The sequence below is a fragment of the Mirounga angustirostris genome, unplaced genomic scaffold (genome assembly GCF_029215605.1).
Source record: "Mirounga angustirostris isolate CCGP_5_RB_7025 unplaced genomic scaffold, mMirAng1.0.hap1 SCAF_1, whole genome shotgun sequence".
NCBI lineage: Eukaryota > Metazoa > Chordata > Mammalia > Carnivora > Phocidae > Mirounga > Mirounga angustirostris.
In genome coordinates, this window is record NW_026991709.1 from 149,647,881 (window position 1) to 150,207,893 (window position 560,013).

General features: G+C 44.5%; 2 protein-coding genes across 18 annotated transcripts; both read right to left on the minus strand.

Annotated features, from left to right (window-relative positions):
• Window positions 1-24,474: 24,474 nt before the first annotated feature.
• Window positions 24,475-369,060, minus strand: ITGA9 (integrin subunit alpha 9). Of its 3 annotated transcripts, XM_045904049.3 has the most exons (28): window positions 368,620-369,059; window positions 352,316-352,443; window positions 350,853-350,959; window positions 341,396-341,519; window positions 328,546-328,613; window positions 319,869-319,998; window positions 310,253-310,338; window positions 308,259-308,327; window positions 303,387-303,524; window positions 300,742-300,847; window positions 299,467-299,561; window positions 295,526-295,616; window positions 292,562-292,607; window positions 285,694-285,848; window positions 276,179-276,339; window positions 192,538-192,687; window positions 178,031-178,107; window positions 152,783-152,933; window positions 111,069-111,155; window positions 107,333-107,412; window positions 99,569-99,658; window positions 97,325-97,433; window positions 92,277-92,384; window positions 67,571-67,696; window positions 65,431-65,550; window positions 61,723-61,824; window positions 40,977-41,096; window positions 24,475-29,022 (listed from the first exon to the last, which is right to left on the minus strand). In XM_045904049.3, exons 1-28 carry the CDS (start codon window positions 368,802-368,804, stop codon window positions 28,924-28,926), a joined length of 3,108 nt encoding a protein of 1,035 aa, XP_045760005.1. In that variant the 5' UTR covers window positions 368,805-369,059; the 3' UTR covers window positions 24,475-28,923. The 3 variants fall into 3 exon arrangements, with proteins under 3 accessions (XP_045760005.1, XP_045760007.1, XP_054360486.1); XM_045904051.3 differs by lacking the exon at window positions 192,538-192,687 and having other exon boundaries at window positions 368,620-369,060; XM_054504511.2 differs by lacking the exons at window positions 24,475-29,022; window positions 40,977-41,096; window positions 61,723-61,824; window positions 65,431-65,550; window positions 67,571-67,696 and adding an exon at window positions 72,917-73,777 and having other exon boundaries at window positions 368,620-369,060.
• A 57,679-nt stretch (window positions 369,061-426,739) lies between these two features.
• GOLGA4 (golgin A4) lies at window positions 426,740-559,189 on the minus strand. 15 transcript variants are annotated; one of them, XM_064590217.1, is made up of 26 exons: window positions 558,816-559,188; window positions 540,544-540,633; window positions 527,548-527,646; window positions 523,127-523,192; window positions 507,806-508,120; window positions 504,408-504,455; window positions 502,861-502,917; window positions 496,481-496,579; window positions 495,584-495,713; window positions 494,279-494,466; window positions 493,905-493,988; window positions 491,617-491,764; window positions 480,660-480,838; window positions 477,732-477,860; window positions 474,955-475,110; window positions 468,881-473,124; window positions 467,766-467,887; window positions 467,048-467,178; window positions 451,818-451,931; window positions 451,648-451,668; window positions 451,213-451,281; window positions 448,490-448,565; window positions 441,301-441,404; window positions 436,383-436,469; window positions 429,982-430,044; window positions 426,740-427,435 (listed from the first exon to the last, which is right to left on the minus strand). In XM_064590217.1, exons 1-25 carry the CDS (start codon window positions 558,885-558,887, stop codon window positions 430,015-430,017), a joined length of 6,858 nt encoding a protein of 2,285 aa, XP_064446287.1. In that variant the 5' UTR covers window positions 558,888-559,188; the 3' UTR covers window positions 426,740-427,435; window positions 429,982-430,014. The 15 variants fall into 15 exon arrangements, with proteins under 15 accessions (XP_064446287.1, XP_064446291.1, XP_064446293.1 ...); XM_064590221.1 differs by lacking the exon at window positions 451,213-451,281 and having other exon boundaries at window positions 558,816-559,189; XM_064590223.1 differs by lacking the exon at window positions 527,548-527,646.
• Between the last annotated feature and the right edge of the window lie 824 nt (window positions 559,190-560,013).

A 560,013-nucleotide genomic window follows, 5' to 3' on the forward strand; every position in this document is an offset into this window, starting at 1 on the left:
AAAGGCCTGCTCTAGCTAGGCGGGACAGGCCACAGCCACAGGGGTCATTTCTTTACTCTCCAGGTATGCAGGGTGCCTGCAGGGTGCCTGGCTTGGGCCAAATGCCGTAGACGCAGCGCCGTCAAGGGGCTCATAGCCTAACGGAAGAGGCAGAGGGCTAATCAGAGGGTGGCACAGAGTAGAACTGATTAATTCTCCTGGCAGTCCAGGAGTCCCCACAGAGGATATGATGCTAGCAAAATCATTTTTGGAGCCCACGATGTCCCAGGTAAGAGACTTTTCCAGCCACAGAAAAGGCTCCCTCCGAGGAGCAGTAGGACATGGTGACGGAGAAAGAGATTGGGGTTTTGAAAGCCAGATTGAGGTTGGACTTTAACCTGTGGGTAATCTGGAGCAAGGAACAGGCACCAGTTCCGAAACTTGTTCAGATCTGTGAGCTGAAGTGAAAAACAATTCGAACCAGGCTGAGCAACAATGGGGACTCTATTGGCTCATGTAACCAAACCACAGTTACATGCCTGGTCTGCAGGAGTCTGGGAAGAGCACTCCTGACTCAAGGCTGCGGAGCTCCCTAAGGGGAAGGTATGAATTTCCTATGACCTGGAGGATCAAGGTGTATTTAGGGAAGCCAGAGGGCTTCCTTATTGCCCAAGACAGCCTGCCCCGTCTTTCCCGTGCAGGTTGCCAAGGACGTCAATCCTAAGAGCTTCCCAAAATCTCATCCTCTTGCCCTCAACACCCATGCTCCCACAACATCCTGATTCTTTCTTTCCAAGACCCCTCTCCCCCATCACACATGGATTCCTCCAACCAAATGCCTATGTCCACTGACACTTGGGGCATCCGGGCCATCTTTGCCCTCTGCCGTCATCCCCAGGGATGCTTTCCATCTGTCCCCACTTGGGACCTGGGCAAAGCACCCTTCCCACCTACAGACGCTTCTCTGCCAAGAACAAGGCCCCCTGATGGGCCAGTGGTCCAGCAGGTACAGCCCGCCCCCTGGTGGCTCCCATGTTGTGAGGTCCTTTTCATGTGCCCAACTGGATATGGAACTTGGACTCTCCCTGCCAGCTCCCTGGGGTATACTGTGGGGCTTAAGGACAGGCTGCCCCCAAATGGGCCACTTTAGCAGACTGATTATTTTAAATAAGAGTTGCCTTAGAGACAGTCTGTTCCAGAAGGACACTCAGACCCTCTGTCCCCCCCGAAATCAGGAAATAAATCTCCCATGTGAAAGGTGCACTACCTGTCACAGGCAGTGAAGAGATATCCTTATCACCAGAGATGGGAAATTTAGAGCTCAGAAGCTATATAAACAACCCTTGTTATTGTTTACTAATTTACTACTCTAGCCCCAAGTTGAAGCTCCCAAAGTTAAGTTTTCTTTGTCTTATCAATTCCTCAAAAATGTATTATCTCTTTGTCTAAAAAGTAGAAAAAACTTCCTGCCTTGGTCATTTCTTTGAGTCTCAATTTCATTATTGGGCCTCCATGCACACATAAGAAAACTTTGGGTTTTTTTTTTTCTCCCATTAACCTGTCTCATGGCAACTTAATTCTTAGTGCAGCTAGAGGAACTTTGGGCCAAGGGAAATTTCTTCCTTCTCTTCCATACCATAGCCACAGTGGGCCCAGTCCTGTCCCCTACTTCACCTAGCTGTCGTGATTTGCACTCCTGGTCAGCTTTCCCCAGGGTATTAACAGAAAAGCCCTCAGGAATGTGAGGACCTGTGTGCTATCTGGGGCGGGGCGGGGGGGAGCAGGGGAACTAGAGCTCTGGGCCCCACTTGGCAGCCAGTCTTGGAATAGAAGATGAAGCAGCATTGGTGATGCTGGCCACTGGTGATGGAGAATAGGATAGTCAGCTGGGGTCCTGAACACAGAGAAGAGGACACCTGGTAGAAATTTGGTGGTCAGGAAGTGTTTGGGGGAATTTGAGAATAAGACAAATCCCAGTCTGAGACAGACTCTGGGGCTATGAGGCTGAGATGTTGCATCTTTAAAGATATTGCATCTTCAAGGTACCCAGAAGCCCAAGAAGCCTTCCTGGAGGAGGACGCCCTAGCCACTTCCCCTCTACTTCCCAAATCCCAGACCTGCCCTGCACAGAGAACTTGGGTAGAGTAAGGGGACACAGCCCTGTGCTCACATCCTCCCTGGGAGCTCTGGGTGGAGGGGGGGCAAGGCCCTGCCCTCAAACCCTGTTACAAAGGAATACCTACTGGTGCAGAGTGGGTAAGACAGCCCTGTGTGCCCTGTGTTCCCACTACCAGGCTTTGGTTCCTGAAGGGGCAGAGAGTCCGAGAGTCCCAGGTTGATTTGGGTGCCTGGGACCCCACACTTTTAGCGCCCCCCCCCACCATGGATTGCCCCTTCAATGCCTCCCTTGTATCCCAAGGCACCAGGTTTCGCCTGCCCAGGCTAGTAGAGGCTGCTCTTGTCTAGCTGATGGCATCTGGCTTCTCTTACTCAGCCTCCCCAGGCACCGGGCTCTGGCCCAGCCACAGGTACCCCCTTTATTCCCTGACCTGTGTTTGCAGAGGCTGAGTTGGAGCTAGGTAGACAAACCCAGACATGCCCAAAGTCTGTGGCATGCGATATTTCATGGGCAGGTCTGGTCACAGACACACATTTTGGCACACACAGGCACAAGCTCATTTGTAAGGCTCATCTACGTGCTGGGACACAGGGCACACACACAGCAAGGTTGTCTCTGCCCAGGCTGGTTTCTTCCACCTTGGCATGCCTGTTTCTCTCTCTCTCTGCCTTGACTTCTGGCTCTCCATGTCCCAGCCCTGCCAAACATTACCCTGCCCCTTCAGTTCCCCTTGAGCCCCACCTTCCACCCTCCTGATGTTTCTGGACATGATCACAAGTAAGAGCAAGGAAATGACTGCTAGCAATTTTTCTTTTTCACACAAACTTCCCCAGAGGCCTGGGTGGAGAGAGGGCTGGGCTTTCTACTTTGGAACTGGGGGAAGAGGAGAATACAGGGAGAAAAAACAGATGTCAATACATCAGCCTGTCCTCTGATACACGCACCCCTGCCGCCGAGCCACACACACCTCCTTGCTTCCCCCTAGCATATGCTCAGGTGCCTTCTAGACTGCTGTCCCACATGCCCCGCTAGAGCCAATTCTTAGGGCTCAAGACCCAGGGAACCGCCAGTCCCGCTGTGCTGCCAAGGCGGCCATGGGAGGCACTCCCCGGGCTCCACACCCCAGTGCTGGACTGGGGACCCTGTCTCCGCTGGGAGAGGCCACAGGCAAGTGCTTCCTCTCTCAGGGGCCTTGCTTTTCCAGGTAAGGCCCTGCAGATAGAGGGTGGCCTGTGGCCCAGAAGGAATGAGTGCGGATCAGAAGGGGGCGCCCAGCCCGGTCTGAGCTTGGAGATGGGACAGAGGAAATAAAATATCTGGACAGTTTGGAACCATTACAATTCTTTTTAAAATATTCAAAGCAAAATGTTTTTGAGAAGTGAGGATAAGAGCCACGTGGATTTGGCCAGACCTAGAGAGTCCACACAGCTCCGTAACATTTACTATCTCTGTAAGTCCCTGACAGTTCTTGGCGGGGGGAAGGTGGGTGGGTGTCATGCATCCTGATTGTTTACTGTATACCAAGTTCTGACTTGGTACTATGTGTCCCTGAGCGGGACAGGCTCCTTCAGTGGCAACGAATGGAGACTCTCTTAGGGAAGGACAGGGGTGAGAGTCCCAGAGCAGGTGGCTCTGCCCTATCCAAAGCTTCACAGGAACCCAGCTTAGACTCAGGAGAAACCTACCACCTGGTAGGCCTCAGGGATGACTGGGTTCCACTGCTGAGCTCAGGAAACTGGGCCATTCAGGATCGGAACCACTCCAGACTAGTCCTCTTGTCATTTGTCATGAATGTGACTCAGCTGTATCTCCCATCCGTGCTTCTCTTTGGGTCTGGTCACTTGTCTTCCTGCTACCAACTTACTAACTCTCTTAAACCCCAGTTTAAATTCTGGGGGGAGATAGAGACTCTGTTTGGCTCAGTTCATTACCATTGTTCAAGGCACTAGGTTGTGTAAAATTTTACTCCAAAGCTCCACGACTTAAAAAAAAAAAACACCAAAATATGTATATGCGTATGATCTGCAGTGAGGGCAGGACTTGGTAGAGATAGCTCACCTCTGCTTTATGTGGTGCTTCTTGAAGGCTGGGCGTCTTGAAGGCTGGGGCTGGGGTCATCTGAAGGCTCACCTTCTCACATCACAGTTGATATTGGCTGGGACTTTTAGGCCATTGTCTAGAAAACCTGCAAATGATTGTATTACTCATGCCTTTTACTCACTATACTCTGATGTTTTGAGATCTTGGAATCTTGCTGACTCTGGATGGACTATCCCTCCCTGGGCTAGCTCATTCCTAGAGGTAGCAGACAACTCACCTGTGAGCGTATCTTTCCTATGGAAACCAGCTAATGCAGAGCCTGTCCCCCCCAACCACTCCTTTATGGAGCTTTCCCACTGTAGGCCACTATTCCCTTCCTCTAATCACCCCAGGGCCATGTACATCCCAGAGGCCACTGAGATTATTCAAACTAGCCAATCCTAACCCAGCCTCAGCTGTCTCACTTGTTCCTTTCCATGGGAACCACAATAAAGTCTCTTATCACAGCTTCCCTTTCTCTTGGTCTGCTCCCTGACCAACCCTGGTGTTCTTCGTGAGGGTCCCCATGACATGGTGTGCCCCCTTCTCTTGGGAACTGTGAGTATAACAGACTTTCTCTCTTTTTTTTTTAAATATTTTATTTATTTATTTGAGAGAGAGAGAGACAGACAGAAATAGTGACAGAGAACATGAGCAGGGGGTTAGTGGCAGAGGGAGAGGGAGAAGCAGTCTCCCCGCTGAGCAGGGAGCCTGACATGGGGCTCCATCCCAAGACCCCGGGATCATGACCTGAGCCAAAGGCAGATGCTTAACTGACTGAGCCACCCAGACACCCCAGACTGTCTTTTCAATGGCAATCACCTCCTGATCTGTTGGTCTCACCATATGTGAATAATAATATAACCCATGTTTTATTTTTTTTCTTATTTTTTTAAATTTAAATTCAATTAGCCAACAAATAGTACATCATTAGTTTCAGATGTAGTGTTCAACAATTTTAAAACCCATGTTTTAAAACAGTGGTCTTTGGGTGCCTGGGTGGCTCAGTTGGTTATGTGGCCAACTCTTGATTTTGGCTCAGGGCATGATTTCAGGGTCCTGGGATGGAGCCCTTCATCAGGCTCTGCACTCAGTGGGGAGTCTGCTTATCCCTCTGCCCCTCCCCCCAACTCATGCACTCTCTCTCAAATAAAATCTTTATTTATTTTTTTTTAACAGAGAGTGTGTGTGTGAGAGAGAGAGCACAAGCAGCGGGGAAGGGCAGAGGGAGAAGCAGACTCCCCGTGGAGCAGGGAGCCTGATGCGGGACTTGATCCTAGGACCCTGAGATCATGCCCTGAGCCAAAGGCAGACTCTTAACTGACTGATCCACCCAGACGCCCCTCAAATAAAATCTTTAAAAATAAAAAATAAAACAATGGTCTCTCCAGTGGCCTGGGCTTCCTTACATCATCGTACTTGGGTTGCCAGAGTGAGTGGCTCTGAGAGAGAGCCCAGTTGGAAAGCCATGTCATATTTTCTGACCTAGTCTTGGAAGTTACTCTGTGTCACTTCCTTGGCTTTCTGTGGACCAAGGCAGCCACAAAGTCCTATCTAGGATCAGGGGGAGGAAAAACAGACTCCACCTCTTGCTGGGGCACAGCAAGGTGATGGAAGAACACGTGACTGGACATACTGCGGAGGCAAGTTTTGGAAAGTGCGATCCGCCAAGTCGCTTCATACTGGGCCACCTCTTAGGTCACTGGCCAGTCCATGGTTAGGCTGCTCCTAGGTCAGCCGTCTACTCCCACCCCAGCACTGTCCTTAGATCTGAGCAAGAGGGGCCCTTGCCCTCTTATTCATGTCCTTGTCCAGGCTTCCCCTTCTCCACGGGAGGAGGAATTTGCAGGATCACAGGGCATGTGACTACCTGAAGTCTTTGTACCCACTGGTCCTGTTTTAGAACATACTGTGCTTTAAGTGGGATGGCTCAGAAGATGAGTGCACTTGATTTATTTGAGGAAGAAATGACATTGACAGAAATCTAGAAAGGGATTCTGGGATAAACATAATCATTAGTAAAGCCTCCTCAATCTGAGTGGAGAAACATTCATCTGGGGCAAGTAGCACATAATCAGGGACTGAAATGGGCACTTTTTCCTACATTCTGGATAATGAGGCCTGAGACCCAGAATCTACTAGATGGGTGTGGTTCACTAGATCATGGAGACATGACCTCAGGAAGCCCAACTCACAACTCCGGACTGCATATCTGTGGACTGTTCCAAGAGAGATAAAAGGAGATGGAGAGAAATGGCAAAAGAGTAATACATAGCCCTAAAACTATGTCCTATCTATCATGCCTCTCCTTTGTATATGCTGTTTCCTCTGCCAAGAATGTTGTTCCCTGCTCTGTGCCCTGAGTAACTCTTCCCAGCCTCCCAAGGCCCAGATATCAGGGAGGCTCCTTTTCTGAGTTTAGTACTCCTGGTCTGTGCTCCCTTGGCCTTTGGACTGATTAATCTGGAAAGAGCAATAGCAAGATGAGAAGGGAGAGGTGACACGAAAATCCCCTAAATCAGTCTGCAAACTGATTTAACACATCCTGGCTCTGGCGGATTAAGCTGCGCCCTCAGATGAGACCACCCCATGTGCTGCCCGGATCCCCTGCCTCTCACTTGGCTTCTCCTTCCTACTCGGAAAAAATGGGTGTGCCAAGAACATTTCTCCTTCCAATACTGAAACACATTTTTCTTCTTTCAAAACTTCATTCAACTTGAAAGACTCTTTTTCCCCTTATTATACAGTTATACAAACATATTTCCTTCAACAGTGAGGTCCTGATGGATGACTAGACGCCCCTCTAGGGCTCTGGATGGTTAAGACCAGAAACCAAGAAGCAAGACTGCTTGCACCTCTCCAGAGGCAGCTAATGATATGCAGGGCTTTCACGGGCAAGACTATCTGGATCACACCACTTTTCTTCATTTTTGAAGAATCTGCATCCAGATTTAAACTGCTTTATTACCAAGTTGGTTATTTATATAAGGACCATCTCTGCAGCTTTCTTGTTGGTGCTAAGTTGGTTTCGAAGTTCCAGAGGCAGAGGCACCTGGGTGGCTCAGTCGGTTGGGCAAATTCTTGGTTTCGGCTCAGGGTCCTGAGATCAAACCCTGCATCAGGCTCTGTGCTGAGCATGAAGTCTGCTTAAGATTCTCTCTCTTCCTCTCCCTCTGCCCCTCTCCCCAGCTCTCTCTCGCTCTCCTTCTTAAAAAAAAAAAGATCAGGTGTAGCAAAGCATTCACCAACCTTAGCAATGGTTGTTATCAGCAAGACCTCACTCAAAATCAACTCAAGAAAATAGCTCCAAACCAGAGACTGCAAACTGGCTGCCCAGGGGTCCATGTTGGGGGCAAACATGGTTGGTTGTTGTTCTTACTGTTCTTGCTTGTTTTTGCTTGTACTGTGAAGACTCTCACAATGGATTTTTATTTATTTATTTTTTAAAAAAATTTTATTTATTTATTTGACAGCAAGAGAGAGAGCACAAGCAGGGGGAGCAGGAGAGGGAGAAGCAGGCTCCCTGCTCAGGACCCTGGGATCGTGACCTGAACTGAAGGCAGACACTTAACCATCTGAGCCACCCAGGCGCCCTCACAAAGGATTTTTAAAAAATAATTATAGGCTTAAAGAAACATTGTAAGAATAAAGAATTCCCATATCCCCTTCAACTAGATTCCCCAAATGTTCATTTTTTATCCTCCTGTATTATTATCATTTGAACCACATGAGAGTAAGTTGCAGATTTACCCCTAAATGCTTCAGGGAATATTTCCTAAAAAACAAGAATAGTCTCATACATAACCATGTACAATTACCAAAACAGAAAATCAACATTGAGACAGTATTATTATCTCGTCTATAGACATTCCTAACCTCTCACCAACTAAGCCATTCCAGCCTTTTGTAGCAAAAGAGAAAATTTATCTTTTTCTGGTCCAGGAGCCAATCTAGGATCATGTGGTTATGTTTCTATTATTTCCTTAATCTGGAACAGTTCCTTGGTGTTTCTTTGTCTTTCATGCTCTTGCCAGTTTTGAAGAGTACAGGCCAGTTCCTTTGTAGAAAAATCCCTTAATAGGAGTTTGCCTCTTGTTTTCTGATGATTAGATGCAGGGTATGCATTTCTGGCAGGAATGGAGAGACACTCCCTAACAGTGTGTTGTGTGACGAGGCCCATCATGTTGCTCTGTGGTATTAATGGTAACATTCACTTTGATCACTTGGTTAGGACAGCGTCTCTGAGGGTTTGTCCACTGTAAATTTTGTCCCTGTGTATTTGGCGGGGGGGGGGGGGGGCGGGGGGGGCGGAGGGTACTTTGAGACAATGTAAATATCCTTATTCTCACCAAACATTTAGCCTCCGGTTTTAGCATCTGTTGATTCTTGCCTGAATCAGTTACTATCAGATCTTCCCAGTTTGGGAAAAGTGGCAATTTGTTTAAGTTAGCTTTTGTGTATGTTTGGCATCTCCCCATTATTCTTTGAGCCCTTCTTCAATTTCTGGTACAAAATGTTCCAGGCTTATCTTGTCCATTCCCTGCCCTAGTGCTAGAATCAGTCTTTTGTCTAAGGAGCCTTGATTCTTTTCAGTGGAGAATGATATTTACAAAACAGGATCTGGGTGCTAGGTGTTATTGATTCTAGGCTCATTCAGTGGATGCAGCTATATAAATGTATCTATCTGTCTTCTTCTATCAATTTATTTATCTATATCGATCAAACTCAAAATCAGTCATCCATCCATATTCAATCTACTAAAACCATGAGCTTATAAGTTATTATCTAACATCACACAATTATGACCCCCTCTTCCCATATCTGTAACTCCCTTCTTGGACAGTTAAGAACTTTGACTCCTGTGATCCATGGTACCTTTGTATATTCAGTCCTAGAAAACCCAGGAAGTATGGGTCAGCTTCAGAATCCTAACCCATTCCACTGCAAAAACCCCCACCAAATTAGAGTTCAATATTTGTTTCAAGTTCTCTTCCTCTTTTGTCAAAATACTTTCTTCAAATGTTACCTGGGTTAGCTCTTCCACCCCCAAATTAAATTTCAGTTTATAGAGATCTCTCTCTCTCTCTCTCTTTTTTTTTTAGCTGCATGGCATGGGAGTATCTTAAGGGTACATGCCTGGCTAACTGGGTAAAAAGGTAAACATACGTGTAGTTTTGTTAGGAATTGCCCATTTCCTCCCAGAAGGGTTCTATCAATATGCATTTCCACCAGCAATGGATGAAAGTGCCTCTTTCCCCATAGCCACAATAGAATGTGTTGTCATATTGTAAATTTTTGCCAATCTGCTAGGAGAGAAATGGTATCACAGCACAGTTTAAATTTGTATTTCTCTTATAATGTGAATTGAACATATTTTCACATGTTTAAGGCCCATTTAAATCTCTCTCTCTCTCTCTCTCTCTCTATATATATATACGTTAGTGAACTGTCTATTCATGTCTTTTGCCCATTTTCCCATATTTTAAAAAGAATCTCACCTCCATGTTTTTAAGCTCTTTTTTTTTTAAAGATTTTATTTATTTATTTGAGAGAGAGAGAATGAGAGACAGAGAGCACGAGAGGGAAGAGGGCAGAGGGAGAAGCAGACCCCCTGCTGAGCAGGGAGCCCGATGCGGGACTCGATCCCGGGACTCCAGGATCATGACCTGAGCCGAAGGCAGTCGCTTAACCAACTGAGCCACCCAGGCGCCCTAAGCTCTTTTTATATTAAGGATATTGGCCCTTTATCTGCAACATTGATTGCAAATATTTTCTCCCATTTTATCATTTGACTTTGTTTATGGTGTTTTTTTGCCAAGAGGAAATTTTTTAGTTTTATGTGGTCAAATTTATCAATCTGTTCTTTATTGCCACCAGATTTTGAGGCATAGTTAGAAAGCCTTTCCTGACACCTAGATTATGCAGGGATCCATCCATATTTTCTTCTAGTACTTGTGTGGTTTCATTTGATACAGTTAGATCTCTGACCCATTTGGAGTTTATTCTCTTGTAGGGTGTGAGATAAGGATCTAGTTTTTTCTTTGTTCCATGGCTACCCTGTTGTCCCAGCACCATTTATTTAAAAAGTCAATCTTTGCCCTAGTGATTCAAGATCCCACCTTTATTGTAGATAAATTTTCCATATGTACTTAGGTTGATTTCTGCGCTTTTTATTCTGTTCTGCTGGACTGCCTATCCATGCATGAATATCACACTGTTTTAATTATAGAGGCTCTAGAGTATGTTTTAATGTCTCATAGGACTAGTCCTTGGCCCCTTGTTAAAGCTTTTTTTTTCCCTCAGTATTTTTCTAGATATTCTTGCACATTTATTTTTCCATATAAACTTTAGTATCAACTTTTCGAGCACCATTAAAAAATAATTTGTTCCCAAAATGTTCCTAAAATTTTGAATTAATTAATAACATTTATTTTTTTTAAAAGATTTATTTATTTATTTGAGAGAGAGAGAGAGCAAGGAGGGGCAGAGGGAAAGGGAGAGAGAGAATCTGAAGTAGGCTCCATGCCCAGTGCAGAGCCCAATGTGGGGCTTGATCTCACAACCCTGAGATCATGACCTTAGCCGAAATCAAGAGCTAGACGCTTAATTGACTGAACCATCCAGGCGCCCATTTCCTAACATTTAAAATGGAGAGAAAATATGGATTTCTGGTTTCACTTGAAAATTGGGATGGTCTATCAACATGGGCCTGTTCTTTCCACGTGATCCAAAAGTGCAGAGCAGAGTAGTAGCTGTGGCCTTCACAAAGGCCCCTGGCGTCCAGGACTACACGGTATTCACCACCCCCTCTCACCCCTGACCTCTCACTCCTGACCTTCACACATAGAAGTTCCTCCCGTGGCATGGGCGTTGGTGACACAGCTTTAAATGACCAAGAAAGTTATAAACCATGTCCCCCCTTTGTTATTCATTCCTCCGTGTCACAATAAAAGGTTATTAACGGGATTTGTGCCTGTTTTGTTCACTGCTGTATTTGCAAGACCTAAGAAGAGAGCTTTGGGCATAGTGGGCACTTGGTAAATATTTGTTCAATGATAGGAAACAAGAAGTGACCAAAACGTGTTCTCTCTTCAGAAGACCACTAAAAACAAGTCAAATAGACCCGGCACATTATGGGTGGGAATAAGTTGGTACAACCCTTAAAGAGGGCATTTTGGCAATATTTCTCAAAATTACAAATGCACAGGTCAGTTGTACTCACTCTTCTACTCCTAAACATTTGTCCGAACATATATGTGCACACAGGCAAAATGATGATGTCCAGGGTTATTTATTGTAGTAATAACAAAAGATGGGGGAAAATGAAATTTTCTTCAAATGGTGCCTGGCTGGGCGCCTGGGTGGCTCAGATGGTTAAGCGTCTGCCTTCGGCTCAGGTCATGATCCCAGGGTCCTGGGATCGAGTCCCACATCGGGCTCCCTGCTCCTTGGGAGCCTGCTTCTCTCTCTCTCTCTCTCATGAATAAATAAATAAATAAAATCTTTAAAAAAAAAATGGTGCCTGGCTGCCTAACTTACTCCTTCTCTATACATTAAAACAATGGAATACTATGCAGGTGACAAAAAGAGTAAGAATACTTTCTCTGAACTGAGAGGGAAGAACACAAGGCACAGAATAGTAGATATAGCAGGTTGCCTTTTGTGTATAAAAGGAAAAGAACAAAGATCCGTATTTATATTTGTTTGTAGGTACATAAGGAAACTGGATGCGCTCTTAAGGAACAAATCAAACGGTTAGTCAGGGGCTAGAGAAAGGATGCGGAAGAAACTGACAAATGGGGATAGGGTGAGAGGGAAACCGCTCTCTCTCTATCACTCTCCATGACTCTGAAGAGTAGGTTTTAAACCAAATACTTATATATGCACACATAAGGCATGCATACATATACACATGTGTATAAAAACAGCCATTAAACTGATAAGATGGTAGAGGAAGCCATCAGACCCTGGAGACCACAACTATTCTGCCAGGACCCTCTGTAGGGACAGCCCTGTGATGGGGTCACTTGCTGGAATTTCATCCAGTCCTGCTCAGAGATGATATATTGCACATGTTAATTCTATTTTGACAGAAAAGGCAATGAAATATGTTTCTGCTCCTACTATCTTGCATTCAGAAACTCCCAGAGAGCACTTTACAAATTGACAGTCAATAAACCACTTCACCCAGTGGAGAAATTGAGCAAACTCCAAGATGGAATGCTGCTAACCATGCCGCAGAGGATGGCCCTCCCCGCCCATGCTCCATGATAAAAAAGTGAAATATTGCAGCCAGTGAAATTGGGAATTTAGCAAAGAAAGAATTTATGGAGTAACTATAGTTCTAGAATGACAGAAAGCTATATCTTCTAAAATATTAAAATGTAAATTCAGGAAATCTGCAGAGAATAACACATATCTTATATATTATATAGGGCTTGGCACATGGCATATGATCCATGTGAAGTGAATTTTAAAAAAGGAAATGCATTAAGCTGAGTGCTGTTACTCAAATAAATTAAATAGATGAATCTGTATCTGTCATAGCATTTATCAAAATATTTTCAATTGGGGAGCCCAGAGAATCATTAGAACTAATACTGTGGCAGATAATATTTTGGATGTACGTACATCTCCATAACTTGCCTTTTGCCCTTTTTTGGTTTATGGTTTAATTTGTTTTCTGGGAGTGCCAGTTTCTTTGGAGTTATTAGCTTCTTTTAAAAATAATTCTCAAGTAGCAAGTCTGTTTTGCGTCCTTGCAGGCCTCTAAAAACAAACAAATTCTAACATTCTCGGGTCGGCAAAATACTGGTGTTTTAATTCAGTATGCTACAGCTCGAGGTCCTATATTCAAAGTAGAAGAATATTAACTTTCAAAAAACTTCAGCATAAACCAACTGCAAATAATGATACATGTGTGCAATGAAAAGAGTTTTTAGCTGATAGGCTCAGAGTAAGCAGTTAAGCATTTTTTTTTTACTTTTTTTTTTTTTAAGACTTTATTTATTTATTTGACAGAGAGAGACACAGTGAGAGAGGGAACACAAGCAGGGGGAGTGGGAGAGGGAGAAGCAGGCTTCCCGCTGAGCAGGGAGCCTGATGCGGGGCTCAATCCCAGGACCCCGCGATCATGACCTGAGCCGAAGGCAGACGCTTAACGACTGAGCCACCCAGGCGCCCCAAGTGGTTAAGCATTTATACATATGTACCTACACACAGACAGGGTAAAGAATCTCCATGAAATAGGCAAGAATGTAAAGAGCTTTAGAATCAAAGTATGCCTCTGTTACTTGTCTGGGATATGTTTAAATTTTTCTAGCCGCTGCAACATGCTGCAGAGCAAATGTTGCCAAGAGGTACCCACTGACTTAGTAACATTTTACCCATTGTTACAAAAAGATTAAGAGCCAATCTCCAGGTCCTCCCTGACCACCATATAGTTTCAGAGGAGGGGTGGGGAAAATAGGTTACAAAACGTAGAGAAGGGCCCCATTTGGGGAAGGATTAAGTTCCCCACGCCATTCTCTCACGTTCTCTGTTGTCCTGCAACTTGCAATGAGCGCCCGTTTTATAAAGCTGCTTTTATAAGTTTATGGTTGAAGTATTTCTGTTGATGTTGTTCTTTTAAAAGCTGCTTGCTTTCTTTTCCCATGAGTCCCACTGACTGCATAACTTCATTTCTTTATTCGTGTGGCCCCTCAGCACGTCTTCACTGACGTTTTGGGAAGTTAAATGCTCTGTTCCCATAAACACCAAAAATATCCACAGGCGTTTTAAGCAGCTGTTAGAAAGGCAGCCCTGACTTGTCCTGACCAGCAGGGGACAGCCGGGAGCCAGATTATTTGATTTCCACCCAATTATTCATACCCTTGAGGGTGAGATGCTGCCCTCACCTCAGGCCTTCCCTTGAAGCGTCAGAAGGGAACTGAGGGCTACTCTCCTTCCAGCCACCTGCTAGCAGAGTTCCTGGCTCTGCTTCTCCTGCCTCACTTCACACCCGTGCCTCTTGGCTCCTGCTGTCTGGACACTGGGCTCTTCTGTTTCTTGAACAGTCTAGGCTTTTGCAACTTTGCACATGCTGTTCCCTCTGCCTGGGATGCTTTTCCCTCCTTCTTCACCTGGTTATTTCTCCTTCTCAATCATGTCTTCCTTAGGGAAGACATCTTTGCTACCAGAACAGGAAAACCCTTTCATTTCATGCCCTCATAACACCCTTTTTTGGTATGATTATCTGTACGATCGTCTATGTAATTATTGTTAGTAACCGTAGTCATACAGCCTTGTTGTAGTTTGCTGAGGGGTGGGGTGCTAGCCTTGGGAGGCCCTGAGCCCTCCCAGTGAGGACCCACTTCCACACCCAAACTCACAAGAAACTTCTGGGCTGATGCCGTATGTTTTACAGCAAGACCTGTGACTACCAGTAGTTTCTTCAGTGACCATGAAAGTTGGGGGCAGGGGTTGAGGCTAGATGCATCTGTTTCCCTTTTCTGTTCAACTTTTGTTGTCCTGGAAATTAAGATTTGTCCCTTGTTCCCTTTTACTTAGTTTTCTCTGTATTGCTCGCTAATTCATCCGCAAACTTAGCTCAGGCTGTGTATATCTCCCTTCCTTATGACCAGCCGTGTTAGGTGTCCTTCAGCACTGGTTTCTTGATGAAGCAGCATCTCCCAGAGCCTTCTGACTGGCCCTCCATACGGCTGGGCTCACTCTCCCGCCCACTGCTGGTGGCAAGGCTGAATGGCACGGCCACGATGGAAGAGAGTTTGGCAGTTTCCTACAAAACCAAACACACCCTTCCCATACCATCCTGTAGCTGCACTCCTTCATATTTACTCAGATGAGGCGAACTCTTACGTCCACACAAAAACCTGCACACAGATATCTGAGCAGCTCTATTCGTAACCGCTAAATCTTGGAAGCAACCAAGACGTCCTTCAGTAGGTAAATGGATATATAAACTGAGCTGTATCCAGACAATGAAATATGATTCAGTGCTGAAAACAAATGAGCTGCCGAGCCACGGAAAGACATGGAGGAAATGTAAATGCATTTTACTTAGTGAAAGAAGCCAGTCTGAAAAGGCTATATACTGTATGAGTCCAACTATGTGACCCTCTGGAAAAGGCAAAACTATTAGACTTTCAGGAAAAAAAGCGGGAGGAAATATTCACAACCTCAGGTTCGGTGAAGAGTCCTTAGACATGACACCAAAAACATGATCCATAAAGGAAATAATCAATAAATCGATAAATGAAAGACAAGTTACAGACTGGGAGAAAATATTTCCAAACCACATATCTAACAAAGGACTAGTAATTAGAATGTATAAAGAGCTGTCCACCCTATGTTTATTGCAGCATTATTTACAATAGCCAAGATATATATATATAAAGAAAACTGTCCGCACTCTGCAGAAAATATCACACAGTCCAATTCAAAGGTGGGCAAAAGGCTTGGAAAGAGGTTTTAACAAAGAGGATATACTGATGGCAAATAAGCCCATGAAAAGATGTTTGGCATCACTACCTGTTAGGGAAATGCAAATTAAAGCTGTAGGGAGCTATTGCATCTAAATAAATAGCTAAATAAAAAATAGTGATGACACCAAATGCTGGCAAGAATGTAGAGAAACTGCGTCTTTCCTACATTGCTGTGGGAATGTCAAATGGAACAGCTATCAGAATATAGTTTGGCAGTTTCTTTTTCTTTTTTTTTTTTTAAGATTTTATTTATTTATTTGACACAGAGAGAGAGAGAGAGACAGTGAGAGGGAACACAAGCAGGGGGAGTGGGAGACGGAGAAGCAGGCTTTGCACTGAGCAGGGAGCCCGATGTGGGACTCGATCCCAGGACCCTGGGATCACGACCTGAGCTGAAGGCAGACGCTTGGCAGTTTCTTATACAACTAAATATACACTAACTGTATGACTCAGTAATTACACTTTTAGGCATTTATCACAGAGAAATGAAAACTTATGTTTTCAAAAACCTGAATATGGATGTTGTAATATATCATTATTTGTAACAGCCCCAAACTGGGAATAACCCACATGCCCTTCAGCAGGGGAATGGTCAAACAAGCCATGATACAACCATACCATGGACTATTATAGAAATAAAAAGCTACAGACTACTGATATATGTAACAACTTGGATGGATCTTGGGGGAATTACTCTGAATGAAAAAAAGCCAATCTTGAGGGTTATCTACTATTTTTTTTTTTTACCACAATGAAAAGAAGTTCAGACATTTTTGCTTCTCTGATCCCAGTCAGATAAAAGTTAACTCCCAGTCCACACAACGTTTGGTAAAGCAAAATTTGTCTACACAATTTCAACACAGTGTTTGCAAACACCTACTGACAGGTTGTTTCCCACGTCAGACTTTGGAATACAGTTTCTCACTATGTTAAGCAATGTTAGGGATAGCACTTAGGCCAACGGGGGAAAAAAGGCCTATTGAATCCATACATTGTATCTATAGGATAATACCAGAAAACCAGTGTTACCACTATGGAAACTAACTACCAAACATGAAATCAGGAATCTCCCTCTGGCTCTTCCCACATGGCTGAAGAAGGCTTTCCACACATGGCCTTTTATATGGAAGACTTATATGCAAAGTGAATATTTCTGCAGAGAAAAAAGGGAACTATTTCTGTGAAGAGAAATAAATCTGACTAGAATGTACAAGTGGAAAGAAAAAAGAAGGTTATGTACTCTATGATTCCATTTATAAAACCTCTTCTAAAAGACAAAATTATAGCGATGGAGACTAGAAGAATGGTTGTCAGGGGTTAGGAATGGTGGGGGAGGGGTAGCATGGAGTCCCTTTGTGGTGATTAATCTTAAAACTTTTTAAAATCGAGTTATAATTGACATATAACATTATATTAGTTTCAGGCGTACAAAATAATGTGGTGATTAATCTTGATTGTAGTAGTGGTTATGTGAGTCTACGTAGGTGATCAAATTGCATAAAACTATAGATCACTCACACACACCCCCACACACAAATTAGTGCATGCACATAAAAACTGATGAGGGAAAACTGTGCCCCCAGGGGGCTCAGTCAGTTAAGCCTCCAACTCTTGATTTCAGTTCAGGTCACAATCTCAGGGTCATGAGATCGAGCCCCTGGGGCTTGTGCTCAGCACAAAGTCTGCCTGTGATTCTCTCTCTCCCTCTGCCTCCACCCCACTCTCTCTAAAATCAATCAATCAACCTTAAAAAAAAAACAACTAATGGAATCTGAATATGGTCTATAGATTGTGCCAATGAAAATGTTTCCTTTTTGATACAGTATATATATCATAGTTACACTAGATGTTACCATTGGTGAAGGCTGGCTGAAGGGGCCATGGAACTTCTTCCTACTATTTTTCAGCTGCCTATGAGTCTCTATTTCCTCCAAAAGTTAAAAAAAAAAAAAAAAAGCTAACGACTCAACAAAGTAATTGAAGCAAACATGACAAAGTGGTGGTAGATTCTAAGGCATTTGTTATAATCATGTTTGCACTTCCCTGAAATATTTCCCAGAATTAAGAAAAATGGCATGGGGAAAATATTTCTTTTTTTCTTTTGTAGCAGTGCATTAAAAAATACCTAGGAATTGCCCACAACCTTATTATGAGTCAACAGGATGGCAAAGCTGCCAACGAAACATGGATAAAGATTCTAGTTACTGAATGTAATTCTATACCGGCAACTCACAGCAAGGAGGGAAATTTGAGGGGTAGCTTCATTAGAAGGTGACAGTTAATTTTTCTCTTTATGTCAGAGATGGTGCAGGATGTGGAAACTTCTAAAAATAGTTTTAGGAACTGGAGATTTCTTTATGCAGGAAATGGAAATTCTGTAGGTAATAATACTCTTTTTCATATGCTTTGAGTGTCTCATGGAGACAAAATTGACTTCTTTTTTTTTAAGGGAGGCTTAGGACAGATGGTGGGGAGGGCTGGTGAGACAGTGGGAAGAACAAATAGACCAGTGGAATAGACTAGAGACCCAGGAATGAACTCTCCACATATGATCAGATGATTTTTGAGAAGGATGCCAAGACCATTCAGTGGAGGAAAAGATAGTCTTTTCAACACATGGTGCTGGGACAACCAGATATCCCATGCAAAGAATGAAGTTGGACCCTTACCTCACACCACATACAAGAATTAACTCAAAATGGAGGACAGACCTCAATGTGAGACCTGAAGCAAAAAAGACTTTTAGAAGAAAACATAGGACAAAAGCTTCCCAACATTGGATTTGGCAATGATTTCTTGAACATGACACCGAGGCACAGGTATCAAGAGAAAAAATAGACAAATTGGACTCCATAAAAATGTAAACATTTGGTGCATCAAGAGGCACTATTCAGAGTAGAAGGGCAACCCATAGAATGGGAGAAAATGTTTGCAGATCATATATCTGATATGGGTTTTATACCCACAATATATAGAAACTTCTAAAACTCAGCAGCAACAACAACAATAACAAAAAACAACCCAATTCAAAAAAGGGGAGAGGGCTTGAGTATCTTCTCCACAGAAGATACACAAATGAAAAGATGCTTAACATTACAAATTGTTAGGAAAATGTAAGTCAAACCTACAATGAGATACCACCTCACACCCATTAGGATGGCTACTGTCAAAAACAAAACAAAAAAACCCCTCAAAACCCAGAAAACAAGTGTTGGCAAGGATGTGGACACATGGGAACCCCTGTTCACAGCTGGGAGTGTGAATAGTGCAGCCGCTATGGAAAATTGTATGGTGACTCCTCAAATAATGAAAAATAGAATTACCTGTGTGATCTAACAATTCCATTGCTGATTTTGTACCCCAAAGAATGGAAAGCAGGGTCTTAAAGAGATATTTGCACACTCATCTTCATCACAGCATTATTCACAGTAGCCAAAAGGTAGAAGCAACCCAAGTGTTCCGTGGACTAGTGAATGGAGAAGCAAAATGTGGTATGTACCTACAATGGAAAGGTATTCAGCTTTTTTTTTTTTTTAAGATTTTATTTATTTATTTGAGAGAGAATGAGAGACAGAGAGCATGAGAGGGAGGAGGGTCAGAGGGAGAAGCAGACTCCCTGCCGAGCAGGGAGCCCAATGCGGGGACTCGATCCTGGGACTCCAGGATCATGACCCGAGCCGAAGGCAGTCGCCCAACCAACTGAGCCACCCAGGTGCCCGGTATTCAGCTTTAAAAGGAAAGAGAATTCTGCAATATGCTACAACGTGGATGGACCTTGTGGACATTATGCTGAGTGAAATAAGCCAGTCACAAAAAGACAAATGTTGTATGATCCCACTTACATGAGGTACTTAGAATAGTCAAAATCCTAGAGACAGGAAGTAGGAGGGTGGGTGCTAGGGGCTGGGGGAGGGGAGAATGGGACCTGCTTAATAGGTACAGAGTTTTGGTTTTACATCATGAAAAGAGATATGGGGAGGGATGGTGGGGATGGTTGCATAACAACATGAATGGACTTAATACCACCGACTGTAGCATTAAAAATGGTTAAGATGGTAAATTGTATATTATGTATATTTTATCACAATTTTTCAAAAAAGGGGGGAAAAGGGAGGCTGGGGACAGATGGCTGGGAGGGCTGGGAAAACAGAGGGAGCTCCCAAGGTTCAGGTAGTGCTGAGCAGTAGGGTGGGGAAAATCACGTGAACGATCCATCTAATGGAATGTTCGACAGAAGCTAGAAGAATGTAATTTTGGGGATGCTGAGGAAAAAATTTCCATAACGAATGATCTCCAGAGTAGGTGACAGTTCCAAGATTCAGATTCTAGATGTAACTGATATGCGCCAGAACTTGCTGTTCGTGAAAGCACAGACAAAGCCATAATGAGACCATACCCGAGGATCTATACTTGAGCCAGACTCATTCAACCAAACACTCTTGAAACTCCTCTTTGGGCATGATCGTGATTGTATGCAGCTGCATGATTCCCTGCACCCATCTGGCCTGGGAGTCCTAGGTGAGCTTAGGACCCTTCTAAGGTCCCTTAGGCCAGGTTCTGGTACATGGTGAGGTAGTGGTAGTGGGGGGGGGCGCGGATTGCCTCACCAATAACCAGGGCTCTCTTCTGCCAGTCACCTGTCTCTCAGGGCCCTGGTGGGCATGGCCCTCGGCTCCTCTTCTCTCCTGCTGGGTGTTGGCCCATGATCTGCCTGAATCAATAGCTCATCTTCTCAAACACACCCCTCTACTGTATTTCTTACATGTCATCTGTCAACAGGTTTGGATGCGGCACTAGAACATGATAGATATTTGATATTACAAATATCCCGGGGAAGTCTTACATGGAGAGTCCATGGATGGTCATCACTTCTCAGAAAAGCCTGGAAAATAATATTTCTGTTATGGAAGGAGTTACTAAATGTTTTAATGATAAATGTATAGTGTCTTAGAGCTTCCTGTCCTGAAAATACAGGACCCCTCGAGGAAGCCATACCACTCACTATAGTTGGAGTGTGTGATTTATGTTGTGAGTCTCATGTTGCAAGTCCCCAGGCTAGGGAGTTAGCCTTGCAGGGACTAAGGAGGGAACAGAGAGTTCTGAGTTGTTCACCATTAAGTAGGAACCCTCATGTACAGTTGGTGGGAATGCATATTGGTACAACCATTGTGGAAAACAGTATGGAGTTTCCTCAAAAGATTAAAAACGGAGGGGCACCTGGGTGGCTCAGGTGGTTAAGCATCCAACTCTTGATTTCAGCTCAGGTCATGATCTCAGGGTTGTGAGATTGAGCCCCGCGTTGGGCTCCGTGCTGGGCATGGAGCCTCCTTAAGATTCTCTCTCCTCCTCTGTCCCTGCCCCCACCTCTCTTAAAAAAATTAAAAATAGAATTACCCTATGATCCAGTAATTCTGCTACTATTTACCCAGAGAAAATGAAAACATCTAACTTGGAAGGCTGCATGTGCCCTATGTTTATTGCAGTATTATTTACAGTAGCAAAGATAGGGAAGCAACCCAAATGTTCATTCATAGATGAATTATAAAGAAGATGTGGTATATGTATATAAGAGGAAATACCACTCAACCATAAAAAAGAATGAGATTCTGCCATTTGCAACAATGTGGATGAACTTAGAGGGTATTATACTGGGTGATATAAATCAGACAGAGAAAGACAAATACTATATGATTTCACTTACCTGTGGAATCTAAAAACAAAACAAATGGACAAACAACAGACTCTTAAATACAGAGAACACACTGGTGGTTGCTGGAGGGGAGATGGATGGGGGTGGGTGGGTGAAACAGATAAAAGGAATTAGGAGGTACAAACTTCCAGTTACAAAGTAAAGAAATCATGGAAATGAAAAGTTCAGCATAAGAAATACCATCAATAAAATTGTAATAACACTGGGGACAGATGGTGACTACCCTTACCGTGGTGAGCACTGAGTAACGTAGGGAATTGTCGAATCATTATGTCGGACACCTGAACCTAATAGAAGGCCGTATGTTAATTATACTTAAAAAAAAAAAGAATATGAAGTGATGCAGGTGTACGGCCATCAGACACATTCTAGCCGAATGAAACTATAAGCAACTTAAGATGTAGTATGTGAAATGCGTAGCGAGAGAGTTTCTAGCTCAGGTCCATGAGGGGCCACGGGAGAAGATGTTCATTTCCACAGGTATGGAAGTAGTCAAGGTCTGCTTCAGAGGGGCTGGGGAAGTAAGACACAGTGGAAACATAATGTAGAATGAGGTGCTGCAACCAGAAACAAGGAACTAGATGTATAAACACGGCAACATGAGTATATCCTTAAAAAATACAACACAGAATGAGCTCTCAGGCTCAATACCACTTAAGTGAAACACACAAAATAATACTATGTACATATTTCTAAGGCCATGTATTCCATTCATTAGACTTGGTGCCTCTGGGAGAGAGGGAAATGCGAATGGGGATGGGATGGGGTGGGTAAAAGAGAAAAGACAAAACAAGAAAAGCTGATTAACCAACTCTGTGTAGCTGAGATTCCAACCCCTGCCCCAAATAAAGGTTTTCCCTTTGCTCACATCCAGTCAGACTTAAGGATTGGAAGGGCACCTACTTAGGACTCAAGGCAGTTATATTCTGAGTATCTTATACATGGCAGGGGTAGCAACTCTTAGTGGTCTTCAGTGTCTGGCTGACTGAGTTGGTAGAGCGTGTGACTCTTGGTCTCGGGGTTGTGAGTTGGAGCTCCATGTTGGGTGTAGATACTACTTAAAAAAAATCTAAAAAAATTATGTACACTGCTCTTTTTCCTTAATAATACACTCCCCATTTTCCTTTATGGGCGGGCGCATTTTTTAATGACTAATTTCTGGTTAGTGTTGTATGGGACTTCTGGGAAGGGTAATCAAAAGGCTTGGAATGTTGCCATGATGGCTGGTACCCTGATAGCCATCTGAAACCATGAAACAACTTTAAGAATGGAAACCACACGCCTAGAAAGATAGGAGGTGATATCCTGATGATCCATGAATCTGCTATATGAGAACTTGATGACCCAGACCTGGTCTTCTTTTATGTGAGAGAGGAACATACTTCTATCGCATTTAAACCATTGTTATTTTGGATTTTTTTCTATTATATGGAGCCAGATATTAACAAGGTGGGTTCTGAATAGATGTTGATTTGAAGAGAATTTCATTTTTCTTAATCTGTAATTCCTTAGAATAAAGTTTTCCTGGAAATACTTTTAAAAATGCACCCTGTTTTTTCAACTATTTCACATCTTCAGAGGGTAGTAGTTATACCTTTGTTGACATTTGTTTTAATTTTTAGGATCTTTTTCAATTACAGAAGAATCATATCAAATAAAGTATAAAATGATCTGGACTAAATTTTGAGGCAGAGCAGAGGTTTGGCAGCAAGCCCAGATGGCACGGTTTGAGGTTTAACACAGAATTGACAATACCCTCTCATACCCACTTCAGTCGGATGTGTGCGTAGAATGAATAGACGTGATCTCAGGGTCAGGCGGCTTTGCTGATGGAAAGCTGCCAGTTGGTCTGATAATGGAGGCAGAGCTCTAAGTAAGCACTTACATTAATTCTATTACTAAGCACAGTAACCTGCTGAACAGACAGACTTTAAGGACCAGAGGCAATCTGGTGGACTGAAATACTCCCGATTGAAGGGGGCTGACATTACTAATTGGTGATTTTTCTTCCTCTTCATTTTGTATCTCTTGATTCTTTTGAGGTTGTCCAGACATTTTCCTGGCTTAAGGAAACAGGTTGGGCAATCTTAGAGAAATGTACTTAATTAGTATTAGTGATGGTGGCAGGTCTTGTTAAGCCAGGAAGCATCCGGAATTAAAAGGCTTGAAATTGCTCACTGGACCATCGCCCTCGGAGTCAGGCTCATCAATGCTCTTTGTTGCAAACAAATTGCATCCCTTTCTAGAACTGCAATTTGGGATCTCTTTTGGCTTAGCAACTCACACTTTCCCAGATGTAATTTTATTGAAAAAATAATTTGCGTATGTTTCATTGTTACAAAAGAAATGCATGCTTACTGTAGAAAACTAAAATTCAGTTAAGTAAAAAAAACAAAGCTAAAACGTTGGCAATCCCATCTACCTAAAGGCAACCATTTTTAACCCCTTGGTGTGTATCTTTTCACACCCCCTTCTACACTGTGTGGTGTGTTTGTGCATGAATTTTAACTACAGGGCAGTAAAGTAAATTTTAAGAAGTATAAAGGCAGTAATTAATGTTATAGAAAACAAAAACCAGCAGATCTGATTGGTACAGCCAAAGGCTTATTCTTGAAAAGGACTGGTAAAATAGATCTTTGTTGGTCTCCTCTAAGGGGAAAAAGAGAAAAACACACAAGTGAACAACATGTGAGGTAAGAACATGGATGTAACTAGACAGATGGGAGATTACAAATCTAAGAGAACACGATGTTTGTAAACGTGTAAACATGCTACCGAAAGGCTTCTGGGAAAATGCTTGGTGACTGGTGGAAACACGTGGAAGCAGTCTACTAACATTGAGGAATCCCCTCCATTTAATTCGGGCACTTTTATCTTAAGATCAAGGTCCCGGGTGTGGCCCTGGGCAGGTGGGTGATGCACAGAGAAGGTGGCGGCTGCAGGATGGAGGCCAAGGATGGGGGACAGTTCAGCCACATTGAACAAGATAGATCAGCACATGCTCTTCAATGCTCACGAAGTACTGCATTCAAAGCCCATCTTCAACATCCTAAAAAGGTTCAAGTTCTGCATTTAGCATAGAAATTACACGCCAAACTCCTGAATCATTTGCAGCCATTTTTTTATTCCAAATGTGTGTTTTTGTAAACCTGCATTTCCCAAACAGTGCAAGTAAATTAGAAGTGACTGCGTAGACTTTAATACACGTGACTTCGTAAGGAGGAGGAGCACCCTTCCCACAAAATCCCTCAACGGAAATGTACATGGATGCATCAGTCAGGTTCTGGAAGTGAAGTTAGCGTGGGTGTCTGCCATGCAATTAATCACTCTTAAAGCTTTTAAACTCACTCTGCCCGTCACACCGTGCACATTAGAATTTTTTTTTAAAAAACCTTAACAAAGTCTGAAATCTAGATCATTGTGCTATAAAGCATTGCACCACATGGGAAATTTGTTCATTATCCCCCCAGTGTGCTGAAAATCGGAAGACATTCTAGAAGGTTCATCTTGGCCCTACTGGCTCTGTATCCTCCCTTCAGCCATTCTTCATTTTAGAAAATATTCTCCACTGTGCATACCACCACTCTATATAGCAGAACAACACATCGCCGAAACCCCTGTCCATTGGAGCATTTCTGAAATGACACTTTCTGCCTTCTGTCTGCTCAGGGCCCTTTCCCCCCATGACCGTCGTTTTGCAGCGCCTCTAAATTCCCGGAAGTCAGGCCTATGTAGGTTTCACCTGATGCACATTTCCGATGTGACCTATGTGTAACTGCATTCCCCTGGCCATAATGCCTTTTTCAAAAATAAAAATAGTTGAATAACCTTTACAAACTGACCCTGCTAGGGTTTTAACAGGTAGCATGAAGCATACGTATCACTTGGGGGAGAAAGGCAACTATTTCCACATTGAAAACAGGTCCCAGATGTCCCTGTTAGTTTTCTGTTTGCTTTTAACCCCCTTGTCTTTGGCTCAAAGACGGTAGGCTATGCGTGACTTGGTGAAGGAGGACTACTGGATTTTCTACATTTCCCAGACTTTGGAATCCTCCTGGTGATGGGATTTTCCTGAAGTGCTGACTGAGAGAGCTGATTCCTGATGTGTGCCTGTCAGTCCCCATAAAGCCAGTGGACCCACTCCCTTCTCCTAGTGTCTCCTTGTTCCTAAAATTCATGGCCTCTTCTTAGTGACAGGTCTAGGACTCATAGTGGGGATGTTCCCAACTCATGAGTCCCATATCAACGAAGCATAAGCAAATCATTTTTGAACAGAGGGCATGATTTTCGTCAAATTTTAAAGGGTCCTTTTTCATACTTGAAAAGTGTCTCCATATTTCTGACAGTGAAAACCATACTGAATCTATAACTAAAAGCTGCAGCAGCTGTGAGAGAGAATATCTGATAGGATTCCACAGTGAACCCATACGAGCAGGAAGGTTAGAAACTGTAATGCACTGTGGACTTTTAAAAGAATATTCTGGAGGCGTAACACACAGATGCCATTCACCCCGTCTGCTTCCCCTGAGAGCCGATTGAGAACTTCTGAGCTGGGGTGGAGCTGGTAAGATGCCCAGCTGAGAGTGGGCTCACAGTGTGCTTGGCTTCTTTATCACTGTGTTAAACGGCCCCCTGTTGCCCCACCTGCTACTTGGCCCCATCGGACACGCAGAGGCACCAGCCTTCCCCAGATAGACTCTTGGAGTGGCTGCTAGTGTTTGCTCCTGGTGATGCCAAGGCCAATTGTTTTAAAAAACTGTCTTATGAAGTCGTAGTGATCTCCTGAGTATATGACTACTCATGTGGGTCTACCATTTGGAATCGACCAGAGGCAAAGAGATCCTGGCTCTGAGACTGCCCACAGGAGCAGGGTGAGTCATCCCCCTACACCACCGCCAACGTGTCTACACCCCTCGCGGGAAGCTGGTTAGTGGCTATAGATGAATTTGTCCAAAGCTGCTGATGGAGCTGACCCAGGCCTACCACCCAAGAATCTTCAATGGTTTATTAAAGGGCAGCGTGACATGGTGAACAAAAATCCATCAAAGGAAAGCTACACGTGCGGTCTCATAAAGGAGTCCACACTCTACATTCCTCTTGCAGGGAGGTTTGGCTCTCCAGGCCAAATGTGCCTGTGGTGTTCTTGGGGTACCTTGCAGCACCTAGCATTGCTCCTGATGCACTGCAGGGGCCCCATAAGTATCCTTGAAATGAGTGACTAAGACCCACTCAAAGCTGCCTTTACTACTTTTGATAAAAGTCCCAGGAGAACTCTGAGAACGGGCTTCTTTGCCTGCATCCACCCAGTAGTTACCTCTGTGCCTCCATCCCTCCGTTAGAAGCAACATCTCTGACTTCATTCTAAGATCAGCCTCGTTCATGCCATGGACCCTGTGGCTTGGTCGTCTATTCCCATATTCACCACGAGGGGACACGTGATACATACACCGTCTTCCTGCATCAGACTCAACTGCATAATGAGGCATGAAAAGACACTTATGTTCCATGCCGGGTTCACAGCTGCCCAGCATCCTCATGATTCTGCCCCAACTTGAGATGTCTTTGCAAATATTAGCCAAGTCCGTGCACAGAACACCTGTCTCCTCTGAAGCGGAGTTCTGTGTCTTTGCAACAGTGTCCACAGACCCCCAACATGTTAGTTTCCAGCAAACAAGGCCCTAGGAGAAAGATCCTTCATCTTATGTCTTGTTTTGTTCCCATCTGATGCCGTCTGTTAGGTACCTGGGGCATCAGTGGGCCATAATCAGCCAGTAAAGACTCTTTGTCAGACCCTGTTCTTGGCCACATGTTTTTTCTCTCAGCAGATGGTTCTCGGGGATGGCGGCCAGAGCTGCCTCAGTCACTGAGTGTTCACGATGGGCCAGGTGCAGTGCTGAGCACACTACACCCATCATCTCATTGCCCTTTAAGAAAATCACATTGTACTCAAGACCAGGCAGCAGTGCATCTGATAATAAACACTGTCAAACGGGGAGACTGGAACTGAAGGCTACAACTCAGCATTCGCACACGCAGGGGGCAGAGCAGATGTCAGTGCTGTGCCCAGATCCCTGTGCATCATTTCTTTCACATCGTTTCTGGACAGCCCCCCCTGTCCCGGCTGGGGGTGCACTTCCAGCTCTCCTTTAGAGGACCACCTTCGGGCTATCGGAGCCAGTCTGCCAGCAGGAACCGAGAGTGGGAAGTTTACACCTCCCCTGGGTGCAAGAATTCGGAAGCTCAGCTCCCTTGCCTCAGGATGGGACAACTCTGAGACCTAACTTGCCCTCCAGAGCTCCTCGTAGGCTCAGGCTGAAGCTGCCCTCCATGGGATGTCCTCTGAAATGGCACACTTCCCTGGCTTTTTTCCCTTCCCTGTCCTGCCTCCCTCACACCCCTACTGCTGTCTCCCGGGCACGGGACACGCTCTTAATCGGTTACTCGCATGCAAATCCCTGTATCAGAGTCTGCTTTTTGGGAACCCCACTTAAGACAGTATTTTAAAAACGAAGGATAGGTTGAATGGTCATCTCTGGGAAGGGATCTGCAGTCACCATTAGCTGGGACAGCAAGAAGGGTAGGGGAAGTGGAGACCTCTGAACTCGATGAAAAGGCAACGCATCACAGCATTCAGACACAAGTCTTTGCTCGCTGGGCACCGATTTAGTCCCTGTGGTGTGCGGACTCTGACGCATGATGTCCAGGATGAGACGCCATTCTGAGGTTTACCAGATGACCAAATGGCCTTGCTCCAAGCTGTCATCTATTAATCCAAGTGGAAGGAGGGTAGGATGTCTGCTATAGAGGTGATGCAGACCAGACCTGTGCCAGGGTCAGGTTTTTCCATCCAAACTCCTGCTGGAAATCTTCCAATGACAGGTACATATGAAAAACCACTTCGAGTTCTTTAACACTTTACTTCGAACTTGACTCCAGGTGATGAAGATGCAAATTGTTTTAGGGGTCTCGCCACCACCACAGTTTATACGCAGCACCGCCAGCTTGGTGGATTCATCCCACGAGGTTTCTTCAGATTATTTTATCCGCAAGTCTCTTTTAACAGCAAGTTCCAAAGTACGATCAGGTTTTTACTCTTTAAAATTTGTATGAATGCACATGTACGCTCAAGCTTTCAGGCCAGATATCAGTGCTTGAGTGAATTATATAACTATTTAATAGACATAATAAGACATTGATACAAATATAAAGACATAATCAGTATAAAAGGCTTATATTTATAAAAATACTTTTAGGTAACAGTTTTCCCCTGAGGGTCGACCACGCAGGTTGCAGCCATAAATATCGCTCAGCTCTGTAGCTTGCTTTCCAAAGTTTGGGGCTCATCTCTAAAAGGAAATGGGTGGTGGCTCCAGTCATGTGACCTGGCCAGAGTGGCTGCCTCAGGTGGGCTCCTGGGCTTGGTAACATGAGGAAGAGGACAGCGTCAGCGGGGCCTCCGGAAAATCTGGAGAAGATTCTTTCTTCCAAATATGGAAGATACAAAGATCAAGGACGCCAGGTGGATGGTGGGGTCACGTGACTGGTGGGGCAGGTCACTGGTTTTTCTGGACCCAGTCCCAACCATCTGCGTTCTCTTTCCGGTTTTTCTCAGCTTCAATGATTTCTTTGTACCTTCGGCGAAAGAAGCCCATCTGAAAGGTAGAGGGAGGAAAAGCCAGGTTAGAATGTTGGAGAATCAGTCGTTCTGCTCCCCTGGGTGAGGAGGAGGGATGACCTATACTCACAAAGCTGGGAGGGCTTGGAAAACCCCTCAGACGAGACTGACTTAGGAAAAGCATTATTGGGGTGCCGCCTTTCAAAATGCATGGACTTCCTACAGGTTATCTTCTGGTTGTTCCTCATAAAGTGCTTCTGGTGGCTTGTCTCCCAAATGGTGTGCCGGGGAGCACCCATTACTGAGCATAGTTACTCAAAGGCATTTGGGAAATAGGTTTCATGGTCAAGTAAGTTTGGGAAATGCTGCTTTCTTTCTTCCTTTAAGAGCTATGGGATGCACAGGAGAACAGTCAGGGTCTAATAAACCCTTAGTAAAGGATCCAAGAAATTCAGGGACTTAACCTTTCCTGAGCTCACTGGGCTTTTGATAAACCTATTACTATCCTGGGAGACATTAGCCATCGTGGGGTAATTGATAAATACCGTTCTCCCAGCAGCCTACCTCGCTGTCCCTCTAGATCTTTCTCTCAGACCTACGAAACATGCAGTGCCCACGCCATGACCAGCAGGGTGAACTCCCCTAGAACTGGCATCTCTCCGGATCCAGGATGGGTTTCCTCTAGCTTACTTCCGGAAAGGCCTTCCCCTCTGATGTCTTACAGTTTTTCACATACCAGAGGGCAAGTTTGTAGCGCTTCTCACCCAGCCTTCACTGCCCGAGAGGTAAGCCATGTTTGTAGCCCAGACCTGACCTTCTCCCAGGCTCAGGGAGACTTGGCATGTCTTGTCCTTTGCGCACCGGCATTAGTGGCCACTGTTTCTGAGGTCAGACACCCCTTCCTGCCTCTGCCCTTAAACATGACCGGGTGTGGGTTACTCCTGTTCCCTCTCTTCTTGGGTGTGACAAGCCTCAGGTGCGTGACCTACCAGAGTTTCCCCGTGGAACATGCTGGCAGGGGTAACTGGTCTTACCGCGTCTTTATTGCCTTCCTTCTCTTTCCTATCTCGCTCCCCTGCTCTGATCAGTGTTTCCTGAGGTCACCTTGTGAATCAATTACCCGCCCTCAAACCTCCATTTCAGTCCCCTTGAACGGAGGGACTCCAACAGCCACACACGTTCGGTCAGCCGTTGGCGGGTCTGCGGCGCTCTCGTGAGCCTGTAAGTCCTGTAGCCATGTGGGAACATGCTCACGAGCAGCGATTTCTGCAGCGTGCTGCCAAGAGCGAATATAAACCCTGCCCCGAGGGAACGATCATGCAAGCCCGGCTCTCATGCGCGCATCTCCCCCAACTCCTTCACTCCGAGCTGAGCACCCACAGTCATTCTGATGGTCACAATTCTTACCCGCCCCCCCCCCGCCCCCCCCCCCCCCCCCCCCCCCCGCCGAAGGGTCTGACTGCCTCGCTGAAGATGAGAACTGTCAAGCCAGCTGCCAGGAAGCATCTCCACCCACATTGCCAGGGGAATCCTGAGAGTTCACTTTGCGTGGAGTCAGTGAAGGGGTGGGTGCAGTCTGAGCGACGGGGAGGAAGCTTTCTTCAAACACCTGGCAAGGGTCTTGTGTTCTGAGCTTCCATTCTCATGGGCAGCTAGCTTTGCGGACAGACACCGAATTCCTAGGGTTTGCAGCCCTGGTGGCTTCTTCTCCGCATGTGCCAGAACCCCACTTTCTGACCCTCCCCTCCACCCCCTGTCCAGGCCCCCTCCACTTTTTCCTCCCCTTAAATCTCTACCACCTTCTCCCCTCTGCAAGGAATGTGGAACAGGGGCTGGATGTTTTGGGAAAAGGCCCTCAAAGACACCCACAGAAGGTCAGAAGAGCAACCCACAACTTACTGGAGAGGTCTAAGGAGTTACTGCTTGGAATACCATTATGATAAAGATGTGGTTGACGGAGCAAATATGTCACGAGCACCTTCTGTGCTAAGGAGAACACAATCCTGAGACTGAGGCTGGATGTGATATGGAAATGAGATTCTTTAGCAGAGAACCCTTCCCGCAGATGGTGGAATGATTCACGGATCCCAGGTTACTCACTTTCCAGCTCCAGAGAAGTAACTTATCTCTACTGTGGCACTAATCAAGCGGGATTTCAACTGTTCCCTCGTTAACTTTCCTATTTGTCTTAAGTCTTAGAAGTCCTGGAAGGTAGGATTTTGCATGTTATGTCCCCAGAGCTGAGCATATCACCTGTACTTGGCAGCAGAGATAAACTGCAAAAATCCCCACAATCCTGCATTCCCCACGTCTAGGCCCTTTACCACATGATTCTGTGGCGGTTTCCATCCTGAGGCAGGGGCTGACTCCCCCCACCTTGAATCTGCACTGTGATTTGTTCTGACAATTCGCTTCCACACTTAGGCCTCAAGAGGCCTTGTGTGCTTCTGCTTGCTCTCTCAGAACCCTGCCTGGCCTGCATGCGAACGAGTTCGATCTAGAGGAGAGTGCACTCAGCTGAGGACTTCCTAGACCAGCCAACCCCCAAGTGCCTGCAGGTGCAGACATGACACGTCCAGCTGAGATCAGAGAACCCCCCGGTTCAGCTCAGCCCAGCCCACAGACCTGTGAGCTATGTAGATATTTGCTGCTTTTAAGCCATTAAGCTTTGGGGTGGTTTGTTATGCAGTATGAGGTAACTGATTCAGTACTCCGTGTTTTTTTTTGTCCGACTTACTGACTGAATCAGCACCCGCAGGAAGAGAGGCAGAGGGGCAGCCGATAGGGTTCTGGATCTAAGGAGCATCACTGTGCCTTGTTCTGCTGAACAGACTTTTCTTGTTCATCTCCAAGCAGCACAAAAGTTGGTTTACATTCTCATGGCTATGCTAGCATAAGGATTTGAAATAGAGTGTGCAAACCATCTAGCAAGGATTTAGAGCACCTGGATTCCCTGTCACATGTAGCTATCATGTGCTCACATTTAAGGGTCATGCTTGTTTCCAACGACGTGGAGGCACCGTCTCCTGCAGGCTTCCAGAGGCAAGCTCTTTTCTATCAAGTAGAGTGGTGTTAGCATTAGTCCTAAGAATCACTCCCGCACCCCTAGAATGACTGGAACGCTGCTCTCAGAAACAGCCTTGCAAACTCTGTGCCCTGCCCCAACACTGCAGTGTCTCAAGAGCCCTGCGCCCCACCCAACCTGTGTGTGGTCTCTTCGATGGAAGCTTGGAGCTGCCGTTGATGTCTGCCCTCTGTCTATGCAGCCCGAAGATCATTTCTTAAAACACGGTCCCCGTTCAAGGCTAGGGAGTGCTGGGTATGGCAGAGCAGGCTGTGCGGTGCCCCTCACATCACAGATAGCCTGGACATGTAAGTGTATTACAACTATCCTCCAGCAGATGGAAGTAGAGTGTCTTTTCCCCCCTCCCCCTAACAAAATCAGAAGCAGGTTTTCTGATTTTTCGACAGATGGAAGTAAAGTTTCTGGACGAAGGGGTGCAGTTTACTGGTCTGCACAAAGATGCCATATAGTTCAGTGGGCGCTCTGTCAAACTAATATGCTTTCTTGCACGATCAAGCTAATTCCTTGTCTGAAAAAGAGACTATCACCTTTGTGCTTTTGTTTAGAGCCTAGTTTTGGCTTTTGATACAGAACCCAAAGCCCAGGCTCTGAGTTTACTGAGCAACGGTCCCCACAACTGTGTCACACCAGGCCTGCCCAGTACTCGGGAGAGATGTGGCAGAGGGAGCCCGGAGTCCTGATTACTACTCCCGCTCCAACCACCTCCCTCCTACACCACCAGGAAGGTCATTTTCTAGCTGTGCCCCAGAGACCGAAGGCATTCTTAGACCTCAGCTGAAACACAATGACAGCTTTTTATGTTGGTCCCCAAAGAAAACTTGGGCTGCAACTGTTTCCCAAGAGTTTTTTGGAAATTTTGGGTAAACTGAATTTTCCATTTTTGTATTAAAGTATGGGTAGATCGTAAAACATAAAGAGTCCTACAATTCTGAAAACGAGGATAAACGGAGACTTCAAAGACATTTCCCCCATGCAGCAGGTCCTCCCCTCTCTCTGGCACACGCTCTCACTCCCGTTAGTCCTCACGGTTACTTCGGGGAAAACCTTTGAGACGTGCTGGGCACACCTGTTTTTGCTGCCAGCTGAGCCCACTGGGAATGATCGGTCATGAGTTCAGTAAGCTGGACCCTCGGCAGCCCCACACTCAGTGCCGATCCAGTGGAGTCAATGCTGTCCTGCACTTTTTCTGGAACCTTCCACGGCTTGCCTTGCCACTTGAAGGGCAAAAGGCTCTGTTTACACGTGTTCTGTCTGTAGTGGAGGAAACATTCATGGAAACCCCAGAGGAGGAGAGACTCAAACCAAGCTCTGCTCAGTGGCAGACAGAGGCAGCAGAGTGTGCTTTCCGGCTTCTTGTGTCTGCGCCGGGCCTGATAGGAGCCTGCAGCCCCACAGGGCAGCTGCCTGAGCCCTCCTGACTGACTTACACAACTTTCTGGTGTAAACTTGCATCAGAAAACTGCCAGAAAACAACTAGGGAAACAGGAGATTTCCTCTGAAGGGCCCTCATTAGGGAGGTGTTGTGGGAGGCTTGAGGCCTAGGAAGAAAGGAGGCCTGACCAAGCTCTGGGGTCTGCCCCAGCCTCTACCCTCCCCGCCCATTTCGGGGTGAGTGAGGGACTAGCTGCACAAGTCCACGGCGTCTGCCTCCTGTGAGATCCCCACCCCCGCCTTCCTGGCCCTTGGGTGGCCTCTTGGGCAGCGATTCCAAGGACCTCAGACACACTCCTTCTTTGGACTAACTCGCGGCCTCATGTTTATGGGTCTCTTCAGTTACTTGAGTGTTTACACAGCATGTCTCTGTCTTGAGATGTCAACAGTGCGGCATATCAGCCCAGTATTTACTTCTGAGCATAAATAAGTCCCCACCGAGGGTCTCTGGCACATGGTTTTAATTGATATGGTGTGAAGGACGTTTGTGCGTGTGTGGACGCACACATGCATGTATCTGTGTCTTCTTTCTCTGGAGGAGAAGCAAGGATGGGTTCCCACAGTCTGGTTGGAGGGAAGGTGATAACCCAGTGACCCCTGGAGGGGCTGCCAAACCTTACACATTCTCTGAGCCATTTTACAGATTTATTTTCCTAAGTGTTTCTGCTTGAGGTCAAGTAACACTGCTCTCAAACAAAAACCATGAACCCAAAGCCAGCGTTAAAGCAGCAGGCTCTTGGAACAGGCCCTGCGGAGGGGTCAAGGCCACCCTTTCCTGCCAAGGCCTGCCTCCTCACTGCTTGGGAAAGGGAAGAGCCAGGGGGTCCCGGCCTTTTTGGGAAGGGCCTGGTCACTTCCCTTTGCCTCAAGGCATCTCAGCTTGCAAAAGGGGCAAAGAGGAGGGAGGGAAAAGGTTCCTGGTGTTTAGGCAAACTGCCCAAGGGCGGGAGGGACAAAGAAGCGGGGGGGGGGGGGGGGGGCCCTAAATGAGGCTCTTTCTTCTAAAGGAAGGACATCCCCGCATCTTCACTCTCTTGCCACTTGACTCAGAGGCTGCCTTCAGGACCTGAAGGCACTTCTTAATGTGCGAGTCCCACACAAGGTTGTGAGACCTGCTGTACCTCTGGGCAATTGCACTTTCTTCTATAAACAGGCCTTTAGGATTGTTGTGAAGAGGTCTGAGGCCCAGGGCCCAGGCAGCTTCAAACCCTGTCAGGAGCTAAAGGCAAGGAAAGGGGAACTCATCTGGATTGTTCTGCCTTAAAAGAGTTTCACATTTCAAAGTTTTCTTCCTGAGTGGTGGTTTGGCAGGCTACTGTAATCCTCACACAGAAAGTTTAAATTACGGCTCCCAGGGTCTGCTAACATCCCAGCTTTGGGAAAGCTGATTAAGACCCATTTCAGTATTTGAAGAAGGGTCTGGTTAGCTCGGGGGCCCTGGTTGTGGATTTTGTGCCCGAGCCAGGGCCTGCTGCCGCCAAGCCTGAGAGCGCCTGGGATGTGAGCCGGTGGACCTTCGAGAAGGCCCTGGGGTCTGCCCAGAGGCAGAGGCAGAGAGGGAAGCTGAGCAGTAGGCAGGGAGCCTGGGGTCCCGCTCTGGAAAAGGCATCCGCAGACCTGTAAGGGGTTTCTATTGTAGATGATCGGTGGATGACGGGCACGTTAGCACCACAGTGACGTGCAGGAGGGCTCAGGAGATGGTGGCTCAGCCCCTTCAGCCGGCCACGTCCTGCTCACCTCTCCGGGTGTATGTACTTGGCTCGACCACCATGTCTGGTCACTTAACCACATTTCCCAGAGGTCTTCCAGGCTGAATAAGGGCTCTTTGGTTAACCATGTCCCTCTACCCAGAGCCTGTCACCCAGTAGGGACCCAATGCTGTCTGACGAATGAAGGCACTAGCCATCCTTCAAATGTATAGCGTGCTGACCCCCTGGCCTGGGTGGCACAGAGAACGCATCAGCACGGCCACGTGCTCTGTTCCGTTTTCAGCACCACGCTACGATCCGTGTCTATGTGGCACATCCTGGGGAACAACCATTTCTGGCTCATCAGCTCAAGGCAATGGCAAGCAACCAAGGTAGCAAGGTCAGGGGCTACTCTCAAGGGACCTTCAGGAGATGTGGCTCCATAAAGGCAGAGGACTTGAACGGTGCTCACTTGTCTTCAAAGGCCCTCGTGAAGCTGGTCCTGGCCAGCAGTGGCAACTTGGTGCCACTCCGTGGCTTTCCCCTTGACAGGAGGGAGGGAATTACATATGAACCATGGCAATAAGCCCGAACCATGAAGACCTCCCATGGGAGTTAACTATTAGGCTGGCCTTAGTCCAACTAATCAACAGACTTCTACGCACTGGACTGTCAATATGCTTTAGGTCTCTATTCACTATGCGGAAGGCATCATTCTTAGGTTGTAGACCCAGGAATCACAGTGGATAGGGGGTCTGTAGGTGAAGTTTGGGAATATGTAGGTCTTCAAAATAATCCTACATTTCGCTTGCCATTTTCAACCTCCTCCAAAGTCATCATACTTAGCCATTTAAGAAGGAAGAGGTTTTTCTTGAAGAAACTCCCTCTGCCAACCTCCCTCCTGCCTTGCAGCTTTGCCTGAAGAGATTACCCACTCTGAAGGCTGCGTGCAGTCATGAATGTTGCACCAAGATTTACTTTTATTCCCTTTCCCTAAAGAAGCTCAATTGGGATTTTATCTATGACACTATGGAAGAACTGAGGTTTCAAATACTTTAAAACAATGGTGACCTTCAAAGAAAAGATTAAGAGTCTGCCCGTATTTCTGAACATCATGAAGGTGGCAGATGAAAGGTGGCCCCAAACCCTCTGCCACTCTTCCTATTGAGATGTGGGGTCCATTTCCCTTCCCTTGCATCTGGGCTGCCATGTGACTGCTCTGACCAACAGAGTATGGTGCAATGCCAGTTCTGGGCCAGGCTTTAAGAGAACCAGCAGCTTCTACCATGCTCTTTTGGGGCCAAAGCCACCACGTAAGAAGAGAGGCTCCTCCCTGGGGAGGTGTGATCTACATGGGGAGAGAGGAGGGCTCAGCTGATTCCGGCCTCCCAGCCATCCTCACCAAGTGCCAGCAAATGTGAGTGAACTGAATTCCTCAGACCAGGCCAGCCACCAGGTAAATGCCACCGAGTGACCCCACTCAATGTCACGGGGAGCAGAAGAATCACCCAGCTAAACCCTTCCTGGATTTCTGACCCATACGCTCGTAAGATATAATGTAATGGCTGTTGAGAGCCACTCAACTTGGGGGCAGTTCGTTACGCAGCAGTGGTTCCATGGTACAGTATAAAGCCCACAGTGTGGGCAACAGCACCACCACCAACTGTGAAACCTTGCTGCAGTGAATGCCTTTGGGGAAGCTGCCTAATTTCCTTCTTTTATGAGATTCGGCCCGACACCCTGCCTCCAGCCACAGTGGTGGACGTTCTCTCCCCCAGACTTGCAGAACTGGGAATGAGAGGTGGCTGATCAATCCGTGGCTGGGGCTAGAAGCCACTGAGATATACTTCACAGGAGGGGTGGAGGGCAGTGTGGAGAGGCAGGTCTGCTCTGGGAGAATGTGATGCAGGTGTGCAGAGGGGCAGTGGTGAGGGGCTGTGTGGGACGAAGGGAGTGATGGGAAGAAGGGGTTGTCTCGCTTGGCTTCTGGATGCTTTGTGGGTCTGCATGTACCTGTTTCCTTTGGGGTCTATGTGTACCCTTGCATTCTTAGAATTCTCTTTCTTGCTTAAGTGGCTGTGAATGGATTTCTGTTTTTGTTTGTTTGTTTTTGCAACTGGAAGAAAGGGCCTTGGTGACGCCTGAGATAAGTATGTTCGGCCCTGGAAACTGAAGGGAAAGCTGGCCAGACCAGTGAGGTGACAGGAATGTCCTTCTGCTGACCTTCCCCCTGCTAGGTGAGAGGGACTGGGAGTGACTCAAGCCCAGTCTAGTCTCCTATAGGCACCCCACACTCAGAATTCCTCATACCAAGCAGCTCTTTTTCCAAAATAATTTCAAATCTGCCTTCCTTACTCTGGCTAAGGGAAACCATCCATCGTCTAAGCTAAAAACAGCAAAGGACTGCTACTTTCCTTCCTTCCGACCTCCTCAGTCCCACCGGCCACCAAGGCCTGCCTGCTCTAATTTGCTCTCCTCCCCTCCATCATGGCGACTGCCCTCGCCCCCATTCTGTCCCCAGACCTGTCTCCTGAAACAGATCTGGCCATGCCACTGCTCTGCCTCCAGATCCCCCACCCTGCCCTCCCATGACACACCTCGCCACAATGCTGCTTACTTTCTCACCTTCTCTTCCTTCTGGAGGGAATATCCACCTGCCCTTCCCTGCCTGGAAAACTCACACCACATCCAAGGTCAGACTTGAATGACAACTCATTTGTGAAATGTCCTCTGACTTTTCTCAGGTGCTTCAATGTGTTAGAAGCTCAGTGCTAAGCATTTTGCCTGTGTCTTTTCTATAGCTCACGCTAGAGGTTAGGGTCTCTGTTTTACCGAGGAGGAAACTAAGGGTCAGAGGGGGCGATGCTCCCAAGCCGCACAGCTGGTGAGCGCGAGCGCCAGGTTCTAGTGCGCAGCCGTCAGCCTGCAAAGTGCTGCGCTCTCCTCCCACATGGTACTCTATGGCCTTTAGACATTGCCCCTTGGGGTGGGGGATTAACGGCACCTTCTTCTCAGTTTCCAGAGAAGCTTGTGCACACTCATCACCCACTATTATACTTATAGGTCTGCGTGCTACATGGTGAAGTGTTCAAGGGCAGGGAGGAGTCACACTCATCGCTGTATCCAGGTACCTACCCAGTGTTTGGTTCAGAGCAAGTGGTCAACACATGTGAGCTGAAATGAAATACTGCTTTTGGATGATGAGCAAAGTAGTTTTGAGCCCATGGCATCATTCAACTGCTTCCGTAAAGCTGTTTTAGACCATCCTCTTCCAGCCTCATTGGTCATGGCAAGACCTTGCGTGGGGCTAATGCCACTGATTGACTGCCAAGACTCTGCCCTCTCTCCCAGTCTGTGGCAGAGGGTGGTGTCTGCCTTCTCAGGTCCTGGCTCTTTGGATCCCATATAGCTGGGTGACATCAGGGTCCTGGCTACCCCATGACAGCCATCTCCTGCAATTGCACTCTTTAAATAAACACAACAGAAGCAAAGCCAAGCAGGTGGCAGGTGGGAGGAGGGAAGAGCGTGTACACAGCGTTGGGACACACCCCTGAGTGGCAGAGCCAAGGTCGGTGGCCAGAAGGACAGCGTTCTCGTCATGAGCTGGAATGGGGCATGGCCACCACACTCCCCACTCTGTGTCCCTGTCTGGTCTCACGCACCCAGCCTTGGAGGACTTCCTCTCATCTGAAGAGCCCAGACAAAGGCAGAAGGAAGAAATACCCCCCCCACCCCCAACCAAAGCCCTTTCTGTCTTCTAAGATCCCAAACACTGAGCTGGCTTTGTTCTCCACCCACAGACCAGAGGCAGTCGGGCAGGAAGGAGTTGGAGGAGAGAGGGGGGAGTTGAGCACCTATCTGGCCACGCAGATTAAACAAATGACAAATTGGCAGATTTTTTTTTTTTTTTAAAAAAAAGGTAATATCCACTCTTGGCAAATATATAGGAAAATGGACACTTTTGATACAGTGCTTGTGGGAGGGTGAATTGGTATAACCTCTCTAGAGGCAATTTGCAGTATATGATAAAAGGCTTCAAGTGTGTGTTTCCTTTGACTCAGTAATTCCATTTCTAGGGTTTCATCTTAAGTATATAATGAAGGATTTGTGCAAATATTTAGCTCTTAGGATAGTCACTGTGGCACTGTTAAAGGAGGTGTGAAACAAGGAACCACCTAAATTCCCGTGTCCTGGGGCTGGATGAGCGAGGGCAGACACTGCAGCCTCATGACTGTGCTGGAAGGGGGTTTTCAAAGACATGGAAAGAAGTTCAGAGCACTGTGTTCGGGGAAGAACAGGCTGAAAAAGAGTACATGGAATGTCTGAAAAGCATGGGAACATAAGATAAACTTATCTTTAAGTCATGTGCTCAATATATTTTTCATGAAACCTCCAGACACTTTTTCACGTGACGTAGCTCTAAATTTAAAGCAATGAGTCCAATTGTGAGTCTGAAAAATGTGTAATAAAAACAGTTTTTCCTGCTTCTAGACTTCTTGGATAAAAGTATATTTATTATTATTTTTTTCGAACCCACAGTTCAAACCCACAGTTTTGACTTTAGAGGTCTTGTACCTCAAAATATATCGAGTACATTACTGGAAAATTCAACATCCTAGTCAAACATAAGTAGATGCCATGAGTGTGCTTGTTCAACATCTTTATGCAGCGAGGAAGGTCAAGAAGAGACAACACTGTTCATCACGGTTATTCTGGGATGTGGACTCCTGAGTGCTTTACAACCTTTTTTTTTTGTTTCTCACTGACTTGTTACAATGTCTGATGGATGAATACAAATTATTTTGTAATCCCAAAGCAGGTAATGATTTGAATCTAAAGCATCCGTCCATCATGATGTAAGAGGCTGTTTCCACCTGCATTTGAAACCCAGAAGGAACCATGGAAAAGCAAGGCTTTGGTGGCAGCAAGCCCCAGCTGTGGTCCCTGGTGCTATTCTAGCAGCTGGAGACACAAGGACAGCCACGGGCTCCCCTCACCTGGAACACTACTGTGCAGCGGAAGAGACGCACCTTCGTTAGATAATGATCCTGAGGTTGTTACTAATGAATATAGAGGCACTGAAGCAAATGGACTCCAGATCTCTGAGAGTGTGAGGCAAAGAAACCATCTCGGACTTGGGGTGAGGACACCCCCCTTCTCCTTGAGAAAGTGACAGGAGGCAAGAAGGATGGGCAGGTGTGCCCTGGGGAAGGAGGCAGGGCAAATCTATCTCTTGGCTCACCTACAAGGGTTGGGAGAATGGACCCCACAGCTCCCCAGGCAGAACTCCGGACTTTAGCTCAGCTGAGGTACCCGAGCCTTCGGGGGCAGAAACCCTTTTCGTATTCCCCATGGGTAGAGAACAAAGAACTGTCCTGCAGTCCCTTTGCTTGTGTGTGTGCGTGTGTGTGTGTGTATGTGTGTGTTTTTCCCAAGTAAATGGTGAACCACCCCAAGCGCCGCTGTTCCTCCCCAGGCTTCTGTCGTGGAGTCAGGCTCCCATCCTCCCACCCTCCTGTTAGGACCAGCGAGAAGGTAAGAACAGAGCGGGGCTGAGATGTCTGTTCTCCATCTAAAGGTCCAGCCCTCGGGTATGAATGGCCTCAAGAGGGGCCAAGATTCCATCCGAGCCTGCAGGGGACACTGCCCTCCCTCCCACTGTACCTGCACCGTGTGGGATGTTCTAACAGGAAACTTCTTCCAAGAGCTCTCCCTCTGGTGAGGCGGAGGGCTGGGCATCCATGTGTGGGGGCTCCACGGGGCCCCGCAATCGATCGCCACACTCACCTTCCAGAGCAGTACAGCCAGCAGCAGGAAGATGAGGACTCCCACCAGCAAACTTATGGCAATGATCCACCCCACCACATAGCCCCGGGGCTCCAGATTGTGCAAGGCTTCGAAGACCACCTAGGAGGCAAAGCAGAAGGGGATGGGGGACAATTGTCAAACAGAAGTACCCAGAGCATGACAGAGCCAGGCCTGGGCTTGACGTCTGGAGGGAACTACAGATGTGTCCAGACTGTTGTGACCAAAGACTGGATTTTGGTTCAGTGCCTTTCTGCTTGTAGACTGATGGATTTTTCACTGGGATTGGAAAAGCACTTGAAATCCAAGCCCCAGTTCTTGCAAGGGTTGTCACAACAACAAGCCTGACTTCAGTATCATGAAGTGAACATAAGTGTGGTAAAGGCCTCAGAGGACGCACTCCGTTCTTGATTCAGGCAACGACAGTCTCCCTTTTATTAGGGTTTTGCAACGAAGGACGTGAGCATGCCCTCCATGTAAAACCGTGCTCTTCCCCAATGCGCACCTCACCTGTAGCTTAGTGCAATCATTTATCAATGCCAACTGCCTGACAGACTGTCGCTCCACCAGGGCCGGGACACCATCTGTCTCGGGTCTCATGGCCTCGCACACAGTAGGCCCTCACTCCTGAAGCGCTGGGCTCTGGGTTTCCACGGGAGCCATATGTAATCCCAGCCCATGCCACAGTGAGGCAAGTTTCCCCAAGTTTTATGGAAACTCAGCGGTGTGCCGGAACTGGCCATCAGCCTGCAAGAGCCAACTGGGTGCTTCTCTTCTTCGCCCCACATCTAGTGACGACACTGCAGTGGTGGCCTGAAATGGGCCGTGTGCGAGTATTTATTTATTTTTTTAAGATTTTTTAAATTTATTTTTTATTTATTTGACAGAAAGAGACACAGCGAGAGAGGGAACACAAGCAGGGGGAGTGGGAGACGGAGAAGCAGGCTTCCTGCTGAGCAGGGAGCCCGATGTGGGACTCGATCCCAGGACCCCGGGATCATGACCTGAGCTGAAGGCAGACGCTTAACGACTGAGCCACCCAGATGCCCTGCCGTGTGCGAGTATTTACACTGAGGAAACTGGCAGACGGGTCAGGGCCCCCCACCCTCCTGCCAGAGAACCAATTGCTTAACAGGTATTAACACTAATTGTACCCTTTGGCTCTGCTTTAGCCTCACTGGTCACAGTGGAGTTTGGTTTTGTAGAATTTAAAGCATCCATTGTGTCCTTACTGCCCGGTAACCTTCCCTACCATCCCCTGCCCACTCAAGCTTGCTGCAAAAGAGACGAAAATCCCAGCACTGGGTAGTCCTCATCTCCCCTGGCTGCCCGGCTGGCCCACCCCAGGTCTTTGTCCAAGCTGGGTCATCCCCTCCTTGGGGAAAGCCTATTTAAACCCAGCTGGATGCTGGAGGCTAGCTGAGGCTCTGCCTCTGCTGGGAAGCCTCGCTTATCCCGGGAGCCCACCCCGCCCCCCGCAAGCCACACGGGGTGATGGGGCACAGTACTGATTTACAGTGACCAGCACTGTTTATGTCCCCTTTTAGGGCCTGGCTCCCAGCTCTCTAATTCTTCCCAAGCGGTCGTCGGTGCTTTTCTTACAATCTCCTGTCCAGGTTCACGCAGCCACCCAGTGAGGGCTTCAACATCCACTTCACAGAGGGGGACCATTGAGGCCCAGAGAGGACAGCCTTTTGCTCTGGGCCATGTCACTTAAGTACAGAGTCAGGATTTGAACTCAGGTCTAGCCAACCCCCAGACCCCCAAAATCTGAGCTGGTCAACATGACACCACAGAGCGCCCAGCTGAAGGTGGCTCTTCTTAAAGACTACCGGTTGGTTCAATGGATCATTTGTTGTCTGTGCCCTGGTGATAAGGAAGGCAAATACGAGCATCTCCATCTCCCTGTGTCCATCCCCACAGCTGCAGTAGGAGGGGGGGGGTGTGTGCTGGGGGAGGGGTGGATGGTCATTCAGGAGGCAGATGAGCTGCCACAGTCACACCTGCAGACCCTGAATCCAGAATATTATCTCAAGGAAGACCAGGCAGAGCAGAGACCATCCCTTCCTGCATGGGGACAAGTGAAAGAAAACTGCCTACAAACACAGTAGTCATTCTGGGAATGGAAAGGAGGCCACCTTGTGGCACATACTCACTGGCTGTGTGACCTTGGGCAAGGTACTTTCCCTCTCTGAGCCGCATTTCTCTCATCTGCAAACTAGGGGTAAAACAGCACCTCCCGAGAGAATTCAAGGGACAATGTGCACAGAGCCCTGAGCCTAACACCTGGCAGAGCCCAACCTTGACAAACAGAAGGCAATTTTTCCATCAGTGCTGGCAGGAAGAGATTTTTGAGGTCATGCATGCTTGGTGACTCTTTAATTTTGAAAAACCATTTATTGATGTCTAAGATGCATACAGAAGAGTGAACATAACACAAGTGCACAGCTCACTAAATTTTTATATACTGCATGTTAAATGCACATGTGTGATCAGCACCCAGAATAAAAACAGAACATGTCCAGACCCCGAGACGCCCCCTTTACATCCCTTTCCTGCTAATACCTACATCAAGGGTAACCACTAGCCTGACTTCTCAGGGCCTAGATTAGCTGCACCTAATTTTGTCCTCAGTATATCTGGGACAGCACAGTGTAAACTCCTATGTCTGGCTTTTTTTTTTTTTTTTTTAAGATTTTATTTATTTATTTGAGAGAGAGAGAGAAAGAACGAACGCTTGTGAAAGCATGAACAGCGGGAGGAGCAGAGGCAGGGGGAGGAGCAGACTCCCCTGCTGAGCAGGACCCCCATGCGGGACTCAATCCCAGGACCCTGGGACCATGACCTGAACCGAAGGCAGACGCTTAGCCGACTGAGCCACCCAGGGGTCCTTTGCGTCTGGCTTCTTTCTCTCAACATCATGTTTGGGGGACTCATCCATGTTGTAGCATGTTTATGCTCCTTGCTGTACAGAACCGCGTAGTGTGAATACACCACAATCTATTTATCCATCCTCTCCCTTTAGGGGCTGTCACCAAGAGTGGTTTTCCAACATGGAGCAGTCCTGAAGGGAGGTGGGAGGTAGTGGCCCAGAAAGGGGTTCTGAAGTCACTCATCATACGCCCACTATTTTGTATCTGGATCAGACTAGAGATTCCTGTCTTTAAAGACAGATGCGTGCCTTTGGGTTCTTGCCCCCCAAAAAGCTGTGGACTGAATCACCTCCCACAAGCTCTCATGGTGTCTTGTACAGATGAACCTTGAGGCACTGTGGCCAACAGGTACGACTTTAGGGAACCAAGGTACTGCTCTCAGTTTACCCCTTTGTGAAATGGCGGGGGAGGGGTCTAAAGGGAAAATCAGACAGTGTTGTGAAGGGGCCCAGTGCTTGGTCAGGTAACAAGAGGCTGCGAAGCCTCCTTGACAGTGAGTTGCTGAGGCAGGCTGTGAGCTCAGGGCGGGCCGGCCATAGTCCACCTCCTTCGAGAGCCCCAGTGGCTTCTCGGGAACGCTGCTGTCCCCTTGCTGTTCGAAATCTGCATCCCCGCAAAGCTGCGCCGGAGCTCTGGTTTTGTGGATACAGACACAGTCAAGAGTATCCACTGCAGTTTAGTCTAACAAATTCCACAAGAATGCCCTGTCACTTCCCCGGAATGTGTGTTTAATCCTTCTTATTTTTAGTGATGCTGTTCCCCTTCTTGTGCTTTGGCAAAGCTGGTCACTGCATGTCAAGACTCTAATAAGCCTATTTGGGGGAGAAAATCAAGAGCGTCCTGCAGTTTTAAGAAGTCACATCTCAAATAAGACTCCAAAGGAAGGCACAGCTGCTGGACTCCAGGGGGGAGTCAAAAAGCAGTGACCGTGAAGCCTTGTTTCCACCACTGAGGAGCTGGTGACCCTGGTCAAGCCCCTGGACCTTTCCATGTATCTTTTCTGTCTTCTTGTTTCCATCCCCGGTCTCTGCCCCAGGTCAGGCCTGGTCGGCTCTCACGCCACCATTTCAGGAGCCCTGGGGAGGACCCCCGCTGTTAGGAGTGTCTTTCTAAATGCAGGTCTTCTTTTGCTTCTCTGCCTACACTCTGGATGTGAATACACCATCCAGGGTCCCGGGCTCTTTACATCTGGTCTCTTTCCTACCTTGCCAGCCCCTCACAGGGCAGCCATTCACATTCTAGCCAGTCTGTGTCATCTTGCCTGTGAGGCCCACGCTCTGGCCACCTGGAATGCCCTTCCATTCTTGTCCACTCGGCAAACTCCAATATTGCTCATCTTAAAAATTTGCATGCCCTTTGGTCCATTAATTCTATACTTGAAAATTTACTCAAAGGTGAAGAAACATAAAATATAGAAAAACTTTTGTCTTCAAAGATGTTCACTGTACAATTATTTATACTGGTACAGAATGAGATTTCCTCAATGCCTAACAATAGGGCAACAGATAAGTAAGAGATAATTATGGTCGATCACAAAGTGGAATCCCATAGAGCAGTTTTAAAAAGGATGATAATAAATTTGGCTGTCAAAGCACAATTTTCAAAAAGCTGAAGACATGCCTCTCCTACAAATATAGAGTGAACACATGTTAAAGATGTATTTAATTCATTATTGAGGGGGATCAGCAGGATGGTGAAACTAGTTCAAAGAAGGATCTGTAAATCAGATACAAGACTGGGTAAAACCCCATAGGGCGCTGAACTACAACCTTTGGGATTTTATTTTCTGCCAGAGAAATCATTTTCACCTTTACTGGCAAAAGGCATAATTTATAACTGATCAGTCTTCTACCATCAACTTGTAACTTCACAGAATCCAGGCCCTAGAGAGTTAGGCAGGCCTGCTAAACCTTTTCTCAGATTTCAAAGTGTCCAAGATTCACATGCAGAACCTGGTTACAAGTCTGGGTTGGGGCCCGAGATTCCACATTTCAAATTAGCTCCTTGGTGGTGCTAATACCGCTCGTCCATACTTTGAGTCGAAAGGAGCTAGGGAATGTTCCAGCCTACCATCAGAAGGACATGCAACCATCTTTTTGCCTGATTTCCATGTTTTAAATACTTTTGAAAACATGATAACATGGGAAAAATGATAAATATTACAACATTAAGTGAAAAAATGAGAACATCAATTTAATATCTAGAAGACATTAGCTTTGCAGAAAAATGGTAGGAAGTTTCAAAAGTACACAGGTGCTTTTTGATATTATGGGCATTTTTTTCTTTTTTCTACCTTTTTGTTATTAAAATTTTTTCTTAACTGAGCATTTTAAAGCCAAGTTAAAAAAAAAAAATTGAGAAAGAGAAACTCTGCTCCAACATCTCCTGTTCCAAGAAGCCTGACCTACCCCTCTTTTTGGCAGAATTAGTCATTCATTCGCTGAGCTTTTGGAAACAGCACCTCTTTTAGCAGAGGAGAACTACTGTGGTATCCCAGTGTCCCAAACAGAAAAATGTGGAGGTTCTCTGGTTGTTAAGAAGGTAGGCAGCCAGAGCCCAGCCTGCTCAGCCCCCCTTCCCAAACCTGTCCCTCCTTACCCCAGCCCCGGCAGGCCCTGAACTGGCTCAAGGGAACCCTTGGCTCCACAACATTTAGTTTTAAAACCACAGCTAAGCACTTGGCAGTCCTGGCCTTAAGTCCTTCTCACTCTGTTAGGTAATGATGTATCTCCCTGTTGATGGATTCCAGCACCCTGTGAATTCTTATAGAATAAGGTTTCAAATGTATGTCCTCCTGTCGCCTAAACCAGGATCGTGATTCATGATGTGATTCATGAATGCACACATTAATAAATTCAGTGTCCTCTTGGCTATAGCACGAGATGAAGCATGACTATGATTCAGTCTGCAACAAGAGAGGCTGGGGTTCGAAGCTGGAGTCTCTGAGTGTGCTTCCTGTCTCTCTATCTCAAAAATATATTTGCAAATGTGATTTCTTGGCAGGGAGTTCTGGCCATTCATCCATCCATCTGCCCACCCACCCCTCTGTCCATCCAACCATCTGTCCATCCATCCCATCCATCTGTCTGTCTATCCTTTCATCCATCCATCCATCCATCCATCCATCCATCCATCCATCCATCCATCTAACAAAGGTCTATGCAGCAACTGCTAAGTGCTGGGCACTGTGGGGGTCCCGTGATGAATTAAGCAGGTGGTCCTGGCTCTCACAAAAATTCTAGCTCTTAGAGAATATGACCAGTTAGACACATAAATGTGAAATCATAATTTTGGCAGGTACCCCGAGGGAGAGGTTTATGGTTATAAAAGACTCTGAGATAGACATAGCAGTCAGAAAGAGTTCCTGAGGGAACTGCTTGAGCTTAGGGTGATGAGTCAAAAGGAGGGGAGGGAACAGCATTCTAAGGAGAAGGAGAGTGTGTGCAAAACCCCTGTGGCAGACATGGGCTTGGCAGGGGTAAGACAGAGCCAGCAGACAGCGGGGTTGGGGCAAACAGAATGAACAAGAAGCCAAAGGAAGATGTTCAAAATGCAGCTAGAGAGACAGGAAGGGCTGGAGGCTGTGTTAGGAATCATATGCCTTATCTTAAGAGGAATGGGATTGTGATGCAGGGTTTTGACCAGGGGAGGGACATGGTCCACAGTGTGCCAGGAGCACTTAGCTGAGAAACGACTGGAGATTAGAAGGGAGAACTTCCCATGGCAGGTTCAAGGAACAAACAGCCTGGGGAGCAAGGTTGCAGGGGAAGTGGTGCCGGGAGGTATATGCTTCCGGTAGGGAAGAGGGTAGGAGAAAGGGAAAGAGACTGAGGACGAGGGAGAGTCTGGTGGTGGAGGCTGATAGGAGGCTGAGAGACGGGGAGGCAGATGTTCTGAACATAGAAGGGATGGATGATGGCACGGCCATGGACTGAAGCTGGAGAGCTTATGTGCTGGGTGTTAACTAAGAATACAGAGGAGGGTGCCTGGGTGGCCCAGTTGGCTGGGCGATGGCCTTCAGCTCAGGTCATGATCCCGGAGTCCTGGGATTGAGTCCCGCATCAGGCTCCTGGCTCAGCGGGGAGCCTGCTTCTCCCTCTGACCCTCTCCCCTCTCATGCTGTTTCTTACTCTCTCAAATAAATAAATAAATAAATAAAATCTTAAAAAAAAAAAAAAAAGAATACAGAGGAGAAGGAGGAGCTTGTGGGTTTGTCTCCACAGAGGCTTTGAGGAGGAGAGACAACAGGCTGGGCAATAGCCGGCCCAGATACTGGGCGTCCCACCCGCTGTGGTAAAGTTTCATGCACCTGAGGCTGGCAAGCTGGTGTCCGGGGACCACTGGGAGCCAACTTCCAGGCTGAGGCAACAGGCAAGCCAAACAAGAGTGCTCAATTCACTTCTGTGTTTCTGGAAACTTTTACGTGCCCACCACTGCAAATAGGCCTCATGTCATAGCTGGTGATGCTCGGGTCTCTGTAAGGCCTGAGGATATGACCACGGTGGGGTGTACCTGGCCCAGCCTCTGCTGGATGAGGGCTTCCAGTGCTGAGACAGTGCAGTCAACACGCCCCAGAGGGAGGTTCAACCTCAGACCCAGGTCGGCTGAAGGTCAATTGCAATGGCAAGATGCTTTCTGCAGTCAACCTCACACCCGTCTCACAGAAAAGGAATTCGAGTACAATAAAAAGTGGAAAGGGAAGAACATCTGGGACAAAGAAATGACATTTCCACCTGCTTCTGATTACACCAGTGAGGGGTGGGGGAGGGAGGATGGAGAAAGGTCTGTCGGGACTGGAAGAAATGTTCTCGGCAGAACCATGTCTTAAACTACTCTCAGAACACAGCCTGCGGGAAGCTGGGGAGCAGGGAGACCTATGGAGACAACATCAAGGAATAGAAAATAAACTGCGCATCTGGCGAGATTGAAGCTGTATGTTTATGCTGGGACACGCAGAGATGTCAAACCCACTGTGGCCGCCAGGTGCCGGGGTTCAGAGAAGCCTTGCTCTGTTCGGATGTGCGGGGGGAATGAGCTGGGCTGGTGCTAATTTCTTTGTTGTTAATAACGGGTCACATTTGTTGGGAACTTACTGAGTTCCAGACCCTACGTTGAGAGGTTTTATATCCACTGCTTCGTGTAATCCTCACGACTGCTCTTTAAAGGGAGGAGAGGAGGGCAGCTCATTTACCTCCAGACTATCTTGATGAGAAGCTGTGCATCTGGTGAGGACCCAGACCACAGCAGGAAGAGCTCCAGAATCAACAGACCCTTAAGTCTGCACATGATGTGCTTCTCAGGCCACCGGAGCCAAGGGTCGCTCTTAAAGACCAAGGGCCAGCTGCTTACCACCCATGACCGTGATCCCTACCACCTGCTGAGAACAGTGTTCTCATTGTGTGTGGGCGCAAGGCCACGGGCCAGCCCAGGGCAGAGGAGCACGGGATTAAGGAAGACTCAGGACTTGCCAACAGGCCGAGCCAGCAGCCAGTGCTGCTCTTCGACCGACAAGCAGTGGCACCTCAGCTTGGAAGGTCTTTTCACCTTCTGGAGCCTTAGTCTCCCCAACAGGAAATAGAGTAAAGACGCCTAGTTCGGAAGGTCACCAGAGCTAATCACATCAAATGCTGGGCACATCATAGGAATTGAACAGACACGTGCGGATCTGAAACAACAGAGTCCTCAAGCACAATGTGACATCCCAGTGGATGGCAGGATTTAGAGGCCACTTCCCCTAGGCTACGCTGGGAGAGAGCAAAGGCCCTTGGAACTTCCTCCTGGGGCAGCCCCCAGCCAATGACAAGCAGGTCTGAAAGCCCAGCTTCCTCACTTCAAGGTGGACAAACTCTGGGGTCTTACGTGTATTCCAGAGTTCCCCACAGAATCAGGCTGAGCCTCATCCTTCCTTCTCTCCTTCGTCTTCCCTATCCCGTCATCTCACTTCTTTCCTGGGCTCACATGCTCGTCTCAAGTTCGCTTCTTGAGAGTCTAGCCTAGGACCCGTGTGACTTCCTGTGGCGTGCCTGCCCTTTCCCCTGGCACTTGGAACACTCCTTCAGGGCTTGTTCAGGGTCATGCCTCCTTTCGTGCAGCCTGTCCTCACCTCTTCAGCAAGGCACTCTCAGCACATAACCACACCGTGCTGTGTGCATGGCTCCGTGTGCACCCATGTGCACACACGCGCGCACGTGTGTGTGTGTGTGTGCACGCGTGTGCGCGCACGTGCACTGTGGAAGTCTGGAGGGTAAAAAATGGTTCTTGTTCACACACTGGGGGTTCAACTCATGTCTAGTGAAAGAATTTGATGGACCAGACAGCAGCCTTGTCCTAAAATACAATCTTTCATGGCAGAACTCTCTAGAGTCTAGGGATTCAGTGAGGGGGTACAGAGGCCACCAAGGGAAATGGACAGAAGGGGCACCTGGGTGGCTCAGTTGTTAAGCATCTGCCTTCGGCTCAGGTCATGATCCCAGGGTCCTGGGATTGAGTCTTGCATCAAGCTCCCTGCTCAGAGGAGTCTGCTTCTCCTCTCCTTCTACCCCTCCCCCTGCTCTTGCTCTCTCTCTCTCTCCCTCTTTCTCAAATAAACAATATATTTAAAAAAAAAAAGGAAATGGAGATTAAAAAACTGGGGGAATTTGAGGTCCCCCAGCCCTGATTCAACCAGAGCATATTTCAATTTAGGAGTGGGTTCTGTTGTTTACAAAAATAACAACGATGATGACAGTCATGATGATAACCAGAGATCCCTGGTTTAGGATAAACTGACCGAGACTCTTGAGGATTTGGCAAAAGGAGAGGCTTATTCTTCATGTGGTTCATCCTGTCCTTGGCTATCGCTTTCTGCAGTGAGAGCCACTATTAACTGAACCACCCATGTGGACGCACCAGGCAAGGGGTTTTGCATCAAGATGTCATTTGATCCCTCCCAACCCGTTTGGACAGGCATTCCCTACATGGGACCTGCACAAATTGCCACGTCTTTACTGATAGAAATCTACCTGTCTGCTTCCATCTCCTCTGCCACCATCACCTCTTGCCATGTAACTGTTGCAAGCTTCTAACTAGCCTTTTTATGTCCACCTTTCCTTCTTACGATCCACTAACCCCACAGCAGCCTATGATTTTTAAAGAATCTACAGTTGACCCTTGAACCCCACAGGTTCGAACTGTGCGGGTCCACTTATATGCGGATTTTTTCTCGATAAATACAGTACAGTGCTGTAAATATATTTTCTCTCCCTTATGATTCTCTTAACAACATTTACTTTTCTCTAGCTTACTTTGTTGTGAGAATATAGCACGTAATACAGATAACATACCGCATACGTGTTAATTGACTGTTCATGTTATCAGTAAGGCTTCTGGTCAATAGTAGGCTATTAGTCATTACGTTTTTGGAGAGACAAAGGTTATATGTGGATTTCTGACTGCCACAGGGGTCGGTGTCCCTAACCCCTGCGTTGTTCAAGGGTCAACTGTGTATTGGATCATGCCATTCCCTGCTTCAAACAGAAGCTCTCAGGGGCTTCCCTTCACTACTGCCCCCTGGTGTGACATGGCATGGCCCTGCCTACATGGCCCCCCACGGACATCTTCACTGTTCCCCCGGCTCTTGCCACACTGGTCTTTGAACTGTGAACATGGCAGGCCGTTCGTGTCTTTAAGCAACTCTCCCAGCAAACTGGGGCGCTTTTCCTCATCCTTGGCCAGCGAATTCCTTCTCACTTTCTAGGTCTCAATGTCCTTGGAGAAAGATTCTCTGACCCCCCTTTAATAGAAAGCAGGTTAGTCCCATAGAACTCACCTCAGTTTGAAATGAAATTCTCTTTGCTTCCCTGTTTACCATCTGTTCTCCTCTCAGTCAGCTCTGGGAGTGCAGGGACCGTTTATATTGTTCCCCATTGAACCCCTAGTGCCTAGTACAACAGCTAGCTCTTAGCAAGTCCCCAATAAGTATTCATCAAGTAAATAGGCAAACGGTGACTATTAGGAAGTAGGACTCACGTTCTGGCAAACTGTGCTGTCATACTACTCAATTCCTTATGGTTATAAGTGAATTCTCGCTTGTGGGGGTGGTGGGGGAGGGGGAGGACCACCTTCAGATGATGGCAGAGGATGGGGATGGTGGTGACCTTCCAATGACCCTCTCCTGCATCCTACATTTCAATGTAACTTGAGGTGCAAGGGGGAAAACCTCTCTTGCCACGTGGAACATAATTTTAACTGTAACTGGCCACATAAATGGTAAAGCACAAGTTGCAAACTACTAGGTGACTGTAAAAACTGTAGAGCTTGCGTCAGGAAGCAGTCCAACAAAAGGACCATAAGTGGCACCTTTTGGAGTCACTTCTGTTTACCATGTTAGGTGATGCCCCTCTGGTTGAGATGCCCTGGCTTGTGTCTTTGGTTGGGGGGGCAATGGTAGGGTGCAGAACAAAGGCAGAAATCTCTAGCAAGTAGAAAGCAGCTTTGCCGTGTTATGGGTGGGGAAACTGAGGCTCGCAGAGCCTACCTGGCACCCAGAGTCACACAGCTAGGATGTGAGGGAGATGGATTTGAATCCGGGCTTTTCTGAATCCCAAGGGGAGATGCGGTGCTCTGTCTCCACAGAGGACTGACTTCTTGAAAGGGCCAAGCCTGGGAACTGAACTGAAATGGCTTCAGAGAAAATTGCTGTGCTGAGCAATGAGTGCTTGACAGGGCAGGTTTCCTTAGAAGTGAAAGCATGGCTGTGGTCCTGAGGCTTCCTTCTGGGTTCTGATTAGGCCGAGAAGGGAAAGCCCCCTCTGGGGGGAGGACATCGAGGTCCAGTCTGAAGGAGCTCCGGGCTCCAAGGCCACCTGGGCCGTTTTATTTATTTATTTATTTATTTATTTATTTATTTATTTATTTATATATATATATCAGCAATTTGGTATTTTTATTTTATATTTTATGTTCAACAAACATTGAAAAATACTATCTCACACTCATACTGCTATAGGGAACTTCACTAAGAACTATGTAGCATCAATTAAATAATAGGGTGGATCTAAACTAAAAGGAACAATGGGCATGGCTTAATGGGGCAGCCCAGGAGCTGTTGTGCTCTGGTTGGGGGTGTTGGTGGCTGCTGGGAAAATCAATCAGACCTGCAGGGGACCCCAGGCCCTGGAGCCCTCCCATTACACCCCTGCTCCCTGCTGGGGCCTCTGGCCCTTGAAGGTATATGAAGGCTGTGGGCAGAAAGCAGGAGCAGGAGGCCCCCATGCGACAGGCCGGCCCATGGGCCCCAAATTGGCCAGCTCCTGCATGAGGCAATGGTTTTCTTCCTTCAGCCTTTGGAACTCTCTCTCTGCCAACAGAACAGCCCTCTTGCTCTCCTCGCTCCTCTTCTCATACAGGAGGATCTCCTGCTCATGCCAGGAGGTGACTTTCTGCCATTCTGCCTTCAGGTCCTCCGCCATCTTCTTGTAGACGCAGAAGTTGCAATAGGTGGCGTCCACTTCCCTGCGCACCTTGATAGGTTGGTTCTCCGCTTGCAGGCAGAGTGTTTGCTCTTCTACCTGCTTTCTCTCCAGTTTCTGGATGTGCTCGTCCCACATCTGAGACTTGACTTCGAGCTTCCGCTGGAACCTCTGAATCTCATTTTTCAGGAGGGCGTTTTGAAGTTGCAAGGTTGCTTCCTTAATTTGGTACAGTGTTATTTCTTGTGTGAGCTCTTCAGCCCTCTGCTTTTCATTCATCAGTTCCCTGGACAGCTTTCCTTTTTTTCCCCTGGCCCCCGCCGGAGGGCATGCCGACGTGGACGCGGTCAGGGGAGCCCTTCTGATGGACTGCTGACGGATTGAGGGGCCATTAGCAGTCTCCGCCTCCCTCTTCCCCTCTCCTGCTGAGCCCCCACCTTCCACCTGATGTTTGATGAGCACATGCTGCATCTTCAGCATGACCTGGCTTAGGGTCTGGAGTCGGTCCCCGTCCTCACCGCTGGCCTGCTGCACTCCTGGACTGGGAAGCTCTGGGCTGTCTTCCTGCTTTGGCTCCTCCTGCACACTCTGCCTGCAGCTGCCAGTTTCCTGAACCAGATGCTCTGGACTTCCCTGCGGGTCGGGGCTGTCATTTGAGCCTTCCGTGATCTTCCTCGCAGGGGGTTCTCCATCTTCCTGTAGTGCTCCAGAGATGGGATTTTCATCAGTCAGCTGGGAAGGGTTCTTAGGCCGGCATCTCCAAATTCCCTTCAGCAGTTGCACAGCATTTGCCACTGAAAAATAGCTGAAATTTTTATTCAGGACAGCCAGAGCAAGAATCTGTAATGGGAGAGGACTGGCCTTCTGCACAGGTGATGCCACGGCTTCACAGGCTTGTGCCTCTGGTTCTGTCTCCTCCACTCCTTTCCCAGATACTTCACCCTGGGCACACTGCCCCTTTCCTCTTCTTAAGCTGTGTCCACACTTCACTATGCATATCACCACTGCAGTGCATACCACGATCTCCCAGCGAAACCCGGAGACTCGTGGCATGTGTGGTACACTTTCATATATCACCAACAGGGCAGCCCACAGCTGCTCCAGAACAAGCTGGGGAGACATTTCGATGGCCACCAGCTGGCTCCAAAGGGCCTTGTGGCTCTGCCTCCGATCACCAGCGTCCTATGGGCCACTAGTAACTGCTTGGAACCCCAAGGAGGGTTCCATCTCCAACACAAACCAGTGCCTGGCAACAGGGGCTGACATCAGTTGGGGTGGGGGAGGGGCACCGGAGTTCTAGCAGACCCTACTCTTCCTTTGCATTGCATGGACAGAGAGGGAGACTACTTACACAGTGCATGGGGGAAATAGATGGGCAGCCTGGAGCTGGGGCCTCTGTCAGCCCACCTGGCCCTATAGCTCACCTGGAGGGTCATAGCAGGGCCATGCCCTTTTCCTCCTCTGCCCGTGGGTCAGGCAGAGGGGGACATGTCCCTGGGTGAGGTTCATTCCCCCCCACCCCCATTCACAGAAGCCTGGTCCCAGAGATCTCCTTCCTCTGAGGCTCCCCCTCTGTCTTTGTCTTTTGTTGATGTGGGAGGAGTGGGGTGCAGGGGCACCAGACTGAAGGGTGTCCCCATAGGTACTAACCAAGAGAGTAGATTTTCAATTGTAACAACACATGGGAAAAAAACAAGAACTGGCCCAGTCTGAGAGTTTCATGGATGTTCAGTGAAGCCTGTTTTCCTCGTGAAATCCATGTCTTCCTGGAAGCAGGTGAATCTCTGTGGAGGTGGCCTATATCATTTTCCTTCACCCTGAAGAAATTTTTTTATAGTTTTTGCATGGCAGGGGTATCACCAAAAAATCCCTCAATTTTTGATCTGTGAGAGTCTTTATTCTCTTTCACTTTTGAAGGGTAACTTCAGAGGCGACAGATTCTTAATTTGGTGACTTTTTTTATTCCACTTGACTCCTTGGTTGTATGGTTTCTAAAGGGAAGTTTCTGTGTAGTCTCATCTGTGTTTCTGTGTAGGTAAGGTGGTTTTTCCCAGTGGATCCTTTTCCCTTTTTGTTGTTTCTTTGGTTTCCTGCAGTTTATGATATGCCTATGTACAGATTTTATTTTTAGCTTTATTTATTTAATCTCTACACCCAACATGGGGCTCGAACTTGTGACCCTAAGATCAAGAGTTGCATGCTCTTCTGACTGAGCCAACGAGATGCCCCCTATGTATAGATTTTTTGGTATTTATTGTGCTTGGTGTTCTCCGAACCTCCTGGATCTAATGTTTAGTGTTGTTGTTGTTGTTGTTTTTTAATTCATAGACATTATTTCCTCCAATCTCTTTCCTGTTCCTCTTTCTCTTTCCTCTTCTCCTGGTATTCCATTGCAAATGTGTTACACCTTTAATATTGTCCCGCAGTTCTTAGATAATCTGCTCTGGCTTTTCTCTTTCTCCCTCTCTCTCTCTCTTTTCTCTTTCCATATCGTATTTGTCTTTCTCCCTCTTTCCTTTTTACTTTGAGAAATTTCTATTGATCTATCTCCAAGCTCCCTCCCTCATTCTGTCCACAGCTTTGTCTGGTCTACTGATGAGCCCATCAAGTTCATTCTTCACGCTGTTACATGAAGTTTTTTATTTTAGCATTTATTCATTCTGTCCTAGAATTCCCATCTCTAACATTGCCAGTCTGTTCTTGTATGCTGTCTACTTTATCTACTAGAAACCTTAGCATATTAATTATCATTCTTTTATATACTGATCTCGTAATTCCAACATCTATGCCATGTCTGAAACTGGTTCTCATGTTTGCTGTGTTTCTGAAAACTGTTAGGGTTTTTTTGTTGTTGTTTGTTTGTTTTTGCCTCTTAGCATGCCTTATAATTTTTAGTTGTGAGCCACACATGATCATGATGTGCTGAGTATAAGGCACTACCTTCAATGACAAGCCTATAGTGGATGGTGGGTGTGTGGCAGAGAGGCATTCTTAGTCCAATTATTCTGTCTCCAGTGCCCCTGAGCCCCAAGGTTGTGATCTCCTGCATGCCCCCAGTCCTTCCCCTCGGGCAGGAGAGGGGAACTTGCCAGGGGGCGGGGGGGGGGCCGCAGAGTGGGGTGTTCCCCTTTCCCAAGTCAGTTATGTTCTGGTAAAATCCCAGCAAATTAGGCTCAGGTTTAACTAGTTTCCCCTGAGGGCAGGCCTTGTTAGGAACAGAATACTCTGAAGAATTTCTTCTTCTTTTTTTTTTTTTTAATTATGTTATGTTAGTCACCATTCAATACATCATTAGTTTTTGATGTGGTGATCCACGACCCATTGTTTTCATATAACATCCAGTGCTCCATGCAGTACGTGCCCTCCTTAATATCCATCACCGGGCTAACCCATTCGCTCACCTCACTCCCCTCTAAAACCCTGTTTGTTTCTCAAAGTCCATAGTCTCTCATGGTTCATCTCACCCTCCGATTTCCCCCCCTTCATTTTTCCCTTCCTTCTCCTAATGTCCTCCATACTATATCTTATGTTCCACAAATAAATGAAACCATATGATAATTGACTTTCTCTGCTTGACTTATTGCACTTAGCATAATCTCCTCCAATCCCATCCATGTTGATGTATAAGTTGGGTATTCATCCTTTCGGATGGCTGAGTAATATTCCATTGTATATATGGACCACATCTTCTTTATTCATTCATCTGTTGAAGGGCATCTCGGCTCTTTCCACAGTTTGGCTATTGCGGACATTGCTGCTATGAACATTGGGGTGCATATGGCCCTTCTTTTCACTACATCTATGTCTTTGGGGTAAATACCCCATAGTGCAATTGCTGGGTCATAGGGTAGCTCTATTTTTAATTTTTTGAGGAACCTCCACACAATGATCACCAAGACAGCATGGTACTGGCACAAAAACAAACATATAGATCAATGGAACAGAATAGAGAGCCCAGATATGGACCCTCAACTCTGTGGTCAAGTAATCTTCGACAAAGCAGGAAAAAATATGCAATGGAAAAAGACAGTCTCTTCAATAAATGGTACTGGGAAAATTGGACAGCCACATGCAGAAGAATGAAACTCGACCATTCTCTAATACCATATACAAAGATAAACTCAAAATATATGAAAGACCTCAATGTGAGACAGGAATCCATCCAAATCCTAGAGGAGAACATAGGCAGTAACCTCTTTGACATCGCCCACAGCAACTTCTTTCAAGATACATCTCCAAAACCTTCCTCCCCCGGGAGGAGCCCCGCGGCAGTGCACCGCAGGGATCTGCTGGGTTTGGAGACTCCACCCGGGGTCAGGTGCCAGAGATAGAAACGCGCGGTCACAGGCCTGGCGAGCACGGAGTGCGGCCGGAGACCGGGGAGACGCGAGTGACTGAAGGCTTTTCTCTGGGGGCTCACTGAGGAGCGGGGCCCCGAGTTCTCGGCTCCTCCGGGGCGGAGATTGGGAGGCCGCCATTTTCACTCTCCGCCTCCAAAGCTCCACCTGGGCCATTTTAAAAGAGATACTTTAAAACGAGTCAACAATTTCCCTACTGGATACTTTGCATTCGTCCAGGCTCCTTCACCCCCACAGGCTCAGAGCCTTCCCGCCTTCCCCGTGGGACTGGCAGGCTGCAGCGGGGAGGGGGAAGGAGCACCCGGCTGGGAGTCAAGGGTCCTGGGCACTGTTTTTGGCTCAGTCACTGTGAGGTCTTGGGCAAGTCATTTCTTCTTCCCAAGTGTCAGAGGCCCTTCGTTCACTGGAGGAAGAGGCTTATCGGTTCTAACCCGGGGGGTGGGGGCACAAGGGAATCTCTGGTTTAACAACGGGCACGCGTTAGAATTCTGACCCATCTTCCCATCTGCAGGAGGGGTGCTGATGGCAGTGGGCTGCATGAGGAAGGTGAATGCCAAAGTGGACATATGGTTCCCATGCACCATGGCAGAAGGTGAAGGGCCCCCAACATTTGCCCTGTCAAATTAGCAAGGAAACGGCACACATTCAAGCACATTAGTTCTTAAAAAAAAAAAAAAAAAAAAAGCGAAAGAGCACGAACACTCCTTAACCATCTTTGGACAAAGATTTTCACATTCTCTCACACCCAAAAAGTGGTCTAAATGATCGAACGAGGACTCTGGCTCAGATGGGCACCCTAAGAAGAGCCAGGGGTTAGCTGGCCCAATACTGACCCTCTGGATTCAAGAAGCACATGGGAGGGGACATTTGTCACTTTTTAGCAGTCCCGTTATGACCCCCCCACCCCCTTCTAGTGCTGGGGAATCCTCCCCTGTGTGTGTCTCAGGGCAATGGTGAGGCCGAAGTGCCTGTGATCTGCTTTCCCTGGAGTGTGGTCTCCCGGCGACAGGGACCTAACCTCAGCCAGTGAGAGGCTCCTGCCTGACTCAGAGCAAGAGGTGGAGAGAAGCCAAGCAGCGACGGTTGCATCCAGGGCACCACGCCAGGCTCTTCCTATGATCGGACTGAGCCTGGGGTCCTGGTTCCTCAGGCTTCTTGACTCCTCTCCTATCCTGTCTGGTTCTCAGCATTCCTGGTGATTCTGAGAGCCACCAGACAGCCTTTGGACCCATTCTGATTCTGCCGAAAAGGGACAGCATAGTCCCTCTTGCTCGCTCCTAAGATCTCAGCCTGGTACCCACTCCACATGGCAATGACTTATTCATCTGGGGACTTATGTGTGTGTCACATTTTCTGCTATTTGAAAATATCAAGAAAATAGATTTGCTATGTAATTCCTACAAGCTTCTCATCCAGCCTGAGAAGGTAGCTCGAGGAGGGTGGGGTGGGAGGGGTGGCTCGAAGTCACAAAGCCGATTCTCCAGATTCTTGGTTGGCCCTGGGGGGGGGGTGTTTAGCCTTAGTTGTTGGCCACTCTCCCTGAAAAGTAAGAAGGGCTGGATTGAATAAGAAGAGGAAATTCAGTATACTCTTGGCACCTGGAAAGCGGTACGGAATGCCCGCCCACCAGTCTTGCCTAGAACCCTCAGGTGTGGATCTGCATATAGCCAGGTACGCTTGGTGTGGTTGGTCTTGGACAAATGCTAACACCCGACCTGGAAAAGTACTCCCAGGGCAAACGCTTCAAGAATCTATTACATATTTCTAGTTATTCAACCAAATGCTTTGTCAAGCACTACTCAGACCATAGCATCAAAACAAAAGATCCCAAAGGTCACAGGAAAATCAGTTGATGTCCCTGTTGATGAAATTTACCACTGTGTCCACAGTAGGTGGTTACAAATTGGGTCGTTTCCTCTTCTCACATCCTGCTCCATCCCAGCTCCAAGTACACTTCCTGATCATTCCAAGGCCCTCAAAATTTGGTACCTAACCTAAAATCTTGTGAAATTTTGCTTGGTTTAAATTTGGTGGCTATCCTCCATGGAAATTTCCCCTCCAATAGATAATTGACAGAGAGCCAGACATTCAGAAGACTCACGCAGGGAAGAACGTGTTTGTTCTAAAAAAGCAAACCTTCCTACTCAGAAAAGATTTTTTTTTTCCCTGCCAGGAAAGTTGAGAACAGATTGTAGGACTTCATCTTAGCTCATGGGTTGAAAAGGCAAAGTCCCGGAAAGGAGGGAAAAGGGTACATTGTAGGATTCTGATGGCTGAGTGCTAAAGAAAAATCAGTGGAAACGAGAGCTTCTTCCAAAGAACTCTTGATCATGAAAATATCACCACAGTGCTCAAAAAGGAACAGTAATTAATGCAAGTGGTATTTTGGGGGCGTACAGATGACTCAGAAGCTGACAATGGGATGTTAAGCAATGTCTTCCTGGATCCCACAGTTCAGTGTTCTCATCGAAGGCAATGTGCCCGGGGATTTTTTTTTTTAATCTACACAAGTAATTCCACCTGTAGAAAACCTGCTAATTTACATCCACTAGCTCTGAAGTGGGAACACCGTGGTCTACCCAAACATTCCAAACCTCTCCATTGGACATGGATTGCATTCTAGAAAACTTTTTAACCGGAGCTATGACAGTGAGTGATGGATCACAGTCTCCTTCACTTCCCAGGTGAGGGTCTGAATGAGCAGTGCAATGGCCATAAGGCAGGGAGGGAAAGGCAAGAGCCGGCTCCAAACATCTGACCTGCCAGAAAGCTCACCCTCGAGGGTGAGAGATGCCAGTGCTTTTCCTTGTCATTCTGTTCGGTTTCTGTTATTAAAATTAGCGGCTGGCCAATTCCTCGGCGTGAACAGAGGAGTCAAGCTCCGCATCTGACGGTCCTTCCCCGCACTGAGCACAGGTCCTGGTGTGGCTCTAACATCCCTTTCTGCTTCACAGACCCACATTCATTCCGGACCAGCCGATGTTCTTCTCTCTTATTCACCACACACAGGAGCAGGACTGAGGTTTCGTGGTGGTCCCCAGAGACTTATTCTTTTAGGGTCTTATAAGAGTGGGCTTTGGTCTGCTCCCCATCCTAACCTTTAGATGTGTGGTGTTTCCATTGTTGATGGGAAATAAGTTAACCACCTTTTCTTTGTAGGTACATAATCTCTATGAATTTATCACATCGGTAAATTTGTCACAGCAACATGGACTCTTCCAAGAGTCCCCCGAGGGAAGGTGAATTCCAGGGAAGGGGTACAAACAGGTAGCATCACTGCCTAGGTCAGCAGCAAAACCAGTTCAAAGGCTTCCGTGTCCCCTTTCTACCTGCCTAGGATCCGAGTGTGGGTGTCAGGGATGCGCCTCCCCTCCCTACCCCTGAAAACCAGTAAAGGGCAGTAAAATCCCAAGGCCACACTTCTCCTCCAGCCGCTCCCACACCCCCACGTCCAAGCCTCCCGGCTGCTGTGCCCGCCTATGTCTCTGAGGCCTGCTTCCCAACTGCGCTTTATAGAGGACAAGGGCATAGAGAATGAAGGAAGGTCCCAGGGCTTGGAAATTTGGATGTGACCTCTTTAAAGTTATTCAAACAACTTGTTTTTAAAATTCCCAATGTTTATCCATGGAGCAATGTGATTGGGGAGGCAGATGAAGTTTCAGGGAAAGGTCTGAGAAAGATAAAAATAGTCTTGGCTTTCAGAGTGGAAATCCAAGCCCTATCAGGGTACTTCCAGACTATTTTTCCTTTGGCCGGTCATAGCAGGGAGCATTCACATAATGATGGCATGGTAAAGAACAATGCTATCACAAGAGTAGACCGCAGAAGTTCTCCACGGGGGCCTGGAAGCCAAGGCAGGCCTGGTCTTGGGTCTACCACAAAGCTGACATCTTGGCTCAGAGACCATCTTTACCCTCAAATTCCAGCAGCACGCCACCCAGATTCCCTCAACCTCCGAGGAGGGCTCTTCTAGGGGTGGCTGACTCACCATTATCTCTTCTGGGTTCCCATTGGCTATCTCCACCACCCTCAGGGCAGAGTCCACCTTGACCTTCGCGCGGGTCATAAACTGGATGACAGATGAACTGTCCTGTGGAGGAAACACAACTCAGTGATGGATTTTTTTTTTTTTTTTTTTTTTTAGTGACAATGTCTGGGCCTTCAGGTAGTGGGAAGAACTAAATTCCAAGATTCCACGTGGGCCAGACCAACATGTTATCACTGAACTAGATACCTCCCCATCCCTGGCCCCCACATAAAGCAGAGCTTTCCAGTCTCTCTCTCGAGAATTCTCTCATGCCATGGTGGATGAAGTTCTGCCAATCATCAATACATGCAAGTCTGTGCTGTGGTTTCCAAGTGGTAAGAGCCACATATTTGGATATTGATACCGACGTATTCACAAAGAGTAGAAAATAAATAAAGCTGTTTAATTGTGTACAACAAATCCAAGCCTGGCATTCCGTAGAAGGCATCTGATTTCTATTTCTCAAGCATCTTCCTGCTCTGACCACAACCCTCAAACCCTTCACATGAGTTACTTTTAACTCTTTCTCGACCCTTAAATGAGGCTGCCTGGCGGTCAACCCCGCTAATGTGGAGAGAGGGGACCGGATGGAGGGGTGAGAAAGGGAAACATCTGGCTTAGAGGTGATGGCCCGAAGAGCAAGGAGCCTGGGGTGGGCATGGGCTCATCTAAGACTCAGGAAGAGCCCACCGGCCAGAGGCATTTGCCAGCCTTGGTGGGGGCTCAGATCCAGATAATGAGAAAATGGCTCCCAGGCAGGGACGGAGGAGGAATTTGGAAAAAGACAGGGCAAAACTATGGCTCAGGGAAGGGTCAGAAGCTTGAGCCCGTGGTCCAGACGGTGCTGCACTGACCCCAGATGGAGGAGCAACCTGGCTTCTGGCGGGGACACTGGAGCACTGGGCAGCCCACCTGTGGGGGCGGCTGGGGCTCTGCCGACAAGGTGTCGCCTGGCACACCCAGCCACATCTCCTCAGCCAGCCTGCCACACAGGAGGTGCACATCACAAGCCAGCTGTGCCCCAGTGACTAATGGAAGTGGTATTTGGGGGCGTACCCTCTCCTAGAAAACAGTTCTGAGGGAGCCCTCTGCCCCTCTCTGCCGGAGAAACCACAAAGGCCCTCCTGGGAGGACACACGGGGATGCCACTTTGTGTACTTTACCTGGGAGCTATGCACTGATTATTGCTCTCTTTTAAAACAGCAACAAACCCAATTTTGAATGCTTCAGGGAAGCTTGTCGCTCAAATGGACTGAGCCAGTGAGCTCTCATTAAGCACTAAATGTGTAGGCAAATAAGCTTTTACCAATTTAATGGTTTTGCAGATTTGTGGTTTTATGTGTCAGGATATACTGTGTTGGCAATCTTGGATCGTTGTCATCTTGGATGTCCCTACAACAATAGCAATGACGACGACGGTAACCGGCAGAGCTAAAGGCCAAGCAGATGAGGGGCCTGCCGTGCGACAGGCCCCCGGCAGCTGCCGAAGAACACTTTCAGAGAAATCGGAATCCTCTGCTAATTTACAAAGTCAGACCCTACATTTCAAATGAAAACTTGTTAAGATCAAAACAATAAGACCTCAAATTCCCTGGTCTGGGGCCGGACCTTGAGGTCAAAGGAAATAAACACAACTGCAGGCCCAGGCAAACCACAAGGCTGGAGCAGCTCCATATCCTTAGGGAGACCAGAGGGCTCCGGGAGCCAGCTAGTGCTCACTCCCCTAGGGAGGTCGTGGCTGGCTCCGGGGGACTGACATTCCGCATTTCAAGCCCTGGGAGCAGCTGGGGCCCCATCTGGTTCCAGGTCGGCCTCATTTTAGGCTTTCCTCTGCACCTGGAATTTCTGGTTTCTGCAGAAAGGGCACTTTCAGGGAGAATGAGCCTCTAACACCTACAGAGGACACCCCACAGCTGTCTCTTGGGGTGCAGACTGGGCTGGATGGCCCTTGGGAACAGTAGGCAGGGGGACACGGCCCTTGGCAAAGGGTCACCACGGAGCACTGGGAGAGAGGGAAGCCAAGGAGCAGGCCGCAGCGCTGTGTGCAAGAAAGGCCTTAGGCCTTGCGGTTAAATTAAGGACAGATGACTGAAGTGCAAGCAGCCTACACCTGGGTTAAGGGTGCAAGAGGAATCAGTGGCTTCCTGCCCTCGGCGCCATAATCAGGGCTCTAGTGACAGTGATGAGTGTGGCGTGGGGAATAAAACTGTCACCAGGGCCATCTGTCAAGAAGATGAATAGGACAGGTAGGATTACGGGATCCTGGGGACCCATGCCGGGAAGGCACTTCCTGTGATGCGGGCCTTCCAGACCCCCTTCCTGGAATCCCAGGACGGCCACTGGGGCTCTGGCTCCTCTCTGCCTGCTCCTTTCCCAATGCTGTCCTTTTTTAAGGGAGAAGCACAACAGGGAGTCACTGCTGTGAGAGCACAACGCACCCCAAACTGATCTCCCTGCAAAGGAAGCCAGACAGAACGGAACTGCGCACAGCTCTGCCTGGGTGTGGGGGGGCTGCGCCAGCTACAGATGGAAAGTGGGCCGAACATCTTGCATCCCCCGTGCCTGGGACTTCTCAGGTCAGCATGCTACTGCCACACCTAATTTAAAAACTGACATTGGAATGACTTTTCTAAAGATATTCATTCAGGTTTATACTGAACACATTTAGTTCTTCCAGAGGAAAATAAATAGAATCTCTGCGGCTAACAGGCATATTTTATTTTATCTTCACAAGTGATTATTTTTAAAGCATCTTGTTGGACGTGGCCTTTCATACTCAGCAGCTCTTATGTTAAAATAAATCAGGGAATTTGCCTGACATTTTTTTAAGAACCACTAATTCACTGACTGAGATATTTTTAAATGAGCCACTTTTGACATGATAAACTCATGATAGCAAAGTCACCTGGAATTCAAAAGTTGGACTTCTCTGAAATAAGGTGTTGTCCAAACAAAGGACTGGCAAACTACCACCCAGGGGTCAAATCTGGCCCTTTGCCTGTTTTTGTAAATAAAGTTTTATTGGAACACAGCCCACGTGAAACACGCCCACTCATTTGCGGATCGTCTATGGCTGCTTTCACAATGCAACGGCAAAGCTGAGCTGTGGCAAGAGACTGTAAAGGACTGTAAGGACTGAAATATTTACTACTGGCCTTTTATAGAAAAGGTCTATCAGCCACTGATCTAGAACGGGGTCCTGAGAGCAGCAGTATGGGCATCAGCGCATCAGGGCATCACGTGGGGGCTTGTCAGAAACACAGAATCTCAAACTTCACCCCCAGGAATTTGCATTTTAACAAGGTCTCCAGGTGATTCTGATGCAAGCTAAAGTCCGAAAAACTTAAATGTGCAAACAAAACACCTGGGGAGCTTATTAAAATGAAGATGCTGATTCAGTAAGTCTGGGTCATAGAGCCCAAGAGCCTGCGTTTCTTTTTTTTTTTAATTCTGCATTTCTAATAAGTTCCCAGGTGATACGGATACTGCTGGTCCTCAGAGCACACTTGGAATAGCAAGGGTCTGGTATCCCCCACCCCCAGCATCCTCTAGCAGCAAATTACCAATGGCAATTACCAGAAAAGTTTTAAAAGGGGCAGGCAGAGTTCTGAGAAAACCCACTCCAATGCTTTTAAATGAATCCAAAGAGTGCAGTTCCCCAGGTATTACCTTCTTCAATATTTCTGTGTTCAGCAGCATGTAAATGTCTATAGTACGACTTTCTTCTTTAGCAAGCGCACTAAGGTTACAGTGCATTGTTAGGCAAGAAATTCCTAGTTTTTCACAGTCCTGAAAAGAAAAATAAGAGAACTGTCAAATGGTATTAAAAACAAAGACAAACGCACAGCAGTTTATGGAGCAGAGGGCTCCATGAGGTTCTATTCTGGTCACTAAGACAATCCCAGGCCGAGGAATTCCATAAGAAGGTGCAATCATTCCTTCTTGCCACCAGAGGGCAATAGAGGGATTTCCTGCCCAGCAGGCACCAGAACATACTTTTGTCAAGCAAATGGAAAAAGCCATCCACTGGTTTACCCTACCAAAAAATTGGATTTCACAAGGAGAAATAATTGTTTTTCAAAAACAAACACATTTACATATTCCAAAAGCATTTTTCTTACGAGTTCTGGACAAAGATGTGTTTCCTACATTATGTAATTTTTGTCTGTATGGTGGTAAACATACTTTCGTGCTCTTTTTTTTTTTTTTAAAGATTTTATTTATTTATTTGAGAGAGAGAGAGAATGAGAGACAGAGAGCATGAGAGGGAGGAGGGTCAGAGGGAGAAGCAGACTCCCCGCCAAGCAGGGAGCCCGATGCGGGACTCGATCCCGGGACTCCAGGATCATGACCTGAGCCGAAGGCAGTCGCTTAACCAACTGAGCCACCCAGGCGCCCACTTGCGTGCTCTTTTCAGGTAGAACAAATAAGAGGGCTGAGAAGTCATAGGATTGATGAAAACATATGAGTAAAGAAAAGCACAGGTTTGACCAAGAAAATATGTGAGTCACCCACAGAAACCTAAATTCCAAATTAAAGTTATAAAAGAGGAATTCTTCCAAAAGATGTTTGGGAGGGTTTCAAGGGTGGGGTAAGACTGTCAGTCATATGCAGAGTTGTGTCTGTCCAACCACTAGATATCAATGCACCTAACAATTCTAAGGGCTTTTAAAAATAGTTGTATCATCAGCACTAGGTAAGTAGTAAGTAAAAACAAAACAAAAGTAAAAACAAAACAAAAACACAAAAAACAAAACCAAAAAAACACCCCCATATTCCCAAGTGGCAAACAGCCCTACTTTCTCTTTCAGGAAAAAAAGAGAAAAAAAATGTGAGGGAGATGTGCCCAGCCTGAAATAAGGAGCTAGAGAGATGTAACCAAATATATGGGGGAAAGGAGGCTTCGGCAAAGCACACAATTCCATCTTCAATACCCTCACTTTTAAAACAATGGAGGTATAACTTACACATAATAGACAGAATTAAATCTTAAGGGTCCATCTTGATGTATTTTACATGTTTATACCCAGATCAAGATATAGAACATTTCCGGTACTTAAGCAGGTTCCCTCATGCCCCCACCCCTTTTGATATTCCTTCAAGAGTAACTACCATCCTGCCCTCCAATACCACTGCTAGTCTTGTTATTTCTGAACTTCATGTAAGTGAAATATTATGTGTGCTTTGGCTCCAGCTTCTTTCAGGCCTTATTATGTCTGTGAGGTTCACTCATGTTGCTATGTGTGGTAGAATTGTTCGTTACTCTGTAATATTCCCGCGTGTGGCTACACCACAATTGTCTACCCATTCTCCTGTTGTTGGGGATCTGGACTGTTCCCAGCTTTTAGTTATAAGATTACCATACACATTCTTATCCATGTCTTTTGGAGGACATAAATACTCATTTCTCTTGGGGATATACCTGGGAATGGAAGTGCTGGATCACAGGGTACAGAGATGTTTAGTTTCAGTGGATCCTGCCCAAGAGTTTTCCACAGTGCTTATAGAAGAACCATCACTCTTGATTAGACTCATACTAGTTGGAGAAATGTTTTACTTTGTGCTTGGTGGGTTGCGAAGGTTTTCCCTTTGCCAGGCAATGGAATTTGGAATGTAAATTTAACACTTTGATTGAAACCTCAGGCTGAAAAATAGGAGTTGACCACAGTCCTTGTGACTTTATACGCCAATTGATTAAAACCAGATTTGGGAGTTAATAAATGCCAAATAGAAAACTGGCCTCTCATCTCAGACTTGCGTTCCTAGTGAGGACCACCCATGTTAACCCAACTAGTAAGCAAATCCTTACCAAGACTTTTCTTCCCGACTTTGTGAAAAAGGCAAATATTGTATGGAAGATATTTTCTTGCTCTTGAGGGATGATGCAGGGGGTTGGGTTTTTCTGGAAAGAACAGTTTCCCTTCTCTTGGCTCACCTGAAAGTGAAAAGAAATCTGTCAGAGCGGTCTGTCCCAAGAATGAATCCTGAGCCTGGAATCCCTTGTTGCAGGGGTGATAACAAAGTCTGCACTTTCCCCTTGTCCATTCTCCAGTGGACAATATGGCTGCAAAGCTGAAGGGCAGAGTAATAGCCTCAACCATGCCAAACAATCCTAAGTCCTTAAATAATTGAGATGAGATGGTACACAACATGCAATTGAGATGTGACTAGGAGACAGTAAGACTTAAGGAACAAAACAAACCCTACACTTCACGGTTTCCAAAGCACATTTATAAACCTCCTCGTAGCTACTCTCTGAGGTGAGCTTTCATGCTCTTTGTCTGGATGAGGAAACGGAGACTCAGGTTAAGTCACTGGCCAACAATCACAGAGTCCAGAACCCAGGTCTTCTGAGACCAAGCCCTCACGCGCGGTCCATTGCCAGAGGATTTCCATAGAACTCCCAGGGTGCTGTAAAACCCCCCAGTCATCTCCCCAGAGAGGAGAAGAGGCATCTAGCAGGACCCCTCTGGGCCCCATTCTCTGCTCCAACTAGAGCCGCAGCTACATATAATGTCACTTAAAAAATGAGCATTCTGGGCGCCTGGGTGGCTCAGTCGGTTAAGCGACTGCCTTCAGCTCAGGTCATGATCCTGGGGTCCTGGGATCGAGTCCCGCATCGGGCTCCCTGCTCTGCGGGGAGCCTGCTTCTCCCTCTCCCACTCCCCCTGCTTGTGTTCCTGCTCTCGCTGTGTCTCTCTCTGTCAAAAAAAAAAAAAAAAAAAAATCTTAAAAAAAAAAAATGAGCATTCTCCTAAAAACAACAGCAACAAAGAGAAAAGTTGGGCAGCCGCGCCACTGAGCCATATAGGGGCTTATATGCCCGTGAGCTCTTGGTGAGTTATCTGATTTTGCTTCTGATGGCAGTAGCAACCATGCTGAGCAACAGCAACAGTAAAAACAAAACATACTGAAACAACAGTTTATGGTCTCCCATGTTGGTTTCTTTGAGGGCAACACTATTTTTGAGGAAATGCTGAAAAAACCAAGACTTCTTATATACATCATCATAGCACACTGGTTGTAGCTGAGGACTAGACAGAACTGAAGGTCAAGTGGTAAAAGTCGTAATTAGTAATTCATAATTTAGGATGGTGTTTATAATCCCATTTCTAACCAGAATCATCTGTTTAAATCAAACACTCTTATTTTTAATGCCCTTGAGGGAAATATAGTGTGTTTGAATTTATTCAAGAATGTTTCAGCTTCTCATTCATGGTAGGGAGCAAAACTTAAAACTTTTATATAAAGAAACTTCTAACTTAAGCCAACAGTGCTAATCTTTTCATAATGAACTATAAAATAAGACCCCCAAATTTGCTGCATTAATCTCGATTTTTTCTTTGCTCTAATAAACACATACACCAGGATTTACTATATATGCCTAAAAACAAATAAGATGAAGGTCTCTTTCCTCAAATTATTAAAAAAGGGAGAGTTGCCTTTACCAATCTCTCATAGTTTAGGATTTATTATTCTTTAAGAATGTCTTATAATTTGGGACTGTCTCAATTACTTTATTATTTTTTTTTTTTTAAGATTTTATTTATTTGAGAGAGAGAGGGTTGAGAGAGAGATATAGAGCACAAGCAGGGTGAGCAGGAGAGGGGGAAGCAGACTCCCTGCTGAGGAGGGAGTCTGATGCAGGGCTCTACCCCAGGACCCTGGGATCACGACCTGAGCCGAAGGCAGACGCTTAACTGACTGAGCCACCCAGGCGCCCCTCAATTACTTTATTTGAACCACAAAATCTGGGAAGACACATCAGCCTGAAACGGTCTCAATCAATATTGGTTTTGGCCGCTTTTAGAGGTTACGAGAGGGAATTAATGGGAAGGAGGAAATGAGATTTAACACAGATTTGGGGATTATTCCTCGGGTGCAAGTGTGTCAAACTGTGCTAAATATTTTAAAGCTCATTTTAGAAAGCAAAACACACGTTGCTTATGTAGTGAGGATTATGCATAATCACAAGACAAATGAGAAAGACTGTTGCAATGTTATGCAAACGAGCACTTGTGTTTTGCCATAAAATTTCAGCAAGAAGCTTGAATTCAAAATATACTGCATTTCAAATTAATTAGACAAATTTGAGATGATATGCTCTGGAAAACGACTAAAAAGTAGCTTCGTTGTGATAGACGCTGATCTCGAAGGAGATACATTTGCATAAAATAATTTCAGGAGACGTGTGAATGGAAAGAGTAATATAAAATTAATATATTATTCTTATACAATTTTAAGTATGCAACTGCATGGTTAGGTTAAATATTATAAGTAGATATTATTTCATTCCGTTTCTAACTTCTTTTATTGAGGTAAAATTTACATTCACAAATATGCACAGATCTTAAGGGTATAGTCTGATGAAATCTGACAAATGAAATCACCCACATCACCACCACCCCAATGAAGGTACAGAATCTGTCACTCACTCCAGAAAGTTCCCTCTGGCCTCTTTCCAGTCCATTCCCATCCCCTACCTTCAAGGCATCCACACTTCTCACTCTTACTAAGTCGGCCAAAAAAGCATTAAATGTACCTCATCAGGGAAGTGGGGATTATGTTATTTGGGGGTTACCCTCCATTTAGGCACATAGGGCACATTGTGGATAGAAAACATTTCGTTCATCAAGCATTTGAGAACTTGAATGTGTTGTCCTCATGTTCTTAATTCCAATCATTTTTCGCTCTGAAGCATCCTCCACTTTCCCTCTTTGTCTTCTGAGGTGGACATTTGCTGAAAGGCTACTGGAAAAATGGTCCTTCTGCAGGCCTGGGGTGTGCACATTCCTCTGTTGAGATGACTGGGCCTGACCACACAAACACATTGGTCTGGGTTTAGAGAAACAGAATCTCTGAGTCTTGCAGGATGCATTCGTCCTTAATTAAAATCAGGGATGGGGGCAGAGTTCCTCCTGGCTCTGCAAATTGGTGCTTCAGGTCTCCAGGCTGGGAGAGCAAGTGTGGGAATGGAGCCCCAACTCAGCCAGTTTTGCTAACTTGGGGTGCGAGGATCCTGGCACTGTGAAGACCCCCACACAGACTGGCAGGAAGCTGGGAATGGCAGGGCAAGGGGGTGAGCAGCGGCTGAAGCCTCAGTGCGTGCCAGGCAGGGGCAGACACATGGCTCAGAGCTTCCCTCTCCTCTTTCCCCTGGAGTCTCGGGGGCCAGTGAACAGGGTGCCGACCGTGATGTGATGTGATCCCATGTGACATTTGATCTGCCCCAGTGGAATCTGGAGAAGGGAAGTGGAGACTGACTCTGTGGTGAATGAAAATCTCAGCCAGTTGTGCTCCCGACTGTGGTTACACGGGCATCACATCAATCGGGGGGGAAACATTTTTCTGTGAGGTTCAGGGTGGTCCTCTTTCAAGGGGAGATTGAAGGTTGCCTGGTGTTGCATGAGTCTGATTCCGACCCACTAATCCTGCTGCAGACACTCCCTCAGCTAGAATTGAGCAGCTCAGACCCTGGCCAGGTCGTGGAAGGGAAGGAGTTTTCTATGTTGGATAGATACGTATGCGACAGTCACAGTAACACCCAACATGTGCGCGGCCCTTACTGTATGCAGGTTCTGAGTGCTTTACACATACTAGCTCATGCAGCCCTTGCCCCCTGGAGGTGAGTGCTGTTACTATCCCCATTTTACAGATGGAGAAACGGAGGGGCAAGGGGAGACCAGATGACTACCTGAGGTCCCCCAGTTAGCAGGCCATCCAGCTCCAGAGTTGGTGCTTATAACCATTTTCCTGTCTTTCAGGTATAGAGGCTGAGGATGGGGCTGGGGCGGGAGTCACGGACTGGCAGAGGTGGAGGGAAACCAGACCTTCTTGTTCCCACCTAGGCCAAAAGGAAGGGAGCACTAACCTAGAAGCCTAGGAAGCCCAGAATCCTCCATCCTGGCCCATTTCTGCCACTGTGGCCAGAAAAACAACTCCTGGCCAGAGCATGGGAGATAAAAGTATCTGCTGGCTGGGGGGCCAGGCTCCTCCAGGCTGTCTTGGGTTGGAAGGGGGACAGAGCATCCTGGAATGTGGTTTCTGGGAGGCAGCCTGCAGATCACGCAGTTCCTTGGCCTCAGCTGACAGATAAAGAACCAGAGCCCCCGAGTTCCAGGACCCGTCCAAGGTCACGTGACTGCCTGTTGGCAGCAAGAAGCATGCGGTGAGGGAATCCCGTGGCACAGGTGGTCTTGATGAGCCCTCGACAGTCCAGGAGCCAGCCCCAGCTCTGCCTCCTGAGAGCTGTGCCAGCTTGGGTCTCCAGGGCCTCAGCTGCCTCGTGTAAAATGAGGATGGTGGCCTAGATGGCCACTAAGGTGGTCCTCACCTGCTAATTCCTACTTCGAGGACTATCTGTGCATTTTGTAAGAGCACGGGGCCGCCCAATCTCACATTACGTAGCTAAGCAATTGTCGATCAGCCCCTGCTTGGTTCTAATCACCTTCTTTGCCTAAAATCAAGGGGGAAGTACTGTTTTCTTCTCCCATTGCAGACAATCCAAACACCATAGTGCTCATGTCCAACAGCTTCATTTCTGTGGCTGGCCAAGGGCTCTGTGGCCATTGACCCCTGCTCATCTCTACCCACTCACTTCTCATCAATTTTCCAGACCATCTGAGTCCAAATGCTTCCCATGACATGGCTGCTTATCTTCCAGGACCTCCGGGAGCTGGAAGAGGTCCATGTCTATTGGAATGTGAATAAAAGGACTTCACCAGATACACACACAAAGGACAAGAGGATGCAGGACACAGTGTCAAGGCTGGATTCTGCAAAGGCAGCTATTGAGGGTTTTCTGCTGGCTTTTGGTCTCCCCCACTCCCCTTGTCCTGACCCCAAAGAAAACATTGTGCAAGTCGGAAAGGGAGAGATGGTAGTGATTTGGGAAACTGTCAGGAGCCCAAGAAGATGTGGACACCACTTGGTGGCAGGGTCCAGGTCAGCCTCGGTCAGGAGGGTTCACGGTCAGAAGCCACCAAGGTGCTAGGCCTATCCGAGGACAAAGTGCTCAGTACACTCTAGGTGGCCTGGCAAAATTTCACTTCATAAAATACTGGGTTCAAAGTATGAATCAGGGCGATTCCACGGGTATGAAGCCACGAAAGAGAATCTACCTTTTGCATGTTATAAGTCAAAGGAACATCTAGAGCTTTAACTAAAGACTTTCTGGGTTGTGGTAGTCTGGTAAAGGGGCTGGAGGAAAACAAAGCATTTCCATGTTGTGGTCTGGTGATAGGGGCCTGCATAAGGTATTTCAGAGTTGTTTGCTGACCTTCCCTGAGGTCCCAGAACAGAGTAGCCCTAATGCAGTCTTTGTCCCTGGGCCTGAAGACTGGAGGGACTGAGAAGTCCTTCGATCTGTTTTCTGGGTCTCATTCCCCAAGTGTATCACCCTGGAAACCAATTCCAACTGCTTAAGGCCCCATCCCTGTACAGAGATCAGATATAAACAGGAATAATACTAGCTAACATTGGTACCAACCTAAGAGCTATGGCATGCACTGAATCTTTACAGTACCCATGCATAGAGAATACACATAAATCAGTAAGGTGACCATACTATTTATTGTCCAAACCAGGACATTTTTGAGAGTGAAGTGGGGGAGTCAACCACACAGACTAGTAAGATAGAGACCAATATCAGGGATGTGCCAGGCAAACTGGGACATCTGGTCTCCTTAATTTTTACCTGTTTTACCGATGACAAGACTGAGGCCCAGAGAGGGTAAGTAGCCAATCAGGTACCTAGATGCTTCAACTGTGGAAGGAGCACACCTCTGAAGCCCTTCCCGGACGCCCCGTTCCTGGTCCACCTTCCCTGGGCCCAGGCTGCACAGCATATGTCCCCCACACACCCGGACCCTCATCCCACTGTCCATCCGCTCACAGCCCTCAGAGCAGCGGCCATGCTACCACCATGACTCTTCTCCACAAATTTCTCCCTCCCCCAGCAGTTGGCTTGTCGTGATCTGCACTCTGGACTCAGGGGAGGTGGCGCTTCTCATGGATCCTGGAAGGTAAAGAGAACTTTCAGAGAGCAAAGTGAGAAAGGGAAGGTAATTCCAGGCAGGGAGGAACAGCATCTGCGAAAGCACAGAGGTTCGGACAGTAGACTTGATCTAGAGAGAGCCTAAGAGTTCAACATGGCTCAGGCATCAGATGAATGTTGGGTAATGGTGGTCAGAAAGGAGGCAGGAGAGGTGGGCCTGGACAAAGAGGAGGGTCTTACAGGCAAATCTTAGATTGGGGGTGGGGTGGGCAGCTACCCAGATGGCAATGAACATGTCTCAGAGTGAAGGAACCACTCTTCACCTGGAGCATGTGCTATTTCTGGTATGTGTTTAACAGGCTGAGGCACAGATGTCTCCTTTCTACCAGCATCAGCCCCATTCCGTGATCATCCTCCAGCTGGCTGGGGTCCAGGGCTGGGAAAGGTCACCGAAGTGTCCCTGGATTGATGGGCTGCCTTCAACACAGTACACAGCCAAAAGAAGAGAAATGGGGGATTCAACTAGGGGAATAAACTGACAACAAGCACCCCCCCATGAACAATGCTTGGAGTCTTCACCAATGTGGGTCTTAGGGGAAGTTTGATTTAAAAACTATGTTTGTTAAATTGACTGGATTAAAGAGGGCACAGGTTCATTTTTGAATAACATGTGTTTCATGTTAACTACCATTTATCTGTTAATCACTGACTCTATGTCCTCTGTTACATCCTTGGGCCACTTTTCCATCTGGTATTCCACCCATCACAGCTGATGGCAACTGGGTCAATAGGACCTGTCCCCTGACTTGCCACCTGCTTCTCTAGATTCACATGCCCCTTGAGCTTGAAAACCCAGACAATGTTCTGAATGCCTGCTTTGCTAATTCAATTACCTACTGCCTCATCTGGGAACTGAGTATCAGAAGATAATAAGCCCCCTTCTCCCACAGGAGGCCGAACACTTACCATAGTAATTTTGGTGATATTTAAAGTTTTAAATAAAAGCAATACTCATAGGGGCGCCTGGGTGGCTCAGTCGTTAAGCATCTGCCTTCGGCTCAGGTCATGATCCCAGGGTCCTGGGATCGAGCCCCACATCGGGCTCCCTGCTCAGCGGGGAGCCTGCTTCTCTCTCTCCCACTCCCCCCCTTGTGTTGCCTCTCTCACTGCCTCTCTCTCTGTCATATAAATAAATAAAATCTTTAAAAAAAAAAACCAATACTCATAAAATGATTGAGAAATTATACCAACTGGCTAATTCGGCTGACCTAAGATGTTTACCCACAGAAAGATAAATAAAATACATATTTTCCATTCAGCAAAATATAAAACTGTGATAAAGTCTTTTCCAGTCTTACAGCGCTCCTTAGGTTATGACTTACGTTAAATCACATTGCTCTGATTCACTATTGAGTGTTTCTTGGTATTGACCAAAAAGTGGGGAAAGAGGATAATATTTTACTAATAAATCCTAAAACAAATACTTTCATGGATTACCAGTCATTTCGAGTCTTTGTAATAATCCAGACCCAGAGTAACTCAGTAAGCTGCTCTAAGGTTCCATTCCCTCCCTCTGAGTTTTCCCCTGGAACGGCACTACTTAACATAAGGGCAGAGAAACCAGTAACAATCCTGGGTACTTCCCCCTAATGGGTACGCCTAGCTTTACGTTACTACTGTATCTGAAAGGTCGAACACACAATGTTTGTGTGCATGCATCATTCCATGTAAAGGAAGGACTTCTCAGAGGCGTCCTCTGGTAGACCCTCCTGGAGCACGGGTTCTTTCGCTTTGTGAAAAGGGCTCCTTGTTTATCAGTTCAGCGAGTTCTGATTTTCTGATAGTTACCTCTGTGTGTAGCTAGAGACTCCAATGTGTTCATACAAACAAAAGGCAATACACTTTGGAGCTCACAACGATACGAGGTAAATTAATAGGAGGCTCTCTGGCTTTGGCCAGTCCTCCCCACCTCGATCCTCAAATGAAGAGCATGCTCGGTTTCTGAACTGAAAAAGGTAAATGAGAGCAGAGCAGTCGTCCATAAACAACAGCAGGCCTCCAAACCGGACAGAGTTGGGGGATGCAGCAGGAGGAGCAAGGAGTTTAAGAATGACCTGGGGTCATTTAATTTCCAGACGGGCAAAGCCAGTAACTTAAAAAAGCCTGAAAAGATTGTAACTTTCCCTTGAGATGTCGCCTCTCTTTCAAACTGAAAATTATCTTCTAAATAAAATGCTTGCTTCCTCTTCCCCCCTCCCCCATCCCTTAAGGCCACCACCACTGTGAAAGGTCAGGGTGTTACTGAGACCAAAACTGAAACAGGAAATAAAGGGGCAAAGCCTCAGAATCAATCTTCCAGAGGAAAGGGAGAGCATAATCCATTGTACAATCCTGACCTCTGTATGAGTCTGCCGTTATTGCATAAAATATTTCACTTCTTAACTATAAAAGATTTTTCCCAATGATTTTTCCCCTTCAGCAGCTCTAGGGTTTGGTGAAAACAATGGCATGCCCTCCCCACTACCCGCCCCCCTTCTCCTCTGGGTGTGGCCGGCCAGCCTGCTGGAAAGTTGAGAGAGAGAGACACACACACCCAGGCTGCCACCAGGGGACACAACACAGCCCTTGGAACTGTATCAGTTAATTTAGATTCTGGATCTAGCTTAGATCTAGCTTATGGCAAAGAACAAAGTTCCTCTCCATCTTACATTAAAGGATAAAGTAACGCACCTAGTGATTCACTGAGTTATTGTTGCATTTATGAGATGTATCACTTTATAATTATCCCTTTATCAAAAAGTAAAGGGGCGCCTGGGTGGCTCAGTTGGTTGAGCATCTGTCCGACTCTTGGTTTCAGCTAAGATCATGATCTCCGGGTCATGAGACCGAGCCCTGTGTCCAGCTCCACGCTCAGCGTGGAGTCTCCTTGAGATTCTCTCTCTCCCTCTGCCCTTTCCCCTGCTCACATGCAAGCGCTCTCTCAAGTAAATAAAAGTAAAGAACAATTGTTTTCTGATTGCTGTCTCACGTGTAGCCATCTGTCTAACCTCCTGCACAACTTTCTGAGAGTACATACTTCAGAGCAGTTAAAAGAGTAACCTTAGGTCTAAAGTTTCAAGATTTCACGAGAGGTCTAAAGTATGCTGTCGCGCCTCAGTTTGGGTCATTAAGGAGAAGTGAATGAAGCTGCGCTCCTGGACAGCTGGGGAGAGAACAACTTCTCAGCATCTAACAAGGTCGAGAAAGTTCCTTTTGGTCAGAAGAAACATGGTGTGTATGTCAGAGAGAGGAGTTTTCCTGTTTTTGTGCTTCTGAAGCATCCACAATGAGTCCTGGGCAGGTTAAATGAGAACCACGTGTTTCTGGGCAAGGAGTGATGAGCTCTGTTTATCCTCAGTGAGATTTCCTGTTAGCAACTTCAGTAACAACCCCTCACCCAGCAACAACTGGGCTCTGTGTCATGTTGCTTTTAAGGAATGAAGGGAAGTAAACGGCATTATCACTGACTTTTAAGGCTTATCCATGTCGGGGACCAGAACCTTGCACCGAAGCATGGGCATTCCAACTGGCCCACATGCGGGTGACGAAGCGTTAATGCTTCCAGATGTCACAGCGGCCGTGAGCACAGGACCCTGGGCTCCTTGATAAGCTGGCGCCCTCAGTCAGCAGGGAGATGTCACTGCTGGCTTGATTCATGCACTCTGTCCACACGGGTTAGAGGGCAGCCTCTGGACCACACTGTGCATGGACAGCCCAGGCTGAACCTTATCCCCACCTTCCAGAGGGTGTGTGTTGAATGTTAAGCTGTGCAAAGAAACACACACTTTCTCCCTCTAGCCAAAACTAAAATTGACCCAAGAGCCCAGGAACGTAACTCTCTCTCCAAAATTCAATCAGCCATCTCCCCACTTTTAAGTGCTTGGCTTCTGTTGAGAAAAAAAAAAAAAAAAAAACCAAAAAACTGAAGCCAACCTAATCCTGACTCATTTCAGGAACTTGACTATTCAGCTCACATTCAGACATATGCAGAAGGAAGAAAAAGAAAAAAAAAATGGTTTGAGGCCATTGCTGAGATCAGTGGACTTGATTCTGTGTGTGTGTGTGTGTGTGTGTGTTTGTGAGGAAGAAGAATGTTTTCATGAAGTCTCTGACCAAAATTTGTGGAGTTCAAGTTTGCTCTTAGAAGCCTTCATTTCTCTTACGTGATTCAGCCCCTTCTTTCAAAGTTTTACCTTTTTACTTATTCCCACATTAAATTAAGGCAACATCTGCTGTGGGTTAAGGGAAGTTGCCAAAACATCTAGACATGGGATTTCAACTCAATGCAAATCTCCTGAGTCCCTAAAAGACATATGAGGTGCTCAATAGATGTGCTGCAGGGTGTGCAGGTGTTTAAGGACACACACCCTACACTAAGGCAGAAAGAAATACTTGAGTTGATTTCAATAGCATGGGCGTGGCCAATTCTTTCATTTATCTGAGCACATACTATGGTCGGGGCACCATAGCTGGGGAGACACAGGAAACAAGGCAGCCATGACTTTCCTGTCATGGTGTTCTCAATCTTGTGGAAGAAGACATACAATGAAAAATAGTAATTTCAGACAGTGGCAAGTGCTATGAAGAAAATAACACAGAGAAATGGGATTGAGTTGATGGAGGTTTGCAACATTAGCTCAGGTGGTCAGGGAAGACCTCAGTGAAAAGATGAACTTGGGGCTCAGACCCACACTATGAGAAGGAGCTGGCCATGCAAAGATCTGGGGGAAGGGTGCTCTCAGAAGAGGCAGGTGCAAAGGGCCTGAGGCAGGACTACCCAGGAAGGTATCTGAGAGGGCATGATGGAAGAGAGGATGTGTGAGAATTAGGTCTTGAGGAATGAGTGGGCTTTCCATAGCCAGAGGGAAGGAAGAAACCAGGAGGTCAGGAAGCCCAGGGAAGTGCATAGTGGGTGGATCAGCAGCCTTCACTGTCCAGAGTGGCTGGAGGACAAGGTCAGACAAGGCTGAGGATATTAGAGGCAATGGCCTGGAAAGGTGGATGGGAGGTCATGCTGGGTTTTAGACCACATAGTTTTGACCATTAAGATCTCCTTGTTGGGGCACCTGGGTGGCTCAGTCGGTTAAGTGTACAACTCTTGATTTCAGCTCAGGTCATGATCTCAGGGTCATGAGATTGAGCTCTGTGCTGGGCATGGAGCCTGCTTAAGATTCTCTCTCTCCATCCCCCCACCCTCAAGAGAAAAAAAATCTCCTTGCTCATCTTTTTACAGAGAACCCCAGCGGTGTCTCTGAGAGTTACACAGATAAGTTAATATGAGTAGAAGGCAGCAAGTTCTCAAAAGGCAAACCAGTTACTCAAGGAAAAGAAGGCACATCACCCACGGACTCTGCATCCTGGGGAGGGTTTCTAAGCCTTGAATTCTTGTTAGCAGGAACCTCCCTCCCAGGATGAGTGCTGGGGTATATAGGAAAAGCCCTCGAATTTCTACAGAAAAGTTGAGGTAGAAGGTGGGGGAATAAAAGAAACATGTGTTCAGTATGGAGGAAAGTAATAGACATTGGAAAAAAAAACAAAAACCCAAGTTGTTCAATTCTGGGATATTTGTTGGGTTGCTTTAAAGTGCCAGACCTGGCTTGTGCACAAGTTAAGTTCTGGCCTCCAGCAAGCTTGCTGCAGGGCAGACTTCTTGTTGCAATTACCCTCCAAGCATAACTAAGTCATGAAACCCAGGACTTCTCTCCTGCAAAATGTGCCTTAGCCACCAGCCAGCTTTAAAAAGTAGTGTTACTGTCCCCTGCTGTTGCCAGTGACTAAGTGATTCACTTTGTGGCAGAAAGCTCCCCCAGGGTGACTCCTAATGAGCACACACACAGAGGCTCCTGGATGTCCAATCTGGACACTGCACAGGGCCTGGGGTTTCACAGGAGAGAAACCAAGCAGAGCTAAATGCAAGGAGAGAGAATTCCCAGGAAACAGAGACTTGCCAAGGCCTTCATACACAAAGACCACATGACAACCTCCTGAGACAGCTCGAGTGCCCCCACCCTGAGTGAAGGTCTCAGCAACCACTCCTGAAAATGTCTACAAACTTTCTCATCCTCACACCCTTGTCTCCTTTGTTCTTCCCCAGAGTACTTGCCATCATGTAATATGCTATTATATTTTACTTATTACTTGTCTCTACCAGAACGTAAGCTACACGAGGGCTGGAAATTATTAGTTCTTGTCTGCTTTTTTTCCCCTGCAGCAAAAACCAGTGCTTGGCATATGGTGGGTGCAAAGCATTTGATGAATGAATGAATATGTGGATAAAAGATTCCCCACAACAGGCTTGCCTGGCAAAGACTGTCATCACCATTTTATAGATGGGGAAAGGGAAGCTTGGAGTGATTTAAGTAATAGGCTTTAGGCCAGGGCTTCTCAGTATTAATGTGCAAATGCATCACTGGGGATCTTGTTAAAATGCAGATTCTGATTCAGCGGCTCTGGGTGGAGCCTGAGACTTTGCATTTCTACAATTCTAACTTCCAGGTGATGCTAATGCTGCTGGACAGCTCACATCCAGACAGAAAGATGTCATGAGGCTTGGCAGGTGGCTGTGCAGTCTAGTGGTTAAGAGTGCACACTGGGCGCCTGGGTGGCTCAGTTGGTTAAGCGACTGCCTTCGGCTCAGGTCATGATCCTGGAGTCCTGGGATCGAGTCCCGCATCGGGCTCCCTGCTCGGCAGGGAGTCTGCTTCTCCCTCTGACCCTCCTCCCTCTCATGCTCTCTGTCTCTCATTCTCTCTGTCTCAAATAAATAAATAAAATCTTAAAAAAAAAAAAAAGAGTGCACACTAACTTAGCCACTTACCAACTCTGTGACCTTGGCACCCCCTGCTGCCTCTGCTTCCTGGCGAAATTCTCATGAAGATTAAATGAATTTGTCCAGGTAAATTACTTGGTATTGTGCCTCATCTATAACAAGTTCTTAATAAAAATGTCTTATTATTACTCCTTATTTATTTATTTATTTATTTATTTATTTATTTATTTATTTATAAAAGATTTTATTTATTTATTCATGAGAGACAGAGTGAGGCAGAGGGAGAAGCAGGCTTCCCAAGGAGCAGGGAGCCCTATGCGGGACTCGATCCCAGGACTCTGGGATCATGACCTGAGCGGAAGACAGACGCTTAACCATCTGAGCCACCCAGGCGCCCCTCCTTTTTTTTTTTAAACTGAATCTAACAGCTTCCTCTCAGAATCCTAGTGGCATATTATTTTCTATTTCACCAAAATAGAAAAAGCTCACATTTATGCTGAGAACAATGACATCTACATCTACTGTCAAAAAGTTAGAAATTTCTGCTGGATACATATTATGTGAGAATTTTGAGACAGGTTCCTAAAAGTGGAATTGTTGGTATTCATATTTTAAATTCTGACAGTTACTGTCAAATTGCCTTTTACACTAACAGTATTTAAGAGTGCCCATTTCTCATCTTAACCAACAATGGATATTAACAATCTTTTGGATTTTGCCAGTTTAACTGGGTGGGGACCTTATTTTCATTTGATTTTACATTGCTCTGATAACCAGTGATGCTAATGTTTGTCACTTATTTGTATTTGTTTGTTTATATGTTTATTTGCCATTAAAATTTTTGTGAATTGCCTGTTCATATCCCTTCACCCATTTTTATAAATTTTGGCTTTTTCCTTATTGATCTGAAGACATTTACATATTTGTCTGTTAGCCATGTTGCAGATATATTCTCCCAAATATCTTTTAGTTTGTGACATTTTATGATCACACAAAAGTTTAACATTTTTATAGATTTAATCTGTCAATCTTTTCTTCGTGCGTTCTGGATTTTATGACTTGCTTAGGAAGAAGAGCTTTCCTATCCAAAGATTATGAAAATATTCAGTACTTTCCACTAATATTTCCTTTTTTATATAACTTTCTAATCCACTTATTTTTTTCCAGTGAGGTAGAGATTTTCTGTAATTTCTTTCCAAATGGATAGCCAATTGTCTTCATATCATTTATTGTACAGGAGTCTATATAACTCCACTGTTTGGGGGTTAATTCTTTCATTAGACATTTTTTCTGCCCTTTTCTATCCTCTCCTTCTGGAACTCCAATTATGTGTATTTTTATGCATATACTTTATGGTGTCTCAGAGATCTCTGAGGCTTTGCTCATTTTTCTTTATTATTTTTTTCTTTCTGTTCTTCAGATTTGATGGTCTGCACTGATCTATCTTCAAGTTTGCTGATTCTCTGTCAGCTCAGATCTGCTACTGAGCCCCTCTAATGAATTTTACTTTCAACTCCAGAATTTCTACTTGGCTCTTTTTACAATTTCCATCTTTTATTGATATTTTCTATCTGATGAGTCATTGTTATCATACTTTCCTTTAATTCTTTAAGCATGGTTTCATTTAGTTCTCTAAACACATTTATAATAGCTGCTTTGAAGTCCTTGATGACTAAATCCAACATCTGGGTTCCTCAGACGCAGCTTCAGTTGATTCCTTTTCTCCCCCTGCACATTGTTTACCCTGTTCTGATTTCTTCATGTTTCATAAATTCTTTTAAACTGAATGTTTTAGATATTGTGGCAACTCTGTATTCTTACCCCTGCTTTGGGAAGTGGTAGTTGCTACTTTTTTTGTTTTGCTTATTGGTTTAGTGCCTTGCTTGGACTAATTCTGTGGAGTATGTTTCTCCTGCAGTGTGTGATGTCTCTGCTCCATATTTATTTTTACACTTGTTTTATTTTTAAGCCTGGTTTCCTAGGGGTTGTCCTGGGTTGACATAACTTAGTGATCAACCAATGATTGGCCAGAGGTCATACATAAACACCTTGGTCCAGTAAGGCTTCCACCCTTAGCCAGTGGATCAGTGGGTGGCTTGCAGAATGCGTTCAAAGGTCACGTAATTTATAAGTGTGCCCCAGCTTTTACTTTCTGCATTCACAAGGCCTCACATTCAATCAGTTGATTATCTCAGATTTCCTAGGGGATAATAACATTGTTTGCCACAGTGATACTTCTGTTTCTTATTTTTTACAATAAAGGTTATTCATTTCTTTTTATCATCAAGACCTCTAACACTACTAAATCAAAGAAACAAAAGCAGGAGCTCATGTCTTGCTCCTCACTTAGGTGGGACAACTTCTAACATCTTAGTATCAGGTTTCTATCCCATAGGTTCTATAGGCTTCTGATGGAGGACTTTTGTCAAGTTGAAGAAGTTTCTTTCCATATCTTCCTTACGGGAAATTTTTAAAAATAACATAAATGTATGTTAAATTTAACTTTTGTCTTTTTTGGAAGTCCTCATCCTGATAATTCTTTTAATATTCTTTTTTAATTCTTTTTATATTAACAGTGAACACTGTTAATGTCTTCATAAAGAATCAATGTAGCATTCCTGGATGACACTGTACTTTACTCAGAATATGTTCTTCTTCTAACAGGAATCGCTTTGCAAACATTTATTTAGAACTTCTGTATCTGTTTTCAAAGTGAGTTTGGCCTGCAGTTTCCTGTTCTGTGTAAGTGCCCACTCTTCATTTCTAGTTAATGACCCAGAGTATGTTAGTCTCCTAGGATGAGTTTTTCATCTTTTTCTACTCTCTGGAAGAGCTTTTATAACACAGAAATTATCCATTCCTTGACCACTTAATAGAACTTGACTATATAGCTAGCTGGGCCTGGTGCTTTTTAAAGGTATAGGTCTTTGGCTACTTTTACATTTTTTTCTAAGGTAATTGGTCTAGTTAGACTTCATTTCATGCATTTCTTTGAGGGTTTTTTTATGGGAATAAAATTGTGAAAAATAATAGAAGTTAAAAATCTTCTCTGTATGACTGTAGTTCATCATTCTAGCGTTTTTGGCATCATCCCTCTTTTTTATTTCCTGATCAAGTTTGCTATAGGTTTGTCTGTTGTGTTGGATAACCCCCCGCCCCCATCCCCCAGCTTTTGGTTTTATTGATGTGGAATACTTTTGTTATTGTTCTTTTTATCTTTCTATATCATGACTTCCATTTTAACAATATCTTCACTTTACTTTTTTAGAGTCCAATTTATTTAATTGTCCCTTTTCTAGCTTTTATGTTTTCAATTTAGTTCACTTTTTTTTCAGTCTTTCCTGTTTTCTATGTATATGGTATTTTCCTCTGTGTGGGTTTTGTCTGCATGCCATTGCTTTTGGTATGAACAAGTTTCACTGTCCTTTATTTGTAATTTGTTCATAATTTCCTCTTTGATTTCTTATCTAAAAAGTTAATTCAAATGGTGTTCAAATATCCCCAAGTGGTTATGTTTTTGGTTGGCTGTTTGTCTAACTTTGGTTGTTAGCTTCCAAGTTTATGCACTGTGGTCTTAGAGGGTGGCCTGTAGTGCTTTGACTTTAACATTTCTATTGAGGTTTGCTTTTGTGATGTGATACATGGGTAATTTGTGAATATTTGCCTATGTTTAAAAAGAATGTGCATTCCCTATTTATGTATTAAAATCTCTACAAATTGCTCCATATACATTAGCTTCTTCAATCCTCACAATGTATTAGCCCATTTTACAGATGAGGAAAATAAGCTTAGAGAGTTTAGGTAATTTCTCAAGGTTACCAAAAGCTGGTAAGCAGGGGACCACTACTGAAATCCAGACATGCTGACTCACTCTGTCTTGGTGTCTGTCTGTCTCTCTAAGAGATCACAATTGCTAGTTCCATTATTTAAATACTTATTATTTTATGCCTACTTGTCTGATGATATTTGAGGAAAATATATAAATTTTCCTGCAATGACTGTGACTGTCAATTACTCCTTGTATTTCAATCAGGTACTGCTTTATATGTTTTATAGCCGTGTGGTTGGTTACATAAAAGTTTGTTTATATTACAAGTTATCAGCAGATTGTGTCTTTGGTCATTTTGAAATGCATTTTTTTTTTCCCTGTTTAATGATGTTTTTTGCTTCAATTCTATTTTGTTTGCCATTAATACTGTTTACTTGCTTTCTTTTTGTTAGCATTTGCCTTTCTTTTTTTTTTGGATACATTAAGGGTCATTTTTAAACGTGCATTTCTGATAAATAACTTATGTTTGGATTAAAAAAATCCAATCTGACAGTCTGTCATTTACTAGGGCATTTATTTCATTCATAGTTATTTTGTTTGGATTTATTCTTGACATCTTATTATATATAAATGTGTGTGTGTGTATTTATTTTTTTTTTCTTCATGAGTTCCTTTAAACTTCTTGAGTGGTTTGGATGTCCTACATTATTTTTATTCTTCTAAGGAGCCATTAAAATTTTATGTATTTAAACATTTTATTTTATCAAAGTCTTGAGCTAAGTGGTAGAGAAACTCTTCCACAAATAAGACAAGAATCTTGACTTGCTTTCACTTCCATTTTTCCTGCCTTCTAATTCTTATATTGTGATCATTTGGATCTCCATTCCAAATTGTTATAAAATAATGGAATAATAAGTTTAACTGGCTTTTTTGGAGGGTCCTTTTGTGCTATGTTATTGGGAAACCCCTCAAGTTTCCAACTCACTGCTTTGTTTTTTTCTATCCACACTACTACACAGCTCATATACTGAGGTTTTTGTTTGAGTGATCAAAATTTTAAATTTATAAAATGCTAGCTTATTCTATTTTATGGAAACTGTTTTTGCATCTCTCTGAAGACACCAATCTTGCTCATTCTAAAATCTTCTGTTCGCTTCAGTATTACACCCTCTGGTATTAGTTTTTCTTTTTTTTAAAAAAGATCTAATTAATTAATTTATTTATTTGAGAGAAAGAGAGTGAGTGAGAGAGAAAGAGAGAGCATAAGCCGGGGGCGGGGGGAGGGGGAGGCAGAGGGAGAAGCAGATACCCCGCTGAGCAGGGAGCCTGATGCGGGGCTCCATCCCAGGACCCTGGGACCATGACTTGAGCCAAAGGCAGGTACTTAACTGACTGAGCCACCCAGGTGCTCCAATTATTCTTTTGATAGCAGTTGGTGCCTCTCTGTCCTAGGGTTGGTGCTCCTCATTGAGTGAGTGATTCTTGGCGATCTGCTCATCACCTGTTGACTGTGTCTGCCTCTGGTGAGTGGGAAATGGGCAGCACTCCGCGGAGGGGTGTGAAGTAGAATACAGTATGAAACACATGAGCTTTGGAGCCAGACAGACCTGGTTACACACCCAGCTCTATTGCTTACCAGCTGTGTGATGCTGGGCAAGTCTTTGAACCTGGTTCCTTAACTTAGGATAATGACCTGTCTTTGAAGAGGCTGTGTGGATTAAATTTGACAGCACATGAATACAGGCCATTAAAGCCTCAGGAGGGCAGTAAATGGTATTTGTTTTTTGTCAGTTATTTAGGAGAAATTTTCTTCATTCTTTACTCTTTGATTAAATGTGATCAGTTTAATGGTCCCGACACCACTTTCATTAAGAAGCTTCCCCAAATCATCCTAGGGGAAAGCAATTCAGCCCTCCATTTCTAAGTTTAAGCTTTTGTGTGGTTACTGATATATCAGGTACATCTTTCCTTTACAGGGATATAGACTCGTCACAAATTAAGTGAGGGTCCCATATCAACTGACTCATTTTGGCAGAAATTAGATCATGGGCAGCCCTGTCCGATGTGCCTGCATGAATGGGGTGGGAGGGGGGTTTACAATTTACTAAGATATATTTCTAATGGACACTGGTATTAACATCATATTGATATCAATACCCTAAATGGTGCCCTATGGCAAAGTTATTGATGTGTCTCCTTGGAAAATCATCCCTCATTCCCAAACTCTTTTACCTCCTGGAAATCAGGTCAGTTCTTCAGAACTGCTGCCCAAAAGCAAGGGCAGAGCTGGCCAGAGAGGTAGACTTTTTCAGATGGTTTTGTAGGAGGAAAAAAGAATGGAATGACATTTATTTAATGTCTCTTCTAGATTAATACTAGAGTTCTTCAAAAGATCCGGACTTTCACCTAGAATATAGTTCCAGCCCTTTACTCTCTTTAAGCTGTCATTTAGGACTTTCTTCCTTCTTGCATATTTACAAGAGCCAAACTCCAAAGCCTCCTCTTCCAGCATCAGAAAGCTGTTCACAGACAGGTTTTCAGTGTCAACAAGAAAAGATTGAGTCTTGAGACAAACCTCCATCCTTGCCCTTCAACTTCATACTTTGGGAGTGAGACTTAACTTTTGCTTTATATGTTTCATAGCTACATATAACTTTGCGGTGGGATGACCATCTGAGTTCCAATGGCCTCCCATCCACAAGCCATAAAGTTTATGACGTATGTGCTAAGTTGGTTTTTTTGAGGCCCGGGCCCAGGGGCTCTGCTAAAAGGCTCGTTTGTGCAGAGAGACTACAACAAAGTGAAGCCATTACATTTCCCAGGCCCATTCTCATCAAGCTGTGTGAGAGGTCATATCCTCACTTGAAACAGGAACCTTCTCTAAGGAGCAAAGGTTTGCCTTGCATGGGCTGTCTGGCCCACAGAAGCCACTGCCCTCTGCAGCAGCCCAGGGTCATTTCTTGGCCACATCCATGTGTGCTTAGACAGCCTCTGGTATCAGCGGGCTTGGCCTTCCCCATTTCTAAGTCAGGAGAAATGAAGGAGCAGATCCACAAGCGCACAGAAATGATGCACCCCAGAAGGAATGATTAACTTACCAACTGTCACAGGAAATGACTGTGATGTAGTACTTCCTGTCACACTGCCCAGATATCTAACTGCGGTATACTCTGGAGAAGGTGTAAAGAATGCTTACCTTTGCCTATTTGTGTAAGAGCTAGGGCACAGAGAATCGAGGACCAGATCCTGCCTCCACTGAACACTTACAACTTAGTGACCTTTCCCTCTGTCTGGAATGTTCTCCCCTTCACATGTTCTTCCGATGAACTACTACACATCCTCTTAAGCCCTGACTCAGAGAGTCTGCATTTCCTGTGCCCTTCCCAGGGTGGGATTTGCACCTTTGTACTGTCCCTGGTTCTGGGCATGCCCCTATGACTGCGTCTGTTCCATGGTATTGCAATGATGTTTTCTAGGTCGCTCTCCTGCACGACTGACTTTCTGGGAGTGCTGTGTGACTTATTTGTCTTACAGAGCCTGGCACATAATGGGTGATTTTTCTGCCGGTGTTTGCAGAAGAAATCCAGAATGATTTATGATTTGCAATGATTTTGTCTTACACAGACTAAAGAAGTCTGTCATTTCTCCCCTCTTGCACACTCTTTCTTTCATGGTTATTCCAACTTGGCTTCCATATTCACAGTGGCTTGCCCACACTTTTGCTATGCAGAGGGAAGTCCGTGTGTCCCGACAGGGCGCCGCACAACCCCAATGGGTGGGAGGCAATGGAAATTAACAGTCTTTTCTCAGACCACGCTATGGCTCGGTTTCTAAATAGAACACAGGCAGTGTGGAGGGGCTTAGGACATTTGCTATAAGGAAAGATCATGAACCATAGCCAGGAGTAGGAAGTGGTCACACTTCCTTAGGCTCCCTAGAAAAATCTCTCCCATGCAAGCAAAGGCACTCTCCACTCACAGGCAGCTGGACCTTAAGAAACCCTGCAGGAAAAAAAATAAGAATCTTTGGTGCAGCCTAGAGGCAGGTCTGTCCTGCCCAGGGATCACAGCTGCAGCCTCAGAGGCGTCTGGATGAATTCTGAACCAACAGTTGGAAAACTGTGCAACAGGCTCAGGGCTATAGGTGGGGTGATGGCCCAGGACTTGTGGGAACAGCATGCCCACCCTTAGCATTCTATATGGATGAGGACCACAGGTAAAGCAGATACCAAGGGCACTGTGAGAGCAAGAGAAACAATCTGAGGGGCCCACGGGGTGTGGGGAGGGAAGACAGATGGGCCCTCTCTCAACTGCCCCTGGGCTTCAGTTGGCTTAACAGGTTGCTGGTGGCTGGCTGCCCAGTAGCCTGTCCAAGACTACAGACTGGTGGTGCTGAGAGTGGGGTGGGGAGGGAATGCCACCAGGCAGTAGGGGCATCTCCTGGTGCAGTAAGGGCTACAAGGACTGGTTTCTCCCAAAAGGAGTAAGTTCAACTGGCACCAAGCCACCCAAAACTCCTGAAGGAAAGCCCTGCTCCATTCCAAGTCCCAGAAGGCCAAAGTGGAGAATGGCATGAATGTTAGGAGCCCCACCCACCCCAGTGAGCATCTTCGGGCTCTGCTGAGGAAGGGACGGGCTGAGGCTGGGAACTTGCTGAGCTGCAGGACCCCCTCGCTCTCAGCTCTGTGGGCTTTAGGGCAGAGGGCGTGCTGCCTACTGGCCTGAAACAAGTACCCGGGGACCCTTGCCTCATCACTGCATGGCACCACACATCAACTCTGCTTTCCCAGTGTCACGGTAAGCCAGTCTTCACTACTTGCTTAGGGAGATTTGCCAGCGAGTTGGATTTTCCATGCTGTGAAAATGCCATAAGCCTCTGACCATGGGTTGGTGTATCCAACTGAAGGCTTGGCCATTCTTGAGAATTCTGTTATAGACTTTGTGAAAATTCTCAGTACAGTCCTGAAAATCCAAAGGGTTTGCTTCTGAGAACTCAAACAATGGAATGAAGCCAGCCGATACCACTTGGGTTTTTGAGGGCCCATTCAGCTAGACGAACAGTCATGCAGTTCTGCAAATCTTCAGGAAAACCACTTCTCATACCTCCCAAGTGAGCCAGCTATTTATAAATGTGTTCCAAAGTCCATTACAGTGGCTTTTCCTTGGTCTGATGATTAGTAGAGAGAAAAGGGGGGATAGTCGGTTCTGAGATACCCTTAGAATCTGAGTGACTTAAATTTCCTGTTTGGCTCAATAAATAATTTTGTCTGTGAAGAAAAAATTCTCTGTACAACACTATAGATATTTCTGTGAACAACTCTCTGAGCATGCTCCAGAGGAAAATACTGCCAGACGCTGGGGAATAGGTAGAATGGTTGGTATGATTAATAATATCTAAGAGGGTAGACAAGAGCACGTGTAACCTTATGCTAAGCAAACCATGGTACGCTGTGGTTACAGAACACTGGGGCTTTTCTTCTTTGGTTTTAGCAAAGCTCACAGACACAGGCACTTGATGGAGCACGAGTGGAATATCGTGAGGGATGGAAAAGATGGAGTGCGCAACTCAGGAGGGGTGACCTGCTCTACATTTGACCTTTCATGTGGTCCAGGTTTTCAGGCCACATGAGCCATGAGGACAGCAATTCCAGACACTGCTATCACCGTCACATAATGCTTTCTGTGCCTCCTGTGGGCAGCATCCTCTTCAATGGTAGGCTCAGATGTGTGACGGGCCGTTGGCCTTGCTGCCCCAATTTTTAAGCTATCAATGGAGAGACTGCCCCTTTGTGTGGCTAGCTGTCCCTCATGTGCCCATATGAAGAGCACTGATCCATGATTCTCTCAGCGTGACTGCATGCATTCTCCTTGTGCAGTGACCCACTCGAGCTTCCTGTGCCAGTCCTTCCCAGGAGGGGTCACCCTCACACCCAGCCACTGGAGACTGTGAAGCACTCTGAGGCACTTCTGCTTTTTTTTTTTAAAAGACCTTTTTTAAAAAAAGATTTCATCTGAGAGAGAGAGACAGAGAGAGAGAGAGAGGGCATGCGTGGGGTGAAGGGCGGAGGGAGAAGCAGGCTCCCCACTGATCAGGGATCCTGATGTGGGGCTCGATCCCATGACCCTGAGATCATAACCTGAGCTGAAGGCAGATGCTTAAGCGACTGAGCCACCCAGGCGTCCCACTCTGAGGTGATTCTTAACGGTATGAAACTTTTCCTGAATTCACACAGACCGAGTAAACAAGTCTGTTTTATACTGTAGATTTTTTTCTTTCAGCCCACAAATATTTACTGGGCATATACTACATGCCAAGCATTGTACTAGGGCCTGGAGATACAGTAGTGAGCAGAGAGAAACCCCTGTCCTTATACTGTAGGGGGCCAGGAGGAGGCAGAGAAACTGGTCAAATATGGAAATACATGGAATGTCAGCTGGTGATGGTGAACTATGAGCAGGAAAGGGGCACGAGGAATGCTGGGACTGAGGCCGGGCAGAGACGGTGTCCCTGGGAAGCTGGGATTTGAGCCCACAGCTGAAGGAGGTGAGTGAGGAGGTCATGTGGCTCTCTGAGGGAAGGGTGTCTGAGTAGAGGGAAGATCGAGTGCAAGTTCTGGAGGTGGGAGAGTGTCTGCTGTGCTCTAGGACAAGCAAGGGATGGCATGTTGGGGGAAGAAAAAGTGGGAAAGGAGGAGGAAATGCGGTCAGAGAGTGTCAGGGACAGACGGTGGGGCCAGCTGGGGTGCTGGAAGACTCTGGGGGGTGGGTAAGCCATTGGAGGGGTCTGACCTGTGGAGTGACGTGACCTGACTTGCATTTTGGAAGGCTCACTCTGCTGCTGGGCCAGAAACAGACTGCAGGGGGCCAGGACAGAAGCAGGGACACCAGGGAGGGCCTCCTGCAATAACTGAGGGCAGGTGATGTCTCCTGGGAATGGGGTGCTGGCAACGGAGGTGGAAAAAATGGTAATGTTCTGATTTGTTGTGAACGCGGAGACATTAGGGCTGCCAGTGGATCAGATGTGAGATGTGGGAAGACAGGTGTCAAGGATGATCCAAAGTCTCTGACCTGAGTAATTGGAAAGACTGAGTAGGCATTTGCTAAGACGGGGAAGGCTGTGGAAGAAGCAGGTTTGGAAGGGTACCACTGAGAGTTCTCTTTGGGATAAGATCGAGATTTGTCAGGCATCTAGGTAGAGATGGCCTGAAGGTGGTTGACTATCAAAGTCTGGATTTCATGGGAGAGGTCTGGGCTGCAGAGGAATATCTGATGTCATCAGTACACGCTGAATATAAAGCCACGAGTCTGGGTGACATCTCGGAGATTGAGTGCAGACAGAAGGCAATCCTGAGCCCTATTGATGTTGGGGAGATGAGGAGAAAAGCCAGTGAGAAAGGAGGAACCAAGGGAATGTGATGTCATGGAAGCCACAGAGACTGTTTCAAGGAGGTGGGCAGGAACGATCACATACTAATAGTCAAGCTTCCCTTGAGACAAAATCTACAGTGGACTCAGGATTGAGTAGAACTGCATATTCAGGATATAAACTTGAGTTTCAATCTACACTTCCATCTTATGAACTAATCCTTCATCCTCCAGGCCTCAGTGACCCTTTGAGAATCTTCATGTATACTGTGGATCTTCCCCTCAGAAAAATGCAATCAGATACACCTAAGGTTGCCAGGAGTTCCCTGTGCCAGAAAAGTCCATTCCGGAAGTCATGTTCATAACCAACCCTTCTCCATCCCCAGAGAGGTCTTCTTATGACATTAACCAAAGTGTCTCAGAGCCGAAATTCAGGTGTTGAGGGTCTCCTGGCTTCTCCAGGTATGTTTCCAAAGGTTAGAATGAATTGAACTTTCTGGGCCCTCAGGGTAGTTTGTATAGAATGTGAATGGGTTGGTTCAAGTCTGAAAGCAACAGTGACGACAAGCGAGAACTCACCACCATCTCCTGGACATGAAACATCTCTGCACCTCCAGATGACAGTCGATTGGGAAAAGCGATGCTGACAGATGACCCAGGAAGGGTGCTTGGCCCGGTGTTATAGACCTGTGGGTGTGAGACACACAGCACATTTTAATAGAAATACAGACCTTCATTTCATTGCATGCAGTAGATACATACACAGAGACTGTAGGGTTTAGGATCCAAAAGGTCATGACTTCAAGTATACTGAAATATCGAATAATGGCAGACTTTAATGAAACAGAAATCCTTCCAATACGAATTTAAAACCCCCAAACTTTCAAATTACCTTATTCCCTTTCATCATGTTCTTGCCTTCTTCCTGCTAAAAATTATATTTCTTTTTACATACCTAGAAATTACTCACAGACTATTACACTTGGTGGGAATATAGACATAATGTGGTCCAGTGGTTCTCAAACTTTAGCATATATCAGGATAACCAGATGGGCTTGTTAAAACATATACTGGGGGAGGGTCATGCCCAGAGTTTCTGAAGTAGATCTGGTGGGGGACGGTGAGGGGACTTAAGGATATACATTTCTAGTAAAAGTTCCCAGGAGATGCTGATGCTACTGGCCCAGGAACTGTACTTTGAGAAGCACTAATCTGGTCCAAGCTCTGCCTTTTACAGTTTGAGATAACTGAGAAGACAAAGTAGATTGTCCCCAAGCCAAATGGTGTAACTTACAGAAAGGGCTGTTCTTACCATACGATCCAGATGATGGGGTTTCTCTGTAACTTACAGCTAATCCCTTGCTAATCCTGTTTGAGGACCTCTGTGCACCTCTTTTCTGCCCCAGCATTTGGTCCTGTAAAACTTTACCTTCTCATCCCCCCCACAGTCCTCCCTGTTTTCTGTCTCCATCGGCCCATCATCTCCTGAGAAATGAGAGAAGATGGCAGCCACCCCACCAAGAGACAGATAAGGGAAAGGAGATGGAGCAAAGGTTGAGCATGAAACTCAAGGAAGAAATGGAATATGAAGGAGAATAAAAAAGATGGGTAGATGTGTAGAGACAGAGAGTAGATTGGGGGTTGCCTGGGGCTGAAGTAGGGGGATATGGTCAGCAGAAGAATGGCCTCCAAAGATGTCCACGTCCCCAAATCCATGGACCCTGTGAATATGCTACACGGCAAGGGGGAACTAAGGTCGCTATTCAGTAGTCCTTAAAATGAAGAGATTACCTTGGATGAGTCAGGTGGGTGTAATGTAATCACAAGGGTCCTTATACAGGGAAGAGGGAGACTGTCAGAATCAGGGAGGTGGACTGTGAGAAAGATGTAGCTGGCCATTGTTGGCTCTGAAGGTGAAGGGGACCCTGAGTCAAAGAGTGTAGCAGTCTGGAGAAGAAGCTGGAAAAGGTAAAACAGATTCTCCCCTAGCGGCTCCAGAAAGGAACCCAGGCCTACTGATACCCTGATTTTAGCCCAGTGAGACCCATGTTGGACTTCTGACTACTAGAACTACACAGTATACATTTCTATTGTATTCAGCCCCTGAGTTTGTGGTAATTTCTTACAGCCCAGGAGGAAACTAACGTAGCGAGTGACTGCTCAAGGGTATGGAGTTCCTTTTTAGGGGCGATGAAAATGTTCTAAAATTAGATTATGGTGATGGTTGCACAATTCTATAAACACACTAAAAGTCATTGTACTGTACGCTTTAAATGGGTGAGCTTCAAGGTAGGTAAATGAGATCCCCAAAAAGATGCTATTGTTTAAAAAAACATGGGTGAAGCAAGAGAGAGAAGAACCTGGATGCTTGCTCTGTGACCTGGGGGCTAGAGAGAGAAATCAGGCATTCAAGGCATCTCTGAAGTTGGGGTCAACAGAGCAAAGCTGGGAGGTGAATGGAAATATAGCCAGGTCTTCACACCCGACAGAACGTATAAGGATCTAGGCTGCAGCCAGTTCTTCCCTAGAAAAGCATGTGTTCATTTTTCGCAATAGTCGGGTTCTGCTTCAAAGCACAAAAATGATGGAGCGGACGAGGGGTCCCTGCCAACCCTTGATTCAAAAAGAACAAAATTCACCAAAGACAACAACCCTGAGTCACAAGAGAAGGAAGGAATATCTAACCACAACTGAAATAACTAATTTGAAGTGAAACACGAGACTACAGAATTGCAAAGATAACTACTGACATGTCTGGGAAATCCCAGCGAAAGCAGGAGGTGGGGGAGGAAAGAAGAGACTGGGTTTGCTTTGCACGCTTTCACTCACTATAGCCAGCCGGGTGAGAGAGCCCGTGTTACCATATTCATTTATTCTTAACACATGTCTTAACATTTGATTCTCTGCATATGTTCCTGAGCAGCAGCTGCATTATTTTTCATCGTTCTTTTTCAGGTAAGAAAAATGATGGACTCTCGATGGAAAAAAAAAAAAAAAGCCTATCAATGGTCAGCACATTATCATGTTGCTGTTAAGAAAACTTTGATGGAATGTAGGAACCAGGCCAAAGACTAGTATTTCTGCCTTTCTCCCATCTGCATCTGCAGTGAAGTCTTTAAACCATCTCATAGCTTGTTGAATACCAGCTTTTAAAAGGCAAAAAAATCACTGTATGTGGAAAGTCCTGTGCTCTTCATCAGGAGTGATGCTATCAGAGTAAGGACATATAGGAGAGTTTTATCTACATTCCTGATCCCACACTCCACAACTAGATCCATCTCTTGGTCATTATCGCTGTCAACCTGGCCCATGGCCCTCCTGCATGACAGTCATTGTATCAGAAAATGAGTCATCAGAGCATTCTCAAGCAAACAGTCAGCTTTGCTGACACAAAAGGATCTCCTTTCCATCAATGACATACACTATCCATCTTTCGGACCCAGTGGACTCTCTTAATCCTGAACGGAATGCTGTGTACTTCCTCAGGCAAACTGATAATCAAGAGGTTTATCTAAGGGGCATGCCCATCACTCATCCCTGGCCCCATTCTCTAGCCTGTATCCTAGGTCAGGTCAGATGTGAAGAAAGCTCTTTGCTTGAATACCAAACTTTAAGCTCCCTGTAAAGATGCCTTCAGAGAAACACGACTTAACCATATGCCCTCAAGACTGATCTTTCTATCTTCCCTTCCTTTCCTTCTTTCCTTTCTTTCTTCCTTCCTTCCTTCCCCATCTCCTCCCCTCCCTTCTCCTCTTCCCTTCCCTTCCCTTCCCTCCCTTCCTTTCTAGAGGGTGGTAAGAAGATTTTCGGATCTCTGGTATAACTCCGACTCTTCCTTGCCTTCTCCTTTAACACCTATACCTTCTTCATTACATGGTGTGTGTCCTTTGGACCCTTCTGAATCATTTTCTGGACTGTATCTTTTGTTGTAAGATACCTCAAAAACTCCAAGAGTGGGTAAGTAATTAAAATTAAAGTGATTTAAATGAAATCACTCCATCTGGTCTTTATCTGTTTTCTATCCAATTGCAAAAAGCAGTGGGGAAAAAGAAACTACCTCTGAGCAGCAGTTCAGAAACACAGAGGACCTACTCACAGTGATCACTGTGAGGTCTCAAAAGCAGGTCTAACCCCATCTTCCCCTTTTCCCTGGAAACTGAGCATAGGGTGGGGCTTAGCTGGTCAGGAGGCGCCTTCTCTCCTAGCTGGGGACATGTGTTCTCCAATCATGGTTTCAGAGGAACACTTTAGAGAGAGGGAGACCATTGTTTGTGAGAGCCCACAAATGTCTCGCTGCCTCTTTCTCTGGACCCACACCCCATGATTACGTCTCATCCCCTCGGTCCACCTAGGAGTGGCCATGGGGAAAGAAAATAGTCATTATTGGCCACAGCAGTCGATGCCAGACCAGGAAACCACCTTCTCCATGGGGAGGAATGGGGAAGAGGCAGGGGACAGCTCTGGGAGAGACACTGCACGTAGGTTAGAGGGCACCATGGGTGAGGCAGGCCCATCTCCTTCACTTCATCAACAGCTCTTGGCAGAATGCTTGGGCACACCGGGTTGTCCAATACGAGCCTGACCCATTCTTGTCAACTGAGGACAAGGGACTGGATGAGGCTGAGGTCCTTCTAGCTTAACATGCAAAGATGCTCATGTTGAACAGTGCTGGCCTGAGAATTTATACTTCACAGCAGGGCTCAGCAAACTGTGGCCTGCAGGCCAAATCTGTCCAGCCCCTGTTTTTGCACAGCCTGCAAGCTAAGAATGGTTTTACATTTTTAAATAGTTGGAAAAATATTTTTAAAAAGAGTAACATTTCATGACATGTGAGGATAATATAAAATCCCGAATTCGGTGCTCATCACTTCAGTTTCGTTTGTGCATAACCTCTGGCTGCCTTGGCATGTCGGCAGCGTAGTTGAACAGTTGCTACAGACAGTATATGGCCCGCCCAGCCTAAAATACTTACCTGCTGGCCCTTTACAGAAAATGTCTGCCCACCCCGGCCTAGAGAAGGAAGAGTGTTCTTCATGATGTCCAGGGTCCACATGGAGTGGACCTGCTGAAAATGATGCTTATGTGACTGGGGAGAGCCAGCCATGGCTCTGTGAGGGAGCAGCATGCTGCCTTCCCTGGGGAGTGTATGCATTCTCTATTCTCACACTGTTCTGCTATTCTGAATGCCTGTCCCTCTGCGGGAGGAGTGGGGTCCAGGCGGGGTTGGCATGGAGAGCCCCAGGAGAGAGAGGACACAGCAAGTGCACGGGACTGCCCTGCCCATAAGGTGAATAATGACGGAGAACTGAAAGGGGCCCTTTGGGGCCATTTGGGTTGGGATGTTGGCCAGAGGCCTTCTTGGGGAAAGAGAATGTTTATCATGCAGTGTTCCTTCCAAGAGCTGAGAAGCAGAGGGATCTACACAACAGAGTACCAGACAGGGAAGAGATTAATTTTGTGTGGTTACAGAAAACACATATACACATATACTACACTCCAGCCAACCAGACTGGGACAAGTTTCTCCTGGAAAGAGCCTGGCTCTTTAGCTGCCTTTCAGTAGAAGACCTATCCCCATGGGCCCTTCTGTTGCCACGAGTGACAGAGACTGTCTCCAGGGGTGGGTACCTGAAGGGTGATGTTGAGGGGCTGGAAATGACATTCCAGGTCATCCAGCTGAATGAAGTTGGAGGCATCCACAGACTCGCCGTACACAAAGGAGGTTGGAGACATGATTCTGAAAGAGGAAAGCATTTAATCCATCATCCTAAACCTCGGTCAAGCAACCCATGGTCACAGCTGTCCTGAGAACCCAAACATCTGTCTCTGTTTAATCTAGAACCTTGTTCCCTCCAGTGCCTTCACCAAACCCTTCCCTTCTGGAATTGTTACTTCTTTGTCCTATAAATGGACACAGCCAGACCTATGTTTCCTAAACAGAAGTTTCCAGGAATGTCTTCTCATCTTAGGTCAACTCCAATAAGCTACATATATAAATAGGTACTGGGATTACATTTCTAAAATGAGGAGGAAGACAATGGTAGCTTTGATTTCAGGTTTTGTTTTTTTTAAACTGGATGACAGAATTATACATGTTCTATCATTTCAAAAACATTTTGTGGACCGAGGAAGATTATGGCAAGTTTTTAAGAAATAAATATAAATGAATTATATATTTAACATCCTAAACCCCGCTCTGTGACAAATTCACTAAAAAATTTAAATTTGTCAGACTACCAAAACCACTAGAAATTAGGTATTAAAAGTTGGATCTGTTCAATGATAGCATTTTTCTTCAGATTTCAAACTGTGGCTACTGAAGATGTGATTAAGAATTCAAGCTCAGTCTGTAGTGAATGCTTATCAACACTGTCCATATGAACAAGCCCGAGATGAGACCAAGCCCGGACTCACTTAAATTCCCAAAGAATGGATTCTAGGTTAGATTCTAGAAGCTGCTCACGTGCCCAGACACAGTCATGTAAGATTTTCGGTACCAAGTCTGAATGGACAGAAATTCTACTTTCAATTTAAATGTATTATTTTAGAAACGTCATGAGTTCCCAGTGTTATCGGATGGCAAGAACTGGTTCGTTTAAACCAGCCTTGTTTTTATGTTCCTGGAAAGATCAGAGGTTGACTCATGTGTTTGATGGATGGCTTCACTGGGGGCTGTTAACGCCTCAACAATGAGGCTTCCTAGGGCCTGACAACAGGATCAAGTGTTTTCTACCCATCCTACATCCCTCCCCCCTCGGCCAGGGACAGGGTTTGGTTCAGGCTGCATTCTCACCATACCTCTGATGAGACAAGTAAATAAACCACATGGTTTAAAAATAGAGCCATGAACAGAGGCAATCTATGCTAATTTGCAAATATATTCCACTGATGCCTCCTGTCTGGAGAACGTGAGGAAAAGGCCCAGAGTGCAGGAAACATTCAGAGGCTCATTCCGGCACCCAGCTGCGTGTGAGCTACTGCAGAATGACTCCTTCTGCAACGTATTAACCTTGCTGCTTCTAGCCAAGGCTGGGACCCAGAAGAACTCGAAGAGTGAAAAATGAGAAACTGTGAACCCCCAGAAAGTTCAGCTCGCATTTGGGGCAGGGGTTCAATGGGTCCTCGTTTGATCTAAACTAATTGTGTGAATCCTTTTTCCACTATCAAAGAGGTATGTGCTCTGTTTTTTGAAGTCAGAAACAGGAACTGAGTTCTCATTTTCCCAGGCCTGGGCTTTGGCTGAAAATTGCCCAAGCTGTGTCGGGCCCCTGCAGCCTGCAGCCCTGCCTTCCTAGGCCAGCAGCACTGAGCAGCCGTGGACTTGACCCAGCACATGCTGTGCCCCGTCGTCCTCCCTCCCTGCCCACCTCCGACATCAGGCAGAGCTGCCACTGGCTCTGCAGAAGGGGTTAACAGAAACATGCAAGGCCAGCCCTGGCAGTGTAGCTAATCAGAAAGGCGAGCTTTTCTGCAAGGCCACCAGGGCCTTGGGAGACATCTGGCTGTAACTTCTGGCCCGGCAGCATTTGGCTGAGATTTGAATCCCAGGAATCATGGCCCTCTGGAGGGGTGGGTGCTGGGCATATAGGCACATAAAGGTGTACAGAATGCTCAAAGACATTCTGGGGCTTAGCCTTGTCATCAAACTTCTTGTGCCACCCAGCAGGTGGGTGGGTAGCTGGGAAAGGGGAGAAAACAAGGCGGGAGGAGGGCATGAGCTGGTAGCTAAAGCTTTGCCCTGTGTTTTCAAAGCTGGGAAGAAGGGGAACCGGGAGGCCAGAAACTCCTGGCCACACGTGCAAATATAAGAAAAACACAGCACTCCACCCTGGGGCACCTCTGAGATTTGGCGACCCAGGACCGGCTACTCACGCAGTGATGGACGAGTCCACTTCATGCATCAGCGGCACTGTCAGCATGAGGCTGTTGTCATGCAGGGACTCAGAGCGTTCCACGTTGCCACTGCACGGGAAGAGAGGGGTGAGTGCTGGTCAGTGCTGGCTACCCCGCAGCAGGCTTCATTGTTCCGTGTTAGACCTCAACCTGTCACTCTCCGAGGGCCGGCTGTGCACCTGATGCACCCTCGGTTCTGTTTCTGGTCCCTGTGCAGGGGCACGGTGGACACTCTGTTGTCTCAGTTGTGATCCCCTCCCAAAGATAGGAGTACAAGCAGTGGGCCGGGGAGGCGACCCCAGGAGACACCAGCAGGGAGTGGGGAAGAGACAGGGAAGGGAATGAAGGCAAAAAAGGCATGTAATCCAGGAGGTCAGTGCTCTGGGCAACTGAGTTTGGACTCGCTGGAGACATCTGGGAGGCAGCGTGGAGCACACCTCTCGGTCTTCCCATGGGAGGCAGGACTTTATCCACGACTGCTGAGATCTGCCGCTGGGGGGCAGGGAGCACGAATTTGCTGGCTCTCGTACTATGCACCCAAGATAAAGCCTCGGCAGAGGGGCAGGTGCTGGGAGCTGGGAAGCTGTCTGGGGGGTGCAGGGGAAAGATGAGTGCTGAATGGTAATGGCTGGGCACCAGCAGCACGTGCCCCTTCTAGAAGTGCTTGTTTCATCAAGAATGGACGGCAAGGTTAGGGCCCCGCAGCTGGGAAGGGGTTTGCTGGACTTGAGCTGCCATTTCCCACTTGGAGGCACCACCCGCCCTCCATGGACAGCCAGCCAAGCCTGGGAGAGAGGCCCTGACCAACCCCGTCATCATAAAGACCAAGGGAGCTCCCCTACAGACTTCTGGCTGCAGTACGTTCAGAGACAGGCATCGCCTTTGGAGTGAGAAAGCGGGAATGGGGACTGTTGGGGTCTTTCTCGAAAGGGGAGTGCAAGGAAGCTGCTGCTGTTGGGTGGCTGCTTGTGTCAGGCATACTGCACAGCATGGTCTCACCGGGTCCTCAGAGGGACCCTGGAACGGCGGGGGATTGCCTGCCTCTGACGGGAAAGGAGTCGCTCACAGGGATTAGGGAACTTGCCCAAGGATCCGTAACAAACCAGGTCAGTCAGACTCCCAAACTAGGGCTTTGTCATTGTGATTCCTTCTCCAAATCTGATACCAGATTTGGGAGGTTGTGGGGGGGGGGGGGGCAGGGAGGGGAAGGGAGAGGAAAAAGAGGAATAAAGGGAAGAGGAAGAGGAGGAGAGAGAAGACCTAGCTTCCTTTTACTATTTTGATACATTTCCAAGAAGACTGTGATTATTATTCCGTGGAAGTACTGCCTTGGGAAAAGACAGGGCCGTAGGGTGCAAGCTGCAGGAGCCAGCACTTCTAGTTGGTTCTACCACATGGCATGTATGTGGCATCCCAGTTGGAACCAAGTTCATCTTCCAGGGGTGGAATGTAGTGGCCCCAAGACCCACTGAGGTTTGGGTACAGCTCCCTGGCCCACTCCCTGACCCCCTGCAGAGTTCCTGCCTGCTCCCTGCCCTCCCACTGCCCCCACTGTCTTCCTCTCCCACCAGCAAGTGCTAAATGCAACAATACTTAAAGAGCAGCTCATATCCCCTCTCCTTCTTTCTCCTATTGTTCTGAAACAATGGTGCTCTGTGACTCTGACCCCTGACTCCTCATCTGTCTTCCGCATATGCCGGGACATCCATCACTCAGAGGGCAGTCTGCAGAAGCAGCAGGGTCAGGTGCCCACCTGGCCTGATTCCCTTGCCCTTCCTGCCCCAGGGGGGCAATAAAAGCCTGAGCATCGCTGCTAGAGGCAGATCAGAGGTGACTATGGAATGGATGGGCCTGGTAACGCCCTGGCCCGCTCCCTCCCCCCACCCCGCCGGGTCTGAGTAATTGGTTCCTGATGGAGGCACCACCCCTTGCCCTGCCATTTGTCCAGCCACCTGTGGCTGCTGGCAGCTCAGGCCCAACAGTCTCATCTGTCATCAGGGGACTGCTCCAGACCGACTGAAGCTGAAGAGTTGAGATACAGAGGCCAAACATCAAAAGGCTTCCAGCCACTCTGCAAGCTCGTGACTTGGGATGCGTTCCCATGGTCTGCAAAGCCAGGCTGCTGAGAGAGCTCTGGAGGACTGTTCAGGCTCAACTTTACGTCCTCCTAAATCCACCAGTAGGCAGGAGAGCTTCAAAGGGTGGTGACGGGGAGGACAGAACGATTGATATTTTAACTGTGGCTTTCAAGATAAGGAGCTTTAAGGATCTTTGTGCCAGAGCAGGGAGTCAAGTGCTGGGGGCCGCCCTCTGGAGCGGTAAGACCGGTTTTCACCAACATTTGGGAAGAAATGAGTGCCTGAGATATTCTGTGGCATGTTTAACATATAATACAGCTTCCTTACTGTCCATGATTCCAATGTTAGAACATTCTGCTAATTATTTAAGCGGCCAATACTAGGCGTCCCCTGATGCGACATAGCACTCTTCGTGCACATAAGGGGATGTTCTTGATTTTAGTAAGCGATTAGCATTTTCTTATGTGCCCAGCGTTGCATCTGATAAATAGTATGTGCTCAACAGAAGTTTGCTGGGTGGAAACGCGCCCCGTATAGAGCCAGGGAGTGCAGATGGTGTCTCTCTGCCTTGGCTGCTTATTAAGAATCACCTGATGCAACTATTCCACAATCCCAATGCCCAGATTTCACCCCAGACCAATCGATCTGAACCTCTGCAGGGTGGACCAGGGATCGGTGGTTTTTAAAGCCCCCCAGGTGACTCCCATGGGCGCCGCCGGCCGTGTGACTCTAACAGATAGCGCTTTCACCCTGGTGGTGTTGGCTCCCCCTTCTCTTGACACCACTGATTAGCCTTGGGCGGGGTTGGGAAGCAGGTGGAGTTTCCTCTTTCCCTATCACTTATTTCCTGCCCCAGTGTTCCTTCCCAGGAATATCGGCGGCCACAGGTGGGGAGGACCCAAGAGAGCACACTAATGGATCTGCCCAACCACAGTGAGTTTTCTGTGGGTCCAAGAAACAGCAGGAGAATTAAGGAACTTCCAGGTTTGATTGGCCATTTGCCTCCGTTTATGAAATTCAACAAGCTCATGCTCTGTGGGCAAACTGTTACATGCATCACTTCCCTCTTCACAAACTTTCTGCCTCTGGAATGTAGTGTGACTCTGAGGCTACATGGGCCTTCCATGGCCCAGCCCAATCTCCTCTGTCAGCCCATCTTCTGCTGCCCTGTATGCCCACCCCCCCCAGAGATGGCTCATGAATCCCCAGTTCCCCACAGTGCCCACCACCCACCTGGTTGTCACAGAGCAGGCTGACCTGTGTACCTTCTCAGCACTGTGCCTCTGTGTCTTCAGCCTGAAAACAGACTCCTCTGTTTAAATGCTATCTCCCCAAGGAGGCCCTTCTGGATTCTGGCAATGGGAATGAAGTCCACCTTCTCTACGCTTTCTATGTATTTCTGTTAGATCACAGTCATGTTTTTTTTTTTTTTTAAGATTTTATTTATTTATTTGAGACAGAGAGAACGAGAGAGAGAGAGCACATGAGAGGGGGGAGGGTCAGAGGGAGAAGCAGGCTCGCTGCCGAGCAGAGAGCCCGATGCAGGACTCGATCCCGGGACTCCAGGATCATGACCTGAGCCGAAAGGAGTCGCTTAACCAACTGAGCCACCCAGGCGCCCCGATCACAGTCATGTTTTATGTGAACGCGAATTATGGGATCTTGAAACAGGATGAATAAGAAATAACCAAGTCACACGATTTCCAAGCTTGCAAGCCCAGCCAAATGTGATCTGTGTTGAAATGCTAGCACCCCACGGCAGGCCACCCTTGCCACGCTCGAAAGCTGTGCAGGATTTCTGAGCTTGCTGGGCTGTATTTGAACAATCACGGCTGTTGGTATTCACGCCAACTTTTTACATATGCTTAGTGTGTGTTCTGTAACTTCAACCAGTGCTGAACTAAAAGCCAGAAAGCCATCAGCTCTGGAGTGGAAGCTGGATGCAATAACACAGGGTAAAGAAGGCCAAACACACACTGTGATGTGCTGTGCTCTTATTTTTAGGAGAGAGAACATTCTCCAAAATATTTGTGATAATGCTAAAAAAAAAAAAAAAAGCAAAATACAGAAAGCAACACTGAAGCCAAAATATGCGGTTGTGGCTGTGGATTGAAGGAGCTCTGATAATGTATGCTTCCAGCATCAGTCAGCCCCAAGGGAAAGGGAATCTTAATTCTGTGAGCTTTAAATAACCTCGAGCCTGAGGAAGGCCTCAAATGAAAACAAAATTAAAGAGCAGTGGGAGATGAAATCAGAGTTTCTTTGTGTCTGCATCCCACAGACGTGGCTGCAGGCCACTGTCGTGCTGTACTTGTTGGGGACCGACCTGAGCTTCCCAGATGCCCAGAGGGGGTACCTGAGGGCAAAGCCATTAGTGAGGGGCCAGAACAGACCACAGAGAACTGAAAGATGCAGGGCTTGGGAAGAATCTCAGTCCAAGACTCTGGGGAATTGGTGTTTTTGTGAAAATTCAGGAATCACTCAGGGGGTGAGTACGACAGTATGTTCGTTCAGATGCACATTTTGGCTGGGGTATAAGGGATGCCAGATTCAGAGGAAAGCACCAGATCAGGATTTACTACGGCTCAGGGCAAAAACCCGAGATGTCATATCAAGGATGTAACAGAGCTGAGAAAGGAGGATTTCTGAGAAACAGCTTTTAGAGAGAGAAGTGTTGGGGGGGGGGTGCGGGGGGAGGGTGTCCGCCCTTTAAAGCACACTTCAGGGCACCTTGATCAGCACGGTGGGGTGGGGGGTGCTGCCCAGGGAATGGAGGGGAGGACTGCTGGCTTTCCTTCTCCTGGCCCAGCGAAAGAGAAGGGGACATGCAAGAATCCCGGCATTTCCAGAGACCACCAGGGCAGAGGCTACTGAGTGGTGCCTATATGCGGAAGCCGAAAGCTGGTGTGAGGTGACCTTTGGTCCTGTCCCTGAGGGCACGGTCTCAGCAGCAGAAGTTGAAGGGGTGGGTGTCTGGCTGCAAGAGGCTGAGGTTGGAGGACAGGATGAGGGCCTCGCAGGCGAGAACCCCCAGCTGGGGGCTGGCTATCCAAAGGTAAGAGTCAGCTTGGAATACCCATGTGGCCCTGGGAGTGCTCCTACCGGTTAAGGGGAGTGAGCACTTTTCTATTTGACTCACACTTCCCACAGGACCTGCTGTGAGCCTGGTGGGGGGCGGTGGGCACTCAGGAGCTCTCCCAGGGGAATTGAGGGGTGGGGTGGCGGGACACAGCAGCAGAACCACTGCAGGAAAGCAAGATTGTTCCTGAGAGAGAGGCAGGCTTCCCTTCTGCAGCTCGCCCTCACCAAAGGGAGAAAGCCTTCGCTTTAAACCAAGTTTTGATGATTGCAGGGGACACCTTAATTATAGTTTTGTGAATCTGTTGTGACACTTGAAGTGATGGCAGAGCTCTGCATTACCCAAGAGAGACCTGAGAATGCACAGGACTGTCCTAGACCACCCCCCTCCCCCCAAGACAAGGAAAAGATTAATCCCACCAAGTGGGCTTAAAGAGAGTACAGGACACAAAAAAGATGCTTTGTGATTGCCAGCGAATGCGTCACGCTTGCCGGATGAATGGGCACACTCCTGGCTCCCGCTGACGTTATATATTCACTTGCTCATTATCTATCCCCCTGCCCCCAGCACACTCGCTCCCCAAGAGTAGGGACTTTGCCAACATCTTACACAGTGCCTGGCTTGTGGGAAGGGCTCAAACATTTGCAGACTGAATGAGCGAAGCATGCCTGCCCTGGGCTAGTTCTTCTTTCCTCCCCTGTAGGAAGCAGTGTGTTTGCCTCCATCTCTAGACTGAAGCCTTCTTGAGATGGTTTGGGATGCAAGACTCGCTCTCACTCATCCACGATCCCTCTCAGCCCTGGCCTGGTCCTTTCCCCGTGGCAATCACTTGATGATCGTGCAAGGGAGTGGGCAGAGTGGTCCAAAGCGTGACTCCTTGCTCTCTCTGGGGGCCAGAGACAGCTGAGCCAGTGCCCCTGCTATTCTGTACAGCACATCACCCCAACAGGCTGGCCCCAACCTGGCTCATCTGAAGAGTCTGGGAAATGGCATTCTTTATAATTCAGAATGTGGGACGAGGAGCTCCTTCTCAGCTCCTGAGGGCATTGTCCTCCTCAAAGGAAGGCTTGGGTTGAGCACCCTCATTTCAAGGGTGACCATGCTGGTGGTGGTGGGGCTTTAGTTCCATAAAGCTGAGCCCGTTGCTTCACTCTGTACCCCAGATCCTGAGGGTCTTTAGGTCTGAACCCTGTGCTAACCTTGTGACTCCACTGAACATCCTTCCCTGGTTGACTTTCAGCCCCTGGTTCCACTGGCTGCTCAACAAGTGTCTGGCCTTCCGGTTTCCCGGGCTCTATTAGCCATGCAGTTCCTCATTTTGTTTTCTCATCATTTTCAGTGGATCCTGCCTGACCTTGGCCTTCAGGGTGTTTGGTTCTGATCTCCAGACCACCTCTGGGATGGACTTAGGATTCTTGGCATGAAATTTCCTTTGGAGGTTAAGGTAATGACAGATAAGACACAATAACTGAATGCAATGCATGACCCTTGACTGGACTCTGGACCCGTGAAAAAGGGGCTGAAAGGTCACTGAGAAGACTAGAACTACTGGAACATGGACTATAGAGGAGATAAAAGCATTGTGTCAGTGTTACATTTCCGACATCTGCTGTGCTGGTTATTGAAGAAAATGGCCTCATTCTTAGGAAATGCACACTGGGGTCCTTATAGGAAGGACACGTGATTTCTGCAACTTACTTTCCAATGGTTTAGAAAAAAAACTATACATTGAGAATGATAAAGTAAATGGAGGAGAGTGTCAGCATCGGGTGAGGCTGGGTAATGGCTGCATGAGACTTCCTTGAATTATGCTTTGCAACATTTCTGGTAAGTTCAAAACCGTCTCCAAATAAAAATTCAAATTACAAAAGTAGCCTTGGGTATCCAACCTACACCGCAATCAAAGTTTGCTTCTTCCTATTCACCCACCTAACTTCCTCTCCTTCCATCCTGCTGTCAGCCGAGCGCTACCCAAATGGCACTTCAAGGCGCACGTGGATTCTGGCTGGTGGAGGCAGCTGATGACCCCTAAGGCCCTCCCGTGGCTTGAGGCCACAGTGGAGACAGAGGGGCAGGAGTACACTCCTGAGGGTAGAAGTCACCCTGCACGGTCCCCTGCCCTAACTCTCCCTCCACCCACAAAGCGTCCAGGACAAGCCCTCTCTCGAGGAGCATGTCTTGGGGCCTCTGACAACAGCCTTGGCCCAGCCCTCAGGCTGCTGGGCCCTCTCCCTGCATCAAGGAATGCAGCCCACAGAGGAACTCTGTGAACTAACCAACCACGTGAGCTTGAATCAGAATCCTCACCTCCCCTGGTCTGTCTCTCCTTGGCTGTAAAAATCATTACCTCCGACCGGGATGGTCCCCAGTCCCTCCCAGCTCAGTCCAACCTGGCTAGCTGCATAAACACAACTGGACAGACGACAGCCCTGAGAGCTCCCTTCCCAGCCAGTGCTCTGGGGCTCTGTCGCTCAACTGTTTCTTCCTCCTCAGCATCCGGAGCATCATCAAAGCGTGACCAGGGAACGTCCTTTCCTGTTCCCATAAATCAAAAAAAAAAAAAAAAAAAGTAAAGCTTCCCCTTACCTCTGAGCAGTAATGATGAAGCTAAGGACTTCCTCTTCCCCAGACAGGTGGCTTGTGTCAAAGATCACGCTGAATTCGTACTAGGGGAAAAGAAAGTGACATCTGGCCTCAGCAAGCATTCCACACTTAGGAACACCACCGTCTTCTGCAGTTTATGACCTCTGGAAGCTCATTTGCAAGGCAAGCTTTATTTTTTTATGTGTATCTTTCCAGTTGCCAGGCCAGAGATACAGCTTTAGCAATAAAACCAAGCCTAGAGCGTGCTCTGTTGAGAGGCACGCTATTTTTCAGCAACTGAGGGTCTCTAGGAAGTGATATGTTTGTCTCTTAAACCAGGCCTTTCTAAGTGTCGCCCCCACACCATCTTCCTAATGTCTGCCACACCTGCGTACCATATCACCTATGTCATTTACTGTTACTTTCATTGCTACTCTTTTTGTTTGAAGACTGCTTTATTTTTTAAAATTTTATTTTATTTAAATTCAATTAGCTAACATATAGTGTATTATTAGTTTCAGAGGTAGAGTTCTGTGATTTCATCAGTTGCTTACAACACCCAGTGCTCATTACACCACACGTGCCCTCCTTAATGCCCATCACCCAATTACCCCATTCCCCCACCAGCAACCCTCAGTTTGTTTCCTAGAGTTAAGACTCCCTTATGGTTTGTCTCCCTCTCTGATTTCATCTTATTTTATTTTCCCCTCTCTTTCCCTATGATCTCTGTTTCATTTCTTAAATTCCACATATGAGTGAGATCATATGTCTTTCTCTGACTGACACTCTCACTTAACATAATATCCTGTAGTTTCATCCACGTCATTGCAAATGGTAAGATTTCATTTTTTTGATGTCAGAGTAATATTCCATTGTGTATATATACCACAACTTCTTTATCCATTTATCTGTCGATGGACATCTGGGCTCTTTCCATAGTTTGGCTGTTGTGGACATTGCTGCTATAAACATTGGGGTGCAGGTGCCCCTTCGGATCACTACATTTGTATCTTTGGGGTAAATACCGAGTAGTGCAATTGCTGGGTCATAGGGTAGCTCTATTTTCAACTTTTTGAGGAAACTCCATACTGTTTTCCAGAGTGGTTGTACTACTTTAGCAGGAAAATTTCTATCATGAGCACAGATGGGAATCAGGATCACTTATCAGTAAGAGAAGGTTGTCATAAAAATAAATGAAAACAAAGCCCCATTGCATTCTGTGGCCTGCTGAGGGCTCTGAGCCTAAGGTCTACTCTATTTTGATAAGAGGGAGATTAGCAAGAGCTAGGGAGGTGTTGAAGACAGGATGGCACTATGGGAGACTTTCTCCTGCATGTGATCCGGGAGAAAGAGTGTTGAATAGGTAATAACTGTCTCGCTGTTAGAGTCAATGTTGTTTAGTGCAGTGTCCATGTTTGGCCTAAAATAATTTAAGGAGCGGCCTACAATCATCTCAGGCACTCCCCGTGGTGAGCATCCTATAACTTGGGGAAGACTGCCCTGAGCAAATGGTTTTCACCATGTACACACTGGGCATGTATGGGAATGTGGGAGGGACCCCCTGGTAGGGGTTACAGGGCCAGGCTTGACCACAAACTGAGTATGTGATCTTGGCTAAGACACTCACACTCTTTGCCTTTCAATAAAAATTAGAGGATGGACACAATGCTTCTTAAGTTCCATCAAGCTCTGAGAGTCTGTGATTATTTAATATCTAAGTATTTGGGTTCCTTAGTGACTAATGCTAGGCACTGGTCTACCTTTGCAACACTGGATTCAACTGCACTAAATGTGGCCTGAAAGTAATGAACGCTGACCCATCAAATAGAGCGGACACCGGACATCGCTCTCGAGACAGAAATTTCTGTTGCTGCGGGGCTTGTCAGTCGCCAGGGAGGGTGGGGACATAGAGACAGGACAGGAAGCAGAGCTGGAGGACACAAAGGAAGGGAAAGTCAAGGGGACAAGAGTCAGAACTGGCAGGAGATCTGAATCAAATACTCTAAAGACCCAGGTGAGGTGAGAAGCCAAAATCGGAGAGGGGGGCCTGGGAGAATGGAAGGTCAGAGACTGGGCAGGCTGGTCGTGAGAGACAGAAACAGATGGCCACCAGAGTAAGCTGACGATGCAGTCATGAGGCTTAGCAGGCCGGCTGCAGCCTGATGAGCCACAGGGGCCGAGGCACAGGGCAGGGCAAGCTGGGCGTGGACACGGGTGGTCCCCGGCCCTGCTGGGTCACTCCTTGGGCTCTTTCTAGGGACTCAACCCTAGACCTCCTGCCTCCAGCTTTAGTGTTGCTCTGGTCTAAACCTCTGTATGTGGGAGGAAGGTAGCGGCATTACCGAGCTGGGAAAAAATCCAACTTTCCAACGTTCCTACTTCCGTTGGTTCCATGACTATTTTGAGAGTTAATGACTTTTGACAAAATTTAATGCTCCAGAATTCAACGTGGCTTTGTTTTCACTGTATTCATTCTTATGACTACCCTCACTTTATTGTAAGTGATCCTGGATCCGTATGTGAGAGTGATAAAATTTTCCTTTTAAAATAACCTTTAAACTAAAACTAGAAGACACACCTTAGGTTTGATTTGGGATGTCGGCTTTATTTTACCCATGAAATGGCAACTATTAATGTTTTTCAATTAAGTCTATTTTCTGTTGCTGAAAAGATTTCAATGAAATGTGTGTGTGGAGGTGCCACGTATGTTTCTAAGGGCAATAATGTCCAGGGTTCAAGGACATTGAAAGGTTCCTAAAAGGGTTAGGAATCACGGATGTAAGAGCCATTGTCATTTGGAGTAGGCACCTTCAATGGGGCTGAGGGGTTCGAGTGATTTGCTAGGAAATCAGCAAATCTTCTTTCTCACTTGAACATTCTCACAACTGGCTTGCAAAACAGCCACGAGGTACTGGGACCAAAATGCCTTGGAGATTAAAACAAGTTGATTCTGTGACATAGGCAGGAGAGGAGGATTAAACTTTCATTATTTTTTTTTTAAGGGGGAAAAAAGTTAGACAAAGGAATATGAAATTTCCTTCAAATCATAGCAGGAAAAATAGCTTCCATTTCAAAAGGCAGACCTGATCTTTTAGATTCTAGTTTTGCTTCCAACAATCACATCTTCTATGTATCTTTGCATATCCTTATAATACTGGCACATACCAGAATGTTCCATGAACGTTTGAATACACTGGACCGTATTATTGATTCAGCTTAGAAAATTTGGCTCCGTATAAATACCAAAGTGAGTCTAATTTCTTTTACTTTAAAAAAAAATGAATTGCAGTACCATTATTTATGTTTTAAGAATTTTAAGAGGTCTCTTCAGAAAATTGTGAGTGCCCAGGGGAGTGATAGTCAGAACCGTAGGTCACTAGCCCAGACCACATTTCTCCTATATAGTTGTACTCACAGTGGCATGGAATGTCCCAGAGAAAGCTTTTTAAGGAGGCCAACCAGATGGTGCTTGCCAAAGTACCAAGGCCATGGTGCGTCTCTCACATTTGGGGTATGTCATGTGGATCAAACAGGAACAGCATGTGGGGAGGGCCCTTGTGGAGTAGTAGATCGCAGCCCCCCTTGGGAGCTAGACAGTGCCATTGTGCAAGGCAGGGGTGGGGGTGGGGTTGGGGGGATAGAGGAAGGCTGGGGGGCAGGGTACAGCTGACAGGGCAGGTGGCTGGTGGGAAGGGTTGGGGGCCTGCTGCAAAGCAAGTGTCCCATCTCTGCCCCTTACCTTCGATTTTGACCTCATGAAAGGAAATCCCACACTGCATTTGAGGAAGTCTGATTCGAGCAGTTCACAGGAAATGCCCATTTCCTCCTGAAAGAGAAAAAGCACCAAAGGATGGGCTGGCTGCGTGGAGACAAATGTGTGTAAGTGGCCTCCACAAGGCAAACTGAGACTTCAGCAGATGCGGTCCTTCTTTGGGGAAGTTCCCAGATAATATCATTGTTGGCTCGGGTGGGAGGGAAGCCTGCAACCAGGCTGAGTCCCCAGTCCTCCTCCGGCAGCCCACCCTTCCCATGGGCTCCGTGGGAAGCCAGGCGTCCAGAACATTCTTAACTAATGTTTCGGCTCTGAACCCTGGTGCTCTCCTGTTGAACTGGGCCAGGCTGCATGTGAGCCAGATGCCTTCAAAAGTTTGGATGAAAGACAACCATGTCATCTTCTTGGACACTTTCTCCTAAGCCCACACTCTAATCCTGCCTTTCAAGATCTTGCTAGTTTAGGAAAGACAAACTAAGAAAATCACATCAAGGAAAATACAGGGATTCTTTCCTTAGCCCGAGGTAGTGAGGGCTGAGCTGGTCCCCTGCAAGCCTTCCCAGGTACAAGAGCAAGGAGAGGTCTCCTAGTGTAGTCTGCTGAGGCTGGACTCTACATACAGCGGCACGAGAAACCAGGACAGGGGTCGTGGGGGACTGCTGCCTTTCTACCTGGACACGTGGTCTACAACCAAGGTCAAAGGAAAGCCAGGAAGCTCTTCATGACCCACAGGTTCCAAGTTACTGAAGCCAAATCAAGACTTCCATGTTGCAGATTTTGGAGAAGGAGAAGCCACAGAACTAGCACTTGCTGAGTATCTAGAAGCCAGGACATCAAAGTTCAATGAGGTCATGTACCTTCCCCAAGGTCATTCTTGGTGGACTCTAAAGTTGTTCCCACTATCAGGAATACTTTTCCTCAGTCCTCCTTCCAAGGCTTACTTCATGCATCTTGGCCCCAAATCCTCCTGGGTGCCAAGTTCACACACGTAGTGTGGAAGCGGCACAGGATTCAGAATGGACCCTGAGCTTCTATGGGGTAACTGAGTCAGCATATCACCTACTCCGATCAGCGTGAAGGGCACAGGTCTGAAAGATGGTAGTTCCCATCCTTGAAGAGCTCATAGCTTAGAAAGAAGAGACCTCCCAGCAGATAAACAGACATTTACATGGAAGTGTGAGGGGCTGCTCTTGGAACCTAGAGGATATGCATCATCAATTTCAATAAGGAAACCAGAGGATAACTTCTCAAATGCTGTCTCAGGACCTGCATGTCCCAAAGACTGGTCCTAATGATTCATTGTGGGGGCTTTGTTCCCATCTCCTTCCTCTTGTTCCTCCCTGCAGAAGCAATGTCCACAACTGGCCCAAGGAGAAGCTCCTCTAAATCCTAGCTAATCAGCTTGTGGGCATCAGGGGCAGCGAGCCCAAGCCTAGGTGACGTTGGCTCTCAGTTTCACATCCGTCATGGGATACAATTACTCTCAAGAGCGTCCCAGCATATATATAAATTACATGAGTTCTCAACTTAGTTCTAAACTCCCTTTGTGAAGTTCCATACCTCACTGGAAATCCCTTTCAAACCAGGAGAGAGGTTTTCCATTCAAGTCAAAGGTCTATCAGTTCTTGAAGTAAAGATTCATTGCTCTGAAGACTTTTTTAGTTTTTGCGTGGGTGTGAAGGAATGACTGTGACTTCAAAAATTTGCTCTGGAACTTGAGAGGACCTCAGGTTACTTGGCTTTGGCTTCAGACTGCTTTTGATTATTCAAGAGCTGCTGAAATTACTTCTTTCTGTTAATTCCAAAATGCTAGAAAATAATGCACAAGCCAGCATTTATTGCATTATTCCGAGTCTCTCTGCCACCCTAAATAGTCTACTAGAGATTGCAGAATTCTGGTTGGACCTTGGTGGGGCTAGGCAGAGAGAGCAAAAACCACAGACCTCTCTAGGATAGAGAGTGCTCAGTGGACGATTCATGACTCACACACTCCTGGTGGTGCTATAGGAAAGGATGTCGGGCATCACCCTTCTGCCGCCTGTCAGCACCGATACAGTCCTCCTGGGGTTATTTATTCCTGTGCTCCACTCTCCTACTATAGTTGTGAGGTAAGCAAACACTACGGTTCCCTGTGTGGATGGTGTGGGTGCTGGTCCTAGAACCCCTTTACCACATGGGTTTAAAAGCCCCCAGCTGAATGGGAGCCGCTTTGCCTGGGGTGGGCGGGGGAGGGTTACAACACCCACCTTCAGAAGCATTCTGAGGTTTGACATTCTTGGATTGACATCCCTCTGCCTCCAGGTAAGACTGGCTCTGTAGTGAGGTTTAGGTTCCAGAGCCCCTGTGGGATTAGGCTGAGGCAGCCTCCAGCTGACAGCACATCTGTTGGGTTCCTTCCTCTGCCCCCTTCTGCTCCCTTCACTCCTCTTCTTTCCAGAGCATTTCCCTAGTAAGCTGCTTGCACAGAAATCCCCATCTCAGGTTCTGCTTCTGGTGAACCTGACCTCCTACAACACTTTTTATAGCTGAGGCTCCTGGCACTGAGAGCTACTGGAAAGGACAGGGCGTTTGCTCCCAGGTGAGGAACGACAGTGGAAGGGGAACATCACATGCTAATAAATCTTTTTTAAATTCACACTAACCAAGAGAAAGCTTATCTAACTGTAGTTTATGAAATCTGGATAGCCAGGCCCATCAGGGGAGCAATTTACCCCAAAGCAGCATCAACATCCTCTTCGTTCCGGTTTCACACCAAGCCCAGGGCATAACTAAAAAACAGGCTCATTATGGAGCCATTCACACCCTTGGCAGCCAGGCAGGCAACCTTGAAGGCACAGAGAGACCCAGTGAGGCTTCAAAGTAGTGATCTCTTGGGGGTTGCCTATTACTTCTGCCAGACACTTGGTGCCCACCAGGAAGTATGTGGGAGAGGTTCCAGACATCAGGCGTCTCCTTGGCTCTGCCTTTTCCCATGTCCCAATCATTGCCTATCCTGAGTTTAGGTTAGAGAATGCAACTTTATCATTGTTGCAAGACTTAACGATGATCGGCTCTCAGCTGACTGGGAACACGGACCAGTGAACAGACTTCTGATGACCCAATTCAAATACAGTACAATCTACTGCAGAGGGAAACTAAGACCTTGCTGCAAAAGAAGCAGACTTCCATGAAATCAATGAAAGTGATGATGGAAAACTGCTCAAGCCACACAAAGCCACTGATAAATCTGGATCTGGCTGAGTTAGATCACTTATCTGATAAATATCCCTGGATGATAACACTTTAAGATGCTTCCAAAGATAAGGATTTAAATAAAAAAGATCAAGAGAAGCCTTTGGAAAAAATATGCCTTTGTAAAAATGACCTTTTGCGAGCACCTGAATGGCTTAGTTCGTTAAGCCTCTGCCTTTGGCTTGGGTCATGAGCCCAGGGTCCTGTACTGAACCCCATGTCTGGCTCCCTGCTCGACAGGGAGCCTGCTTCTCCCTCTCCCTCTGCCTGCAGCTCTGCCTACTTGTGCTCTCTCTCTCTGACAAATAAATAAATAAAATCTTTAAAAAAAAAAAGATGCTAATAAAGCAAATAAGCTTTTGTCTTGGGTCTAAGAGATCTTTGACATTATAATTCCAATGTTACAAGAGCTGTTAAATGTAAGATAATATAAACTTATTTCCATATTTCAAGTAAATGTCCCAATCAAATCTTAAAAAAAATTTTTTACTATGAAATTTTGGATCTTATTCTAAGAAGATTCACATAACTGGCCTTTTTCTCAGTCCCGCTTTCCTTGGCTAACAAGGATCTCTAATACCATACAATGCTATCAGGGCTTCTCCCTGGAGATGGAGTGATTCAATTTAAATGAAATTAATTTCTTTTTAACTGACACACATTACTCTTAGGATCAGGAAAACATCAATGAACATTTTCTCGAACATGTGATGAAAAGCATGCTTGATTTAGGCACATTCACCTCTGTATCCTCAGTGCCTGGCACTGAGCCTGGCACTTAGTAGCTCCTGAGTTTGCGCTTATTAAATGAATGGGCCTTGGCTGGTCGAGGATTCGGATGAAGGGACTGCAAGAAGCAGCTCATTTGCTGGTCTGCCTGGCATGGGAGATGCTTGCCTTGGCAAAGGCCCCCTCTTTTCCAGACATACCTCAGCTCTCCCAGGCCCGGGAGTGTGGCCAGTGGAGCCAAGCCCCAGCCCTGTTCGTAACGTGCAGTGGTTGACAAGAAGAATCAGATAATGAAGTAAGGGAGCCCCGTTGGCCTTTGGACTTGTTCCTCCCAATCACACAGCGTTTGATTTCATTCTGGAGTGTGCTTTATTTGACCACCAACACAGTGCTCTTTGGGAGCAACAAATCTGCAAAATCCGGCAAGGGCTCAGCGCCAGGAAAAGTTTGAAATTTGACTTCTCATTTTTTAGCTTCCTCATGGGTTTGTCAAAATGAAGAGGACACACATGTCCCCATGTCTGGCAATTTGGTGTTCATCTAAGACCCCCTTCCTTCATCTAGGCACTAGAGGTGTGACCCCTATGAGCTGGTAAGAGAAGCCTCCATGTTTACTCAGTGAATACAGAATTCGGGTAAATTTTGGAAGCACTTTATCCCCAATTCTCTAATCAACTGAGGAGTCAGAGGTGAGCAGGGGTCCCCAATAAGCTGGCCCAGGAAGAACAGAAAGATATTTCATTCCCAGGAAATACTTTATTGTCCCCATTCGACCATGAGTCAGCCTGAACCTCACCAGAAAAAAAATTCCCGGAGGGGAAACCTTTGGGACAGGGTCCATGAAATTCCTCCCCATGAAGAAAACCACATGAGCTTACAGCATAGAAAGTGCACAAGTTAGCGTCCCAGCTTTAATTACTGGCTCAGGTCTGCAACAGCTATGTGTCGTCAGGCCAACCATTCTTTCCTTAAGCCTCCATTTCCTTACCTGTCAAATGAAGTCATAACATCTGCCCTCTAAGACTTTGTTGGCCTGCTAGTGCTGATGTCTCTAAGGATGGAATACACAGATGGCCCCTACTCGGTAATGGCTCACTACGTGCCAGGTAGCTCCTCTGGGTGGTGCCTTCCCTTTTGAAGCCCTTTTATAAGGAGGAAACTGGAACACAAAGTAATTATATCACTTGCCCAGGGGTTTCTAGCTGGCAATGTAAGAATGGATCAGAAGGGGCTTGGGGTGGGGAAACCAAACAAGGAACAGACAAAGTCCCCTTTTCCCTCCTCCACCAAAAGAATCCATGGAAACTAAGCCTGAAAGGTGGGGAACATCACTCAATGAACCAAGAGCAGCCTTTATGTAACTTAGAACATATGGTGAGTCTAATACGGATGCCCAATACGGCTGATAGCCTGGCAAGGCTGGGTCAGTGGTTACAGACCTCCTGCCAGATAGGTGCTGCAGCGGAGCAGTCCGAGGGAACCGGAGATGATCACCCACACACATGGGGGATTTGGAGGAATCGGGCCAAGAAAGCACTACAAAGCAAGTTCCTTTCTTAAATTTTGTCAAAACCCCGTTTGGAAGCCAAGGCCCAGACTATGCTGGGTTTGTTCTTTCCATGCTTAAAAAAGTGAAGCAAGTAGGAACTACAGTCAGGACAGATGTTTGAGATGGATGAACCACTAAACTGTTAGAGCAAAATTCTCCTGTGACATGGAGTATCAGAATTTGGTGAGTGCACGTTAAGCCACTCTGAACCGATCACAGGCAGGCACAGAAGGAGCAATTATCTGATCAAAGGCGAGTCTTCTCCCCAACAGTGCTCGTGGTCTTAGAAAAAAAGTGTTCTGAAAGTTTTAAAATGAGTAAAAATACTACATTTTAAAAGCCAGTATGAATTAGAAATGAGTTGAATGGACTTATTCCTGTAACATTCCCTTCTTGGCGGGCTCTAAACCCTGTTTAGAGCTAATCTCTATATTTTCCCAAAGTGCAGACAAATAAAAACACCTCCCCCAGTGCTGGTGATTGCTCCCTTTGGGACCACAGGGATACGAACTTGAGAATATAAACAAACAAATACAAAGAAATCAACCAGCTCTTACTGAAAAAGCCCCAAATGAAGAGACCAGTAAGCCATGTCTTCTAAGGCTGAAGAAGAAATTATTTGATTTTCACCTAGGAAGTTTGTCCTCCTGTTAAATAGAGGCAATGTCTTATTCTTGGATCTTTTAAAACATGGTTTCTCTTCTTAGATTAAAAAAAAATATTTCCCAGAACTTGCCAATTCTTAATCAACCAGCTAAGAATTCAATGTTGCATTCTATCTCACAAATCAAATTATTTTGATTTTCTATCGCTCTTTTCCTTTTCCCTACAGGCTGACTGGAAAATCAACAAGGTGGAAACCTCTCCCAAAAGGACAGGAAAGAATTTAACATCATGGCATAAAAACAATTTATGAGCAGTGTTTGGATGAAAAGGTTTTGTAGGAGTCAAGTGTTTGAGGGGTACTTATTAAAATCCCGGCCAGGAATCTTGGTTAGAAATGTACTCACAGTGAAGAATTTTACCCCGCCTACAAACCCATTTACACTCCTGCCCACTCAAAACTTGTTTCCAAAGGATTTTGTCCCTAAGGGCCTTGCTACTCAAAGTGTAGTCCTTGGGCCTACAGCGCCAGCCTCACTTGGGAGCATGCTAGAAATGCAGACTCTCAGGTCCCACCCCAGACCTGCTGAATTAGAGTCTGTATTTTAACAAGATGTCCAGGTAGCCTCTGTGATCATGACCATTTGAGAATCACTGCTCTAGATCACTGAGCCCATCGGCTTGGGAGACAGGCTGTCAACCCATGGAGACCACCTTCCTTATGCTCTCTACCCTCCAGAAAAATAGGTATACTGCTGATGCTATTTGAGGGCTACTGTATGTGTGAGGACACACTTTTCCGGAGCTGGAGATCTGCCCGTTCACATGTCCCTTATCTAGGTTCCCCTGAAAGCGGACTCTGGGACAAGGGGGTGACCTCTGGGCACTCCATGAAGGAGTGGGCAGGTATGCCACTGGTGGGTGAGAAAGCTGGGGCATCTATCCTTCCATATCCACCTGTCCTTGGTTGAGTTGTTCTAGAAACACCAACTGTCCTGTGTTTCCAGCCCCTCGGTACTTGACTATAGCGCACGCCTGTGGCCAAGAAAGCCCCAAGCAGAGAGACACAGGCAGGCCTCGGCCTGCAGAGGAACTGGCACAGATGGCCTCCAGGGTGGGTGGAGGGGATACAAAAGGACATGGACAGTAGTCCCCTGTCCTCTCCCATCTCCACAAGCAGTTGGGGTGGGGAACTGTGGACCCGGAACAGAGGCAGCTACTGATGAACTTGCCTTGGCCACAGACGAAGAGACAGGGCCTCAGAAAGGACCTCTCCCCGAGTACTGTGTCTCCACACAGCACGCTGGGGCCTCATGGAGGCCTATCTCTGGGGGCAGCCGCCTACTCATTTCTTCCCTCAGGTTGGTGCATATCTGCTTGGCTACCTTTGGACACACCTCAGGACTCTCCTTAAAGAACCAGCATCTTCTTTTAGAAGGATTCCTCCCTCCTTTTTCTTTTCTTGCTGCCACAACACATCAGCTCTAACCTCCTCCCACCCAGGTCAGCACAAAACCACCTCTTAGTGGATGCCCTACTCTCAGCTGGTCCCCAGTCTGTTCTATAAGCTACTCCGGGTGAATCTTAACACACTCCTTGGTTCACTTTTACTTAAAGACCTTCAGAGGTTATTACCTATCAACACCCTTCACTAATTTCTAACTGGAGTGTGCACTGGAGCCGGCTGGGGCCAGAGATACCATGCACAGCTGTGTAGGCTGTTTACTGCACAAGAGACCTGGCGTGGGGAGAGGGGCTGAACTCCAGCCCAGACTGCTCTCCCCAAGTCCTGCTCCTGGCCAAGAGGCTGGGGACCACCAGAGGGGGCACTTCTCTCTGATTTGTATGATGTGCCAGAAAAGACCATGTCTGTGTGCAAAGCTTTCTAAAAAAGACCCAGATGGAAGCCCTGCCTAGACCCACTGAATCACAGCACACAGCATGGGCAAGCATTTGCTGAAAGCTCCCTGGGTGGTTCCAACGTGCACTCAAGTTAAGAGCCCTCAAAGGTTAGATTACATCATGATCCTTGTTAAAGATGCCGATTGCGGGCCCTACCCTTCCGAGTGGGATTCTTAAGAGCAGAAGAGGGGTCAGAAGATCTGGATTTTGAATCACGTGGAGCAAGTGTTCTATGTCAGCTTTTGAAACACTGACCCCAAGGGCGAGGACAGTCACTGCCGTTAGGGAGGTGAAGAGATTGAGAGCTAGCCTGAAGGAAAAAAGGTGCCTTCCCTGGGTTCTAACTCCCGTGAGGACAGGATACCTGTCATTATGCCCTCCCCTGCCCAGGATGGGAGCCTCACAGACCACTGCCCTGCCCCCCATGCCCTCAGGGCAATGACAAAGAGAGAAAAACGGGAAAGACCGTGGCCCAGCTCCAACACGGGTGCTGGCCTCCCACTGCCCCCCAAGGAAGCCCATCCATTCACTCAACAAGTGTTTCTTATTTTGCCTCAAATGGGAAACAGCTCCTATAGCATAATTCATACGTATGAGATACGCATGTTTTCTGTTATGTCTTTACATCCATTCTCTCATTTAATAATTATTTCGTGGGCAGCCTCGATGTCCTTCACTGCTTTTATAAGCAGGCCCTGTTGTCTCCCGGGTGGTGCTCCCAGCCTGTGGGGAGGGAGAAGGACTCGGCTGCTGAGGAAACATCCCTGTAGACCTGGGTGTGATGACTGCCCGGGTGGGGTGCGCTCAGCGGGCTGACATGGAGCTCCGTGTATAAGAGAAGCTAAGACACATAGGTCAAATGCTATTATGAAATGACAACAAAAAATATTATTCGTAACATGGCAAGATCTAGCTGAGGGCCCCCTTATTCAGAACTGTATCTAACAGACTAAAAGGCAGAGGATGGATCCCTGCAGGACCTGTGCTCTGCTATTAATTTACTCAACAGGTATGAGTAGACTAATCTCATGTGCTAGGCATGGAGGTCCGAAGCAAGCTTTCCCGCTCCGTGCCAGACGCAGAGTGACTGCCTTGGTGAACAGAGCGACATACACCAGCTGCAGGCTCCAGCTGTTGGAGATGCCCATGGGAAGGACAGAGAGGGGAACACAGGCTGTATCTCAGGACCTTCAGACTGCACACCTTCCAAGGAAAAGCCTGATGCCAAGAACCTCAAGGCTCGATACCACAGTCAGAACAAGAGCAGGTCCGTTTTACAAAACTGAATTGAGAAGGACCCACTACTGTAACTAAAAGGTTATGTGTCCTTTTTGTATTTTCAAAGGAGATGGACTGGGTTTCCTAGGATTGTGGTTGGTTTTCTCTATATTTGGTTTTAACATTTTCAGTTAATTGGGCACTTACGTAAACTGACTCACACAAAGCGTAAACATTGTTTTTGGTTGTTTTCATGGCTAGGTTTTAAATTCAATCTTGCTACAGTTGTTTGTGAAAGATCTTCGGATTCTTCCTGGTTCTTGGAGAAAAAAAAAAAGGATGAGCTGCAGGTTCATAACACTGCCTAAGAGCCAGTATGTTCTGAACTTGTTGGATGTCAGAGGCTGGCTTGGTTGCAGGGCACAGATGAACGGACTGGCTTCTTCATGGCTTCCCATGCCCTGGCGCTGCAGACGGAATGGACTGATCAGCACTCTGTGTGTCTCCCTCTGTCATTTGCTGGGTGTCTCCCTCACAGGCGGTTTTGCTCATTCTTTAGTCTCCCTTTGATGATGTTTTCATTTGTCTTGCTTTCCACACTGGTTTTTAGTGCAGCTTCTGATGGCTAGACTGACCACACACCACCCCGCTCACAGCAGGGCATGGAAGGAGACAGCGCCCCCTCCACACCCCCATGCCTGTCTTCCCATGTGGCTGTGCGCAGTGATTTCCAGCTGCCAGCACCTGTTTGTGAACGTGGAGAGATGGAAATGCTTGGGAATTCACACCCCCTTGGGGGACCCCTTACCCAAGAGCCCTTGTCCCTGACTGGGAAGCACAGAGAAGTGACCTGTACTTTGTGCCAAAGTTACCCACCTAATCTTTCTCGCCCCCTGAGAACTGTGATATACCTTTGCTTGGCGTCCTTTTCCACTTCCCTACTGGTCTCTCCTGGAAACACTTCCTCGTAAATTACTTTCACGTGATGTCTTATCTCAGGATTTCATTCTAGGGAACTTCGAGACCGTCAGAGACACACCCAGCTTCCCTCCTCTCTCTGTGCCCCAGCTCGGGGATGCCAACCTGGCACCAGTGGGAGCACTTCAGGCTTTGAGCAAATGGCCTCCCAGGTCTTAGAAAACCTCTCATTCTCTCTAATGCACGATGCCGAGCAGGGCTGCTTTACTGGGAATGCCAGTTCTAAGCAAACCAGGCTCTTTTAAAACAAAGAATTCCACCCGCCAAACATGAAGGGTGCAAGCTAAGATGGCGGTGCAGACAGACTTACATGACTCACGTATCGATTTTAATCCACTTAAGTGCCTCGTAAACATGAACTCATTTAATTATTGCTCCTGAACGTCTTCTCTTTGTCCACTTTGGGAAGGAGGCCTCCCACCCCGTCTGCACCAGGCTCCAGGCAGGGACCCTGAACAGCAGGTTAAAGCCACTCTCCTCTTTACAGAGCTTCCCAGGGGAAGGACCTGGGACCCTGGAAACTTCTCAGCTTGTGATTGTGCAATGGTTTTTTTCAAACTGACTTGGGTTCAAGTCATAGTTTGACCACTTACCCAGTGGTGCCTTAAGTGCCTCTGTAAAAACACAGATAGTCATTCCTACCCCACAGCCTTGCTACAAGGATTTAGCAAGTCACTATGGTGGCTGCCATCATATCATGGTGGTGGTTGCTCCTCGGCTCTCTCGAGGGACTCTTCACACGTGTTTCCTTTGCGCTGCCGTCTACATTGGCTGGCAAATCCTAAGCTGTTCAAAGCCCCTCCCAGAAATATGACCCTCCACCTGGCTGGGCTGCCTGAAAAACAGGAGACAGAACTAACTTCTACTGAACTCTGGTCACACGGCAGACACTGTGCTAAGCACTTTGCTAGGATGGACAGATTTATGCTTCTCAACAACCCTACGAGGTATTAGATCATCCTCTTTGCAGATGAGGATCGAGAGGCCCAGGGAGGGTGAAGGAACTGGTCCAAGGTCTCATGGCAGCTGCATGGAAGCGAGCAGCCTAACCCCAGGGCCCCTACCGCCTCACACACACTGGTCTGCAAAGGGGCCTTCAGGGCGCAGGGCGCATGGGTTTTCCTTCCTTTGCTCTGTGATAACCTGCCTACAGCACAGAGGTTCTCAAACTCTGTCGCCATCAGATGCACACTGCTGGGACTCACTCACCCCCAGCGCTTCCGAGTCACAGGGGACCAGCCTGTGAATGTGCTTTCCTCATCAGGTCTCAGGTGGTGTGGACGCTGTGTCAGGAGACCATGCTTGGAGGAGCACCAATATGGATTCTCAGAAACACTGGCCCCGGGCAAGACCCCCACTGGAGGACAGCCTTGGAAGATGGAGTAGGATTTGGTCTGCTGAGCCAGTGGACATCTGAGGCGGCCCCTTCCAGGGATGCTATGAAGTCTGTGGGGCCCCCGTGGGGCTGCTAGTGTAAGGGAGCCCTTCACAGGCCTTCCACTGTCACTGGGATGCCCCATGTCACCTTCCTCCTCATTGCCTCTGACCCCCGGACCCCTGCAACAAATAGAAGAGTAATGTAATGGTGCTATGGTGAAGAAGTGCTGAAGAGAACAGAAGGGGAGGAGGGAATAAACATTTACTGAGTGTCTTCTCATTTTGGGACCTTGAAGCGCCATCTTATTTAAGCCTGACACTGTGAGGTGGGTCTCATAATCCCCACTTTCCAGGTGAGGAAAATGAGGCCCCGGGAAGTTGGATGACCTGCCATAATGTGCGCAGCTATTTGGTGGTTGAAGCGGGGGGTACACAGTGCCTCCGTTTCCTCTACCCCGAGCTGTTTCCTTGTGACCGTCTGGATGGTGGCCATCCTGTCTCAGACATAACCCGCACTGAGCAGGCTGCATAGGGGCGGCCTGGGACCCCATGTGCTGTTTCTGCCGGGGAAGGAAACATTTCATATGTAGCATTTCAGACCACGAAACAGACTCCGGTCTGCGTGGGGTTTCCCAACCAGAACTACAAGGGTCGGCTGGTATCTCAATGGCCTGGAGGATCCACAGCTTGCCCTTAGAGCAGACAGAAACAGCAGTGTGCCTGCAAGGAGAGCGGCCCCAGGCCTTCAGAAATGGCCAGGAGACGGCTTGCTGGCAGCCAATGGGCCCATTCGTGAGTCTCCAGCATCTGCCCCCTGGTGAAGAGAGCTCGGCAGGCTTTTTACGAAGGGCACAGAGTTTTCTTTGGCACAAGATTCAGGCTTCCTGCCGTGTTCCAATGACCTCATGAGGGAAGCACCCCTGGGCCCTTCCCCAGTGCCAACAATCTGGGTTTCACAGCTCAGGCTTTCTGCTTATTTGGGGAGAGAGCTTGTTTCTTGTCTTCTTGAGGCCTTCCTCCCTCCTCCATCTGTGGCTCAGTCCACTGCCCTCCTCTGTATTTGAAGACAAAAGGCAGTCCTTTCAACTGGAACCTTCTAGACAGGGGGATGTGGAGGAGGGAGTCCCCTCTGTTGTGAGCACCAACTCTGCATCTCCTCAGCAGATGAATTTTTAACTTCTGAGAAGTGACACGTGGGAGAAGAATTCTGTGTTTGAATCTTAACAATTGGCACTAAAAAGCAAAAGGAAAAATCACATGGACCTTGAGACAACAAAAGCTCCTAGTTCTTCCAAGGGTTTCTGAGAGGGGTTTTCCTAACTGGAAATTCTGGTTCCTTCCCTCTGCGGGTATCATCCAATGCCACGATCCACCAAGGGCATTTTAACCCAGTCACTTCTAGAACCATTGGTCATGTCCTAGAGTTTTAAGTGGACACTTAAGATGGCCACAGAGCACTTACGAGTCAAGGCTGAGGTAGAGAGAGAACCTCTTCCTTCGTCAACATGAGCAGGAGAAGTAGGATCCCTACAACAACTATTAGCTGTGAGACTATGGCCAAGCTCCTTGCCTGCGCTGAGCCCGATTTCTGCACTGGTAAATGAGGATAACAATGTTGTCCTCCAGCTCTGTGAGGACCCATTACAATTCCTTCTGGGGAGCCATCTCCTCCCCATATTCAGCCCAGGAGCTGTGGGTGGCACTCCATCCCCACTCCCCTAAGAGGTGGGGCATGTGACCCAGGCTTAAGGCAATTAGACCAATGAGACTCAATGAAACTTTTGCGAGGACTTTTATGCCATGAGACTGCTCATTCACTGCGGCTTGGCAGCCATGTTGCCACCCCAAGGGGACAGCCTAAGGAATGAGCCAAAATGAGAAAGAGAAGCTGACAGATGGAGAGACACTGTGACAACTTTCTGAGGCCCTACAATAAGCTGTGGCTAAAGCCAACCCTAGGTTTTTTTCAGTTTGCAAAACAAGAAATTGTTTTCTCACCCAAGCCACTTTGGGATGAGTTTTCATTGCTTGCCACGAAAAGGGTTAAAACAGGTATAAATACTTATCTCCCAGTGTTCTGGGAAGCAAATTAAATAAAAGCCCTTGAAAGGGCCTAGCAGAGGGTGGGCTGGAGAACAGAAGCAGAGTAGGCCTGGGTGCCCACCCAGGTTCTGGGGCGCACCACCCCTAAAAGGGGAGGACACTCAGCCATGATGGCCCCATGCACCAAAGAGGGATTGGGGGCGCTCATCAGAGGGGTTTAGGGACACATGTGTTAAAGTCCACACTGAGATGGAGTCCTCTGGCTACCTGGTCCCACAGATGAATGACCTATATCTGAAGAAGCCTCAGAGCTGACTTAATTTCCTCAGACCTAGATGTAAAAGTGACTCAGGTTCATTCATGCCTGGCAGGCATGCCGAGACTTACTGGATCTCGAACCCTGTCTTTGTCCATCATCATTTGGGAATGCTGCTGCTAGACCCTGGAGAGCTAAGAATCTTTGATTTTAATGAATGCTGGGTACTGTTGCAGGAACCTTACAGACAGTACCTAAATTATAAGTCTGGAACATGCATCCTGAATAGGAACAGTGGTTTTCAAATATGTCCATAAATTATTTGACCCTCCTCCCTTCAAGAGGTGGAGCCTCAGTCCCTGCCCCCAAATGTGGGCCAGATTTATGGACTCCCTTCCAAGTAACAGAATGTGGTGGAAGTGATTCTGTGTGACTTCTGAGAGAGGGTCATGAGCTGCCTGGTTCCCACTGGGGAAAGTCAGCTGCCATGTTGTAAGGACACTCGGACAATCTGCTAGAGGGGCCCTCGTGTGGAAGACCTGAGGCCTCCTGCCAACCGCCACCTCCAGTCCATCAGCCACGTGAGAAGCTACCTTAGAAGCAGATCCTCCAGGCCCAGTCAAGTCTTAGATAACTGTACCCCTAGCCAACATCCTGACTGTGCCCTCATGAGAGGCCCTGAGCTAGAAACACCCCGAATTCCTGGCCCACTGTGAAGGATATTGACTGGCCGCTGTTTGCAGCTTGTAGGTTTTGCAGTAATTTGCTGCACAACAATAGAGGACTAGGCATCGTCAGGGCTGCTGTGCAGAGACCCAGAGTCAGATAGTGGGGGTGGGAGGCACACGAAGGCCCACCTCGTCTGGCTCCAAGGCCAGAGTCTTGCCCTGTGTCCACTTCAGGGAGCCTGCACAGTCACCAAGCCTTCCTTGTATTTTGGCCATTAGTAGGGTGACTGTGCATCCCATTTGCCTGGGACAGTCCCAATTTATGCCTGTTTTCCTGGGGCTAATAACTAATAATGCTCCCAGTCAGTCCTTGAAGTGTCCCAGTTTGATAGACTATATCGTCACCCCAGCTCTGATGTTCAGGCTTCAGAGTCCCTTTTGGAAGACACTCTGAAGCCAGAATGACTCTGTTCAGGGTCCAGGTGAGAGCCCTGCTCACCCTCCTCCCACCTGAACTGCACTCAGGAGTTCATCCTCAAACCCTACCTTTCATCATTCTCTATTTTGGGCGGGACGTGTGGTGGGGTGGGGGGACACAATATTTACTTCCTGTCAGTTCCCTAATGTCAGGGATCAGGCCCTGTCCTTAACTGTGAGGCAGGATGGCAACGGAAAAGCTTTGCCATCAGGCAGATGGGGGTTCGAGTCCCAGCGCTGCCACTTGCTGGCTTTGTGAGTTGGAGCAAACCGCCATCTTCCTGAGCTGGGTCTGGCACTCAGTGAAACGGAGATGATCATTCCATCGCCGCAGGGTTAGCAGGGGTGCTCCCTGAGACGACAGCTGTGACTGTGCCCAACAGCGTCCCCCTCCCACACGGGGTGTGTTCCTCTCCCTTGCAGGGCTCTGCCGAGTCTTTGTGAAAATCAAGCCAGAGCGGTAAGTACAACGCTGTACTCGGTGTTCTCTATGACAAGAAAGAGTCCGACGGGATCCCTTCCCCATCCTGGTGTCAAGTTCACCCTGAGAGTACGCTTTAGAAACACTGGATTCTCCAGCTCTGCTCCAGACTTTCCAAAGCCTCCCGAAGGTGTGCTCTGCCTCCTCCCTGTAGGATTCTCGAGTTAAGGGTGAGAAGTGAAGACAATGACATCTCCCTCCACCTCTCCCTATGTCCTGTCTCCCTGCGGCTGCCCCCAGCACAAGGTGGACTTCTTTGCTCCACCTTGAGTCTGGGCAGGACACACCACTTGCTCCGACTGACACAAAGCAGCAGAAGTGATGCTCTGCCTGTCCCCGAGGCCTGGGAGCTTCCGCTGGCTCTCCTGGAGCCCACGTGCATGAGCTGGGGCCTGTCTGCTGGAGGACAGGACCACAGAGCTGTTGCTCCCACTGCCCCGGACCCTGGGGGGCCCGGTGGGCCTGCCAGCTCACCACAGATGCCTGCATGAGGGCAGGAGCCCGGCCTGGAGTGGAGGGACCACTGCCAGGGTGATGAGCGACATTAGATGGTTGCTGTACTGGGCCATTACATCTGGCAGTGGTCTGTTACGGTGACGGGTACAGAGTTGCTGTGAAGAGTAAATGAGGGTCCCTGTGAGTTACCTCGGTCCTACCCCGCCAACACTCAGGAAGGGGTGGCCATGAGGACGGGGTTTCGTAAACTCCTTCAAACACATGGTTTTCCTCACCTGCTGAAGGTGCAGTCACTCCCCAAGATCCCATTTAAACAGTAGATAACTCACTGATAAGACTGTTCCTTAACTAAGTATCTGTAAATTATTGAAGCATATTTAACTTTTTATTTGAATTGCACTGACCTCTGTCAAGATGTTTATAAATTTTTCAGTATTAATCTTTTTGTAAACAGAAGGAGTCTGAGGTTAAAGTAATCAATTTCTTATTTACCTTCCCTAAAGTCTGGATTTTATTTGTTTAGCTCAAAATAAGGTTTCTGGCACCATACGGTTTAAATGTCAAAACTTTTCAGACATTTTCCCATTTACATGGGCCTTAATTTATATCCAGTGTCCAGCATAGTGATCAGGAAGAGCCAAGGTCTCAATTCAAACCCCACCCATCTCCCTCCAAAACACAAAGTCCCACCTGTTCAGCTCTAGTTAGAATGCAGACTGTCTTCCATGTGGGCTCATGGAAAATCTCAGGAAACTGAGGAGGAGAGCTGACCAATGCATTTGCTCAAAAGGAAGAAGGCAGTGAGGGGCTGAGCTCAGGTTCTAGGAGCTTGGGTTGGGATTGGGGTTAGAAATGGGTTTAGCATATGCCTCAGACCTGTGTGTCCTTTGCTCCTGGCGCAGCTCTGATCTCAGCTCCGGCACGGCAGACGGTTCCGTGGGTGCTCACACTCACCCGCACCCTTGCCAGGCAGGACAATCTACTCCTTCAGAGGCAGCCTGCAACTGACTGGGAGCCGGAGCTGGGGAATGAATGCCGTCTCATGTCCTCTAACAGAGGTTTCTGAGTGACTTTCTTGACACCTCTCAAAGGTGCAGCGGTGACCTAAAAACACACACTCATGTGGGCTTTTCTTCCCTCCTTCCTGTTCCCTGGGACCCTGCTCCAATAGACCACCTGCACCCACATCCTCATTTCAGGCTTGGCAAATGGCAGACACCATTTGCCTGTGGTTAGTAGATCATAGGGAAAGGAATGGTCTGAAAAACACCACTTTGGGAAAAAGTTGAATCAAAAAGCCCAGCAGTCCAACCGAGGCCGAGAGAAAGATTTCCCGAGGGAGCTCACGGGGAAGAGTCCTGCTGACAGCTCAAAGGGCTCACGGGCAAGATACGCAAGGACAAGTGGCTCTTCTGGAGCAGGCCAGTATGTGTGCAGGGGGGAGGGAAGCAAGAATGTAAGAGATTCACCTGCCTGGGTTCTTGTTCTGCGAAACCAAACTTCCTCTGCCTCACTTCCAACCTGCATTCCCATTTTACCCCCAACGTCAAGCCCACCCCATGGAAACTGTTGGACTATCAGTCAGTCAACCTTTTCATTTTCTGCTGCTTCCAGCCCGAAGTCCCCATGAGGCCTGGCCCTGCTAGAACACACTCCTTCCTTCCCAAATAGCAAGCTGGATTCTAGAAAGCTGAGTGGATTGTGGCTTTTAAAAAAGCCCAGATGCCCAGTGTGCATACTCTTTCCCCTCGTTGCCCAATTAATTCGTGAGGCGCAAGCAAAATAAAATGGTTGCCGTATACTTTCAGCCAAGTAAAAGAGGCCTTATTTCCCAAAGCCAAAACTAATATTGCACACTGGAGCTGGACGGGAGCCGATGGGGAGCGCAGGTAGAGCATTTCAGGGAACACACATCGTAATCCCAAGCCTGGAAACCGGAGCTGGGAGCCTCAGAGATCTCCTGCACCAAGCTCCACTTTCAGAGAGGCCGAAGAAAAAAGGAACTATTCTGAACCCAACTTTGGTTTTCCGAAACAAGAATCAAAAAATTGATATGCATGTGGCTTTGTGACATTCAATACACCATTTCCTTTCCCGGGGGCTTGTCCCACCTGTAAAATGTAACGTTTTAGGTCTTTCAGAGCCTGAGCTTCCCTCCTCCTAGGACAAGGTTCAGATTTAGAGCTTGGACTAATGACCATCAGCAGCAACCAAATGTGTAAATGATTCTTTTGTGATGACAATTCTGGTCTCAGTTAAAAAGCTTCTCTTTTCATTAAGGGCAGCTTTCTTTGGCTAATACTCTAAAGTAAGGAAAAATGGTAACAGTAGGCCCTTTTTTCTTCAGACATAAGTGCTGGACTAGAGCTTTATAATAAATAAGTACATAAACATTCTTATGTTATTTTATAAACCTATTTGGAGGCTCCAACAATAAGGAAAAACAGAAGCTGAAATGCACACACAACCTCCCTGCCACTTGTGTGGGGACGTCTGGCCGTGGGTCTGAACACAGCCTGTGCCACCAGGCCCCTCCCCTCACCTTGGTCTCTCCCTGGCTCACTTGCTCCCCCATCTTCACCACACTGACCTTTCCTGCAGGGTCTGTATTCCCTCCAGTCGCAGCATCTCTATTCTTCCCGGAAACCTCCCACAGCACCTCAAGAAAATCTGTCATGACACCCACGTGCGATCCACTCACCATGGTCTTGATCCACTGCATCCAGAACTGTTTCCCCAATGGACCGTAAGCAGACTGAGGGCAGGGCTTATGTCTGTTTTGCTCATGCATCTCCTACACCTGATCCGTGTTGAACACATGATTTATATTTGCTGAGAGAAGGGATGGCACTGTGATCCTAGTCATGACTCAGCTAGCTGCCCTTTACACCTCTCTAAGCACCCACTTTCCCATTTGTTTAGTTCTGTACTTGCAGGAGAATTAATCCCTATAGATCTTTAGGATATAGGTTAATGGTTACTTCCCAAGCCTCATTCTAAATGAAGCAAAAGAGGGTTCCATGTTATTCACTCAGCCTCGTGTTGAGAAAACTAGCCTTTGGCTTATTCAGAGTAAAATAAAACAAAACTAGAGGCTTTTATCTCATGAAAATCATAGCTGTCTCTACAACTCAGCATCACCCCATTGTACTCGGTACATCAGGAAATTAGAACGTGTCATAGTATTCCGCTTGTTACATGATATATGTAATCAATCATTCAATAACATCCTGGTTCGTCAGACTCACTGTGCCAAGAGCACAAAGCCACCAGCGTCTCCCCACCCAGCTGTCAAATGCTCAACAGGTAAATGTCAAAACAGGGAGGACGGTGCTATTTCCACCTTTCCAATCCCACTTCAGGGCAAAGCTTTCATGTGCAATCTTCCTTTTATGTTGAGTTCACTTGGGGACAAATTAATTTCAGAGAGGAAAACCCAAGGGATCCAGTTTTCCAGGATCCAGCGTGGAGACATGCAGGCACCGCAGGAAAGCTAACTTCAGGAGGAACTGGTTGGGAGCTGGGTTCGTGTGCCAACATCCTTGGGATACTGAAGAGAGCCTTGTTCAGCCCAACTGCAGCTGTCTCTGCAAATTCATCAATGCTTCCTTGCCCGTTACCTCCTGCACAAAAAACTGCTGATGATGTCACGAGAAAGACCTCATTCACGAAGCACCGGGCCCTCCCGAGGGGAATGGCCCCGGAGCCACGGGAGCAGCCAGAACGCTGCGCTGGACATGTAAACAAGCCTCTTTATGCAAAGAAGATGCACTTGAGCTCCTGGAGTGGCCGGTCTGCGCCTGAATTCCCACTTGGCCACTCACTGCCTATGGCTCTTCCTTAACCTTGCTAAGCCTCGGTTTCCTCATCAGGAAAACTCAGCTTGTAATTGGACATACCTCACTGGGTGGGTGTGAGGCTTAAACACAGTAATGCAAGTGAAGTCCTGAGCACAGGTGCATTCATCGTGCAGCTCTAAGGGGTGGCTCCCTCGGCCCACTGCTGTGGCCATGACCGTGCCACGTGCGTTCCCAGAGTACAGAGAATGTAAACTTCCTGCTTATTTTTTTGAATGCTCGCAAAAGCCTGACACCAATCTGACAGAGACCACACAAGAAAGAAAACTGCAGACAAATCTTGTTTACGAATACCGAAACAATACTAAACCAAGTATTCGCCAACTGAGTCCAATGACGTAGTAATGACCAAGTAGAGGCTGGAGATTTTAAAATACACTTGATCTTATTAAAGGGTCAAAAAAGAGAAGCAACATTAATAGTTCCAGAGGCCAATAGTTTAAGAAGAGTAATTAACAAAAAAGTTGTTATTTCAGGGACCCAAGTTGATCAAAAACTTTAGATTTCACTGAATTGGATGGGACCTGACTCAGAACAAGTAATCACTCAGAACAAATACTTATAAAGTAGATTGAGATTAGGTTGTGTTACAAAGATAAGATACTCCAAACAGGGTCATTTGAGGGAAAAGCCTGTGGTCACAGAAAACAAAACAAAACATAGCTGATTGGTCAGATCAGTTTGGGAAGTTTCTGCTGTGATGAACAAAGCCTATTTATAGAAAAGGGGGCCTGTCTGCTGTAGGTCTGGGTACCCAGAAGCAGACCCCAAGATCAGTATTCTAGATCAAAAGATGCATTAAAAAACGTGCTCCCAGGGCACCAGTAAAAAAGTATGGGAAGCAGGAAAAGGGGTCTGGAGGGTGGGGGGAGTCAGGCAAGGATGTGAGCTCAGGCCAAGTCCTGCAGAGGGTGGCCTCTCCTGATCCCACAGGGGAGCTCTGGAGTGAGTCACCTCACAGCTGTCCTGATCTGGGAGCGCTGGGCGTTTGTAATATCTGTACCACATGGTCATGGCCAAAGGCTGCCCAAGTCGAGGCACTCATGGCTCTTCAGGACTCCAGGTAAAGTGGCTCCTGTAACCTGAGGTCAGTCCTCAGTACGAGAGTCACATGCCTGGGTGTTAGAAGAAAACCAAGGTGCGGCGTTGTGGGTGGAGGGACAAAGATGGCAAGAAGGGACTGGAGGGGACCAGGTGGAGCAACAACACTGTTGGCTACGTTGGACAACTGAATAAAGGACCAGAGTAGCATCCTCATGTCCCTGGATCCGAATCTCCCACCAGCAATGCCAGTCCATGCTTCAGGCTTGAGCAGGTAGCCCTAACTCTTCTGGGAATGTCCGTACAAGTGCAGCTCCAGGAAGAAATCAGAACCGAAGTCAAAATTAGAACTCGGACTAGAGATAATAAATTTAGATTTCTGATGGCAGCAATTATGTAGTTGGTTTTCAGTGTTAGCCCACTGACTGGTGAATCAAGAGTTTGTTTTTTTAAGGTATTGAAAGTATTTAAGAGAGTCTGAGATTTATGAAAAAGTTCAAGTGATTTAGCTTGTGTTCAAAGCTAAATGAGAAAATCTATTAAGTTGAACCACCTGACACTGCCAATATTTGGCTATCTTTGAGTGACAATAATATCAATTTCATATGGTTCAACCTAAACCCCTGAAATCCATGTTTTTGACTTAAAAGTTATGTAAGTACTATGTGAGTATTTGTAAAATGGTAATTGTTTGAAAATAAGTGACTTGGGTATTAGATATCATACCAATGGAAGTGACAATTCCTTTTCATGCATAAAAGCTCTTCAGGTTTGCAAAGATCTTACAAATAGACTGAAAGTATATTTGACAGGATGTCAGTGCTCATCCATGTTAATGCACTTCCTTAATATGATTAATAAAACATAGAACTCAGGTCTATAACCACCATCATGACCCATTACAGTTGAGAATGAGAAGGATGCTCACTATGCCCGCTGCTCTTCAACCTGCCTTGAAGTGAGAGGAAGGGTACTCCTCTGGGAGAGGAAGTGAGATTTTAATATTAAAAGGGAGGGGCAAAATCATTATTTGCATAGGTTATGATTTCTACCTAAAACAGGCCAAGATGAATGAAACTCAGAAGCTAAGGTACAAGTTCAATAAAATCACCAATTAAACTTATACCAAACCTGAAAGCTTTTTTTTTTCATATTATTTAAGAGCCAGTTTAAAAATACCATGGATTTTCTAAAAAATATAATAGATTTCCCAAAATATATAATATTTACAATAGCAAATATCCAGGAATAACAAGAAGAGGCAGGACCTCAGTGGGGAAATGATGATATTCTTCTGAGGGACAGAAAGGAAGAGTAAATGGACAGAGTAGATTCTTGGATGAGAAACCTGAAAACTGAAAAATGTGTATGTTTTTCCAAAATTAAAGTATATACTTAAAGTAATTCCAATCACATTGCAATGGAATTTTTCTGAACTTATAGGAATGATTTGAAAAAATAAGCCTGTGACTTTAGGCAGAAAAAGTTGAAGAAGTTGAGTGCTAAGGGAGACATTGCTTCTTCCAGATGTTAAGCTGTCATATGAAGCTTCAGCAATTAAAGCTGCATTGATGTCTCCTTGAGGTAGACAGATCAGGGAACAGAACACAGAAATCCAGAAATGGATCCAAATGTAAATGGGAACTCGGAATAAGAAGAAGATGGTGACTTCAAGTCAGGGGCAGTGTGGGTGGGTAATGGGGTGTTTAACAAATCTTTTGGAGACATCCAGACTATCTGGAAAAAATAAAGTTGGATCTGTATATTTTTCTCCTCACATCAAGGTAAATTCCACCAAAGACGGACTGAAAATTTAAGTGTGAGAAAAAAATGAAACTAGGAAGTATGGATACATATTGGGTAGATATCTGGAGATGGGGAGGAGTTTCTTTTTTTTTAAGATTTTATTTATTTATTTGAGATAGAGTGAAAGTGAGAGATCACAGGGGAGAGGGTGAAGCAGACTCCCCACTGAGAGGAGAGCCTGATGCAGGACTTGACCCCAGGACCCCGAGATCATGACCTGAGCTGAAGGCAGATGCTCAACTGACTGAGCCACCCAGGCGCCCCGATGGGGAGGAATTTCTAAGCCAACACCAAAGTCAGAAACGATGCATAAAGAAAAAGATGAATGAATTTAACTGTATAAGAGCTAAAGACTTCTGTTGGGCTAATTGCCACAAATAAATTTAAAAAACAAAGGACAAATTGGGGATAAATGTTATTGGCAAAGGATTAGTACTTCTGGTAGGATATGCATAAAATACTCCCCATGTCCTCTCATAAAATATATATTCAAATGCATAAATAAGTACATAAAAACACAAGAAAAAATTTGAGACATATGCCAACAATTCCTAGCAGTCATCGTTGTGCTGTGGGATCATAGCAGATCTTTCTGCTGAGCACAACTGACACCCATCGCAGGCTTGGACAGCAACAGGACCCCCCTCACCCCCACACCAGGCTCTGCTGTGCCCTTCCCAGAGGCAGAGCGGACACCTGCTCCATCTCTGAGTCCTGGGCCTCTCCAGACACCACTGAGGTGCTCAGTGGATGTCTATGGAATTCTCACGTCTCTGTTCAGAGGAGGGCCGGGCTGCATTCAGAAAGGCTGGGCTTTCATTATGGAGATGCTCGGCCCTGTGATGGTGTATTTCCCAACTGTGACTTTCAGAAACATGGCATCCTTAGGAGGAGTGCTGGCCACTCCTCTCCTGCAGCTGACCTCATAGCAAGGTGCCCGGCGGCAGCTGCCCCCCTCCCCGATACAGCCCCACCTCTCCTGCCAGGACCACCCTCTGCTCAGCCCCAGACATCGGCAGCCCCAGTTGTCCTCATTCCCCTCTGGCAAAGCTTTGGAGAGCTGTGTCTGCCTGCTGCAGTGAAACCAAGTGCAAAGGGAATGGGGCTCTCCAGTCAGAGGCTGGGGGCTCCCCGAGGTCCTGCTTTTCACTTTCTCAGAGGAAAAGTAAAACCTCCGTGGAGACCTCTCAATGCACAGCTCTACCCACCTTGCCATGTTCCGGGGCCCCTGAGGGGCTGTCACTCTCACACACACACACACACACTTCCCCTGGGTGAAGGCAAACCTTCACTTGGGAGAGGCGTGAGCATAGTGAACAAAACGTAGCCTTGGCCTAGGCTCATAGCCCAGCTGTGCTGTTTCTTGGAACTACCTGATCCTTTTGGAGCCTGCTTTTTAAAATGGGTTCCTGAGAGGCAACAGTGGGTGATTATAATGACTTTGCATCCCACCCGCCCCCACTCACAAGTAGCTCTGCGCTCCCATTGCTGCATGTTGGCAGTCTTCGCTAAAATTAGGCCCCTAGAGCACCAAGTAACTCACTCTTTCGCCTGCCAGAAAAATGGGTCCTGAGCCACACCACTGGTGGGCCTTGTGCCTCTGAGGTCATATTACCTGCCCCAACAGGCTCTGGGAGTTCCCTGAAAGCAGAGGGGGCCTGCCTCATGTCTGTCAGCCTGAGGCCAATGCTTCCAGGTACCCCGGGGTAGTTTGAGGCCTGTATTTGCTCCAATCTCCTCCTTAAATCCTACAGCCTGCAACTGCTCTTCCATCTCCTTCCCTCTATCTGCATGAGCACCAGAAAGAAGCAAGTGAAAAAGAAAGAAATGTGGCCAGTGACTGAGGAGTCGGAGGTCAGCTGTGACCGTGAGATTTCTTGTCGGGGTGGGGGCAGTCATAGCAGACCCTGCTGGTCCATATCCCTGGCTCTAGCTCTCCAGCTGGGACACCTGCAGTTTTTCACTGGAGGGCTTTCTCTAGTGACAGAGACGCTGTGGCCTCTACGCAAGGCAGGCCAGGAGCGTTCGGGATAGTAATGTCCTCAGGAGCAGCCCTCAACCAGTGACTGTGGGGAGTGCGGAGAAAGCCCCAGACCCTCACCCCTGGGGCAGCTAGCTCTGAGCTGCCTGATCTTAGAGCCCAGAGCTCCCCAGTGGGAGGGGACCCAGCCCCCCCCAGAGTATCCTAGCTTGATGACCTTTCATCTGCTGCTTTCTTTTCTTTCTCACTCTACCCGCCCCCCCCCCCCCCTCCCGGCAAACTTCTGCTTTTGCCTCTGCAACAAATACCTTGAATTTGAACTCTTGTCTCCGGGTTTGCTTCTGGGGAAACCTAAGGAAGACATGTGTGCTACTTTTTGTTCTTTGAAAGAACCCAGAGCATAGATGATTTTCAAGCCTGTGGGACTGTCACTCATATTCCCAGGCCCACCAAGGACCTGCAAACCTAGGGCAGAAACGCATGGACAGAGAGGACTGCTCTGGCAGGAAAAAAGCTGCTGGCCTCAAATGAGGGAGCGCAGGGGAATCTGCACGGCCTGTCACCCCACAAGGCACAGACACCACATGGGGTCCCTCAGCAGCAAGTGACAGTGACTTTCGGCACCAAAGGACTGAGCTGGCTCATCAGGTCAGGCCTGATCCTACACAGCAAGACTCTCTCACCAGGTGGGGGTAGCATTGCTCCAGTTCTTGGGAGTCTTTGTGGTTTGCCTTTCTAGGGAGATAAGAAAATAGCATACCTTTCCAAACCACCAAGTTATTTAAAAAGAGCACTTAGCACTTAAAAAGTCCTAGGGCAGTCTAAAACTTAACGATAACTGACAAAGTAACCATAAAGTACATAGAAGGATGGAAATATCCTTCATCTCTCTATATACCCATTTGCCATCCATTCATTTATTTATGGAACAATATTGACATCTGACTATATCCCAGGCACTGCTATAGGTGTTAGGGATGAACTGATGAATAAAAAGTCATTCCATACGATATGGAACTTATAGTCCAGTGGCAGGGCTAAGACAATCAGCAAAACAAATAGTACATCAGATGGTAATAAGTTCTATGGAAAAAATCAGGGTATGGGGATATGATGGGGGTGTTTGGAACAGTAGGGTATTTCTAATCAGGTGAAATTTGAGCCAAGACAGGAAGGAATTGAGGGATTGGGCCATTTGGATATCTGACAGAAGAGCCTGTGCAAAGGCCCTGAGGCAGGGACAAGCTTAGCGTGTTGCAAGGAACAGCAAGGAGGTCACGCTGGCTACAATGGAGAGGGCAAGGGGAAGAGTCATAGGAAAGGCAGCAACTAACGGATTCAGATCTTACAGAGTCTCATAGGTATTGCAAAGAATGAAGTTTACAGTGAGCTGGGAAGCCATTGGAAGGTGCGGGCAAAGGAGTGTAAAGGGACAAGGGTGGAAACAGGAGGAATAATTATGAAGGAAGCTACTGTAGTCAATAATCAGGTGAAATAAGGTGGGGACTTGGGCCAGGATGGGAGCAGTGGTGATGGTGCAAAGTGGTGGATTATGGCTATATTCTGGAGGTCTAGCCAATGGGCCATTTGTGGAACAGATGCAGAGGTGAGAGACAAGGGCAGGGGCAAGAGGAAGGGAGTTGCTATTTCCTGCAAATGGAAGGTTTGGAGGGATTAGGATCCCATTTCAGACATCTTGAACTGCTAGAAATGTTCTCATTCTTGATGTGGGTGGTGGCTAGATGGGTATCAACATATATAAAAATTATAGATCTGTATCAAGATGAGTGCATTTTACACTATGTAAATTATATCTCAAAACAGGCTACTGAAGACTAAAAACAAAAAAGGACATAAAAAGGGAGGTGATTAACCATGCTACTAGCTGTGATGGGTCCAGAAAGAAGACTGGATTCCTACTTGTCTTGTATATTACCTAGTAACAACACAGCTGATTTCAAGCACAGCCCACTCTTTGGCCCAGGGGACATTTTTTTTTTCTTTCTCTCCATCTTAGTCCATGGCAGCTGTGCTCATGGTTGTGCGTGACCTTCTCACCCCAGGAAGGGCTCCCCCTGGCCACTCTAAGCTGTCTTGAGACCTTCTTTTGGATCCCTCAAGATCTCTCCTTGAGGGGCACCTGGGTGGCTCAGTCGTTAAGCGTCTGCCTTCGGCTCAGGTCATGATCCCAGGGTCCTGGGATCGAGTCCCACGTCGGGTTCCCTCCTCGGCGGGAAGCCTGCTCTCCCTCTCCCACTCCCGCTGCTTGTGTTCCTGCTCTCGCTATCTCTGTCTCTGTCAAATAAATAAATAAAATCTTTAAAAAAAAAAAAAGATCTCTCCTTGATTTGGGGCTTCTCTGTTTCCTCCAGCATATGTACCAGTTAGCCTCCTTTCCTTCAGGGAAGAGCCCACCTCATTGCTTCCTGCATGGGCAGCCCCTAAATGGCTGCCATTTTAACAGTTAATGCTAGAGAGAAACAGCATTACCTCTAACCACAGAGGCAGAGACTAATTTCCCTGGTTAGCCAACCACATTGTTGGCAAAGCATCTGAGAGATTTCCTGGCAGATAAGACAATGAGATCTGGGCCAGAAGGTGACGTTAGCACCAGCTTGCCACTTTCTAGTGTGACCTCAGTCTTGTTAACCTTTATGAGTCTTGAGCATAAAAATGATCATGTTCATCTTGTGAGTTTCTCTTCCTTCATCTATACATTGGAATAAGAGCACCCATCACACAGGGCTGTGGTGAAGATTCAGTGAAATAAAGCACCCAGTATAGTGCCTGAAGAATGCTCCAGAAACATCTCTTCCTTCCCTCCCCATCTGCTCAGCAAATGGCCCCATGTCTGCCCACAGGATATCACACTTGGAGCCCACCAGGCCCGTTGCTCCAAGTGCATTTAAGGGGTCTTATCAATGTCTTGGTAAGTTACCAAGTTAGATGACCTAAAGTCAGGAGCTATGACTAACCTCAAATTTTGCTATGTGTACAAATACCCAGGGATCTTGTTAAATGCAGACCCTGATTCAGCAGGCCTGGGGTGGTCAGGTCTAAGAGTCTGAATTTCTTTCTTTCTTTCTTTTTTTTCTTAAGATTTTATTTATTTATTTGAGAGAGAGAGAGAGAGAGAGTGAGCACAAGCAGCAGGAGGGGCGGAGGGAGAAGCAGACTGAGCAGGGAGCCCAATGAGAGCTCGATCCCAGGACCCTGGGATCATGACCTGAGCCGAAGGCAGATGCTTAACCGACTGAGCCACCCAGGTGCCCCAAGAGTTTGCATTTCTAACAAGCTAATTGATCCTAGGTGATGGCACGCTGCTGGTCTGTGACCATATTTTGAGTAGCAAGACTATAAATGCCACAACTAAACTTCCAAAGAGCATAGAAAAACTAGAAGAAAAATAGAGTAAATGCATCACAAATGAATATAATTGTGCTATGGCTGCCACATTAATAGAACTGGGGCAGTACTAATTCTATGCTGGACTCACTGGATAGCAGTTCAGGCCTGGGCTCCACATTTTAAGAAGGAAGGTGCCAAACTAGACACAGCACAAAAATAGAAATAGAACAGTGAAGAAGGGACTGGAAATATATACACCAGTCAGGAGGACAGGGGTACTGGATGCTGGCCTTTCTAGTGCAGGTTGGCCTGGATAGAGAGCTGTGGTGGCACCTTTGTGGGAGGCCCCAAATCCAAATCTGTTGACATTATCATTGGAATGGCTTCATCTCGTGAAAATAAGAAATGCATATGTCAATGAAGATAGATAAGGCAGACAGATAAAGGTCACCTTATAAGTTATCAGGGTCTGACATCACTGGGCACTGCTTGATAAGACCAAACTGAGTCGCGTCACCTGCTGGTTCACTTCAGGTGCTCTGCGACACTTGACCATGGCTAAGCCAGATCTTCCCAACAGGTATTCTTGATGATGACTTTAAAATATCCTAAATGCCATAAGGCAGAGCCTGAAGGAACTTTAGCGAAAGGAAAATGAGACAGTGATCATGCCGGTCATTTGCCTGTTTGTCTGTGATTCATCTTCTCTCCTTCCCCCTTTCTCCTGTTTCTCAGAGACATGTACTTGCAAACAACCTCTGTCAGGTTTCACTAATGCCTCTCAATCGCCACTCTTCCCTTCCTCCCCATAGGCAGAACCGGACTGTATCTGAGGCAGCAATGTGCCCAGCTCAGAAAACTCATCTCTTAGCCTCTATTGTGGCCTAGGAGGGCCCCATGACACAGTTCTGGCCAATGAGAGGTACTTGGAAATGCTAAGTGGGGCTTCAGGAAAGCTATTTAAAAGGGGGCAGGCCTAACTGGACAGCTACATGCAAAAGAATGAAACTGAAACTGAACCACTTTCTTATACCATATATAAAAATAAATCAAAATGGATTAAGGACCTAAATGTGAGACCCGAAACCATCAAAATCCTAGAAGAGAGCACAGGCAGTAATTTCTTTGACATTGGCCAAAGCAACATTTTTCTAGATATGTCTCCTGAGGCAAGGGAAACAAAAGCAGAAATAAACTGTTGGGGGTACTTCAAAATAAAAAGCTTTGCACAGCAAAGGAAACAATCAACAAAACTAAAAGACGACCTACAGAATGGGAGAAGATATTTGCAAATGATATATCTGATAGAGGGTTACTATCTAAAATATATAAAGAACTTATACAACTCAACACCAAGAAACTCCAAATAATCCATTTAAAAAATGGACACGAGCAGACATTTCTCCAAAGAAGACATACAGATGGCCAACAGACACATGAAATGATGCTCCACATCACTCATCATCAGGGAAATGCAAATCAAAACCATAATGAGATATCACCTCACACCTGTCAGGATATCTAAAATCAAAACCACAAGAAACAACAAGTGTTGGCGAGGATGTGGAACCCTCTTGCACTGTTGGTGGGAATGCAAATTGGGGTAGCCACTGTGGGAAAACAGTATGGAGGTTCCTCAAAAAGTTAAAAATAGAACTACCGTATGATCCAGTAATTCCACTACTGGGTATTTACCAAAAGAATAGAAAAATATTAATTTAAAAAGATATATGAACTCTTATTTTTATAGCAGCATTATTTACAATAACCAGATTATGGAAGTAGCCCGTGTCCATCGATAGATGAATGGATAAAGAAGAGGTGGTATACATATATAATAAAATATTACTCAGCCATAAAAAAGAATGATATTTTTCCATTTGCAACCTCATGGATGGATCTAGAGAATATGATGCTAAGCAAAATAAGTGAGTCAGAGAAAGACAAACACCATACAATTTCATTCGTATGTGGAATTTAAGAAACAAAACAAATGAACAAATTTAAAAAAGAAGGGGTGGGGGAGACAGACCAAACAAAAGACTCTTAACTATAGAGAACAAATTGATGGTGACCAGAGGGGAGGTGGGTACGGGATGGGTGACACAGGTGAAGAGCACTGGGTAAAGAATTGTTGAATCACTCTATCGTACACCTGAAACTAATACAACACTGTATGTTAACTATACTTGATTTGAAATGAAAACATAAAAAATAAGTAAAAGGGGGCAGGGCTGTTATCTTTCCTCTTCTTACTGCCTGGAATGCAGCTGCAGAGCTGGAAGTGGAAACCAAGAAACAACAGGTGTGAAGAAAGGCTGAGTGCAAAGACCAAAGAACTAGGTTTCTTGATGGCATCACACAGGTGCCTACCAGTCCTGGCCTGTCCACTTCCACATTTATTATTACAAAAGAAACAGCAAAATCCCATTAGGATCAGCTGCTACAAGCTGGCCTTCCTGTTACCTGCAGCCAAACACATTCCTAACTATTTTTAAAATCAGTTGTTTAATCCACTTGCTTCGGGAAGAAGACGAGCTGGCCAGTCCTGGATACAGGTGCCTGGATACGAACGAGGCCAGTGGCTCTCAGGAAGCAGCGAGGCTACTGGCACTTCTGGCCTCAAAGGGATGGAATGCTAGTTCTAGCAAGCTGGATCGTCACAGGATGTGGCTATGCATTCAGATTCTCCGTTAAATTCCAAGGGCATCTACATCTGCTGGTTCCTTAATTCCGATGCTGGCAGAAATATCCTACGTGTCACTGACACTATCACCTGAGAATGTCACACACACCTCAAGAGCTGCATCTTTGTCAACATGCTTATGACACAGCCTTCGGAACACAAGGAACGCCAGCAGACGGCAATCCTACTATTGCCAACACTCTCAGGGTTCCGCCAGATTCCCTGGGACCCCGTCTAGGTGCCCACCTTCTGGCTCCTGCATGTGTTTTCTTCCAAGAACCAGCACTGTGGGTCTTCTTTGGAGGTCTGCCCTCCGTCTGGTAGGCCACCATGTCCACACGTCACCCTCAGAGGGCAGAAAGCCCTGGGACTTTTATTCCTCGGTAGGTGGCCCTTAACCAATGACTGGTGCTATGGGGGAACAAAAGCCCAGCTTCCTGACCTTGAGATGGACCTTGCTGAAGTGTGACTCACCCTTCAGAGATCCCCTGCTGGATGAGGCCGAGGTCACCCTCCGCAGCACTGCACCCGAGATCACGCCCTGCCCTGTCCTGCTTCCCCGCTCCCTCCACATCTGCTTCAGGGAAACCTAGCCTGAGACACCCATGTTCTTCTTGATCTTTTTCGCTTTCTTTTGTTTGCCTTGGCTTAGCAGTCCATTTTCATGGCTTTCCTTTTAAGAGGTGTTGTGCTGCTTTATGAAAAAGATTTAAAATCCAAGGCTCCCCTTTCCCCTTAAAAGAGGAAATTATTAAATTGCTGTTTTGCAGTTCATTAGAAAAAAAAATCCAGAGGTTTAACACATGTTTTCTAAACTAGCCCCCGCCCACCCCCCCGCCCCCAATCAGTAAATAGATTTACCCAAGTCCTGCAGCTCTGGGAAACGTCCTTCTTAATTGATCCTTGTTGTAGCTACAGCTCTGTTGACATTTCTAAAGCAAAACGTAGCCTTCCTTCCAAACACAGTGAATACACAAATGAAGCTTTTCATATATGTGAAAACTGAGCCCTGCCATGGAACACTGAGGCCACGTTGTAATTGGAAATGGACACCTGGGTTTCTCTACCACCTCCTCATTGGCCACCGCCGCAAGAAGGGCCCAGCTTGGCTCTCAGGACGGCTTCACTAGGGGTTAGAATCTCTCGGACCGCAAGGCCAGACAGTGGTAACACCACGGCCACAGGTAATCCAGGTGAGGAATTATGAACCTGGCCTCAGGGTACCTGCTCCCTACCACCCACTGTTGACTGCTCTAGGAGGAAAGTCAGCACAGGCAGAAATAGCTTAGAAACGGGAAAGGCTCTAGGGAACTTAGGATTGACCTCTGACATGCAGGACGGAGAAGACCAACAAGGGGAGAAAAAGGGAAAGAGCTTGCCGCTGTGTCAGAACCTCAGATGGGCTGGGAGCCAGGTGAGGTTTTTCTGCCTGGCATTGTGCAGGAAGTTCAAGGTAAAGTCACCAGGGGGCTTGGGGCACTGGATTAAAAACAGAAAAGGGGCGGAAAAGACTTATTACTTTCTGAGTATCGATATCCACCCTCAGGGCTCCCTTACAAGGGCAAGAAGCAAGTTCATTCATCATCTTAATGGCCCAGCCAAGATGACTGTAAACATCTAAGGGTTGCATTTTACTCGGGGCTACTATTAACTTGACGGGAGACACCGGAGAAAGCGGAACACAATGAAAATCAGTTCCTGCCATGAATGAGAGCAGTGGCAGAGTGAAGGCAGGCGGTTTGAAATCCGCTTACACACCGCCAACGGATGAGGCGCACGCGTTCCTGCCTGCAAACCCTTCCTGATAGGATGTGGGCCTTCCCAGCTCCATGGGACACATCTTGTTTTGTTCCTATGTATGGATGCAGTTTCTGTGTGAGAACAGGTCAGGGCACTCCCACAAATATAAAGCTATATAAACATGTAAGTGTCTAATCTTTCCCACTCTATCCGGGTTAGAAACTGGCCTGGCGCCATCTTGAGCGGCTTGCCTTGAAAGCGAGAGGAGAGAAGCCCTTGAGAGAAAGGGACTGCCTTTCCATGGTGAAGGTAGATATAAACTGGAAGGATCCCTTTACAAGAAAAACAAACTTATAAGCCCTCTATGCCTTTTGTCATAAAGAATAAGCCATGGAACACCGCAAAAGCTGACCTGGTGCTTTTCTGCCCCCAAAACCAACTTGGAGGCCAAGTTTCCTTTGGAATTCAAAGCACTCCTCAGAAAAAGCAAAACTAAGCTTTCTTTCACGCAACTTCTAATGGACGTCATCAGGCTTCCTACATTGGGCCCTGTCACGGGAGGAGACAGAAGGACACAGGGCCCACCCCTCCATCTTCATCTCTCAGGGAGGTTAGACAGTGACACAAAACATGTCAGCCAGATTCAGTGACTTACAACCAACCGGGGCTGAGCACTAACTACGTTTCTTAGGAACCTGAAAGTGCAGAAAGCTCTAACATGCATTCTAAGTGGTAGATCTCTGTTTTCCGGGCTGGATTCATGGTCTTCCCCCAGCTTCCTCACCAGTCTCTTTCACTTCTGGCAATCCCAAGACTGAATCTCACCTTCTGGCTTCCCTGTCCTATTTGGTCTTTCTTGGCTCCTCCTCCAGCATGTCACCAGCTTCTGTCCTTTCTTCTATTTCCTCAGTCCATATCCTCAGTGAAGAACACAGATGGCCCATCACTGTCTACCTGATAAAAATCCCGGATTCCCCCACCAGGCCTCACGGGGCCTGCAAACCTCTGGGCTGGTCCTCTCCCTGCCCAGTCTGCAAGACTCAGGGCCTAGCCCTGCATTGTTTGGTGAGTATATTATTTTCCTCATTCTGTAAACGCTGATATTATTCATCACACATATCACACTTGAACCATTATATATAATGGATTTTAAAAAGTCAACATCCTCAAACCAAAAAGTCTAATACTTCAGCAAATAGTAAGTAAATGAAAAAAAAAAAATCAACAGGCATTATTACAAGCAAACAAACAGGAGCCACCAAAGCTAGCTCATTTACTTAACCGATATACATTCATCAAGTTTTTTTTTTTAATTTTAGTTAGCATACAGCATAATACTAGTTTCTGAAGTAGAATTTAGTGACTCATCACTTATGTAGAACACCCAGTACTCATTTTATTTACCAAGTTTTTCATTAGTTTTCATATAATCTTATTTTTTTAAATAAAGGCTATTAGTTAAATATAAAAAATATGTTCTATTTAACACGAGCTCTATTTTTTTACACTATGAAGGCACACCCCTGTGTGCACACTCAGCCCTGCAATCCCTTTGTTAAAATCACAAGTCTTGATTTTTAGTTTAAAAAGGAAGCGTCAACACCCTCTGACTTAGAAGCTTTGTCTTATATTCTTGCTATTCTCCCTCCAACCCCTCAGCATGAAACCTTGTTCTGAAGTAGGTGACAATATATACCTTCTGCGTAAATGAACGAGTTATAAAGTTTGTGCTTGTGTGTAGAGGGGTACCATGGCAGCTACATAATGATGTACAAGTAGTTGGCAGGGGCCCCATTTAATCCTCAGCACATCTCATTTTAGAGAGAGAAAGAAACTGAGGCACAGAGAGAAGGCCCCTGGCTCAAGGTCACATGGGCTGCAAGAAACAGAGCTGAGTTTCTGCGTCCGTGTCTGATGGTCCTAAGAACCTTGCTTTCCCTCTACCTCATGTTGGCTATTTGCTATGTTACTTCTAAGAACTTCTGAAACACAAACCCCAGCTTAGCTGCTTCTTGCAACTGCTGCAAAGTACAAATATTCCAGTCTGGGAAAAGTTTTCAAAACATCGCTAGCTTTAAAAATACTATGTAAATTGACTCTCTCCTTCCCTCAAACATATACTCACACTTGAACCCCAAACTCCAATCTCTTTGGCTAGCTTCTCTGCCACCCAGGGATGGGTGTGAAATGCAGTCAAGCCTGCAGATGCGCTCGGTTCTACCACAAATACAGATCCGTGTGACAAACAGGCAGGCAGGAGAATGGGCCTTCAGCATTTGGAAGACAGTGAAGCTGGAGGTCACAAATTGGTGGCCTGCAGGCTGGATGTGGTCAGTGGGACATGTGTTTGGCCCACAGAATGTTCGGAGAACATTTTAATTAGCTGCAAACTCATGTGATTTCACATAAAAATGTGGATTTCTGGCTTTTATTGAAAAATAGGAAGTCTGACAGCACCAGCCCCTGCTCCCACCTGGTAACCATTGACTGCTGCAGGGAGCTGGCTGCTTTCTCTGGATGAGGCTCGATTTTTCCACAGTCTTCACTGCTTCCCACTGTCCCACACCTGACCCCCCTGTCCCATTTACAATACTTGCCGCCTTGCCTTGCCCCACTCCTGTAAGACTGTGAAATGTGCACCACCAGTTCTCAAGCTAGAACCTTGGCGAAGTTCCATTAGGCTAACTCACAACTTCTGGAAGCCTAGAAAGTGAGGTGCTTAGGTTGTAAATGCTTCCAGCCCTAGGGGCATCTCTGGCAGGTGCTGGTGAGCCTCACCCAGATGCGCTGCACGGTTCAGGGTGCTCCACTCCACTTCCAGTTGCCAGTGGCTACATCTCTGTGCCCGAGTGCATTTTTCCAGAACCAGGACCATTGCTCTGGCCATGAACATTACAGGACAGAAGTCCTGGGGAAGGTGTACTTCTAGAAAGCTTCAACTGTTGACTCCTTGGGAGGGGGTATAAATCCCCCAACTCCCTCCACCCTGAGGTTGTGTTTTGCACAGTTTCCCAGGGTTGCCCTGGGATTAAGCCCCAGTGCCCACTGTGGCAGCTGGCTTAACAGCACCATCTTCATTAGCTGCCTCCACTGGTCTATCACTGCTCTGCCTCCCTCCCAGTGTTGTTGCACTTCCCCAATGAATTGCCCTCAATTCCTTTCTTCAAGGTCAGCAGCTGGGAGATCCAAACCAAGAACGCACTCACGCTGTAGAGAAGAGGCTAGGTCAGGGGCCTGCCCTTGTTCTTCCTTCTCACCCAGCATGGCCTCCTCTGTAACTGCATGGCAAGCTCCTGCGTCCCCTTTGTACCCAAAGGTCACCTGGGAGCTCCCCTGCACTAGCTTAGAGCTTACAGTTGTCCATGTCCGTGTCTGTTTCCAACGTGGGCCGTTAACAGTGACAGCCATGAAGACGTACTCGTGAACCCAGCCCCTTCTTTGAGCTTATCTGTCTTGGTCACATGAAGCATTCCTGAGTGCAGGAGTCCTAACTGACAAGCAACTTCAGCATCAGACAGCAGACATCTGCATTCCTCAAGTATCCCGAGGTCACCCTGCCACTAGGAATGTTGCTGGCCCTTTGAAGCCCATGGGCCGCCTCTTTGCATCTTGCTGGATGGCTCTTGTCCCTTTTCCTCTGCCCTCTCACCAGGCTCCAGCCAGCTCGCCCCTTCACTAAATAAACTCACGCACCTACCCCTGCTCTGCAATGGCGGCAGCAGCAGATTTCAATTCTTTGGAGGCCCGTCATCTTTCCCTAAGCGCTGATCTGGGGACTTGGGGCACCCCGAGACTAGATGTCACAGTCATCACTTGCTGCAGGGCGATGTTTCAGCGCTCTGGACAGTAGTTGGTGTCTTGTGCTCTGCTTGCTGACATGCCTCACAGCCCATTAGGCCATGAGTTCTTTGGGAGCAGAGACCAGATCTTACTTATCTTTGGGTCCCCTAGCGGCTGGCACGGTCCCTGGCACTTAGCAGGTACTTAATAACTACTGTCCCAACAAATGCATTCTTGTTCCACGGAGGCAAGAAGAGACGAAGCCTGTGTGCTGAACGGCATCGCAGTGAAGAAATTAAAACTCAACTTGATCTTGACCCCGGGGTCACGTGGCTGCACAACTCCAGCGGGCACCATTCACGAAGTCTGTGGAGTGGTGCTCTGTGGGTGTCGCTCACACAGCATCTAATGTGGACGTGATCGCGGGGAGGTGTGATACAGATATGCTCCAAATGCATTTTCGCCATTCTTCTTTCTTCTCCCTTTCCACCGTGCCCCTCCCCCACCCCTAGGGATCCCACACTGCTCCACGGGAGGCCACTCTATGACCACAGTATGCTGTGCCCCAGCCAGCCCACCAGCCAACCAGCCGGTGGCCACCAACGCATTAAGTCCTATTTTATAGTGTTTTCAAGTTAGCTTATGGAGGTGAGAGGAAAGTCAGCAGACGGTTGTCCATGTGCATCCCACATTTTTTATAAGCAGCCTTCCCTTACAGGAAAGAACCGGCATAAATCTATGAAAACAGCTTTATGTTAGAGAGGCCCCACAAGTCCATCTTCAGGGAGATGTTTTGTTCAGTCTCAGAAATGAATACATCTCGAACTGTGTGATGACACAGAAGACTGGAGACCTTGGAGGCCTAGGCCCTGAGCTGCCTTGAGGCTTTGGACAGACGGATAGCCCCCCACCCTCCCACCCACACCACCTGGGCAGCCAGGTGAGGCATCTGAGCTGAGATCTGAGGGCAGAGAGGTTGATTAAAGAAAACGGGGGCGGAGGGGATGCCAGGACTGGATTATAGCTGGATTCAAGTGTGTGTGTGTGGGGGGGGGGTGAGCAATGAGGCTGGGGAAGAGGGAGGGCAGGAAGCATGGGCTCAGAATGGCCTCTCAGGGAACAGCTGAGGAGTCCAAACTCCATTCTGAAGAATGTGAGGCAGGAAGAGTGATGAGATTAAGTTTCTTCTCAAATTTTTATGGTATAACTGATATTATAAGCTTATTTTTTTAAATTAAGTTTTAAAATTATGTATTTACCGTGGCAATCATTTTTTTTACATGTGCTTACTATTTTAAATGCTTGCAAAATTTATTTTTGCTTATGTCTACGTTTATTTGGCCTTAACATTTTATTCCACGACTGTATTCCAGAGTGCTTTATCTGTAGGTGTCCTATTTCTCAGGAACAGTTTCATGCTTATTAAAGCTTTAACAGTCACTGAAGCAGATGTTGCCTTGCTCCCATTCCCTAGAACCCACCAGAGGGTTGGTCACCTGAGGCCAGCGCCCTCCAGGCCAAAGGCTTCCAACTCCTTACTGCTGGAGTTGTTTGCTCACCCCAGGGAAGGTGGCCCATAGCCAGAGAAGGCTGGAAGTGCTAGGGAGTGAATGCCTTTGGAGTGATTCTCCGTGGATGTGTGGTAAGAGGTGGTGGAGAAATCTGCTAGCAGCTTCCTTACCCCTGGGAGTGATTCTGAGGGGTGTTCCACAGAGTCTATCTCTCTGAAGATCTGCAGCTGGACAGAGCACGAGTTCCCCGCAGCTTATCAGGGCACACTGTCTTGTCTTTCTTCCCTTCCCTGTCTAAACTCACCACTCCCACAAAGTGCCTCTTGAGATCACTCCCCAAATAAACTGCCTGTACCTACATCGTTGTGTTGGGGTCTGCTTTTGGGGAAATCCAAACTGGGCAGTTAACAGACTCTATGATTTCTCATATATTCAAGGATGTCTTTATTTTGTCTTCACAATGGAGGGCAAGTTGGCTGGGTATAGAATTCTTAATTCACCAGAGAACCTATTCTGATTTTTTAATACTGTTACAGAAAAGAAGCCTACGGAACACTGGTTTGTTTGTTTTCTGTTAGGTATCAGTATCATCACTTTCATATTTTTCAAATTCAAAATCTCATGAAGCTGTGTGTTGACAGTGAAGTGCTCTCAATATTTCTGCCTGGTGTTTGCAGAGCTCAATCAAGAGAATGGAGATCCTTCCTTGCTGTCTACTCATGTCTTCTAACTATTATGGAGCCACTTTTCTTTGCTGATTTCTCCGGTCTCCACTTTCCACATCTATAGTTCTGTCATTCTTCTTCATTGTTTTGTTCTTTTTCTCTGAATTCTCAGACACCATCTCAAATATGCCAGGTATAACAATGAATCAATTTTCCATACTGCTAATTCTGCTCTTTCCTGATTATAACACATTTTAATTCTGCCATTGCTTTCTTGGTTTCATTATATTTCCTTACCCTATCTACAACCTTTATTTTTGTTTGCCTCTCAGTTCATTCCTTTTTCATCCCAGCTTATCGTTCTACTATCTGATCTTTTGCTATGCTCATTTTTTTTTCTTGAATTTAATCAAGAAAAGTGGATGCTAGAATAAAATTTACTTTTGTTTTCTATTAATAATCCTTCTAAAAGGTATGCTTTCCTTCTGTATCCTGAATTGCACTTTTCTTAGTTTATGTGTTAGAATCTTTTTGTAGAGTCCATGTTGTTTTTGTTAGGTCTGTGCAGCGTGAGTGGGCTCTCCTGGTTCCTCTTTACCACCCATCTGGTTGCTGTGAGAATCTTGCTCTGGGCTGAGTGATGCCATTTACATCTCCCGTTAGAGTTGTGGTTGTGGTCACGGGAGAGGACTTTTTGTTTCTTTACCTTTTGTTGCCACATTGATGGTCATTTTGCCTAATTGTTTTTCTAGTTGGTCCTGCCCCCGTGGTGGCTACGGGAGCTACGGGATGTCTCTGTGCCCTGCTACCTTTCTCACACTAAAGCTTCCCACATCCCAAAGAGCCCCTGATACCTTGTCAACTTTCTGAAAAATTGAAACTAGGGCTCCCTGTGCCAAAATTTGCTGGGATTCAATGGAAAAGAGATGAAAATGATCAGCTATAGTAGCTAATGACATATCTGTGGTCTTCTCAGGCACACTGTCCTCACCTGGCTAGAGCCCCTCATCCAGAATGCCTGGGGGGGCTACTTACTACACCTCAAGGTGCTCAATATGATACAGGGGTGGAAATGATGCTCTCCTGCCACTTAAAGAGGAGACAATTCTGCTATGCTCTTGGGCATCCCTCCACCTCTTCCACCCTATTACTCAGACCAAGGCTACCTTTTATGATGGCACACCCTTAGCCTTTTCCCTGCCTAATCCTACTTCCCTCACTTCTTCCCTACAGCATTCTCCACTATGGCAGATGCACCCAGGTCGCATGCAGGAGGGAATGGGAAATGTATGTAAAACCCCTGGTATATAGTAGGTGGTCAACAAATGCTACATTACATCCCCCAAATAGTTACAAGACTAAAAATATAATCATTTGTTCATAGCAATCTCTGTGAAAAACATTCGTCACAGTATTTTTTTTAGATTTATTTATTTAAGAGAGAGAGAGAGCAAGAGAGAGAACATGAGCAGAGGAAGAGGCAGAAGGAGAGGGAGACAAGCAGACTCCTTGCTGAGCAGGGAGCCTGATGTGGGGCTTGATCCTAGGACTCTGAGATCATGACCTGAGCTGAAACCAAAAGTTGTGGACACTTAATAGACTGAGTCACCTACACGCCCTCATTCATCACAGTATTAAAGAGAATAAAACTGGAATGAAATATCTACATAATAAGAATTTGAGGGTAATCCATTGTATACTTTATGATAGACTATTATGCAGCCTCCAAGCTAAAAAGAAAACTATGATGAAGGGAAATAGAGTAATACATAGCAACCTACACAGTTTGTGAAATACTACCACCAAATCCTATATACCAACAGAGTGGAGTCAGCTCAGAACTTTCTAGCAGACAAGAGAGAGAGCAAAGCCTATTCATAAGGGATGACTGTGCCTACAGATAAAAATAAGCCAAAGTACTCAGGGAAAGCACAGTTATTCCTAATTTTGAGACTGGAGAGAAATTTCTCCCATAGGTCCTAAGTGAGAGGAATCTGCAACGTAATGGCCCAGTCGCCAACCCCATCCTTTCAGTTACCACAGAGATGAGTTTTACAGATCTGTCCTGAGTGAGCCCCTTTCCTGCCACCCCCTACAGGAAGATGGCATCATGGCACAGGAAATTCTGTAAAAGAGATTCTATGTGGAGCCAGAGATACTAGGACCTTGTAGATACTTGGTTCTCTCCTGACTGGGCTTAAACCAGGACAATTTTTAGGGTGTAGAAGACAGATGGGAAGCATGCCTTTCTCACAGTCCTTCTTGATTGCTTTTGTGGCCTCCCCAACCCTGGTGCTCCTAAAAGCTATTAAGCAGCAGAGTTTAAGATAACCTCTTGTAAAGTTCTTGGAGCATGACCATTACAGATCGCTCTATAGGCTTCACTTGCCCCCTAAACTGGGCAAGGTTGGTATAATCCTATCAAAACTGTTGAGCTTGCCAGGATCTGTGTCTGAACAGAAGTTTGCCCATTGGCTTGAAGGTGCACCAAGTGCTCATCTGTGGGCAGAGCAGAGCTGTTCCTCAGAAAGTGATCTTAGTTTCCTTTAACACAGACACCAAGGCACTGCAGTTCCGTGTTGTAAACACTTCGAAAAGCTGCAAGAATTGCCTTCAAAACTGCTGTCAAGAGTCAGAACAACCACCAGGGAGGGTGAGGTCTGTCTGAGCCCACTCATTCCTGTTGCCTGCTGGAGACTCATTCTTTTTTTCTTCCCATAGATGGTTTGTTGAGTTGAATTATGGGACAGGAGAGAATACCAACTCCTTTTTCCTTTCAGAGTCATTCTACTTAAACTCAAATACATGAATTCATGCTAAAAAAACTCACTCAGTTCATGAAAATAATTTAATTTCCTCAATTCACTCAAATATATCATAAACAAACATGTCAAAGCACAGGCTAACATACGTGACCCCCTAATGGAAAACATCAAGTGCACCAGGGGTGATAACAAGCATAATAAGCTGCGATCTGTCCTCATTTCTTATCTTGTTATTCACAACTACTGACATAAAACTGGAATTCTTTAGAACACATGAGTGTTCAGAGAAGGGGTCAGACATTAAACGGTAGGGAGAGGGTTCCATAAGAGAGAAAGGATGGGAGACAATATTAGAGATGGGTATTGCTCCAACACACCTTCTAAGTCCAGGAGGAAAAAATCCTCATAGTTCCAAATGATACCCCACATAGTAAAACAGTCTCTGCAGAATCACTGCACATTGCAAGCTATGATGAAAGTTAGAAAATGCACCCGATGGAACAAAGACTCTCTTTCAGGGGTGCCTTCCTTACCTTCTGCCACATGTTGATGAAGAAGAGCTCCCGGGAAACATTGAAGGACACGTTGGCATCATAGGCATCATCCCCGAGGTTTGAGATGGAGATGTTTAGGGAGATATTCTTCACAGCCCCCAAAGCTAGATAGGGGGTTTTTCCATCAACACTGCAATGAAAAGTGAACAACAATGAACGCCCTGAAGTTTTCACTAACATAATATAAGGCATCAGAGGGTAGCTGAGGGTTGGGGCAGAAACTGCACTGGGGTCAGAACTACAAGTTCCAGCAACCCCATTAACCAGTAATGCATCCTTGGGCAATCAGTTAGCTCCCCTGGGCCTCAGTTTCCTCATCTAGCAGCCTAACTTGCTGGTTCTGCTGGGGCTCACATCAATCTCAGAAAATTATAAGATATTTAATACCATAGACATGGAATTTGGCCATGTATTCATTCATATGTTTTTGAGTACCTACTACATGCCAATCATGACTACTCTCTGTGCTAGAAGAGAGACCAGTGAACAAAACAGAGTTCTTGCCTTCTTACAGCTTCAGGGAAACAGAAAACACATACACCAAGGAGAAAACATACAGGTCAGATTGTGATTAGAGCTATGGAGAAAACTCACAAAGGGTAAGAAGGGTAGAGAATGCCAGATCTGGAGGGAGAGTGGGCTGCAATTTTAAATAGGGTGGTTGGGGAAGCCTCACTGATGAGGTGAACTCTGAGTAGAAATCTGAAGGAAAAAAAGGAGCAAGATACACAGACACCTGGGATCTAGCAAAGGGAAAGTCATGCCTGGCACGTTCAAGGACTGGCAAGGATGCTAGAGTGGCTAAGAGGAGTGAGCAAGGGGGAACGTGGGAGGAAATAGGCTCAGAGAGGCAAAGGGAGTGGGGACAGACAGATCATATGGGGCACTGCGGGGCCGTCACAAGGACCTTGGGTTGACTCTGAGAAGAAACTCCTGCAGGGCTCTGAGCAGAGGAGTGGTGTGACCTGACTTCCACATCTGTAGGCTCACACTGCCTGTGATGTGAACAGTCTGTGGAGTGCGTGGTCAGAGGGGAAGCAGGGAGCCTGGTTGGGAAGCTCTCACAATAATCCAGGAGGCAGCTCAGACCACAGTGGTTGAAGCTGAAGTAGTGAGAAGAGTGAAGTTGTGTTCTGGATGTGTTTCCAAGGTTATGCCAACAGATTTTGCTCACAGATTGATTGGGTGAGGGGTATTAGGGAAAAAAGAGGAGTCAAGGACAGCTGCAAGGATTTTAGCTTCAACAACTAGAGGGAAGAGTTGTCATTCATTGAGATGGGAAAGAGTATAGAAGGTTCAGCAGAAAAAAATCCAAATGCCTATTGGATCTTTAAGAAGAGGTGTTGGATAGCTGGATGCTTAAGTTTTAAAGGAGGGTCTAGGCCAGAGATACACATTTGGGATGAACTGGATATGATCACTAGGGAATGAGTATAGATAGAGAAGAGGTCTCACACTTAGGAGTTGCAGGTGAGGAGGAGAAGAGAAAGCATGACAAGGGAGGTAGGAGGAAAACCAAGAGAGATGGTATCTAAGTGGCCACAGAAGACATGTTCCAAGGAAGGAGTAATCAGTTTTGTCAAATGTGGCAGACAGGCCAAAATAACATGAAGACTTAGGATTGGCCACTGGAATTAGCCACGTGGAGGTCACTGGTGATCTCAAAAAGAGCTGCATAAGTGGAGTGATGGGGATGAGAGCTTGGAGTTGGCTTAAGAGATGGAGGAGTAGAATAAATGGAAACAGCGAGGACACTCAAATTTTGGAGGAGTTTTTCTGTAAAGGGGAGTGGAGAAATAGGATGAGAGCCGGGGGTGGGGAGTGGGCTCAAGGCAATTGTTTTGTTTTAATTATTTTTTTTGATGGAGTGTTCCATGATTCATTGTTTGCGTATAACACCCACTGCTCCATTCAATATGTGCCCTCTTTAATACCCATCACCAGGCTAACCCATCCCCCCACCCCCCTCCCCTCTCGAACCCTCAGTTTGTTTTTCAGAGTCCATCATCTCTCATGGTTCGTCTCCCCCTCCGATTCCCCCCCCCTTAATTTTTCCCTTCCTACTATCTTCTTCTTCTTCTTTTTTTAACATATATTATTTGTTTCAGAGGTACAGGTCTGTGATTCATCAGTCTTACACAATTCACAGCACTCACCATAGCACATACCCTCCCCAATGTCTATCACCCAGCCACCCCCTCCTTCCCACCCCCCACCACTCCAGCAACCCTCAGTTTGTTTCCTGAGATTAAGAATTCCTCATAACAGTGAGATCATATGATACATGTCTTTCTCTGATTGACTTATTTTGCTCAGCATAATACCCTCTAGTTCCATCCACATCATTGCAAATGGCAAGATTTCGGGTTTTTTTGATGGCTGCATAATATTCCACTCTGTGTGTGTGTGTGTGTGTGTGTGTATACATACATACATACACACCACATCTTCTTTATCCATTCATCTGTTGATGGACATCTTGGCTCTTTCCATAATTTGGCTATTGTGGACATTGCTGCTATAAACACTGGGGTACACGTACCCCTTTGGATCCCTACATTTGTATCTTTGGGGTAAATACCCAGTAGTGCAATTGCTGGGTCATACGGTAGCTCTATTTTCAACTTTTTGAGGAACCTCCATACTGTTTTCCAGAGTGGCTGTACCACCTTGCATTCCCACCAACAGTGTAAAGAGGGTTCCCCTTTCTCCGCATCCTTGCCAACACCTGTCGTTTCCTGACTTGTTAATTTTAGCCATTCTGACTGGTGTGAGGTGGTATCTCATTGAGGTTTTGATTTGGATTTCCCTGATGCCGGGCACCAGACAAATTAGATTTTAAACCAAAGACTACAATAAGAGGTGAGGAAGGACACTACATCATACTTAAAGCATCTATCCAACAAAAAGATCTAACAATTTTAAATATCTATGCCCCTAACATGGGAGCAGCCAGTTATATAAGCCAATTAATAACAAAATCAAAGAAACACATCGACAACACTACAATAATAGTAGGGAATTTTAACATCCCCTTCACTGAAATGGACAGATCTTCTAAGCAAAAGATCAACAAAGAAATAAAGACTTTAAATGACACACTGGACCAAATGGACTTCACAGATATATTCAGAACATTCCATCCCAGAGCAACAGAATACACATTCCTCTCTAGTGCCCATGGAACATTCTCCAGAATAGATCACATCCTAGGTCACAGGTCAGGTCTCAACTGGTACCAAAAGATTGGGATCATTCCCTGCATGTTTTCGGACCACAATGCTTTGAAACTAGAACTCAATCACAAGAGGAAAGTCGGAAAGAACTCAAATACATGTTCTGTTTTGTTTTTAAGATGGAAATGATCATAGCATATTTGAGTGAGCATGAGAAGGATGTACCCAGAGGGGACAATTAATGACATGTCACGGAACAACTGCTGGATGGCCTGGTGAACAAATGGAGGGGCTGGCCTCAGCTAGCACAAGGTGAGAAACTGGAGCCAATGGTACCAACGTGTTAGTAGATGGGTGTTAGAAACAAAGCAGCGGTTCCTTAGTGATTGCTTCCATTTTGCACTGAAACAGAAGTAGGGTCAAAGACGGGGAAGGAGTGATTGTTTGATTGTGAAGGAGGAGGAGGGATTGTTTGAGGGGCGAAGAGAAGAAAGGAAATGGCAACCCAGGAAAGTGGGGGAGTGAGCGGGCCATCAATGGGATGACAAGGGAATGAGGACGATGGGGATGATGACAATGATGAAATCACATGAGATGGATGACTGTTATGTGACGTGAGATGGGGACAAAACAAATTCACACTGGTAGCCAATCTTGGATGGGCCAACCAGTTAATGGATGATGTGATTAAGCTAATCAGGGTTTATGTGATGGACAGTTGGTATTTTTGGCTGCTCAGCATCCTGACAATTTTCTGTTTGGGAGGAATCTCAAGATAGGTGGGAAGGGCACATCAGAAGAAAGGGGGTAGGCCCTCCCTCTCCCCTCTTCTTGATAGCTAAAGTGTAGGCACCTGACTATAGGCAGTCATGTGATCTAAGCATAGTCAGGGGCCTCAGGATGGTGAGCAGAGGCTCCCAACCAGAACCATGAATTTTGAGGGTTGTACAAAGGCACCAGTGCCCTCTGAGATCATCTGAGGTGGCTACAGAGGTGTTGAGAGCCCAGAGGTGGAATCCTGAGCTCAGCCTGGTCTCCCTTGTTTCCTGTCCATGTTGGTTCTCCAGGCTCCCTGCCTATGCTCTGAACCAGCCCACATCCTTCCAATAAATTCCTTTTCTGCTTAAATTAACCAGCACATGTTTATTGTTGTTTGCAACCATTAGTACAGCGAAGAGAGCATGAGAGAGAAGAGAAATATCCAAAATCTCAGTAGGCTATAATCCTTTGAAATACAGATTGTTGTGGGAGGAGCAATCCTCATTCCCCATCCATGAAGAAAAGACCTCACTTTCCTGCACGCCCTGGTGCATCAGCAAGAATAACATGTGCAACGAGAGATCTGACGGCCTTGCTTTTGGAAGCAAGAGCTCTAAGGATCCAAACAAGATGTGAAACATTAACTTAGAGAAAAGCTTCAAATTCTTGAATGGCCTCCAATAAATTAAGACCCTGACCTCAAGCTATTGTGGCAGTTATTTATTATTGTTGGCCATTTTAATTTTAAACAATTGATGGGTTATTTCTGTCCTCCTGTTTGCTTTTGTAAGATTACAGGAGTAATCCTTGGGCCTTGAGGAGTTATGAGGGCGTGCTAAGCTTGCTTTCTCTTGAGAAAGATGAAAGTAGCCCAGTCGCATCAGAAAGTTATCCACAGTTTCCAAATGGAACATAGGGAGATGATACAGAAAGCACAGGACTGTGGGATAGGGAGCTGCCTCCTTGTTCCAATTTTGTTGTTTGTGATCAGCCTCCCTTCCCCATATGTAAATGGCAAGGGTGCAGGCCCCAGATGTCTAAGCTTCTCCAGCATCCAGAACTCGGGCTTCTTTCACTAAATCAGGCAGCAAGATTGTTCCTGGGCTTTCAGAGTCAAGTGATTCTAACATGGCTCCATGACGAAGGGAAGCCAGGCGCCTTCCAGGATGGAATGTGAACTATCAGACTTCCTTAAAAAGGGGTGCCTCAAAGCTGTTTTCACTCTTCCTCCACAGTTGAAGACCTGTGTATGAAACAGTACGTCTCTGCTTCCAAAGCTATTCTTAGAAATGAAATGAAATGTAATTTGCCTGGTGCTGGGTGCTTTGAAACATGTCATCTTTCTGAAACCTTACAACACTGTGAGCCGTTCCTGACGTTAGTCCCATTTTTAGAGGCAAGGAGATGGAGAAGCCGAGATAAAGTGGCTGGCCAAGGAGCTGTGCTGGGCTTAGAAAGCAGCACAGACTATGCCTTCAAAGCCCCACCCCCTCCATCGTGGGCCCCTTCTGATCTCCCTCCTGGGGGAAATAAATCTCCCTAGTATGAGCCCCTCCAGCCCCATGTGCTCCACCAACACTTCCCAGCACTTACCAAGGTTGGGATGACACATTTATTTGTGTGGTTATTTGATTAAGAAACACCTCTTCCCTATTAAAATCTAATTCCCAGGGGGCAAGGACCCTGCTGTGGTTTTGCTCATCAATGAACCCTCGATGACAGTCTTGGGCCAGGCACATAGTAGGTGTTTGGTGAACCCTTATGGAATGGATGAATGAACATGCCCAACATCCCCACGACAGTTCTTCAGCTCAACCTTTGTATTTTACAGTTGGAGGCAATGAGCCCACCTCCCCGCTCACTGCCCAAAGGGGAACCCACTTTGGTCAAGGTCACCAAGCCATGTAGGGGCTGAGCTGGAGCTAGTGCCCAAGGTTGTGCCCAACTTCCTTTGGCATGAAGGTTGTCTGAGCCACAGCTCTTATGTAAACTCCATCTCAGTTGGGATGCGCTTTGGCAAGAAAAATCTTTTAATGACATCTAAAAAGAACAGAACTCCACAGAGACCAATCTCTCTGTCAAGACTGAAAGAGTAAGACAACTGGGCATAGGGGTTTTCGCCAAACATCCCACCGGTGCTTCCTTATTAAAGAACTGCCTTTCTAGTTCTCAAAGAATTTTGTTCCCTGAGAAAATTTCCCATTAATTCTAATTTGCTTGTGCAATCTTTTAAATGGGTCATATTACTTTGTACACCACTCACTGGTGTATTTTTATTCAAAAAGTGTTACTAACAGTCAACATATGATACAAGTTGTATAGTTTCTATAAAGTTCTATAAAGTATAGTTTCTATATTTCCAGCCTGTTGGAAATACACTGCTCATTTATTATGAAAAATGACAAATACAACTGCTCTAATACATCTTATAGCAGCTGTTTTTGGGATATGTTGCGCTTATATTTAAGTTTAGTGCTGATTCGATGTTACCACTGCCATGTTGGTAGCCATGTGGAGCCCGAGTGCCACTGAAGAACCCTTCTCTGATCTCTCTCATCATTGTGCATTCAGAGTGTGTACCACTCAGAAGTCCTCACTGGGGAGATGCAATACATTTCCATATTAGCCACCATATGCTGAACGACTGAGGCCACCAAAGTGAATTCTTTCCCCTCTACAGTCTCACAAGCAATTTTACGCAGATAATTTTTTGAGAAGATGCTAAGGGAAGAAACTAAAGTAGCTCAATGGTGTTTAATAATTAATGATCCATTTGATCATTTTAGATTTTCCCTAAGTCTTAAAGATAAAAGCTATGACCTTATGTAAATAATTTGTGGTTATAACCTCCCTTCCATGAAATGTAATACTTTTATTTTCTTTTGCTGTTAGCTTTAATCTAGCCTGAGTAAAGGATGCTAATACAGGAGTTAATCAAGCGTATTGTAGTCCACTGTATTTGAGTTTTAAAAACTTGTCATACCATTATTATTACTGATGACATATTTGCCACCCACAACTGTATTTGATAATGACAACTAGGATAATAGTATGGGGCAGCCAAATCCATCCATGTTTTTTCTTCCCGCCTTCATTCTTTCGTCTCCCCCCTTCTCCCTCCCTTCCTTCTAGTCATTTATCCGTCCATCCATTACTTTTTAAAACTACCTTCTCGACTTAGGTACCAGGGATACAGGTGCCAGACCCCTAGGAGTTCACAGTCCAATGGAGGAGGCAAACACATAAGACATAAGTTGACATCAACATGTGTGTAGTGCTGACCCAGAGGGATGAAGAAACATCCCCAGGAGGTCCCTTATGCTATGAGAGCACCAAGAAGGGATTCTTCAGGGGGCAGTGGCGGGGAAGGGTGGGGAGTATTTAGCAAGGTATTACTGACGGGGTGAACCATGAGTCCTACAATAATGGGATGACAGCCCTGTCAACAAAAGTGTTGCTAAGCCTGATTATATAGACGTGTGCGCACGCACGCACACACACACACACACACACACTCACACGCAATCCTTAGTTTTTCCATTCATGGAAATCATACTAAAAAGGACACTGTGAAGCAGATCATATTCTCCCCTAGGACAAATGTCAAAATTGGGGGCAGCATTCCTGAGTAACGATCCAGTATCCAAAAAAATCACAGATATCCTCAACAGTGTGTCATAAAGGCAAGAATATAAACTAGAGCCACTGTGATTTAAAATCATAGACAATGCTTCCTATTCTTACAAATGGGCAGACACCTTAAAATCAGAAATGGAATTGGACAGCTGGATGGGGCTCACTTGAGTCATCATTTTGCAGCTAAAGGCCACAGAGTGAATCTCGCATCTGTGTGGCTGCTCAGCAGACAGTGGCAAAGCGAGGCAGCCCTCCCAACTCTCGTGGGAGGTCTGGTGCTCCTCCCTCTGCTCCCAGTGTTCTTAAAGTACAGAAACATGCAGTTAAATGGACTAAAATTCACAGAAAGCTTATTTGGCTATAATAAGATGAGAAATGAAATTGTGTTTGCCTTCTTAGCATTTAGAATATTTAGAATATTGGGAGGTGCCATCTCTTTACAAAAGATATCTGAAGTGCTTATTTTCCTCTTGACAGTTTTCCTTGAAATTGGTGGAGGTGTTCAGGATGATTCCGGATACCTTCAGCAGCTCAACTGGGCAACCCCCTTCTTGACACTTTGTTGACAAGTATCAGAGTTTTTCGATGATTAGTGCTTAAAACCACAAACATGATAAAACCATAAAGCCACAGTTGCGCATCGATATCTTCCTAGAAGGGATATGCACAAAAGTACCAAATAAACTGATTAAGATATGAAGGACATATACCACAAAGCTGATAAGATGAGTCGCACCAAATAACAGGTACAGAATAAGGTGCAAAAAGAATTCAAAGGAAAGAAATCACTGTAGACTGACTAAGAGGTTCCTGAGAGAGGTAGGAAGTGATCCCCACCTTAAAGAATGAGGAGCACAGGGGTGGAAACAGGAGGTAGATTTCAGTCATAGAAGAAAATAAACAATAGGTAAAAGGATGGAGGTGACTCCAATAATACAGAAAGGAGCAGGAACAGCACATCCTTAGCAGCAAGATGAGTGGGAAGCAAGAAGATGTAGGATGCATCCAGATTCCCATGAATCTCGAATGTCTCAGTTTTGGGTTGATCCTCTAGACTAGTGAACTTAACTATTATCTTGAGTCACCAATGCCAGGCAGTATGGCAAGCAATTAGTAAATAACAGGCACCAGATTGAAAGTATTACAGAATGCAGTAGGCTATAGGGGGTTCTACCCTGTCCCCTAGGGTCTTATCACTGCAGCCTGCAATTCCATCTGCCAGCATCCCCTTCTTTTGCTGGAGGATTTTTCTCGGCAGGCCAGCAGAGTGCCAAAAAATAAAGTCCCTGACTGCCCTGGAGCAGCCCTTAACCAATGACTGATGGTGACTGGGGTATAATTACCTTGGCTCCCTCGCCTATTGGGTGTGACAACTCTGAAGGTCATGTTCCAGGCCTGTGCTGTCTAACACAGCAGGCACTAGTCACATGTGGCTCTGGAGCACTTGAAATGTGGCAGCTCTGAATTAAGTATAAAATACATATCTGGTTTCTAAGACTTAGTACAATAAAATAAAAAAGGATGTAAAAACCTCAGTCATCATTTTCATATTAATTACATGTTTAAATGATCATTAAAATATGTTAAATAATATTTGTTCCATCCATTTGTTTCATTTTAATTCTTCAATGTAACTATCGGAAATTTTTTTTTAAGATTTTATTTATTTATTTATTTGTCAGAGAGCGAAAGAGAGAGAGCACAAGCAGGGGGAGCAGCAGGGGCGGGGGACAAGCAGACTCCCCACTGACCAAAGAACCCGATGCGGGGCTCGATCCCAGGACCTGGGATCATGACCTGAGCCGAAGGCAGACGCTTAACCGACTGAGCCACCCAGGCGCCCCTATTGGAAAATTTTTAATTAAATATGTGGCTTACTGGCCAGGACTGTTCTAGACTTTCAGTAAATTCTGTGTATTTTAACAGTATGGTTGATTTATGATTCATCTTCAGTGGTACATATTTGTTCATGTTACTTGCAAAGTAGAGATTTAGGGAAAATAAAGTACATTTGGGTAAAAATAAAATTTAAAAAATAAAATTGATAATGCTTAGCTCGTAAAACCCACTTGCTTGTAAAATGCCATAATAAACATTATGAAATGTCAGAAAAAGGTGTTCCATGTGTGTGCTTCCCCCTCCCCCAGGGCAATTTTGAGTTTCACCGAAATCGGATGCCCAAAGTTGTACACGGTGCAGGTAGGCCTCACTGGCTACGTGTGACATGGGAGATGAGGAAGCCAGCCACGCGGACCTTGGCAATGGGGAAGGTCTCAGCCTGGCCCTGTCAGAGCGGACCCTGAGGTAAGTCTGAGAACAAGCAAGTCATTTATTCGGGAGGTGGTCCCAGGAAACACCAGTAGGTGAGAGGTGGAGTGAGACATGGAGGGACAGGCAACCAAAAAAGGATGTGACATCAAGTCCGTCACCCCTGGGGACACCTGCAGCTTCACCTTGCTGGAGTTTCTGGGAACCTACAGAACGTTCACCTCAGAGTTATCCCATCTGCCAGGTGAGGGAAGTATTGACATATGAGTCCCATAGGCCCTGGTCACGGGCTGCTGCTGGGAGGGAGGGTCTCTCCCCGGCGCCTCCGCCTGCTATGTGGAGGGCAGAGCAGGCAGAGATGCAGAAGCGGGAGCTGGGAGCTGTTACACAGGGCCTGCTGGGGGGTCTTACTCCAGCTTTATAGATGGAAGCATGACCCAGTGAGCGAGGCCTGTCGCTGGCAGATCAGCTCAGTTAATCCTCTTACCCGTGAACGCCTGGCAAGGGCCCAAGGCCCTGGAGAAACCCCACCCTACCCCTTGCGATCCTGGCCCTGCACACTCCCCTTCCTGAGCCACTGTTAAAGGACCCATCTCAGGTACCACAGGCTCCACTTCCATGGATGGTTCCAGCCCACGCAGGCCTAACAGTCCTGCCAAATGTAGTATGGGTGAAAGAACACACCCCTTTATGGGGGGCGGGGGGGGCGCTCGCCGGGGGTTACACCAGGGGCGCTGTCCTGGTTGCCCGTGACCAGCAACTGCTCTTCAAGGTAGCCACGCCGATCCTGTAGAGGTTGTTAACGATCTTGAATATTGCTCCTGCCCTAAACCAGCCAGTATCCATTGGGGTAAAACAAACAGGACACTCCTCTTGCAAAATCCGCGGGGTATATATTTCTGAGCTACCCTAGCACAATCCACTCTGGAGAGAGTGATCAAGGTCCAGATGACAACGAACACGAATTTCCGAGGCTGCTTCTGCAGGGCACATGCTCTGTGAGGGACTTCACCCAGCTGCCCAGCCTGGGGAGCCAGCTGTCCATACTTCCAAGGCTCAACAGGGTTCACCCCAGAATGTTGTTTGGGTGTTAACGCCTCAGCCTCTGTTCACTTCTAGGGGCTGAAAGCTCTTACAGTCCCGCCTACTGCTGCTTCCGAGGGTTATGCCAAAGCCCTCCGGATTCGTCACAGAAGAGCCAGGCTGGAGGCATCTCCTCTGTGACACAGGCAATCCCTCTATAGAGAAAATTAGGGATCGAGACAAAACCCTATGAAAACCCAGTCTCAAAACCCCAACATTTCTTTTTTTTTTTTCTTTTTTAAAGATTTTTATTTATTTATTCATGAGAGACAGAGAGAGAGGCAGAGGGAGAAGCAAGCTCCCAAGGAGCAGAGAGCCCGGTGCGGGACTCGATCCCAGGACCCTGGGATCATGACCTGAGCCGAACGCTCAACCATCTGAGCCACCCAGGCACCCAAAACCCCAACATTTCTATGTCTCCAAAGAACAAAGCTGCCAACCTCAGCCTTTATAGGTAAGATGCCAGGATGAATGCCCTCACAAATTCTGTATTACTCTGAGCGTCGTGCACCATGTTTTCAGACTCTTGATCCGTTTCTCTCAGCTTGTAATAAGCCGGAGAAGCTATCCTTTTCCCAGGATGGTCATTCTCATGTGACAGAACTCTGGACAAGGAAACCATGAAGTACAACAAGGGACTACGAAGGAGGAAGTTCTCATGGAAGGTTCTATTATCAGCTCTGAAATTTCTCTTTCCTTAGGGATGGGAAATTGTTTTGATTTGCTGGCTTATTTTAGTTAGTGACTGCCTCTTTCTTTGGATTCCCGTAGATCTCATTGATAAGCTATTTAGAATCCAAATACCAATTTTCACCGCTGTGAAAACTCACTAAAGTTTCCTGATTTATAAGGTTCTAGCTACTGTGGCAAATAGGAATTTATTTTACTAAAAAAAATTACCAGGAAATATCCAAAAAGTATATTGTATCAAAAAGGCACAATCCTAAATATATTAAAGAAATCAAATCTCATCTTGTTTTATATTTTAATAAACTCTAGGATGATAGGAGTTGTTATTTCTGCCTGATGTTTAGTCTTATCCTGTGGTGACCCTACAGCCGGTCCCACATAAACCCAGGCCTCGGGCAACCTCCTGCCATCTACAGCCTCAGCCCTGAACCACCTGCTCTAACCCATTTGATGTTCCTCAGGCTGACCTGCTCAAGATCCTCGCATTTCACAGCCTACAACACATTTTGCTTTTAAGCCCAGTGCCACATCTGGGAGCAGCCTGCTTCAAAGTTGTCCGTGCCCTACGTCTGCCACCACTCAGCCTCTCCTCCAGCTGTCCTGCCTTTGGTCTCCCTGGACATGCACCTCCGTCGTCTGTCTTGGCTTTGGCTGCATCCCTTGGCTGATGTGCTTACATGGCTTGTCCCAGAACCCTCCCAGCATCTGTCCAGACGTGTGTCTACTTTCAAATATACTTAAAAAAATCTAAACAGCAACTGTCTACTTTAATTTCTTCTTTCATTTTAAATCCATAACTTTAAGTGGTTTTGATATTCATATTGTTTGTATTCTCAAATGCTGCATCAATCAGAAACACTATCATCAAACAGAACACACTATATGGATATGTTTTAAACTTCTCCAAAAGTGGGTTATCATGTCATATAGTTTGAGACGTGCTTCACATCTCACCAGGCTTTATAAACCCCTTCTAATCACGCAAAACAGATCCATATGGTTATTAACTCCAGATAGAGATCATGAGGCACCTCTGTAAGGCACGTCAATTAAAGTTTACAGTGGGTCACCAGAATGATTCCTGGGACTGAGTTTCTGGTTTGAAAACCACTTATATGAAGCCAGAAATACCTCTGTCTCCCTCAAGTGTACCCACCTGGGCCAGTTTTATGCTCAAAAAGTGAGAGAAAAGCATTTACTGAGGTGATCTGAGCCCAAATAGTGGCTTCCCTAGCAACATTCAGATAATTCACATAAATATGTGGTACTTTGAAAAAATAACATGCCTATATCCTGTCTTGGCTAGCATCAGTTTGGTCCTAGATCTGGCTCATTTAATAACTCATGGAGTGGCAGAATCAGTATTTGCTTCAATGGTCATCCTCATCCTTTTCCTAACAAGGCAAACATGAGAAGCCAGAGGGTCCGCCCTCCCCCCTGCCCCCATCTGTTTAACTGTGAAAAGAACTGCTGCTTCTCAGCTAACAGAGGAATTCAAATCCTCATCAGCCTTTTCTTTAGTAGTTTCTGGAATCACTAAATCTTAGGACATCTGGAACAAATCAGGTCCACTCACTGTAACAACTGGATTAAAGACAAAGAATACTTCTGGGGCAGGGGGAGGGCAAAAAGGGATTCCCAAAATCTGTGGGCTGCTCAGAGGTCTGATGTCATAAGACAGGATGGTGTGCAGCGATTTATGACCCGACCCAGCAATGGCATGGTGCCACCCTATACAACATGTCAGCTGCTCCTAAAGCCTGGCCACCACATACCCAAAATGCAAGAAGTTTATCTGCATTTCACGGAAGACGGCAGGCCAGACAACTCAAGAGAACCCAAATCAGCAGGGCCACTGTGGTCCCTTGACAAGGAAGTTGGTTGTGGCCATAACTTTTCCCTGCTTCAAGCTCAAGAAGCAAATGGGGGACATAAATGGTCACAGACAATAAAACGTGTTGAAATTACAAGCCTCCCCAGTTTGGAACTGTTTTTCCTGTGAGGTGAAGAGCCACGGAGAAAATAGCTCTGCCTGCCTGGGTCCTCTGGAGTTCCTTGAAGGTAGAAACAAGAACACACACAGCAGACATAGCATGTCGAACAACCAGGAATTGGCTCATTTGTCCCCAAAGTGGCTACCACATTCACCCCCAGCCCAGTTTCTCTGCTTTGGGCCTGCAGTACTAGTTTTCTTGAGCTCATCAAAGTTTTTATGGACAGTTACCTGTGTCCTTAATAAACCAAGAACAAGGAACGAATGTATACTTTTTAATCAGTATATTATAGACCCTAGGATCCAGAGAGTCAGGGAAACACTTCCTTCAGTGGTTTCCAAGTTTGGTCTTACATTAAAAAAAGAAAAATATAACGTGACAACAGCTTTATAATGAGATCCCAGTTCTGCATATTATAATAAAAATCTTTGTCTACTCCTGTTAACAAGGCAAAACATTTGCTTCTCCAGCATGTATCTTTTCCCATAATCAGGAAAAATTTCTGAACAGGGGTTTTTAGCTTGTTTTTGTGTCATCAGATACTCTTGGTGGTCTCCTGAAATGAATGGTCCCCTTATCAAAATAATGTTTTAAAATGCATAAAATGAAAAATCAGATTACAAAGAAACCAATCATACAAAAATATAATTACATTTTTTTAAATGTATGGTTTAGTAATATGTGTTCTTTCTTTTATAACATTAAGTAATAAGATTTGGCGGTGGGTTTAGTAACTACCATAACTTTGAAGTAGGGATGAATGTAAATGATATTTTGAAACATCTGCAACATTGTAACTTGATAGGAAAACATGAACGATTTCTACCTGTGACAGTCAGAGGTCCTGCTAATATTCCTATGCTTTGTTGTCTACATTCATAATCAAATAAAATGCTACATTTCAGTTTGAAGTTAGTAAAAATAAAGATTGTTTTCCTATTCAAGTTCACAGACTCTGTGAACTCTATGCACAGATCACTAAGGGGATATGGACCCAGGTTACAGCCTCTGTCCTGTGGGAAAGGGAGGGAGAGGGGCTGCTTTAATGACGGGAAGAAAGGACCATGCTGGTGGAGAGAGGAAAGACAAGAATGTCATTTCTGGAAGGTGTATAATAAGATATTTGCAATTTCCTTCACCTCAATTCCACTGTCCCTGGACTAACAATGAGCCATCTTTAAAACTGATGACCCTGGGAAGGCGGGCCAAGGAGGTGCATAAGAGAATCTTCTCCTTCTTGGCTTAGAAGGTAAATTTTTTATATTCTTCCACACGAGGAGAAAAAAAAAGGAACAATTCATTTTTTTTCTCTCTTGAAGAAACACAACTGTCAACCGAAACAATGGCATTCATCTCTTGTTCAAATTTCTTATCACAGAAAACATTCTTAAAAAAGAGCCCAGTACCCCTAGCAAGGAAGACTGATTACTCTGAGTTCATGTGTTCCCTCATGTACTAAGCACTGTAACTGCTTTCAGTCCCCCACCATTCAGGACCTTTGCAGTGAAAGCCATCTCTCACCAGGGTAGCCCCTCTCCTTTAATCCCTTCTGTCTGCAGAGCCCTCTTTAAAAACAAAGTCCCAGGGACAAAGCAACCAGAAGTAATCCTAAAGACACAAAATCCTGGGGTGTCTGGGTGGCTCAGCCGGTTGAGCTTCTGACTCTTGGTTCAGTGTCGTGAGATCGAGTCCTGCACCGGGCTCCATGCTCAGCGCAGAGTCAGCTTGAGATTCTCTTTCTCCCTCTGCCCCTCCCCCTGCTCACATGCTCTTTCTCTTAGATAATATATGAATGAATGAATGAACGAATGAATGACACAAAATCCCTCTCACCACCTGAAGGGACCTCCTATATATCACTCCACACGCCTGGTTTTTAAAAACCCAAAAAACCCTCCAATTCCAACAGGGCAGATTAAAAGTCCATTGACAACTCTTTCCCCCCACCGATATCTGCTAAACACATTGGATTTAGCTTCCTCTCAAAACTCACATTCCTAAAAAAGAATCAGACTGCCTAGCGAGGCGATCTAAGAATGAACAAACAGGATGTGAGGTCTAAGACGTGTAGCCTCTCACGTCGGTATCCCTGGAAGCAGTCTCTGATGGGGATTCAGGTGGTTTATCAAGGGATGCCATGGGGAGCAAGGGGCCACGGAAGGAGGATGGGGCAGGGAAGATGCTGAGAAAGACCATGGTCTTGGGTAGAGTCGCCTAATTTCACATGGGGGCTCTGGAGCACAAACTGCAGCATGGAATTACCTACACTTGAGACAGGGGGCTGGCCTTTTTCTCCCCCAAATGAGTCAGTCATTGGCTGACAGCCACCCCGGGGTGGGTGTAACCTCCCAGGCCAGGTGACTCCTGTAAGCGAGGGCCATTCTCCAGACCTGAGGAGGGGCAGCTACGAGCCCTTAGCAGCCGACACTTAACGGCAGCTGGGACCTGGCCACCTGCACAGTAAAAAGGATCCGGGTGTACCACCCAATAGCATCCACCCAGCCTCGTCATGTCTGGGTCAAGATCACCTGGCATGGAGTCAGAAAAGCAGGATCATAAAATCTAGAAGTTCTTTACATGGTACCTCCCTTCTCACGGCGATCTGCGATGAACCGTGACTCACAGGTGGTCTACGTTATGCCCAAGTCTATCACCTTTGGCTCTGGGGGAGGGGCCAGTGACCACTGGGGACAAAGCAAAAGGATCATTCCTCCTCAGCCACAGGTGTCTTGGGTTTTTCATCTGTGGAGAGCGGCAGGGCCAGAACAAACTTGGGAAAGATGCTAACGAGGGGGTGTGTGCAAGACAACAAGGAAAGTATGTGTGGAAAATTTACTTCGGAAAACAAAACAACTGCGTGTCCTTGGAATCTGGCTTTTCTTACAGTAATAAAAGTCTGCTCCGGGATGAGTAAGGCTAGTAACAGTAGCAGGAGACCATTGACCCAGCCACAGAATAAACTGCAAACATCTTAGCAAAGAAATAGCACGTGGCTCCCCGTCTGCTCTAGACTTGAGAAGTGAGGGATCTAGTTGTTACCTTCTCTTCGTAGCTCCTTTTCTTGGTTTAAAAGTCCAGGGAGAAGGAAAGAAACTGCCATATCATTTTGACCCTGCTGGAAAGATGCTTACATATAAAACCTCCAATGGTCGGCTATATTTGGAAGCCAAGGAAAATATTACCAAATAAAATTTTATTAGGTACACCCGTGAAGTAGACCCAGACTCCCCAGGTCGCTCAGGAGGGAGGTGGGCTACGGGCAGGCACGGTCCCAGTGGCTTCTGCGGTTGCCCTGGTTACTCCGCAGCCCTGCCTTCCACGTCCCTTTATGGATTCCCCATCCTCTCACCATCCAGATGGACTAATCAGCAGGGGGAAGGCTGTCCCTGAAACCCAGTATTTGTTGGGATAGATTTCTGCTGCTCGTGCATGTGTGTGTGTGTGGGTGCCTGAAAATGAAGTGACCTCCCCTCCATGTTTTCAATCTGTCTAACAAGGGAACACAGTTCCTCAGGTGGTGGCCCACTGTACCCAACCTCACACCGAGGCTGGTAGGCCCTTTAGGAAACCACAAATCAGATCCGCCCTGAGATAGGAAGGAAGTTCCTAAAGTCATTTCCATTTGGTTAGTGGCATAGTGGGCATCAGAGATAGGCAAGCTGCCATGGCTATTTAAAGACAAAGGCCATGGGTCTAATGGCTGAAGCACTGGACTTGGATTCAGGAACCTACCAGCAGGTGTTTTTCCTGCCACTGCCTTGTAACTTTCTTTTGGACCTCAGATAAGTGACTCCAATTCCTGCCTATCAGTTTCCCATTCTACACCTGAAATGCTATGGCTCCCAGCAAACCATCAACCATGAACCCCTGCAAGCTGGGCTTGTTGCTACCCTGCCTGAGTTACTTTGTAGGACAACAGAGAGGGCATCTCAGAACCACAGAGTCAGCCTCTGTGCTCATCCCCAGCCCAGGCTGGAGCCAGGGCTCCAAAGAAAGACAGCTGCTTGGCCCGGCTCCACTCAGGTCTCTCCCAGGGTGGTGGAGGGGCCAGAGGTCTTATCCTCTCCACCTGGGATGTGCTGTGGACACATCCCTTACCTGCCTTTCCTGCTGCCCTCAGGAAAATGGGAACAAAGCTCCCAGCCCTGTACTTGGCTCGTAGGTTTGCTCTAAAACCAAATGCTCTTCAGCATGTGGGCAATAAGTGGTTATGTTGGCTAGAGAAGGGACAAAGGCATAAGATACAAACAAATGCAATAGGAAATAAAGTTACCATAGTAATGGAAAATGTTGGGTACTTGGCAAAACATGGAAAGAAAGCATTCTCAGTAAGTTTTAAAGGGAAGAAGGCTTGGGGTCAAAAGGTGCTTTAACGCTCCTGTTAGAAATTCCAGAATACATTCATCAACTGAGATTCTTTGAGAAAGTGGGTGTAGCAGACATAATCCATGCCCCTGCCACCTCCCTCAGATTGTTCCTAATGCTCTTGCTGACTTCCAGCTGCCAGTGTTTGCATCTTCGTATCCAAGGGTCTTTTTCTAGAACCAGACAAGGTTGCTGTCACAGGCTGGTGGTGCCAGGGAATTAACTGTCCCTACCCTCCCAACCCCAGAGTAGCCCTCAACCAATGACTGAGAGTCAGATACCCCAGCCCCTTCATCCCTCTGATGCCGTAATTGTGAGGTGAGTTTTTTCCACCATTCCTTAGCATCTCCTTGCAGGAGGAAGCTGCAGCCATCCACTGTGGTAGCTGGGGATGATGAACTGACTGACAGCTTCTTTCCATTTACATCCCCTGTCACGTGACATTGCCTCTCCCATCAGGAAGCAGAGTTTACTTCCCCACCCCTTGAATCCTGTTGGCCCTGTGACTTTGCTTTGGTCAACAGAATGTGACAATGAAACTAGACCTCATGAGTCCTTGTGCATTGCTGTTTTAGATTCTGGACCCCTGCCCCACCATAAGAATAAGCCTAGGCTAGCCTGCTAGAGGATGAGAGACCATGTGGAGGCCAGTGGAGGAACTCTGGCCAACAATAAGCCAATCACCACAAACAGAGGCAACTAGCTAATTCGAACTTGGCTGCAGATCCATGAGGGAGCCCAGGAGACGAGAAGACCCAAACAGCTGAACCCAGCCTAAACAGATGATCCACAGAATCAGGAGATAAATAAACAGTGGTTTCCCCAAGGCATGAAGTTTTGGGGTGACTTGTTACACAGGACTAAGCAACTGATACGCTAGTGTTGCATCATGACGCACTAAATTGTCCCTATTTGTTTCCACCAAGCCTGGTATATCCATAGCCAGTGCTCTGTTACTATCTGTCAAATAAATGAATATACTAGCGCTGCGTCACTTCCTGCCAGGTGAGTAGAAGCTCGGCACTCTGGAAGGGTACTGCATCCTTCCGTACCCCTCCCAGTGTGTGAATGTCTCTTTGCTTGCCTGACCCTGCTGATTATCTTCCCAGGGGCCTAAACCCTACCCTCTGCCTAGGTAACTCCCACAGAAGGACCACCCACATGTCCATTCAGCCTTGATGTGTTCCTGAAATGTGGGAGACACACCTGTTGCCTCCCATTAGGGAACATCAGAGCAAAAGCAAAGACTTATTCCAAGAGAGGGGAGTGAGGGTGAGCAATCCTTTGACTCATTCAAAAACTCCTATTCACTGGAGCATTTCATTTTTCTTTCAAGAATAAGCCCTCGAAAAACCCATTCCTATTTCCAGAGATTCCAGAAACAGCAACTAAAAAAGCCAGCTGCTCCAATCAACAAACTTCTTTTGCATTTTTCTTCCAGATCTGGGACAGTGAAGGAAAAAAACAGTAAGTCAAATGGCTAACAGTTTTCCAGGTTTCTGATCAGCTCCTGCCCACCTTCCTTCATAAAAAAATAACAACGATGGCAGCTTTACATTTGAGGAAACTGCTGATGTGCCAGCCACAAGCTTGAGGTCAAATCTGAGGCCCTCCATGGAGAGGAAAATCCAACCTATATGGGTTAAGAATGTGTGACTCAATGCAGAGACCACCACCGACCCAGCAGAAGAGGCAGCAAAAGTCTCCAGATGGAAAAGCTGTTGAATAGAGCTTCCCATGCCCGACAGCTCATGAGGGAGCATGAGCAGGGATGGAGGGAAGCCATCTTGACAATGGATTTTTTTAACCCATCCACCTCCTTTCTGGATGGGACTTTTCAAACAGAGGAGGACTTTCTCCCCAAGGTCCCCAGCTTTGGCACTTCTGGTCCAGAGCCAGCAGAGATCAGACCCCAACAGCAAGTGAGGCTAGTGCACAGGAGAGCAAGACACAGAATTAGCCATTCCTGGCTTTAATGACTTGAGCAAGTAACCTGGCTTCCCCGAGCGTCTGTATCCTCCCCACTAAAAAGAGTGTAATAATATTTACTTCTTAGTGTCACTGAGAGGATTAAATGAAAGAATAATGCTAACTCTCATCTGCTGAGTGCCTATTATATGCCAAGCACTTTTGGAAGCACTTAAATATGTTTTAATTCATTAAATACTTGGAATAACTTAATAAGGTGTTGCTATTATTTCTCTCGTTTTATGGATGAGGAAACAGGCACAGAGAGGTTGAGCAACTTGCCCAAGGATGCACAGCTGGTAAGATACAGTGTGTCTATGTATACTGATGACTCTCTAGGGCATCCAGTGCATGGCAGGTGTTCCATAGACAGGGGTCTCTTCCCCTTTATCAAACAAGACTTTACGTCTGCCATATGCTGTGCAGTTGGTAATTCTGGTCACTTTGCCACTTTTGAGAAGAATAATTTGTTTCAGGTTCTAAATAGTTCTCTGGGTGCAGCGATCCTTGTCTCGAAGGCTGATTTTTTCATGGATGGAGCTACCTGTCTCCCAGCCAAGGATTTTGGGAAATGCACTTGACCCCACACCTCCACTGTGATAATAGCATTGTTAAGGCTACCAACAAACTGAGGGTTCTAGAGGGGAGGGGGGTGGGGGGATGGGTTAGCCCGGTGACGGGTATTAACGAGGGCACGTACTGCATGGAGCACTGGGTGTTATACAAAAACAATGAATCGTGGATCACTACGTCAAAAACTAATGATGTATTATATGGTGACTAACGTAACATAATAAAATAAAATTAAATTTAAAAAAAAGGCTACCAACATAGGACCATTATATGTGGCCACTAGATGGTTATTCTAACTTCATAAATATTTTACTGTGTCTTTTCACTTCCCTTAAGAGTTCTTTCATTATTCAAGTTGGCTAGCCAGAAGGCACTGAAATGTTCCACTGGTCTCCTACGGGAGGCATCAAAATATATATGTAAGTATTTTTAGATCAACTGCCATAGTCTACATTGCGTTTTCTTTATCTTAATCACATGTGATGTAGTCTTAGATACTGTAAGTATTCAGACAGACAAAACAAAACACAGTTGCATCATTTTACAAATGGGAGTTTTCAGTTCTGTTTAATAGAAACAGTCTAAACAGCTTCATCCCCGTTTCTGGACATTTTGGAAAAGGTGTGTCTTGGAAATAGGATCAACCCATTAAATACTGTGAACCTTTAATTAAAGAGTTGATTGTTTTAAGAGACAACAGGCCTGCCAGAATTCATGCTCTCTGGAGAAAAAATCAAAACATCCATGAGTCCCTGTCACAGATAGCATTTCCTGGCTTGATCCCCGGCCACTCTGGGGGACCCAATTACTCCCAGATGTCTTTCCCTCTGTCTTCTCCAGACAAAGACTCCTCAGTCTGGTGGGTACTTGGCTGCTTTCAGCCACAACACCTTGTCCTGCACTGTCCGCCCAGTCATTGGAGGGATCTTTCTCTGTTACCACTTGGCTTCAACTTTTTATTATAGTGGGTCACAACTAGCATGAGAGCTAGGATGTAGAGACACTATGAAAGGCAAAAGTCATGTCCAAATTGCCCCTTTGAAGTCCTTTGGGAGGCACCATGGTGGAGATCCACACAACAGGTCTCGTAAGTCCAACACTGCCAAGGGTGTACTGTGCCAGGACAAAGGGACCCCACGGACCTGTGACAGGGACTAGGAAATGAGATGGATGGAGAACAGCTGACTCAAAACTCAAGCTGTTGCTGAGTGGAAGAGAGGACCAGATGACCCACACTGTGTCACTCTTTCTCAGTCTTGCCTCATCCCTCACCGTGTCCTCCTGACCCCTTCTCCTTCATTCCAGGCACCTGCAGATCTTCATGGGCATCAGTCCTCCACACCTCCATGCCTCTGCTCACATTTTCCCTCTGCCCAGAATACCTGCATCCTCCTCCTCATGCCCCTTTATTCCTCCTCTTGGAAGCTGCTCCCTGGCCCTATAATGACCCATCTACCTCTCTTCTAGCACTGACGAGGTGGTGCCACTGCCACCCAGCTGCCCTCTCCCACAAGCTGGGAGAGCAGGGCACATACACCGTTCATTTCTGCAGCCTGGTGCCCAGTGTTTCCTTGATTTGAGCAATCACAGGATGTGCATCCCACCTGGGGAAATCATGGCTCAATAGAGTTCAGTGATAAACCAAAGCAGCTTAGTTCTGGTTCCAGTAACTAAGTCTTTGCCAACCAAATTCAGACCCTGGTTTCCACCAGCAGTTTACTGACTATGCCTTCTCTCACTTTGTGTCTGGCTCTACATGAAGGTCTGGGGAAATCCAATGTACCCAAAACCACCATTTGATTTTGTATCTCTCCCCATCCAGTTACCAATTAATGTTTCTTTGATGACTCTTTTGGGGACAGCTATGGGCCCAAGATACAATGAAGGTTTAATGGGGGATCCAGACAAAAGGCTATTTTGAGAGACCGGGGAGGGGGGGCCTGCTGGGAAATAACTCATCTTAAGGAAAGGATCATAGCTTTCGTCCAAAGACACCGCTTCTGAGATTCAGAAAACCTCCTTACCCAGTCTCTAGCTCTCATGTCTGAATCAAGGATGATGGAATTACCAGAAAGGCTGAAAAAGCCCTGAAAACTATAGGTATCAGGAAAGAGAGCAGCCCCTCTTCTTCACATGGGAGAGCAGACAGACTTATAGGTCCCAATTCACCCCTCCCTGGACTTTTGCCCTCTGCTGTGTGACTTTGCATTTCCTCTCATTAAGGGGACACAGAATATTTTCCTGTCCCCTGACTTTGGGGTTGGTCATATGACTTGCTGTGACCAACAGAATAAGGCTCAAGTAAGAGTGCGCCAGGTCTGAGCTGAGACTTTAAGGGTTATTGCATGTTTCTGCTTGCTCTTTGCACTGTCGCCAAGCCATGAGAAGAATACGCCCATGCTGGCCGAGTGGTTCCAGCAGGACAATGAAAGACACATGAAGCAGAGCTAAACTGGGTCACCTGAACCTAGCTGAAATCAACCTACCCTCTGCTGAACCCCAGATGCATGGGCAAGTCAGCCAAGATCCAGCTGAACCCAGCCTGAACCAGCCAACCCTCAGTCAACCTGCAGAGCCATGAGAATAGATGACTGCTATTTTAAGCCATTGAGTTTTGAGGTGCTTTGTTATGCAGCATTTTTCTGTGGCTATAGCTCGCTGATACATATGGAGGTCTGGGTCCCGGCCACTCAGATTATCAATTATGGGGCCCACAGAGCAGAACTGGTTCTGATCAACACTCCTGACGGGCAGCAGAAGCAGTTTTAACCACAAGGTGCTTTACTGACCATGAGCCTTGGGTCTTACATCTTAATACATGAAAGCACAATTGAACAGAGATAAACTTGACTGTGTCCATCAATGGGCAGTAAGAACATCAGGACTTCCCTAACCTAATATTTAACCTTGGAGTGAGTGAACATTTTCCCACCACACAAAGTTTTCTGATCCAACACAAACTTCCAACGTTAACCATCTGACTCAAGACAAAACAAATCCGTGTATTTTTGTTTTATGTTACTTTGTCCCCAAGACACTTTTAGGAAGACCTATTTAAAACTAAAAGTAATGACCTGATAATTTATGAACTTTCTTTAGAACTGGTTTCTCTAATAAGCCCAGGAACTTCTTAATGTTAAAATTCCAATATCCACTTCATTTGTTTGAAGTCATCTTCTAAGCTTGGCAAAACATGTGCCACTTTAATCTACCACTTTTGTCCTAAGTCAAAGTAATGCTAATTAACATTTAAGTGGCTTGGAGGAGTATTTGTGTGTGTGTGTGTGTGGTGGGTGGGGGGGGAGGTGGTGGTGGTACATCACCTTTTGCCCAATAAATGAAAAGAAAAAGAATCTTAGTATTACTTTCCTTTGATGAATAATAGATTATTTATCAACATAAGTAAGTGTTTTAGTGCAGTCACTGGTTCACGATGGGATATTTCTTACATCCAACCCAAACTTAACTCTCATGGTTACAAATAAGGGACATAGTATGGCATTTGGAGAATAACTATCAAAAGTGAGGACTGGGGCGCCTGGGTGGCTCAGTTGGTTAAGCGACTGCCTTCGGCTCAGGTCATGATCCTGGAGTCCCTGGATCGAGTCCCGCATCGGGCTCCCTGCTCGGCGGGGAGTCTGCTTCTCCCTCTGACCCTCCCCCCTCTCATGTGCTTGCTCTCTCTCATTCTCTCTCTCTCAAATAAATAAATAAAAAATCTTTAAAAAAAAAAAAGTGAGGACTGTTTTTGAGAAATGGTAATAAACGTATGGGGAGGCTTTCTGGCCCTCAAGCTAAAACAATCTTTCAGAAGGAACTGTCTTGAAAGGAAACCGTTCTCTGAAATGTGGCCAAATGATTCAGGACCAGCACCTTCATTCTACAAGACATCTAGAATAAAAGGCTGACAGAGAGGAAACAGAAGGCCTCTGTGTGGTTTACGTTCGCCTGGGGGCCTCTTGTACTGTGGGAGGGAAGCCTGAAACAATAGAGACTGTTCCCTTGGATCAGCACCACCTGCCCCTCTCCTGCACCCCTCCCATTGCCATAGAACCTTCACCTGTTGTGAAAGCAGATGCCGTTGTTAAGTGTGGGGGGAAAAATTAAAAGAATCTTTATATAATAGTAAGTCGAATCATATGAACTGTCCCAGTTAAATACTGGCAATTTCTTACGGTTCAACCTAATACAATGAGTGAGTATAAAATACCCCCTCCATCACGCAAATACTCACAAGAATCAGAAATACAGGCTAAACAGTGAGATATGTGGAACTATAAATGAAATAAAAAGCAGATTATCCCCACCAGATGATAGCTGTTGTTAAAATTATTGTAGGGGTGCCTGGGTGGCTCAGTTGGTTAAGCGTCTGCCTTTGGCTCAGGTCATGATCCCAGGGTCCTGAGATCGAGCCCCACATCGGGCTCCCTGCTCGGCTCAGGGGGGAGTCTGTTTGAAGTTCTCCCTCTTGCTCTCGCACAGTGTGCATGCTTTCCCTAGCTTGATCTCCCTCAAATAAATAAAATCTTTAAAAAAATTGTATAATATACATACTTCTTTTTAAGTTATAAAATACCATTGTATACCATTGTATCCTACCAACTCTAGTTATCCTCTTTGTGGGGCAGGGGGAAACCTGCACATTCAGGCTTCAGGGCTGGGGTCACGACCAACATGCCTCCCAGAACGAGGTTGCCGAAGGAGCACTGAGTTACCTGGAGAGCAACAGCTGACCCTGGAGCTGCAGGTCGGCAGCACAGTCCTCTGAACGGCAGTTCCTTTCAAAGATGGTCTGTGGGCGAGAGACAGCAGGAAAGAGGATTTAATGGCAAAGGAGCAAATACCAGCCAACTACTTGCTTCCAAATCAGTAGGGGAACTCTTTCTGTGGAAGCTTCACGCCCCCCCTCCCACAAAGCCAGCCCCCCACCACAGTGAGGGCTCCTCCTCAGGCCCAGGGGTGAGGGGAAACCCACATCAGTGGGGGCCTGGGCTGCAGAGTGCATTCCTTATGTGGTTCATGTCTCAGTCTACTGAAGTGCTTCTTCAAGTAGGTTCCTCAAGAAGGGTACCTGACAGGTGTCCTTTCCACATTTGAGAGGATCTTTAAATGCTCTCAGATGCGCATGAATAATAATCCAGCTGTGTAAAGAATTCTTAGATTATAGTGTGGTCATTTTCTTCTGTTTGCTGTCTTGGGGAGGCAGAAAATCTCTCTTTGATATGGATTCTGCCTGAGCGATGGGATATTATAATGGTTAGTTCCAAAGAGAAAAGTCAAAGGCCATACGGCTATTAGGCTGAGGGCATCACACCAGGGCTGAGGGGACCCTTTCCCACGTCTCCGGGGTGGAGGGTGGGGGGCGGCCTCTAACCCAGATTGGACCTCAATGGCCAAAGCCCCACCCAGTGCTGGGGCCGGACGCTCAGTGTGCCAAGCCTGCCCTCTGTCCAGAGGGCTTGTGCAGTGTGCCGAGCTGGGCCTCTCTGTGGAGGTTGGCAGGGGAATGGAGAGTGGCGTTTGGGGAGGAGTTACAGTTTTCCCCCTACGCTCCACAGCGGGCTGGCCAGTCCCTCCCTCATACTGGTCTGGAGCTCTCTGACGTGTCTAATCTACGGACAGCAGGCTCCCGGCGTTCGTAGACACTCCTCACTACTGTGAAGTGGCTTTGATCATTCTGGATTCTGGAGAGAAGAGCCTGTTGTCATTTTTTTAGTTGTAAGTCATTCACTATTAAACTTCTCCTCTGTCACTGCTCATGTTTGTGGGGTTTTCCCCACCACAGAACACAGCGCCAAGTGATTTGTTCCCACACATGGCACGGGGTACGTCCAGGCGGCTCCCAGAGCGCCAATGCGGACTCCAGTGAACTCGCTGGCCCACGGACAGTCTAGACCTACCAGACAGAATAATTCTGCCTGTGGAGATTCATATTTCTGCGTCACATTTCCAAAAGAATAAAGTGCCCAGCCAACATTCCCTGCCTTGATTGTGGCAGGGCAGAAACTCAGAGAAGGCTTGGGCAACAAAAGGAAATTCCCATGTTCCTTTGGCTACTACTGGGGGGAAGGAGAGAGCCAGATTTCCAGGAGACTTCCATAAAAGACACTGGTGCTTTGTTTGCCGTCTTCAGCAAGGAGAGAACAGGAGGAAGTGGATGTGGACTGCACAGATATCTCAGGTGAGAGAGGCAGGCTCTCTGAGGGTAGGAATGAGGGAAAAGCACCAAAGGTGGCTTCACCTTTGAAATTGAACCTAAAGGTCCCTCCCTATCATGCCCTGACTGAGGCCTTGCACCTAACTTTGTCTTTTGTAATTTCACATTTTTCTTCAAAGGAACTTTATTCCCAAATTATATAAGCTTCAGGCCCCACAATACCCAGCCCTGCCCCTGCTGATAGGCTCCTCCTGGTGCGAGACTTTCCAGGGTCACAGGCGAGAGGGACAGTTGAGTTCCCCATCGTTGGATGTGGGGTGGGAAGCAGGTGAGAAGTGATGAAAAGGATGTGACCTAAATCATCCTGTGGCACACAATCTGACAAGACCTAATCCCTGCCCTCCTCACCTCTGTCTTCTGGCTCTCTTGTGCTGGCTACCCCAGACTAGCCTTCCATTTTCCCGCAGGAAAAGCAGGGCCTCCACCAAAGCCGGTCCCCAGTTCCTACACCTGGTTCACCCAGTGTGTGTCCTCTCATCCTTCCACGAGCAAATCAAAACCACATCTCTGAGTCCCCCATGAGCTCAGGCTTCCATTGTAAGTTCTTATAGTTCCGGGCACTTTCTCCTGCTACTGCTCATTTCGGTCATAACTAATTGAGTTTATCACTACATGTTTCCTGTTTATCTCCCCTGCTAAAATTATGCTCCATGAAGATGGGGACCGTATCGGTCCTTTTCACCTTTGTGCCTGTCTCCAGAGCCTGGCATGTTGAAGTTGTCTGGCCAACACTGGAGGACCACGTGGTGCTCTGATGGGGTGACCAGTGGAATGGGGAGCCCCATGGTGGATGCCCCAATCTGGGCCAATGCTAATACACTGCTCATCAACGCCAAAGCTGTAGCACCCATCCCTCAGCAACATGCAAGTGTAGGGCCTCCTGATGAGGAGCCTGTGCTTTGTGAAAGCTCATTGTCCTTGGTCTGCCTTCCCCTTGTACTCTACTATTTAAACCTATCCCTGAAACCGGCTTAGGTCTTCCAGTGCTGCTAAATTTCCACCCAACAAAGGCAAGCACTGAGTCCACCATTTATGTATGTTGATGTATACACATGGATACACACACACACATATATGTATGCTCACATGTTATGTGAGTGCATACACTCACCCGCTAAAATTAAGCACGACCTATTCGAGAAGATGAAGCACCAGCTTAGAAATTAGCCCAGGACTCAATTTCCACAGTTATAAAATGAAAATAAGCCCAGGCTTCAGGCAAAGACCCTCCCAGGCTGGGAAAGCAGTTGTCTTATAGGTAAAATAGCAGGACAGAGGGAGTCGAGAGACTTGCCTCAGGCACCGGGGAGGCTGAGGTTGAAACTCAGAGTTCCCGTGCTTTGGACCTGGATTTATCTCTCTGGGCAAATGACTGTACTGTTCCCTGAGGAACTGAAAAACATCTTTCTGGGGCAGAAGGTAGGCAGACTGAGGCCTCAGAATGCCAGCTGACAACATAGAGTTTCCAGGAGCAAGTCAAGACTAGTTCTCCTTTACTAAGTACAAAGAGTACAGGTTCCCCATGAAGCCAATGGGCCAGACTCCCAATTTTCCTCTTAGGAACAACCCTGAGTGCCAACCAGGGCCTCTAAGAAATTCCTCCACCCACTTTTGCCCCCCATCTCCCTAGTGTTCTGGGCAAACGCAAGCTTGGCTGTCTGCATCGGACAAATGCCCCACCAGCTTGGAAGTGGTCTCTCCCACCTCCCTCCAGCCTCCACCTACTGGTTGGAGGTGGTTTCTTTACCCAGAAGAAGCTTTCTGGAAAATAGAAACAGATCTGAGAAGCCACCATCTTTTAATTCCTCTCTGGTTACAAGAGGTGAACCCTTTCTCTTAGGAGACAACTGTTTCCCGCCACAGGCTTTAGAGACTTGGGGACACCCAGCAGCCTCCTCAGCCTCATGGACTGCATTTCCATGTTGGCTCCTGCCTCACCCTGGTCTTCACCCAGGTTTTCATGGAGAATAGTTTTCCTTCTCCCCAAATCCTTACTCTGTTTCTTTTAGAACAGGGTTGGCAGACTATTTCTGTAAAGGGCATCTAATAAATACATTTGGCTTTAGGCCATATGGTCTCTGTTGAAACTAGTGGTGTGCAAGCAGCCATATGCAATATGTAAAGAAACATGCATGGCTGCATCTCAATAAACTTTATTTATAAGAATAAGCAGCAGACCAGATTTGGCCTGCAGGCTTTGTTTGTGGACTCCTGTTTTAGAACATTTGGCTATTGGTTTCCTCATTCTCTTCAGGCCAGGGAAAAGAAAAAAAAAAAAAAAGAATACAATGAATCCAGCTCAAGCTACAGTTCTCTCTGAACCAGAGTACAGAGGCTGGAGCTGGCTGTGCTTTCTTCCCAGTGCTGTGGCCACCAAGGCCAAGGCAGCCTTGGGAATGTGTGGCATGAGGCTGGCAGCTCAATGGCTGTCCTGGTCAAGACTGACTTCAGAGAGGAAGTTGTCTAGGTACTCAAGCCTTGGGGTGCCCATTTCTCCTACTCAAATTGCATTGGAAAAAATCTTCATTCTGATCTAACAGGAAGTAGGATTCTTCACCTATTCCAGCTGTCATGTTCATAGGAGGGTCAATTTCTTGGACTTGGTGATATTTGCTTTAAAAAAAAAATATATATATATATATATATATAATCATTGACACAGATTAGCTACTGTTTACATGGTTGCTGTGGCAACCACATCCATGCTGAGGCCTGAGAAAATAGGACAACTGGACTGGGTGGGAATATATGTTTTTCAAATCCCACCCCAAGGGCACCAAACAAGAAGGCTATTTTTAAGCTAACATGAGCGAGGCATTTTCTGACGGGCAACGTGACTTAGCAGAGGGTCTCTGCCTGGACAACAGGAGGTACATTTCTGAACTGCTGTTCCTCCCAGTCCCATAGAAGCTCCCAGAGGCCCCGGCCACATGTAAATCATGTCTGGAACCCCGAGCACCTAGTACAGAGTCAAAAAATTGTTTGTGTAAATGCCATCACCCGAGTGCAAAAGGTTTCTCTTTCCAATTCTGTTTCAACAGGCTCTTTTTTTCAGAATCCAACACTGTCTTTAATGTGAGCTCAGGGTGGTCCCAGGATTTCTGGGTTCAGCCCTGTGCCCAAATGAAGAAAGGAAATATCTCATTGCCTGGGATTTAAAATCAGGTCATACACACAGAGTTGCTTTCTAAAAAATATCATGTCCAAAGAAATAAATGAAAGACAAATACTCAAAATTAAAGTGGAGGAATTCCTTCTATATCAGGGTCTGTACAAATTATCCTTTTAGATTTTGAAATCATGGGAAGAACAAGAGTCCCGCCGGTCTTCCTCTAAACCAAACACAGCACCGATTTTGCCTCATGTCTTTATGGAAAAACTGGAAGTGATTAGTTCTGTTTGGGGGTATCCTTCGGTTTACTCCATGGCCCTGCAGTTCATAGCACAGTCCCCTCTGCCTAGAGACAGCATTTCTTTCCCATGATCCAGCTCAACCCCCGTGAGAAACTGAGCAGAGAGCTGAGCTGGCCCACCTGGGACTGCACCTGGCCTCTGGGCTCACCTGGATTCCAGGACTGCTTGGGCCTGGCTGGCCTTTTACAGGCCACACTTCACGTCCCCCTACAACCTCTGCCTTTTAATATCAGCCATAAACTTGCTCCTGGAGACCTTCTGCCTCCCAGGTCCCGAAATGCTCTCCCTTGATTTTCACCCTGGAATCTTTTGTGTTCTATGCCTCATTTATTTATTTTTATTATTTTTTTTCCTTTTCTTTTTTGAAAATTTATTTATTTATTTATCATATACAAAGAGTCTGTGGAACGGTACAAAGCTGACGGGTCCGGAGGATGGAAGAAAGAGAGCATGTCACTAGTGAAAGCCAACTAGCTTCAACTACGTGTGAGGAAGACATGTAATTCAGCCTCCTCACTGACCACAGAAGTCTGGTTATCATAATTTATATGATAATGAAAATAAACCTTCGAGCTGGCATTTTAAGGCAGCTGGGCACCTCACCTGTGAAACTATTACCTCATGTCCAGGCTGAACAAACAGTGAGTTCTCGTAGGCTTGGGCTATATTTCCACACACGCAGGCACTGAGGGGTCTGGGTGGGTGGGTGGGTGGGGGAGACAGATGGTGACGATTTCCAGCACAATGGAGGCCCAAAATGTATGGCTTCAGCATAATTCAAAATTCACATTAGAGTAAAACAGCTCACTTTTCACTTGAAACAAGACAAAGTGAGTATTCTCAACACAGGCAATGTCTTTTCTTTCACCTCCATCTTATCTTTCGAAAAGGACATTCACGCGTGCACAAACGTACTACAGTTGTTAGGTGAATCACCCTGAATCCCACACCATGCTCTCCTGCCTGGGAGGAATTCCCAGAGAGTTCATAAAGCACATTTTAAAAAATTATACAGCTTTGCTGAATCTGTCAGCAAAGAAATTCTGATATGATGTCCAACCTTTGCAGGAAGCCCTAGCCTTGTGTTCTTTCAGAAGGGCTGTCAACAGAGATAGATTTCCTGAGCCTCCACTAAGGGCTAGGCACTGTGTCAGCTTCCAGGGACCAACAGAAAATGAGACAAAATAGATCCCTGCCTTCTTGAGCCTCCATTCAGGTGAGGGAGACAGAAAAGCAATTAGACAAAATAGTAACAAACTGTGACACATTTCATGAGGGAATCAAATAGTTAAGTCAGGGAATATAGATAGTTGGAGTACAGTTCTCTGAGGAGGTGATATGTCAACTGGAACCCGAAGAATGACGAACTGGCTGTGAGAAAGACACAGCAAGAGCTTTCTACAAGAGGTACCATCATGTGCAAAGGGCCCGAGGCAGAAGAGGGTTTGGCGAGTTTGAGGGTGGTTGGTCCACAGCGTGTAGCTAGCACTGGATGATGCTGGAGAGGCCAGGGCCCCATTGTGCAGGGTCTGTGGACCTTAACAAGAGTCTGGATGTTCTTCTAAGGGCAGAGAGAAACTGGGGGGAAGGGGGGGTGGCAGGCATTATAAAGAGAAATGACCTGGTCTGGGTGAGAAACGATGGTGACCTGGACTACAGTGGTGGCAGCAGAGATGAAGTGTAGAGGTGGGGATTCACACAGCATTCCAGCTTGTGCTGGGGGAGCTGGCTCTCAGGTTCTGGTAGTGTAGATCATCCCCATACCATCCCCTCTAGGACAGGGGCATCTCTGAGCCTGATAGGCAAGGACCAGTGCTGAAGATCACGAGAGGTGCATATGAAGAACCAGCCAGAGCCCTTAGATAGTGTCACTGCCTCCTACCCAGGGAACCTGCTCATGGACCAGCTGAGATTGGACACACCCCCAGCAGAAAGGAATCAGCTTCAGTGGAGCACTGTTTCCTCCAGCCCTGCTCAGATGCTCCCATTGTTTGCCTCATTCTTTCCTCACGATGATGCTGTGAAGCTGCCTTGTCCCCTCCACTCACTGGGGAGGAGACAGAGGCTTCCAGAGCCTAGGTGACTTGTCCTTCCCAGGAAGGGAAGAGCAGAATCTAATGCTGCCTCACCATTTCAATGCTCCTCATGTATTATTTCACAGAGTCCCACAATCACCCCCAGGTAGGCGGAGGAGATGATGGCACCCCAAGTGACAGGTGATGAGCGGGGCTCTCAGGAGCTAAGTGACTTGTCCCATGCCACTGGGTGAGTACATTCTGCCCTGGCCTGGGACCCTGATCTTACTCTGGGAGACCCTGACTATGCTCCTTCCCCAGAGAAGCCGAGGGAAGAAAGAAGCCCTGGGGTTCTCTGGGGCGTGGAGCACATTGATTTTCTACTGCCGCCGTAATGCAGGAGCACAAACTTAGCAGCTTAAAACAAGACAAATGTATCATCTCACAGCTCTCTAGGGCTTGGCTGGTTTCTCTGCTCTGGGTTTCACAAAACCAAAATCAATGTGTCAAGGGTTGGGCCCTTCTCTGGAGGCTCTGGGGGAGAATCTGCTCCTAGGCTTACTTAGATTGTGGGCAGAGTTCAGTTCCCCGTGGTTGTAGGACTGAGGTCCCGGTTTCCTTGCTGACGCTGGCTGGGAGCCTCTCTTGGCCCCTGAAGGTTCCCTATGTTCCTTGTCAAATTGCACCTCCATCATTAAAACTGGCAAAGGCCAATCAAGTCCTTCTCATGCTTCAAATCTCTGACTCCTTCTCTTTCATCTCCCTGACCTCATTCCTCTGCTTCTAGCTGGAGAAAGATTGGGCCCACCTGGATAATCCAGATGACTCCCGATATTTTAGAGCCCATGACCTCAATTACTCCTGCAAAGTCTCCTTTGCCATGTAGTTTATTGTATTCACAGGTTCCAGGAGTTAGGGGGTGGACATCTCTGGGGGGCCATCTGTCTGCACAGTGGGCGACCTGGAAGTCCAGCCCCAGTCAGGTCTTTGGGGGCCTCCTGAGAAAGCTGGAGAGCAATTAGAGCTTTCAAAGCTCTATTCTGTGTAGACAGTTTGAAGACAGGGTTTCTGTCATAGCCACTGGTATGCTCCCCTAAAGGGGAAAGGTAAGGGCCCCTCAGGTGATAAATCCAATGCCAGCCTTGCTTCTTTCCCAGCACACAGGCCAAGTGGGGCCTTGCAGGATTCTTTCATTCTGTTCTATACTGTTTCAGCAGCTGAGACCACTAGGAACTAATAATGAGTCAGCTCTCTGGGTCTTCCACACTGGATGAGCAAGGCCTTCCTGGGGCCACTGTGAGAGCTCCCAAGTGCCTCTCAGGCCCAGGCAGACCAGTCTCCCTGAGGCACGTCTCTGATCTCCCCGCACGCAAAACTATGTAATGGTCTCCTGTTCCCAACAGCATCAAGTCTGGCTCCATGGCCAGTGAACAAGGGCCTTAGACCGCATGACTGCAGTCCCAGTCTTCATGGTCCCTCCCCTTTCTTTCCCTGACACTAGACATTCAGCCACACGGAAGACCATTAGTATCCATCAGTCCTTCCTCCTCTTTTAGCCTGTCAAACTCCTCCAGCCTTGAGTGTCCAAATCCTACTTCTTCCTTGGCTCCAGCCCATTTTCCCTTTCTCCACAAAACACCTTCTCCTCAGCTGGAAGTGGTCTCTGGAGTGAAACACACACACTAATCTGAATCTCACTTTCTTCTCTATACACATTATCCCTGCACTGTGAGCCCACTGACGGCAGTAATGTTTTCTCTTTTTATCAAGGTCTTACATGGAATAGACACTCAATTGACTGAACTGCTTTTGGATTTATTATATCCTTTTAAATACTCTTCTGGTTAAAGGATAAAACGAGTTGCTTTTTTGTTGTTGTTGTTGCTTGTTTTTGTATTGAATATCCCCTGAGGAGAGGTAGGTCTCTACTTCCCTTAAATTTTTTTTTAAAGATTTTATTTGTTTATGGGCGCCTGGGTGGCTCAGTTGGTTAAGCAACTGCCTTCGGCTCAGGTCATGATCCTGGAGTCCCAGGATCGAGTCCCGCTCGGCAGGGAGTCTGCTTCTCCCTCTCCCACTCCTCGTTTGTGTTCCCTCTCTCGCTGTGTCTTTCTCTGTCAAATAAATAAATAAAATCTTTAAAAAAAAAAAGATTTTATTTGTTTATTTGAGAGAGAGAGAGAAAGCACGAGCAGGGGCAGAGGGATAAGTAGGCTCCCCACTGAGCAGAGAGCCTGATGCGGGGCTTGATCCCAGTACACTGGGATCATGACCTGAGCTGGAGGCAGACACTTAACCGACTGAGCCACCCAGACGTCCCAATTTGCCTTAAATGTCTAAGGTGAAGTGTATGCTTATCAGGCTGAATGTCCTACAGAGGTCTGCAGAGTGCCCAGGATTCCAGGAGGTTCTCAGCACTGGTGGCCACTGCACTATTATTCACTTGCACAGGTTAGCACCTGCGTTGAGTAGGATTTGGACACAGAACACTGCTCTTTACCCAGCAGAGGGGAGCCTTGGCCTCCTGCCTGTCCACTCACGGCAGAAAGTCGCAGATCCCTTGGGAGTATGTACTGCACAGGCTCTAGTCACTGCCTCCATGGTAAACACACTGTCTGTGCAGCTATTCCGCCTGAACTCCACCATCCAGGAGGGCAGCCTGCGACTCCAAAGGATCCCCAGGAGGCAGTTCACCCTGCTGCAAAATCCCGCGTACCAACATGGGCTCGGTGCCTTTTAGTTCAAGATGCTACAGTATTTAAATCCTAATGTTATCTGGCAACATGACTTGAATTGCTCCAAAGAGGTTATTCTCTCCTAGGAAAGAGGTTAGATGCTCTTTGTGGAACTGTCATAAATACACACATGGGCTGAAATTCAGCTCTACTTTCTGGAGTGGGCCTTGCTCTCAGAATCTTTCTCCCCCTGAAGCTGCATCAACATCTGGAAGACACATGGTGGATGATCATTAAATTAGCCACCCCCCACCACCTAATCAGGAAAAGGAGAAAAAGCCAGGATCACTCTCCCAGAATATTTCCCAGACTCCTGGAAAATCTTTCCAATCTAAGAACAATATTTTTCTTTCATTTGAATTTCAATCAAAGAATCACATGTTTAAAAAAATAATGACCCCCTGCCACAGTCCGCCTTACACTCAGTCCTTCTCTCCAGGGGCAACAACTATTACCCATGTCCACATATATTTCTTTTGATGATTAATCAGATTTAGACATTATCTTACTGAATTCCTGCCACAATGGACAAGAATTTCTCTCTCCTCCGCCTTCCTAATTTTGACAGGCAAATCATTAGTCTTAGCTCCTCTCCTGTAGTGGTTCTGAAACATCTGCTGCTGTCACCTGGTCAGAGGTGCCTGGGTGGCTCGGTCGATTAAGTGACTGCCTTTGGCTCAGGTCATGATCCCAGTGTCCTGGGATCGAGCCCCACATGGGGCTTCCTGCTTAGCAGAGAGCCTGCTTCTCCCTCTCCTCCCCACTTGTGCTCTCTCTTGCTATCTCTCTCTCTCAAATAAATAAATAAATAAATAATCTTAAAAAAAAAAAAAAGAATCACCTGGTCAGCTTGTTAAAAGACAGATTGCTGGGGCCTGGCCCATAAGTTTCTGATTTAGTGGGTCTGGGTGGGGCCCAAGAATTTCCATTTATCACAAGATCCCAAAAGAGGTTGACACGGCTGGTTCAGCAACCACAATTTAAGAAGTAGTACTCCACTGATGACTTCTGTGATTTTAAGTAGTATTTCTTGTTTCATCAAGTTTTGCAATACCTTTGACCCACCAATTTAAGAAATTAAGAGAACTTTGGTCATTCTATTTTTACCTCTATACAGTCAAATTTAAGGACATTTACATTTTATAGTATACTAAAAATCAATAAATAATGCTAACGTTACTTTGGCTACATGATTATTGATCACAGTAGAACCAAGACAAGTGTCATGATTACATATCGTCTTCTACAGGTGCAAAGTTCAACTCCTAGAATATTCAACTTTCACTTAAGGAAGAATATTTCTAGTATCAAAGTCCTTCTCTTCCATATACTCCTCTACTTGCTCAAAATCCCATGACATTTTGTTCTATGTTTGAACCATGACACATTGACCATATTTCTATTTTTCTGAGAGTTTCTGATTGCCTTTATTTTTTCTTATTTAGAGAAGAAATATTTTTCTTCTACACTGTATCCTAAAGTTTTGTTATTTTCTGTTATTCTGCCTATTGCTGGCTTTATTCTTCCCGAAGTTCATTGATCCTATGTTGTAAATTGGTCCATTATTTTTTTGAATTTGCTGTTACCCTTTTGTTTTGTTGGATGCATCTCGGATTATTTGCTTGGAAGTGTTCCTAGGGAGGTAAACTATATGGTCCTTGCTTGTCTGGAAAATGACTGTATTTTGACCTCATACTTGACTGTTAGGCTAAGTATAAAATTTGAGTTTCAAATCACTTGCTCTCAGAAATTTGAAGCCTTTATTTCACCATATTCTGACTTCTAATATTGCTAATCAGGAGTTTGATGGTCTAGTTAGTATGACTGTACTTCTGTTGTAAGCTGACATATATCCCCCACTATCACCATCCTGTACTCCCTGTCCTGGAAGCATTTAGAATTTTCCTTAAATTTTAGGAGCAGAGATACTGCAAAATGATGTGTCTGGGATATTTTGGGTTTATTCTGCTTGTAAGTTGGTGAGACCATTAAATTAAAAAATAATGTCCTTTACCTCTGGGAAATTTTATTCTATTGTCTCTCTCATAACTTTTTAAATTTCCTCTGTTTACTTTTTCTGGTATTCCTATTACTTGAATATAGGACCTTGTAATTTGATCTTTCAGCTATCTTTTCTATGTGTCTTTTAGCTCTGCTTACTAGGGGATTTCTTACCATCATCTTCTTATCCTATTAAATTTTTGTCTCTGCAATGATAGAGTTATTTTTAAGAACGTTTTTCTTTTTTTCTGTTTCTTCCCTTCAAAAAGAAATAGAATTCTAACCATTTCCCAATGGACAGAATATACTCTTAAATCTCCTTGTATTTATTTTAAGGTGGTTTTCAAATTTACATAATCTATTCTATTCCCTAAATAATCTATTTTCTTCTAAGTCAGTTATTCTGTTGTTTATTTTGTTTCTTTTTCAATATACCACATTTCAATAGTGCAGTTGCCACCACTGGCTGTCCATTTGTATTTAAGAATAAGGCAAAAGGACTGATTAGATAATCTGTGGATGTGTCTGGGTGAATGATAGGAGGGGAAGCTAGCACTTACACTGGAGCCTCTAAATGCCAGGGGAGGTAAGGCTTTCCTCTGGGGAACCAGCCAACTCACACTATCTCAACCAGTTTACTAAATTCTTTACAGAAGAAAAATGCCTGGTTGCTTGCTATTCCCCATGCCTAAAGTATATAGGGACAAGGACAGGGGTGAAACATCAACTCTTCCACTTACCAAGTTTCACTTAATACCCCCCCTTCCTTCCCTATTTCAGTCCCACCTGTCACTCTTGCACCCTTCTGTAACTGCTGGTTTGGCCATGCAGCCTTTCTGGATCCCTGGGTAGATGGACACCCAGCTCCTCTATGTATATAAGGTTCACCCACCAACACTCTTCCATCTTCACTCACTCCAGAAAATTATGACTCTCTTGCTGACTGATGCCCCTTCTCCCACTGGGTTCTCCTCCTTGTCCCTATTAACTCATCTATAATCACTGTAATGGGTGATTTAAATGGGTGAAATAAACATATGTGGCCATCTTGAAAGAGAAGTGACCAAGAAGGGCATTTTAATATTAATCTGTCCCTGCATCTTTGGCTTTGATCACGCTCATTCACTGAGACTCCAGCCTACTCCAAGTGTCAATAACCAGCAGGACATACTGGCCCCCTTCCAGGGTACCTGTATTTTCATGAAAGAAGTTCATGTTCAAAATCAAAAGAAGGATCTAAAAAGTCAGTACTGCCAGTAGGTTGTGTGTATGTGTGTAGCAGGCACTGGGAGCCCTGCCCACATCCCTGTACAACTGCCACCTATCCCCCAGCTCATGTGAGTGCAGGCAGCTAATGGATCACATCTGCATCCTTCCCCAGAGAACTATCCAAAGCTGAAGGGGCTCTCCTTCAAGGAGACCTACACTCCTTTTCTACATGGGATAGCCAGGCAATGGTGGACTAACATGGGACACAAAAGGCCAGCCCCCCTGCCTCAAGAAGAAAACTCTTTGGTGTACTTTATGCTCCTGAGTTCCCCAGCTCATCTAGGGCTAGCCTAGCTGAGGCCACATCCTTGCTTAGTCCCTTCCACTTTCCTCACTTCCTTAGGTTTCTCCCATGTGCTCCCAAATCCCTACCTTAGGCTCTGCTTCTAGGGAACCTGACCCAAGACCATGTGGGAGATACTTTGGTAGAGAATTGGGATGCCTTGGTAAAAATCTCACCACTTAATCGAATGTCTGGATGCACATGTCAAACCTCAAACACTCCTCTGTGGCTTTGTTCACAAGTGTAATCTGCAAGGCATGGCTCACTTGACGAGTGAGTTTTCCCCTAAGCTCAGCACAGTCAGCAGGAGGGTGGGGCCGGCAAGTGGTTCCACAGCTTTGCTCCCATCCTGCACAGAAGTCTAGTTTAGCCAAAAAGCAGTTTTGCCTGACCATCCCCCCACCAGGGTCCTGGATCTGTGGTGATCTTGGGTGTTGAGGAAAGACTGAAAACCGACTTGGGACCACAGTGTCTTTGCCTATTTCTGGAATAGTAGTGCTGCATGTGTCATGGACGGCTCAGGGCAGACAGGCAGCACTGCGGCCGAGTCAGCTCCCGGGCTCACTCCTATTTGGAGGGCCTGCACCTGACATGGCTCTGCAGCTCGTCTACACAGCAGCACATCCGAGAATCTGATGAGCATCAGACAGGATGGGTGGCCCACCAGCACTTGCCCTGTTTTGGGCTCTAGGGATGCTTGGATTGGGAATTTCTTTTTTTTTTTTTAAAGATTTTTTATTTATTTATTTGAGATAGAGAATGAGATAGAGAGAGAGCATGAGAGGGGGGAGGGTCAGAGGGAGAAGCAGGCTCCCTGCCGAGCAGGGAGCCTGATGCGGGACTCGATCCAGGGACTCCAGGATCATGACCTGAGCCGAAGGCAGTCGCTTAACCCACTGAGGCACCCAGGCGCCCGGATTGGGAATTTCTAACTCAACCACCACTTCTACAAGATGACGTTCTCATGCCCTCACCAAGAAAACATTTAGTGAGCACCTACTATGTGACCTAAGTTCTGGAAATGGTCTAGGAACAGGTGTCAAGTTGAGGGGCCAAGTAACCAGTTCATGACCTCCAAGGGGTTATAAGTTTATAGCTGCTAGGGAATAGCCTCACTGTGTTTAAATCACATAGTTCTTAGACGCAACCCCCCAAACCATATATTTTATCATTTTGCAGATCAGGAAAGGGAGGTGCAGAGAGAGGGTGTGCCAGGCAGCCAGGGCCACAACTTCCGCTGCAGGCACCTGCCACCCTGGGTCCCGGCCATGAGCTTCAAGGATCTAACCTGATTCTTCTGGGCAATCTTCTGTCCCTTTTTCCACCGGAGCACTGGTGTTAGAGGGGGCAGTTCTCTCTCCTCCTCTCCAGTCACATGCTCGCCCAGACTGTAGGCAGCTTCAAACACGATGGGACTGATGACGTCCTGCACTCGCCGCTGAAACAATAAACAAGCAGGCGCATGAACTGCTAATCTGGCCGACATGTGCAGAGCATTTCACAGTTTACCAAGACCTTCCACATGGATTGCCTCATAGGATCCTCACAGCCTGCCCTTGTGAGGTAAGATTTTATTGCTCTCATATTTTAGATGAGGTCACTGAGGCGGAGAGTAGTGAACGTCTTGTCCAAGGTCACCTTGTTAATGAGCGGGGGCGTCCCCACTCTACCTTGCGTGGTGCTAAATCATCCTCTCTTTAGCATATGGAACACATTACCTTACTCGTCTTCCAAATAGTCTTAATAAGCCAGCTGACGGGCGGGAGAGCATCTGCACTCACGCTGTAGGCTAACCCTTTGCATCCGTGGTGTCTGGATGACCAAAAGTCTTTTGTATGGAGATAAATATGGTTCTTGTGCTGGGGCAGGAGATCCAAGGACACGGAGGAGCCTATTGTCTTCCCAGGGTTAGGTATCGGTGGAGCCAGGATTGAATGTCTTATTTCTGGCCTTATGTTCTTTCTTCTGAAACCCCAGGACTTTAAGACCCAAAGGAATGAATGACAGGTTGCTAGTCAAAACAGGAAGGAGAGGAAGGAAGGGAAGAAATTAAACAGACAACGGACACCTACAAGATGCCGGGCACTGTACCAGGTGTTCTAGACAGATGAGCAACATGCCTGAGCCCTGTGAACTAGGACTTCTCATCCTCCATCATACAGAAAAGGGAAAGGAAGTTACAAGGATACGTTCCCCAGGGCACAAGGCTGATAAGGATTTGAGTTGCATTCAACCCTGGAGCTCTTGGCCTTTTGGTATGAGGTGTCACCATCTCTTGGGGACTCTGGGTCCCCCAGTGTAATGGTCTCCTCTTAGAGGCAGGGGTACAGGGTAGGCAGTCCCGTGTTAGGGCCAGCACGTCCTATGTGAGCTGGGCTTCCAAGTGGAGCGGGGCAAATCTGAGACGTGGCACGAATAAGCCAAGTCCCCGCTGCTCTGTACCTGTCATGGGCAGGGAGCCAGCAGAGAAGCACGGCAGGCCCGTCAGGGACTGAGAGAAGCTGGGCAGGTGGGCAGAAGTCAATCACAGAGCCAGGAGCAGAGCTGAGGACTTCAGACCACTCTCTGTGTGAAGTTTGGTGGAATTTCGAGCCAATTAGAGCTGTGTTCAAAATAGTAGAAAGTTCTAAAGTTCCCAAGCAGTGCACAGTGAGGAACCTGCTCCCAGCCCACCCTGGCACCCAGCGCCCCTCTCCAGAGGCAGGCACGCCTGTCAGGTTTTGGATATTGGTCCAGTGAAAGCGGATGCAGGCGAATCGCAGTTGGTGGCATGCTGTGGTTTGTTTTCTTCGCTTAGCATGAATGCTGGAGATGGTCCAGTCAGTAACAGAACTCTAGCACACGACGACGTGTTACTGTTGATGCTCTTACCGACCAACGTTTGCACTCAAATCCACCTTAACAAGTGAATGGGTGGCAGCCTGCCCACAAATTAGCCGCATTCTCCAAAATGGGGTCTAGGAACCTCAGTTCCTCAGGAAGGGAATAAATAAAAGGGTCTGAGATCAATCAAGTTGGGGAGGGTGGATGGAGGGGGGCAGAGACCAGGTTAAACAATGTTAAAGAGAGTTTTTATTTTGTTTTGTTTCTTTCTGTTTCTATTACAATTGCCTCTGAAAGAGGGTAAGGTCGACTGTGGAACAGACACACGCAGCGGAGGGCAGAGTAGGATTGCTCCACAGCAGCCCAGGAGAGGTGGCGGCGTGGGAACCAGGGTGCTGTGGGGCGGGGAGCCAGATGTGGCCACACCTGGGGAGCGTGAGGGACAGATGACTCTGGGGGTGGGGGCCTGAGTGGCCAGGAGATGATATATCTTTGTGTTCAGGAAAGCATTCAGCGGGGAATAGATTCAATCCTTCAGCATAACTAAAATATAGGACCTCTCCCAGGGGGAGGGATGGGGAAACCTTTTGGATAAACTGCTTCCAGAAAATTTTCTTGACTTTCAGATTTTAGGGACAGATATTTAGTACCTATGTCCTTTCCAGGAGCAAAACATACTCCTGGGAAACAGATCCCCTCTGCCTTGCTGACTCCGCTAAGCAGAGTTTAAAGACTGTTGGGGGTGTGGGGAATAAAAAACCAGTGCGATCTTCATGGTTTTACAAATAAGTGCTTCTGTGTTTGTTTGTTTGTTTTTAAGGTTGACTACCTTAAGGCTTTTCATTTAAATCCTTCACAGTGAAATAAGTCAGTCATTATGTTTTTATTCTTGGGGGAAAGTTTGAATCTGGGGGTGGGGTAGACCGAAGTAGTTCATCGTTTCTTGGCTACCAAATGCATGTATTCCGGAGACTGGGGCCAAGATGTTATGTTACTTAATCTGCATACCACTGGAGCTGGTAAGATTATTGCTCCCATCTTGTAGATGAGGCAACAGAGGCTCAGGAGCTCAAATAATCACGCACCACCCCAAAGCTAGTAACAAGTGGTAGAACCAGAAGCAAAACTGCTTTCCCTGAAGTCCATAAAATACTATTTAATGGTTTTCCCAGCTGCTTTAGGTTCTGACGTCACCCTCAAAAATCACCTGTTAACTGAAGAGGATACGGGGCAGGGGTGGGGGGGGGGTGGCTGTTTCTCACACAAGTGTGCCAGCACTGTTCCTAAACCTGCAGTTATCCCAGCCAGGCTCACCGTGGAGGGAAACCGTACTGGTGTGGCTTATTGGGGATGAGTCATGAAGTCTGACATCTAGGCGCGCAGATGCTATGCTCTGGCACTGATTGCAAGAACCTGTTTTAATGAAGAAGTCTGGAAAAACAGTTCTTATTACATGTCCTGGTAGCTCTGGGCAGAAGGGAACAAAACCACACCGAGCCATGGGCGGAGGCAGAGGAGGGTGCAGCATGCTGAAAGGTGCCAACACCCCCAAGAGGACATCCCCCCTCCCACGCTGTGTTTGTTTTATCTGAGCTGCGAAGGAAAAGTAGCAGCAACATTTAGTGGTTTCCTTTTCATTTTTGAAAGCTTCCCTCAGATCAACACTGCAATTAGTGGAGGAACTCCTTAGGATAGAGGAGGCTTAGCCTTCTGGCAGAGACTGTAATCACTGAAATGTTACTGCTTAAAAAAAAAAAAAAAATCACCACTATGAACTGAAACTTCTAACGTTGAACACTTATTTGACAGACCAAGAGGCAAGAATCTACCTTTTCGCACTAAAAATCTACAGGAAGTCTCCTGATTCTGAAAGCTGAAGGAGGCCACATAGAGAACACCCCCTGGGTGGTGGCAGAATTTGTGGTGGTTGAGGTTTAACAGGGAACTTACCATATGCTCAACTTGAAATTTATTGGGTGCTTACTTTATGCCAGGCAATGTGCTGGCCCTAAGGGAGACGGAGATGAAAGACCCTCGGGGAAACAGGTAAGCAATGACCATCTAGTGCAACACGCACAGAAGAGGCTTTGGAGACACAAATGAAGGACATCTGATTTGGACAAAGGGTCGGAAGGCTTCCCAGAGGAGGTGCCCCAGGCTCAGCCGTAAGACAGAAGGACATCGGCCAGAGAGCAGGCAGGAAGCATGGCTGGTCCAGCAGGGTAGAGAGGACAGGGGGTGTCCAGTAGATTGCATGTGATTCCCAAAGGTGGGGAAGTTGGGCTTGTGGGGAGGACTAGGGAGAGAAGAGGCCAAAGCAGAGAATGGATCTCAGGGGGACTCACAGGTTGTGCTGACTTCATCCTGGGAGCTGGGAAGAATTGCGAGGAGGGTAAGGTGATGCTAGAGGCTGTGTTCGAGAAGAGTCCCTCTGGTTTCTTGCACTGATAGGGGTGAGATGGGAGGCAGAGAGGCCAGGGAGGAGGCTGGAGGAAGCTGTGTTCTAGAAAGATCCCTCTAGCTGTAGAATGGAAGCAGACTGATTGGGGGGCAGGCCTGGGGACAAGCAGGATAGGAGGAGGAAAATAGATAGGAAAGGAAAATAGACAGATAGGAAAATAGATAGATAGGAAAATCTGTAAAAAAAAAAAAACCTGCCCTATTACAAAATGAATTATTATGAACTCCACATGTAGCAAGAACTGGTTTCTCATTTTATGAGAGAAAAAACTGAGGCCAAGTGTGATTTCATTTAGAGTCCTATAAATTGAAAAAATAAATGAAAATTTAAATTAAACCTGAGGGAAAAATTCCTGGAAAAAATTTTAAACAAAACTTTACAAAAAGCACAATGGACTATAAGAGTCTTACGAGACGAGATTTACCCTGGGAAGAGACAAAGCTTTATCTTTGGATGAGTTCAGTTATAAACACTGACTAGACAGAGCTCTGAAAAACAGCTGAATTCAAAGAACTCTGGGAATGCGGTCATGAGAAGCAGAAATAAATGGTGAGCAACTCAGTACATCTTGTTTCTGAAAGTTTCTTGATGAGATTAGAGATTTTAATTATGACAACAGATTACTCCATACATAATATCTTATGGAAATAGGTATCATTATTAGTCTGCTATGTATTATTCTCTGGCAAGCATCCATGCTCAGAAAGCCATCAGTGACTCTTCAATTGACATATTTGCATTCATTATATATGAAAATTACATAACCCACTGAAGCTTTTTCCTCGCTAAAGATAAAACAACGGCTAGCTGGATATCTGCAAAATGGTTTGCTCTTGTGCTTGAGAGTTTCTGTGTGTATGTGGTGGGCGGGTGTTGCTTATGTAGCTGATTTGTATGTTTGTATGTTTTGTGATTTTTTGTTTTGTTTCTTTTTCTCTGCATGCATTCCAAAATATGCCAGTAGGGGATTAGAACTTTGGACCATTTAGAAACAATCTTCTAAGAGCATGTCACGTCCTTGTAGAATGTTCTTTGCAAAGAGACATGTTAATTACATCACAGATAATTACACACATCATTTGTCAGCTAAACGACACCAGACGAAATGAGCCCAGTGTGGAGATTTTCCAGTCTATGTGTCCCCTAGGGAAAACCAAACTTTGGCTTCTAATCTACTGCCCTGCCCTTCTTAATTCTCTCTTCCCATCTCCTAGCCCCAATCCCCCACAGCGACTTTTAAAAATATTTGTAGGTGAATAAAAAACTAACACAGAAGAAAATGCTAAAAACATAACCCATGAAAGCAAAATGAGCAGAGCTGACCCAGGCAAGTTTTCCTGTTCCCCACCACCCTTCTCCCATATCATCTCAGCCATCAGTCCTATATCCCGTTGGCATATCAGCCTCAGTCCTCACCTCAGGACAGATGCTCCAGGATGGCCAGAGTTAAAAGCAGCCTTTGTGTTGCCACTCAGTGGAAGAAGGAGACATGGGGATGAAGGGCGGGGACCCACTTGGCTCAGCAGGCAGTTGAAAACCCTGGGATGTCAATCTCCTCTCTCTGCATCTTAAGCTGATAAGCAACCTTGTGAGGACGGGGATACAACTCAGCCAAGTTCATCTGCTCAGGTCCCACTGCTGAGACCAGCTGTGCCCCCTGCTCATGCTGTTCCCACGTCTGGAATGCCCTTCTCCCTACAAAACAGGATTCTACCCTTTGAGGTCCAGCTCAAGGTTGCTTGAGGATGCCAGCCTTCCAGCCACACAACCCCTCCCCCACCAAACCCAGTGTCCTCATGACCCATTCTGGCACTTGATTATTTTCTGTCTTCTACTCCTGTCTTTGCTTGATGTTAAGGATTTCCCCTTACCTCCCACGTAAAGGTTCTGAAACTAGGATGCATGTTAGCATTGAATAATACATTTATCATGAGAATGTTTCCCCTCCTCAACTCCTGCCTGAAAAGCTGTCATTACATTGTTAGCAATGTGGGAAGGGAGGAAATACAGCGCTAGTTCTTGGGTGAGCTAAATCATGGGTGGTAAGTGTAGCTGTGGGAATCAGATGTCAGCTCTACCTTGTCTCCTGGACAAGACAGAGCATGCTCTTGTCTGATGGGGTAGCACGTGGCAGCAGTAGGCAGGACACGGCACTCAGGGGTGACACGTGTGTGTGGGAGGGAGGTGGAAGGGCGAGTGCGCAGACATTGTGGTTGACCCTCCCGAGGAACTTCAGCTGGGTTGTCTTCAGCCCAACCCTTGGTTGTGTGTGCCTGGGCCGGACACCATATTAGGCATAGGGAAGCAGAGAGGATGTAGGCAGGAGGGTGTGAGCAAAAAGCCATGATGCAGAGGGGCAGGCACCCAATCAAGAACTGTGGGAACCCAGTGGGAGGGAATCACTTGGGACCCTGAAAGAGGTGCGGGTGGGAGTATCAAGAGTCCGTGGAGAGGTGGGGAGCCTGGAAGAATTGGAAGTTCAGTAGGCTGATAGGGGGATGGGTATGAGTGCTGTTGTATCAGCCAGTGGAGACAATCTGGAGGTCTAGGAGACTTCTGCATGGCGGAAGAATGGAGGCAGCAGACAGGTGGAAAGCAACGACTTCGACATGAGACTGTCCTAGGCCCGCGGCAGTCCCAGCTCCATCTCTTACAGGCTGTGTGACATTGGTTACTTCATCTCTCTGAACCTGTTTTCACAGATGTAAGATGGGTTGACACAGTCGACCCTGCACAGCTGTTGTGAAGACTGGAGACCATACACATCGAGCACCATGGAGAGCTCCTGGTACTCAGTTAAAGCCAGTGGCACCTGTGTTATCGTATCACCATCATCACTATCACCATCGGCACCACCGGAGAAGGGGCTGTGGGGCAAGATCCCAGGGTGAGAGGCACGGAGGGGCTTGCAGACAGCGAGCGAAAGTAGGCTGGAACAAGGTTACAGGACCTTGAAATTCCGTGGGCCATGGGGACTGTCATGAATTTTGTAAGCCAGCCTTGGGAATAAGAGGTGATCTGACGGACTGATGGGGGATGGAAAGGGAGGAGGACAGGACCTTTATGGGGCTGGTGCACCCATCTCCCAGCTGCATGTCAGCTGTCATAAGGTCACAGCTACCTCTTACAGAGAAACGTCCTTGGTTAAGTGGGAGCCACGTTATGAAACAGGTTTTATGCCCCCAGTCCTCCTCACTGGCAATGACTGACTGCCATAGGGGTATAAAAGGGGAGACTCCTTGCTAAAAGGTAGGACAACTTTGTGGTGTGCTTCATTCCCCAGAGCTCCTCCACAGGATCAGGCTGAGGCTGGTCTCCAGCTGGGACAATCCCCCGCCCCTGCCTACTGTCCTCATTACCCTTTGCTGATAGCGCCCCCTCCATAAATCCTATACAAGTAAATTCATATCTCAAACTCTGCATCCAGGAACCTGACCTACATAGTAACTCAGGGCTACAAAAAGTTGTGGCAGCAGACATACTTCTACATATACACACAATACATAAAATGTGGACTTGGACATAGGGAGAGACAGTCCCTGCTTGTTCAACATCTACCCTCAACCCCCTGCCATACCCAAAGGGAATCCTATGCCCCCTTCATGAAAGAGATGAAAATACCAAGGGCCAAGAAGTGAAGAGACTCACTGAGATCACAGGGCCAGGACCCCTTCTTTTTTTTTTTTTTTTAATTCTTATGTTAATCCCCATACATTACATCATTAGTTTTAGATGAAGTGTTCCATGATTCATTGTTTGTGCATAACACCCAGTGCTCCATGCAGAATGTGCCCTCCTCAATACCCACCACCAGGCTAACCCATCCTCCCACCCCCCTCCCCTCTAGAACCCTCAGTTTGTTTTTCAGAGTCCATCGTCTCTCATGGTTCATCTACCCCTCCCGATTTCCCCCGCTTCATTCTAAACCCCTCCCGCTAACTTCTTTTTTTTTTTCTTAACATATATTGCATTATTTGTTTCAGAGGTACAGATCTGAGATTCAACAGTCTTGCACAATTCACAGCGCTTACCAGAACACATACCCTCCCCAGTGTCTATCACCCAGTCATCCCATCCCTCCCACCCCACCCCCCACTCCAGCAACCCTCAGTTTGTTTCCTACAATTAAGAATTCCTCATATCAGTGAGATCATATGATACATGCAGGACCCCTTCTTCTGCACCCCTGGATTCTGTGAAGGAGTATGAATGCAGCAGTCAGAGCAAAGAGGGGGGCTCTGGTCAGGGAAGTCTTTGAACTGTGGTCAGGAGGAATGCATCCCACAGTTCTGTGGATCCTGTGGATCCCAGTCTCTCACCAGGAGGGAAATGTGGCAGACAAGGCAGCATTCTGAGAGCTGTGAATGGTCTCGAAAGTGACCCAGTCAGGCCCTGCGAGCTCCCAGGGGATGCTGCTCTGCAGGTGCCAAATTCCTCCTTGTTCGCGTTCTGGCCTGCGTGACCAGCGCTGGGTGCACGATGTCATGACTAACCCTCATGCCTGTCTCTACTGCCAAACTGTGAGATCAAAGTTGTGCAAGGGGCAGAAATCAGATTCCCAAGGCAGCTCATCCCACATCAGCTTTGACCTCTGTTTCTTTTAATGATTATAGTGATGTTGTAAAATATTATAAAAGGGGTGGGTATTTCGTTGGGTCTGGCAGTGCTAAAAAAAAATCACTGTTTTAAAGTATCATATCAAAAGGGATTCTGCATCCTCACTTGGCAACACATGTCCACCATTAAATCTGAACTACTGAGGTGAGCAGTTTCCACCCACCCACTACAGATGTCCAGAAAGTCTCATACATAGCAGACACCGTTACTGCCTGCCCAGATGTCCTTTACAGCTGGTGCACCCCCACCCCAAGCTGCTCCAGCTCCCACCAGCTCCCACCAGCTCCCACGTACAACCTTCTTCAGAGATGGCCTCTGGCTCAGGGGAGCCATCTCCTCCAGAGATGCCTGCCAGGTGAGGCTCTGTGGCAGGCAGAATTCTAAGGTGACCCCTGATGACTCCTGCTCTTGTATATCCCCCTCCCCTTGAGTGTGGGAAGGACCGTAACTGTGACACATGTTGCCCCCATGATTATGTTACATTATATGGCAATGGTGAAGGGATTTTGCAGACATCAGTAAGGTCCCAAATCCATTGAATTTGAGTTCATCAACAGGGAGATTACCTGGGTGGGCCTACTCAGGTGAATCCTTTATAGGTGGGCTTAGTTTTTCTCTAAGAGACTGGACTCAGGAGACACTCTTCCTGCCAACCTTGAAGAAGCAAGCCACTATGGCCTCCTAGCTGCAAAGAAGGAAGTCTACCACCAACCACGTGGGCCTGGAAAAAGAAACCAAGCCTCAGACAAGACCTGGTTGACAGTGTGGATTGTAGCTTTGAGGCCCTGGGCCACTGGACCCAGGTAGGCGGGGCCCCAGGCTCCTGACCCAAAGAAACTGCGAGATGATAAATGGGTATTGTTTTAAGCTGCTCAATCTGTAACTTTTTATATATCACAGGAAACTAAAATGTGCCCCACTCCCCTGGCTGGCTGATGCAGAGGTCAAACAGTCCATCCCGCTGGCCTCTGGATGGAGGAGCTCCATGGTGCAATTCAGAGTCTGTGGCTCCCTCGTGGGACCAGGCTGAGGCTCAGCTTCTCCAGAGACCACATCCTTAACCCAACATTTCCCTGCCCCCATCTGTCTCCCTCACTTCTGAGAGCCCCCTCCCCCAGCCGCCGTCAATCTCAGGCAGAAGTCCCCACCCCAGATTCTGTTCCTGGGGAAGCGGATGTGAGATACCACATAATAAATCCCATGTTGAATGTGTTGGCTGAAATATCCTTAAAGAGATGAGAGAAGCTAGATGTAGCAGGATGGTGACCCTGATCTCATGTCTGATCAAAACACAAGGAGATTTAGGACGACCGTGCATTGAGTTGGGGTTCCCACACAGGCTACCGTGTTGACCATTATGCTCCCCTACTTTCAATTCAGAGTTTCACCATGCCCTCCTTCTAGTTATTCTCGAAAAGAACAGAACTAGCACCCTGTGAATAAGTCTTGGGGCTCAGGGGGTGGATTAAAGATACAGATCAGCCCCAGGCTTCCTCAAGGCAAACTTTTTTCTTTCTTAGAGCTGCTCACAAAGCATCTCCAGTGCACACGGCTCTGAATTTTACAAAGGGCAGAGTAGCAAGAAAGGGACAAAATTAATAAAAGATCTGTGGCTTGGAGCATCCACAAAATTAATAATGAGCTCCTCATCCCTGAAGAGTTATATGATGCATGTCATGCAAACTGTAGGACTGTTTGTTTTTCTACTTGCAACCAAAATTACATCTTAAACCAGAGGTTCTCAACCCAGAAGAGAATTCAGGGGTCTGTGAACTTGGACGGAGAGAAAAAAATTACATCTTCATTTTTATTAGCCTCACACTGAAATTAAGCATTTCCTTTCATTATAAATGTAGGCAGCAAACCACTGAAGTATTAGAAAGACTTATGACTCTGTCAGCAATTGAAATCTGAGATATTTTCACATTATATCACAGTTGTAGAGGCCTCGAAATATTGTTCATGCTCATCAATACTTCAAAATTGTCAGAGCTCATTATTTAATGTATTAATAAAAAGTAATAATATTATAAATGCGGGTTTTCTTTTTAACACTGATAGCTGAATTTCAATATAAATCTACATATTTTTAAAAGTTCTATGTATCTTACTGTATGCGCTTAAAACATCTTCTCCCAACTGCCAAAGGGGTCCATGTACAAAAACGGTCAAGAACTTTGGTCTTAATGGTAAATGATACAATGAGAGGGACAATCTTGTGGTTTCTGAAGTGCTTCCAAATATGCTTCAAAAACTGCAGAAAGAAGCATTATGTTGTTTCAGTTTTCATAGGTTATATGAACTCCCTGGTTTCAGCAGTTAAAAATATACTGTCCATTACATTTTATGACAGGTTCAAGGCCTGCGCTCAAAATCATACCAGGGCTCCCGGGGTTTTAAGAATTCCATCCTGGACAGATATTTCGGGCCAGAGGAGAGCAAATCTGCTTCAATGCTGAGAGTTATATGAAAGCATCTGTTTCCCTGTGTGAGCCCATAGGAGGGGAAGGGGAGAGAGAGTGGGCTCTCCGGGCTACATGTAGTGTTCACTGCTTTTACAAAAGGAATCCTGACCTTCCCAGGGCAGGCCTGCTGCTTCACGAGCCCTGAGAGGGTATCTAGAAAGCTGAGAAGCTTGCCCTAGACCTTGGTGGTGTGTGAAAATCCTGAACCGTGACTAAAATGAAGGAGAGAGTCAACATACCGACCCCACAAGATTTCCAAGCTACTCAAACCACAGTGGGCCTATCTGCTCAGCTTGGGGGCTAACTGAACCAGCACAATTTCTCTGAATGATTTGCAGCTTAGCAAGTGAAGTAAGTAGCTCCCCTCCAGCCTGTAATAAAATGAGGTCATTAAAATTCCAGTGAATTTCATCAAAACTTAGGCACTCCTTGGTCTATTCCATTCTCCTCTTGCCACTCTGTTTCCATTGGTTTGGCCAAGATCATCAACAGCTGCCATGTTGCTAGATCCACCAGACAGCCCCTCTCTGTTTTCATCTTTCTTGACCCCCAAAAGCACTCCTTATAGTTGAGTCTCTTCCCCCTGAAGCTCATCCTTCCCCGACTCATCCAGGGGATGTCTCACTTCTTCTGCCCCCACTGTTCCTTGTCCTCCTGAGATGATATCTGAACAACACATGGCATTTACTGGTGAACATATTCCCCACCTCCCAAACTAGACTACAACTCCCGGGAAGCAGAGGCCATGTTGAATTCATCTTAGCATGTCCCAGGGCAAGGGATGGAGCAGACACTCAATAAACACTTGCTGAGGTGTATGAGTACTGACATGGACACTCACCCGAAAAAGAAGGCATTGGTGAATCTGAGATCACCCCTCCAAAAAAAGGCAGCTTTATTCAATAGACCAATCCTACACTATTAACCTACAGTTAATATACAATATGGGAGACATCTTACCAACATTTACCTGAAGCTTTATTGCTTTGCTCTACCTTTACTTCCTTTCAGTGTTTATATATCTCACCTCTTTACTGCCTTTCTTTTCAAACCAACCTCCTTCTTAACCTTGGCTCTTCTAAATATCTTTAAGTTCAAAAGAAGCATGTCACACCGATTCACAAAAACCTTATTAAACCACTTCATAACTACCATTTATTACACCTTTTCGTTAGCACTCTTGGATTTCCTGGATACTATGGGATCCCAACCCAGTAATAAAGAAAACAGACACTGGCTTCTTACTCATGGGGAAGGGCTGGAACCTTGGCAAAGGGACACTCCTTTAGTTTTGGTCCCTTCAGCACTGGCGCCTGTCACATTTGAGTTCAGCTGACACTGACACCCAGGACTGAGCCAAATGCTTTTATAGGTTACCTGGTATAACCTCTCCATAGGTATTATTTTTCCTCAAACAGTGAAACTCAGGCTTAGACAAATTAAATCTGTATATGTATCATTTCAGAGCTTATGGATATGATGATCCCAGGAAACTGTTAAAAGCTGTCAGGAATCACAGCAGAAGACTGAATTACTGTTGCATTTCTGGATATTATTCATCATGTGTTCTCCTCATTTCTTCCCCTTCTATTTGGATAAGCCTCTTTTCCTTTCCCACCTGGCCCTTAGATGGAAACTTTGTACAAATTTAAGATGACCTATGAGGTTTTTTTCTTTAAAAAGAAAGGGGGCCAGGGGCAGAGGGAAAGAACGAACCTCAAGGAGGCTCCACACCCAGTATGGAGCCCAACATGGGGCTCAATCCCATGACCATGAAATCATGACCTGAGCCAAAATCAAGAGTTGGATGCCCAACTGAGCCACTCAGGAGCCCCTGACCTATGAGTTTTAATTAAACAGAGAATGAAAAATCTCAACTTCCTGGATAACTACATTAAACAGCCCTGCCCCTCAAAAATGTCAAAGCTATCTGAAAAAGAAATAAAGAAAATAATCCCATTTACAATAACATCAAAAACAATACTTAGGAATAAAATTAATCAGGGAGGTGAAAGATTCATAAGACATCAATGAAAGAAATTGAAGATGACACAAATAAATGAAAGATATCTTGTGTTCATGGATCAGAAGAATTAATACTGTTAAACTGTCCATACTATCCAAAGCAATCTACAGATTCAATGCAATCACTACCAAAACCGCAATGGCATTTTTCATTGAAATAGAAAGGACAATCCTAAATCTGCCTGGAATCACAGAAGACCCCAAATATCCAAAGCAATCCTGAGAAAGAACAAAGCTGGAGGTATCATACTTTCTGATTCCATAGTATACCACAAACCTATAGTAACCAAAACAGTCTCGTCCTTGCATCAAAGTAGACACACAGACCAATATAACAAAGCTGAGAGCTCAGAATTAAACCCATGAATATACGATCAATATTTGACAAGGAAACAAGAATACTCAATGGGGAAAAAGTCTCTTCAATAAATGGTGTTGGGAAAACAGGATATCCACATGCAAAAGAATGAAATGGATCCTTATCTTATACTACTCAAAAAAATTAACTCAAAATAAAGACTTAAATGGAAGACCTGCAACTATGAAACTCTGAAAAGCTCCTTGACTTTAGTCTTGGAAAGGATTTTTTGGATATGACTCCAAAAGTATAAGCAATAAAAGCAAAAATAAACAAGTGGGACTCTATCAAACTAAAAGCTTCTGCACAGTAAAAGAATGATAGGCAAAACAAAAAGGCAACATACAGAATGGGAGAAAATATTTGCAAACCATATATCTGATAAGAAGTTATTATCGAAAATATATAAGGAACTCATACAACTCAACAGCAAACAAAAACAAAAAAACACAGTGATCCATTAGAAAAATGGTCAAAGGAACTGAACAGACATTTCTGCAAAGAAGACACACAAAGGACCAGCGGGTACATGAAAAGGTACTCAAAATCACTAATCATCAGAGAAATTTAAATCAAAACCACAAGACAGCACCTCACAGCTGTTAGAATAGTTATTATTAAAAAAAATCAAAAAGTCCAAGAGATAATGAGTGTTGGCAAGGATATGGAGAAAGCGGAACCCTTGTGCACCATTAGTGGGAATGTAAATTAATACAGCTACTATAGAAAACAGTACAGAGGTTCCTCAGATTAAAAACAGAACCACCTTATGATCCAGCAATCCCACTTCCAGGTATATAACCAAAGGAAATGAAATCTCTATCTTAATCTGCACCCCATGTTCACTGCAACATTATTTACAATAGCCAAGACATGGAGACAACCTAAGTGTCCATCAACTGATGAGTGGATAAAAATGATGTGAGATACACACACACACGAATGTTATTCAGCCATGAAAAAAAAGAAAAGAAGGAAATCTTGCCATCTGCAATAACATGCATGAACCCTGAGGGCATTATGCTAAGTGAAGTAAGTCAGACAGAGAAAGACAAATACAGTATGATCTCACTTGTATGTGGAGAGTAGAGCAGTGGTTGCGAGAGGTGGGGGTTGTGGGTGGTGGGGATGGGGAGAGGTGGTCAAAGGATACAAACCTCCAGTTATAAGATGGATAAGTTCTAGGGATCTAATAATGTACAGTATGGTGACTATAGTTAACAATACTGTACTATATACTTGAATCTTGCTAAGAGAGTAGAACTTAAATGTCTCACCACACACAGAAAAAGAAATTGGAACTCTGTGATGAGGTGATGGATGTAACAGCTAACCTTTCTGTGGTAATTGCTTCCCAATATATCCATGTCACGTAATTATCACACTGCACACCTTAAACTTACACGGTGTTATGTGTCAACTATAGCTTAGTAAAGCTGGGAAAAAATGTAAAATCTAATTTAGGAGACATAACAGGCCCTTCAACTTAGCCAGCCAGTCTAGGCCTGTACCTCTTCTCCCACTAAACAAGACTCCTCATCCCTACTTACGAACTTGCTGTGGACCCCTTGCTCTTCCTCTTCTAAAATTCAAGGTGAATCCTAATGTCTCATCCTCCAAGACAGTTAGACATTTTCCCCAAGGGCCTCTCTGTCATGTAGTAATAATAAAATTACCATTGGTGCCACTAATTTGGGCATTTACTTACTCTTGTGGATTATATTTTCCAAAGATGGCTGCAAAATATCTCCCACTCCACATGTTCTTCTGCCATGTGACCTTGATACTTCCCCCATCAAAAGGTAGAGTCTAATCCTCCTCCTTTTGAAACTAGATGGGTCTCAGGACCCATTGTAACCAACAGAACACAATGGGAGGGATGCTATGTGACTTCTAGAAAAAACCACGTGGTTTCCACCTAGCGCTCTTGGGATGCTTGCTCTGGAAGAAGCCAATGGCCACATAAGAAGCATGTTCCCCCTCAGCACCTAGATTATCATGCTGGAGGTGCCAAGCCCAGCTACGCCCAACCTTCTAGCCATCCCTGCGCCAAGGTGCCAGATATGTGAATGAAGAAGCTTGGATGTAGCCCTGAGCCATTCAAGTCTCTCCCAGCAGAGGCGCCAGCATTGAGGAGCCACTCCAGTGTGTCCTGTCCAAAGTCCTCACCTGTAGATGCTATGAGCACAATAGTTGTTGTTCCACACCATTAAGTTCAGGGTGGTTTGTTACACAGCAGTAGATAACCAAAACACCCAGATTTAGTGACACATAGTTATTTACAAGTGCCATGGGTGGAGACCCCATCATTCTTTGATAAATGTTCCACTGCACCTGGCACAAGAATGTGCACACAAGTGTGGAATAACTCATTTAGTTGTTCAACAGACACTTGTTTAGAACAGTCTGTAGGGCAGAGTGCAGTAGGGTTTACAAAGATGGGTAAGGTATCATTTTCCCGGTAGGGAGCTTACCAATTTTCTTTAGGTGGAGACACGACCTGCTTACAAAGAGTTCTAACACAAACCTAGAGACACAAAGTGCTATGAGAATTCACAGGAAGAAGAAAACCTTCCCTATCAAATTAAAGGATAGGTGGAGTATTTGAGAGGAGGACACGAGGGTGGGAGGTGAGAGTGGGATAGAGTGAGAGGGGCTACTCATGTGGGCATCCTGGATGGACAGAGGCAGAAAAGCAAACAGCACAGCCTCCCTCTCAGGAAGGGTAGGCAAGGGACTGAGCATGTGGCTCCAGTCAAGAGTTTTTTGCTGATCATCTGAAAAGGAAGGGTATAACATCACTTAGGGGGAGTCACAAATTTAGGGGATGTTGACCTACTTCTTAGTGCAGCATGACATGGAGGGCAGAGCCCCTTCCAAACAGAATGCCAGCGCCTGGTCCCAGGAACTCAGATATCTGGGCTCCATCTCTGCCCAGCTCCCCCTGCCTCCCTGTGCAACAGATAACACACCAGGGCCTACAGCTCACAATTTCAGGACTACCCCAAACTGGAATTTCAAAGAAAACCTCAGAGCAACAAGAAAAAATTCTCTAGACTTGTAAAACACACCATAAAAGAGTGGGTCCCTCTAATCACATAAAGCGGTATTTATGTCGACTCCATGCCACTGAAAAGTACAGTAAAAGCCTTTCACTGGAATGGGGAAGAGTCTCCAGGAACTCTAAATGCAGCGTTATTTGTACCAAGGACAAGCTCGTTTGAAATGATTCATAAGTGCCAATGGACTATCTGAGGCCCCAAGGACACACCTGTCTAAAATGATTCACACAAACCAACATCCTTGACATAACTAGAGCCAAAGATGATGAAAAAGTTTTTGTTTTGTAAGTCTTAGTTGATTAACCCATTTACCAGTAAATATAAACCTATTTGCACTGAGATTCCACATAGTCACACACCAGAAAAAGGACAGAAAAGAAAAAGAAAGAACAGTTAACACTTTTGGGTGTTCACCCTCAAAGACATTGTCCCAAACCCTTTGTTTTCAAAATAGCTGTATTTTGTATTCTTGAAATAGTATTCGTGCTGTATTTATGATTTCTTTTATCTTAACCCTTTCAGTGGGAAAATTAAAAACACTTTTTATACTGGAAAAGCCTGAGGCTTTTATGATAAATCACTACCCTCCCCAATCAACATAAATTTGATCATAATACTTAAAAGCATATTGGGAAATACAAAGCCCACAGATAAACCCATGCATATCCAAATCACCTGTTTATAAGCAGATCAGTTCAAACCCAGGGTGTCAACAAAGATGTGCCAAGTAGAGAAATCCAAGGCTGCCCTTAGGATGATTATCTGTTATTGAAAAGTTCTGCTTGGCTTTCTCATGCCTGGCTATTCTGGCAGGAATAAAAATAGCTTTTAAGGGGCGCCTGGGTGGCGCAGTTGGTTGGGTGTCTGACTCTTGGTTTCAGCTCAGGTCGTGATCTCAGGGTCATGGGACTGAGCCCTGCATGGGGCTATGCGCTGAGTGTGGAACCTGCTTGAGATTCTCTCTCTCCCTCTCCCTCTGCCTCTGCCCCTCCCCTCCAGCTCAAGTGCTCTCTCTCTTAAAAAAAAAAAAAAAAAGTTTTGAAGAATGACCACCAGTGGTGAAACAGGGCTACCCCCAAAGTAAAGTTGATTCCCATTCAACTTGAATTTTTTAAAAAAAAGAACCAGCAGTCCTTTCATAGAACCATGTCTCTAGGGCCCCAGCCTCCCTGTTCTGAGCTGTTTCTGGACAGTGATGTTTCTACCAGATTCTATGGGCTCTCCACTATAATAGCATCAGACATTTTAACCCCTTTCTTCCCTAGAAAAGTTATATTCTAAATCCAGGGCAAGCTGCTCTCCACCAAACATTCATCTGATATCCTTCAAGTATCTTTTGCTATGTAAGAATATAAATGACTTCCCCATATGCTAAATGCCGATACTTAAATTTGAGGGACAGGACCCACACAGACATCAAATTCCAGAATGGGAGAGAATTAGATGTCATTCACAATTAACACTCATTCAACCACTGAAGTTCAGCATGTCATAAATCTTTCCTTCCTCACCTAGAGAGTGAAAAGAACAAGGTTGAGCCCAAGTTCTTTATCCTTACACTACTTCCCCATCTCCACTAGAGTACCCTTCAACTTCTCCCTCTTTGAGATTTTATTTATTTATTTATTTATTTATTTATTTATTTATTTATTTGACAGAGACAGAGAGAGCAGGAACACAAGCAGGGGGAGTGGGAGAGGGAGAAGCAGGCTTCCCGCTGAGCCGGGAGCCCGATGTGGGACTCGATCCCAGGACCCTGGGATCATGACCTGAGCCGAAGGCAGTCGCTTAACCAACTGAGCCACCCAGGCGCCCCAACTTCTCCCTCTTTGGACAAGTGAGCTACCTGCTCTCTGACCTTGAACCCAGGAGTCTCCTGGTTCTGGAGAACACTGCGAGCTCATCCTGCCTGCCCTTCAGCAAAGGCCTCCTGAAAACACTCCTGTTCCCAAGGAAGTGGCCACACCCTGAAGTTCATTTGGTCTTGCTGTTGTCATGGCCCTGGCACTGCGGTCACTGTCCCCCAGAAACCTCTTACACAGCCCACAAAATGGGCACGGGCCAAGAAACCACTGACTTTCAAGTGTCTGTGTTAGTGGGGAGGATCGTAAACACCAAGAGTAGGAAGTGGCAAGCGGCCTCCCTCGGCCTTGCTGTCCTGCGCAGCCACCGCTAGGCAGAGATCAAACAGGAGAAGGCCAGAGCTCAGAGCAGTGCTCAGCGCAGGAGACACGCATCCCTCCATGGACAGCCTTCTCACTGACCCCTTCTCAGTACCACTTAAATCTCACCCCACGGACAGCAGCGAATGCTGGGGTGGCGAAGTGATGCCCCCAATCTGTCCAACAACAAATCTGCATTACAGTGCCCCTCAACCACGGGAGGCACGAGTCCTGCTGAGGTCCCCGGTAGGTGTCAGAATAATAGTCTGAGCTCATGGATTCACAAAACCCTCGGGCTCAGAGGAGAGGTCTTCCACGAGAAGAAACATTTCTCTAGAACCACACTGGCCGATACAGTAGCCGTTAGCCCCATGGGGCTATTTAAGTTTAAACTCATTAAAATGCAACATAATTTCAAACTCAGTTCTTCGGTGGCACTGGCTACCTTCTGAGTGCTTGGCAGCCATGTGTGGCTAGCGGCTACCCTACTGAACAAGGAATGCAGAGAACACTTCTCCCACCGCAGTACACTTCCAGCCAACACTTTTAAATTGGTCTCTCTGGGAACCTGGAGACCCTCTTGGATGACAGGGCAGCAAATCTCAGCATCTGTTCAGGGCCGTAACAGAAAATTGCTTTTGAAACAGGATATTTCCTTGTAACATAAGGATTCGGAATGGCCCCAACTCATGATGAAAGATAGACTTGCTTTGTTCAAAGGCAAATACGTACTATGTGACTTTACCCTAAGAACATCAAGGTTCTTGGGGGATGAGAATACATCACTCCACTGGACCAGGGACTCTGATGGTCCACCGGCCCCCACTGGGCACAAAAGGCATGCAGTCTCTTGTCAGTGGGAGAGTGACTGCAGGGAGATTTAATGAGCCTCCACCAGGCATTCCGTCACACCTACACACTTTATCACACTCATGTGTCACCCACAGATGGTGACCAGGGACATGAAGCTAAAGGAGAAAAAAAAAGAGGCTCAACCATTCCAAGTTATTACCCCACTAAATGACTACATATAAATAAATGACCACACCATGTGATTTTTCACCAGCGGCCCTCCCATAGAGAGACACTGATAGCAGTAAAAAAACAAAAGCATCTTTTTAGCTCCAGGCTGTAATAAGATGTTGCAGGGGCAGCTGAGTGATTTTTCCAACATTGCAGGAGTCCACCTCCTTTCAATATGAATCATATTATGGCTCAGATAAGCATATGGTCCAGGTTTATGGACGACTTTATGAATACTTATTCCTTCCAGAGACCACATGAGAAAATATTTGTCCCTGTTTTATGAGGGGTGAACAGTTGAATGCCAGAGAGATGAGGAGACCTGTCCAAAGTCGTCCAGTGATGGAGTGGCAGGGGCAGAATTAGAATTCTCTCCAGGTCATTGGGACGCATGGCAACTTCTTGCCAGACCTACCACGTGAATCTCCTCTCTGGCTCCCCACCTGCTCTCCTGCTCCTCTCTCTGTCTGCTGTCCATGCAAAAGCCAGGGTAAACTTCTGAAAATGCAAGGAAAACCACATACCCCTTGCTGAAAACCCTTCCATAGCGTCCCATTGCTCATCTAATTAGACCCACTCGCTGAGCATGGCCACGAGGCCCCTTGGGAACTGGCTCTGCAGACTTCTCCACTATTGCCTCCTTTCATTGCTCGCTCGTTCACCACACCACAGCCACACTGGCCTCCCTGCTGCCCCTATGCCCCTTCCTGCCTCCAGGCCACCACACTGTGCCCTCTCCTCAAGTCTTTCCCCCCAACGCTTAGCATGACTGACCCCTTCTCAAACATTTCACCCTGGTCACCTTCCTCACAGCACCTGTAACAATCAATTTCTACTTGTTCAGTTATTACCTGTTTACTTTCTAGCATTCTTATCGGCTGCTAAGCTCGGCAAAGAGTAATCATGTCTATCTGACCAGCCTCAACACCCAGCCTATAAGAAGACTCAGTCAACGACTGAATATATTAACGGACTAGATGGATGACTGCCTTTTCGGGCCTTGCCAACAGGCCTCGGCGCTTTCGTGGTCAGGATTTCCCTCAACTTTCTGAAACTAACTCTCTTTTCAGGGTTAGAAAGGGGTGGGGTGAGAAATACTGAACTCTACCAAGGACATCTGCCAAAAACTACATCTTTCAAGTTTCTGTTTCACAGCGAGCACAGAAGAGAGTGGACATTGAGGAAAGGTGAATCATAATTAAAGGCTGAACAAAGCTAGAGCCACACATGATTTCTACACCGTTCGCCAAAGCCACACAAAGTCCTCAGTGTGGAAACCCTGTGGCTAAACATTTGCTTTGATAAGCAAGCTTTTCCTCAATGTTTCAGCTTGTGCTTCTGGTTCTCACAAGAAACCCGTTTTCTGCTACCTTCCAGGCATATGCAATAGGGAAGTTATATAGATTTCCATGAATTATTTCTAAAACATACCAAAAAGGTCAGGCTTCACTTCTAGTAAATCTGCTTCTAGAATTCAGCTGCTACTGGGAATTTCTACCTCTATAACCGAGTCTAACACCAAGAGGTGGGAAGCGTAGAAAACTAGGAATGATTGCCTAACTAAATGGGAGCTCTGACTCCTCAGGAGTTCATTAGCATCTCTCTGAGCCTATTATCCACACCCGGCTGTCAGTGTCTCCCATTCCTTGTTCAAGTAAATCTCAGACACTTCAGTGACTCCAGATGCCATAGAAAGTAAGTACCACTTACTGCTATTGTCTCTGCTGAAGGGTCGAGAGGGGGTGTGATCTGGGAGAGGGGGCAGGGGAAGAACCTTGAAAATTTCTTCAAACTGAATCAGTTTCCCTTCTGATAGAAATGTTTGCCCGTCTGTATCCTTGGTCCATTTCCTGGCTGAATAGGTAGCCTGCTTTCCAATTCTAGTGCTAGACAGAAGGAAACCTGAGCAGTTAGGACACGGTGCGGACACACTTCGAATCGGGTACATACCTGATTCTTTCACACAGCACTGGGCCTCCTCATTGCCCTTCCCCATCCCAACAAGGTAAAATAATGGCAGCATGGTGTGGTGGAAGGAGCAGGGCTCTGGGGTCAGAAACCCCGGGTTTGAACCCTTTCATCCACGATGCCCTGGGTAAGGAATTTAGCCTGAGCTTCTGTTCCCTCCTCTGAAAAGGATGACCTTTGAATGGTTATGCATCTCATGGAGTCTGAGGCACTGGGCAAAGGGGAACCATCAGAACATATTCAGAGAAGCAAAAGCTCCTGTCACATGGCCCTTTATAAGTTACTTTCAAGATGGAAACACAGATGCTCCATTTAAAGCTTCACAGTACCCCTTAATCCTCAGGAAGCATCACGTATCGTGTCCCTTTTATGGTCATGTGAGTGGAACTTAGCATTAGGTGTGGGAAATACTGAGCAACACAAACTCCACTTAACGCAGCCCCAGGACATCAGTGGCTGGAATAAATGATTCTTCAGGAGGTCGTGAAGATGTTGAAGAGCTGGGTCAAGGGGGAGAGTGCTATAGGCACTTTGTCTGCATCTAGATCATCATGTCCAGGGTCCAGAGTGAGACATGCCATTATGTAAAGTGGGTGATCCACATTTCTCCACAGAGAAATTCTAGGATGGGTATTTCACCTTCACAAGAGAACACTAGAAAATAATGGCTGAAATGACCACCCTGAAGGAAAACGGACCTTTGCCCCAGCTTTGCCAAATGATGGCTGTGTGGCCACAGACAACCTATTTACCCTCTCTAAACTTCCATTCCCTCCTTGGCAAAATCACATTAATGGTGGCATCCATGTCACAGATGGTGGTTTTAATTAAGTGAGATACTACACACAAAACATCTGACATTCAGCAAGTTCTCAGTAAATACAAAATGCTATTGTTAAAAGAGAAACTTATTTATAATGACAGCTTGAATCCACTGACTCTACAGTTGACCTCACTTGCAAAAGGCCAAGAACTGTAGAAAACTAGAAAATTATGCCTGATTTAACAAGAATAAAAGAAAAGATACAAATGAAAGAGAGGAAATCTAAATCTTAACACAAAATTCATCATCTAATGAATGAAGACAGCACTTCAAGAGAGATACTTTGAAATATATTTTTAAAAAGATGATGGATGGATAGATGTGTGATAAAGCAAATACAGTGAAATGTTAATTATAATACTGGAGTGATGAGCATATGGTATTCACTGTGAAAAATCTTTAAACTCTTCTGATTGTTCAAAATCTTTCATAATAAAATGTTGGGAAAAATAATAGAGGCGGGAAGTAAGGATCCTAGTTTAGAACTCCAGACTTACCAAAAGGTTTGAGAAGAAGTTCATAATCCTTGAACAAACTCCAGTTTAATCCTTTAGTACAATCGTCAAAAATCATCACTTCTTCTCTGAACTTCCTTCATAGTGTTCCCATAGCACTTAAGGGGCATGTGTGTATATTAATTACTCAAGAAATACACGAACATATTCCTACTAAATAAGATCAACTCCCCTCCCTCCCCTTCTCAGTTCTCTTTCCATACACAGTCATGGCTATCAGCCTTCCAGAACTTTAATAATATACCTTATACATATATAAAGAAATATATAGCAATGTGGGGACTGTTTTCATGTAAATAATATCAGGACAACTTCATGGTCACAGGCTGGGTTTTGGGAAGTCACCTGTGGGGATGGTTATTAATGTGCATTTTCTCCCCTAATGAGGATTATGAAGGAGTACCCTTGGGATCAATACTGGTAGAGAAGGTACAGAAGCAGACCAGGCATATGGAAAAGTTGATCTGTGATGTGGTCTCAATGGAAGACTTAGCCAAATCTATTAGTTACTCAAGAAATAATAATAATATAATAATAATTATTATTTATATAATTATATTATATAAATTATATAATTATATTATATAAATAATAATATATTATTATTATATTATTATTATTATTAAAGAGTTCTAAAGATGGAATGACCTTTCAAATTTGTTCCAAGTTGGGCCAAGAACCCCAGGCCTTTATTCCTCTGTGAGGATCAGCCACTGGATACAGGTTGCTGCAGGTACGGGGTGTGACCTTGGACAAGGTCAACTGGGGGTGGTGCACAAAGGGAGAGGACAGCTGAAGGCGTCAGCTGGAGGAAGAAGTCCTTCATTCTTGGATGCAGATCTAAGCCATGAGCCATGTGTTATAGCATCCACCATATCTCCTTCTTCATTTCTTTCTTTTTTTTCTTTTTTTTCAAAGAATGATCTCTAAGAGCTTCCTACTTTAGTACAAATTGCTCTGCAGGTGGTTTCAATTTTTCTACCATTATGAACAACACTAATAAAAAACCTTGCTTTGAGCCCGGGGGGAAATATTTCCATAGAGAAGAGGTCAAAAAGTGGAGTTGTTAGGTTGAAGGATATGAACAATTAAAACATTTGATGGAAGTCAAGTACACTCGCAATACTGGTAAATTCAAATAACTATTGCCCTAATTTTCACCAACATCTGATATTGTTAATCTTTTAAAATTTTTGCCAATACAAAAATGATAAAAATGCTATCTCATTGTTTTGTGCTACCTTAATTACAAGTGGGCATAAATAAGTATATTTGTGCTTGTTTATTGGGCCATTGTATTTCCTAGACTATTAACTGCCTCTTCATAGCTTTTGCTAGTGGTAAATGGTTTTCTTTATTGTTTTTTAAAAAGTTCTTTATAAGCTTCTGCACAGTGAGGGAAACAATCAATAAAACTAAAAGACAACTTACTGAATGGGAGAAGATATTTACAAAGACATATCCAATAAAAGTTTAGTATCCAAAGTATATAAAGAACTGATATAATTCTACAACCAAAACTCAAATAGTCCAATTAAAAAATGGGCAGAACACACGAACAGATTTTTCTCCAAAGAAGACATCCAGATGGCCAACAGACACATGAAAAGATGCTCAACATCACTCATCATCAGGGAAATGTAAATCAAAACCACAATGAGATATCACCTCCTACGTGGGCCTCCCAGAATGGCTAAAATAAAAAAACACAGGAAACAAGTGTTGGCAAAGATGTGGAGAAAAAAGAACTCTCTTGCACTGTAGGTGGGAATGCAAACTGGTACAGCCGCCATGGAAAACAATGTGGAAGTTCCTTAAAAAGCTAAAAATAGAGCTACCCTATAACCTGGTAATCGTACTGCTGGGTATTTACCCAAAGAATACAAAAACACTAATTCAAAGGGATACATGCACCCCTATGTTAATAGCAGCATTATTTACAATAGCCAAATTATGGAAACAGCCCAAGTGTCCATCCATAGATGAATGGATAAGGAAGAGGTGGTAAATATATATACAGTGGAATATTATTCAGCCACAAAAAAGGAATGAAATCTTACCATTTGCAACAGAGTATAATGCTAAGCTAAACAGTCAGAGAAAGACAAATACCAGATGATTTCACTCATATGTGGAATTTAAGAAATAAAACAAATACGCAAAGGAAAAAAGAGAAAGTGAGAGAGACCAAGAAACAGACTCTTAACTTTAGAGAACAAGCTGATGGTTACCAGAGGGGAGGTTGGTCAGGGGGAATGGATGAAATAGGGGATGGGGATTAAAAGTACACTAATCTTGGTGAGCACTGAGTAACGTATAAATTGTTGAATCACTATATTGTACACCTGAAACTAATATAGCACTGTATGTTAACTATACTGGGATTAAAATTAAAACTTAAAAAAAAGTTCTTTATATATTCTGATTAGAAATCCTTTGCCTATTATATATATTCTCCACTAGTCATTATACTTTGTTGATGGTATCAATTGTCATAAAAGGGATTTTAATAAAATGCATCATTTATTCCTTATAGTATTGACATCTTCTATCTTGTTTGAGAAGTTCTCCCTTACTCCAAGTTCATAAATATGGTCTTTTTTCTGCCTATGTCTCCTATATCCTGTTTTTTACACTTAACTCTTTAATCCATGTAGAAATTATTTTTGTGAATAGCATGTAGTAGGATTTAATTTTTTTTCCAAATGGATAGCTATTTCTGCTAATATTTAATAAATAGTTTAGCCTTTTCCCCAATTTGAAACATAATCTCTATCATCTATTAAAATCTCATATACACATGTGTTTCTGAACTCTGTATTTCACTGATCTATTTACCTACTTTTGTGGGAATTCTATATGGTTTTAAAACTATTTTATAATAGTAATTTTCTTCTTATAATTATAGTCAGCCTGTCAAGTTCCATGGAAAAAATCTTGCCGTAATAGTGTTTGGGGGACAACTGATAGATTTGTTTGGTATATCTATTTAGTCAAATCTTTTAAGTTCTTTTTAAAAATTTAAAAATTTCCTTATATGGGTCTTACACATTTCTTAGGTTCATTCTTAGATACTTTATATCTGTTGCTATTGTGAATTAAGATTTTTAAAAAACATTTTCTAAGTACTTGTATACAAGAAAGCTATTGATTTTTGTATAGATTCAGCTAAACTGCTGAAATCTATTAATCTAATAGTTCAATTGTTCTGTCAATTGTCTAGGTAGATAGTATTATCTGTAAACAATGACAGTATTATCTTTCACTTTCCACTATTTCTACCTATTTTTCTTGCCTTATTACATTGGCAAGACCCTTCAATAGACAGTAGCAATGATAGTATGCATTCTTGCCTATAGTTTCTATTACAATGAAAATTCTTTTTATATTTCACCATTAAATAAGATACTTGTGGGTTTCTGGTTGAGAACTTATTAAATTAAGGAAATTTACTTTCATCCCTAGAGTTTGCTACCTATATTTTAGCTCTATGATATATATACCTCTAATATGATAATACAATGGGCAGGGACCGAACTGTTTCACTCAGCTTTGTATCTCCAATTCCTAGGACATCATTTTTTTTACAAGAGGTTCAGAATTAATGTTATTTGAATGAATTGATGGGATAAAAGAAAAAAATGGGAAGTTTTTTTAGAATAGTACTTTGGGGATATTTTTTCATTTTTTTAGAAAAACAAAGCCATCAATTTTAAGAATCTGCTTAAAGAAATTCAAGTTCTCATATATATATGTCAGATTTTCATTCAAGTCTGTGTATACAGAGTTCAAGTCTCATTAATACCAGAGAGAAAGCCTAATATTGTTCATGTTGATGGTTAGCAGAAGTGAAATTATCAGTATTTTATCTGCAGTCCTTAGAAAAATTCCTAAAAATCTGGAGATCTTATGAAGCTACCTTAGGAATATACCGCTTCTGAGAAATCACCAACAGCTGACTCATGCTAATGAAGAATCATGCTAATGAAGTGTTAAAAATTGGACTGAGATGTTGGTGCCTCTCCATTTTATTTTATTGCTTTCTGAAAGCAACACTGACTGCGTGACAAAGGAATCTTTGCTCTTATACCACTCATTGTCTGTATTCTTCCTGGCCTCTGAGTTCTTGCAGGTTAAAGGGGCTCTCTTTCCCAGAAAGCTGTTCTATTTCTGTCACATTTACCCTCTCTCCCCGATCCCTCTATCCCAACCTCCATGGACCAGTTAGGGTTTGGTTAAGAGCTGTTCCGCTAGCAAAAAAAAAAAAATGCCGTACAGGGGAAGCGGAAGTCTCCAAGGGAAGATGGAGACACGGTAGAAAAAAAGGAACCACTATTCCCCTTTTCCTTCCAATAAGGCTAGGAGGTATGTGGGAAGAGAGTCTGAAGTCTTACAAAGTTGCTGGTGGGTGTTAGAAGGGCTGGTGACAGGGAAAAGAGGGATTCCTGAGCCTCATCGTGGGTCCAGGGGGAAGGTACAAAGTCTCCCTTCCACAGGCACATGACTGGTGTCCTCGGACAACTTCAAGTTCTTTATGTCATTTATTAAACTAGCATTTGTATTGTGCTATATCCTATTCTTCTTATCCAGTATTTGCTAGTTAAGGAAGAAGAGGATGGGGCAAGATAAGCAGCCTCCCATTCCTTCCAACATGCCCTAGAAGTATGGGAGTATGGATATGGGTGTCTAAGTATGGGTGGGGGGTTTCTGTCATTGCCTGTGGCACTCCTAGGAAGGGGAGAACTGTCAACAGGAGGATACTATAGGCAGAAGAAGAGAGCATTTCTGCCCATTGAGCTCCTATAGGGTGTTAGACTGGTCCACTGGCCACTTTAAGGTGGGCTCTAAGGAATGGTGGATCACAGTGCATTGTTAAGGCTAGAGAAGTATCAGTAAAAGCCTCTTGAGATGGAGGTAATGGTATCATATCTACAGACTCTGAACCCCCCCAGATCGCAGCCATGTGTCAGCTCAGGATTCCCACATCCAGCCCAGGCCTCTTGCTCAACCTGCCTGCTCTCTACTACAGACCCAGCAGCATGAGTCCATTCTTGCCCTGGGTCTGTTTGGAAGAGTACAAAAGCACAGGACATGTTTGGGGCACAGGGAGGAGTCCACTTTGACTTGAGTGTAGCATGAGAACAGGGCACAGAGGGAGGCCAGGCAGCCTAAACTGAGACCAGATTGTGAAGGGTCTTGGAACTTGAGAATCTATGATTTCAGAAGCAATGGGCAGTCCGCAGAGTTTTCTGGGCAGGCAGTGAAGCTGAAATCCTTTAGTCCAGGGGGAACGCCTTGTTTCACTGTGTTTCTGGCTCCTGGCACAGCGTCTAGTATATAATAAGTGCTTGTTTTTATTGACGATATAAACGGTTAGAATTACTATATTTACAATGTTAAGATGTTAAGGAAGTGTGGAAGAAGGCTGAGTAATGAGAGTGAATGAGTGCAGTATTCTCCTGTTTTCCTGAAAGCCTTATTTCCTAGAGTCTCCAGCACAAATGAGAGCCCCCCCTTTCTTCTGTAAGTCTAATTCCCCAAATTTCCAGTGTCGATGAATATCCATCCCTTACTATTTTCCAAAACTTAACTCCTGAGTTCAAATTATACCACAACAGTAGAGGTGAAAATCTCCTCTATTGCCTCAAAGAAGGGGTGACCTACAGAAAGTGCATTTTCCAAAGTAAAAAGAAAAGAGAACATTAATATCAGTTATGAGGAAAACACAAAACACACAAAATGCTGCTTTTTAAAAAATTTTACTTTATTATGTTATGTTAATCACCATACATTACATCATTAGTTTTTGATGCTTTTTAAATGACCATTTACTATGCATTAGGCATACATGACTTATCTAATCCTCAAAATGACCTTTGAGGTAAATTCCATTAGTGTTCACATCTCACAGATGAGGAAACATTATAAGTGGAGAATCCTGGACTGACAGCCCAATGTGACTCCAGAACCCACATGCTCTGTGCACAGTACATGGCAACAATTTTCCACTCCTCCCTACATGTGAGCCCTGAAAATATGACATGGCGCCACCTCCCATCAAGAGGTGGAGTTTATTTCCCCATCACTTGAATTTATTTTAGCCAACTGAAGGCATCAGAAACAATACCACTTCTGAGCCCAGGCCTCAAAGGGCCTCACTTGCTTCCAAGCCACCATGTGAAAAGTCCAGGCTAGCCTGCTGGATAAGGAGAGACAGTGGCACCGGCACCCTGTCACCCAGCAAGTGCAAGACATTTGAGAGAGCCCAGCCAAGATCAGCCAAGCTGGACCCAGATCAGTAGAACTATCCGGCTGACCTAGAGACTCACGGACAACAATAAAAGGCTCTTGTTTTAATCCACTAAATCCGGGGGGAGGTCTGTTACTCAGCAAAAGCTGACTGATACACTATGCCATGCTCACACACACATCTGCTGTTCGTGGAAAGAACCGAAACCATCCTGCTAGAATGAGATTCTTAGCAGCAGCCTTTTCTGCTAGCCTACCCATCTCGACTCATCTCTGCCTACTTGTCATATGTGCTTTCACTTCACTTCTTTGTTATAATTCTTCACAAATTCTTTCAAGATGTCTGCATAAGAAATAGCAAAGGAAAGGCACCACCCACTGGGCTTAACAGTGGTGCAGGCTTCCCCACAAACCCAGAGATCCCATAAAATATACATGCCAACAGGTGCCCAAGTCCTAGGCTCAAGTGGAGGGGTCCTGGTGTGAAGGACCCTCTGAGACTGCTGAGCTTCCCTCCCTTCAGCTGCTTCTTCCTTAGCCCCATTATCGGATGGCTTTGGTCACAAAAAATGAGGTTCTGTACAGAGGGGGCTTCATACACTTTGGGCCTAAAAGCCAGAGCTCTGTTTGTAGATGAGGGGCCAAACCCCATACAGTGGTGTCATGTCTCAGGGCTGGTACTCCTCTTGGCCAACCAGTCTCTCTGATTTCACTGTGTGCCAAGGTCTTCCTGCCCACCCTGCCTGACTCTCCCACAAGACTGTGATTAATCACTGTTGCATCCCTAGCACCTAAAAGAATATGTTGCACATAGTAGATGCCAAAGAAATGCTTACTGAATGAAATAAACCAGTCGCTTCCTACAGAATCTTCCATGGTTCCCATGGGCAGCAAAATAAGATTAGGACTCCCTGGCACCACACCCCTAGAGCCAGAGACTTCAGCCAATCTTCCTGCACACTCTCTCACCTGTTCTTTCCCAGAGCCCCTGTCCTACCTTACACCTCCACACCTGTGGACATGCTACTTCTCCAGCCTTGTGTTCCCTCCCCTCCCTTTGACTCTTTCCTATCTTTGAAGAGTCTCCTTTTTCTCTTCTGTACTGTGCCATAAGTGGAATCATTTACCCCCTCAGGATGGTGCAGTGGGAAGGAGATATTACTGCTGTTATTTAATTCATGGCCCAGTGAGATCGATTTTCTCAGCCCCATTTTACAGATAAAGACATTAAGCCACAAGATGTAAAAAAATCTGACTGAAGGCCTCATGACTACTGAGTGTTGCAGATGGGATTCAAGCCTGAGTCAATCTGCGGTGGAATGATTACATCAGTGGCCCCTTCCATTGCCATGAGAACATGCCAGGGCTGGCCTTTTGGAGGACGAGATACACGTGGAACAGAGCTGAGCGGCCACAGTCACCTGAGACAGCCAAAAGCCAGCTGCCCCCCAGTGATGTGAACAAGCCCTGCCAAAACCAGCAGAGCTGTCCAGCCAAGCCACCGCTTACCCCAGATTTGTCAACAACATGCTCATTATTATATACCAACTGAGGTTTTGAGTTTGTTATGCATTATTGTTCTAACAGATAATTGAAACAAACCCCAATGCTCGTTTTTCTTACTACAACTTAAGAAATATTCATCAGTCATTTATTAAGCATGGGTACGTGCATATCACAGGTCCTGGGTGGGAAAGGAGGAGCTAATCAGAGTTCTTCATACAATAGAGACAAGTCCACAATAGAGACAAAAGGAGATCATAGGAGTCCTACATCACTGGATGCTGCCTTCTCTGTAGCCTGCCCTCCCTCCTCACCTCCACCACAGACCACTGCAAACTTTCTCCCTGTTCTCCCCGAATCCACATTCATCTCCTAACGCCTCTTCCCAAACCTGCAGCCAGCATGATCTTCCTGAAATGCGACACTGACCGCGCTGTCCTGTGCCTCCCAAACTCTGAGATACCTAGGCTGGTCCCTCTCTCCCTGGTGCCCTAGATGAAACCGTGGGCAGCTCCCATTCTCTCTCAGATCACTCTCAGATCACAAAAAGTCTTGCAAGCATTCCAGAATAACCTCATTCAGTATTAAAATGACTAGTCCCATGTAATAGTATAAAATTCCAAATTTCATCTAAAGTTAAACTTGAGGGGCTGTATCCCATTTCAGGCTTGAAGACTAAGCGGTGAGAGCAGAGGATGGAAAAGCAGAGCGTGATCACTTTCTTACCCTCTATTTCCCAGCAACTGCTTAGGACACCTTTTGGGGCAGGGTGACAGGGAGGAGGGGAAGACACACTTGGCTGGAACACCTGTCATTGGGTGTTGGTTTTCTCCGGCCATTGCCGATGTTCAAGGCTGTCACTCTCCCTGGACACTTGCATGTCTCTTGGCTTGGTGAGTGTTCCTGGTTAAGTTTCCAGGCACATTTAAAAGCTCCCTGGAGCTTTTCCAGCATTGGGACCGTTCCCTAAAGATCCTAAGAGGACAACTGGTGTCCAATCCCCTTTAGATGGTTCAGGAAGATACAGTGGGCCAGCTCTCCCTGAGATGCACTCACGCATCCTTCTGTGGGAAGGTAGGACCTTCTCTGGGCTCCACTAACTCCTCTTTAAGCTGTATGTCCAACATTCACCTTTGCGCCCTGAGGCCCTGGAAGATGCCTAGGCAAGCACTCTGAGTGGTCTGCTTTCTCTTGGCTTGAGGAGATACACCCTCCTCTCTCCTCCAACAAACTTAGGGGGGAAACCACCACACCACACCATCAGCCTTCTCCAAAAATGTCCCTCTTCAAAGTCAAACTTCCTGGGCATCTCTAATGGCAATCCCTTTGTATTCTGGACATTGTTCGGGGGCTCATCCAAAACTGAGTGGCAGCCTTTCTCTTTCTGAGTTCCTAACAGGTAGGCGAGCATCCAGACGGAGGATGTGGAAAGAGTGGCAACCTTGTGGGGCTTGGTGGAAACTGACAAGAGAATGTCACACGTAAACACTGAGCTACACTTTAATAGCAGCGTGTTTCTTCATGGCAGGCCCCACAGCTGGAAGGAAACATTTATTCACAGGGTCATTTTATTCATAGTGGAACCTCCAGCAGGCCAAGGACTATGTCTGCTCTTCCAGATCACGGTTATCTGCAGCACCTTGCCAAATGCTGGCCCATGGAGGGTGCTCAATGAATGCTTGCTGACTAACCAAGCCATTCAATGAATGAATGGAAGAGAAAAACCATCTGCGACCAGGAAGCATGGTTCAACCTTGCTGCCAGAGTGGGACAAGTGGATGGAGCTTTTCATCGCCTCTCAGGCCTGGGCACAGAGGTGGGCTGAACCCCACGAGGCGAGAAGTCCTGGCTGGGGGCCAGATTGTCTTTCACTGCTGCACACAGGGATGAAGAAAATGCTCTTAAAAACTGGGGGGGCAGGAAAGCATCCCGCGGCTTTCTTCACGCACACACAGCCATCGTGCTGACAGCCCAAACACCGGGCCAGGAGGGGGAACGGAGTGGAGAAGCAGACTTAGCAAGTAGTTCCAACACCGAGGAAAAGCCAAGTGGGGCCAAGGGGCTCTGAGTCAGACTTTGCTCTTACCAGCATTCCCAGTGCCACCTCCGATCACGAAAGTAAAGAGATGAAGTAGCCGAATTGGTTTTGCAGTGTTTGTGCTTTTCTGCCATTTTCTGAACTGTGCACTTTGGATAAGAGGAACAAGTTTCTCAACTCAGAGTCTGTTTGCTTTCCATTGGGTTGTTTTTTCTGTGCAGCTTTCGGACTCCAAGCTGGGCACACGCCATCAGAATTCGCTGACATCTGCACTTCTTGCTTCTGAGGCTCTTTTTTCACTGTTTTCTTCTTTTCCCTAGCCTGGCCCTTGGGCTGCCAAGGGTGCGGGTTGGCCTAATGGTACGGCTGGCCCGAGAAGGGCGGCCAACCCTGCTCCAGGGGTGCGGGGGACAGGCTTGTCCCTTGTGTGGCCTGGGAACCTCTGTGGTCTGCTGCCCCCTCACCTCCCCAAACCCAGGCCTCTGAGGCTCCCTGCTCCTACCAGCCTCCCAGACATGTCTGGGCCCCTGGAGGCCTCCCTCTTCCAGCCTGGCCCTCTCCCAACCACGACTCTAGTGCTGCTCTTCCCAATGTCAAAAATCTTCTGAATGTGAAATAAGGCAGAGATGTTACAGGTGACTCTAGGAGAAGAGAGCTTTGTTGGATTTACCAGTTAATCCTGACCTGGGCCCAAACTGTTCAGAGTTAGAAGCTACTATGTGGAAAACTGATAATCTGGAAATGGTTTCTGTTTAGTAGAAAGATATCCCTAGAAGTTTCTGTTTATTACTCAGACATTAACCCAGTTTTAAACCTAACTTTGTAATCTTATTATCTTATTCCAGCATCCTTTTCCCCCCTGACTATATGGAGCTTGCTCTCACCTGTTTCTCTCTCCCCTCTATGTGTTCAAAGAGCCTCTCCTCCCCCCTCCCCTTTCTGAAACCTAGCTCAGCCTTCTAGACACAGCCTGCACCACATACTCTATCAATCAGGAGGAGCCTCCTCAGGCCTGTAGGCCCCAAAGCACTCTCCGCAGCAGCACCAGCTGGAAGGAATCTGGAACCTCACACTGAGTCCCACGGTGTTCTGGGTCATACTGCAACATGCTCATGCCTCTTGTGTCTCCATCACTGTCTGATCTATAGCTGCCTTTCCTTTTCCTACAGTTCTCAACATTCAGCATGTGCTCAGTGAACATTGTGATCCATCATTGGAGGGCAAGTATAAGGATAATACTTCATCACATGACTGAAGCAACAACATTTGCAGAGAGAGGAAAAGCCTGGCATTGTGGAAAGCTCAGGGTCCTCTGACAAATGAGGGGTTTGAGTCCTGGGCTCTGGGCCAACCTCACTCTCTGGCTCAGTTTGCTCATCTGTAAAATGGACATAACCACCCCAACCCTCAAGGGTTTGTGTTTTATTTCAGGATTAAAGACAATTTATGCAAACTGCCTTGCATAGCACCTGCCAGCTAGTTTTGTTTCCTCTGCATTTTCCCTAGCAGCTGGACTACCTTGTCCAGAGTCTAGAAATGGTACCAAAGAGGATTATCTCCATCACTGCTTAGGGATAAAAAAACAAAAAGCAAAAAACAAACAAACAAAAACAACAAAAAAAAACAAGGAAGCAGATCTTTTTGGAGAAGGGCCTGAGAGATTCTTGAGGGAGAAGACTGGGGAAAATAAGGAATCACCACCCCTCTGGTTTATACCAACTCTTCAACTAAATTCAATTTTTAAAAAGGTAACATCCATTTCATGGTACTTGTTATGTGCCATGTGCTGTCCTAAGCGTTTTTGTAAGTATTAATTCATTTAGTTCTCATAATAATCTCAGGAGATGGGTAATGTTATCACCATTTTACATGTGGGGAAACAGGCACTGAGCAGCTAAGTGATTTGCCCAAGGTTGTAAGATTAGATTAGATTAGATTCAAACCTGGCCTGTCCAGCTCCCGAGTCTATGCCCTTAACCTCTGCTATGCAGACTCACAAACACTTTGGGCTTCATTTAGAAATTAAACAAACAAAATTTCCTTAACAGTGACCTCCCTACTCTATAAAATTCTGTGTGCTCCTCATTGTGGAATCTTCTCTGTAGGCTTTCACAGAAGGAAGGGAGAAGGGACACAGGGCTTTGGTGAGAGCAAGGGAAGAGGTCAGTGCGGAATTCAGCTGTCAACTCTCCCCTTCCTCAGCCCAGGCTCCGCCCTTCCAGGTACTGTGTGAGTCCCACCCTCCCTAGCCCCCGGCCAGTCCACAGTGCTCCCTCTTGCTCCTGGTGTAAAGGCATAATAGAAGACTGCAGTTTGACCTTTAGACAGGAAAGGGGCCAAGCTCCCCCTCATCCCACCCCCCACTCAACTCTCACTTGCAAAGTTTCCTTAAATCCCTGCTCCCGTGACGTGACGTGATGTGCTGCTAACTCAGAGCTCAGGTGGCCCAGGTTGCCTGGCATCTGGGGTCAGCCCAGTAGCAAAGTGGTCTGTGGCTACAGCCCAGGACCTGGCCTGCAGCTGGCTCCCCTTTCTTTCTGATGAGGGGGGAAAGGGGCAGCCTGCTTGCTTCTGGTCAGATGCCTGTTTAATGCCAGCTCCCGGTCCTTCGTGGAGCCCTGTCCCTAGAGCAACGAGCCTGAGGCCAAGGAGGGCAGAGGAAGCTGTGCTGGTACAAGGCCCACAGGCCCACCTCACCTGAGTCAGGTGGACCAGGATCCCCATCTGGCTTGCCCTCACCTCTTTCCCCAGGCTCAGAGAAACGAGAACCCAGCACCGAAGAGGGCTCGATGCCTGGGGTGGCATCCTCTTCTGGGTTCCCGATTATGCTTTTTCTCTCCCCGATTATTCTTATTATTAGCTTTGTATGTGCACACTGGTTGGCCTGATCCCATAGGGTGCTGGGGTTTCAGGCTGTGAGTACAGCTAGCAAATACCTTTTCTCAACTAGATGGGCAAGAAGGGCCTCACATTCATTCACTACTGTTCCTACTCTTTCCTAAATCACAAAACATTCCTATAGCACCCAGCCCATGCTGGGCATGTGACAGACAGGAGCCTCCCCTCTCGACATCGGCTCCTCTTCCTGCAGACTTCATTTCCTTGGATGGCAGAGCCATCTCACCTGTTCTCCCAACCAGAAACCTCGGGGGACCTTGGACTCCCCACCTCTCTTCATTGCCCCCAACAGACACTCACAAAGTCCTGCTGACATCACCACCTTGTCACCTCTCCAACACAGCTCTTTCTTTCCACTTCCTTCCACTGATGCCACACGGAGTGATCACTGCGCTGGCTCCCGACCTGGGACCACGTTTCCTGGAGGCCAGCTGTGGCCACGTGGCTGGGTCTCGCTAATAGAGATGTGCGTCATTTCTAGGCTGGAGTGTTTAAGAAGTGGATGTGCCTTCTCCACTGGCCCTTTCTCCTCTGGCCCCCAAGGAAAGCAGAGAATCTTGAGGCCCTGATGGATGACAGAGCCAGCAATGGAAGGAACCCAGGTCCCAGAATCACCATGTGGAAGAAGATGCCTCCACTGAGGAAGAGCCTCATTTGATGGATACATGAGCCAACTGCTAGTGGGTTAAGTCACTGAAAATCGAGGCTTTATTTGCTATAGCACGTAGCACTGGGTTAACAACACAGACACACACTGGGTTACCTTGTTCTTAATGTGGGCTAACAAGCATATTTAAGCAGAGAAATGATGTGAAGGGAGTCATCTCAGACCACACCAGGGTAGGGAGGGAGGGAGGTGGGAATAAAGAATGTGTTCCTTACCATCTCCCAAGATGGGGGTGCAGGAGGGAAGGCAGGGGCTGCATCCCCTTCTCTCCCCACCCCATCTGCCCTAACGGCCTCCTCGTGACTAAGCTGACAAAGTTCAGAGTTCCAAAAACCACTCTATGCCTTTGTCTCCTTTTAAAATCCAGAAGTTGGTTAAACCTCTAGCCCCTCATAACCCAGGGTAACACCCTGTCCCCTGTCAAAGTAATTCCCTGTAGACCCAGACCAGGTTTCAGAGTAGACACCACGGGATCTTGGGCTGGAACCTAGGGGTGGAAGTGGCCCTCAGTCGGGGTGAGGCCCTCAGGCCGATTCCGCTGGGGATCCACGGAAGGGTGAGACAAATTCCACAAGCTAGCCAGGAAGGACTGCACCAGAAACAGCTCCCACATCCTACCCAGGCTCAGGCAGTGATGCTCGGACTTTTTCCTGAGGTCCAGAGCAGACTGATGGAAGGGCCTGGGCCCCTGAGGAGAGGAGGAGGCAGCAGACCCAGAGAAGGTCTAAGAATTCAGCCCCCCACCCCCACAAAGAAATTGTCCTCCTGACTCCATTCTGACAGCTGCCAGAGCGTTCCTCAGTCAACTGCCCCCACTCCCCAGCTCCCTCCTTCTGGCAGCTCCCAGAGGCAACTTGGGTGTGCAGCCCAGGATGCTCACCCTCCCAGGAATGGCTATGGGTGGGGTGCGCTGGGGGTCCCCAGATGCCAATGGGATTCATTCCATCCCAGGTTACATAACCTCTTGGCTGCAGCCAAGGTCTGAACTAAATATGAAAATGGAAAATGCTCCAGCAAGTGAATTCCAGGGGCATTAGGCAAATGGCCCTTTTAAATAAACAATAGCTTTCATCTTCACACAGATGCGAGGAAAAGGAGAATGAAGAAAAATGGATCCTGCCCTGATCACAAAGCTTATCCTAAGAAGAGCCCAGGGCCCTGGTATCAGGGGCAGGGGGGTCAGCCGTGCTGCCTGGTGTGAGCCAGAGTCTCCGTGGGCAGTCCTCCTTCCCCTCTGCAGGGCAGGGTGGGGCAGAGCGGTACAGGGTAGCAGGGGGAGGATTTCCTCAATCTGAGCAACCCTGACACCCTGTGGGGCTACACAAAGGGAGCTGGTGTTTCCACTGGCAGTTCTTCCTGAAACAGAGCTACAGGGGGTCTTGTATTTACTCGGGGGGGGGGGGGGGTAGTGGTGGGAGGGATGAGCATATCAGCGGGAGCACTGACTCAACACTGACTCAACAGGAAACCCTCTGACCCAGGGCCACCCCTCACCTCTGCTGCTATGAGCAGTGGGTGAGGCCAGCCTTGCTTATCCCCATCCTGTCCCCTCAAGGGTCCACCCATAGAGCTGCAAAGGGGGACAACTGCCCTTAGCATAGGGTCCAGGAGAGCTTTCCGGCCCCAGCAAGGCTGTCTAGGCCACTGCCAAGGGCAAGGCAGATATCTCCTGGAGGGTGACCGGACTGATGTCTGTGCCACAGTCTGTGCCAAGCAGAGCGAGGGCTGATGTGGTCACAGCTAAATGTCTGGACTGTACCATCCATAGGAGGAACAATGCGTCTTCAGACTGAGCCCTGAAACCCCCTGGGAGAGCTTTGCCTGAGAACTGGTCAGAGAACAAAACCCAGCCCTGCTTCCTGTTGGCTCCCTAACACACACACCCCTCAGTCGGCTGCACTCCACCCTGCCCCTCCACCCAGCCTAGGAGACCTTCTTCCTGCCTTCCTGTCCTCCACTACAGTGCACCAGGACAGAGGCAGCCAGGAGACCAGGGGCCCAGGGGGGGCCTGGGCATGGGCCTGGGGCTCCATGGGAAGCAGGGAGAGCCCAGCTGAACCAAAGCTCACAGAAGGGTGGTCATAAGCAGCCCCTTCAGAGATGAAGTGATCGCCCCCAATCAGCCCCAGGCCTGCATTCCCACCAACAAGGTCACTCCCATTTAAGAGGGGCTCCAGGGACGCCTGGGTGGATCAGTCAGTTACGCGCGTCTGTCTGCCTTTGGTTCAGGTCATGATCTCGTGGTCCTGGGATAGAGCCCCGCATCGGGTTCCCTGCTCAGCAGGGAGTCTGCTTCTCCCTCTGCCCCTCCCACTTCCCCCTGCTTGTGCGCGCTCTGACAAATAAATAAAATCTTTAAAAAAAAAAAAAGCCCAAAAAACAAAACAAAAAAAGTACTTTAAAAAATAAATAAAATAAAAGGGGCTCCGGAATACAATGTATCAGATCACTGGCTGTAGACAGACATCTGGGACTTGAGGGAATGGGACCCAGGGCATGAGGGTGCAAAGGGGCTTGCAACATGGGTGGGGGGCAGTGAGCCTACAACAGGAGGAGGGGAGGAGGTGTGGGGGCTCAGATGGATGATGTAGGGGCAGCCTGAGGGCCCAAGCCACAAGGCAAGCCACAGGAAGATGCGGAGGGTGAGGTCACTTCCTTGTTAATACCCTGCAAAGGCCCTGCCTCAATCAGGGTAAAAGGCCAGGCTTTTCAGTGGTCTGTGAGGCCCTGCCTGAACTGGCCCATCATTTCTCCAACCTCATCTACAATCTGTATGCATACACACATGCACGCACACACGCACACTCATTCTGCCCCAGTCACACAAGCTTCCTGGTTGTCCCTGGAGCAATAGGAACTTCTGCCTCAGGGCCTTTGCACTGTCCGTTCCCTCTGCCTGGAATGCTCTTCTCCTGTATCTCTCAGGGCTTCTTCCTCCACTTCTTGCTCAGATGTCCTCTTTCATAGGGCCTACCCTGACCACCCTATTTAAAACTACAGCCCACCTTGTCATGACCAAATCTTCTTCCCCTGTCAAGTTTTTTTTCCCACTCTGTAGCACTTATTAGCTCCTATGCAACTCCCGTGATTATTTTGCTAATGATTTATCTCTGCTTCTGCCTATCAGGAGGCCAGCTCTGCTATGGGAAGGAATTTTGCCTCTCTTGTTCACTGGTGAAGTCTGAGCTCCCAGAATAGTGCTTGGCACATGGTAAGTGCTCTAAAAATATCTGTTGGATGGATGAATGGATGGACAGACATATGGCCGGCAGCCCCTTCTCAGCAGGGCCCAGGGCTCTCGGAGAACAGTGCCTAACACAATAGCTGCTGTTCACTGAGCGCTCACTGTGGGCAAAGCCACATGCTAGATTTCTACAAACACTTCATTTTCCACCTGTGCAACTCCTCCCGCAGATTGGATTTTATTCCCAATTTCCAGATGAGGAAACTGAGGCTCCAGGAGCTTAAGAAAAATCACCAAGGTAGTCCGTGGTGCTACAGAACTATGCACCTCAGAAGCTTGTCCCCAAAGCTTGCAGCTTTTGTATAAACTGTGTTCTGAAATCGAATCTCTGCAGCAGAGCTCATGTAAGCTGTAGTCACCCACTCAGGCCTGGCCTCGGATCTTCACACCTCAGAACGCTGCTAGGATGAGGTTTGGAAAAGCTCAGCCTTCTGAAACTCCGTGCAAGTGGCCTGCTTACCTTGTAAGATGAGAACCGAGAGCTGGCTGAGGGACTGGGAAACGGGGGCTCCTAGACGTGGCTCTGAGATTTACTAGGAGGCTCAATCTTGCATAAAATGCAGCCCCTTCTAGCTGGTGACTTAGCAGAGCTGGTATCACCGAGGATCCAGGCAAAGGGGCCCTTGCCTTGAACCCACATTCAAAAGAACCCTCTAGCTATACTTATCCACCAGGGGCAAGGAGTTGGTAAAGCTGAGGACAGAATTCACATTCTCCCCATTTAGACATGCTCTGGGTGCCCAGGATCCCCACATTTCCTGCCCAAAGTCCTAAGTCTACTTTCAAGGTCTATGTGGGCTTTTCTCCAGGCCCACCCCCCCGACTGCAAACTGTACCCCTCCTGAGGGGCCCTCTGGGCCCAAGGGCGGCCTTCTGTGGGGAGTGGGTGGGTGGAGGCTGGGTGGACGTCCCATGCACGCATGATCACCCTGGCTGGTGTGTGTCAGACACACACTGCCATGTGGGATGGAGCCAGATGGAAAGGGAATTGGGGAGCTGGGCTAGAGACCTCTCTCCTCAAGCCATCAATTTCTACGCTCTGAGGAACCTGAAAATTTTAAATTCCATCCTGGCCTTCCAGGTGGTCATAAAGGTATATATGGCACAGTAGGAGAACAGAACAAAGTTGACTTAACAGTGACCTTCATTTGTAGCTTTTTAATATTTAGTCATTTGCTAAGTGGATCCCCATTTATACTCTTGCCCTGGTGCCACCATCCAATGACAGGGTGAGTCTCAACAGAACCTCAAGTTTCCAAGAGATCAGAAAAGGTAAGGCAGAGAAGTGAGAGTTGATGAGCTTCCCGGGGGTTCCGTCTGGTGTACCCCCCTCTCCCTGTCTCACTGATAGCAGGAAGATACCCCAGGAAGAGAAGAGGTGACAAACCAGGGACTGTTCCAGTTCTGACCCTGCCACAGAATGCTCACTCCACACTCCAGTGTGGGTCTGGGTCCAGGCAAAGAGAAGAGTCCATGCAACGTCAAAAAGGAAATGCTGCTCTGGTCCTAAATGTCACAAAGACGCCTCAGGCCTGCGCCACCTTGACTGGCTGCGTGATCGGGTAAGGTACATTAGCTCTGTCCTCTCACAGAAGGGGAGGGACACCAATTGTTACCTCACAAAGATGCTTTGAACACTACAGACTATCTGGCAATAACAGGTGTATGATATACAAAGTAATGCTATGCTTTTCTGTGGTAAGCCAATATTGTAAACACAGTGCCAGGTACCTTGTAGGAGTCAGTAAATGCCCACTTGGATGAATGGATGGATGGGCAGATGGATGAACAGTAGAGTAGGGAGTAGATTCTTGGTTGGATTCTTTAAAGGATATTACAAATTCCCAGCACTCACAAACTCGGCATCCAACATTGCCCTTGAACTGAACCTCAAATACCAGGGCATAAAACTCCCTTTGTCTTTCAGGAAGAAAAACAATAACAAAAAGCTTGGAATTCATTACTGGAGTTAGGACTTGGACTTCAGTGTATTCTCCTAAAACATGTGCTCTAAGGTCATGTGCAACAGTCAGAAGCAAGGGTCAGAAGCTCAGTTCTGGAAGATGCATTTTTCAAGGTTCATGGCCCCAAGGGTCTCAATATCCACCATGGCCTAATCTCTGCCTGTGAACATGAGACCTTTATTAACATCACAATTATTGACTCAGTTAACTGAGGCCCGAATCTCAGTCAGTGCAGAACGAGAAAACCGATATCATACCATTTTCCCAGACCCGCAATGCTACATATGCTCGACCAGGGATGCTGGTAAATCAGCCTCAATCCCAGGTATTACCAGGGATGAGGAAAATGTGCCCACACCACAACACATGCACATCATAGCTCTGCACACCCTCTAAGCCCCTGGGCTCCTATTATTCATTCAACACTGTTACAGATTTTGCCAAAGGCAGAAGAAAGAGTGTGGATTGAGGGAGGAAAGTAAGCAAGGGAACTAAATGTTACGAACAACATGCATGGGGGAAACAGAAAAACGGAGTGGTCAGCCCCATGAGAGAACTCAGCTTTGCTGGCAAGACCTTTCTTTCCTCGGGGCGGGGGGTGGGGGTGGGGGACACAGAAAACAATAACCAGGTGAGTTATAAGTTAACAGGCAGCCCGGGATCTCTTACTAAAATAAATAACATGAAGCTTCCCCAAATGTATTAATTAATAGAGTTTGGGAATTTCCCCTCCAGAATCCCGGAGCACAATCATAACACATTTGATCCCGAAGGCTGCAAAGTCATCTGGTCTCAGAGTAATTCAAAGTTTTCTAGGCACGGCTCTCTGCAGAACTGTTAGAGAAACATGAGAGGGCATTCCTGAAGGCGGGCCTCCCAACCTGCAAGAGAGAAATAGCCCAGCATGCCCTGTTTAGGAGGGAACATCTGTGCTCCTCTCCAGAGAACAGTCAAATGGGACATGCCCTCGCCTAGAGAGGTCTGCAGGAAAACCCTCTGCAGAGCTTTCTAGAAACTCCTCTTGCAAGATCCAGACATGGGGTGAGGTGGAAAGAATCTTCTCAAGAAGTCCTGCAGTGGTTCTCAGAGGGTGGGCTAAAGGCTGTTTGTAGCTATCACGTGTATAATATGACCACTGCTACAGCTTTGCTTGTGGTGTCAAATAGGATATTTAACAAAAACCTGCTGGTACCATTCTTCCCATTCGATTCTGGTAAACTAACATTGGCACAGCCAATATTCGACAAGAACAAGTCTTTAAGGGGCCAATGTGGTTAGTAAAACAATACACATAAAATCTTGACAATCTATAGAATGCTTTCTAAATGTTACATATTCTTGAATAGGATCATCATCATCACTGGATTTCTCCGTAGTCAAAAGACCAAAACCTGTCAGAATCATAGGTGGACCCAGTGTATCCCCCACTTGATTAATACGACTCACCCGGGATGCATGTTGAAAGCAGATCCCTAGGCCCCACCCCAGGACCAGTGATCCTGAATCACTGGGAATCTGAACTTTTAACAAAACATTATTTTGACTAGGGAAGTTCAGGAAATACTCCAGTGGTTCCCAAACTCACTCAGGAAATTGAAATTTGGGTCCCTCTTTTTCTTGCTAAAAAAGAAAAAAACAAGTGCATTGTTCTATTGAGTCGGGCACGGTGGTGTTAATTAGCCCTTCAGAAATTAACCAAGGCAATTATTATTGGATGGATCTACCTATCTCTTCCTTACGCTGAGAATTCTTTAGCTACAAACATCACCTACATTCCCTTCTTGGAACTGATACGGCATAAATCACATCTCAGAAATAAAGCCCCCACAATTTATGGAGAAAATGTTGCACTTGAATGAATCCCTAATTATCCCCAAAATCCTCAGAGAAAAAAGCACAACTGTATCTATGTGAGTTCCAGCTGATGAACTTACTGGGCCAGGTTCTTGTAGGAGGGGAGGGTGGTAGGCCAGTAATGGCAGAGAGGGAGGGCTTCCTGATCTGAAATCTTACGGGGTTTTCAGGTAGAAGTGACCAGTTAGTGGTATAAAGGCCAGAGGGCAGGAAAAACAAGGAGCCCTGATACTCACTCAGGTGTACTTACTGAGCACCTAATGAATCCGCGAGGGTCCCCACAAGGAACAGGTAGCTCTTGGAAACAGGGAGAGAGAGAAGAGCTCAGGGAAGGGACAATTTGTGAGAGAAGAGCAGGTTTCACAGGTAGACCCTGTAGTGAGGCACCCCAAGCAAGCAACAGCAGGGAGTCTTGCTGCCTCTAGGGCTGAAGGTTATTAGGACACCAAAGTTATCAGGATGAGCCACCTGGCAAAGCTACAGCCTTCTGCAGAGGGTCACACACCAACCTGTGGGCGGGCACGCTTCTCCCCTCCTTTTCTAGTGTTTCCTCTGACTGAACCCAACTGACAGCCAGAGGGAAGGTCAGCCTTCCAGGGCACAAAGCATGGGGGATGATGACGTAGCATGGATGTGGAGAGGGAAATGGAGAATATCCAACATACCCACCACCAAAGGCCAGGTACTGCAGTCTGCCCACCCTGGCGCTCTTCAACTGAATCTATTGCCTGTGGGAGATTGCACCACCTCCCCCTCAGCTGGTGTTCATGCCCTTTTGTCATTAACTCCGAAGTTCCTCTCACTAGAAGCAAACTCTTTTTCCCTGCTCCCCTGATGTCGGATTTGGCCACATGAACCTGCTCTGGCCAAGGGAGTGTGGAAGAAATGACGGTGCTAGTTCTGAGTCTGCCCCTCATGAGGCCTCACGTGTTTCTGTTCACCCCTCAGCATGAGAAGAGCCTGCCCCAGTAGCACATTGGTTCTAGAAGAGTGAGTGACAAGGAGAAGAGCTTCCCCTGCTAGCCTGCAGACCTGCGGCTTGAAGCAGAACTGTCTGGCCATCCCTTAGATCTGTGAGAATGATAAATTCTGCTTGTTGTGTGCCCTGAATTTTGGGGTGGTTGGTTACACAGAAATGGCTGACTGATACATAGTAAATAAGCCATCCTGATTCAGTAACAGAAGCTAGAGGGCTGGAGATTAAAAGAAAAGCATGAGCACACCTGCTAGAGCCAGGTCTAATGTGGGCATTAAAGGTCGGTAGTGCTCAATAGCGAGAGAGACCATGTGAGATTCGAAGGCTTAGACTTGGGGCCTGAACTGATATGGGAGCCTACTTGCGGTGATAACATAAACTCTCTCTCAGAGGAATAGATGCTCTGTTACTGTCTTTTTAAAAAATTTACACCTAGCCTTGTTCCATACAGAATTGAAGTATGCTTATAAAAGTGCCCATAATAGGGGCACCTGGGTGGCTCAGTCAGTTGGGCCTCCATCTCTTGGTTTTGGCTCAGGTCATGGTCTCAGGGTCGTGGGATTGAGCCTCACGTTGGGTTCCATGCTCATTGGGTTCCACGCACTCATTGGGTTCCATGCTCAGCAGGGAGTCTCCTTCTCTCCCTCTGCCCCTCTCCCCGTTCACACTCACGCTCTCTCTCTCAAGTGGATAAATAAATCTCTAAAAATAAGCAAGTAAGATATAATAATAAAATAAGCAAGTAAGAACAGCACAGCAGAGAGAAAATGATGGTATATGAAACCAAGGGCTCAATAAACCAAACGCACGCCATAAAGCCATGTCCTCCTGCTAGATGTGAGCTGCAGAGTTGCCCAGAAGCTAAGGCAAAGACAGAAACAAGATTCATGGCATGAGTAAGGCACACATGGGCCAGAAACTCAGAAGAAAGACAATTATTTCCTGGAACTGAGATCTGATAGACACATCTTCTTTGGGGTCCTCATAAGACCCTACATAGTGAACAGAGGCTTCAACAGACCCTCACAGAAAACACACTGATGCCACAATGATGATGAAAACAACAGCTAATGCTCACAGAGTGCTGGCCATGCACATGTGGGTGTTTTCTACGTACTTAACATATAAGCTATTTAATCCTTTTCTTACTATCTTCTAAGAAAGAGCAGTGGCTGTTTCTCATCCTGACCCACGAGAGAGCAGTCTTTGGGAGGACAGGCATCTATGCACAAGTCTGGGAACTCCACTATCAGATGAAGAAGTATCTTAGACCCTTCGCGAGAATCCAGAAATCAAGGTCTGTGAACAAAATATTCCACTTTTCCATACCGACAATTGCATAAGTCAACACCGTGCAGAGCAAGCAAAACAAGACTGAGCAAGATCTGGCCTGCGGGCCACCAGTTTTCAACCTCTCATGGAGAAACAGATGGACAGTATAACCACCAGGCCCCCCACCATAAATATAATTAATTTCAGCCAAACAGAAATACTGAAGAGCAGGAAGTTTGAAGTCCTACTGATTGACAAATTTGGGGATGTTGATATTAGATAATATTGTTAAGTATGGAAGCCTGAGGACTGCCTCGACCAGGGGTGGGACAGACACCTCTGTGGGCTGTGGAGCAGGACAGAGTTAGTGTCCCTGCCCGGAAAACGGAACAGGGAAGGTCCAGGAATCAGCCGATTGGTCTGAGATAATTAATACCATTATTTCTTCAATTATGGGTTCATTTCTTCAACTTGGTGGATTTGTGCGGAACCCACTAAGATGGATCAATTAGACTGCCACCACCACTCCTCAGAGCGGCCGTCCTCAAACCCGCCATCAACAAGCATCATCACAGACACCATTCGAAATTCTGCCCCCTCCCCCCGGCACCCCCACCGACTCTACTGAGAAAACCAAGCCTTCCTTTTCTTAGGAGGAAGTGTGGAGTGATGCAGGAGGTAGGAAAAGGAAGAGAAGAAAACGAGAAATACCATATGCATTCAGCCATCTTCTTCCCCTTCAAAAGCAATCCCTATTTGGAAATGTTTGCTATGCCTTCTTCAGCAAGACGAGTGACCTCAGGGCTGGAGGACTAAAATCCCCTGCCTGTCTCGGCTCAACAGGTTCCCCGACAAGCTAAACACAGCGGCACTTCAGCCGCTATTTTTAGACCCTATAAATTCTGTTCTCTCTTTCTGTCTCTGAAATATTCTTCACAGATTTGCCAAAGACTTTTATCTGGGCCCTGACTCTGTGACAATAACTTCACGAGCATGAAGTCCTCGCTGTGCCTTTGTTTGCGGCTCTTGTCATTTTTGAAATATACTTGTAAAACACACGGAGGGTTTCTTCTTCCTTGGAGGGGAAGCTGCCTGCCCCTCCTCGCACCCCTCACCCCAAGTCTGAATGATGAACAGGAAGAGGAAACACCACCACCGAACTGATTGTTGTTAGAAAAATAAATAAATAAATAAAAGTGGAAGGAAAAGACCCAGAGCAGGAGTCACCGGGAACTCCTCCCCCAGGACAGGGTTTCTCAAAGTGGCTCAAAACCCTGATTTCCAGGTGACCATAACCCCGGAAGCCCCTGAGATCTACTTAGGTAGAAACCCAGAGGGTGGGGGCCTGACCCTGCCAGTTACAGTCATGCCATCATAGCGCCCAGACTTGAGAATGCTGAGAAGGGTCCAAAGTCTGTGGCTAATCCAACTCTGGGTTGGCTTTCACTTTGTTAGAGCAGACAGCTGCAGGTTGGGCGGGGGGGGGCCGGTGTCATCTCAGGTGTTATCAAGATGAATATCAGCGGTCCCCCAAGCTTTCAGGAGACTGTGTCGCTTTCCAGGCCTTGCTCAATACTGCCCAACTTGACTCAAGTTGAATGGGTAGATGGTCAGAGCACAATGGCTTCAAAGCAAGAGCAGAAGTGGACCTTGGCCTGTTCCACTGTATTCACCATCCAACACAGCCCAAGGACAGGCAACCGTTCTTTTCCCCGGGTACTCATGAGTCTGGCCCCCCAGCTAACACTCTGTAGCTGTCATCCACGTGCATGGTCCTTACCAGGTTCTGTGACGGGCACCACTGCACCATTACCCCCAAACGCAGGATTCCCACCTGATCGTTCTCCTCCCTTCCCTCCCTGTCCACATCTAAGACTTCAGCTACTGTCTCCACCATCAGACAGTCTCCAGGCCCATCTGCTTCCCCCAACCCCAGCCATGTAGTGTACCGCCTTCACCTTCTAGCTGGGCTGCCCACTTCCACTCCTGCTTGCCTACCCCAATGCGCTCTCTCTCCACAGAGCCGGAGTGACCTTCCGAAAAGACCTATCACACCATGTCACCACCCTGCTTCACAAAGCACTCAAATAAAATGCAAACTCCCAGCATGGCTTATGCAGCCCAACACAGTCTGGTCTTCATCTACCTTTCTGGGCTTTTCTCATACATGATTCCATGCGATTCTCCTAATAACCCTTTCAAGTAGGAATTAACCTCAGTTTATAGATGAGATCTGGGAGATTCAGCAAAGTGAAGTAACAGCCAATAATGGTGGAGCCTGAGTTGACACCCGCATCTTTCAGCCACCAAAGCCCATGCTCTTTCCACCTGCCCTCGAGCTCACCCGTTAACCAGATTCAGAAACAGAAAGATGGAAGGCAGCCCCCATGACTCCTGGCTCATGTATTTCCAAAGATCAGACCCAGGTTAATTCAAGGAGAGCAGGATTGCTGCACATAGGAGACAACCAGGGGTGGGGAGAGAGTAAGAGAGAGAAAGAGGCAGGAAGAAGAGAAAATGAGGAAGCAGCAGCAAGAGATGCTTCGAATGACATTTAGAACAGAATTACAAAACATAGCTGTAAAACTCCATCTGCTGCTGGCCAGAACTCTGCCAAGTTCCTAATGCCAGAGGGTTGGGCCAACAATGATTATCCCCCTCCCCTAGAAGTTGCCATCCCTGGTTACATCACCTCCTCGGGGACCTAGCAGACAGTGAATCAGCCGGTTACATCGGGAGGGCTCACTAGAGGCACTTTCCAACTGAGATGTCCGGCACAGTCAGAGTTTCCTTCCCTCCCAGAGCAAAAGGGAAAGCCCTTCCTTCCAATCACGCTGATTTCTTTCCGTCCACTTATTTATTTTTTTTATGCGGTGGAACATAAATTTACGTAACTAGATTTTCAGAAGGATTCCCTGCCTTTTACAAATATGAAGTACTGACACAAGTTTTCTCAGCAAGATCCCATCATCCTACATTGTTGTTCGAACTCACACAAAACAGCCAACATTTTTCATAAATATTTTTTGTAAAAATGTCCACCATTCTACTAATATTGATGAGTGGTGAAACTCTTATCTCTTGCTTCTCTAACATCTGGATAGTACAACTACATTTAAAACTGGTAATATGACTATGTATTTACTAATACTGCCAATTTTCATGGCCTAGATTTCTCCAGTTTTATTGATAATTGTGAGCACCTTTATTATTAACACATTTAAACTGGTGATCACGTAAAAGCCCTCTGGGAAGAAGTTAATTTTTACAAAATGCTTGTAAAGTGACTTCTTATTAACTATAGATCCATGGAGGGTAGGAGGGGCAAAGGTCAATCTGATTCAAATCCACAAAGATAGGCTGAGAACCCACCACGCATGCCCCTGGGTTAGTAGCTGTAAATGGTACAAAGAGGAGGGGGATATGCTCAGGGCTTTCAAATAGCTTGGGGTCTGATAGGAGAGTTAGATATTCTATAAATGGCTAGAATGCCAGGAGGAGTATGTTATGGTTCATCCATGAGGTACTTCATATACACCAGATCGTAGCAGAGACTGCTATTTGCCCACTCAATACCCATTCTCCCCTTCTCCCTTTTTACTGAACTTCAATTTTATTCCAGACTCCAACAAGCCGAGCTAATGGGCTAAACCCCTTTGCAAAGCTGATCTACTCGAGCTAACAGGCTAACCTATCCCCCCTGGAGGAAAAGGTGGTTAATAGGATATAAGCAGAAACCACGAGAGGCTTCTATTAAGGGAGACAGCTTCACTGAGACTTGTACTCTTTTGCACTCGTCTCTCTTCCTTGTGTTTCTTACGTGGAATTTGGACGTGATTGCGGGAGATATAACAGCCATACTGGGTGATAAAGCAGTTCTGACGCTGGACGCCATGGTCTGAGGACAGTGGAACAGAAAAGGAAGAATCTGGATCCTTGATGACCCTGAAGTACCAGACCGAGCCCAAACTTCTTTTGCATGAGAGCAATAAACCTGAATCTTATCAACTTCTTATTTGCATTTTGTTCCATGCTATTGGCCTGGCATAAAAGAGTGGTGGCATCAAGTAGTCACCAGGAGACGAATCGCGAGGAGGACGCGTGGTGAGAGGTTTTCCCTGGGGCTGCAGGCCACGGCCCAGACACCGAAGGCCAGGTTCCCAGAACTTCTCTTAGGAAGGACAGGATACTCCATGATGAGGGAGGGGACCACAAGGCGGGGGCAAGTCCCCTGCTCTTAACAGGATCTAACTTCCACTCACCAGTTATAAATCACCCAGAACAGCCGTCCTTCTCCCCTCTCTTTCTGCCTGGTCTCCCTTCACGGCTCTAGGTGACTGTACATAGCTGACCCTCAAGAGCAATGGGGAGGTAATCTGGGGACTTCCTTCTTACCTTCCTTTTTCCCTCCCACCACAATGAGGCTTATCCCTGCAGCTCTCTCAGGGACCTGGACACAGAAATACGTGGGGACATGCCAGGAAGAAATATTCTTGAGATTACGGATTATGGGAAGTAGGTTCCTCTCACCTCTCTCTCTCTCTCTCTAAGGACAAAAGGATGCCCAACAAAATTCCTGATCCCATGTAAATCCAAATCAGAGTGGTAGACCAGAGCCTATGAAGTTGGTCTCTCTTGTCTGCATTGGCAGATGTAATAATCAAGGCTAGGAAGTCATGGGACACATAAAAGGGAAGCACTCCCTAAGGGCACCCCAAGACGAGACTGAAAAGGGGGCAACCTGCAATCTTCTTTGAAACTTCAGCCAAAAGGAGACCGGCCTTTACCTGTCCCACAAGAAAGCAGCAGGCCATCCCACATCCCTCCAAGGATGCAGGGCCTGCTGAAGGAGGCAAGCTTTCCCACCCCCTACCCCACACCAGCTCTTAAGACATATAAATGTTTATGAAATGAACTCACTCCAAAGTTCCCAGCAATGAACTAAAACTCAGCAACACCGAGCAATACACTTAAAAGTTCCAAAACCTAAATTTTTCCCCCAAAATGCAAGTTTTTAAAGAGCAAAAGGAACAGGAAGCAAAGTATCTCCCCACACTAAACATTTCTTTCACCTTTTATTTTTTTATTTTTAAAGCTTTTATTTATTTATTTGAGAGAGAAGAGCACAAGCAGGGGGAATGGCAGAGGGAGAGGGAGAAGCAGGCTCCCTGCCGAGCTAGGAGCCTGATGCGGAACTTGATCCCAGGACCCCAGGATCATGACCTGAGCCGAAGGCAGACTCTTAAGTGACTGGGCCACCCAGGTGCCCTGTCTTCCACCTTTTAGATGCATCCCATCCCTGCCCTCCACCCCTGCAAATTCTTTTTGGAACTAAAAATACCACATTTATATCTTTTTTTCACTAGCAACCATGTTTGGGCTTGAGATTAAATAGCAAGAATTCTTTAAAACTACATTACTTTTAAAAAGTAAATAATGACCAAGGGAAAAAGAATCTCACATTTTTCCAATACAACATAAAGATGGCAGCTCAAGATAATACTGAAGGCCTCCAGGAGGAACGACCGATACAACAATCATTTAGGGCCCTGTTTATACCCCAAGTGACACTTGCTGTTGAATAAAAATGTGTTTATATTTCCACAAATCCACTCCGATTTCACATGTTCTGCTCACTTAGCCGTCACTGAACAGGAAGAAGTTACAAAACTTCATGGGAGTTGGGGAAATAGAAAATTTTATTAACTGTTCCTCTTGTACTACAACCAAATTTAAAACAGGACTGAACACAGAGAATTCAGGAGACTCTTCTGGTGTATAAGAATTAAAAACAAAAAAAAAAGCTGGTTATTCCAAAATTAAAGAGGCCACTGAAAGGGACTTAACCTTTTCAGCCATATCTGTGCCATTTCTTTATGCTTTTATAAGGGCCACGTTAAAAATGAAATGGCAGATGGGGCTGGAAAAACCCCTTTGGCTGATCCACTCGAGGCAGAAAGAGTTGGTTTCACTGCTGATCCTGGGGCTCTATGTGGCCACATTTTATGGGGCTCCAGAGAGGCCTAAGTCCACCCTGAAGTAAAAGGACTCTTTTACTTGCCTCTGAAGGACACGGAAAAGCCTGCTGTCCTCACAGCTGTCAGCCATGAGGGTGTGAACACACCCTTGGCTCAGCTGAGGCCGAAGTCATCAGTTGGTTTTTATGACTATTATAGTCACTCCATGTCCAGCCAGGATTCCTTTTGTACTCAAGAAAACTAAAACAATTAATTGAAGCTCAAGGCATTCCTACCCAAGGAAGGGGGAACTGAGGGCAATGAGGCTGAGGGGCCCAGCTGTGTGCAACTCTAGACACAGGGGGATCCCCTCATCCACAGGGCGCTGCAATGGGTGGTACCACGGAAGGGAATGACCTCCCTGCATGTGGCCCTCACCCGCCTGCTCTTCCCACCCCCATGACCCGCTGCACCGGGTCAGAGAACAGAGCTCGGGCCCCGCAGCATCCCAGAGCATCCCAGCAGTGCCTGGGTTCGGAGCTCAAGCACACCAACTTGATTCTCTAGTTCCTGCTTCACTTTCTTGAAACGAGAGCTGTAGCTGGGCCTGCGTGCTTGGCTAAGGCTCACAAGAGCACCCTGCCATGCTCCAGGAACTCCTCTACTTACTGTCTTCCCACCTCGACTTCTCCAGCATGGGAAATGATCCTTACTGCAACTTCTCCTGATTACCCCCTCACACCGGACTGAAAGCTCCCGGAACCAAATGGAGATCTCAGCACTTGGGTGTAACTTTCATCAAAAGCCTGCTTTCTCTTGTTAAAGGGGGAAAAAAATAAGAGGTCCCATTCACAGGAAGTGCACTACAGGAAGGTTTGAGTATTTCTAAAGGCCGAAGTCACGTTTTTCTCCCCTCTGCTTCCCTAGCCCTGTGTGCCTGCCAGAGAAGGGCCCCATCGCCCCGTGTCCTCCGGGAGGATGACATCCTTGAGGACAAGGACGTGGCTGGTTTACCTCTGTGTCCCAGGAGACCAGCAGGAGACCCGACAGTACCCGGGGCAAGTGCTCCACAAAGAGCAACAGAACTAAAGCCACCCGAGGGTCCGCAGGCTCTGGGCTCTGTGCTTTGGGCCTTCCCCAGGGTCATAGCTGACCCTTTCATCACTTCTGAGAAACCTTCATTCCCGAAGAGGCCTTCTACTTGACACCAGGTTTTGTTTCTTGAGAAGACTGTCAGATGGTCTAAAATTAGCAACCCCTCCAACTCAATTATGAAAAACTTGACATTTTATGAAAAAAAAAAATCTCTTGGTTTTGATGACTTGCCTCCAGAGTGCTCAAAGGACTTTCCAGACAGCCCCACTTCTGGTGAGCAGATACTCAAGGGACAGGATTAACTACACAGCTGCATTTTGTTACCCGGGTCCCAGAGCCCATCCTCTACCAGGATGGGCCGGGACATTCAAAGAAACAGCCCAGCCCTCAGGGTAGGAGTACAGGCTCTGGGGTCAAATAAACTGGGCTTGGGGCCTGTCTCACCACTCTCTGCTTCTAAGAGTATGGGCTGAGTCACTCAACTCCCCGGGCCTCGGTTTCCCTATGGGTAGAAAGGGGATGATGATAGCATGTACCTCAGAGGGCTGAGGTAAAGGTCAGCAGACAACTTGGGTTAAGAGCTTAGAATAGTGCCTGGGTGTAGTTAGCATTCAGTAAATACTAGCCATCATCACCGACGTTATTTTTGTCACTGTCACTACATTTATTCACGCTGAAATAGGAGGCAGCAGATAATGTCAAATAAAATAGCAGCCCGAGCGAAACAGGAACAGGTGTGCGTCTGGTGGCTTGTGTTGTGAAAGGCCCGCTGGCTGCGTGGGGACTCCCTCCTCTCTGTAGCGCTCTGAGCCACCTCTACACAGGCAAACGGGATCATCTAGGATCTGCTGGGGCATAAGGGTGAGCTACAACAGTGGCCTGGGGTGTGAGTCCTCTGGGGGACAGCAGTCTGTGGCTGCATGAGCTGCCCCACCAGCAAGATCCTCACCAGTGGGTGTCGTTCTTTTACCACCAAATGCCCACATGTAACTGTGCACCGCTGCCCCTCCACCTCTATTAGCCCTCGCTTGAGGGTTCCTTCAGGGGAGCCGCCTTCAAGGGAACTGACACTGTGGACAGACCAAAAGGACGATTCCAAGGCAAGATCTACTGGAAGGTTCTGAGAATGTTCCAGAAGGATCCGTGTAACTCTGGACCGGGTGGCTCAGATCCTGCTCAAGCCCCAGTGCCGATGTGGACCCGTTCTCCAGTGTGACTTCAGACTTGCCCCACCAGGAAGGGCCGCATGGCCCCACCCAGGGAGCTCTCCCTCTGCACTGAAGGAATGCAGCTGCAGAGCCTATGACCTTACAAGATCTGCGCAGCTAAGAGTCCCCCTCTGATGAGAAATGGCAGTGAAACATCAGGGACCTTTCCAAAGGCTCAATAAGAAATCAACTCTGGGGCTAAGAGACAAATCAGGAAGTTGAGGAAAAGGTAACCACATCCCAGTGGGAGTTCAACGCCTTTATAAAGCTTATTGGTTAAGACCTTGAGTTTTAATTTCAGATTGGATCTTAATGTAACAATCCTTGGCTGCAAGAGCTGCAGGAATATGGAATAACAGGAAAGAATAATAGGAAAAAATCAGCAAAGGTGACTCTTGGGACTGGTATTTTATTACACCACACTTGATCCTAACCCAAAGGTCAAAAAGCAATAGGATTTTACTCTCTACTTAACCTGGAGCTTCTCCAACCATTATTTAAAGTCAGATGTTCTGAGGATATGAAGATGGCTCAAAAACCAGAGAGTTACTTTGGTGGGGAGTGGCAAAGGAAAAGGAAATACACAATTAACAGTCTTAAAAGAAATACCTACCCTATGAAGAATACCAGGACCAAAAATAAACCCCACACAAATGTAAAATAAACTCTGACAAGCAATCTGGTCCTGGTGCTAATTCTTTTCTTCCCCTCTGACTTAAATACAAATGAGACAGGACGCTGACGGAGGACGCTCACTTTTTTTTACACAGTAAATGGAACCCTGTAGGTCCTGTGCTAAATATAAATAAATCTCAGCATGCTCTCCAATAAGGTCAAATTTTCAACAGGATGAGCCTATACTCCAGGGTCCTTGGACTTCTTTGAGAAGTGATTGCTCAGAAGCCCTGCTTGCTCACTCTGCTTGGCTCCGAGATAATCTGAACAAATGTTGGTGGGGTGAATGATGACCCAGCGCTCCCTTTTCTTCCTCTACTCCCCACCAAGTCTGAACAGCCCAGACTTTGCAGTCAGGATCTTCACTTATGGCTCCCTCTGCCCAGAACCTATCAGCTCATATTCTCTACTGTCAATGTAAAAACAAACAAAAAAAATGTATTTCCCTCTTTAAAGTCATCTGCTTTTCTATAATGTAACCTTGACACTCCTCCCACAGAATGGCAAGGTCTATATACCTTCCCTTTGAGCTTGGGCAGGTCATAACACACCACGCACTTCCACCCTGTTTTCCTCAGACTCCCACAAGGAATACCACACCATGTTGCAAGGGAACCTGGATCAGCTGAGAGGCCACATATAGGTGTTCTGGCCACTGGCCCACCTGAGGTCCCTGCCCCAGCCAAGTAGCTGCCAGACGCGGAAGGGAAGATGGCCCAGATGATACCAGCCCCAACACATGCATCTCCCCCACTAATGCCTGGAGCATCAATGGGACTAACAGAACCTAATAAGACCACTGTAAGAATTAAACAAAACACAGTGTGCAAAGACCCTTTCAAAGCGGGGGGGGGGGGGGGGGGTAGTGTGAGGCATGATTATTACCAGCACATGGGAGGTCTGATGATGTCATATACATCTTCACTTTGGACATCTGAATTTCATGACTCCATAATACCTGTCAAAGCCTACTGAAAAAGTAAAATGAGAGACAGTGATGGGAGTAGCAGTAAAAACTTAGATAAGCCTGAAAGAAATTTATAACTGTACCATTTTCCTCCCTCTAGCCGATTTTCCCTAGAATGCACACTGATTGCTTCTATAAAACAATCTTGGATAGGTGGGAAAAGTAAGAATTCCATTCCTAAAAATATACATGCACATACAGCATACTTTACAGGTCTTCTGCTAGCTTAAGCCTTCCAGAAATAATAATTAAACTTTTTTCTAAAAGTGCAATTTTAATTGCATGACATTGCTTTATCTAGTCCTTACAGCAATGCTATTAAATAGGTTCTAGCATTATCTCAATTTATAGGTGAGGGAACTGAAGCACAGGGAGGTCACATCACACGGCGTGAAGTGGCAAAACCAGAATTCAAACAGGAGGCCTTTGGAAGCAAGGCCATGTGTGCACCCCTGCACGATTTCCTTGAGGGTCAGATGTGAACCTCACATTAGGTTCACGTCCTATCCAGTTGTTGGGAACTTAAAAAGTGCTGTTAATGATAATCTGCCACTCCAGCTCCCTTGAAGAAACATGAGGGAATGATAAAGAGTACTTTCTCAATCTCTTAGATCACTCCTGTGCGTGATGCGCGGCCTCCAGCTGACCCCCGTGCCCCGGGCTGACCCCTGGCCAGGAAGCAGCTGCCCCTGGGCACTGGGTCTTGCTATGCATCCCTCCCTGCTCTCAGCAAGTGCCTTTGATGAGATAATTCCCAACAACCAGCTTTTTCCCAGGGGCTCTGTGCTAGGCTTGTTCTTCTGCTTTAAATCATCATATCTGTATGAACAGGCAATTTGTGTGACAGAGATTCAGTAAATTCTTACCATCAAACTGACTGACTACTATTTACACATCAAGTTTGATGAAGTGATCACTGTCCAGAGTGATTCAACTTTTAAGGGGAAATTTCTTACATCATGGATAATATAAAAACTTGAAAAAAAGTGTATTATCACCCAGAAGTCCACATTTCCTTCTCAGAAAAAGTGAGTCCTACGTTTCTGGCCTGAAGAGCTCCAGTTTCTTAGGAAATTGAGAGTGGTGGGCCTAATATCTAGCCCACTGCTAGACATGCTCCTAGCATCCAATACCAACAGCTTCATCGGAGCCCTGATGGGAATGACTGAACAAGGGTTTTTCAATTCTGTTCACCTCTCACCAGTGGGTTCTCATAACCTGGAGTCTCATCCAGCACTACTTCTGAACTGTTTTGTCTCCTAATATTTTCTCATCTCTCTCCTTTCTGCCATTATTCCATTATTTTCTTACTTCCTTTCTGCGATTAAAAAGAAGGGATAAAATAAGCAGCTCTATTTTCAGGAACTGAAGGAGGCGGTCGAATGTCAGTCTGCCTTGGTGGCAAGGTGCAGGCCTTCTCACTGGTCCTCACCCCAGTCAGCCACGGAGACAGAGCCTCCTGCTCTGGAAATCTCACATGTTCCCTGATCGGACTGACCGTGAAATATCCCAAAGGGAGTCTGAGAGATGATACCAAGGGGCAACAGGATGGGGAAGAACAGGTACTTCCAGAAGTACAAAGCCTCTATGTGGTTCAGAAGAAATCTGTAAAACCATCTGGTCCCCAAACTCCTCATTGTAGTTCATAGCTGTATCATTCCCCCACTCCTGTCCCAAAGGGACCCACCCAACTGAGATTCAGCTTGTGAAACTTTTGGACATTCAACACGTAAGAATAGTGACAGCCAGAATAGACCGCAGGACTCTAAAGCTATCCGGCAGAGGCTGCCAAACACCTGAGAGGTGCATCCCGTTGGGTCTTTGCTGTACCCTTGAGAAGGAGGTTAGCCAAGCCCAGGGAAGAAATGCTGAGACTCAGGATGAGTCTCATTCCCCCCGCTCACCCCCCGCCCCCAGGACAGCTGCTTCAGGGCAGGGCAAAATCACCAGCCAGTCTCACTTTGGGGAGCTGGTTTCTCACAATTGCATGATCCTCAGATAGTTTAAAAGCTCTCACTGGCATGACTCAGTAATACAATTCTCAAAGCTCTCAGTAGTACTGACATTTGTCATCCACATCAGGTGGTGGCCAATTCTAATCTGGCTTCATGCTCAGCCACTACATTCCCTCTGGAACCTACAATCTTGTCATACCAATGTTTCTCCACATCTCCCATGCTTACAAAGGCTATATCACAGGACCTCTGCATGTGCTATTTCCTCTCCCCAGAATGTCTTTGTTTCCCTTGATTCTTCCCCCAACTTCTCATCAATCCAGCCAACTCCAGCCCATCTTCTGTGGTCTAGCTCCTCTCTCAAACTTACACCCTCCTGGCCTTGTAGATATTCACACAACTACTTCCCCGCATCTGTCAGTACTTCACACCTGCATGTACTTGGGCACTTATTTACATTATAGTTGTGTATCTGTATCCATCTTCCCCGCTATATGCTGCCTTGTACGCACAATGTCTTCTTCATCTCTGTACTGCACGACCTAGAACGTTGCCTGGGATGCGGAAGGCCAGGATTTAATTCATGTGAACTAAGGAGACCATAGCCCAGGAAGTTAATCACTTTGGCAACTACATCAACGTGGAGTATCACTTGACTCATAGTCTAATCAATGTTAGTTACAAACTCTGCCAAGGCAATTAAGAATGACAGGATTCTCAGGGTGAGACGCTCAAAGAGCACCTGGTCCAAGCTCCCTCTTAGTGCTGGGGACAGGGATCCTAAAGTTCAGGCTTGAATGTCTCTGGTGATGAGAAACTTACTACCACATGAGCCATTTTATTCCAAAGAACAAGCTGGATCAGGCAAAAGCCATAGATGATAAACACAAGAACCCCATCTGGTCCAGTCCTGTTCCTCTTGACCAAGCTTTGCCAAGTACTATGGCTAACCACCCCAGGATCCCAGGCACTTATCTCACCAAAGTGCAGTTAATGGAGGCAACTCAAATAATTGTGCTGCAAACAGACTCCTAGTCTTGAGCTGGGTACTCTTCCCAAAAAAAGAGAAAAAAAGTATGGTATTATACTATGACCTTGTTTTGATAATGTTCTATAGGTAGATAAGATGTTATGAGTGCATAAAGCGTATGTGAGAACTTTCTATATTTTCCATTTTTATAACTTGTTATGAGTCAAATGATTTCAAAATTTTTAAAAGACTAAAATTTTAATAAGTTATTAAACTATTAAAAATAAATTATATATATACAGAGAGAAATATGGGAGGCAAGGTCACTGTCTTGAGGGTACGTGCCCATAATGGAATGCTCTGGGTATGGACTCATTTCTCTGAGGTCCTTACCATCTATAACGTAAGGCAAATTCTATTATCACAACAGCCTTGTCCTCTTACCCACTCCTTTATAGGCATCTTGAGACCAGATAAATCCAATCAGTTTATCTGCCAGTCCAAGTGTAATGCCACCCCAGCCCAGGACTATCCACAATATGAGGCACGTCCCTGCTCACATCAGCCAACCTGGCCTTTACCCAGCAGCCCAGGGAACACCTAAGCCCCCCAGGAAGCCAGGGAAGGGAAAGGAAATGGACCATAGGAACACCAGCTATGTGCTAAGCACCCTCTGTTACCTCCATTAATCCTCACTACAATCCCATGCTGTGTCCATTCTGCAGAGAAGGAAACTGGGGGGCACAGGAGGTGGGAAGTGTGCCTCAGGTCCCCAGGCTGAGGAGTGCAGAGGCGGAAGTCATGCAACATTTCGGTCCTTGCTCACCTATAGCTCACTGCAGGACAGTCACTGACCCTTGGGTCAGCAATGACACTGGACAGGTTTACAGAAGCCCAAGACCCAGCCTGTTTTGTTCAAACCCTTAACCTTCACTCATGCCTTGAATCCCAATACCCATTTCCACTCCTCTGGTGGGTTGGTCTCTTGGAATGTCTGTTAATCCTCTGGGCTTCAGCCCATTTCTCCTCATTAAGTGTGGGTGGGGACGGGTGTGGCTGGAGCTCCAAGGCCCTTCAGCCAAAGCATGAGGGCCCTAAGCCAGCAGAAGGTTTGCGCTCATAGGCATTCAACAGATGCCTGTTGAAGTAAAGGGGCAAATATATATCATCTTGGTGATGTGTCACAGTTTTTAAAAAGACACCCACTTATCCAGTGGCTGTTTCCTCTGGTCATAAATCAGTAAAAATTTAATGATGGGGAGTAGGAAAGAGGATCACATTTTCTTCCATTAAGACCAGCAATCAATCAAGCCTGCTGAAAGCCAGGCTAAATTTAGCATGACATATGGGCTTTCAGAAAGTCTTCCACAGTGTAGGAGGCCACTAAAAATATAACAAAACAATTAAGTCACCACAGGATTGATGGAGGTCTATAAATGGTGAGGGCCCTAGAGACTGGTACTAGGGCCTGCCATACCTTTAAACAGGTCTTATCGATGAGAAGGGCCCAGAGGAAAACCTCTGGATGTGAAATATCACTAAGTTCTTCTGTTATTAAAATGTGAAGCTACAGAAGGGTAACTGTGTGGGTAGGGAGAAAAGGCATAGGAAGGTACAAAGTCAAATTATTTAGAGAAAACAAATTCTTAGAACAAATCTACATGGTAGCAAAATCTACACTTCAGGAAAGGAAAGCATTATGTGGTCAAGTGTATTTGGGGAGATGCTGAAAGCTGTGTCCCCCTTGTGCACATGGGCTTCTAAAGCCCTAGGAGGTCCAGGAATAAGCAAACCTGTCCAATGTTAACTGCAGTATTTTCCAAAATTCATTTGAATACAAAACTTTATTCTGTTACTGACATAAAACCTGTTACCATCCTATGGGGAAGAAACACTGTAACTTTGGGAAATGCTAGATCATATTCTTTATGTTGTCAGTGTGATCTAAACAGGGACCTGGGTGTGATCAAAGACGGTTCCATAAAAATGATCCACCTGTGCATTGCTGCTGACCCACAGGATGGCAGAAAAGGTGTGAGAAACCCAGCCAGGCCCACTGTCTTCTGCACACGAGGCTGGACTTCTAGAGCGATGGGACAGAGGGAGAGGACAGCCTCACTCGTGACCCACGCCAACATCAGCAGGATGGTAAGTGGCTGGAATGTTGACCCAGCAAAGCCACGGGTAGGAACTTACCCTCCAGAATGGACCATCAGGCACCCAAAGATGTTCGCTGCAGCCTGACAGTAACAGGGGGACGGGGGGGAGGAACGAGAAAGAAGTAGGATCTTTAACAACAGTAGCTGACACATCCAGAAGGTGAAGTGGGCTTCTCTTCCCGCAGACCCTGGAGCTCCCAGCTGAGCATGATCAGCTGAGCACTGCCTGCACTCCCACCCCCAGAAGGGCTGGCTGAAAATGCACTGCTTCAGCCCACCATGTAGCTATGATAATCCCACATTTAGGGAGCTGCTGGTTACCTTCTCTGAAGCCAAACTTAAAATACAGCACCTCTCAGGCAACTGTTTTTCAGGCTTTCAGGCCCCGTGGTCTGACAGATATCCATTTACTTACAGTCACAATCAAACAGAATATTTTTATTCACACCTGTTTACGATATCCTGGATGACACACAGAAATGATCTCAAAATGGATCACTGACTTAAATGTAAATGCTAACACCATAAACTTCTAGTAGCATACCTTGGGCATATGTTCATCTTAGAGCCCAGCTTCTTCTCACATTCAGTGAGCATTTATTGAGTGATGAGTCAATGTCAGTTATTCTGCCTGGTGCTGGATATATGGTTGGAACGAGACAGTCCCTGATGCCAAATGTCTTAGCATCTGTTAGGAGCTTGTTATAGCTTTGTCTTTAACGAAATTATCCCAAACCTCTTTGAATCCATGTCTGTTTCTTGCCAGTACTACCTTGATTGTAACCTAGGTTTACAGAACTTTGTGGCTCATTACCTGATCAGGGAAGAATATCATCCACTATATGCTGACATTTTCTTACTAGGAAGATGGGAAGGAGGACATCCAGCCTGGGCAAGTATAGGATGAAAGGGGAACAAACATCAGATTCAGGAGAGCCTAACAGATACACATCACTGTTAAGTCCCGCCCAGCACGTGCTCCAATGTGCTGGAAGAGTCAAGCCAGCTGGGATACCAGGTGAGAGGGTATCCACCACTCAGAGGGAACAAGTTAACAGGAAGGAATTAGCACATCCATTTAACCTCCTTATCACAGCATCTTCCCCACACTGTTGTGGATAAACAGAAAACTGGCTGCTTTGAATTTTTTCTCCTTTGTTTTTTCCCTGACCTCTGGTGGGAAGGTCAGTGGGTGGGGAGCACAGACTGGCTGAAGGATGGATTCAAAGGAAGAGAAGAATGAAAACAGAGGATGGATATCTCACTAGTGCAATAACAAACTGGAGACCCAGAGGAACAGGGACATTGAGCCCCTGAGGAAAGAGGAAGTAGGGAGTTGGGGGGATAGACAAATGCCTACGGCTACTCTGGTGGGCCCAGAACTAGGAGGATGGCGTGATTACACAAAGGTGGTCTCTGGCTCGGTGTCAGGAAGGACTTTCGGGTAACATGCACCACCCAGAGCTGGATGGGCTGCCAAGCCCAGTGGAATCCTCCCACAGCTAGGGTGGCCAGAGCCGCAGGATACCTACAGTGGCCACCCCCACCCCGTGCTCTATTCATGGCTCTCTGCTCTGGGAAGAGGGGAAACCCCACCAGAGCAGCAGCTGTGGGCAGAGGACAAGGCCGGCCAAAGCTGCATTTCCCAGGCATTCCCACAGGTGGAAAGCATTATTTGTGGCACAGAGGAAATGCTTACACCCTGACTTCAACACAGGAAGCACTTAACCAGTAATAATGCTGGCTTACTTCATCCCCCTTTTGTACCCTCCAGGGCCCCTGGGTGTTCACAGGGCTGACGAATGAGTCCCTGGAAGGTCTGTCCTTGCGCCGTGGGTGAGAGCATTGACACCGGAAACAGGCCTCTCCAGCCCCAAGAGCTTCTTTACCCACTCCCTCGGTCCCATGCCCTCCGGTGTGACCCCAGGAAGCCTGACAATGTTGTCAAAAGCTAAGCAGCACAGGGTCACCAGCAAGCTGGGCGAACACCCCAGCTCAAAGCAATGAAGCCAACACTGTCAGCAGCGCGATGGCAATCACCGGGCCTCCCGCAGGCTTTCTGAGATGCTGAAAGGATTTCACAGGCCCTCGCCCACCATGTTTATGGACACTTGGCTCCAGAAACTCCAGCTCAGGAAATTGAGAAGCATGCTTCCTATTCGAAGCATGAGGTCAACCTTTACAATATTAAAGCGTTTCTCAGAACCTCAGGTGATAGGAGCATACTTTTACTCTTAGTTGATTAAGGAAATGTGTTCACATATATGAATTCACACTCAGGCCCCTGCAGCAATCCCAACTAGGAGGTCTGACTCTAGACCAATATGGCAGCCACTACCCACCTGGGCCTAGTGAGCATGTAACATGTGGCTAAAATATACACCGAGTTTCAAAAATCAAGTATAAAAAATATGTATTTCATTAACAATGTTTCTATTGATGACATATTGAAATGATAGTATTTTGGACGTACTGGGTTAAATACGTTATTAAAATTCATCTTATCTGTGTAACTTTTTCAACATGGCAACTAGAAAATTTACAGTTACATATGTGGCCTATATTATATTTCTATTGGGCAGCACTGCTCTAGACTCTCCACTCTGGGGACAACTCTTCCTGGATAGAAGTAAAAGAGCCACCACTACCTTAGGGCCTAGGCATGACTCCCTGTCACCTAAAACAACTTCTTCCCACCAGGCATCCCAGTGAGCCACAGAGCTGACTTTCTATACAGGGCGATAGCTCTTTGTGGTTTCCTTAAGGATGGTATAGCCTTGGACCACTTTCCTAAATTGTTTGGTCCCTCCCTCATTCCTTCTGAGCCAGGTTAAGTAATCTGAGAAGGCATGTGGGGTCGAGTTCGCATGTGACTCCACAGTCACCATCTGGTGGGCCTTTGGTATTAAAAAGCAAAATTACAAAGGACTAAAAACAGGTGATGAGGGCACCTGCCTTGATTTACCTCAATGGATTTACAGAAGACTCTTACAAATGCGTTTGCATATTTTCCAGTGTGTGGGCTTAGCACATTATAAGCAAGGTCTCATTTTATCCTCATAGCAACACGGTGGGGTAAATAGCTGGGCCCTGCCTTTTTCCCAGTATTATAATTACAGCCAAGGAGAGAGATTATCCAGAAAGCAATTCCTTATTTTTTTTAAATAAATGACCCCAAAATGGTAATGTTGTGCGTGTATGTGTTCATGTGGTTTCATCCAGCAAATTCTTTCCAGGGTCAGAGAAGTTTGATTCATTACATGAGGGGGAAAAAAAAAATCTCTCCTTCGAACTTCAGTCCATGAACTCTACTCATCCTTTGAAATGGACAGTAAGGAAGAAATGATGCTGGAATCTAATCAGTCATTTGACAAGCATTTGGGGGGTCCTACTCCATATTAGGCATGGCCCAGGATAACCATGCCCGACGTCCTCAGCTCCCTGCCCTAAATAAAGGAGACAAACAGGAAGAACAAAGTGTTACAGGCAAAATTGTGTCCTTCCAAAACTCCTATGTTGAAGCCTTAGCCTCCAGTACCTCAGAGTGTGGCCATATTTGGAGATAGGGTAATTAGCTAAAATGAGGTCTTTAGGGTGGGCCCTAATCCAATATGACTGCTGCCTTATAAGAAGAGTTGACTAGGACACAGACAAGCACAGAGGAAGAACCAAGGGAGGACACAAGGAGAAGGTAGCATCTGCAAGCCAAGGAGAGGGACCTCAGAAGAAACCAGCCCCACCCGCACCTTGACCTTGGACTTCTGGCCTCTAAATCTGGGGCTACAAAATTCCTGTTGTTGAATCACCTGATCTGTGGGATTTTGCTGATTGCCCGAGCAGACTAGGACACCAAATAACAAGCAGGAAGAAGGCCTCAACCCACCTGAGGAATGGGGGTGGGGAGAGGAATCGAAGCAGTGGGCAGTCATTCTGGAGAGGGAGCCTCATAGCTGGATCTGGGAAGGGCTGGTTTGTGCAGGGAGGTGGTGAGCAACAAGAGCAAGTGCAAGGAGTCCGGAAGGTCTGGGCTGCCTGACTTGCCAAGTCTCACTTTCAGAACAGATGCCCCAGCACAGCAAGTGTTCTTTGGGAGGCAGAGGCTGCGTCCGACTGTGCTCCATCCCTCGGGGGTTCAGCACTGTCTGGTGGGTGCTCAGCAAATGGAGTGGCCCACTTCATGGGCCACAACTGACCCACCTGGACGTAGGTCATCACATCAGTGACGCACGTCAAAATGAACTCAAATCAGGGAACGTGGGGTGAGAAAGGTAAAGCTGACGCGTGGCCAAATAAGACCATGACCCAAATGCAGATGGGAGAATCTGAGCTTCTTCCGTACTCGGTGGCACCTGGTGCCCAACACATACACACTGGTGGGCTGAATGCATGAACCAGACTTTGAGGTCCTCAAGAGGATTACCTGACATTTATTCTTTAAATGTTTGAGGCCAAAGACAGACTGGGAAGACCAAAGAGAGGACAGAGAACCTCCATTTCGCCAGGCTGCTCCCCTGCTCTGGGCTCACTGCCCCGCCCCAAGCCTCTCTCCTGAACAGACCACATCAGATGTGGGCAGGCACGTGCAGCCATGAGTCAAGTTCTCCAACCAATGTGGGAACCCAAGTGCAAATATGCCTGGAGACGGGGCTCCCAGAGCCAGGACCTTCTCTTCCTCAGACTGAGCTGTTGTCACCATTATACTAACCATCATTTCTTATGGGCCCCAGTATTATGATGACATATTTTTGTCCAAGGTCCCACAACTACTAAGTTGCCAGATGGGATTCAAACTCAAGACTTTGCTGTGGGTCAGTTGTGAGGTCTTGAGCAAATTAAATGCTCAAGTGTCAGATCTGACAACTCTAAAATGGGATTTTGTCTATATATGTATATAGAATTATAATACATATAATTCTATGTATAATATGATGTCACTGGGTTCTTATAAGGACTAAATGTATGCGTAAAACACTTAGCACATAATAAATGTTCAATAAGAGATAGGTATTACGACTGTTATCATTGCTGCTTATTCTCTTTTCCTTTGCATAGCCCCAATGCAGCATTTATAAAAAGAAGCAATTTCCTGTTACCCTCTTCACACAAAAAGTGTGGGATGCATATGGATAGACTCTTCTTTGGGGCCCCCATTATTCCAACTACAATGATGTAGGTCCACATCTGTCTTGGGAGAAGACCCTAAAAGCCATCTGTAGGCAGCCACTTGGGAGGGGCGGATTTCTTCAGTGTGGGGGCTTTCCTGGCTGGTTGTTATGTGAGAGCCCCCTTTCTGCCATCCATATCCACTCCAACCAGCAAATTCCCCATCCTCAAAAACAGAGGTCACCAGGAGCCTAGGAAGAAAATTCATGTGACCACCATTTTCTCTCAAATGTGGGAAGAACCCACACAATCTAAGTTGTTTCTCATTCTGTTTGCTCCGAGAAAGCAGACCCAAGGAAAAGAAAAAGAAAAAAAAATTTTAAAATTATTCTGCTTAATAAGAGTTTGTACTTCAAGAAGTTCATAGTCTTTGGGGAAGAGAAATGGATTTCTGACATGGTTATACCCAAAACACTCCAGTAAAGTTAAACAAAACTGCCAAAAAAGCTATGCTCATTAAGTGGACTGCTAACACCACCATCCTTCAAGCACCAGGCAGTGGGTGAACAGGAGATGCTGCAGCCCATACCCGCCCCCCTGTAAGGGACACGCCCTCTATTACCGCCAAGCATCAGCATAAGGTCAGGAAGAAGCCAGAGTGTTACTGGCAGAACTATGTTCCCTCCTCACTGATGGGGAACACTCCCACCAGCAGGATGAGGAGAGAGGTAGCTGTCCCCTCTGATGCCCCTGAGCTTCTGATGCCTGGGAAACTGCTGGATGATGGTCTTCATCCTTTGACTCTACTTGTAACTCTTGGTACTGATTTGGTTCCAGCTCCTTGCTTCGCAGAGTGTGAGCCATGGATCAGCGGCATGGGTGTGATGGGAGAGCGTGTCAGAAATTCACCCGGACCTGCTGTATCAGGATCTGCACCTGACATGTCGCACGGTCCCCAGGTGACTGGTGTGCACACTGAAGTCTAAGAGGCCCTTGTAAACGGACTCATGAAGGTAACTCTGCCTTTCTGACTCGCTCAGCTCCAGGTGAAGGAAGGCGTAGGTGGTGCTACACTTTGCCCTCCTCTCTTCCCATATGGATTTCTTTTTTTTTTTTTTTAAGATTTTATTTATTTATTTATTAGAGAGCGAGCGAGAGAGAAACAGCATGGGAGAGGAGAGGGCCAGAGGGAGAAGCAGGCTCCCCGCTGAGCCGGGAGCCCAATGTGGGACTCGATCCCAGGACCCTGGGATCATGACCTGAGCCGAAGGCAGTCGCTTAACCAACTGAGCCACCCAGGCGCCCATTCCCATATGGATTTCTTGCTTGTGCCATACTTTCTAGTTTTTTTCACCATCTGCTTCTAATCATTAAAGTAACAATCCCCTGAACACCTATGTAACGAGTCTTGGCCCATTCCAAACAGAGAGGCAGCAAGGTAGAGTCACTGATTATGGGCTAGAGAAGGAAAAAGGGGCCCCATGTTTCCTGGCCCCTTACTATGGAGTCAATATTCTCCCTCTCACTTTCAGCCAAGGAAATGGAGGCTGGGCGAGAAAGGTCAAGCAGGTTGCCCACGACCACATGAAGGACCAGCCAGACCTGCCTCTCCTGGCCTGGCCACTCGGGAAAGTGCTTTAGCTCCCATGCTGCATGAATCCTGAGCTCAGAAGAAATTGCTCCTGCCAGGAGCATCAGGACGTAGGGCCTTTATGAATTACAAGGCAGTTCTATAATGTGTCTCAAACCTTAAAATGCTCTCCCTTCGGACCCAGCAATTGCATCTCTATCCTCTATGTTGCCACTGGGTATATAGTTTCATGCCACAAAAAGAAAAAACAGAAGACATCAGATGCAAGATTGTGACATTCCTTAAATGAGGGACTCTGGGCGAATGACCGATTTGCTCAGTGCTAATGCTCTTCCTCGCCCTCCACTGTATGTGGCCTACGGACACTATGTTTGTGGATACAGGCATGTGCGTGTGTGTGCGTGTGTGCATATACATGTGCATGCATGCGCGTGTGCTCCACAAGAACCCTGGAAAGAGAGACTGTGGTCTATGGCATTCTTGAAACTCAGGTTTTAATCACTGTAAATACAAAGTGAAACAGTCAATTTAATTTCAATCCAGTAATTTATGTTTCCATTTGGCTTATAAGGTTTGACTTATGTGACCAATGTCCTGTGAAGACTCCATGTCCATCGGTCACAGAATCTGCAAGTTACCTACCCAGTGTGCATGCCTCCTCCTTCAGTAATAATCAAACTTCAATATGAGCACTGTCCAATATGGTAGCTACCAGCCACATGTGATTATTTAAGTTTAAACTTAAAGTAAAAAGTCAATTCCTCAGTTAGTTCCATTTCCAGTTCTCAATAGTCAATCAGTGGCCACCATATTAGACAGTGCAGATGTAGCACATTTCCATCTCAGAAAGTTCTACTGGACAGCAAAGCTCTACACTGTTAGAGTTGGTAGGATGTCCAACCAAAACGGACATCTCCCAACCTCCCTTAAGATATGGTCAGTGAGGGGCAGCTCAGTTGGTTAAGCATCTGCCTTCAGCTCAGGTCATGATCTCATCAGGCCCCGCATCGGGCTCCCTGCTCAGTGGGGAGTTTGCTTCTCCCTCTGCCTCTGCCACTGCCCCCCCTCCTGCTTGTGCGTGCTCTGTCTCAAATAAATAAATTCTTAAAAAAAAAAAAAAAAGATGTGGTCAGTGAGTTGGCAGAAGTCACTGAGGACTCTCTCCAGGGCCTCAGATCAGATGGCAAGACCTTTTCCCCTTCTCCACTCATGGAGAGCAGACACAGTAGCTGGAACTCAGCAGCCATCCTGGGATCATGAGGAAAAAGTGCTCCTAATGTTCTTGGAATGTCTTTACTCCTCCTCTCTCCCTCCACCTTTGTGACCTCATCAAATCTCATGGCTTTAAATATAATCTATCTGCTGCTGACTCCCAAATTTATACCTCTAACCCAAACTACTACTCAAACTGTAGATTCATATACACATCTCCACTTCAAGATCTAATGGGCCCTTCTAACTCAATGTATCTAAATATGAACTTAAAACCTGGTCCACCAGCAACCTTTCTGATTCCAGTCAAAGATAACACCATTGACAACTCCCTGCTTCCAGTTACTCAGGCTGAAAATCCTGGAGTTGGGCGCCTGGGTGGCTCAGTTGGTTAAGCGACTGCCTTCAGCTCAGGTCATGATCCTGGAGTCCCAGGATCTAGTCCCGCATCGGGCTCCCTGTTCGGCGGGGAGTCTGCTTCTCCCTCTGACCCTCCTCCCTCTCATGCTCTCTGTCTCTCATTCTCTCTCTCTCAAATAAATAAATAAAATCTTTAAAAAAAAAAAAAAGAAAGAAAATCCTGGAGTTGACTAGGACATCTAATTCCCTGATACCTGACCATCGAAACCTCAGGACCCACCTTTGGAATGAATGCAGAGTGCAACCACTTCTCCCCAGCTCCACTGCTGTCACCCCTGGCAGAGCCACCAAGCTCTCTTCCCCGATGCTTGAAGAGTCCCCTAGATGTGTCCTGCTCTTACCCACCTCCCACAGTGCATTACAACACAGCAGCGAGAAGGGTCCTTTTGAAGTAAGAGCCCTTACTTTAAAGCGGAAGGTAAGACCATGTCACCGCTCTGTTCAGACCCTCAGAGTAAACACAAAGTCCTCCCCATGGTCTGTGGGGCCTGATGGGGTCTGCCCCATGCCCACCACTGCCATTCAGACTCCTCTCCCCCATTCTCTCCCACAGCCCCCTCTGTTCCTCCTCAAACACGTCTCACATCCTGGGGCCCTGTTCATTGGTTCCTGCAGGAATCCACCTTGCTAGCCACCCGCCTCCTAGTCTCTGCCCAAATCCCACCTTCTCAGTAAGGTTGCCCTGACCTCCAGAAGCCCAACCCTGCACTCCCAACCCACTTCACCTTGCTCTATTTGTTTTCTTTCTCCAGGGCCCTCATCATATAACACAACAGAAGTTACTCCTTTATTATATATCTGTCTCTCTCCACTGGCATGTAAGCTCCCAAAGGGCATGGATTTCTGTCTGCTCATGGATGGATCTGAAGGCCCACATGGCCCAGGACATGGTAGGCACTCACTACATACTTCCTGGATAAGTGAAAGGTCATGAGAATCGCATCCTTGAGCCTCTGAAAGAGCACCAGCAACCTCTCTTCCTCCTATAAGTCTTACAACGTGGGGAAAGGTCAACTGATGTGCTTAAGCCCCTGTAGCCAGGACTCCCTTCCTGGTGGCTGAATGAACTCCTGCAAAAGCCAAGGGTATCATGCTGCATTCAGTGTGCAGGGTGAACTGGGGGGTCCTTGCAGAGGTCATGGTATTGGAAGGCCCACGAATGACCCAATCAATGCCTTACCTCGCAGGAGCTGAAATTCGCCTCGGCTCCAGGGAGCAGAGGAGATGCGGTGGGAAGCAAATGATCCTATTATTATAGTCATCTCTTCAAATCCTTAGCTGGCTTGCAATTTTCCTCAGAAGAAGAATTCCTTGGACTGCCCCCCGCCCCCCTGACCCTTCCACCCAGTAAGAATCCTCACCCTCTGACAGATGTCTTTATCCATAGCCTATCCTGACGTGCAACACAGCACAAAGGGAGCTCTCTTCCTCCACTCCCCCTTACTGCAGCTCGCACCCAAACACAGGACTCTCATTATCAGTCTGGGCTTGAGCCCTTCCCTCCAGGTGCCTATGGCCAGCCTCGGAGACAGCACTGGGTGCCCAGCGAGCTGGTGGCAAGGTCCACTGCCTTTGCAGGGAGACACTGTGGCTGGGTCCACTCGGCCCACCGTGGGCCCTCCCACATGGAGCTGGACATGTTTCAGATGCAAATGCTCCACTTGGGAAGAGACAGCAAGGATTATGTGGTCTGGTGGACCAGCTGCTACAGTGAAGGGTGGTTCCCAGGCCTGGTGCTTCTTGATTCGTGTGGAGCTCATTTATTAGGCCAGAGAACCCTCCAGATGGCTTTCGGAATGGAGGCCTCGGGAGGGAGTGAAGACAACCAAGAAAAGCATAATAGTACAATTTGGGCCACCTTGATATGGTGCTTCTGATTACTGCAATTGGTAACAAAAGGGCAGGACCAGCCCGAAGGTTCTACTTGATCAAATGACCAAGCAAGAAAACCAAGGGGCTGAAGAAAGCCTCACGGTGCATCCAACCTACCTTACACTAATCAGGACTAGGCCAAACTCAGTCTCCAGAGGTAAGGGGATTGCTAGGGTTTAAACTGGCCTAAGGGAGGTAATCTCCCCTTCACCAGGCCCCTTCTCTCCTCCAAGACAACTGAACAATCAGCCCATTACTCTTTGGTGTGTAGAGGGGTTGCTGAACAGGATCCCAACATGCATATGGGGTAGGGAGTGAGGAATGGCTACCTCAATAAATTTAAATAAAATCCTGTTCATTATTTTAACTGGAAATTATTAAACCATCTAAAATTTTCAATCACAATGCAGAGTGTCTCTGAACCAAATGTACAAATAGAAAAGCTGTAGTCTGGTGGTTAAACTAACCCTGCAAATTTAACTTTCCTAGTATTTGTCAATCTAAAAAAAACACAGGAAACAAGAATGAAAGGCTCTGATAATCAAACATCTGTGTGTAAGGCAGGACGTGAGTGATATTATCGACTTAGAGACAAACACAGTGTGTAAGGCAGGACGTGAGTGATACTATCAACTTAGAGACAAACACAGCAGACACAGTGGTCACGCAGTGGAACATTCTGCAGTAGGCTTGCAAGAGCCAACTGTTCAATTTTCAGAAAGTGCATGAGCTAGTGGTGATAACAGCCACTATTAAATTGCATAAGCTTATAATCAAGCGAATTATATTAAGTTAAAGGTGGGTAATAAATACTCAAAACTCCTCACTTCCTAGTTATTTTATTATGTTTTACTGTTATCAGATCTGGCATAGTCTCGCATGTATGGTGTGGAAATACTATACAATAGCACGCTACAGTGCCTTTCTTCCTAATGCCACATCCAGTGATGTCACACTGATAGGATGAAATCAGCCATGGTGGGAATATTCATACCAGGCCGACTGGCAAAATGCTCCAGGTCAGGTCCGCTCCCCTGAGAGCTGGCTGTTACACACTACCAGGTGCAGCCCACTATCGCTCCACAACGTGCTCATCAACAGTTGCCACCTGTGGTGGCCTGCCTGTGGGGCCACATGCTCATCCCAGTAAAGGCTTTCGCTAGTTCTGCAACGCTGGGCAAATCACATACCCTCTTTATCCGTGCAGAGCCCTTAGAAGAGTACCTGGCATACAAGTACTCCGTTCGCTGTGGCTTATGCTTATGAGAGGGGCTACAGTGTGTTGGTGAAGAGCCCAACCTTGGGAACCATACTTGCTGGGTTCAAATCCCACCTCTGCTCCTTGTCAGCTGGAAGGTCCTGAGCAAGTTCCTTCACTCCTCTACGCCTTGTCTTCTAAATCCCCCCCAAGAAGGCCAACAATAGTAACTACCTCTCATGTTAGTGTGAGGAGAAAATGAAGAGTAAAAGTAGTAATGGACAATGACACATACTAAGTAAATACTCGACTCATGTTTGTGGCTTCTGCTATTGTGGGAATTCTTCTTTTAGGAAGAATCATTTTCCAAGGGGTTACTTACCAAATTCTTTACTAATTTCCACATTACCACACCTCACTTTTTCCCAAATAAACTATTATCTACTAGAGAGGAGCACAGAGAAATCCCGCTGTTTTTTAAATTCAAATGAACTCCAAAAGTTTATCATTAATTAAAAGTGAACATTTAAAAACAGAACTACCATATGATCCAGTAATTCCAATCCTGGGTATTCACCCATAGAAAACAAAAACACTAATTTGAAAGGATTATCTATACTCCCATGTTCATTGTAGCGTTATTTACAACAGCCAAGATATGGAAGCAACCTAAGTGTCCAGCGATGAGTGAATGGATAAAGATGTGGTGCACACAACACACACATACAAGAATATTATTCAGCCATAAAAAAGATGGAAATCCTGCCATTTGCAACAATATGCATGGACCCTGAGGGCATCATGCTAAGTGAAATAAGTCAGCCAGAGAAAGACAAATACCTTAAGATCTCACTTATATGTGGAGCCTAAAACAAACACAACTCCAGATAGAGAACAGACTGATGATTGCTAGAGATGGGGGGGTGGGTAAAATGGGTGAAGGGAGTCAAAAGGTACAAATGTCCAGCTTTAAAATAAATAAGTCCTGGGGATATAATATACAGTATGTGCTACAGTTAATAATATTTGAAAGTTGCTACAAGAGTAAATCTTAAATCAATTTATAACTACGTGTGGTGACAGATGGTAACTAGACTTACTGTAGGGGCCATTCTGCAATGCATACATAGAGCAAACCACTATGCACACCTGAAACTAATCTAATGTTATATGTCAATTATATCTTCATTTTTAAAAAAAGTGAATAAACCATGAAGGAAATTCCAAAACAGGAACTACTGAAAGATAATTACTTTGAAGGAAATCACTCTTATAATAAACATGGAAGCTTTAGGTTTGAGGGGTAGAGAAAATCCTTGTAACCCTTTAAAATCATATCTCAAATACAGGGACAAAACCAGTAGGACAGAACACATTATCATGTGTGATTTCAGAAGAATATTAGTGTTAGAGGGTATCAACAACATACTAAACCTAGAGTACATAACTATAAAGAGAAAGCTGTCTCTTAAAATGAAAATTTCACCCACAATTGACATAAGGCTTGTCTCATACAAAGTACAAAAAACAAGCCTATGATAAACTACTAGTGTCAATGCCATGGCTCTGTATTTATATCAGTCTTATTTCCAGGAAAAAAAAAAAAAAAGGTGAGGTGGGGCTCCTGGGTGGCTCAGTCGGTTGAGAGTCTGCCTTTAGGGATGTCCACTATCACCACTGCTATTCAACATAGTATCAGAAGTCCTAGCCACAGCAATCAGACAACAAAAAGAAAGAAAAGGCATCCAAATCGGCAAAGAAGTCAAACTCTCACTCTTTGCAGATGATGTGATACTTTATGTGGAAAACCCAAAAGACTCCACCCCAAAACTGCTAGAACTCATACAGGAATTCAGTCAAGTGGCAGGATATAAAATCAATGCACAGAAATCAGTGGCATTCCTATACACCAACAACAAGACAGAAGAAAGAGAAATTAAGGAGTCGATCCCATTTACAATTACACCCAAAACCATAAGATACCTAGGAATAAATCTAACCAAAGAGGCAAAGAATCTGTACTCAGAAAACTATAAAAAACTCATGACATCTGTGAAGATGTCAATGCTCCCTAGAGCAATCTACACATTCAATGCAATCCCCATCAAAATACCATCCACTTTTTTCAAAGAAATGCAACAAATAATCCTAAAATTTGTATGGAACCAGAAAAGACCCCGCATAGCCAGAGGAATGTTGAAAAAGAAAAGCAAAGCTGTGGCATCACAATTCTGGACCTCAAGCTCTATTACAAAGCTGTCATCATCAAGACAATATGGTACTGGCACAAAAACAGACACATAGATCAATGGAACAGAATAGAGAGCCCAGAAATGGACCCTCAACTCTATGGTCAACTCATCTTCAACAAAGCAGGAAAGAATGTCCAATGGACAAAAGACAGTCTCTTCAACAAATGGTGTTGGGGAAATTGGACAGCCACATGCAGAAGAATGAAACTGGACCATTTCCTTACACCACACACAAAAATAGACTCCAAATGGTTGAAAGACCTCAATGTGAGACAGGAGTCCATCAAAATCCTAAAGGAGAACACAGGCAGCAACCTCTGTGACCTCAGCCACAGCAACTTCTTCCTAGAAACATCACCAAAGGCAAGGGAAGCAAGGGCAAAAATGAACTGGGACTTCATCAAGATAAAAAGCTTTTGCACAGCAAAAGAAACAGTCAACAAAACCAAAAGACAACCGACAGAATGGGAGAAGATATTTGCAAATGACATATCAGATAAAGGGCTAGTATCCAAAAGAACTCATCAAACTCAACACCCAAAGAACAAAGAATCCAATCAAGAAATGGGCAGAAGACATGAACAGACATTTTTCCAAAGAAGACATCCAAATGGCCAACAGACACATGAAAAAGTGATCAACATCGCTTGGCATCAGGGATATCCAAATCAAAACCTCAGTGAGATACCACCTCACACCAGTCAGAATGGCTAAAATTAACAAGTCAGGAAATGACAGATGTTGGCGGGGATGCGGAGAAAGGGGAACCCTCCTACACTGTTGGTGGGAATGCAAACTGGTGTAGCCACTCTGGAAAACAGTATAGAGGTTCCTCAAAAAGTTGAAAATAGAGCTAGCACATGATCCAGGAATTGCACTACTGGGTATTTACCCCAAAGATACAAATGTAGGTATCCGAAGGGGTACGTGCACCCCGATGTTTATAACAGCAATGTCCACAATAGCCAAATTGTGGAAAGAGCCAAGACGTCCATCAACAGATGAATGGATAAAGAAGAAGTGATATATATATACAATGGAGTATTATGCAGCCATCAAAAGGAATGAGATCTTGCCATTTGCAACGACGTGGATGGAACTGGAGGGTATTATGTTGAGCGAAATAAGTCAAACAGAGAAAGACATGTATCATATGACCTCACTGATATGAGGAATTCTTAATCTCAGGAAACAAACTGAGGGTTGCTGGAGTGGGGGGTGGGGTGGGAGGGACGGGGTGGCTGGGTGATAGACACTGGGGAGGGTATGTGCTATGGTGAGCACTGTGAATTGTACAAGACTGTTGAATCTCAGATCTGTACCTCTGAAACAAATAATGCAATATATGTTAAGAAAAAAAAAAGAAGATAGCAGGAGGGGAAGAATGAAGCGGGGGAAATCAGAGGGGGAGACGAACCATGAGAGACGATGGACTCTGAAAAACAAACTGAGGGTTCTAGAGGGGAGGGGGGTGGGAGGATGGGTTAGCCTGGTGATGGGTATTGAGGAGGGCACATTCTGCATGGAGCACTGGGTGTTATGCACAAACAATCATGGGACACTACATCAAAAACTAATGATGTAATGTATGGTGATTAACATAACAATAAAAAAAATTTTTTAAAAAGGAGAGAGTCTGCTTTTATCTCAGGTCATGATCCCAGGGTCTTGGGACTGAGCCTCATATCTGGCTCCTTGCTCAACGGGGAGTCTGCTTCTCCCTCTGCCCCTCCCCCCCACTCATTCATGCTCTCTAAAATAAATAAATAAATCTTTAAAAAAAAAAAAGGTGAGGTGGGCAAAGCCACTGTATTAGAATTATTGTACCTTCACTAATCATAAGGTCTCCTGCAGCACTGTCCAAATGCCGAAGACTTCATTCCACCCAGCAAAGAAATCAATGGCCACATGGTACTCACAGAGGATATCAACACCCATGTGGAACATCCACCACACCCCCTGATTTTGTCACACCTCCCCAATTTGCTCTCCAGCTATGCACAACATGGTTTCCTGGAGGAGGTGGTCAAAGTAACCACACTCTGGGGGCTTCAAGCATGGTCTGCAGAGCCCAGGCTCCAGCTCCTTAGTGACATCTGTGTGACCAGAGTGCATCAACTGAGCAGCTTTACAACTGAGCTGAACAATGATGGCAGCTCCCCACACATCAGTTCGACCCATCTCAGCCTCCCCACTTCCCATGCCCTACTTTTTAGCATGCCCTTAGCAAACACTCAGGCTACCTGTGCCACCTCTGGCCAAAGAGGACCTGCCAAAGGGACAAAGATAACTGCAGGAATGAAGAAGGATACCCCCAGTTTTTCTTGGGCACCCCATGGTGGGAAGGCTCATCATCCTCCCTAACACACCTGTCCAAGGCCACCTCAGGGACCACTCGGGCCCCTCCATCTGTCCTCTTCAGGGTCCCTAACAAACCCTCAACCAGGACACTATAAGACCTGAAGCAGGGAAGAAGAAATGACTGTAGGTGGAGGGGATTTCATTCACATTTCATCCCCCTTCCCAAGGCAGGTTGAGGGTTTTCTGAAAAGGGACCCTGAACCACATCTAGAGAAGCAAAGTGAGATTGCTGATCTATAAACTCCAGATGAAGTCAGCCTGGAGCTGGCATTGAGAAGAACCCCGGGACAGGTTAAATAAATGAAGGGATAGTCTTTCAACAGGACACCATGCAGACATGAAAGAGAACAGGGAAACTTCATGCACCAATATGGAACAACCCTCAGGATCCATTTTTTAAAAAATAAGTTTGATGGGAATATGATTTACAAACAGTAACATTTACCAATTTTAACTATGCACTTTGATGAGCTTTAATAAATGTATTCAATCATATAGCCATCACCACAATCGTGATCCGGAATATCTTCATCACCCTAAAAAGGTCCCTCTTGCCTCTATGCACTTAATCATCCCCATCTCCTCCCCATTCTTGGCCCCCAAAGCCACTGATCTGCTTTCTGTCTCTGTAGCTGGCCTTTTCCACAATGTCATATAAATGGAACCCCTATACTGCTAGTAGCTTTTTACGTCTGATCTCTTTCACTTAGCATCATGCTTTTGAGATTCGTCATGTTATTGCATACATGTGTATATACATTATCACACGTTATACACACGTGCATACACATGTGATTGTGTACATTGGTAGTTCACTGTCATTGCTGAGCGGTACTCCATTGTACAGATTTACCAAAATCTGTTTATCCATCTTATTGGACATTCGAGAAGAAAAAAGTAAGCTGCGCCACTGTGTCCCGTGGCACTCTGCCATCCGTGTAAAAAGGGGTAGATGCACACAACTTTGTGTCTATTGACCAGCACTTGAAAAACACACAAGAAACTGGAATCATGGTAGCCTCTGAAAGAGAAATAGAGTGGCTGAGAGATGTCCTTTCTCTGTATACCCTTTAGTACAGTTAATAAAAATGTTTTAACTATGTACATATATTACCGATTAAAATGGTTTTAAGATGACTTCCTCCATCTAAGATCTGCATCCCTTTTCCCCAAATCTTACAACTTTTTTTTTTTTTTAGCTATGTCTTTGACTTATCAAGATAAGGTTTAACAGGGTATTTTCCAGATAAAAAAGGAAATTTTGCTATTTTCCCGTCCTCATGGAGTTCTTACACACTCCAACTTAATCTCCCTTAACTATGTGCTTCGTAAACTTAGGAAAATAAAAGCCTCCGACATCTGACTACTGCATTCAGTACAGCCAAGCCCTGCAAACTCAGAGGCTGTCATGTGAGCAGAGCATCTCGTTGGATGAGAAAACAGAAACAGACTGGACCACCTGGGCAGAGCCCACGGCATGACCTCTGAGGAGCCCTGGTGGCCCGAGACGCCCTGCCCTTTGCCAGGCTGAGTCGACCATCTGCCCCCGCAAGCAACAAAGGAGCTGCAGTTCCTTAGGTTTGAACTCCCTCGAAGAGCCCTCCAGCAACATAAAAGCACAACCGCATGAACATCTGCAGCTACTCAGGAAAGCCAGTGCGCATTCATATTCCCTTGTCTGGGTTGGGGTGGGGGCTTTTTTTCCCCTTTTTACATTAATCCTTGTTCTTGGCTCTTTTGACAGCGTCTGACACATGGCTTTGCTCACTGAAAGTCTTCTGAAGGCCTCTAGAGGGGTGGCTGATCCTCAGAGCTGGGAATGATGTCACCGACGCCATGCTCGGCTGGGCCTGGGCTTCTCCCCGTCCTCCCTGTAGAGACTCAGGCTGTTGCCCTGATCCCCAGCTCCTGAAGAGGCCCTCACCTGCCCAGCACACACAAGCATCTGGCCTAAGAGGGCCAGCTTCACAAGGCACCATGCAAGACCTGAGGCCGGAGCACGGTTGTTACCCCGGTAAAGAGACAGAGACCCTAAAACAACGGAGCAATGACAGGTCATGCTTATTCGGTCTTCAGCTTGGGCCTTGCGCCCGCAACTCTTCCCCGCCACCTCACACCACCACCTCCCAGCAGCAGGTTCCCAGGGAGGCGGGCAGGCCCCACCCTGACAAGATACTCCCTGGGACCCCTCACTCCAGCTGACCCAACAAGTCACTTCAACAAGGCTCGGTTGGACGAGTATTGGTTTTGTGCCTATCATCCCCAAAACCAGAATGAGGCGGCATGAAAGAAGCTCCCAGGAGACAGGCGGTTGCCGGCGGCGTCCCGTGGGCTCATGACAATGGCCAGCTGTGGACTGACGGGGCCTTGAACAGACAACCTTCAGCAGGCAAGAGGGATGAGGTGTACTCTGTCAAAGCAGAGCACGGCCAGGCCTTCCTGGACAGGGCCCAGGACACGGTTTTCCATGGCACTATATAATATATCAGGACCCACATATTTGGAAAGTATTCCCCGGTCAGCACCCTTCCAGTCCTTCTGATTGCGTCAGGGGGAGAGTTCAGTATGGTTGCCAGGACGTCTTTAACACTTCCCTAGCACTCCATAATTTCCCCTTCTCACACACAGGAAGAGTGGGCGGCTTCTTCACAGACTTTGGCAAACGATGAAATCCAGTTAGGGTTCGATGACATTGTTTTGTCTTCAATGTATTTACTTTTATAGTTACTTTCTGTTTGGTATAGAATAATTGGTAGAGGGGGGTACAAAGTTTCTGCTTCAAATTATTTTGAGGCAAAAAGTCAGCTGATTTAAAGAAAAAATATGAAATAAGATACCACAGGAGGTGTGTGTTTAAGATAAAAATTAAAAAAAAAGCAAAAACCATGTAGGGGGTATGTGGTTTTTCATGGATCTGACAAAAATGGGGACTCTGATCACTGAGGTGCCAGAGACACTGGGGTGAGCCCGAGAAGCAAGGTTCAGAACCACACGAGGCACCTTCCAGAAGAAAAGGAGTCAGTTCAACCTGGACAAGAGCCCAGAGCATGTGTGTTATCATGAGGAAGATGACGCTAGCAGTGTGAGCTGAGACCAGCTTGTGGAGAGCCCTGAGGCTGAGTGGACCTGCAAGGGCTTTCACCTGTGACTGGGAAGACCCCCGAGACGCCTCCAGCCCACTTCACTAGTAGGAGGGAGCCAATCCCCAAAACTGGGCTTATCTGGGGGAGGAGGGGAGATAACCTAGGGCATGTGGACTCTGAGGCCAAGAGGCCAGGGAAGCAGGCCTGACCTGCCTCAGCTCTGCAGGCCCCAGTGAGCCTTTGAGAATGGACCTGGCACCCCAGGTGGGTGGAGCCAGAGGAAGATGGGGCTTATCATGAAATTCTGTACGTCCTGCAGGCCCCACCAGGGCTGAGAAGGGAACAAAGTGTGGGACAACACAGCTAGTCTGGGAGGCAGGTGTTAGCTCAAATAGTCTTCCACGATAGAGATACTTATCACCATATATGGCAAGAAAACTTCTAGGGAAAAGGAGGAAGAGAGAGACAAAAAAAAAAAAAAAAAAAGATTGGAATAGGCTTAAAGCAAAAAAGCAAAAAAAAAAAAAAAAAAACCTAAAGATAGCCTAAACAAAACACACCCAGCCCCTCGTGCCTGCCTCACAGTCTGCGAGCCATATGGTGTGCGATAAGCCGGGGCACTTTTGTTTACCTTCCGTCAGTGTCTACAAAGCCGAGAGCCAGCCCATCAAGAAGGCCCCACTTGCAGCAGAGGCTATGCCATGCCCTCAGGCCCAGATGACCAGCTCCCAGTCCCCAGTCCCCACTCCAGGAGGCCACCTGCTGCCACTCCCACCCCACCCTTGTTGCCTGCCTCGACCCCAACAAGGGCCATGGCCTCCCCAGCAGTTTTCCCACAATGGACACACCAGGGCCAGGCCTGCTGCTTCCTTGGCCAGGTGGGCCATTGGGCCACATGTACCATCAGCCAGCTCATGAGTGTTCGCCCTAATGGGGCCATTCACCAGCGTCCTCTGCTACAGCCCAGACAACAACTGGTCAATAAACTTTCCTGGTGGCTAAGAATGATCAGCCACCTGAGCACCACTTAACAGGCATGCTGCCTCTTGAACCATAAAGGCCACAGAAGCCTGTGCTTTCCTGACGCATTCCACCACCCCCATGTCCTTGTATGAGAAAACAGCCAAGTACTAATCACATCCAAACTTCTCTAGATCTGATGTACTGGACCACTCTCTGGCTCTTCCCCAAGATGACCCAAATCATCACAGAGAGGTGTGTGCTTGGTCTGCGCTCCTGGGCTGCTGTCACCCCCCAAAATCTTGCGACCACCATCTCCATCTCTCTTCTTGACAGCCATGGTTCCTTTGTGGGTTTAGATTTTTTTTTCTTTTTTTATTCTTTTTGTGTTCTACACACTGACACAGAGGTAAAAGAAAATGACATTTAAATAGGAAAGAACTCTACAATTAAACGCACAACTCTACACATTTATCTCACACGTTGGTGAATCGGAAACATCGTATCACGGAAGAACCAAGAAAGCTCATGAAGAAATATATCCAAGTATGAAAGTACTGTACTCTTGGTGCCTTTACATTTAAGTACAACTCACCGGCTCCTCGGAGAAACACATCGGTGGCCTTGTTCTAGAGGTGTCCATTCAGGAATTCTGCCGTTTACTCCAAGGCTGCGCTCACATAGCCATCCAGGCAAGCCCCTCCAGAATTTCATTCTAGCACAACTGGTGTCCAGTGATTTGCTTTAAAAACTCCCTGGGGGAGGTTTCCACAGACTCACCCTCAGGGAGGGGCTCTCAGGGCCCGTGAGCACAGATCTCCTGGCATCCCAGGCACCAAGGAGCAAGCATGGGCATGGGGATCTGTTGGGGGACCAGCTGCCCCACAGGCTCCAGAGTCAGTGTTCCCACTTGGTCCCTTTGGGGGCTGTGTGGCTCACCCAGGGGAAGGGAACCCCTGTCAACCATGTTTTGATCAAATGGAGAAGTGCCAAACCGTGGGGTGAAGGGTATCGGGAAGGTTGAATCTTCCAACAGAATGCCCAGTTAAATCTGAATTTCAGATAAACAACAAATCATTTTTAGTTTAAGTATATCCCATGCACTCTTTGGGCCACACTTCTTTGAGAACAATGATTCGCTGTTTATCTGACTTTTGGATTTAATGAGGAAGGTTTTATGTTTATTTGCTAAACTCTGGCAGCCCTGGCTATCAGGAAGTAGCAGGACCAACAGCCTCGGGCAGCCCCGCTCTTCCCGTTTACCCCCAGAGGCCACCACAAAAACAGCCCCGCCTCTGGCTGGTACCTCATTACTGCTCTTCCCTGAGTGCACTCTGCAAAGGCCTGCAGGCTCTTTGGGGCCCTATCTTTGAGGCCAAGACATGGAGGGCAACCCCTCAGCCAAAGCAAAAAGTCAAGGCACCAAGAGCCCTGAAGGAAAGCATTTGTGGAAGAGACCCAGCATGAGGAAGCCCGAGGGAAGATGCCCCACCTCTGGGAAGTATGGAGACACCAAGCACAGGCACTTAAAGGTCTTGCAGTATGCAGATGTGAGCCTGTCCTGGGCAGCCTCACATCCCCAAGGGCACACATGAGCCAATGTAATCTAAGACCTAGAGACGCGAGTGGCTGGTTGGCTTAACAGAAGCATGAGCCCCTTTATAAATGGCCTTCACTGGGCCATAGGGCAGAGGTCTGGGCAGGCCCCAGCACGAGTCCTGGCAAAGAGATATAGCCCAGGCCCGCTGAAAAGCATCTCAGGGGCATGGACTCATGGGCTCTAGGCCAGACCAAGTGCCATGGATGTGGGGGGCATTTCTCTATATACAATCCAGAAGCAGCTGTTACTCTCCTGCTCTGGCACTAATGACTCAAAAACGGAATGAGATTCTAATCCGTGGACTATTTTTACTATTGCCCAGAAAGCCCCTGGCTAATATTAGGTTGAACTACATGAAAATACCATTTTCCTAAGTCAAGAATGTTAGAATATTGGCAATTACATATGGCCCAAACAGATAATAATGCTGAGTGCCTGCTGGGGGTCAGACTCCATGCAAGGTCCTTTCGGTACATGTGCCCATTTTAGAGATGCAGAAACTGAGACACACAGAGGTCAAAGTACTCATCCAGCTGGACACACACCAGGTCTGTGTTACTCCAAAAGCCATATTCATTGAATGCACCATGTGGTGTGTTTGTGTGGGTCCTTCTATCTCTTGGGCTCTCTGCCTGTGGGTTGATGCCTGGCTATTCCGGCAGCATTGGGCACCACCAGGACTCCCACCCTGTCAGCACCTGTCTACGCAGGGGCCACTTTGGGGCTAATCAAAGCCTGGCCTCCTGAATTAGCAGCAAAGTGTATTTAACAAACAATCTCAAGAGGGAAAAAACATTTGAAAGTTTATTTAGAGTGAGAAGGAAAGGGGGCCAAAAAAAGCACTCCTAAAATAAACAGAAAGTAATCAAAGGATAAAAACTGAATCCTACTAGTTTTAAAACACCTTAACCATGTCACTATGAGCTAACATGTAGTGGACCACTGAGAAAGCCGTCAGGTGCAGTGTGATCCAGCACCACTGCCGACCCAGACACGTGGACTTCTACGGCTCTCCTCTGAGAAGACCACAGAGCTTCAAAAGAAGGAAGAGGATGAGAAGCCTCCCAAAAGGACAAGTCAAGGTCAGGGAGTGTCACTGGTCTCCTGGCCCACCATAACTCCCCTCAGAGGCTGAAACCAGCACAGTAAGAAAAATAAAAGGGCTGTCAGACTCCAACTTGAAAAGAAGAAACGAACGTTCTCCCCCTTGTGAAATAAAATGTTTGAAGTCAGAGCATACATAACACACAATAAAAGTAGCTTCCACTAGTTCTCAATGAATATCCACAGAGATCAAAGCTAGAGAAGAAAAGGGAGGACTGACCTTCACATGGGCCACGTAGTGATGACACGTCTCCTCCATGTGGACCAGCTGCAGCTTCTCTGTGATCTGACCCACGGACTCTCCCAGCAACACAAAGTAGACCCTGGGCAACTGGCCCTTTGCCTTTTTGTCCACATCAGCCGTCAGAACGTAATTGAGGCCTGCCGATAAATAAGGTCAAGACGTCAGCAAGGACTCACATGTGGGGACAAGGCCACCTGCGCTCCCCCTTCTCAGGCTCACAAGCACACTTGGTAATGCTTCCTGCCTCCCCACTGCAACCGAGGGCTGCAGCCCACGTCAACACCCTCTTGGAGAGAAGCACGCAGCCAGCGTCCTCACAGAATCAAGAGACAATCGGGCCGCCCCCTGCCTTCCCGGTGATGCTCTGTGTATCACATGTTATGGCTCTCCCTGTCTTAAATCCCCTGAGTTACCAACTGAGTCACCAATGTACACATCAATAATTAGCTGAGCCCAGCACAGTTGGCGTCCTTCACACCAAGGTGAACCTACAGAATATTACTAGAAACTGCAGAAATTATCACGGCTGCACATAATCCCAATTCCTATAAAGCAATGGGATATATGCCCAACACAAAGGAGCAATTAACCCAATAATTCCCAGATGTTGACTTGTGCTCTATGACCATGTGTCATCACGTCCCCCGAGCACCGACTATGTGCCAGGCACTGTTCCAGGCACAGGGGATAGAAAAGCCCTGCTCTTCCCCTGTTTACCCTCAGAGGCCACAACAGAACAGCCCCGCAAAGCCCTGCCCTCATGGCGCTCACGGAAACTCAGACCGAGGCTAAAGCTGACTTTATTCCCAGGGAGCTGAGTATACGGATCGCGTATATTACAGTGTCTATCATTTCAACAGAATCATGAGCACTGAGGGGCCTATGCTCAGGCGTACTGAGCTGCACTCCTGAGGAGAAAAACCCCTCACCTATTCCTGAACACGTAATGTCAGGAATAGCAGAACCTACCGGGACACAATCTGAAACTTAAAAAAGGTCACAATACAGGATGCACACTGGATGAACACAAAAGGTCTTCCTTTCATAATTTCAGTCAGTCACCCTACAACAATGTGCTTCATTAGGCGAGTAGGGTGTCAGTGTCAATAGACCTATTTCACTGCTTTTCCGTACCACAGCAGAGATCAGCCCTCGGGGACCCTTTTTACTTTTTAACTGCTTTGTGGATTCAGGGGAATGTGGCATTTTTAAAGTGAGAGAGAGGGAATATTCTGTCCCCCCAAATGCCCAGACGAGGCTGCAGAGCCATGGGAAAACAGATGACCCTGTCTCCACGAACCAGCCCCTTGGAAGCTGGGTTCTTGCCCCAGTAAAGAGCAGCCCACACCTGCCCACATTAAGTATGTGAAGCAGGGCAGTGGGGGTGGCTCCGGCTTTTAATAACATCAAAGGAATCAGCCCCCAGGGGAGGTCCGAGCCAGGAGGGAGGAAAGTGACCAGGACAGGCCTTCTGCAGCTGCCACAGGGTGTATTTTGGATGCGTCTAATGGTTTTCCTGGGCCTCTGCCATCTCAGGGATCTTGCCATGCAGAGCTGGCGGATTCCTGGTCAGCAAGGGCCGGTCTGCCCCAACTTGTTTATTTCAGCAAACAGCTGATTGCCAAGGCGAGGCTGGGTCACCGGGGGACCTGAGACCTGGATAATCGAAGGCAATATAGTAGTGAAGAAGAAAAGAATGCCTATGGGAAAGTAACATGACAGAGAAAACACGGGAGCCCAGACAAGAGTTACACACCGGCTCCTTTGGCAATACCAGGGAACGGGGCAGACACATAGAATGTCAAAGCTTCAGGGCAATCCAGGGGCCATCTGGCTCAAAACCTTCATTTCTCAGATGAGGAACTGAGGCCCCAAAAGGGAGCCAGACTTGCTCCAGGCCAGAGGGCCATCCACCACAGAGCTGAGTCTAGAACCCTCCTAACCTCCACTGTAGGGCTATTCCTACCACACTGGTTCTTGGTGCACTTTTGAAATTTTTTGAATGCCCAGACAGCAGAACCCAATACATGCAGTGATCCAGAACTAAACTCTGGCCCATTTACTTTCTACTCATGACAATTTCCCTGAGCAACAGCCAAACAGTAAGAAAGGATAAGTATATATGGATTGTATTTCCAAGTTATGTTTAGCAAGTCCAGAGCTAGAGATGGACATTGCTGGAAGATGAGCCAGGCAAAACCAACATGGTAGCTGTTGAGTGGACCCCTCCCTGGCCTTCCTCCCAGGTGCAAGAGCTGCCCTCCCTTGGGAAGGGTGGGCATGGGGAGAACAGAGAGTGTGAACCCTCTTGCCAGTGATAAGCTAGCTGAGCTCAGAGAAAGCCAGGGTAGAAATGATCACAGGAAGACAGAGCAGAAAGGATCAATGACCCACCCATATCCTCTTGGCTTGTACCATTTCTCTGCTGTCCAGCCCAACTTGTAATTGCCAGTACCTGTACCTCCTGAGAGCCTTCTCTGGTGGCTCTGTCCACATGTATGGCAGACCAGAAGTGCCAGAGAACAAAAGTCCCTGCAGCAGACCTCAGTACTGCAGAAGCCCAGCTCCCTCATTCCTTGGGTGGGGTAACTAGGAAGGGTGCTCCCCATGGACTGTCAGGGTTCCCCAGCAGGATTCAACAACAACACACCTTCTGTTTGGCTGCTGTGATGGTTTACTTTATGTGTCAACTTGAGTAGGCTGCAGTACCCGATCTGGATGTCACTGCAAAGGTATTTTTATTTTTTTAAAGAGTCGTTGATTTTTTCTAGCAACACAGCACGGCAGGGAGGCACAGGGAGGAGCAGAAGGAGAAGGACAGAGAGAATCTCAAGCAGACTCCACACCGAACACAGAGCCCAACGTGGGGCTCGATCTCACCATCCTGAGATCATGACCTGAGCCGAAACCAAGAGTTGGATGCTTAACTGACTGCGCCACCCAGGTGCCCCTGCAAAAGTATTTTTAAATGAGATTATGTTTAAATCAGTAGACTTCAAATAAAGCAGATTACCCTCCATAATGTGGGTGGGCCTCATCTAATCACTTGAAGGCTTTATGAGAAAAAGACTAAAGTCACCCCCAAAGAAGAAATTCTGCCTTTAGGCTGCCTCCAAACTATAACATCAATATACACACATCCAATTGGTTCTGTTTCTCTGCAGAACCCTGACTGACACAGCTTCCTTCCTTCCTGTCTCACTTTCCTACTGGTGCTTCCTGGGATTGATCACAGCCTAAATCAACCATGTGCACCAAATCCTTGATTCAGGCTCTGCTTCTGGGAGAATTTGAATTAAGATGGGGCAGGTCAGGAAAAGGGAACAGATTCAGCCTTCACTGTGTGCCAAGCACTGTGCTGGATCCTTTTCAAACACCACTTTAGGCCTGTAACACCCCATCTCGCCATAAAATCTCTGACCCAATATATCCCTCAGACAACTGAAGAGAGGACAGAAACAACTCACAGTTACTAGAACCTGAGCTGAGGACCACAACCACTGCTCTGCTCCAGGCAGAGCGTGGGCATGCCAACACGTTCACCTATCAGATTTTTCTAAAATGTTAAAATATACAATCACAGACTGACCGAATTATCCAATTCACCAAGCATAATCATTTTGGAAGCTTTTCATCTTTGTAACTGTCTGCTTAATACTTCCCCTTGATTTAAAATTTACTTTGACATTTTAAATCACACAAAAAGAAGTCGGTTCCATATCACACTCTCTCTTCGAGAAGAAAGCCACCCGAAGACTCATGATGGGAAGCCCAGCCTGAGTGAGGAGGGTCTCATAGCTGTCAGGGCAGTAAGAAGTGCAGACCATTCTGGAGCCCTGAGTTCAACTGGCAGTTTTAAACAGTACCTACCCCAGGAGTGTCTGAAAGGGAGCCCCTAAGAAGTGGAAGAGATGCCAGAGAAGCAGCCAATCAGTTGGCATGCTCAAGCAGCCTGGCCCCATGGGAGGGTGGCTGCCCCTAATGCAAGCCAGGCCAGCCAGCCCCCGTCCCGGGGAGGGTGCTGGTTCTGATTAGCGCCTGATCCCACCGCACAGCCCACATCTTCAGGTTTTCCTTCTGGCAGCTTGTGTCCATGCCATGTCGAATGATGTCATGTTGATGGAAAAGCTGACCAGCCGCAAGTCATGTTGCAGCCTCCTCCTCTCTCTGCCCCCAGCTGGTTCCCAAGGGCCCCCCATACTGGCCTGGGCCAGGAGGGAGCCAGCTGTCTTGCATCAACTGAGCTCTGGTCGGTCACAGCAAGTTTTTGACTCATTCTCATTCTCCATCACAACATGATTTCAGCTGTGAAATCCTAATAAATCCTCCTTCTAGGGGCGCCTGGGTGGCTCAGTCATTAAGCATCTGCCTTTGACTCAGGTCATGATCCCGGAGTCCTGGGATCGAGCCCCGCATTGGGCTCCTTGCTCAGCAGGGCGCCTGCTTCTCCCTCTCCTGCTCCCCCCTGCTTGTGTTCCCTCTCTGGCTGTCTCTCTGTCAAATAAATAAAATCTTTAAAAAAAAAAAAAATAAATCCTCCTTCCAGACTTACTGAGCTTCCCTTAGAGTCTCCGAAGAGAAGGGAGGAGAAAGGATATTTCCCCCTTTACTAGCTCTCCTAAGCTTGCTCCCCACCCCACAAAGGAACGAGGTGGTAATTATTAGATTAGGTTACCCCATGCTTCATATATATGGATTTGCCTCGTTATCCCATCTCCATGCTTCTCAAGAGACCACAAGGAGCTCGGAGAATGTTCTATGTGTGTGAATGCTCTCTGGAGTGGAAATGTACCCCTCCCCACCCCCGAAGCCAGAGGAAGGGTCTGGGGACAAGTCTCCTGGTTTGCACCCTACTTCTGCTACTGGCTTGGATGACCTGGTGCCATCTCTCAGGATCTAGGCTCCACGGCTTGTCCAAAAGTCTCTGAGAGCCATGGAAACAAGGGGTGCCGCCAGATCAGAGCACAAAACACAACCATTTAGGACTCATCCCTCCCTGGTTTTCATTTAGCATCTGGTGAGAGTCCATAATTGCTGGCTCAATCCCTAGCCTCCAGAGACTGAGGAGCACATTTAGGCTTTAGCCTAAGTAGGTAGAGGCTCAGCCCCGTGGGGAAGGGGCAGAACGCTTCCAGGCACACATTCACCACCCTTACTTACGGCAGCCAAGAGGCTCCGAGGAGTGGCAAGCTGCCTCCCAGGCCAAGAATGAAGTGATTAATAAGACTTGGGATGGGCAGAACTCTTGTTTTAAGCTGCTTGGTGAAATGGGTTGTAAATCTGTTCTTTGAACCACTGCAGCTGGACATGTGCCCGCACCCCAGCACGGAACGGAGGGCCTACCACACAAAGGGGCCCCGGACACATCCAGAAGGGTGAGTGGGGGAGCAACAACTGTTTGCATCTGCCTCCCTCCCTGCAGAATGCAAGCTTCCTGAGGGCCAGGGCTTTGTCTGGCCCGACCTATGCTCTGCGCCCAGGGAGCGCACAGTCCGGCACTCTTAAGAACTTAATAGCTATTTGTTGGTTAATGACCCAGTAGGTACATCAGTGACTCCGTGTGACTGGCTACTTGCTGGGCTGGTTCCTGAAGCTGTTGTCTCTCTGCTCCCAACCCACCCTGCTCTGCGAGGCTGGGTCTAGGGCTCAGCACACCTCACTGCTGCTTTGCCAGTGGTTCCGTGGGAGGCTCGACCCGGATGGACAGCTGGAGGGAAGCTGGTGGAGGGAGAAGGGACTGCATCTTCCTGCCTGCTTCCTATTCCTATCAGCTTAACCTGGCAACAGTCTTCCCGGAAGCTGGTTCCAACAGCAGTTAATACCAGTTTCAGCTTTTTCCCCACTGCACCCCTCGGAGACACTGGCAGCGCTAGTTACTGCCCCCTCCCCACCAAGGTTGAGTTCTCAGGTCCGCAGGGTCCCTTCTGCATGTTTCTAGGTTCTGATCACCCCAAGTGTGACCTTTTTTTTCCCCCTTTGTCCACTTGACCAGCGGTTCTCAAGTCTCAGCCACCCAGAGGCTTGCTGAAGGGCAGGTTGCTGGGCCCCACCCTCAGGGTCTGATGCGGTTCGAATGTGCATTTCTAACATTCCTACGTGCTGGCTTGCAGCTGGACTGGGGACCACACTTTGAGACGCCCTGGTGCTGACCCAGAAGTCAGCGACTACCAGGTCCTCTGTGACCTGCTTTCCTGATTCCCAATGTTAAATTCTGTCAAAATAACTGGTTTCTCTTTTCCTAACTGGATCCTGCCATTCCAGGGGCCATGGCAGAGTCAACCCCTACAGAAAATCTCTGGAGTTTCCACGGTCCTGCCAGAGGCCACAGCTGCCCCTCCAGTGGCTTGGCAAATCAGCTGGCCCCGAACACCCCGGAGACCAAGTGGGAGCTAAAGCTAAAGCTGAAAATGAAGAGGAGAATGGAGTCCCGTCCCCACCAGGTCCTACCGGAGAGAAGAAACCAAAGAGGCCAGACTGTAAGTAACATGAAGCATCTATGGCTCCCCCAACCATCCCCGGGGAGGTCCCGTGGCTCAAGATGTCAGCAGACAGAAAATGCTTCCAACAGCTGTTCAGAAGTACCTAGCACACACTGGTGCTTCTTGGTTGCACTGTGCCAGCCACATGCACCAAAGCAGCCACTCGACAGACACAACCTGGCCCCGGACATGCAGACACGGAGAGGGGCCTGGAAGGTCAGCACGAAGCGGACATTCACTTGCCAGGCATTCCATGGCCAAACCCACCACCACCCAGGCTCCTCTGCAGCAATGGGAGAGAGGGAGGCTCATCACCAGAGCCCCGGCCTTGGGTTCCCAACACAGAGGCCTGGGCAATGACGCTGAGCCTGGAAGACAGTGGAGGGTGGCGGTGCCCCCACCCTCCACTACCCGGAGACCAGGGACCTGATCTTCCTGATCACGCAGAGCCAAGGCACTGCCTTCTATGCCGGACCCCAGGGACACCCCACCGCAGCTGGACCCCCACGAGCTACCTGTCACTCCCATGATTTCTATCACATTTCCATAACAACTGCCCATTTTCCCCTCCTCAAGGCTCTCCATATTCCACTGTCAGCTCATGTTTTACCAGATTTCTGCAGAGATGGAGATCTAGCACCTTTCCCTGAATGCCAGAGGAGGACAAAGAAAAATGGGATGGGTAATTTTCTGCATTGCCCCACCAATACCAAAATTCCCCAGTTATCATGATCTGTAAGCCTCGATCTTAAATAAACGTGGAGAAATACCACTTAGATTATAAAGGGATGTCTGATTTCAGTGGGAGAGTGCGCTGCACCAAAGTCCACCCCCTGCTCAGAGTCCACCCCCTGCACGTGGGCGGCCTCCTGCCTGCTCCACACTGCCCACTAGGGGCAGTACGGTGTGCTACCCAACCGCCCGTTCCTCCTGATCCTCCCCGACTCTTCAGGGGTCATGGTTAAACCTAGCCTTCATTATAATTCTGCCTAGAGGTCAATGAAAGGGGCCCCAGTCACTGGTGTGGAGCAGCATGAGAAGACACCCACATCTCCTCCTGACTCAGCCCACAAAACTTCTAATCAGAGTTCACTCTACCACCTGTCTTACGCTCTGAACTCTCCCTTGCTCAAAACTGGCATCTTGGGTTTCTTCTCGTCTGTTCCTACTCTGCCAAATTACCTTCATTACCACCACAGTGATGTCATTAAAGAGCCTGGAAACTGTGTATACTGCTTCAGGATAAAAATAATAGAAACTCTGTAATTCCCATTTGAGACTCCATGAGGATGTGCTTGGCACACCCAGGCACATAATAAACATTTGTCAAATGAACACACACATGAACTATTAATCACTTGCTTATTTTAGAGTTATAGAATAGTCCTGCTTATTTTTATGCACACCAACGTAAACCTTCAACTCAACAATTCTTTTATAATGTTTTTTAATGGAGTCCAACTACATCATGAGTTGGTATTTGATAGAAGACACACCATCTAATTAGGCAAAGGACACAGGAGTTCTAGGACCAATAGAAAAAAAATTTTCCCTAGAGACTGGTATCTTAAAATAATTAGGGAGGAGATGAGAAATAGTTTTTGGAAAGCAAAACTAAGTATCATCAAACCAGGATTCAACTCCTGGCTTCACCAACAGCCATGTGATCCTGAGCAAGTAGTTTTCTCACTGAGCATGGTCTTTTTCTCACTGGGCTCTACATAAAACGTTAGTCCTTTCTCACCAACCAAGTCCTGAGTTCCTGGTATATTTACATTCAGTTTTGAAATTTCTAAGTTTTTTTTTAAAGAAATCTCTAGGAACAAGTTCAAGATTTGATTGTTGAACTTATTCAATCCACCTGAAGATCAAGATGAAGTATCAATGAAACCATTAGCCTAGAAGGATTAGCACACTGTTAAATAATGTACAGCTTTCAAGGTACAGCTGAGAAACGGACCAGCACACACACACACACACGTGCACACGTGCTCCAGAGAAGCGCCTCTTGAACATAAATGTGCACACGGATCCTGTGGGATCTTGTTAAAATGCAGATTCTGATTCTGAAACCCAGAGTGAGGCCTGAGATTCTGCACTTCTCATAAGCTCCCAGAGGATGCTGGTACTGCTGGGTCCAGGGACCACACTGTGAAATAGGGAAGGGAAACACTTGACTCTAAGAATGTCTAAGAAAGGCAGTAAGTCCAGGTCCTTATTGTTTTGTGGGTTTTTTTTTTTTTAATTTTCCTAGAATTCTATTTTCTATTATTAAATCAGCCTTTCAAGTAAAAACAAAGCACCTATTAATCTGTACAAATGTTCCAGATTCATTTCCTTCAAGTGACCACACACTGAGTTCTACTCCACACTGATCCTATCCTGATCCAGGGATTGGATCTCTGGAGTTGGCTAGCAAGTTGGCCTTCCCCAACCAGAGAAAACAGCAGGGCCAGCTGTCTCTTTTCAATCATCTGAAGCTGACAAAGCAGCTCCCCCTCTTTTGTAAGTCTAAGCCTTCATAAAACTCAGCATCCCAATCCTACCATCCATCCCTGGTCTCAGATTCCACAGTAAAGGGCTTAAGGCCCTGACATCTGGCTGGTGCCGCGGGCTCAGGGGAAGCCTCCAAAGACCCACCACTTCTTTTTTCTAACTGAATGGAATGTTCTGTAAGGGCCAGGCTCCAGTCACTACCTTTCCACAAGTCCCACTGGCCTGTGACACCTGTAGCCCAGTGAGGTGTCAGTCTGGTCACACATTTGGGGAAAGGATGCTTGAGGTCAAATATTATTTGTTCTAGAGCTGGAGATTATGTTAAATTGGGAAACTATGGGAAGCAGAAAAAAGCAGGAACTGCGGAGGGAAGGGGTGTCTGGCCTGTGCGTCTGCTGCCTGCAAAACCAGCCAGAATGCACAGTGAGAGCAAAGGATCCAGAAGAATCCCTCAGTGGCCACAAGCCCACTCCAGCTGAGATGGCCATCCCGAGCCCTAACTCAGTGGCTCATTACCAAGTTCTCCTGGAACGTGCTTGCCGTGGAAGCTAAAGCAGGCGGTGACATTGAGGCAGTTCACAGGCTGCAGCCCATCGTGACACTGAGGCGCCGTGATGTTGATGGAGGCTGGGAGGAAGATGGAGACATCCACTGTAATGACAGGTCTTGCCCTGCACGTCAAGAGAGGGAGGTGACTTAGTCATGCTCTCAGAACCAAACAAGAACTAACCTAGCAAGAGAAATCCTAGGCCTTCAGCCTGGCATTTAATTAAAGCATGAAATAACCAACAAGAGAGGGGCCAATGTGCCCTGTAAAGACTTTTTCCTGGTTTTAGAAGTGACTTATTTCCTAATAAATTAATAGTTAGCTTCCCAATAATAAAGGCAAGTAAGTTGTTAATAAAACACATCTGGTTGAAGCCATAAATGAACCACCAGATGTCGGGTGATTATTTAAAATTTCACCAACTAAGTTCCGATTTTCATTTTATTAGGCAGATAGTAATATATTTAAGAGGCGTTCCTACAGCAGATGCTGGGACTCGAGAAATAGATGTATCATTGGGAATTCCCGAGCATTTACTGTCTCTGTAAGCATGAACTGCAGAATTCCAGTCCCATCCAGTAGGTTAAACCTTCCCCCTTCATTTCCTCCCTGCAATTCATTAAGCATTTTTCTAAAAGAACTTGATTAACAGAGTCCCAGCTGGTAACAGCAAAGTACTTCAGAGCTGAAGGAATCAACCTACCTGGCCTCAGGAGCAAGTGAAACCCTATAAACATCTGCATCCCTTATCACCAACATGGACCACCAGCACTACCTCCCACCCCATGCTTGATAAATGCACTGCATCCCTGCGGCACCTTCCATGGATCCCCAGGGTCAGCCCACAAAAGCTGATAATGACTCAGGCATTCTGCTCTCATTGCAAACACCTGCTCAGGGATGGTTCACCTAAGCTGTGCCTTAACCTCCCCTCCAGGCCTCACAAAGAGACCCTTTTACCTCTAGGAAGCCCTGGCCTTCATGCCACTGGGGTGATAATAACAAGATTAAGGGGCATTAGTGGCTTGAGAACAATGACCTCCCTTGTGTACAATGACCCCGAAGAGCGCCCACGGTGAGAAGACAGATGGGGAAAAAGGAACACAACTCTCAGAGAAGACAGTATTAAGGAAAACCTCGGGAAAAGAGGGAAGGAAGGAGACACGTGGCCGGGGGGGGGGGGTAGGTTTCACTGCTGCCACCACTGCCATGGATGTGGGTCAAGACCAGAAGAGTTGTGACAAGTACAAGGGAACGGTGGGTCTCCCAGAGCAAATCCAGCTGTAAGGCCAACAGACGTCAGACAACAGCAGTGCCTGAAAGAAATCCAAGGTCCTGGCCTTCCAATTTCCTTCTGGGTTCATCCTTAGAAGATGCTATAAATAACACAGAAAACAAATACTCTGCTCCTGGTCTATGTGTTTGTACAGATGCCAACGGACACTCTATAAAGCGCCGGGGTCCTTCCACAGCCAGCTTACATTCCATTCCCTCTCCTGGGAAGTCTCCTCCAAGAACTCTGGCAGTTGGATGTCCCCCTCCACGTCCCCAGCACTATCTTCACACCTCACCTCACTTACTGATTAAGGTCTTTGTCTAGTTGCACACCTGCTCCACCAGCCTTCAGGCCCCTCAAGGGCTTGGACCCCGGCAAATTCATCATGACAGCCTCAGGACAGGTGTTCAAAAACCCGAGGTGATTTATTAAATGGGTGCCAATTTCACTCCAGGCCCAGGGACTGAAAACCACCGGAGTGCCCAAAGTTTCATAAAACAGACAGAGGCACCAGGGAGAGCTGGTCTCCACCCTGTGAGAGCCTCCACCCTGCCCAGGGCACATCCTGCCAGGTCACCGCATGGAATAAAGGCCTCACCCCCTCCCACCATCCCAGGGGCCACCATGTCGGGGAGGCTACCTGGTCCCTGCTCAGAGCAGGGCCCTGCAGAGGAAGGCAGGGTGGGCAGGCTGGCAAACTGAAGTCGATGGAGGCTGTCAACACAGAATCCTCTGAGGTGAGGACAAAGACCTTCAGAAGCACATGTCTCACCAACATCAGTCAGATCAGGCACTTGAACCTGTGTCAATTCCAAGAATTGTTTTTGGACCAGGGAAAGCCCAGAAATCTTTCCTAAACTCTCTCATCGCTTCCTTTGAACTTCACCGGCTGGCACAGCACCAGGCGCCTATCACCCTCACACAGGCCTTGCCCGCCCCTGCTAATCTGAGAGCGCAAAATCAGCGCGGGCAGAGTGGGGCCAGCCCGCAGTCCTGCCTGCAAAGGTGCCAGGCTCAGTGAGAAAAGCAAAGGGGCACCTAAGGACAGCACCAAGACCTGATTTTTAACAAGCTGGTAGCTAAAGTACTTCTTTCTGATGACTCCGACAGTTCAAATCCTGATACAGATGCTCCCTGACTTACCACGGTCCGAAGTAACGATTTTTCAACTTTATGATGGGGTGACGTGCACTTAGTAGAAACCGAACTTTGAATTGTGAATCTGGATCTTTCCCCGTGCTGGTGCTATGTGGGATGATTGTGTGGTGACGCTGGCCCAGGGCCACAGCTCCTGGGCTCCGCCACCGATCACGAGGGTGAACGCCCCATACACTGACACCCTTTCTGTACCCGCATGGCCTGTTTGTCACTTTAGGTACAGTATTCAATCATTTACATGAGATTGTCAATGCTTGATTACGAAACAGGCTTTGTGTTAGATGACTGTGCCCAACTGTAGGCAGCTGCAAGTTGTTCTGAGCACAGTTAAGGTAGGCCAGGCTAAGCGATGGTGTTTAGGAGGTCAGGGGTAGTAAATGCATTTCCACTTAGGATATTTTCAATTTATGATGGGTTTATCACAACATTAACTCCTTCCTAAGTCAAGGTAGGTCTGCACTTCGCCTGTATTTACTTCCAGGTAAAACCAGTCAGGATGCCCTCTGATGGGGTATCGCTCCCTCACCCCAGCCTTCTGCGGGGGCAGTGCTGTTTATGGGACAGACACGGGTGGACACACTGAGAGCCTACACCCCCGGGGAAGATGGAGGCTACTAAACCAGCCCTGGAGCCATTTCCTCCAGGCAGCTAATTCACGTCTATGTACTTAGAGCCACCTGCAGTAAGGTGTTCTCTTCGCGGCAGCCCAAAGGATTTCAAGCCCGTACACATGTGGACTCTCTTCTGGAGGATGTGTCAGAGTGGGCATGGTGTGTTTCACGTGCATGCACATCCTTGGTTTCTTTTTCTGGTCCCACCCAAACTCTGAGGGGACTCAAAGTCTATCTAACTTGCCGGTCAGCTAGGCCATGCCTGGGATGCCCCCCAGCTTAGCCAGCTGACATCTCCAGACCTTCTTGTCCATAGTCATTCAGCCACGTCCAGCACCTTATCAACAGATGCCACTGTGGATGACCAGCCTTCCTGGCCCCTCAGACATGCTCAGCAGTCCCTCTGCCTAAGGGGCCCCAGCTTGCCTTCCCTGCTCCCAGAAGATACCTGAGGTGGTCACCCTCACCCATGTTCCACGCTGAACCTTGCCCTGGGCCTGCTCCAATCTTGGGGCCTGGCTCAAAGATCAGGCCCCTGCCACCCACAGCCTATACAAGGCATCCCACCTCCCTCTCCTCCCTCAACCCCCATTCATCCTCGTCCCCTTCCCACTCTGTCTCTTCAGGCCCCAAGGCAGGAGTGGGGTCAAGGCAAGGTTTGTATGGATGAAGGTGAAGCTAAAGGTGACCACCTCTGGTTCTTGCAGGACAGGAAAGGACCCAGGAGAGCAGGAGAGGTTTCAAAGACACTCAGGCTAATCTCTGAGCCACTGGCAATCCCATTTGCTCCTCTGCAGCCAAGCTTCTGGAAAAGAGTCAAACTTCATCATCTGTTTTCTTGCTTCTCCTTCTCTCTCCCACCCACAGTGATCTGACTTCCGCACCTCACTTCTCTCGACCTGCCAGAGCCAAGGGCACCATTGGCTTCACACCGCCACCTCCAACAGGAATATGTGGCCCGCTCTGCTGCGCTTGAGGCGGGCAGGTGCCCTTGACCACACGACCCTGCTTTATCATCCTCATGGCACTGACCACAATCTACAATTATCTCCTTTTTAAAATTAATAGAACTTCAATGTCACTTGGTTTCCTCATCCATAAAATGGGAATAACGGTAATAATATCTAGGTCATGGAGCTGTTAAGAAAACTAATAATTAAAACACGTTCTATCAGGGCGCCTGGGTGGCTCAGTCAGTTAAGCCTCCGAGTCTTGATTTTGGCTCAGGTCATGATCTCAGGGTTGATTCTCTTAAGAGTCTCGCTCTCTTCCTCTTCCTCTGCCCCTCCCCCCTCTAAAAAACCTATGTTTTAGCAACAAGAACAAACTACAGGGTATTCAGTAAATGGACTACTGCTCAGTAAGGGGAGAAAGAACTGAACACCACACAACAGCATGGGTGAATCTCAGACACACTGTACCGAGTGAAAGAAGCCAGAACCAAGAGAGTGTGTACTACATACTTCCATCTATGTGAAAAACCAGACCAGGCAGAACTGATCTACAGCAATGAAAATCAGACCAACGGTTGTCCATCAGGAGGGGACATAACTGGGAAGAGACAGGAGGAAACTTTCTGGGGTGATGGAAATTGTTATTTATCTTAATGGCGGTGGCACTTACACACGCGTGTACGCTGCTTAAAGCTCATCAAGCAGTATACTTAAATCAGCAGGCTCTACTGTGTGCAAATTATACCCCAATACGAAGAGAAAAAACAAAAACCTCCAGAAAGAGTTGCACGTGTGGGAGCCTAAGCAGTGTCTGGCATGTGGTAAGCACTTAGCAAACACTGGTTGTATTAGTTACTTGTATAGTTGTTCCACGAGGCGCACCTGGGAGCCGACACATAGTTGAACACCACAGGTCAACTGTATTAGCTGAACAAACGAGGGAATGGATCTCTGATCTCCTCATCCCTCCACACTCCTCCCTCGGCTATCAGGGCCTTCTGCTGACTACCTCGTCCAGGCATGCCCAGCAGCCCCGCTCCTAAAGCCTCTGCTCTTGATAAGCAGTCTGTGGCATTCTTCCCAAAGGACCCTGCCTTTGTCCCTGGATGATCTCCCCTCACCAGCTTCAGCCTCCACCCCAGCCTGGGGTCTGGGGCTCCCATCTGCCGTGGAACTGCCCCACTTTATGTCTCCATCCACGTGTGGGCAAAACTCCCAGAGGAGGCCATACGTCACCAAGAAGGAGAGAAAAAAAAAAGTCCCTTGGGGCTGAGGTTCACAGCTGGAAGCTTATAAAATACAAGAATGATGAAAAAGCAGAATCTATAAGTTTACCTTAAGCCAGATGCTCCCGGTTTTAAGAGCGCCTGTTTTCAACTGCGAGAGCCGGGGAATGTGTTTTATTCTAGAGGAATCGTGACAAGCCGGAGCAAGCTGCTTGGGACAGCGAAGAGGGGAGAAGGACACCACAAAGGCGGTGGGTAAGCTCAGCTTCTAAAGTGTCACCTCAGTCATTGGAGGCCACGTAAGCTGTTTTACCTGAGAGGAAATGGCCAACCCACAGGACGGCGGGGGGGATGAAGAAAGCAGAGATCCAATCACAAAGCAATAGTGAAGTCACCGCCTGGGGGACACACATGCCACCATCAAATACTAAAGGGCTGCTACATGAAAGATATAGGATAAAGAAGCAGAATTTTAGGGAGGCAGATTTAGCATAAGTTATCTAAGAATTGCTAACATTTATTGACCACCTACCTGTTCTATGCATTTTGCATGTAGTCCTAACTCACAGAGTTCTACAGACCCAGTGAGGAAGTACTACTGTTCTCCTGGTGGACAGGTGAGAATCCTAAAAGACAGGTTACCTGACTCACCCAGGGAAACTCGCCTCCCAACAGCAGAGTGGGGGTTCAAACCCAGGCCGCCTGGCCCCAGAGTTCACCCTCTTAACCCAAGGCAATTCTGCCTCCTTAACAATTTAACATCCTGAGTTAGCTGGGGGTTAACTGGTTCCCTCCAAAGTTACTAAGCTCTCACCCCTAGGGGCAACTCACTCAGGAGGAGGCCGGGTGCTTTGCAGCCAGAGAGTCGGAGGAAGGCGCTGCTGAATGAGAAGAATCTGGGGTGTGCAACTACATGGCCTCTGGGACCCCTTCCAGCTCTAATATCCCACTGGCCTATTTTAGAAAGTTCTGCCATCAGGTTATTAACAAAACCTAAGAGCTGGCTCCCACTCCAAAGGGTAATTCCACCTCCTCTGACTCATACAGACAGAAATACTTGGAGATGGTTCATGGTGGGATGGCAGGCCACAGCATTTGTAGGAGAGATTCAGGCTGCATGGGCTGCAAGGGCTGCAAGGGCTCCCAGCCCTCACCTCTGCCTCCGCAGGCCAGGAAGTACTGTCCACAGGGCAGGAGGCTCCCGGCCCCTGGGGTCTGGGGACTGACAAGGTAGGGATGAAGAGCTGGGACAAGGCAGTGCTTTGGAGCCCGAGTGTCCTGGCACCCGTAGGAAATGACGACATAGTATACACACATTTATGAAGCTGATCATGGCAAAAGGCAAAACCCCTAGGGCTGAAGCCACCCCAAGCCCCAGGGATGCTACAGTCTCAGAGCTGCAAGCCACTGGAGGCCCACCAGCTAGAAACTCTGCAACAGGGGTAAGAGGATAAGAAAAGAAAGGCCACATTTCCACTTCCTGAGCACCTCCAGGAACAGGACAGAGGGAATTGCTGACTAAGGGGGAATAACTCCCCCAACCACCCCCATCACCAAATTCCAGCCCCCACCGTGAAGAATGGAGTCTGGGAAGCAAGAGGAAAGCATCTCACCTTAGAAGAACCACGCTGTCAGACATGAAGGCTCCAATAGTTACATCTGAAAACCAGAAGTTTGTAGCATTCAGAGACGTGCTGAAGCCCCTCCCAGCCCACCCACCCCCTGGCAAGGTCCACAGCCACGGCGGCCCAGCGCTGAGGTCGGGGGCCCCTAACAGCCTTCCTCTGGGCCATTCGATGATCTTGTAAGAGTGAGAGCCACATTGAACCACGTGGCAGCCAATCACCGGGTGTGGCTTGGTGAGACCTTGAAATGTGGCTGGTACAAAAACCATGAACTAGCTCAAAAAATTTTATATTATTAAAATTGATTTCACCTATTTCTTTTTATCTTTTTCATGTGGTTCCTAGAATACATTAAATTATATATGTGGCTCACACTATGTATCTTTTGAACACCAGTGAATTAGAGAGACAGATACTTAGAACTAAATGAGCTAGAAAAAAGCTCTAGGTTCTGTAGAACATGTGAATCATCTCTGTTCTACCCCTCATTCCGTGTGACCTCAGAATCTCTCAGAGAGTCCTTGTCTGTACTGTGGACATAATTATCCCCAGTGTCTTCTTCAAAAGCTGATAACATTTCATAATATTTAAATCAGAAGACAGCTATTAAATATTTACTAAACATAAGGGGCGCCTGGGTGGCTCAGTTGGTTAAGCGACTGCCTTCGGCTCAGGTCATGATCCTGGAGTCCCGGGATCGAGTCCCGCATCGGGCTCCCTGCTCAGCAGGGGGTCTGCTTCTCCCTCTGACCCTCTTCCCTCTCGTGCTCTCTGTCTCTCATTCTCTCTCTCTCAAATAAATAAATAAAATCTTTAAAAAATAATAAAAAATAAAAAATAAAATAAATATTTACTAAACATAATATTAGTTGTTAAATAGTGTATTTTTAAAATATTTAAATACACGTGACATATGTTAAATCACATATTTAAATCAGAAAATTCATGAAATACTTAGTACACTACAAACCAAGACACAAGTGTTAGCTGGTAATGTTTATTTTTTTTTTTTAGGATTTTATTTATTTGTCAGAAAGAGAGCACAAGCAGGGGGAGTGGCAGGCAGAGGGAGAAGCAGACTCCCCACTGAGCAGGGAGCCCAATGCGGGACTCAATCCCAGGACCCTGGCATCCCAGTAATGTTTATTCTTAAATAACTTTATGAAGTATATACTCATCCAATAGCTCTCTGCCTTTCTTCCCCTTGACTATAAACTCCTTAGTCCTAGGTGTTTAGTCCTTAGTTCTTCCTCAAGACAGCAAGATGACCATTACCACTTTACAGAACCAAGCATCTGAATCCGAGAGCCTGAATCCACATGTCTATACAGTGCCCTCATTAAGGAAAAAGAAACAGTAAATCCATGAATTATAGTGCTGTTAAATTTCTGCACTTGGGTGTGCTTGTTAATTTTGCTATTTTTTAAGTCTTTTTGAGTTGACTGGATGTTTGAAAAAAAACGAACCTGAGGAATTTGTCATTTCATGAAAAATGTAAGAAGTTCAGGGGCGCCTGGGTGGCTCAGTCAGTTAACCATCTGCCTTTGGCTCAGGTCATGATCCCAGGGTCCTGGGATCGAGTCCCGCATTGGGCTCCCTGCTCAGCGGGGAGTCTGCTTCTCCCTCTGCCCCTCCCCCCAATTCGTGTGCTTGCTCACTCTCAAATAAATAACAATTTAAAAAATCTGAAAAAAAAAAAAGAGAAAAATGTAAGAAATTCACATGCATCATGAAGCGTGGACACACCTCCTCATATTGCACGTGCATCTCGGCCTACCACGATATGGCCTCTGGCTGGGCCCCTAAGTTTTCTGTGGCTCGGTACCCTTGTTTATCAAGTGGGGGATACCCCACCTCTACCCACCTGCTGCACTAACTATAAGAGGTAAACTGCACGTGGGAGCATTTTGCCAACATCAGGTATTATTTCAGGACGGCCACAAATTACCCAAAACAAGAAGAACTGCTTTCTCCGACTTAAGAAGACCCATGAGGGTCCATAGGAACAAAAGCTTCAGCAATGACCCTTTCCTATCCCCTCCTCCTGGCTCTGTAAGGTCACAAGAAATTATCAAAACTGCTGCCCGTAAGAAACTACCAAATGCACGGCCCTCGTGCGGCACTGCCCTGGGTCTCAGAAGTCCTTCCGGGGCATTTTAAGTGGAAAGAAATACTTCCTCAAGACAGCAAGATGACCGGTAGTTCCAGGGAAATGTTTGCTGAATTCCAGGACGATTTCGGATTTTTTCAAATTCTCGTCTGTGTTTCCTCACCTCACCCCACTCCGTCCCCTTCAAACCCTAGAAGAACCACCATCTCCCTGCCCAGTGCATTTTCCCTAAACTGGACAACATTTGGGATTGAGGTGGGAAATGCGGATTTTTATTCAATTAGCCTCAACCACCACGAGGCATGAATTCACCCTGAAGACAAGGCAGCCAGCCTTGAACGGTGAAGGTCTGCTTTGTCCGTCAGGAAGAGGGCATGGTTTTCTTCTTTGCTCCAAATATTTCAATTCTCTTGCAGGGGTTAGGAGGTGGGAAAGGTGCTGCCCAGATCCTTTTTCCCCTCTCAAGGGTTAGAAGCCTCTATGCTTAAATATCGAGGAAAACATGAGGTTTCGCTATCATTTTTAATGTGGTCAGTGCTTTTTTTTTTTCTTCATTAGAAAGAGCTGCCACCATAGAAATCACTGGTTTTTTGTTTTTGTTTGTTTGTTTCTTTTGAAATCAATCCATCCTTTTGGTGCTTAAAGTCTTCAGAATAGATCATTCTAAAGCCCCAAAATAAACTTCAACACCTTAAAATCAAGTACCAGGCAGAGCATCCCCTTCTATTGTGGGAATTTTCCTCATCCTAAATAGATGTCACCACTGCTTAACCAGACTGGAAATGACTACCTCAGCATTTATCTTCATTTATCTCATATGCCTTCAAAGAGAAACAGCTTACCAGGATAGCCATTTCCATCCATATCAATGCCCCCTGATATGGACTGCCCAAACATCCGCAGAACTGGACTTATCTTCCGGCCTGACAGTTTCTGAAACAGATAATAGGGAAATTGAATCACCGGATAGGAGCAGAGTGGTAAATAAGAACCCATGACTGTTCTATGCAGCTTCCGTTGGACACTCGGTCCTGAAGCTGTGGAAAGAGAAAACTGTAGTCCTAATTTGATCCTGGGGTTTTTAGCACCCGGATGAAGACCACACACTCCATTATTGTGACTTGCCTTAGCTACATGTCCTTGTTTAAAAATTTTTCCAAGCTCAGTGTTCACGAAAAACCCACGCAGACTAGTATGCCACATGAAGTTCGAAATAGATGTTTACTTCCATTTCCAACAGCGGTTCTGTTTCATTTCCACATAAGTGGAGCTGGCTGAAATTCTAAGAACATGTTTTCCTTAGCTCTCTCTACCCAAATACTAAACATGGACCACCCCTGTCCTTGGAGGTGCACGTGAGTCTTTCCCTGGGTGGACAGGCAATGAGCATGTCTAGCTAGAAAAGATGCCACATGGAAACCGCCTCTCCTCAGTCAAGCTGACCAGAAGATCTCATAGGGCTCCAGAGCTTCACAGACAGGATGAGACTGGCCTATCTAGTAAATCCGGAGCTGCATGGTCCTGAACCTTCTATAATCTGTAGGAAATCCTAAAAAAAAAAAAAAAAAAATCAGCTGAAGCCACCCTCCTCCCCAATCAACCAGTTAGATTCACAGCTCTACCACCAAGGGGCATCTGTTCTTTTATTCTTCATGAAGTTCAATCTATATTAACACACACTGTCTTGGTTCAGGACTATTTACTGTACACGCGGCCTTCATCGACATCTGCGTAGCACAGTTCCTCAAAAGATATCAAACTTCCTGAATCTGAAAAGTCCCAGGGATCTGACCTGCTCCTTCTTCCCTTTGTTTTTACAGTCTCTTTGGGGAGGCTTACCTCCCAATGCCCTCACTGTGGATGATAAGAAAAATGCTTTGTTTTCATGCTGTACAGCACAATCCCTATCGGAACCAGGTTTACAGATAGTCAGGGGCTCACTTTGGACTTTCCTTCTGTATCCTTTTCCATACTGAGTCATCCTGCAGAGAAGTCATGAGCGTGGGGAGAGGGAGTTTCCATAGGATCTACAGATGGAGACACCAGGGAACAACCCTCCCCCACAGCACCTCCCAGGAGCCCATCACTGCAAATAACCTTCCACTTGGCATCTTCAGTTAAGCCATCCACCAGGAAATGTGCAAGCCTCACAGTACAAATCAGAGCACCATAGCAAACACTAAAGAAATGTTTCTTGCTAACATGCAGAGCTCCACATCCCACATGGCTCTGTCTAAACAAACATGTATGTATGTCTATTTCTTAAAAGCCCCATTTTGAGGCATTTCTAAGCTCTGCTGTGGCTGGGACAAGGGGGAAGAGTGAAGGGGTGGTCCATTTGGGGGTGGCGATGCAGGCTTAAGTTATCCCACAGACATCTGCAGGCCATTAGGCCATAAAGCCAGGAAGATAAGTCTGCTCAGTGCTAATAACCCTAAATGAAAACCAGGAGCCTTGGAAAAACTCCGCTTGCCCAGGTTTATAGGCAGTGTCCTTACGGCAGGAGAAAGATCACAGGGGCCGCCATGACATGCCCAGGGGGTTCTCAAATGGAGAAAGGCACACAAGGATCTTAAAATCAACACTTTTCATGATGAACTCAAGAAAAGAGGAATGAGTTAAAGAGTAATGTGGACGAACTTCAGCCCTGATCTCACAATTTATCCGGCAGAAATAATACCAGTCTGGGCCAAAGAAAAGCAACTCCTTTGCCCAGAGCTGTTTCTGATTTCTTCCTCTGGTTCACCCGCACAATGCCCACTCTGTCCAGACCCCAGCCCTAAAGAATCTGTCGTTAAAGGATTATTTTTTTCCTTTTAAATCACTGACCTTATCATACACATATCACCAGCTTGGAAAAGTATAAACATAGTTGTTTCTTTCTTTCTTTCTTTCTTTTTTTTAAAGCGCCCCAAACCACTTCTCTTTGTCAAAGCTAACGAGCCCACCGGCATGCTGACAGAGGCAGGACGCACCCAGCTGCTGATCCCTGCTTCCTACTAGAGACACTCCATGCTAACCACAAAATCTGTACTGCAGTTCTCTGCGGGGATTCCACCCAGCAACAAAACAAAACACTGGAGGGCTGCGGGAGGAGGGGAAGCGGGGGTCTCTGACAGGTTGCCTCTCTGTGTGATTTGCTTCCAAGGTCTGGGAACAAGCTTCCAGGAGGATGCGTGGAAAGTGACCCTGGCAGCTGCTGGAGGACCGGGCTCCCTGGATGACTTCCTGCTTGTCACATCGTGAAGAGGGTCCCTAACTCAGACCACAGCAGCCCTCCTGATGCGGATGTGGCCCCCAACCTGTGCCCAAAGCCCTCTTCCTCCTGCCACATTAGCTGAGTCACCTAAGTGCTTACTGTCACCATTATTCATTACTAATGAGAAGAAGATGGTCCCGGTAGACCCATGCCCCTTGGAGTATGTGGGCTTCAGAGCAAAGTAAGTTTCCATATTTCTAAGTTTTCCAGCTGAGCCTCCCTGGGTGTTCCTTCCTCCAATGTGGAGTTGAGGACGTGGTTACAATAAAAGGTTGGGAGTCAGAAGGGGAACGTTTCAGGGGCCATACTGCCACTTACTAGCCAGAGACCTTGGGCAAGCCGAGTCCCCTCCCCGGGCAGGAGGCACCTCATAAAGACAAGGCAGATAATAAAGTCACCATCTCACAGGAGTAGGACAAGGACTAAAGAAAAGAGGGCAGAGTGGTCCCCCCTCTCTGCCCTCTGACTTGTGAGGGAGTCACTGAGCTGGGCTGGCCCCAGCAGAGAGGGCGCAGGAAGCTGGCCACTAACGAACCCTCAACCTCTAATCAGTTCACTTGTATCTGCTGCAAGAAGAACAATTATGAATGCATGAATTGAACTTACATTTACGTACTGGCTCTTAAAATCCACTTGTAAAGTCTCTTTCTTACCTAGAGACTTCAATACATGAACAGGTTTGGACACTTTCCTAATACTTCATTTTAGAGAGCAATTCTAGAATATTTTACAAGAACACGACTCAATTGAGAGTTCTGTTTCCTTAGAGATATCAAGATATGAGGCCAGCTTCTTCGTGATGAGAAATAGAAGCATGGGTAGGAAGTGATAAGCACATAAGAAGCGCTCAACAGATCAATATTTGCTGACTGGAAATTTCTCAACTTGTGTTGAGTCCCTTTCTGTCACTGACCCACTCACTGGGAGAATGACACAGGCCTGTGCCACTCCAGACAGAGACATCCACAAATAGCCTGATGATGCTTCTGTCAAGAGAGTGACTTCCTTTTTTCCCATGGGCTGGGCTTGAGACCATCAGCAAGATTGAACACCAAGCTGATATGGCAAAAAACAAAACTCACCACTTCCACGTTCCCAAGTCTGGAGCTCAAGGCCAGAGCTTTGACCAGCTCCTCACTGCAACACCAATTACAACAATCAGCACTGTGGAAGCTTTCAGGCCTCTCCTCCGTGGACCGTTTTCTCTCTAAATTACATTTTACAACATATTCCTTTGCCCTGCACAGATGGTTGACAAAGGAGTAACTAAAAAAAGAAAACCTCTTCTTCTTCAAGAAATAACTCTGAATGTGGGTAAGGGTGTGGATATAATCTTCCACAGGCAGAATGCTTCCCTGACGGTGAGCAATGGTCTCTGTCTTTCACTGGAGGGCGGGAAGGTTGAACGTAGAGACCATGTTGCGTTTTCCTCTGTACTCCAGGGTGTGGTACAGACTAAAGGGTCCCTATGTGTTTGTCAGATGAATGTATGGACAGTTACCATGTCGTTCTCATTGCAATTACCATTGAGTACTGAGGGACGATCCCGCCAGCGTCGCCATGATAGATATAGACGGTCCCGGAGAAGTCATCCTCCTTGGGTGCGCCAATGGCCACATCTGAGGGGAGAAAAACAGCTATGGGTTCGAGAGCCATATGGAGTAATATAAGGAGTTTTCCTAATTCCTGCCATCAGCTGGGTCCCTCCATACCGAAATTTCTTGGTCGTTGGTTGTTCAGGCATTAAGCTAGACACACAATCTCTTAGCAGGGAAAAAAAGGGCTGGGAGGTAGAAAGAAAATTATTGAAGCTGAGAAGGGTTTAGGTTCCAGAAGACTTCCTACCTCATCCTCACAGAAAAAAATCATTGACCCATCCAATAAAAGAAAGGCAAATATAAACCACCCACCCGAATTTCTGTCAGGGGAATTCTGTCAACTATGGTTGTTGCACAACTGAGAAAGACGACTCTGTTCCTGGAGAAGGGACTTAAATAAAATGGCATTCACTTCCCAAAAAAACATCGTTACCCTCACAAACTGACAGCCCCTGGAACAAAGCCGAGATCTTCCTGACTTTATTCCCTTTGCTTCTAACAAAAGTCATGTGTTTGCAGAAGTGAGGTCAAGGGTGAGGGGCACATTCTCACAGGACCTCAAGCCGGGATTCTCTCTGGCCACGGGTGTGAGGGTTTCGAAGGAGCCTGGATGTCTGGCCTGAGGCAAGAGCTGCCCCCCAGCCTGTCCTCCACCTCAGCTGTCTCCCTAGTGATGTGGCTCCCACAGGTCCTGATGTCCGTCTGCTGCATATACAGTAAGTGGAGGGGGCACTGAACAGACCAGAGCGAGGAGCCAAGAGACTGGGAAGGAATCTGCAGTCCAGACAGAACTTGGCATCAGGTACACATAGCCCTACCCTCTCAGCAGGGGCATATTCAAGTCCACCCCCATGCTGTCCTTCTCGGGGCTGAGACTAAGTCCCTCCTCACTCATTGTACTAACCACGTGGTAGAACCTTAGAGGCTCAGACACGAGGAAGCCCGTTCAAACACATCTGCAACAAGAAGTCCCAGTGGCCCAGCCCTAGGTTCCCTCACATGGTAGCCATGACCTCGGGACTGCTGAGAAGGTACCACGTGGAAGCAGAAGCACAGTGGGCTCAGAGCCCAGCCCTGAGTGTCTACACAGAGAACATCTTCTCTAAGGGCACCCCTCCCTGCAGGGGCCTTCCAAGTGGGAGGCAAATCCAGGAGCACCTCATGCCAGGGCGAAGCCAGAGGGCGGTGCGAGCTCACTGACCTGGGAACCCGTCATCATCAAGGTCGCCCAGGCTGGCGATGCTCTCCCCAAAGTGTGCGTTGTAGGCGCCATCACCACTCAGGGCCAGCTGCTCCTCGAGGGCTCCCTGGGAAACAGGATGGAGGAAAAAATGGAAAACAAAACAAAACCAGAACCAAAACAACCCCCAATAAAACCAAAGCTCCGAATGCCACCCTGGGAGCACACCCATCGACAGGAAACACCTGGGCAGGATCACGGGCACCCAAGCTTCTCTCTCCTGGTGGCAAAATAAGTCCCTTTCACCTGTGCAGCAGGAGGGTCTCCCACAGCCTGAGATGCCTTTTAGAGGGAAGAGGATTCTCAGGTTGGCCAAGGACTCCACCTCTCCTTTGTCCTGACACTCCACAAACCTACCCACCTACATACCTGTCACCACAAAATCCTCTTAGCTGCTCTTACCTTTTGTTCCCCAAAGCTGTTTTATGTGGGCATGCATATTTCTACTTTTTCCTTCCTGTCCCATTTAATACAAGTTTATAAAGCTGCTTTGCAAGGTGCGTGTTATCAGTAATCTTGACAGAGTCATGGTTCAGAAAACCCAACACCAGCGTTCTTGGCCAGGGAAGGGGTGGGGACACACACACCTGTGCCCATTATCGTGGGGCTCAGATTTGGATTTCTTGAGCAAACACCACCCAACAGAGGGAAGGGGTCAATGGTGTATGGTGGAAGTAAAAGCCATCTGAGGATACCCATTCTACCCCAAATCACTGACATGTCAGTATCAGAGTATTAAAATACAATCTAAGATTTTGAGGCATAAGAATGTCAAAACCTGCCCCAGTGTAGAGGTACTCTGGACCCACTGCCCACCCACAAGCCATCCCAGAGAGTGTCTGGCTTTAGATTGGACCTTATGACTCTCCCCATTTTATAGATGAGGAAACTGAGCCACTAATTTTAAGCTATTTGTCCACATCACACAGGCTAGTAAGTGGAAAAAAAACAAGGTCCAGGTCCATGTATCTCCAAAGTCACCATGTTTCCACTCCTCTACACCACTTCATCATCATCAACCAGACAGGGTGAGGCCCAAAAGATATAATGTCCAGGTACTCAGGGTAGCCACATGGCATTAAGATACATTGGTTGGAGGTTGGAGTGTGTGGGCACAATGTGTCTGGGGGAATTCTCCTGCTCCAAGATTCCACACCCTAATTTAGACACACTGTCGAGCTATTGCACTGTTCTCCTTACTACCTGACAAGTTCATACCTACACGAATGTTTCATTCTCCTACAAATATAGTAGCTGGTGGCCACGGAATGTAGCTGTTCTCATCTCCATATGACTACCTCATTTCTCCCCACACCTGCCTGGCCCTCTTCCTGGAATTTCCATGGGGATGCAAGTGCCAGGCATCACTGCAACAGGTCCCAGGAAGTACGTTCGTTCCCAGGTTTTAGATCCACTTTCTCAAAGAGTTTGCAAGCATCCAAGAAAGCCCAAGGCCCTAACATTCCCTGACTTCTCTTCAAATGGCTTCCTTTCTTTGTGACATCTGCCCACCTATAGTTAAACACCACTGCCCCCTCCAACTGAATGAGTTATCCAACTAGGATAACTAGCATCTTTGTCACTGCTTAAAAGTACACTTTTTTTTTTTTTAACTAGAAAGTATTACATTCTTGCTCTTTGGATAAAGATAAAACTAAAAATCTACCCAAGCCTTTCCACCCACAAAGATCTGTTATGAACATTCTCTACGTATTTTGTATATTTTTAAAGGTTCTTTGTATAGGCAGTTTTTATCCTGCTTTTCACTGATTACCTTGTAAGCATTTTCTTATGTTCGGTGACAAAATTGATGCATTTAACTCTCTTGTTGGACATTCTTAATTCTAGATGCTGAAAAGATTGTGTTTTCTCATCGGTTTCCCGCCTCACTGATGCATTGCTCCCGTCCCTGTCCCCCCAGCCCTCTACTCGGCTGCAGAGAGGCAGAAGCATCTTTCTGATGACATTACACCCCTTCCATGGTTCTGCAGGGTAAGGGACATCGTGATCACGGCCCTTGGCCACTGCACTGGCCCCCACCCAACCCCCAGAACTAAGTGGTCCTGCTGCCCCAGGCCTCAACCTGCCTGCCCAGCTGCTAGCTCACCCCTACCTGTCTGCCTAGCTCCTAGTCCTTCAAGATTCTCCCCAGCCACTGTGCCCTCTAGGAGGCTGCTCGGCTGCCCTGGGCTCATGTGCACATACTCCCAGGGAGCCAGCTGGCCTGGTTCAAATTCTAGCCCACTGCTGCTAGCTGTGTGCCGCAGGCCTCGTTTTTTATCTGAAAAATGGAGACCCCTGATACTCTGTGCACATTACATGGAAATCATTTACAAAAAACAGGCGGAATAGTTTCAGGTACAGAATAAACACTCAAAATCAAACACATTACAATTTTTCTCAATCCCTATATGTCTGCAGTGATAACACCGTGTCCAGCTTTCCATTAATGGAATATTGAGGTTTCTGAAGGTAGGAAGCAAGTCTTTTCACCTCCTCTGGGTCATGGGGCCCAGCGCACAGCCCAGCAGTGTGCTCGGTCACTCCTCGCTGGACAGATGTCCCTCTCCCGCACCCATCCACCTGGTGCCCAGCAGTGTACTCACATTTCCTCTGTTGATGTAGACGGTGACCTGCCCCTCATCCCTGATCTCAGAGAACATGGGGGCCCCCACAAGCAGGTCAGAGAGGCCGTCCGCGTTCAGGTCAACTGCACATAAGGAGGAGCCGAAGTAAGAGCCCATCTGCAACCAAGTCGAGTTGCAACAAAGCGTTCAGTGTCTGCCCTCACACAGGAGGCCCTCGCTTTCCTCTAGCCCACTGCTTTAGAAACTCTTGCCCCCAAACCCCTCAGAGGTTGTGATGGCTGTGCTGCCCCATAAGCCAGAAGGCCTGGGCCAGTGGTGAAATGCCTGACTTCCCTGGCTCCCAGCAACGATGCTGGGCCCCTGTCCACGTGAGACTGAAGCTAACTGGCTCAGAGTCCCCTCCTTGGAGCCCTACCAAGGGGAAAACAAGTGGACCAATTCCAGGAGAATAAGGTACGGTTTTTAAAAATGCAAGCTGGGGTTACAAAACAGGTTACAACCATAGTAAAAGAGCCTCCTATAACAGACATTTGACAGGGCTAACCAAGTAGGAATATGAAATTTCATAATACAAGGCAAGCATGAAAAGAAATGCTACATGGGGAAATAGATTACCCTCTCCCGGGCCTGCACAGAGCTAAAGCCAAACAGAAAGGCCTGAACTCAAGTGACAGGAGAAGGTACAGCTCCTAAGACCATGTAACGGATAAGGGAGCACAGTCAGGTTCCACTGGCTCTTCTTGAATCAGAGCTTAATCCGATGCCTATTATCGTAAACCAGAGGTCTCAAACCCAAATGGCAATGGGATCCAGGCAGGGGAGAGAAGAGGTATAAGAAAAAACAAGTAACACTGCAAGTATGCTCACAGGTGGTAAGTGACGCCTGGCTTCAGTGTCTAACAGGCAATAGGGAGTGGTAGGGCCTGTGGCAAACTGGGGCCCACACAGCCAGCTACCAGAGCCGCTCCTACCCAGCGGCAGTCAACTGCTGCCATGAGGGAGGCTGACCCAGAGAAGATCAACCTTCCCATTTTTCAAGAGAAGCCAAAATTCTAAAATTTTATTTGAGGTGCCTCTTTCTAAAATGCAGGGCAACTCGTTCATAATAAAAAAGAAGAAACAAACATAGTGGGCAGGCCAAACAAAAAGTTTTATGGGCTGCATCCTTCCCAAAGGCTGCCAGTTTGCAACCTCTGTTGGAAAGAAAAAAAAAAAAAAAAAAAGACCATTCTTTTAAAATAAATGTTTTCAGATAAAAGGGTTGTGGTTCTGCTGATGGGAACAAGCGTTTTCTTTCGGAGCTGGAGTTTGCTGGCAGCTGCCCCAGGGAGTGTGAGAGCAGTGGAGGGCACTCCGGTCCATTTCCTGCAGTGAACCCGGGGACAGGAGCCCCTCCCCAGTCCCACGCTACTTGTGCTCAACCCACCCCGCCCTGCCAACACCCATTCCCAAAGGAGAAGGGTGTAGGCAACACTTGGATTCACAGCAGAGACCAAGTTGCCAGTCACTAACTCAGTGGCCTTGCCGATCTATCTGGACTTTAGTAAAACAAACAAACAAACAAGCTGGTGAGACCCACACAAGACCCCGAGGACCAAAGTTGCTGGCTGTTCTCTCTGGCTGAGCCCCAGGGGAACTATTTGTTTTAGCCCAATGGGCTATTTAACTTGGCATCTTCATTGGTGTTCAATCAGAAATCCCTGAACGTCAAGTTTCCTATCTAAGTTTTGACATGCAAACACTTCAGATACCCTATTAACGCAATAAAACTCCTATATGTGGCAATGACATGCTTTGTGTGTGCGGGGGTCAGGGGGGCGGTGTTCCTTGATCAGAGTTCTTCCATCAGCCTGGAAATGCAGGGACCTGTGACTATATTAACATCTGGATTGTGCACATATTGATGATTTCTTAGATGTACTATATGAAGGATGTCAACCACTAAAAACTGGAACTTTGGGGTTTTGTTGTTTTGTTTTTCTTATGGTAAGGCCAGGAGACAGGACTACCCGAACAAATTCTGGCCAAACAAAAGCAGAAGTGGACCAGTGGTCGACTGAATCAGAACCCTCCCCTATGTGTGTGGCTCCAGACACAGGGGTAAAGCTACAGGCATCCTTTGAAAGCCTGGGGTCATGTCCTTTCCCTTTGAAATAATGCAGAAGTCAGAGAGGCTAGAATTTCCCATTTCTTCTTGCAAAAAGCAGAATAAGATGTATACAGAAAGTAATGGTCTTTTTTAAAATCAGAGCTCTGATCACGGGAGTAAAGCTAGAAGCCAGAGACACAGGAGGGCAAGAGTGAGTGACACAAGGAAGGAATGACTCTAGCTAGGATGGTGCAAAGTGAGGAAGTGGCATGGTCACAGAGCTGGTGGGTGAAACACCTGGTCCTCCAGTCCCCTCCCGGGGAGCCCCAACACCTCACAAGGACATTCAAGCAGATACGCAAGCCAGTCTGCCCTGGGACTCCACGTCGTGAAATCCTCAGGAAGTGTGGCTTCTCAAATGTTTACTTCTCCCTCCACCCACTCTTCTTTTTTTCTTTAAGATTTTATTCATTTGAGGGGCGCCTGGGTGGCTCAGACGGTTAAGCGTCTGCCTTCGGTTCAGGTCATGATCCCAGAGTCCTGGGATCGAGCCCCGCATCGGGCTCCCTGCTCCTTGGGAGCCTGCTTCTCCCTCTGCTTCTCTCTCTCTCTCTGTCTCTCATGAATAAATAAATAAAATCTTTAAAAAAAAAAAAAAGATTTTATTCATTTGAGAGAGAGAGACAGAGAGAGCACAAGCAAGGAAGCAGGGAGAGCGGCAGAGGGTGAGGAAGAAGCAGGCTCCCTGCCAAGCTGGGAGCCCGACAAAGGGCTTGATCCCAGACCTGGAGATCATGGCCTGAGCCAAAGGCAGATGCTTAACCATCTGAGCCACCCAGGCGCCCCCCTCTTACATCTGTTGCCCCAAACCTGACTGCAACCTGTCACAGATGGGTGGCTGTGTAAGTTGTCATCTGCCCCGGGAGGTTTTTGAGAAGGAGGGGGCACAATTATAGGCTGTTAATTACGCCAGGTTGACCGGCATTAACTGGGCCTGCCCTGGGCACAGGCAGCTGGGCGGGGGGAGTGGCGGGGGGCAGATAAAGGCAGCAGGCGAGGAGACACACAGGTGGAAATGAATATGAAGAAACTCTGAAAACTGGGTGACAGGTGTGCTCCTTCTCCACACATCACTTCAGAGTCTTTAAACAGTAGTTACATGAGGTGATGGATGTGAGTTCACCATATATGCATGGACCAAATCATCACATTGAACACCTTAAGCTCACCCAATGCTATATGTCAATTATATCTCAATAAAGCTGGGTCGGGGGGCTGGGGGAGACTCCTTTCATTTTGTGCTGTCAAACCCAGGTATGTTTGAAGGGGAGGGGGTAGGGGTCTGGGTTTCCCAGAGTAGACACACTCACCCGTTTATTATTTTTTTGTAAGAAAGACCTAAAATGTTAGGCTTAAGAGCATTCACACCCTCCTTGCTCTAGGGCTCTATCACAAATGGTGCTGTGTTATTTCTTGTCTGTCAGGGGTGCTTGGAAAACCTTTTTTGTAGAATTGCTCACAGTCCTTTTCCAGTGTGGCTGCTTTGGGGTTTTGGAAATGTTAAAATAACACAGGCCAGTGCAGTTCCCAGGGGAATGCAGAGCTGTTCTCAGGGAAAACTTTGCAAAACTCATTTGGTGATGCATTTTTTTTATTGAAAAGATTATGACAATTCTCTACTAAGTACACACATTAAGGTCGTTAAAATTGAAAAAAATAATTCTACTTGTGAGTAGGATTTGGTGAAATGAGAATATGCACCATCAGAACAGTGTGTAATGGTGCCAGGCTTTTGTAGAGCAGGTCTAACCCCCGGCAGGACCTGAACTGGGCTGGCGCACGTGGCCTACCCACAAAGAAAACAACTGTTTTCTCCCCTTTTCTTAGAGTGATGGTAGGTAAAACCACCTTCCACATTCTCCCATCTCCTGGAATCTCCCTCCCAAGTCCCAGAATCCTGTGCTTCTTCCCAGAGCTCACTAAGGCCTCCACACCAAGGCAAGCCTCCAAATTACCCCTGGCCTCCCAGCCTAAATGTGTGTCCCCAGAGAGCAGCCAATCTCCCTAAAGGATCCTGCTGGTCTGAGCCACGCTAAGGTGTGCAGGACTAACAAGCCCATGAAAAACGTGGCTTATTAATCCAGGGACTCTCTACCTGCCTTCATCTCAGACTATGGCGCAGCCTAATGGAAACGGAGAGAGCATTAGGGCCAGGACAAAGACAAGACAATGCATGCAGATAAACCTTGGCCGGGACTAATTCCAAGGCAGCCATCCCAAGCTATTTCTATTTCAAGGTTCTTGAATGGGGGGCTCAGGATGACAGGAGGAGGGGCAGCGCTGGGCCAGAGACGCAGGGAGAGAGCCATTTGCCTGCATGCCTACTCAGTTAGATGTCATGGGTTTGCTACCATACTTAACTGTGTCTGATCTCTCTGGGGTGTTGATGTGTAGGTATAAGAGAAAGGCAGATGGAAGGTCAGAGAGGTAAAAAAAAAAAAGGCAGACACACAGCAAGTTGTAATTCTGATGACTATCTGAACTATGGAAATCCTTTTTGAACTCTGTGTTGTAACTTGGTTGTGTCCAAACTCATCTTGCTACCTGTGTCCTACAATAAGCATGAATTCCACAATCCATAGGTTACACACAATGCTGAGGAGGTTAAAGCAACTGCATGCAGGGCCGCCATACAAACTTAGGGCATAGGTAGGGCCTCTACACTGATTTTCTAAAAAGTGAACCGATTCCCACAGGATGACATCTCACAAGCAAAAAGACACCAGTATCCAGAATCTCACCTTTTTACCTGATGCCTGAAAAATCTTAATTAAGGTGCCTGATCTTCGATCAGCTCTAAAAATATAAACCTATGGAAGGAAAAAAAAAAATCTAGTTAAGATAGAAGCCATGACCAAAGATATTAACCAGCATCCTCCTGAGAGTCCTACTTAAATTAAGGCCAATCAGGCACATGGCAGGTGTACTTAAGCTGGCTGATGAGGTTCCCTGCACTTAATCAACTCTGCAAAAACGAGTGTCCTTCAATCCCAAGGCACCACGCATCTCTACCACAAAGAGGATCACTGATGTAGAACTTCCCAAATGGCAGGACTACGGGAGTTCTTTTCCAAGTTGCATCTTATAGGAATAGCGTCCCATGAGAACCAGGGTAGGGAACCCTCCTGTGGGGTAAAAAGCTGCCACCCTAGTAAGAATGTGTTTGTGCCCTGGCACCAGAAAAGAATAATCCTTCAGGCCAGAGGTCTAGTCTAGGGTCCCCAGGAATGGGACAGTCGGCAACTTTGTCAACTACGACCAGTTTCCCCAGCACCTCTCACATGATCCAACTGAAAGAGGCATTTTCAGGTTCTTTGTGGTTAGCTGAATCCAGGATTCTCTGTCTGGTTCTATCAGTTATAAATACTGTTCTCATCCTAAGACCTGGCTGTCTTAAGACTATCACAAGCATCTGCAATCAGATCAAAGTTTGTGTAGCTGGTGAGAAAAGGAAGCACTGAGGCATCTGCACGGCTGTGAGCTGGGAGGCAGGCGCTGTTACCAACGCTACAGAGAAGCCTGGTCACACGCACGCAGCTTCTTTCCTGGATGACATTATCAGCGTGGGGACAGCTCTCGGTGCTTCTTCCCTCTACCATGTAGAGGAATTCATGTGACCCTGAAGGACCCACCTCTTTCCTAAAGTTATCAGAGTTCATCTGCATGCCTCCCCTGGCTCAGTGCCCTGCGTTTTTATCTGGTTTCATTCCCCGAGATCCTTTCTCCCTCGCACTAGTGTTAGCAGGGAGGGAGGCACAGATTCCAGAAACAAGAGTTGAGAGTCCTAACTCCTGCCCAGGAGGATCCAAGGAAATGACCTTCATGATGTACCAGTCAAGTCCAGTCCACTGACACGCTGGCTCAAGGCTCCAATGAACACTGGTTTTGGCTCATCTAGGCCTCTCTAAAATTCAGACCCCACTTCGCTGAGCCCCTGGAGATATGGCCGTACTCTATCCAAGGTCCACCCCATGGGCTCGGGTCCAGAGATCATTCCCTTGTTCAGAGTTTTCTATCAGAGAACCTATGGAGTTAAAAATGCAGGTTCCTGACTCAAGCAGACCTACCCAATCTAGATTTCCCATACCCTGGAGCTAAGGAATCAGCAAGCACAGTTCTTCATACTCTTGGCCCCATGGAGGCCACAATTCCTAGAGGGACCAGAAAGCCCTAGATCCATGGGGTATTTTCTATACTCTGGGCAGATCCTTTAGGAAAACTGACCTACATATCCCTAGTTCAGCCACTGGACTGAACCAGTCTTGACTCTAAAACACTGGGGAAGTAAATATGAAACTGTAGGCCCCAAGATAAATAAAGTCCTAAAGATACCTGGGACTAGACCTGGCTCTATTAAGTCCAAGTCAAAATTGGGAAGGGCTTGGCAGAGTGGAGAATTTAAATCTGGGTAGTGCCGGACACCATTCCTTTGGAGGATGCCATGATGCCAAGGGTCAGTCTTTACAGTATCACACAGAGTCAGCTGCTGAACACAGAGAACGTGCAGAGAATGGAGAGGTCTGGGAGTAGCACTCACTCTCTGATTACACTTTAAAGTACGCTCTCAAAAGTGGTTGGAAGGAGGCTGACGGGAGACTCCTCATTACTTCATCATTTACCCACCAGCCACCCAGGAGAATGTTCAGATCAAATCAATGACCAACCTCTACACCAGGGGCAGCACACCCGCCCTTGGTGTCTGACCCCGTGCTATTCCACAGACTTTTCTCCTCACCTTCCCGATGCCTTCGTCCTGGGGGGCACCTCCTACCACATCGGTGGTGGACGGGCGAGAGAAGGAGCCGGCCGTCACCGCATAGCCTGTAAGAGATGTGCATTAACCGAGGAGAGGATGAGAGAGGGCAGGGAAGAAAAAGATCCACCCGAGGAAAAAGGGTTTCAAGCAGCCCTTGTCTGGACAGTGAGGACCCAGCTAGTCTTGGAACATAACCTCCCAGGAAACAAATTATATCTGTCAGTCTTCTCGTGCTGAAATGGCTCATCTCACAAAAAGTGAGGTTCACAAAAACATGGGGGCAGGAAAGAATGTTTTCTGAGGGTCCTCTTTACAACAGGTATGCTAAATATGTTTTTTTCTTTTTGAGATATAATTTTCATACAGTCAAGTGCATACATCCGAAGTGTAGAACTCAGTGAAAGTGTCCACATGTACACAGCCATGCAATCACCACCCAGAGTGAATATAAGTACAGACCCCAAACTAGAAGGCTCCCTCCTACCCTTTCAAGTCAGTGCTCTCCTACAGGCAGCCACTCTCGTGTTTCTATCACTGTATATGAGGTTCACCTGTTCTAGAGCTTCACCCAACATAACACCTGTGACACTCATCCATGCCGAGTATAACAGCAGCTGTTTTCTCTTGTTGTGGAGCAATGGTCTGCTGTACAAAGAGATCAGAACATCTTTATTCTAGTGCTGGGCATCTGGGCTGTTCCCAGCTGTTCCAGCTTTACGATGAATAAAGCTGCTGTGAACGTTCCTATGCGTGTCTTTGGACGCCGGCAAATTTTAATTGCACAACTGTATGAGGAAGGTATGATTACTTCTCCCATTTTCCAGATGTAGGAACTGAGACTAAACATGGTTAAGTAACATGCCCCAGATACACGGCAAGATTCAGATCCAATCTAGGTGTCTCCAAAGCCTCTGCTGTTAACCACTGTGCCATCCTCCCTTCTAAGAGAAGGCAGAAAGAAGCTGACAGTGGAGGGGTGGGTATGGATGAGAAAAGACTCTGGATGCAGAAGGAATCTAGAAACAAAGGTAAAAGTTCTCTGAGCTTAGTCTAAATGTCTCCTGCTTATTGAGAGCCTTGTGGGCAGGCTGAAAGTTCTCCTTTCGCCAGCAGAGACCCTTACGGGTGGCCATATATTCCCCAAACCTTGTCTTCACCTTCAAACCCTAATGCTGTGATCACAAGCTGTTTGGATTTTGTGATGACACCATACTGTGATCAATTCTTTTTGACCCTGTGGCCCGACCACATTACCTAAGAGCATTATGAGTGATATCAAAACCTTAGGTCACCTTGAAAGCCCTGCAGCAGTAAGGGTCTCTGGTATATAGGGAGAAGCCACCGGCCCCTCAAGGTCAAAGGACCTATCCTGGACCTTAAAGCTACACCCAATGCAGCTCTGCATTTAGATTCTAGGCTCAGAAACCATAGGTTTAAGCCCCCACTCTGCTATTTACGAGCCATGTGACCTTGGCAAGTTATGTCCTTCTTTGTGCCTCAGTTTCTTTGCCTCTAAAATGCGGGTAATGATAGTTGCCTCATAAGGTTGTTTCAGGAAGAAAAAGTAGTAGTATCCAGAATGATAGCACTTAGGACATGAACTAAGGAAAAGAACCACACAAAATTTTCAAGACCACAAGCAAAGACAGCCTATCTGTCCCTCAATAGGTGCAGTGTCATGCTTGTCTGGTGGCTGTTAAATCTTATCTATTTTCTTTCTAGAAGGTTGAAAGAGTTGCGAAAATAGGAGAAATTTTTCTGAGCCTGTGATTAACCTTCAGCATTACGCTGCCATCCACGATGCTAATTTCTGGTTCTCATTATTTTTTTTTTATTCTTATGTTAATCCCCATACATTACATCATTAGTTTTAGATGTAGTGTTCCATGATTCATTGTTTGTGCATAACACCCAGTGCTCCATGCAGAATGTGCCCTCCTCAATACCCACCACCAGGCTAACCCATCCTCCCACCCCCCTCCCCTCTAGAACCCTCAGTTTGTTTTTCAGAGTCCATCGTCTCTCATGGTTCGTCTACCCCTCCAATTTCCCCCGCTTCATTCTTCCCCTCCTGCTACCTTTTTTTTTTTTCTCTTAACATATATTGCATTATTTGTTTCAGAGGTACGGATCTGAGATTCAACAGTCTTGCACAATTCACAGCGCTTACCAGAGCACATACCCTCCCCAGTGTCTATCACCCAGTCACCCCATCCCTCCCACCCCACCCCCCACTCCAGCAAACCTCAGTTTGTTTCCTGCGATTAAGAATTCCTCATATCGGTGAGATCATATGATACACGTCTTTCTCTGTTTGACTTATTTCACTCAACATAATACCCTCCAGTTCCATCCACGTCGTTGCAAATGGCAAGATCTCATTCCCTTTGATGGCTGCATAATATTCCACCGTATATATATACCACATCTTTTTTATCCATTCATCTGTCAATGGACATCTTGGCTCTTTCCACAGTTTGGCTATTGTGGACATTGCTGCTATAAACATTGGGGTGCACGTATCCTTTTGGATCCCTACTTTTGTATCTTTGGGGTAAATACCCAGTAGTGCAATTGCTGGATCATATGGTAGCACTATTTTCAACTTTTTGAGGAACCTCCATACTGTTTTCCAGAGTGGCTGCACCAGCTTGCATTCCCACCAACAGTGTAGGAGGGTTCCCCTTTCTCTGCATCCCCACCAACATCTGTCATTTCCTGACTTGTTAATTTTAGCCGTTCTGACTGGTGTGAGGTTACGGTATCTCACTGAGGTTTTGATTTGGATTTCCCTGATGCCGAGCAATATTGAGCACTTTTTCATGTGTCTGTTGGCCATTTGGATGTCTTCCTTGGAAAAATGTCTGTTCGTGTCTTCTGCCCATTTCTTGATTGGATTCTTTGTTCTTTGGGTGTTGAGTTTGATGAGTTCTTTATAGATTTTGGATACTAGCCCTTTATTTGATATGTCATTTGCAAATATCTTCTCCCATTCTGTCAGTTGTCTCTTGGTTTTGTTGACTGTTTCCTTTGCTTTGCAAAAGCTTTTTATCTTGATGAAGTCCCAATAATTCATTTTTGCCCTTGCTTCCCTTGCCTTTGGTGATGTTTCTAGGAAGAAGTTGCTTCGGCTGAGGTCAAAGAGGTTGCTGTCTGTGTTCTCCTTTAGGATTTTGATGGACTCCTGTCTCACATTGAAGTCTTTCAACCATTTGGATTCTATTTTTGTGTGTGGTGTAAGGAAATGGTCCAGTTTCATTCTTCTGCATGTGGCTGTCCAATTTTCCCAACACCATTTGTTGAAGAGACTGTCTTTTGTCCATTGGACATTCTTTCCTGCTTTGTCAAAGATGAGTTGACCATAGAGTTGAGGGTCCATTTCTGGGCTCTCTATTCTGTTCCATTGATCTATGTGTCTGTTTTTGTGCCAGTACCATGCTGTCTTGATGAATACAGCTTTGTAATAGAGCTGGAAGTCCGGAATTGTGATGCCGCCAACTTTGCTTTTCTTTTTCAACATTCCTCTGGCTATGCGGGGTCTTTTCTGGTTCCATACAAATTTTAGGATTATTTGTTGCATTTCTTTGAAAAAAGTGGATGGTATTTTGATGGGGATTGCATTGAATGTGTAGATTGCTCTAGGTAGCATTGACATCTTCAGCATATTTGTTCTTCCAATCCATGAGCATGGAACGTTTTTCCATTTCTTTGTGTCTTCCTCAATTTCTTTCATGAGTATTTTATAGTTTTCTGAGTACAGATCCTTTGTCTCTTTGGTTAGATTTATTCCTAGGTATCTTATGGTTTTGGGTGCCATTGTAAATGGGATAGACTCCTTAATTTCTCTTTCTTCTGTCTTGTTGTTGGTGTATAGGAATGCCACTGATTTCTGTGCATTGATTTTATATCCTGCCACTTGACTGAATTCCTGTATGAGTTCTAGCAGTTTTGGGGTGGAGTCTTTGGGGTTTCCCACATAAAGTATCATATCATCTGCAAAGAATGAGACTTTGACTTCTTCTTTGCCCATTTGGATGCCTTTTATTTCTTTTTGTTGTCTGATTGCTGTGGCTAGGACTTCCAATACTATGTTGAATAGCAGTGGTGATAGTGGACATCCCTGCTGCGTTCCTGACCTTAGGGGGAAAGCTCTCGTTTTTTTCCCCATTGAGAATGATATTCGCTGTAGGTTTTTCATAGATGGCTTTTATGATATTGAGGTATGTACCCTCTATGCCTATACTCTGAAGAGTTTTGATCAAGAAAGGATGCTGTACTTTGTCAAAAGCTTTTTCTGCATCTATTGAGAGGATCATATGATTCTTGTTCTTTCTTTTGTTAATGTATTGTATCACATTGATTGATTTGCGGATGTTGAACCAACCTTGCAGCCCAGGGATAAATCCCACTTGGTCGTGGTGAATAATCCTTTTAATGTACTGTTGGATCCTACTAGCTAGTATTTTGGTGAGAATTTTTGCATCGATGTTCATCAGGGATATTGGTCTGTAATTCTCCTTTTTGATGGGGTCTTTGTCTGGTTTTGGGATCAAGGTAATGCTGGCCTCATAAAATGACTTTGGAAGTTTTCCTTCCATTTCTATTTTTTGGAACAGTTTCAGAAGAATAGGTATTAATTCTTCTTGAAATGTTTGGTAGAATTCCCCTGGGAAGCCATCTGGCCCTGGGCTTTTGTTTTTTGGGAGATTTTTGATGACTTTTTCAATTTCTTTAGTGGTTATAGGTCTGTTCAGGTTTTCTATTTCTTCCTGGTTCAGTTTTGGTAGTTGATACATCTCTAGGAATGTATCCATTTCTTCCAGGTTATCTAATTTGCTGGCACAGAGTTGCTCATAATATGTTCTTAGAATTGTTTGTATTTCTTTGGTGTTGGTTGTGATCTCTCCTCTTTCATTCATGATTTTGTTGATTTGGGTCATTTCTCTTTTCTTTTTGATAAGTCTGGCCAGGGGTTTATCAATCTTGTTAATTCTTTCAAAGAACCAGCTCCTAGTTTCATTGTTCTGTTCTACTGTTCTTTTAGTTTCTATTTCATTGATTTCTGCTCTGATCTTTATTATTTCTCTTCTCCTGCTGGGTTTAGGCTTTATTTGCTGTTCTTTCTCCAGCTCCTTTAGGTGGAGGGTTAGGTTGTGTACTTGAGACCTTTCTTGTTTCTTGAGAAAGGCTTGTATTGCTATATACTTTCCTCTTAGGACTGCCTTTGCTGCATCCCAAAGATTTTGAATAGTTGTGTTTTCATTTTCATTGGTTTCCATGAATTTTTAAAATTCTTCTTTAATTTCCTGGTTGATCCATTCATTCTTCAGTAGGATGCTCTTTAGCCCCCATGAGAAAGGCTTGTATTGCTATATACTTTCCTCTTAGGACTGCCTTTGCTGCATCCCAAAGATTTTGAACAGTTGTGTTTTCATTTTCATTGGTTTCCATGTATTTTTTTAATTCTTCTTTAATTTCCTGGTTGACCCATTCATTCTTCAGTAGGATGCTCTTTAGCCTCCATGGATTTGAGTTCTTTCCAACATTCCTCTTGTGACTGAGTTCTAGTTTCAAAGCATTGTGGTCTGAAAATAGGCAGGGAATGATCCCAATCTTTTGGTACCGGTTGAGACCTGATTTATGACCTAGGATGTGATCGATTCTGGAGAATGTTCCATGGGGACTAGAGAAGAATGTGTATTCTGTTGCTTTGGGATGGAATGTTCTGAATATGTCTGTGAAGTCCATTTGGTCCAGTGTGTCATTTAAAGTCTTTATTTCCTTGTTGATCTTTTGCTTAGACGATCTGTCCATTTCAATGAGGGGGGTGTTAAAGTCCCCCACTATTACTGTATTGTTGTCAATGTGTTTCTTTGCTTTTGTTATTAATTGCCTTATATAATTGGCTGCTCCCATGTTAGGGGCAGAGATATTTACAATTGTTAGATCTTGTTGGATAGACCCTTTAAGTAGGATATAGTGTCCTTCCTCATCTCTTATTACAGTCTTTGGTTTAAAATCTAATTTGTCTGATATAAGGATTGCCACCCCAGCTTTCTTTTGGTGTCCATTAGCATGGTAAATGGTTTTCCACCCCCTCACTTTCAATCTGGGGGTGTCTTTGGTTCTAAAACGAGTCTCTTGTAGACAGCATATTGATGGGTCTTGTTTTTTAATCCAGTCTGATAACCTGTGTCTTTTGAATGGGGCATTTAGCCCATTTACATTCAGGGTAACTATTGAAAGATAGGAATTTAGTGCCATTGTATTGCCTGTAAGGTGACTGTTACCATATATTGTATGTGTTCCTTTCTGGTCTATTTTGCTTTTAGGCTCTGTCTTTGCTTAGAGGACCCCTTTCAAGATTTCTTGTAGGGCTGGTTTTGTGTTTGCAAATTCCTTTAGGTTTTGTTTGTCCTGGAAGGTTTTTATCTCTCCTTCAATTTTCAATGACAGCCTAGCTGGATATAGTATTCTTGGCTGCATATTTTTCTCATTTAGTGCTCTGAATATATCCTGCCAGTCCTTTCTGGCCTGCCAGGTCTCTGTGGATAGGTCTGTTGCCAATCTAATGTTTCTACCATTGTAGGTTACATATCTCTTCTCCCGAGCTGCTTTCAGGATTTTCTCTTTGTCTATGAGACTCGTAAGTTTTACTATTAGATGTCGGGGTGTTGACCTATTTTTATTGATTTTGAGAGGGGTTCTCTGTGCTTCCTGGATTTTCATGCCTGTTTCTTTCCCCAAATTAGGGAAGTTCTCTGCTATAATTTGCTCCATTATACCTTCTGCCCCTCTCTCTCTTTCTCCTTCTGGGATCCCAATTATTCTAATGTTGTTTCGTCTTATGGTATCGCTTATCTCTCGAATTCTGCCCTCATGACCCAGTAGTTGTTTATCTCTCTTTTTCTCAGCTTCTTTATTTTCCATCATTTCATCTTCTATATTACTGATTCTCTCTTCTGCCTCCTTTATTCTAGCACTTAGTGCCCCCATTTTTTATTTCACCTCATTAATAGCCTTTTTGATTTCTACTTGGTTGGATTTTAGCTCTTTTACTTCTCCAGAAAGGGTTTCTCTAATAACTTCCACATTTTTTTCAAGCCCAGGTAGTATCTTTAAAGTGATGATTCTGAACTCTAGATCTGACATCGTACTAATGTCCATACTGAGTAGGTCCCTGGCAGTCGGTACTACCTCTTATTCTTTTGTTGAGGTGATTTTTTCCGTCTTGTCATTTTGTGCAGAGGAGAATAGATTAATGAGAGAACAAAATGCTAGCAGAGTAACAACGTCCCCAGAAAATATACTCTAAACAAATCAGAAAAGACCTGAAGCAGTGGAAAAAGAAATGGAGAGAGAGAAAAAAGAAAAAGATAAAAACAAACAAAAACAAACAAAACAAAACAACAACAAAAAAACCCAGAATGTGATCAAATATGATCAGGCTGGTATATAGATCAGTGCCACACACTAGATTTGGGGTGTATTTTGGTCTTTTAGAAGAAAGTGCCTCCCAAAATTTTAAAGAAAGAAAAACTTATATATGTACAAAAATAAGGGTTGATATGATGAAGGGATAGAATATGACTGTAAAGATGGAAATTATAAAAAAATTTATAAAAGGAATTGATAAGAAGTTGTTTGAAAAAAGAAAGAAGAGGATTTAAAAAAAGAAAAAAGAAAAAAAAAAGGGAGAGAATGTGATCAGGCAGGGGAGTAGAAAAAACCATATACTAGAGATTTAGGGTATATTTTAATCTGTTAGAAGAAACTATCTCAAAATTTTAAAGAGAGAACAACTTATATATATATGCCAAAAATACGGGTAACTACTATGAAGGGATAGAATATGACTCTAAAAATGAAAAATAAAAATGTTTTTTAAAAAAAGGGATTGATAAGATGTTGGTTGAAAAGGGGAAAAAGAAAAATTCAAAAAAAAAAGAAAAGAAAAAAAGACAGTTAAAAAAAATTAACTTTGAAAGACTAAAGAATCATGGTAAAAAAGCCATGAATTCTATGTGCAGTATTCCCCTAGCGCTGGAGTTCTGCCATTCTCATTGATCAGTAAACTTGGTCTTGGCTGGCTGTTCTCGCTGATCTTCTGGGGAGGGGCCTGTTGCCGTGGTTTCCAAATGTCTTTGCCGGAGGCGGAATTGCCCCGCCCTTGCCCCCTCCCAGCTAAGTTATCTGCTTGGGTTTGCTCTCTGGAGCTTTTGTTCCCTGCGAGCTTTCCGTACAGCTTTGGAGGCGGAGAGTGAAAATGGCGGCCTCCCAATCTCTGCCCCATAGGAGCCGAGAACTCGGGGCCCCGCTCCTCAGTGAGCCCCCAGAGAAAAGCTGTCAGTCACTCCCGCCTCCCCGGTCTCCGGCCGCACTCCGCGCTCACCCGGCCTGTGACCGAGCATTTCTATCTCTGGCACCCGACCCCGGGTGGAGTCTCCAAACCCAGCAGATCCCTGCGGTGCACTCCTGTGCGGCTCCTCCCAGGGGAGGAAGGTGAGTCTCCCCGGATCTGCCGCTTGTTGGGTCCCTGCTGGAGGAGCAGTGGCCCGACTGTGCTGCGGATCACGGTCTATGGCCACCCCGAGCTGAGAGCCCGCGCCTGGGCTCCGCCTCTGCAGCTGGATTCCCTGCTCCGTTACCTGGGAGCTCTGCCGCACTCAGGCACCCCCGGTCTGTCTGTGACCCCGAGGGTCCTGAGACCACACTGTCCCAGAGGGTTCCACCCCCCGCTTAGCCACCAGAGTGACGTCCCTCGGCGGAGCAGACTTTTAAAAGTTCCAATTTTGTGCTCCGTGGCTCTATCACTTGCCAGAAGCGGCCGACGGAGGCCCCTCCCCTGCCATCTATCCTCCCGAATATTGCCTCGGATTCACTTCTCTGCACGTCCTACCTTCCAGAAAGTGGTCGCTTTTCTGATGAGAGAGTTGTTGCTATTCTTTTCTTCGATCTCCTGTTGAGTTTGTAGGTGTTCAGAATGGTTTGATCCCTATCCAGCTGAATTCCTGAGAGGACATGAAATCCAGGTCTCCTACTCCTCCACCATCTTGCTCCGCCCTCCTTATTATTTCTTTTTTAAGGAGAGGGAGAAGCAGGCTCCTCACTGAGCAGGGCGCCCAATTTGGGTCTCGATCCCAAGACCCTGGGAGCATGACCTGAGCCCAAAGCAGACACCCAACTGACTGAGCCACCCAGGCACCCCCGGTTCTTACTATTTCTATTTGCAACTGGTGTGACCAGGAAGCAGAGACCACAACCAAAGAAATACCATGGAAAACCAGAATTGTACTGCACTCATTTTGTATCTGAACTTAAGTAATTGCTCAAATAAGAAAAAACTGTTGCTTCCTTGGAGGTCCAACTGTCAGCTCTGTAATTAAATCACAGTTTTATTCAGACCCCTCCTTTGTTCTCTAACCACTAGGTGTGAGGCTCGATATAAGGGGCCCTGGCTAAGAGCATACCTAATTAGAACAATAGACGTGAAAGCCAACAACTCTTCTTTCCACCAGTAAAGCAACAATTTGTGAGCCAGGTGAGAATCGCTCCCATTTCCCCTTCTTACCTGTCATGTCCCTGAGCTACTCACCCAGGTAAGTGTACCGTCTGTTCATGATTGCTTCATCGTTCAGTTTGAAATAGGTGTTGTCCGTAAGGTTCAGCACTTTGACTGTGCCGGCCCAATAAAATGACCCTGGGGCACCCATCACCACCAGCTCCTACCAAAGAGAAACCCAAAGGTAAATAAACAGAGAAGGAAGCTGAGGAGGGGAGCAGGTGGTACAATGAGAAACACAGCCACAGCCAACAACTCAAAGATACCTCACATGAAGGACTTTCTTCAGCTGAGCAACAAAAACAAAACACCAGATTCCTTGGCATTATGGAATCCATCATACATGCAGGGTCATCAGGAATAAAGACGAAGATAGCCGAGCAAGGTGACAGAATGAGGAACATACCAGGTTCCTATGCTACCCACAGATAAGCTCTTGCGTACTTCCTCACCTTCACAACGGGATCAAATCAGGATATGACAAATATTGCACGTTGTCCTAAATTGCAGAATTCCAGGAAACAGTGCTCATGAAAAGACACCACCCCCTCACCCAGCCTGGCCCCCAACCCCACCTGCCCCATACAGAGCAAGGAGAAAACAATGACCAGAAGCATCTTTGCAAAAAACCGTGCACTAACACTCCAAGGAAATCCCCGCCCCCCACCAGTCCTCGCTCAGGATGCCCTTCTCAGAGAATAGAATCTGGATGCAAAAGGAATGTAGAAACAAAGGTAAAAGTTGTCTGAGCTTAGTCTAAATGTCTCCTGCTTATTGAGAGCCTTGTGGGCAGACTGAAAGTTGCTTTTGGGGCCACTGTGGCCCATTGCAAAATCACAACAAAATCAAGAGAGCAGAGAGGCACACCAAGGGAAGGACAGAGACTTTTGACAGCCAGAGACAGCACTGCTATTAAAAACAGACCCAAGGAGCGCCTGGGTGGCTCAGTCGTTAAGCGTCTGCCTTCAGCTCAGGTCATGATCCCAGGGTCCTGAGATCGAGCCCCGCGTGGGCTCCCTGCTCCGCAGGGTGCCTGCTTCTCCCTCTTCTACTCCCCCTGCTTGTGTTCCCTCTCTCTCTCTGTCAAATAAATAAATAAAATCTTTAAAGAAAAAAAAAACAGACCCAAGAGGGGCACCTGGGTGGCTCAGTCAGCTAAGTGTCCGACTCTTGGTTTTGGCTCAGGTCATGATTTCATGGGTCATGGGATCTAGCCCTGCACTGAGCCCTTGGGATCCATGCTCAGTGGGGAGTCTGCTTGAGATTCTCTCCCTCTGCCCCTCTTCCCATTCGCGTGTGCATGCTCTCTCTCCCTAAAATAAATAAATAAATCTTAGGGGAAAAAAAAGACCCAGAAACACAAAGACACAGTGGTCTCCAGCATTTGCATCAGGGGCAAATAGCCCTGTGCCCTCAATGGGGCCAAGAGCAGGTTTGTGCTACAAAACCATCTAATGAGCAATACTGATGAGAATCCCAAGTGCTTCCAAATGATGCACCTACCTAAGGAAGTCAGCACAGATAACTACATGCCTTCACCCAAAAGAATAGGCATCATCACTATGCTAAAGAAAGTTGGAAATGATCTAGGGGCGCCTGGGTGGCTCAGTCATTAAGCGTCTGCCTTAGGCTCAGGTCATGATCCAGTGTCCTGGGGTCGAGCCCTGCATGGGGCTCCTGGCTCAGCAGGAAGCCTGCTTCTCCCTCTGCCCCTCACCCCTGCCCGTGCTTTCTCTCTTTCAAGTAAATAGGTAAAATCTTTAAAAAAAAAAAAAAAAAAAGTTGGAAATGATCTACACATCTAGCCGCTGGCATCCTAAATCACGGTACGCCCATTCAACAGCATCATGCAGCAGTAAAAACGCTGTAGATGTAACAGCACTGAGACAGGGCCACAAAGTGCTGAGTTAACGAGGACAGACCAAATAACATGCAGACTATGATCACGTTTTATAAATGGAAAAAAAAATGTGTACAGACAGACAAAACAGAGACCAGAAGGAGAAGCCCCAAACGTTTATGGTTTTTTTCCACTGGGTGACAGGATTACAGGGATCCCTCCTCTCCCCCCTTCTTCTGTCACTCTCTCTTTCTCTGTGTCTCTGACTCTCTCTCTCATCCCTAAAATTTATTTTGTGCTTTTCAAAATCCTATTTTTTATTTTTTAAAAGATTTTATTTATTTATTTGAGAAAGAGAGCTCAAGTTGGGGGGAGGGGCCAGAGGGAGAAGCAGACTCCCCACTGAGCAGGGAGCCCGATGCAGGGCTTGATCCCAGGACCCTGGGATCATGACCTGAGCCGAAGGCAGCCGCTTAACTGACTGAGCCACCCAGGCACCCAGTGTTTCTTCAAAATTCTAGAACAATGATTAAACACTGACAAGGAAGTCACCTCAGAAAACACACAACACATGCAAAATGGAGCACACACTGTGTGGAAACTGTTCTGAGGAGAGGTGCCCACTGCCTCCTTTCATCCACTGGATGACCCCGGCTGAGGCTTTCATTCCTTCCTTCCCCAGCAGGGAATCCCTTCTTTTGATTATCTATCAAAATGTCTACACTGCAGTAAGAAACAATAAAAATTATTTTCCTAACAGAATCATTAATTTTTCATTCAATAATATTAAGCATCTACTATCATGTATGAAAGCTTATACTAGATACACAGATCAATAAAGTCCCTTTGTATGACATTCCCAGGGGAAGACAACATGGAAACATACAAAATATTTTAGAAAAAAAATTCTATCCAAAAGGGTTCAAATAAAGACAATTTCAGGGGAAACCCCTCAGCAGCACAAAAACCCTATAAGTGCAGACCATACAGACAGTGGACACCAGACGCCGCAATGTCATCGAGGCCTCTCAGTGCGAAAACACACCCACCGCTCCCTTGGCCCTTCGAGTTCTATTTCAGAAACGTCCATCCAGGCTGACCCCTCTCTGCAGAGCTGGCCTCACCACTGTCAGAAGCTCCTGCTTTCTGACAAGTCCCTGAAGGCTAGATCTTACTACAGGGATCCTGAGTTTCTGATGACAATAGAAAGTCACACTGAATTCCCAGAGAGCAAATGTCTGAACAAGCCAGAGCCATCTAAAGAGAAAGAAAAGAAAGAGCTCACAGGCAGGACAGCACATGTGCAACCGTGGTGGCAAGAGGGCAACGCTTTGAACGACGCATGTGCTGTGGTCCATTTGGGAAAGAACCTTAAACAGGAGGGTGTGAGCACAGACAGAAGACAAGCCACCAGATCCTGCCTGAATGGCGTGTTGCTGGTGATTCGGGAAGGTGGAGACCAGGAAAGACTGTGGAGGGACACTGCATTCAGGTTCTGAGGTCCTAGCCACACCCCCAAGGGAGCTGTTGATAAGTTGGACATTCTGAGGCATCTCACTGTTTTATAAAAACATATCACTTCCTGCACTCAGAGTTCATCACTGAAAAAATAGGTGGTCAGTGCATTCATTCACTCCTGCCCCTATACTCTTCTGTATAAGGGGCTGTGCTAGTTCTAGAAGGAACATTAGACAAACGATCAGTTCATCAGAGGAGAGAGACTTTTTCCTTGGCCTTGAGCTCAGAAAGGAATTTGGAATCGGGTGTCCAAACACACAGGGCATGGAAGAACATAACGACCATTGGCCTCAACACCTGTAGTACACAGCATATATAGAGCTTTCTCCACCTGCAGCTCTTCATAAGCCAAAGCCCTGAGCATGACCAGAGACCCATAAGGCTCTCTGGTACACCAGGTGGTAGACACATTGTTTTCTGATGATTTAAATCAATCCAATCCATGAGAGCTTCATGTCTAACATATCCCCACACCCGCTCTCTCAAACACCACAAAGAGGTTAAGACAAGGTAATCGCTCTCCTCAAAAACCTTTAAACCAAAGCTATTGTCTGTCTGCCCTCTCCTCTTCGTGCTCATGCCTCCTTCTCCCTTGGTTCAAACTAGAGAACCTGAGGCTGAGCCTGAGACCCGCGGGGCTGGGGCTGGGGCTGGGGCAGAGGAGGGGCAGGAAAACAGCGTCATCCTGGAACTCCCTGTATTTGGTTTTCCCATCCAGTAGAGATGATGCCTGTGCCCTTTGTCACTGTTCACCAGTGCCAGGAAAATGGTGTCATTGCTTAGCTCCCCACCACCCAGGAACAGCCAATGCAAACGGCACACAGAAACACAAGCTTCTCTGCAAGCCAAAGGCCACACCACCTAACTCCCATGTGGAATCCCTTCCATAAATAGTGCGGGCCTTTTCCCAAGGTACATTTATTAGCAGAACCTCCAGAGGCATAGGGGCATGTGGGTGTGCCTGAGAAGCCACGGACTTTTCTCTGTACGCCGCTGCAACCTGGTGCGAGTGGGGGAGGGGGGCAGAGGGGCACTCAGGATCTACAGCAGAAGTCTGCACCCCAGACTTCTACCCAGATGTCTCCAGGCTTCCATGGCAGTGCTCCAATGCTGGCGGGTTGGTCCATGTCTTCTCTTGCTACTCACAAGTATCTGTCTTTGTCACCCTAGGCTACAAAAATAAATAAGGTTCCCAGGAAGCTCTCCTTTATCCTCAGTGGCAGGCTAAAACTCACATGGCATCTGTAGCTCAAACAGCTTTGGTAACCCCTGGGTCACAGACCCTCAGGTCAAGCAGGCACCTCGGGCCAGACTACTTGGGAGCCACATGGCTGCATCTGGAAGGCCACAGAAGCACATCCAGCTTGAGGGGTAGCTGCCTGCCCTGTGCAGGGACAGCCCAGTCCACAGCGAAAGCCAGCCCAAGTAACGGGGTCAGCAGGAGGGCAGGGGAGGGGAAAAGTGCTGCCTGACCCCTTCAACCACATTTCCTGCTCAGCCTCCAACAGCTGATGTTCCAGAAACAAGAGAGGCAATGAGTTCAAAGACCTCCTGTTTAGGGAGGCCAAAGCTCAGGGCAGCCAGAAGACAGTGGCCGGGTCAGAGGACTGAGCCTCCCACTCACTGGCCCCACAAATGCCCATCCATGTACCACGGCCCCACTGCTGTTTGCCCACGGTTCCCAGAGCCTGGAGTTTCAATAGGTCCTCTCGTTCTTGCTCACCTGGAGCTTGCGCAGGCCCCTGGGCTCCCCTCCACCCCTGCCCTTTCTGCTCTTCCCACCAAGCCCTCCTTCTACCCAGCCCCAATGCCCTGTCTTCCCTGACCTTCTGCCTGGTGAGACCATAATGACACCCCCTCCCTGGGAACTCCTTCTGTCCCTCAGTTCTCCATCAACATCTCTGATGAGTTCTCATTTCTGCAATGAGTCTACTTTTTCTCTTTCCACTGTCGAAAGGAGGTCCCCTCCCCCGCAACCCCCAGCTCCACCCTGAGCACACCAGTCCCCTCAGAGAGGTACTAGCAATGACCAAATCAGAGCTTCCAACTCAGGTTGGGTTCTGGTCCCCGTATCCAAGTATCTTTTAAAAACACCTACAAGTGTCCCATCCATCACCTCACACTGCATGTGTTGAAAGTAGGCCCATTCGTTGACCTTCCCCAATGATTCTTCTCTAGACAGGCTTCTTCCCACTGGGGCATCACTGTTCTTCAGAACCCTGCCTTAGAACCTACTTCTTCCATCCCACAGTCCTCTGGCCACCCAACCCACTGATACTGCCTTAATATTCTCCAATTCCCCTGGTCATTTTTTATTCCTGTTGTTTTGTAGCTGGACCACATCATAGCCTCATACCTGGCCTCCCTCCTGGCGCTCCCACTTTTAAAGTCCTGGGCACACCAGCCCGCAAGGTCTCTCTCTCCCAGCACTGCACCCATGGTGCCCATCACCTGCTTGTGGACTTACAGTGGTGCCCTGTTGCCTCTTGGGCAGAGTCAGACTCTGCTAGACTTTACCAGAGAAACAACAGCCACGGAGGTTATATAATCTCAGTGTGCACAGAGATGGAAGGAGAGCATGAGCTCGGCATATGGCAGGATGGTACTTCAAATCAATGGGGATAAGAAAACCTGGTTAGCAGGCCAATATGAGAACAATCAACTACACATTTAGGAAAACAATGCAGTTTGTTTCTACCATATAATGTTTGCAAAAAGAAATCCAAGATGTATTGAAGAGAGAAATCTTAAAAAAAAAAAAACTGTAAAAATTCTAGAAGAAATTATAGGTAGATATTTCATATTCTTAGGAGAGGGATGATCTTTCTGAGAAGTCTAGAATCCAGAGAGAAAATGATTGATGGATTTGACAAACATGACTGTGGGACAGCAGTACAATAAAGACACCAGAAGCCAACTCAGACTGATAAAAAAAATTTACAACACATATAAGAAATAAGACATTAGTGTTGAAACTATCTTGCAAGTTCCTAAAAATTAGTTAATCAAAAATAAGAAAAAACAAGAGAATAATGGGCCAAGAACATAAACAAGCAATTTCTAAAAAGACAAATGGCCAATATTTGAAGAATACTACACTAATAATCAGATAAAGGAACATCATAGCAAAATGAGGTACCTTTTTATAATGACAAGAACTGGTACTGGTGAGAGGCTGTAGGAACAATGACACACAACTGGGGGGCTGTCGGTTGGCAAACACTTCCAGAGTGCAATTTGCCAGAATGTACCCAAATTCAAATGTTGGATAGCTTTGGCCCCAGCAATTCCTCTGCTACATTTCTCTTCTGCAGAAATGTGTATTTGTGCACAAAAATGCCATGTGTGGGGACCTCCAGCCCCATGCTGCCAGGGAGTCTGGTATGTTCCAGCAGCAGTCCCAAGTCTCTGAGGCTGGAGGAGGTGAGACTAGGAGGGCAGGTAACAGGGGAGGCAGGAAAGGTAGGAAGCCCCGGGCGGACAAGTGGAAGAGTCTGGATCTTACTGTAAGTATGATGGGGATCCAGAAGGTTCTGAGCAAAGGAGCGCCACAGTATTTTTCTCATTTCGAGAAGACAGCTGTGGCTTCTGTGTGGGAAGAGGCTGTGGCGAGGCAGGGTGGGAGTGGGAAATTGGGAGGGTCCTGCAGTGGCGTCCTGGGCAAAACAATGGTGCCCTAGGCTTATGGGAAACAGTGGAGGCAGAGAGAAATGGAGGCCTCTGGGATAGGTTCTGGGAGCACAGGAAGTGGGACTCCCTGATGGCTTGGATGCAGGAGAGGAAATAAGAGAGGAATCTTGCTCATTTGGGCCTAGGCAGCAAGGACAATGGGTGGCACCATCCACCGGGCCTCCCACGGAACTCTGTATGGATGGTCATAAGAATCTCACCAAAGTGACAGCGAAGGGGTATAGTAAGAATTAGAGGGTGCAGACTGCAGGGTTGGTGGAGAAGCATGTCATGTTTGTTGGTCTGAGAGTGAAAGACACCTTTTCTGACTTTTCTACCCTTTCCATGATGCTTTCTGAATGAGATGCTGCATTGCCGATTGTCTATTTTCTGAATCTAAATAGCAACGGCAGAAATTAAGGTAGGCAGTTTTGCTCCAGATCAGAAAGCTCTGGACACTGGTGGGTGTCCCCTCCTGCAGCTCTCTGCTCTCCTGGAGCAGGAGAAGGAGAGTGGATGTCAGAAAGCCAGGCCCATGGGCTAGGACACACAGTGTGGATTTTAATCTACCATGTGATGGGAAGCCACAGAGACAGAATGACAGGGTTTGATTCTGAAAGATTCCTCAGGCTACTGTGCAGAAAACACAGGGGCGGGGGTGGAGAACAGATGTAGACTGAGGTGATGGAAATGTTCTCAAGCTAGAGAGGCCGTGGTTGCACAACACTGTCAATGTACTAAATACCACTGGATTGTTTGCTTCCAAATGGTCAAAATGGTCAATTTCATGTTATGTGTATTTTACTACCAAAAAAAAAAAAAAAAGAACAGATGCAGGTAGACCAGTTCAACACCAGAATATCTCCAGGTGATGATAATGGCTTTTCCAGAAGGGTGATGTGGTGGGAAATTAAAGCTGTCACATTTGGGATATGCTTAGGAGGTTAAAAGAATAGGATTATAGATTAATTAGAAATAAAAAGTACTTTTTTGTTTGGGCCTGAGCAACTCCATGGACGCCTGAGCCACTTATAGGACCTGGCATGGAGCTTTGTACATGGCAGACAATCAAAAGATGTTTGGGAAATGAGGAGTTTATGTGAAGGGTGAACTCACAGTAGGCAAGAATCACTTAAGAACAGTCGGTAAAGTTGTACCGTCCGGCCAAAGATCATGGTACGACTGCATGACTGCACAGATACAGAAGTATTCAAGTCTACTGTCCTTTGGAATCTGGGAAAGGGGCTGGCTGAGTTATGTATAAAATCATAAAATCTCTCCATGGAGTTTGGAAGAACGATAGGAGGTGATGCTTAATATATCCTCCTCACTGCCAGCGATGAGACACAAACTTGACTGAGCACCATCTCACCTGCACCCCTTCGAATTGGTTCCTTCCATGGGGCGCAGGGTCCAGAGAACTCCTTAGAGAAATTGTCCAAATAGGTGTCTCCTCCCAATGAGCCCACCCACTCCCCACCCCAGTAGTCTCTGGCCAGCAGGAGCCCCCACCCGTGTCAATCACTTTCCCAGGAGGTCACATCCAGGGACCAGAATCTACTCACTCACAGCTCAAGTATGTGGGGGCATCGGCAACTCCATCTCAAGGAACTACCGAGACCACAATCCACCAGGAGACGAACAGCAGCAAGAAAGCAGAAATGCCCAAGAGCCGACACCCACCTCAGTGAAGAAGCCTGCTATCCCAGCCTGGCAGGAGCCGTGTTCCTCTCCGTACTTCTTCTTATACTCTAGAGGGGAGGGAAGGAGAGAAGCAAACCACAGCCTCGTCAGTGTGTGCCAGTCGTGTGGAGGAGCCGCCGAGAGTGCTGGCCACTTCCCCGTGCACCGCTGCGGCTGGGCCCAGGGACGCCTTCCAGACTGGCGCGCGGAAGGAAAGTCTCCGAATCCACTAGACCGCAAAACTCCAGGCTCTGGTGCCATCGGGCCCTGAGGCTGCCAAGCGCCCCGGCAGACTTCCTCCATGCGTGTGGGGAAAGAGAAGCAACAGTCCTGGTAATTAAGTGGGAGGCTGGTGACGATTATTTCATTTACTTCAGAAAGGATGGAGAGCCCCAGTAGGAAAAGGAGCTGAAAACATAACCCAGAAATGGCATGATGTGGCCATCTCTGTGTGGAGTCCCCTGGAAGACGACCAAGCCTCCCAACATGACACTCCACAGAACTGGAGGCAAGATGATTTCTGCCATCCAGCCAGATACCAGCCAACAGAGCCTGGGGCTACAGGAACAAACCCGCTAGACCTGCTCCAGCACTCAACGGTTACTCTCTCCCTAATGGTGTTTTGGTGACGCTACCCACGGACACCTCCATCTTCCATCAAAGGGGAAGATCTCTCCAGGTCAACAGAAACAAAAATGGTTAAGTGCTTTTCCTCTACCATTCCCTCACAGTTCCCAACACCCTGACCCGATAAAGGGGCTTTCTGTGCTGCTGTTGTATTTTTAAGTTGGAAGGAAGAGGGTTTAGCATGTTCTAGGCCCTGTTAGCTACATCCACTCATGCCATTCCACTGATCTCTCATCCCTGGCAGCGCATATTGCCATCTGTGAGTAGTATAACTCCCGAGGCTCAGAGAGGTTAGGTGAATTGCCCAAAGTCACACAGCTACTAAATGGCAAAAGTCAAGATTCACATTAGTTCACCTCTGTGGCCCATCAAAGGTTCTACGGAGTGAGTGATTACACAAAACCCAGGGAGTGACCAGCCAGTTGAAATCATTACATGGGTAAAGACAGAGAGATAAGAGAGATGTTCAGCTCAGATGACTCAGATTAATTACACTGCCAGACGAGGGCTCATGGCTGTCCCTGGGCACTTGTAGGCCTGGGCTACCCTACAAAATAACCCAGTGATCCCCCATGTCACCCCTGGGCTCTTGGCAAATCTCCGGTACCACTAAAGGCAATATACTTAATTTTGAAACAAAATAAATAATATGAAGGAACAATGCAGCTGTGATTGCAACAGTACCACTTCCTGCAGCTCGAGAGCGTGAGAGAGAGAAGGGGGAAAAGGGCCCTGGGGAAATACACAGAGTAATTCAGTTTCTAACAACACTCACCGCGGAGCCTGGTAACATTTTCCAGTAAGTGGCCATTAACCGACTGCTAAATTACAATGGAATGTCAATTGAGTTACTCCTCTTCCTTGTGAGGGCTAAATCAGTTCCTCCCTCCTTGTCCTGTTATTCCAAGGAGAACTCACAGGCCTGCCAGAAAGCAACCCACAGACTCGCCTATTCTCTGCAAAGTCTTGCACCCAGGCTGGGAGGGGGGGCTTGTGCAAAGTCATAAAGAGATCATGCATCAAACTGTCTGATGGCAAGAAATAATAAAAATTAATAATAAATCCTACATCAAATAGCATAATGGCAAGAAGGATCAAAATGTCCCAACCCAAACAGTTATATTATATCTGGAAGTTCTGGCAAAAAGCATATCCACCCCCACTGACTCGAGGGGTTACATACCCAACTCTAACTCTCCAGCAAATAAAACAAGGAAAAGTCAGACCCCAACAGCTGAACGAAGCTACAGCGTAGGACACACCAGTTCAGCCTCATACATTTATGACATGAACAAGAATTACGTAGGGATCTTTCATGTATTAAAGAAAACAGTCTCATGGTCTCCTTTGTAATGGGAACTCCAAAAATAGTAGATATGAAAACTTGTCTTTCTCCACCTCATCCCCAAACTGTGCTGGCCAGCTCTATGCCAGAAGCAGGACCCAGGGCTTCTAAAGGGGCCACAGCCATACTGGGAGCTAGGAGTACCCCACTCCTGGCCCCAGGAGAAAGTCCTGCAAAGTCAAGCCCTACTACCAGCATCCCAGCCTCAGCCAGCATCAAGGTACCGTTAGAGGCCAGCCCCAGAGTCCCCAAGCTGGGACTACCTCATCAGGAGTCTGAGGGCCAGGGACACACAGAAAACAGGCACCATCCCACTGGCTTTGACTTTCTGAGACCCCAGGGTCTACACCTGCCTTCTTGGAGTGCTCTAGAACAAGGAATCAAACCATGTGGGGCTCCTGACTAGTACCCATAACTCTGACCTCCCAGAAACTTCTGTAACTCTTGTTTAACCACTTCAGCTTGGAAACAGGCTCCAGTCCTAATGCCTCTACCCCTACCCCATCCCATCACACCTACTTTGGGGGGAGGCGAGGCAGCTGTGGCAACTCTAGTCTAGGAAGGCTCAACTGGTGGGACTGGATTAAACACTTTCCTATTCTGAGCCATCCACGGTCTTCCAGAACTCCTCTTCAGCTTCTCTGTGTGGGTGGTCTTGCAGGGAAATGTAAATGATACCCTCTCCCCATCACAACATGTGTCTGTTCATCACAGTTTACGGTTTATTCAACACCAAGATGAACTCATCGATCTCACTGTCCCCAACACCAGCCTTAGGCCAGCTACTGGTATGGTGTACTAAGGGAAGGTGTACACACAGGTTTCTCTGTGCACAGACTCAAGGCCCAGGCGGAAATGTGAGAGGACCAGATACCTTCCTCCAGGTGCTGAGACCCGAACTCTCCAACCTGCTTACTTGGGACCTTTGGCCCCCTGCTCTGCCAGCCCTGCCTTCTGTCTTCCAATCAGTCAGGCTCCCTGACCTCCACCCCCAGGCTGGCTTGGAAAGGAGTTGCGTCCTGGGTCCCGGGAATCCTGAGTTCTCCACCCAGAGACACCACTAACCCCAGAGGCCTAAGGATAGTCGTAGTTGTGAATGGAGTGCGGCAGGGACCCACAGGATTGATGTTTCTGGGCTTTCCAAACCTAGACTGGCTAATTCTACTTTGGGCAATCCCATCTCCTTTGGGGCCTCAGGAGGAACAAGATAGAATACCCAAGAAGAATTCCTCCTTCCTGAGAAGGGAGGTAGGTATGGAAACAGGAGGCTGCCCCATCCCAGTGTCCTCAAGAAACCCCCCAGGTCACAATCCCCCCCTCCACTGAGAAGTCCAGGCAGTGCAGGCTGGAAGGATGGGGTGGGACCTCCTCCAGTCTCCGGTGTTCCCAGAAGCACTTTTCCTGCGCACACACAGGCTGGGGGCCCTGCTGCGGGCAGCTGCTGGGCACGTCCACCCAGTCGCCACCTGCCCCAGGATGTGGCCGGGCAGAGAGCTGCAACAAGCTGGTTCCGTCCCTCGCCGCCAGGGAACAAAACATTTCTCCACCTTGAAGCAGCAAAGGGGCATCAGGGTTGGCACGACAGCAGCCCGCTGTCCTCCTGCAACCAACCTGACACTGCTAAATCCAGGGGAACTGAATCTCGGAAGCAAAAGATGTGGTTGAACAAGGGGACCTGAAAATCACCTGGAGCACGGAGGAACAGGTTGGAAAGCTCGGTCTCTCTGCCGTGGGTGGGTTTGAGTTACTTGGCCGGCGTCACACACAATTCATTAAGTTATATGGTTCCTCCACTCTAAAAATGGTAGTATTTTCCTTGGTTTAGCTGCTGGTTTTACTAAACCCTGTTTAAACAGAAGGCAATTCAGAGAGGAAAAAATACTCGTTTCCACATGTTCGCAACCCACAACTCAATACATGGAACTTACACTAATGAATTTTAATTCATTCAAGAATTAAACTGGGTGGGGTCACTTCCTGCACTCCTCCTGAAATGCTGGTGGGATAAAACCAACCCATGGAAAGATCAAGATCTATGGAGTGTAAGATATTATTCCTTCTAATCTCTTTCAAAGATAGTCTTTTTAATGCATCAATTTTAAAATTGTTTTTTTCCAGGGCGCCTGGGTGGCTCAGTCGTTAAGCGTCTGCCTTCGGCTCAGGTCATGATCCCAGGGTCCTGGGATCGAGCCCCGCATCGGGCTCCCTGCTCAGCGGGAAGCCTGCTTCTCCCTCTCCCACTCCCTCTGCTTGTGTTCCCTCTCTCACTGTGTCTCTCTGTCAAATAAATAAAATCTTAAAAAAAAAAAAATTTGTTTTTTTTCCATAGCTCCTGAACTTAGCCATGAACTAGAGAAAAAAACAGCTTTCTAGTCTCAAATTATTCCTGAGTTTTGACTCAATTTCTGAATGAATACCAAATAATTGGTCATTAAACAATTTAGAGGACAATGAACTTGGGCAGACAGATCTCTACTAGTAACCAGGCCATTTCAACATATAAAACTAAAAAGACAAAACTGCCCACAGTTGTGAGGGACCACAGTCTAAATGGGAAGGAAAAAAAAGGTAAATGACCTAAACAGCTAGGTTAGAGAGGAAGGGAAAATATTTTATTAAAATAATGGACAATTAAGCAATGGTGGGCATTAAAGGCAAACTGCATAAAGCTAGCAACTTACAATTATGTAAGAGAAGCTTTAAGAGGGGAAGAGATCTTTACAGCATGTCTATATAATTCGAATCCCATCCATTTCTTTTACAGATGAAGTCACTATTGCTCAGAGAGAGCAAGTAGTCTACAGCCACACAGCCAATGAGCCTGAGGCAGGATTAAAGGGTGGGGTTCCTGACTGCCAATCTGTTTCCGCCACACCATCTTGCTTCATGGAGCACATTCACCGTGAGAACATTTTCTTCCTTGAAAAAAAAGTGTTTTCCATCAATGGATGAATGGATACACAAAATGTGGTACATACATTCATTCAGTGGAATATTAAGTCTTAAGGAAGGAAATTCTAACATATGCTATGATATGGAAGAACCTTGAGGACATCATGCTAAGTGAAATAAGCCCGTCACAAAAGGACAAATACTGTATAATTCCACTTACATGAGGTCTCTGAAGAAGTCAAACTCATTGAGACAAAGTAGAATGGCAGTTGTCAGGGCTGGGGGGGGGGGGGCGGGGGCAGGATGGGGGTAAGGAGAGAACTCAGGAGGACAGAGCTTCATTTTGGGACGATGGAAAAGTTCTAGAGATGGATATGGTGGTTGCTGTACCATAGTGAATGTATGTATGGCACACTTAAAAATGGCTGAAATGGTAAATTTTGTGTTATGTATTTTTTACAAAAATGTTTAAAAATTTTTACTGTTTTGTAATCTTTAAACAGTTCCTTCCACCCAGAATCTAGTACCAACTTTGCCAACTCCCTACTTTAGAAGCAGAAGCAAGCAACTTCAACTTACTGTGTGTTAAAGACTAAACATAGGTGTCCCCCCAGAATCCGTATATTGAAACCATGCTCCCTTGGGAGGTGATTAGCATTAGATGAGGCCACCAGGGTAGAGCCCCCATAAATGGGATTAGTCCCCTTTTGTGAGGCCTCAGAGAGCTTGCCGCTCTCTGCTCTCCACCACATGAGGACACAAAAGAGGGCTCTCACCAGACATTGAATAGGCCAGGGCCTTGATCTTGGACTTCCCAGACTCCAGAACAGTCAGAAATAAATGCTTGTTGTTTAAGTTACTCTGTCTGTGGTATATCTGTTACAAGCAGCCTGAAATGCCCAAGATGTTGTACATTATGTTATCTTTCACCCCTGCAAAAAAGTGACCCTGAACATGGGACAGTCACATCTCAGTGAGAGTCCCAGCTCAGAGCTGAGGAAAATTCACATGATGACCAAAACTGAACAGACTCATGGAATAACTACCACTGAAACATGGACAGTCAAACCACTGTTCAGATGTGAAAACCAAATGCTTACAGTAAGGAAAGATCTAGAACATAGAGCAGAGGGGCTTCCCAGTAAAATGTTATCAGGCTGAGGGGCCCCACCTGCCCCCTGCACCTGCTGGGACTATATTTTGTGCCTACAACTGTAAAATTGCAACATAGCTCGAGAAGTCCCCAGTAGAGTGTCCTAAAAAATCATACTAAAATTATCACATAATAGATTTTGCTCAGTGAGGGGCCACAGCATGCCAGTAACCCCAAAGAAAACCAGCCTCCCAACAGAACAGGTGGTACAAAGAAACCTGCTATTGAACTTCAATGCCAACAATCCTTTCTCTACTTAATGAGACAGTGACCTTCATCAGCCTCCCCAAGACTGTTTTCTCATCTGTACAATGGGGACAAGAATTCTTACCCCCAAAATGAGGTCATTACTCAGTATGATCATATATGTTAAGGACCCTAACATGATCCCTGGCAGCCAGTAGGTAAATCTGAATCTGTCAGTTTCTCTGAAAAGAAAAAAACCCCAAGACACCCGTCATACAGATGAGCAATTTTAGAAGAGGAGATTCCTAAAATTTAGACATCTGTAAGGAAAATATTCCAGCAGTCAATAATTCCACACAATGTATGGAAACACGTTGGAAGTATAGAATATATTTGTGCCCATGGTAAAAATTCTTGGCACCAAACTGAAAGCTCGATGGGGTTCCCTGAGCCCCAAGAGCCACTGCCAGAGACCTGGTCACCTCCTCTGGCCCTGGCTTTTCCCTCCAGGTACCCTCCCTCCCACTCTCTCCACCTCAGGGTCCCTCTCCGCCTTAACTGGCTATAATACAGAACTACATCTGTTTCTAAATTTGCTGTATTTACTTAAATGAGATAATTTTTATGAAAGCTCTTTAGAAACCATAAAATTCTATGTAAATGTAGAGTTCTTTATTTAATAAAAAATTTATGGGGCTTGTTCTTGAATTTTTAAATGGATCAACTTAGCTTTTTATGGTTCTCTCCAAAACAAAAGAAAAACACAACAAAATAAGAAAACCTCAAGTCCTTTTCATTTGTAAATGGCTCTTGATTGATTTTTATCCCCTGTGGAGCCACAGCATTCAACACTAGACAGGGAAAGAAAACTTCACATGTGAATGGGTGATCTATTTCCTTCTCTAGAAATGAGCACTGTCTTGAGAGATGCCAAAAGCAACTGGGAATAAAAGGCCAGTCACCCCCAGATTTAAAAAAAAAAAAAAAGTGGCACAGAAATCTTTGGAATCAATGGGACAATTTTAAAGCACAGTGAAATTGGATAAATTCAGACCCCAACAATTCCCAGCTTGAGAACATTTAAACACGGCATGAATTAAACTTTAGATCATCTACAAAAAGGGGAGAGGAGTGCTTACCGGCAAGTAAATTGTGCAAATAGGATCTTTAAAGATACTTAAGAAATTATCATCTTTTCATGGAGTCTTTTTTTTTCATGGAGTCTTAAAATCATTTTTGTAATACCCTACTTTCTACCCTCCATTATCTATTCATTAAAGCAGGATTTGCTAGAAACCTTCTCTGAAGGCTTAAGGATACTTAACTAAAAAATTCATACTTATCGAGTGTTCACACTGAGCAAATACCTCTTCAGTAGGTTAATCTCCCCATTTTACAGATGAGAGCACTGAGGCTCAGATGGTTTACCCAAAGTCACCCAGACAAAGTAGGAGCCATGGGTTCAACCACGGGAACAAGTGAGCAGTAAAGCCAGATTCTGAAATTGTATGTTAGACCCTGAAAAGCCAGGGTCCAACATACAGTGGTCCTCTAATTGTGCTTCTTTATCTGTGTTTCACCTGGAACACTTTTTGTTAATGTAGCAAAGCTTAAAAAAAAAAAAAAAAAAAAGCCTCCCCAACTTTTCCAGATTAGTGAGGCTTTTTTGTCACAATAAAAAGATGACTTGGGGGCTCCTGGGTGGCTCAGTCAGCTGAGCATCCAACTCTTGGTTTCGGCTCAGGTCGTGATCTCATGGGTTGTGAGATCGAGCCCCCAGTGGGGTTCCATGCTCTGCGGGGAGTCTGCTTGAAGATTCTCTCCCTCTGCCACTCGCCCCGCTCACATGTGCACTCTCTAAAATAAATAAATCTTAAAAAAAAAAAATAAAAAAAGATGACTTGTTTATAGCCCCACTCCTGCCAAGCTCTGGCTTCTTGTCTTGGCGGGCTCAAGGGCAAAGGATGAAAGAAATCTCTGTGCCTGATATTAACAATGCACTGACTTAACTTCGGGGAGCCCTAAAGTACAAGTTGGTTAATAGTAACAGGTCTCAGAGTGTTCGCTCTTCAGTTTACAGTTTCCCCCACGTCGTCCCGCTGAACTTCCCATTTTCTCACACACTCGGATAAAACCAAACAACATATGGTAGTAATGATGCTGCTCTCATATCCCACACAAACTAAACGGCTGACTTAATAATGGTATGCTCCACTGGTTTATTTTACTTTGTGTCCGAAATTCATTTTTGTTTCCCATTCCCTCTACATTTCCTGGTTCCAAACAGGATATTCTGATAGCATTTCCCACCCAACCAGAAACAGGAAGCACCTGAAAAGTCACGAGAAAAATGTCTTTGTGCCAAAGACCGATGTTTTAAGAATTCGAAAGTTCGACACAGTCTAGACACGGGCCCACAGACTTCGAGGCTTTTATCTATTCAACCAACCTGGCAACGTTCTGAAACAAGCACAGTTGCCCCTCCGGGAGACCCAAAATAAGGCCGCAATGAGAGAACAATGTGTGGTCTTTCTGAGCACTTCTGAATTTTCTCAGGAGCCCCCCGATGAGAACCGTCAGAGGCAATGCAATGGAGGCCCAGCCACAGGCCTGAGGCCATAGAGACAGAAGCACGGAAGAGTGGCCCCCCACCAAGCCCCCATGTTCCTCAGTGGTCCTTCAGCTATTCCACAGCAGGCACACTCAGAAGAGGCAGGGCCCCTTCCTCCCCTCCCAGCACCCACTGCCATGACCAACAGTGGATTCCCATCATTCTTCTCTTCCAGGAGCCCCCGTCAGCAGCAGACTCTAAGCGGGCATCCATTTCTCCAGGTTTACATGAAATAAGCCATCTTAATGCCACTTAGAGCTTGGATGCAGCTTGGGCCTCTGGGGAGAGGTGCCCTGCGGGACACACTGGCATGAACTTCTCTCCCCACACAGCTCTCCCACTTAGGGAACATCATGTTTCCTCTGTTTTCCCCTGTAGATGGGGAACTTCTCAACAGCTGGGGCTGTGTCACTTGGGTTTTATCTATGAGGCACTTAAGATTATGTGGACTCAGGCGCCTGGGTGGCTCAGTTGGTTAAGCGACTGCCTTTGGCTCAGCTCATGATCCTGGAGTCCTGGGATCGAGTCCCGCATCGGGCTCCCTGCTCGGCGGGGAGCCTGCTTCTCCCTCTGACCCTCCCCCCTCTCATGTGCTCTCTGTCTCTCATTCTCTCTGTCTCAAATAAATAAATAAAATCTTTAAAAAAAAAGATTATGTGGACTCTATTCCTAGCAGACAAATTAGTCACCCCACAGTGATTAACACATTTGCCCAGCATATAGTATGCACAAAATATGGAATATCAGCATATATAGGCTTAGCATACACACACACACATACACACACACACATTGGGCACTACTCTGAGAACAGACAAGTTTTACCTCACTTCATCCTCTTCACAGAACCCTGAGGTAGCTTAGGCACATTCACAAGGGCAAAGCCAGGACTTGAACTCTGGCAGTCTGGGTCCACAGCCTGTGTTCTTAGCCACCATGCTACTTTGCCTCTCCATTGCATGACACATGAATAACAGAATGGAAAGAAAAACTTGGCCTTGAGCAAGCCACACCACATCTCTAGACCTCAGTAAAGATAGGCTCGTCGAGATGATATCCAAAATGTCTTGTCAAATTCTGAAATACTTCTGTTGTACTGTACTTAGCTGTAATGTGATCCCTCACTTGGAACAGAGAGCTTGAGTCACTGAGTTTTTCCACATTAAGAGAAAAATATAGTTGCTTTAAGACCCAAAATAGCCCACAAAACTGGGAGGGGGACATCCCCAAAGCCAAGAGAGCACAGGCAAGGGTCCTCTAACTGGGACAACATCCTGCCAAGTCAGTCTTCTAGAGAAATCTGAGCGTTTGCCACCCCTTGCCTCCTACAGAAACAAAAACCACAGAAGCATTCTCCTCAGTGCCCCATTCTTCTAGGGGCTGCTCTTATACCCCAACACTCCCCAGCCCCATGAATGAGTTAGCACACAGAAGTGTGTGTGTGCCCATGGAGAAGGAAGACTGGGCAGGGGTACCACCATTTTGCCAATTTCTTTGCTGGCTCCATTTGGCCACCATTAAGTCAAGGTACAGTCAAAGAGCAATCCTGGCAGCCTGGGTTGATTGTCCATCCACCGCTGTGTGAGGAATCTGGGATCACGCGATGAGCCCCACGTCAGCTATTACTGCATAACGACCATGAAATGTCTGTGACAAATGACAAGCGTTCCTGTCCCACTCCGACTCCCACAGATCAGCTGGGCTTTGGCTGATCTAGTTGGGCTCCGGCTGCAGGTTCGGTTCAGGTCTGTTCCACACGTAGCTCTTCTGGGATCAGTGAGTCACAGGGGGCACATTCCATGGTGAGGGTCCCAAGCACCCAAAGGGGGAAGAAACACACCACACCTCCTAAGGCCTCAGCTCAGAGCTCTCACACGCTTATGAATGAGGGACATGTGGAGCAACCCTGAACCGACAGGTCACCGGGCCCTGCCGTGGCTCCTCCTTGGCTCATGTGGGCTTCCACCTTCCTGCCAAGCATCAGGGGCCCCACCCAGACCCTGCCGCCCTCACCGTTTCCAGGATGCAGCCTGGCAGCCAGCACCTGCATCTCCCTGGCAGGGGGCCTTCCCTGCCCCCACACACGGCAGGACAGAATGATGGAAAGACTCCAGCCCCTACACGCCTCAGGTGGATAATCCCAAGGTGTGTTCTCTGCTGGCCCCAGAGCTCCCCAAAGACTGGGCCCCAGCTGCCCATGATAGTAACTTGTAGGTAGCATCCCTTATGTGCTGCCTTCCCTCCTCTTCTTGCTTCCCACACCCCCACTGGGGTCTTCTGGAATGACCTACAGAAAACTAACCATATTCAAACCCAAGTGAAGGGAGTTGTGAAGATTAAATGAGAGAAGGCATAAAGTCCCCAAACCAACACTGGCCCAGTGCTGAGCTCACAGCCACTTAATGACACATCATGTGCAAGCGTGAGCCACGGTGGCTACAAAGCTCTAGCAACCTCTTCCGAGGTCTCACCTTTTGCGTTCTGATGCTTACGGTGGGATACAGAGGAATCACCAGGGACAGCAACATGTCCCTATTTCACAACACGTCTTCTGGGAAAACCAACATCCTGGTCCTATTGCATAACTAGTCTGGATTCAACAATCACTGACTCCAGCACCCCCATCAATTCCCTCACCTCTCCCCAGGCCAACGAGCTACCCGAGGAGTTGCTCCAGGAGCTTCCCCTTTTCTTCTTGGGGGTGGGGGGGCAGTGAGGAATAAGCTGGGGCAGTCAGAACACAGCCTTGACCCCTTATTGATGTATTTCTACTACCTGTCCCTCTCTGTCAACTACATTATATCCATTTTTCAGATGGAGTTTTTCTTCTGACTGGGGCAATACAGAGATAAACAGGGCCAGAGTTCAATGCTGACACAGAGGAAAAGAACAAGGCTCGCCCTCATGGAAGGACAGGGTTCGTGCCTCCTGCGGAGAACCCACCAGTTCTTCCATGGGGCCACTGCACGGAACACCTGCTTGGGACACCAGGGTCCCCTTCAGGGCCCTGGAGGGTCCTCCAGGAGGCAGAAAAATGCATGTGTCCAGACAGCATTTCTCAGAACCATCTTTGATGGCTGCAAAATTGGAAGCCTAAGAAACCCCAGGGAAGCCCAGAGGAAACATGGACACAGGCTAGTGGAGACTTCGGTCCGAGCAAGTAAATTAGAGGGAGAATTAAAATATAAATAGCACAGCACTTAGAGAGGGAACAAGAGCTAGCTCCCTCGGAATTAGGCAAAGAACACCGGAGTGTACAAACTATAAAACCGATGAAAAGGAGAGCATTTCCTGAATCCTTAAATCTCAAGTTCAACTGAGCTAAATAATGATCAGCTCAACAAAGATTTTTTTTTAACTTAAAAAAATAATGATGATCAGCTCAATGGTGTTTGGAGGTTTTAAGCAGGGAGCCTGAGAAAATACATTTCCTTCCAAGATCCCAAGTGCCCCTTGGCAAAGAGGTCTTCAAACTGTTGTGAGAGTATGGGGACCAGATGGGAAGGAAAGTCAGCCTGGGGACGTTATGGAATGACTGACTCCTGGGTTTCCTCTTCCTGCTGCCCCAGGACATTTGTCCACAGGAGCTGTAGGACCATCTGGGAGCTAGGACCATGGAGACCATCTGAGCCAACCTCTGAATTTTCAGGCGAGGACATCGAGGTCCAAAGAGAGAAAGTAGGTCTCCCAAGGCTGCCCAGCATGTGGCAGTGCCAGAAAACCAAGTTCTGCCTGATCACTTGGCTGAGGCTTGGTGAATTTTGGTCTGAGACTTCATATAGCTAGGTAAGCACTGTGAGCTCTGGGGCAGAGATGGGCAGGGCTGGGGCTGGGTGGGGCCTGGAACCATGGCCCCCTGCTCACCCCCATTCCCTGGGCAGGGCCGTGGGTGCCAAGAGACCCACTGAGGACCCAGTGCTGCCCTCCAGTTAGAGTTTGGAAAGTTGAGGGAAACGGAGATGATGGGAGTTGTTCAGGGCACTGTGGCAGGGGTGGGGTGGGGTGGGGGTGTGGGTGGGGAATCAGCAGCGCTCACCTTCATAGCAAGGGATCAGCGTCCTGCCTTTGGCCTGGAGATTGGACGGGATGATGTAACAGAAGCCATGGGGCAGGATATGGTCTGTTTCATAGTAGATGTTCTTCCAGCGGTGGGCACAGGCCTAAAGGACAGAGAGGGGGTCAGAGCAGGAACGTCAGCGCCAGGAGGTCCCAAAGCAGAGCCCTGGCAATGCCAAGTGGTTCCAGGGGAGGAAAGGGGCAGAGGGGTCAGAAAGCCGTCCTCCCTCCTGCCCAGCCACAGCTTGGCACCAGGTACTGTTTGGGGTATCAGCAACCTATACAAACAAGAACAAGCCCCTGGGAGGCTACTAGGAATAAACAGCAAACAAACACATAAACTAATAAGGGTTGTACCTAGTGCTGAGCCCTGGGAAGGAAAGACCCGGGGTTATGAGACAGAGACTGGGGGTGGGAAGGACAGAGGTCAGGGAGAGAGCGCCAGCCACGCTGAGCACGAGGGTGTGGTCATCAGGTGCTGAGAAAGCACGTGAGAAAGGCTTGGAGGTTCAAGGGAAAGGAAGGTCATTGGTGGGCTGGTTCTGGACTGTGGTGGGAAGAAAGAAGTCAGAGAGGGGACAGGGTCAGCCCACGGGGGTCTTGTAGACCTTGGGGACTATTACTTTAGTGGACGTGCAGGGGAAGCTGACAGAGTCTCATACAGGTGAGTGGCACGATCTGCTCTACAGTTTAGAAGGACAACATAGCCACTGTGTGGAGACCGCAGGTGGGCAAGAGTGGAAGTGAACGTCCAGGTGAGAATGGACGCTGGCCTGGCCCAGGATGGGGGCAGTGGAGAGGAGAGGAGGGGCTGGCTTCAGGGTGCATGCTGGGGGTAGAGCTGATGGGCCCTGGGGAACCGCCAGAGTGGGGGAGAGCAGGAAAGGCAGGAAAAGGGAATCAGCTGAAGGTAAGACAACCCCCAACAGCCACCTTGAGGCCCTCAGGCCAGGATGGGTATGCTATGCATGCCTCACAGGTGCATCTGTTCACTTAGGCACCCAGCAAGTATTTACTGAGCACCTACTGTGTGCCAGGCTCTGTGCTAGGCCCTGAAGATACAGCAATGAACAGTCAGAGCCCTGGGTCAGTCTGGTGGGGGAGACAGACTCCAGCCCTCATGAGGCTGCTGGACAGCAGGGCACACTTTGGGGAGCTCCTGTTTTGAGCTGGTTCAGGGCAAAGTAGCAGGTTGAACCACTGCCCGTGTTTGACTATTTTTGCCTACAGAAAGATTTCAGCATGCACATCATTAACTACAAGTAGATGTTGATGGTTCTTCTTTCAAAGTATATTTACATACAGCAAAATGCACAAATCTCAAGTATACCATTTAATGAGCTTTGGCAAAGGTGTACACTCATGTAGACAGACCCTAAGCAAGATACAGAACATTTCCATTTCACCCCAAAGCTCCCTCATGCCAGAAAGTGGCTGGTTTCCGCAGGCAGGTCAGAGACGGCTACTCTGAGGAGGTGCCATCTGAGCAGAGGCCTGAGAAACTGAGGGAATGGCTGGGAGGGCTCTGAGGTGGGCTATAGCTTGGCATACGTGAGATGAGGCCATTAGGGACAGACAGACCCCTTAGTCAGCTCTCTGACAGCCTCTCAGCACTGGGGTCCAACAGACCCTGGAACGGCAGCCAGCGGCAGGAATGTGGGCTGGGTACATCCTTCCCCACCCACCAAAGAACACCCCCAGCATCACACTCGGACATAACTGCGCACTCCACGTGTGACCGCGGAAGTCCGAATACCCACAAGTTTGGTCGGGGTCCGACCAGCTCACGCCGAAGGCGTGCCTGGTTCTCGTGCGCATGCGCCACTCACGTCGGCTGCCTGTTCAGTCCGGGGACTTGCCCGGTTCTCGTGCGCATGCGCCACTCACGTCGGCGGCCTGTTCACTCCGGGGACTTGCCCGGTTCTCGTGCGCATGCGCCACTCACTTCCGCTACCGGGTCACTTCGCTCTAGCCTACAAATGTATTTCCTTAAAATACCACATTTTAAAATAATCATAATTTTTAACATCTTGGTTTCTCTACCTCAAATGCACAACAGGCACAATGTTCAGCATTTATATGGCCCACATTTGACTTCTGCAGCCCTGGAGGGTGGGCACAGGAGTCCGAAATTCCTGTTTTCCACATGGGAACCCCAAGTGGGCTCGGAGCTGGCAAGTGCTACAGACCGGACTGGAACCCACCATTTCAGGGCCCTCCTCATCTCACTAGAAAACACTTTCCATTTTCTTTTTTTCTTTTTCTTTTTTTTAATTTTCCATTTAAAACTTCTAATTCCTTGGGGCGCCTGGGTGGCTCAGTCAGTCAAGCGTCTGCCTTCGGCTCTGGTCGTGGTCCCAGGGTCCTGGGATGGAGCCCGGCATCGCCTCCCTGCTCAGCGGGGAGTCTGCTTCTCCCTCTGCTCCCCCCACCCCATTCTCTCTCTCTCTCTCAAATGAATAAATAAAATCTTCAAACAAACAAAACTTCTAATTCCTGCCTGAGAAGCCATCAAACCCACCGCCTGAGATAGCTCCGGTGGCTGTTGGGCTCCCAGCCTTACCCACAGGTCCTAATACCCCTGCAATAACCACTCTGGGGCCCAGTGAAATACCCAGGGCACCGAGGGAGACGGGGGCCTCTTTGGGGCCCTCAGATCATCCTCTGGTCAAAGTCACGCCCTGCCAGCCTCTCTGCTCTTCATTCCTTCAAAGCAACCACCCCCAGGACTCCTGACAAGGCCACTCTCTGCCCAAGGGCAAAACTACTGGAAAGGTGAATTTGCCCACACACTCACTGGCTCTTGCCCTAGGACATTAACTGCATAAAACAAATCTCTTGTTATTCCTTAAATTGCAAACCTTCATTCCTCCCCGCTTGATACTGTCTTGTGCTCACAGCATGCTTCTCAAGGAGCTGTACAAATCCGTCACAAAGCATATAATCGCTCCACTCCACTAAGTAGTTGATGTTTTAAATTTTTAGCTCTGACTCAATTCCGATGGCTTGCAAGCCATCCAGTTGGCTGGCAAATGACTTCTATTTTAGCGTATAGACTCAGCAAAGCCCTTGGCTTCAAGGGCTTACTGCATTTTATTGTATTTCTGGGCTGGAGAGACCATAAAAAGAGGCGGATGTTTATCATGGGACATGCTGACTCTTCTAAGGAAGGACATTCTGCATTTAATGTCTAGTTTATTGTCTCATTTGTTTTTGGTTTTTTTTTAAGTGCCATAAACTGTTTAAGGAGTGATCTTGAAGAATTCCTAGAAGATCCAAATATTGTTTTTCACAGTAAACTAAACTAAAATTAAGGCATTCTGTGAGGTCAGAGATCAAAGTGTCAAAGGCAGTATGCATGTAGGAAAACAACGAAGAGTATTTCTGAATATAAATTATAGAAAGAAAAGACTGTTTAGCCCCGATTATCATTATATATACACACGCATGTCAATCTGACTCCTACATTAAAAAAAAATTCCTAGGGACTGTCTCCAAGGGATTACTAACCCCATCAATCTCTCTAAATGAGTTCTGCTGTGAGGGAGGAAGGGGGGCAGAGCAGGGAAGAACAGGAAAAGAAGAGCATTCTCTAAAAACAGCAAGACCAGTCAAACTCAGATTCCAAATAATTCCAAATAAGGGGAGGAGGGTCTACCATCACCCCCAAATCTTAGAATCTGACATCTTTCCAGTTATAAGGAATTTTTCTTTTTTTTTTTTTGCTTCCAAAAAATAAAAAGGAGAAAATGAGCAATTTTTATTTCAAAGGTCTTTTTTGTTGTATGGAAACAGCACGTCCTTCCTGGGTGGGCGGTGTGGGGGGGGGGCGGGGGGAGGGGGAGGGGATCTTGGGCCTCTCCCAGTGGCTCAGCCACAAAGGCACAAAGGTCCCCACCCCACCCTCTTACACAGATGGCCAGAGCTATTACCACGCCTCGGGTCCACCCTGCACAGCCAGGGCCAGGCCATGGGCCACCAAGAACAGTGGGTGGAGGGGGTCAGGGCCATGATGCCACAGATCTCCCCTACCCAGCAAGGAACACCGCCTCCCCACCCCCTGCTCCAAGGGAGGACGGAGTGGCCTGGGAAGCACAGGGAAGGGGCTTCTGGGGTATTGGGAAAGTCCGTTCTGAGAATGACAATTCATCAAAGTGAACACAAATTATTTATGTACTTTCTTGCATGTGTTATAGCTCATTAAAAGTTCTCTAAACAACAACCACCACCACCACCAGGAAACACAGCAACAGAAGTAAATGCAGAAATGGACCCTGCAGCTTCGAAAACAGCGGACATATGAAAAGGGGTGAAATAGACAAGGACTGCCCTGGCATTTGGAAAGGACGCGGCATAGAGCTGAGAACACCGCTGCCACCAGAAATAATCTAGATGCTTCCATTATTTGTCGTCTGAGCCTTGGAGATGACTGAAAAGCAGAAACATCAGACTTGAACATTTTTAGGTGCCCTCCCAAATCCAATAAGAGTCCATGCCTATGCCGGGTGGGTTGGTAAGAAATTATTTCTTTTTCTCTATTTCTTAAACTGTCATCTGCACGCTGGGTGTGCCAGAGGACAACGTGGAGAGGCAAGAGGCTTGCCCCTAACGCCGATGCTGTGTCTGCACCTGGTATCATTTGTTTGCTGGGGTGAAAGTGGAAGGTACCGCAACACCTGTGAGCCAAGACTAGCAGCTACGAAGCCAAAGTCAGCCCACCAGAACTGGTTGCTGGGTTCAGGGCTGAGAAAATGTCATTGGTCAATGAGACACTTGAAGCCCTGTCACAGCTTTCAAATTCTCCATCTGTTCTTTAGTTTGAATCAGCACCAGATGCCATTTTCAAAAAGCCCACCCCACCTCCCCCCACTTCAAACCCACCCTGGAATCTAACATTATGTTCCTTGGGGATACAGGTCCCATGCTCACACCCCAGGTACCTCCTGAGCCTTCAAAGGTGTTTGAATAACACCCGTCTTCCTGTGTTTAATTTTCAAATAAATACTTGCCTCACAAAAAGCCTTGACAGGTGGACTTGACACATTAAAGAAAAAGCAAGTGAATAAAAGGCCTCCAAAATGTAAACATGGATGATGTTACCACTCCCTGTACCTTGCTGTCACCTATCATCTCTCAGGCCATTTTACAGCATTTAGCCTCACGCTTCTATCCACCACTCACTCAGCCACCAAGAAGGGATGGCAACTGATTTGCTTCCTAATTGTTTTAACAGTGACACTCAGCCCTCATATTACTCAAACACACCTTTAGACACCCCTCCTTAGAGAGATTGTCTCCAAGCACTGACAGTGAAAAGGGTAAATGATGCGGCCTCTCCCCAAGCAGCTTCCATAAAAAAGGAGACACACACACAGGATAAGTAATACATACAAAGGTAACGACATAATGCTCAGTTCCTAATGACCCAAAAGATGCTAAGCTTATTCCAGCAAGCACCGTTACCAAATGACAGGCTTCAAGGAGGAAGCTGAGTCTAACCCAGGGAGGATAGAGGGGGCTGGGAACAGAGAAGACTTAGGGCAAGCCTTTCCTAGCAAGATGGCACATAAGCAAAAAGCTACAAGGACAACTCAACAACAACAAAAAATCCAATTTAAAAATGGGCAAAAGAGTCGAACAGACATTTCTCCAAAGAAGGTATACAAATGGCCATCAAGCACATGAAAAGATGCTCAGTATCACTAATCATTAGGGAAATTCAAATATCATTAGAGAAATTCAAAACACCATCTTGCACCCACTACGATGGCCACTAGTAAAGGAAAGGAAATGTGTTGGCAATGAGGAGAAACTGGAACCCTTCTCTTGTGCACTGTTGGTGGGAATGTAAAATGGTGCAGCCACTGTGGGAAAAGAGTGTGGCAGTTCCTCAAAAAATTAAAAATAGTTTAGCAGTCCTACTTCTGGATATATATACAAAATAATTGAAAACAGGATCTTGAAGAGCTATTTGCACACCCATGTTCATAGCAGCATTATTCACAATAGCCAAGAGGTAGAAGCAACCCAAATAGCCATCACTGGATAGACAAAATGTGTATATACAAACAGTAGAATAGTTTTCAGCCCTAAAAAAGAAGGAAATAGGGGTGCCTGGGTGGCTCAGTCGGTTGAGCGTCTAACTGTTGATTTCAGCTCAGGTCATGATCTCAGGGTCATGGGATCAAGCCCACATCAGGCTCCATCCTGGGCAAGAAGCCTGCTTAGGATTCCCTCTCTCCCTCTCCCCCTCCTCTTGCCCTGCATGTGTGCATGCTCTCTCTAAAAAAAATTTTAATTTAAATTTAAAAGAAAGAAGGAAATACTGTCATATGCTACAATATGGATGAACCTTGAGGACATTATGCCAAGTGATATAAGCCAGTCACAAGATAAATACTGCATGATTCCATTTATGTGAGTTATCGAATATAGTCAAACTCTTAGAAACAGAGGAATGGTGGTGGTCAGAAGCTGGGAGCAGCGGGAAAGGGGCAAATGTTCAATGCATACAGTTTGTTTTACAAGATGAAAAAGTTCAGAGATCTGCAGCCCAACAAAGTGCACACAGGTAATGCTACTATACTGCACATTTAAAAATGGTTAAGATGGGGCGCCTGGGTGGCTCGGCTCTCAGATAAATAAAATCTTTTTTTCTTAAATGGTTAAGACACTAAGTTTTATATTGTCTTTGACCACAGTTTTTGGGTTTTTTTTTAAGATTTTATTTGTTTATTTGACAGAGAGAGACAGTGAGAGAGGGAACACAAGCAGGGGGAGTGGCAGAGGGAGGAACAGGCTTCCTGCTGAGCAGGGAGCCCGATGTGGGGCTCGATCCCAGGACCCTGGGATCATGACCTGAGCTGAAGGCAGACGCTTAATGACTGAGCCACCACAGTTTAAAAAAAAAAAAAAAAAAAAGGCCATGAGGAAAACGGATGCAGACGACTGTCCCTCCTTCTCCAGCACCCATGGGGTGGCTTATTGAATGGATGAAGCAGTAATTGTGTGAAACAAGAGAACAATAGCTCTGCGTGTGAGGAATTAGAGCAGGATTATCACAGCAGATTATCATATCATAGCACCATCTCCACTAAGCACCAGCTCTGCCTTCTTGGCTTCCTTTGCTAACTCGTCCCGTGATCCTCACTGCTTTCATGTCCCCAGAGATGGCCTCCTTCTCAGACTGATTTGCAGTGACACAGAATCCTCTGGAAACAAGTTCTTGGCCACACAGAGGTTATCCATCTGCAGGGAGAGGAAACGTTTTCACAGGAGCAACCTCTGGCTCTCGGGCATTGTGGGTTGTGCAGACCACCACCTCCCCTGCTCTGAATTTCGACCTCAGGCCACCCTGATTTGGAGATGGATCAGCTCCTTCCCTCCTTTCCAGAGGATGGCAGACCAGCATCCCAGGCCCCCTGGGGCCACGCTGTCTGGTCAGGGTCGGGCTACTATGTCTGGAGGAATGTCGAGGCTTGGAGATGGTCCAGGAAGCCCGCAACAGTGATTAAAGCGCTGGACATGGAGACAAACAGTGGATCTACAATGGTTCCACAGGGAGGCCCCTCCACACGGGTGACAGCATCCAGCTGCTTCCTCCCTCCCCAGGGGGCCCGGCAAGGGGCAGATGCTACATTTGTGGTGAGAAGGCAGGCCAAATTCACAAGAACAGCCTCTGCCATTGAGAACTTAACACAAAAGTGGGCTCCTCAAAGAGGGGAAGGAGACATTTGGCCTAGATCCATACGGAAAACCTGTTTCCCCGGGGAGAAAATATAATATGTAAAGCCCTCAACTTTACAGCATGTGACCCCAAAGGAAGCCTTCAATGAGCAGCAGCTGGTAATATTTTCCCTCCTCGATCTTATGCTTTAATAAGAAAAATCTTCATAGAGCTTCCAAGAAAAGCCAATGAAAAGAAAAGGCCCACGAAGTCAGAATGCTGGTTATCTCAGTGGAGAGGTGCACGAGGGAACATTCTGGTATCAGCAACAGGGATGCAGGAGTGTGGATATGAAAACCCCACCAAGCGGTTTGCGTCAGGCTGGGTAAGTACTTTAGAGTTCTACCATAATAGGAAAGTGGAAAAGACAGAGAAAAAAGTAGACAAAACTTCTGAGGCAGTTACGAATTCCTTTTTTGTTGCCGCCAATAAAACCTTCTGGAGTGATGGAAATGTTTTCTCTGTGTCCTGTTCAACACAGTAGCCAGGAGCCATGTGCCGCTACCAATCACTTGCAATGGGGCTAGTACGATTGAAAAACTAAAATTTTAATTTAGATAAATTTAAAATGTACTGACTCCATGTGGCTGGCAGCTACCTCACTGGATGGCATAGCCCTAGGATATCACAAATCTCAAGGGTAAAGACTTTTCTTTGCACCTCCTCAAAGCATCTAATGAACCTGAGCACCTCATATGCACTTTGGGAGCCAAACAGAGTTGACCCTTGAACAACATGGTGGTTAGGGGCCCCAAACTCTCATGCACTTGAAAATCTGCATAGAACTTTTGACTCCCCAAAAACGTAAGTCTGTTTGTTTGAAGCCTGTCTGTTGACCTGAAGCCTCATCGAGAACATAAATAGTCAGTTAACACATACTTTGTATGTTACATATACTAGACACCATAGTCTTACAATAGAGTAAGCTAGAGAAAAGAAAAAACTAAGAAAATCCTATGGAAGAGAAAACACATTTACAGAAAATCCACCTATAAGTTGACCCGTGCAGTTCCCACCCGTGTTGTTCAAAGGTCAACTGTAAAGCATGAGAAATAACCTGGATTTCCTAATATATAATACTATGTAGGAATAAATAGGAATATACTACTGATACACACAACACGGATTAATCTCAAAAGTATTTTGAGTGAAAGAAGCCCTACACAAAAGAGCACACATGGTAGATTTCCATTTATATGAAGTTCTAGAAATATAAAAAGTAATCCTCAGTAGTACAAGTCATAACAGTGGTTGCCTCGGGGTGGGACGAACTGACTAGAAAGGAACAAAGAGAATTTTTGGGGGATGACAGAAATATTCTATGACTCAGTGGGGGTGGGGAATTACACAGGAGTGCACCATGGCCAGAACCCAAACTATAATCTTAAATTCTGTGCATTTCATGCACAGTATACCTCAAAAAACACCCACTCACAAAAATGCTTATGTAAGGAACAAGATTTCCGAAGCACTCCTCATACATATTTTGTCATGTTAAAACAACCGTATCTCTACATCCTGGAACAGACATTAAACATCTGACCAGATAAAGAAAATAAAAAGATCAGTCATTGGTCCAAGCAGTAGTCCAGAGCAGGCAACCTCAAGGCCATTCCCCTGTCACTGTGCCATCCAGCCTGCCTACAGGATCACAAGGTCATTCGTCCTCAGAGCACCACCCTCCCGTCACGGCACCCCCAGGAAGCCTTACCAGCACGAGGCCATCAGCCTTGGACTGCCGAGCCAAGCTCACCCCCATCCACTCATCATCCCGGTCTTCCCGGCAAGTCTTTCCGCACGGCATGCCCCGATTCTTCCCTGGATGAGAAAGAGAAAAGCCAGATGTGCTTTGAGAAACGATGTTCTGCTGGCTGCTTTTCAAAGGGTGGTCTACAGTCCAAATGCTGGTTACCTGCCAGTGAGAAAATAAGGAACTTGGAACAAAGTGAAAATCAACTCCTTCACAATGTCCTGTGGGCTGTTTAGTTGAGCCAATATTTTTTTCAGCACAGGACTTGCTCCGCAAAGGAAGCGGTGCCGAGATTTACGTTCTGAAGCTGACTCCGTAATCTGTTACGTACCAGGAATAAGCGGTTCACAAACCCGTCATTTTGAGTATCACTAAAGAACACTGCGGACACCTCTCCCGTTCAGCTAAAGGATATCAGAACAATTCTTCATTTAAAAAAATACAACTAGAAGCTCTTGTTGGGAAAGGATTTTGGAGAAAGTGAGGACCTGAAGGAATTATAATAAAATAGCTCCCACAATGTGCCAAGCACAGATCTATGTATCACCTCTCTTACTTAACCTTCTGAAGGTATCTTAGTCCTGACTTTACAGGCAAGGTAACTGAGGCCAAAGAGGCTATGGGATTTTCCCAGTAAGTCCCAACTAGTAACTGGCAGAGCTGGGCTCTGAACCCAGGCACAGTCACCCGAATCGAAAGATGATGGATCATATATTTTCCACTGGACCGAAATGAGCTTTTTAAGACCTCCATCCATCATATCTTTCCCTACTTAAAATATAAAGCCTAAGATTGATTTTAATGGCCTCCCCCTTCATGCAGAGCATAAAATCTTCACACCTTACCCCAGCCTGCTGGGGCCTGTGTGAGGCAGCCCCAGCCCACCCCGTCAACCCCCTCTGCTTCTGCTCTCCTGCTCAGCACTCCAGCTATACTCTCCTCACTCAGTACTTTAAAATGGCACATGCTTTCCTTTGCTTGGAGGTTCTGCCTCCCGTAGCTGCCCAGCTAACTACTGTGAATCTTTCCAATCATGTGTAGATCAACTAGCCACCTCCCCTCTGGTCTTCTTGCACTCAACTATTCATTTTCATGTCTCTCTGCCCACTAATTTGTAAGGCCCAGGAGGGCAAGATCTTTGCTTTGTTCACCAATAGATCTCATGCTCAGTAAGTAATAGGTACTTGACACATGATAGATGGATGGGAGGGAGGGAAGAAGGGAGGGAGAGAGGGAAGAAGGGAGGGAAGAAGGAAGGGAAGGAGGGAGGAAGGGAGGGAGGGAGGGAAGAAGGGAGGGAAGAAAGAAGGGAGGGAGGGAGGGAGGGAGGGAGAGGGGATGAATGATCAGGCCACCCTGAGAAGACAAAGAGGAAGCATGAGGGTACGGAACCCATCTCCACTTTGGCAGTGACATCCACCTACCTCGAGCCATGTCCAATTCGGTGCATCTCCGGTCGGGGTTGGTGTGGACACGGCACTTAAACACAGCCCCAGGGGACTTCACTGAAGTGCTGTACTTGGACTCCGCCTTTGGTGCACCCACAAGGACCCTGCATATCAAGAAGAAAGAACATTCTGTCACAACCCAGTACCAGGAAAGAGGAGGCTGATGGTTAAATCCTCGCCCAGCCATGGGTGGGCTGCCTGAGCACTCACTGAGAAACCACACCCCAGCATTATCCTGTGCTAGGGGGCTCAGGCAGGAGACCCTCCTGCAGTGAACCTGTCAGATTTTCTCCAGGCACATTTAAAGCTTCAGACTGACTGAGAACACATACAACCAAAGGGTTCCTATCTAGAACCTATAAAGAACTCCTATAAATCAATAAGGAAAATCCAGATAGCCAACAGAATAGTGGGCCAGACAGTTGACAAAAGAAAACCAAATGGCCAATAAACGTATGACAAGATGCTCAACAACATTAGTTATCAGAGAAATCCAAGTGAGATACCACTTCACGCCTACTAGGTTACACCAAAAAGACCGAAAACGTCAAGTGCTGGCAAGGATATGGAGGAACTGGAACCCTCATACCCTGCTGGTGGGAGTGCACACCATTACGACCACTTTAGAGAACTAGCCAACAGTTCCTAAGAAAGAGGAACAGGGGCCTACCCGAGCACCCGGCGATCCCATTTCCAGGAACATACCCCACAGAAATGCATACGTGGGTCTACCAGGAGACATGGACAAAGATGTTCACAGCTAAAAATGTCATGGCCGAACACTGGAGGAGACTCAAAGTTCCACCCGTGCTAGAACGGACAGGTAAATGGTGGCACAGAAACACAACAGCATTCTACACAGCAATGAAAATCAACGAGCACGCAACTGCGGCCACACGCCGAGTCTCACGAATACAGCACTGAGCAAAAGACATCAGGCCCGACAGGCACTCACTGTCTGATTCCATTTATCTGAAGTCCGAAGCAGCTGGAATTTAACTGGTGCTAGAGGTCATGCTCTGGGTTACCTCTCAGGAAGAGCAAGGGGGGCTTCCGGGGGTGCTTACGATATTCTATTTGCAACCTGAGTAGTGTCTACACAAATGTGATAACTTTTCTGGATGTGTGTGATACTTCAGTAAAAAAAAAAAAAAAAAAATTAATAAAAAGTAGGAAATTTAGAGATGGCATTTCTCTTCTATGTCCCCCTTCTTCCCCTTGCCCCCCACCACACACAAAGCATGTATATTTAGGGGGAAATAGGAAAGAAATAACAGGAGGGTAGAATTATAAACCATATCCTTAACCCCAACGCCAACCAGAGGTAGAAGAGTTCACATACGAACAGGGGCAAGAACGAAGCTGCGCATCCTTCATCTTGAACAGGAGGCTGCTGTGGGGATGAGCTCTCCCCCGCAGGGCCCCTCCCCACCGGAGGACAAGAGCAAGAATTTGAAGACGACAGAAGAAACACATTCGGGCTGTGTGGACACAGAACATGGGGGAAACTGGCAACAAGCTCCCCTACATTTGCACGTATTGTTCCCAGAGAGCAGTCAAGCACAGAGCTATAGCGCAGAATACTAACTGGTGCCAATCAGGCACAGTGTGTGCTGAGCAGCAAGCCATGTGGAAAAGGCCTTGTAAGGTGAGACTTTGAACAAATCTACACCTGTGTCCAAAGAGTAGCAAATTCCAAGCCACCGCTCAAGGAGAACATGAGCTTCTCCTTCTATCTGGCAACCAGGAAAGGAGATGCAATTCTCCTCGAAAGGTACTGGGCACGTTGTGAAGTATACCATCCCCCACTGGCCTTGGAATAGAATGCAAGTGGGAAAGCGGGCTAGCAGAGGTTAGAATGACCCTGGACAGCCTCCCCGGAGATGGGGAATGCTGGCCCAGGCTCCCCCCACTTTGCCCTGAAGGCCACCTTCACCTTGGGATCATGACCTTCACCCCTAACCTGGCCACAGAGCAACACTGCACCCTGGATGAAAGGAGTGGAGATCTAGAGATCAAACAACAAAAGTCTGGGACCCTCAGATGCACCCGCAGCAAAGGCTGAACAGCCATACCAATCTGGCTCAGAGACGTGGTATCCGGTTCACACGAAAGCATGTGGGTCCTATCTTAATTCCCACTGCCTCCGAGCCTGATCCCTCAACGCCCAGAACACAAAGGATTGCTGAGGACACAGGGAGCCAGGGAAATCCACCCTTACTGGAGTGTTTCTTTCCAGGTCGGTCTCGAGAGTCTGTACTTGATTCCGTGCAGGGTCTGAGACGCACAGGCTCCTATGCTTCCCGGCAGCCCCTTAGTCGCACCCCAGGAAGCTGCCCCCTCCAGGCACTTGCCCACAGCTCCCGCTCCTGAGGCCTCCCCACGGTGGGCCCCAGCTGCAGACTCTCCAGGCAGCAGCAGGGCTGGAACCCACAGCCCTCGGAAATCTGAGCAAGCACTTTCCCACACGGACCACACCAGGGTAGTCGGGCTGACTCAAATGCATGATGACACGCAAAACGCAACTCTAGTGAGAAGAAAGCCACATTAAGGGATCCATTTCGCCCCCCGCCCCCGGCTTCTGGGGCTGAGCTTCAGAGCCACCAGGGCAAGCCAAGGGTTGCTCTCAATAATGCCAGTTATGTTTTCACAGGTGAGAAGAATTAGCAGTTTGACAGGTCGAAACGGCCAAAACATCCCCGGCCTTTCCACGTGTCAGGTTGTAGGAGCTGAGGAACATAAAATGCCTCCTGTGCTCAAAAACCCCAGCGGGACGGGGCTGGGTCCCAAAGTTCCCACAAACTCCAAATTTACATTAGCACAGTGAATAAATGTCACTTGCAATTCATTTTGTAAACATTACAAAAATTAGACCAAGGGGAGAATTATTCTTGTACCAAGGAAGGGAAATGGCTGCAAGAAACAAGCCATTTCTCTATCCCAACCCCCCCGAAATAGCACTGGAACCCTGGTCATGACAGCGCCACTGGGCCAAATTCAGCGACCCAGGTTCACAGGTTATCCCGGGAAGGGACCCTGGAGGGTGGAAATCCCAGGTACTGCTTCTTCCAGCCTAGAGCTGAGACCCAGAGGGGCGAAGTTTGTATCAAAATCTCAGGTGGAAAAAGGATCCACTGAATTGTTTTTCCCTTCCAAACCCAAGGTACTCAGGGGTTCGACCAATGGCTGATCAAGCACTGATAACGATGCTCTGGGTCCAACTCTCCACCAGGTGGTCAGATGAGAAGGTTTTTCCCAAATCCTTTGTAGTGGGAAATGAAGCAAGAGATAAGGGGGTGGTGTAGACACGTATGCGCTCCCTGGGATGGCACGGTGTAGCACGAGCTTGTATCTCTGTGTTTACAGAACACTGTGGCTTCCTCCGCAGCCCGGCGCTCTTCTTTACCTAGGCTGCCGGCCAGCAAGACTGCTGCCGCAAGCCAGCCGATGAGCCCATCTCTTCTGAAGTTAGTTCAGCTGGCTCTCCGCCAGGCTGATCCCAAGAGACGGAGAGCATGCAACCGCCCAGAGTTCAGGACAAACTACCACAAAGATGCCATCTGCCTTTTCTCTCATTATTCTCTGAGTTATAAAGAGACAGCCTGGCCACTTCAAAGATTCCCCCAAATCTTCCCTGGCACTCCTGACAAGACACTGAGAAGTTTCCTTCCTTTGTACAGTTACCATATGGAAGGGCCCGAGTGGCCCCACCAGCAGGCTCCCATCAATAAATCATCAGGCTGATTTGCACCTTTGTGGGCTACTTCAAGTGTGGTCCTCAGACCAGCAGCCTGGAGAACACCTGGGAACTTGATGGAAATGCAGAATCTCAGATGCTAAATCAGAACGTGCATCTTAACCAGCTCTCTGGCTGATGTACCGTCTAAGAGGCACGATATAACCACCTCCGCCAATTACAAATCATCGTGTTCCATTTAGAGCCAGTGTGAACAGATGAATCGAGAAGTGAGACTCTCCTCCTGTCCTAGCCCCAGTTAAAATGCACTCAAACTGCAAAGACATTTTCGGGTCCTCTCATTAATTCACAACTCTAGCTTTCTAATTACAAGGACAACCAGAGGGTATCGGGCACTTGGAGTGGGCACGTGCTGGGCAAGGCTCCTTAAAGGCAGAATTGCATTTAATCTTCAGAGCAATCCTGTGGAAGGCACGATTATCCCCATTTTACAGAAGGAGAAACAGGTGGCCAAAGGTAGTCATGGGACATGCCCAAGCCCACAAAGCACAGCGAGGTGCCACATGGCAACACGCACCCCGGCAGTCACGTGCAGTGCCAACCCCACTATTCTGCCCACCCCACAGCAGCCAGAGAGCAGGAAACGGGAGCCAACAAGTGCGGAGCGACCAGCCCCCTGCTGCCAGCCACCACATGTGATTTTGCATGCAAAAGCCCTCATGAGGCTCTGCGGGTGGCTCCCGGGTTAGAACTTCGACTGGGAATGTCTGTCTTGACCAAGGACTGGGCTTTAGAATAGAAAGAAGCCCTTTACCCTTCTGCATCAGGCTATCGATCAACTTCTTGCTTTTCTAAAATGTGTACATTGCCCAGAGCTCTCACACCTGTCTGGAGATGGGGGCCCATCTGTTCATCTGCCGGCACCAGTTATGCTCCCGGGTGGTCTGATCTCTTGCTCAAGGTAAGCCTGTTGGGCAGCTTCTCATGTGCATTTTACTCAGAGGTGGTGGGTTACACCACTGGTAAGCAGCAGAGCTCAGATTGAAACCCTGGGCATCCATGTCCAAGGGCGTCCTCCTTCCCGTCCTCCAAACTCCCTCCTCTTGTGGCAGTTTAAACACCCTCTATTTTTCCGACACGGCCTCCTCCTCAGTGGTCAAGCTGGCTACAAAGACTCCACTTCCGCCACCACCCATCTGCTCTGAACCCAACCCCCCCATCAGGAGAGCAAACAGCAGGTAAATGCCCTGGCTAGTGGGTGACAGAAAAGGCCCAAGCTGCCTCCCCGGGGAAGGCTCCTGCCCTACCCACAAATACCACAGCCATGGTTCCTGAGGGCGAAATTACAGTGCGATAGAGGACAGCAACTGGGCATTGAAAACCTTACATGCATTAGGCTTACTTTCATGCATTTGACCCCAACACCAAAGCTTCCCCAGGGACCCACGTGTCAGTGACGTGAGTGGAATCTAATCATTGTGTGTCCCACCGCACTGCCCAGAAACCCCAGGAATCACTCCGCCTCCCTCACTGGGCAAAAAATAGCCAAGACTTGAACAGAGAGAAGGCTGGTTGGTGCCAGGGAGCCACTTCTGACTGCACGGAACCCTCCATTCCCAGAGAGGAGAGACTCTCCAGGGCCAATGCTTGCCACCTGGAGCTGGTGAACCTGAAAGGACTCAGAAGCTCCTCTTTTTACAGTTGGGGAAACTGAGGCTCTGACTCAAGCCAGGGGATGCTAACTGTGTTTAGGGGTTTTAAACTAATAGTTCTGCTTGAATTCTAAGCTTTGAGGGCCAGTTACTCAGGGGGGTAACATGTAAGAAGCACGGGGCTAACACAGGGTTCAAGTTCTGCTACAACCACTGACAAGAAACTTATCTGAGGTCACATAGCTTAACTATTCTGGGCCTCAGGTTTCTTCCTCTGTAAAATAGGAAGAATTAAAATGTACCTAGTAAGGGTTCTTGCAAGGTTTAAGATAGTGTTTATAAAGTACCCAGGACGGTGCTTGGTACAAAGTTGGTGCTCAATGAAAGGTGAGAATGTTAGTCAGTAGGCCAAACACCCTAGCACCCAAATCACTCCAGCTCCCCCTCTTGGCAGCACTCCCGGGAGCTCCTTGGAATCAGGAATTTATTCAGACCCTCAGCTGAGCTCATAGAAATCCAGGAATGGCTAGGACACTCTCACCACTAGCAGCAGACTGCAAAAGTAGCCATGATTCTCCACCCTTCCTGTATCCATGTCCTTCTCCATGGGGCTTTGCAACTTCTTCCACCAGGAGGTACAGTCTATTTCCACCCTCCAACACCTTGAAAGTGGGCAGGCCCTGTAACTTGCGTTGGCCAACCGAATGTGACAGAGGGGGCATGGTTTGGCTTCCCAGCTTTGGCTTCAAGAGACCATGCATCCTTCTGATTGCTCTCTTGGCACCCTGCCCAGCCAGCACGAGTACAAGGCCATGCTGCTGGGGGACGAAAGCCACATGGAGATGAGCCATCCCAACGGAAGCCATCCTAGACCAGCCGGCCAGCGAGCCCACCCAGAAGCTGACAGCAGACACATGCATGAGCCCAGCTGAGAGAAGAACCATCCAGCTGAACTCAGTCTAAGCTGCCGACTACAGATTCATGAGCTAAGAAATGGCAATTGGTTTAGGCCACCGAGGCTTAGGGCAGTGTGACGCAGCAACACTGTGGGAATAGAAAACAGATCATCAAGATAGGACAGGCCCCTTCTGAAGGGAACTGGCCTGTGGCACCTCTGCTGCCCCTCAACTGCTCCTGAGTTCAGCCCACTGACCTAGCTCTGCAGCCGAGAACTGCTATGACTGGTTCTCCAGCTCCCTGGTCTCCTTTCCTCCCCCCAAAGGAATCTTACTGCCAACCAGGACCACAAACTTTTACTGACGGCCCTGATATGGGAAAGGCAGGGTGGGGTGACAGAAACAGCCCTGAAGAATGCACCGCCACCTCCTCTCCAGCTCCGTGAGCTCGGGCAAGTCCCCTGGCCACTCAGGACCTCCCTCATCCTTACAAGATGATACAAATGCACAGTCCCCTTCCCAGAACAGCAGGGAGGCACAAAAAGGAATGGCGAATGGCAAAGTGTTGGGGGGGTGGCACATCCAGGACAGCCCGACTTTTGAGAACAGGTAGGAGTTTTCATCTGCCAAGGCCAAGAGCAGACAAATGCTCTCAAAAGAAGCATCGGGGCACTTTTTCTTCCTCCTTAGGAAATGAATACCTTGGACAGGGGCTTGATGGGAGAGGGGACAGCAGCAAGGGTGACCCTGAGAATGGCCAGACAAGCATTAAGTCAAGTCCATCGGGGTTCAAATCGCAACTCTGCAATCTACTTGCTGGGTAACCTCGGGTTTGGCTTCTGCGGCTCACAGTAGCCCCACTGCCTCAGAGTGAGCAGGAGCATAGCACCTCTGGCACAGAGAAAGTACTCAATACTGGCAATAATATTTTTATCCTGGGAACTTTAGCTTGGAGCAAAGAAAGGGCGGGAGAGGGGTACAATCCAAATGCTGAGTCAGAGAATGAAACAGGTGACTTCCATGCCCAAATGAGACAGAGCAGCTGCTCACGCAGGGTCCCCCTCCTTGGAGAGGCCTCAGCCTGCTGGAGGCTCTGTCAGGGACTGAAGTGTCCTCAGAGGCGGCTGCCCTGGCCAGGGCCTCGGGTCGGGTCTTGGCAGATGCACCAAGAAGCAGCAGCTGGAGAAGGAAGCGTGGTAGAAGGGCCAATGTTCTCCTTGTCCCCCCCCCCCACCTTCCCCAGAGCATCGAGTAAATGCTAAAATCCAAGAGCGGCAAGCTACAGACCTCTGGGAGTTTTGAGTAAAAGCCATGGGGTCCTCCTGGTGTTTTCTTGTGATAATTTTCTTCTCCAAGCACAGGTCAACACTTTTACCTTTATTCTTTTGGGCTAAAATTCTCACCACCACCCCCAACTGTAGAACTACAGACTTACCTCTCAGACTTGTGTGGAGCCCAGAATGGGGGCCAGAGCTCCCCACAACAGGGGCAGCCTCCCACCTGCTGAGAGAAGAAAGGAGCGTGCAAAGCTCTGGGATATACAATCCCACAGGTCTCCAATTAAAGGAGCCATCTCAGAGCCTTTCTAGAAGCAGGTAGGATGTAAATGAATACACAAAATTGCAGATTTATGTAGAGCATGACCAAAATTTTAGAGACTGCACATAACGAGTGCATCTTACACAGGACTATCTTGTTCATTTCTGTATTGAGTATGGACACTCTGATTCTGATAAATGAATAAAGGCGTCAACAAATGTACTGAAAGCACTCTTTCAGCATCTCAAGTCAGGATGAAGATGATCATTAGTTCCCAAGGCCAGGCCACAGTAACAATAAAAAGAACTCCTGGTATTTATCCAGGGTTTCCTACGTGCTGGAGGTAGTGTTCCAGGCTTTGCAGACATCACCCCATTTAAGGCAAGAATGCAATGAGGGAGAAATTATTATTCCTCTTTTCCAGAGAACTGAACAAGACTCAAACAGCTGAAGGGACTGAAGGCCCCCCAAATGTCCCTGAGGCTGAAACAGCTAAATAGGGGCGGGGCTGACCTCGAAGCCCACCCTCGTCACTGCCATGCACTTGTGGCACTCTCGGCAGCCCCCCTTTTAAGGCATAGGAACCACAGGTTTGGTTGTTGCTGGGAAACCAGGGGCCACAATGAAGGCAGAGCCAGGAAGAACCCTACTCCCTGTGTCTGGACCATCCACTCCCTAGGACCCATCACGGTGGGTAAGAGGTGCAGGTGCACATTTTGGAACAGGCTGCACAATGCCGGTTTTGCTCTAGGCTTTGTACACATCACAGCATTGGAACACCGGCCGGTCAGGACAGGGCAGGAGGGGTCACCTGGGCTTCGACACACCAAGGGATGCGTGGACATGGACAAAGATGGTTTTGTGTTTTTTAGTTTCAGGTTTTGGGGGACACAAAGCATCCTCTCTCACACATTGGCCACTGGTGCAGAAAGGCTGACTGGGCGGGTTTCTTTAATAAAGTTACAAATCCAAGGGTGAGTCCTGAACATTGGGTGCCACAGCTACCTTCCCCGTCCCCTCTCCAAACAGAGCTGCTTCTTAAATGGGGATAAAGAGATGGTAACAAAAGCAGCCCAGGGAGGTTAGGATGGATATATAGAATATTCCAGAATGTGCTATCTTTCCTAGGACACTTTTTTTTTTTTAAGATTTTTTATTTATTTATTTGACAGAGAGAGACACAGCGAGAGAGGGAACACAAGCAGGGGGAGTGGGAGAGGGAGAAGCAGGCTCCCCGCAGAGCAGGGAGCCCGATGCGGGGCTGGATCCCAGGACCCTGGGATCATGACCTGAGCCGAAGGCAGACGCTTAACGACTGAGCCACCCAGGCGCCCCTCCTAGGACACTTCTATCTTACCCTCACACAGATGTGGTGTGACAGCAGGCCCTACAAATGTCCCTGGCAGAATCCCTGGGTCCCTGTTTACTCGGTGATCAAGCATCTCTGGAAAGCAGAACCCCAGTTTCCCCCCACAGGGGGCCAGTAGGTCCTGAATGAGTAATGAGTCCCCCACAGGGAAGCTACCACTAAAATAATTCCAAAACTTTCCCAGCACAGCCAGGCAGGACAGAACCTCATGAGACAGACGCCTGGATGCCTTGAAGCCCCAAGTTCAGACTCCTGACTCTGTGAGCGGCAAAGACACACACCCCAGCTCTGCCACTTTGGCCATGTGACCTGGGCAAGCAAGGCCCCTGTGGGTCAGTGTTCCCCTTTGCGAATGGGGCTAGAGGGACAACCAGCTGAGACCAAAGAACATTAAATGAGCTGATGCATCTAAAGCATGTAGAACAGTACTCTACACATGCTAAGTACTCAACGGGCCTGGCTGCCGCCACCATGTTGCCTCAGCTGTGAACTGAAACTCACAACAGAAGACCTTTCTGCTCTCCCACAGAGCAGAAACTGGGACCCAGTGAGCCTGGGTTTCAAAGACTCTAGATTTTTCCCAATCTTGGATTCACTCTCACTTTCTAAGGCTCCCTCAAAAAAAAAAAAAGGTCATGATAAAACACTTTCTTCTGCTTTGGTTGGTCACCAATCCACTTGGCTTAATGGTTTGTGGTTCACAAGGTACCAGGAATGAGGGGCTACTGCTCCCTCTGGTCAGGAGCTCATCAGCTGCCCGATGCTTCAAGGTAAGGGGGGGCTCTCTCCCTCCTCCAGCCTTCACCTGCGACATCCCTGAAATCAGGAAGAGGCACCCTGGGAGTCAGCCGGCAGCTAGAATGCTCTGGAGTCTGCTTTAGGTCAGAATCCTAATGTTCCCCATGCTGACCCAGTGTAATAAGCAAAGGCACAGATAATCCCCATCCAGGACGGCTGGCCGAGGAGCACATCTCATACCTTCCTAACAGCAACTCACAAATGATGGGCTCCGTGGCAGCCGTGGAGGCGTGCATCCCCTGCGTCACCTCATGTCGTTCAGCTGCAAGGGGGCGGTCAGCTGACAGTCCCCAGCGGCAGCCCCTTCAGGATGGCCACAGCAATCAAGCTGAGGCCATGTTCCTCCCAGGCAGGCCCAGCCAATGACCGATTATGATCTTGGTGGGGGGAGGGGGGTTCCCTGTCGAGTTGATAGACACCCTAATCAGATCTACAGCACAGTCTGAGGCTGTCCCTAGCCAGTCCTGCTCCCTGCCCCCATTCTTTCATAGCCCCTACCCGCCCCCCGAAGGGGGGCATACTCCTATCTCTGCCTGAGCATCCGCTCCCAGAGGACACCCACGGATGCAAGCCCCCAGTCAATGTGCACTGATCGCCCAGACTGGGGCAGGCTTTGGACAAGGTAACTAAGCTTCAGTTCTCTGACTGGCAAACTGCAAATCACTCACCAGCTTGTCCCGAAGATTCAACTAAAGACTAGGATGCCTGTGAAAGCCTTTGACCTCTTATAGATAGATGCCCAGCAAATACTCTCTGATGGGATTATCAATTTTTATTTCTTAAAGTTAGAGCCTACTCCCTTGATTTCTGAGAACACAGTGGCTGCTTTTAATACATGTGAAAACAACATTTTCCCTAGACAAATCACAGTAAGAGTTATCAGAAAAAGACCATTTCCGGACCAGCAGCAAGTCCATGGGGAGTCAGAGTTGGCTGGGGCCCAGCTCTTCACACCCTCACACCCAGAGCTGTTAGTGACTGGCTGAGAAGAATAGTCTTCTTGCCCCAGAAGTTTCTCCCCCGGGCAAGACAGCTGCCTCTGCCCCCGCCAGGTTTCAGCACTAGCTCAGGAAACAGCACCCTTGCCAGATTCTCCAGCTCCTCAGGGAAAAACCTTGGAGACCCCAAGAGACACTCTCTGGGACCCCTTAGAACTCGGGCCTCACACACACGCCATGCCTCCCTGAGAGCTTACTGCAGGGCAGTAAGAACCAGGAATAAGGTCTGAAAATGCGACTTCCAGAAAATCCAGATGGGGAGGGGAGCCACACTCCTACCCAAGGGCCTGGCATGGGCCAGAACTCCGCAAAGACATGCCCCGCGCAGGTCAGGAGAGCGGTCACTGCCATTTCTGGATGTCTCCTCACAAAAACGGGTAGTGGGGGACAGCAGGGACCATGATCCCAGGGTCCCCCCCCTCTAGAGGTTTTACCTTCACGGACGTCTCCCCGCTCTGCCCCTCTGAACAATCAGTGCCTGCCCAAGCACAAGCCTCTCCCCCATCAGAGCCCACAGCTTAGATTTTGCCCGGGACACCATCCTTTCACTTATCGGATGGCAGGTGACGTTTCCGTTCCCGAATCCCTCCACCTTAGCAGAGCAGGCACTCCGGTGTCTGACAAGGGAAAAGGCAAAGAAGTCAGCCCCCCTGGCTGTCCACTATTAATCCTGAGCTCGCTTTAAGTACCCCCACTTGTTTTGATACACAAATATGCCAAGGGTTGATTTTTCCTTTTTCTTCAATCCTCATCTGATCTTTGTCTAGCCCTTTAAGATTTAATTCATCGCTCTAAACCGGCCCTCTCCAACACTCTCCGTGGTAAGTGTTCTGTGTACGGTCCCATACAACAGCCACTGGCCACATGTGGATGGTGAGCACTTGAAATGTGGCTAGTATGACTGAGAAACGGAATTCTTGATTTTATTTGGTTGTAATTAATTTGTATTTAAATAGCCATCCGTCTGGCTAATGGCAACGGCGTTGGCAGTGCGGAACTGTCTAGCTTGTTCTCTTAATTCTCAACCTTAATGCAAATGGAGAACGTTATGTTCTCCTTGGCTCTGAATTACCTCCTATTCCTCACTGAACGATGCTCTGACAGCCTTAACAAAGCAGAAAGCAGGCACGTCTTCCATTTCCGAGCACTTGCTCTGTGCCTGAGCACAGCCGTCTTGATGTGTCCCGGGAGATGGGGCAGGAAGCACGTCGCCAGAAAGGAAGCCAATGCACCCAATCACCTCGGACTCCAGGGCGTCTGGGGCAGAGAGGAAGGACGGGAGGGGAGGGGTGTGAAAGAAACCCGCTTTGGGGGCTGGACGCCAGCCGGGCTGCATTTATTTATATCACAGGGTGTTACAGTTGTCTGCCCTGCAGCTGAAGAACCGGTACACGTCTAAGGAAAGGGGACAGAAATCAGCTTTGTCCATGTTCCCTGGCACCTACTGCTGTTGCTCAAAGGGTGCAAGACGACCCGGGGGCAGGGGTGGCGGAGAGAGGTACAGGAGAGGAAGCTAGCTCTGGCAGGCAGACACCCTCTGAGTGCTGTCGGAAAAGAGGAAACTGAGTCATGTGCATGTTTGTATCCAAACAGAGACAAATGACATCTGTAACACTGTCCAGGATATTCTGGTCCACCTGGCCATGGGGACAACTCACACTGCCTACAGCAAGAGAGGGACCAGGTTCTGGGTCTGGGCTCTTGCTCTTGATGCGACAGGACTGCAAAAGCTGTGTTCAAGCCTCAGGGTTTAGAAAAGCAAGGTCACCCCCAGCTCTTGCAGGGATCTAGGACTTTCTGACCCGTGACAATTTTGGCTTAAAAAAAAGAACTGACAGGTATGCTCGGTTATGGGATTTGAGAACAAATCCTAGCTCTCCTGGCAGAGCACACACACGTGCTTTGTGATGTGTATCTGGGGTCCGTCCGCCTTAATGCCACCGACCCTCGGTGGCAGAGCCCACAATGACCCTGGTGCTTGGGCTCTATCCCCGCCCCCTCTAGCACATTCTTCTTGCTCCTTACCATATCTACAACAAATCCTTCTACCTGTAAAAAGGTGTTTAATTAGCAGGCTGCCAACTTACTAAACCACTAATGCTGAATTAAGAAGCTAAAGAGTAATTTCCTAAGAAAGACACCAGATACAAGGTTAAATTAGCATTTTCCTTCTTTTCAAAGTTTCAATGTATTACTTTTCCTTTTCATGTCTATCACTTACTTCCCACACCCATTTTGACTATTTGTGATCTTTTTAAGTTCCCCTCATGTAGATGGCTAAGCTCCTCTCCTGCACTGGATCAGTCCTTTAGCAAATCATTCCAAAACTCCAGGGCCTGAATCAATGCATTTCTCTAAAGTACACACTTTAACTTCACTGGCACTTTAAAAATGCATAGAAAACGCCTCAAAATCTCCCTCTCTGACCCAGCAATTCTAAGCCCAGGAATTTACTCGAAGGAAATAATTAAGGATGTCCGCAAGGCATTAGTTACAAGGATGTTTACCCCTGCTGTTGCTTATAATCATGAATAATTGGAAACAACGTACATGTCCCTCAAAGCGGTGCTAAAAGATCCAGGGCCCTGGGACTGCCTGATAGGAAGAGACCATCAGTCGCTAAGTCAATCAACCAACCCCAGAGCTAAAAGTTAAGATAGAGACATAGGGTCGATCCAGATTCCCCTGAGCCTGAATCTTGTAAATTTAGGGTGACTACCTTTAAGAAAATACAAAATTAGGACTATAAAATTAGGCACAGGGTCTTCTTGCTAGGGGACCATGTGAGTTAGGGGCCTTTGGTGGAAGTTTCATTAGCTCCGTGGTAAGTCTAGTCTTGAGAAAGAAAAGAGAAAGGAGGGGAGGCTGGAAGTCTACTGCTTCAAGAGCCACAGCTGACAAAGTCTGTGCAGCATCATCAGCTGAGAATAATGTTCAAGGTCTAAGACAAAGAATATTTGGGGGAAGGGAGAGGAGAGAAAAGGATAAGGAGGAAAATATTTGGAAAAAGCCCCAGAAGCACAGATATCAGGGACGTAGCAAAAACTATGAAAAATTAACACAATGTGGGGCAAAAAAAGAAAAAGGAAATGTGCTTTAAAAAGATTTCCGTCAAGATTAGTCAGTACCTGGAAAACTATAGGGACAATCCCCCCAGTGGGTAGAGCAGCACGCTCATATGCTCATATCGGGCACAGACAGGGTACTTTTGAGACCAGCAGCCTGGCTATTGATGGGTTCCTTAGGACCCCGGAAATATCTGCCCCACATCTTCACTGGCACCAAGGCCACGCATCGGCATTACCTTCCAGTTGCACACCCCCCCTCTGCCGTATACCCTGGGTGCCAAGTTGAAGGCCAGTCTGTCATTTCCTACAATCGCCGAGTCTATTCCAATCACACAGTTTTTCCTCATCTCCTTTTTGAAGCAAAGCAGGTTCAACTTTTTTCCCATGTCAGACTCGCTCTTGCCTCTCCCCTCCCCCCCCCCACCGTTGTTCCCCACCTAGGGCAGCTTTGACCTGTGGCCGGTCCAAATCCAGGTGATCAGGTCTTGGCCCTTCTCCCCTGAGCTGAGCCATCAAAGAGCCCAGAGGCGCACAAGCCTGTGCAGTTACAGATCCCACACAGTGTCCCAACTCCACTGCCTACCCTTTTCTCTAGAGTCCCCTGCCCAGAGAAGCCCTTCTATTCCTCACCACTCTCCCCACACACTTTGTGCCAAGGTCACAGTCCAGGAGCCCAGCGGGGGCTTCTGGGATGCGTTCTCCAACTGCTCCTGCTGCATTCTCTACCAAATCCAAAGCCCGCTGAGCGTGTAGGACGTGGAAAAGGTGTTCAGCCTGCTTTGCTTTAAAAAAGGGATTTGGCAATGCAGAAAAATACAGTCTGGCCTTAAACTCAGCAACTGGGGTAAATGGTAGGGAAGGAGATGTGGAACTGGACAGGGGCTACACAGGACTTGGTTGTCTTGAAGGCAGTTCTCCTCAAAAACATGATTGTTAACGGGCTGGCCGGTCACAGAGTCCCATCTCCCCCCCCTCCCCACCCCCTTCCAGAAATGCCTCAGGACAGATCTTCAAACCCACTCTTCGGTCAGCCTCTGTCCGCTTCAGAGCAGAGACTGTCCCTCAGAGCCGCATGCTGAGAGCACACATTACTGACCTCGCCTTCCTAACCTGCATCCCCTAAGGATACTCACACTGGTGACCACACAATAAAACCAACTCCAGACTAGTTGTCACCCAGGGGCCCACTGGGCCATGACCTTGAATAGGGGAACTGTCCATGGCCTAACGCTCTGATGAAGAGGTGACCCTCGTGTGCTGTGGGATTCCCAATTGTCCAGGGAAAGGGTCAAAGAAGGACCAACCCCATCTCAAAGCTTCTCCTCAGGGGCTAAGCACTCAAGCACTGTACCTCTTAGCCGATGGCACTTATGGGGAGCGCTCCCACCCTTTGGGACTCTCAGGGAGCAACCAGACTCCTTGACCTCTACAGAACCACATCCCTCTCCTAAAACTTCAGGTGCTTGTCTCCGGGTCAGAGGACCCATGTGAAATGAGGCCCAGGCTGCCCCAGAGGTCACCCACCAGCCTTATCACTCAGGGTCCTGGACCATCCTCCTTTCCAGCATCCTGGACCCTCTCTGCTCACTTCCTCAGAAGGTCTAGTAAGGAAGGAGGGGGCCTCTGGACCGCAGTGTGCCCCGAAGGAGGGAGCCTCTGGACAGTAATGTGCCCCTCGGGCTGCCAGACACTCACCTCTGGGGAGCCCCACTCCTCCCCTACACACACAGCCTGTCCCCTGACGTCCCGGGGTCACTGCACTTCCTCGGCGCCACGCACCAGAGTGGCTTGAAGCCGGGGAGCGCTGGGTGGGGTGTCACCAAGAGCTCCCCGACACCGAGGAGTCTGCATCTCGAGTGCCCGGTCTCTTTGGGCCCTGGGGCATTCGGCGGAGGCCCCTCGGGGGCAGAGGAGCCAAGTTTCTTAGCGACCGAGAGAGCTAAGGCTCGTCGGGCTGGGAGGCCGAGGGGACCGCTCTCGGGGCTCTCCCCCCGCACGCCGGGCTGGCACCTCGGGGAAGCGCCGGCCCGGCCGCCTCCAACCCCAGGCGCCCACCGCAACGTCGGCGGGACGAGAGACCGGCGGCCGGCGTCCTGCCCGCCTGTCGTCTGCGGCTGAGCTGCGCGTCGCCGAGACCTTGCAATCTCCCCCTCGGGACGGCGGCGTGGAGGCGGCCGGAAAAGGCAGCGGCGGCGGGCGGGGGGCCGAGGCGCGGGCAGGGGCGGCGGCCCGGCCGGGGTCGCGGGGGCGCGGGGCCACTCACCAGCGCGTGTTGTCGTGGAAGTGCTCCAGCACCGCGTAGCCGAAGAAGGAACCGGCGGGCCCCTGGAAGCGCACGGGGCGCTGCGGATCGAGGTTGTAGGCGCCCGCGGGGGTCCCCGCGGCCACCAGCGCTAGGAGCAGCGCGCGGAGCCCCCCGGCGCCCCTCCGCGCCGCCGGGCCGCCCATCCCCAGCCGGCCGCCGCCCTCCGCTGTGCCCCGCGAGCAGGGCGCCGAGCGCGCGGGCGCCGGGGCCGCGGGGTCCGCCGACGGCCGGGAGGCTCCCGGAGGCGGGAGCTCTGCGCTCCGACGCTGGCGGGAAGCGGCGCCGGCCCGGGGGCGGTAGGCCGAGCGGGCGCCGAAAGCGAGCGCAGGGGCGGCCCGGAGCGGGCGGCGTCCTCAGTCCGGCCGAGAGGTCTGCGCGCTCGGAGCGAGCGGTCCCGGGCCGGGCGGTGCTGGACTGCGGAGAGGCGCGCCCGCGGGGTGGGCGGCCCAGAGGCGAGCGGTGGGACGGCGCGCCGGCGCCCTCTGCCGGCCGCGAGCCCGCACCCGGGACGGCGCCAGCGGCCGGATGGAGTGGGCGACCCGCCCGGGGGCCCAGGGCTGCAGCACCTCCCACCGAGCCCTGGGCCCCCAGGCCGGGACAGGCTTCCCTAATCCTCCCCGCAGCTGCGTGCTCGCCCGCCCTGCGGGGGTCGCGGGGTATCCCGTTCCCTCTTGGTCTCACACCCACACCAAGGACCAAAGGAAGCCGGGTTAAGGATTGCGTTTATATTCTAGCTCTGCCCATCTGCTGCCCCTTGCCCGTGCTGTGAGACAACGCAGGGGAGAAGAAGCGCTCAACCAATGCCACCTGAGGTTGTTACTAACAACCAGATCCACGCGGGAGTGAACCGAGCACCCTTCCCTATTCCGCTCACCTGGTCTCCTACACCGTTGATCCCTTAGTGTGGTCTCTGCACCAGCAGCATCCACATCACCTGGGAACCCGTAAGAAATGCACACCAATCGGTTCCACTCCAGACCTGATGAATCAGAAGCTCTGAGGGTTGGGGTCCAGCTGGACATGGGGAGACGGGTGTAATTGTGATAAAATACACATAATATAAAACTTACCATCTTTAAGTGTACAGTTTAGTGGTATTAAGTACATTTGCATTGTTGTGCAGCCACCACCACCCATCTCTAGAACTTTTCTGTCTTGCAAAACCGAACTCTATATCCATTAAACAATAACTCCCCATTCCTCCCCTCCCCCAGTCCTTGACAACCACCATTCTACTTTCTATGAATTGGACTACTCTAAGTACTCCGTGAGTGGAATCATATGTGTCTGACTTATTCCACTTAGCGTAATATCCTCAAGGTTCATTTATGTTGTAAAAGGTATCAGTACTTCCTTCCTTTTTAAGGCTGAATAATACTGTGTATATATATATGTTTTCTTTATCTATTGATCCCTTGATGGACACTTGGGTTGGTTTCACCTTTTGGCTACTGTGAATAGGTGAATAATACTGCTATGGATGTATGAGTACAGTTATCTTTTGGAGATAACTGCCTTCAGGTGTTTAGAGTATATGCCCCAAAGTAGGATTCCTGGACATGTGGTAGTTCTGTGTTTAATTTTTTTGAGGAACCGCCATAATGTTTTCCACAATAGCTGCATCATTTTACATCCCACAAACAGTGCACAAAAGTCTAACTTCCTTACATGCTTTTAACACTTGTTATTTTCTGGGTGTTTTTTTGTTTTTTGTGGGGTTTTTTTGAGAGATATATATGTAGTAACCATTATAATGGGTGGTATCTCACTGTGGCTTTGATTTGCATTTCCCTAATGATTAGTGATGTTGAGCACATTGGCCATTTGTGCATCTTATGAAGAAATGTCTGTTCAAGTCCTTTGCCCATTTAGCAAAGGACTGTATTTAACAATCTGATTCTGATGCATGCTAAAGTTAGAGAATCATACCACATCAATACTATATCAATATTGACACACCTTTATTTTCCTCAAGCAACTATACCCTGCAAGCCATTAGAAGCAGAACCTACTATCTAGTTGTTGCATGAACCCATGTTCCAAAACCAGCCCTAAGTTACAATACAGGCTCCCCAGGGAAAACAAAGTGAGAGCTCTGCCTCCTTAACCATCTGCTCCCAGCTGCTTACACACATATCAGAATAGACCTATGGTCCCAAGGGCCCCAATTATTATATAATAAGTATAATATTATAGAACTATAATTATATAATTATTACAGAACTGTAAGATCTGTCGTGATGTCCCCATTTTCATGCCTGTTACAGGTAACTTGTGTTTTTATCTGTCTTGGTAGGAGTTACCAATTTTTTTAAAAGATTTAATTTATTTATTTGAGAGAGAGAAAGAGAGAGTGCATGCACACACGAGAGAGATCATGAGCAACAGAGAGGGGCAGAAGGAGAGGGAGAAGCAGACTCCCTGCTGAGCAAGGAGCCTGATGTGGGACTCTATCCCAGGATGCTGGGATCACGACCTAAGGCAGATGCTTAACTGACTGAGCCACTCATGACCTGAGCCAAAATCAAAAGTTGGACACTTAACCGACTGAGCCACCCAGATGCCCCCAGAATATTTTCTAATTGCAGTTGAGTTCTCCTTGGTCCATGGAAAATGTATTCCTTAATTTCCAAGTTGTGGGAGATTTTCTATCTTTTTGTTATTGATTTCTTTTTTATTTTTCAAAGATTTATTTATTTATTTATTTATTTATTTATTTATTTATTTGAGAGAGAGCGTGTGCATGTGGGGGTGGGGGAGACAGGGAGAGGGAGAGAATCTCAAGCAGACTCCCCATTAAGCGAGGAGCCCCACTCAGGACTCAATCCCACAACCCTGAAATCATGACCTGAGCCAAAATCATGAGTCAGGCACTTAACTGACTGAGCCACCCAGGCACCCCTTGTTACTGATTTCTTAATTCCATTATGGTCATAGTACATACTCCGTATGTTTTCAATCCTTTGAAATTCATTGAGATATGATTTATGACCCAGCATGCGGTCAATTTTGGTGAATTTTTCATGTGCATTTGAAAAAAAAAATGTAGGGGCACCTGGCTGGCTCAGTGGAGCATGAGACTCTTGCTCTCAGAGTTGTTAGATCGAGTCCCATATTGGGTATGGAGATTACTTAAAAATAAAGTCTTAAAAAAAAGAATGTAGAACACATTGTTAGAACTATCATTCTATATATGTCAATTAGGTCATGTTTATGAATCATGTGGCTCAAAATTTATACATCCTTATTGATATTTTGTTTGCTTATCCTATAAGTGACTCAAGGAGATAAATTAAAATTTCCACCTACAATGGTGAATTTGACTATTTCTAATTTAGTTCGGTCTTAGTTTTTTCTCACATAACTTAGGGCTCGTTTTAGATACAAATTTAAGATTCATACTGAATTGGCTCTTTTATTGCCAATGAAGTTTGACCACACTATTGTGGTTTCCCTACCTGTGCTCTCTTCTTTTTACCTTTCCACAACAGAAACTAGAAAATGGTTTGAAACCTCCTGTTGCCTCCCCACTCCTACAGGTTGGAGCCAGAGCTCCTTAGCAAGACTGAAAGCAGGGTACGGGGTCTCTACCCTTATTTCCAGCCCCATCCTGTGCCGCCTTTCTGCCTCACTGCCATGAACCTTCCAAAGCATTGACACTCAACTTCTGTCTGTTCCCTAAACGCATCCAGCAGGGGTTTTCAGACATCTGTGCCTTCTCCAAGGTTGTACTTTCTTCCTGAAATGTCCCACCCTCTTATCCAAATGGCAAAATCTCACCTATCCTAATATTCTGGCCCAGCCTCACCCTTTATGTGACACTCCCTCTGCCCCTTTCTCCTCTGAGCTCCTACAGCAGTGTTCACATGCCTGTATCTCAACACTTATATTTTAATCACATTCCTTCTAGAATGTAAGATTCTCTACATAAAAAAAGAATATCTTAATTATCTTTGTATCCTCAAGGCCCAGCTCAGTGCCAGAAATAGGCAGATGCTTAAACATTGTTGAAAGAATGAACTGCTTGAAGAAAAGCAAGCTGAGTAAAAAGAGTAAGCCCTAAGTTGGGACACTTGGATGGCTCAGTCAGTTGAGCATCGACTCTTGATTTCAGCTCAGGTCATGATCTCAGCGTCCTGAGATCAAATCCCCGTCAAGCCCTGCATTGAACTTCATGCTCTAGGGAGTCTGCTTCTCTCACTCTCCCTCTCTCTGTGCCCCTCCCTCCACTCTAACGTACTCTCTCTTTCTCGAATAAATAAATAAAATCTTTAAGATAAATAGATAAAACCCTTTGGAAGAGACTCTGAAGGAGAGTTTTAACTTTCTCTGAGTTTTGGTTGTGAGGGTAAAAAATGATCCATTCTACTTTCAGGAAAGAAAACCCAAGTTTCCATTGATTGCTAGTAAGTTTCCAGTATCTATACTTCCCATTTTCCTAACTTACAGAGCTTGGAATTATTAGAGCATTAATGTATCTACCTTAAAAAAATAAGTAAATGAAACTATGTTTCCCAATCTCTCTTGCAGAAGGGGAAGCCATGTAACAGCATCTGGCCAATGAGATATAAATGTACACTGTGGGGGGTGGGGCTTCTGGAAAGGTTTTTTAAAGGGGAGCCAACTCAGATGGCCTGTGGCTTTCGCCCTATGTCCTCCCCTCTCTTGCCTGCATCACAGACAGAGGTCATGGCTGGAGATGCAGAGGCCATCTTGAGAGCTACCTCAAAGTGAAGACCAGATCACAGAGACCTCAGTGCCAGCATCCTCCAGCTGCCGCCCTTGACCTGGGCTGCCTTCCTCAGGACTTCTTATTATATAAGAAAAATTAAACACCAATTCATAGGAGCTACTGCTTTTGAGGATTTGGTTATTTGTAGCTAACTCAACACTAGAATGAACAGTTCCCAGAACAGATGCCCCTAACCTAGGGTCCACACAGCTCTACAGGTAGCTTCAGAGGTTCTGAGAGCCCTGTGGTTGGCAGAATGCCCCCCCAAATATGTTCACATCTTTATCCCCGGAAGGTGTGAATATGTTACCTCATGTGGCAAAGGGGACTTTGCAGATATGCTTACAATTAAGGACTTGAGATAGCAAGATTTTCCTGGATCATCTGCAAGGGCCCGATCTAATCATTTGAACCCTTCTAAGTAGAGAACCTTTCCTGGCAGTCAGATAAAAAGATGTGACCATTCAAGTAGGGGCAGGGGCATGCTATATTACTGGCTTTGAAGATGGAGGCAGGGTTGCACGAACCAAGAAATGTGAGCTGGAAGCTGGAAATGGTGAAAACAAATTGTTCCCCAGAGCACACAGAAAGAAGTGCAGCCCAGCAACACCTCAAAGATAGTCTGGTGAGACCTGTGTCAGATTTAGGACCTCAGAACTGTAAGATAGTAATTGTGTTGTTTTAAGCCACTGAGTTTATGCTACTTTGTTACAGCAGCAATAGAAAACTAATACACCCCCTAAAATTGTATGCAAAAGGGTATGTGTGGGTGTGTGGAGTTGTGTGTTGGTATGTGTGTTTCTCAGGGAAAGATTCATAGATTTCAACAAATTCCTAAAAGGGAAGGTAGTTTAAACTTCCATTTATAAAATTAATCCTGGGGATGTCATGGACAGCATAGTGACTGTAGTTCCTAATACTGTATTGAGTAAGGGACAGCAGGGGCTAGGTAGGGAGAGATAGGTAGGGAACTACGTGACTAGACTCACATGGGGGCTAGTGGGGGCTACGTCATCAGGCTCATCAAAAATCCCAGAAATGCTGAGGTGTAAGGAAACCAGAGATAAGAGAACAAACCAGACCACCCTGCCCTGGGCATTAGAAGTAGGGTCTTTTTATGGCAGTCACATGGTGACCAACAAAGAATGACCAGACCCCAAAGAAGAAGTGAGCCATCAAAGATGTTATCACCAGTCCTTACTCAAACCAAGATGTCACAAGAGTGATAAGGCCACAAGCTCCCTGGGTCAGTTCTAAGTAAAAAGACTGTGGGTGGAGGCCCACACTAGCAACCCATTTGGGACCCCTCTCACTCTTGAGAGCTTTTTCTGTATTCTTGCTTAATGAAATTCTGTCACCTTTCTCACTCTCCTTTGTCCATGAGATTCATTCTTCAACTCTGTGAGATAAGAACCTGGCTCTCCTGCTTCAGTATTGTATATTTGAAAGCTGCTAAGAGGGTAAATCTTCAAAGTTCTAATCACAACAAAAAATATCTGTAACGCTGTGTCAATGTTAACTAGACTTATTGTGGTGATCATTTCACAATATATACAAATACTGAATCATTATGTGATATACCTGAAGCTAATATAATGTCAATTATACTTCAATTTAAAAGAAAGGCACAGCAGTTGTGGTTTTTTAAGATTTTATTTATTTGAGAGAAGAGAGAAAGAGAGCATGAGTTGGGGGAGAGGGGCTGAGGGACAGAGAGAAGCTGAGCAGGGAGCATGACACGGGGTGCATTCCAGGACCCCAAGATCATGACCTGAGCCGAAGGCAGATGCTTAATTGACTGAACCACCCAGTTGCCCCCAAGGTAGTTTTTTTTTTTTTTTAAGATTTTATTTATTTATTTGAGAGAGAGAGAATGAGAGACAGAGAGCATGAGAGGGAGGAGGATCAGAGGGAGAAGCAGACTCCCTGCCGAGCAGGGAGCCCAATACGGGACTCGATCCAGGGACTCCAGGATCATGACCTGAGCTGAAGGCAGTCGCTTAACCAACTGAGCCACCCAGGCGCCCACCCCCAAGGTAGTTTTTAGAAGGTTAGAAACCGCTGATCTAAACCACACTGATTTCAACCTCTATAAACTAAATTTTAAAAGTGATAACAGGGGAAAATTGTAGCAGTAGTCATCAACAAAACACCACCTCCCAAACCTGGCTGTACATCAGACCCCCAAGCAACCATTGAAAAAGGCAGATTTACAAACACCCCTGAGTCAGGTCTAGAGGTGAGGCCCAGGAATCTGCATTTCAAATACCTCTCAGAAAATTCACCAAGTAGCAGGTTTGAGAAGCAAGGTGTACAAGGGACTCAGAGTTCTGCATTGTATTCCTGAACATGTGACACCACTATATGACAGGAAAAACATAGAATTTGGCTTCACATGTAGAGGATTTAAATCTCAGGTCTGACCAACTGTAATACTGGTATGTCAATGAAACAGGGAAACTAATAAATGAATAACCTCTGGATGAGCTTCTTGGGACATTATTGTCTAACTCTAAAAGTCTAAACATTTGTTATTCATATAATCTGACATCAAGAGTCAGCTCAATTTCCTGGTTGCCAGAATAAGCTTTCCCATAGACACTTGATCTGAAGTATGAGTCTGTAGGATGACTATTGGGGGACCGAAAGTTTCAAACCTGGCCATACAGAATGCAGATTTCTTCATGGGGGCGTGCCTTTGGGAAAGCGGAAACTCTTGTCAAACTTTCTAAGTGAAGTGACAACTGGCTGCTTTTCCTTCCTTTTTACCCTCTCACTTCAAGAACTGATCTGTGAAGAGTTTTCTGTTAACTCTGGTGGTTACAAATTGAACAGACGCTATCAGCTTACCTATCATTAGCCTCTTCAACAATCTGCCATCAATTTCTCTCAGGCAAACTTGACTTCCTCCCAGAGCTGCAGAAAACTGTTGAGAACATCCTTATCACAACAATGAGAAAGAACTGGATTGCCCTCACTCCCTCCCTGCCCCAGGCACAGCAGAATAATGTATTGAAATGATTAAATGTCCCAATGGAAACATTGGTTTCTCCTAAACTTTGGAAAGTCTTAAGATTTATGGGTCTATTTTCCCCCTTCCTTTCTCTACCAACTTCTTTTTTCTTATAAGTTCATTATTTCCTAACTGCGTAAATACTAGGTCGAAAGTTAGGTATATTTTTAAGGCTCTTACTACAAGCTGATGGACTCAGTACTCCTGACGTTTAGAATATGATTTTTCCATTATGAAAACCTTCGATTATGACAAAAAATACACATAGTTCTTCCCGTTGAAAAGAGAAGTCAAGTGAATATTTTCAGGCCCTATCTTTTTTTTTTTTTTTTTTGATGTAGTGTACCATGATTGTTTGCGTATAACACCGAGTGCTCCATGCAGAACGTGCCCTCTTTAATACCCATCACCACACTAACCCATCCTCCCACCCCCCTGCCCTCTAGAACCCTCAGTTTGTTTTTCAGAGTCCATCGTCTCTCATGGTTCATCTCCCCCTCCGATCTCCCCCTCTTCATCCTTCCCCTCCTGCTATCTTTTTTTTTTTTAAGATTTTTTTTTTTTAAGCTTTATTTATTTATTTGACAGAGACAGCGAGAGAGGGAACACAAGCAGGGGGAGTGGGAGAGGGAGAAGCAGGTCTCCTGCCGAGCAGGGAGCCCGATGCGGGGCTCGATCCCGGGACCCTGGGATCATGACCTGAGCCGAAGGCAGACGCTTAACGACTGAGCCACCCAGGTGCCCCTATCTTTTTTTTTTTTTTAACATATAATGTATTATTTGTTTTAGAGGTACAGGTCTATGATTCAACAGTCTTGCACAATTCACAGCACTCACCATACACATACCCTCCCCAATGTCTATCACCCAGCCACCCCATCCCTCCCACCCCCCACCACTCCAGGAACCCTCAGTTTGTTTCCTGAGATTAAGAATTCCTCATATCAGTGAGGTTATATGATACATGTCTTTCTCTGATTGACATATTTCGCTCAGCATAACACTCTCCAGTTCTACCCACGTCGTTGCAAATGGCAAGATCTCTTTCCTTTTGATGGCTGCATAATATTCCATTGTGTGTGTGTGTGTGTGTGTGTGTGTGTGTGTGTGTGTATATATATCACTTCTTCTTTATCCATTCATCGGTGGATGGACATCTTGGCTCTTTCCACAGTTTGGCTATTCTGGACATTGCTGCTATAAACATCAGGGTGCACATACCCCTTCGGATACCTACATTTGTATCTTTGGGGTAAATACCCAGTAGTGCAATTCCTGGATCATGTGCTAGCTCTATTTTCAACTTTTTGAAGAACCTCCATACTGTTTTCCAGAGTGGCTGCACCAGCTTGCATTCCCACCAACAGTGTAGGAGGGTTCCCCTTTCTCCGCATCCCTGCCAACATCTGTCGTTTCCTGACTTGTTAATTTTAGCCATTCTGACTGGTGTGAGGCGGTATCTCATTGAGCTTTTGATTTGGATTTCCCTGATGCCGAGCGATATTGAGCACTTTTTCATGTGTCTGTTCGGCATTTGGATGTCTTCTTTGGAAAAATGTCTGTTCATGTCTTCTGCCCATTTCTTGATTGGATCATTTGTTCTTTGGGTGTTGAGTTTGATGTGTTCTTTATAGATTTTGGATACTAGCCCTTTATCTGATATGTCATTTGCAAATATCTTCTCCCATTCTGTCGGTTGTCTTTTGGTTTTGTTGACTGTTTCTTTTGCTGTGCAAAAGCTTTTTATCTTGATGAAGTCCCAATAGTTCATTTTTGCCCTTGTTTCCCTTGCCTCTGGAGACGGGTTTAGCAAGAAGTTGCTGCAGCTGAGGTCGAAGAGGTTGCTGCCTGTGTTCTCCTTTAGGATTTTGATGGACTCCTGTCTCACATTGAGGTCTTTCAACCATTTGGAGTCTATTTTTGTATGTGGTGTAAGGAAATGGTCCAGTTTCATTCTTCTGCATGTGGCTGTCCAATTTCCCCAACACCATTTGTTGAAGAGACTGTCTTTTTTCCATTGGACATTCTTCTCTGCTTTGTCAAAGATGAGTTGACCATAGAGTTGAGGGTCCATTTCTGGGCTCTCTATTCTGTTCCATTGATCTATGTGTCTGTTTTTGTGCCAGTACCATACTGTCTTGATGAATACAGCTTTGTAATAGAGCTGGAAGTCCGGAATTGTGATGCCACCAGCTTTGCTTTTCTTTTTCAACATTCCTCTGGCTATGCGGGGTCTTTTCTGGTTCCATACAAATTTTAGGATTATTTGTTGCATTTCTTTGAAAAAAGTGGATGGTATTTTGATGGGGATTGCATTGAATGTGTAGATTGCTCTAGGTAGCATTGACATCTTCAGCATATTTGTTCTTCCAATCCATGAGCATGGAACGTTTTTCCATTTCTTTGTGTCTTCCTCAATTTCTTTCATGAGTATTTTATAGTTTTCTGAGTACAGATCCTTTGTCTCTTTGGTTAGATTTATTCCTAGGTATCTTATGGTTTTGGGTGCCATTGTAAATGGGATCAACTCCTTAATTTCTCTTTCTTCTGTCTTGTTGTTGGTGTATAGGAATGCCACTGATTTCTGTGCATTGATTTTATATCCTGCCACTTGACTGAATTCCTGTATGAGTTCTAGCAGTTTTGGGGTGGAGTCTTTTGGGTTTTCCACATAAAGTATCATATCATCTGCAAAGAGTGAGAGTTTGACTTCTTTGCCAATTTGGATGCCTTTTATTTCTTTTTGTTGTCTGATTGCTGTGGCTAGGACTTCTAACACTAGTTGAATAGCAGTGGTGATAGCGGACATTCCTGCTGTTTTCCTGACCTTAGGGAGAAAGCTCTCAGTTTTTCCCCATTGAGAATGATATTCACTGTGGGTTTTTCATAGATGGCTTTTATGATATTGAGGTATGTACCCTCTATCCCTATACTCTAAGAGTTTTGATCAAGAAAGGATGCTGTACTTTGTCAAATGCTTTTTCTGCATCTATTGAGAGGATCATATGGTTCTTGTTCTTTCTTTTAATGTATTGTATCACGTTGATTGATTTGCAGATGTTGAACCAAACTTGCAGCCCAGGGATAAATCCCACTTGGTCATGGTGAATAATCCTTTTAATGTACTGTTGGATCCTATTGGCTAGTATTTTGGCGAGAATTTTTGCATCCATGTTCATCAAGGATATTGGTCTGTAATTCTCCTTTTTGATGGGGTCTTTGTCTGGTTTGGGGATCAAGGTAATGGCGACCTCATAAAACGAGTTTGGAAGTTTTCCTTCCATTTCTATTTTTTGGAAAAGTTTCAGAAGAATAGGTATTAATTCTTCTTGAAATGTTTGGTAGAATTCCCCTGGGAAGCCATCTGGCCCTGGGCTTTTGTTTTTTGGGAGATTTTTGATGACTGTTTCAATTTCCTTAGTGGTTATAGGTCTGTTCAGGTTTTCTATTTCTTCCTGGTTCAGTTTTGGTAGTTGATGCATCTCTAGAAATGCATCCACTTCTTCCAGATTAGCTAATTTGCTGGCATAGAATTGCTCATAGTATGTTCTTAGAATTGTTTGTATTTCTTTGGTGTTGGTTGTGATCTTTCCTCTTTCATTCATGATTTTGTTGAGTTGGGTCATTTCTCTTTTCTTTTTGATAAGTCTGGCCAGGGGTTTATCAATCTTGTTAATTCTTTCAAAGAACCAGCTCCTAGTTTTGTTGATCTGTTCTACTGTTCTTTTGGTTTCTATTTCATTGATTTCTGCTCTGATCTTTATTATTTCTCTTCTCCTGCTGGGTTTAGGCTTTATTTGCTGTTCTTTCTCCAGCTCCTTTAGGTGTAGGGTTAGGTTGTGTATTTGAGACCTTTCTTGTTTCTTAAGAAAGGCTTGTATTGCTATATACTTTCCTCTTAGGACTTCCTTTGCTGCATCCCAAAGATTTTGAACAGTTGTGTTTTCCTTTTCATTGGTTTCCATTATTTTTTTTAATTCTTCTTTAATTTCCTGGTTGACCCATTCATTCTTTAGTAGGATGCTCTTTAGCCTCCATGGATTTGAGTTCTTTCCAACTTTCCTCTTGTGATTGAATTCTAGTTTCAAAGCATTGTGGTCTGAAAATAGGCAGGGAATGATCCCAATCTTTTGGTACTGCCTGAGACCTGATTTATGACCTAGGATGTGATCGACTCTGGAGAATGTTCCATAGGCACTAGAGAAGAATGTGTATTCTGTTGCTTTGGGATGGAATGTTCTGAGTATGTCTGTGAAGTCCGTTTGGTCCAGTGTGTCATTTAAGGTCTTTATTTCCTTGTTGATCTTTTGCTTAGATGATCTGTCCATTTCAATGAGGGGGGTGTTAAAGTCCCCCACTATTATTGTATTGTTGTCAATGTGTTTCTTTGCCTTATATAATTGGCTGCTCCCATGTTAGGGGCATAGATATTTACAATTGTTAGATCTTCTTGTTGGATAGACCAAAGCTTTAAGTAGGATATAGTGTCCTTCCTCATCTCTTATTACAGTCTTTGGCTTAAAATCTAATTTGTCTGATATAAAGATTGCCACCCCAGCTTTCTTTTGGTGTCCATTAGCATGGTAAATGGTTTTCCACCCCCTCACTTTCAATCTAGAGGTGTCTTTGGGTCTAAAATGAGTCTCTTGCAGACAGCATATCGATGGGTCTTGTTTTTTTTGTCTAATCTGATAGCTTGTGTCTTTTGATTGGGGCATTTAGCCCATTTACATTCAGGGTAACTATTGAAAGATAGGAATTTAGTGCCATTGTAGTGCCTGTAAGGTGACTTTTACTATATATTATCTGTGTTCCTTTCTGGTCTATGTTGCTTTTAGGCTCTCTCTTTGCTTAGAGGACCCCTTTCAATATTTCTTGTAGGGCTGGTTTCATGTTTGCAAATTCCTTTAGTTTTTGTTTGTCCTGGAAGATTTTTATCTCTCCTTCTATTTTCAATGATAGCCTAGCTGGATATAGTATTCCTGGCTGCATATTTTTCTCATTTAGTGCTCTGAATATATCCTGCCAGTCCTTTCTGGCCTGCCAGGTCTCTGTGGATAGGTCTGTTGTCAATCTAATGTTTCTACCATTGTAGGTTACAGGTCTCTTCTCCCGAGCTGCTTTCAGGATTTTCTCTTTGTCTCTGAGACTCGTAAGTTTTACTATTAGATGTCGGGGTGTTGACCTATTTTTATTGATTTTGAGAGGGGTTCTCTGTGCCTCCTGGATTTTGATGCCTGTTTCCTTCCCCAAATTAGGGAAGTTCTCTGCTATAATTTGCTCCAACATACCTTCTGCCCCTCTCTCTCTTTCTACTGCTGGGATCCCAATTATTGTAATGTTGTTTCATCTTATGGTATCACTTATCTCTCGAATTCTGCCCTCGTGATCCAGTAATTGTTTATCTCTCTTTTTCTCAGCTTCTTTATTTTCCATCATTTGGTCTTCTATATCGCTAATTCTCTCTTCTGCCTCATTTATCCTAGCAGTTAGCACCCCCATTTTTTATTGCACCTCATTAATAGCCTTTTTGATTTTGACTTGGTTAGATTTTTGTTCTTTTATTTCTCCAGAAAGGGTTTCTCTAATAACTTCCATGCTCTTTTCAAGCCCAGCTACTATCTTTAAAATCATCATTCTGAACTCTAGTTCCAACATTGTACTAATGTCCGTATTGATTAGGTCCCTGGCAGTCGGTACTGCCTCTTGTTCTTTTTGTTGAGGTGATTTTTTCCATCTTGTCATTTTATCCAGAGGAGAATAGATGAATGAGAGAACAAACTGCTAACAGGGTAACAACGTCCCCAGAAAATATACACTAAACAAATCAGAAAAGACCTGAAACCAGGGAAAAAGAAAGGGAAAGAAAGAAAAAAGAAAAAGAAGAAAAAACAAGAAAAAAGAAAAAGATAAAAACAAACAAAACAAAAAAACCAGCATATGATCAAATATGATCAGGCTGGTGCATAGATCAGTGCCACACACTAGATTTTGGGCGTATTTTGGTCTGTTAGAAGAAAGTGCCTCCCAAAATTTTAAAGAAAGAAACTTATATATGTACAAAAATAAGGGTTAATACAATGAAGGGAGGGAATATGATTGTAAAGATGAAAATTATAAAAGATTTTATAAAAGGAATTGATAAGAAGTTGGTTGAAAAAAGAAAGAAGAGGATTTAAAAAAAAAAAAGAAAAAAAAGGGAGAGAATGTGATCAGGCAGGAGAGTAGAACAAAGCCATACACTAGAGATTTAGGGTATATTTTGATCTGTTAGAAGAAACTGTATCTCAAAATTTTAAAGAGAGAACAACTTATATATATACACCAAAAATAAGGCTAACTACTATGAAGGGATAGAATATGGCTCTAAAAATGAAAAATAAAAAATATTTTTTTAAAAAGGGATTGATAAGATATTGGTTGAAAAGGGGAAAAAGAAAAATTCAAAAAAAGAAAAAAAGAAAAGACAGTTAAAAAAAATTAACTTTGAAAGACTAAAGAATCATGGTAAAAAAGCCATGAATTCTATGTGCAGTATTCCCCTAGCCCTGGAGTTCTGCCATTCTCATTGATCGGTAAACTTGGTCTTGGCTGGCTGTTCTCGCTGATCTTCTGGGGAGGGGCCTGTTGCCGTGGTTTCCAAATGTCTCTGCCGGAGGCGGAATTACCCCGCCCTTGCCCCCTCCCGGCTAATTAAGCTGCTCGGGTTTGCTCTCCGGGGCTTTTGTTCCCTGCGAGCTTTCCGTACCGCTTTGGAGGCGGAGAGTGAAAATGGCGGCCTCCCAATCTCTGCCCCGGAGGAGCCGAGAACTCGGGGTCCCGCTCCTCAGTGAGCCCCCAGAGAAAAGCTGTCAGTCACTCCCGTCTCCCCGGTCTCCGGCCGCACTCCGTGCTCACCCGGCCTGTGACCGAGCATTTCTATCTCTGGCACCCGACCCCGGGTGGAGTCTCCAAACCCAGCAGATCCCTGCGGTGCACTCCTGCGCGGCTCCTCCCCGGGGGAGGAAGAGGAGTCTCCCCGGATCTGCCGCTTGTTGGGTCCCTGCTGGAGGAGCAGGGGCCCGACTGTGCCGCGGATCACGGTTTATGGCCACCCCGAGCTGAGAGCCCACGCCTGGGCTCCACCTCTGCAGCCGGCTTCCCCGTTCCGATCCCTGGGAGCTCTGCCACACCCAGGCACCCCCGGTCTTTCTGTGACCCTGAGGTTCCTGAGACCACACTGTCCCGTGAGGGTTCCACCCCCCACTCAGCCACTGGAGCGACGTCCCTCAGCAGAGCCGACTTCTAAAAGTTCTGATTTTGTGCTCCGCGGCTCTATCACTTGCCAGAAGCGTCCGACGGAGGCCCCTCCCCCGCCGTCTATCCTCCCGAATATCGCCTCAGATTCACTTCTCCGCACGTCCTACCTTCCAGAAAGTGGTTGCTTTTCTGTTCAGAGAGTTGTTGCTATTCTTTTCTTCGATCTCCTGTTGAGTTTGTAGGTGTTCAGAATGGTTTGATCCCTATCCAGCTGAATTCCTGGGACCAGACGAAATCCAGGTCTCCTATTCCTCTGCCATCTTGCTCCTGAGTTTCCAGGCCCTATCTTGAGCCATACCTTTGCCTGGATCTCTTTTCCTGGAATGTAGCTCCTTGGTCTCTGATGGGAAATGCTGATTCCTTCCTGCTGGAGTGACCCAAACAGGACTCTGAAACATCTCCCTTGGCCTTCCTGGTGAGCGTGCTCTCCCTTCTCGTGTACCTCAGCAAGGTGCTAAGGGGGGGGGGGGGGCGGTGGTCCAGCCCACAGCAGGGACTATGGGTGCTGGTTTGCAAAGAACTGTTGGGAGTGCAGACAAGGAGCAGGATAGGCACACTATAAGCTGACTGCCTGGCCAGCCGCAAAGCAGGTGCATTTACTATTCATCTAACACTGCACCAAGCATTTCACTGACCATTTTGTCTCACTTAAACCACACAGTGATCCGATTAGGAAGATGCAGGCTAAGACTTGATCTCAGTTACCAAGAACCGTGTAACCTGAGGACTGCCTCTATTACCAGTTTGTAATCCTTGCCCAAAACTGTTGGGGCAAGGTATATATCTGAATTCAGATTTTTTTTTCAGAGTTTATAAGATAATATAGTATATTCATCACATATTATACACCTAGCCCAAAAATCAAACATATAACTAGGCAGCAAAGTGTGTAAATATTTGCACTGTGATTGGCAGAATGATGGCCCCAAGGCTGTCTATGCCCTAGTCCCCAAAACCTGTGAATATCCTACCTTACATGGCAAAAGGGACTTTGCAGATGTGATTAAGTTCAGGATTTTTTTAAAGATTTTATTTATTTATTTGAGAGAGAGAGAGTGCACACAAGCAGGGGGAAGGTGTGAGGGAGAAGCCAACTCCAGGCTGATCAGGGAGCCCAATGCAGGACTCGATCCCAGGACCCTGGGATCATGACCTGAGCTGAAGGCAGATGCTTAACTGACTGAACCACCCAGGTGCCCTAACTTCAGGATCTTGAGATGGAGAGGATCTCTAGATTATCCAGGTGGGCCCAATATAATCCCAAGAGTCTTTTTAAGAGAAAGAAGGAGAAGCAGAGCCCAAGAAAATGATGTGACCGCAGAAGCAGTGGGTGGGATGATGTGGCCACCAACCCAGGGAAGCAGGCAGCCTTAGAAGCTGGAAAAGAGAGCAGCAAAATGAGTGTCCCTTAGAGACTCCAGAAGGAAGGCAGCCTTGCTGACCCATTTTACACTTCTGACCTCCCAAACTGTAATCTGCGTTCTGGTAAGCCACTAGATTTGTGGTAATTTGTTACAGCAGCAACAAGAAACTGATACACTGTAGTATTATATCAGTTTGGGTGCAGTTTTGCCACCAAATTATTTTTGAGAAACTTTCAGTTTTCCGAGCTTTTTCTATTTTAGAATTGTGAATCTTCTCTCCCACCTCATCCTTATTTTACACATGGGAAAAATAAGGCAGAAAGAGGTTAAGGAGGGACACCTGGGTGGCTCAGTTGGTTAAGTGTGTGCCTTCGGCTCAGGTCATGATCCCGGGGTCTTGGGATCGAGTCCCGCGTCAGGCTCCTTGCTCAGCAGGGCGCCTGCTTCTTTCTTTGTCTCCTGCTCCCCCTGGTTGTGCTCTCTCTCTCTCTGACAAATAAATTAATAAAATCTTTAAAAAAAAAAAGAAAAGAAAGAGGTTAAGGAAAATATAGATATTAGTAACACTCTCATAAGTTTTCTATTAAATGAGATAATGCACAGAATAGTATATGGCACATAGGAAATGCTCTGTAAGTATGAGCTAGTTCTCCTTCATTCTTTTGACAAGTATTTATTGAGTACCTATTGTGTGTAAGACACTGTTCAAGGTTCTGGGGATTTAAGAATGAACAAAATACTAAAAAGTATAGGGGCGCCTGGGTGGCTCAGTCCTTGAGCATTTGCCTTCGGCTCAGGTCATGATCCCAGGGTCCTGGGATCAAGCCCCACATCAGGCTCCCTGCTCTACAGGAAACCTGCTTCTCCCTCTCCCACTCCCCATGCTTCTGTTCCTTCTCTTGCTGTGTCTCTCTCTGTCAAATAAATAAAATCTTAAAAAAAAAATACTAAAAAGTATATTCTCTCATCGAGCATACTTTCTTCCCAATAAACAATAAATAAGGTATGTAAGTAAACATAGAAAATATGAGATGGTGTTAAATACTATGGGAAAAAATAAAGCAGGCAAGAGAGAGTGGAGACAAGAGTAGTAATTTTAAATAGGATGGTCCAGGGGCGCCTGGGTGGCTCAGTCGGTTAAGTGTCTGCCTTCGGCCCAGGTCATGATCCCAGGGTCCTGGAATCAAGCCCCTCATTGGGCTCCCTGCTCAGCGGGGAGTCTGCTTCTCCCTCTGCCTGCTGCTCCCCCTGCTTGTGCTCTGTCTCTCCCTGTCAAATAAATAAGTAAAATCTTTAAAAAAATAAATAAATACATAGGATGGTCTGGAAGGAGCCATTGAGAGGGTGATAGTTTAAGATGACTATTTTAGTTATTGTTATTATAATAAGACATACATAAATGCATGCCAAGAAAGGATTTTGTATATTTCTCAGTAATCCTTTTATCCTGCTTAGAATTCACCAGTCCTCCCGCCTTTGAAGACTGGCATCTTTCCTCAGTTCTAGAAAGGTCTCAGTTATTACTCTTTGAATGTGACCTCTTCAGTTTTCTGTATCCTCTCCTTCCGGAACTCTAATTTGCTATATTTGTTTTAGGCCTTCTTTCGCTATCAACCATGGGTATAAGCCTTCATATTTGCCATCTTTTTGCCCCTTAGGCTGCATTCTGAGTAATTTCCTTAGCTCTGTTTTCTGGGTCACTCATTCTCTCTTCAGGTATAATCTGTTGTTTTACCAGTCCTTTAAATTTTTAATTTTCATTATAACTTTCTTTTAACCTTAAACATTCCAAAAAAAAAAAAAAGAATAAATAAAATAAAATAAATAAATAAAATTAAAAGTTCTCTGTGGTCCTTCTTTGAAAAACTGCCTTGTCATTTTGATGGTGTCTTGCTCCTTAATTGTACTTCCAACATCTCCCTTCATTTCTTTAAATAAATTAAACTTGTTTATTTTATATTCTGTTTCTGATAATTCTAATATCTTCATTCTGTACATTTGCTTCTGCAGTCTGCTTATTCTCTCTCACGGTGGCTTGTTTCCTGTGCATTATGTAATCTTTGCTGTGCGCTCAGGTTCCTTGGAAATTTATCTTGGTTTAGAATATCTTCCTCCATGAATGATTTGTGTTTTCCTCCTGCACGTTGCCCGGGACACTGCGGCTTCACTATTTTAACCTAAACTTCTGCCGGGATTTTTTTTCTGCTACAGGTAGCATAGCAAGGCTATGGTTCACTGGGCTCAGCGGATAGTTTTTCCTCTTCCTTTTTTCATTCCACCAAGAGCCAGGGAGGCCAAGACAGGAAAGACTCCCTATAATCCCTGTCTGTGGGCAGGTGTTATCCTAGTTGACCCACTAAAGGGGTTCAGCTTGCCTTGAGGTCTCCAATCTGACTATACCCAGGCTTGGGTTCCAGACTTGGTTTGCTGTCCCTGGCATGTGTGAGAGCCACTTAAATCCACATCTACTCAGCGTGAATGCTGACCTCAGCACTCACTTTTTCCCCTACATTAGAAAAATTCCTTTCATTATTTCTGGCCTCTGAAAATTTATTTCTTGCCAGCTTAGCAGACCATTTTTCATTTTTACATGTTGTTCAGCAACATGTTTTAGGTGTTTGGTACCAGGAAAGATCCCAATGTCTACCATTTATCCTACCATATTGCCAAAAAGGAAACCTCACTAATTTTTAAGTCAGTAAACAATAATTTAATAATAAGTCAGTGAGAATAATGACCTAATCATGTTTTTGAAACTTTTATTCTACTAAGAGGTTTCATGTTGTTTCAAATCCTTAAAGAGGAACCAGGATAAGTGTAGGGTCTTGGAATTTGAGGGTCAGTACACTGTAAAGACAGGCCTTTGCCACTTGGGCAAGATGCTCTGGAATAAAATGACTTACTTGGCATCCTTGCCCTTTAGTGACCCAGGATCAGCTGTAACAGGAACAGGACATTTACCAGAGGACAGAAGAGGAGGACAGGTAAAGGCTTTTATGTGTGTGGTTGTTTACTTATTTGTTTCCTCAAATGTATTTGAATTATGCATTCATTAGTTTCAACTTTTTCAAACAGGAAAAAGAGAGACAAACAAGCCTCACTTCCACTCCTTTGCTGCAAGCCCGCTGTTTCTAGAGACAAGCACTGCAGCCAGTTTCTCAGCATACTTCTAGAACTATTCTGTGCATCTTCAAGGAAAAGGCTTTTTTACATGTACTTAGCACACCCCACACATTGTGTTGTGCCTTGACTTTTTAAAATTTAGCAATATGTTAGAAACATCCCATACTGATACAATTTATTTTTCTAATGGCTGCATGGATTGCCATGGTATGGATGAACTATAATTGATTTATTTTTTTTTAAGATTTTTATTTATTTATTGAGAGAGAGAGAGAATGAGAGGGAGGAGGGTGAGAGGGAGAAGCAGACTCCCTGCTGAGCAGGGAGCCCGATGCGGGACTCATCCAGGGACTCCAGGATCATGACCTGAGCCGAAGGCAGTTGCTTAACCAACTGAACCACCCAGGAGCCCCGAACTATAATTAATTTAAGCAACCTCTCCTCCTGCCAGCTGGTAGACATTGCTTACTTCAGACATGTTGTGGCTGGGAACATTCTGGCATGGAGAACCTGTGACCATAGGTAAGTATTTATGTAGAACAAATTCCTAAAGGTGAATTCCTTCGTCAAGGGGAGTGTATGTTTTCATTGTTATGGATATCATCAAATCGCCCTGCAAACAAGCTGAGCCCATTGGAATCCAGTGAGAATACCTGCTTCTGAGGGCTCCTTTGAAATCTCCTTCGTATGTTCTTACTCTCTTAATACGTTAACAGTTTGTCCAGCTAATTGAATTCATCCAGAAAGCCCCTATATGAATGTGCAGTATATATTATGCCTATTATTATTGTGTATTATGCCTATTATTGAACATACGAATACCTCTTCATAGATACGTAGTTGGAAAATTGCATTTAAATTAATACATAAAAGTAATAATGTTTTATTTTTAAATTACTTTCTGATTTTAATACCTTACTGATTGCTAGTCAATTGGAAATGGATCCTTAGACATTAAATCTAAGTTTATATATTTCCTCTTCCCCACTCCACCTCTTCTCTGCGCCACAAACTGAACCTCAGATATTAACAATCTGATTATACTGTAAAGTCCTATCCTCCCTAGCAGTCACCTTTTAGGAATTTATTAGAAAAAAATTAATTGGATATAAGATCTTTAAATGTTTGGGGGCACCTGGGCAGCTCAGTTGGTTAAGCATCTGCCTTCAGCTCAGGTCATGATACCAAGGTTCTGGGATGGAGGCCCACATTGGGCTCCCTGCTCAGCGGGGAGTCTGCCTTTCCCTCTCCATCTGCCTCCCCACTGCTCATGCTCTCTCTCTCTCTCTCTCTTGCTGTCCCTCACTCTCTCTCTCAAATAATAAAATCTTCTTTTAAAAAAGATTTTTAAATGTTTGCATAGAGATTTTTATGGCAGTTTAGGGGAGCCTGGGTAGCTCAGTGGGTTAAGCATCCAACCCTTGGGCTTCAGCTCAGGTCATAATCTCAGGGTCGTGGGATCAAGACCCACATCAGGCTCTGTGTGGAGTCTGCTTGAGATCCTCTCTCTCCCTCTCCCTGTGCTCCTCCCCCTGCTCTCACACACTCTCTCTCTCTCTAAAATAAATAAATAAATAAAATCTTAAAAAAAATATTTTCATGGCAGTTTTGCAATAGTGAAAATCAGAAATTATTAAATGACTGAATTCTATAAGAAAGATACTGGCTTATATTTTATGGACAGCCAGAGAATATAAAACCATGCAACTATTATAAAAAATGAAAAGGGTCTGTTTCATCTCAGCATGTGTATATGCATGAAATGGCTTTATCTTGTAATCACTACCACCATAGCCCACCATGCAGCAGCCTCTCCTGATAATATCCGAGTACAAATCCATAACCCTTCGGTCAGTTTGTCCATAGTCTCCTCCTCTCAGGAGGACTTTGTCTTGTTAATTTAAAACCTCAAATTCAGGGGCACCTGGGTGGTTCAGTCCATTAAGCATCCAACTCTTGATTTTGGCTCAGGTTATGATCTTAGGGTTTTGAGATCAAGCCCGGTGTTGGGCTCTGAGTGCTGGACATGGAGCTGGCTTGAGATTCTCTCTCTCCTTCTCCCTCTGCCCCTCCCCCCACCCCAGCTCAAGCACTCTCACTGCCCCTCCCCCCACAAAAAAAGCAAAACAAAACCTCAAACGCATGTGTTTCAAAACCGTCATCTTAATCCCAGCTCAACGGCTATGAGGACTTGGAGGCTGAGTATGTATGCCTGCGTGCATGCGTGGGCACACACTTGGGGGGACACCTACTCTCTCACACACACCCTAGTCCCCGTGCTTACCCCTCTAGTGTTGGAGTGGAGGTGAGGGAGAATGAAAAGGAGCCTCCTTACTTGACTACCTGGGAAAGTTGGTGTCTGCTGCCCACTTTCTGTTGGTAAGCACACTCACGCAGTGGGACCGCACACTCACTGCAGACGGGACAGATGGGTGGGACCCCAGTACACCTTGCTGCTGAGGGGCTTAATCCCAAGCAGGCCTGCAGGCACTGGCAATTCTCTGTGAGACCTGGCTCTGTTGTCACCCAGCTGGTGGCTTCGCTCCAAGGTCTCTGATGCAGGCACTTCCTGTGCTCATCCCACAGTGGTCTCCCATGAGCCCCCACTGCACGTTCCGACTGCCTTCTGCAAGGTGAGACACCCATAAGTCTCAGGGAATGAAACCTCAAAGGGGCGATTATTGCCCCTCTCCAGTGCATTCCCATTCCTTCCCTACCATTGCTCTCAGCTCTACACTGGTAGCTTAGCATAACCAAGGGATAGACTCCTTCTTATAATCACCTAGAAATTTTATGACCAGTTATATTGAGGGCCCTGTCCATAGATTTGAGGGAGAAAAATCCGGTAAGCATCCCTCCCTCAGTCCTCCCCCCACGGGTCAGTAAGAGAAGAAGAAAGACTATCTCCATGGACACTCAACTCAGTGTCTGCCAGAAAAATAAGGCCCACAGAGTTCACCGTCCCTAGCTCTTGGGGCACGTGGCATCTCATGCTAACAGTCAGGTCTTCCTTAGAGGTTAGTCCTAAAGAACTTCACTTGGTTCTTCATAGGGCACAATCTAGGCTCTACTCTTGCCATTGTTGGGTTGAATCTGCACTCACACAAGCCTGTAACAAAAGGATAGTGGACAAGTGTATATACTGACAAGGAAAGACATCCAGAGTACATGAAGGGGGAAACTCAGGCTCCTTAACACCTGCCCAGTGTGGTCTGAAATACGTAGATTTTCATGTATCTAAATGTGTACCCGCACATCAAAGGAGGCCTGAAAGTTTATGTCAGGTGTTAGTAATGCATATGGTTGAGATCGTGGTCTGTTCTTACTGATCCATCTACCTACCTGTCCTTTCGTACTCTTCGAATTGTCTAAGAGAGCCAGCATGGATGTAGAAGACGCTATGCCCGAAGGCCGAAGTTACTAATCAAAAGAGAAAGTCTGTTAGAGACAGAAAAGTGGATCAGAAGCCGTGCGCATGAAACTGTTGCTCTTCCAGATAAGAAGGAAACTTGACCTTCATGCAACAGGGGACCAAAGCAGAGCCAGAGGCAGCCCTCCTCACCTAACTATTGACGAGCCTCTGCTACGTACAGGGCAGGCCTGGTGACGGCTAACCTCCCACAAAGGAGCTTTGCCAGCAGAGGCCAGGAGGAGACCAGCCAACATGCAGAAGGAAGTGGTCAAAGCCAGATGCCTCCTTACAATATTTCCAAAGGAGGAGAGAGAAATAAAAAGGGCCTAGATCATTTCCACACCAGAAAATCATTCTCTAAGTGGTTGACACTTCGCTAAATGCACTTCTTAGTGTCAGTTCTTCAAAACTCGCCTGGCCTTATTTCTTATACAAGACAAACTACACTTGCACATGGTTTTCCAATTCAGAAAGTTCAGGGGAAGGGCAATTACTATCACAAACCTTCAACTATAATAGCAGGCAGAGACCGAAGCAAATACTTTCCCACTGAAGTATTTCACAAGCCAAAAGTCCAACCGTTATTACTGGGTGCAACATTTCCAACCTGCTTCCATGCTCAAAAAAAATTATTTTTCCAGAGATCCAAATTTAGCCAAAGTGCTTCAGGCAGCCGCATCAATGTTAGAATACACATGTACACCAAGTTTTTAAAACATTTCTCACCTGAATTGAAATAGTAAAACTAGCATGACCCTTGTCCAAACATAAACATGTTTAAATGATGATACTTCTAGGAGGCGGTTTAGGGCAAAGAGCGAAGGCTCGGGAGCTTGTGATCCCAGTGCAGTGGGAGCCACCCAGACGCCCCGAGGTGGCTTCATTTTTAAGTGGGTTATCTTAGAGCCTTCTTTGGCTTAAAAGTTCAAGACCTTGGGGCACTTGATGGCTCAGTCGATTAAGTCTGCCTTCAGCTCAGGTCATGATCCCGGGGTCCTGGGATCGAGTCCCACGTAGGGCTCCTTGCTCAACGGGGAGTCTGCTTCTCCCTCTCCCTCTGCCTCTCCCCTCTGCTCGTGCTCTCTCTCTCTCAGAAATTAATAAATTAAATCTTTAAAAAAAAAAAGTTCAAGACCTCATGCTCCCAGTGTTTCAGGGGCACCTCGTGAAGAGCTATGAAGTAAATGACCCCTGAAAAGCCACGACCTCATCCTTCATGTCAGTGGTCTATGCCAGCTGGGCTCCTTCCTCAGGGCTCGCTCTACAATCACTTTGGTGGAGTTGTCAAAGCCGCATCTCACCAGTTTCCAGATGTGAACCATCAGCGGAAACTCCTGAAATGTCTTCCCTAGCAATTTCCTCAAGTTCCCACCCACCGTTTTCCTGGTTTAAATGCAGTGGGATGGTAAGATGTTGCCCTTAGTGTGTGTGTATGTGTGAGAGAGAGAGAGGGAGAGAGAGAGAGAGAGAGTTTCACTTCAATATCATTTGGTTGTGATGGGACATCCACAAACTGTGTCCAGAAGTTGGCTAAAAACTAGTGGAGTGTGTCTAAAAACTAGGAATGGAGACTTGGGAGTGAGGAAAGGGGAGGGTGAAGCTTCCAGAGAAATGGAAGGGCACTTCTAGCCCCTTCTGTGTCTCCTTTCAGGCAGCCTCAGCTTACCCCCAAAGTCTAGGTGGATGCGAATGTCTTCAGGGAAGGGCAGGTTGTTGGACAAGGATTCTAGTCGTCGTTTTCAGAGCCTAGGACTTCGTGCTGGAAGTGCTTATAGCTGCAAAATAGACATGTTATATCATCTGGGTGCATCCATTTTTTCAGCAAAGTGAAAGGGGAAATAAATAAGAGGTAGTGAGGCTGGGATGACCCTGAGCCAAACCCAATGACAGGGACCTGTCACAAAAGCGAGGTGACCAGCCCATGCCTAGCATTGGGGTGAGCCGGGAACAGTGATTCTGAGTCCATGAGGTGAGACGCAGGCTTACTCCCTGGACTAGGGCTGGGGGAATATGTCTGCATTGGTGACACCACAAGGCTGGGCCACACTTGCTGAGGTGCACAGGGGGATAGAAGATAGGTCCCCAAACTCCAGGGACCACTGCAGCTGTGAAAGGGTCAGCACCAGCAGCTGTGGGAACAGCAGGAACAGCCCACTAAGCCCTTGTCCCAGTACCTGGGGTACCCATGGGGAGGTGCTCACGCAGGCATATGGCATCCCCTGGCCTCAAGGCGGGGGTTCTGACTCTGGTTTCCCTTCACAAACCCCAGTACCTACCCCAGGTACAATGACTAAATGTGGGAGAGCAGATGAGCCTCCAGAAGAAAACTGTATTGCTATTACCCCATACTGGTAACCAAAAGTCAACGCACATAAAACCATGTGTATGCATTTACTCAATGAACAGTTCAGATAATGAACGCTTGTAAGATAGGACGTGTGCCATGCACTGGAGATGAAATGATAAATAATGGTGGGCCTGGGCCCACCATAGGTTAACAAGATCATCAGTTGAGAAGAGTATCAGGTCAACGAGAGGAGAGCAAGGACAAATGAAACCCACCAGTGTCTCTGAATCTGTCTGTCATCACATCCAACGACAACAATCTTCAGAGAGTGCTGGCCACTTCTTCTCTTTTGCCTTGCAAAGCTTGTGTGAATTCCTCTTTTGACGACCTCCAGCTTGAAAACATACAGGGAAGGAAGCTCTAGGAAACATACTTCCAGGTTAACCATGTTGATGGAGAACAAGCCACAGCAGAATCTCTTCACCACTATCCCCACAGTTGAACTATCTACTCTTCTGGAAAAAAAAAAAAGATAGGCTTGTCAACATTGCATCTGGCAAATACTTAAATTAGTGTTCCATATGAACTCAAAACATGACTTTGGGATCATCTTCAACCTAAATACCTAGATCGATCTTAGATAGCCACCAAATACTTGCTATTTGGTGCCTACTCATGGTTGTATGTGCAACGACTTTTGGTTAATCAGTATGGGGGGATAGCAATACAGTTTTTTTCTGGAGGCTCATCTGCTGTCCCACATTTACTCATTTACTCATTCACAATCACCTATAATTGTAAGTTAGAATCTATAAAAATAAAAAGTATGGAAAAAACCTAAAAGTCTGTTGTGAACTAGATAGCTCTTATAGGCCCAGATATAGAACTTGTAACGATTACCTACAAATAGTGTTTCCCCCTTACTGATGTGAAGTAATAATTATTAATAACAATTTTAATATATTATGTTTTGTTTTTATTTCTAAACTTTTGATGAGTTTTTAAAAACATGTACCTAGGAGTGCCTGGGTGGCTCAGTCAGTTAAGCATCTGACTTGGGCTCAGGTCATGATCTCAGAGTCCTGAGACTGAGTCCCGCATTGGGTTCCCTGCTCAGCAGGGAGCCTGCCCATCCCCCCACTCATGCTCTCTCTCTCTCTCTCTCTCTCCCTCTCTCTCTCTCTCTAATAAATAAATAAAATCTTTAAAAAAAAACATGTACCTAAACTTGGGGGTCTGCTCGCTCCTGGAACACCAGTTCCATTGCTCGTGGCTACTGAGGGCCGGAGAAATACTGGCTGGAAGGACCTATCCAATGCTGAGAAAACTGGCCAGGTCTTTGTTTCTATATTTTAAGGTATAAACAGGCTGTGTATCCTCCAGGAACTAATTCGCCATCTTCCTTCTGTGTGTCGTTGTTTGCCTTTTCTTTTTTTTTAAATTTATTTTAAAGATTTTATTTATTTATTTGACAGAGAGAGACACAGCGAGAGAGGGAATAGAAGCAGGGGGAGTAGGAGAGGGAGAAGCAGGCTTCCAGTCGAGCAGGGAGCCCGATGCGGGGCTCGATCCCAGGACCCCAGGATCATGACCCGAGCCGAAGGCAGACGCTTAATGACTGAGCCACCCAGGTGCCCCCGTTGTTTGCCTTTTCTTCGCTTTCTTTTTTTCGTCCTTTTGTTGTGGTTGTTTCACTTGGTTTGAATTTGTTTTTGTCTTTTGAAGGGAATGTTTTCTTTTGTCATACTCGATCCAGCCACTCTGGTTCAGATGGAGGCACATCCATCGGAAGCCTGGGCTCCCTGTCCACAAAGCAATGAGAGCCGAATGTCAGGAAGCACAGCCAGCTCATGAGGCAACTGTTGCTTAGATACACCCCTCCTGCCCAGAGCTGACTTCTCTCTGCAGGGTGCTGTGGGTGTCTGTGGTGAGGAAAGGTGACAGGGAGGGTGGGAGTGCTTGACGCAGCAGGACATCCATGTGGGGAGCTGGGCGCACCCCTGAGCCACCAAGACACCCACAGTCACATTTGGGAGAGAGAGCTTGGGGAAGGAGAGCAACCTGCACATATAAGACTCACTTCGTGGTCAAAATAAAAGACAACAGAAGTCAAAGCCCGAAGCTGATGTCTCTCCCAGTCACTGACCCAGGAGTCAGCTTCCTGAGTTTGAATCTAAGTTCTAACACTTACCAGTAGTCAAAACAAAACAAAACAAAACACCCAAGTTACTTAATCTCCTCAAAAATACAATGTAAAACGGTAATAGTAAGTACCTACTCGTGGAATTATTGGAAGATTCGTGTAGCGTGGTTAGAACAATTCCTGACATATATGAAGCCTCCGCCATACTGGTGGTGGTAGTAGAAGTTGTCTGCGTGTGTGAGGGAGGCCTCAGAGATCGATGTCTCCACACCCAAGACTGCTAAGTGCTTAAGCATACCCATGAACTTGGCATGCCTTTCCAGACAGCAGTCTGGTGAAGGGAGGCTGATGACCAACCGCTTAGTTACAACCATGGAGATGGTGGGTGGAGAGTGTTTAGGATACAGAGGAAGGGTCCTTGGTGGGGGGCCCCTAATGTCGTCCCTCAAATGGCTTCTCAGTTGAGACCTGACGCGCTGAGAGTGGGCCAGGTAAAGAGGGGTGTGGTGCAGGTGGGACGGGGATAAATGAGATGGTCATTGGAGGAATAAGGGAGGTCAAGGGAAGGTATTTTAAATTGTAGGGGAAGACTCGGGCAAGCTTAAACAATGGAGGGAAGAAGAAAGGACAAAGAAAGAAAGCAAATACCATACGGATGAAGGTTACAAAGAAGCCCTGGGTGAAATATGAGGGCAACGTGCTGTGTAGCTGTGTCAGCAACAGGACGTGCCTTTGTAAAGTGTCTGCTTAGTTTTAAAATGGGAGAATGGTGCCCAGGATGCAGACTCAATATCACCCATGGAGATGGTGGCAGAGGTAGAATTAGAAGTGGTTTGAGGGGGAACCTGGGTCTGGCTCAGTCAGTTAAGTGTCCGACTCTTGATTTCGGCTCAGGTCACAATCTCAGGGTTGTAAGATCGAGCCTGAGCTGAATGTGGAGTCTGCTTGGGATTCTCTCTCCCTCTTCCTCTGACACTCGCCTGCCTCTCTCTCTCTAAAAAAAAGAAGTGGTTTGAGGGCTTTTTGGTGTCATGTCCTCTATGCAGAAGGACAAAATTTAACACGGACTCACAGGAGGTTTTCAGATGAAGACCTACTGTACAAGAGAGGGGGAAGTAAGTCCCAGTTGCCAGGGAATCATGTGCTGGAGGAGAAATTCAGAGACGGTGCGGTCAGGGCAATAGTCTCCCAAACCAGGCCACTTTTACATATTTCTCATGGCAAATGGAATTTCACATCAGAATACTCTGGCTCATATTTATTGAGCATTTATTATGTGCCAAGCATTTTGGTCATCTACTGATGCCTAACAAACTGTCCCAGAACTTAGTGGTTTAAAATATCAATTGAATTGGGACACCTGGGTGACTCAATCGGTTAAGCATCTGCCTTCGGCTCAGGTCATGATCCCAGGGTCCTGGGATCAAGTACCGCTTTGGGCTCCTTGCTTAGCGGGGAGCCTGCTTCTCCCTCTGCCTGCCACTCCTCCTGCTTGTGTTCTCTCTCTCACTCATGCGCTCTCTCTCTCTCTCTCTGATAAATAAATAAAATCTTTTTAAAAAAATAAAACAGTCATTGTGTTGTATCTCACATTTTTGTGGATCAGGAATTTGGAAGGGGCTGAGCTGGGCAATTTTTCGCTTCTGTTTCATGTGACGTCAACTGACGCGAGTCAGTGCTACTCCGCTGGTGGCTGGGCTTCTCTGGAGGGTCCAAGATGGCTTTGCTCACATGTCCGGCACCTGGGTGGGAGTGAGTGAATGGCTGGGCCTGGCTGGCGCTGTCAATTACAGCACAGACCCATGTCCTCTCTGGTATAACACTCTCATAAGGCAGAGAAATGCTCAGATTTTCTTTCCTAAAAATGGCCATTCTTTCCCCTCTACAGGTGGGTGCCAGTAAACTTTCCCAAATGAAATGCAGATACCAAAGTTGCAACCAACTGTCACGACATTGGGCATATGTGGTCTGAGCTAATGGGCCTTCAAATATCAAGAGATTCTTCCACAGATGTGAATATTGTCCACAGGTTCAGTTCAGGATGGAGGACTGAGCATCAGTTACAGCCTCCCTTTCCACTACAAGCCTCTAAAAATGAGATGAAATGGCGTTTGATCTATAATAATGTTGAGAAATTAGAAGGGGTTTTCTTATGGATAATAAATCTTGCAAAATCCCTGAAATATGGAAGGTAGTCTAATCAGATTTTTAAAGGATCCCTAGACTGAGGCACACATGGGAGAGGACTCTTGCACAAAAGTGGAGAGTGGATATGGCTCCAAGGATGCTTAAAGCCTGAAGGTACCAGACAGCAGGAGAGGAGCAGCTCTGAGTGCCTGATGGGGAATCAGCTGGGACCCAGAATAGGAGCTGTCAGGTCAACAGTCCCTGTACCCATAGCCCTTTGGACTAGGCAGCAGCTATAGAGGTATCTGCCTCCATGTAGGAAGAAAGAGTATGTGCCTTTTTTTTTTTTTTTGAAAATTTTTAATTTATTTATTTGACAGAGAGAGACACAGCAAGAGAGGGAACACAAGCAGGGGGAGTGGGAGAGGGAGAAGCAGGCTTCCCGCAGAGCAGGGAGCCCGATGCGTGGCTCGATCCCAGGACTCTGGGATCATGACCTGAGCCGAAGGCAGACGCTTAACAACTGAGCCACCTAGGCGCCTGGAATATGAGCCTTTAAACAGAGAGCTGGGACAGAATCCTAGGGCCTGGTAACACCACGGAGGAATGAGGGGTTTCTGCCCCAAGAAAGCCTCTCCTGGTCAGACTATGTCTGACTCTCACCCCTTATCCTGAAGGCAGGCTGCAATAAACAAAGACCAGCCAACAGAGGTCCTCAAATAAATGATCCCTCAGCTAAGAGTCACCAAGCAACTGTGAAAAATCAAGCTCTGTGCAAGAAATTTGCCCTCTGACCCTCTTACCAACATTACCCTCTTACTAAGTGCAGAACTTACACCCAGGAAAATAGAGCTCATAGACTGAGTTGTACTGAATAATTGATATTCTCAGGGAGATGCAAGATTGCCATGTTGCAAACTTCATGGGTGATTTTTATTTTAAAAATCTGATAATTGATAGTAATTCAACATATAGGCTGAATAGTAGAATAGGTTGCCAAAGACCGAATTTTTTTAGTTGTAAAATCAATCCAAAGGAATCTTCCACAATGTAATGAAGATTTTAAAAAATATGAAATAGAAGTGATGTGGAATATTTATTAGACTTCACCAGAATTAAAAACATGTTTTTCAAGAGACGTTGTTAGGAAAATAAAAATACAAAACCAGACTTGGAGAAAATCTTTGCAAAACATATATTTATTAAAAGATCTGTATCCAAGGGCACCTCAGTTGGTTAAGCATCTGCCTTTGGCTCAGGTCATGATCCCAAGGTCCTGGGATGGAGCCCTGCATCAGGCTCCTTGCTGAGTGGGGAGCCTGCTTCTCCCTCTCCTCCGCCTGCCACTCCCCCTGCTTGTACTCTCTCTCTAATAAATAAATAAATAAAATCTTAAAAAAAAAAGATTTGTATCCAGAATACATTAAGAACTCTCAAAACTCAGTAAGAAGAGAAACAAATCAATTAAAAATATGCAAAGCATTTGAAGAAACACTTAACGAAGAAGATATATAGATGGTAACCAAGCACATGAAAACATACTCAAAATCACTGGTTATTAGAGAAATGCAAATTAAAACCAGAGGAAAAGTTGATACCACTACATGTCTATTAGGATGGCAAAACTTTAAAAAGACTGACTGCCAAATTATAGAAGCAGCCCAAGTGTCCATTGATAGATAAATGGATAAAGAAGAGGTGGTATATAGATATACAATGGACCATTACTCAGCCATAAAAAAATGAAATCTTGCCATTTGCAATGACCGGATGGAGCGAGCTACAGAGTATAATGCTAAGCGAAGTCAGTCAGTCAGAGAAAGACAAATACCATATGATCTCACTCATATGTGGAATTTAAGAAACAAAACAAACAAGCAAAGGAAAGAGAGAGAGAGAGAGAAACCAAGAAACAGACTCTTAACTATAGAGAACTGAGGGTTGATGGAGGGGAGGTGGGTGGGGGGATGGGTTAAATGGGTGATGGGAATTAAGGAGGGCACGGGATGTGATGAGCACTGCGTACTGTATGTCAGTGCTCAATCGCCAAATTCTACACCTGAAACTAATATAACACCATATGTTAATTATACTAGAATTAAAATTAAAACTTTCTTAAATTCCACATACGAGTGAAACCATATGATAATTGTCTTTCTCTGATTGACTCATTTCCCTCAGCATAATACCCTCCAGTTCCATCCATGTCAATGTAAATGGTAAGATCTCATTCCTTTTGATGGCTGCATAATATTCCATTGTATATATGAACCACATCTTCTTTATCCATTCATCTGTCGATGGACATCTGGGCTCTTTCCACAGTTTGGCTATTGTGGACATTGCTGCTATAAACTAATGATACACTCTATGTTAACTAACTGAATTTAAAAATAAGTTTAAAAAATTAAAACACTAAAAAATAAAGTAAAATAAAATAAAAAGACTGGCTATACAGTGCTGGTGAAGAGGAAATAGAATTCTATTACACTGCTGGTAGGAATATAAGATGCAACCACTTTGGAAAACAGTTTGGCAGTTTCTTTAAAAGTTAAACATATACTCACCATACGACCTAGCCATTCCACCCTTAGGTATTTATCCAAGACAAAAGAGAGCTTATGTCTTAGGAAGACTTGACACAAATGTACATAGCAGCTTTATTTGTATTAGCCCCAAACTGGAAACAGTGTAAATGTCCATCTATAGGTGAACAGACAAAGTGGGGCATATTCATACGATGGAATACTACTCAGTAAGATAAAGGAACAAACGTAATAATGTGAATGAATCTCAAAATAATCATGCTGAGTGAAAGAAGACAGGCAAAAGAGAATACATACTGCATGATTCCATTTATATAAAACTCTAGAAAATGCAGCTAATCTAGAGTGACAGATCAGTGGATGTCTGGGATTAAGGGTGGGAGGGACAGATGGAAGGAATTACAAAGGGCCACGAGGAAACTTTTGAGAGCAATGGATATGCTCACTATCTTGATTGTGGTGATGGTTTCATAGGTTATAAACATATGTCAAAACTTACCATATTGTATGGTTTAATTATGTATAATTTATTATACAGCAATTATACCTCAATAAGACTGTTACTATATAAATATGTATTATATATATACACAGATAGCATATATGTATGTCTCTATATAGAAAGATATTATATATAAATAAATACATACGTATCTCAGTGTTTCTCAAATTTATTTGACCATGACCCTTTTTCCCTGCTCAACTATTACCCTAGTTTGCAGAAACATGGCATATGCAGAGACAGACCTAGGACTGATCGTGGCTTCACTCTTTTACTGGCTGTATGCCCTTCAGTAAGTGATTTACACTTTCAAAGCCTCAATTTTCCTGTCTATAAAATGGAGCTGTGGTCAGGATTTGAGTAGTGAATTTCCAAGGCCGGCCACACTGTAGGTTCTTAAAAACTTTAGTCCACTAACCATCCCAGAAACCAAGCCAGCTATATTTATGGGTTTCCCCAACTGCATTAACTTCATTTTCAACTAAAGAAACCAGCATCCGTCATCTTGATTCCAAAGGTCCCAGGGGAAAGATGTTGAAATGCTTAGCATTGCCCTGCAGGCCCATCTGCTCTGCATTAGCTGGTCTTCCTCTGTTTATTATTCCTGGTGTTAAATCTCCTCCAATTCTTTCGTGAAAAGTTCGGACACACAATAACCTCTTTATCACATTTTCAAACTCTGGGCTTGTTCTGGAAGGTTTACACCTTTTTCTTGTTGCCATTGTTTTCATGTGGATTCAGATTTCTGAAAAAGACATTTGGAGCACTTTACTGGAAACATTTACGTGTAAGCTGAATACGGACAAATACCAGCAAAGAATGAGAATGGGATGTCAGAGGAATTAGAACTGCACTGTGTGGGCTCCGTGTTGTTCACTGAGGCGCAAGCTGGTAGTCAGGAGCTGGAGCTGGTCAGCCCCCTCCCTCAGCTTCTCTCCTTTGGGGGTAGAAATTGAATAATAGCAAAAAGATAAATAGAAACAAGCCAATGTTAGGGTATAGAATAAAAAGTGCACATAGCTATAAAAATAAATACATCATAATAACAATACTGGTTACCATTCATTGAGAATTACTTGTGCTCCATGCTTTACTAAATGCTATTTTTTTTTTAAAGATTTTATTTATTTATTTGACAGAGAGAGACACAGCGAGAGCAGGAACACAAGCAGGGGGAGTGGGAGAGGGAGAAGCAGGCTTCCCACCGAGCAGGGAGCCCGATGTGGGGCTCGATCCCAGGACCCTGGGATCATGACCTGAGCCGAAGGCAGTCGCTTAACCAACTGAGCCACCCAGGCGCCCCTAAATGCTATTTTTTTGAAGTAATCTCTACACCCAACACGGGGCTCAAACTCATGACCCCAAGATCAAGAGTCACATGTTCTATGTACCGAGCCAGCCCAGCACACCTAAACGCTGTTTTACTTAAACCTCAAAAACAAACCTGTATATCAAGTATAGAATCAGTGAGGTCTCTTTCAGTCAAAAGGGACAGAAAATTCACCTCAAACTGACTCATAATATAAAGGAATTTTTATTGGGTATGTCAGTTAAAAACCTAGATTTAATCTTAGCTTCAAGTGAGACTTGATCCAGCAGCTCCAAAAGATGTCTCCAGAGACTTAGATTCTCCCTGCTTTCTTATGGGCTTTCTCTTTGGCCTTCATGAAGTCAGTCCAGAAGTTCCTTGCTTTCCCATGGTGGCAAAATGTCCCAGACCTCACACCTTTACACCACACATTACTCAAAGAAAGAGAGAGGGAGCGCTGGAATTCACTCTCTCACACTGGTCCCAAATGAGGTGTGTGTCTGTCCCAGAACAGATCACTGTGGTGGGGGAGAGCAAAAGAAGTGAGTAAGAGCAGTTGACTGGATTAAGCCTTTGGGGTCGGGGAGTGGCCCATACCCAGGAACTAGTGGTGAGGACAATCCCAACCAAAGCTCCAGGCTGAGAAATTGGGAGAAGAGGTTTCTCAAAGGAAAATAGAAAAGAAGTTGATAAGAAAAGGGAAAGTGGGTGCTGGGGACATACTCACAAGGGTCTACTCTAGTATTCATTAATTTATTACAAAAAATTTAGGTGATGATACATTAGGGAATAAAAAAACAAAAATTCCTATGGTCGATCCTGTGGATGCTCACCCCTGCCCCTCCCCCCCCAACATGCCCCTTTGACCCACCTGCAACGGTGGTGGACCATTCCTCCTCAGGGAGACTGTGTGCATCTCTCTGCTTCTCCCCCTGAAGACTTTTTCTGGCACTGGAAGCTTGTTCAGCCTGTTCACATGGCTGCCTCGATGTGCTAGAGGTTTTGGGCCCTCAGGGCAGCCTGAAGCCAACAAGGGATGGGAGCCGGGGTACAAATGCTCCAGTTTTTTGTTTGTTTGTTTTTGTTTTTATCTCTAGGTAGGAAATCTCTGAGGCTGGTTTGACAGGGCTTCTCGAAGCATCTCAAAAGGGTTGAACCCAGTTGCCAGAGCAGGAATGAGCAGATTAATGCATCCCTTAGTGGTTTTGCCCCCTTCCTTGTCTCTCTTCCCCAACCCTCTCTCCTGGGCTCCTTGGGGTCACCTCCAAAATGAACAACTGGCACCAAAGCCCTTACATCATGGTCTGCTTTCAGTGGAACCCAAACTCAGACTATCCCTGCCTTTATGGGCTCACATTCTGATGGTTAAGAGAGACACATAATAAATGGAATAACTGAGCAAACTCTATGTTTGATGGAGATGGTCGTTATGGAGAAATATAAAGTGGGGAAGAGGGTAGAGCACCAGGATGGGTGTGGGGCTGCTATTTTATACTAGCATCCAGGAAGGCCTGGAGGAAAATGTGGCGTGTGAGTCAAGACCTGAAAAAGGGGTATCAGGTCAAGCTGTGTTATCTAAGTTAACGAGTAACCCCCAGATCATCATTGCTTAGAGGTTCATTGCCCACTGAAACTATGTGCCCATTGCAGGTCAGAAGGGACCTTGCTCCACCCACTTTCACTTAGTAGCTGACTGAGGAGACATTACTGGTTGTCATGGAAGGCAGAAAAATAATTCTGGAAGGTCTCACATCATCAAGGAAAAGTTCAGATCTGGGCTTTTGCGTTCTACTCACAACTCATTTGTAGAACTGGTCATGTGACCCACCAACCACAGAGGATGAAGGAATACAATTTACCAACTGTCTGGGTGGTAGAGAGCTAAAAATGGTGTGAGGAACAAACCTAATCACACACTATCTATCTTTCCAATCATCCAATAGTCAGACAAAATATATTCGTCCTCTTCCCAAGGCAGAAAAAGCCAATCATGGCATCAAACTCAAAGTTCATCTAGGGATGACTTGTCTCTGTATCAGGAGTATTATGGTTTCTCTTGATCCAGAGACCTATGAACCAAAAAGACAAGTTGTCTGAATCCACCAGGCAATACTTGCCTGGCTTTCAACACAAATTACAAAGCATACTAAAAGGCAAATTACACAGTTTGGAGAGACAGGGCGAGCATCAGAACCAGACTCAGATATGGCAGGGATGTTAATGATCAGACCAGGAGTTTAAGTAAGTCTGACTACTATGCTAAGGGCTTCAATGGAAAAAGTGGACAGCAAACAACTACAGGTGGGTAAGGTAAGCAGAGAGATGGAAATTCTAAGAAATACTTTTTTTAAAGGCTAGAGATCAAAACTACTGTAACAGAAATGAACAATGCCTCTGACGGGCTCATTTAGTAGATGGGACATGGCTGAGGAAAGACTCTCTGAGCTTGTGGTTATGTCAGTAGAAACTCCCCACACTGAAAAGCGAAGAAAAAAAGACGGGAAAAAATGGAACAGAATATCCAGGAACCGTGGCACAACTACAAAAGGTGTAACATACGCATACTGGGAACACCAGAAGAAGAAAGAAAGGAACAGAAGAAATATTGGAAGGAATAATGACTGAGATGTTCCCCCCAATTTATATCAGATACAAAACCACAGATCCAGGAAGCTCAGAGAACACCAAGCAGGATCAATGCCCCAAACCCTACACCCAGGCATATCGTATTCAAACTGCAGAAAATCAAAAGAGAGAAATAGGTGAATCCACTATTGTAGTTGGAGATGTCAACATCCCTTTATCGGGAACAGACAGGGGTGCCTGGGTGGGTCAGTCGTTGGGTGTCTGCCTTCGGCTCAGGTCGTGATCCCAGGGTCCTGGGATTGAGCCCCACGTCGGGCTCCCTGCTCAGCGGGAAGCCTGCTTCTCCCTCTCTCTCTCTGCCCCTGCTTGTGTTCCCTCTCTCGATGTCTCTCTGTGTGTCAAATAAATAAATAAAATATTTTTAAAAAAAGAAAGAAAGAAACAGATTCAGCAGGCTGAACGAAAGTCAGTAAGGACACAGCTGAACTCCACAGCACCAAGAGGCCAATTCTAAAAGGGAACAATAGAAGACACAGAGCAGGCGCCACTCCGTAGTAATTCAGAAACCCTGATGAGCAGCCAAGACAAGGGCCTCCCAGCCAGGAGGTAGGGAATGCTCCGTGAGTAGGTCCCAGTTCTACTGGTTTTTTTGTCCCTTGGCCCCCTACTCTGGGCGATTCTTCTTTCTCCATTCTTCTCCTTGGCCAGATCTAAGTTGGGCATTGGAGAATATGCCCTCCCTGAGGGCTGCTGTAAGACACAAACCCTTGCAACTTCCCAGATTCTGCTGATGGCTTCCTCCAACCACCATCCCAAAAATCCACCCTGAAGATATCCTTCCAAAGCACAAAACGACATATGCACAAGGTCATTAATTGCAGCCACATTTGTAATAACCAAAGACTGGGAACAACTCAGATGTTCATCAGCCGGGGTCTGGTTCAAAAAATTACATCCATACAATGAAATTCTGATGTAGCTGTACTAAGAATGAGGAAGTTCTCTGTGAACTGGAATGATCTCCAGAATATACCGTTAAATGGGGAAAAAAAACAAAAACAAAATACAGAACAATGCATTACAGTATGCCAACTTCTGTTTAAGAAAAAGGGGGAAATAAGTATTTTTTGCTTATTTTTGCCAAAAGAAATATTGAAAATGGGGTAAAGAATATAGGGAGGGCGGGGAGGTCCCTGTAAGGATGCCTTTTAATGCTGTTTTGACTTTGAACCAGATCATGCTTTACATATTCAAAAATAAAGTTAACACAGAAAGGGAAAAGTGAAAACCCCCAAACTGAAGGTAGTGTTAGGAGGGTTCAGTGGCCGTAAGATGCAGTGGGCAAGAAACAGGAAGGCACACAAGAAACTGGAAAGATGACACTGCTTTAGCTGATTTGGGGGCAGCAGCAGGAGGAACAGGCCTGGGGGGACCATCAGGACCCCATCTTGAATGTGCTAAGTTGGAGATGCTCATGAAGCATCCAGGCCGAGACACTGAACAGGCGCTTTGTGCGAGCCTGGGGACCAGGGAGGAGGTCTGGCTGCAGATAGAAACATGAGCGTCACCAGCTTGTAGCTGGTGTTTCAAGCCACGAGACAGGATGAGATCACCGAGGGGATGTAGATAAGAGAGGAAAGGCCTGGAGCCTGAACCTTAGGGCTCTACATTGTTGGGGTCAGGGAAACGAGGATGCACCAGCCAGCCAGGTGGGAGAAGAAGCAGGGGCCAGGCACCCCGGAGGCCAAGCAAGGGGAGGGTTTCTCAGAGGAGAAAGGAACCACCTGTGGCCTTTCAGATAGAGACCTAGATCGACCACTGGTCATAGCAGCTGACCCGGCGGAGAGCAGCTCCCGGGGAGGGGTGAGTATAGTTAACATACGGTGTTATATTAGTTTCAGGTGTACAGTTACCTCTTTTTGAAGAGTTCTCTAAAGAGTAGAGCAATGAAGTAACAGGTGGCGGGAGGTGTGGAGTCCCGACAGCCTTGCATTTTGAGGTCAGAGCCATAAAGCATGTTAGTCTGCAGATGGTCATGATCTGGTAAAGAGGGAGAAACATGATGGCAAGAGCAAGAGGCATTATTAGATAATTTATAAGACGAAGGAAATGACACTTCGGGGCGCAGTTGGTGGAGGCAGGAACACGGTGATTTGCCAGGGTCACCGGGCAGGACGTCCCCCACACCCCCAAGCCCATTGTGTTCCCCCCATGAGCATCTCAGGGCTCTGGCTCTGCCCATAAATGGCCACAGACCTGCGAGCAGCTTCTGCCCGGGGCCGCCAGGAGACAGGCTGCCTCAGAGGGACAATTAAAGCGAAACCACCTCCATTAATCAGTGCACGGGATTAGATATGAATGTCTGAAGCCTTGCCAACAACTCTGACAGCTGACCGGGAAAGTCAGGAGGCTCTTAAGCACTAGGATGCCTTGGAGAGCTTCCATGAAGCCTATCAGAGAGAGTGGTCACATGGCTCACAGATGCGGCCGTGGAGCCCAAGGTCAGAGGAGCCCAAGGTCAGGGGAGAGAGGACCCCCACAGAACCCGTCAGCCCCTGCAATCAGAGCAGTGCACCAAGGGCCTACAGAAACCAGAAAATGTGGTGGCCTAGGAATGAAGGGACATTGCTTCCTTTTCTTGCTCACACTTGTGGCATCTGCCCACTGGCCGTCTGTGGTCCAGAATTTATAAACATGGCCAAAGTTTGCCCCCTGCCTCCACCCACACCCCGCCACAATGGCACTTGGCAACTCCTCTCATGAAGCAGTGGCGTCTGTCACACAGATCAGTGGAACAGAATTAGAGCCCAGAAATAAACCCATATGCTTATATGGCCAATTAACCTATGACAAAGGAAGCAAGACGATCCACTGGAGAATAGACAGTCATTTCAACAAATGGTGTTGGGAAAATTGGACAGCTCTGTGCAAACAAAATGAAACTGGACCACTGTCTTACATCATTCACCAAAATAAACTCAAAATGGATTAAAGACCTAAATGTGAGACCTGAAACCATAAAAATCCTTAAAAAAGCACAGGCAATAATTCCTCTGACATCAGCTGTAGCAACATCTTTTCTAGATAATGTCTCCGAAGGCAAGGGAAACAAAAGCAAAAATAAGCCATCAGGACTACATCAAAATAAAAAGCTTTTGCACAGCAAAGGAAATCATCATTAAGATAAAAGGCAACCTACTGAATAGAAGAAGATATTTGGAAATGACATAGCCAATAAGAGGTTAATATCCAAAATTATAAAGAACTCATACAACTCAACACCAAAAACACAAACCATCTGATTAAAAAATGGGCAAAGGATCAGAATAGATATTTCTCCAAAGAAGACAACCAGATGGCCAGCAGACACATGAAAAGATGCTGCACATCACTGATCATCAGAGAAATACAAATCAAAACCACAATGAGATATCACCTCAACCTGTCAGAATGGCTAAAACCAAAAAAACCAAAAATAAGTGTGGGCGAGGATGTGGAGAAAAAGGAATACATGCACACTGTTGATGGGAATGCAAACTGGTGCAGCCACTGTGGAAAACAGTATGGAGGTTCCTCAAAAAATTAAAAATGGAGCTACCCTACGACCCAGTAATTCCACTACTGGGTATTTACCCACAGAAAACAAAAACACAAATTTCTAGCAGCATTACTTACAATAGTCAAGATATGGAAGCAAACTAAGTGTTCGCCAATAGACAAACGGATAAGGAAGATGTGGTACACACACACACACACACACACAGAGACAGAGGAATATTATACAGCCATAAAAAAGGATGAGATTGTGCCATTTGAGACAACATGGATGGACCTAGAGGGTATTTGCTAAGTGAAAAAAGTCAGACTGAGAAAGACAAATACCATTTGATTTCACTCATATGTGGAACATTAAAAAAAAAAAAGTGAACAAACAAAAAGCAGAATGAGACCTATAAGTCCAGAGAACTGACAATGGCCAGAGGCAGGGGGCACAATGGGTGAGGGGAGAGGGAGCAGAGGGGGAGGTACAGGCCTTCAGTTATGAAATGTGTAAGTTACGGAGATGAAAGACACAGCACAGGGAATCTAGTCAATGGTATTGTAATCGTGCTGTATGGTGAGAGATGGGAACTACACTTGGGAGCACAGGATAACATAGAGACTTGTTGAATCACTATGTCATGCACCTGAAACTAATGGAACATTGTATGTCACCTCTACTCAAATTTAAAAAAAGAAAGAAGTGGAGTCTGTGTCCCCAACACTTGAATCTGGCCTGGCCTTGTTTTGCTTTGACTGACAGTATGTAGTAGGAGCAATGGAGTCCAATTCTGAGTCCAGGCCTCAAGAAGCTCTACATGCTGGGGCACCTGGGTGGCTCAGTTGGTTAAGCGACTGCCTTCGGCTCAGGTCATGACCCCGGAGTCCCGGGATCGAGTCCCGCATAGGGCTCCCTGCTCGGCAGGGAGTCTGCTTCTCCCTCTGACCCTCCCCCCTCTCATGCTCTCTGTCTCTCATTCTCTCCGTCTCAAATAAAATAAATAAAATCTTTAAAAAAAAAAAAAAAGAAGAAGCTCTACATGCTTGTACTTGCCCTCTCTGCACCCCTGACACGTGAAGGAACAAGCCCAGGCTAGCCTATGGACTCTGGGGACCACATGAAGCAGAGCCCAGTCACCCTGGCCCCTGCAACAGCCAGACTCAGCCGACCCAGCACTTAACTCTGGTTGCATGAGTGAGCTAGCTGAGATCAGAAGACCCTCCCATTGATCCCAGCCCAAATGGCCAATCCATAGAGTTGTGAGCTCAACAGGTGGTGGCTATTTTAAGCAGCAAACAGTGACTTGTGCATCCAACTAATTGGTCCACAGATGACCAAGTGGAATTCAGTCCCTGTTGGTTTACAACATATCTTTTGTGAAGAATTCTTCAGTGAGACCTTAAACCTCAATTTTTGGTATCGTCACAAGCGAGTCTGGGCTGCGGCCAGGTGTGGGAATGATAGGCAAAGCCCTAAGGAAAGAAGCAGGAAGATGGGAGTGTGCCCAGAAGGGCACATTTAGGATGGCACACCCACACAGCCCTCTCTGTCACATGATGAGTTAGGCCTGTGGCCCATGTTTCTGCCCATCAGCCCCATCAGACCAGGCCTCATAGGCCTTGAGGCAGAACCTTCCAATGCAACCCCAGATTACCCCTCCTCAAGAGGTCACAGGCTCCCGATTCACCAGAGTCTAGCCAGCATGATCCCACTTCCATCCACAAAGACTCACAACCATGGGCACATTTTGCTTCTGCACAGAACGCATTCCAAGGCTGTGGATCAAGGAAGAGGGTCCAGAAGTCAACATGACTCCCTTACATTTTGGCAAACAGCCTGAGCTATTTACTCAACATCATTCTGCCCTTCTCCCCTACCTATAGGGTACCCATACATGTGGAGTGGACATGTGTCTGCCAAAAGACTACATATCCCAACCTTCCTTGCACTACGCAGGATAGTCATTCATTCATTCATTCATTCATTCATTCATTCCTCTAGGACTCATTGAATACCTAACTCATTTTCAGGCAAGTTCTGGGTTCTGAAGATATCCTAGTGAACAAAGCAGGGACTAAGTCCCTATCCTCATGGAACCACAGTCTGGTGAGGAGAGGAGGTGACAATAAATGAATGCCCAAGAAAAAATCTAGAGAGAGAGAGTCATACGGGGTTGACTGCTGTGGGAATACATAGAGCAGAGTGAGGGAGACAGAATTTGCCTAGCAGGAGTGGGAACCCTATTTTTTGTAAGATACTCAAAGAAGACCCTTCTGAAAATTCAAGTTTGAGCAGACACCAGACGAAGACGAGGGAAACAGAACATATAATATCCAGTGGAATAACATTTCAAGTGGAAAGAACAGCAAATGTAAAGGCCCTGAGGTAGGAACAAGTCTCAAGGAAAAGCAAGGAAGGCAGTGGGACTGAGGCAGAGGGAGCGAGCAGCGGAATGCTAAGAGATCACAGTGGTGATCATTGTAGGGCCTTGCTGGCCACCGGATGGACACTTTCCCTAGAGTGCTACGGGATCTATTGGGAGAAGAGAGTTAAGCAGAGAGTGAAATGGTCTTCTAATTTAGGAGAACTGTTCTGGCTGCCATGTTGAAAAAGGATGTTAGAGGCCAAAGGCCCAGACAGGAGGCACTGTAGGAGGCCACGGTCATAATAAATCTGTTTAAAAATGATGATGGTTTAGATCAGAGTAATAGCAGTGGGGGTGGGCAAAGGTGGTTTAGAATCTGGACACATTCTGAAAGTAGAGAGAACAGGATTTGCTGATGGACTGAAATGTGCCATGTGAGCTAAAGAGAGGAGTCAAGGGTCATGGTGAGATTTGGGGCTGAGCAATTAGGACAGAGTTTCCATTCACCAAAAGGGGAAAGGCTGCAACGGGGAACATGTTTTGGAGGGAAGAGTAAGAGTTTGGTAATGGATACGTTAAGTCTGAGATGTCCACTACACATCTGCTACGGACTGAACTGTGTCCCTTCCAAATTCGTGTGTTGAAGCCTTGACCCCCAGTGTGACCATATTTGGAGATAGGACCTGTGAGGACATAATTAAGGCTAAATGAGGTCATTAGGATGGGGCCCTAATCTGATAGCACTGGCGTCCTTATAAGAGGAAGAGACACCAGAGTTCTCTCCCTCCCTACACACGTGCAGAGGAAAGGTCATGTGAAGACACAGTGAGAAGGCAGCCGTCTGCAAGCCAGGGGACAAGTGTCAGGAGAAACCCACCCGCTTCCGGAACCCTGAGAAAATAATTTCTGTTGTTGAAGCCACTCTGTCTGTGGTATTTTGTTCTGGTGGCCGGATACAACGTCTACGTGGAGATGCTGAACGAGCAGCTAGATCTACAAGTCTGGAATTTGGTGGCAAAGTGCTGGGCCGGAGAAATATGTTCCGGAGTTGTCAAGCACTTGAATGACGTCTGAGGCCATGAGGCCAAATGAGTTCAGCTAGGGAATGAGTACAGGTGGAGAAGGAAAGTGGTTGCAGCAACGATCCTTGGGGCCTCTAAATAGGCTGGGGAACGAGACGGAGGAGAGAGGTGGCCAGGAGGGTGAGGTGAGAAACAAGAGAGGAATGTCTCAGAAGCCAAGAGGAGAGAATGGCCAACAACGTCACATGCTGTTGATAGTTTGAGCAAGATAAGCACTGAGAATCAACCAGAGGATTGGACTCTTTGGAGGCCGCTCGTGACCTTGGAAAGAGTCATCCTAGTGCAATGGGGGAGCAAATCCCTGATTTCAGTGGTTCAGACAGAAATAAGGTGAGGGGCGCCTGGGTGGCTTTGTTGGTTGAGCGTCTGCCTGTAGTTCAGGTCATGATCCCAAGGTCCTGGGATCGAGCCCCACGTTGGACTCTCTACTCAGCAGGGAGCCTGCCTCTCTCTCCCCCTCTGCCCCTCCTCCCACTCATGCTCTCTCTCTCTCTCTCTCAAATAAATAAATAAAATCTTTAAAAAGTGAGAGAGAGAGACACGTGAGGACATAGCAGTGATTTGTTGACATTCATTTGTTTTGTTTCTGAAGATGGGAGCTGCTACAGCATGGTCAAGGGCTGACGGAATGGGAGGGATCCAGCTGAGAGCAGCCACCCTTTTCAGCAGGGGGAAGCTTTATCCTTGAGGAGGTATGAGGGCACGGGCTCGGTGGAAAAGTGGAGGCGTTGGCTTCAGATGAGAGAATTGGGCTCAACCATCATGAGGGGAACAAAGGCAGAGTTGGTGGGACAGATGGAAGTGGGTTGTCGAAGTGGTGGGGAGAACAAGGCAGCTCTGCGGTCACTCGCTTCTTCTCGGTGAAGCAGGAAGCTCAGGCCTCAGCAGAGTGAGGAGGGGGACATGCCAGGTAAGGCTGTGGACCGACAAGGGAATGAGGTGGGACCCGAAGAGCACAAAGGGCCCCGTTTGAAGTGGGTGGTCCTGACTCTCAAAAGAGCAAGTGAGCGTGGCTCAGCGGGTTTCCCCAGCCACCTCCAGCTGCCAGGGTGCAGACCCAGAGTGGGTGGAAATCCACAGAACCAGGGGTTTGCCAGGTGAGTTTAATGAAGAGAACGAGATGGGTGCTGACAATGCATGACCATTATGCTAGGCCATGCGTCCCAGGCTGGTGGGACGAAGAGTGAGGGAAGAAATGATAGGGATGAAGTTGGGGGAAAAAGAGAGGTAGAATCAATCAGTGGGTCTTAGGCGGGGTGTTTAGTTTGGAATAATCATGGAGGTGTGCCAACAGAGATGGCAGTTGATGGAAGAATGGGAAGCCTGAAAAATGACATCATGGGTACAGATGGCAAGGGGTGTCAGGGAGGGGGAGGGTCACAGGCTGGGAGGGTACAAGGAGGGACAAGATGGACAGTGATGCAAAGGGCATGAGGAAAAATGCCCCTCTGCCTCCACACACACAAGCTGGAGAAAGCTGCTGGGGAGTCAGAGTCCCCACAGGAGAGTAAGAGTTTCACTTACTCAAGAAAGCAGAAGGAGAGTTCAGAGCAGGTTAGGGTTCTGGGGATTTTGCTACTCATGGAGCATGAATTTGTGAGGGCCCCGTGGAAGGTCTGGGATCACTAACCAGAGCTCAGAGTTCAGATCCCACCTTCCAGGTTAATGGCCACATAGCTTTTGTCATACTTCTTGACTTCACTGGCCCTGTGAGCAGCCTGTGCCTCATGGTCAGTTTGCGCCTAGGAAAAATTGACTGTACTGGGGGCACCTGGGTGGCTCAGTCGGTTAAGCGTCTGCCTTCGGCTCAGGTCATGATCCCAGGGTCCTGGGATCGAGCCCTGCATCGGGCTCCCTCCTCAGTGAGGAGTCTGCTTCTCCCTCTCCCACTCCCCCTGCTTGTGCGCTCTCTCTCTGTCAAATAAATAAATAAAATCTTAAAAAAAAAAAAAAGGAAGGGAAACTCACTCCAGCCATGAGAGCGACCTACCTTGTCTTTGTCCTTCACTAACCGACCAAGGACTGCCAGGCATCAGGGAACACCAGTAATGTAAAGAAAAATTAACAAACACAACTTGCCCCAAGATTTAAGAGAAAGTTTCATTAGAAGACTACCTTAGTTCGTTACAGAACCTGGACTGGATCGCCTGATGGAAGAACCAAGCGGCACCCAGAGATCTTGGAGGATCGGAGGTTTATTTAACCCCCGCGAGCTCAGCGGAGAGTGGTCTCCAAACGTCTGAACCCCGAGCACATGCAAAGCGGGTAATTAATACACTTCTACTTCTGCATACTTGGCACTTTGGTGCGTGCGCGAAGCAGGGCAGAGAGAAGAACCTGGAAGAGCCCCGGGGCAAGGACTGGGACTCTCTCGCTGGCTCGGTCAGCCATCTTAGGACACAGATTTTCACTTATCAAGTTAAGAAAAATTAGTATTGAATTTATTAACATCACAAATGTAGAACTTTTTAAAGTTTAAGTTCGGCTAATAAATCTCACTATTCTAATTACAAATCTAGCAAAATCCAAGCAATTATTTTAAGGAGGTTTTTATAAATTCATTGAATTTCCTTTAATAAGCTTAAAATTGCTGCATTAATGAATGTATCATACCTGATTTATTTTATGAGTATTTCAGGTATCTACCTGACTCAAAAAGATTTCCAAGTACTTAAGTAATTCCTTATTTATCCGATGATGATAAATCTAACCCATTAAACTTATAAATAACATATTCCTTAAGTTATCTTAAATATTCCAAAATTTAACAAAGTTTCAGTTTAAAATCACAAATCTAAATCAATTCTTCAGTCACGGCTTTTTAAAATGAATACAAGGTTAATTTGTTAGTAATTTAATATGCTAAATTATCTTAAAAATACAAATAACCTCAAAAGATTAGGACCATGGATTTGTTTTACTTCGACATTTATATTTGGTTCTAAATTCAAAATCATCCTAGAGAATGATCATGTCCTTCTAAACAATTTTTGGCCAAGACTGAATTTAAGGGGTGCCCAGGGGATGAAAGATTTCAGTGTGGAGCCCCGTGTGAGCAGGTGCTCAGGATGCTGCAGGGGACAGGGTGGGCTGTGGCCCTGTCTCAGCCTGAGTCCTGCTTCTCTGAGAGTCCAAGAGTGTTTTAGCTCCTGGCCCTTAGGCCCAGACCTGCCACCAGATCAGGCCTCCCCCTGGACTGCTGGCTGGGGAAGCCACGCCTGGATTCACAACCCCACAGACTTGGAGGGCCCTGGTGCCTCCACCCCCTTCTCTCCTGAGGATCTATCTGCCCTTCTCTGGCTGGGCACTGCCTTCACTGGCCCTGTGAGCAGCCTGTGCCTCACGCTCAGTTTGGGCCTAGGAAAAATGGACTGTATTGGGGGCACCTGGGTGGCTCAGGCCGTTAAGTGTCTGCCTTCGGCTCAGGTCATGATCCCAGGGTCCTGGGATCGAGCCCAGCATCGGGCTCCCTGCTCAGTGAGGAGTCTGCTTCTCCCTCTGCTGCTGTCTCTCTCTCTCTCTCTGGCAAATAAATAAATAAAATCTTTTAAAAAAAATTGACTGTATTGTACAAAAGAACAATCCGAGCCAGAGTATGCATATAGCAGAATCAGAAGGCAAGTCCAGGATAAAGGAAGAGAACAGAAATAATGAAGCTATCAGGGGCAGCCAAGTGGTTCAGGCTGAAACAGAATCTCTGCAGTTGAAGCCTTGGAATCTGTATTTTAAAAGCTCCTTGGGCCATTCTAGTTTTAAGAGTTGTTTAAACTCGTGATCCGAATTTGGCACCCAGCTTCCAGGTGGCCAAGGTGAAAAAGGATTTTACATGATCCATAAAATAGTCCTCACTGTCGAGGAGAGAAAATACACCGAAACTTTAACTGGCGCTTGGCTGTGAAATGAATACTTTGCATACAGGGGACTCTCGTAAAAGAGTTGTAAAGAACATACAACCATTGATTCCCTGATGTTCTCTCTCCCAGTGGCCTTTGAGGAGAGCCTAGGGCGTGGTGGAGCAAGATGTTGGTTCTTCAGGGACCAACTCTGTGCTAAGCATGCTCTTCCTGTTGGTCTGAATACATTCAAGGAGAGGACACTTTTTAAAGTCTTTTGATGGCAGAAACTTAAAAAAAAAAATTCATGTAGAACCCCGATATCTAAACCAAATCAAAGTGGAGCGGCTCTGAGCAGGGAAGGAGGGCCCAGAGCCCTGCCTTTTTGTCTGCCCCCGGCCCCTGCCGAGTTCCGTGCAGCGCCCCCGTTTGGAAGCGAAGGGCTCCACGAAACCCTAGCTTGGAGACCGCGCATCCGCAGTTGTGACGGCGAACAGGTTTGAGGTCATGTATGAACACAGCTGATGGGGGGAGGGCCTGGGGAATACGGAGTTGGGCAGTGTTCCCATCAATTGTTTGCATTAAGGGCCCCTTATGCCCTTATAGCACGCCCTTACTCCATTCAGTACACCCGCTTAGAATGTGACTTTCTTTTTTTTTTTTTTTAAAGATTTTATTTATTTATTTGACAGAGAGAGACACAGCGAGAGAGGGAACACAAGCAGGGGGAGTGGGAGAGGGAGAAGCAGGCTTCTTGCCGAGCAGGGAGCCCGATGCGGGACTCGATCCCAGGACCCTGGGATCATGACCTGAGCCGAAGGCAGACGCTTAACCGGCTGAGCCACCCAGGCGCCACAGAATGTGACTTTCTGACTCCTCCTCTCAAGAGATGGTATTTCTCCACCCCTTAATTCTGAGTTTGGCCCCAGGTCGTTATACCTGCAGAAGGTCCCAAGGCATCTGCAGGTGGCCATTTCCGCTCTAGCCTCTGCTCCTGCAAGGGAGAACATGACCTGCCCGCGGCTGGGAGGAGGACAGGGGCAGAGCGAGCGGAGCCGAGTTTCCCCAGTTGAGCTGCTGGCCGACAGCCCACGCACCCCCGCCTCTCGGAGGGGGCCCAGCCGAGGCCAGCACCGTCCAGCCTGAATCACTGACCTGCACGTGCCCTCGAGCTAAATAGACGGAGGTTAAGCCACTGCATTCTGCGGGGTTTGCTCTCCGGCTTGATTGTGTGTTGCTAGTTATGTCTGGCATGGCGCAGGAAGGGGCTTCAGAGCATGATCCACACTCCCACCGTCCCTGGTCTTCCCAACCGTCACCCACCACGGGGAATGCCCAGGCGCCCTGCCCCGAGGCAGAGCCTGAAGGCGAGTCCACTCCTGGCCACACTGTGAGATGCTGGGGAAGTCGGGGTCGCAGCTGAGGCTGGGCTAGGCACCTGCTTCTCAGCAGTCGTTCTGTAGTCCAGAACTGGGGGGGGGGGGGGGGGGGGGAAGGACTATGCTCTTGAAAGGCACAACAATTCCCTCCTTCCCTTTAGATCATTCTCCAGTCATTCAGTTGGCTTGCTTTTAGTCATTCACACCTTCAGCTGGATGTGGACCAGGCTCCCCATCTTGAGAGTGGGATCCATGGAGCCAGCTGAGCGGTGGGCCAAGGGGCCAGGAGTCTGGTCTAAATCTTTGCCTGTGAAGCTGTTCAGACTGGGGGCCTTGGTGACAAAGGCCAGCTGGCTGTAGCCTCATTCTCCTGGGCCTAGAGAGCGAGCAGTGGGGTGCCCATAGCACCAGTAAACAGACCTGACTTCAAACAGCTCCTCCCCCCGCGCAGATCCCTCAGTACATTGCATTCTGCTTGCGCAATGGAACACCCCATGTGCATTTCATTTTTTAGGGCCCACACTGGCAAAAGCTGCTTTTGCAAGATTCCTGGCAGCAGCCTTGGCCTTGAACTTTCAAGGAAGAAGATAAATGGCTTTGAGCTGAAAACATCAAGACTGTCATGCAGCTCTCTCTTGTTACTGCTTGGGATGAAGTCTAAGAACTGAGCACGGAGTAATGCGGCCTTCAGCCCCGGCCCGGCCTGCCTCCAGCCTCGTCCCCGTGCCGGCTCACACCTTGCTGTGGTGTCACACCCGCACCCATGGTCCCCGACCCCTGCGCTTCCGCTGTCCTGCCTTGGAGGCCTCCCCGCCTTCCCTGCCTTATTCCTGCTGCTCCCCTTGGGACCCAAGCCAGGTGTCATCCTTGCAGGGCTCAGTTCGGGGTTTTCTCATCTCGCTCAGGGGTGCAGTTCTGTGTGTCTGCTGCCGCCCCCTCTCAGGGACCTGTTCCTTCTGCTGATGGGTGTTCCAGCACCTGACCTGTGCCGGCCTCCCTGCCGAGCATCTCCTCGCTGGCTGATGCTGGGGCTCCCGAGGCTCCGGAGCTGTGTTGCTGTTCCTTTCCTTGCTCGGGGTTCTGGCCTGACCCTGTTCCAGCGTCACTTGAGTGGTGGCAATCTGACCATCACACGCTCACACCGTGCAGGCTTGGCCTTGAGTCACTCTCAGAGAACACTTCTCCTGGGCAGCTCCAGCCCTGCTCCCCCAGGCCACAGAGCAGGTTTTTCCTACTTCTGGTTCAACGGACAGGTGGTCTTCAGTGGCTCCCGGCTTTATGCAGGAAGTTCAGGTCGAACCCCCCATCTCACAGGGGTCTGGGGTCCACTCACATCCTCCTGGGCTCACACCTGATTCAGCCATGGCTGAACTAGACAGTTCCATGTGGACTTAAGTTCGTTTTATAGCTAAGTATATAAGCCAGGCCCCGAGAGCCAGTTTGTTCCCTCTCTGGGAGCCTCTCGGGCCTGTGATGGGGCAGGGCCCAGGGGCCAGGTGTGGACCACACAGGATGATTTCCTGGGGCAGCTGGTATCAGGCCCCAGGGGTGGTTGGAAGTGGTATCGAGGAGCCCTGGAGGCCAGAATTAGGGTTAGCTCTGAGAATATAATCAAGGGTCCGGACAGAAGGGCAAGTGTGAGACTGAGCAGAGTTGAGGCGAAAAGAAAAGGTAGTCCCAGTGGCTGGGGCTGTAAACCTGGTCACCATCAACACAGATGGGAACAAGGCAAATACTGGCAGTAGGTTTCCTGGGCAGCTGGTCACCTTGAAGACCTCAGGCAGAGCTGTACAGACCCTGATTGGCCCAGGAGGGTGATCACCTCCAGGACAAAGAGAACACCTGATAGTAATACTGGTTTGTAGGCGCAGGAAACCCTGAGTCTTCAACAGACATGGAGCCAAGGTTAAAGGAGGGGCTGGCTCCCTCCTGAGCTCCCCTCTGGGCCAGCACCCAGAGAATTCCTGGCCTCTCCAAGTAACAAAGATCCTCAAAGATCCCTGCAGGATGAGGGCAAAGAGGGTGCAGTATAGACCCAACCAACCCCGGGGGGTTGGAAAGGAAGGGAAAGAAAAGGAAATGTTGCTCTTGAGGCTGGGCAGCACGTGAGGAGAGCAGGCACTGGTGACACCACCCAGATCGGGGACACCCCTCCTCACGTTCTTCGCTGGGACTCCTCTTTGCCTACTTCCAGGCAGGATTTGGGCACCTGTTTTGCTTGAGCCCATTCTCTTTGAGGTCTTCCTGACATGGGCAGGGATTGGTTCTGGGCAGTGTCGACCACAGTCATTAGCATCTTGCCTATCATAATTGACATCTACAAGGACACGTGGCTTCTGTTTTGTTCAGCTTGTATCTTCCCTGGCACCCTTGCCTGTTGATAGTTAATTTCAGTGTCATAAGCTATTTACTAAAGACCAGCAATAGCCAATTGTTCTCTAGCTCTTACCGTGTTTGAGATACCATTCTAGGCATTTTATAAGTATTAATTCAATCTGAGACATAGATGCTATCATTGTTATTATTATGCCCATTTTACAGATGAAGAAACTGAGGTCTACAGTTTAGGTCCCTTGCCTAGTGAATGGCCAAGCCAGGCCTAGAACCCTGGCCATCTGGCTCCAGAGTCTGTGCTCCTAGCCAGCATGCAATGTTGCCTCCCCCAGAGATTAGGAAAAATTAATCTGTTTGGACAGATTCTTACCCTGGGCCTAACCTAATCTTCGAATCCTACATGGCTCAGTCTTCAAAGAAAAACATCTAGGAAATTAGGAATGAAAACACCAGGGAAGGGATTCTTTCCAGTGGTATTCAGTTCCACTGATATGTCCTGAGGTGTTACCAGGATTTGGTTCCTTAAAATATCAGTCTTTGTAACTAACTGACTTATAAAACAAGTGAAAACAAAGTCCAGGTTCAGCCACGATTGTGACCCTCTTGCTCCCCTGCATTCCCAGGTGCCTTCTCAGTGCAGAGAAAAAGAGGTCTTTAAAAAATGTTCTAGTCTTTTTAAAAAATTGTTTTTAATTACGGATAAAGTGCTGGTACATTTTATCCTCTTTCTTAATTTACTTGTTCATTCATTCATTCATGCTTATTGAGTATTTACTACATATTCTAGGTCCTAACGATACAACAGTGAAAAAGACAGATAATGCACCTGCCCTCTTAGAGCTTTTATTCTAGTACAAGGAAAAGGACCATGTTTACTGAGGGCAGGCAATGCTAAATGCCAATGAAGAAAGCTAAAGAAGGTGAGAAATAGAGACAAGGTAGAGGTGATCAAGGAAGACTAGTTTTAGCCACTATTGTGAATGAACTGTATGCCCTTCTCGTTTATATATTCATACATTTATTAAAAGTATGTGCATCTGTAACAATATGTAGAATTCTTTAAATTGAATAATACATAATAGATACCTGAATAAAATCACATTGTGTAGGAGACTTCCACTTCTAGGAGCATGGATAGATACAATCCTCCCTGTTTCTCCCACTAAGTACAACTAAAAACCCTGGACATTACATAGAAGGCAAACTTGAGAAGACCCTGAAGGTGGGGGGAAGATGGCAGACTGGCTGGGGGCCTTGGGGCCTAAGGAATGGCATGCTGTGAGTTCCTGAGGGTTTCTCAGCCTCATGCACATAGGCAGACCTGAGGCTGAAGAAGCTGGCTGCCTGGAAATGCTCAATGCTCTCTCTGGCTGGAGGACTGGTAAAGGAGCAGCCTGGCAAGACAGCTTTTAGACAACTGCCACTGTATTCTACCCAAACACTGCAGAAAACACCATGGCCCTACCCTCACACCTGCCAGCAAAGGCCCAGTGGGGAGCCTAGACCTCTAACATTGCCAGGCTGTAAGGAGACACCCCAAACTCATGCCAGGGTGCTGTTGGAGAAGACTGAACAGGTCGCAAGGACTTCCATCTCTGGTGGATAGCAATGGGCCTTCCCCAACCCACCCCATCCCCATGTCAGTGGAGAAGCATGGACTTCCACCCCTGCCAGCAGCAAAAGTCCCCTCCCTCTCCCTGCTGGGTGGGGGTGGTGGTAAGAGGAGACCTAGTGGAGAGTCAAGGACTTTCACTACTACCCAAAGGTAAAGAGGTCACTCTTCCCATCACTCCTCCTGGGGGTCAGTGGGGCTACATGGGGAAGAGTAAAGAGGCACTCATACCCTTCCTAGCCCGGGTGGTATCAGTAGGGATCTGTAATTCTACACCCCTCCCCATCTTGGGTGTCAGTGAAGGCCAAGCAAGAGAATCTGGACTTCTATCCCCACCTGGCATTGCCCCAGCCCTTCCCCTGCCAGAGCAGTCTCAGAGGATACCAGCTAAACAGGTTTAAATAAGTTTGAGTCTCATAACATAATATCCAAAACATCCAGGCTTCCATTGAAAGTCACTAGACATACCAAGAACCAGGAAAATCTCAAATTGAGCAAAAAAAGATAATAAATGTTAGCATCACAATGACAGCAATGTTAGAATTATCTGACTAAGATTTGAAAGCATCTGTCATACATTCATTGCTTCAATGAGCAATTACAAACGTAATTGAAACAAAGAAGAAAACAAAATTTCAGCAAGGAAACAGAAAATCTCGGGAAAGAAATTGAAGATGTAAAGACTCAAGTGGGAATTTCAGTACTGAAAAATACAATAGCTGAAATTAAAAATTCAATGGATAGGTTCAACAGCAGAATGGAGGGGACAGCTGGAAGAGTCAATGAACTTGAGATAGAACAACAGAAATAACTCAGTCTGAGTAAGAGAAAACAGGCTGAAAAAAGAAATGAACAGAGCCTCAGGGACTTATGGGACTATAACAAAAGATCTAACATTGTGACACTGGAGTCCCAGATAGAGAGGAGGAAGTGGAGAAAGAAGGTATGGCTGAAAAGATACTCAAAGAAATAATGGCTGAAAACTTCCCAAATCTGGCAAAAGAAAAACCTGTAGATTCAAGAAACTGGGAAAACCCCAAACAGGATAAACCTGAAGAAATCTACACCAAGAAATAGAGTCGAACCTCTAAAAACCAAGCACACTATCCTGCAACTTGCTTTTTTTTTCTTCATGATATACTAGTCAGCTTTCGCTAGGTTATGCTACAATAACAAATGATCCCCAAATCTCAGTGACTTACAATAAATGTTTGTTTCTCACTCATGTTACATGTCTAGTTGATGTGTCTTCACTATCCCAGGCCCCACATTGAAGGAACAACCACATCTCAAACTCATGGCAGAGGTCAAGAGCAATGGCTGACCTACGTGAGGGCTCTTAAAACCGCTGCTCAGATGTGGCATATATCATGTCCACTCAAAACCCACGGACAAGTCACGCAGCCACACTCAGTGTTGGTGGAGAAATGCACTGCGCCCACTCTGCTAGGAGGTACTATAAAGTCAGATGACAAAGTGTGTGAAGACTTGGAAACAGTCATCCAATCTGCTCACTGGATCATAAATATTCATTTCCTTCCTGGCTGCCCATAAAATACACTCAGCCTCCTCCCAAAGGCATCCCAAAAGTCTCATCCAATCATTGCATCAGATATTATGGCCAGGCTCTCAGGATCCACACCAGACCTTGTGTCAACATCTCCTGGAAACCTGTGAATGAAAAGACAAATCATCTGTCTACCCACTCTCAACGGATAGCAGTGAAAGAGCAAGAGGGACAGGGAAACATGAAATAGTCCCCGTTTAAAAGGGGAAGGCAGCCTAATCCGGGTGTGGGGTAACCAAGAGGCAGTCTTCCTGCAGTGGGGGGATGAGCAATTGGGGAAGTGTAAGAGATGTACCCATAGCTGCGTTTTAGGCAGATTTAGGGGAAAATATTTAGATTTTAAAATGGCTGTACTGTTTACTGTGTCATTGAGGAAATGTTTAGTATGTTTGGCATTTGAACACTTCTGAAGAACATAACAACAAAACCTAACTAAAGAGGACCCCAAATTGAGGCCCGAGAAATTGTTACTGCTATAGAAACAAAGGGCTCGAGGATGAAAGGAAAGCCACCTGCTGCCATTTCATCTTTGATACTTCAAATCTGGGTGAAGCCCAGTTTTGAAATGTACTATTCTAAGAGTGTACAGACTCAGAATGTTCCCCTGTGCGTCACATCTTCGGAATGTTAGGGGAAGTGATGCCGGACAAATGGGGCACACAGTAATGTAAAATGTGTCCACTTGTTTGGAAACCAAAGGCTGTTGAGAGAAAGACAGGTTGGTCCTGGATTGTTTCTTTCAAGTGTGCTTACAATATGGACAGGAAGATCACCTTGGAGTACTAAATGAAAGTGACTAATTACACATAACCCAAATGTTCAACAGGAGAAAAAGGGATTAAACAATGATGTATCCACTGGGCAAAATACGGAGCAATTAGAAATAGTTTCAAAGAAATTTTAGTGGCCCCAAATGTAAATAGACATATAAATGTAGGTTACACACACACACACACACACACACAATGGCCTGTCCTTCCATACATCCATTCACACATTAGAAAAATAGTCATGATTAAAGGCACCAATCAATCAATCAATCAATCAATCAAAATAAAGGTACCAAAGTAGTAATGGTAATGTTTTCTTTCTTTTTTTTTTTAAGACTTTATTTATTCATTAGAGAGAGAGAGCATGGGAACATGAGGGACAGCAGCAGGGGCAGAGGGAGAAGCAGACTCCCCACTGAGCAGGAAGACCGACTGGGGGCTCGATCCCAGGACCCCGGGATCATGACCTGAGCCAAAGGCAGACGCTTAACCAACTGAGCCACCCAGGTGCCCCATGGTGGTGTTTTCTTGGTGGGCGATTCTGGAAGACTATTTTCTCTTTTTAAAATGTACTCTCCAAATTGTCTACAATGAACCTAAATTTCTTCCAGAATCAGAAAGAAAATAAAATGAAAAGGTCTTTCCTGTTTAAAGGAACTTCAGTCCCAACACATTATTTTGTCCTTCAGCCTTGGATCCCTGCTTGCTGTGGAGGGTAAGCAAGCTACAAGGAAGCCATCGCCATCCTCTGGGCCCTACAGCAAGAGAAAGGCATGAGCACCCTTCTAGCATCTGTGCCCTCCTTACTCCACAGGCAGTTTTTGCGGCCAGTGAATTTTTGTAAGAAGATAAGGAAACACACATCAGAAAATCATAAATGATATTCTAGTCCTTTAATTTAGAAATGCCTAATTCAAAAATGTTCAAGTTGCTATAGATTGAATGTTTGTGTCCCCCCAAAATTCATGTTAAAACCTATCCCCCAATGTGATGGTATTAGGAGGTGGGGCCTCTGGGAGGTGATCAGATTGATCAGATCATCAAGGTGGAGCCCTCATGAATGGGATAAATGCCCTCATAAAAGAGGCCAGAGAAAAAAAGCTCCTGCTTTCCTGCTACATGAGGTCAGAGCAAAAAGGCGTCTACGAACTAGGAAGCGGGCCCTCACCAGACACCAGATCTGCCGGTGCCATGATCTTGGACTTCTCAGACTATGGACCTGTGAGAAATAAATATTCAATGTTTATAAGCCACCCAGTTTGTGGTATTTTTGTTATAGCAGCGTAAACAGACTAAGACACAAGTCAACAAAAAGGTAGTTGTCTACCAAGAGTCACATGCAGCTGACCTGAACAAAGTGACTATAAAATTAATTCCGGTAGCTACAAGTGAAATTTTTACCAAAAACTTGCTAATGTAACATCTTACTAGCATCTAACACCTTTAAAAGTGAAATGCTCGTTTCTTGGCAGTAAATTTATCCCATCATCCTTTGTGTGCGCTGCAGTCATGATGTCTTGGAGAACGCCTTGGGTTCAGAGCCCCAGCGTCCAGAATCTAAGTGCTGGGATCACAGCTCTCTATCTGTGGCAAAGTACTCAGCGGTCTGTATTCTATGATGTAAGCATGTCCTGTAGTATTTTTTGGAAAACTCTAGTCATTTCCCAGGCATCGATCAGGGACAGTTATAGGGGGCTCTTCAAGAAAAGGTCCCAGGTGGGTCTGAGACCCTGACACTGAGTCCACTGTAAGACTTGATCCTTCTTGCTGAAACAAGTCATTGAGAAAATGTCACCATCATTCTTAATCAAGGCGACCTGAATTTGCTGTACTTTTTTCTGAAAGAGAGGCTGTAAGCCTGCACTGAGGAAAAAGAAGCAACCCCTGATATTAACTGATTAGCACCCTTCCCCCAACTCGATGTTTTAAGATCCAGCTTATTCACTTTCTCAGGGGTTGGCAAACCACAGCCTGTGAGCCAAATCCAGCCTGCCACCTGCTTTTATAAATGAAGTTTTATTGGAACATAGCTATGATCATTAATTTATGTATTACCTATGATTGTATTTGTACTCCAGTGATGGGGGTGAGGCGGTGGATTATAGCCGAGACTGTATGGCCTATAAAGCAGATAATATTTACTATCTGACCCTGATCCTTTCTAGAAAAAGTGTGCTGACTCCCGACCCACTTTTTGATATGCTTGTCTCCATAAGTGAGTTAGTAGGAAGTTGTATATAAATTTTACTAGGAGTCCACAATTTCTACCTTAGGAAAAGATATATTAAAAAGGTAAGAAGCTGGGGCGCCTGGGTGGCTCAGTCAGTTAAGCATCTGCCTTCAGCTCAGGTCGTGATTCCAGTGTCCTGGGATGGAGTCCCACATCGGGCTCCCTGCTCAATGAGGAGTCTGCTTCTCCCACCTCCTCTGCCTGTCTGTCTACTTGTGATCTCTCTCTCTGTCAAATATATAAATAAAATCTTAAAAAAAAAAAGTAAGAGATGGTCATGTCTGTTGTCAGAAACCCTTTGGTGGCACAAAATTTTGCCCCTTAAGTGAATTCTGATTTAAAAAAAAGGGGGGGGGGCGGCGGCTAAGAAGACCCTCTTCCCTTGCTGAAACAGTAGTCCTCAAAGGAATCAGCTGTGGGTTATATAGGAAGACCCACTGGTCATTATCCCTCTGAGCTCGCCATTTTTGATCACACTTAAGATACACCAGCAATGCGAAGGTCCACACTGTCTGGATAATCGAGATGCCACCTTGAGGCAGAGGTTAGGCAATACCTACATGCTGCATACTGCGTTCGCTAGAATATAAAGGGTATGTGAAGCCCTCTTGAACAGTTCCCATCTCTTGCTGTCCAAGAGATGCTCTCTCTCATTAAGTTTAAAAAGAATCAAAGTATGGTCTACTCCAGAGAGAGGAGGCATCCCCAAGTTGGCAGACTCCTAAAACACACACCATTAAGTATTTTTTGTTTCCATACTTCTAACTTGGTCATGCTAATTTTGAACATAAAAAATCTTTCCAAATGGTTAGCATTTAGCTATCTTGACAAACAGTTCCTCAAAATATTCACCCAGATAGAACATCATTTCTTAACTATTTTGAAATAGATTTCAACATAATAAAAAAGCACAATAAGCAAATTTTATATAGTAAATAAACTTTATTTATCTGTTCTTCCAAGATGACATTGCCAACAGTCACAGATCTGCATACAATACAGTATGCATACAATACAATATTGACTATTTACAATTTACAGTAGTATTTTTTCCTCTGAAAAATATAAGTACAAAAGCTAAGTAAACAATGAGGTACTGCTGTTTGGATTTATCATATGTATAGCTTAAAGAACTAGTCTTTAGCAAATTTTCAACAAATCAATCTGGATAAAATACTCAATTTAAATGCTCTAATTTATCAGAAAAAATCTACTAAGTTTCACCTCAAAATGTATTGCACAAGTCTTTAAAAGAAATCACCCTAAAAATAAATAGGAAAGGCAAGCAGTTCTTCAAAAAGAGGGACAAAAAGAATGGAAGAAAGGAACATTAAATGAGCCCGTAAGTCAGGTTGAGTTATTCAAAATATCTTTTAAAACAACATAAAACTCCTCCCAACAAAAAAGGAAAAAACTATCACCATTTCTCCATTGATATAATTGATCTGAAAGGCAGTCTGCAATATATCTGCGGGCCAATGTCAGGTTTCTCCTGGTGTTTGGCTCCATATCGGGCCCTGAATAACAGCTTGCTTCTCAAAGAGGCAAACCCAGACAGGGCTCCACGCCTGCCCAACACCACCACCCCGTTTCTTCAAGATGACGATCGGAGCCATGACTGGAAAAGAAGAAGGGAAAAGGGGTAAAGAAAAAAAATTTTAAGCCAACTTTTTGCGAGATTTGTTTTTTCAAGTTAAAATAAAACTATATTCTATGGTCTAGGGATTAAAGTAGAAATATTCTCTAAATTAAATCCTAAAAAAAATCTTCTAAAAATTCTTGGAATGATCTGACCTATAGATCCTACAGGTCAGCAATCCTGAAAGACAGGACGTTTCAGTGACATCTGGAACTGCCACCTTTCACATGTCCTGAACGCTACTGATCATAGCTGGAGAAGCCAGGAGTACGTGTGCTGACTTGGCAGAACCTCACAAGGATGCAGTTATTTAAAGGGGACAGAGAGTTCTTCCCTTTTCTCTAATGTGTTGATTTTTCTACATATTGCAATTCTCCTAGGATGATATGCATGGCAGCAAAGGACAAACAGCATTTTGGTGTAAAAAAGCTATGCCTCATCGGAAATTAACAAACTCAATTTTAAAAACGCCTAAAATGCTAAAAGAAATGATGTTAATGAATGATTCCTAATAAGGTTTCTCTGATTAAAATGCTAAAAGCCAGTAGCTAGATTAAGTTAAAATGCCACAAAAATAAATTACCAAATAAAATTGAGATAAACTTTTTATACATATTTAGTGGAAAGACAAAGTTTTAAAGTCTTCACAATTTGTAAGTGAAAAATATAATCCACTGATACTCGTGATGTATTCCCAATAGTGTATTATTTATAAAACTTGCTCAACAATCAGGTTGGTCCTAGAAACCTAAAGAAGATGAGAAAAATATCTGCTGTCATATTTAAATTCCTATGTCAGTTATTATTTTGAAGCCTTAGCTTGTACTGTTGCGAGAAAAGAAATTCACATATGATTTAATAATGCTGCACAATGTCAATGTTATGAAAAACCAAAAAAAAAAAAAAAAAGGCTGGGAGAACTTTTCTAGTTTAAAAGAAACTAGAAAAACATGACAATGACATGCGATGTGCAATCTCTGAGTGGATCCTGGAATTTAAAAAATTATGAAAGACATTATTTGAAAAACTGGAAAAATGTGAATATTTACAATATACTAGGTAACAGTATGTTAATATTAAATCTCCTGAGAGTGATAATTGTATTGTTGAGTTTGTAGGAAAATGCCCTAAAGACATTTGCTAAAGTATTTATTTTGCAAGTTTGCAAGTAAGTGTCAAATGCTTGTAAGCACAAGTGTTTGCAAGCAATGGTCAAGTGCTAGGGAGGGGAAGATATATATGGAGAAAGAGCAAGAGTGAGACAGCAAGTGAGAAAATTTTGCAAAAGGTTAAGAATTGGTGAATATCGGTGAAGGGTATATAGGTGTTCACTGCACTATTTTTACAAATCTTATGTTTGAAATTCTTCAAAATAAAAGCTGAAGAGACAATCGATAAAATGCTACATAGTACACACTTCCAGTGATAAATGATAGTATTTAAATGATACAAAGACAAGCATTATGGAGTATTCATAATACCATGAGAAAAGGAAAATGTTAAGGGATTTACAAGACTAAAGATAGTTGTAGATAATCACTAAGGCAGGTTAACTGATGTACACTAAAATCAAAATTAGACTCAAATATAGGCATAAATGATTTTTAAAGCTAAAAGATTAAAAAAGAAAAGCTATATATTTGGCATTTTAAACCTTGATACCATTAGCTGAATACTAGCTGAATTAAGAATCACAGAGAATCTTTATCTTAATTCGATTAAGCTCTATTAATTGCAATCTAGCTTATTTGTCAATTGTAAAAATTACAGCGAAGTCAGAGGTAAAGATGTACCGTGAATGTTAGGTGGTGCCAAGTCAAGCCACTAGCATGACTAATACACGGAGCTGATGGCAGGGTGTTTAAATGGTGAAGACAGTTAACTGTGTCCAAACAGTTTAGATGCCTTCACTTCCTAATACCAATATGCTAACGACAAACAGCCGCATTCAATCGTAGCAGGCTGCCTAAGGGTCTCCTCGGGACAGATGTTCCTTGTTATACCATATGAGCCCAGGAAGTAATAAAATTACATTTGTTTTTAAAATCAACTTTACTAGTTTTCATTATTTCAGACTGGCCTTGATAAGTGGGCCTTACAATATTTTAAATTCTGGTTTCATGAAATATATCGTTTCACCTCTATCTAGAAAATGAATTTTCATTTCTCTCTCACAATCTTTATTAATTGCCAAGACTAATCTTGGGAAATAAAAACAAAAAAGATGATAAAATACATAAATTTTTTTGAATTAATACAATTTTAAAGAGCAATTTTTAAACTTTCAATTATTATTTAAAGAAGCAAAATTTCCTAAGATTATGTAACTCTTACTGGTGGTGGTGATTATTAATCTATATATTATTAATCTATAAAACAGAATTAACAGAAAATACCTATATTAACCCACAGCATAATCATATATTCATTAAACAAAAGAGCAAAAGAATGCCAGCGAAATGGTTAGTATCATGCAATACATTTGATTTTTGCACAAAAGACACAAGACATTATTCTTCACTCACCACATGCTAACTAAGCACAGACTGATGGTTTACTCAGAAGATACCACTGCGAGGTGAAGTATACTACAAGCCAGGAAGAAAAAAAGCTTATTGGGTTAGTTTTAAGACTTAATATAACACAGAGATTATATGTGTATACGAATTTCAAAGGATTAAACAGAATGTACTTAACATTTTCTCAAATCTCCCCAAATCAAGGGAGCATAGGCAAAGTATAAGGAATCTGTAACACCTCCCTCCCATCCTAACTATAGTATTATGTAGCTTTCATTTGCAACTTTAAAAATTTGAACAACATAATTAAAGATACTTCACACTTTGAGTAAATATTTATATAGAAGATTAACTGGGTATGATTATTTGCTTTATAAAAAGATTTATTTCATAGTTCCATTAAAGTACACATTAAACTTTGATTTATATAATCTCAATTTACCATCAAAAATTTGGGGAAAAATTTGGGGGAAAATGTTGATGGATGTGAATACAGTAGGTCTATATGTTGAACTGTCATTCCTAATATACATCAGTTTTATCACTGAATAACCCTCCTGTAATTCAACAGTATATTTTCAGGAATGATGACCCAAACCAAAATTTCCAGTCAAGGGGACCCAATCTCAAACATACTTTTTACTGTAACAACCTCCTTAAATAAATTCTTTGTCCTATCTAAAATGGCCATAATCTTATTCTGGTTTGCTTCGAAATAGCATCAGTAAAAAGGGTTATTTATAAAATCTGAGTTTGTTCTTAGTGTAACCATCAGAAGAATCATTTTACTTTTCTATTATATTTAATTGTGCAGTTAGTAAGAAGCAGCAAAATCAAGACAAACTAGAAAATAATATTTGCAACACACACAACATAATAAGGCCAGTATCCTATTGAAAAACTTGCAGAAGTAGGCAAAATATATATAAATGGCTGCTCCCTGTGTCTATGCTTGTAAGCATTGAAAAACTGGAAACGGCTTACGTGTCTATCAATGGGAAATTGGTGAACTAAATTGTAGGACATCCATATAATCATACAATCACCCAGTAAAAAGAATAAGGTACATCAATTTGTAATGAGGTGGAATAAAATAAAAATAAACATGTTAAGTGAAAAAAGCAAGCTGTTGCATTCTGCCACTTTTATAAAATACTTAAGTGATTAAAAACATAATTATAAATATATATTTATAAATCTTATTAGAAAGCCTGGGGATATTCAACAAACTATTAACAGAGATGACCATGGCATGGTAGAAAGTGTTGGGAAGCTGAAAACATGAAGGTCTCCCTCTCTACGTAATATGATTCTGAATTGTTTGCAATGTTTTCTTTTGCAATGACCACGTATTATACAATTCTAACAAAATCAAGAGTCAAAACCACTTTTGAGACAACAAATAAGTACTTTATCTGTACAGTATTTTTCACTCTGCATCAGTATCTATTTCTTTTTTTTTTTTTTAAGACTTTATCTATTTTTTGACAGAGAGAGAGACAGCGAGAGAGGGAACACAAGCAGGGGGAGTGGGAGAGGGAGAAGCAGGCTTCCCACAGAGCAGGGAGCCCGATGCGGGGCTCGATCTCAGGACCCTGGGATCACGACCTGAGCCGAAGGCAAACACCCAACGACTGAACCACCCAGGCGCCCCTGCATCTGTTTCTTGATCCACCTTCCATGCATCTACTGAGCCCACACAAAAGCAAAGGTAAGCTTCTTTTGGGATGGAAAACTTCTGTATCTAACAATGCTTGAAAAGTTCAGATGAATTATTAACTCAGAGGAGATTCTTAAAATTCCAACCAAATGGAAAAAGTGAGAAACATTAACTTAAGTACAAGACTGGTCAGGGCAAGGACTGATCAAGAACTTGACGCAACACAAAGGATCAGTGTGAAAGAAAACCAAAAAAAACTCAAAAGAAAATCAATTTTTAAAAATGACAAGAGTGAGGGCGCCTGGGTGGCTCAGTCGTTAAGCGTCTGCCTTCGGCTCAGGTCATGATCCCGGGGTCCTGGGATCGAGTCCCGCATCGGGCTCCCTGCTCCTTGGGAGCCTGCTTCTCCCTCTGCCTCTCTCTCTCTCTGTCTCTCATGAATAAATAAATAAAATCTTTAAAAAAAAAAAATAAATAAATAAATAAATAAATAAATAAAAATGACAAGAGTGGATGGGGAATGAAAATAAGCCAAATGTTCTTCAATAGAAGAGAAAAAAATTTTCCTTCAATGGAGTCCTCAAGAAAATAGCCATCTAGGTGAAACATGTCAGTTTGCTAGTACCCTAAAAACAAAAATGCATTTCTAAGAACACTTTAAAAGAGATGTCTACATAACAAAAGAACCTCTCAATTCCAAGAGATGAGTTAGCACCTGATTAAAATAAACTTTCTTAATAAAATTATCCTAAATAATAACACTCTCCTTAAAAAAAAAAAAAAGCTGATGGTGTACTCGTAGGGCAGTTTTATTCAGCAAAAAAATAGACAAGTCAAAGACTTTTGCACTCACTCTTGCTCCTACCCTGTTACTCAAAGTATCTAGTGTACTCTGGCCGTCTAAGTTGCCTAAACCATCATAAAATGAAGTATCAGGTACAGTAAGCTGAAAAGCTGAGAGAAAGAAAAAGGCTGTTCCCACCAAAAACAGCACGTGCATTTGGTGTGAGTTTTCTTCTGAACTTCTGTTATACATAAGGCAATTTTTTCCCACTTGAAACAAATCTAAAACTTGAAAATCTACAAATAATTCAGTGCTGCCTATGGCTGGCACTCCAAGGCACTGGCATGGACACGGGGACATTTTCTGAGCTGCTATCATTCCTGCAAAATGACCTGACTGTCCTCCTGACATCTGTAATGACTGATCTTACACACATCAATATTAACTGACCATACTAAGTCTCCTTTGCTAGGAAAGACATTCTACACACACGTATTGCTGCGTGGCGGCTAAGTGATCATCACCGCCCCCTCTACCATTATCTCAAAAACCCAATGCAAGCACTATACTCTGGTCTTCTGACAACCCTAATAAGGAGATGTTTGTTTTGTGAAGAAACAGAGGCTCTGAGACTTGTCAGTGAAGGACTAGGATTCCTTCTCTACACATCACAGCCCTCAAATAAGCCAGCATTTAATTATGCTGTACAATTTAATCTTGACTGGTAACAATTTCTCATCTATGAAATATAATCTTGAAATTAGGTTAAACTCTGACACCACTTACTAAGTAATAACCGTTGTTTTCTATAATGGGGTTTTCAAATACAGAGTATTAAAACTCACTGAGGGGAGGGGAGGTAAAGCAAAAAGAGATATATTGAGAAATGCCTTACCAGCAGTCACAGAAATTCTTTGATCAAGGCCAAAAAGCAAATACACAATCATCAGGGTCATGAAGTAAAGTTTTAGACTGCATTCCTCCTACAACACCCACTAAATAATGCAAATGCTGGCGTGGCTACACATTGTCAGCACAAAGCGCGGTCCACACTCTCTCGAGCATCCCCGAAATTAATGGATGGGAAGGCAGCTCTGTAATGTGCTTGGGTTTGTTTTGGTTTACTTTTACCAGCTTTTTAGCGTCCAAAGTTATACTAACAAAGCACTCAAGGTGCTGATTTTAAATACAAAGGAAATTGTGCTGCATATTTATAACAAATTACAGAGAAGATCCATCTGGAACACACATTTAAAGCTAATGTGAAAAATAAATAAATAAATAAAGCTAATGTCACTAAACAGTTTTTAAGTGCTCATTTAATAAACTCCTAAAAAAGCCCGTAATCTATACAGTTATATATCAAATGTAAAAACAACCATGAATCATTCTCAAGTACCAAGAATCTCAAACTAACAAAAGGTGACTCCAACTGATTTATAAGCCATCTTTGAGCCTCACTTCATGCTCATTATACATTATTTCATATTTCCTAAGCATCTATTTTTATTATTTGATTTATATTACTAGAAATACCTTTTATTTGTGCACAGTGAATGGGTGCTACCTCTTCCCCCTAAAATTAAAGGCTCCCACAAGGTCAACAACCATTATCTTCCATATCTTCAATTTTCCTATACCCGCCACAACAAACAGAAGAGTAGGTGATTGCTGATTGAATTCATTCATTAAGCAAAAGCTAATGATGGATAAGACTCTGCTTGAAGTAGTAGTGGAAAGAGTGGGACTTTCTTCCTGGGCAGGTCAGCCTCTGGGACAAGGGAGAATTATTTCAAGAAGGAACGAACAGTCACCATTTCATCCCTATCTAGAATGAATACCACTTTATTCAGGAATAAAGAGTGTAATGTTTTTCAAAGATTTCTTTTTAGTTAAAAAAAATTTCCATCTGCTTTAAAAGGTTTTTCTTTACATGGTTCACTATTTACACTATCAACTCACCATTTCCTTCAAGACAAACAAATCTAAGACTGCATGTGTGCATGGGGTAAAGGGGAATATTTCCCACCATATTGCCAAAGCTATGATAAAATGTAGCCCAAGAGTAAGAGGAGAGTTTGCCATACCCCAACATCAAGATGATAAAGAGGCCATGGGAGAATGAACAAAGGTATATTAGATCATTTAAAAATATTTTCTTAAACTGGGCCATAATGACAGAATCATGTCGACAGGTTCCAATTACACTGGAGAGTTTTATTTTCACAAAGACACAGCTGTATTATTCAGTGAGGAGGAAAACTACACAGAGTAACTACATGGTTTTAGAATTAAAGTTTGCTATAATTTAAAACAACATTCTATTGACCAAGGGCGTACATTATAGTGATATACTTCTTATAAAAAATATTTATAACCAGAAATATCACCAATAATAACTACAGAAATAACAATGTTTTTCAGGCCATTAGATACAGGGAGGCATGCTTTCCAAAAAACACTTAAATGCTAACCAAAATAACTGCAACTGTCTCAGAAAATATACAATAGGTAAGTGATATAATGTGCAATGGAGTACTGGGACAAAGGTCAGGGATGCTGGGATGACTTTAGAGAAAGCAAGGAAGAGGAGGTCAGGATGTGCCTGATACACTGGGATTCCTTCACAACTGGCCCTGCGCAATGCATGAGAAGAGAGAAGCATCATGCCTGGCTGGCTCAGTTGGTAGGGATGCAACTTCTTTTCTTTATTATAAGTATGCTCCACACCCAACATGGGACTTGAACTCATGACTTGAGATCAAGAGTTGCATGCTCTACCAACTGAGCCAGCCAGGAGCTCCAGGGTGCAACTCTTGATCTCAGGGCTATGAGTTCAAGCCCCACATTGTGCATGGAGCCTAACTTAAAAAGAAAAGAAATAAAATGGGCAAATTAAAAAAAGAAAGAAAGAAATGGCTGACAGGTGCAGGGTGTCTGGCCTAGAGAGGAAAAGTGCTCCACTCAGGCTATCCACAAATTTTTGGTTGAGTTCCATGGGTTAGAACCAGAACAAATTGGTAACCACTACAGGAAGGAAGATTGGGGCTCAAGATAAGCAAGAGCTGTTGTAAGAGACACACTCTGTCGAGATCAGATGGGATGCTTCGGGAGGTTTATTGACTTAGTCCTTCTTACTGGAGATACTCAGACATAGGCTAACCCATCATAAAGGAGACCTTTGCTTGCTTTAGTGAGAAGAGAATAGTGATGCTGGGATCATGAAGCAAGTAAAGAAACGGGGGAGGATGTGAACGGTGCTGCAGGCTACCAGCAAGACAAGAAAAGGAAGCAGAAAGAGAAAGCTGGGGCAGGACCCGAGACACGTCACATATTTCACACTCTGCTTAGAATGGATCTTCTTACTGAATTACTGGCCCAGGGCAAAAAGAAGTTAGGCTTGGGAATAATTTTGCATAATTTATGAAGTGTTTCATTGTTTCATTTCAATTACAGCTAACTTCACACAAAGGTTTCTAATAATTCAATTATCTACATTTCCCTTGCTGGGTATGTCAAAAACTAAAAAATGCTTAAATTTTTCACTCAGAATTATTATATTTGAAAATAACTAAAGTAGGAAAGAGAGATGTAATCTATAGAACACCAAACATCATGGTGTAAACTGGTTTTAAAAATTATTACTGGAGATACCAGAACAAATGCCTTTTCTGTACTTCCCATAAATAGCCCAAGTTCTGGAAATCCCACATACAGCATATATGGGTGTCAACCTCATATATGCTATTGAAGAAGACTGCTCTTTCCTTGAGGGCACCATTTCATATTTGCCATTGGTTAAACTTTCTTAATGTAGATTCACTCTCATTTTTTAGGCTACGGTATAATAAAAACTAAACATTTAAAATGTCTTCTATCAACTCAAAGTCTTTGTAAATGAAACAGGATATAAAAAGATGGGATAAAGTCGTCTTCTATCTGTAGCCTACTTTTAAAGCTTACCATTAGCCGAGCATCTTCTCTTTCCAAAATTTTCTGAGTCTGATCATCAGGGAACTTCAGTACAGTGGTTATAACCTTTGCCATGGTCTACAAGAAAAACAACAAGAGATGAGCACTAATAGAAGGTGAAGCAGATGAAGTCTCACCCCATTCTGACATGTTCTGCTGGTGGGATTCTTTAGTGCTCTCAATGGAAGCCACGACCAAAGAAGTATGATGTGAAGGTATTAGTCAAGGAAATAACAGCCAACACTAGAATTTCAATTTAAAAGGACTCCTCACAATGTCTGGGTTGATATCATTTCAAGAAGATGCAATTACAATAGCATGAAGCTATATAAAGTTCTAATGCTCTTGGCCCTTTGTCTTAATTAAGATGAAACTTTATTACTCATTCATTTTATTAGGTTTTTTATTTGTAGAAATCTATCTAGTAAGTGATGTATTGCCAAACATATGCTCTAAAGAATCAGAATTATACTCCCAAGTTCAGCTTTAACTAAATCACATCATATATCTCATTAACATGGGCTACTGCATGAACATGAACATGCTTAGTAGATATTTTTTACAACATGCAGCACATCAGCCTAATAGAAATACAAATTACATTTTAAATAAACACAAGATGTTTTGTTCGGTAGGAAACATGATGAATCAAAACATTACACATGGTGGCTTGCAAAACAAGATCATAAATTGTGCAGATCTAAATGAATATACCGTAAGTCAGACTGTCACCCAAAAGCTCGTGGAAAATTCTCCTCAAAGGTGGAAATTCCCTATTTTGTATCAAGATGAGATGTTTTGAGGGAGACAGAGAGGAAAGAAGATACCTTATGAAATAAGATACACTTACGAAATAAGTAGGATAACAAGTTCAGTGCTTACATACAAATTCAGGTGCTAGTGCTCTCCCCTGAGGATTCCCACAGAGGATGGCAGGGTCACCTAGATAACTCACTCTAACATTCTTGGTTCACAGTTACACAGACTCTGTGTGTGTGTGTGTACGGGAGGGGGCCGGGGACTAAAGAAGGCCATAAGGAAAAGATGACATAATAGAGTTAACCAAAAATTTTACAAACTCACATCATATATAATGTATATGCAGAATTATCTCCAGGAAGGAAAGAAACTAATGTTTTTTAAAATTCCTATTATGTGCCAAGCCTAGGCAAGGCACTTTACATATTTCTAATACTTATTTCAACTAATACTGTTCTTCCACCACAAACCCCATACACAGCAAGATTTCAGCCCCCTTCCTTCCTTTCATCTTTACCTCTGCCATTTTGAGGATCAAAAAAATACCATTTAAGGGGCAGCTGGGTGGCTCAGTCATTAAGCGTCTGCCTTCGGCTCAGCTCATGATCCCAGGGTTCTGGGATGGAGCCCCATATCGGGCTCCCTGCTCCGCAGGAAGCCTGCTTCTCCCTCTCCCACCCCCCTTGCTTGTGTTCCCTCTCTCGTTGTGTCTCTCTCTTTCAAATAAATAAATAAAATCTTTAAAAAAAAAAAATACCATTTAAAACAATGCAGTTCTTGGAGAATTCCAAAGGCATTTTACAAAACCCTCATCTTTTTAAATTGTATTGCCTAGATAGAACAGAATCTTCCATGCTAAACCAGTCTAGAAACTAAGCATATGTGGCATGAAATGACAAGAGGAATATGAAGTAGAGACTATTTCAGTATTCTTTTCATTAACAGTCTGAAGCGATTTTTAATGGTTTTTGTATACTAAGAAGACTGTTTTGGGGAATTAATTTCAATAGCTGGTAAGATTCAAAGTACCCAAAAGTCCACTTATATTCACTCTGAAACCACATACATGCACACACAAACATGTCTGTCAAAAAAAACCCCCAAACTGTCGCTAGTTGTCTTCACATTTCTAGACAATGTTAACGAGAAACCCACCTCTAGATTCATCAGCGATCCTGAAATTGTAGCAGATTACCCAGTAAAGACTTAAAGCTCTTCCCTGGCTTGCCAAAAAACTTAAACGGAGAAGCCTAGGCTCTTTGCCATACCTTGGGAGAGAACTCAGTCTGTCTATTCTATATACAATATCCTCAGTCCCTGGGAAGTAAGGCAAAGTTCAAATGAGCCACCTGGTTTAGAGATGGCATCTCCTGCCAGGTTTTCTTGAGGGAGAAGCTTTAATAAAAATTAGGGTGAGAAACACTTTCTACTGAAAAGGAAAGCAGGCTGAATTTAGCATGGAGGATCAAAACCCAAGAAAAAGAAAGTGAAGGACAGAAGAAAGAAGGGACACTTACTTAGCTTCATACTATAAGAATATGTGTCCTACATGTGGTCCTCTTAAATAAATCATCTGCCTTATAAAATAAGGAACACTGTGTGCAAAAGCAGATGAAGAAACACAGGTGGGATGACATACATATCCTGCTGGACAAGATACAACTTCAGATGAGGATCAAATCCCAAAGGCCACAATATACTCTGGCTCACTCTAAAATCACAACCTGGTCTCCATTTCAAATTCTTTAATGTGTAGAAATGAAGCAAATCAGTAAAAGATATGTCTAAACCAGCTCTGATCTTGTCAATCTCTGCTCAAGGGCTAACTAACCCCCAGTCCCTACAGGTAAAACTCTGAAAACATTCCATGCCTTCCACACCCTGTGCAGCCCTAAAAGGAGTCACCGCCACCATAGATCCAGTGTTTCAGTTGGACCAGACTACTTGTCATTCCAAAACCCACACTCAATTTCCTGCCTTGGACCTCCTGTCTAGGCTTTCCCTCACATCTGAGTTCATCTATTCAAATCTAACCACCCCCACATACCCCCCCCACCCGGCTTTAAAGCCCAGCAGATACACCTGCTTCTTCACAATGTCCTCCTTGACCCTCCCACAAGTCAACAGGAGAACTCTGTGCCTCTCTTAATGACATTCTGTATCATGTTATGCTTAACTGCGAACAGGTCCACTTTCCTACTATATAGTAAACTCCTTAAAATTAGGGATGGTGTAAAAAAAAATTAGGGATAGTGTCAAATTTCATCTTTCTACCCATCGTGGTGATAAACAAAAGGCCGCATGTAGCAAGTGCGCAATAAATAAGCAGTAAATTAAGCTGAATATCTGCTACCGATTTTCTATATTTACCTGTAAAATGTGATGGCAGAATGACAGACTCATCATTAACCAGATGCATTGAATGCTGACGATAAAAGACCAGAGAGAGCACTCTGCCACATGGACTCCCAGTCAGGTATTAGACGGGGTGTCTTGTGTCCTGAGGACACCACTTTCAGCTGTTTCCTAAGTCACAGCCTAAAACAAGCTGCACAACCCTGGAAGCACAAGCTTGCACTTGGCAGCCTGGCACTGCCCCCGAACGCATCTATGCTTGGGCTGGCTCTTTCTTCAGGATTCAAACTCTGTAGAGATCTCAGCCTCCACAGTTCACAACCTCCAGAAGACACAGTTTGAGGCAGTCAGTCTCTTCATTCCACAGATCAAGAAAAGGTCAAATAATTTATTTAGCACACTGGATCACAGCTTTAGATTCAACAAATGAACCAAGAGAGCTACAGTTCTGAGAGGCCTTTTTTTTTTTTTAAAGATACACCCTTCTCCCTTCCCTTCAGTAACAAGGTAACATTAAATTATCTACCCCACCCCAGATACAGGCTACTATCCAATACAGACTTATTAAGAGATTGTTATATTTCATTAGCTTTATTTTTAAAAAGCAGAAAATTCGCTTTAGCTATTCTTTGAATTTAAAAAAAAATTCCTTTAAGGAAAAAAACTGAATTACTATGAATTAACATACCCTTCCTGTGTTACATGCTCAGGATCACACTAGATACTACTTTAATTTGAAATTATTTGATACAATGAGATTTCTATAGATATTAAGGATTCAAATGACTTAGAGCCCTATAACTCCTAGTGTTTAGCTGAATCTATAATCCATAAATTCACAATATTCTTTCAAGAGATTTTCTTATGCCCTTACTTTTTAGTCTTCAAATATATCTGCCAAATTAATCCCTGAACTGGCTTAGCACTCTTTGACTTAGTAACCCCCAAAGACCCATAAGTTAAAACACTGATTGCTTCTAAAAATGGAAAACTCATGATCCCATTCTCAGCCAACGTATATAGACAATGTAAAAGTTTATGAAGGTAAAAAGTTGAAGCAATGTCAGAAAAGAAATTGCTTTAAATGAAAAATTCTGAGGAAAGGCTAATGAATTTCCCTAAATATATTCAATTCAAGACACATTTATCAAAAGTCCAATATAAGGCTCTTTTAAGAACACTGCAGGGGATACAGACAAGAAAAAGACAATAGTATATACTCAAGAACCTTACAATAAATTTAACATTCCAGAAAACAAATTTAGCCAAGCACTATTACTTATATTATGTGGTGATTTTAATGGTCAATATTCCATTTGTATAGGAATGATTTTTCTCACAGTGACTAAAGTAAAATATTTCTAAATATCTCTAAGCAATTACTTAATTATGTAGTCTACTACTTAATTCTTAATATGACCATTTCCAATACTTCCACATTACCCTAAAGTTTCCATGAAAATGAAATCTATTCTCCTAACTTTAAGACTTGAGATCAAAAGTAAAAATAGCCACATATTTCACAAAGTATTAGTTAATGAAATGTCAATTTTTAGTACTCAGCATCATCCAACAGTATTTTTTAATATTTTATAACTATAACAAATATAAGCAAGATATGCCAATTCACTTTTGTAAACTAAGAACAATAACCCAATTGCCTATTATCTATTATTAGCATGCATGGTCTGCCAACAGTAAAGATACAGCATCAATATGTGTATTAAAGTATTAAAAGTGGGCACATTTCCTTTTAAATTAAGCCACATGCCAAATTATCAGAAATGATTTATACCTTAGTCTCACGACCCATCATATACTCAAAAAGCACTTTTCGCAAATACTCAAACTCGGTAGGTTCTCCAAAGAGCGAGACATCAGTATGGTACAAACTGCCACCTGTCAAATAAGAAAAAACAGATCACATTGTAAAGAAAAACCAGATAAGCTACTTATTACTTAGACACTAGACAAACTAAAGAACAATTCAAGGAATAAAGGGAGGCATCATTCTTGTATTAATTATATTGTACTGTATAGTATTGTACATACATACACAAATCATTCCAATTGGTATTTTTCCATTTTAAGAAAAAATAAGAATTATCATAGCAATTTTATTTCTCGCATCTTTTCCTCCTCCTCCTTTTGGCATAGCAATTTTATTTTATTTTATTTTTTTTTAAGATTTTATTTATTTATTTGAGAGAGAGAATGAGATAGAGAGAGAGAGCATGAGAGGGGGAAGGTCAGAGAGAAAAGCAGACTTCCCGCTGAGCAGGGAGCCCGATACGGGACTCGATCCCGGGACTCCAGGATCATGACCTGAGCCGAAGGCAGTCGCTTAAACAACTGAGCCACCCAGGCGCCCCAAGGCATGGCAATTTTAAAAGACTATACTTAGGGAATACAAAGATTCCTTAAAACTGGTATTTCTCTTCTCAATATTATGTGGTTGGCTTCAGATATTCCACAATGACTAAAATTAATAATCATTTGTATTTATTAAGAACTTAGTATATTGGAACAGAATTCTAGTTTTTCTAGTATTCCAAATCTAAAAGCACTTAAGTTTAAATCAAGTTTTCAAAACTCTTTGGATACACAGGACAAATAAAATAACTTGAAAATGCATGAAATATTAATGCCATTTTAGTGGTTTTCAAATATTTTGGTTCAACATCTTAAAGCCTGTCATAAAAAGTTACAGTCCATCTGTTAACCAAGCCCCATTTCAACCTAAAAGTAAACAATAAATACAGTTCAGGTATATGAAATCACACTGAATATTATGTGTAAAAATTTATACCTTGATAACCCTGGATTTTTAAAAAACTGAATATAGGAAATATCACTGTGCAGCAAGATAATACATCAAGGCTTCCAATACTGGACGATGAACAATATGTGAACCTCTAAATGCCAAAGTTGAAAGTGGCCTCTCATTGTAACTTTCCATTTCTTTTGGTTGAGAATTTAAACCACCATTTGTTCAGTAAAAAGAAACAAATGAAATCTCATGGAGTATTATTGACACATATGAGATTGGTAAAATCCTAAAAGCAAATAATGCCAAGAACTGGTGAGTATGCAGGACAATGGAAATGTGGTTACCTTGAGGTAAAGCTCATATAGGGAAAGCAGGATAAGTTCTTTTTACCCGATTTAGTTATTCCACATTTTTGAGGGTCTGTTTTAACACCAGTAGTCTGTTCCGGTGATGGATTTGTCTACGCCTGCTCTAACACTTCACTCTATTAATTATGATGACTTCATAGCCTGTCTTGTTGTTTAGCTGGGGAAGCCCTCCCACAGCACTGACTGTGAAGTGTGAACGGATACAACCACTATAGACAATAACTTGGCATTCCTTTTCAGAGCTTCATAAAGTGGAAGACGAGCATACTCTATGATGCAAAAATTCAATTCCTACCAAAACATCCTAGAGAAACGCTTCACATGTACACCAGAAGTCAACGTTCACAGTTACAGTGTTTATAAAAGCAAAACTGAGACAATTCAAAGGTCCACCAACAGGAGAATAAATAAAATATGGTATACGGATAGAAGGTATTATTACTAAACTCAGCATTCAAAATGGTTAAACTATAGCTTCTAGAATGAAATTCAAAATCACAATGCTAGGTGAAAAAAGGGCAGGAATATGCAGAATATATACAGTATATCATTTCTATACAGCCCAAAACATGTAGCACATTGAAGTCAATTGTCTTAGAGAACCGTACATATGCTGTAGCATGTTACCAGTGGGTTACCCTTGGGAGAGAACAGAGAGATAGGAGACTGAAGAGCAGCACAAGGAGCACTGGCAACGTTCTAGAGGGCGAATTCGTAAGTGCTAACCAGTCTTCGTACTTGGTATTTACTTTGCATGCATTTGTATGTTTGGAATATTTCATTTTTTAAAAGTGTACACCTTTAAAGTCCCAACTCACTCAAACCACACCTTTAGCTGCGCTCCCCTGCTAGAACCTCTAAACAAGCTCTCAAACCACACTTTGTAAATACACAGCAACCAGAACTCAATAATGTTAATGCACTACTTCCTCTTCAAAAGCCATTTATATATCACTTAAGTGTTTCATTCCTCTAGATTGAGGCAAAATGCAAGAGTTTACAATGTTGTACCCTTTTCAGAAAATAATTGATTTTATTATTATAAACACGTAGATTACTTATGTATAGCCATTTTCCTGGACAAGTAATTAATATTGTTTTTCAATACATATACCCCCTTTCTTGTCTTCTCCCTAACAGTAGCATATAAAAGAAATTTCTTCCTCTCCTCATAATTCTTACTTTCGGTTTTAAGCAATGAGAGTGGAAATTAGTTATTCAAATAAAAATGCTTGCCAGGTTGTCTACCCATTGCTTCTTGTGAGTCTTTCCAAATAACTTTATCTGAGTACTACGTAGCATTTTTAATACAATACTTTACCTAGGCCCAATTCCAAAATGTGCAACTGGAAAATCCATTTAACTACACTTGAAACAATCTTAATCTAACTAAGCGTATTACAGATAATTTTAGTTAAAAGCAGGCTTGGCTCAGATTCTCTTTAAAACTGTACATGCATTTTATTTAATTGGAAGATAAAAATAAAAAACTAATTTTACATTTACAATCACACCTAAGAATAAATGTAATAAAAAAGGTGCAAGAGAACTACTCAGGACAATAAGCATTAGTGACAGAAATTAAAGAAGACCTAAGTAAATCCTGAAAGATATCATGATTATGGGTTGCATACTCAATACCATAGAGGTGCCAATTCTCTTCAATCTTTCTATAAATTCAAAGCAATCCTAATCAAAATCCTCTCACGTCTGGGTGTGTGTTTTGAGTGTAACTTGATAATCTCATTCTAAAACTTAAATGGACATTCAAAGAGCTAAGGATAGCTAAGACACTCTTGAAAAACAGAGTGGGAGGGCTTCCCCAGCTAAACAACAAGACAGGCTATGAAGTCATCATAATTAATAGAGTGAAGTGTTAGAGCAGGCGTAGACAAATCCATCACCGGAACAGACTACTGGTGTTAAAACAGACCCTCAAAAATGTGGAATAACTAAATCGGGTAAAAAGAACTTATCCTGCTTTCCCTATATGAGCTTTACCTCAAGGTAACCACATAGATAATGTGGGAATGTTTCCATTTACAGAAGAATTCCAGTTAATATCTGCACAAGAAATGGGAGAATGTGAATATCACCATTACACAATAACTAGTGAAACAACAGATCCTGGAAAACAGCCCCCACTGGGTGCTAAAATCAAGGTGAAAGATAATGAGTCAAACTGATGACACCTGGAACTGTGTGAAAGCAGTTACAAAAAAGACATGTGTCTTTTGATGTGAAACAATATATAGTTTGGCTCCCTTTGGGAGGTACTATTGCCAATAACACAAATCTAAATCTGACCAAGCCCCTCATTCTAACTACTAGGGGATGGAGCACCAAGAGTTCAGAATGCCTTAGACTTATGCACAAGTAATTTGGTCTCTTTAACAAATAAATAACAAAAGGAGAGAGAATGGGAGAGGGAGAAAGACAAGGAATCTAGAGTTTTAAAAAGAGATTTAAGTGATTTCTCAATCAAAGTAGTATGGGTACTACTTGGCTACTGATTCAAATAAATCAACTGTCTCCCACCACCACTGCCAGAAAACATTTATGAAACTACAAGTGTCTGAATACTGACTAGTTATTTGATTAAGGAATTACTGTGAAATTTTTTTTTTAAAGATTTTATTTATTTATTTGAGACAGAGAGAATGAGAGAGACAGAGAGCACATGAGAGGGGGGAGGGTCAGAGGGAGAAGCAGGCTCCCTGCCGAGCAGGGAGCCCGATGCGGGACTCGATCCCGGGACTCCAGGATCATGACCTGAGCCGAAGGCAGTCGCTTAACCAACTGAGCCACCCAGGCACCCTACTGTGAAATTTTTAAGTGTGATATTAGTACCATGGTTATTTCAAAGGAATCCTCTGTATAGATACATACTGAAATATTTACATATGAAGTAAGATATAATATCTAACTTACTTTAAAATAATGCAATGGACTAAGAATAGAAAGGTTGGGGTACAGATGAACCAAGATTAGATATGTCTTGGGTGCCTGGGTGGCTCAGTCATTAAGCGTCTGCCTTCGGCTCAGGTCATGATCCCAGGGTCCTGGGATCGAGTCCCACATCAGGCTCCCTCCTCAAGGGGAAGCCTGCTTCTCCCTCTCCCACTCCCGCTGCTTGGGTTCCTGCTCTCGCTATCTCTGTCTCTGTCAAATAAATAAATAAAATCTTTAAAAAAAAAAAAAAAGATTAGATATGTCTTGATAATTCTGGAGGGTGGCTGGTGGCTGATGTGTACATGTATGTTCATTATATGCCATATTCATTATTTTTCTGTATGTCTAAAAAAAATTGCATAATAAAAAATTCAAAAGGAAGACAATAAAGAAAACACCAACTAGTACAATATCTTTACTATATATATAAATATTATACTATATAAATACTATATATATACCATATAGTATATGTATTATATTCTGAATATTAATCCTTGTTTTTATAATGTGTAAACAAGGATTAATATTCAGAATTTTTTAAAACTCCTACAGATCAATAAGAAAATGATAGATGATCTTAGAAAACAAAAAAGAAATGGAGAGGAACTTCACAAAAGAAATATACACAGCTAAAATGAATGAATAAAAAAATGAACAATCGGGGCGCCTGGGTGGCTCAGTCGGTTGAGAGTCCAACTCTTGGTTTCAGCTCAGGTCATGATCTCAGGTCCTGGGATTGATTCCCACATCGGGCTCCACGCTTGGCACAGAATTTGCTTGAGAGTCTCTTCTTCTCCCTCCCTCTCTGCCCCTCCCCCTGTCCATGCACACTCGCTCTCTCTCTCTCAAATAAATAAATAAATATTGCTTAGAAATACATACATAGGTGGTAAACAATAAAGAACAAGAGAATGGTTAACATAAAGTCAGAAAAAAAGTCAGTAGAGGGGAGGAATAAAGCTATTATTGCAGAGGCCTATAACTTTTTATTTCTTCCTGCCTGGTGGATGCTCATTCTACTCTACTCTTTAAAGAGATAGCATGGCGAAGAGATTAACATGCATATTCAACTAGACTGACCAGGCTGGTGAGAGAATTAAATGAGCTGATATGCAAAACAGTGCCCGGCACTTACTGTTATTCAGGTATCCCCTGCCTTTGGAAAATTCATGTTACACCACTTCGCTTTTACAAAAACCTACATTAGTATTTGTCTTTGCTAACGAAAAAAATCTAAAGAGGTTTTTTGGTTTTATGAAAAAGGTGAGAAGTGACAATAGTGTTCAGCATTCGTTTTGCAGCGAGCCATCACAGAGGCAGCGCGCACCCCCAGCAGAGTGGCTCCATCAAGCTCCTGCCCCCGGGAACTACACTCGGCTTCAAGCCACCATAGCTCTGAACTGTGTCTGTGAGCATCTGTGCTTTGTCTTGGTTTATTTTGTGCATCTGTTAGCAAGATGTGTCCTAAGGTATCAGAAAAGCCTAAGAGAGGATATTTTTTGGGTCTGGGAATGCTAAAAATTTTTTCCATATAAACTAACTGTAATTGCTTCTTTGTTTTACACCATTTCGGCTTATGAAAGGTATCAAAGGCATGCTCTATCTACTTTTGGATGGTAGAGGAGACTGGTATATGTGTTAGTTATTAAATACACTGTACATGTGTGTTCGTTTTACAATTCAAAACAGAAAAAAAAGGAAATTATAAAAATCTTAAGTTGAAACTAATGAAAAGAATCAATATTATTCTCTATGCACTGCTGAGCACCGAGTCAGCAGCTGAGCTGACAATTGCATGTGTTGACTTAGATATGGCAAACAATCCTTGTAGCAGCAATCTTCTCTGCAATGAGCCATGAGACACTTCCAAGCTGGTTTTCTCTTGTTTTTGAAGAGCATTTTGGAGAGAATCCAAAGCAAGTCCTTGTTTAATTTAATTAAAAATTATATAATATCTTGTGTTACTTCATTGCAATAAGTAAGAGCTTTCAAAAACACAAAGGGATGTAAAATGGTTTAGATTTATGCCCTAGTGCTTCCCTGAAAAAGCAAAAAGCTTTACAAGACATTTAGCAAAATAAAACTATTCTTAATGAAGTGAGGCAGCAAAACAGATAGGGAAATTGTTATGAGATTGAATTATTCAAAGGTCATGGTTATCTCAAGTGAACAACTATGTAAACACTCAAGTTCATCTTTAAAATCCTTTGTAAGTGGCATATACTATTTCAATCAAGAGAATGTTTCCAAATCACTCTCTCCTACCTTGAATATAAGAGTTTTTATGAAATTATTTTCTCCTTAAATCAGAGTTTAAAATTAGTAAATATAGCATTATGGTAATATTAAAAATCAGAATCAGAGGGGCGCCTGGGTAGCTCAGGGTCCTGGGATCGAGCCCCACATCGGGCTTCCTGCTCAGTCGGGAGTCTGCTTCTCCCTCTCCCCTCCCCCTGCTTGTGTTCCCTTTCTCGCTGTGTCTCTCTCTGTCAAATAAATAAATAAAATCTTAAAAAAAAAAAAAAAAACAGAATCATAGAGCTGTGCCTGTATGAGTACATGTAGTAGATTTGCATACATACATAAGAGTCTGGAAAAATATACATAAATTGCCACTAGGCTGGTTCCATCTGGAGAGTGTAGAATAAAGTGGGAACCTGCAGTTCCACTTACACACTGCAGCTCTGTTTGATTTTTTTTTTTTTGCAACAAATATGCATTATTTTTGTTTTAGATTACCATCATTCTTTCCTTAAAACTAGCTGTTATTGGTGAATTACAAAGGTAAAATATATTCATTGTAAAGAGCAGATTAGCAAAGACAAAAATAAAACTCCTCTATAAATCCAGCATAAGATATAACTGTGGATAAGATAAGAGATCATTCCTACCTTTGTAAGGTGTTCCCACAGTTGTTGCATATACATTCTTTTCATATTTCTTCAAACGGTCTTCTAAATTGTGAATCTAAAAGTAACAAATACTCAAATCATAAGATTCGTATGGAAACCATATGTAAAAGAAAGGACTGCTATAGCTACTAGATTCTTTAATACTTAAGACAGTATATAGGCAAATACAATTAATACAAATGGTTTCTTAGATATGACACCAAAAGCACAAACAAAAGAGAAAATATATAAAATGGCCTTTATGAAAAGTAAAACTTTTGGCCTCAAAGGACATTATCAGAAAGTGAAAAGACCACCCACAAAATGGAGAAAATACTTGCAAATCACATATCTCTAAGGGACTTGTATTCAGAATAAAGAATACAACTGAACAAGAAACCAAATAACCCAACTAAAAAATTAGCAAATTAGACTTAGACATTGCTCCAAATAAGACATACAAATGGCCAACAAGCAGAATATAAGATGTCCAATCATTAGTCATTAGAAAAATGCAAATTAAAACCATAATGAGATACTAATTCATACCAACTACTATGGCTATAATCAAAAACTTGTTGGTGAGGATGTGGAAAAATTGGAATCCTTATATAACTTTGTTGGTGGGACTGTAAAATGGTGCTACAATGTATTTTGGTGGTTCATCAAAAAGCTGAACATATAATTACCAAATGATCTAGCAATTTCACTCCTGGGTATATACCCCAAAGAACTGGAAATAGGTGCTCAAATAAAAACTTGTACACAATGTTCCTGACAGCACTATACGTAATAGCCAAAAGGCAGAAATAACCCAAACATTCATAAACTGATGAATGAAGTATGGTATAGCCATATAGCTAAATAATATTCAGCCATAAAAAGGAATAAAGTACTGATACATGCTACACTGAATAACCTTAAAAACACTGTGCTAAGTAAAATAAGCCAGATAAGAAACACTATGTTTTATGTGATTGTATTTATATAAAATACTCAGAATAGGCAAATTTACAGACACAGGAGTAGAGTAGTGGTTGCCAGGAGGTAATGGGGAGTGACTGCTTCATGGGTATGAGGTTTCCTTATTGGGTGATGAAATGTTCTGGAACTAGATAATGGTGATGGTTTCACAACATTGTGAATGAACTACATGTCAATGAATTGTGCACTTTAAACTGGTTAAAATGGTCAATTTTATGTTACGTGTATTTTACCACCATAAAAATAACTAATACAAAAATTGCCATGCTAGCACAGTTTGAAGATTTGAGGATGCTATAAGAAGAGAGTTTTATTTTATTTTTAATTTTATTTATTTATTTGACATAGAGAGACACAGCGAGAGAGGAAACACAAGCAGGGGGAATGGGAGAGGGAGAGGCAGGCTGCCCGCTGAGCAGGGAGCCCGATGCGGGGCTGGATCCCAGGACCCTGGGATCATGACCTGAGCCGAAGGCAGACGCTTAACGACTGAGCCATCCAGGCGCCCCAAGAAGAGAGTTTTAAAGCAACAACCTTGAGAATAGATGAGAAAAGATAAACCACTGGGAAGTAGGAAAAAAAAAGGTAGCATTGGGACTTAGCATCTATTTTTATGATTTAAAAAATATATATATTGTGAAAGTGTTCAAACATAATCAACCACAGAGAATATAGTACAATCAATGCCCATATATACCAATCCATCACCTCATTTCAACAATTGCCAAGATTCTTGTATGTATGACTTTTAAGAAAACTGAAAAAGTGGGGCTCCTGGGTGGCTCAGTCGGTTAAGCATCTGCCTCTAGATTTCAGCTCCGCTCATGATCTCAGGGTCATAAGATCGAGTCCCATGTTGGGCTCTGCGCTAAGTGGAGAGTCTGCTTGAGATCCCCCCCTTTATCCCTCCCCCGCTTGCATGTGTGCTCTCTCTCTCTCTAATAAATAATTTTTTTAAATGTTTTATTTATTTATTCATGAAAGTCAAAGAGAGAGAGAGAGGCAGAGGAAGAGGGAGAAGCAGGCTCCCCGCCTAGCAGGGAGCCCGATGCGGGACTCGATCCCAGAACCCTGGGATCATGACCTGAGCCGAAGGCAGACGCTTAACCATCTGAGCCACCCAGGCGCCCCTCTAATAAATAATTTTTAAAACAAAGCAAAAACTGGAAAATTCCTGAAGATATAGCCTTCCAACAGCTTGCTGATTTGTACACTATCCCTCTAGAATTTGAGAGAAAAGACTACTAAAGATGATGCACCACAGATACGCATATACTGGTATTTTCATGCTTATGCATCCTTCTAGACATATATACACAGTCCTATTTAAACCTAATTACTGGATAATATATGGACAAAATTTATTATGTCAAGGCAATTTAACTACTAGGAAAAAGTAGTAAAGATTGATGTCAACATATTTCCCTGATAAAAGCAAAAACATTTTTTTAAAACTTAAGTTATTACAAATAAAGACAAATTCTTATCCAAGATGTTAAACACTAGAAAGAATAAGATGCAAATGTTCTTGTTTAAATACATGTGATCATGAATTTAAGAGATAAACTCCAGCGCCTCCAGATTTAGAAATAAAATTTCCTGTGTAAGACAAAATTGCAAAGCCAGCTATTAAATCAGTATTATATTAGTTCGAAAAGTCAGCTAAATGAGATCCAAGTACAAAAGAACATAAATTAAGACAGTCAGTTCAAAATAAAAGGCACCAATTAAACCCGTACCTGTTCTCTGAACTCTTGCTCTTTCAACTTTGAATCACTGATTAGAGTAGTCTTCTGTGCTAGTTGTGTCTAAAAAAACATAAAGTCAGATCTGAAATGCATATGGGTTTCATCACTGCCTGGATATACATTGTACTGCCTGGTAAATTATTTTTATGTTTTAACTTTTAAAACACAAAATACTCCTGGGGCACCTGGGTGGCTCAGTTGGTGGAGCACCCAACTTCAGATCACGTCATGATCTCAGGATCCTGGGACTGAGTCCCGTGTCAGGTTCCCCGCTCAGTGGAGAGTCTGCTTGAACCTCTGCCTCTGCCCCTCCCCCTACTCGTGCTCTCTTTCAAATAAACTCTTAAAAAAAAAAAAACACACACACACAAAATACTCCTGAAAATATACTGTCTTCAGTCAAATTCAGTGAAGAACTAGTCTTACCTGTAACTCCATAATTGTTATCTGTAAATGGAAAAGAAAAAAATGAGTATATAATACACTAAAATCTATAAGAAGCAATAAAATGGAACAATATGAACTAACAAGAAAATAAAAATTTAGTGTTTTAGTCTTAAGAAAGTGGTAAGATTTAAGAGTCTAGTTCCTCTCACTTTGTCATTGCCAGGGCTCTCCTCCTGCTGCAGCCTTTCCTGGTACTTATTCTGTAGCTCCTCCAGTTGAGTCTGCAGGTCCATTACTTTAGCAGTCATTTCTTCTTCACGAGCCTTTAAGATTAAAAAAAAAAAGTGCTAATGAACATACCAAAAAGAACATCGTAGAGGCAACATAGTATAGAGAAAACTCCTCAGAAGGAGAAAAAATACCTAAACATTTCTGGAGACACAAACCACTGTTTCTATCGTCATTCGTGACTACGCTCTAAATACCCTCCTTCATGTCCCACTTTTAATGTCAAGCTTGCTATTCATGCTATATTACTGTTCCCTCTCTCACTCCCTCTGTCCCCACCCCATAAAGCCTCATCAAGCAGTTTCTTTCCCCTTAAGCTTCCCAGGCTTGAATGACCATCAGGTATGTAACAGTGTGGTGACAGAAGTTGAACACAGAGCCTGTGTGTTAGGGACTCTGCCCTTTTCCACATTAGGATCTGATTTCCAGAAAACATCCATTAATACAAACTAGTAGATACTGTGAGGCACAGCACTGATCAACCAGCCGGCAACTTACTGATCACAAGAAGTTGTAGAGGTTTTTCCCAGCCCTTTGGATAGTTGTGTAAATCAAGAAATGATTCTTTGTCCTGGTTCAGCAAACCTTCATCTATACATCTGTCCCTAAACCACACCAGTGGTTCTTTGGGGTAAAATGTTCAACTAAAGTCTATTAAAAAAAAAATTATTGTCCAATGTATTAGTAACCATGTAATGTCTCCATTTGTCCTGAACTTTGCAAAAAAAATAGACAAGGCTGCAAAAGTATATGTGACTTATTGGTCCAAAAATCCTACTTAGAAAATTTGGTATACAAATCATTTCTCTCTTCTGTTTTGATTGCCCTAGTAAAGGCTATTGCCCATTCTACATTTCTTCATTTGTCTTGATAACTGCCATGATTTATTGTACAGAGCAGTCCAGACCTCTTCTTGCTCTTATAAATCTTGTAATAACCTTTGTACTAAAAGAACATTTGGAATTGAAATATTGATCAGATTGAGTAATGAAGACAGACAAGTGTTTGCTGAGTAAGAGACTGAACAGGAAAAACAGCAACAAATGGGTATCTGATTTAACAGATGCTGACTTGACAGAACCAAGAAACATCATCCTCAAAAACAAACAAAAAAAAGAGAGGCCCCATGGCACAAAATAAGGCAATGAACCATAAGGATACTTGGAAAATCTACTTTGAAATACCACTGGTCATGAAACTTAGACCAACTGAAAAAGAACGAACTCCTTCTGGCAACATAAGCAAAGCAGGGATGTCGAGTAACCAGCCTCCTTAGACATCTCTCCACTGAGGCTCACTTGGAGACATCTCCCCACTGAGGCTTACTTGAACCTAGCCTCCATCCCTAAAACACCATCAACCACAAACTCTTGTAAATATGTTACTGCCCAGTTTACTGTTTTTAGTCTACCATAGCATATCCTGTGTGGATGTCTATGTCAATGTGGTTTAGGCACCTTTGAAAGGATCACCTCTACAGCTACTTATTCAGTTAGGCCCAAATTTTTATTTTATTTTATTTTATTTTACTTATTTATTTATTTATTTAGTGAGAGAGTGGGGGGGGGGCGCAGAGGGAGAGAGAAAATCTTAAGCAGAATCCGCACTGAGCATGGAGCCCGACATGAGGTTCAATCTCATATCCCTGAGATCATGACCTTAGCCAAAATCAAGAGGCAGATGCTTAGCCAAATGAACCACCTGGTGTCCCTAGGCCCAGATTTTAATATGACAGTTAGCTATGTCTGACATTTCCTTTGACAGTTGTGGGATACTATCTAAATCAAGCCCACTAAGAATTAGGAAAAAATCCCTTCTTTGTTATTTCTAATTTAAGAAACAATTTTGTAAATTCCTTTATAAAAGCTTCCTAGTCTTCTTGAAGGAGGAAAAAAAAAAAACAGTACTGTTTACTTCAAAGTAAAAACAATAAGGAAAACCAGTTAAACTGAATGTTAATGCACATCCACGGAAATCATGTTTGAGAGTCTAGTTATTATGCCAAAGCCAAATCACTAAAATATAGTCAATGTCAAAAGGAAACCAGTTTTGTATCTAACGTAGCCAAGCTACCTCCTCCCAGTGGGACTGCTCTGAGTTGGGACCAGGCTATTACTTAAGCTCACTTACATGAGTACTTAGCTCTTCCTTTGAGATGTCATCACTCCCTCTTCCCAAATGGATTCTTCCCTGCCCTAGCACATGTCACCTCCTTCAAATTTACCAAGTGTCTAGTATGTGCCAAGTATCTGGCTAGGTCTTTAAGACTAGAGATGAATAACAAAATCCCTGCCCACCAGATGCTTATAATCTAGGAGAGACGACATACACATTAATATTATCCTACACACATTTGTATGTATGACAAAAATTCGTGTTATAAGTGAAGTAATGAATACAGATGAGTACCAAAAGAACACAGATGCAATGAATTATATTTAAGGGGTTCTTAAAAAAAACTATGTTAAAACAATATGATGCAGAAAAGAATATTCAAAAAGCAAACTTTTGAGTAGAAAAGGGAAAAAATAACATATTTCATTTTTGTTTCTGTTTACACAAAACACTGCAATATTACAAAAGAAACTAATCATTGATTTCTGGCTCAAGGTGGCAATACAGGAAGATCCTGAACTCACTTCCTCCCATGGACACACTGAGTCTACAGCTACATATGGAACAATTTCCTCTTAAAAATAAAAAACAAGGGCGCCTGGGTGGCTCAGTTGGTTAAGTGACTGCCGTCGGCTCAGGTCATGATCCTGCAGTCCCGGGATCGAGTCCCGCATCGGGCTCCCTGCTCGGCAGGGAGTCTGCTTCTCCCTCTGACCCTCCTCCCTCTCATGCTCTCTGTCTCTCATTCTCTCTCTCTCAAATAAATAAATAAAATCTTAAAAAAAATAAAATAAAAAACAAAAAAGCCTGGCTGAGTGACGGCTACACATCAGGCAAATGAGGAAAAAAACCACACTGGAGTGGGTAGGTGAGGCTAAGACACAACCTGGTCATAAATCCCATCCCCAGCATGACAACCAACAACTGGGAGGAACCTCAAAACCCAGAATTTTTCCCTGAGGACCGAGCATCCCAACTTTTAAGATACATACTTGAGAGACAAGCCCGCAAAACATCTAACTTTGAAAGCCAACAAGGTTTACATCCTGAGACTCACAAAACTAGTGATCTGAGAAACCACTCTTAAAGGGTTCCTGTGCCTCACTCACCCACCTCAGGGCCCAGCTCAGAGGTAGCCAGTTCCATCCAGACTTAAAGTGAAGGAGACTCACCTGCTTCTATTAAAGAATTGGCCTGAAGGGCAGACATCTAATTTAACACACATACCTAGGAGCCTGCTGGAATGCTCTCTGGGGACACAGACTGGCAGATGCCATCTTTGCATGCTCCTTTTGACATGTTCCAGAGCACCAGTATCTCCCAGAAGGGAGCTTTTACAGGCATCTGGTGCCCTGATTTTTGCAGCTGCCACCTAGGGGGACACCTCTGGATCACATGGCTCTGGAGGCCAAGGGAGCTTGTGTTCCTAGTCCCATGAGAGTGTAATAATCAATATCACCCAGAAAGGGGCTCATATCTCCATCTGGTGCCCCAATTTTTGCAGCTGCTGCCAGGGAACACAGCTATACTGGCTCTGGTGGACAGTGCCCATGGATCCCACAGGGCTATAGCCAACAGAGGAAAAGTTCTTAAATAGCTAACCACCCCCAAAGGCACAGCAAAAGACAACAGACACAGGAGCTCAGACTGTGTGTGAAGGAGGCCTATTGGTTAATCATCATGACTGTGGCCTAAGGGGAAGGCTTCTACTTAAACATGCACCTAAAGGCAGAATGTAATCCTTTCCTCAAGTCATCTTTGAGCTCACCCTCTGCCATACTCCAGAGCACCAGTGTCTCCTGGAGGGGAACTTTACATGTGTCTGGTGTCCTGATTTTTGCCACTACTGCCCAAGAGACACACCTTGATCACCTGGCTTTGGTGGCCAAGATGGCTTGCATTCCTGGATCCCACGGCACTATGGCAATTGGAGAGAGGGTTCTTGGCAGACTACCCACCCCTGGGGCACTGCACAAACAGTGGATTGAAGTATACCCTGCCAATCTTTCTGTGAAGGAGGCCTCTTTGCTTGTCCTGGAGCTCTGGCCTGAGGGGCAGGCTTCAGATTTGGGACACATTTTGTGGCTTATGGAGCTGCTCTCAGGGAACACAGGCTGTGGATGCTACCATGTGCTCTCCCTCCTTCTGCCTTGCTCTAGCTTGCCAGAAAAGAGCTTATACACTCATTTGGAACCCTGATTTTTGTGACTGCCACTCAAGGTACACTTCCAGATGGCCTGCCTCTGGTGGCCTGCGGGGCTTACACTTGCTTGCAGTCCCACAGGACTATATATGTTTGCATATTTTTAAAAGCTGATGCCTGAGGGTCTGGCTTCCAATCAGCATGAATCTAAGTGCTGAGATCCTCCCTTCTGAAATATTGACAGGTTGGTAGCACATCCTCAACTACTGAGAACTATTAAAAATATAATAGGCTGCTCAGACAAGCACAAAGGTTTAAGAGACAACCAAGAGCTGAGGCAGGGTTGAACAATAAGGCTTATCTCCTACATGAGCCAATCCTTCAAGACTGAGACAGGTGGTTGTTTCATCTACTGTATAATCACTTATAAAGCTAGTCTGAAGTTAAAAAGACAAAAGTAGTAAAAATAATTATGATTACAATAATGAATTAAGGAATACACAAGATAAGGGCACCTGGATGGCTCAGCTGGTTAAGCAACTGCCTTTAGCTCAGGTCATGATCCCAGGGTCCTGGGATCGAGCCCCACATCGGGATCCCTGCTCAGCGGGGAGCCTGCCTCTCCCTCTCCCCCTGCTTGTGTGCTCAATAAATAAATAAATAAAAATCTTTTTAAAAAAAGGAATACACAAGATAAAAAGATGTAGAATGTGACATCAAAAACAAAATGTCAAGGAGTGATTATAATGTTGAGCTTTACAATGGGATCAAACTTAAATTGTTATCAACTTAAAACAGACTGTTATAAGTTGTTCTATGTAAGCCCCATGATAAACACAAAGCAAAAACTATAATAAATACACAAAAGATATAGATAAGCATACCATCAAAGAAAGTCATCAGAATATAAAGAAAACAGGGAAAGAAGCATCAAACAGAGAGTAAGTACAAAAACAGCCAGAAAACAACGAACAAAATGGCAATAAGCACATTTTTATCAATAACTACTTTAAACATAAATGGACTAAATTTTCCAATCAAAAGACTCAGAATGGCTAAATAAATTAAAAACAAGACCCATCTATATGCTGCCTGCAAGAGACTCACTTTAGATGTAAGGACACACACACTAAAAGTAAAATGATGAAAAAAGATATTCCATGCAAATGGAAACAAACAAAAAAGCCAGGGTAGCAATACTTGTATCAGACAAAATAAGACTTTAAAACAAAGACTATAAGAGACAAAGAAGGATATTACATAATATCCTACAAAAAAGACAAAACATTTACAAATATTTATGCACCCAACATATGAGCACCTAAATATATAAAGCAAATATTAACAGACCTAAAAGGAGTAACAGACAGCAATACAATAATAGTAGGGGACTTTAAACCCTACTTACATCAATGAATAGATCATCCAGGTGGAAAATCAATAAGGAAATAAGGGCCTTAACTGACATATTAGACCAAATGAACTTAACAGAAATATACAGAACATTCCATCCAAAAGCAACAGAATACACATTCTTCTCGTGTGCACACAGAATATTTTCCAAGATAGGTCATATATTAGGCCACAAAACAAGTCTTAATAAAGTCAGAAGACTGAAATCATATCAAGCATCTTTTCCAACCACAGCAGTATGAAACTAGAAATTAATTACACAAAGAAAACTGGAAGGCACAGATAGTACTGGGAATAGAGTCAATGATATTGTAATAGCGTTGTATGTTGATAGATGGTAGCTACACTATGGTGGGTGTAGCATAACATATAGAGAAGCTAAATCACTATGTTGTATACCTGAAACTAATGTAGCATTATGTGTCAACTGTACTTAAATACAAAAACCACACACACACAAAGAAAACTGGAAAAATCACAAATATGTGTAGATTAAACAACATGCTACTGAACAACCAATGGGTCAAAGTAAAAATCAAAAGAAAAGTTTTTCAAGATCCTGAGACAAATAAAAATGGAAATAGAACATACTAAAATTTATAGGATGCAGCAAAAGCAGTTCTAAGAGGGAAGTTCATAGTGATAAATGCCTACTTCAGGAAACATGAAAATTCTCAAATAAACTAACTTTACACACACCTCAAGGAACTAGAGAAAGAATGAATAAGAAAGGAAATAACAGATTAGAACTAAATGATATAAAGACTAAAAACACAACAGAAAATTGATCAATGAAACTAAGAGCTGGTTCTCTAAAAAGATATACAAAACTGACAAATCTTTTTCTAGACTCACTGGGAAAAAAAGAAAGGGGATTCAAAAAATGATATCAGAAATCAAAAAGAAGTTACAACTGATACCACAGAAATACAAGAATCATAAGACACTACAATGAAAAATTATACATTAACAAATTGGGGAACCTAGCAGAAACATTCCTAGAAACATTCAATCTACCAACACTAAATCATGATGAAGTAGAAAATCTGAACAGACCAATTACTGGTAATGAGATTGAATCAGTAATCAAAAACCTCCCAATAAACAAAAGTCCAGGACCAGACAGCCTCACTTTGAATGTACTGCACATTCAAAGAGAAATCTTTTTTAAACCCTTTCAAAAAATAGAGGGAGGAACTTTTCCAAACTCCTTTTAAGGGTCCAGCATTACCCTGATACCAAAATCAGACAAAGACACCACACAAATTTGCAAAAATTATAGGCCAATACTCTAATAAACATAAATGGAAAAATCCTCAACAAGATATTAGCAAACCCAATTCAACAATACATTAAAAGGATCATATACCATGATCGAGCTGGATTTATTCCAGGGATTAAGGATGTTTCAACATTTGCAGGTCAGTCAATGTGATACACATTAACAAAATGAAGGCTAGAAATCATATGATTATCTCAATACATGCCAAAAAAAAATCTGACAAAATTCCACATCCATTTATAATAAAAACTCTCAACAAAGTGGGTACAGAGGGAATGTACCTCAACACAAAAAAGGCCAAATATGACAAGCCCACAGCTAACATCATACTTAATGGTGAAAAGCTGAAAGCTTTTCTTCTAAGATCAGGAACAAGATAAGGATGTCCACTCTCAACACTTTTATTCAACATAGTATTAGAAGTCCTAGCCAGAGCAATTAGGCAAGAAAAATAAATAAAAGGCATCCAAATTGGAAAGAAGAAAAGGAAAATACTATTTGCAGAGTACATATTATATATAGAAAATCCTAAAGACTCCATCAAAAACCTGTTAGAACCAATAAAAGAATTAAGTAAAGTTGTAGGATACAAAAATCAATACACAAAAATCTATTGCATTCCTATACACTAATATATAAACTAAAAAATTAAGAAAACAATCCCACTTACAATTGCATCAAAAATAATAAAATACTGGGGTGCCTGGTGGCTCAGTCGGTTGAGCACCCAACTCTTGGTTTTGGCTCAGGTCATGATCTCAGGGTCATGAGATTGGGCCCCACATCAGGTTCTGTGCTCAGTGGAGAGACTGCTTGGGATTCTCTTTCTCTCTCTCTTTCTGCCCCTCTCCCTGTTTGTGCACGATCTCTCTCTCTCTCTCAAATGAATAAATAAATCTTTAAAAAACAAAAATATATGTAGGAATAAATTTAACCAAGGAGGTGGAAGACATGTACTCTGAAAACTATGAGACACTGATGAAAGAAATTGAAAAACACATAAATGTAAAGAGACTCTGTGCTTATGGACTGGAAGAATTAATACTGTCACATGTCCATACTACCGAAAGCAATCTAAAATTCAAGATAATCCCTACCAAAATTCCAATGGCATTTTTCACAGAACTAGACAATTCTAAAATTTGTATGGAACCACAAAAGACCCCAAATAGCCAAACAATCATAAGAAAGAAGAACAAAGATGGAGGCATCCCTGATTTCAAACTACTTTTGCAAAGCTATAGTAATTAAAGCAGTATGGTATTGGTATAGAAACAGACATGGAGATCAATGGAATAGGATAAAGCCCAGAAATAAATCCATGCATATATGGTAAATTAATTTACAACAAATGAGCCAAGAACATACAATGGGGTAGAGGATAGTCTCTTCATTTAATTATGTGGAGAAAACTGGACAGCCACATACAAAAGAATGAAACTGGACTACCATCTCACACCATCTACAAATTAACTCAAAATGGGGCGCCTGGGTGGCTCAGATGTTTAAGCATCTGCCTATGGCTCAGGTCATGATCCTGGGTCCTGGGATCGAGCCCTGCATCACATCGGGCTCCCTGCTCCACAGGGAGCCTGCTTCTACCCCCCCCACTTCTGTTCCCCCTGCTTGTGCTCTCTCTAAAATAAATAAATAAAATCTTTTTTTAAAAAATGGATTAAAAACTTGAATGTAAGACCTAAAACCATAAAATTCCTAGAAGAAAACAAAGGCAGTAAGCTCTTTCAAACAGGCCTTGGTGATGGTTTTGAATCTGACACCAAAAGAAAAAATAACCAAGTGGCACCCCATCAAACTAAAAGCTTCTGGATAGCAAAGGAAACCATTAACTAACTGGAAAGACAACCTACTAAATGAGAGAAAATATTTGATCTGGTATTTTGATAAGGGCTAATATCTGATAAAGAGCTAATATCCAAAATATATAAAAAATTCATATAACTCGGGGCGCCTGGGTGGCTCAGTCGGTTAAGCGTCTGCCTTCGGCTCAGGTCATGATCCCGGGGTCCTGGGATCGAGCCCTGCATCGGGCTCCCTGCTCCGCGGGAAGCCTGCTTCTCCCTCTCCCACTCCCCCTGCTTGTGTTCCCTCTCTCGCTGTGTCTCTCTCTTTCAAATAAATAAATAAAATCTTTAAAAAAAAAAAAAAAAAAAAAAAAAAAAAATTCATATAACTCAACAGCAAAAAGAAAAAAATCCAATTTAAAAATGGGCATAAGACCTAAATAAACATTTTTCCAAAGACACGCAGATGGCCAACAGGTCCATAAAAAGATGCTCTACATCATTAATCACCAGAAAAATGCAAATCAAAACCTTAATGAGATATCCCCTCACAGCTGTTAAAATAACTATTATTAAAACAAAACAAAACAAAACTAGAAATAATGAGTGGTGATAAAGATGTAGAGAAAAGGGAACCCTTATGCACTGTTGGTGGGAATATAAATTGGTGCAGCCACTCTGGAGAACAGTATGGAAGTTCCTCAAAATATTAAAAATAGAACTACCATATGATCCAGCAATTCCACTTCTGGGTTATTTATCCAAAGAAAACAAAAACGCTAACTCAAAAAGTTAGTGTTCACTGCAGCATTATTTATAATAAATAGCCAAGATATGGAAACAACTTATGTGTCCATCAATAAATGAATGGATAACAAAACTATCATACACACACACACACACACACAGATGAATGGATAAAGAAATTGTTACACATAAAAGCAAAAATGAACCTTTGGGACTTCATCAAGATAAAAAGCTTCTGCACAGCAAAGGAAACAGTCAACAAAACAAAGAGGCAATCCAGGGGCGCTTGGGTGGCTCAGTCGTTAAGCGTCTGCCATCAGCTCAGGTCATGATCCCAGGGTCCTGGGATCGAGCCCCGCACTGGGCTCCCTGCTCAGCGGGAAGCTTGCTTCTCCCTCTCCCACTCCCCCTGCTTGTGTTCCCTCTCTCGCTGTGTCTCTCTCTGTCAAATAAATAAATAAAATCTTTAAAAAAAAAAAAAAAAACAAAGAGGCAACCCACAGAATGGGAGAAGATATTTGCAAATGACACTACAGATAAAGGGCTGGTATCCAAGATCTATAAAGAACTTCTCAAACTCAACAGCCAAAAAACAAATAATCAAGTCAAAAAGTGGGCAGAAGATATGAAAAGACACTTCTCTGAAGAAGACATACAAATGTATAACAGACACATGAAAAAATGTTCATCATCATTAGCCATCAGGGAAATTCAAATCAAAACCACATTGAGATACCACCTTACACCAGTTAGAATGGCAAAAATGGACAGGGAAAGAAACAACAAATGTTGGAGAGGTTGTGGAGAAAGGGGAACCCTCTTACACTGTAGGTGGGAATGCAAGTTGGTACAGTCACTTTGGAAACAGTGTGGAGGTTCCTCAAAAATTTAAAAATAGAGCTACCCTATGACCCAGCAATTGCACTACTGGGTATTTACCCCAAAGACACAGATGTAATGAAAAGAAGGGCCATATGCACCCCAATGTTCATAGCAGCAATGTCCACAATAGCCAAACTGTGGAAAGAGCCGAGATGCCCTTCAACAGATGAATGGATAAAGAAGATGTGGTCCATATATACAATGGAATATTACTCATCCATCAGAAAGGATGAATACCCAACTTTCCCATCAACATGGATGGGACTGGAGGAGATTATGCTAAGTGAAATAAGCCAAGCAGAGAAAGTCAATTATCATATGGTTTCACTTATTTGTGGAACATAAGGAATAGCATGGAGGACACTAGGAGGAGGAAGGGAAAAATGAAGGGGGTGGGAATTGGAGGGAGAGATGAACCATGAGAGACTATGGACTCTGAGAAACAAACAGGGTTTTAGAGGGGAGGGGGGAGGGGGGATTGGTTAGCCCGGTGATGGGTATTAAGGAGGGCACGTACTGCATGGAGCACTGGGTGTTATACGAAAACAATGGATCGTGGATCACCACATCAAAAACTAATGCTGTATTGTATGGTGACTAACATAACATAATAAAATAAAATTAAAAAGAAGAAATTGTTACACATAGAGGAATATCATTCAGCCATAAAAAAGAATGAAACCTTGCTATTTGTGACAACATGGAGGGATTTCAAGGGCATTACGCCTTTGAATGAAAGAAGTGAGAGGGAAAAACAAATACCATAATGATCTTACTTATATGTGGAATCTAAAAATAGGTAAAAATTTAAAAACCAAACTCATAGACACAGAAAACAGACTGGTGACTGCTAGAGGTAGGGCATGGGGAGGTGGGAGAAATGGATGAACTCTTTTTTGTTTGGGTTTTTATTTAAATAAATTGAATTTTTTTAAAAAAAAGAAAAGAACAGGGGCGCCTGGGTGGCTCAGTTGGTTAAGTGTCTGACTCGTGATTTTGGCTCAGGTCACGATCTCAGGGTCATGAGATTGAGCACTGCATCAGACTCCACGCTCAGCGCACAGTTTGCTTGAAATTCTCTCCCTCTGCCCTTCCCCCTGCTCATGCACCCTTGCTCTCTTTCTCAAATAAATAAATAAAATCTTTAAAAAAGAAAAAAAAAAAAAAAGAGAAAAGAAGAATGGTTACCTGTGGAGAGAAAAGGGGCAAGATGTAGAATACAGAGAACAGGAATGGGTTTTCATTATAGACCATTCTCTAACTATATTTTTTTATATTATTTTGATCTTTGTGTGAAAACATTTGATTCAAAAATTTTTTTCTAAATAAAAGCTAAATTGAAAACTTATTTTTTAAAGCCAAATTTGAGAGATGGTAGTAACTAATTCACAAAGCTTGAGAAAGTGATCTTTAGGCACATAGAAAAGCATGACCAAAGGTAAAATATGATGAGGAACAAGATAAAGTCGAGTTCGTCTAGCACAGAATAAACTGGAGGAGGTGTCACTGGGATAATGGGAAGCCATTGAAGGTATTTAAGAAAGTGATATGATCACATCCTCATTTCAAGACAGAAAATACCTCTGACAAGAAGAGATGAATACCTTAGAAAAAAGACCAGTAACAAAGACATCAGCTGGGTAATAGAAAAGACCAGACCGAATGGAAGATGGCAGTCAGACAGTGATAAAAGCGGTGGCGTTGAGAGGAGAGGAACATGCAGTATGACTCAATGAAAATCTATGTGCTGAGAGTCTACTATACGTTAGTTATTGTGCTGGAGGTATCCAATTAAAGGGAAACAGATGATTTCTATGCCTAGTAAATCAGGGAAGATAAGCAGATTTCATGCCCTAACAGGTGTGGGTATGCATATGTGCGAGGGGCTGAGAAAGACAGAAGGTGTGAATCAAGGATGACAAAAGTTCCCAGCATCTTCAAATAGGGGAAAGAATAGTAAGAATGACTTAAGACAGTAAAGGCAGGAAAATGAAAACGTCTCTGTGCTCCACTTTGCTATTAACAAATCACAGAATTGTTTTAAAGGATGAATGAAAATGAAAATGAAAATACAGCATTCTACAATGCCATCATTCAGACACATCATCAATCTGATAATAGCTTTCCAGAGGGGGAAAATACACCACTACATAAAACATACAAATCCCATATAAAACTCTAATTCTGGATATTTTAAAAGGGGAGAATGGTAGAGAATATGTCTCAGAATCAAAGGAATACAGTATTTGCTAAGAATTGCTAATATCTCTTTTAGTAATATTTGTACTTTTTTTTTAAGTAGGCTCCATGCCCAGTGTGGAGCCCACTGTGGGACTCAAGCTCACAACCCTGAGATCAAGACCTGAGCTGAGATGGATCTGGACACTTAACCGACTGAGCCACCCAGGCACCCTGGTAATACTTGTACTTTTAAAAAGAAATTCTTCAAGACACAGTTTGTATTTGAGTGTTCAGATGGGAACTGCCTCTTTGTCAAAGTCAGCCCTAGATCTGGCAGTTAAAAGTCTGAGGCCACACTGTCCAAGAGTAGCCATAAGCTACCCCAGAACTGTGGCTATGAGCACCTGAAATGTAGCTAATCCACACTGATGTGGGGGCTGCAAATATAAAAACACACAGAATCTTAAATAATACATATATAATTTTTATATTGACCACATATTGAAATAATATTTTGGATATAATGGGTTAATATATTCCTATTAAAATTACATTCACCTAGTAAAAGTCAGAGAAAGACAAATACCATATGATTTCACTCATATGTGGAATTTAAGAAACAAAACAAATGAGCAAAGGGGGAGAAAAGGAGGGAGGGAGGGCGGGAGAGAGGGACAGGGGGAGAGGGAGAGAGAGAGAGAGAGAAACCAAGAAACAGACTCTTAACTATAGAGAACAAATTGCTGGTTCCCAGAGGGGAGATGGGTGGGTGGGGATGGGTGAAATAGGTGATGGGGATGAAGGAGTGCACTATCCGTGATGAGCACTGGGTGTTGTATGGAAGTGCTGAATCACTATATTATACACCTGAAACTATTATTAAACTGTATGTTAACTAACTGGAATTTGAATAAAAACTTTAAAAAAAATTAAGCTCACCTATTTCTTTTTCCTTTCTTAATGTAGGTACTAGAAAATGTTAACTTACACGTATGGCTCCCATTTGTCTGCATTCTATTTCTAATGGACAGTGCTGGTCTGAGGCACAAGAAGGGGTTTTAAAGAAGAATCCACCCAACTCCTTCCCTCATTCTCTAATTCCTGTCTGCAAGCCTGAAACTTAGAGGATCATTCCTTTAATTTCCCTAATAAACACCAGATTTTCAAGAAGAACCATACCACAGGTTAACTTTCTTACCTGCCTCTCTGTTTCCTCACCCCTCTACCTATAGAGGTCTGTCACAACCTTGGAAAGTCTTCTGTCTGCTACCCTATACGTCCAGAGACAGAAGTAATTCACAAAAGGGAACATTCTAGCTGTGGCACAGTTCGTCCCCCGCAAATGAAGCTCCCTGACTTACTTATCCATGATGAATTACTAGTGCCTTCCCCAAGTTCCTTTCTTAGAAAGATGTCTTTATAAATATATGAAGCTAATGAAGGGTCAGTGCTCTCCCACTCACTGTGAAGTTTTAGGTAAATCACTTAACTATGCTGAACTTGCTTTGCCTTCTGCAAAAAAAAAAAAAGATGAAACTAAACTAACTAACGTATCTTCCAATTCCAACATTCTCTAAGCATTCAAGAAACAATAGCTTTTTTAAAGCTTCGCATATATACACTCTACAGAAGTATAAGAAAATGAGTAAAATTATTCAAGCCTTTTCATAATAAGATCTAAAGTTCAAAAATTACACAAAGGTGGCATTTCTATGCATGTGCCTTATCCTGGAATTCCAGCCTTTTCAACTGCATTTAAAAATAATTATTATTATACTGTTCCTGGCTCAGACTTCTATTGCTGCCATAGTCTGTTGAGGCATGATTCTCTGATTTATGCATTCTTAATCATCAAATGGTTCCTGGCATATAGTGAAATAAGGCTTGGAGTAACTAAAGAATCTGCATCCCAACATAGCATACTTTATGTTGTTTTACATTTGAAAATTTTCTGGAGTCCAAAATACTGGCATTCATGGCTTATCTTGACACACAGAAATGGCAGTGTTAATCCACCACTAGTAGAGTAAGTATAGTGAACCAACCTTCCACTAAATATAAAAGATTTGGCTGATGCATTCCATTTTTTTCCCATCTTTTTTCTCTCTTGAGAGCAACAAAAACTGTGAAAATTGGGTTGTGATGGAGTAAAGTTAACTGGCCCTCCTGGAAAGACCCCAGCTAGGTGGCCAACTCATACACACACACTAACTGCCCCATTACTTAGACTTTACCCAAGCACAAGTTCTCAATTCTTAGTCTGGTTCTCTTATAATTTAGTCTGACTGAGAGAAAGACAAGAAGAGAACCCATTCTTCCCCTTAGTAACTCACTGTTGCTTCGATAACTGCCAAGTGGACTGAACTGCTGGGTTAGCAGAATCTGCTCAGGAAACTATGATCCTGGCAAAAATCAATCAGACTCCTTATAAATATGCATAGAGTGCAAATATTAAATTTGGATAATACTGAGCCAAAACAAAAACCCTCTACATTAGAAAAGCAGGAAATCTGACAGCCTAATCTTTAGCACCACCACGAAATCCAGCACAGCTAAATTTCAAAAAAGAGAAAGAAAATAATGTACATCAAGGATTTCTTCATATCTTTTGGCTGTTCTTTGTAAATCATCTTCCTTCTCCGCAATTTTCTTATATAACTGATTTGTCTCTTCCTGATGGCTTTCCAAAAGTTCAGCTTCCACGTCCTGGGCTTTATCTAATCCATAAAAAATGGACACATACAAGAACACACATTAGGCAAGAATTAGTATCTACATCCCAATTTCAGTTCCAAATTAAATTTGATAAAAACCAATTGATCAGGGGCGCCTGGGTGGCTCAGTTGTTAAGCGTCTGCCTTTGGCTTAGGTCATGATCTCAGAGTCCTGGGATCGAGCCCCATATCAGGCTCCCTGCTCGACAGGAAGCTGCTTCTCCCTCTCCCACTCCCCCTGCTTGTGTTCCCTCTCTTGCTGTCTCTCTCTGTGTCAAATAAATAAATAAAATCTTTAAAAAAAAATCAACTGATCATATGTACCCTCTCACAGGGCAGGAATGTCTTTATAAGGCAATTAATTAGCTAATGTTTCAGGTTCTTTCACCAGCCCCTCCTCTCCTAAAGGCAAGCTGCTGCCAAGCAAGCACAGGTTCCCATTAGAGAACTTTCTTGGACAGGAATCATTTTTTTCTCTCCAGTTTAATTACTTAAAAGCACTTAGCACAGTGTGAAAACAGTAAGTGTAAATTATAAATAGTCTCTGCTGATTCTGACTTGTTCTTTACTGAATTTAAAATTTGACTCACCAATGGTTTCTTTTATGGTCATTTCCAGCTCCTGGTCCTTTTGTGCCAGCTGTGTATGGAACTCCCTCATCAGCTGTTTTAATGTGGAATTGTGCTTCAACTCAAGATCTTCCTGCTCCTGTCTGTGTAACAAAAATATAAAGAGCTAACTGTTGTCAAACACAAACCACGCCATATAGAGTTACCTAGTCTTCATAACAGTGCTCATAAGATCTCATTGGTATAAAAACAGGTTTAAGGGTGCATACGTGTGTATGTGTGCGTCCAGGCACAGAAAACTCCTGGGAGGATACAGAAACTATGATTATCTCTACACAACAGTCCTGGGGATTTGAGAATTCTTTTCCCCTTAAAATTTTCATCATACACATCTATCTTATATCATAATAATCCTAATACTAAAAATAGTAAAACGAAAAGAAAGTAATTACTGGGATATGTACATAATAAGCATAATCATATATGCAAGAAATGTTTTTTTCCCCTCTAAACAGACATGAAAGAACAATGCCTCTTGCCTTAAATTGTTTTATATTTCTTCTGGGCATTTAACAACTTGATTTATGTTTCATAGTTTGGGTAGGTGAAAGTTAGGTTTATTAGGCACAATAAAAGGCAATTAATTAAAAAGGACTGTCTTAAAAATATTCATGCTGGAGCGCCTGGGTGGCTCAGTCAGTTAAATGTCTTTTTGTTTTGTTTTAAAGATTTTATTTATTTATTTATTTATTTATTTATTTATTTATTTGAGAGAGAGAGAGAGAGAGAGCAAGAGAGCATGCACGTGCAGGGTGAGGGACAGGCAGACTGTGCACTGAGCACAGAGCCCAATGCAGAGCTCGATCCCACCCCCCTGAGATCATGACCTGAGCCAAAATCAAGAGTCAAAGGCTTAACCGACTGAGCCACCCAGGCACCCCAAGTGTCTGACTCTTGATTTCGGCTCAGATTATGATCTCAGGGTCGTGAGATCGAGCCCTGAGTTGGACTCCATGCTGGGCATGGAGCCTGCTTAAAATTCTCTCTTTCCATCTCTTCCTCCCCACCCCGTCCCCTGCTCTCACTCTCTCTCTAAGGTAAATAAATAAAATAAATATTTGTGCTGAAAAACTTACTTGATTTTCTCTTCCATTTCTTGTTCATATTCTTTCTTCATGATATCCAATTCTTGCTGATGCTCCTTCCGCAACATTCGAAGATCTTTCTGCAACTTAACAATCTCCTTGCCCAGCTTCTGCTTCTCCTGCTCTGCCCCTGCTAATTTAAATTCCAGGTCATTGTGCTCGGCCTCCATGTTACCAGGCAATCTGGGTTGGACGACATGTGATTTGGACTTTTCTTCAGCACTTTCTTCCAAAGCTTCTGTGGGTTTATTTTTTCCCTCCATCTGTTGTTGTAAAGCCTGTAATTTTTCAAATTTTGAGGTCAACTCTTCCATTTCAACTCTATGCCCTTCCCTCTCTCTTACTAAGCAGGAATCCAGCTCTTTTATCTTTTGCTCCAAGATCTGACAGGCTAGTTCCTTCTCCTGGAGTGTTTTCTGGACATCATCAACCACATTTTCCAAGTTTTGCTTTGCTCCTGTGTTATTTTTACCTCCCTCCTCTTCCACATGCTGGGATGCTATCAAGGAATAGTTCTTGCTTTTTTCTTCAAGTTCTTTCTGAAGATGATTTATCATAATTTGATCTTCATGCTGCTTTGCTTCAGCGTGTTCTATCTTTATTAAGAGGTCCTGGTATCTGCCCTGCATTTCAGAATGAGAGGATACCATCTCTTCTTTTTCCTGCTCTAGCCTCTGCAACAGCTTTTCTTTCTCCATTAGACTTCTCTGTAAAGCACTGACTTTGTCTTCGTATGCCTTCTGCACACAGCCTTGGAGGCCTGCTTCCTCTTGCTCAGCACAGGCTGCCACGCGTTCTGCCGATCTGGGTACAGCTGACGCCTCTGACTGTGGTGGACCCTCCACTGATTGAAGTTTTTCTTCCAATACCTGAATTTCTCTCTCTTTCTCCTGCAATTTTGTGTTTAGCTCACCCAAATGGCCCTCTGTGTCTTTTTTATATTGCTGTTCTTTCTCTTCCATTTGAGATAACAACTGCTTCTTGATGGCAGCAATTTTTTGTTCGGCTTTTTTCTTCAGTTCTGCTAATTTTGCAGCACTTTCTAACTCAAGCCTATCTTCCAGTGCCTTCAACTCCTCTTCTTTGCCCTTCATACCTGAATTCGCATGTTCCAATTCTTTCTTCTTGGTTTCAAGTTCAGATTTCATGGAAGACACTTGCTTTTCAAGTCTTGAGACTTTTTCTTCAGCTTCTTTAACTCTGTTGTCCTTCTCTTCTCCTAACTCTTGAATGTGCTGAAGTTTCTGCAGCATTTCTTTCTGTTCAGTGTCCTTTTGTTGATTGTATTTGTTAAGAGCTTCATTTAAGGACTCAATTTCAGTTATTTTCTGAGTAAGATGCTCCTGTAATTCCACAATTCTTGCCGTCTGAGTTTTTAACTCAGTCTCTAAATTACACTCCTTTTTCTCCAGCTTGCTCTTCTTATCTTCCATTTCACCCTTTAAACATACCAATCTCTCATTTTGCTGATCAAGGTTCTCCTTCAGTGAATGTATCTGCTCATCCTTTTCACTGACTTCCTTCGTTTTTAACTCAAGCTGCATCTGCAATTCTTTATTAGTACTATGATACTGTATGAATTTTGACTGTGCTTTCTTCTTCCATTCTGAGAACTTGTTGGACAAGTGATCTACCTGTTCAAGAGCAGAGACCTTCTCTTTACTCAGAGTTTCAACTTTCAAAGATAAATCTTGCACCTGACCCAGCAATTCACGTTGTTGTTCCTCATATCGCTTACTTAGTGATGAAATGGCTGCTTCTTTCTCAGTTAGGCTGATGCTGTTCTGAAGCTGGGTGTTCAAATCAGTTAGCTGTTTACTAAGACTGCTGATCTCAGATTTCTTTTCTTTAAGCTCTTCTTTCATCAGTGTGACAGCGTTGATGTTCTCTGATAACTCTTTCTTCAACTGCGTGATACAAGACTCCTTTTCAGAGGCAGCCTGTTGCTGGTTGCCTCCTTCCCTCTGTAAGGCTTCTTTCTCCATTACAAGACCTTCAATATCAGCCTTCATGCTCCTAATCTGATTTTCTTTTTCTTCTAATTGACGGCTAGCCTGTTGAAAAGAACTATTTAGTGTATTCTGCTCTTCTGTTAGCTGTCTAAGCTGTGCTTCTAATTCAGAAGCTTTGCAAGTTTTAATCACTAGTGCCTCCTTAACTTTTGTTGTGTGGTTCTGGCAGTGGGAAATTCTAGCAAGAATGGCATTAATTTTACTACTACTAATGTTGATGAGCTCATTTGTTTTAGCTTGTAACAGGGCTTCAGTTTTCTTAGAGTAAATTTCCAGCTGAACTGCTAGTTCCTCGGACAGTTTTTTTAATTCCAAGCTTTTGTCTTCTAGGCTTTTCTCATTTCTTTCATGTGAAGATTGCAAACTCTGGAATTGTGCATCCGTGGTTTTCAGCTTGTCAGTCAACTCGAAAACCTTCAGCTTGTCTTTTTCTGCCAGCATCTCCAGTTCAACCATACGCTCTTGCAGAGAAGTATTTTCCCTCAGAGAATGATTCAAGTCACCCTCCAGCTTTTCAAGTTGTGCTTTTAGTTTAGTTTCATTTTGTGAGAGAGAATTCGTCTGAGCAGATTGCTGGTCTAACTGTTCCTGTAATTCCCTTACTGCTGTGTTCTGCTTAACGCCTTCTTCTTTCAGCCATGCTAGTTCCCTGTTCATCTCTTCTTTTTCACATGCACTTCGGAGGATCTTTTGCGTCAGTTCTGCTACCTCTTGCTCTTTTTCCTGTAACTGGATTTCATGTTGTTCCTGGAGTTCTTCAGCTTGCTGATTAAGTCTCTTTTCCCAGACCGATACGACATCACTGAGTTCTCGTCTGTGTACCTCAGTGAGACTTTCTATCTGCTCCTTTTGGTTTGTTTCCAGTCTTGACACTGCATCACTGATTCCAGCGGAGTTAGCTTGTGCCATTTCCAAAATTTTGGCATTGAACTGTTTTTCTTTCTGACTAAGCTCTAGAACCGTATTTTCAAGCTCTTTTTTAAGTTTGGCTTCCTGATCCAGTAATTTTTTCTTTAATGTTTCTTGCATCTCCTTTGCTTTCTGCTTAATTTTTTCCATCTTTTTTTCTTGATTTTTGAATTTGATTTCATATTCCTCATGTAAAACACTAAAACTGTCCTCCTTGGCTGATAATTTCTGTTTGAGTGTTTCAATTTCTTTGCTCTGTCCTTCTCTCATTTGTAAAATTACATTTTCCTTTTCTATCAAGCTCTGCTTTGTCTGTGCCTGTTCTGTGTTAGTATCTCTAAGCTGGGACTCATAGCGTTGGGTTAAAGCCTGTAGTTTTTCCTCCATTTCACTTTTCTGGTTTTCTAGTTGCTGCAGTAAGTCCCGCACCTGGATTTTGTGAGTGTCTAACTCAGTACAAACATCCTTCTTTTGCGTTTCAACTTCAGCTACCTGTTCTGTAAGAAGAATTCTTTCCGTTTCCAAGTCCAACAACTTCTGCTGCAATTGAGCCAAGTGCTCCTCAGATGCTTTGGCCTGCTCGTGTGTAGTACTCTGCTGTGACTGAAAAAGAGCCAGCTTAGCAGATGCCTGCTGGAGTTCCTCTTCAGACCTTTTAATATCTGCCTCTAAGTTTTCCACATGAGCCTGCTGCTCTTTCAAATGCTTGTCCTTTTCCTTCAGAAGAAGCCCAAGTTGATTAATTTCATCTTTTAATTCCTTCTCAGTTCTCTGGATAGACATCTCTTGTTCTTTAATGATACTCTCGACTTGCTGCTGGTGATGGCTTTTCTGTTCATCTAGCTTGGCCTCTAGCTCCTGCTTTACTTTATCTGCTTGATCCTTTAGTACAGAAAGTTCCTCTTCTAGCTTGTTCCGGGCTTTTAATATGTCTGACAGTTCAGAAGACAATGATTCCAGTTCTGTTTGCTTCACGTCAAGTTTTTCGAAAGTCTTTTCATTCATCTCTTCTATGTGGGCCTGGAAGAGACTCTCTTTGTCTTTCAACAAAGTTTCTTTTTCTTGTTCATGCTTTTCTCTAAGTTTTTCCATTTCAGTCTGATGCTGTTGCTTTATCACTTGGAGTTTTTCAGTCCAAAGGGTATCCTGCTGATGCTGCAAGCTTTCCAATTCTGTCTTGTGTTTTTCAACCATGATTTTAATTTCTTTATTGTGCTTATTTTTTTCAGCTTCCAAATGAATAGCTAAATCTTCTGATTGATTTTTGCTTTCTTGCAAGCTTTTTTCCAAAGAACTTTCCAATTCAAGAATTCTCTGTTAATAAAAACAGATGTATTTTTATTAAAGTACAGACTTGCTTATTAGCAAAAATACATGACATAATGTCTACACCTGTTTAAAAATTAAAACTTAGAAAAATAACTCTATGCATCATGCCAAACACTAGAAAGCATAGAGAATCTGTGCTCAATTCCTAAAGGAATCGTGTAAGAAAGAAAAGATTCTATTTTAACACAACTTAAAACTTCAGATTCTTTCTACCTACTTGGGTAACTATTTCAATCATGCATATTTTCAAGAATATTCTGAATGGATAGTCAAAAAGAAATAAATCATAAAGTCGATAATAGTAACTATTGGTAGGAAGACGGTTATTTTTTTCTGTGTGTTTTTTAAGGCCTATATAGTATTCTATTACCTTCATAATTTGATTTTGGAAGATAAATAATGTATCTGGTTTTTCCACTGCAAAAATGATTATTTAGAAGATTTTTTGCAAAAAGTTACTTATACAAATTTTACCAAAGATTACTGTTAGCTCATGAAAATGTCAATCTTGGGCTCTAAAGGAAAAAGAGCTAAGTAAGGCAGAGCCATGCAACATCAGAATGGAAAAAGTCCTAAGGAATTACCAAATCCAATTTCTCCGTATGACAGGTGAAGAAATTAAGGTATGATTAATTTACAAAGCTGGCAAGCTGAAAAATCTAAGTCTCCTGAGTATCCTATCTATTCCCCTCCACCATGCCACCTTACATAAATGTTGGACATGGGAAAGTAAAGTACAGTTTAGAACTATGGGAAAGAAGTGTGATTCTTTCACTGTCTAAACCAAAGCAAAAGTATAAATAACATCAGTTTATTCAAAACAGGTCATACACTTCATATATTGCTAAGGGAAGGGCCAGAGGGCCTTAAAAATGTGCACACTGAGACATATAATACAAATTTGTTCACATATATATAAATTTGTCCACCATTGTTTTATTTTATTTTATTTTTTTTTTTTTTAAGATTTTATTTATTTATTTGAGAGAGAGAGAGACTGAGAGAGAGAGAGCATGAGAGTGGGGAGAGTCGGGAGGGTCAGAGGGAGAAGCAGACTTCCTGCTGAGCAGGGAGCCCGATGCGGGACTCGATCCAGGGACTCCAGGATCATGACCTGAGCCGAAGGCAGTCACTTAACCAACCAAGCCACCCAGGCGCCCTGTCCACCATTGTTTTAATATGGGAAAACTTTTGTTAAAAGCAGGGCATTGGGGTGCCTACACCGTGACAGAGAACAAGGGGGGCCTGGGTGGCTCACCATCTGCCTTCGGCTCAGGTCATGATCCCAGGGTCCTGGGATCGAGCCCCGCATCGGGCTCCCTGCTCAGCCAGGAGCCTGCTTCTCCCTCTCCCACTCCCCCTGCCTATGTTCCCTCTCTCGCTGTCTCTCTCTCTCTCTGTCAAATAAATAAATAAAATCTTTAAAAAAGAAAGAAAGAAAGAAGAAAGAAACAGGACGAATTATGTCCAGGACATGGCATGAGATGAAGCCAGGGCAAGTTCTGCCTACAAAGCAAGGCCACTTCCTAAAGATCAAGGGCAAGTAAGCAATGGAGTGGAGATGCTGCAGAGCCTGAGTGCAGAGAGTCAGAGTGGGTGGCTGACAGAAACACAGCCAGCTAAAGGCAGAGTCAGCAGCACCATGCAGCAAACACTAAAACCACTCACAGGAAAAGCTATTATCTGAAAATGCAGTGCAGGTATGTGAATCTAACCCAGTAAAACAAAAGCTTCTCAACAACTTTATACTGACTGGAGAGATAACAACAGTTTCTATATACAAATAATTCCAACCTGAATATTATTTAAACTTACAGTTCTGTAAGTTTCTGCTTCTTGCTGAAGGTCCCGAAGTTTATTTTCACTTTCCATGAGGATTGCTTTCTTCTGCAACTCTAACTCTTCCAGGGCCAAAGATTCTTGCTGTTCTTTTTCTTGGGTAATCTTCAAATATTCTGATTGACTTTTTTCCTGTGCCAAAAACAATACCACCTTAGACCCACATAAATCTTCAGCATTCCCAAAGCACTCCCACAGGAATCATGTCTTTCATTTGATCTGCACACCAGCCCTATGAGGTAGGCAGTATCATCACCTCTCTCTTCCCATGCCCTAGCCTGTAGAAACAAAGCACTGTGGCTATTCCAGTGTGGTCCAGCCAATATTTGCCACAATTACTACTGAAAAGAAAAATTTTGTTCTAGTAACCGCACTACATCTGCTATTTTTCCACTACTTAAAATATTTTGCAGAACACGGCTTAATGTGAAGGGTCCCCAAATTGTCACTACTTCTTCTCTGCACTCCAGAGTTTGATTATTTCAACTCTAGGCCAAGAAACTAGATTGTAAGTTTATATAATTTGTGAGAAATATCTCATTAGGGAACCCCACATAGAAAAGCAAATCAAAATCAGAAAATTACATATGAATATATGGATTAGATCAAGGAAATATCTATAAAAGCCTACATAACTCTTCTCAGATGACCTGGGCTCTTTTATCACCCTCTCAATCCCGAAAAGCTTCTTCTTTGATTGCCCTTATTATATATCAACATCTATATTAAAACCGTTTACTGCTTTGAAAAGAGAAGCTCTAGAGAGCACTTTTAACATTTAGTGGCTTTGGACTCCAATTAAGAATACTTATCCATACCTATTGCATAGAGTTCATGTTGCTAGTAGCAATATTTTCAGTTCACTACACTCTGGTGAAGCACATTGCTTTAAGGAAAGGTGTTGTGCCACATTATAAGCAGACTGATAGGAGAATATTAGTTTCTAATCAATTTTAAAACATCATTTTAAATATACTACATTGTCTAATGTAAACTACATTTTATTTATTTTTAATTTTTTAAAATATTTTATTTATTTGACAGAAAGAGACACAGCAAGAGAGGGAACACAAGCAGGGGGAGTGGGAGAGGGAGAAGCAGGCTTCCCGCTGAGCAGGGAGTCCGATGTGGGGCTCGAACCCAGGACCCTGGGATCAAGACCTGAGCTGAAGGCAGACACTTAACGACTGAGTCACCCAGGCACCCCTGTAAACTACATTTTAAATACATCTCTCTGTGTCCATAAAAATAAAAGAGGACATTTTAATAGTTTGTTGAACTTCGACTATCAACGCAAAGCTAACTTCTTTGAGGAACTAGGTAGAAAGGGGAGCAGAAAGCAGCAAGTGCACATGTGTGTGCGTGCTTCATGTCTATCTGTAGCCTGCTCTCTCTACTCAGAATATATGAGTAGATCAGTTCTAGAACGCAGTTTTAACAAGGCCAATGTTCAAGTCTCAGTGTTCCCAAAGGCCAATTACTCCAGCATGAAAACACACAGATCTTTATGACAGGAATTTTTTAGAACAATTCCTGGCTTCATTTATGTCCTGCTTTGTTCTTTAATTTTTATGCCCCTATGCTGTCCTGTTATATAGTTTTAAGCATTCTCGTAAACTATTTTAAATCCTTTCTGGACTGGAGTGCCTGGATGGTTCAGTTGATAGAGCATGTGACTCTTATCTTGGGGTCCCATGAGTTCTAGCCCCACGCTGAGGATAAAGTGTACTTAAAAAAATAATAATAATAAATAAATAAATAGGGGTGCCTGGGTGGCTCAGTCAGTTGAGCGTCCGACTCAATTTTGGCTCAAGTCATGATCTCAGGGTCATGAGACTGAGCCCCGCATCAGGCTCTGCACTCAGGAGGGAGTCTGCTTAAGATCCTCTCCCTCTCCCTCTGCCCCTGCCCCAGCTCGTGCTCACTCTCTCTAAAATAAATAAGGTCTTTAAAAAATAAAAAAGATTAAAATTATAAATACTATTTCTCATCCTTTTGCACTAAAAGTTTTTTAAAATTATACATACTATCTTATGGATAATAATTTCATATAAAAACAATCAAACTACATTTTTCGCATTAATACTTTTTCTTGGCATTAATACTTCTTACGGTAACCTATATAAAAAGGCTTTTCACAATTTGAAAAAAAATTTTTTTTTTTGTTTTAAACTTTCAAATTACACTATTCCCCAAAATCTTACCTTTGCTTTTCTGGATATTATTTTGGTTAGTCCAGTCAGTCATTTTTTAAATTTTACTTTATTTTTTAAAATATAAGTATTGAAAATTACTAGTGAAATTATTCTACTAAAATGAAAACTACTTGGTCATTTTCATTTTTTCTTCTTTAAAATGCATTTCAGACAAAACTTTCTGAGCCTTGAACTCTGTTATATTCAGTCTGGTGAGTTTCTAGACATTTTTCCTGAGTTATGCAGTCACTGGTTCATGGCTTCAATTAGCCTATCTTCCCCTTTACTTCTCCATAATCACAGCCTACTGCCAGGGTGAGAGGGATGACATAAAAACAAATAAACTGGTTAATGAGAGCTTGTTAGTTAATATAATTTTCACACAATACGAAGTTAACAAGCTCTGATAACCCTCTTCCCTGCCTATATCCTATCCTCTCTGCACACTCAAAGGTCAAGGCTGCCAGTAGTCTGACCTCAAGCTGAAAGGTAGGAGTGAGATGACAACTTAATAAAGCTGCAAAGTTTACCTATAACAAAAACAAAATAGGTACTTACAAGAGCTATTTTCATTTGCTCCTGAAATTGCCTTTCTTGGGTCTGAAACTTCTTGGTCAGTTCCTGCTCTTTGCTGGCCAGCTCCTCTTCATGAAGCTTCTGTAGTTTAGCAATTTGTTCTGAGGATTTCTGAAAGTCAGCCAAATAGTTAAAGTGAAACACCCAGAATAAAATATGTAACTCTACAATTAAATAATACTTTATTACAATTTAATCATCAAGCCAATAGTGTAAGAGAAAAATCAAAACATATTTCCCACATAAATCAAAAGTCACCAAAGTCTCAATAATTAAAAGAAAAGCCCATCAAGTATTGTTCATTTATTCTTTTTATGTTTTTATTTTTTTTTGAGAGAGAGTGCAAGGTGGGGGAGGGGCAGAGGGCGAGGGGGAGAATCTTAAGCAGCCTCGTGCCTGACATGGGGCTCGATCTCATGACCCTGAGATCATGACCTGAGTGAAAATCAAAAGTTGGACACTTAACCGAGTCACCCAGGTACCCCAAGTATTTCTCATTTAAGACAAGGACGGCTGTTGCTTCAGTAATAAGTCCTACCAGGTTGGAGCATTTCCACATCTTGCAGGGATGTTCCCCACCAATCATGATGGGGAAGTATAGGAGGAGGAATAAGTATGCTCTCAAAGAGGGCACTCCACTATGGTCAAGCTGCCCTGGCTGCACCAATCTAATGACGCCTAGCTTTCCATGCATATACTATTTATTAAAAAGTATTGGCCTTGTTCTTTCTTGGACAGGAAGACTTAATCTTATAAAGATGTCAAACCTCCCCAGATAAATCTAAAAATTTAATATAATTGAATAAAATTATCAACAGAATGGGGAGGGAGGGGCTCACTGGATAAAATAAACATGCAAGAAGACCCAGCACTCTTCTGAAAAATAAGAGTAATAAGGGGAGGCTACCAAATAATATAGTGAAACTGAGTAACTGTAACAGTGTAATACTGGCACATGGTCAGGAGAAGCAATGGAACAGCACAGAGAATTCAAGAAAGAGACCCATATGTAGCACAATAATTTAGTATGAAATAAAGATAGTGTGTCATACCAGAAGGGAAAACATGGATTATTAAATAAATTATCTGAAGACTACTTGGTAGTCAGTCATCTGGAAAAAAATTAAAGTTGGATCCCTACCTCACTCCTAATACCAAATAAATTCCAGTTGGATCAAAAATTTAATAATAAAAAATAAAAGCATGTAAGTACCATAAGAAAAGTAGAATTTTAAAATGATCTTAGTGAGAATGTATTTTTAAATCAGAATAAAAATCCAGATAGCATTTAAGAAAAAGAAAAAATCTCTGCATGCCATCCCCCAAAATAAACCAATCCCAAAGCTAAAACAAATCATAAACAAAGTCAATTTATTTATTTATGTATTTATTTTTAAAGATTGTTTATTTATTTATTTGAGAGAGAGAATGAGATAGAGAGCATGAGAAGGGGGAGGGTCAGAAGGAGAAGCAGACTCCCTGCTGAGCAGGGAGCCCGATGCGGACCTCGATCCCGGGACTCCAGGATCATGACCTGAGCCGAAGGCAGTCGCTTAACCAACTGAGCCACCCAGGTGCCCACAAAGTCAATTTAAAAAAGACAGGGGCGCCTGGGTGGCTCAGTTGGTTAAGTGTCCAAGTGTCTTGGTCCGAATATCTTGGCTTCAGTTCAGGTCATGATCTCTGGGCTCCATGCTGGGCATGGAGCCTGCTTAAGATTCTCTCTCTCCCTCCTTCCCCCCCACCCCTCCCCACTTGTGCTCTTTCACTCTCTCAAAAAAAAAAAAAAAAAAAGAGAGAAGATTATTTGGACAAATGCACTATATATCCAAAGAAATAATTCCTACTCTAGGTGTGAAACATCTACAAATCAGTAAGACCAACAGTCCAATAGGAAAACAAGTTAAAGATCTGACCAACCAACTCAAAAAGAAAAACTGCCAATTCCTTTAAAACATATAAAAATATGTTTATCATATTGGTAAAAAGATAAGCACATTAAAAATACAATGTCAGGGTGCCTGGGTGGCTCAGTCGGTTAAGTGTCCGTCTCTTGATTTCAGCTCAGGTCATGATCTCAGGGTCGTGGGATTGAGTCCTGCATCAGGCTCCACAATCAGCGTGGAGTCTGCTTGTCCCTCTCCCTCTGCTCCTCCCCTGCTTGCTCGCTCTCTCTCAAATAAATAAATAAAATCTTAAAAAAAAAACTACAATGTCATTTTTTTAAACTGATAAGCCTGAAAAGATTTGAAAAAGCTAGGTAACACCATCCTTGTGAGGTAACACCTTGCTTGTGTGTATAAAGTGTGCTCCACAGAGCGTGTAGCAACTATACAATAATTAAAAATACATAATCTTTGCCTAATATTCCACTTCTAGGAATCTATCCTAAAAAAACATACAGGTGAACAAATATAAGGATATTCACCATTTGCAATAGCAAAAAATTAAAACCTAAATATCCATCAGTAGAAGATTTATTAAATTATGACACATTCATACAGTGAAATCCTGAGCTGTCTTTAAAACAGATACAGCATTAAAAAAAAACAAAAAAAAAACAAATGCGGCACCATTACCAATTGTCAATGATGAGGAACATATTAAGCAGAAAAGCAAAACACAAGAGCAGTATATATAACATGCCATCTTTTGTGTTAAAAATTTAAAGAGAGGATTATAAAACATAAAAGAGAAATTATATGCAGAGACTATCTTTGGGAAGTATATCCAAAAAGATATAAATTCTTTTCTCTATCAAAGTGATTTTTTTCCTATATCCTGAACTCATGAAATGGTCAAGGTCTAAAACATAAATTAACTCTTCTTTACAATCAAAAATTGTAGGAAAAGCATATGACTTATGTTTCAAAATTGCTGTAGTCTGTTACAATCTAGAACTATTCTTACTTTCATCACATCAACAGCCTCCTGTTTCACCCGACTTAATTCCAGCTGAAGACTGGTGCGTTCCTCCTCCCTTGTTTTCTCAATAGCTTTTATTTGTTCATCCACCTCTGCCTTCATTTTTCTCCATGATTCTTCTGCTTTCTGGGCTGTACTCAAGGCTTTTTCAAGTTCCTCAAAAGCTATAATGAAAACAGGAGAAAACAAGTATCTCAAGAAATACTATCATTGAGCTAAAGTGTTTTACATTCAGTTTACGGGAACTAAGGGCAGCGGTAGCAAGACAGGTTAAAACAGTCATTTTGTTTTAAGCCAAGAGATATTTCTGAGCCGTTCAACAAAGCCACAAGAAGTGTCCAGTTACTGAAACCAATTTGTCCTTGAGTTCTGGATTCAGATCTTAAGACTGCGTATATGAACTGTTCAGGAGTTTGGAAAAAAATTAAATTACTAATGGCTCCCCACGCTCTCTACCCACACATAACAAATTCAAAGAAATGAAGACTTGTTCCTACTTCTGTATGATATAATTTCAACTGGTTTTTTGTTTGCTATGGAGTTCTTATCAATAATTAGGTTAATATTATCAATAATTAGGTAATATTATGCACTCACTAGGACATTTTTAAGAATAGAAAAACTATTCTTTGACTAATTCTATTTTTAAAAACCTCTTAACCATATAATACATAAAGAGCAAAGTTTTTTGGTTTTTGTTTTACCATTTACTAGTTGAATCACATATTTAAACAATGTATTCTGAAGTGAAACCTACTATTTGTATAAGTTTCAAACCAGGGCTGTTAACTAGAAAGAGATCTTTACCTGTTCAACAGTATATAGAAAGGCACAACCAGCAGGGAGTTTTTTGTGAGGTAAGAATTCAGGCCCTACAAAAACAATCATCAAGGGTACAGTAGTATGATCTTTAAGAAGGCTTCAAACCGCTCACCCAGCTTCCAACAAAATCAGACAGGTTGGATACAACGGCTGGAACTCAGCACTGAAAATATGCATGTGTGTGTGCTTGTGTACCTTTGTGTGTATATGCATCTGTGTGTGTATGTGTATGCACGTGTGCACCGTACGCTCTCTTTCTCTCCACTGGCATAGCGCTATGCTGTCAAAATCCTACTGCTATTATCACCCTAGATTATTTTCTTTAGTCCTCACAGAAGACACCAGATTTCCCTTTACCATAGAGATGGACTATAAACAAAACATAAATTTTCAAGATGGGTTTTTAATCCTGTCAAGAGACATATGTCCAGGGGAGAGACAGTTCATTAATATATATAGTATTTTCATCCTCAGTGGCATAAGAAAGGTACAACTTCAACCTATGGCATCTCAAAAAGTAGAGCCCTTTTACTAACCACAACTTGGCTTAACAGATGGTGGACTGGGCACAGGAATTTCATACCTGAAGACAAATATCTGTTCTATAGCATATTCTTAATGGTAAACTGCATTAGTACAGAAAAAGACAAAAGAAAGGCCGAATTCTGGTAACAACTGGGAAACACAACTTACTCTGCTCAACATTTAAAAAAATAACTTCTCTGGCAACCATTTTCTTTGATATGAAAACAAAACCAGTCCAATTTATTCATTTTATATGTCCAAAAGATAAAACTGATGCTCAAATAAGGTCTAAATTACAAAGGAATATTAATTAGCTGAAATCATTTTTAAAGATTCCTGATCTAACTTTACTGGTATTTGCCTGTAAAGACCAAGATTCTCCAGACATAATCAGGTTGGAAAATAAAATATTTAAAGAAAAATGTTGTTTTGTTTTTGTTTTATTCGGATATTCTTTTACTATAAATTTTAGTGTCAAGCATAAAGAAATATCTCTTGCTACTAACAAGAAATTAGTTTCCTAATTTCTTAAAAATCAGTTTCCTAATTTCCTAGAAATAAGTCAAGTGATCAATTATGGGAGAGAAATTCTATAACAAGGTGCTTACTGCTCAGTTTGTGCTGAAGGTTTAAATCTGGGAAATAGAAAAATGGGAAAAGAAATGACAATCCTTTTTAATGGTTGGATGTCACCATCATCTTTTCATTACTGTTATTATTCAGTATGTCAAATTGTATCTTAGGACTTTTAAGCACTTTACAGAAATCTCTTAGTTTGTAGTAGTTTTGATACTCTTCCAACAAAATTGAGTTTTAATGAAAAACTTTTCTTGATTAAGCAAAATAAAACAAAACTGTATACAGGCAATACCAAGTGACTTTTCCTCATTTTCATTCTTAAAATTCCACAATCCAGTACAGGATAAAAATAGATGCAGTGCTCTCACTTTTTGAAACAACAAAAAATCTATGTCACAAAGTTCCTATTGAGAAATAATTTTCTAATAAATAAGTTTTCTAGCCACATTCAGTAAATTTTAGAATACTCTCCTATATTATATTCTAATTTTAGTGTTTTGTCCACTTAATCATTTTCCTAAGTCACTTGATTATCCATCATACAATGATTAAAGTAGGATAGATCTGGTTCCATTCATCTAAATTTAATCCTCTCTTCCACTTTCTGCTACCATGTCAGAGAACCACATAATTTTATACCTAGAAAGAAATCTTTTAATTCAATATTCTCATTCAAATGCAAGAAGTGAGGCATCCAACTTTTCCCTCAGATGATAAATCAACTTGAATATATTAGCTTGATGCCAGAACTTTAAAATTATATTTAAGGAACACTCTTTACCTTGCGTTATTTTTAAAAACTCTAAGAATGCTGACATTGATCCAGCTCAATTGGGCAATAATGTATCTTACTAAACCAGAATTTCTGAAGCACTAAATTGCTGATGGCTTCTAACTCTCAACAAAATATAGCATGTTATATCTCTGACAGACACAGGAAACCTCCACTGCGTTCTATCTCCACCTTGCTGTATGGAAATGTGAAGTATCCGGGGCGGGGGGGGGGGGGGGGGCGGGCATTAAAACACATTACATATATTGACACACAGAAAACATATTTCAAACTCATTCTGGATTCCACACTGTACCACGAATGAAGCCACTTCCTTACAGGAAGTCTGCCTCCAACAATGAGTCCCATTTCAATGTTGAGGGAGAATATACTGAGTTTACTTACCAACCAGAAATGTCTTACCCTCTGATCTTACAACCATCAGATACAGAAAAGTGCTGTCCATAGCTTGTAATGCTCTAAAGATAAATTTCCCACACTTTCCAAAATGAAACTATTCTAGGATTCTAGTGTGAGAGTAAAGAAGTATGTTGTGAATGTCTACATAATTTATCTTCCAATTACCAACAAAGGATAAGTGAGTGGGGAGAAAGAAAGCGTGCATCAGCCACAGCTGACAAGTCCTCTGCCAACATGCAAGAGAGCGCAGGAAAATACAGTCACAACACACGACAACGGGAAAGCTAAGCACGAACTGCTGCCAAATCTTGCAAGAACACACTGTGTTCTTCCAAAGCAAAATTCAATGTATCTCAGGCACTTTTTATTAAAAAACAAAAACAAAAAAAAAAACTTTGAAAATATTCCTAGGCAAAAATTTAATAAACCTTAAGAATGGTCCTCTGTCAAAAGTAAAATGCAGGGGAGGCCTTTTATCGCTTTCCACTTCAGACGAGGTTCACTCACATCCATGGGGATTATAAAAATGGATAAATGCTCACAAGGAGAATTAAATGGGAAAGGTTGGCGATCTACAGCTCAATAATCCAACCATTCATTCATTCATCAAACATTGATTGGATGTTTGCCATCTGCCAAGCATAAGCGAGGCACTGGGTGACATGAAGACAATTTTTTCAAAGGCAGTTGATGAAGTTAAAGGTGATGGGGAATAAACCTTAGGTAAAACTAGGAAGAATGTGATGTTTGCTTTTGCCACTTCACCACCTTTGCCTCTCCTCATCCTCAACATCCTTACCCATCGCCAGAATTCTGAGATTCAGGGAGCATTACTGTTTTGTTGCACTATCCCGGAGTACACTTTACTATAAGGACAATAAGACCCATTTTTACTCCCTCTGCAGGAAATAAACATAGATGCAGAAGTGCAGAAAGGCTGCCAACCTGCAGATTAACTGTTGATCCTAAGAAGCTGATTAATGACATAAGAATGAATAAGTAAGCCAGTGCCCATGTCTTCATCCCAGCAAAAAAACTGCTAAAGTGCATGTCATTAAACTAAAAACAAAAACACAGGTAGTACTACAAAATGAATGAAATGCAAATTAGCAGAGAAAGCAATAAAATGAATTTTGTTTATCAGAATTCCCACCCATCATCAAGGCTCTTTTGTGAATAAAAGCAAAAGTCTAGAGCAGCAGTTTTCAAAGTGTGGTCCAAAGATCCTAGGGTCCTGAGGCCCTTTCAGCGGGTCTATGAGGGCCTCTTTTTTCCAAATACATATATGCATAAGGGCAGATTTTCCTTATATATTTCAACCAACATAACATATCACAACAGACTGAATACAGAAACAGGCATGAAAATTCACTATCTTCTATTAAACCAAACAATGAGATAAGCAAAAATGTAAAACAAGACCACTCTTTATACTAAATTTTGTTTTGGAAAATATAGGTAATTTTTATAAAAGTGTTTAGATTAATATGTAACAGGTTTATAGTTGTTATTTTTAAATGAACTAAAAACTTTATTCATTTCTTAGTTTTAATTTCTAATAGAGTAAATATCACTAAATGTAACCCATATAAACAAAAGCTCTTTGGAATCCTCAGTAACTTTTAACAGTGTAAAGAGGTCCCTGAGATTAAGAAGTTTGAAAACCACTTGTCTAGAGTTTACAAAAATGAAAATAACACTACCACCCAGTGGCACAAACCAGATAGTGCAATACTTGTATATAAATTGGGGTCTTCAGAAATTTAGTATTACACTTGCAATGGAAATCTACTTTTTAAGCCACTTTCTGAAATACATAACAAGACTCACTCTACAGATTGACCGTGCTTTGACTTCTAAAAATTTCACAGATCTATCCAAATTTTCATGTAGTCCTTACATTAACCATGCAAATTTATCTATTAAATACCTTGAAAACATCAGGCTAATCTTAAAAGATATTAGGCTAAAGCTAAGTAAATTTAATTAAATTGAAAATATGATTCTGATAGTCAATGACACTGTAAGAGCGCCGTATGGTGACAGATGGGAGCTACACTTGCGCTGAGCACAGCATAACATATAGTCTTACCCAATCATTATGTTGTACACCTGAAACTAATGTGATATTGTGTGTCAACTTTACTCAAAAAAGAAAGAAAAAAAGAAAATATGATTCTGTAGCAAAGAAATGGGTTCCTAATGCTTTCCAGTAATAGTGACACTGCCAGGGACTTAAGTGCAGGATGACAATGATTATGTATGTATGTAGAAACATATCAAGTACTCGCAAATATATGGCTATTAAATAAACTACTTATAATGAATGAAAATCTAATTCCATTTAAAATAAGAAATTTTTCCATCAGGTATACATTTAGTGACAAAATATGTACATACTACTTATCTAACATGACAGACATAAATTCTACTTTGATTCATACTTTTTTGCCTGAGAAACATGGAATTTTCTTTATAAAGCTTACTCTAAGTACCCATGATAAGAAGAAAATAGCCCTTACCCCAGTCCTGTTCATACAAGGCTTGGGAAAGGCACCATGATTCACTTATTGGCATGTGTGAATGCACAAAAATAAGATGTATTGTGAGACTTCAGACTCCAAGAAAACCGTTACATAAATTATCAGCAACTAACAAAGCACTTAAATACACATCTGATTTTTGTTTATTATATAAATATGCATAAATCTTACATATTACTTAAACACATAAACTCTATTTAAGAGGGCCCTTCAAATGTCAAATAAACATATTCCACTGAATGTCTTTGATATATCAGGCCTATACTATACAAATGAATAAAAAACTTAGTTCCTGCACAAACACAGCATGGCAATAAAAAAGCAAAGAATGTTATGAGTTAATCTAAATTTTTAAATGCAGCCAATCATAGAAAACACGTGACTTAGGCAAAGACAGGATAAATGAAAGGGAAACAGGATTTACAAAAGATACTCTGAAAAGCACTCTGGAAACTTTCCTAATCCAAGTAGAATATTTTATTCACTTTGCATAAATTGTAGGCAAGAACATTTTATGGGGGGCAAGGGACTTAACACTGTGGTGTGGGTTTTTTCTAATAGCTATATTTAAATATCTAAAACTAACTTACAAAAAAGACTAGAAGTCTGTGGGCAAGAATTTATCCTGAGAAAAAATTCAAATATGGAATAAGCTGTATCACAGTGTTGTTACAGTTATTATTCATAATAGCAAAAATATAAAATTATCTAATGATGATCAAGAGGAAAATGGTTAAGTGATGTACATGCATTCTGACACAGCCATTAAAATATGTTAGTACTTTAGCAACATGTAAAAGTGCTCAAAATAATGCTAAATGGAAAAAAAAAAAGGAGCATACAAAACTATATGTACAATAGGATTACAATAATATAAAAATAAGGACTGGAGGAAAAACTAAATGGAAGTGTATTGAAACAATAGTGATGTGCTTTCATTTTCTCTCTGTTCCAGTTTTTGCAATACATTGTATTAATAACTAGCCAGCTACCTCTACCTCCTACCCCACTTAAAACATACACATGCACACACAAAGAACAGCCAAAACCTAGGGCAAAATTTAGCAGCATTAACATTCTGCACTGTTGCACTGAACACTCTGTGTTGCACTGAAGAGATAATATTCTAGACTACTAATAATAATACCTAGCATCTAAAATATGGCATTATCCACTAAAGCTGAATCACCAGACTTCTTTAAGTTTAAAGTCTGGTTACTTGAAGATGTGGCCATCTGTTCTTAAGTGACACCTAGAAAGGAAAACTATCAACAATGGTAGTAAAATGCTTCTAACAAATATATTTGGTTTGGTTTTCTTTACCCACTAAAATAATTCTAACAAAACAAAATTGTGCTTCAGAACCATGCCCAACAGTTCTCTAGAGAGTAAATAAGTACTACATGTTGGTACAGTGTATATTGTAAAGTGGGCATGTCACCGTATTTCACATAGTTTCCATCTTTTTAGGGCAAAACTGTTCTTTTTAAAATCAGAGACATTTAGATTTGTGTGTCCTCCAACATATGGGAGGCATCACACTCATTTAGAAAAACTATGAGAACCAGCGCAATAGATTGTTTTCCAAGAAAAGTGGTGGGAAGTAGGGGGAAATGTACTTGAGCTGATTTTTACCGCCAGAATAGGTGAGCCAAAAAAATAAGTTGTCTACTAATAGCCACACGTCAAGAATTACTAAATATATCAGGGTTAAATTTTTATAGTTGAAAATTAATTAGGAGAGTTTAAATTCTTTATAATCATTTTATGTAGACAAATTTACTTTTAAAAATCCTTAACAACCACAAGCTTTAATGATGTTAATGCTGTCAATGCTTCTTTCTCATGGCCAGCTCTTATATGTTTAGTCTTTGAATTTTAAATTCAAGAAAGAGAAAGACAAATATTTCATAGAGGAATAGAATTCTCCAAGAGCCAGATTATGTTCACAGACTACGGAAACTCTACTTCCTTTACATAAAAAGGCCTTTTCCTACTTTGAGCATTAAATTAGAATTTTTCTGTCAACTGGCATACGCATTTTATATTTGAATTAAACATTTTATATTTCAGGAGTTCTGTTCAGACTTAACTACGATCATTAGATGAAATGCAGTTGTTGTGCAAGACCAGTTTTCATTATAGATTTAAAAGGCAGTATCTTCACTGTAGAATGAGTCTGTTATAACTTTCTGTTACGGTCCAATAATTAGGACTACAAATATAATTCTTAAAATATCTATAAAGGCACATACAACCATGTGATCCAAAGACTTTCCAAAGTTAATGTCTTTATTAAATAACTAAATCATACTTCTCTCTTTAAGTATTTAATTTTTGATATTTTTATGGTACTATTAACAGGAAAGTCTCCCAACCTACAAGCTTTGAAATATTTACAAAAATATGGTTTTATGAAAATACCATTTAAAGACAAAATACAATCATGTTCTGGAGAAGCAAGAGAAGGAAGGCTGTACTAACTAATGAAATGACTAAAATGGGAGCCTGGGAAATGTTTAACCTACATGTGAATTAACTGTGTATTCTGCCTACCTTTTTGTCACTCACCTCTTTCAACTTGATATTGGGTCATGGATTTCTACCTCCTCACAAGCTACACTCCAATTTTAAAGAAAATTTAATCCCCTAACCAACATTATTTTCTTTTGACTGGCTACATTAGTTAACAAAAGCAGCCCTAAAAATGGAAAAGCTTGATATGAGAAACTGAGACCATACATCAGGTTTCCTATTCCCTGAAAGCAAATCTGTTCAACAGTGCCTCACACCTCTCAAACTGCTTCAGGTAATTCCTCAGAGATTATATTCTGAGAGTTGCTGTCAATTAATGCTCTCTGGAGGGAAATTTTCTTGGGTTTACTGGGAACAAATTCATTAACTAAATTCCCCAGCCACTTATTAATAAAACAACTGCAAAGAGATTTTATGAGCACATTTGGTATCAACCAACTAGCTCTCTCATCCAGACCCATTTCCCATCTTAAACCTTACAATCTGGTTTCTAAAATCATTTCTCAAACTGCACCCAGGGAATCAAATCCTCATCAAAGTCGAAGACCTTTTTTAAAGTCTTCAACCTACCTCTCCCACTTCTGGAAATGCCTCTTATATTCTCCCCAAAGCATAACTACCCACAATTCCTCTGACTTCTTGGGTAACTTTTTTTCCCCTCATTTATTTCTCTCTGCCAAACTCAAGATCTCTATGGTTAAGAGCACAGACTCTGGACTCAAAATGCCCAGACTGAAGTCCTGACTATACACTTACTCTCTGTGCATGAACGTAGGCAAGCTACTTAACGTCCACATTCTTGGGTTTTCCTATTTGTAATAACAGTCCCCATTTCAAAGAAACTGAGAGGATTAAATACAAGCACACACACAAGTGAATACAAGTAAAGCATTTATAACAGAGCCTTGCATAAGAAAACTAACTAAATGCTGGCTCTTAGTGGCCGTGGCAACGCGGCACATGCACGCTCATAGATACTAGCAGCTTCTACCTGGAGAAATCAGCCGCTCCCACAGATTTAATCACAGGCTTCCACCTTAGGCTACTGACTCCTTTAAAAAGCTCTAGTTTCTTTTCCACATTCTTAGAAGACAATTTCATTTGGAAAGCTCATGATTGACAAAATTCAAAGTATCTAAGCAAACTCATCACTTCACTCCATTCCTCAAATTCCCCATTTAGATTTCCTGTTCTGACTTCTCACTATTCATTCAATCTCCTAAGCTTAAAACCTTGGAGTCATCTTAGACTTCTACTATTCTTCTGCCCCTGCAGTTGATCAGACACCAAGTTCTGCAGATGCTACTCTTCCTCTCTTTCCTAGATTCATCCCAGCCAAGGTGGCCGGAGCTCTCAGTCCCTCACACCCAGATTTCTACCTTTGCTTGTAGGTCTGACTTCCCACTTCATTTTTTTTCGTAAAACACTAGCTTCCATCACAGTATGCTTTCTTATTACTGGTTTCCTGTTGCCTTGTACACCAAAGTCTAAGCTCAATGACTCACCTTTTAAGATTTTAACAGTTCTTTCAGATCCACCTTTATTTCCCACTTGAGCAAGAACTGTTTGCAGCTGATTAATACATCCACTCTAGTCATTGTGCCTGCGATGCCCTTGTAGTAACTGGAATGTTTGCTGCCCCCACCTCTCTGCTTAGGCCCATTCTATTCATTCCTCAAGGCCCAACTCGAAACTCACACCCTAGGGGCACCTGGGTGGCTCAGTCGTTAAGCATCTGCCTTCGGCTCAGGTCATGATCCCAGGGTCCTGGGATTGAGCCCCACATCGGCTCCCTGCCCGGCAGGAAGCCTGCTTCTCCCTCCCACTCCCCCTGCTTGTGTTCCCTCTCTTGCTCTCGCTCTCTGTCAAATAAATAAATAAAATCTTTAAATCAAAAAACAAAAAAACCTCACACCCTCACTAACCTGAAATGCTCCTTCACTCTGGTCTCTCCTCTCTTTCCCAGCATTACTCTGTATCGTACCTTGTAGAACACTATGCTGGTCTCCACAGTTTCACAGCCTAGCATTTATTATGTCAAAACATAATTCTGTTATGTTAAAAGGCTTATCTTATACTTTCTTTATCTTATATTTTTTGTTTACCCTTTTGTTTACCCTAGAGCATCTATTTACAAGGTAGCATTTATTTAATATATACTATGCTGTGCCTACTTGGGGAGTTCCAAAAGTGTAAACCTGAATTTTGATACTCCAAGGCAGTAGTCAGCAAACATTTTTTTTTTTTAAAGATTTTATTTATTTATTCATTAGAGACAGAGAGAGAGAGGCAGAGGGAGAAGCAGGCTCCCAAGGAGCAGGGAGCCCGATGCGGGACTCGATCCCAGGACCCTGAGATCATGACCTGAGCCGAAGGCAGACGCTTAACCATCTGAGCCACCCAGGCGCCCAGCAAACATTTTTATAACGGGCCAAATGGTAAATATTTTTGGCTTTGCAGGCTATGTATGGTCTCTGTCACATATTCTTCTTCCTTTTTTCAACTACATAAAAATGTAAAAAGCATTCTAAGCTTGAGAGTCCTATAAATAGGCCGTGCATGGGCTGGATTTCACCCATAGGCCATGGTTTACCAGCCCCTGCCCCCTCTAAAGAACAGTTCAGTATCTTATACAGAATCTCTGTATCCGTACCAATATTTAACTAATTTTTCTAAATGTTGGTTGGTCAGCACTTTACATGACTTTTGAGTTCTAACATAAAACAAATAACCGCTGAGTTCTTACCAGCTCTTTCAGACTTTTCTTTCTGTTCCCGTAACTCCTCTCCCTGGGCAGTCATCTGTTTGATGCGACTACGGAGTTGAGCAATTTCTTCTTCTTTCATTTCCAGGGTTTCGTGCATCTGACGTTTTGTCTCTGCTATTACCATTCCCTAAACAGAAGTGCAGACACTGAAGTGTTTACATAACAAAACTGCATCATCAACAGCACATATCAAACTTACTTAAAAGGCAGAAAACATAGTATTTCTTACTACGTACAGCATAAGAATTATTTTAGTATTTCACAAACTGAAGTCTGTGTTCAGGATAGAGTCTGCACTCTATACTATACTACATAGTGTAACAACTCTGGTTACCTGGCAGACCAGGGTTATTTGTTAATATAAAAAATTATTTTAATAGTAAGTTTAGTCTTTTGAGTATTAAAAACACATTTTAATTAAAAATGTTACTTTATAATCTTTCTATAAATGTTTGCTATAATTTTCCCTATCTTAGTAAACAGTTTATAATGAACAAAATATAGCCTTTTGTACTTGGCTCAGGGCCACCATGAACTATGTGACTGATCTGTGCTGGAACATGGGGAGAGCCTCAGAGGCTACTGAGGGTAGACGGTTACGCTGCCACAAAGATGGGCCAAGCCTGTGGTACAGATCTACCTGCTTTTTCTTGTTTCTCTTGTGATAGTCTCTGGTCCCACTGCCAATCCTCACTACTGTCAGTGAGGCGCCCCCACTCCTCCAATTTGCTAACTGCTACTGTCTGCAAACTGTCTGCTACCTGCTACTGCTTCCCACTCTCTGGGTAATCTACACATAAAATGAAGGTCACTAGGGGGAAAATATTATATCCCGAATCAGTCATTTGTGACTAACAAAAAACAGGGTGGTTCAACCTGTCTCTTGAAAAACAAGATTTTGTGACAGCTATTTTATGGTCTTAAGAAGATTATTACTTTACTTGCAGGGTCTGTCAAACCTCGGTTTAGGGTTTGACTCTTCCAGATGGCTCATATCAACGGAGAGCTAAAAACCAGGTAAGTGGGGATTACACAAAATTTCAAAACAAGATTGCTGGCCTTCAGTTTCTTCAAAAACCAAATAACAGTGGAGAAAAAGAGACACAGAGAGAGAGAGACAATGGAACCTACAGATTAAAAGAAGTCTTAAGAGTCGTATCAACCAATTACAGTGGAAGAAACTTACTTAGATCGTGATTCATAAAAATGGAAAAAAGGTATGAGACAAAAGGCAAATTTGAAACTGACTAGTTGATGGTATTAAGGAATTATTAAATTTTTGGATGTGATCATGATAATACATTGTTACATTTTTATAAAAATAAAGAGTCCTTTATTTTAAAACTACATCAAAATACTTATGTAAGAAATTATGAGATTTCTTGAATTTGCTCGACAACAAAGTAAATTCTGGGTTGAGGATAGATAATAAAGGCTGGGCACGTACAGATAAAACAACATTAGCCTTGAAGCTGGGTGGTGGGTTCACTTTTTTTAAGTGGGCCTTCACGAAGTGTGCGGAGTAGAATCTAGCACAACAACATCATAGAATGCAAAGACTGCTAATACGTTTCAAAAGCAGAACAGCTCTGACATGTTCTTAATTGCACGGCCACTTAAAATACGGTAGCGGTAAAGTGGCATACTGAAGAAAACGTTGGACACTATGAACCAACTGGGAGCTGCTTTAGAAAAAGAACCCAAGAACTTGGGGCTGAAAGACAGCGCAAAAGCTTCTGCCCATGAATTTTCAGTTGCCTCTGCTGCCATCACCACAGCTGCTGTTCTACCGCCACTGCCAATCTCACCGGAAAGGAATCCCAAAATTCATCTGCAGAAACTTCTGTTTACGCTAATATATATACTACCACTTCTTCCCTTTAGGCAGTGTATCTGAGAGATTCGTCTGTTTCCACTGAAGACAATACGTAATATCATTCACATTTAGTAATGCCTTAACTATAAAAAATTCAACTTTTCTCTGAAAAAGAGGTAGGTCCTGTAAACAGATTTCTTTTGCAATAGCTATTCTAATCTCTGAATCAAAATGCTGACTGGGATCAAAAAATCACAGAGAATCAGCTTCACATGATACACAACTAATGCTAACCGCTATTTAAATTTCAAACTTACAACAAAAAGATTTTTCATGGAAGCAAGCTACAAATAACTTTGGAAAGCATAAGGCTGAATGCTTCTAACTGCTTCCAAAAGGGAATGCTGGGGCCCCCTGACAAATTTTAGTATCATAAGGTTTATTGGTTTACCTTATCTTGTTCAAGCTGTTCAATTAAGTTCTTTGCATCACGCAACTGAGTGATAAGTTTAGTCTTCTCAGCCATATGAAGCTCCTAAAAAAATTTTAAAAATTCATTTCCATCTCTAATAAAGCTTCTCCTCATATGAGAACTCTAAACATTCTATCGAATTTGGATATTTCTCAGTCCAGTAAGAGCCAAGTATACAGGATGTCTGAAAAGGATGGTGCAAGTGCTCTGAAGCCCAGGGCGCATGGGAGTTGTCTCCGCGCCTTCTATGGAGGGAGGGGAAGGCTCTGCAGAGGAGGGAGGTGCAGGCCACGCTGGGACCTGTGGATCTGGCTTCACAGGGTTACATAAACCAAACTCATTTGCTCTTTTACCTTCATCTTTTCTAGCTCTTGAAGCCTTTCATCTAGTTGTTCTTGCAGGGCTTCTTTTTCACTGGTTAATAGCGCACACTGTTCCTTATGTGACTGAATGGTTTCCTTACAACGCTGCAGGAGATTCTCTTGCCGCTTAACTCTCTGCTGAAGCACCTCCAGTGTTTTAGCAGAAGCTCCATCTACCACTATCAACAATAAAGCAGCACAGGCAGGGGTGGTCAGTAAGGAATAGAAGGGCTCCCTGGGAACAGTTACTCTGTTAGTACACAGGGGTGTATTCTCACCCCAATGCTCTGAGCCAGACGGAGAAGGAAGGAGTACCCTTCCCAACCTCGACTCTCACTATCTGTATGATCCGTATCCCAAGAAGCTGAGGAGCACAGTCACCTCCCTAGGGTTCAGCCCCAGCCCAAATGGCACAAAACATTCAGTAGTCAACTAACATTAACTGAATTCACCCTCCTTAAAAGACAGTTTGATGACCATCTTTTGTTATTCAAAAGTGCCCTCTGTGTCCTGGCTCCCATCCCTAAAAGATAAATAAAGAATTTTTTTCCAATGCATTCTAATCTGTCCCTGAGAGGAGTTCTGGTTAAGTACAGCTTTCTACATTCTCCATACATTTATGAGTTAAGTTTTCATATCCCAAGGGAATCTCAGGACCCTTTATAGCCTGGCGTTGCTCAGACAGCTGCTCAGCACCTTGCTCTGGCTGGACTAAAAGTTTACCATAAATGTCTTTGAGAGAAAGAGCCAGTAAATAAAAAGTGGGAATTTTACTGAATATGTACCTTAAAGCCTCAAAGAATATGGAGGGCTATAACTGGATTTTGAAACAAAATTTAACTATTTCTCCCTTTCTAATTAGAAACCAAATAATAGAATATAGATATCTTTGAATGTAGAAGTATGTAAGCAATATTACTTTAAAACTAAAATAGCCAAACAATGAAAATAGCAAATTCATTCATCTTAAACAGAACTGACCTGTTTATATGAAATCTAGCTACTGTATCAATAAAACAATGTAATATAATGAACTTTAGTATATGTGCTGCTGAAGAGAACACTAGAATGAATTTTAGTTACAACGAAAACGTGGTGCTACACACAGACTTTCAAGTCTTAAAACAATTACTTAGCTTTGTTCTCCTGAAGAACAATAACAAGCAAAGAAACAAAACAACAGAAACTCTTGCATCTTCCTGGAGGACACTTCTACCTCAGCCCACATCATGCCCTGGAAACTGTCAACATCCTCCTCTAGCTTTTAAATTACCCTTTCGATAAGATGAAGCTTACCTACTGGCTCTATATCACCGTCTGTGTTCTCTTTAGAGACACCTTCAGCCTGTGGTTCCATCTGAGGGAATGGTTTCGGTAAATCAACATTCATCGGACCATTTCGTAACCGCTGTTTCAGCAGAGAAACCTAAAAAAGAAAGATGCCTTAGGAAAAAAAAAATGAGGGGCACCTGGGTAGTTCAGCTGGTTAAGTGTCTGACTCTTGGTTTTGGCTCAGATCATGATCTCAGGGTTGTGAGACTAAACCCTGCCTTCTGGCTCTGTGCTGGGTATGGGGCCTGCTTAAGATTCTCCCTCTCCCTCTGTGCGGAACCCCCCAACTCTCACTCTAAAAAAGAGAGAGAGAGAGAGAGAGAGAAAGAAAGTACACAATAGTACTTTAAAACACAGAGTGGGGGGCGCATGGGTGGCTCAGTCGTTAAGTGTCTGCCTTCGGCTCAGGTCATGATCCCAGAGTCCTGGGATTGAGCCCTGCATCGGGCTCCCTGCTCGGTGGGAAGCCTGCTTCTCCCTCTCCCGCTCCCCCTGCTTGTGTTCCCTCTCTCACTGTGTCTCTGTCAAATAAATAAATAAAGTCTTAAAAATAAATAAATAAAATAAAACACAGAGGGGACAGAGTAAAAGATACTCTTTATCATTATACTGGGAGGAAAAATCAAAATAAAGTATTTACTCCCAATGAAGCTGATTTTTATATTTGCTATTTTCAATGATATCATAGTTAGCCAAAAGACAAAATACATTAAAAAAAAAATACTGAAAAACAACTAAGAAAAAGCAAGAGTTTTAAAAACAGGTCATTTTGTAACATCTGGAACCTATGAGATATCCCATCAAATCCCCTTTAATTTTTCTTTATCTAAAAATTCCACTCTTTTTCTTTTACTCTTTTACCTGAGTCTGGAGAACACTGATATGCTGATCTTTTTCCTCTAAAGATGCATCAAACTCCTCTTGTAGATGCTTTTTTGCTTGCTGATCCATTTGGAGCTCCTAAAACATAAAAGGTTTTGTAAGTAGTTTTTAATAAAAAACAAAAAAAAATACAAACTTGAAGTTTTCAAAGTTTAAAAACATGATCAATCCAGATTTGCATTTTTCTTAAGATGAGGTATCAGCACAATAATTAGAGAAGAATCAGCAGGTAAAACATTGGTATTTATCCCAGTGGATAATTCTGTTCCTTAAAAAATGTGATCCAAGAAAAGAAAGTATATTTTTAGAGCTGTAATGACTGCTCTGTAATGATAATGTGGAGAGGATAAAACAATTAATTAAGATAAAAAAAACTTTATCCTACTTTAAGACATATTACTACTTGTGCTACCTTATATGCACTTGATCTAAAACTACATTGTTTTATACCAAACAGATAGCCATAGCCAATAGAACTTTCCTCCTCCCAATACACAACAGCAGTCAATAGCCGAAGTCAGAAGATTCCTCATTTGTAAAATGAAAACGTTGAACTAGCTGATTACCAACCAGAAAAATTCCAAGTTCCTGAAATTACTTAGAATGCTACTCTCTTTAGGTCATTAATGAGGTTTCCTCACTAAATCCAATGATCTTGACCTCTCTATTACACTAGTCACCAATAATTCCCTCCTCGGTTGAGGTACCCGCTCTCTGCGGCTTCAGGCTCCTGTCTACACTTGTATCTCTTAATTTCCTCTACCTGCCTCACGGATTCTATGGGCATCTATTCCCCTGGACTCAGTTTGCATCCTCAGTCCTTCTTCCTTACATTTACTCCATTAGAATCCTAGAAAGTAACATCTGCAACATAGGAACTATCCCATCAAAACCCCTCTATTTTTCTAGGATTCCTACTTTTCTAATTCCCTGAGCTCAAAATATTCAGTCACATTTTACCTAACTTTGTCAATCCCTGTGTATAATCAAATTCTTGTATTACTTTTTCTACAATGTTTAAGTCCTATCTTTTCCACATCCATAACCGTAGTCCAGATCTTTATAATTTCAATGACTAATTTCCTTCGGTAGCCTTCTAGAGAGAATTCTTACCCCAAGTCTTCCTCTGGTTTAATCCATCCCTTACACATTTGCTAGAAAATTTTCCTCAAACAATATTTTCAAGGACTTACAAGCAACGCCTTCCTTTTGCATTGTTTCAAATTTACTAACTCTCAAAACACTGAAGCACTAACTGTCCTCTATTCTCCCCCACACCTACACTGCCCTAAAATCCCATTTGCACTGTGCCTCTCACTAAAGATTCCTGGCTTGACTCCTCCCATAGCAGTAGTCTACAAATGCCAGTCTTTGAATCAGGACAGGTCCACAATGAAGTCTTCACTGACCCATGGTGAAATAACAAAAAGAAAAGCGACAGAGAGAGTTTTTCTTTCATTTAAACAACTGTCCTTTACTCTGAGAATATGTCCTTCCTAATCTTTTTTGATATTAAAAAAAATCTTTCAGGGCGCCTACCTGGCTCAGTTAGAAAACCATGTGAATCTTGATCCCGGGGTCCTGAGATGGGTGTAGAAATTACTTAAAAATTAAAAAAAAAAAAAAAAAAAAGGAAAGAAAAAGCTTTCTTTCATGAAATAATGACAATAAAAGAATTTGGTTTCTTCTTTTCAACATCCTTACTTGAAAAAATAAAAGTTTGCAGCTCTGGGGAGGCTGGGTAGCTCAGCTGCTTGAGCATCAGGCTCTTGGTCTCAGCTCAGTTAAGTGGCCAGTTGGCTTGAGATTCTCTCTCTCCCTCTGCCTCTGCCCCTCCCCCACATGTGCACACACTCTCTCGGGCTCTCTCTCAAATAAATAAATAAATCTTTAAAAGAAAGTTTGCAGGTCTATGACAATTCTCCTTTCCCCCATATCTGGAAGGAACTGGAAGGTAGTTTTTCAGTCCATGAAATCCAAAAGTCTGGAAAGCACTGTCTTCCATGAATTTGCACAGGCCAATTCTTTAGTATGAAACAGTTGCACATCTCCTTAATAGTAATGCGGTCCTTTACTTTCCTTAAAATTCATTTTTTCCAAATAATTTTCTACATCCTACCATACTAGACTCTGTTACATGCCATCCCTAACAGCCAATAAAAATTCCTCAATTTATATGATGGTTTTCAGGTTTTAAACGTTTTCATCTCCCCATGTAGATAAGAAGTCCTTGGATACAATGGCAGCATCTTTAATCATATCTTCTTCTCCCTCCCCCTGCCACCTTACCCTATTCTACCAAAAAGCACTCCATAAACAGTAAAGACTACAAAGAAACTTAAGAACTGTCTACTTAGGGGCACCTGGGTGGCTCAGTTGTTAAGCATCTGCCTTCGGCTCAGGTCATGATCCCAAGGTCCTGGGATGGAGCCCCGCATTGGGCTCCCTGCTCCGCAGGAAGCCTGCTTCTCCCCTCTCCCACTACCCCTACTTGTGTTCCCTCTCTCACTGTGTCTCTGTCAAATAAATAAATAAAATCTTAAAAAAAAAAAAAAAAGAACTGTCTACTTATATCCCAACTAATTAACTGTTTAACTATTTTTTATCTCAGCCCTATGCTACCCATTATGTTTGGATGTGTTTCAAGCTGCAAAAAATGAACCCTCCCTCCCTGAAGTTAGCTTTGAGAACAGCAGTTGCTCGTAGCGAGCTGCATCTGGGTGAGCCTAGAAAAAGAACACACCATGCACAGACAGAAGGACAGAGAAAGGAGGAAATATCTAAAACAATGTCTTCATTTATTCCCCACTTAACTGGCCTTAAAAGGAAATCAGAGAACCCCCCCATCTACTTGGATGAGCTCATAATTTTCATAGCTTCTCATAGTATGATATTCCTATTTATTATCTGTTGATGTTAAGATTCAAAATCAGGCGAAGAAAATTACAGGGTATCTGTTGGGGTATGTTTTTGCTTACCTTTTTACTTCTTTATCTGATTCATTAACAAATCTCTAATATGCCAGAAATTGACATAATATTTGCCTATACAGAACTGTTGTGTTGTTTTATTCCCCAGAAAATATTAGGAGAGATGTTCATGGATTCTACTCATGTATATACTCCTAACAACATGAGGAATATATAAAATACTAAGGATTATTTTCTGAAAAAAAATTTTTTTTCTTTTTACTGCCCACAGTATTTGTTAGTTGTTTACTTATAAAGGGAAACTATTCCATAACCCAAACAGGTCAGTGACAAACTTCCATGGAACTCAACCCAAAGAAATTCTTTACATTCCAAAATTATTTTACACCCTGAGCGATACCAGCCTTCTTCATCTCCTCAAACTCTTTCATAGAATTATAATTTCTGTAGAAATCTGCATATGCCTTCTTTCTTGGTTCGGCCACAGCAAACTTAGAGAAAGCTGCAACCCCCGGGGATACAGTGAATGCTCCAACAATATGAAATTGCAGACATTTGGCCAGAAGGCCTCACATCTGAGGTTTCGTCAGAGCACTGGAAGTCATGGTAGTTACTCTCCTCAACACCAACCTCAAACCCAACATCTTTCCTGATATCTTTCCTGATACCTTTTTTGAGTATCTTGATATAACAAAGTAAGGAACATTATACTGTTTTGCCCAGTCTGAGTCAATAAAGTACTAATGAAACAGTATGTAACTTCTATTCAGACTTTAATTCCAAAGAAACAAAACATTTTGTGACATATAGCACTTTGAATGTTCAATTAAATACTAATCATGATTTAATGGGTTATACTATTTAGTTGAAGGAAATTTTTTTTTTTAAAGATTTTTTTCTTTATTTATTCATGAGAGACAGAGAGAGAGAGAGAGGCAGAGGGAGAAGCAGGCTCTCAAGGAGCAGGGAGCCCGATGCGGGACTCGACCCCAGGACCCTGGGATCATGACCTGAGCCGAAGGCAGACGCTTAACCATCTGAGCCACCCAGGCGCCCTAGTTGAAGGAAATTTTTTTCTTTGTGAACAAAATTTAAAATATCCAGACCTTCACTTATCTACCTAGTATTTACATATAAATTACTGAATAAATCTCTCTTCATGTAACTGTAACCAGGATTTTCATTCAAAAATATATCTTCGCTACTACAAAAACAGTATAGATATGCACCAAACAGCAATTTACTATATGGCCTCTAGACCCCTTATTTCTCCTCCTTTCCTTTATTAGCTGTCTCCTGGCCATTTCGTTGATTATAGTCTTGACTAAAGGCAGTGTGGTAGGCAGAATATGGCCCCAAAGATTCCAAATCCTAATCCCTGAAACTGGAACATATTAGGAAAATTTGCAGACGTGATCAAATTAAGAGCCTTGAAATAAGGAGATTATCCTGGATTATCTGGATGGGCCCAATCTAATAACATGGGTCCTTAAAATCAGAACCTTTCCCAACTGAGTTCAGAGAGAAGGGGAGGAGTGATTATGGTAGAATGGGTAGAGATGCAACATTGATAGCTCTGAAGATAAGGAAAGAGACTATGCATCAGAGGACATGGCAGCCTCTAGAAGCAGGAAATGGCAAAGAAACAGACTGTCCCCTTGAACCTCCATTAAGGAACAGCCCAACTGACACCTTAATTTTAGCCTGGTAAGACTTGTTCAAATTTCTGAGATTTGTGCTGTTTTAAGCCATTAAGTTTGTGGTAATTTGCTGCAGCAGCAATAGAAAACTAATACGAGTAGGCAGATAATAAAAAAAGAACTAGGGGCGCCTGGGTGGCTCAGTCGTTAAGCATCTGCCTTCGGCTCAGGTCATGATCTCAGGGTCCTGGGATTGAGCCCCACATCTTCTCCCACTCCCCCTGCTTGTGTTCCCTCTTTCGCTGTATCTTTCTCTGTCAAATAAATAAAATCTTAAAAAATAAAAAATAAAAATTAAAAAAAATTTTAAAAGAACTAATAAAACTTGTCAATCTGTAGCTCTGACTAGTATTTCCTTCGAGGGTTTTCATAAGGGTTAAAAGGGAAAGAATACATATGTAATGGCTTATGATCTAACAGTATAGATATGGAAAAAGATTTTTAAAGGCGGAAAAACAGAAATAGTATATAAAAATTTATTTAATCTCAGTAATCATAATTGATGGTGATAGTATTATTATTCTAAGAGTGTTGTGTTTATAATGCTGGAATAAGGCAAATGAGTAATTTTGGGGCTTCTAATTTATCATCAGGTTCTTCAACAGGTGACCTGTAAGGAAAACGGATGCAGCGGGGATGTATAGATTTAAAGAAGACTTAAAAGATGTATCAAAACAATTTTTACATGGGCATGACTGTAATACCTAGAGGCTCACATTTCAGTGATAAAACCTTAAAGAGACACAAGAAGCACAACAAAAGTCAGTAGTTATTTTTGGAGAAAGGGAGGGGCTATGACTGGGTTGGGAAACACAGAGGGGCTCTCAGGGTGACTGGCAACATTCTATTTCTTGACCTTAGTGGTGGTTACAATAGAGTTCACCGTACACATATAAGCTATATATTTTTGTGCATGATTTTCTATATTTGTTGTACTTTACAATTAAAATATTTTTACAATTAAGGGCGCCTGGGTGGCTCAGTCGTTAAGCGTCTGCCTTCGGCTCAGGTCATGATCCCAGGGTCCTGGGATCGAGTCCCACATCAGGCTCCCTGCTCGGCGGGAAGCCTGCTTCTCCCTCTCCCACTCCCCCTGCTTGTGTTCCTGCTCTCGCTATCTCTCTCTCTGTCAAATAAATAAATAAAATCTTTAAAAATAAAATAAAATAAAATAAAAATAAATAAAATATTTTTACAATTAAAAGATTTCAAAATGTTTAAATGATATCGCAGTGACATAGAATCCTACCCTCTAGCCAATATTCCATCCTTCTCAAGACAGGACAGGAGCAAAAATGAGTCAAGTATGATTCCAAACGATAAATATCTGCCTGGACTCTAATATTTCACTGTAAAAATTACCCCCCAAAATTACAAGGAACATAATTTTTATTTAATTTTATCAAGATTGTTGGCTAGGAACAATGAAAAGAAGCCTCAAATATCTAATAGAAGAGACAGGTTAGCCTTGGAAGTTGCCACTGACTGTCAAGCTGGCAAATGATATTCTGTTGCTAAATAAGGCATCCTTATGTCATAAATTCCACCAGCATATATCTTAGGGAAACCACACAAATAAAACCATAAGAATTGATCTCTGGTCTTAGGGGTTGGGCCAATTGGTTTTTACTATAACTAATGAAGTGTATATGAAACTATCCCAGCAAGTATAAGCATTCTGATAAATATGAGAGATTTAATTCTCAGAGTATTAATCACTACGACTTACCTCTCTTAACTCTCCAATTCTCCGAAGTGCTTTATCCTGACTCTGACTTAATATACCCTTTAATTTTAAAAAGAAGAAAAAAAAAAAAGCTGGTTCAAACAACTGCATGACATAGAAATGAAAAGCAAGTAAAAAAGAGCACAAGTCATTGAACTTTATCTTCAACATTCTTTACACCGAGACTATACAACCACAGTTCTCTACAGTTCTCTACCGCCACTTAGTGGTAGAATTACATACATCTAGAAATAAAACTCCAGAGACAATTCATAGAGACACAAGCAAGGTACCCCCAAACAGTAGGAATAAGATGAACTTCTGAATATGAATTTATGGAATATTAATAATACAATGGATTAAATCAGAGCTACCCTCCATTACAAAAGACCTCATGTTTAAGAAAACACTGTCAAACTAAAAACTCTATTTGTAATAACCTAATTTTCACACTTGTTATAGACAATGAGAACACTGAATCAGCAATAAATAACTGGTGTTACCCATTCTGAACTGATTATACTCCAGACCAAAGCCAGGAAATTTAATGTTGTACTTAATGGAGATTATTTATGGTAGATTAAATATTTTAAGAGAATGTACATGAGGAAATTAATTTTACCAAAACTCACTTTACAAATAACTTTTGGGTTATGTAATTAGTGTCTTCAGATGGGACAAAATGCTAAACTGTTTTAAATAACTTTTACTGTAAAAAATAAGACTATATTTTTTGTGCATGATTTTCTATATATTTTACCATTAAAAGATTTAAAAATGTTTATGATAAGTGATACAGTAGAGATACAGAATGCTATCCCCTAACAAATATAAGAATAAAATTCTCCATCCTTCTCAAGACAGGACAGAAGCAGAAATTAGTAAAGCATTATTCTAAATGATAAATATTTATGTATCTTAGCACAGCAAACTGATGGCACTGTTTGAAGTGGGGTGGATATTTCCCCTTAGCTCTGACCTGTGAATTATCACCTGGGATACCTAGTGGGAAATGTCTAGCCACAGAACAGGGTGACACAGTGGGGCCAAGTTGGGTCACCCAGAAGAGCTTAATGGCTTCCTCTTTCTCCACATACTTGACCAAGAGCTTTACAAGAAGCAGCCTCAGGAAAAAAGAGAGAGGATGCTTGTGTTTGGACCCTGGTATAATGATAAGGAACAGAAATGTCTGCAGGTATTTCAAAAACAGAAGGGAAAGCTTAGAAGGTTGTATGTCTCTACAACTAAAACAAAGATTCAACCTGCAGACAGAGACACTAGAAAGCATGTTTTCTTGAAAGAGGCAAACATGCCTTAAATCCAAACCTCTTGAACACTGCAGGGATCCAAAACTCAAAAAAGCCCATCCCTACCAGAGGTAAAATCTCTGGAATTTTCCACTCACTCTATTAAAATCCCCAGTAGTAAAATAGGTTAAATACATGGATCACATGGAGAATTATTAAAAGTGAGGGTCAGAACTATCTTATGATAAGACTCTAATTTTTAAATTATGTATGAATCAATATCACAGCCAAGATACCACTTACTTGTAACTTTTTCTTCTCTCTCTGAAGAGTCTGATAAGCTATAACAAACTAAAATAAACACAAAATCACCAATAACGTCATTCCTAAATAAATATTCTAAACTCTGCTAAAATATCTTTACAAAAGTAAAAAAACACACAAATCAGAAGAATCCTTTTATAGATAATTTAACCCAGTTAGATGCATATACAGTCAAAACAAACATTAGAAATATGTTTCTAAAAGGTAAAATGTAACTTGACTATAAATAAAGATATTAAATCCGTACTTGATTTCACCTCAGACACATACATCTTTACATTTCACTACTTAGGGGCGCCTAGATGGCTCAGTTAGTTGAGCATCGACTCTTGGTTTCAGCTCAGGTCACGATCTCAGGGTCCTAGAATCTAGCCCCACGTTGGGCTCCGAACTCAGGGGAGAGTCTGAGAGTCTCTCTGTCTCTCTTTCCCTTTTTCCCTCTGCCCCTCCCCCGGCTCGGCTCGTTGCTCTCTCCCTTTCTCTCTCTCAAATAATCTTCAAATTTCAGTACTTAATTATGAATGGGGTAGGGATTAAAGCCAATTTGCCCAAGGGGAAGAGACTACTGGGGTAGTCACCACCAGCAACAGCATCCCCTGGGAGCTTGCTAGGAGGAGAAATTTTGGGGTCCCACCCCAAACTAAGTGAATGAGACTGGGGGTGGAGGGGGGGACAGGTATGTGTTTATTTAGCAAGCTCATCAGGTGATTCTTGCTTTGGGCTATTACAGACCATGTAATTCATCTCTAAAAGTCTCTGATTATAGGAACTGTGACTATGTCTAGGTAAAAATCTGAGGAAAGGAACTTATAACCAACATATGAAAACTGGTAATTTTGGTCCTAAAGAGATGTTTAAACATTTAACCTAATTAAATAGGATATTTGAACATTCTAGCACAACCTGATGAAATTATGGATTAACAAATCTTTTAATCTATTAATTAGCATTATTCATCTGAAAAATAAGCACATGGCTCCACTGAATTATTTGGACCCTACTTTAGAAGTACAAGAGGACTCTGAAGACATAGGCTACAGCTTTAGGAGGAAGTACTCCCCTATTCTGAGCCCTGCCATTTCCCTTGGAAGGTTGCTGTGTGCCCCCAAACACATCTGCTGATGTCTTGAGAGGCAAGCAGCAATGGAAGGTGAGTCCAGCAATAAAGAAGAAAAAAAAATTCTGCCAAAGACCACGATCCTCCTCCTCTTATTACCTTAAGCTAGGTATCTTTATTACTGGATAGGAAAATGGTATTCAAAAAGTGGGGAGTAGGACAGGTGGAAGAGTAACCTAACAATTAGATGTCACTTATAGCACTATTTTATCCTGGTTACCTACAGTGCCAAGGAAAGACAGAGACAAAGACTACGTGCTCGGGGCACCTGGGTGGCTCAGTCATTAAGCGTCTGCCTTCAGCTCAGGTCATGATCCCGGGGTCCCGGGATCGAGCCCCGCATTGGGCTCTCTGCTCAGCGGGAAGCCTGCTTCTCCCTCTCCCATTTCCCCTGCTTGTGTTCCCTCTCTCGCTGTGTCTCTCTCTCTGCCAAATAAATAAATAAAATCTTAAAAAAAACAAAGACTACATGCTCTTTTCATCCCTAATAGGCTGCATGACTCGACTTGGGATGGCACAGAGGAATGGAAATCAACCAGAAAGACCTAAAATCAAATCTACAGGGGCACCTCGGTGGCTCAGTCGTTAAGCGTCTGCCTTCGGCTCAGGTCATGATCCCAGGGTCCTGGGATTGAGCCCCGCATCAGGCTCCCTGCTCCGCGGGAAGTCTGCTTCTCCCTGTCCCACTCCCCCTGCTTGTGTTCCTGCTCTCACTATCTTTCTCTATCAAATAAATAAATAAAATCTTTAAAAAAAAAAATCAAATCCACAGTTTGTTAACTGCTACCTGTGTGACTTTAAGCACATTATTTAATCTCTGTGATTAAGTCTCTAGGAGTCTCTAATCCCTATTCTACAAAACAGAGCTAATTAATATCTACTTCACAGAGACAGTGTAAAATTCAATGGCACTATAAACATAAAAGACATAGTGTCTTGCATACTTAAATACTAATTATACTACTGCCCCAGCTTCAAACTTAGAAGCCATGGATAAGTCAACAACAACAAATTCAGGACCATTATTAACTTGGATAGAAATAAAAAATAAATGGTGCACCTGGGTGGCTCGGTCAGTTAAGCGTCTAACTCCTGATTTTGGCTCAGGTCATGAGATCAAGCCCTGCATCAGGCTCTGTAGTCAGCCGGGAGTCTGCTTGAGATTCTCTCTCTCTCCCTTTGCCCCTCCCCCTGATCTCTCTCTCTCTCAAATAAATAAAATCTTAAAAAAAAAAGAAAAGAAAAAGAAATTTAAAGGAAAAAGTTGCCTGATTCCACAAGTACCTCATGAAATTAAAGATGGCTTTAATGCTGTTTACATCTCTAGAGTCCAGCCAACTGATAGATTTTCGCCTAATATTTCCTTTCTATTTTGTCAGTACTAGTTTTAAAAAGATATTTTATAGTTTCATTAGGGGTTTCTGTTGTTATTTTTGGCTGCAGGGTAAAACTACACATATTGTAGCCATAACTGGAAATAGAAGTTATGGCTAACTTTATATACGAACCTTGAACTTTATTATTCATTACTTAAAGTTAACTACAATGCTGGGTTACAAACTGTTAAGACAATAAAACATTATGCATTGTCTTAAAAAAAAAATCCATGGGCAACTTGCTCCAGAAAGGCTTTCCTGAAGATAAATTGTTTTAACTACACAGGGCAACTAATATAATTCAGCCCGAAAGGAAGAATAGAAAAGAGAGATGGAGCAGGACTACTTCCTCTCTTAGACCACAGAGAGTCATCCTCAAGGGCTTTAGCAGTTAAAGATTCATTTGAAGCAAAGTTTAAATGTAGGTAAAATGAGCATGAACCAAATGTGTCAGAAAATCAGACTACCTAAAACATAACTGGGATCAGTAGTAATGGAAATCTGGTTGGCCGAAGAGGTCATTTTGGAACTACAGCACTTAGAGGATGAACAAGGGCCGGGATGTGAGGAGGAAAGACGATGTACTGTGCACTAAGTGTCCAAGCAACTTTGGAGAGAGGGGCGGGGGGAAAAAAGGGGCACAGAATGTGCAAACCAGAAAGCTACAGACAGTGATCCTCTCCAAAATTTTACTGTCTTGCCAAAGGGCTTCTGTTTACCTGAAAATCTTTTAACTAGATAATGCCACAAACTCCCCACCCTTCATAATCAGTGTATCTAGGGAATCAACAGTTTAAGCAACCACAAGAGTAAAAGCCATACAGTAACATGAATCAGAGAACAATGGGAAAACTTTTCATATAGGCAAAAAGTCATGCTCCTACCTCAGAACATTTTCCTTTGTAGCTATTCAACCTTCGCTCCATTCTTCGCAACAACTGAATCAACTGTTCTTTGCTGAGACTGTCTAAATTAGGGAGTGAGTCTTCAGGTTCACTCTCCATATCAGAGGATGGATCAAAGGTGGCCACAGAGGAGTCCAGGTCAAATCGATTCAGGGACTCTCTGGAAGACGTTCGTACCAAAGACTCTTTAGAAGAGGATCGGAAGAGAGATTCCTTTAGTGGACTTCGAAACAAAGACTCCATGGAAAGCACCCGGAGCTGGAGCTTCTGTGCAAAAGACTGCATGTCACCAGACTGTAACCAAAATCCAATGAAACATGGTTAAAATGCACATTTAGACTTTCAGTATTCTCTCTCACCATCAATAATCTATTAAAAACTCTAACATTGGGCGCCTGGGTGGTTCAGATGGTTAAGCGTCTGCCTTCGGCTCAGGTCATTATCCCAGGGTCCTGGGATGGAGCCCCACATTGGGCTCCTGGCTCAGCAGGGAGTCTGCTTCTCCCTCTCCCTCTGCCTCTCCCCCTGCTCATGCTCTCTCTCTATCTCTGTGTCTCAAATGAATAAATAAAATCTTAAAAAAAAAAAAAAGCCTTTAACAAATTCAATTTATATTCCTGACATTGTACATAATACATTGTTTTCTGGGGACACCTGGGTGTCTCAGTCAGTTAAACGTCTGCCTTCGGCTCTCCTGCATCGGGCTCCGGGCTCAGCGGGGAGTCTGCTTCTCCCTCTGCCTGCTGTTCCCCCTGCTTGTGCTCTCTCTCTCTCTCTGATATACAAATAAATAAAATCTTTAAAAAAATAAAATAAATGAAATAAAAAAAATACATTGTTTTCTGAAAAACAAGAGACATCTGGTTATTTCTGAAAAAGCACTGGACCTGGAGTCAGAGGACTCAGGTGTAGGTCCCCAGGTTCGTCACCAAACAGTAGAACAAGCTTCACTAAGTCACTCCCCTTCAGTTTGCACATCTGTAAAAAAGACAGATGCCATGCTTTCCCAGCTGACCTCACAAGTATGCTGTGAGGATTCATCCCCTCAACTGTAAGATCCTTGGAAGCAGTGATATCTGCATCAGTAGTACATACCCAGTGCCTAAAAGCAGAGTATATAATATGAAGTGTGAAGTGTGTGGCTGAAATCAAGTGGGCTTTACCTTGAGTCTGTATGGAGGTGATGATTCCTTATCACTCCCTTCAACAAAAGAGGGGAATGTGGGAAGGGTGAGGGTAATGCTTAGTGAGCCCACTTTGTTCAATAAGAGAAAGCCAGGCAGAGCTGACTAGTGGCATCCAGCTCTGCTCTAATTATCATTCTGTCTACTGGGAATAAAAATAAGCATTAAAGGGCGCCTGGGTGGCTCAGTCGTTAAGCGTCTGCCTTCGGCTCAGGTCATGATCCCAGGGTCCTGGGATCGAACCCCGCATCAGGCTCCCTGCTCTGCAGGAAGCCTGCTTCTCCCTCTCCCACTCCCCCTGCTTGTGTTCTTGCTCTCGCTATGTCTCTCTCTGTCAAAAAAATAAATAAAATCTTTAAAAAAAAAAAAAAAGCATTAAAAAATCATGGAGGGCAGCTGAAAAGTCTGAGCTAGAGTCCCTCTGCACAGATCACTAAGTCTGATGTTAGAAATAGTAATAAGCAGGGGCGCCTGGGTGGCTTAGTCGGTTAAACAGCTGCCTTTGGCTCAGGTCATGATCCTGGGGTCCTGGGATCGAGCCCTGCGTCCGGCTCCCTGCTCAGCAGGAGCCTGCCACTCTGCCTATTTGTGCTCTCTATCTCTCTGTCAAATAAATAAAATAAAATCCTTAAAAAAAAAAAAGAAATAGTGATAAGCAAGAGCTGTTATCTCAATTAATTTGAATAACACATTCATTTCATTGGTAACAATGAAAAATAGTGTAATTCAACAAGCTGCTTTAAACTGCAGTATTTTGTTCAGGTGACAGCAGTCAGTATTTAACAGGTGTTTCCAACAAACTCATTCTCATTAGTGCCACAGGGTCACCTGCAAGATCTCAGCAATGCCAGGAATAAATGCTCAGAGAAGACTGAGGTCATGTGTGGGCAAAGATTACAGGAAAACAAAAAGATTCTCTTTAGTATCCAATTTTAAAAATCAAACCAAGAATACTTTACTCATGCATTTTAGAGATTTAGTAATAGTATTAGGCAAGGTGGGAGTAAGTAAGAGGGGATAACATGCCCCACCCCCTTCATATGCACAGAGATTTATCACAGGTTGTTTGTAATAGTCAAAACTGGAAGAAACCCAAATGTACACCATTAGAGGATACACGATGTAAATTATAATATATGAAGGGAGGTTCAAGACATACTATTAAATGGGAAAAACCAAGTTAGAAAACAATATGCATACTGTGAACTCATTTTGATTTACAGCAATGACATGTACTTTTCAATATACATACATAGGTGTAAACATATGTGTATGTTCACACAAACACCCTTAGAATCAGGCCATTAAGAATAAACACCAAAAGTTAACAGTGAGTGATTCTGCGTGGTAAAATTTTAGGTGGTTTTTTAAATTTTCATTTTTTATATTTTTTTACACTTTCTAGGGCTTTTCATAATGTATAAGTTTTACCAATATATTAGGGGAGGGGGGAGATGGAAAAAGAAGGAAGAGGAGAGACCTTTATGCTCAAAAACCTTTAAGAACTGCTTTACTGATATGCCATTACCAACCACTACTGACCTAAGCCAAAAGTGCTTTTCCCTTCACACAGTAAGTTGCCCTAGGTGAAGCAGTTTGAATAATAGGTGAAGCAAGTTTGAATAACACTAGAAATAGTTGGTTTAGGGTCAGCCAAAAGCTAATGAACAATGTCAAAGACATGTATTTGCAGAAGCTGATACACTTAATAACTGCCACCTCCACCATATTGGGAAGTAACATGTTTGAGTATAGTGATTCAGCCTGCGGACTGTTGAGTAAGGGTGCCTGAGTTCAAACCCTGGCTCCACCACTATGTTCTACATGACCCTGACCAAATCACTTCACTAGTCTTATTCCCCCTCTGTAAAATGGGGATGATAAAAAAAAATAATTATAATTAAACCAGCCACCTCATATGGAGGCCACAAGGACTAATGAGTTAATACATGCAAAGTGCTTACAATGTAGCAAATACTCAATAAACATTAGCAACTGTCATTAATATTAGAGAAAGGAGACTAAAACAAAAAACAAACTTACAAATAAGAATGTCATATACAAGCTTATGTGGCAGAGCCTTCTGATTATATGATGTGGTAGCTAAGAGCACAGGCTATGAAACCAGACATCTTGGGACCAAATCTTAGCTGTCCCATTTACTGGCAATATGACCTTGAACAAGTGACTTAACCTTCTGTGCCTCTGTTTCTTCATAAGTAAAATGGGGATAACAACTACTCACCTCATAGGTTAATTGTGAGAAGTAATAAATCAATACATATGTAGTACTCCGAAGTATGACTGGCTTAAGGTGAACAATATATACTGGCTACCATCTGATATCCAATCTTCCTTTCTTTCTTTTTACCAGACCCCAGTTTTGTTCAGAGTAACAATACACCCAGGTAAAAACATTCACCTTCCCAAATTCAAATTAAAGCCACAGGAGATACGCCCGTACATCCATCAAAATGGCTAAAATTAAAACTATGGAAAACACCAAGTATTGGTAAGGATGTGGAGCAGTCCACTTTGGAAAACTATTTGTCGGTATTTACTAAAACTAAACACGTGTACACAATCTCAATCAGTAATTTCACTATTATGTATATACTCAATAGAAAGGTGTAAATATGTTCAACAAAAGACAAACTAGATAGTTTATAGCAACCTTATTCAAAATAGCCCCAAATGTGAAGCTACTATTGATGACTACGAATAACCGAATGGACACATTGCAGTCTGTTCACCAATGGAATACTAGACAGCAATGAGAATGATTTACAACCACAACAATATAGACGAACCTCATAAATAAAAGTATCGAGCAAAAGAAGACAGACACAAGAGTACCCATTTTTATTCTGTTTACATAAATTTCAAAAACAGGCAAAATTAACCTAGATGTCAGATAGAAGTTACCCTTGGGAGTAAGAGCAGGGAATGGAAGGGAGCACAAGGGCTTCTGGGATACTGGTAATTTCTGTTACTTGATTTGGAGTGTTGGTTACAAAGGTGTAATAAGTTCAGCCACTATTGTACTATTTACACTAAGTGGAAATCTATAAAAGAGAACCTTCTAGGACAGGTATTATTTTCTTTATAAAAAGGAATATGGCTTTAGTCCTTGTCTTCGGTCTTTCCTCCTATCTAAAATGAAGATGCAATTCTTGGAGGCCAACTTGTAGTAGTGAGGGTGAAAGGCAGTGGCAAGGATGTGGGGGGACAAGAGGCTAAAGGGAGAAGGGCCCTTAATCCTCAGGCCTTCTGATATGTGAAAAACTAAACTCCCACTGGTGCCAACTGTTGTCAGGTTTCTGATCCAAAGACATTCACCAATTTATAATTCATTTTTGAAAAAACTGAAGGGGGTTAGAGAAGGAGAAATGTATATGCAAAAATAAATGAACACATTACAGTTACTTTTAATTCCTTTCTGTCTCCCGTTTGACCCTGTTTTCAACCCCTCCTTTTATTCCCCCAACATTGTTCTTGTTCAGACCCTTATCCTTTTATCAGCTGGATACCTGCAGCAGCCTTGTGTTCTCTTGCCTCTAATCTCTTACCCCAATCTACCCTGTTGCACTGTCACCACAGAACTGTCTTCCTAAAACATCATCCAGACCATTTCATTCCAATTCTTAAACTGGATTCCCATTTAATATAAAGTTCAAAATCCTTAGCTTATATTTAAGGTTCCCATTTCCAAGACCCTTTTCTCTGTGAATTCACCCCTCCATGTACCAAAACCTTGAGTCATAACAGGCAACTTCCTGCCCCAGAACAAATGCATCATTGTGTGCCTCTGTACCACTGCCCATAAGTTCCCTGCATAGGAAAACCCAGACATCCTTCAGAACTCAGCTCGAATGTCAGCTCTTCTAGGAAACCTCAGCTCTCACTCATCAGAAATAACCTCTCTTGATGGCCTTACCTTTTACTAGAACCATTACTGGAGCGCTTATTGCATTCCAACTCACCATTAGTTACTTACATGCTGGTATAAAACTGAGCTGTTTATGCCCCAGAATAACTACAGTGACATCACAGCACAGTGATTAAGAACACAAACTCTGAACCAAATTCCCTGATGTGAATTGCAGCTTTACCACTTAGTAGTTTGTAGTTTTAAGGCCTCCGTGTTTCAAAATGAAAATAGTAACAGTACTACCCTAGTAGGATTGTTATATAAGAATTAAATGAATGAAAACATTTAAAATATTTAAAATAGTGTATTATATGCAGTAAGCACTAAGTTTTCCTGTCATTATCTCTTCTTCGCACACACACCCTCACCCCAGATTTTATGCTCATTTAGAAAAGAATCCATATTCCCTATCTCTGTCTCTTTCTCACAGTGCTTTCCATAAAGCACCTACTTAGGACACATTTGTTCAGTTATATCTTAATCTGTCAATATGATGATGATGATCTCATAAGAGATATTTAAACATTCAATGCTTTGGTCAAAATGAGATGTATCAAACACATCATTTTACAGATACAGTATATGTTACTCTAGAAATCATCAAAAAGTATTAGTACACAATCTATAACAGTCAAAAAGAAAAAGAAAGAAATGAAAACACACATCCACAAAAAGATTCTACAATAATGTTTAGTAGTTCTATTCATAATAGTCGAAAACTGGAAACAACCTAGGTGTCCATTAACAGGTAAATAAACTGTACAATATCTCTTCAAAGGAATCCTACACAAAAATGTAAAGGAACAAACTACTGATAACCACAACGTGGATGAAATCTCAAAAACACTATGGTGAGTGAAAGAAGCCCTACAAAAGAGTACATACTACACACATGAGGCTACTTATATAAAGTTCTAAAACAAGCAAAACTTGTTTAGGAGATTGCCTTTACAGAAGGTATATTGGAGCAAATTACAGCAGAGAACTTCCCTAATTTGGGGAAGGAAACAGGCATCAAAATCCAGGAAGCACAGAGAACCCCTCTCAAAATCAATAAAAATAGGTCAACACCCCGACATCTAATAGTAAAACTTACGAGTCTCAGAGACAAAGAGAAAATCCTGAAAGCAGCTCGGGAGAAGAGATATGTAACCTACAATGGTAGAAACATTAGATTGGCAACAGACCTATCCACAGAGACCTGGCAGGCCAGAAAGGACTGGCAGGATATATTCAGAGCACTAAATGGGAAAAATATGCAGCCAAGAATACTATATCCAGCTAGGCTGTCATTGAAAATAGAAGGAGAGATAAAAAGCTTCCAGGACAAACAAAAACTAAAGGAATTTGCAAACACGAAACCAGCCCTACAAGAAATATTGAAAGGGGTCCTCTAAGCAAAGATAGAGCCTAAAAGCAAAATAGACCAGAAAGGAACATAGACAATATACATAACAGTCACCTTACAGGCACTACAATGGCACTAAATTCATATCTTTCAATAGTTACCCTGAATGTAAATGGGCTAAATGCCCCAATCAAAAGACACAGGCTATCAGACTGGATTAAAAAACAAGACCCATCGATATGCTGTCTGCAAGAGACTCATTTTAGACCCAAAGACACCCCCAGATTGAAAGTAAGGGGGTGGAAAACAATTTACCATGCTAATGGACACCAAAAGAAAGCTGGGGTGGCAATCCTTATATCAGACAAACTAGATTTTAAACCAAAGACTGTAATAAGAGATGAGGAAGGACACTATATCCTACTTAAAACTTTGGTCTATCCAACAAGAAGATCTAACAATTGTAAATATCTATGCCCCTAACATGGGAGCAGCCAATTATATAAGGCAGTTAATAACAAAAGCGAAGAAACACATCAATGACAATACAATAATAGTGGGGGGCTTTAACACCCCCCTCACTGAAATGGACAGATCATCTAAGCAAAAGATCAACAAGGAAATAAAGACCTTAAATGACACACTGGACCAAATGGACTTCACAGACATATTCAGAACATTCCATCCCAAAGCAACAGAATACACATTCTTCTCTAGTGCCCATGGAACATTCTCCAGAATAGATCACATCCTAGGTCATAAATCAGGTCTCAACCGGTACCAAAAGATTGGGATCATTCCCCGCCTATTTTCAGACTACAATGCTTTGAAACTAGAACTCAATCACAAGAGGAATGTTGGAAAGACTCAAATACATGGAGGCTAAAGAGCATCCTGCTAAAGAATGAATGGGTCAACCAGGAAATTAAAGAAGAATTTAAAAAATACATGGAAACCAATGAAAATGAAAACACAACTGTTCAAAATCTTTGGGATGCAGCAAAGGCAGTCCTAAGAGGAAAGTATATAGCAATACAAACCTTTCTCAAGAAACAAGAAAGGTCTCAAGTACACAACCTAACCCTACACCTAAAAGAGCTGGAGAAAGAACAGCAAATAAAGCCTAAACCCAGCAGGAGAAGAGAAATAATAAAGATCAGAGCAGAAATCAATGAAATAGAAACTAAAAGAACAGTAGAACAGATCAACGAAACTAGGAGCTGATTCTTTGAAAGAATTAACAAGATTGATAAACCCCTGGCCAGACTTATCAAAAAGAAAAGAGAAATGACCCAAATCAACAAAATCATGAATGAAAGAGGATCACAACCAGGACGCCTGGGTGGCTCAGTCGTTAAGCGTCTGCCTTCGGCTCAGGTCATGATCCCAGGGTCCTGGGATCGAGCCCCGCATTGGGCTCCCTGCTCAGCGGGAAGCCTGTTTCTCCCTCTCCCACACCCCCTGCTTGTGTTCCCTCTCTCGCTGTCTCTCTCTGTCTGTCAAATAAATAAATAAATAAATAAATCTTAAAAAAAAAAAAAAAGAAAGAAAGAGGATCACAACCAACACCAAAGAAATACAAACAATTCTAAGAACATATTATGAGCAACTCTATACCAGCAAACTGGAAGAAATGGATGCATTCCTAGAGATGTATCAACTACCAAAACTGAACCAGGAAGAAATAGAAAACCTAAACAGACCTGTAACCACTAAGGAAATTGTAGCAGTAATCCAAAATCTCCCAACAAACAAAAGCCCAGGACCAGATGGCTTCCAGGGAATTCTACCAAACATTTAAAGAAGAATTAATACCTCTTCTTCTGAAACTCTTCCAAAAAATAGAAATGGAAGGAAAACTTCCAAACTCATTTTATAAGACCACCATTATCTTGATCCCCAAACCAGACAAAGACCCCATCAAAAAGGAGAATTACAGGGGCACCTGGGTGGCTCAGTCGTTAAGCGTCTGCCTTCAGCTCAGGTCATGATCCCAGGATCCTGGGATCGAGCCCCGCATTGGGCTTCCTGCTCCATGGGAAGCCTGCTTCTCCCTCTCCCGCTCCCCCTGCTTATGTTCCCTCTCTCACTGTGTCTCTGTCAAATAAATAAAATCTTTAAAAAAAAAAAAAGAATTACAGACCAATATCCTTGATGAACATGGATGCAAAAATTCTCACCAAAATACTAGCCAATAGAATCCAACAGTACATTAAAAGGATTATTCACCACGACCAAGTGGGATTTATCCCTGGGCTGCAAGGTTGGTTCAACATCTGCAAATCAATCAATGTGATAAAATACATTAACAAAAGAAAGAACAAGAACCATATGATCCTCTCAATAGATACAGAAAAAGCATTTGACAAAGTACAGGATCCTTTCTTGATCAAAGCTCTTCAGAGTATAGGGATATAGGGTACATACCTCAGTATCATAAACGCCATCTATGAAAAACCTACAGTGAATATCATTCTCAATGGGAAAAAACTGAGAGCTTTCCCCCTAAGGTCAGGAACGCGGCAGGGATGTCCACTATCACCACTGCTATTCAACACAGTATTAGAAGTCCTAGCCATAGCAATCAGACAACAAAAAGAAAGAAAAGGCATCCAAATCAGCAAAGAAGAAGTCAAACTCTCGCTCTTTGCAGATGATATTTTATGTGGAAAACCCAAAAGACTCCACCCCAAAACTGCTACAACTCATACAGGAATTCAGTCAAGTGGCAGGATATAAAATCAATGCACAGAAATCAGTGGCATTCCTATACACCAACAACAAGACAGAAGAAAGAGAAATTAAGGAGTTGATCCCATTTACAATTAATTGCACCCAAAACCATAAGATACCTAGGAATAAATCTAACCAAAGAGGCAAAGGATTTGTACTCAGAAAACTATAAAATGCTCATGAAAGAAATTGAGGAAGACACAAAGAAATGGAAAAATGTTCCATGCTCATGGATTGGAAGAACAAATATGCTGAAGATGTCAATGCTACCTAGAGCAATCTACACATTCAATGCAATCCCCATCAAAATACCATCCACTTTTTTCAAAGAAATGCAACAAATAATCCTAAAATTTGTATGGAACCAGAAAAGACCCCGAATAGCCAGAGGAATGTTGAAAAAGAAAAGCAAAGGTGGCGGCATCACAATTCCAGACTTCCAGCTCTATTACAAAGCTGTCATCATCAAGACAGTATGGTACTGGCACAAAAACAGACACATAGATCAATGGAACAGAATAGAGAGCCCAGAAATGGACACTCAACTCTATGGTCAACTCATCTTCGACAAAGCAGGGAAGAATGTCCAATGGAAAAAAGACAGTCTCTTCAACAAATGGTGTTGGGGAAATTGGACAGCCACATGCAGAAGAATGAAACTGGACCATTTCCTTACACCACACACAAAAATAGACTCCAAATGGTTGAAAGACCTCAATGTGAGACAGGAGTCCATCAAAATCCTAAAGGAGAACACAGGCAGCAACCTCTCCGACCTCAGCCACAGCAACTTCTTCCTAGAAACATCACCAAAGCCAAGGGAAGCAAGGGCAAAAATGAACTACTGGGACTTCATCAAGATAAAAAGCTTTTGCACAGCAAAAGAAACAGTCAACAAAACCAAAAGACAACCGACAGAATGGGAGAAGATATTTGCAAATGACATATCCAATAAAGGGCTAGTATCCAAAATCTGTAAAGAACTTATCAAACTCAACACCCAAAGAACAAATGATCCAATCAAGAAATGGGCAGAAGACATGAACAGACACTTCTCCAAAAAAGACATCCAAATGGCCAACAGACACATGAAAAAGTGCTCAACATCGCTCGGCATCAGGGAAATCCAAATCAAAACCTCAATGAGATACCACCTCACACCAGTCAAAATGGCTAAAATTAACAAGTCAGGAAACGACAGATGTTGGCAGGGATGCAGAGAAAGGGCATCCCTCCTATACTGTTGGTAGGAATGCAAGCTGGTGCAACCACTCTGGAAAACAGGATGGAGGTTCCTCAAAAAGTTGAAAATAGAGCTACCATTCAATCCAGCAATTGCACTACTGGGTATTTACCCCAAAGATACAAATGTAGGGATCCGAAGGGGTACGTGCACCCTGATGTTTATAGCAGCAATGTCCACCTTAACCAAACTGTGGAAAGAGCCAAGGTGTCCATCGACAGATGAATGGATAAAGAAGATGTGGTGTATATATATATGATGGAATATTATGCAGCCATCAAAAGGAATGAGATCTTGCCATTTGCAATGAAGTGGATGGAACTGGAGGGTGTTATGCTGAGCGAAATAAGTCAATCAGAGAAAGATATGTATCATCTGACCTCACTGATATGAGGAATTCTTAATCTCAGGAAACAAACTGAGGGCTGCTGGAGTGGGGGGTGGGGTGGCAGGGACGGGGTGGCTGGGTGAGAGACATTGGGGAGGGTATGTGCTATGGTGAGCACTGTGAATTGTACAAGACTGTTGAATCACAGATCTGTACCTCTGAAACAAATAATGCAATATATGTTAAGAAAAAAAAAAAAACGAAGAAGGTAGCAGGAGGGGAAGAATGAAGCGGGGGAAATTGGAGGGGTAGACGAACCATGAGAGACGATGGACTCTGAAAAACAAACTGAGGGTTCTGGGGGGGAGAGGGGTGGGAGGATGGGTTAGCCTGGTGATGGGTATTAAAGAGGGCACGTTCTGCATGGAGCACTGGGTGTTATGCACAAACAATGAAACATGGAACACTACATCAAAAACTAATGTTGTAATGTATGGTGATTAACATAACAATAAAAATTAAAAAAAAAAAAGATTGCCTCTAGGAGGGAGAAGAACCATAAAGGAACTTTCTGGGGTGTTGATAATGTTCTATATTTCTGTATGGGTTTAGCATATGGGTTTGGCATATATATTTGTTAAAACTCAGTTAATGCACACTTGAGGATTGTATATTTCATTTTACATAAAATTTACCTCAAAAAAGGACACAACTCCTAGAAGAAAAGATAGGCACTAAGCTCTCTGACATCAGTCTTAGCAGTATTTTTTTGGACCAGTCTCCTCAGGCAAGGGTAACAAAAGCTAAAATAAACAAATGGGATTACATCAAACTAAAAAAGCTTTTTGCACAGTGAAGGAAACCATCAACAAAACAAAAAGGCAACCTACTGAATTGGAAAAGATATTTGCAAATCATACATTTGATAAGGGATTAATATCCAAAATATATAAAGAACTTACACAATATTAAGAAATTTTTTTTAATGGGCAAGGACTTGAATAGACATTTTTCCAAAGAAGACATGCAGATGGCCAACGGGCATGTGAAAAGATGCTCACCATCATCAGGGAAATGCACACCAAAACCACAATGAGGTACCACCTCACAGTAGTCAGATTGGCTATTATCAAAAAGACAAAAAACAGCAAGGGCTGGTGAGGATGTAGAAAAAAGGGAACCCTGGCTCACTGTTGGTGGGAATGCAAACTGGCATAGCCACTATGGAAAACAGTATGGAGGGTCATCAAAAAATAGAAATTAAAAATAGAACTACCATACGATCCAGCAATTCCACTTCTGGGTACTTATCTGAAACAAAAAAATGAAAACACCAACTCAAAGAAAATATATGTATCCTTACATTCACTGCAGCATTATTTACACTAGCCAAGATACAGAAGGAACATCTAAGTCTCCTTCAACAGATGAATGGACAAAGAAGATGTGATATATACATATATATATGTATTATATATATAACAGGAATATTATAGGAATATATATATATAAGAATATTACCTAGCCATGTAAAAAGAATGAAATCCTGCCATTTGTGACATGGATGGACCTAGACAGTATTATGCTAAATGAGATAACTCAGACAAAGAAAGACAAATGCCATATGATTTCACTTATCTGTAGAATCTAAAAAAAAATAAAACAATACAGACTCAAAGATACAGGAAACAAACAAGTGGTTACCAGAGTGGGGAGGGGTCTGGGGAATAAGGCAAAATACATAATGAGAATTAATTAGATAGAATCTTTCAGTTACAAAAGAAAGAAGTCAGGGGGATGTAATGTACAGCAGAGGGAACACAGTAATACTGTAATAACTTTGTATGGTGACAGATTCTGGTAACTAGACTAATCAGAGGGATCATTTCCTAACATATAAAAGTATCAAATCACTATGATGTACACCTAGTATGAAACTAAAGGTATATTGTATGTCAATTATACTTCAATCTAAAAAAAAATCTAGGGAGATAACTACCTTCTCATCAGATAAATTAACTAAAGTAAATTTTCATCATGATTCATTACTATAGAACCACTAGGCTGTGTGTCATTAGTAGCTATATACATAATTATACCACTAATTAAACCTCTGAAACTAGTCAATTCCATATCAAGGTCCTTTAAAATTTGATTTAACTTGTTTTTTTTAACTTGAGAATTCTTTTTTTTTTTTTTTAAGATTTTATTTATTTATTTGACAGAGAGAGAAATAGCGAGAGCAGGAACACAAGCAGGAGGAATGGGAGAGGGAGAAGCAGGCTTCCTGCCGAGCAGGGAGCCCGATGTGGGACTCGATCCCAGGACCCTGGGATCATGACCTGAGCCGAAGGCAGACGCTTAACGACTGAGCCACCCAGGCGCCCTAACTTGAGAATTCTTATATATGGTATTGCCCTTTCTCTCTTCTTAAATTAATTAAAGCATTAATACTTAAGTACAAATATTGAACTCTGATTAATGATGTACATGCTAAAATATTAGGGGGAAGGATACTGTGGCCTGCAACTTACTTTGAAATGCATCAAAAACGTTAAATGGATTGAGGGGCAGATAGAAGAATGTATACTGGGACAGATTTGTGATAAAGCAAGTATAGTAAAGTACCAATGATAGAATGTGGGTGGTAGGTACACAGATGCTCACTTTAAAGTTCTATTTCTCTATATGTTTGAAAATTTTCATAATATACTGTGAGGAAAAGGAAAAAGGAATAAATGCTTGTTAAATCATGATATTGTGTGCCAAAACCAACTGATTTACGTAGGATGTCTGACCCAGTAATAAGGGGATCACAGGCAGCTATGTTTACGAACTCTTGGGCTTGCTTTGTACCATCTCTTCTTCTACCTTGGTGTCAACTCTGATTTCCTGCTGCTGTCAAGATGCCCAATTATAGTAAGCATTCCACCCCCTTTAAGAATATACATTATTCCCAATTTGCTAATAACAGCCAACAATCAACTTGTCAGAAATGTGTTTAAAAATAGACTCTGAGGGGCACCTGAGTGGCTCAGTCGGTTAAGCATTTGCCTTCGGCTCAAGTCATGATCACAGGGTCCTGGGATCGAGCCCCGCATCAGGCTCCCTGCTCAGTGGAGAGCATCCTTCCCCCTCTCCCTCTGTGGCTCCCTCTGCGGCCCCCCCTGCTTGTGTGCTCTGTCTGTCTCTCTCTCTCTCTCAAATAAATAAAATCTTTTTAAAAAATGTTTGAAAAATAGACTCTGAGTAAAGGCATCTCCCTTATTAGAATCAAATGAGATCATATATGTAAAATGTTTAACAATGCCAGACACATAGTAAATAAATACTACTTTATTATTTTTTAGAAAAATAGTTGTATTTTTTAAAGAAAGTTCAAAGCCTTCAGTGGGCTTACTTCCTGAACATTATGCATGCTCATTCTTCACCTTAATGAAAACTTAAATTTCTCCTGAGTGTGTTATAAAACTGGTTATCATTCATTCTAGTTTTTGTATTCATAACAGTATTTAGTCTTTCTGGACTATTCTTCAAGAGAGAAAAATAGGCATTCTAAATAATATTTTTTAATAATATTCACTAAAGATCACTGGATCTGTCCAGTACCATTGGTGCATCCAAATATTTTACCCCTACTTCATGGCGCTCATAGAAAATGATGTATTTGTAGAGGACTTTGAATTAACTAGGGAGTCTGGGCAAAGCCAGAGTCAACAAGCTCAGGGACTTGGACTACGCCTAGAACTTGACCAGCCCCCATGAAAGGAATGAGGTTCTCAGTTCACAGAATCTGTTCATGGAGTTTGGGAAGCTATAATCCGTACGTTTGCTAGACAATACTTTAGAATGTTTAGTCTACATAATTTAGTTCATAGATCATTTAGCTCATAAATTGTCTACATATATACTCCAGGTTCACAGATTAAAAATGTTTTTGCCCTACATTAGAGACTGCTGAGAATGGCCAGGTTAATGATTATATCATCATCAAAGCCAAAGTAAACAAATGTTCATCTCAGACACTGCTGCCATTATGACGTTTTTAATGAATTTTTTTCTTTCTTTTTTGGAAAGAGTAAAAAAATGTCACTTGAGCTGTACTCCCCCAAATAACTTCTAAATCAAAGATAACACAAGTAAAATACTATGCATTAGAGCAAACTTTAAGAGAAATCCCATTTCCTCCATATCCCCACCTTCTAAATTAAGTAACTCAATATCTTTAGATATAAACTGTCCATAATCTTTTAAAACTATAAAGTCAGATTCCTTTTTTTCAAAATTTTTCTCTTCACTGCCATTAATTTTTTAAATGAGTAACAACGGCATGTTACATGACTGGTGTACATACATGAACTACTTTCATTTAAAACTGTTTCCAAGAAAGCATCAACCAACCTGGATCTACCATACATATTATATGAAATGTATGGACATCACTATTTCAATAGAAGGTCAGGTGCTAATAATATAGATTGACCAACACTCTGAAATGACTTGCTATTTTCTAAAACAACATCAGTAACAGACCTGAGGAGTTGTTGGTTCATTTCCATTAACACTGTCGGAAGATTTCGTGGCTTGGATAGATGCATTCTAAGAAAAACAAAGAAACATCATAAGGAAAAGAAACAAAAAGCTGAGCTTTTAAAACTGTTAAGAACAAAAACCAAGTACCAAGACCTATTAGATACATTTATCAAACAAAATTAGTTCATTTATTAGAATTTTTTCATGCAAGGCAAAACTAGTATGGTGAGTATTTAGAAAATTTATTTTGCTATAATATATGTAACTAAATAGCAAAGATTAGTATGTAGCAAAGTTTATTTTAAACTAATCACATACCTCTCCCCATTATAATGTTCCCGGTTTTGTCCCCCATGACAAAATTAACATCAGGGATTCAATTAGCAAAACTCATTCAAATAGACAACTATCCAGAAAAATGTCAAATGTTCCCTATGATAAGATAATACTCAAATTAAAGTTATTTGGGCTAAGACCTGAAACACATCTTCCTAACAAGAAATGGAAATGCCTCATTCATCTGAAACCAGCAATCTAAATGAAATTATTATGGCAATTTTCAGAAAAACTTATAATTTAAAAATCTTCCACACATGAAAGCTTTTTGTTTTGTTCTGTTAGTATGATGAATGTTCTAAGTGACACGACATCATTCTGGCATTGGTTCCATGATAATGAATGAGATTGTTCAAGATTCAAACTTCTATACTGCCTTCGTAATACACTAACAAAAATTAGAGCTATATAAGTAGCTCATGATAAAATAACTTTTAAATTTTATTTTATTTTATTTTATTTATTTTTTTTTTTTTTAAAGATTTTATTTATTTGAGAGAGAGAGTGAGAGAGAGAAAGAGCACAAGAGGGGGGAGCGGGAGAGGGAGAAGCAGAATCCCTGCTGAGCAGGGAGCCCGATGCGGGACTCGATCCCGGGACTCCAGGATCATGACCTGAGCCGAAGGCAGTCGCTTAACCAACTGAGCCACCCAGGCGCCCAACTTTTAAATTTTAAACAAAGCATTAGAGCAAATACTAGCCACTATGTTTCAGTAAGTTGGTAGTTAAATTAGACGTTTCCCATACATTTCCATAGTGGACCAAGGAAGGGTCAAATAACTGACCTTACTTATTCTTAAATATAAGCGGAGAAGGCACTTGGCCTTGCAAGTGTTCTCAAATTTTTGAACTCTCATTAGGTATTTGATACTAAGAAATTATTAATTTTTAGGTGTGATAAATGTATTGTGTTATATATTTTTAGTCATTATCTTTTAGAAATACATACCAAAACATTCAGATGGAATAAGGTTTTGAAATTTGCTAATAACGCAACAGAGATGGAGACAGAGGAAGGGAGGTGTGCATGTGTGGGTCGGTGGTTAGAGAAGTGCAGGTGTATGATAATAAATGAGTTATTAACTGAGGATATTGGGGGACGTGAGAGTTCTTATACCACTATCACTACTTACACTTTTGGTTTGGATTTTTCTCTAATAACAACTGAAATACCTTCTCCCTCTAATATAAAAAGAGTTTTGGGTGTGGAGCCTGCTTAAGATTCTCTCTCCCCCTCTCCCTTTGTCCCCCTACCCCCTGCTTGTATGCAGACACTCTCTCTCTCTCTCTCTCTCTCTCTCTTTCAGGGAAAGAAAAAAAAAAGTCATCAAATTTTATCAGTCCAAGACATTTTCCTTTGAGTTATACACAGGGGAGAAAAGTTGGGGGAACATAACTTTTATCTTCCTGTTCTCTGCCATTTCAAAGAATTGCAAGTTGTATATACGGCTATATTTGTGTAGCGTGATAATTAATGCTTGCTGGCCCTAAAAATATACTACACTACACACTATACAATCAAAAACATACCTTATAGAGTTTGACAAGTCTTTCAATCCATATTTTGAAAATTAACAGTTAAATTATGGAGAAAGGAAATGAAATGGTTCCCTAAAATATTTTAAGTTAGGAGGAAGAGTGGTGAGAGAGTCCATATTCTACTCTAAATTACTTGACACATGATTGTGATCCATACAAAAAGCTATTCTATTTGAATAGATATTCAATTAGCAAAACTCATTCAAATATTCTATTTGACCTATCACCCTACCAGCCAAACACAACCTAACATTTAAAAACTTTCCCTCCCTGCATATATATTTCAATATATGTATTATACAATATATCTAAATAAATGCATGGCAGTTAAAGAAAGAATTGGTCATGTTACCTTGTAAATTTAAATTACAAAACTGTATAAGCAAATTAAAGATTTTGAAACTACCTGAAATGCCTTCTTCATTTCTGCCCAGCAAATTCTCATTTACCTTTCAACTTTCAAATGCAGCTTCTTTAATGAGGCTTCATATGGCTTGCCTGAGGGCTAACACATTCCCTATACCTATAGTTTCTTCTGTGAAGGTTTAATTCCTTTGTATTTCAAGCATATGTCTCCATACTAAACTATAAACTCTTGGAGGGCAGGAACCCTGTATTTTTGTCTTGGTCCCCAGGACCTAACTTCTGCCTGACTGGTGGTAGAAGTTTAGTATATGCTTGTCAAATCCTTACGCAGTTACTTCCTTCAGTATAAAAAGACTTCTGAAGTCCTTCTCCCAGAGAGAAGCTCAACACATGTCAATACTCAACTGTCACCAATACCTTCTCCTGGAGGCAATTCTAAGACAAGAGAAAAATTCTTCTACTCTAACGTGCATTTAACTTAAAAGCACACACAGGTTCCCTGCCAGATTTATCTTCAATTATGTTTTGTTCAATCTTTCAACAACTATTTATTGACCGCTGAGCACTAAGCAATTTTTAGAATTCGGGGTCATTTTTCAAAAAACTGCATTAGCTAAAAGTCAACAGCTGATGAACTCCTAAGTAGACCCTCACTAAATTTGTATTCCATTATAGGTTATGCTATGGTTTCCCTTTGTTACCCTTGTCTCCCTTTGTTATGGAGAGAAATTTTTATCTGAACAAAATTTAAGTAAGATTAATGAAAACTTTTAGTCTACTTAAATTATTTTTAAATAGTTAAAAAGCCTCTATTTTAAAATCATTAGCATTTTTCACAATAGAAGAGGTACTTAAGTTACTTTTATGTATATGGAAGTGGGCCTTGGAGCTCTTTTCTTTTAAGTCTCTGTTACTATTACATGAAGTATAAAGTAATATCATTTTGTGTTTTTAAAGTAAATTGGTAAGTTATCTTTAACTGGGACTCCTGTCTCCCTCTCAAACCAGTTTTGAAAATAGTGAAGTGTTACTTATAGCCAGAACGAAGGAGAGACCCTCTCTGCCCTAAGATCCAAGCTAGGGCGCCACTAAAACCCTCAGGTGCTTTCTTCTCTAAAACCAAGCTCAGGGTGCCTGAGTGGCTCAGAAGGTTAAGCATCTGCCTTTGGCTCAGGTCATGATCCCAGGGTCCTGGGATTAAGCCCTATGTTGGGCTCCCTGCTCAGCGGGGAGTCTGCTTCTCCCTCTCCCTCTGCCCCCACCCCATTTGTTCTCTCTCTCTCAAATAAATAAAATCTTTTTAAAAATTAAAAAAAAAAACAAACCCAAGTTCAGAATGTAATTTAGGATTACTACTGACCATATGCAGACCAAGTTTTTACTGGCTGCATGGATTAAGTACAGAAATGTTCTAATTTCATCATAAGCTACTTAGTAAATTAAACCAGTTCTCATCATTTAGGAAAACCTTAATCCCAAGTCAGTCAGTGTCCAATGCAACAAAAAAAGCTATCCTTACTGGGCAATCAAACATCTGTAAGTTTTTAAATTTCCTATATTAAGAACTTAAGACACATATGAAAACAGTCTACTTTCTCAGAGTGAAATTATACACAAGATTCAAAATTGCATGAATTCAGTCAATTGAAAAATAATGAGATAATTACTTCCTTTCAGATGTTTAATATATAGAAAACTGGTATTCTCCCAAAATAAGATGTAATTATTTGTTACAGTAGAATCTACCTACCTGCTCAATGTTGTTCAATTACGGATTTACATACAATGCTTTTTTTTTCCCTAAAATTTGAGTCACATCTCAAAATATTCTTGGCCTCCTACCAATAGTAAGACAGAGATTTCTACTAATACATACCATTTTTAGTTAATGTGCAAACATTCCCTAGAGAGAAAATTTAGAGTTTAGACCAAGTTGAAGGCAGTCCTCACCACATTAATGAGAACAGTGTTATTTTGTTGTTGTTAAAAAGCTACCAGAAAACACACCAGCCATCAGAATTCAGCAATTCACTCTGATTTTTTAGAGCAGGGTTAGCAACAGGGCACTGAAGATGCTTTGAGAGACAGTCAGTGACAAGCAGCATGAGATTTGCTTCTAGAATTATCAAGTTACTTTGCTTCCCCACAAAGGGAATGCAGAAAGCGGTGGAAGGACTCACCACACTGTCAGTCTGTGTTTTAGGCTGTTTGGAGGAATCCAAAGCAAAAATAGTATACTCAGAGAGAAAAGCAGGCTCTGCTATCATCCCGGCTAGTAGCTGTCTCATTCAGTGTAAGAAGCAGAGGTATAAAAATAAAACAAATAATGAAAAAGAGATCACAGTAAGAGCATGCTGCAAAGTGTTCTCTCCACGCAGCATATACAACACTCCAGTGGTCTTGCCCCACCGCAACTGCTACCATCTCTCCACCCACAGAAATAACAAGTTACTGGGAAGGTTAGCAATGGAGAGGAGTTGAGCCGTTTAGAAACTCAAAGCCCAACCTGAACCAACTTGCTTACTGGCATACAAACGATATATGCAACAGCCACCACTGCACACCGCATGTCTGCCCATTTGGTGTAAGAGTCTAAACCAGTAAAAAACCATACATGGTAAAGAACACAAAGCCTTAATATAACAAATACTAACCATTTGTATACATTCAAAAAGACAGCATTGAAATTTACGGGGAGGACAAAACACATAAAATTTTAAATCATTTATTTCGTACTTAGAAACAAAAATAGTTTTCTCCAATATGTACAAAGGAAACTTTTGAAACTGAAATTCATATAACAAGTTTTAAGGATAAATTCTTTTATACTAATTCTTGTAATATGTATTCTCTTCTGTCCTTCAGTCTTCTTTCAGAAACTATATACACCAAAATATTAATAATCATGAACTGGATTTAGAAGAAATTATAATTAAAATGAACTTTTATATGTAAAACTGCTGAAATCTGAATAAGCTCTGTGGATGTCACACAGTTTACCAATGTCAATTCCCCCGTTTTGATAGCATACAATAGTTATACAAGACATCTTTGGGAGAAAATGGGTAAAAGGTACATAGGCCCTCCCTAAAAAAATTTTAAAACCTGTGAATCTATGATTTTTTCAAAATAAAAACTAAAAAAAACTAATCCTTTACAAATATTAAAACTGCAATTAATGTATATTATGTTATAATATTATCTATAAATAAAGAACTTATAGCAGAAAATAAATGTTGCACAAGCTTAAGAACTTACACTTTTCATCTTAGTATGGTAGAGTTATGGATATGACTATAGAACCTCCAGTAACTCTTCATCCGGTCCTAAAAGTTAAGTATTAGTGGGGTACTAAAATGTACTAGATGCCTGTTTGGCTCTGGGCACTCAACCTATCCAAGTTTCTACTCTTGTTGAAAATCTGAACTCTCCTGGCAACTCAGAAAGGTCATCCTTGAAATGGATGTGATTTTAAATTAAGGGCTATACAAATTCACTCCTCTTAGGCTTCCAAAATTAACATTTGAAATGAAGTCACTCTGGCCCACAACAAAATAATTTAAAATTTCACAGTAAAGAGTATATTTGAAATCTTAAGAAAAAAACACAAAAGCGGATACCCAGTATAGAAAAACATGCTGACCAAACATTTCAAAGGAAGATGCTGCCAAACAACAATTTACACTCCTGCCCCTAGCCCAAGTAAAAGCCAAGTGTATCAAAATTAGTTTCCATTGACAGCTACCTCAAAACCTAAAGAGCCTGTCTTCCCACTTGCTGTTCTTGTCATTTGCTTCTTATGCCTATGAAAATCTTACATCAGTTCCCAAATATTCTCAATCAAATTCTGTCTCAACTCCATATCTCTCAAACTCTGTTCAAATTCTAATCCAAATCTATTAAGAACTTAAGTCACCTCTTCCGTGGTCCTTAGGTGAAGCCATCAGTTGAATTAACATTGATTGAAGTTATATTATGTCTAAACATTCATGAAGATACCTAAAACTCCCATTAGATGATGTCTCTTATTCTCACATATATATATTTCTTTATCTCTATGAGTTTTTGGCGGAATTACTCTGTATTCTTTTTAAATACCCTGATTTTCCCATGAATTGGGACTTGTCTGAGTTTTATTCTATGTTTTTATATCAATTTTTTTTTTCACTTCAAGGATTTCTAATTGGTTCTTTTTCATATCTACCTAATCTACTTTTGTTTTGGTCTGTTTTTCCCCCATAATTTTATCTTCTTTTTCAGAGAATTATTACTGCATGTATCTTATTAAAGATATTTGTTTTAAAGTCTTTTCTAGACTATTCTATTATTTGAATTTCATCTAGGATAAATTTATATTCCAATTCCTGTTTTTATTGGCTGCCTTCCTAGCATTTGTTTTAGAATTTTCATTTACAGGTTCACTTTGAAGAAGGTATCATCTTTCTCCTTCCTTCTGCACTCATCTTTCCTTATCCAGTCAATCTGATTCCCTAGGCTCCAGTTTGAGTTTCCTGCCCTATGGCAATATAGGGGCAGTCCCTGACTCAGTCACAATAAGCCAATGTGAGTTTGCTTCAGTTCTTGGTCATGAGGCCTCCCTAGGGACACCAGCTTCTCATAATGGGCCACAGAGAGCTCAAGGCAGCAGTCAGCGAAAGCTTTTCTCCACCTCTTTCTTCCAGTGCTGGGAGCCCCACTTCAGCTCCTGTCTTGTAGCACTAAATCTAGCTTTGGCAGCACAGAACCCTCCCAGTCCTTCTTTTTTTTTTTTATCATTAGTTTTTGATGTAGTGTTCCATGATTCATTATTTGCGTGTAACACCCAGTGCTCCACGCAGTACGTGCCCTCTTTAATACCCATCACCAGGCTAACCCATCCTCCTACCCCCCTACCCTCTAGAACCCTCAGTTTGTTTCTCAGAGTCCATAGTCTCTCATGGTTTGTCTCCTCCTCTGATTTCCTCCCCTTCATTTTTCCCTTCCTACTATCTTCTTCTTTTTTTTTTATTAACATATAATGTATTATTTGTTTCAGAGGTACAGGTCTATGACTCATCAGTTTTACACAATTCATAGCGCTCACCATAGCACATACCCTCCCCAATGTCTATCACCCAGCCACCCCATCCCTCCCAACCCTCCATCACTCCAGCAGCCCTCAGTTTGTTTCCTGAGATTAAGAATTCCTCATATCAGTGAGGTCATATGATACATGTCTTTCTCTGATTGACTTATTTCATCCTTCTTAACCAGAGTTCAAAGAGAAAATTAAGTCCTAATGACTGCCCTAAGGCATCCACTAGCATTCACTGTATGTAACAAATTAGCATATCTCCTATGAATTAATGTATCTCCTAGTAGAGGAGGGTCTCTAAAAAGTTTAGTACCTTAGCAAGTGTGTATAAGTTTTGTTTCTATCTTCCTACATACTGTTATATAAGGATGTCAGCTACAACACTTACTTACTAGTAGGGGACATTAAACTCATTCTGCTTTTATTTCCAACAATGTACATTTTAAGAAGTGTTTGTCATAATATACTCTATCAAAGATTCAAGAATAAAATTGTTTACAGCATGTCGACAGCAGCAGCAGCAGAGAAAATATTCATTCAGTACAGACCATGGGTAAATCTTTTTTTTTTTTTTGCATTTTTTTTTTTAAGATTTTATTTATTTTTCAACAGAGAGAAAGAGACAGCGAGAGAGGGAACACAAGCAGGGGGAGTGGGAGAGGGAGAAGCAGGCTTCCCGCTGAGCAGGGAGCCCGATGTGGGACTCGATCCCAGGACCCTGGGATCATGACCTGAGCTGAAGGTAGACGCTTAACGACTGAGCCACCCAGGCGCCCTTGGTAAATCATTTTGAATAAATTCAAGACCATTTTGTCTATATAAATATATCTACTATATATAAAGTCTCTAAACAAAAAAGTAGCAAATCAGCACAAGCTGTTAACATTCCCTTGCCCTACTCACTACTGAAAAGACCAATGGTATATAAAAATGGGAAGAAAGTTATATCGGGCTAGGAAACCAGGAAGCAGCAATATGGATTCAAGGAATTTCTTTTTTTTTTTAAGATTTTTTTATTTATTTGACAGAGAAAGACACAGCGAGAGAGGGAACCCAAGCAGGGGGAGTGGGAGAGGGAGAAGCAGGTCTCCCGCCGAGCAGGGAGCCCGATGCGGGGCTCGATTCCAGGACCCTGGGATCATGACCTGAGCCGAAGGCAGACGCCTAACGACTGAGCCACCCAGGCGCCCCGGATTCAAGGAATTTCTACTAAGTCCTAGGGCACCTGTTTAAGAAAAATAAGTCTTCAAAGATCAGCTAGCAGGGCGCCTGGGTGGCTCAGTCGGTTAAGCGTCTGCCTTCAGATCAGGTCATGATCTCTGGGTCCTGGGATCAGCCCCACACTGGTCTCCCTGTTCAGGGGGGAGTCTGCTTTTGCCTCTCCCTCTCCCCCCTGTTCCTGCTGTCTCTCTCTCTCACTCATGCTCTCTCTCTCTCTCAAATAAAATAAACAAAATCTTAAAGAAAGAAAGAAAGATCAGCTCGCCATTCTAATTCTGAAAATGCTCAGCATACTCAACAAGCGGGGAGTCTGCTTGAGGATTCTTTCTCTCTCCTCTCCCTCTGCCCCTCCCCCAGCTCATGCTCACTCATGTGCACTCTCTCAAGTAAATAAATAAATCTTAAAAAAACAAACAAACAAACAAACAAACAACACTTCCCACAAAGAAAAGCCCAGGATCAGATGGCTTCACTGGCAAATTATACCAAACATCTGAATAATTACTACTAATCTTCACAAGCTCTTCCCAAAAAATATAAGCAGAGGGAATACTTCCCAACTCATTTTATAAGGCTAATATTATCCTGATACCAAAACCAGACATCACAAAAAAGAAAACCACAGACCAACACCTCATGAATATAGACACAAAAATCCACAATAAAATACTAGCAAATCAAACCCAGCAATATAAGATGTACACCATGAACAAGTGGGATTTATTCCAGGAATGCAAGGTTAGTTTAACATCCAAAAACCAATTAATACAATACACCATATCAACAGAATAAAGGACAAAACCACATGCCCATTTCAATAAACACAAAGAAAGCATTTGATAAAATTAAACACTGCTTCTAAGAATGCTCAACAAATTAGGAAAGAAAGGGAACTTTCTCAGCATAATAAAGGCAATTTACTAACTCCAACAGATAACATCATACTTAAAGACAAAAAGACTGAATACCTTCCCCCTAAGATCAGGAATGAGATAGGTATGTCTGCTTTCACCACTTCTGTTCAACACTGTACTAAAGGTCCTAGCCAGAGCAACTAGGAAGAAAATGTTATAAAAGGCAACCAGATTAAAGATATAAAACTACCTCTGTGTGCAGATAACAGGATCTTGTACATAGAAAATACTAAGTAATCTACTAAATAACTGTTAGAACCTAATAAATGAGTTCTGCAAGGTTGCAGGATATAAGATCAATTGACAAAAATCAATTTTATTTCTACAGTGACAATGAGAAAACCAAAAATGAAATTAAGAAAATAATTCCGTTTACAGTAACATCCAGAAGAATAAAATACTTGAAAATAAATTTAACAAAAGTAGTACAGACCTTATATTCTGAAAAGCATACTTCTTTTTTTGAAAAAAATTAAAGAAGATCTAAATAAATGGAGGGGGAGAGGGAAAAAAGAGAGGGGAAGAAGATAAAAAGCTTCCCAACTAATAAAAACTGAAAAAGACAACACAAAAAGTACAAGCCACTCTCCTTACAAATAGAGTTGGGAGACATGTATATAAAGTAACTATCAAAGTGAGTACAGCAGAATATTAATAATGCAATCTGATCAGTTGAGTTGATTTAAGGAATGAACAATTGGCTTAATATTAGGAAGCCTATTAATATAACTCATATCCTATCATTAGACCAAAAGAAAAAACTATGAGAGGGGCGCCTGGATGGCTCAGTCATTAAGCGTCTGCCTTCGGCTCAGGTCATGATCCCAGGGTCCTGGGATCGAGCCCCACATCAGGCTCCCTGCTCAGTGGAGAGCCTGCTTCTCCCTCTCCCTCTGCCTGCCTCTCTGCCTACTTGTGCTCTCTCTCTGTCAAATAATAAATAAAATCTTTAAAAAAAAAAAAAAGAAAAGAAAAAAAGAAGAAACTATGAGAACTGAATAGATACTAAGGCAACTTGACAGGGGTAAAATACTTGCATTAACTGACAGGTGGTAGGGACAGGTAGCTTCCAGTCTAATGTCTAACAAAGTAAAAGCATACCAGCTTTGAAAGTCAATCTATTTAGGGGCAAAATTCATTCCAAACTTAAGAAGAAATGTTTCTCACCCATTACTTTCAAGATACTTCTCAGTAACTCCTAAAGAACAATGCCTGTAGCCCTGAAATAGAATAAATTTATAAAATGTGCTTAAGAATTATCAAAAGCTGAGAGTGTCATAGAATAGTACAAACTGACTTGGAATGGCAAAGACAACTAGAGAAGCGGTATTTTATTTCTGAAAGATGTCTCAGACCAAGAAGAATAAAAAAGAGGGGCGCCTGGCTGGCTCAGTCTGTGGAGCATGCAAATCTTGATCTCAGGGTTATGAGTTCAAGCCCCACGTTGGGTATAAAGATTGTTTGAAAACAAAATTTAAAAAGGTGGGGGGAGGGGGAGGAAGAAGAAGAAAAAGTGACATCTTTCTCAACGTTTGGGAAAGCATTCCAATCCAAAGCAGCCTGACACTTCATTATTTCTTCCCTTGTAATGTCACAATTAAAAATTTAATGTCTGTGCTATCCAAGAGCTGACAGGTACAGAAAAAGCCTTTTCGTTTCTGTATCATAATAATCTTTTGTATGTGATTCAAAAATCATGAGTATTTTCATACTTCTAAATTCACTTGCTCCTCACAAGAACCCTATGAGAAGAGATATTCATTATAACACAATCCTAAAGATGCGAAAGCTGAGGCTCTAAGAAGTTAAAAGCAGTTTTGTCCAAAGTCACACAGGCAGTAAGGGATGATATCCTGTGATCCCTCCACCATTCCAGGCTGTCTCTCTGCACGTAGGGAAGCAAAAAAGCATATGGTATTTATGAACACACATCTACTAAACAGAATGGAATCCATCAATCAATTAACCAGAGCTATTTATTTCTATGCATCATTTTTTTAGCAAAAAACCAAACAAACAAAAAAGGATTCTAAGAAAATAAACTGATTTCTGGAATTTAATTTTAAAACAATATGAAGGGGTGCCTGGGTGGCTTAGTCGTTAAGTGTCTGCCTTCAGCTCAGGTTATGATTCCAAGATCCTGGGATCAAGCCCCACACTGGACTCCCTGCTCTGCGGGAAGCCTGCTTCTCCCTCTCCCACTCCCCCTGCTGTGTTCCCTCTCTCGCTGTCTCTCTCTCTCTGTCAAATAAATAAATAAAATCTTCAAAAAAATAAAACAATATGAAAATGTTGGCTAGACGAGTCCCTAGGATAAGGATAAGAATGGACAAGCCTAAACTATGAGGAAGTGTGTCCAAAAGACAGCAAATTAGAGAGCAGGGTAAGTAAAGATATCAATCCTTCCTTCAAAAGTTCAACAAGTAAAGAGACAGCGATAACATCCCTAGGACCTTAGTCTACATAATGGTCCATCTGCTTCCCTCCCTTCAGGTAGGGACCTAAGCAAAGTAAGCTGAGCAGACCTTCCCATCTTCCATGGCTGCCCCCAGAAACTACTTAAAACTTAATGAGCACCTACTATGTGCAAAGCACCATGCTAGAAGATTTACATGCTGGTAAACCCCCACAAAACAAGAATTATTATTTCCATTTTACAAAGAGAAAATCTGAGTTACTGGAAAGTTAACTTTCAAAGGTCCTTCAGCCAGCAAGTGACAAAGCCTGGATGTAAATCCAGGCTGATCCAGATGACTCCAAAAACTATCCTCTTCTCAATAGTCCACACCAGGTCTTACTCCAAACAAATTACATAAACAGATCTTCATGCTCTTAGAAAAATCATTAGATTCAGCCACAAAAAGGAATGAAGTATGAAACATGCTACAACATAGATAAACCTTCAAAACATCATGCTAAAAGAGCCAGACACAAAAGGTTACAAATTGTATGGTTCCATTTATACAAAATATCCAGAATAAATGGATCCATAATGACAGTAAGCAGATTAGCGGTCACCTGGGGCTGGTGGAGAGGGAGCATGGGGGAGTAACTGCTTAATGAGTATGGGGTTTCTTTTTGGAATAATGAAAATGTCATGGAATTAGAGAGATGCGATGAATGTACAACACTGTGAATATATGAAATGCCACTTTGAAATTGTAGATGTTATGTTATAGGAATTTAATCTCAATTAAAAAAACATCATCAGAGTGGAACAGAGCGCAGGAGGCTATAGTAGCCTCATCTGCCTAGTCAGCCTTTCACATGATCCTACATTCTCTACTACTCTAAAGCATCCAGCTCTAGAGAGGCAAAAAAGATTCATCTCAAGCAACAAAAGGGGAAGGAAGCTCTATGCTGAAGATAACAAGGCTATGCCCAGGATCACCGGAAGAAAGCGGATGGTCAACGTGCATGTGCACAGGATGAGAGAGTGCCAGAGCCCTGTAGACCTTAGGGTCAGCACAATCTCAGTCTGTTCTCCTTTGCCTTCAATGTCTGAATCATATAGATGATTTTTTATATCCTTATAATAAGGAAGCCTGCAACCAAAAACAGACTTATTTAGATTTACATATAGTATTTACTAACACAGTAAAACAGACATATTAGGAGGTATATAAAAACTTTAATTACCAGGAAATTATCTAAATGAAACTATCTACGTTTGAAGCATTCTGGATAACAGAGACTACTGTATTTACTGAAAAGGTGGACAAATATTTATATTTTGAGTTAAACTTCCACATTTTACTAAAAAGGAACATTATAACATTTAAAAACAGAAAGTCGGGATCTTCTATCTCAGAGATTTAACAAAATCAAAAACCCACAGAGTGGGAGGATGAATAAAAAGGTAATTCTTACGTAATGCCCATTTAATCAATAACTTAATTATGAAATTAGAAAGTCCTTTAATTTTGTAAAATAAACTGAACTGACCATTACATTGGTCAAAAATAGCTTTTAGAGTTGTTAGGAAACACTTTAAAAGCAAGGAGATGAAGGGATGATGCTGCTCTTTCATTCAGAAACCACTTCTTTAGTTAAACCTATGAAGTACAGGATCTTTAGGATTGAAATTTGGGAATTTGGGAAGGAATAAAAAATAACCTTTAGCTCACTTAGCCTATTGTAAAAGGATATTCAAATCATCCCTTTCAAAAAGGATTATTTTGTAAAGATATATTCAATTAAAATGTTTTAAAGCATCTTAGATAAAATAAATATTTTTTAAAAAGTTAATAGTAGGGGTGCCTGTTTGGCTCAGTCAGAAGAACATGTGACTGAGGATCATGAGTTTGAGCCCCATGTTGGGTGTAGAGACTGCTTACACAAAAAAGCTTTAAAAATATATAAAAAATAAAAAAAAATTAAAAAGCAATAGTAGCAATCAACAAGTTATTTTCAGGGTTTCAACTGTATTGTGTGTAAACCAATATACTATAAAACCAACCAATATACTGAATATAGTAATGATGCTATCAACACTGATTGCCAAAATGGTTCTACTCAGTACTGCAGCTTTCATTCAAATTGGTTACATGTATAAACTAAGTTCAACAGCATTAAATCTGAAATCACAAAGAGATGTAATACTGCAAGTGATATACAAGAAAATAAGATCCCCAAGAAAGCATGCACATACTTCATACTTTAAACAACTTTGTCAGATCATTTAAATCTATGCACCAAGGACATAGTCTATGCCAAGGGCATAGAATGCCAAGGACATGCCAAGGACATAGAATATGCCATTAACTTTGAATGCAAAAACTATACTATGAAGTGTTTATTTTGCTATCAACATCTACTATAAAAAGTTTAAAAATTTTTTTGTGTTAAAGTAACCTTAGAAAAAATTAAAAAATAAAGTAACTTTCATCAAAACAACTTGGAAATACCTCTCAAATTTTTAAATTTGAAATCCATCCTATAACCCAGCAATCCCATTCCTAGGATTCTATCTTGAAGAAGAATGGCATTATAAATGTTTATGTACAATGCTCAGTACAGTACTGCTTATAATACTGAAAGGGTGATAAAATTTGATTTATAATACTGAGACTCTCTCCAAACTAATCTATAGAATCAATACAATCCCAATCAAAATCTCCACAGGTTTGTTTTGTTGTTGTCATTGTCTGTGTTTCATTTCGTTGTGAGTTTGTTTTTCTGAGACTTGAAAGTCTAATTCTAGGGGCGCCTGGGTGGCTCAGTTGTTAAGCGTCTGCCTTCGGCTCAGGTCATGATCCCAGGGTCCTGGGATTGAGCCCCACATCGAGCCCCATCGGGCTCCCTGCTCCACGGGAAGCCTGCTTCTCCCTCTCCCACTCCCCCTGCTTGTGTTCCCTCTCTCGCTGTGTCTCTCTCTGTCAAATAAATAAATAAAATCTTTAAAAAAAAAAAAAATCTAATTCTAAAATTTATATGGAAAGGAATAAGAATAACTAAGACACTCAAGAAGAACAAGGTAGGAGTGCTATGGACTGAATGTGTCTCCCCAAATTCACATATTGAAGCCCTAGCCCTCAATGTGATGTTATTTGGAGGCAGAGCCTTTGGGAGGTAATTAATTAGAGAAGGTCAAGAGGATGGGGCCTTCATGATGGGAATAGTATCCTTATAAAAAGAGAAAGAGACAGGAGAACTGCCTTTCCCCTACTCCCACCCATCCCTTTCTTCCTAGGTGTATGTACCAAGAAGGGCCATGCTAAGACATAATGAGAAGATAGCTACCTGCAAATCAGTTAAGAGAGCCCTGGCCAGACAGCCAATCTGCTGGCACCTTGATCCTGGACTGCCCAGCCTCTGGAACTGTGAGAAACAAATGTCTGTTTAATCTACTAGCGTATGGAATTTTGTTAAAGCAGCCCAAACTGACCAAGACAGCAAAGACCTGCTCTACAGAAGACAAGATTTAATATAAAACTACTGTTACTAAGACAGTGTGGTATCAGATCAAAGACAGACAAAGCAAACAAGGGAACAGAATAGAGAGCTCAGAAACAAATCTACTCAAATATAGACACTTAATTTCTGAAAAAAGGTAGCACAGTAGAGCAATGTGGAAAGAATGGGACAACTGGATAGCCATATGGGCGGGTTGGGAGGTGGGAGGGAGACACACAGACTTGATCCCTACCTCACACCATGCTGAAAAAAATCATTTCCAAATGGAATGTAGATCCAAATGTGAAAAGTGAAACAGGATATGGGAGGATGGGCAAAATGGGTGAAGGAGAGCAAGAGGTACAGGCATCCCATTATGGAATGATTAAGTCACAGGAATAAAAAGTACAGCATAGAGAATAGAGTCAAAGATATTGTAATAGCATTGTATGGTGACAGATGGCAGCCACACTTTTGGTGAGCACAACGTAACTTACAGACTTGTCAGATCACTATGTTGTATACTATACTTCTTAAAAAAATGATTTTTGAAAAGTAAAACAGGAAAATACTCTCAGGGTAAGAAAAGAATTCTGTAATAAGAAACAAAAACACTAGCCAGAAAATAAAATATTAATAAATTGTAATACATTAAAACTAAGAATTTCAGTTCATCTAAGGATACCATTAAGAGAATAAAAGGGCAAGCCACAGGCCAGAAGAAGATTATCTGCTAGGCATATAGCCAATAAAAAACTCCTATCTGTATATGTTAACTGGAATTTAAATAAAAACTTGAAACAAAAAAAGAAGAAGAAGAAGAAGAAACATCAAGACACAGAAAAAAAACTCATTACAAGAAAAAAAAAAGTGTAACTATGTATGGTGATGGATGGTAACTAGACTTATTGTGGTGATCATTTCAGTGTATTCAAATATCAAATCACTATATAGTACACATGAAATTAATGTTATATGTCAATTATACCTTAATAAAAAAAACTCCTATCCACACTACATAAAAAAGAACTACAAATCAATAAAAGACAAGCCAAGAGAAAAATGAGCAAGATACATAAACAAGCACTTCACAAAAAAAGATATCAAATGGCCAACACAGAGATGAAAAGTGCACAATCTTATTTGTCATCAGAGAAATAAGAGAACACTACACACCCATGAGAATGGCTGAAATTAAAGAGACTAGCAAGAATGAAGAGCACCAGCAACTTTCAGAAACTTCTGGTAGAAAGGTAAAGTTCTACAACTATTCTGAAAAACAGTGGGCATTATCTTCTAAAGTGTTAAAACTCTGTATACCTTTTGATTCAGTGTTCCACTCCTAGGTACAAAGCAAAAGAAACGCAGGTACATGTGTACCAAAAGAAATGTACAATGATGTTCACAGCAGCATAATTTATAATAACCCCAAACTGTAAACAACCCAAATGTTTATAATGTTCACAACAGAAAGCATACTTACGTGGTACTATAAAGAAAAGGAAAGAAACAAATACCAAGAGGTCAGGATGATAGTAATCTTTTTGGGGGGAAGAAGGCAGCGCTATAATGCTGGCAGGGTTCCTTTTGGAACCTCAGTGGTTTCCTTCATAATAATTCATTGATTTGTGCATTTCTGTTTTACTCTCTTCTGAACCTGTGTGGCAGTTCACCACAACAAAAAGTTGAAAATAATCTAATCTGAGCTATGGGGCTAGCTGAAGTCACACAAAATGAGTTAAGTTCACAGATTCCAATCAATAGCTTGAAAATACAGAACTTTTTTCTATTTGATGCTATGTTAAACAAATTATTATCAAATTATTATAAACCTCAACTATTAAAGGCAGAGTATATTGTCCTCTCAAATTAAGATTCTCAAAGAAAACATATTTTACAAAAGCATAACTACTATTTACAAAGAAACAATAATGTTGTTATTAATAAAAATACCTAACAATTAAAAATTGACCTGTCAAAATAATTTTCCATTTTGTTATCAACAGTAGCCTGCATTTTAGATTAATAAGCTTCTTCTAAGAGGTTTATTAAAGAAGAAATTCCAAACTTACCTCTCTATTGGGTGTACCTTCATCAAGTTGCTCTGTAAATGAAAATGTCCTGTTCCTGGTTCCTGTTGGTGTCGAAGAATTGGAGGGAGCCTAGATTAAAAAATTATTGCATAAATTACAAAGACTACATTGACTAGTGGACTATGTATTGTGTAGTCTTTCTCTAAGTTCATGCCCAAAGAACCCCATGAAAGGAAGGAAAAAACAAACACATGAAAAAGAAAACAATACTTAAAACATCAACTAGAAGACCTAGGCTGCCTACTGGGTCCTTGGTCTGACTCTACCACCAACCAGAACTGTAACCTTAGCTAAACTAACTTTTTGAGGGCTATGTGTCCTCATATATAAAATAAGGCTGTGCTGTTAACATAAGATGATAACATTAGGGGAAAGTGAAACCAGCTGAGGAGTATACGAAAACTCTCTGTACGATTTTGGCAACTTCCCTAAAATCAAAATTATTCCAAAATTAAAAGTTCATGAAAAAAATAAGGTTGTCAATTCAATCTTTAAAGTGCCTTCCAGGGACGCGTGGGTGGCTCAGATAATTAAGCATCTGCCTTCAGCTCAGGTCATGATTTCCAGGTCCTGGGGTTGAGCTCCCAGCTCAGCGGGGAGTCTGCTTCTCCCTCTGCCTCTCCCCTGGCTTGTGCTCTCTCTGTCTCTGTCTCTCTCAAATGAATAAATAAAATCTTTAAAAAAATTAAAAAATAAAGTGCCTTCCAGCTCTAATATTCAATACTATGTAATGCACAAGTAAACATCTCTCTAGTCAAGGGCCTTGCTTTAAGTCTACCTTGCACACCACAGCTAGATCCTAAGATGCCAATCCATTTAGTTCTGTAAAGGAGAGCCTGACTCCTATCATTTTCAGTACAAAAATCCTCAGGAGAAAGGGCCCAAAATTTAAACTAGAAGGTTGAAATCTACTACTCTAAGGTGAACCAAAAAAGTCCTAAAAGTATAAAGCCAAAACTTTAAGACCCTCCCTCATCCATAACAAAACAGATCTGAACTCATCTACACATAGAAATAAGCCCTGATGTCTTACCCTTTTGTAGTCTGCAAAGTACTACATCAATAAAAGGCATTTAATAAATATTTGTTAAATAAACGAGTGAATGAATGAACCGATGGAACCCTGATCTGTCAAGTGGGCACATACTGCTGTGGGTAGGCTGGAACAGAGAGGTCATTAGGAATAGTGTACACACATACACATACATACATACATACACACATATACATATTTACTTTACAGTAACTGCAACATTTCAAATTAAGATAGATGTCCCAATACAAATGCCATCCATATGGGGGGAGAGACACCAATCAGATGCTTACTTCATACTTAAGCTATATTAAAGATTTAATTTTTTAAGTTTTCATTTAAATTCCAGTTAGTGAACATACAGTGTAATATTAGTTTCAGGTATACAACACCTGGTACTCACCACAAGTGTACTCCTTAATCCCTATTACCTACTTAACTCATGATTTTTAAAAATTGAAATATAAAAGAAGATATGAGAGTTTATTTCTATAATCACTGAATAGGAAAGAGATCTTTCTGTCAAAACCAGAAATCAAAAGGAACAGTTTAATTGGGAGGGGGGAAAATATCAACAAAATAATGACAAAAATTTAATAACCTTTTCTTTTTTTCTAAACAGCTCTTATAACTCTGTAAGCTAGAACTCAGAAAACTTACTCAGTCTCCCTCTCATCTAGAGCAGGTGACCTGAGCTCCACCAATGAATATACACCCATGAGACTCTGAGTCATAAGTGAGGGATGTGAGAAAATAGACACACAAATTTAAAGTTCATCATCTGGTGAGCAATGGAGACAAAAGCTTTATGCAGTTGTGCAGAGGAATTATTGATTCAGCTTTCCAGATACCAGGAAAGGGCTACTTTCAGACAGTGACCATCCAATCACTCAAAAAGTATACCCCCAATGTAAATATTTACGATCTTTATACTTTGGCTTCATGTGAGCCTAATCAGTAACTGAGAACCTCATCAGCTCTGGATTAACTAGCAAAATCAAATGTTGGGAGTGTGCAATAGGTAGGTCATAAAACACTGTATTCAGAAAAGTAGTACCACCTGGCAGGCTTGGCCTGATGGCCGGTAGGTCTTCCCCCGGAGTTGCAAGAGTAAGGATCACATATGTGACATATGATTGTAAAATATAAAACATGCATAAAAAACTAATTGTACTTGACCATTTATTGGAAGGTCCTGGATCTTTAATGGGCTATCCTCACTTCAAAATATAAAGGGATTTAGATTCCTCCAAACTAAATTTGGTCTCATTAATTCTCATAGCCATGAGAAATCTGCACAGGTTTCTAAGCTATTTGTCACAATTAATATCTTTATTGCCCACCAATGGATTATTAACTAACCACTGGCCTCTATTTTAGTATAGGGAAAACCATTTTAATCACTGTGGTAGGTAGAGTTCTAAGATGACCCCAAATGACCCTCACCCTGTGAATATGAGCTCACTCCCTTGACTATCTCACATTACATAGATAAAAGGGATTTCTACAGGCATATTTAAGGTTTCTAATCAGTAGTCTTTGAGTCAATCAAAAGATTACCTGGATGGGTCTAGCCTAATCACAAAAGCCCTTCAAATAAGAGTCTAGAGTGCAAAGGCAGAGGCAGAAGGCAGAGAAATGCACCCCTGCTGTCCTGAAAGAAAACAAAATGCCTATCAGGGCCAAGTGACAAGGAACTGCAGGTGGCCTCAGGAGCTGAATGGCCCTCTTCAACAGCCAGGAAGAAGTAAGGACCTTAGTCCTATAACCACAGGGGACTAAATTCTACTACAGCCACATGAGCACAGAAGAAAACCCTAAGGTCCAGATAAGAACATAGTCTGGGGGCACTTGGGTGGCTGAGTCGGTTTGGTGTCTGCCTTCCGCTCAGGTCATGATCTCAGGGTACTGGGATTGAGCCCCGTATCGGGCTCCCTGCTCTTTGGGAAGTCTGCTTCTCCCTCTCCCTCTGCCCCACCCCCCCTCTCCACTCATGCCCTCTCTCTCTCAAATAAATACATCTTTAAAAAAACAAAAAAGAACATAGTCTGGATGACACCTTGTGTAACTCTGAGCAGAGAAGCCAGTTGCCCATGCCAGACTTCTGACCTACAGACAATGAAGTAACAATTGGGTTATTAGACGCTAAGATTGTAGTAATTTGTTATGCAACATTAGAAAATGTATACAATCAATTTTGGGAATAATAAGCCTTGAGTGGCTTGTCCCTATACCATGATTTTTCATTACCCATCAAGACTCCGTTCAGATGTCACCCTGACTCTCTCCAGAAATGCTTTCCTGTGTGCAGCCACAGCACCCTGTACACACTACCACCATACTAGGAGTACTTGTCTCTCAACCCCATGGTACAGAGACTACAGCTACCCTTCAAGGCTAATGCAACACCCAACAAAGCAACTTAGGAGGCCCTGTTCAACAAATAAGTGCTCTAAAATTACAAATATATTTGACTAACTGATTGATTGATTGAGTGGCTCCACACCCAATGCGGGGTTTGAACTCACAACCCTGAGATCAAGAGTTGCATACTCTACCAACTGAGTCAGCTAGGTGCCCCAATAAATGTTTTTAAATACTGTATCTGTTTTGATCCTCACAACCAATCTGAAAGACAAGCAGGACAGATATTATCATCCCCAATTTCTCATCTCTGATGAGAAAATAAGAAGGTCAGAATGGGGCGCCTGGGTGGCTCAGTTGGTTAAGCGACTGCCTTCAGCTCAGGTCATGATCCTGGAGTCCCGGGATCGAGTCCCGCATCAGGCTCCCTGCTCAGCAGGGGGTCTGCTTCTCCGTCTGACCCTCTTCCCTCTCGTGCTCTCTGTCTCTCATTCTCTCTCTCAAATAAATAAATAAAATCTTAAAAAAAAAAAAAAGGTCAGAATGCTTATGTCGCTTGCTCAGGTTGCATACAAGATCTGTGTTATGGGTTAGGACACAAGTCTTCCAATTCCCTCATCCACTTCCCTGGTATTTTTTAAAGATTTTATTTATTTATTCATTTGAGAGAGAGAGAGAGAAACAGCATGAGAAGGGAGAGGGTCAGAGGGAGAAGCAGGCCCGCCGCTGAGCCAGGAGCCTGATGCGGGACTCGATCCCAGGACTCCAGGACCATGACCTGAGCGGAAGGCAGTCGCTTAACCAACTGAGCCACCCAGGCGCCCTTCCCTGGTATTCTTTAGATCACTGTTTCTCAGATTTTTTTTTCCACTGGGACCCATGATGTAAACAGACAAAACAAAGCACCCATTTTACATACAGACACCTCTAAGACAGAAGTTTTACAGAACCTTAATCTTTATGACAGAAGGTGTCATATTTCCTGACCCAGTTTATTCTTTCACTACAAAAAAAAAAAAAAAAAAAAGCTAGGGGGTGCCTGGCTGGCTTGATCCCCTTGAGTTCAAGCCCCACGCATGGTGTAGTTTACTTAAAAAAAAAAAAAAAAAAAGCTGATCTCAAACCACTGAAAGATTCCACAACCCTCTTAAATGCTTTCACCATACCATGTCCTTGTAAGAACAGTGTACATAAACACAGCCACTAACTCTTAAATCTAGACTACATCAGATATATCTACTATATTTTAGTTATCTTAAAAAATAAAAATTAAAAAACATTAATCCTAGGCTGAAAAACACAATCTAAAGATAACAAAAACACAAATTTTGGATATTCATATTACTGAAAAGTTCTATATTAAAGTCAAAACTATGTTAACCAAAGTTTACTCATTAGGGGCTCTACTATCTGGGAGTTTTCATGGAAAGAACTACTCAAGATAGCTGAATTATTAGATAGATTTAGAAAAATATAGATATAAATATAGACATTGGTAGAGATGCAGATATCTATCTAAAATTATAGATTCAAAATGGAGATATAATGAGTTGTAACCATTTTAAATCTATAACTTTCTGAAATCAATTAACTAATTCTAGTTTTTAAAGATAAAAGGAGGGGCACCTGGGTGGCTCAGTCGCTTAAGCATTTGCTTTGGCTCAGGTCATGATCTCAGGGTCCTAGGATTGAGCCCCACTCAGCAGGGAGCCTGCTTCTCCCTCTCCCTGCCACTCCCCCTGCTTGCGCTCACTCTCTCTTAAATAAATAAATAAAATCTTAAAAAAAAAAAAAGGAAACAACATAATTTAACATTTTCTTTTTTCTTTACCATTTTCTAGGTCAGTTATCACTCTTATAAATATGCTACTTATAGTAAGTCTTCTCTACCCATTTTAGCCTGCTACTAGTTTAGAAACTGGATAACTACATTTACTGGAATTATAGACAAAATAAGCATAAGGAAGCTCTAAATGAGGGTTTTTTAAGTTTCCTGATTAATAACTTAAGATTAGCTGTGGAATGTGAAGTTGGTGACATTAAAATCTGGGATGCCTTTTGACTTACTTCCTGGTTCTCAAGTTATGCCCCAAAGAGATGAGATATTATTCTTACACATGCGTAACAAAATCTGGCTTCATTTCTCCCTCCCACACCCGTGGACAATCAATCATGGCAAGGACACAACCACAGAATCCTTCTCATCACAGCCCTGCTAAGAGTCTCTCTCCAATCTATTTAATATCCCATCTCTATAGAGGTGGCCAAAGTAACTTGGAGTTAATTCTTCACATAAACTTTTATATTCTAATTACCAAAATTATTAGAGATTATTAGAGATTTTCACCATGTCCTTCGTAAATCACCTTCTGCATCCTGACATCTAAAATAGTAGTACTGGAAATGAAATATTGCTGTTCATGTTATAAATGCTTACCTCAAAACCAGCCCTTTAATATAGTGAAATCCACTCACCCAGAAGTAATTTAAGGAAACTTCCAGTTAAACATGGCAGATGGAGTATATGCTCCTATTTTCTCTGCCTCCCAAAGAGCTAAGAAATTTCAACCAGGGGAGCCTGGGTGGCTCAGTTGGTTAAGTGTCAGCTCAGGTCATGATCTCAGGGTCCTAAAATGGAGCCCCACATCGGGCTCCCTGCTCAGCAGGGAGTCTGCTTGTCCCTCTCCCTTTCCCTCTGCCCGCCCCCACTGCTCACACTCTCTCCCTCTCCTCTCTCTCAATAAATAAAATCTTTAAAAAAAAAAGAAAGGAAGAAATTTCAATCAATGTTCAGAAGATTGGTATGAATGGAAGAACAGTAAAGGATTTAACACAATTGAGAACACTACAACCCCAAGGAGCTACAAAGAGAATAATGATGAGAAGCAAGCCTATTTTCTCCCCAGAACCATGAAAAGACTTAGGACTTAAAACAAAAATATAACACAAGATGCAAAAGTGAAGAGACAAGACCAAAAACAGGAAGAATGGTTGAAAGATCCCCAGGTCCCTGTCCAACCTTTCAGAGCCTCTGAAGAACCAGAGGTTTATTTTTGAGAGCCAATAAGGCTCCAAACTGGGCGAAACCAAGCACAGTAAGATAGGAGTGAAGGGCAAAGTATATGACTAACCTTAGTGGGATTAAGTGATATCTGCACAATCAGCCCTGCTTCCAGAAGGTTGGCAGCTTGGCTTATAACCCTCTCACCCTTTCTCCAAAGCACACTGTGCTTCTCTGGAGAAACCAAATGACCTCCAGACTTATGGTTACCAGCATGAAGGTATTTCCCCCAATAATAACGCAGTAGAGAACCCCAGTGTCTCTGTCACATGCTACTTCCAAGTAGCACCAGATTTTTAGTGCCTCACCCTTAAATATGAATGGGAAGCCCAGAGCATGCAATAAAGTTTCCAGAGTAAAAAAGTGAGCCAAAAACAACCAAAAACACAAAAACTAGGAAAAAAAAAACCAATAAAGATTAAAAGAAAACTTCAAAAAAATCACCATTATTTTGAGAGATAAAAGATATTATATCTGTATAACAAGAACAATGCTATGAAAAAGGAAAAGACAGTAAGAAACAGCCCTTAGAAATTTTAAAATAAAATAGCCAAAATTAAAAATTCAATTGAAGAGTTAAATAAGTTGAAGAAATCTCTCAAAAGTAGAGCAAAACATCCCCATCAAAATACCATCCCCTTTTTTCAAAGAAATGCAACAAATAATCCTAAAATTTGTATGGAACCAGAAAAGACCCCGCATAGCCAGAGGAATGTTGAAAAAGAAAAGCAAAGCTGGCGGCATCACAATTCTGGACTCCCAGCTCTATTACAAAGCTGTCATCATCAAGACAGTATGGTACTGGCACAAAAAACAGACACATAGATCAATGGAACAGAATAGAGAGCCCAGAAATGGACCCTCAACTCTATGGTCAACTCATCTTCGACAAAGCAGGAAAGAATGGCCAATGGAACAAAGACAGTCTCTTCAACAAATGGTGTTGGGGAAATTGGACAGCCACATGCAGAAGAATGAAACTGGACCATTTCCTTACACCACACACAAAAATAGACTCCAAATGGTTGAAAGACCTCAATGTGAGACAGGAGTCCATCAAAATCCTAAAGGAGAACACAGACAGCAACCTCTTTGACCTCAGCCGAAGCAACTTCTTCCTAGAAACATCACCAAAGGCAAGGGAAGCAAGGGCAAAAATGAACTATTGGGACTTCATCAAGATAAAAAGCTTTTGCAAAGCAAAGGAAACAGTCAACAAAACCAAAAGACAACCGACAGAATGGGAGAAGATATTTGCAAATGACATATCAGATAAAGGGCTAGTATCCAAAATCTATAAAGAACTCATCAAACTCAACACCCAAAGAACAAAGAATCCAATCAAGAAACAGGCAGAAGACATGAACAGACATTTTTCCAAAGAAGACATCCAAATGGCCAACAGACACATGAAAAAGTGCTCAATATCGCTCGGCATCAGGGAAATCCAAATCAAAACCTCAATGAGATACCACCTCACACCAGTCAGAATGGCTAAAATTAACAAGTCAGGAAACGACAGATATTGGCGGGGATGCGGAGAGGGGAACCCTCCTACACTGTTGGTGGGAATGCAAGCTGGTGCAGCCACTCTGGAAAACAGTATGGAGGTTCCTCAAAAAGTTGAAAATAGAGCTACCATATGATCCAGCAATTGCACTACTGGGTATTTACCCCAAAGATACAAAAGTAGGGATCTGAAAGGGTATGTGCACCCCCGATGTTTATAGCAGCAATGTCCACAATAGCCAAACTGTGGAAAGAGCCAAGATGTCCATTGACAGATGAATGGATAAAGAAGATGTGGTATATATATATACGATGGAATATTATGCAGCCATCAAAAGGAATGAGATCTTGCCATTTGCAACGACATGGATGGAACTGGAGGGTATTATGTTGAGCGAAATAAGTCAAACAGAGAAAGACATGTATCATATGACCTCACTGATATGAGGAATTCTTAATCTCAGGAAACAAACTGAGGGTTGCTGGAGTGGGGGGTGGGGTGGGAGGGACGGGGTGGCTGGGTGATAGACACTGGGGAGGGTATGTGCTCTGGTAAGCGCTGTGAATTGTGCAAGACTGTTGAATCTCAGATCTGTACCTCTGAAACAAATAATGCAATATATGTTAAGAAAAAAAAAAAAGAAGAAGAAGAAGGTAGCAGGAGGGGAAGAATGAAGGGGGGGAAATCGGAGGGGTAGACGAACCATGAGAGACGATGGACTCTGCAAAACAAACTGAGGGTTCTAGAGGGGAGGGGTGTGGGAGGATAGGTTAGCCTGGTGATGGGTATTGAGGAGGGCACATTCTGCATGGAGCACTGGGTGTTATGCACAAACAATGAATCATGGAACACTACATCTAAAACTAATGATGTAATGTATGGGGATAATATAAGAATAAAAAAATTTAAAAATAAATAAATAAAAGATTGAATTGATATTTAAAAAAAAAAAAAGTAGAGCAAAACAAAACCCAAAACACAACAACAACAAAAAACCCAAAACAGAACATAAATGGTAAAAAAAGAAAAAAAGAGAACCTATCCTGAAGGCACAAAAGCTACCAAATTGCAGCTCAAGAGAAGAGAAAAAATAAAGGGGAGGGAATTATCAAAGAAACAATATGTAAAAGTTTCGAAGAATGTAAGCACAGGAGTGGCACCATACAATGCCCACTGAGTGTCCAGCACAATGCATAAAGAAATCCATACAGGGCATATTTACCATGAAATTTCAGACAACAAGATGTAAAGGGAAGATCCTAAAATCTCTAGAAAGAAAAAAGCAGCAGAATGACAATGGACTTCTCAATAGCAACACTGTAAACAGAAAACAATGGAGCAATGCTCCCAAAATCATCTACCTTCGCAGGAAATCAGTAAATATGGTTTATAATGTACAACTCAACAAAGAGCAAAGCAACAAAAACTTATTATTAGAAATATGAAGTTAAGCGATGCCTGGATGGCTCAGTCATTAAGTGTCTGCCTTTGGCTCAGGTCATGATCCCAGAGTCCTGGGATCCAGTCCTGCACAGGTCTCCCTGCTCAGCGGGGAGTCTGTTTCTCCCTTTCCCACTGCCCCCGCTTGTGTTCCCTCTCTCGCTGTGTCTCTCTCTGTCAAATAAATAAAATCTTAAAAAAAAGAAATATGAATTTAAATATCTGGGCAAACAAAATGTTGAGAACATGGAGAACAGAACTGGAGGGTTGGAGCAGACAATGGTTTTTTGCATAATATACTTTCAGTAGTACTTCACCTTTTAAAACCATGTAACATATTACCTTGATAAAAATAAAAGCAAAATTTTATTTAAAATTTTAATCAAAATCATAAGTATTTAGTATGTTCAATACAAGATACACAATAAAATTTAAAACATGGCATACAGATTAAAAGATGGTTGATAATAATAAGTGCACTGATATTCTCAACACTTCAGACACTAGCTATTGTTAACAGCGTATTTCAAGGCCGATCACATGGTATATGCTAACTCAACAAAGTGATTCTACAAAATAAATAAGATAGAAAAATCAGATAATATCTTTACAATCTAAGGAATATACACTTGTTGAAAATTTATAATTTAAAAGTCAAATATTTTAGGGGCGCCTGGGTGACTCAGTCGGTTAAGCATCTGCTTTTAGCTCAGGTCATGATCCCAGGGTGCTAGGATCGAGCCCCGCGTCGGGCTCCCTACTCAGTGGGGAGCCTGCTTCTCTTTCTCCCTTTGCCTGCCACTCCTCCTGCTTATGCTCTCTCTCTCTATCAAATAAATAAATAAATAAAATCTTTTAAAAAAAATAAATAAAAGTCAAATATTTCAGAAGATGAATTTATGTTGTTTTTTTAAAAGATTTTACTTATTTATTCATTTGACAGAGAGCAAGAGTGAGAGAGCACAAGCAGGGGGAGCAGCAGAGGGAGAGGGAGAAGCAGGCTCCCTGCTGAGCAGAGAGCCCAACGAGGGACTCGATCCCAGGACCCCAGGATCATGACCTGAGCCGAAGGCAGATGCTTAACCGACTGAGCCACACAGGTGCCCCTGAACTTATGTTTAAATACATCACGATGATTAGGTTTCCAGTACAAGAATGTAGACTGAATACTATTGTTTGCCTCCTCTCCCTCCTAAAAACCCATTGAAATGAAAGTTAAAAAAAAAAAAAAAAAAAAGTAGAAAAACATAGATTAGTTAAAACTCAAGAATAAGACAGAGAACATCAACAGTGAAAAGATAATGACGGGGCGCCTGGGTGGCTCAGTCAGTTAGGCATCTGCCTTCAGCTCAGGTCATGATCCCAGGGTCCTGGGATGGAGTCCCATGTCAGTCTAACTGCTCAGCGGGGAGCCTGCTTCTCCCTTTCTGCCGCTCCCCCTGCTTGTGCTCTTTCTCCCTCTGTCAAATGGATAAATAAAACTTTTGAAAAGAAAAGATAATGACATTTTCTGAAGAATCGAAGGCAAAAGGATTCAAATTGGTGGAGAAATCAGGACAAAGGTAGCTGTAACTCCAAATCTGCACAGGAGGTTGAAGAAGCAGCAGCAGCAAATTCTTCCAATGGGGGGGGAAATCACAGGTTTAGAGAACTAGAATGGGAGATACTGTTCTCATTATTGTTCTCAGGGATTAAGGGTTTGTATGACAAAAAGGTACTGGAGGTCAGCCTCCTCCTAACCAAACATATTTCCAGACAAAAATAACTGCAAAATGTAATAAGCAACCTACCTTGTAGGAGTTAGATCTTCAAAAGTGGGGGCTGGTACCACAAAGTAGCAGGGTAACAATACACTTTAGATTGCCCACCACAACCAGTCTTACCCAGTTTATGCCAGTTTATGTTCCAAGATCATTATTAGAAGTAGTGTCCCCTTTCATTCTCAAGATGTTTGCATGATAAATTATACGGTCACCTTTCAAAGTAGGTAGACCCTCCTTGTTTGGGCTGGCAGAGAGGAATCCTCTGACTGTTCCCTTCCCTAACCACTCTCCACACAGGGGAGAGGCACATAAGAGCAGAGAAAACCCATGTCAGTTAGCAAAATAAATCACCCACCAGGACTTCATAAATATAAGTGAACAACCAACAATCACAAGACATTGTTCTTAACAAACAAAAAACAACAAAAAAACAAGATGACCAGTAAGAATAAGTGACCCCCAAAAAATCAGATAAATCAAGAAACAGAACTTAAATATGTGTCTGTGCATATATATATATATATATATATATATATATACCATATAATGCTTATCCTCCCAGAGTTTTGATAAGCTCTAGTTTCTTTAAACAAACATAAGCTGCTACTAAAAAGTAAAACAAAGCAACAAGTATAAGCCCAGTGGTTAAAAAAAATGGGCTTCTGAGCCACACTACCTAAGTTCATCTCAGCTTTACCACTGATTAACTGTGTACCAGAGACAAGTTACTTTACCTCCCTCAGCCTCAATTTCTTATCTGTAAAATGGGGATAATACAAGTCATATATTATTTCATGTTTCAATTTAGAAATCATGCAATACAACCAAGAAAAGTACCTGATTAATAATACTCAATAAATGTTTACTACTGTTATTATTTGTAGAAATTAAATATATGATTACTAAAATAAATTTAATAATTTAAATACATTTATTCTAGTAATAAAATTTGAAGAAATCTCTCAAAACAATAGAACAAACAGGAAAAAAGGAATATATAAAAAGAAAGTTAGAATACACAAAGTACTTGTCCTGAAAGATTAATAAGATTTTTAGGGGGGGGCAAAAAACAACAACAAAGAATTAAAAGAAGAAAATTGGGAATTTCCTAAAATCAAGGGAAGAAGAGAAGATTCAAACATCAGGTTAACTACCAATGAAGAAAGAACAGGTTTGGAATTAGACTTCTCATCTGCAACACATGACGCTGGAAGATGAGGAGAAAGACGCTCAACAGTCTGAAGGAATATTTCCCACCTAGAATTCCATAAATAAATGAGAATGTCTTACTAATATCTTGTGATTTAGAAGGTGAAGGAACCAACCTCTGTTGGTTAAAATCCTATACTTTTAGAGCCCTGACCTTCATTATTAACACATTAACTGAATTCTACATCAGTTTCCAGCCTTGCTCTCTTGTCTGGACCCTGCAGGATACCCTTTGAATTTTCCTACAGTTTCCATGGGATGTAAAGTAGAGGTGTGTAAAATTACATCCATGTCCTGGAATCTTTGAACCTCACAATTTAACAAATTGGGTTAATTCACCCCAAAAGCTAGAAAGACAAAACTTCTCTTAGAACTTTTCCTCTAGCTCTATCAAACTAAGAAGGAGATGAAAGAACTTTGTATGACCAGTACTCTATTCAAGTTTCATAGCACATTTTTTAATCCCATAAACTAGGATTATTTTATCACTTAAAACATGAGAACTTAATGCACATTCTATCTAACAAATTACCAACAGCCACTATGTGCTATTGGTCAAAATACAGATTATTATATATTAATGTTCTCCCTGGGAATTATGGTTTCCCCAATTTCAAGATGGAGGGTAATTATTTAGTAAACATGGATTTACAATAAGGCTATGTTCCTTCAGAAAGGGACTCTTTTCCCTGCTATCTGTGCATTTTTTTAAAATTTCTATTACATAAACTATTATTTTGGAGTCCCACTTTCTGCTGTCTTTAATTCTTTTATTGTGGTGAAATATATATAACATAAAAGTTACCATTTTAACCAGTTTTACGTCTCTAGTTCAGTAGTATTAAATTATTCACATTGTTGTGCAACCATCATCATCATCCATCTCCAAAACTTTTTCATCTTTCCAAACCGAAACTCTACCCATTAAGCAATAACCCCCCACTTCCTCCTCTCTCCAGCGCCTAGCAACCACCATTCTACTTTTTGTCTCTATGAATTTGACTAATCTAGGTACCACAGATAAGTGGAATCATACAGTATTTGTCCATTTGTGTCTGTACTTTTAAGTTTTAGTAATATTTGAAAAAGGCTGAAAAATGTTTAAAAATATTTTTATTTATGCTGGGGTGCCTGGCTGGCTCAGTCAGAGGCGCATGCAACTCTTGATCTCAGGGTCATGAGTTAGAGCCTCACACTGGGTGTAGCGATTACTTAAATAAATAAAATTTAAAAATACATTTTTATTTATGTATTACATATATCCCAATTACAAGGTATTCTATATTATTTTTTAATGTTTATTTTATCCAATTCATTCTGTAAGACTGCTTTTAGACAACAGCCTTCAGCAACAGAAACTTGATCAAGGCAAAAAGGCCCACAGCGACCACCTACCTAAATACAGGCAAGCCCATCAGGCAACCCACCTCAAAATATCCATAGGCCCTAACTGACCAATGGGCTACTTACAACCAGGAACAGGTACCAAAAAAGGGAAAATTCCCTACGTCCCCATATGTCCTCACCTTCCTGCTTATATTGTCCCCACTCACTGCCTCGTTGCAAACAGTCTGCTTTGCTGTCCTGCCAACCACTCCTTTGAGGTGTATTCAATAAACTTCTATCTCCTTTGTTCTGCCTTGTGTGAATCCTTTCACTGCCCATGCCACTGGCCCCCACCTGATCAGGATGCCCCACATTTGGGGGGCCCCCATCCAATCGAGACAGACACCACATAGGAATTTAAGAATCCAAAATAGATACTCATTGTTAAAAAAATAATGTAAGTCGGGTGCCTAGGTGGCTCAATCGGTTTAGCTTCTGACTCTTGATTTCATCTCAGGGTCCTGAGATCAACCCTGGGTCAGGCTCTGTGCTGGGTGTGGAGCCTGCTTAAGATTCTCTCTCTCCCTCTTCTCCCTGCCCCACCTCATGCATGTACTCTTCCTCTCTCTCTCCTAAAATAAAATAAATAAATAATGATGATGATGATGATGATAATAATAATATAAGTGGGGGCACTGGGTGGCTCAGTCAGTTAAACATCCCCCTCTTGATCTTAGCTCAGGTTTGGATCTCAAGGTCGTGAGTTCAAGCCCTGCACTGGACTCCACACTGGGCGTAGAGCCTACTTCTAAAAAATAAATAAATAAACAAATAATAACAATAATAATTAAGTGAACCTTTATTTAAAAATTCTTTAACTTCGGGCACCTGGGTGGCTCAGTTGGTTAGGCAACTGCCTTCGGCTCAGGTCATGATCCTGGAGTCCCGGGATCGAGTCCCGCATCGGGCTCCCTGCTCAGCAGGGAGTCTGCTTCTCCCTCTGACCCTCCACCCTCTCGTGCTGTCTCTCTGTCATTCTCTCTCTCTCAATAAATAAATATCTTAAAAAAAAAATTCTTTAACTTCATTTTTAATTAGTGATTAGGCTTCAAGTCATCATCAGTGTTGAATAAATAATTACTTAAAACATTTGCCAAGGAAAGGTGCAAATAATCTTAGTACCAACCAAATAGAAGTGATTGGGGAATATCAGAAGGCTATTTCTTGTTTTTATTGAATGTTTTCAAACCCTTAAGGAACCCTATATTATATCATTATTATTTTTGCTGGAAAGTTTTACAAATATTGTGATGCAAATGGTTTATCCCAGAATTATCTATGCCTGACAACTCAATCTATTGGAAAAATACCTCTCAGGCCACCACACCTATGAAAAGCAAGCTAAGAAACAGAAAGTATGCACACAAAGGCCTCCAAACACTCAAAATTTGTATTAATACACTACACTGTGCTAAAGAATCCCTCAGGTACTTGCCCTTATTTCACACAAAATTGTATAAGTTTATGTATCTTAAAAAAAATAAGCTGCTTATGTATCTTGATTCAAAGCCCACAACAGTTCAAAGGCAGAGACAAGAAAGACACAGAGGTTACAAAATTACAAAAAACAGACCAAGAACAAACAAATCCTCTTGAGTGGGTAAAAGGGAAATGTCTTTCACACCCAGGTAAATTCTTGAGGCATGGTGCCTTCAAAACAAAATAATTTATACTCAAAAATGAAGAAATGATAATATTATACAAATTCAAGATCCTTTGCTTAAGAAGACAAGGATACGTGTAATCTGTTGCAAAAGGATTGTCATCAAAAAAGGGTTTTTGTTTTTTTAATTCACCCTTGAAAAAAAATCTTTAACTTTGAAAACAATAATCCAGAACTTCTCATCCTGAAGGATTCATAATAGCTGAAGATCTGAGACCAAAACAGAATCAAGTTTCTATGAGTAGATGATCACTAACAATTCAACTTTTACCTTCTTGATATACATATTATACATAATTGTCAAAGTTTTAAATCTTTTATACACAAAGTGATTTTATTTGATCCAGATGCACTGTCTCACCTAATACGTTAGTCAGCTCGTTAACTTTTTTACTATTCTAAAAACCACCTCTCTCTGTTAATGCACAAAATCAATTCATTTTCATGAAGAAAAATGAAACATTATAAGAAAAACAATCATGATATCTCATGAGCACTTCCTTCTTAAACTATTTTCATTGCCTGTATATAAATATACTTTATATACATATGGGGCGCCTAGATGGCTCAGTCTGTTAAGCGTCTGCCTTCGGCTCAGGTCATGATCTCGGGGTCCTGGGATCAAGCCCCACATGGGGCTCCCTGCTCAGTGTGGAGCCAGCTTCTCCCTCTTCCTCTGCTGCTCCCCCTGCTTGTGCTCTCTCTCTCTCAAATAAATAAAAAATCTTTAAAAAAATTAAAAAATTAAAAATACATAAATACTTTATATCATATTTTTTTCCCACAAAACTGGGATCACACTTGACATGCTGCTTCTTAATCTGTCCTTTAACACAAATATCTTTGCATGTTATTATTACTTTCCTGCAGGTTCTAACAAAAGGTGTGTTAGGCAAGTTAATCTCTTTGAACCTCACTTCATCTGTAAAAGTATCTACCTCTTTGGTGTATGTAAGAATTAAATAAAATGATCCGTGTAAAATACAAAGCAAAATGCCTCTCACATAGTAAGAGCCCAATAAATATTGGCTTTTGTTTAAGGCTGCATAATAACCAACTATCTTAAACAACCTGTTAATCAATTTTCTATTTTTAGCCAGTTTTTACCTATTAAAACAACACTGAAATAAAAATCCATGAGGTTAAATCTTTAATACATCCTCAACTGTTTTTTAAAGACTTTATTTATTTATTTGAGAGAGAGAGCAGGACAGAGTGAGAGAGAATGAGCAGGAGGGAGGAGCAGAAGGAGAGAGAAAAGCGGACTCCCCACTAAGCAGGGAGCCCTATGCCCCACTGGAACCCAGGACCCTGGGATTATGACCTGAGCCGAAGGCACACACTTAACCGACTGAGCCACCCAGGCACCCCATCCTAAACTTTCTTAGAATAAATTTCTAGAGGTGGAATCTTGGATCAATATTTTATACATTCCCAAATGTAACTTTCACATTCGCCAACATGGTGTTTCCCCACATTCCTCATCTCTACCTCACTCTTAAGTTTTTTGTTTCTTAAATAAATGTGTTTTGTAAAGTTAGAAAAGCTGGCAGTAAATAGTATGAAAAGTAAGGTATTTACTATCTAAATTTTAATCACTATTTACATTTTACTTAGGAGAACGAACAAGCTTTCAGTGTCATATTCCAATGTATTTCAAGCAGTTTTACTCTACATGAGCTTTAGCTTTTAAGAGAACAACTTCAATTTATAGTTGACAGTTGTTCTAATGCAATAGTTGATTTAATAGTTGTTAGTTGCTTAACAGTTGTTTAAAAGCTGTATAAGAAAAATGTATTTTTAAAATTACTTTTAAATGTCTCCAAATTAATTAAAATTCAGCCTTTCTTACAGAAACTCTAAAATTTGAGAGAGTGAGAATTGCTCAATCTGTTGAGACTGAGAAAGGCTGGGAAGAAATTTAGCAGAAGCCCTCATCTTTGCTCAAGAGACAAGTGCTGCGAGCACCAAAACACACATTCTCATTGGTGTCTAGCAGACTGTTTCTTTAAATTAACACTGCTAACACGCCCCCTTTTTCCTAGAAACTGTCATTTCCTGAAGCAACAGCATTCATGAAAAAACAAACTGAACAAGACTCTTGAAGAAGCAGAAGCCCAGCTGGGGATAGGCAGAACCCCGGCTTGGCCTCAGACTGTCTGTCCCTACGCCCGTCCGGGATCAACCAAGTTATGCGAAGTGACTAACTCGTGACAGCCTCGGGCGTTGGACGCTGGCCACACTGCCACCTCTTTCAGGTCCAACGCTCCGGCAGGCAGCCTGGCCTGGAATGGCTCGACCCTCGGCCCGCTCCTCTGCACCACGGTTTGACATTAGACCCCCGTAACGGGTCGGGAGCCTAGAGGGCTTCAGATCCCTCCGTACTCAATCTCGGGTCGTGATGGGAGAGGGAACTTCAAACAAGAAGTCAGATATTGCAAGGGACCCAGGTTTTCCCATCCCGCCTTCACTCCTGAGTTGGGGTCTCGGGTGGGTGGGGGAACCTTCGATAGGGGTCAAAAGTCATGCAAGATCGGAGCCCTTCTAACTTATTCTCAGGCCAGGGTCGTGCGCTGGGGGAAAACTAGAGGTCAGACGTCCCGAAGGATCCGGCCACCCCCTCCCACTCTCCTGCATGGAGTTTGGGGATGGGTGCCCCGGGTCCCCAGTAGTGAGGACCCGGGCCGCCCTGGACTCATTCCCAGTCCGGAGTTTGGGGGAGATTCTCAGGTCAAGGGTCACGGAAGAACCTTCCCTCCTCCTGGCCCCCGAAGCTGTGTCAAGGGGTGTCGGGAACTAGACGAGAGCAGCGGCCATAGTACCTGAGTCGAGGCCAGCGCCTGCTGGAGCTGCTGTTGCTCCTCGCTGATCTTTTGCTTCAGTTTCTTGAACATGGTGCAGCGCGGGGTCCTGAGTGTGCGACCTGAGGGGCGAGCGCCCAGGGAGACCCGGCCGCGGCGCGACGGCGGCCTCTCTACACCAGGGACCGTAGGCGCCGGGCCTCACCGCCTCCTCCTTGGGCTCGCGGGCGGATCGAGACACTCGTCCTGCGGGTGTCGGCGTCGCCGCCGCCGCGTCTCTTTCTTCTGGGTGCCACTGGTTGGCCTATGCCCCCCATCCAGCCCCGGCGGCGGCGGCGGCGGCGACAACGGCAGCAGGTGAACGGTGTGCCAAAGACGCCTGCGCGGCCTACGTGGAACTCGCCAAGGGAGCTCTACGGAGCGCCGGAGGGGCCAAGCACGAAGTCGCGCCGGCACATGCGCGCTCGGGGTGTCGCGCCCGAACGCGGCACCCGCGAGTAACACGCCGCGTTCCGCGCTGCTCCAGTTCATTGCGTGCGGAGCGGCCCTCCGAGCGGGGGCGAGGGCTGGTGTGAGCCCTGCAGTGACGCACACCCGCCCTTCGGCACTGCAGAGTCCAGCGGCGAGGGTGCTGCTTCTCTTAAACGGCCCGGTGGACAGGCCCACCGTGAAGAGCCGCCTGTGTGAGCGCCTGGGGTGGGAGAAGGCGGGTGTCCAGGGAACCTGCTTTGCGCTCTGAAGGATAGTGTACTTTTGTCCAGTATTTGTAGTTAAGAGTCTGCATCGTCAGTGCCTGGTACTCCTACTACTCCCCAGAGGGGCCGTCTTTCCTTCCCTGGACTTTTCCAGAGGTCTCAAGAAGTGCCTGACACAGACTTCCAGGGTCCAGACGTTCCAGGACGATATTGTAAAATCGCAACCGTTTGGACATCTGTCTGTATTTTTCATTTAACCGAAATCGTATATGTTCACGTATTCATTCCAAAGTCCTTATTAAAGTGCCAAGTCCTTGGGGATGTTAAAAGAATTCACAGCTGATGGAATACACAAATTTCCAAAAGGTCCAAGCGTCTGCATCTGCAATCATCCTAGAGAGTTTAATGTTTATGTGCTTAATTCTTCCAACACCCTGAACTTGGGCCATCTGTGAACCCCCATATCCATCTCAGCAACTACCTCTGCATGCTATACCAAATTGCTTCACATTGCCTCGTGTATC

Coding starts and splice junctions, on each gene's coding strand:
- GOLGA4 (XM_064590217.1), bottom strand. CDS start 558,887: ATGTTCAAGAAACTGAAGCAAAAGATCAGCGAGGAGCAACAGCAGCTC. Junction 451,282..451,647: donor TAACAATTATGGAGTTACAG/GTAAGACTAGTT, acceptor ATGTTTTTTTAG/ACACAACTAGCACAGAAGAC. Junction 436,470..441,300: donor TGATGGGTCGTGAGACTAAG/GTATAAATCATT, acceptor TTTTTCTTGTAG/ACCATGGCAAAGGTTATAAC.
- ITGA9 (XM_045904049.3), bottom strand. CDS start 368,804: ATGGGCGGCCCGGCGGCGCGGAGGGGCGCCGGGGGGCTCCGCGCGCTG. Junction 350,960..352,315: donor CGAATTGGACATGGCTCGAG/GTAGGTGGATGT, acceptor TTTCTCATCCAG/GGAAGAATCGGGGCATGCCG. Junction 65,551..67,570: donor AGTCGGGAAGAAAAGTCTTG/GTAAGGATTTGC, acceptor TTTTCTTTTCAG/GACTGTGAAAAACTAGGAAT.